The sequence below is a fragment of the Kogia breviceps genome, chromosome 2, assembly GCF_026419965.1.
Source record: "Kogia breviceps isolate mKogBre1 chromosome 2, mKogBre1 haplotype 1, whole genome shotgun sequence".
Classification (NCBI taxonomy): domain Eukaryota; kingdom Metazoa; phylum Chordata; class Mammalia; order Artiodactyla; family Physeteridae; genus Kogia; species Kogia breviceps.
In genome coordinates, this window is record NC_081311.1 from 131,707,034 (window position 1) to 132,183,807 (window position 476,774).

A 476,774-nucleotide genomic window follows, 5' to 3' on the forward strand; every position below is an offset into this window, starting at 1 on the left:
ATCAGCAAGATATAGAAAAACCACACAATTGATAAATCCTTTCATTGGGAAAATTATCTAAAAAAATCCCTTAAAATTCTTTTTGGTTTTAACATTACAGTTCAATTTTACAAATAATTGTGTATGTATGAGATTTAGTTTCAAGGATGTGAACCCAATATTTGTTTATAATATCTACAGACTGGAGTCAGCCAAAATGTCCAACAGTATGGGATTGGTTAAAAAATTTAGTGTGAATTTATAAAATGGAATACCAGTAGTTGTTTAAAATGATATTTTAAAAGATTATTTAATTATATATATATATATATATATATATACACACACACACACATACTTTGTATTAAGAGGAAAATCAGGTCATTAAATCATTAAGAGTCCATTTAGAACATGTAAATTTTTGCATTGATAAGAGGCTGGAAAGGTTTAGACCAAAATATTAGTAGTGATTATCTCCAGTTAGTGGGATTATAAGTCGGTATTTTAAAATTTTTTTAATTTTCCATAATTTTAAATTTTTAAGAAGAAAAGAGTTACGTGAAATTTCCTTTAAATTACTTCTTGCTGCATGTAAGATTTTTAAAAGCATAGTCACAGATTTGCAAAATGGAAATTTTGATCTATTCTTTAATTTCTAATGAACAATACATGTGGATCATTATTTTGGTCTTAAAATGGATAGTTATCAGTAATGTTATTCCCAGGTAAACTTGAATGATGTTATTTTATTCATAATATCCATGGAAATTTTTCTTTATCTCATTTGCTGGCCAAATTTTTACTTTTTAATTTTCTTTAATCACTCCACGTTCATATTTGCCTTTCTGTTCCCTATTTCTTCCAATGTATTTCTACTTTTAAAAAATACCTCTCTTGTTTTTATGTTTATTCTTTTGTAACACACTATTCTAGTTTTCATTCTTCAAATCCTTCTTATTCCCACGCAGTGAAGATTTTGCAAAATTGGTGTGGAATTTGTTGTGATAAATAGAAGATGCCTACTTGCTTATTTTATCTTATATTATTAAACATAATTAAGGTTATAGAACCTAATCCTCAATAATTGGTGTTTTAATTTCAGCATTTGTTTATAAACTTGCATCAGTGTTTTTATTTTCTGTTAATGTGTGATTTATTTATTTATTTGAATGGCTGGATTTTTTTTCTCCCCTGAGCAAATGATCTCTCTCCCCTCTGTTTTCAGTAAGTCAATTCCTGAATTATATTTGGAGTCATGGAACAGTGCTAGATGATTCAAACAGAGAAAGAAAAAAACGATCTCTGGCACTTCATTTTCCACTTTCCCCTGATCAAAGTCCTAAAGGTATGTAGTATGTGTTCTTTTGCATTTTGCGCATATGTGTCAGGCAGAGTAAAGCAGGCAGGGTTTAGAGACCTTGATATGACGTCTTTAAATCGAAAGGAATTATTTTGAGGCTGCTGTGACAAATTCGGTGGTTTTGATTTGCTGCAATTCTATAATTTGAACACTGAGTGGCACTAAAGCCTAGGTCACAGATAAAATATTGTCGATTTAAACTGTAAGATTCAGGGGTCTACTGATGGGTATGACTTTGGGAAAGTGCAAAAAAGATCAGTAAAAGGTAATTTGAGCTTAAAAAAAAGATAAGAAAGTTAGTTTGATAATCAGTTACTTTGGGGAACTCGAAGTTTACCCAACTCTATTGTTGTTTGCAGATATATGAAAAGAAGTAAACTTCTGTTAAAATGACCAAAGATGATTAACCTCACTGCAACCTATTCTTGAATATTTTCCCTTTTTCTTTGCAGAAGGGAAGCGAATCTGTACTTACAAGAAATTGGTAGATAGAGTGCTCCCATATGTATGTTGTTAAGCTCCTGTGCTCCCATAGGTTGCAATACCCACAGTAAACATTACTTCTGAACTCAAGCATCTTTAGAGACTATTTAGTTGTACTTCTACATGTGTGTTCATACATTTGACTGAATTTGGGAAATGTCAGTGTCATTCCAGTTTGAAAAAAAATAGAATTTAGTTATTTTGGAGGGGGAAGAAAATTATACTTGTGTTTTATTGCTTCTCTAAACATTAAATTCTTCATTTTTTTCTGCTAATATTCCATTGGTATAAATACTCCTCCCAGAAAAAAGTCATATTCTTAGCTCTTGAATTTATTTCTAGCATGTATTGGATTTTTAGCTACATCTCTTTTCATTATTTTAAAATTATTTAAAAAATTATTTTCTCGGGCTTCCTTGGTGGCGCAGTGGTTGAGAATCCGCCTGCCATGCAGGGGACACGGGTTCGTGCCCCGGTCCACGAAGATCCCACGTGCCGTGGAGCGGCTAGCCCGTGAGCCACGGCCACTGAGCCTGCGCGTCCGGAGCCTGTGTTCCGCAATGGGAGAGGCCACAACAGTGAGAGGCCCACGTACTGAAAAAAAAAAAAAAAAAAATTATTTTCTCTAGAATTGCAACACATGTACTTTATAGTCTATTTAGGGTTAATATTTTACTACTTCATCTAAAACATAAGAATTCTGTGTAATAGTCCATTTACCTGCATCTTATCATTATAGCTGTAATTGTTATTTATCTTTTATAGAAATTAAGAGGAAAAAGTAATCTTTATATTTAGTCAGGTATTTACTATTTCTAATATTCTTAATGCTTTTACAAATATCAAAGAACCTTTTACAAAGAACCAGCTTTTGGTTTCATTGATTTTCTCTGATGTTTTTCTATTCTCTATTTCATTTATCTCTGCTATAATCCTCATTATTTCCTTCCTTCTGCTAGGGTTTTGTTTGTATTTTTAATTTCTAGTTCTTTAAGTTGTAAAGTTATGCTGTTCATTTGAGATCTTTCTTGGTTGTTAATCTAAGCATTTATAGCTATAAATGTCTTTCTTAGCACCATTTTCACTGCTTCCTGTAAGTTTTGGTATGTTGTGTTTTCATTTTCACTTGTCTCTAAGTATTTTAAAATTTTCCTTGTGATTTTTTTCCTTGATCCACAGGTATTTTAAAAGTATATTGTTTAATTTCCACAACTTTATGAATTTTTCAGTTTATTTTATTGATTTCCAGTTCTATCCTGTGTGGTAACAATAGATACTTTGCATGATATGCATCTTTTTAAATCCATTGAGACTTAATTTGTGACCTAATATATGGTCTATCCTGGAAAATGTCCCAGAACAGTTGATAAGAATGTGTATGCTGTTTGGGGGTGGAGTTTTCTGTATATGTCAGATTTATGTGATTTATTGTGTTGTTTAAATCCTGTATTTCCTTACTTATCTTTTATATGGTTGTTCTGTCCATTATTGTGAGTGGGGTATTGAAGGCTCCAACTATTGTAGAACTGTCTATTTCTCCCTTCAATTTCATCCATTTTTGCCATATATATATACTCTGTCATTAGGTGCATACATTTTTATAATTGTTGTATCTCCTTGCTGTATTGAACCTCTTATTAATACATAGTATCCTTCTTTGTCTCTTGTAATCTTTTTCAATTTAATGTCAATTTTGTCTGATATTATCATAGCCATTCCTGTTCTCTTTTGGTTACTATTTGCATGAAATATCTTTTTCCATCCTTTTACTTTCAACCTGTTTGTTCTTTGGATCTCAAGTGAGTCTCTTGTAAATAGCATATAGTTCGATCATTTTTTTAAAAATTGGAGTAAAATTGCTTTACAGTGTTGTATTAGTTTCGGCTGTACAGTGAAGTGAATCAGCTATATGTATACCTGTATCCCCTCCCTCTTGGACCTTCCTCCCACCCCCCCATGCCACCCACCTAGGTCACAGAGCACAGAGCTGAGCTCCCTGTGCTATACAGCAGGTTCCCACTAGCTATCCATTTTATACATGGCAGTGTATCTACATCAAACCCAATCTCCCAATTCATCCCACCCTCCCCTTCCCACCCTGTGTCCACATGTCCATTCTCTATGTCTTTATCTCTATCCCTGCCCTACAAATAGGTTCATCTGTATGATTTTTTTAGATTCCACATATATGCATTAATATATGATATTTGTTTTTCTCGTTCTGGCTTACTTCACTCCGTATGACAGACTCTAGGTTCATCCACATCTCTACAAATGACCCAATTTCATTTCTTTTTATGGCTGAGTAATATTCCATTGTATATATGTACCCTATCTTCTTTATCCATTCATCTATTCTTGGACATTTAGGTTGTTTCCATGTCCTGGCTATTGTAAACACATTGAGGTACATGTGTCTTTTTTTTTCACACACACACACACACACACACACACACACACACACGCTGTATTTTATTTTTACAGGAGATAAATAGACTGACACCAAGCATTGTAAATGGATGATCACAACAAAAGCAACAATGATTGCAATTACCAAACACGAAACACACTCATACTATGTCATAATATTGACATTTAGTCCAGTAATCCTCCACTGTAACAGCTCCTTTACTTTGCAGTGAAAATTGATTTGTATATTTTTTGCCTCTGAGTCTTTGTGAGATTTTTTTTTATTCAAACAGAAAGTCACAAAAATTATAATCACCCTCATCAGTTCACTCAATCCAAAGTAGTTAATTTTTTTTTATCTTGATCTTTTGTTAGCACTTTTATGAGTTCATCAGTTTTCCATTAGAGTTCTGAATATGCTTATTCATTCAGTTCAGCAGTATAATCAGTTACCAGAAACCTGTACTTGTCAGAGTCTTTTCCATGAATTCCTTGAAGATGAAACCCTTTTATAGGGACATATTTGCAAAAGCATCAGAGTACACCCAGAACTGTCTGTAAATGACAAAAGACTTAAAAATGACCACGGTTAAAGATTTGATGAAAGTTCATAATAATGCAATTGACAAGGAGATTTAGTTATTTCTGAGATATATATTTTAAATTAATAACTAGATTTATGACATAGCATTATACCAGAACATATAAGATTTTTAGAAATTTCATGTAATGTCTGTAACATTTATATTAACATATTTCCATACAAATAGCCCAAAAAAGTTTAGTATTAGTTGTTTTTTTGTTTGTTTGTTTTTTTATACTGCAGGTTCTTATTAGTCATCAATTTTATACACATCAGTGTATACCTGTCAATTCCAATCACCGAATTCAGCATTTGGAGTACATGTGTCTTTTTGAATTATGTGTTTTTATCCATTTTGCCAATCTCCATCTTTTGATTAGGGAGTTAATTCATTTACATTTAAAGTAATTACAGAAGGAGGCAGAATTCAGAGTAAAATGTGATTAAAAGTTCAGGTAGGCTTTCTTAGTCCCTGTGGGAAACTTTTGAGTGTATTGGGGCAGAGGTGAGGTACTGGTTATATGAAATGGGAACTTGAGTCATTTTATTTGGATATTAAGGGAAAGGAAGCTGGAGCATTTAGGGACATCCAAATTACAAATAAAGGAATGAGTTTCCTATTGGGGTAAGTGTGGGAAAACTTCTAGAATGGTAGCAATGAGTTACCTATTGGGGTAAGTGTGGGAAAACTTCTAGAAAGGTAGCATGTCCATGGAGGGTTGTGGAGAAAACATCTAGAATGACTCAGAGTAATGGTAAATTCTAGCTGGTTTTGAATATTAAATCTGAAGGTTCAAGCTGGAGACTATAAATGAAAGGAAGGGATTCTTTACTTTTAGAAGTCTTTTCAGATATTATCTGCTTAGGAAGTTCTTGCAGGAAGGTCAGAGTATAACCTGTTGGAACTTGATGGCTACCTTAATGTGATGAACACTGATTCTTTTTTTCAGGCAAGTGTTAAACATTTAAGTTTTTTTCTCCATATGGTATTTTATATATTGGCTTGGCCAAAATGTTCATTCGAGTTTTTCTGTAAGATGTTACAGAAACCCGAACGAACGTTTTGGCCAACCCAATATTTATGTCTTCAAATGTATGAGTCTTTTCTTTATGGCTTTGGTGCTTTGTGTTTTAGCTAGAAATTATAAAGAAATTCACTTCTCATGTTTTTCTCTCCTACATTCATATATGGCTTAATTATTATTATTTCTAATGTTTAAATATATGTCAGGAATATTTATTGATATAAGAAGTTGGGGCTTCCCTGGTGGCACAGTGGTTGAGTGTCCGCCTGCCGATGCAGGGGACACGGGTTCGTGCCCTGGTCCGGGAAGATCCCACATGCCGTGGAGCGGCTGGGCCCGTGAGCCATGGCCGCTGAGCCTACACGTCTGGAGCCTGTCTGTGCTCTGCAACGGGAGAGGCCACAACAGTGAGAGGCCCGCGTACCACAAAAAAAAAAAAAAAAAAAAAAAAAAAGAAGTGAAATAAGATTTCAGCTTTATTTTATTTCAATTAAAAAAATGGCTAGCCAGGAGTGATGTCATTAACATGGTGAAATAAGAGTTTTCTATTGTGTTTCCCTCAAAAAACACCAGTTTAGATGATCACCCATGGACAGGAGAGCCTTTGTAGAAGTCCAGGAGTCCAACGGAGAAATTCCAGCACACTGTTGGAGCAAAAAAATCTGACATTGGATGCATTGAAGAGGGTAAGAGGAACAGTTTCACTTTATCCATGTCACCTCTTCCCTAAGATGGCATAGCTCCGTGTTAAAAGAGATCTTCTCAGTCCATGACTTCTCCCATGGCAGAAAGTGAGAACATATGAGTGCATGCTTGTTTTCCTCAGCTGTTCAGAATGCTGCCAAAGAGACTGACTTCTTTCTCACTCCATCTAGAATGCTCTGAGGTGTGCTATGTTACTAGGAGGCAGGAAAGCTAGGAGACCAGCAGACAGTGCTCTTGAAGGGTATCAAAGACATGCTGATCCTACTGTGTCATGGACTCCATCAGGAAGCTCACCCATGACATTGGGAATCCTTGCTTGTGCATCCCCCCAACTTGCCCACGAGCACACTCAACATTCTGCACACCTCATCCACACACTGCCTCCCCAGCCATGGCTGGCTCATGAGAGCGAGCCTTGGTAGATGGCTAGTGAGCATGAGCAGAAAGTCAGACTGACTCTACAGGATTGGAAAAAAATCACACTAACCTTGGACATTCAGCACTGCCCTAGGGAAAGCAAAAGAGGGGTGGTCAGCACCTGTTCTGGCTTTGCAGAATTGAGAGGTGGCATGCAATCTTAAGAATTCCCCCACAAGAGGAAACAAGAAGTGTAGAGCAGGTGTATCCATAGGAAAAGTTTGAGAAAGCCTCGGAATTCCTAACAGAGTTGACAGAAGGTATTTCTCTTCTGAAGCCAGTCAGTAAAGACTGAAGGAGTTGGTTTCTTCTTCAAATTTGAAGACAGCAATGCAAGACTTCAAGGAACATCAAGAATCAAGGAAACATGACACCACCAAAGAAACACAATAATTTTCCATTAGCTGACCCCAAAGAAATAGAGATCTGTGATTTTCCCAATAAAGAATTTAAAATACTTGTTTCAAGGAAGCTCAGTGAGTAACAAGACAACACAGAAAGACAATTTAATAAAACCAGGAAAACAATACATAACAACATGAAGTTTAACATAGAGATAGAAATCATAAAAAAGAATTGAACAGGAATTTTGGAGCTGAAGAATGCAATGAATGAAATGAAAAAATACAAGGTTGAGCAACAACAGGCTGGATCAAGCAGAAGAAAGAATCTGTAAAATAGAAGACAGGTCATTTGAAATTATCCAGTCAGAGAAGAACAAAGGAAAAAAATGATAAGAGTAAAGAAAACCTACATGAACTGTGGCATTCCATTAAGGGAAACAGTCTATGCATTATTGGAGTCCCAGAAGAAGAGAGAGAGAAAGGTGTAGAGAGCTTATTTAAAGGAACAATGAATTGGAACATCAAAAATCTGGGGAGAGATTTGGACATTCAAATTCATGAAGTTATTAGGTTCCACTAGAATTTTGACCCAAACAATCTTATCCAAGATATAGTAAAATAAAAATGTCTAAAATCAGAGACAGAATTTTAAAAGCATCAAGAGGAAAGATATTCCTCATGTACAAGGGAATCTCCATAAGACTATCAGTGGATTTCTCAGCAGAAACTTTGCAGGCCAGAAGAGAGTGCAATTATGTATTCAAAGTGCTGAAAGAAAAAAATTGCCACTCAAGAATACTCTACTTGGCAAAGTTGTCATTCAAAATGAAGGAGACATAAAGACTTTACCAAACAAACAAAAGCTGAGGGGGTTCATCACCACTAGACCTGCCTTACATGAAGTACTGAAAGTTCTTTAAGCTGAAATGAAGGGCAATAGGAGCAAAAGGTGATTGTGCACAAGCCAGTGTTTTTTCTAACCTTAATATACTGTATACTCAAGAATCTCAGGTCTTATCCTGTAATTTGTATTTTAAGAATTTTCTAATATGCTCCCAGGTAATAAAAATCGTAATGATCCATGTATAATACTTTGAGTTTCAATAACGAATTCAGTGCACATTAAAATCACCTGGGGAGCTTTTTAAACTCCCATTGTGCAGGTCACAGCCTTACCATTTAAATCAGAATATAGAGGAGTGAGAACAGGCATAAGTATTTTTTAAGGACCTAGGTGATTCCAAAGTACAGTAAAGTTTGGGAACTACTTGAAGTATGCTAAAAAATGCTCTCTCCCACTCCCTTCTTATAAATACAAGGCATCTTGTTTAGGTCATGTTCATTGTAATATAAAATGGAGATCCACCTGATTGTTGTGGATCGGCGAGTGGAAGATATCTATATATATGTATGTATTTGTATATCTAAAAAAATCAATCTATCAATTTATCTATCTATCTATCTATCTATCTATCTATCTATCTATCTACCTACCTATCTAACTATCTATACGACATATAAAAGAGCTGGGGAGAGAACCAAAGTAGAAACTGAAGAAGATGACTCTAAATCACCCCAAGGTTTTGGTAGGAGGCACTTAACCCAGAAATGCAAGACCTTGAAATATTTCATCTCCAGAGGGAAAAAAGCTCCCTTAACTCATCTTTGCTTACTCTCTATCCAAACATATAACCTCAATTAAACCTGATGAAAATATTTGCAACACATACTGACAAAAAAATAGTATCCAAAGGATATAACAAACACCTAAAAGATGAAAACCCCGATTTTTAAACACGAGCAAAAGACATAAACAGGAATTTCTCCAAAGATGGAACACAAATAGCCTATAAATATAGAAAGGCTGCTCAAACTTGTTAGTAATCAAGTAAATGCAAATAAAAATTACAAGATACAATTTCACATCCACAAGACTGGCAAGAAAAAATTGAATGGAATTCATCAAGTGTTGACAAAGATATGGAACAACAAGACTTTCATCCTTTACTGTTGGCCCTGGAAAATGATATGATCACTTTGGAAAACAATTTAGCTTTACCTACTAAAATTGAACTTCTTACTACCTTAAAATTCCACATTCTATTGTAGGAATATGCTTTAGGAAGGCTTTTGCACAAACATACCAGAAAAAAAATGTATAAAAATGTTTATGGCAGCAAAGTTCATAATAGCAAAACCTGGATATAACTTTTATATCTATTAACAGAATAAAGAAATCAATAGTAAAAATAATAAATAGATATGAAGTTATTATTATTTTCCCAGCAATACTGTAAGGACTTTCAACATATTATAAAAGTTAATTCTTAACAGTTAAATGAGATTGGTACAATTATTATCACCATTTTAAAATGAGGAAATAGAAGTTTAGAGAGAATTACAGATTTGCTCAAGGCTGTAACTGGTTGAGTCAGTGTTTAAGTCCAAGATTTAGCTCTTAATAACCATACCAGTGGAATTGGGATATAGTAGCTTGTGCTTAAAGTGTGATCCCTGGACCAACATCATTAGAATCACCTGGGTACATGTTAGAAAAGGTGAGGCCCAACAGTTTATAGCTGAACAAGCCTTCCAGGTGATTCCAATGCACACAAAAGGTTGAGAACCACTGGACATACAGGAATTGACTAAATAAAAAAGAGATGGTCATTTCAAATAGGAGAGGGAGTAGTCACTAAATGATAATGAGTTAACTGGCACATTTTCTTTCTTGAAACTTTTAAAAAACTTTTAACTTTTTCCAGCTTTATTAAGATATAATTGACATATAACATTGTATAAAGTTAAGGTGTATAATGTGATGATTCGATACACAATATACTGCAAAATGATTACCACCTTAAGGTTAGGTAACACGTCCATCACCTCACATAATTATGTTTTTTTGTAATAAGAATATATAAGATTTATTCTCAGCAGCTGTCAAGTATATAATACAGTATTTTTTTTGTTAAAAAAATTTTAAAACATCTTTATTGGAGTATAATTGCTTTACAATGGTGTGTTAGTTTCTGCTGTATAACAAGGTGGATCAGCTATAGATATACATACATCCCCATATTGCCTCCCTCCCACACTACCTATCCCACCTCTCTAGGTGGACACAAAGCACCAAGCTGATCTCCCTGTGCTATCTGGCTGCTTCCCACTAGCTATCTATTTTACATTTGGTAGTGTATATATGTCCATGCCACTCTCTCACTTCGTCCCAGCTTACCCTTCTCCCTCCCTGTGTCCTCAAGTCCATTCTCTATGTCTGCATCTTTATTCCTGTCCTGCCCCTAGGTTCTTCAGAACCTTTTTTTTTTCAGATTCCATACATATGTGTTAGCATACAGTATTTGTTTTTCTCATTTTGACTTACTTTACTCTGTATGACAGTCTCTAGGTCCATCCACCTCACTCCAAATAACTCAATTTCGTTTCTTTTTATGGCTGAGTAATATTCCATTGTATGTATGTACCACATCTTCTTTATCCATTCATCTGTTGATGGACACTTAGGTTGCTTCCATGTCCTGGCTATTGTAAATAGAGATGCAACGAACATCGTGGTACACGACCCTTTTTGAATTATGGTTTTCTCAGGCTATATGCCCAGTAGTGGGATTGCTGGGTCGTATGGTAGTTCTATTTTTAGTTTTTGAGGAACCCCCATACTATTCTCCATAGTGGCTGTATCAATTTACATTCCCATCAACAATGCAAGAGGGTTCCTTTTTCTCCACACCCTCTCCAGGATTTATTGTTTGTAGATTTTTTGATGATGACCATTCTGACTGGTGTGAGGTGATACCTCATAGTAGTTTTGATTTGCATTTCTCTAATGATTAGTGATATTGAGCATCCTTTCATGTGTTTGTTGGCAATCTGTATATCTTCTTTAGAGGAATGTCTGTTTAGGTCTTCTGCCCAGTTTTGGATTGGGTTTGTTTTTTTTTTATATTGAACTGCATGAGCTGCTTGTATATTTTGGAGATTAATCCTTTGTGAGTTGTTTCGTTTGCAAAAATTTTCTCCCATTCTGAGGGTTGTCTTTTCTTCTTGTTTATGGTTTCCTTTGCTGTGCAAAAGCTTTTAAATTTCTTTACATTCCATTTGTTTATTTATGTTTCTATTTCCATTTCTCTAGGAGGTGGGTCTAAAATGATCTTGCTGTGATTTATGTCATGGAGTGTTCTGCCTATGTTTTCCTCTAAGAGTTTTATAGTGTCTGCTCTTAAATTTAGGTCTTTAATTCATTTTGAGCTTATTTTTGTTTATGATCTTAGGGAGTGTTCTAATTTCATTTTTTGACATGTAGCTGTTCAGATTTCCCAGCACCACTTATTAAGAGGCTGTCTTTTCTCCATTGTATATTCTTGCCTCCATTTTCAAAGATAAAGTAAGCATATGTGTGTGGCCTTATCTCTGGGCTTTCTATCCTGTTCCATTGATCTATATTTCTGTTTTTGTGCCAGTACCATAATGTCTTGATTACTGTAGCTTTGTAGTATAGTCTGAAGTCAGGGAGCCTGATTCCTCAAGCTCTGTTTTTCTTTCTCAAGATTGCTTTGGCTATTGGGGTCTTTTGTGTTTCTATACAAATTGTGAAGTTTTTTATTCTAGTTCTGTGAAAAATGCCATTGGTAGTTTGAGAGGGATTGCACTGAATCTGTAGATTGCTTTGGGTAGTAAGGTCATTTTCACAATATTGATTCTTACAATCCAAGAACATTGTATATCTCTCCATCTGTTGGTATCATCTTTAATTTCTTTCATCAGTGTCTTATAATTTTCTGCATACAGGTCTTTTGTCTCCTTAGGTAGCTTTATTCTTAGGTATTTTATTCTTTTTGTTGCAATGGTAAATTGGAGTGTTTCCTTAATTTATCTTTCAGGTTTTTCATCATTAGTGTAGTGGAATGCAAGAGATTTCTGTGCATTAATTTTGTATCCTGCTACTTTACCAAATTCATTGATTAGCTCTAGTAGTAGCTTTCAGGTGGCATCTTTAGGATTTTCTATGTATAGTATGATGTCATCTGCAAACAGTGACAGCTTTACTTCTTTTCTGATTTTTATTCTTTTTATTTCTTTTTCTTCTCTGATTGCCGTGGCGAGGACTTTGAAAACTATGTTGAATAATAGTGGTGAGAGTGGGAAACCTCGTCTTGTTCCTGATCTTAGAGGAAATGCTTTCAGTTTTTCACCATAGAGAATGATGTTTGCTGTGGGTTTGTCGTATATGGCCTTTATTATGTTGAGGTATGTTCCCTTTATGCCCACTTTCTGGAGAATTTTTATCATAAAAGGGTTTTGAATTTTGTCGAAAGCTTTTTCTGCATCTACTGAGATGATCATATGGTTTTTCTTCTTCAATTTGTTAGTATGGTTTATCACTGATAAACCACTGATTGATTTGCATATGTTGAAGAATCCTTGCATCCGTGGGATAAATCCCACTTGATCATGATGTATGATCCTTTTAATGTGTTGTTGGATTCTGTTTCCTAGTATTTTGTTGAGGATGTTTGCATCTATATTCATCAGTGATATTGGTCTGTAATTTTCTTTTTTGTAGTTTCTTTGTCTGGTTTTGGTATCAGGGTGATGGTGGCTTATAGAATGGGTTTGGGAGTGTTCCTTCCTCCGCAATTTTTTGGAAGAGTTTGAGAAGGATGAGTGTTAGCTCTTCTCTAAATGTTTGATACAATTCACCTAAGAGGCCATCTGGTCCTGGACTTCCGTTTGTTGGAAGATTTTTAATCACAGTTTCAATTTCATTACTTGTGATTGGTCTGTTCGTATTTTTTATTTCTTCCTGGTTCAGTTTTGGAAGGTTATACCTTTCTAAGAATTTGTCCATTTCTTCCAGGTTGTCCATTTTATTGGCATAGAGTTGCTTGTATTAGTCTCTTAGGATGCTTTGTATTTTTGTGGTGTCTGTTGTAACTTATCCTTTTTCATTTCTAATTTTATTGATTTGAGTCTTCTCCCTCTTTTTCTTGATGAGTCTGGCTAATGGTTTACCAATTTTGTTTATCTTCTCAAAGAACCAGCTTTTAGTTTTATTGATCTTTGCTATTGTTTTCTTTGTTTCTATGTCATTTATTTCTGCTCTGATGTTTATGATTTCTTTCCTTCTGCTGACTTTGGGTTTTGTTTGTTCTTCTTTCTCTAGTTCCTTTAGGTGTAAGGTTAGATCATTTATTTGAGATTTTTCTTGTTTCTTGAGGTAGGCTTGTGTAGCTATAAACTTCCCTCTTACAACTGCTTTTGCTGCATCCCATAGGTTTTGGATCTTCGTGTTTTCATTGTCATTTGTCTGTAGGTAATTTTTTATTTCCCCTTTGATTTCTTCAGTGATCTCTTGGTTATTTAGTAACGTATTGTTTAGCCTCCATGTGTTTGTGTATTTTGTGTGTTTTTCACTGTAATTCATTTGTAATCTCATAGCATTGTGGTCAGAAAAGATACTTGATATAATTTCAATTTTCTTATATTTACTGAGGCTTTATTTGTGACCCAAGATGTGATCTATCCTGGAGAATGTTCCGTATGCACTTGAGAAGAAAGTGTAATCTGCTGTTTTTGGATGGAATGTCCTATAAATATTGATTAAATCTATGTGGTCTATTGTGTCATTTAAAGCTTCTATTTTCTTATTTATTTTCGTTTTGGATGATCTGTCCTTTGGTTTAAGTGAGGGGTTAAGGTCCCCCACTATTATTGTGTTACTGTTGATTTTTTCTTTTATAGCTGTTAGCATTTGCCTTATATATTGAGGTGCTCCTATATTTGGTGCATAAATATTTACAATTGTTATATCTTCTTCCTGGATTGCTCCCTTGATCATTATGTAGTGTCCTGTTTGTCTCTTGTAGCGTTCTTTATTTCAAAGTCTATTTTATCTGATATGAGTATTGCTGCTCCAGCTTTCTTTTGATTTCCATTTGCATGGAATATCTTTTTCCATCCCCTCACTTTCCGTCTGAATGTGTCCCTAGGTCTGAAGTGGGTCTCTTGTAGACAGCATATATATGGGTCTTGTTTTTGTATTCATTCAGGAAGCCTGTGTCTTTTGGTTGGAGCATTTAATCCATTCACGTTTAAGGTAATTATCGATATGTATGTTCCTATGACCATTTTCTTAATTGTTTTTGGTTTGTTTTTGTAGGTCATTTTCTTCTCTTGTTTTTCCCACTTAGAGAAGTTCCTTTAGCATTTGTTGTAGAGCTGGTTTGGTGGTACTGAATTCTCTTAGCTTTTGCTTGTCTGTAAAGCTTTTGTTTTCTCCATCGAATCTGAATGAGATCCTTGCTGGGTAGAGTAATCTTGGTTGTAGGTTCTTCCCTTTCATCACTTTAAGTATATCATGCCACTCCCTTCTGGTTGTATAGTTTCTGCTGAGAAATCAGCTGTTAACCTCATGGGAGGTCCCTTGTATGTTATTTGTCATTTTTCCCTTGCTGCTTTTAATAATTTTTCTTTTTCTTTAATTTTTGCCAATTTGATTAGTATGTGTCTCAGCATGTTTCTCCTTGGGTTTATCCTGTATGGACTCTCTGCACTTCCTGGACTTGGGTGGCTATTTCCTTTCCCATGTTAGGGAGGTTTTCAAGTATAATCTCTTCAAATATTTTCTAGGGTCCATTCTCTCTCTCTTCTCCTTTTGGGACCCCTATAATGCGAATGTTGTTGTGTTTAATGTTGTCCCAGAGGTCTCTTAGGCTGTCTTTATTTCTTTTCATTCTTTTTTCTTTATTCTTTTCAGCAGCAGTGAATTCCATCATTCTGTCTTCCAGGTCACTTATCCATTTTTCTGCCTCAATTATTCTGCTATTGATTCCTTCTAGAGTATTTTTCATTTCAGTTATTGTGTTATTCATCTCTGTTTGTTCTTTAATTCTTCTAGATCTTTGTTAAACATTTCTTGCATCTTCTTGATCTTTGCCTCCATTCTTTTTCTGAGGTCCTGGATCATCTTCACTATCATTATTCTGAATTCTTTTTTTTTTTTTTTTTTTTTTTTTTTTTTGTGGTACGCGGGCCTCTCACTGTTGTGGCCTGCTCCCGTTGCGGGGCACAGGCTCCAGACGCACAGGCTCAGCGGCCATGGCTCAAGGGCCTAGTCGCTCCAAGGCATGTGGGATCTTCCCGGACCGGGGCACGAACCCATATCCCCTGCATCGGCAGGCGGATTCCCAACCACTGCGCCACCAGGGAAGCCCTATTCTGAATTCTTTTTCTGGAAGGTTGCCTTTCTCCACTTCATTTATTTGTTTCTCTCGGGTTTTATCTTATTCCTTTATCTGGTACATAGCCTGCTGCTTTTTCATCTTCTCTGTCTTTCTCTGAATGTGGTTTTTGTTCCACAGGCTGCAGAATTGTAGTTTTTCTTGCTTCTGCTGTCTGCCCTCTGGTGGATGAGGCTATCTAAAAGGCTTGTGCAAGTTTCCTGATGGGAGGGACTGGTGGTGGGCAGAGCTGGGTGTTGCTTTGGTTGGGCAGAGCTCAGTAAAACTTTAATCCACTTGTCTGCTGATGGGTGGGGCTGGGTTCCCTCCCTGTTGGTTGTTTGGCCTGAGGCGACCCAACACTGGAGCCTACTAGTGCTCTTTTGTGAGGCTAATTGCAGGCTCTGGGAGGTCTCACACCAAGGAGTACTTCCCAGAACTTCTGCTGCCAGTGTCCTTGTCCTCACGGTGACGGTGACACACAGCCACCCCACCGCCTCTGCAGGAGACCCTCCAGCACTAGCACGTAGGTCTGGTTCAGTCTCCTGTGGGGTCACTGCTCCTTCCCGTGGGTCCCGATGTGCACACTTTGTGTGTGCCCTTCAAGAGTGGAGTCTCTGTTTTCCCCAGTCCTGTTGGAGTCCGGCAGTCAAATACCACTACCCTTCAAAGTCTGATTCTCTAGGAATTCCTCCTCCCATTGCTGGACCCCCAGGTTCAGAAGCCTGATGTGGTGCTCAGAACCTTCACTAGAGGGGATGGACTTCTGTGGTATAAGTGTCCTCCAGTTTGTAAGTCACCCACCCAGCAGTTATGGGATTTGATTTTATTGTGATTGTGCCCCTCCTACCATCTCATTGTGGCTTCTCCTTTGTCTTTGGATGTGGGGTATCATTTTTGGTGAGTTGCAGTGTCTTCCTGTCAATGATTGTTCAGCAGTTAGTTGTGATTCTGGTGTTCTTGTAAGAGGGAGTGAGAGCACATCTTTCTATTCTGCCATCTTGAACCAATCTCTATTATTGTTAAAATTTATTAAGCACTTATTTTGGGCAAGATACTGCTCTAAGAGCTTTATTTTTTATTTTTTTAAAGTTTTAAAAAATTGTGGTGAAATACAGATAAAATATACCAGCTTAACCATTTTAAAGTGTGCAGTTCAGTGGCATTAAGTATGTGTTGTACAGCCATCACCACAATCCATTTCCAGATTTCAGTTTCAATTTCAGTGCTTGTGATTGGTCTGTTTATGTTTTCTATTTCTTCCTGGTTCAGTCTTGGAAGGTTGTGCTTTTCTAAGAATTTGTCCATTACTTCCAGGTTTTCCATTTTATTGGCAAACAGTTGCTTGTAGTAATCTCTCATGATCCTTTGTATTTCTGCAGTGTCAGTTGTTACTTCTCCTTTTTCATTTCTAATTCTGTTGATTTGACTCTTTTCCCTTTTTTTCTTGATGAGTCTGGCTAATGGTTTATCAATTTTGTTTATCTTCTCAGAGAACCAGCTTTTAGTTTATTGATCTTTGGTATTGTTTCCATCATTTCTTTTTCATTTATTTCTGATCTGATCTTTATGATTTCTTTCCTTCTGATAACTTTGGGGTTTTTTTGTTCTTCTTTCTCTATTTGCTTCAGGTGTAAGGTTAGGTTGTTTATTTGAGATGTTTCTTGTTTTTTGAGGTAGGATTGTGTTACTGTAAACTTTACTCTTAGAACTGCTTTTGCTGCATCCCATAGGTTTTGGGTCTTATTTTCATTGTGATTTGTTTCTAGATATTTTTTGATTTCCTCTTTGATTTCTTCAGTGATCTCTTGGTTATTTAGTAGTGTATATTTTAGCCTCCATGTGTTTGTATTTTTTACAGATTTCTTTCTGTAATTGACATCTATTCTCATAGTGTTGTGGTCAGCAAAGATCTTGATATGATTTCAGTTTTCCTAAATTTACCAAGGCTTATTTTGTGACCTAAAATATGATCTATACTGGAGACTGTTACATGAGCACTTGAGAAGAAAGTGGATTCTCTTGTTTTTGGATGGAATGTCCTATAATATCAGTTAAGTCCATCTTGTTGAATGTGTCATTTAAAGCTTCTGTTTCCTTATTTATTTTCATTTTGGATGATCTGTCCATTGGTGAAAGTGGGGTGTTAAAGTCTCCTACTATGATTGTGTTATTGTCAATTTCCCCATTTATGGCTGTTAGCATTTGCCTTATGTATTGAGGTGCTCCTATATTGGGTGCATAAGTATTTACAATTGTTATATCTTCTTACTGGATTGCTCCCTTGATCACTATGTAGTGTCCTTCTTTGTCTCTTGTAATAGTCTTTATTTTAAAGTCTATTGTGTCTGATATGAGAATTGTTACTCCAGCTTTCTTTTGATTTCCATTTTCATGGAATATCTTTTTCTATCTCCTCACTTTCAGTCTGTATGTGTTCCTAGGTCTGAAGTGGGTTTCTTATAGATAACATATATATGGGTCTTGTTTTTGTGTCTGTTCAGCCAGTCTATGTCTTTTAGTTGAAGCATTTAATCTATTTACATTTAAGGTAGTTATCGATATCTATGTTCCTATTACCATTTTCTTAGTTGTTTTAGGTTTGTTATTGTAGGTCTTTTCCTTCTTGTGTTTCCTGCCTAGAGAAGACCCTTTCGCATTTGTTGTAGAGCTGGTTTGGTGGTGCTGAATTCTCTTAGCTTTTGCTTGTCTGTAAAGGTTTTAATTTCTCCGTTGTATCTGAATAAGATCCTTGCTGGGTAGAGTAATCTTGGTTGTAGGTTTTTCCCTTTCATTACTTTAAATATGTCCTGTCACTCCCTTCTGACTCAACGAGTTTCTGCTGAAAGATCAGCTGTTAACCTTATGGGGTTTCCCTTGTATGTTAATTGTTCCTTTTCCTTTCTGCTTTTAATATTTTTTTTTTGTATTTAATTTTTCATAGTTTGATTAATATGTGTTTTGGTGTGTTTCTTCTTGGATATATCATGTATGGGACTCTCTGCACTTCTTGGGCTTGATTGACTATTTCCTTACCCATATTATGGAAGTTTTAAACTGTAATCTCTTAAAATATTTTCTTAGTTCCTTTTTTTCCTCTTCTTCTTCTGGGACCCCTGTAATTCGAATTTTGGTGTGTTTAATGTTGTCCCATAGGTCTCTGAGATTGTCCTCAATTCTTTTTATTCTTTTTTCTTTATTCTGCTCTGCAGTAGTTATTTCCACTACTTTATCTTCCAGGTCATTTATCCATTCTTCTGCTTCAGTTATTCTGCTATTGATTCCTTCTAGAGAATTTTTATTGTCATTTATTTTGTTGTTCATATGTGTTTTCTTGTTTAGTTCTTCTGGGTCCTTGTTAAACGTTTGTTGTATTTTCTCCATTCTATTACCACAATTTTGGATCATCTTTACTATGATTATTCTGAATTCTTTTTCTGGTAGACTGCCCATTTCCTCTTCATTTGTTTGGACTGGTGGGTTTTTACTTTGGTCCTTCATCTGCTATGTATTTCTCTGTCTTTTCATTTTGCTTAACTTACTGTGTTTGGGGTCTCCATTTCATAGGCTGCAGTTTCATAGTTCCCATTGTTTTTGGTGTCTGCTCCCAGTGGGTGAGGTTGGTTCAGTGGGTTGTGTAGGCTTCCTGGTTTAGGGGACTGGTGTCTGTGTTCTGGTGGATGAGGCTGGATCTTGTCTTTTTGGTGGGCAGGACCACGTCTGGTGATGTGTTTTGGGGTGTCTGTGAACTTAATATCATTTTAGGCAGTGTCTCTGCTAATGTTTGGGTTTGTGTTCCTGTGTTGCTAGTTGTTTGGCATAGGGTGTCCAGCACAGTATCTTGCTGGTCATTGAGTGGAGCCAGGTCTTAGCATTGAGATGGAGATCTGTGCTCCATCTCCATTATGAGATGGAGTACATAGTATCAAAGTGTTTTCACCATTTGATATTACATGGGGCTGGAAGGTCTCTGGTGGACCAACGTCCTGAACTCTGCTCTCCTACCTCTGAGGCTCAGGCCTGACACCCGGCCGGAGAACCAAGACTCTTTCAGCCACATGGATTGTCTCCTCCTGTCAATTCTGTGATCTCTGTCTTAAATTTTATCCACTTAACACCTTTATCTTGGTCTGCACAACCTGAAGGAGTGTGTTGCCCTGCGGAGCACCTCAGCATGGGCTAGCGCACCACACAGGACAGGCCGGGCAGGGGCTGGGGGCCAGGTTGGGGAGGAGGAACTTGGGGGCCAAGGGCAGTGGTCATTTGCCCAGCACTGAGGTGTCTCCAGGGCTACCTTGGTGCTCTCCTCAGACCTGCTTGGCTCCTGGTGGCCAGGCGGCCCCGGCACCTCAGGTCCTCACAGGCTCGCCAAGCCAAGAAAGCAGTCTACAGTATTGTTAATTATAGTTGCTGTGCTGTATATTAGCTCCTCAGAACTTATTAGTATTATAACTAGAAGTTTATATACTTTGACCATTATCTACCCTTTTTTCCCACCCCCATCTCCTGACAGTCACTGTTATACCCTCTGTTTCTGTGGGTTAGGGTTTTTTAGATTCCACATATAAGTGAGTATTGGTCTTAATCTGTCTGATTTGTTACACTTAGCATAATGCCCTCAAGGTCCACCCATGTCATCACATATGGCAGCATTTCCTTCTTTTTATGGCTGAATAATATTCCATTGTATATATACCTCACATTTTCTTTATCCACTCATTCAGAAATAGGTAGTTAGGTCGTTTTCATGTCTTGGCTATTGTGAATAATGCTGCAATGAACATGGAGCTGCAAATATCTTTTTAAGAGAGCAATTTATTTTCCTTCAGATATATACCCAGAAGTGGGATGCTGGATCACATGGTAATTCTATTTCTAATTATTGAGAAACCTCAAAGCTTGTTTTGCCCCCATAGTGGCAGCAAAGTGTTCCCTTCTGCTTTCTGAAAGCGTTTATGATGTAGTCACATTAACTGTTTTTTTTTTAATTTAAAGAAGATGTTGGGGGTAGGAGTTTATTAATTTATTTATTTTTGCTGTGTTGGGTCTTTGTTTCTGTGTGAGGGCTTTCTCTAGTTGTGGCAAGCAGGGGCCACTCTTCAGCGCGGTGCACAGGCCTCTCACTATCGTGGCCTCTCTTGTTGCGGAGCACAGGCTCCAGATGCTCAGGCTCAGTAGTTGTGGCTCACAGGCCTAGTTGCTCCACGGCATGTGGGATCCTCCCAGAACAGGGCTCGAATCTGTGTCCCCTGCATTAGCAGGCAGATTCTCAACCACTGTGCCACCAGGGAAGCTCCACATTAAATCTTTTAAAAATATTTCCTGGAATTCATAGTGAAGCTATCTGTGTCTGGGCTTTTCTTTGTAGGAAGATTTTAAATTACTAATTTAATCTGTTTTACTTGTTATATATTTATTCAGATTTTCTGTTTCTTCTTGTTTCAATTTTAATTGTTTATGTCTTTCTTGAAATATGTCTATTTAGTATAAGTTATTAATATGTTGGCATAGTATTCCAACATAATATTCATAATATTCCCTTATAATTCTTTAGACTTCTGTATGGATAGTAGTGAGGTCTGTGTCTCTTAAAATGAGTACTTATTCCTATGCCTTCTTGAAGTGTGGAATATAGTTATAATAATTATTTTGTCTTTGTCTACTATTTCTGCTTATCTGTTTTATTTCTGAGTCAGTTTTTCATGATTGATTTTTAAATCTTCACTATGGGTTGTATTTTCCTGCTTTATTGAATGCCTTATAATATTTTATTAGCTGCTAAACATTGTGAATTTTAACTTGTTGGGTACTGGATATTTTTTAATTCCTATAAATACTCTTGAGCTTTCTTTTTTTTAAGACACAGTTAAGTTACTTGGAAACAGTTTGATCCCTCCAAATCTTGCTTTTAAGGAACAAAGCAGCCTTTAAACTAGGGCTAATCTTGCCCCACACAGAGGCAGTGCATTTCTGAGTACTCTATCCAATGCCCTGTGAATTATGAGGGTTTCCACTCTTAACTGATGGGAAAATGTAGTATTCCTGGCTATGTTTGACTTCTGAGGATTATTTCTCTACTCCTTTCAGGTGTCCACTCCCCCCTTGCCTCAAGTAGTTTCTTTACACATCTTCATCTTTTTTTACACAATCATTATCCAGCTAAAGACTGGAGGGGTCCCTCTACATATCTCCCTCTCTGTGCATCTCTTTCCTCTTTGGGTTACCTTGCCAACTCTTAACTATCTTGCCCTGCGTAAGGTAGTCTGTACTCCTAACTTCATGTGTTCAACTTAAGGAGACCATCAAGCTATGCCTGGAGTCCCCCTTCCTACGCTACAGTCATTCTCTAAACAGTAAGCTGAGACATTTAGGGGGTCCACTTTGTTTCCCTCTCGCAGGGATCACTGTCCTGCATTGCCTTATGTCAAATGTACGAAAACTATGGTTTCACAAATTTTGTTCAGGTTTTATGCAGGAGAGTAAATCTAATCACTGTTCCATAATGACTAAAAGTGGAATTGGAGCTTATATTTTAGGGGAAATAGATAGTTAATAAATTTTAAAAAAGATGACTAATGTAAATTAAGATTTGGGTTCTTTAGAAAGAGTGTTCAGGGAAAACCTCTTTGAGGATGGACTTTTAGCGTGAAATCTGAATGATGAGGAGAATGCCATTCAAAGATCTGGGGGAAGAGAATTCTGGCATAGGGTAAAAATCTGGCTAGTGCAAATGCTCTGAACCTAGAACAGATGATTTGAATCAACCCTACCTTTTTAACCTCATCATTTGTAATTGCCCTGTTATGTATGACCTTATTATTCAGCCAATCTGAGCTCTTTTCAATCGCTTATATAAACTGCTGCTTTTCTTTCTCCACTCATGCCATCCCCTCAACTTAAAATACCTTATTCTTTATTTCCACCTCTGGAAATCTTAATCCCTTGCTAACTAAGACTAGTTGCCATCTCCTTCAAGGGTCTTCCTTGGTAACCTCACTCAGAAATGATATTTTTTCCTCTGAATTCCTAATGTACGTATTTTTTTGTACCCAGGGTTCTAAACCTTAAATAGGTACCGATTTTGGTACTTACTGTAGTCTGATTTTTGTTGGTATTTTGTTTTCTACTTTATCTTTAGTGCCTAGAACACCTCCTGGCATAGAGTAGAAAATTAATAAATGTCTATTGGACAAAAGGTTATATTATACTTATTTGTGAATATGTCTCTCTGAAATGGATGTTTTGATATAGCCAATTTGAAGTAGCCATTTTGATATTTGTAAAAATACTTAAAAAAATTTTTTTTGGCTGTGCCGTGCAGCTTGCGGGATCCTAGTTCCCCAACCAGAGATCGAACCCATGCCCCCTGCAGTGGAAACTCAGAGTCCTAACCACTGAACTGCCAGGGAATTCCCTAAAAATACTTTTTAGAATTTGTGTAATGTATTCAACAAGACTGGCTTTTATCCATGCATGAACCTTACCCTGTAGCTTGTTTCCATCCAATTCCTGACCCCTAACCAATCCTTTACCTCTTTACTGAACGCTGCTTAAGTAAGTTTTGATAGGCTCAAAGATGGGACACAAATGTCTGTTGCACATATTCCTTGGTTGTTATAAAATTTTATATACACTAAGGTATCATTTAATATTTATTTCATTCTTCTTTAGAGGCTTCTCAAGAATGATTAATATGCTTTTTTAATTTCCCAGAGTGTTTAGTACTTTGCTTCTCAAAAATGGGGTTTGCAGACCAGCAGCATTGGCATTACCTGGGAGCTTGTGGGAAGTGCAGAATCTAGGGCCCCACTTCAGACCTACTGAATTAGAATTTTCATTTTAACAAGATTCCCCAGGTGATTCATATGCACAGAGCACTGGTATTGTGTTTTATTTTACACAGTTGTCACACCAAGTAAGTATTTGTCGAGTAAATAAAAAGTTTCCAGATCAAGTATGAGTTGTACCACAAGTCCTTTATTAACAAATTATGTTGAATAGAAACTTTATGAGTTATGTAAGATTAGCCCATTTGCTAGTTCTGCAAACTCCTAATCCATTCATTGTCGACTCTTTTGAATATATTTTATAAATATACCAGTAAATGTCAAAATGCCCATTCATAGTGATTTCAGCACAAGGTAGTGGTTAGTGAAGGTACACTGGTTTTAGAATTGTAAGAGATAGAAATACAGTTTAAACTAGCTTTGGAAAAAAAAGGTTCTTGGCTTTGGTAATCAAACCACAAGAAGTGCTAGACCATACATAGATTTGAGGGATAATTATTATTTGTCACTCATTACGTCTCTCCTTGGTTATTTTCTGTGATTTTTGACTCATTCTCCTGCAGATATTTTTCTTATGGTGAGAGATATAGTCTCCATCAGCTCTAGAGCCTCAAATTTTCTCCACTAGAGAGACATGGAAACTAGATGTGTCCCATATATCAAGTTTAAGAACCCAGGGGAGAGATACTGATGCTGATTGGTTCACATTGGGTCAGATGCTCATCTCTGGACCAATAAACTCTAGCCAAAAGGTTAAATAGGACATTTTCCAGAAGATAGGCAAAATAATAAATTCCCAATATAAGATCCAAAATATGACTGTAAGCTTCCATTCCACAGATAGAGTGGTTAATTTTTTTTCTACTAGTTTCCTTTACCCAGTTAATGTCTGGGACTACCAAAGGAATTTTTATGTTTTGCTAATATGTCTTGGTGGTTCTTTTTGCCCTCTACTAGTTGTTCACACTCTGAACTATTGTTATTCTAAAGATGTGCTATAAATAAAGGTGGTCTTGAAGTTCTCCAAGCCATTTTTCCCCAGATCAATTTGTTCCCATGTGGCATTATGTGGCAGGTCAAGCTCAATCCACACTATAGAGAAATTTATAGAAATCCTGGATTTCAGAAAAGCTCCATTTCATGTCCAGTCTCAGGGCTGCCCCAGGATGACTGACAGAAAGAATCATCTGTTTCTTTTAGGGGAATTCTCTACCTTCTGGTGTGGTGTAGTCTCTGTAACTCAGACAAAAAATAAAAATATTGAATAGTATTGAATAGTGGGAGACATTAATATGTATGTAGAAAATCTTTCTCCTGTTCTAGAAGGGCACATTGGTCTAAAGACTAATCCAATTTATATTGTTTAAATGATACACCTCTGAGTCTTCAACACCAGCATTCCTATTTATGGTTACTTCACAGTTTTCTTCGTGATTATTCTCTTGAAATAGAGGCAGTCTTACTTTTAAGAACAGTAACTTTTGGAAGCCCCTAGTGCTTCTAAAACGAAGTCAAATTAATGTTTTTCTTTACCAGTGAGGTTAGTAATAATGTTTGGTTTGGATAATCAATATAGACAGCATATGTGTAGTGTTTAAAGTGCTCTATATATGTGGTACAAGTAGAGTTAGGTGTGGTGGTTTTTATTGTAGAAGTGTTTATTAGTTGAGACTCTTCCTGTGATTTATTATCTAATGTTTCATAGGACTAAGGTGCTATTTGTTCATTTATTCACTTAACTAATTATTGCATGCTTTCATTCATTCACTTATTCACTAAAAATATTTGTTGAATTCATATTAGGCATTCAGCACAATGACAGACCCTGGGAAAACAACAGGGAACAAGACAGATTCATTCCATACTGTCATGGAACAGATTCTAGTGGAATATTTTGAATGAAGCCCCAAATCAGTATCTTTTTTCACTCTTGGAAAATAAAACAAAATCCAAAAAACTTCATGCCCTTATGAAAAGAGTTGCATTGTTGTTATCCCTGATGTCCTGACCTGACTCTGGAAATTATATTTAGTTTACCATAATGATTCATTCATTCATTCATCTGAATGGAATTCTTTGCTTCCTGTCTCCAGCAGATCTATGTCTACCAGACCACAGGAATTAAAATTTCATGGTGAGAGAACTGATACCATGATACAGTTTAAAAATATTTGTGTACTTCTTATGTAACCAGAGATTTTAATAAAAGAAATGATTCTTATTGCTGATCAAACTACTAAACTCTTTTCCTAGTGAATGTTCCACCTCCCTTTCTGATGAAAAAGATATGTTGCTTATTTTATACATGTTCTTGCAGTTAATTTGTTTGAGGCATTATTGTTATACTGTTGAAAGTTGACTTGAATGAGTCCAATTACTTCAGTATTTTACTAACTTGCTGCTTATAGGGAAGGAGGCAAAACCAACAAAAACAAACTTCACAAATGGGATATGGTGAAATAATTTGAAAAGACAGATTAGGTATCTCTTTTCACTCTACTAGTCTAGTCTGCAAGGTAAACAATAACTGATTTCTTTTTTTCAGCCTATTCCACCCTGCAGCTTCTGCTCTAATTCTCTGCTTTCTTTCCCAGTCTCCAGGAGTATAATTGTCTATACTTCAATATTTTTCCTACTACAGTTTCTTAAATCGCCTCCCACCACTCTTAGAACTGCTGTTGGGAAGGTCTTCAGTAACCTCCTTGTTAAATACCAGTGGGATTCTCATTTTTCATCCGTCTTGAGTAGTAATGGAAATGCTGTCCTTCCAGTTGCTCAGGCTAAAAACCTTGGCATCATCCTCAACTTCTCTTTTTCTCTTACATCCCACATTCCATCCTTCAGCAAATTCTGTTGGCTCTACATTCAAAACACATCTAGAATTCCACCATTTCTCATCTAGTTCAGCCATTATCATCTCTTGCTTGGCTTATTACAATAGCTTCTTACCGGTTTCTACACTTCCTCCTTTGCTTACCTGTCTATTCTTTGCACTTGTTCTCTTTGTCTGGAAAACTGATTCACCCAAATAGCTTCATGGTCCACTACCTCACTTCCTTCAGGTCTTTATTCACATGTCACTTTCTTCATGAGGTCTTCTCTGGCTACCTAATTAACATTGGAAATCCAGATATGCCTTATTCTCCTTTCCTGCTTTCTATTTCTTCATCGCACTTATCATCATCTCACATACTGTATGTTTTACTCATATACCTGTTTACTCTTTGTCTTCTCAATCCCTTTACACCAATCAGTATTTCTGAATTTTTTACTTGCCTGCTATATCCCCAGTTCCTAGGACAGCGATTATTCAGTATCTGGCACATAAAAGTACTAAAATAATTATTTGTTGAAAAGGAATAAATTTTGTTATAACTAGGATAATTTTCCATTAGGTCAGAAAGAGTCTGAATCAGTTTTTTTTTCCAAAGACATAGTTTTTACAGACAGGGAGAATATTTTGCTTTTGTGTTCAACTGTAATTTTAAAATAAGAACTATACATTAAAACACCATGTTAATCTCACAAATACTCTTTGCTTTGTGTGATTTTAATTTACTTGGATTTGAATAGCACAAGTTTCATTTTTAGATCTTTTTATTAATGTGAGAATTGTTTTGGAATGGCACAGTGCAGATCAAGCTCCTCATCTTACAAATGTTTCAGCAGGCATCAAAGTAGAGTTAGAGCAGTGACATCTTGGGGTATGAAAACTACTCACTTGTTAACCTAGTTGCTTCTCAGTCTCTTTTCTCATCATCTTCATTTCTCATTTGTTGAATATTGCATCATCATTATGATTTTTTTGAAGGCAAGCATCCTTGTCTTTGTGATTGCCCTTGCCTCAGGCCTGAAAAGCATAATTGTGTTTCCTGAGGAAGCTATGGCATCCTCTTATTCTCTGTAAAGTGGAAAGGAAATACTAATAAGAGAAGAACATTTTGACAATTTAAATAAATGAGAACCTTATAGCTAAACAGTAGACTGTTAGATTATCATGTAGGAGGACTCTGACTGAGATTGTGGCAAGCAGTGCCGCCAGACAGATGCCATGGAGCATGGTCTTTTTCAAAACCCATTCTGGGTCAGGTTTTCCTGGGACTAACACTGCTCATGGGTCCTAATAGCTCCTAAACAGGAGTCAAGATTATACATGAACATAGAAATCATCAATAACTTTTCCATTATATGTGGGTGGTATTTGGGTGTCAGTGAAGAAACATTTTAGTTTATATGTAGCCCTATAGGGTCTTTTAGGGTATTACAGTTTTCTAGGGGAACTGAAATAGACAAATAACATCAACACAGATTTATACAAATAAAAACAGTTTCAAGAATATATTGAATATAAGGATACTTCAAAAGAGTTGGGAAATGGTTTGATGTATTGGAAAAAAGTTTTCTAGAGTTATAAACTGGGACTCAGTAATAGTTGAAGCACATATAGGGTAATAAGTGGATCAGTGAAAAGTCTGGAAGACTTTGAAATATTGATATTTCTTTAGAAAGCTATTGATTGTGTTCTTCTAACTCTACATAACCTTTTAAAGAAACACAATCCATAATCAGACTTTCTCCTGGTCCCAAGCCTATATTGGCAACTCTTTTTTGATTTATCTGCCTTCAGACATCCTCCCACCACTTCAAATTCAAAGGAATTATTTTAATAGTCACCATTTGTTGAGGAATTACCGCTATTCTAAGTGCTTCATATGTATTAGCTGATTTAAACCTTGGAACAATTCAAATTTTGAGTTGGTTCTTTTATTATCTTAGTTTTATAGATGGGGAAACTGAGACTTTAGGGAATTTAAGAGATTTGCCCAAGGCCACACAGATATTAAATGACAGTTCTGAGTACAAAGTTATGTTCTTAACCGCTGTTATTATTTTCAAAATAAAATTCTTTAGGTGTTCTCTCAGTCTGCTTCTTTTTACTGTTTTCTGTATATTGTTGAATGTTTCCACTATCCATCAAGCCAGAGTCCTACACATATTTATCTTTTCATTCTCTGCCTCAGAATAATTAGTAAGTCAATGTATTTTTTCTCTTATATATCTCTTGGAACTGTTTCCTTTTATCCATCATTACTGCAGCTCTCATAATTCAGGCTCTTATCATCTCTTATCAGCTAAGATAACTAGGCTCTCTGCCACCAGTCTTGCCCCAGCATCTTCCATGTTATATATATATATATATATATATATATATATATATATATATATATATATATATTTTTTTTTTTTTTTTTTTTTTTTTTTTTTTTTTTTTTTTTTTGCGGTACGTGGGCCTCTCACTGTTGTGGTCTCTCCCATTGCAGAGCACAGGCTCAGCAGACATGGCTCACAGGCCTAGCCACTCCGTGGCATGTGGGATCTTCCCGGAGCGGGGCACGAACCGGTGTCCTCTGCATCGGCAGGCGGACTCTCAACCACTGCGCCACCAGGGGAGCCCCATGTTATAGATTTTTTTAACTGCTTGTCTTGTCATATCATTTTTCTGCCTAAGATCCTTTTCTGCCTAAGATCCTTAAAGAGCTTCCTATCATCTGTAGGATAAAGTCCAATCTTTTGAGAATGGCAGCAAAGGCCTTTTACAATCTGGTCTGTGTCTTCACTTTATTCCTTCTTTCCTGCTACTTCCTTCATACATCCCACGTTTTAGCCATATAGAACTTCCTTGAGTTCTGGAACACCATGGTATTCCTCTTGTCTGGAATACTTTTACTCTCTTCTCCTAGAACCCATTCCATAATTTATTATATAAGTTGTCACATGGAATATTAAGTGACCGTTTATCTTTCCCACTTCCAAGGGCACTGCTAGCTCTCTGAGGGTTTGCTTTATACCTTATTTTTCTTTATATTCTTTATATCTTTATACAGTTTTATTTATTTAGCACATAATGTAATTTATAATTTTTTATAGCATATAATGTACCTACTGATTTATAAACCATGAATCAATGAATAAATGAATGGACGAATACATAAATGAACATTAGTAGATTTTTTTTTGGTTTTGCCAATGAGGGAATACTCTTCAAAGACTGAGTAGTTGAGGGAAGTAGGAGAGACAGCTATCTGATTGGACTGGTTAACAGTGAGGTATGGAGTTGGAAGAGTTTCCTTTTAGATGTTCTTTGGAAATATATGAGTATATGGCATATTTAGAAACCCAGAAATTTTTAGTGATAGCATTCAGAATGGTTTGGATACTTCGGCTTAGAGTGTTGACTGACTTGCTTAAGCTTTTTCAACCAATTAGTTGCTGGGCTTGAATTTGAGTCAGAGTCCTCAATTTTACCTATTTTAGTATTATGCTGGTGCAGAATACAACACATTTAGTCCAGCTTCTTATTTAACTAATAAAGAAATTAAAGGAAGTACCAGGGTGAGTAATCTATCCATGGTTCCATAACTACTAAGGGACAGAGATTTACAATTCCAGGCCTTGCCCATTGTAAGACGCAGTATAAAGTAGTGGTCAAGAAGCACAGGGAAGCCAACCCGCCTGGACTTAAATCCCAGCCCTGCCATTTACTAGCTTTGTGATTTGGGAAAATTCAGTATTCTTATCTGTAAAATGGGGAAGGTATCCACATCATAGGGCTAATGTGAAGGTTAGATAAGTTAATACGGGAAAGCCCTCAGTGAGTATCTGCGACATAGTAAGACTTATGAAGATATTACCCATCATTTTTTCATCAAAAAAGTGCAGTAATAATGCTTTCTCCTCCACTGTGTTCCCACTGAGTCTACATTGTAAGATCTGTCATGCTGTATTGCAATTATTCTCATGTCTGTACCCCCTCTAGACTGTGAGATTTTTAAGGATAGAGATCTTGCTCTAGTCAAGTCTCTAGCACATGAGGCATTTGATAAATATATTTAAAAAATGAATGAACTTTTTTATCCTTAGAAAATAGAAACTGGATAAATATTTCCCTGTCTTTAACACTAAAACAGAATTTACTGGAAATTTGTGAGTTATCAGGTCTATAGAAGAGAGAGCATGGAGAAAGCATGCTATTTGTTACTTGGCCAGAGAAAGACTTAAACCACCTGGCTTAGGGCATTGCCACTGCAGGAATTCTCACCCTGACACAGTAGCTATCGCCCCAGTTATTTTCTGTCGGACATAGAATCACATGCTCCCTACTCAGTCTTTTCTGAATAAACTTAAAGAAGCCTAAATATGAAGCAGAATTTGCATGTATCATTGGTGACACAAATACTTCATTTTTGGCTTGATCAGGTTTACTCTTAAAATTTTCTGTCTATAGTACCAATTTTGAGTTTGGATCTGGTGCTCTTATTCTTTTTCTGTGGTAATTAGAATTAGGGCAAACATTTCATTTGGCAACCTGGACAAATTAGAGATGGGTTATAGCATGATGCAAAAAGAAAATGCTTTGGAGGCAGATAGCCTCGGTTAGAATTCTGACTCTGCTGCTTAATGCTGTGTAAATTTCAGTGTTATTTAACTTCACTTTGCTGCAGCATTCTCATATGTAAATAGAGGTTAAATGCACATATCTCAGAGTTGATATGAGGAGTAAATTAAATAATTATATAAAATACTTGGCATAGTATCTGATATGTAGTAAACACTAAATAAATGGTAGGTGTTTGTTTTTAAACAGTGGGTGTCATGTTTGTTCATTTAGGATCTATCCTAATATAGTGCTATGTATTGTTTGCTAAATAATTATAGATATTTAAGCCATTAAATATTATTAAATATTAATAATCAATAACATAAAAATGTTAAGATGTTTTTCATTTAGGAAAGATAAAGACTCTAGTTAGAATAACAGAAAGTATGAGAATCAATTTTGAAATAGGTGATGCACAGATCACCTGTATCAGTCTCTTGTTAAAAATACAGATTCTGTGTCCTCAACCCAATTTACTGGACCAGAATCTTTGGAGATGGGACCTAGGAATCAAATATTTTTAGAAGCACCCAAAGTTATTCTGATGTAAATTGCCCATGGATAAGCTTTAAGAAATACTTGCCTATAAGGTAGGTTCTTTCTTGAGAATTGTTAACTGAGTTAAATATTTCATTCTTATATGAAGTTATTTCTACTGAGTTTATTTAGTCTCTAACACTGATGATGTAGTAAATGGAAGACTTCATAATTTGTGAGCATCTGAGGTTGTAGCATCTGTATTTTCTAGGTAGAATTTCAAGGTCATGTGAATTGTATTAATTCTTCTATTAACTCTATTATCAATTTTATTTAAAAAACATGCTTATGATCATAGTTTAATGTCCAATTTAAAATAATATTTGCAATAAATTAAGTCGAGTATTTGGTTTCTTTGCCAGTGTTAATTATTTGATCTTGGTTTAGAGACTATCAACTTTAAACACCAAAACAAAAAACAAAAGCAAAAATAAAAACAAACCTAGAAACAAACTCCAACCTACCCTTTCTCCTGAATCCTGCATTGAGCAGCAGTTACAACTTTATTTGTATGGCATGTGAACATAGTAATGCTTCCTACGCTTTTGTATATGCTGCTATGTCTACTAGTAATGGTATCCTAACTTTTTTTTTTTTTAATATGGCGAACCCTTTCATATGCTTCACAATTTATCTCAGAGATAATCTCCTTTGGGAAGTCTTCCCTAATTTCCCCTACCTCCGCTCATCTGGATTAGGTGCCCTTTCTATTTCTTTCATATATCTGTCACTGGAAATGTCTGAGTGTTTGTCTCCCTTCCAGAATGTGAGCTCCTTGTGTCAGGGACTTTGGATTTCCAGTTCCTAGCACAATAGTGGCCCATAGTGGGTACTTAGTAAATGTCTATTAAATGAATAAATCAGTTTTTAATATATTTCTCTTGATTTATGAGGTGACTGTGTTCCTGAGAAGTGGCATTGAATTTAAATGCTTAAAGTTAATTTTCTTATCACAAATGAAAGCAGAATTTTCAGTTGTTCAATTTTGCCTTGTTTTATTAATATTGAAGTAAGGTAATCTTTCTTTATCTTAGTCAAGTTTTTCCCCCTACATTTACTTAGCTGCCTTATATATTTTTATTTTAGTTATTGGCATTTAATGTCTCAGGAATGAATAATGCAATAGGAAAGTCAATTTTAAGTTTCAGAAGCCTAAACCCAGGTGGACACAATTTCCAAATAACAGCGTTGTTAGAAAAGATGAAGAGCTAGACTGTCCATAGCAGAAGATTCTCTGGAGTGGAGGAGGGGATGGATTGGAAAGGAGCAAGAGCTTTAGTTGCCAGTGTGTATCAATGAGATAAGGCCATGAATTCTTTCTCCAATAGTTGAGCCTTTGTTTGGGGTTGGAGGAGAGAGAGAAAATGACAGATAATTCAGATAGGTTTGTAGTATTTGAAAGTAGAACTGTGTCCCATTCCCAAGTAGAGGCTTTGAAAGTTTCTCTAATTCCAGATGCAACATGGGAGAATAGGAGAGATATGTTTTTATACTAATAAAGGATCAGATTTAAAGGTTATTTGGATATTATATTTTTCCTGATAAGGACTTCTGTTCCTTATGTATAATAGATAATTCCATTGTTTTAAATGTGATGGAAATAAAAAATAAACAGAGCTGGAGGAATCACGCTCCCTGACTTCAGACTATACTACAAATCTACAGTAATCAAAACAGTATGGTACTTGCATAAAACAGACACATAGCTCAATGGAACAGGATAGAGAGCCTGGAAATAAAGCCATACACTTACGGTAATTAATCTATGACAAAGGAAACAAGAATATGCAATGGAGAAAAGACAGTATCTTCAATAAGTGGTGCTGGGAAAACGGGATAGCTATGCATAAAAGAATAAAATTAGAACATTTTCTAATACCATATACAAAAATAAACTCAAAATGAATTAACGACCTAAACATAAGACTGGATACCATAAAAATTCCCAGAGGAGAACATAGGTAGAACACTCTTTGACATAAATCGCAGCAATATGTTTTTGGATCTGTTTCCTAAAGTAAAGGAAATAAAAGCAAAAAGAAACAAATTGGACCTAATTAAACTTAAACGCTTTTGCACAGCAAAGGAAACCATTGACAAAACAAAAAGACAACCTACTGAATAGGAGAAAGTATTTGCAAATGATATGACTGACAAGGGATTAATATCCAACATGTGTGAACAGCTCATACAACTCAACATCAAAAAAACAGACAACCCAATTAAAAAATGGTCAGAAGAACTGAATAGACATTTCTTCAAAGAGAACTTGCCGATGGCCAACAGGCATATGAAAAGATATTCAGTATCACTAATCATCAGGGAAATGCAAATCAAAATCACAGTGAAATTTCACCCCACACCTGTCGGAATGGCTATCATCAAAAAGAACACAAATAACAAATGTTGGCAAGGATGTGGAGAAAAGGAAAACCTTGTACACTGTTGGTGAGAATGTAAGTTGGTGTAGCCACTGTGGAAAATGGTACGGAGGTTTTTCAAAAAACTAAAAATAGGACTACCATATGACCTAGCAATTCCACTCCTGGGTATATACCCCAAAAAACCAAAAACACTAATTTGAAAAGATATATGTACCCCAATGTTCATAGCAGCTTTATTTACAATAGCCAAGATATGGAAGCAACCTAAGTGTCCATCAACAGATGAGTGAATAAAGAAGATTTGTTATACACACACCCACACACAATGGAATACTACTCAGCCATAAAAAAGAATGAAATTTTGCCATTTACAACAACATAGATGGACTTGGAGGGTATTATGCTAAGTGAAACAAATCAGACAGAGAAGGACAAATACTGTATGATATCACTTATATGTGGAATCTTAAAAATACAACAAATAGTGAATATAACAAAAAAGAAGCAGACTCACAGATATAGAGAAAGAACTAGTGGTTACCAGTTGGGAGGGGTGAAGGGCAAGATAGGGGTCAGGGAGTGGGAGGTACAAACTATTAGGTGTAAGATAGGGTCAAGGATGTATTGTACAACACGGGGAATATAGCCAATATTTTGTAATAACTGTAAATGGAAAGTTACCTTTAAAAATTGTATATAATTAAAAAAAATTAAAAACATTTATAAAAAAGTATTTACCAGTTAGGAAAAAAAAAGTAATTGCCACCCCACCCCCTAATTTTAAAAAGGAATCTATAAATAAAACATGCTGAAATGTTAACAGTGATTATCTCTGGGTGGTAGGATTATGAATGTCTGTCGTTTTTATCTTTATACTGCTCTGAATTTTGAAAAATTTCCAGAATGCAATAGTTTGTGATTTCACCTTGGTTTGCTTGGTTAAATAATACTCATCCTTTAGTTTATGTCTTGTCCTCCCCCTTAATCCTTAGTTGGGCAGTGTATCCCTAGTTGATACTACTTTAATATCTGGACATCTCATTCTCCTATCACTATAGTAGTTTGAAATAATCATCTGTTTCCTTTTCTAGAGAGACAGGGGTAATATTTATCTTTTCACCAACATATATTACAAAATAGATGTTTCATAAATCTTTTTGTTGAAGTGACTAATAAAAATTCAATTCAACAAAAATTATTTTATGGATTACCCAAATTACAGTTTTAGATAAGGGTTTCTCTCCATTAGAAAAAAAACCTGTTTATAAGTGAGTAATATGGAAAGATATGAATTTTGGAACTCTGAAAATTATAGTAAAATTAGAATACAAGTTCAGGTTCTTAGTTAATGTAAGACCATGTATATAATGTATCTGAAAATCATGTATAAAATATATCTGAACACTATCTTCACTAATAGTTTGGTTGCTGTGATGAAGCCGAGAAATTGCTGTGAGAAAGAGTTTTGATAGTTTTTCTTCCCTTTTTCCTGTGTGGCATTTGTCATCTCTTTTTTTTTTTTTTTTTGACAGTGTAAAAATAATAAACACAGATATTTTTCTTGTTTGTTATAATTTGAGAATGTATAGTAAAATTCACATATAAGACACTGTGAATAATGATTATTTTAGTGTAATTCTTCATAACTTGGTATAGAAAAAGGACAAGTTAAGGATTATTTAGCTACAAGATTATCTCTGTAATAAGTGTGATAGTGATTATTTTCAAGTTAGGGATAGAAATGATACATTCAGGACCATTTAACAAAGACAGTGATAATTAGGCTTAAAGACTGATAATTGGAGAGGTAATAAGTTGAGGCATACATATACTTCTTGTTTACATAACAAGTAAAGGAAAATTAGATTTTTTTCCACAAAAAGAAATTCCCTAAGAATTTTAAATCTCTTCAGTAAGGGTGAGAAAAATACTATTAAAAGTTAATCATTTTGTCTTCTGGTCTGCCTCTGTTTTTTGCACATATTTTTACTTAAGCACTTGTCAAATGATATTTCATTTCTTCTTTTCTAAACTGTGACCTCTTTAAGTATAGGATTCTTGTTTGTTCCTGCATCGTTGCTAGCACATGATAGGTACTCAAATGTTTATTGAATTGAGTTAAATTGGATTAAGATGCTACCCTCTAGGGCTTCCCTGGTGGCGCAGTGGTTGAGAATCCGCCTGCCTATGCAGGGGACATGGGTTTGTGCCCCGGTCCAGGAAGATCCCACATGCCGTGGAGCGGCAGGGCCCGTGAGCCATGGCCACTGAGCCTGTGCGTCCGGAGCCTGTGCTCCGCAATGGGAGAGGCCACAACAGTGAGAGGCCCGTGTACCACTAAAACAACAACAACAAAAAGAACGATGCTACCCTCTAGTACTCAATTTAGAGAGTAGGCCTTGCATGGGTTTCCCTGTATGGCTAAATTGGGGCAAAGAATGAAAATCAAGTCTTTGCACCAATCTTTGGGACTGGAAAAACCACTCATGAACTAAGAGAAGTGGGACTTGGAGGATCTCTTAAATCTGGACATTTGCCCGTCATTGGAATGAGCTTCCTAATTATTTCATATATTCCTTTTCTGATAGTTGATAGCTAGAATCATGACTATCGGGTTGGTGGCCAAGAACATATATAAAAAGGAGTAATATTTGACACCTTTAAACTCTAGTATTATATAATGAATTTCCTTATTGTGTGGCAGATTTGGGAGTGGGAATTCTTACCCTTTTCCTCATGGGTCAAATGTCATTATTTTTAAAACTGTCAAGAAAGAACATTTTTGTTATTTCTTGAGTTGGTTAAATTCAACTAAATACTTTTGGATTGATAAATTGGCCAGATCTACATAATATGCTTTAAGTTATTCAGAATATTTATATAGGTTCCAAAAGATAGAAGTACAAAGGGATAAACATAAGTAAAAGGTATAGTGCTATGATACTTTTACATATGTGTAAAACAGTAAGCTTTCAAAATATTAATCTTAAGCTAGTAATATTATCACCAACATAGTATTAATGTTCAGAATATATTTCTGATCTTGTTGCCTACCTAAAGTTCAGCTCTTTTATACAAAAAGGGTTGAAGCAAAGGACTTTGAGATCTAAGCCAGAAACCCAATACTACCAGAACTGAAAAGTATTTTCTTGAAATACTAGTGTTGGCAGTAATCTTTAGAATCCAGTGTCTTCTTCAAATACAACTACTATTAGATGGCTTCTTGTCGAAGATAAACATTGCATTAATGTGCATATCTTAACCCCCAGGCTTAAAATAGCAAAAGGAAGTAGGCACTGAAAGGACATTGGATGCATGCTGACTTGCATACTTGGGAGATTAATAAAAATTGAGGTCAGCAAGAGTCCCAGGATGCAGGACAGATCAAGGAAGGAAGCACACCATGGTGGTTGTGTTCCTTTCTTATTGGCCACAACATGAGCAGCTGGAGAGGAAGGTGGCCCTTGTGTTTAGTGTTTTCTGTAATTCCTCTCTGTACGGTTGGCTTCTGGCCGATCACTACTTTTATTTCATTCCTCAGAGAGGAAAATTCCACTTTAATATTTCTGGGTATGATAGGAAATAGCATCAGTAGCACCATGCCGCACACATAGTAGGACTGATTGAATGAAAATCAGACTATTGTCTCATTCCAGTAGAATGTCTGGAACATTCAGTTCCTTGGACAAATTCAGCCTTGCAATATTTAATTTGGTGTTTGAAGTTGTGGCTGTCAAATTCTTCTAATAAAACCTCATTGGAATTCTAAATAAGAACAGGCTAAATAGGAATGCATTTTTAATCACCTAGGATCCAAGGAAACTTGACTATAGTGGATAGAGCTCTGGACTTGGAGAAATATGAAAGTTACCTGGGAGTATTTTTCAAAAAGTATATTCCCAGCTACTACTTCTTCTAGCCTCCACTAAGGACATGTCAGTGTCTCCAAGGCAGAATTTATGTAGTTGAAAAAAAGCTGCTCATGCAATTTGAATTTCCTCTTCCCTGCCTTCTGTTCCCTTTACCTCTTGAGTTTGAAAATCAGTGGAGAAGTTGATCCACAAAATCCTATCTGTTAAATTCTATGGTTTTGCTAGTAAAAATTCTACTACCTAGTGATGATTTTATCCCTCGAAGTTATCAATACTCCTTCATTGGAACTTGTTTAGTACACCGATGTATTCTCTCAGGTTATGGACCTTAATTTTAAAACCTGGAGTTGAAAGATAGAGGTAGTGGATTAAATGAGGATCAGTTTCTCTTTCCTCACTTTATTTTTGCTAGGTTAGCATTCAACATCTTGGATCAGAGACTTTTAGAGATACAGGCTTTCTTGATCTTTAGAAGTAGAACATCTGCTATTGAAACTCTGCATAAGTCTTACTATACTGGTAGAAATAGTAGCTCTATCTTATATTAAGTACTCAAGAAATGGTTGTTTCAACAAAGTGCCTATATGGTTTAATAATATACATTGTAGGAAAATGCTGATTAAAATTAACTTAAAATACTATCTTATTTTTTATTTTGACTTTTGGAAGAAAGAATCAGACTTTTTTCTAGTTATATTTAAATTCTTTTTGAACAAATATAAACTGGGTGACTTAAGGTTTCCTAATGAGATAGAAATAATCCTTCTAAATAGAAGTTATTTTTATTCTAATCAATTGTATGTGATTATCTGTTATGGTCATTTGAGTGAGAAGGGAGCTTTTATTCATCCGTTCATGGTAGAAAGCCAAGTTCAGCCCCAAATTAGTAAATTCCTTATCAGACATCTTGTTATTTAAGTCCTTGGTATCATCTCAATGTGCTCTGCACAAAGTTGTAACTCAAATATATTAATCATTAGGCTTAAAGAATAAAATATTTTCTTATTATAAAATAATAGAAGTTTACATTATAAGGAATTGTATTGAGAAGGAAAACAGATATAAGTTGTCTATAATTCCACCTGTGACGAGCATTATGGAAAATTTTCGTGTGTTGCTGAAGATAATTTAATATTTACTCCTGTTGATGAAGGGCTTTTAAAATCTGGTGAAATTTTTCTTATTTAAAATAAGCTATCTTAATAATTTTGTCATCATCTTTTAACCCCTGTTCATTTGTAACTTCCATACTCTTGGTCTGGGGTCCAGTGATATATGGCTTCATTACCTTAGGAAATATGTATAGTCACTCAAAAACCATTATCAACTACTTTTTCTACAAAAGAGCTTCTTGACCTGACTTTTTCTCTTCTGTGGATTAGAGAATCCCCCACCTCTCTTTTGCTGAGATTTGTAAAGCAAAAGGGTATGTCCTTGGGACAATTTTGTTTAGATGCATTCTTTTCAAAGTTCTTTAGTATCTTTGCATTCCTATACACTAATGGTGAAAAATCTGGGAGAGAAATTAAGGAAACACTCCCATTTATCATTGCAACAAAAAGAATAAAATACCTAGGAAGAAACCTACCTACGGAGACAAAAGACCTGTATACAGAAAACTATAAGACACTGATGAAACAAATTAAAGATGATACAAACAGATGGAGAGATATACCATGTTCCTGGATTGGAAGAATCAACATTGTGAAAATGACTATACTACCCAAAGCACTCTACAGATTCAGTGCAATCCCAATCAAACTACCAATGGCATTTTTCACAGAACTAGAACAAAAAATTTCACAATTTGTATGGAAACACAAAAGACCACGAATAGCCAAAGCAATCTTGAGAAAGGAAAACAGAGCTTGAGGAATCAGGCTCCCTGACTTCAGACTATACTACAAAGCTACAGTAATCAAGACAGTATGGTACTGGCACAAAAACAGAAATATAGATCAATGGAACAGGATAGAAAGCCCAGAGATAAACCCATGCACCTATGGTCACCTTATCTTTGATAAAGGAGGCAAGAATATACAATGGAGAAAAGACAGGCTCTTCATTAAGTGGTGCTGGGAAAACTGGACAGCTACATGTAAAAGAATGAAATTAGCACACTCCTTAACACCATACACAAAAATAAACTCAAAATGGATTAAAGACCTAAATGTAAAGCTAGACACTATAAAACTCTTAGAGGAAAACATAGGCATAACACTCTATGACATAAATTACAGCAAGATCCTTTTTGCCCCACCTCATAGAGAAATGGAAATAAAAACAAAAATAAACAAATGGGACCTTATGAAAGTTAAAAGCTTTTGCAAAGCAAAGGAAACCATAAACAAGATGAAAAGACAACCCTCAGAATGGGAGAAAATATTTGCAAACGAAGCAACTGACAAAGGATTAATCTCCAAAATATACAAGCAGCTCATGCAGCTCAATATCAAAAAAACAAATAACCCAAACCCTAAATGAGCAGAAGACCTTAAATAGACATTTCTCCAAAGGAGATATACAGATTGCCAACAAACACATGAAAGGATGCTCAACATCACTAATCATTAGAGAAATGCAAATCAAAATTGCAATGAGGTATTACCTCACACCAGTCAGAATGGCCATCATCAAAAACTCTACAAACAATAAATGCTGGAGAGGGTGTGGAGAAAAGGGAACCCTCTTGCACTGTTGGTGGGAATGTAAATTGATGCAGCCACTATGGAGAACAGTATGGAGGGTCCTGAAAAAACTAAAAATAGAACTACCATACGACCCAGCAATCCCACTACTGGGCATATACACTGAGAAAACCATAATTCAAAAAGAGTCATGTACCACAGTGTTCATTGCAGCACTGTTTACAAAAGCCAGGACATGGAGGCAACCTAAGTGTCCATTGACAGATGAATGGATAAAGAACATGTGGCACATATATATACAATGGAATATTACTCAGCCATAAAAAGAGGCGAAATTGAGTTTTCTGTAGTGGGGGATGGACCTAGAGACTGTCATACAGAGTGAAGTAAGTCAGAAAGAGAAAAACCAATATCGTATGCTAACGCACACATACGGAATCTAAAAAAAAAAAAAAAGGTTCTAACGAACCTAGTGGCAGGACAGGAATAAAAATGCAGACATAGAGAATGGACTTGCAGACGTGAGGTAAGTGTAAGCTGGGACAAAGTGAGAGAGCAGCATTGACATATATACACTACCAAATGTAAAGTAGATAGCTAGTGGGAAGCAGCTGCATAGCACAGGGAGATCAGCTTGGTGCTTTGTGTCCACCTAGAGGGGTGGGATAGGGAGGGTGGGAGGGAGATGCAAGAGGGAGGAGATATGGGCATATATGTATACATATAGCTGATTCACTTTGTTATACAGCAGAAACTAACACACCATTGTAAAGCAATTATATTCCAATAAAGAAGTTAAAAAAATTCTTTAGTATCTTGATCACTGCTACTCTCAAAATACTTTTCTTTCCCTGTTATTTTTGTTGGGAAATCATAGAAAAATATATTTTATTTGTAATAGTGTGTGACTTATCTAAGTTTCTCACAATTAAAATATTGAAAGTATCTGTGTGCCAAATTCTTATTGTCAACAATGACTTAAATGCTGATTTTTTTTTTTGTTAGTGCATAGTTCAGTCTCACTAAGACATATCAATTTTGATGTCATCTCATCTGTCTTTAAAGACCCCAGGTACTCAGAGCAGTATACCTAGTAAGCCTATCGACGTCATCTTGTTTGAATTTTGTCTCCTATGGTTTTCTGGGAATAAAGTGAATTGCCTCAAAGTGTCAAAATCTGGCTGAGCTGGTTGGAGTCCACGTTGGACTAGTCTATATAAGAGGTTAGCATCTTATGAGAGATTCTTAGTGTCTATCAGACTTGCAGCATTGCAGACTGTACTTTATACAAGTAGCCAGGTGTGGGCAGTGATACCGGGCTTGGGAAATCTCTCTTACCGGCCCAGGGATCCAAGGCGTTCAGTGCAAAACCTGGCCAGCCGCCCGAGTGAGTAGGAGCCATGTGACTCTGGTGAGCTGGAGTGTGCAATTGCCTCCTGCTTCAGAGCTACCTGATCCGAATACTAAGCAGAGCGAGTGCCGGGCTGAGTGTAAGGTACTGAAGACACTGCAGAGAAAGGTGCTTATTCCAGAGGCATTACAAAGCATGGAGATTAAAGACCAGGGAGCCCAAATGGAGCCGCTGCTGCCTACGGTAAGAGACAACCTGCTGTCACGTAGATTAACAGCGTTTGCAGCAAAACCTGTCAGGCAAGTGGTCTGCTAGCCAGGTTCAGCGAGTGTACTTTTGGGGTGGTGGATAGCTCCCACGACATACGGACAAGGGTCTCCTCCCATCTCGGGTGACTGAAATGCATAATGCAAAGCACATGATTTTTTTTTCCCCCTTCTCAACATGGATGCACTACCATGATGAAATGTTTCATGTTTGCTGCTGTTTGAAGAGATGGCTAGGTTTAGCAGCAGGGACAGCTGTGTGTCTCTTTCCCTGTCTGTTACTGCCTGTCTCTCTGTTGGGCTATGCAGTCAAGCCCCTGCAAAGAAGCCCCCTTTTTATCATGTTTCTTCTGTGGTAAATTTCCTCCCCGTGCCTCATCCCCCTGACAGTGAGGTAAGGGAATCTGCTGCTGTTGCAGCTCTAGAGATTTTAGTCTCTGCAGAAACCAGGGGAAAGGAGAACTGAAGGACCATTTGTGTGTGTGTGTGTGTGTGTGTGTGTGTGTGTGTGTGTGTGTGTGTGTGTGTGTGTGTGTGTGTATGTGTGTGTGTGCTGTCAGTTTCTCTCAAAGGGAAATGTTGTCATGGCTCACATACAAAGAAGGTATGTATTTTTGGGGGCAGGCACACAATTCAGTTTTGAATATCTGAAATGTTCCTGAACTGTCATTTAGAAATAACCTGTTTATCTCTGGGTCATAAGCTGCCTCCCTAGATCTAGGGTGAGTTCTTGGGCGAGTAGTTGATTTGCCTCTCCTTTCCACAATCTCCGACTGGCTCACAGACTTTGTAGTTCTTCGGACACATCCTTTCTCAGCCTAGAGCAGCTGATGTTGCTGTATTCATGGAAAAAAAGAAAACAACAACAACAACATTTTCTTGATGCAACAGAGATGCCACACGCTAGCTTCCAGCCATCTATCAGTGCTGTCACAGCTCAGGACAGCAGAAATCTCCTCCCTGCACCAAACCAGGCCAAGGGGCTGTTCTCAGCTCTCTGTTACTCAGGTTGGTGACCCACCTTGCAGACTAGAGACTGGCAGCAAGCTGTCCATTTCTGAGTCCATTCCTAGGCTTTGAACACATCTTTCAATCAAATGATTCCCCAGGGGGTGTGAGCAAATTCTGGGCCACTGTATTTTTAGGGCCTTACCTCTCCTGCCGGGCTCAAAATCTGTAAAAGATTCCAGTTTGCATCCCGGAATTGGCTGTGGCTACTGAGCGTGCCCAGTTCTCCTCAGGACGCCAGTCTTGGGCAGGGAGGGAGCAGGGAGATGAGAATAATGCAGGAGTCACCACCAAGAATGGAGCCTAAATAAAAGGCAGGGGCAGTATCAGAGAGGGGGAGAAAAGGAAAGCATGCCACTTAGCTTGCCTGCTTAAAAGTAGAGACAGTTCTTTACAGATCAAAGTGGGGTTATTTTACAAAAATGAGACTAAAAGATTTGTATTCCCAAACTTGAATAGAAACATAAATTAGGGTTCTGTAGGTACTCAGAATAAGGGGTGTCAAGAATGTCAGAGTATTATTGTACCCTAGATGAGAGAGAGAAACTATACACAGGAATTGGGGAATGGAGATTTAAGGAAGATTAAGATATAGGAAAAAACTCATTTTTATGGGGAAGGGGTTTGGAAGTTGTCCTAGAAAAGCAGGCTGAAGTCAGTTTGATGTGGCATATGAATTGCCCCTTGTGGAGAATATTTAAAGGGTTTAGGACCAAATGAGGATTAACTGGAAAGATTTAGAAGATGATGACATTATTGGGCTAGATGGGCAATCGGTTTGTGGCTTAAAAGAGTAGAGAAAATACAAGTTTGGCTGGAAAAGAAGGCCTGCAGTAAGTTGGATGGACATTTTTGAAGAGTCAAAAAAGTGTGCATTTCATGTGGACAATGGCCAGCACAAAATAGTTACATAGTTTAATGGCAAGAGAGAATCATGTTAGCAGTTCATTATAAGGAAAATAAGCCTGAGAGCCTAGAAAGGTTGTTGAATTATTGGCCTATTTTTATACTTATATAGTATTTTCAACTTCCCCAATTGCTTTTATGGCCTTTTTTTTCCCCTCAAAAAAATCATGTTGAGTAAAGCAGATTTTATTGTCTTAATTTTAAGTATAAGGAATGGAGGCACAGGGAGTTTGAATAACATGTCTAAGTGATGAAGCCAGAACTACAATATAGGTCTTCTAAAACTAGTTCAGAAAAAAAAGCAGTATTTTTTTAACATTGCATTATTAACCAGGCCTATCATAATCAGATCCTCGGCTGGAGTTTTTATGCTTGGAAGAGAAAGGAAGAAATAGTTTAGGGCTCTTTTTTAGAAAATTAATCAGATGACTTTGCAAGTAATAATGTGAGAGGTGCCATGGCATAATATTTTAAAACACAGTCTTGTAGGTTCCAGCACTGCTATTTACATGCTGTATAGTCTTGGGTGGGTGATTAAGCCTTAGTTTCTTCAACTGAAAAATGGGAAGGAGATGGTACTTATCTCTTGTGTTTTGTGATGAGTAAATAAAATAATCTATGGGAAGTAGCCGGTATTTAGTAAGTTCTCAATAAAGTTAGCTGCTATTATAATTGTTAATGGAAATACAGACATTGAGATAAATTCTAGGTTTCAGGCTTTTATGAAAGATGGCTTATCAGTACTATTTGTTAAGAAGGAAAAGTGGGGAAATGGAACACTGGAAAACACTGTACAGTGGAGGTGGAAGGTGGGATTTTTAATTATAGCTATGGGAACTTTGTAGTAAGATTGGAAAGCCATTTAGAAAGGCATTAAAAACCAAGATTAAGGGTGGGAGGGAGGGTGACAAAAGAGGGAAGAGTTATGGGAACATATGTATATGTATAACTGATTCACTTTGTTGTAAAGGAGAAACTAACACACTATTGTAAAACAGTTATACTCAAATAAAGATGTTTAAAAAAAAAAAAACCCAAGATTAGATATGGGACAGAAGCAGTCAGAGGTAGGTAAATAGAGAAGTAAGAGAGAAATAAAAATTTTAAGAATGGGTAAGTATGCCAAATGAGTGAATGTATTAATCCTGACCTAAGTGGAAGGGTGGAGTAGATTCTTTTTAAGCCTCCAATGTTTACCTTAATTTAGTATATCCAAAGTACATCTTAAGAGTTTGTGTGAAGGAGGCCCTGACATGTTCCTTTGTCTCTCAGTCCTTTTTAGGGAGCTTCGGAGATTATTTTCTTTTGCTGGACAAGGCATTTGTAGGCCCTAGTCACTCTAAGGGTTAGGACATTCAATTCTTCTAGGCTCAGAGTACAGTCTGGTAGCACCTAACTGTTATGTCTGAAGCAATGGAACAAGCAGGGTTCAGAAGATTCATTCACTTATTAAATGCCTGCTGTTGGCCAAACATGTTCTTGGTGATGGGGTTATAGCAATGAATAAGACAGAGAAAAGCCCTGTCCACATGGACCTCACAATCTAACTAATCTAGAGATAGGGGTCCATTTAACTCTTTGAGAGACTGCTATTTTCTCTTCAAATATTTAATCATTATAAGCTCTTTGAGATGGGTATATATGGAGACTATATGTAATAGTAATGATGATGACATTACTTTAGTTAAGGATGGAATTAATCTTTTAAAAGTGTGAACCAGGAATTTAGGATATTGCATATGACTTGAAATTTTCTGTTGACGGTCAGTGTTGAATTTGCTTCCACCAGTAAATAACCGGTCAATCTTTAAATTACTAGGCCATGGAAGAGGCTTCTAGGAGAATATTTTTAAAACAAATATTTATATTTTATATCTTTAATCTTGGGTGATATGCAGTGGTCCATGTTGGATCCCTTCTAAAATTCAGATGTCCCAAAAGAAACTTATTTTAAGTCACACTTACTTATAAAACTGCCCTGAGGTATGCAACAAGAGTAAAGATCACTTTTTAAAGGTAATGTAGTATAGCATAGATGGTAGAATTTAGTACCGTTTAGAATGCTATTTCCAGATTTCCAAATGGCCCAGGTTATTGAATTGTTTTATTTGTGAAAAAAAGTCATGAAAATTTTTTATATTATTGTATTAAGGAAATGAAAAAAATGAGACTAACATGTCAAAGTAACAAAAAGAGCACACACGTTGACTAAGTCATATTGGTATTTCTATTTTATTATAATTTAGATTTTAAAATGAATTTAAAGAAAACATACTCATGACACATGGTAATACATAGGAAGCAAAATGCAGTGTAAGAAATCAATTCTCATTTCCACTTTCATGACTTGAATTGTTATTCCACAATGATGAATGAATATAGAAATAAATTACATGTATAGGATGCTAAGATTGGTAATGAGTGGTAGAATCTAGAAGCCTAAAGTGTTAATTTTATGCTGAAAGTATTGGGTTCAGATAAGGAAGTGGGATAGTTTATGATGGAGGATTACAAAATGTCTAATCTAAGGTAAAGAACTCAAATAGTCAGAGAGCATGGCCAGAAAAATAATCATACTTCCAATGTGTCATTTCTTTCTAACCTTGGAATGAGTTGTTTCAGAGGTCTAAACTGGGTATAAATAGACTATGGTGCATTGCAAGATGCTTCAAGTGATTGGAGACATGTGGGTGCCGCTCTCAACCCATTTCTCTATGTAGAGAAGCTTCCACTCTTCCCTTCTCATATCTCATAGGATACATGACACTTGATCATTTGGCTTCCTGTGAAGATACTACTATCAATCTGTATAGTAGATAGTAGTTAAGTTTTATTTATTGTTAGATAAACGTAAATTAAAGTTCTAATATATTCTTCCACTGGAAAGAGTTATCTCAGATACTCCTTGGGGGTGTGTTGCTATTATTTAGGAAAAGGGAATAACTAGTATATAATGCATCTGTTTTGTGCAATCATACATGTTTTGGTCAGAGAAGGACTGTAGCAATCAATTGGAGACTAGATTTTAGACTGACTTCTTAATTTACAGATGATGAAACTGAACATCAAAGAGATAAGGACATGTATTTAAGGGCAGGCACTTATACTAGTTAATGGAAGAGCTTGGTCTAGAGTCCCCATCTTGATTCCCAGTTCATCATTCTTTCCACTGTCCTATTCTAGCATAAACAGATGAGTACTGAATTAAAATAATGATGGTAATTAGACAGCCTTTGTGAAGTAGTAATTGGTATTGTCTCAGGCTTGTGCTAAGCACAAATATCTCTAGTCTTTATGATAATCCTGAAAGGTTGTTAATATTATCTAGCCTTGACAGATGAGAAACTGATGCTCAGAGGATTAAATAAGTTACCCACGTTCACATAGCTAATAAGTACTGAGCTAGGATTTTAAAATATTGCATCTAACTAAAAAGTGGCTCGATTCTTTTAAGTTAAAGCCAATTAGAAAATAAATAGGAATCACATTATAAAGTGGGCTTTCATATCTACCTCTTCAAAAATGAAAGTGCTATGAAACAAGGTGCTATAAAATGGAAGGCATTGTAGGCCACATATTGCATGATTCCATTTATTGAAATGTCCATTATAGGCAAATTCTTGGAGACTAAAGTAGATTAATGATTGCCGGGGCTTGGGGTGTAGTGGAGAATTGAGAATGACTGCTAATAGCTATGGGATTTCTTTTTGAAGTGATGGAAGTGCTCTGGAAGTAGATAGTGGTGATGGTTGCACAACATTGTGAAAGTACTAAAAACCACTGAATTGTGCATTGCAAAATGATCAATTTTATGTAAGAAAAAGTAAGTTATTATTTAGCCATTAGCACCAACAGGGAGAAAGTTGAGGATCTAAACAATGCTTGTATCATTCATATTTATATAAATCAAGGAAAGGACAAATAAAATACTAATAAAAGTTAAAAATAACTTCACACACACACACACAAACACACACTGAGATAGTCTGTACCACAAAATTTATTCTCTTTGTGATAATAATGCTGAGGTTGGCCAGGGTTTCAGCAAACTATCTGTAGACCCAGAGGTCTTTTGAAAATATATCTTCAGATCTGAGTTAAGAGAGTGTGTGGCACATGTTATGTGTAAGAGAGGAAGAGAACTATTTAACTTGGGTCAAATTGTTATTTCTTCTCTGAATCACCTTTCTAAATTTCTCTTGATACTCTTTAAACTTTAGCATAAGGAAAATCAAAGCAACTCAGTTTCTAAGAAGGTACTTTTTATTTTCCATTAAAGCTTACTTTGTGTTACTAACATTTTTTAAAGTCATTGTTGGTCTAGCCTCATAAAATATTATGTTACTGTATGGTATAGTAAGTCTAACTACAAAGAAAACATCAATTATTAACATTTTTTTAAAACCTTTTAAAAAAAATTTATTTGTTTTTTGGCTGTGTTGGGTCTTCCTTGCTGCGTGCCAGCTTTCTCTAGTTGCGGCAAGCAGGGGCGACTCTTCTTTGCAGTGCATGGACTTCTTATTGTGGTGGCTTCTCTTGTTGCAGAGCACGGGCTCTAGGCACGCAGGCTTTAATAATTGCAGCACACGTGCTCAGTAGTTGTGGCTCGTGGGCTTAGTTGCTCCAGGCATGTGGGATCTTCCCAGACCAGGGATCGAACCAGTGTCCCCTGCATTGGCAGGAAGATTCTTAACCACTGCACCACCAGGGAAGTCCCAAAATTTTACAATTAGCTGTATAAGGGTTTTGGTTTTGCACATTTTTGCAAACACTTGGTATTTTCTGGTTTTGTTTTGTTTTGTTTTTAGTAAATCCATTCTGAGTGTGAAGTAGTATGCTGCTGTGATTTCAATTTGCATTTTCATAGTGACTAATTGTCTTAGTCCATTGGGGTTACTGTAACAAAATACCATAGACTGGGTGGTTTACTAACAACAGAAATTTATTTGGCACAATTCTGGAGACTGGGAAGTCCAAGACCAAGAATTGACAGATTTGATACCTGGTGAGAGCCCTTTCCTGGTTCATAGATAGCCATCTTTTAGCATGTTCTCACATGTGGAGGTGGGAAGAGAGCTGTCTGGGCCTCTTTCATAAGGGTACTAATCCCAAAGGCCCTACCTTCTAATACCGTCAAGTGGAGATTAGCTTTCAACATCTGAATTTTTGGAAAACACAAATACTCAGTCTATAGCACTAACTTTTTATGTGCTCATTAGCCATTTGTATCTCCTTTGATGAAATGTCTATTAAATCTTTTGCCCATGTAAAAAATTGGTTATCATCTTCTTGACTTGTAAGAGTTTTTAAAAAAATATATTTTGGATACAGGATTCTTGTCAGAAATATGATTTGCAAATGTTTTCTCACTGTCTGGCCTTGTTTTTTAACTTTCTTAATGGTGACCTTTGAAACACAAAAGTTTTATTAATTTTGATGATGTGCAATTTATTAATTTTTTCTTTTACTGGTTGTGCTTTTGGTGTTGAATTTAAGAACTTTGCCTAGACCAAGGTCACAAAATTTTTTGTATGTTTTTTTCTAGAAGTTTTATAGTTTCAGCTCCTACATGTAGATCAATGATCCATTCTGAGTTAATTTCTGTGGATGGTGTGAGATAAGAGTTAAGTCCTCTTTATTGTTTCTGCTATTTAAAAAAAATATATAGATACCCAATTGCCCTAGCACCATTGTTGAAAAGACCACCTTTCTCCATTGAATTTTCTTGGCAGCTTTGTTGAAATTAAATCGACTATAAATATAAGGTTATTTTTTTGGACGCTGAATTCTGTCTGTTCATGTATGTGAATATCCTTACCCTAATAGCACACTGTCTGATTATTGAAGCTTTATAGTAAAATTTGAAATCAGGTAGTATAAATCCTTCAACTTTGTTCTTCTTTTTCAAAGTTGTTTTGGCTATTCTAGGACCTACATTTCCATATAGATTTTAGGGCCCACTTGTTGATTGCTATGAAAACCCTACAAGGGTCTTAATAGCAATTGACTGCTTTGAATTTATAGATCAATTTGGGGAGAATTGCCATCTTGACAATATTGGGTCTTCCAAACATATATATGAACTGTCTCTCCATGTATTTAGATCTTTAATTTCTTGTGGTAGTGTTTTCTAGTTTTATTTGTTTTAGTGAGGACTTCTATGTACTGTATCAAGGATGACACAAAAATTCCTGAGGTGCCATTTGTATAGAAGTTTCTATGTTAAGCTTAGGCCCAATTCCAAATCGTTCAGAACTCCAGAGGTTTTCTCAGATGGCAAAAATGGAATTTAATCTACAGACTCGATGGGATAGAGTGAGAATGTATAATAGGCAAGGACTCTGTATAGTTTTGATTTAGTGATAAAGTTCTTATATTACCAGTATCAAGAATTGCTCATTCATCATGAAAATTATGCTCTAAGGATCTAATAAGCAAGTTTTTAAAGAATTTTCCCATTCCATATTGAATGTGTGAGGTTGCTGGGGTTCCCCCAACATTTATTTGTACCTCTGCTTCTTCTTGCTTATCCTGCGAAACCAAAATTATTCAGAGAAGGCTATTGCTTCCTAATGACTATTTTTTTCTTTTTGACAATGAGGGTTTGATATCAGAGTTGATGACCTAGTCAAATTCCAGAAAGCAAGTACCATAAAAAGTAGTTAGATATATAAAAACTACTGTAAAACACAGCTCTGCTTATGAAGCACATTTAATTATCGTTAGATTCATAGTGCTTCTTTCATAAATACAGTGGTGATTTTCTGTTGATATTTAAGCTGCTCTGGTAATAAGCCTCTTCAAACTCTTTTTTATTTTCTCAGAAACAAGAATATAGTTAAAAAATGAAAAAGAAATGCAGACAGCAAGACACAGACCTAATATATAATATGATTTGTGATTTGAGTGCATACTATGCACTTCGTGTTTCATTAACACATAACTTCATAGTATAAATGCCTGTAAAAAAATCTGATTTTTATGTAATTTTACAGAGCATCTCTAGTAGATACAAAATTTTGGTATTTTTTTCCCCCTAAACCTTAAACTCAAAGACCGCTTGCATCAGAATCAACAGGAGGACTCATTAAAAACCCAAGTTCTGGGTCTTACTCAAGCTTATAGGCTTAGAATATCAAAGGAGTGGTGCCAATAAACAAGCAATTTAAAGAACTCTCTAGGTGATTCTTATGATTGTGAAAGTTTGAGAATTTTTACCTTAAAAAAATAACAAAATAAAAAATTATAATATGTCTGAATTATTTTACCTGTGGGAATGCTAGGAGACCAAATTTTTCAATAAAATAAAGTGACCTTTTTAAAAAATAAATCGTAATGGATTAGAAAAAATTAAGTTCTTACTGCCTGTTTTACTCATTTAGCATTTATTACATATTATATATCACTTTGCAATTTATATATGAATATAAAACTATTTTTACTTATATATAAATACACACATACGTAACTTGTTTCCTCAAGTAGAGTGCTAGATTCTTAAAAGTTGAGTCTACTTCAGACAATTTGTGCTGCTCTCACAGAGTCAAGGTCATGGAAGTCCTTTTTAAACATATCATGGGTTATTAGGCAGCAACACTAGTAGACACCAGTTGTCAAGAACTGAAACTCTGAAGTCATACAGTTCTAACTGTTCTAATTAGTGGGTATGCCAACTTTGACAAGTTGCCTAGCAGTTCGAAGCCTCACTTTTCTTATCTATAAAATAGGGATGATAACAATAATAGCATCTACCTCATGGGTTTGTGAGAATCAATTAATTATGTACATATTACCTACATAATTATGTACTCATGCATTTATATATATGTCATACTTTTGAGAGTAAAGACAAGAATTATAGCAATTATTGTTATTATTGGCTTAATATTTTTCCTTTTGATTGAAAATAATTACATCAAAGATTTTTATAACTAATATGCATAATTCATTCGATCATTGACTTATTCAATAACTTTATTCATCTGACAGTAATAAGATATGTGCCAATAATATAATCTGGTAAGTATAATAAAGTATATTTTTCCTAATTATAAAATTAATACTTACTTTTTAGAGTAGCTTAGAAAGCATAGAAAAATAAATATAAAAGAAAACATTCATTTTGCTATTTTTTAGCTCTTTATTTTGAGATAATTTTGAACCTAAAGAATAATTGCAAAAACAGTATGAAGAGTTCCTGTATACCTTTTGTCCACCTTGCCATGTTAATATCTTACATAACTATAGTTAGTAATTAAATCCAGGAAATTAACATTGATACAATTCTATTAACTAAACCAAATATTTTTTAGGGTATCACTGTTTTTTCCACTAATGTCCTTTTTCTGTTTCAGGATCCCATTTTGTGTTCAGATATCATGTCTCTTTAATCATCTCCAATTTGTGAGTTACTCAATCTTCCCTTATCTTTCATAACTTTGACACTCTTGAGGTGTACAGTCAGTTTTTTTGTAGATTATCTCTAAATTTGTGCTTGTCTGAGGTTCTCCTAATTAGATTGAGGTTATGCATTTTTTTTTGTCAAGAATATGACTGAAATGAAATGAACCCTTCTCAGTGCATCATATCAGGGGATAGATGATATCTTATTTCCGGGCATATTAACCTTGATTACAGTTGGATTTTCCACTGTAAAGTTAAAAAGTTTCCCTTCGTAATGATATCTTAGGGGAGATACTTTGAGACTATGCAAATATCTTGTTTCTCTTCAAACTTTTGCCTACTAATTTTAGCATTCATCAATGAATATTTCCTGCTTATGACCTATTTATTACTGTGGTATTTGCTTAATAGTGACTTGTTATTTCTCTCATTCTTTTTGCATTTGGGAATTAGAATTTTTTCCTATAGGGAAGAGCTGTCACTTCTCCTCCATTTGTTTATTTATTCAATTGCTTATTTCATATGGACTCAAAGATATTTATTTTATGGGCCATAACCCAATACTCTCAGAATTCACTTTGTTGCTCAAATGGTTTCATCTTTGGACATTAGGGACTCCTTTCAACTGGCTCTCATCCTTGCAATATGCTCCCATTCTTTTTTTGAGCACTTTCTTAGTATCTGGGGCCATAAGATTTTCCAGGGTCATCTTGTATTTACCCTGCCTCAGCCCTGGAATCAGCTATTTCTTTAAGGAGCTACTAGGCTAAGTTTTGAGGCTATTTATAAATATTGCTAAATTTTTTTTCCAAGAAGATTGTATAACCAGTTTTCACTTTCACTTGAAGTTTCACTAGCGTTTTAAAAACAGTGACAATTCGCCTGGTAAACATTTTACTAACACTTTCTTTTGTGTTCCATTTCTAACTTTGTTTACCATTAGGTAGTGTTTCTCTGTGAAGTAGGTTTCTTTTAAAAATCACAGTTCAGAAGAAACATTGAACTATTTGAAAAATTCCTCAGTTTAGTTCACCTTGCTTAAGATATTACTGAAATGCTGCATAAGACAATTACTAACATCTCTTTTATACGTGGCTCCCTTGTACAAGGAAGGTATGAGCCTCAAGCCCGTTATTACAGATCAGTACTAGATACCATTTTGGCCATGAGAATTTTCAGTCTTCTTTGAATGAATGAAATGGTTCCTCTACTTCCTCAAAAACCACAGACATTATTTAAAAAATTTTTTTTAAAGAATGAGGTTAAAAAAAAAATAATGACATTAAGATCAGTCCAGGGACTTCCCCGGCAGTCCAGTGGTTAAGACTCTGCCTTCCAATGCAGGAGGCATGGGTTCAACCCCTGGTTGGGGAACTAAGATCCACATGCCATGGGGTGCGGCCAAAAACTTAAAAAGAAAAAAAAGAAGATCAGTCCAATTAATAAGGTGTTACAGTGTCTTATCCTTTTCCTCGGCATTACTATTAGTCTATGATAGACTAGATATAGACACTCAGATTTTATTAGTTGTATAAAGATGATTCTTATGTACAGTACTTTCCATTTTTTCAGTCCTTAAGATGAGACTATCATTCTTATTTGAGCCATTTAGAACCTTTCATGTCATCAAAACCATGCTGAAGGAGTACTTGAATATCCTGATAGATGGCAAACTTGACAGAAGTAAAATTTCTAGACCTTCCTATATATTGTTACTTAAATAAAACACGATGATTTGGACCCTGCGCATAATTCTATGATTTAATAATGCTTTTTATCTTCATATGGTTTGAAAAAAATTAGTTTTTAAAAACTGGGATTAAGATTAATCTATTTTAAATCAAGTAATTTAGTGACAGATATACAATAGTAATTGTTTTATATTTGTCTTGGCATTGTAAGAAAGTACTTTCTATTTAGGTCTTTAACATAAATTTCCATTATAAATGGTTATCATAAAAGCTAAATAATAACAATTCCTGAATATCAGTTCTCTTAGCCTGATATTAGAAGCTGTTTAGATACCAGTGCCAGTCTAATAAAAGAAGTTGGAATCTCCAGTACAGACCATTTCTGTGATGTAAGGTAACAAAATACTTTTCCAAATCATTATAAGGACAAAAATGCAGAAATGGTGAACTTAATATTGACTTTGTCCATTCAAAACTCAGTGATGCTTTCTCATAATTCAGGGAATTCTAACCATAGTATATTCACTTAAAACATATTGAGTCAGCCTTGAACCCAGCTTTAAAAAGATCAACCTTTCACAAACTTAATTTTAGTCGCTTATAATTTCACTTGTTCCCTTTTATGATTTAAAAATGTTATTTCACTTGCTTTCACATCCTAAACTTCACTATCTCTCTTAGCTATATAATTCAGTACTACTAGTCTTTCTGATCTAAACAGATTTCTCCCATTTTTGTAGATGGTTGCATGGTCTGGCATAGGGCAAAACGGGCTTATACCTTTGATTACCTAGAATAGTGATACATCTTGATTCAAAGTATCTAGTTAGCTCAAAAGTTCTCTTGATTTCAAACAGACCAAAGATTTTCGAATGAATTCTACCACCTAATTTAATGGTTGCATTGAAGCTTTTGATATTAGAATCAGTTTTTCTTGGAAAAATATACTTTCCTGATGTTTTTCTTGGTTCAGAAGATATCTCAAAGAGGGAATTGAAAGCCTTCAAAAGTTTATTGAATCTCAAATTCTTCCATAAAATAATAATTTGATGATGATGTTTCAATAATTTATAGACATGTTTATATTTATCTTAAAAGTACCTGCATATATAGAAAGCAAGAAGCAAGAGCACTTGCCAAAATGTAATTGAACTTTAATACAAGCATTTATATATAAATAGTTCATATTGTTTAATCTGAAATTTCTATTAATTAATTTACATTAATGACATTTATAGTAGCCCTTATATTAGGTAAGAATGGAGGGGGTAAAGAAGTAGCTTTACTTTTTTTTAAGAAATGCAGCAAGGATTCTACTTCCTCAGGGAGGTATTGTGAAATGTTCCAATCATGGGCTTAAGAAATATTTTGCACTGCTTTGATCATGATGTCTTTGTGCAGGTGATCTATGATAAAGGGAGAATAAGATCAGAACAAATAAATAAGGCTCAAAGATAATTAAAATGATCTTTTTAAGTCAATAGTTTCAGTGTTCTGTGTTCTTTTATGAGACGGTCAGTCAGGTGCAGCCACAAGAAGAAACACTGTAGAGGCTGAGGAAAATAAAATTTTCCATCCTTATCCAGTATTCTTCAAAGAAAAACAAACACACAAACTAAGAAAAACAAAAACAAAAACATTTGTTAAAACATTTTGAGGACTTTCTGGACTACAATTTGAAATGACCATAAGGTTAGAGTAAGATTAAGTATGGATGGATCTTAATCCATCTAACGCTTCACAATAAGTGATTAGGCATGAGAGAGTAGAGACCATTTGATTTTCAGAGGTAATAATTTAATAATCAGAAGCAATCGAGGAGGACATTATGCTAAGTGAAATAAACCAGATGCAGAAATACAAATACTGCATGGTCTCACTTATATGTGGAATCTGAAATAGTCACATAGAAGCAGAGAATAGGAGAGTGGTTACCAGAGTTTGGGGAGAAGGGGAAATGGGGAGGTGTTGGTCAAAGGGTACAAAATTTCAGTTGTGGAGAATAAATACTTTCTGGAGATCTGCTGTAAAAAAAAGTGAACAGAATATATAAAAATAATAAGGTGGGAGCTCTTTTATACAAACTTTGTCAATATTGAACAAAAGATATGATGATTGAAACTATACGTCAGTTGATCAAGTACTGATAAATATATCAAGCCAAATTATGTATGTGTCTGGAACAATATGATTACAAGTGACACAGCAAAATAATGAGATAAAGAAAGATTATTAAATAAGTGATGCTAGGACACTTCACTATTTTGGAAATTAAGTTCAGATTCTTATTTTTACTTACTTCTGACTAAATTCCAGATTAAACATTGTAGAAATAGGTGTGTTGATCTGTGTATCTCTTTGGGCTATCAAGCTGTTTAAACATTAAAGAAACAGAAGATATATACATATCTGTATCATGTCTGTCTGTCTATTGAAGCAATTGAGAATTGGAAGGGACTTTTATCTCTAAAAGTAGAATTTTGTTCTATGTTTTATGGTCAGTCAGTTGTGGAACAGATATAGGAGAGGCTTAGGAAAATCATGTATATTATACTCACAGGCCATAGAGAGGGACTTGCTGCATGTTATCCAGGGTCAAGGGGAAGCACCAGGTTTTAGTCAAGTGGCAGAAGACAACAGCAAGGAAGAAGTTGAGGCCAGAGCCTTTATTGGGGTTTCTGCAGGAAAGGCAAGTCAGGGTAAGCAGTTTAGAACTGTCCAGTTTGGATACTTCTGGCAGGCTTTGGCTATAGGGGTGGTCTCTAGTTGCCTGGTTACCTGACCCTAGGATGATATAGGGCAAAAGAAATATTGGCTTGGTTATGTAAGTTAGATAAGGAGAAAGTTGAGGGTATAGACTTGGGATTGGTTGGTTGCATATGAGAGTCATGTTTGTGGGCAAGTTCTTAATTTTCTTTAGAATTTAGCTAGCCCCGGAAGGAGCAGTCTCTCCCTGGGTCTGTAAGGTACAAACAATACAGAAACTAAAGTTACCATAGTTGGTTCTGTGATGAATGTATGTCAAACAGATAAATACAGAATCTAAGAAAACACAGAACAAATGGATATCCTGTATCAATCTATAAATTCTCTTTAAAAAGAAAATTTAAAAAGTACCTGTCAGGCCAGGTGTGACCAACCCACTTTATCTACTGATACATCCATTTGTGGGAAGGATTTTGGGAATTCCCCCAATAAGTTTTTCTCTCTTGGTTTTATATGCTTCAATGAAACTATGGACTTTGATGGAAATTTTAGTAAAAATTGCAGATATATCAGTAATATTTTTTTATATTACATAATATCATGATATTTGCCCATAGCAAATGTACGTGTGTGTATTTGTATATGTATGTATGCATACGTATATATAACATCAACAAAGAGAAATATATAGGAAAGACAACATATAATTCTCATTAGCCTCACACTGAGTTTTCTCCCTAAGCTTTCACAAGTGGATTAGTGATTATTTAATGTTGATCTGACTTTCTAATTACATATTCCTTTCTGATAAGCCATGACCGTGGTTTTATATTATGTGAGTAAAGATACAGGAGTTCACCTTTGATTATTTTGGATAAAGCCTGCATAAGAAAACACATTGTATTGTTTGGACTTTGATATATTTTCAAGAAGCTAAGATTTTTTTTTTAAATGTAATACTCCCAAAGAATTTAGTGTTGGCTGAACATTCAAAATGAAAACCAAGTAAAGGAATTTTACGTAAGTCTGAGGGCCAGTCAAAATAAAGATCAATGAACATTTATCAAATGCTGAGAATGTGTTTGGAAACTTTTTGAATCTTGTTCACTTTTGTTCACCTAAATTATATACAAAACTCCATTTAATATTAGTAAGCATTTACTTATGGATGAGGGGAAGAGACTGAGGAAAAGATTCATTACAGATAACTTCTCTGCTGCACATGACTGTTCTATGAATTAAATCAAGCTTTTAAAAAAGTTTGACAGAGGCTTACATTACCACTGAATGTAATAGTTAACTAACTACATACAAAATTCAGTAATTGTCCAAAGTTTTCTTTGACAATTTTAGCTTCTAGTGCTAGTGACAGGTTTTTTTTTTTAAAGTCCGTGGAATTCTGTGATCTATTTGTAATGAAGCTAAACAGATAAATTGATTAAATTTCCATAAGAAACAGGTTCAGAATCAGGGTAGCAATGTGTAAAAGTAAAATATGGTTATGGCTCATAATTAAAATTATTATCTGTTTAGACTCCTTGGCTTAATCCCATCGAAGACTAGCTACATTTATTTTATTTTATTATTTTATTTTATTTTTTTAGCTACATTTATTTTATTTTATTATTTTATTTTATTTTTTTCTGTGGTACGCGGGCCTCTCAGCGCTGCGGCCTCTCCCGCCGCGGAGCACAGGCTCCGGACGCGCAGGCCCAGCGGCCATGGCCCACGGGCCCAGCCGCTCCGCGGCACGCGGGACCCTCCCGGACCGGGGCACGAACCCGAGCCCCCCGCATCGGCAGGCGGACTCCCAACCACCAGGGAAGCCCCTAAAGGACTTTTTAAAACAAAATTTTAACTGCTCAAATTGAAGAACATCAAAAATAAATGTAGGGCTTCCAGGGCTTCCCGGGCTTCCCTGGTGGCGCAGTGGTTGGGATATATATGGGAACTATTTTGATGCCGTGAAGCAAAAACATCAGACTAAATTAATAATTTTCATACTGTAATTCCAGATAGTGTGGAAGTCTTTATAGCTACACATTAGAGCTCACATTCATTCTTGTACAGACCACTGACTGATTTGGAATTTCTATGTGGGAATCCAAAGAGATTGAGGACATGTTTCCAAATGTCTAAATAAGTAAGTATATATTTTGTAATCAGCACTGCTGATAATGCTGTAAAATTTTAACCAGGATTTCTCCCTTGTAAATTAAATTAGTTGTGTCAAAATTGGACATAATCTATGCTACAGATATTTTTATCCTTGATATATTGACAAAAGCTTGTGGAAAGCCTAGCTACTATGATATAAAAACATTTCACATTTGTTGAAATCCTTCCTTTTGCCTAGTTTTTATATGTATCATTTCTGGAATATTCATTATCTTTGGTAAGCAGAAGTTTATGACAGCATAATTTCTAAATTTTTCCTCATTTATTCATAATTCTAAAATAGGTACTATTCTTGTAGGGTTGCATGTCTTTTATGCTCAAAAATTTTAGAACAGACTTTAAAAAATTCATTCTTTTTCTGTAACAATTATACAGAATCTTATTAATTGAAGACTATTAACAAAATCTACTGTGGTTGTTCTCTCATTTGGAGAAATCAAATTACCCTGATTTAACTGGTTTCTTAAATGTCCTTGTAACCAAGTAGTTAGCAATATTTACATGCCTATCATGTTTAATAGTGTTGTAATTCTTCAAACAATTGAACAAAATAATTTCAGTTATTTCAACATCTGTCAGGGTGATTGTCAAGGAACATACTTATTTTCATGTCCAAATCAGAGGTGATAAAACCATGAAGAATTTGAAATATTAATTGATAATCAAGAAGATATGTCCAAATCAACATGCAAGTCTTATTTTTATGTACATGATTGTAAAGTAAATTTTTGATGTTGTGTTTGATCAATATTTTAGAGCATTTAACACAAAGTAATTTGTATTTTTCAACTAGTATAGACATCCACCAAAATTTGTAATTAATTTCAAAACCAACTTAGAGTAAATGTATAAATTATTTTGTCTAAGAAAAAAACCTCTTGGAAGATATCTAAGCACAATATAACTATGAGAGTGATTAGTTATATAATATGTTCCCATTAGAGAAAAAAGGAAACCTAGGTTGATTGAGCTAAAATGAAAGTATTAGTATGACATTATTGAAATTTATAATAATTCTCTTGAAAACTTGTTCTTTTTCTAGATTCAGTTTCTTTAAAATTAGAATATAGGTAATTTCTATTTCTGGATTTTATACATTACAAAACTTCTTTCCATCATACAGATGTCATATAGACCATAAAATTTGGGTTAGAGGGGTAGGTCTAGTGTCATGGGCCAGTTCTTCACTAAGAGCACTTGTGGCAGAGCAATGATACCAACCCAATCAAACAGCATGATGACGGGTTTTTAAAAGCTCTCCAAAATTCTTGTGCTAGTATAGTATCCATGCATTTTTCAAAATATTATTGTATGTATAATCTCATTTCTGTCTCCTCCCTCCAATCTCTATGAGGTTAGTAGAGCAGGTAACATTATTTTCCAGAAAATATAATCAAATTCAAGCTCAGGTGGGCATTTGACCATCATGCAATAAGTTAGTGGCAAAAGCAGGACTAGAATTCAGATGGCTTAAATCTTAACTTGGTCAATATTTTTCTGTTACTCTCTGAAATGGCAGAATTCCCTTATAATTTCCTCAGATGAGGCTGCAACTGTATTTTCCAAAACAGTTTTCTTCTGTAGTACCTCACTCATTTACTAATTCATTCAGATATTTATTGAAGACATATGGTATGTGCCATTGAATGGTAAGGATCTGGCTCAGCTGATTTCAGTTTTCCATTAAGCTTGGTACTTCCTTGGTAAGAACTCTGAAAGGATGATTGTGATATTTCTTGGATTACTGTTATTGCTGAGACTCTAATAATTGATAAATAGGACTAAAATGTTCTTAAAAACAAGAAATTCCTAAAGCTTCAAAAATTAATGTAATTTCCTTTAAAAAATATAGAGGCTAAGGTTTCAGTTGATCACTACCCTGAATGCTTGTCCCCCTCCATTCTTCACAGAATTAACCTCTGTTTTCAGTTTGGTGAGTATGCTTCCAGACATGGCATGTACCTATAGATAATATATGACACTGTGAGTGTTTCTAAAAATGGCATCATACTCTTGCTTTGTAAACTGCTTTTTTAAAATTTAAGCAGTATGTTTTGGAAATCTATACATGTTGGATAATTGATCTACTACATTGTTTATCTGTTGCACATTTCATAGTCTAGGTAACCACTTCCTACTATGGACATTCAGGTTGTTTTCAATTTATCTTCCCTTTATAAACAATGCCACAGTAAAATATTTAGATATGTACTCTAGAGTAGATACAGAGATGCCTGATTGCATTAAAATTTTTAACAGATGCTGAGAAAATTACCCTCCAAATTGGCTGATCCAATTCTTATGCAGACTTTGAAAATTTTTTGTTAACCTATGCCTTCTCCCAAACGCGATATTGTATAAAAAGTTGTTTTTTGCTAAGCTAATGGATGAAAAACAATTTGTGATAATGTAAAAATTTTCATTTCCTTAGAATATTTTTATCCAGCCTATGAGATATTTTTGTTAGCCCTCACCTTCTTTCAAACATGATATTATAAAAAATTTATTTTGCCAATCTAATGAATAAAAAACAATATCTGATAATTTAAAAAATATTTCCTTTGAATATATTTTCAAGTTTATTGTTCATTTCTTCTTCTGTGAATTGCCTATTCATATTGTTTGCCCACTTAAAAAAAGACTATCTTCTGTCACTGTTTGCAGATGACATAATACTATACATAGAGAATCCTAAAGATGCTACCAGAAAACTACTAGAGCTAATCAATGAATTTGGTAAAGCAGCAGGATACAAAATTAATGCACAGAAATCTCTTGCATTCCTAGACACTAAAACAAATCTGAAAGTGAAATTAAGGAAATACTTCCATTTACCATTGCAACAAAAAGAATAAAATACCTAGGAAGAAACCTACCTAAGGAGACAAAAGACCTGTATGCAGAAAACTGTAAGACACTGATGAAAGACATTAAAGGTGATACAAATAGATGGAGAGATATACCATGTTCTTGGATTGGAAGAATCAACATTGTGAAAATGACTACACTACCGAAAGCAATCTACAGATTCAATGCAATCCCTATCAAACTACCACTCGCATTTTTTACAGAACTAGAACAAAAAATTTCACAGTTTATATGGAAACACAAAAGACCCCGAATAGCCAAAGTGATCTTGAGAAAGAAAAAATGGAGCTGGAGGAATCAGGCTCCCTGACTTCAGACTATACTACAAAGCTACAGTAATCAAGACAGTATGGTACTGGCACAGAAACAGAAATATAGATCAATGGAACAGGATAGAAAGCCCAGAGATAAACCCACACACATATGGTCACCTTATCTTTGATAAAGGAGGCAAGAATATACAGTGGAGAAAAGACAGCCTCTTCAATAAGTGGTGCTGGGAAAACTGGACAGCTACATGTAAAAGAATGAAATTAGCACACTTCCTAATACCATACACAAAAATAAACTCAAAATGGATTAAAGACCTAAATGTAAGGCCAGACACCATCAAACTCTTAGAGGAAAACATAGGCAGAACACTCTATGACATAAATCACAGCAAGATCCTTTTTGACCTACCTCCTAGGGAAATGGAAATAAAAACAAAACTAAACAAATGGGATGTAAAGAAACTTAAAAGCTTTTGCACAGCAAAGGAAACCGTAAATAAGACAAAAAGATAACCCTCAGAATGGGAGAAAATATTTGCAAATGAATCAACTGACAAAGGATTAATCTCCAAACTTTACAAGAAGCTCAATATCAAAAAGACAAACAAACCAATCAAAAAAAGGGCACAAGACATAAATAGACGTTTCTCCGAAGAAGATATACAGATTGCCAACAAACATGAAAGGATGTTCAACATCACTAATCATTAGAGAAATGCAAATCAAAACTACAATGAGGTATCACCTCACACCAGTCAGAATGTCCATCATCAAATAATCTACAAACAATAAATGCTGGAGAGGGTGTGGAGAAAAGGAAACCCTCTTGCACTGTTGGTGGGAATGTAAATTGATACAGCCACTATGTAGAACAGTATGGAGGTTCCTCAAAAAACTAACAATAGAGCTACCATACGACCCAGAAATCCCACTACTGGGCATATACCCGGAGAAAACCATAATTCAAAAAGAGTCATGTACCAAAATGTTCATTGCAGCTCTATTTACAATAGCCAGGACATGGAAGCAACGTAAGTGTCCATCAACAGATGAATAGATAAAAAAGATGTGGCACATATATACAATGGAATACTACTCAGCAATAAAAAGAAACAAAATTGAGTTTTTTGTAGTGAGTAAGATGGACCTAGAGTCTGTCATACAGAGTGATGTAAGTCAGAAAGAGAAAAACAAATACCATATGCTAACACATATATTTGGAATCAAAAAAAAAAGGTCATGAAGAACCTAGGGGCAGGACAGGAATAAAGACACAGACCTACTAGAGAATGGACTTGAGGACACGGGGAGTGGGGAGGGTAAGCTGAGACCTTTAAAGTGAGAGAGTGGCATGGACATATATACACTACTAAATGTAAAACCGATAGCTAGTGGGAAGCAGCCGCATAACACAAGGAGATCAGCTCGGTGCTTTGTGACCACCTAGAGAGGTGGGATAGGGAGGGTTGGAGGGAGGGAGACACAAGAGGGAAGAGATATGGGGATATATGTATATGTATAGCTGATTCACTTTGTTATAAAGCAGAAACTAACACACCATTGTAAAGCAATTATACTCCAATAAAGATGTTGAAAAAAAAAAGCCTATTTTTTCATGTAGATTCTTATGGAGTCTAATATTTGTCTGTTAATTACATTATACATTTTATTTTCCAGGTTTTGCCTGTTTATTTGTGGTATTCTTTCCATAGAAGTGTTTCATTGTGCGGTAGTCAAATTGATTAATCTTTTCATCTGTCAACTTTTGGTTTTTGTATTTTACTCAAGTTCATAAATATATTTTCCTATATATATATTATTTAAAAATAGTTTTTGATCATTAACTTAAGTAGACTTTTTTTGTAGTGATTCAAAACCTAATGAATTTTAAAAAGTAGCCATTTTATTTTGGAATAAATTGAGATTTATAGGAAAGATGCAGAGATGCAGAGTCCCCATATACCCTTTACCCAGTTTCCTCTAATATTAACATCATAAGTGGTACATTTGTCAAAACTAATAAATTAACACTGGCATATTCATTTCAACTATACTACAAACTCTATTCAAGTTTCACCATTTTATCCACTTATGCTCTTTTTCTGTTCTGGGATCTCATCCAGGATACCACATTGCATTTAGTATTCATGTCTCCTTAGTCTCTTCTGTCTGTGATAGTTTCTCTCTTTCCTCATTTTTCATGACCTTGATAGTATTGAAGAAAATTAAACAGGTATTTTCTAGAATGCCCTTCAGTTTGGTTTGTCTGATGTTTTTCTTGTAATTAGACTGGGGTTATGTGTTTCTGGGAACATTACCACAGAAGAGAAGTGCTTTTCTCATTACATCACACAGGTGGTACATGATATCAACTTGAGTTATCACTGTTGATGTTAACCTTGATTACTTGAGTAAAGTAATGTCTGCCAGGTTTTCTTCATTGTCAAGTTACTGCTTTATCCTTTCCATACTCTATTCTTTGGAAGCAAGTCATTAAGTCCAGTCCACATTCAAGGAGAGAGGATACTTACTCCCTTCCCTTCTGGAAGGGAGTAAGTATCTACATACATTACTTGAAATTCTTCTGTAAGAAAGATTTATCCTTTCTCTCCCATTTATCTACTTATCCAATCATTTATTTATATCAATATGGACTTGCACATAGTTATTTTATTCATTGGACTATAATCCAATACTATGTTATTTTTTTGTGTGTGCAAATTGTTCCAGCTTTGGCTATTGGGAATTTTCAGTTTGGCACCTAATAACTATTTTTTTATTGTTCTTTTGAGGGATCATGTTGAATTAAAGGGAAAAGATATATATATATATATATATGGCATGGATTTAAAAACCTCAAAAGTAATAACATAAACAAATATACTTATTTTTCCAACATATTGACCTTTTGCTTTGAAAATACCTAGGACTTAAAGTGATATAAGACATTTCATTTCTCATGGTTCCTTTGTATTTTGATGTCTCTTTATAAAGTTGTTTCAACTTATTACTGTCTAATTATATTTTAGTGGCAGAGTACTAAATAGTGAATGGCTTGTCCACTATATATAAAGGTGGGTAAATTAAATTTAAAATATTCACAAGCAAGAAATATAGGAAACAATTTTGCCTATCAATTGCAAAATTTTGTTTTTAAATAAGTGAAGGTGTAGAATATATTAAAACAAAACTGACCACTACTCAACAATTACTTATCCAGAATTTTCTGAAAATGTCTTATCTTTGAAACTGCATTCTAATAATAAGTATAAAATAAGAGTATAACACATAAAATTAAATAACATATTTTTACATAAAAGTGATAACTTTGAAATACTGTTTGGTGCATGAGTCACCTGTCATTCAAAAATTCCTAACTTGATGCTAATATTCAAGCCAATAGAACTTAGGCCTCAGAATTAGAACATTCTTTTGTAAGAATTTAAAAAAAATATAATTTGCTTTATAAATATATTGTGAAATACATATGTATTCTTAGTTAATATGGGTGTCTATTTAGTTTCATATGATGAAAACCAAAACTCATTTAAAATAAAAATTGAGAACGGTATGGGCTTAAAAATTGGTAACCTGAACATGAAAAATACATGTAGTGTGATCAAATTTACAAAGATTTATAATTTTCTGGATTCTAAGCTATAACATTTTACATGATATTCAAGAAGTAATTGATGATTTCTCTTTCTACTTCAAACAGTAAATCTATCATTATTAAATGTTATCTAATAAGTGTTGCAAGCTATAATAATAAAAACAACAATAAATTTTCAGCATATAGAGTTAATGATGTTACCCTCTGAATATTTTTTGTTATTAATTAATCTATATGGTCACTGGGTGGGAAGATAAAGGACTCTGTTTTAGCTTACTCTGAACTTCAGTTTATCTATCTGAAAAATAGAGATCTAATAACAAGTATTTTGAATGGTTTTTGTAGGTATTAATGTATTAGAAACATCTAGCATTAAGCCTGGCACATAAAAATAGATGTTAATTCCTTCCTTTTCTGCTATACCATACAAAATTTATAAAAATAAAATGTTTTATAGTCTATTGATCCAGATTTTTTTTGAGAGTTAAGCTATTAGTTGGGTAAAGTTATTTATAATATATTGCTTATATTTGATCTATTTAGATCACTATGGATACTTACGATGAATCAATAAAACCAAAAATTTTATAGGCATTATTTTTTTTACAGTGGGGCAAATGTTCATAATTGGCTGGGAACATGTTTTATCAAGAAACTATAACAACCACTTTTTGTTATATAAGATATTGCCAACTAAAGAATGTCACTCACCATCCAGCTCTACAAGGATTAGGTCATTAGCCACTTCAGGAGCTGAGCTTTAACATGCCCTGAAAGGAGTTTAGGGTGGAGATCAGGAATGAGGCACTCTGTGCTCTGGGAAAAGCTGTCAGAACAGGTATTTAGATTGTTAGATATTTTCAGGAGAAAATTTTATGAACCCAGTTTCTTATGTCTTCTCATAACTAGAAAAGCACTAAACTCAGTAATGGAGATATCTGCTCCTCATGACTAGCCGCAACCTTCTACTGAGATGTGTGCTTGACTGCACGTATCCCCTTCACCAAAATCATATATGCACTGACCTCCCCCACTGCCTCTTTGGAGCAGTTCCTCAGAGAAACAGACTAAATGAAAGGCTGTCTCACAGGCTACAGTCCTCAGTAAGCCCCAAATAAAACTGAACTCATAGCTCTCCTGTTGTGTGCTTTCTGTTATTAGGAGATTATTACCATGGGAAGCAAATAAGATATTTCCATGAAATTAAAAAGCAGGCTTAAAAAACTAAAATAGGAAATTATAATAGACGTGGGACCAAGATGCAATCCTCTGGGCAATGACAGTAAATGACAGAGTATTTTACTCGTTAATAACATTCCTTTTTTTTTTTTCTATTTATGGTGAGCTCATGCCATAATTATATTTTTTCTTTCCCTGCAAGCAATGTGTGGCTTTTAGATGTTAACTGACTTCTTAATTTAGGAGATGGTCACTGTCCTAAACATATGTTTACATTTCTTTTAGGTTATCTGATTTGTTGACATAATTATTTATAGTAGTGTCTTATGATCCTATGTATTTATGTAGTATCAGTTGTAATGTTTCTTGTTTTATTTCTGAATTTTTTTGAGTCTTCTCTATTTTTCCTAGTCTAGCTATAGTTTTGTCGATTTGTTTATCTTTTCAAAAAGCCAGCTGTTAGTATTGTTGATCTTTTCTATTTTTCAGTTTTCAACATATGTTTAGATTCCTTTACCATCTCTGCAACTAAGAATTTATAGTTCTTAGCTGTTTGCTCTTTTTTTCTTATTCAAAGTCAACTGGGCTTCTTAAATCTGTGACTTGATGCTTTTCATTAGCTTTGGGAAATTCTTAGCAGTTATATTTTTGAATATTGCCTCTCTTATTTTTATCTCCTGTCCTCCTGGAATTTCAGTTCAATTTAAGTTAGGCCATCTCCATATCTTTGATATCTCTTACTCTTTCTCTTGTATTTTCTATAGATTGTCTCTTTATCCTTTTTTTTTCTAGGTATTTTCTTCTGACCTATCTCTCAGTCATTGAGGTCTTAGTTTCATTTATAATAGGTTTTAGTTCTATATTTAGTTCTTTCCAGTTGATTCTTTCATAAAAATGCAACACTCCTTTTTATAGTTTTAGTTCCTTGCTGGAAAGGATTTTTTTTTAAGTTTATTTAAAGGATTTTAGAGTTATCAGCGGGAGGGTTGGTTTGAATTACCTAGTCCACTATTACCAGAAGAGCAAGTCCCTCTGTAAGGCCTGTATACATTGAAATTAAAAATATATCTGTAGGTGGTTCTTTGCAGGAAAATATGGACATAGAATTACAATTTTATTCTATATTGAAAATTAAAAACAAGTACCCATGGCTACTTTTTGCTGCTTGTTTGCTAGTCCAACCTGAGATCTATTATTACTCAGAATGTCTGTGTAGATGACTACATGTAAATTTAAAGCTTTACAGGAATCTATATTTCTGATAAATAATTAACTTTTAAGGCAGCGCATTAGTGAGTATGTAGATGGCCATGCTGTTTTGATAGAAATAAAATTTATAACACATGTTCAAAAGTTTGGGTTAGATTTGAAATCTCTTTTGCTCTGAAACTTTTAAAAGATGAAGTAATGTTGTGTCAGAGAATAGCATTACAGTAATTAGATTATGTCTAGTAAGTAGATTTAAATGGTTAGTTCTTGTCTAACGTGTAAAATTTGATTTTACATCTTCCATTTGACTGAAATCATCCGTGTACATTGTAACTAAAATGTCAGTTATGATAAAGTACTATAAAAAGATGTATTTGGTTGTGTATTTAAGTTTTTAAATTAAAAAACTTATTATTTACTTTATAATTTTTGTACATATAGGAACAATAAGTAAGAATGAAGGAAATATTTCCTTAGTTGATGTTTGAGAGAATCCTATTCATTAGCTTTTAGAGAGAAAGTATCTTTAAATACAACTTCATCATTTAATGCCAAGCATTGTGCTCCTTTGTTCCCTCTCCTGGGTCACATGGTTAGCATATATTTAGATTTCAGTGGGGTTTTGTGTTGATCGCGACACTTATCTTCATTATTAGTAGAAGTGATTCTACGCATGATTACATATGGCAGAGGCAAGCTAGTGAGCAGTATTTTGGGTAGGAAGGGGTTTCAGTATTGTTTCAGTTGCCTTGCTCATAGTACTTCTGCACATTATGTATTTACAGTGGGGACCGATAAGTAGGGAACCAAGTAGGGCATACAAAGAAAAGATTAGCAAGTGATTATAATTTGATAAAATCTTAGTTGGTAGATACTTAGGCATCAAAAAAACATCATTTCAATTTCAAACATCCTAAAACCCATTTAGCTTTTAATAATAAAACATTTGCCTCTTTTGGTTTCTTTTTCTTTCTCCTTCTTTTAAAAAAATAAATTTATTTATTTATCTTTGGCTCTGTTGGGTCTTCGTTGCTGTGTGCTGGCTCTCTCTAGTTGCGATGAGCGGGGGCCACTCCTCATTGCGGTGTGCAGGCTTCTCATTGCAGTGGCTTCTCTTGTTGCAGAGCACTGGCTCCAGGCATGCAGGCTTCAGCAGTTGTGGCACACGGGCTCAGTAGTTGTGGCACACGGGCTTAGTTGCTCCGCAGCATGTGGGATCTTCCCGGGCTCAAACCCGCTTCCCTTGCGTTGGCAGGCAGACTCTTAACTGCTGCACCACCAGGGAAGCCCCTCTTTCTCCTTTTTGTTTAGAAAAAATATTGAGTTAAAAATGTTTCAATCCTATATTACAGATAATATAATTTCTAGAGATCTGAGGAGGACTTCTAGAACTAGGCACTATAACAGAGCAATCTAAATCTCTATAGGGAAAACGGAGAAAATAATGGTTTAGGAGGTTTGAAGGAGGAGTTAGAGGGAAATATGTAGCAAATAGGAAGAAGGAGTGTTTAAAGACAGCTGTGGATAGTACAGGAATTAGCAAGAGCATATGAAAGAATAAGGAGAGTGGAGGAACTATGGCAGTCAGTTTTGTGTGTCATTTTTGCAGAATAAAGAATAACAAAGGCAAAGGAATATGCCAGTAGATCCTTTAGTTGACACTGTATGAATCTGTATGAATCTACACTGTATGAATCTACTTTTTCAGGATTATTAAAAAAAAAGAAAGGACAGAATAGACTGTGAATAGAGAGCATTTAGTGACTGACGGAAGTAACTAGCTGCTTGATTGTAGAAAATAGGGCTTCATCGCTGTTAGAGGACAGCTACAATCGGAGCTACACATTTTATTTTCCTTTTCTGCCCTTGGTTTCTCTCTGAAGTATTGTGGAAAAGATTATTGTGAAAAAGGTAGGAGGCCAGGCATCAGAAGGCCAAGATCTAGTCCTTCTTCACTAATTGAGTGACAAGTCAACCTCTGAATGGTAGTTTCTATAGCTATAAAGTGGAAATAATAATAACAATTATACTACTCTCTTACGGTGTTTTAGTATAAGGAAGCATTATGTTAGGGAATCTTAGAGACCTAAGTGTAAATCCTGGCACTCCCTTCTCCCCTTTGGTCTAGTTATTTAATCTCTCTGATTAGAAATATTCTTATTTATGCAATAAAGATACAATAACTCCACCTTACAGGATTGTGAGAATTAAATATGGCATTATTTGTGAAGAATCTAGTGGGGTACCTGGCACACAGTAGGTGATGAATGTGAGCCCCTTCCTTTACATAGTGATATTAGAAATTTGCTCCATGACCTTTGGTCAATTTGTGTGGTTTTGTTTCTTTACTCATTATTTATACCTACCTCATTTACACTATGATGTATTTTGTTTTTATGTTCCTTATAGCTTATATGCCATGTACTATACATAGTTATCTGTATATTTCTGACTCTGCCAATAAATGCTAAGCTGCTGAAGGATGGGAACCCATCTTGTTCACTTTATATTCTCCATCATGCATAAATCATAGGCAATTTGTCAATAAATGTTCTATATTGGAAGGGTCACTGTTAGGTTCCGAATGAAGCTTCTGTGCTCGGTAGTGTCTTCAGTTTGACTCTGAAGAATGGTTAACACTATAATGCATAAGGATGATTATTTAGAAATTCAACCATTTATTTATCTACTTTTGGATTTTGTCCTCATGCACATACATGTAAGCAGTTGTCTTTAGTTGACACGTGAGTAGCTGCTGGGCATCTTTGTAATGTTGCTACTTCAAGACTGTCACCTTGGGACTTCCCTGGTGGCACAGTGGTTAAGAATCCACCTACAATGCAGGGGACACGGGTTCGAGCCCTGGCCTAGGAAGATCCCACATGCTGCGGAGCGACTAAGCCCATGTGCCACAACTACTGAGCCTGCGAGCAACAAGCCACCGCAGTGAGAAACCCATGCACCGCAAAGAAGAGTAGCCCCCACTCGCCGCAACTAGAGAAAGCCTGCTCACAGCAATGAAGACCCAACGCAGCCAAAAATAAATACATTTATTTATTTATTTTGCGGTACGCGGGCCTCTCACTGTTGTGGCCTCTCCCGTTGCGGAGCACAGGCTCCGGACGCGCAGGCTCAGCGGCCATGGCTCACGGGCCCAGCTGCTCCGCGGCATGTGGGATCTTCCCGCACCGGGGCACGAACCCGCCTCCCCTGCATCGGCAGGCAGACTCTCAACCTCTGCGCCACCAGGGAAGCCCAATACATTTATTAAAAAACAAACAAACAAACAAACAAACAAACAAAAAAAACCTGTCATCTCTAGATCCTCTTAGAGGCTTCATTTGATTAGGTCAGGCCTTCCCAGAAAAACCTCCTTTTTGATTAACTTACTATTAATTAGGGACCTTAATTATATGTACAAAATCCCTTCACCTTCGCCACATAACATAACACAATGATGGGAGTTACGTGCCTTCATTTTTGCCATATTCTTAGGGCTAGAAGCAATTATAGGTCCTGCCCACACTCAAGGGTAGGGGATTACACAAAGATGTAAATACCAGGAGGTGGGGATCATCAGGGACGTCTTAGAATTCTGCTTACCACAGTGTTATATAAATTTGTGTCTCTGGTTGTAAATAATGCTAATAAACAAACAATAACTTCTATGACTTGAGAAGTTCTACTTTGTGAATCAATTAAACTTTTGCATTAGGATTGTTTGGTTGCTTAGACTGACTCTATTACCGTTTAAATACCTTCACCCAGAAGCAAAAAAATCAATTTAAAGAAAACTCCAGATGAATAAAAACATTTAGAATAAAACATGGTAGTGTTTTCCTTGCTGTTTAATAAGTTCAAGCCTTTTTAGTTTATTTGATAGAGAGCAGGAGATAAGAGCTTGTGAAAAATTCCTGGTTTTACATCTCTTGAAACTTTGATGATCATTTTAATGGATAGTAATTTTGACTGAAGTCAATCAGCAAAGTATAAGAGGAACTGGAATTGTGTATAGTGTGGAAAACTTTACTTATATTTTATTGATGATGATAACCATCAAGAAAAGGTATTTGGCACTTATAAAATGTTTTTACTATGTGTTTAAGAAAATAATTTTACGTACCTTTTAAAAATGAGTATTCAAAAATTGAATTGCTAGGGAAAACATATGCTGACAGAAAAACTTGTACAAGAGTAATTATAGGAACATTATTCATAATAGGCAAAAAGAGTGAAAACCCAAATGCCCGTCAATGTAGTATATCCATATAATGAAATATTATGTGTCAATAAAGAGGAATAAAGCAATAATACATGAACACACTTTGAAAACATTGTGCTAATTGAAAGAAATCAGTCACAAAAACACCACATATTGTATGATTCCATTTATATGAAATGTCCAGATTAGGCAAATCCATAGAGACAGAAAGTAGATTAGTGGTTGCCTAGGGTTGGTGAGGCGAAGAGGGTTGGCAGAGGAAGAAAAGTGACTGGTAATGTGCGCAGTATTTCTTTTTGAGGTGATGAAAGGGTTTTGAAATCAATTGTGATGTTGATTGCCCAACTCTGTGAACATACTAAAGACTATTGTATTGTACACCTTAAGTGTGTGGATTGTATTGTATGTGAATTATATCTCAATAAAACTCTGAAGAACATGGAATTGCATGGCATTCTAGCATTTTGATGCAACCAAATTATTTAATGCTCTCTTTACCTCTCCTGACTTTGTTCTGAGCCTTTTATTATGTGGCAAGTTCAATCTGCTAAGACATGAGTATACAAAATTGAAATATGTAATTCTGTATTAACAAATTTTCAGTAAGAAGCAGTGGAAGTATGTGAGAGCATTATTGTCGTCCAGGACTTTTACCACATTTTCTCAAAATCAGTATACAATCCACTTGGATGAAAGTAAAGGACAACATTACATTATATATTCATTCAATACTTCAGTATCTATGTCTACTAAATTTAGATATAATGAAAGTAAAGGACAACATTACATTGTATATTCATTAAATACTTCAGTACCTATGTCTACTATATTTAGATATAAGCTCTGATTATATGAATAAGATTTCAGGAACACCCCAGATCACATGTTGTCAATTAAAAATTGTAGTCTTAACAGTTTTTAATTTATATTGTATAGTTTTCTTTTCTCACTGCTGCTCAATATGATACTTTAGTTTGTTTCTCTACTAGTGTAATCATAGGAAGTCAAACAAGAGTAATGTTTAATGACAATATAGGTGAAACAGAATGTGTGGAAGTCTTTCTTCTGATTATATTCAGAGTAGAAGTCTTCAAGACAGTCTGGATACTTAGCTTCTGTTTGTAAATGCTTTATGAAAATTTCTTAGAGATAGTCTTAGAATGCCTCTGCAAATGTACTGCTTTGCCTCTTAGCATTGTTTGTTTATGGATCTCTGAAGAATTCAATAATACTTTTAGGCTTTCTGTTTCCTAGTTTCACTCCCATTTTGCAGATTGTATTATTCAAACTGCATAGCTAAAATGATTTGTCCAAAATTGCATAGGTAATAGAAGTGTTGAAACATAAGCTTTCAGCAACAAATTATGTGTTTTCACTATAAATGCATATTTTAGTACATTAGGATACTTTACTTCAGGCAACAGAATTTTATTTCAACTTGTAATATTCTTAAGCTAAACCCAAGACTTCATATCCATTACTTTTAAAAAGTAAAAATAGCAGTCTTAAGAAGACTTTATGGAGACATTCTACTTATTAATAATGATTTTTAAAGTGAATAATATCTTGACTCTATGGAATCTTCAATTTCTTCCCAATGCTATGACCTAATATGGTGTGGTAAGTGGTGTGTACATTCTTGATATCATAGACAAATGCTAAAGAGACCCTAAGAGATCATCTAGGCTCTTTCCTTATCTCTTGGTAGGTTATGTCAATTGTTTTACAGACTGTTTTTTCTATAGTAAAAAACGTTGCTTACATGTTCATTTTTAAAACTGTATCTGAAATAACCAAACCTCTTTATTCATCGTTTTGAGGAGGCAAATAATGGCCCTCTAGCCTCTTTAAAATTATAATTTATTATAATTAGTTTGTATTTAAAAGGAGATGCAGGTTGTTTTTTTTTAAAAAAATTTATCTGCCAATAATCCCTGTGACTAGAAATTATTCTATCCTATTGAAATGGTTAGGCTGTATTAAAAACATCATACAACAATAATAGTAGTAATAAAAACCAACTATTTTCCACATGTTCCAAATTTCCTTGTTGTTGCCCTGCATTGTGCCCCTCAGATATGTTGACCCATGGTTAATCAGATTTCCATATGATTTGTTACTCAGGTGAAGATCTGTACAGTTAATATTGAAACCAGTACATTTCAGCCTTGGCCACAGTGGGACCTTTCAAAGCCATAATGCATTTTAAAAAAATTAGCACTAGGCCTTAGTATGCCCATATTCCGATTTCTTTTTTTTTTTAAATTGAAGTATAGTTGATTTACAATAGTATGTTAGTTTCAGATATACAGAAAAGTGATTCAGTTATATATATATATTATTTTCAGATTCTTTTCCATTATAGATTATTACATGATAGTGAATATAGTTCCCTTGCTATATAGTAAATCCTTGTTGTTTATCTATTTTATATAGAGTAGTATGTATCCGTTAATCCCATACTTCTAATTTATCTCCACCCCCACCCCTTTCCCCTTTGGTAACCATAAGTTTGTTTTCTGTCTGTGAGTCTGTTTCTGTTTTGTAAATAAATTCATCTGTATTATTTTTTAGATACCATGTGTAAGTAATATTATATAATACTTGTCTTTCCCTGCCTGAATTCACTTGTATGATATTCTCTAGGTCCATCCATGTTGCTGCAAATGGCATTATTTCATTCTTTTTTATGGCTGAGTAGTATTCCATTGTGTATATATACCACATCTTTAAAAAAATTTTTATTGGAGTATAGTTGATTTACAATGTTGTGTTAGTTTCAGGTGTACAGCAAAGTGATTCAGTTATACATATACATATGTCTATTCTTTTTCATATTCTTTTCCCATATAGGTTATTACATAATATTGAGCTCCCTGTGCTATATAGTAGGTCCTTGCTGATTATCTGTTTTATATATAATAGTGTGTATATGTTAATCCCAAACTCCTAATTTATCCGCCCCCCCCACATTTCCCCTTTGGTAACTGTAAATTTGTTTTCTATGTCTGTGAGTCTGTTTCTCTTTTGTAAGTAAGTTCATTTGTATCTTTTTTTTAGATTCCACATATAATTGATGTCATATTGGTATTTGTCTTTCTCTTTCTGACTTACTTCACTTAGTATGATAATCTCTAGGTCCATCCATGTTGCTGCAAATGGCATTATTTAATTCTTTTTATGCCTGAGTAGTATTCCATTATATACATGTACCACATCTTTATCCATTTATCTGTCAATGGTCATTTAGGTTGCTTCTATGTCTTGGCTATTGTAAATAGTTGTGCAGTGCACATTGGGGTGCATGTATCTTTTTGAATTATAGTTTTCTCTGGATATATGCCCAGGTGTGGGATTGCAGGATCATATGGTAGCTATATTTTAAATTTCTTAAGGAACCTCTGTATGTTTCCCATAGTGACTGCACCAGCTTACATTCCCACCATCAGTGGAGGGTTTGCCCATTTTTTAATTGGGTTGTTTGGTTTTTTGATATTGAGTTATATGAGCTGTTTGTATATTTTGGAAATTAGCCCCTTGTCAGTTGCATCATTTGCAAATATTTTCTCCCAGCCCATAGATTGTCTTTTCATTTTGTTTATGGTTTCTTTTGCTGTGCAAAAGTTTTAAGTTTCATAATTCCCAATTTGTTTATTTTTGCTTTATCTCTATTGCCTTGGGAGACTGGTCTAAGGGAATATTGCTATGATTTATGTCAGAGAGTGGTTTCCCTATGTTTTCTTCTAGGAGTTTTATGGTGGCATGTCTTATATTTAGGTTTTTAAACCATTTTGAGTTTATTTTTGTATATGGTATGAAGGTGTGAGGGAGTGTTCTAATTTATTGATTTTATGTAGCTGTCCAACTTTTCTAACACTGCTTGCTGAAGAGACTGTCTTTTCTCCACTGTATATTCTTGCCTCCTTTGTTGAAGATTAATGGACAATAGGTGTGTGGGTTTTTCTGGGCTGTCTATTCTGTTCCGTTGATCCTTATGTCTGTTTTTATGCCAATACCATGCTCTTTTGATTACTGTAGCTTTGTAGTATTGTCTGAAGTCCAGGAGGGTTATGCCTCCAGCTTTGTTCTTTTTCCTCAGGATTGCTTTGGCAGTTCTGGGTCTTTTGTGGTTCCATGTAAATTTTAGGATTATTTGTTCTATATTCTGGTTTCTCTACCCAGGAACTGAACCAGTTGAATATATGCTCAGTAACAATTACTTATTGGTCCCTAAACTGACAAACTACTGTTACCTGTGTATTTTTTTTTTTTTTTGTGGTACGCGGGCCTCTCACTGTTGTGGCCTCTCCCATTGCGGAGCTCAGGCTCCAGACGCGCAAGCTTAGTGGCCATGGCTCACGGGCCTAGCCGCTCCGCGGCATGTGGGATCTTCCCGAACCAGGGCATGAACCCGTGTCCCCTGCATCGGCAGGCGGACTCTCAACCACTGCGCCACCAGGGAAGCCCACCTGTGTATGTTCTAAATAAAACTTCTTGAAAGTGTCTATTGTGTCTTGAAGTGGATATTTATGAAAAAGTAACTTGTTGATGAGGATGATTGTTATTGTTAGGTTGACAACACATTTCTCTTTAACTTCCAATCAAGAGGAAAGATATGTGTGAATCTGGTAGTTTTGGTAGAGTGTGTTTCTTCCTCTGCTCAGCTACCTGGCCTTGTTGGGGTCCCTGTAGCTAATCTGATAATTTGCTGTTGCAAATTAGATGAGGACTACAATATCATGCTACTGTTCACAGTACCTCATTTGTGTTTTAGGAATCTCTCTATAAGTCAGTTTAACTATTTATATCCCATTTCATTTCTGAAGGCACTAAAAAATTGTTTTACAATACTGGAGCTAAGTTTTCTAGAGGTAAACACCCACATAGTAAACCAATTTAAGAGAAATAGGAATATTCCCCCCTCCACAAAAGAACCCCCAGAAAACTGAAGTGAAGAATGAGAAGTTTATCTTTGCTTACTTTGTGCTTATAGTTACTCATCTTTTTCTTTGGTGACTTGGTGTTAGAGTTCCATTTTCTCTACACAATTATTTTAGGTCACTATTTCCCACCATTTTTATCCTTTCTGAGTCCTTGATTTACCTTTTAGAGACTGTATGTTAACTTGTGATATGATATTGTAATTATTGCATCCCATTAGAAGGTAATATTATCTAATACTTCCTTTTAACATATTTGAATCTAGACTTAATCCTTAGGAAATGGAGAAAGGAGATATAAAGTGGAGGAAAATGTAAGTTATAAAACTATTTAGTTAAAGAAGTTGGAGACCAGGAAACTGTGGGGTGAGGGTGGTAATATAGAAGGAGAAACAGAAAACTCTCTTTGAATATATGATTGCATTATCTCTGTTGCAAGGTATTACAAAGTTGGGGCAGTAATAAAAATTTGTTTTATCTATACATTATTGTTGTTTCAGGTTGTTTCCAGAGATGTTGATAAAACAAATTATTTCTATTTAAAATTATTTTTTAAATTATTTCTATTCTATAATATGAATTTTCTTGATGGCTGTTGGTTTAGTAAGAGACCTTGATGTTTATGTAGAAATGGGGCAGTTGTGTATTTCACAATTGAATGAGTTTTCTGTTAATAGATATTTATAACTTTTTTCAACCTACCAAGAAAAATCTCTGAAGCAAAGGAACATGATCTTGAGGAGCATTTTGCAGTTAGATTTGCTTTATTGCACTAGTGAAATGTTAGGCTTCAATTAGGAAATATTTTTAATCATTGCTGTTGATTGTTGGACTAGGAAAACTGAAAGCAAGAAGCTCTGGGATTCTAACTCTGACTCTTCATTTTTGATTACATGTAATACTATTTTCTTAATAAAATGTCAGAGTTTTGGCTGCATCTATGACTGTGTTAATCCATTTGGGCTGCTATAACAAAAATACCATAGCCTGGGCATTTATAAACAACACGAATTTATTTCTCACAGTTCTGTAGGCTAGGAAGTCTAGGATCAAGGCGTTGGCACATTCAGTGTCTGGTGAGAGCCCATTTCACAGTTCACAGAGAGCTTCTTTTTGCTGTGTCCTCACTTGGGGAGGAGGGCAAAGAGCTCTCCAGAGTATCTTTTACAAAAGCACTGAATCCCATTCATGAGTGTTTTGCCTTCATGACCTAATAGCCTCCAAAAAGGCCACATCCAAATACCCTGCCATTGAAGATTAGGTGTTATGAATTTTGAGGGAACACAAACATTCAGTCTATTGCAATGACCATGTCACAAAAGTTGATATGAAGCAATGAACAGAATAGTTGAAACTTTGGTGCAGTGTTATTGTAATAATACCTAAAAGTTACCTGGGCTAGCAAATAATCAGAACAGCATTTGTGTTTAAACCTTGGTAAATTGTAGAATGTTGATAAATTGGATATTTGATATCTAATGAATGAACCAATAGGAAAACATTTTTAGAATTGTAATCAGAGATAATGACCCACACAGGAGCTATTATAGATTCCATTACAGTGGCTTTGTGTAAACAAACTCCCTCTAGTACATTTAGAAGGTAGTATATCCATTGCTAGACCAAATTAAATTACTTAGATATGCAGCTCGTCTTTGAATACAGCCTTTTCCAACAACATTGCTCTTTTAAAAATGAACTATGTAGAACATTAAGGATTTAAATAGAGAATAAAAATATAAATGGGAAACATGGACATCTTATTGTGTAAATTTAGTAGGGATTTTTTTCCCCTTTGCTCTTTCTAATTTTTAGAGGAGTGAGTTAATATGACATCAGGAAGTTATATAGTACCATACTTGCTTTTATGGGCAAAGTTAGGTGCTTTAGCTGACCTGCTTTTCATATTCATGTGGTTTTATATATACATATGGTTTTCTTAGTGGACACTTTTTTTGTGTGACAATTTGAAATTTTGAGAAATTGTCTAAGAAGAAGTGGCAACACCAAAAAATTCTATTTAATATCTTGACATTTATTTCACTTAAATAAATGTACTACAATTAAAGTTTGAAATATATTCCTAGAAAAGTCTTGTATGACATTTCATATGCAGATTATTTCAGAAACTGAAGAATGTATTTCTGTAAACAGAATTGCAGGAGTGTAACTGAAATCATCCTACAAAACACAGGTTTAATCTAAAAATAGTAGTAGCTTTTGATAAATGCTACTATGGTAATTCCTTAGAATGAGGACATTTTCCCCTTAGAATTAGTGGTAAATGAAATGATCATGCACCTTAACTTTTCCAATGAAGTTATTTTATTTTATCTTCTTTTACCTTTCAGGGTCCTATGTCTGAGAGGCTGTGTGGTATAATGATGACAAAGTTAGAAGATTAATATTTTAGCCTGGCCTATGGCATGGATAGAGTCACTTTTTATTGAAATATAGTTGATGCACAATATTACATTAGTTTCAGGTGTACTACATAGTGATTTGACATTTACATACATTATGTAATGTTCACCATAAGTCTAGTAAGCATATATCCACATACAAATATTATTGACCATATTCTTTATGCTTGTATATTACATCCCTGTGTCTTAGTTATTTTATATCTGAAAGTTGGTATCTCTTAATCCCCTTTGCCTATTTTTCCCAACCTTCCACCTACTTCCCCTCTGGCAACCACCCGTATCTATGAGTCTTGTTTTCATTTTGTTTTGTTTACTTGTTTGTTTTGCCTTTAGATAGACTCATATTTTGAATGGAGCCAGTTGTTGTGTTCTGTTATCACTAACTAGGTATGACACATATGTTCTAATCTTAGTTGAATCATTTTATGTAGTTAAATTCTGTATGTAAGGTGGCAATGATTTTCACAGAAAGAAGAAATAAAATGAAACAAGATAGGTTATGTCCTGTGAAAAAGTGAATATTGGTTTCACCATTCATGTTGGGCTTGGGGATTTCAATTAAAGGCTAAATATATAGTAGTAGACACTTTGGACCACTTATTTCTCAAAAAAGGGCCAAATCCTAAGGTCTTTAACAGATGGAAAGAAACATTAATTTTTATTTTCATGAATAAACTTCATTTTAGTATAAAAATTAAGGATTATGCACAAACCTTCACATACAACACTGAGCCAAGAACATTGGTTTTGTAATTTAAATGGTCATATTTGAGGTAGCTAGGTAAAAAGTAGAAAGAGCCCAGAGGCCATCTTTTCATACAGTTTATGTGTTGGGTGTGTCATGAGCATCCAAATATTTTCTCTTTCTTTGTTCAAATTCAGGTCTTTCTTTGGAGAACTTTTAATATAGGCTTTAAAATGCTATCATTTAATAGGAAATTATTTTATTGAAGTGACACTATTTGTGATTTGTTTTGTCCTTACCTATAAATAAACACACAGTCTCTCAGATATTTTAAATTTCAGTGTAAGAAAAAAAAGTAATAAAACAAGGACAGGCATTATATCCCTGTGTTATTGGCAGATCTGAATTGAGATAAAAAGCTGTGTTAGTCAAATAGTAATTGCTAACAATGAAATATTTTTGAGAATATCAAAATTAACATGTAGTTTTGTCATGACAAATATTGGACCAAAGAAAATTTTAGAAGCTTTGAAATGATACTCTCTTTGTTAGAGTGCCAGTTCCTTTGGTATGTGTTTCCTTTTGTCACCTGGGGCAATTTTTCCAACACGTAACACATGTGATGTTTTTTCTGCATTTGGAATAATCAGCTTTTCCCTGTGCTCATTAAAGGGGAAAAAACTGCAGCCAAGGTATTAACACAAAGCAAGGTATTAACAGTGCCCAATCTCTACCAAATACCAAGTTCCTTTGTCTACTACCTAATTAACATACTTTAATGAGTTCACCAAGTTTAATGAATACTTCGTGTAAAACTCAGCTCTTTCTACCTCCTAGATTAATCTGACACCTGATGTAACAGATCTGGCTAGATATTATGAATAATTCATGAGCTAGTATTTCTCAAATAACAAATAATAAAGAATACAAAACATTTAACATGTTAAGCATCCAGCCAAGTTAATAGTATATAGCAAATCTTAAAGATTTGCTATATACTTACTTGAATATAATTCTTTCCAGCATCTGTTGAAATGCATGTTCTAGTTAATAATAGCTTGAACGAAACAGTGTAATTTATGTAAATATATGTCTGTTCATGCTAATGATTTTTTAAATTCAATGAACCATTTAATAGTAAAACTGCTTATAAGTTATAGTCTGTAAATAGTGTTGGTTACTTTGACACTATTGGGTTGGTTTGCAAAGTCTTTTTTAGTTTTGTGATGTGAATAATAAACGTTTCTTTCATTAAAAAAATAGACTTTTTGAACTGTTGAAGTTGAAAAGAGTATTCATAATAATTTTTATTGATTTGTATTGACATATAGTTTGTGGATTCATATATATGTGTAGCATTTCATTTACCATTATGTTTGGGGGTATAATAGGCCTGAGAATTTTAAGTACCCTGTCTTAAGGTAATATCTGGATGCTAGGATCTATTTTCCTCCCATTTTCTTCAACCTACTGAAAAAAAGAGGGGTGGAAAAATATGGATAAGTTGTCTAATTTTATGATTTTTTGAAAATATTAAGAATATTAGCAAGTATTATTGTGTTCCAGGTTCTGTTCTAGTAGCTGGTGAAACAGTGATGAAAATTAGCATCTCTGCCCTCAAGGGGCAGAGGAGCTTAGACTCTAATGCAGAAGATGAGTTAACAAATAATTGCAATACCCAATATGTATATTATGTACATACACTTAGCCATTTATGATTCAGCAACAAAAAGAAATGTCTAATTTGACATTGCACAAAGTGGAACAGGAAGACATTGTGACATCCCTACTTACTATTTCAGCATATGTTCAGTATAATCTATAACTGTAAGCTAACGTGGATTTTTTAACATATCAAAATATAACTATTACAATGACTTGATGTCAGTTACTTTAAGAAAAAACTACATTCAAGTAATATTGCCGTCATTCAAACTATTTTTGCTCTTCTTTTTGACTTGTGTTCAGAGCCTATGGCAAACTGTTTTGACTGTAGTAGCAGATTGTCATACTTTGAGGGTAGATTTGGTTTTCCAAAAGAGCCAGAAATTATCCAGAACAAAATATATCAAATACAGTAGTTAAATAACAGTGCAAAATTATTTTTGTTGTTTAAAAATAATTATAAAATAACAGATACAACAGTCAAACAAAAGTGTGACTATGAGGCAATGAGTTTAATTTTCTTCTATACTTGTATACTGACTCTAAAGGTAGTTTCAAAAAAGGTATTATCAAAATATGCTGCACTGTAGCAGCAAGCTGGTACATGTTGCTTTGGTAACAGGAACTTTGTAGTTGCAGTATGTATACATTAGTTGACTAATAAATGACTCTACAAACTTTTAAATATTCTACTAGTTAGAGTAAGGAATATCAGGTTTTCACGAGTCCCCTTCTAGTCTATGTACTTAGAGTTTTGTATTTAAGAGAAGAGCAGCAGGGGTTGAGGAGGAGGGGAAGAAACTTGAATATGCCACTAAGGAATGGGTGAAGGAATCAAGAAAATTTGGCCTAGATGGGGGAGAATTCAGAGAAGATATGATAACTGTTTGAAATTATCTGAAAGGCTTTCATGTAGAAGAATTAGGTTTATTCAGTGTGGGCTAGAGAACACAACTAGAGCCAGGGAGTGCGTGATACAGAGAAACAGTTTATCTTCACTGGAACAGGCACCTTCAGAAGAGTGAGTTCCTCATCAGTAGAAGTATTCAAGTAGAGAACACATGATCAAATAATTATTTTGAGGGGGAGGGATTGAAATAGTAGATGGTAGTGTTTTGTCAACCCTGTGATTCTATCTATGACAGCTGAAGATTTTCTTTTCCAAAATAGATTTTACTGGTGTAGGGAATCAATCCACAATTTTCTTTACATGCATTTCAATTCTCATATCTTGGAATATATTCAGGTTATAAGATAGTCTTTTGGAATGCATTACTTGATTTTGTTTTTTTTTATCCCCAGAGAATATGGATATGTATAATTTCCCCCTTTTTAGAGGAGTCTTTTATAGAAGATTTCTGAGATTAATTTATCCTTATTCCTGGTTCTCTATCTTAAGTTTGTGCACAGAGAAATAAGGCTGCATTTTCACCTTTCAATGTTTCACTTTGAATGTTCCTCAAGATGCCATATTTCATTAAATAAAGCATTGTGTTTCATGCTATCAAGTTCCAGTTTTTCATGGTTTATGCTAAGAATTTTGTGTAGAAGTTCTTTCCCGCCTTTTGAGTGAGTCAGTTTGTATCTGCTTCATGTTGAAGCTTGCTTTCTGTCAGTATTTGTGATAGAGTCTGAATATAATTTGAAATACTAGATACAAGCTATATGACTATAAAACAGTTTCCATTATAGCAGATGAAACAATTTGTTTTCAGCCCACTAGGCTGACTGTCTTATTTTTTTGTGGAGAAACAAGCTAAGTTCAATGTCTTTGCTACCAAATTGAGATTATGGGACTGGGTAGGATTTGTGGCTTTTGTAGGCAAACATTTCCTATTTAGAAACACTGAAAGATGTATCTGAGTGAAAAGGTACTTGGTCTGTTTCACTTATTTGAGATTATATATTTTGAAAGATACAGATTAGTGTTTTTTGGATTGCTCCTTTTTACGTCTAAGCAGATTAATTTGACAGTTAAATGTGGCATGGTTACTTTTGGTACAATTAATTTGGTACACAGCTATTGTTATATGCAATGCTAATGTGAATAACACACTTGGATTTAGAGCTCATTTTATAATGATGGGTACCTTTGATAGTATTAAATTTGTAATAAGAATATCATGTGATATATAGATATAAGGCACAGTCGATATTTTAAAATGTGATTAACCCTCACTATTCATCCAGAGTAGGCAGAGGAAAGTATGTTACTCTTATTTTTATTTTAAGGATGAGGCAACACATGCTCATTGTTGCTGTCACTCTGTAAAATAGTAGTGTGGTGAGTCATAATTTAGATTACCCATGCACGTCTTCAACTGGGTGACTCAGTGAAACTGACTAGACTCATTCTGAAGGTGTGGTTTGATATATTCTCCAAAGGCTGAGGAAAATGACCTCCTTTTCAGGGTTATAAGTGCAGGGCCTGGAGTCAAAAGGTCTGAATTAAAATTCTGGTTGTACTGCTTACTGTCTGTATGCGTCTTGCTGTTGCTCTGATCCTCAGTTCTTGTATCCATAAATTTGTCATAATTGTACCTACTTCTTGGGTTGTGGTGAGGATTAAAAGAATTATTACATATAAAGTGTTTATAACTGTGCCTGGCACAGAATGATAAATAACATTATTATTGTTTCAGACTCTAGGGTCTTTCACAGTATCTCTTTTTCTGAGAAACCACCTTTCAAATTGCTGTTTCCAGTCTTCCCTCCCTCCCTCCCCTATCTCTCCCTACCTTTCTTCCTTCCTACCATAAGTATTTTTGAGCATTTTTGAGTATTATTGAGTATTTTCTATGTTCTAGGCATTGGATATGAAGGGAAGAAAATTTCCTTTCCTCTGTTCGTCAGGTTGAACAATCTGCTGGTCTAGAAGTCCTCTTGTTTTGAGTTTTTCAGCCATTCCAGAATGAATGTGGCAGGGGTATTGGAATCTTTGATACCCTCAGTTCTTCCTGTCTTTCAAGTTTTGAGTACTTTCTGCTCTTGGCTAGGTTTTGTCTTACATCCACCTAATTTACTCCCCTATTAACTTTGCTTTCAGATAATAATCAAGGTCACAAAATTAACCTCTATCTGCAAGCATTTCTACAGTCTGGTCCAACCTAATTTCTCTTTCTTAGTTTTGCAAAAATTACCTGTTTATTTCTCTTGAGGTCTCCACACCTCTGCTGACATAGTTCATTTTACTTGAATATAGCATTTCCTGTAGTCAGAAAATTACATTATTGAGATCCCAGATCAAACCTCACTCTTCCATAAAGCCTTCTCAGATAGCTTTAAGTGTAATTTGTCTTCCTTCCTTAAGAGCCTGTTGCTGAGTATCCTTTGGATGCAGGAATCATTTTAATATTTCTTTGTATGCTTCCTCCCAGCGTTTGGTACTGAACAGGTACAATAATAATAAATCTTCAGTAAATATCAGTTGATTTCATTTGTTGACACAGGGACAGTTTCTTCATATTACATATCTTAATGTTCAGTATAATGTAAATTTAAAAATTGTCTGAAAATAATTGAACTATGTTAAATCTTTTTCATAGCAATTCAAAGTTTAGGGAATTTTTAGCTTTTAGGTTATAACCGTAATGCTAGGTACGGGGGCGTGTATGTAGATAGATTAGTATGATCTTTGATGTCAAGGTACTTGCAACTCAGAAAGGGGGAAAAAGCATTAAGTCAAGGCAGAAGGAAACAAATTCTTAAGAAGTGGTATTGTGTTTTGCTGGTGTGGCGAAAGGACTATTTAATTTTGATTAGGAGAATGTTTTATCAGAAAGTTGAACTGAGCTTTGACTCCCAAAAGGAATTTGTTAGAGAATGGGGGTGTGGGCAAACTGTCATGATAGGAAGGTAGGGTACTTGGTGGGATGTGCTGAGCGGTGAGTCTGTTGATGTAGTTGGGAATCAGTTCATTAAGGTCTTGATGGCTTTTGAGAAGTGAAATAGCATGGGCCAAACTGTTTAAGCATGACAGCCCTGGAGGACTCTCTATTTAGAGATAAATGAGATTTGAATGATTTGAAAAGGGAATTTCAATTTTATTATAAGAAGTTTTTCTGCTTTATGCATTTTTAGAAACTTGAGAAGTATCAGAAGAATGTCTTTCAAAATTTAATGTTGTAAAAAAGCCCGATGTTTCTAATGAGAAATGAAGTAACAAATATTCACCCCCCACTTTTTGTTTCAAATTAGAGACTGCAGTCTTTCTGATTAACTGAGTTTTTCCTTTGCCTTATTGATTTTCTGCAACATCTTTTACTTGAGGGGTGTTAGAAATATGAAAATATTTTATGCTTTTTGTGTATAGATTTTTATTCTTTCAAGATAAGCAGTTCACAATTTAGAAAAATGAATTGTGGCATTAACAATTGAGGTTATCAGGCATTAACCTCAGGATACAAATTATTGATCTAATTCTCAGTCACTATTAAATCCCAATGCTCAATTATACCAAAGTGCATATCTAATTTTACACTTCTTTAAGTATAAAGAATGATATGAAGGGATTTCTGACTTTTTTCACTTAATTTTAGTTATTTTGGTTACTTTAAAAATTTGTGTTCAGAGGTACAAGGTAAAAGAAAAACATCTTGGAATGGTGCAGCTCCAGAAATGAGGACAGTTATTTTAGGTCATCAAAAAAAGGGCACACCACTCTGGAGTTTTCTGAGTCTCAGACCAATGCTTATATCGTCTGGGTATGTTAATGTAGTGTTATCTCATTGGGAAACTGCCTTGGGAAGGGAGCTGAGGAATGAATTGTACACTAACTGATACACTAAACTATCCAGCTAACACTCTTGAAGCAATGGAATAACTAAGAATGGAATTAGCAACATGGAATTAGCCACAGCATTCTTGGATGGATGTTGAAAGCGTCTGAGTATCTGGACTCTTTCCATAACTCACTGTGTTACCCTGAGATTTCAGTTTCCTGACTTTAAAATAAAGCACACCATGCATTGCCTTGATTTCAGTTGGTAATGGATTTATCTTGAGTGTCAGTTTCATCAGGTAAAGGTATTCTTTGAAATGTTTGATAGAAATAACCCAGTGAAATAATAATCACTGTTTCCAATGTTGGTAGTTACTTTAAAAAAGAGAAATTAGCATTAATTCTGAATAAATTACTGGAGTTGGGAGGGGGGAGGAGAAAAATAACCATTTTTTCAAAATTATCTAAAAGATGCAACTTGGTAAGATTTTTCATAAGAGCAATGAGTATGATTTACTTTGACAAACAGATTACACAAATAACACAACCTTTGCTTCTATATTTCATTAAAATGTCACATAAAAGTTTTTAAAAAGTTGCCTTGAAACGTGAGAATCTTGGGTATAAAGCATTTAGATAGTAATGTACTTTTTGTTAAATGAAGATTAGTTCATTGTACCAGACATATTTGAAAAAATAGAATCTATATTTAAAAATAGATACATTTCAACAAGATGTTCCCATTTATTATCAGCTGAAATGGTTTTAAAACATTATATGGATAAATATTTATTAAATGTTTCCTAAGAAGGCAGTGGGGTGTACTGAAATGATGTGGAATGTGGCATTAAGCAGGTTTGAGTTTGAAATCCGGATCTAATATTCTTGTGTGTGAGACTAGGAAAATATCTTGACCTCTCCGAACCTTAGTGCTCTTTAAAAAAAAATTTTTTTTTTAATTGAAGGATGGTTGATTTACAATGTTGTGTTAATTTCTGCTGTACAGCAAAGTGATTCAGTTATACACATATATGCATTCTTTTTATATTCTTTTCCATTATGATTTGTCACAAGATATTGAATATAGTTCCCTGTGCTATACAGTAGGACCTTGTTGTTTATCCATTCTATATATACTAGTTTGCATCTACTAACCCCAAACTCCCACTCCATCCCTCCCCCACCTCCTCCCCCTTGGCAACCACAACTCTGTTCTCTGTCTGTGAGTCTGTTTCTGTTTTGTAGATAAGTTCATTTGAGTCATATTTTAGATTCTACATATAAGTGATAGCATATGGTATTTGTCTTTCGCTTTGTGACTTACTTCACTTAGTATGATAATCTCTAGATCCATCCATGCCACTGTAAATGGCCTTATTTCATTCTTTTTTATGGCTGAGTAGTATTCCATTATATATATATATATATATATATATATATATATATATATATATACCACATCTTCTTTATCCATTCATCTGTCGATGGGCATTTAGGTTGCTTCTATGTCTTGGCTTTTGTAAACAGTGCTGCAATGAACATTGGGGTGCATGTATCTTTTCAAGTTATGGTTCTCTATGGATATATGCCTAGGAGTGGGATTGCTGGATCATGTGGCAACTCTGTTTTTAGTTTTTTGAGGAACTTCCTTACTGTTCTCCATAGTGGCTTCACCAACTTACATTCCTACCAACAGTGTAGGAGGGTTCCCTTTTCTCCACAGCCTTCCAGCATTTATTATTTGTAGACTTTCTGATGATGGCCATTTTGACTGGTGTGATGTGGTATCTCACTGTAGTTTTGATTTGCATTTCTCTAAAATTAGCAATGTTGAGCATCTTTTCAGGTGCCCATTGGCCATCTTATGTCTCTTTTGGAGAGATGTCTATCTAGGTCTTCTGCCCATTTTTCCATTGGGTTATTTGTTTTTTTGTTGTTGAGTTGTTTGTATATTTTGGAAATTAAGCCCTTGTTCATCGCATCATTTGCACATATTTTCTCCCATTCCATAGGTTGTCTTTTTGTTTTGTTTATGGTTTCTTTTGCTGTGCAGAAGCTTTTAAGTTTGATTAGGTCCCATTTGTTTATTTTTGCTTTTATTTCTTTTTCCTTGGGAGACTGACTTAAGAAAACATTGGTACAATTTATGTCAGAGAATGTTTTGCTTATGTTCTCTTCCAGAAGTTTAATGGTATCATGTTTTATATTTAAGTCTTTAGGCCATTTTGAGTTTATTTTTGTGTATGGTATGAGGGTGTGTTCTAACTTCATTGATTCACATGCAGCTGTCCAACTTGCCCAAAACCACTTACAGAAGAGAATTTTTCCCATTGTATATTCTTGCCTCCTTTGTTGAAGATTAATGGACCACAGGTGTGTGGGTTTATTTCTGGGCTCTCTTTTCTGTTCCATTGGTCCTTATGTCTGTTTGTATGCCAATACCATGCTGTTTTGATTACTGTAGCTTTGTAGTATTGTCTGAAGTCTGGAAGGGTTATGCCTCCTGCTTTTGAACCTTAGTATTCTTATCTGTAAAATGGGATAAAAATTCTTCACAAAATTGTGAGGATTATGAATAGCACATTTAAAGTTCCTAGTACCTGGTAGGTACTAAATGAGTGATGTATTATAGCAGATATTTAATAGACGTTAACTACTATAAATATTTCTTCTTCAAATATGTAAATAGTTTTATTGAGCATGTACTTGACACAAGCTACTGTATTATGTCCTGGGGATATAGCAGTGAACAAGACAAAAGTGCCTCCTGCTATTAAAGAGTCTACATTCTAGTGAGATAGACAGACATAAAGAGCTGAGTTTTTTTGTTAAGTTAACTCAAACATTAAAAAAATATATATTAGAAACCAGACACCTTCAAGCATAACATTTCTCAAAGTGAGCAAGCATCTAGTGCTTGTTTTTCCTTCCAAGTTATAGCAGCTTAATGGGACTTTTAATAAAAAGTTCTTACACAGCAGACCTATCCCATTTCAATAATCTTAAGAAAATAAAATCCATTTCAAGATTAGAATTGTGAAGTTGCAATGGAACCAGCTTACTGTAGCTGTAATTAACTTTGTGTGACAGTGGCCTGTAAGGCCAGAGCCTGTATTCTGTGATGATGGATAACTCCCACTTGGCCACTGACTTAATTGTGCCCTTGAGGCCTTCTTGAAACCTCATGAGTTTCCTCTCATTCTATTTTTGTATTTGATTGCCCTTAACATATGCTAAAGATGACCTTCATCATGGTGAATATCTTTCTGACAGAGGGAGGATAGACCTGAGGCCTACTCACACAGTGTCTGCCCAGTTTAGAGGGCTCTGAATGTCAGCACAAACAGGGCACCCAAGGGCTCAGAGGACCCATGTCTTGCTCTGGTAGCTTTATTCAAATAATAATTTTTCTAAAAATCAAAAACTCACCTTCATTGCAGTTTTTTATTTTTTATTTTGGAAGATAATTATAGGATTTAAAAGGTTAAGATATAAAAGTAAAGAAACCATAATATATGCCATACTTGTTAGCTATGTAACTTTAGGCAAGGCTCTTAAGCTCTTTGACTTTCCCTTTTCCTCATCTATAAAATAAGATGACTTGCCTAAATCTTTTCTAAGTGCTTTCCTAACTCCCAAAGAATTCTATACTTTTATAATTCCGTGGAGTCTTTTTTTCTTATATTTTACATTTCTACATTTTGTCTATTTAAAATAAAATAGTTATTTTTTGCTCCAATTCACATTTACCAAAAAATCATGAAAAATGTGTAAAGCATAAGCTCTTTATTTAAAAATTTTATTTCAAAATAAACACCATGTATCTTGGCTTTGCTCTTCTATGGCTATTTTTAAAATTCTTCTGTCACAAGTATTTGAATCCCTCAATGAAATAATGTATCTTTTCTTTTGGGTTTTTATTCAAAATTAGAATTCTGTTTTTGAATTTAAGCAGGCTGGGAAAACACCCTCTATGCTAAACCTCTAGACTAGAACCTGAGGGCCAGAGAACATGGATTCATTTTAAGGGTTCCATGAATCACTTGAAATTGTAGGCACAACACTTTGTGGAAGTGCCTTGTAAGTGTATGTGAGCAGAGAGCTTTCGTAAGATTATCAAAGGAGCCCATAATCCCCCAAATTTAAGAACTACTTACTGCTTCAGGTAGACCAGCAAAAAGGTGTTATTTTGAGAGAGGGAGGCCTTTTTACTCATCTTCACCAATCTCGTTTTCTATCTTTTCTCTCTTTCTCTGTGTATTTTAAAATGTTAACTTTAGACAGATTCATCTTTCCTTATAAACTGACTTCCTTTAGGCCCAACTGAATTTCTTTGAGGACGCCGTCTGGATGATTAGTTTAGATAATGAATCTGGGGGAGTTAGGAAGTGACTGAATATGAAGTGGGAATACAGCATTGCATTCAAGCTCTGGATACCTCCATAGAGGTGGAGAAAGTGCTTTACCTCCTTAAAAACTAGCTCACTTTTTCTTTTTATAGAGAGGAAGTACTATACACATGAAGCCAGATGCTCATCAGTTCCCCTCAGATGTGACAATTTGTATTTATTAATGCCAAAATAAGGGATTATACAGATATTTAAAAATTTTTATTGAATTACAATTTACACACGATAAAGTGCCTAAATGTTAGGCAAGTGAATGTTTGCATATACATACGCCTGTGTAACCACCACTCTGATGAAGAGACGCAACTTTTTCAACACCTAAGAATGATCCCTCATGCCCCTTTTCAGTCAGTTCCCTCTCTTACTCAGAGGTAACCATTATTCCAATGTCTATCACCATAGCTTAATCTTTCCTGTTCTTTAGCTTCATATGCATTGAAATCATACAGTATGAACTCTTTAGTGTCTGACTTCTTTTGATTATATTATGTCTGTGAGCTTCATCCATGAGCTTGCATGAAGTAATATTTCACTCTTTTTTTACTGTAGCATTCCATTACATGAATATATATCACAATTTATTTTTTACCCGTTTTACTATTGATGAATATTGGATTACTTCAATTTTTAGCTATTATGAATAAAACTGATATAAACATTCTTACATATTTCTTTTTTATAGGCACATGAACTTCTTTCTCCTGGGTATATAACTATGGGTAAAATTGTTGGGTCATAGTGTACGCATACAAAGTGATTTCACATTTCTACTGGTTACATATGAGAGTTCTAGTTGCTCCACATACTTGCTAGTTCTTGGTATTGTCAGTCTTATGTTTTAGCCATTCTGGAGACTGTTCAGTGACATAGTTCATGCCCAGGGAGGAATTTAAGACTTCTGTATCTTTTATTTTGTTTTTTAGTTCAACAAATACATATTTATTTCACACTTATTGTGTTCACAGTGCTCAAATGTATTTAGTCCAAGCTCATAGTCTAAAGTCAGATTTTGCTTAATGGAGCATATAATAATTTATTCATTAAATATTTAGTAATACTTGTTAAGCACTTAGTAGTGTGCTTAGTGCTGAGAAGGATACAAAAAGTAAAAGTAGAAGCCTAGTGCTTGCCCTCAATCACTGTACCGTCTGTGTAGGGAGATCAAAACATGCATATAAAATGGGAAATCCAAAATGAAATGATGGCATGTAAGTGCCAAGTTGTGTGTGAGAGACTGTAAGTAGTATGTGAAGAAGGAATTGACATTGGTGTTCTTTAGGTAACCTCTGTAAGCTCGCTTCTTTCTCAATTGCCCATATTGAATCAATCACTAAATGCTATCAATTCTGTTTTCTAAATATCTGAAATCTCTTTGCTTCTTTTACTGCAACTTCAGGTCAACATTTTTGATTTGTTTGTGTGTAGTATATTAAAATTGCCTGTGAGTTGTCTCTCTGCCTTCATTTTATCTGTATAACCATCAGAATGTTCTTCCTAAAAGCTAGGTCTCATCACTTGAAGTCACTCTTACTTAACATTCTTCAATTGTTTCCTGGTGTTTTTGGGGCAAAATCAAAACTCTTTACTGTGTTACCTAAGACTTTATTATACTATAGCCCTGGGCAGTGTTTCTAGCCTCATATCTTGCCACCTCTTACAGGTATACATATAATTTTCCGTATACCCTGAATTTCTTCCATTTTTCTGAATCTACTATGATATTTCATGCTTTTGCATATGGTATTTTCCTTTGTGTTTCTCTTCCTTAAAAACTTGGATGAAGATTTACTTCTTCTAGGAAGCCATTTTTGATTGACCATTTATATCTGGTTTAAATGCTCCTTCTCTGTGCTCCATGTATTCAGAACTCTGTGTGTTCTGCTCGCAGAGTATTGTAATTGTTGGTTCATTTATTCAGTTTCTCTACTAGACTGTGACCTTCTTGAGGGCAAGGCTGCTGTCATTCATACTTAATAGGCAGTCAGTAAATATGTAGATTGGCTGGAATTTTAGCCACTTACTATATAGGATTTTTATAGATGAACAGGATGGGATAAAGTATTTTTGAGACGTGGAACATATAGGAAAGGCATGGAGGTGGAAATTAACATTGTGTGTATGGGAAATAGGAGAAATAAGTGGAGAGGTGTATGGAAGAGTAGCCTCTACTGGACTAGAATAGATAGTTTATGTTGAGGAATAGAGGAATAGAGACTGAAAAGGTGGGATGAAGTCAGATTATGGAGGCCCCTGAGAGTCTGATAAAGAGGTTTACCGTTGATATGGATAGCAAAAGGAAGTCATTATAGGTTTTTGAATGGGGAATAATGTGATGAAAACAAGTTTTAAGGAATATTATTTTAACAGAAATCTGCAGAATGAACTTTAGAGGAGAGATTAGAGCTGGTGAGATCAAATATAAGGTTTTCAAGGTTACCTAGGTGAGATGATGAGAATTTAGGTAACAGTAATGGCCCTGTGGATACAGAGGAAGAGATAGATACAAGTAACATTTTAAAGGAGATATTGATATGACTTAGCAATAGACTGGGACATAACTTCATTTCTCTTTAACTCTTTTCAGTTTAGTAAGAAGTTGGGAGTATTGGCTTACCCTGTTTTACTTGAATATCAAATCGCAGCACTTTCCCTCCTTCATCTTGTGTGAAGTTGATGCCACTTACTTCAGATCCTCATTATCATTTACTATCCACTCAAATCCATTTATAACACTAATAGAGAACATAATAGACTCACAATCTTAAAGTTAAAGACTTAATCATCGTATGGCATGAATCCACCTAGAATCAGAGGCTCACAGAATTCTGAAACCAGAAAGGACTGTACAGTTAATATTCATTTTGGAGGTGAGAATCTGAGGCCAGAAATATTACCTGACTTACCTGGTATAACACAGCTAGTTACTTCTAAATAGTCCAATAAGCTTTTAATTATATCATAATGTATTTTCTAACCCTTACATTCTTTGTTCCAAAACATGATTAGCTCTTTCTTAGATCAAAAATTTAATTGCTTTACTCCTTTATTCATGTACTAACTGAACAAGCTCCTCACCTTTACCAGGATCCCTGTCTTCGGGAACTACTTTACTCCATGAAACACCTTCTTACTACATATGACTGCTTGTTTGGTCTCTAGGACATTTATAGCTATTTTAATATACTCCTTACTAATATACTAAGCTTTCCTCATATTTTTAATCTTTTTATATCACTGTGGATATTTCTTTCTCTTCTCAACTTTTGTGTTTCTGTTCCTAGAATGCAAAACTAGTTTAGGAAAAAAAGAAAAAGACTCATGTAATTATGCTGAGATGAACCACTACAATTTCATTCTGTTGCTTCTTAATATTGTCGTACCTATCCCTATCTCTACTTTGAGCTGATGTTTCTATTTTCTCTACTTTTTATTAAAGTATAGTTACATATAGAAAAATGTGCTTTTGCTTTAGACTTTTGAGAAAATAAAGGCCTTCAGGAGCCATCAGACTTGTCCTCTTTTTTTTCTTGACCTTAATGTGATGCTTTGTCCTTACTTTGTCCATTTTCCTAAAGTGTGTTTTTAAAAAGCAAGTCCCACCAAATACTTTGTGGAATTCAGAATTCCATGTCAAATATATTTTGAAAATACCCATTTTATATCTCTTTCTTGAATTCAACAAACTCAATAGCAAAGTCTCTAAAAAATCTAATAGTAAAGACTGTTTCATAATTTCATCTAATCCAGTGTTTTTCAAATTTACTTGTTTATGGAATTATTTTTGTTTTAACATTCATTAATATCCTTCAGTACTAACACACCATAAAAGGAGTGAATATAGATGATGTTTTTAGACTTCTATACTTGTAAGAATGGTAAGATGAAACTTGAATGGGATGACAGATGAATTCAGTTTTCAGTTTTTAAGATTGATAAACATATATGTGGAAATTTACAGGACTTAAGTTCAGTGAGATGCTGTTTTGTTTATCTAATTCTATATGACAAACCACCCCCACATTTAAAAATCAATAATTTTATTTGCTAATGATCCTGCAGTCTGGACTGGGCTCATATTTATGGCTCTTTGGCTGTTCTTGAGGCTTCTCATCTAGAGTTGGTTAGGAGCTGGACTCCACTAAGAGTCTGGGGGGCTGGGTTTTTTTCCTGTCCCCATGTAGTCTTAGGACCTCTCCTAATGGTGTCTCCTATAGGGTAGACAGACTTTTTATATGGCAGCTAATGGTTCCCAACAATGCAAAAGTGGGATCTGCCAGGCTTCCTGAAGGCATTGGCTCAGAATTGGCACAATGTAATTTATTCTGCATTTTATTGTTTAAAGCAAGTCACAGGCCTAGCTCAGCTTCAAGGTGAGGATTACAGAAGGATGTAGATACAGAGTGGCATGGTTGATTGGGGGCCACCACACAACAGATTACCACAGATGCCATGTAGTAAATAGAATAGAAAGTAGGTCCATTTGAGAAAAAGGTTTTAAAATTTCCCATCTAGTTGTGTTTCCCACACTAGAACATTGAGGCAAGGATTGTATTTGGTTTACTATTGTATTCCTAGCTGTTTGCACAGTGTGAAGTACTTACAAGGAATTCAATAAAATTTTGTTTAATAAATGAATATGTATAAAGAGAAGAGCAGAGGGTTAAGTACTGAAAATATAGAAATGATTCACAGAGTGGGATATATAGGAAGCAGAGAATCAGCCAAAGGGACAGTTTCAAGGGAAAGGATGGTGGATGATAGTATTCACTGTAAAAGTCAAGGAGAATTAAGGTAGAGAAAAGCCTATAAGCTTTTATTAGCATTCCTTGAAGCAGCAAGTATCATTCCTATTCTGTCTTCCTTTGTCGGTTGGTTGAAATGTTTTTAGAGACTTCTCAAATTTTTAAATCTCTAGTTTAACTAAATTTCATGCTTTTAGGCACTTTAAAGTGTAATGACCCCAGTGAATTTGTATTAAGATAATTAGACTGAAAGAGGAGTAATGCTTGATAAGTAACCAAAACATTTTTTTTTAATGTTATCATTTTGTAAAATCTTTAATAATATGTAGGAAACATAAAAACTCGTAAGATTAGAAAAAACAATAAACTCAAGAGTTACAATCAGAAGTAGAAATCACATCTAATTTTTTTTTGTGGTAAAGTATATATAAGACAACATTTACCATTTTAACCCTTTTTTTTAAACATCTTTATTGGAGTATAATTGCTTTACAATGGTGTGTTAGTTTCTGCTTTACAACAAATTGAATCAGTTATACATATACATATGTCCCCATATCTCTTCCCTCTTGCAACTCCTTCCCTCTCACCCTCCCTATCCCACCCCTCTAGGTGGTCACAAAGCACCGAGCTGATCTCCTTGTGTTATGCAGCTGCTTCCCACTAGCTATCTATTTTACATTTGGTAGTGTATATATGTCCATGCCACTCTCTCACTTCGTCACAGCTTACCCTTCCCCCTCCCCATATCCTCAAGTCCATTCTCTAGTAGGTCTGTGCATTTTAACCCTTTTGAATGTACAATTCAGTGGCATTAAGTACATTCATATTGTTGTGCAACCATTATCACTATCCATCTCTAGAACTTTTCTATCACCTCATTCTGAAATTCTGTAGCCATTAAATATGAACTCCCTATTTTTCCCTCTACCCCTCACAATCCCTGGTAATCATTATTCCACTTTCTTTCTCTATAAATTTGACTACTCTAAATTCCTCATATAAGTGGAATCATACAACATGTTCCCCCTTTGTATTTGACTTAGCATAATGTTTTCAAGATTCACCTATGTTGAAGCATGTATCAGAATTTCATTCCTTTATAAGGTTGAATAGTATTCCATTGCATGTATATATTACAGTTTGTTTATCCATTCGCTTGTCAATAGACATTTGGATTGTTTCCACCTTTTGGTATTGTGAATGTTTTTTTCTTCTGCATGAGAATAGTAATTTTGCATTTTTCTTTCCTTGAAATCTATTTTGAATTACCCATATTCCCTTTTTTAGTTCTGCTCATTTAGGAAATTTTCTGGAAAAGTGCCCTGGAGAGAGCAGTGAAAGACATATTCCAGCTGTAGATAGAAAACAGGGCCATACTTCTCTCATGGTTGGAGAAGGGCTTTAACAAGAAGGTGATGATTATGTGTGGCAATAGGGTTTTTATCTAAAGAAAGGAAAATAATTTTGCCATTTAGGTAGCTGTGTGATCTTGGATAATGTATTTGATCTGTCTGAGGCTTGGTTTCTTCAACTGTAAAATATGGGAATAATATTAATCTCACAGGTTTGTTGCACGAATTAAATGAAAGTACGTGGCTCATAAGAGATTAATAAATTGAATGAAGTTTCTGCATGGAATTTTTGTTGTTGTTGTTTTTCTGGCATCATGGATGGTGGATTTCACAAATATAGGCCAAATACCTGGGATGATATAATTTAAAATGTGGATTTGTTGCATAATCATTCAGGGGGCTGGAGAAAGTGTAGTGAGAAATGGGTAATCATCTTCCAGAGATGCTGATACTAAGGTCCAAAAAGAGACCAGTTAAGGAGTCACATGGTATACATGTTAAGATACTGTGGGAAGAGAAGATAAGCAACAGGTTTGCATATGGGTCCCATCCCATAGAGAAACATAAGGGCAGACAGCCTAATTGCAGGTATTGACCTACAATTGAGTAGCTTATCACTTGGGATACTTAATTTTGCTAGACCCAGGATGGTTACCAGCAGGGATTTATTTATTCACTTATAGTTAAAGATTCTTCCAAGTAACAGTATGTAGGTCAGTTAAAAACTAATAATAGCTACCACTTATTGAGTGTTTACTATGTTCTAAACCTTGTGATAAGTGCATTACCTGTGTCATCTCATATAATCCTCACAACATTCTGTGATGTATGTACCATCACCAATTCCATTTTATAGATGAAGAATTTGAGGTTTACAGAGATTAACTAATTTGTGCAAGATTGTATACTAATAAGTGGGGAAGCTGGAATTTGAGCTCAAGCATTTTGTCTTAACTGAGCTTTTAACTACTGCACAAAAATGAATTTTCCCCTTTCTCTTTATATCCCGATAACTATCATCCAAAGTTATTTGACTTAATACCAGTTACATTTACACAGAATTTATCTAGAAGATTCTCAATTGCTAAGTTATAAAAGAAATAGTTAGGAAGGTTAAAATGAGAAAACGATCAGTATTTTACTTAATGTTAATTTTTAACTTCCTACATTTCTACAAAGAGAGGCACTATACATCAAAATGATTCAAGGGCAAAGATGTTGCAGTTAAGCCTGGAGAGGATGTTATGAAGTCACTAAATATTGTCTTTTTCAAGTAATACTTTTATTATTAAGACGTTTCCTTCTCTGGAAATTGTAGCAGAGCAAAGGCCTAGTCTTTCATTACATTCACCTGATAAATATTTTTTAAACATCTACTGGAAATTATGTACTTTCCATAAAGGCTTTAAATATAAAGGTTTAGGTTTGCAATATTAAGAAAGGAGTCTTGCCTTCATGCAAGTGGTAGTCTGGTGGTGGGAATGGACTAACAAGTACTATAATGAAGTATTGATATAAGCTCCTGGGGGCAGAGAAGTTCGCCCTCAACAAGGAGGTGGAGAAAAGAAAGCTAGAGGAGAGACAATCCAGTGGAAGCTGAGTTACCTAAAAGTTCAAGCGGAAATTATTAAAAAGAAAAAATAAAACTAAAAACCAAGTGACAAACTTGGAAAAAGATTTACAGCATATGCGATAAATATCACAAAATATGTGATATTTTTAGTATATAAACCACTTTTATAAACAATTTAAAAATCAAACCCCTTAGACAGGGTTTTGAGAGAGAGAGGAAGTTAACAAAGCACATTGTCAGTGTCCTTGTGGAAGAATAAAGAGAACAAGAAATTCTCAAAAGAATTACAAATGACCTTAATAGTAATAGGAATGACAAAATTGATATCTATTTTTTCAAATATCAACTTATTAAAAATAAAAAGATTGATAATAGCCAGTGGTGATGAGACAAGGATAAGGGAAAGGGTACTACCATTCTCTTACAGACACAGATTAAATAGTTTCATGCTTCTTAAGAGGATCCTTGGGCATCATGTATTGGGAGCATTAATTTCTTCCGTCAGGGAAATTTTACTTCCAGTAATTCATTTAAAGGAAATAAATAATCAGAATTTTGAGCAAAATTGTATGTAGGAGCTATATTGCAGCATCGTTTATTTACACCAGCAAAATAATTGGAAATCATGTTGGGTAACTGATTAGGTTTGTCTTTGTGACAGATTGATATCCTGCCATTAGCATTGGATTGTAGAAGACTTTTTAAGAAAATAACAAAAAACATGCATAATGAATTCCTAAGTTAAAAAGGTATATATATATATGTATATTTTGATTCTTTGTGTGAATTTAAATATTGGAGGGACATACATCAAAATGTTTGCAGTAGCTCTCTCAATGTGTTAAAACTGAAGGTAGGTTTTTCTTCTTTGTGCTCTTTTTTTCCCCCATGTTTTCTATAATAAACAAGTATATTTTAGTAATTAAGAAAAAATAAATGGACAATTTAAAAACAATATCTTGGATTTGTAAATTAGAATGATCATATAAGTCAAATTAGTTAGTGTCAGTTCAGTTATGTAATTAAGTAAATTATAATTTAAAAGTTTAATATAGCCTCTCCTAATTTCACTGATTTTTCTCTCTAATCTATACTTTTTCCAAAGAAAATGTCTTGTAGACATTTGTTAAGCAATGTCTTCATGTTAAGAGACATGGGAAGCTATGTTCATCTTTCTCCAAAAGCAGTTGTTCTTTATTGCTCATAAAAATAATAGTATAATTATATTTTATTCAGTTATCAAAGTAAAAGTTCTTAATTATAGTAAGAAAATCACTTATAAACAAAGTTTCAAAAAATATTGTTTTAAAAGTAAGAACTAAATAGTGTTACCAAGGAAAAGCTCTCCATTCTCTATCTTGTCTAAAGATAGGATAGACGAGTCATCTGCTTTAGAAGGCTGAGGTGTAATCTTTACTGAGGCAGAATCATTTGACTTAATGACCTCTTGCTTATAATTTTGTAATTTTATAGTCTTTAAGAAAGAATATTTTCTTCATTTTTTGTATTTAGAATAATGAAAAGTATCTCCTAGAATAATGATTATAAAGTTACTGAACCAAATAGAGTCTCTGTATCTCTTGTGTAAAGTCTGAAATGCATTAGTACTCACTGAGGTTGGGTAGTTAAGACCACAACTGTTCAATTATTTCACTCATTATTTCTACAAATTTATTAGGTAAAAACTTTTACATTCAAAGCTATAGTTTGAAAATTGTGCTTTGGAACTATTTCTTTCATGTTAAGGAATAATTTTTTTTAATTAAAGGGTAGGAACTGACACCTTTTTTGGCGCTTTTATGTTCTTTAGTCTTCCACTCACAGCTAAATAATAACTTAGTTGTTAGCTTCATTATTCAAGAAGGAATAAAGGCAGGGACATATACACACTACCAAATGTAAATTAGATAGCTAGTGGGAAGCTGCCGCATAGCACAGGGAGTTCACCTCTGTGCTTTGTGACAACGGAGAGGGGTGGGATAGGGAGGGTGGGAGGGAGGGTGATGCAAGAGGGAAGAGATATGGGAACATATGTATATGTATAACTGATTCACTTTGTTGTAAAGGAGAAACTAACACACTATTGTAAAACAGTTATACTCAAATAAAGGTGTTAAGAAAAAAGAAGGAATAAAGGGAAAATTATGAAAGTAAGTAGAGTGATACCAGAGATCATTGATTTTCTAGTAATTAAGATTTAGAATCATAGTCTTTTTAAGAGCATGATCTTTACAGATGTTATAGTAAATTTTTTATTAATGCTTCTGGGCACCAAAGCTTTCTGCTAGTTAAATCAACACTTTGGTGGGCAAGTCAACTATGCAGTAAGTACAGCAGGTTCTTGGCAAAATTGTAAAGTAAAGCAAACACATCTTTGGACCTTTCACCTCTTCTTTTGACTTCTGCAAGTCAACTATGCAGTAAGTACAGCAGGTTCTTGGCAAAATTGTAAAGTAAAGCAAACACATCTTTGGACCTTTCACCTCTTCTTTTGGAGCATTTCTATTCAGATTCTTTATCTAGATTCTTTTTGGCTTGCTCTGCCCTGCGTACTCCCATATTCTCAGACTCCTGAAAACTTTCTCATTCTCCGAAGAAAGTAGTGGATTCATGACATATACTCATCTTCAAAATGAATTAAAAGTTCCATCTCAGTAATATAATTTCTGTTTTAAAAAAGTGTGCAAGTCGTTGGTTTTTAGTATATTCTTAGAGTTGTACAACTATCACCACAATCAAATTTAGAACATCTTTATCACCTGAAAAAGAAACTCGCCTTGGTAGTCACTTCCCATTTCCCCCAAACCCACCTACTTTTTGTCTACTCTTTTTTGCCTGTTGTGGACATTTCACATAGATGGAATCATGCAATATATGGCCCTTTGTGTCTGGTTTCTCTCAGTGTGTTTTCAAGGTTCATCCATGTTGTAACATGAGTCAGTATTTCACTTTTTATTGCTAAATAATATTCCATTGCATGGATATACACCATATTTTATTTACCCATTCATTAGTTGGAAAAAAAATTGAGTTTCCATTTTGGGGCTATTATTACTGATGCTATGAATATTTGTTTATGAGTTTTTCTATAGATCTATGTTTTCATCTCCCTTGGGAGTAGAACTGCTCAGCCATATGGTAGCTCTTTGCCTAACCTTTTGAGAAAATGCCAGACTGTTTTCCAAAGTGACTGCACCATTTTACATTACCACTAGCAGTGTATGAGGGTTCCAATTTCTCCACATCTTTGCCAATGTTTGTTATTATCTGTCTTTTACCTGTAGCCATTCTAGTGGGTGTGAAGTGGTATCTCATTATGGTTTTTATTTGCATTTCCCTGATGACTAATGATGTGGAGAAACTTTTCAGGTCTAAGTAACATAATTTCTTAATCCAGTAAAATATGGAATGACAGCTGATACTGAGAATTTCAGACACTGCTGGCATTTTTCCTGTGTCTTAAATCCCAGTGTGTGAGCCTGCCCAATCCATCTTGGTCTGTTCCCAAATCAACTCATACAGAACCTTGCTTATTTGTGTCCTTTTATACTGTGGCAGGTGCTATTTGTGTACTAAAAGGTCTGGAGTCAGCACAATAGAATGTATTTTCTTACACTGGAATTTGAAAGAGATGATGATCACATTAATGTAGATGTTAATTTTATTTCTGTGTGAATATACACTATATATATGTGTGTATATAGAGAGACTATATAAAATATCTTTTACATTGCACTTTATTATCTGCAGTCAGGTATTATACAATGAGATAATATAAACTTGCATGGTACATTGAGAAAATAAAAAGTACATTTATGCATATTTAGCCCAATAGTTTATTGCCTTAAAAAAAGAAAGTTTAGAATTTAAACAATTAGAGACTATGTTTGTACAGATATATAATTAATCTTGTCATCAAGAAAAAATATTACCAAGCAATTATTATACACTCAATTCTGTGATTTTAAGTAATCATAAAATATGTTTCCTGCCCTAAGGAGGTTTATAATCTCATTGAGGAGATAGTCTTTTATTCTTTGGTTCAGCAAACATTTATTCAATGTTTATATATATAATTAAAAATCCTTCCTCTGAGGAGTTTACAGGCTAAGGAGATAAAACATGCACATGAATTTTATGAAACAAGTCTTTGAATGGTAAACTGGCATAATAGACATTCAAATAAAATGTTTTGGATTTGGGAGGCTACATGCATAAAAAGGAAGATGTCAATGTAAAGTAACATAGGCTAAATGCTAAATGAGTGAGGTTCATAACACAGAGCTTTAGAGGAAAGAGTAGTCACTTAGGTACAGGTAGTTGAAGATTTCACTTATGAGGTAAGACTTAAATTCTCCTTAAAAAAACAAAAAATCCTAAGTAGAGCCTGTGGGGAGAACAGTCCAGAAGAAGGACTTACAAACATGTGGTTCCACTCACTGGAATCCAATCCTTTGCCTTTTCATAAGTTAGCATTTTTCCAAGGCTTTAAAAAATGTTATGTTGGTATGTAGAAATATAAAATTATATTATTATGCAAATAAAAATAAGAATAATGAAATATTGTGGTACATTTTCCTGTGGGCTGAAATTTTAAGTGTTGAATATATGTGACCCATTTCATTGTGGGAAAATATTCCTTGTCTGCATTATGGTAGAATTTTGTTCCAGCTTGTTGCACCCAAATTATTTGAATACGAGGTAGTGAGTGCCTTATGAGAATTAAACCTTAGAGCCAACACGTCATGCATAAAGATATGAAACATTGCTTTAAAGGGACCAAATGATTCCCAAACCTAAAAAAGCTTATTAAAAGCAATTTAAGTATTAACATTACTAAAGACTATTCAATCAGAAGGAGGAATAGTCAGCAGCTAGTAGAACATGGACAAAAGAAGGTCACTGTGGCAAATTCTGATAGTACCCATGAAGTCAGGGTAGGGAACTGAGTCCTTGACCTATCTTACACCGCAAATGACCTATCTAAATATAGATGGGATGTGTTTAAACAATCAAACATTTGAATCTTATAACTAAGTCATCCAGATTTGATGCTATACTCACTAAAACACCTTTTAATTACAATTTGGCTTTCCATGGTGATGTACTGGAGAGAGTACCTCTGCAGTCGTATACTCTAAACTAATATATCTTGGTAAACAAACAATATTGTATTTCTTAGAGTGCAAGTTTAAGAGAATTTCTCAAAACTTGACACAGTTGATAACATAATGCTAATCTTTGAGGACTATTAAGAGACTGCTGGCTTTTATGGGTGACAGCCCCCCTTATTTTTTCATTACTCATTTTACTTACATCCTCCATGTATCTAGGACATGTGTGACTTTGAAACACATCATTTATTAAATATGACCTGGTATCATGACTTCTTAGTGTAAATAAACAAATAAAAATTGTGGGATCGGGGTAACAAGTAATTTGAGTTTAGAGATTAACCATGAAAAACCTTTGAAGGGTTCAGACCCCTCGACTGCCAGAAAACTTGTATGTACAACTCATATGTTTGCACTATTCTTATCTGTGCACAGTTTCCCCCGCCCCCAATATACCTCAGATTGCCTAAGATCAGAGACCATATTTTACCTCTTATAGAATTCATAGTGTTAAAGCATCATACCATAAAATGAATGAAATTCAGAAACTACAGCAGGTTGTTAAAAAAATAGAGCCTTCTATTTTTATGTGTACTTTTTTTTAATAGAAAGGAATTCATAATAGAAGGAAAAGAAAAAAAGCCATAGTAAGTACAAATGCTTTAACGAAAAAATATTGAGGCATAACACATTATTTTGTTTGTGGCTGTGGCCAGAATAATTCAGATTTTTGTTTGATTTATGTTCGGTGAGAGAAGTATGTTTGATAGGAGTTTGCTAGTTCACCTAATTAATTTAAAATAGAGTTTAAAATGTTCTTAACCCAATTTAAAACTTGAAAGGTAACCATCAGTCAACATAAAACAAATTTGCAGAATTTCTCTTCAGAAGGAATATCAACATTTCCTTCTGTAAGTATTTTATGCTTCTAATACAGGTAGTTATTTTAGTTTAAAACTACTGCTGGAGGTAGATAATATTGAGATAGATTATTTTTAAAATCTTAGTATGTCAACATTGAATAAATGTTTCTATCTCTGTGTCCTGTAGTCAAAATCATTGAAACCTTTAGATTAGATTTCAATAATTCATTGAATTCTCCATGTATCTTTACACAAAAAGTATTGAATGTGAAATTGTAACTAAGTAAAAATATCTGTGAATATGAATATGATGTAGCAATTACTTTTTGTTCTTAAAATAACAGTAAGATAGCTTGAGTTCAATAAAATGGAGACTGAATAAATATTATAACTTTTGAATACAGAGAAATTAAGAATCCTAGGGTCAATTGAGAAGCGACTGTTTTTCTTACTTTTTTCTGTCCTGTAAAACAGACTGAAATTGATTTTTAGCACACTTATAATCAACATACATTTTGAATATTGTTTACAAAGTGACTTTTGTTGCTGATGTTTCATTTATACATCTTGGTTTGCTCTTATATGCACAATAGTGGTTGTTCTTGGAGGGAAAGAGATAAGAATAGTGTTGGTGATTCTTACATTTCATTTTCTTGATGTGTTGTATCTAGTTTCATTTTCATTCTTTAGGAGGTGTGATTTTGGAGACAAGTCTTCCTTGGCCATCCCCTCAGTCTAAAATCCCAGTAATCATAACTGTTAGCAATTTAATGTGCTTCCTTGAAGACTTTTACCTACACATTTATAACTGTATTTCACAAAACATTTGTTTACATTTAGAGCTTTTCCAATATTTTGCGATTATAAATACTGATATTTTGGATATTAACTCATCAGTCTTATCATTTGCAAATATTTTCTCCCATTCAGTAGGTTGTCGTTTTGTTTTGTTGATGGTTTCCTTTGCTGTGCAAAAGCTTTTAAGTTTAATTAGGTCCCATTTGTTTATTTTTGCTTTTATTTCCTTTGCTTTGGGAGACAGATCCAAAAAAATATTGCTACAATTTGTGTAAAAGAGTGTTCTGCGTGTGTTTTCTTCTAAGATTTTTATGGTTTTTGGTCTTACATTTAATCCATTTTGAGTTTATTTTTGTATATGGTGTTAGAGAATGGTCTAGTTTCATTCTTCTACTAGTAGCTGTCCAGTTTTCCCAGCACCACTTATTGAAGAGACTGTCTTTTCTCCAGTGTATAGTCTTGCCTCCTTTGTCATAGCTTAATTGACCATAAGTGCGTGGGTTTATTTCAAGGCTCTCTATTCTGTTCCATTGATCTATGTGTCTGTTTTTGTGTCAGTACCATGCCGTTTTGATTACTGTAGCTTTGTAGTATGGTCTGAAGTCAGAGACTGTGATTCCTCCAGCTCTGTTCGTCTTTCTCAAGATTGTTTTGGCTATTTGTGGTCTTTTGTGTTTCCATACAAATTGTAAGATTATTTGTTCTAATTCTGTGGAAAATGGCATTGATATTTTGATAGGGATTGCATTGAATCTGTAGATTGCCTTGGGTAGTCTGGCCATTTTAACAGTATTAATTCTTCCAATCCAAGAACATGGTATGTCTTTCCGTCTGTTTGGGTCTTCTTCAACTTCTTTCATCAGTGTCTTATAGTTTTCCAAGTACAGGTCTTTTACCTCCTTAGGTAAGTTTATTCCTAGGTATCTTATTCTTTTTGATGTGCTGGTAAATGGGATTTTTTTCCTTAATTTCTCTTTCTGATAGTTCATTGTTTGTGTATTGAAATGCAACAGACTTCTGTATATTCATTTTGTATCCTGCAACCTTACGGAATTCATTGATGAGCTATAGATCTTCTTAATAGATGAATTCCTGCATTCTACAACTATAACACTAAAGAGAATAAGAATTCAACAGAACAAACATTTTGTGACAGCAAACATATTTGCCACCTGACATTAATCATACTTGTCTTGTTTGAGTCATCTTTGAAACTGCTCTTCTATTTGCCATAAGAGTACTGGTTTTGAAACAACTGTCCCAGAACAGAAAGGTATATTTTAAGTGGCCTGAAAAGTGACAATTGGATTTCATTCTTTCACTAATCCCATAAATATTTTCAAGTACATATTAAGTTCAGGGAACTATATTAAGTGCAATATGAAAGTGATCATACATAGATTTTTGTCTTAAGGAATGTAATAATTGAGAATGAGAGATAACATAAGGCCATATATAACTCTAAAAGAAAGCACAGCTATTTCAGAGAAGCCAGAAGGGATAACTGAGGATTAATTAAAGAGCTGCGAGAGAGCAAGGTAAGATTAAAGTCATGTGGTCAGAGAAGGATTCATGGAAATGTGTTATGTTAACCTTCGATGAATAGATAGGATCTAGACCTGTGGAGATGAGGGAGAAAGGCATGCATTCTAACAACAACAGTTGTTAAGCATTTATTATGTTCTGGTAGGCACTGTGTGAATTAAGCACTTTCTATTTTCAAACCATCTAATCCTCCAGGAACACTACATAGGTAGGTATTGTTACTATCTCTACTAATAGGGAAACTGAGGCCCATAGATGTTTTATAACGTGTAAAATGGTCTGCAGTAATAAATGGCAGCACCAAGATCTGAACCACAATCAACATGTACTAGCATGAGCAAAACTAGAGGCCCAAAGTACAGAATATTTATTGGGAATGGTGAGCTATTGAGTTTAGGTGCAATATCAGACAACTCAAGGAGGGTACTGTTAATAACATTGGAAAGGTATGTCAAGTCAGTCCATGGAGGTCATCAAGTGCTAGACTAGAATATTTATAGAGCGTTTCTGACTAGGTAGTGACACAGTAGTTTCAGATAAATTGAAAATAATAAAGATAAAAAATGGTTGCTGGATTTGGTGTCTAGCTGATCATTAACATATCAACCACATTTATTCAGTGGTTACATTATGCCAGGATTGTGAGGCAAATGATGCCGAAGTTGAGAATAATGAGGACAGAGATGGCCATTGCATATGGCAAGGGGAAAGAACTGGTCATCCTCCCTTATGTACTTTCCCGCCTGTCTTTAGCTTATCAACTTTTAAAATAATCTGTTGATTCTTCTCTTCACTGAACCAATAAACAATAATAATTATTATTTATTGAGCTTATATATTAGTAGACTGTGCTGATTGCCCTGTGTATATTCTCTCTCACTCTTTTTTTTGTGTGTGTGGTACACAGGCCTCTCACTGTTGTGGCCTCTCCCGTTGCGGAGCACAGGCTCCGGACGCACAGGCTCAGCAGCCATGGCTCACGGGCCCAGCCGCTCCGCGGCATGTGGGATCTTCCCGGACCGGGGCACAAACCCGTGTCCCCTGCATCAGCAGGTGGACTCTCAATCACTGTGCCACCAGGGAAACCCTATTCTCTTATTTAACCTTCAAATAAATTTTATGAGATAGATAACATTTATTAAGAGTATTTTACAGATGAAGAAACTGAGGTTAGGAGCTTAAACAACTTGCATATGGTCACTAACTGGTGAATCTAAGATTTAATCAATGTTTGTCTGACTCTAAAACCACTGTAGTATAAAGGTTGTGTTATATGCCTGAATTTTTTTTTAACATATTCTGCTTAACTAGGTCTGAAGAGTCTACATTGTCATCTTCATATCTTGAAAACTCTACTCAATCATTTATATACTGCTGGTTGTTTTATAATCTTTTGGTACTATAACAAGCCTATAACTATAACTATATCTTTCCTGGAATGACAGTAGCAAATATTTATTCAGTGATTCCTCTGTGCCAGGCACTGCTTTAACTTGCTTCATATGTATTAATTATACTTAATCCTTACAACAACCCTAGTAGGATTATCATCGTTTTACATACAAGGAGACTGAGGCAGAGAGTACACAGAGATCCCAAGGTTATAGAACCAGCATCTGAACTCCACAGCTTGCCTCCATAGCCTGTGCTTTTAGCTATAAACCTTTAGGTCATTTTGACAAATAAAGGCTGTTTTGAGGTATTTTTTTCAGTCTTTTTTTTTTTTTTTTGCTGTAAATAAATAAATCGTGAATATTTTTAATCTGTGACCTAGTCTACATTAGAATCAAAAAGGACAAACATGTTTTCAATTTTTCATAATCATCCCTTTAAATACAGTTTTAGTATTGTCAAAATTTCATTTTAATTATAGCTACATCTATCAGAAAATTCCACGCAAAAGATCATTATTTTATTGACATTTTTAATGGCAAAAGCTTTTAAAGATCAAATACACTGTACGTTTTAAATTTGTTTTTCCACCATTTACTTAGCACTGGAATGAACGGTGCTTGGAGAAAATAAGCTTACACACACACAATTATTTTTTACACGAGATATTTTGGGAGGCTTAGTGGCCCTCCTGAGTGGTTTCTTGGTTGAAGTTATACCTGCTATTTGAAAGATTTCCTAAGGCTAAAAACTCTGTCTTTCTGTTTGTATGTTTGTGTGTTTCATATTTTGTATGAGTAAAATCGCATCGTGCTGAGTGATGGATTTCCCCTCTGTAGATTGATTTATTCCACACATGTCGCAGAGAAAAAAGAAGACTAAGTTTTAAATTAGTCTTTGCCACCTTTTAGTAACTTCTATTCAAAAAGTTGTTGTTTTGTTTTACAGTCCTAGGTATATTCCCTAAGGAACAGTGTTTTATCCTTGTCAATAAACATAGAAAGAGGAAAGTTTATTTTTTCTAGGTTTTTGTTGTTGTTAGAAAACTTATAAAGATAACTCTAGTTTAATTAGTTTAATTTAAGCCTTTGTCTTAATGTATTCTTGGTTTTCCTTTATTTTCATATTAACTTATTGAGACTACTATCGTACATAAAGTCTGTGTGATAATACCTGGTTCTGGCAAGACAGTGAGAAAAGAGGGCTTTTCTTTTGGAGAATGTAAATGGGTATAGCTTTTCTGTAGGGTAATTTGGCAACTCTTATGTAAAAGCTCAAAAATGTTCATACTTTTTGATCCAGTAAGTCTATTTATTGGAGTTTATCCTAAGGAAATAGACAGTGTGTGTAAGGCTACATGCACAAATATATCATTATACTATTATTTATAGTATTGAAAAATGGAAAAAACTGAAATCTCTAAGAATAGGGGATTGGATAAATAAAGTGTGGTACCTCTATTTGATAGAGTACCATTAAACATTATTATAGAAAAAGTTAATGACTCAGGGAAATGTTCATAATATAATACTAGGTAGAAATGGATAGCTTAAGATAGTTTTTAATTGTTTTTTAACCAAGAACTGGAAGTAAAATATCAATAATATCTGCACTAATTCTCAGTGCTTCCCATTGTCCTGCTGTTCATAAAAATCAATTTAGATTATACCACAATGACGAGTTAAGACAAATAGTAACACAAAGTCATTCCACATAAATTCTTTCATTTTTTTCATTAATATTGAAACTGGTGTGAGAGCTAATTTGCCAGAAATAGTCTATACCAGTGTGAGCCCAATATAAGTAGTGTTAAAACAAACACATGCCTAAATAGTTAATGAAATGCAAGTCACGTAAAATTATTTTTTAAAGTATAGATACCCTAATAGAAGTAGATTTGAATATTTTCATTAAATTGGAGTAGAAATATGGGTAAAACATTAGAAGGACTAAAATTTGAGATATAATTTTTAGTGGAAAGAAGCACATGGGAACAGGAGTATGTGTTCAGTTATTAAAACAGTACTCAGAAACTATTTCCTATTTTATAGAAAACCATGAACTCTGCAGGTATACATTTGTAAGATAACTTATATTGGGGGTCATCTTTTAAAATTCATATTTTGTCTGCTTTTTTCTGTGTATATTTTACGTAGCTGAGGTTGTACTACATAAATATATTGGTATTTTTGTTTTTCATTTAATATTCTATTACAATACACATTTTTCTTTGTCATTAACATCTTTCATTCAATGGTTACAAATGCATTCCATTTTTGTTGTCTCATAATTTAATTAACCTTTCTCTTATTATTTCCATTTTTTCCCTTCTAATAATGTAGCACCAAACATCTTTGTGCATAAACTTCAATCTGCCTTATTTCCTTTGTACAGATTCTCCAAACTGGAAATACTGAAAGGCTTGAATATTTTTAAGAATCTTAATACACTGTGCCAAATTACTTTCAAAGGTGACCTACTTTACACTTTTTAAAGCAGTATTATATAAAACAAAGTAGATTACTTAGGTTTTCAGAGGTATTCTCTGAAATAAGCTGTTCTTTGGGGAAGCGGGTGGGATCCGAGCCACAGGAGCAGCCCCAGCATGCTGCCCATCCATGCCTTGGGCGCTTGTAGAGTCGTGTGCTTTTGCTTTGTGCTAATGAGCATGATGTAGAGGATGCTGCCCTGCCATTGGTGGTCCTTGCCCACCATGGCCCTCCAAGCCTGTAGCCTGGCTCTGTCTGAAATAAGTTTTTTAATTATATAAGTTTCATGGGTATAGCATTATAATTTGGCATCTGTATACACTACAAAGTGATCACCACCACAAGTCTGGTTACCATCCATCACCATACACCCCCTTCATCTGTTTTGCCCACTCCACCAACCCTTTTCACCCTGATAACCACTAATCTGTTCTATAGATCTATGAGTTAGTTTGATTTTTTGTTTTATTTTGTTTGTTTTGTCTTTCACGTATGAGTGAAATCATACAATATTTGTCTTTCTCTGTCTTATTTCACTTAGCATAATACCCTCTAGGTTCATCAATGTTGTTGCAAATGATAGGATTTCATCCTTTTTTCATGGCTGAGTAGTATTCCGTTGTGTATATATACCACATATTCTTTATTCATTCATCCATTGATGGACACTTAGATTGCTTCCGTATCTTGGCTATTGTAAATAATGTTGCAATGAACAGAGGGGTGCATATATCTTTTCAAATTAGTATTTTCATGTTTTTCACTTAAATACCCAGAAGTGGAATAGCTGGGTCAATGATAGTTCTAGTCTTGATTTTTTTTTTGAGAAATCTCCATACTGTTTTACATAGTGGCTGCAGCAATTTACAGTTCCACCAATAGTGTAAGAGGGTTTCCATTTCTCTACATCCTCTCCAACATTTTTCACTTATTGTCTTTTTGGTAATAGCCATTCTAACAGATGTGAGGTGATATCTCATTGTGGTTTGGTTTGCATTTCCCTAATAATGATGTGATACTGAAAATCCTTTCAGTGCTTGTTGGCCATCTGTGTGTCTTCTTTGGAAAAACGTCTATTCAGCTACTCAGACCATTTTCAAATCAGGTTGCTTGTTTTCTCTTGTTGTTGATGAGTTGTATGAGGAGTTCTTTATATATTTTGGATATTAACCTCTTATCAGATATATGATTTGCAAATATCTTCTCTCATTCAGTAAATTGCTTTTCATTTTGTTGATGGTTTCCTTCACTGGGCAGAAGATTTTTAGTTTGATATAGTCCCATTTGTTTATGTTTGCTTTTGTTTCCCTTGCCTTTGGAGTCAAATCCACAAAAACATTGCTAAGACTTATGTCCATAAGATTATAGCCAATGGGCTTCCCTGGTGGTGCAGTGGTTGAGAGTCCACCTGTCGATGCAGGGGACGCGGGTTCGTGCCCCGGTCTGGGAAGATCCCACATGCCACGGAGCGGCTGGGCCCGTGAGCCATGGCCGCTGGGCCTGCGCGTCCGGAGTCAGTGCTCCGCAACGGGAGAGGCCACGGCAGTGAGAGGCCCGCATACCGCAAAAAAAAAAAAAAGAGTAAGATTATAGCCAATGTTTTCCTCTAGGAATGTTATGGTTTCAGTTCTTACATTCAAGTCTTTCATTCATTTTGAGTTAATGTTTGTGTATGGTGTCAGATAGTGGTCTAGGTTCATTCTTTTGCTTGTGGCTGGCCAGTTTTCGAAGCACCATTTATTGAGGAGACTATAGTTTCTCCATTGTATGTTCTTTGCTTTTTATCATAAATTATTTGTACATATATGTGTGAGATTTCTATTCTGTTCCACTGATTTGTGTGTCTATTTTTGTGCCATTACCCATACTGTTTTTTGGGTTTTAACATCTTTATTGGAGTATAATTGCTTTACAATTGTGTTTCTGCTTTATAACATGGTGAATCAGCTATACATATACATATATCCCCATATCTCTTCCCTCTTGCATCTACCTCCCTCTCACCCTCGCTATCCCACCCCTCTAGGTGGTCACAAAGCACCGATCTGATCTCCGTGCTATGCGGCTGTTTCCCACTAGCTATTGGTTTTACATTTCGTAGTGTATATATGTCCATGCCACTCTCTCACTTCGTCACATCTTACCCTTCCCTCTCCCTGTGTCCTCAAGTCCATTCTCTAGTAGGTCTGCATCTTTATTCCCATCCTGCCCCTAGGTTCTTCATGACTACTTATTTATTTATTTTTTAGGTTGCATATATATGTGTTAGCATATGGTATTTGTTTTTCTCCTTCTGACTTACTTCACTCTTATGACAGACCCTAGGTCCATCCACCTCACTACAAATAACTCAATTTCATTTCTTTTTATGGCTGAGTAATATTCCATTGTATATATGTGCCACATCTTCTTTATCCATTCATCTGTCAATGGACACTTAGGTTGCTTCCATGTCCTGGCTATTGTAAATAGAGCTGCAATGAACATTATGGTACATGACTCTTTTTGAATTATGGTTTTCTCAAGGTATATGCTCAGTAGTGGGATTTCTGGGTCATATGGTAATTCTATTTTTAGTTTTTTAAGGAACCTCCGTACTATTCTCCATAGTGGCTGTATCAATTTACATTCCCACCAACAGTGCAAGAGGGTTTCCTTTTCTCCACACCCTCTCCAGCATTTATTGTTTGTAGATTTTTTGATGATGGACATTCTTACTGGTGTGAGATGATATCTCATTGTAGTTTTGATGTGCATTTCTCTAATGATTAATGATGTTGAGCATCCTTTCATATGTTTGTTGGCAATCTGTATATCTTCTTTGGAGAAATGTCTATTTAGGTCTTCTGCCCATTTTTGGATTGGGTTGTTTGTTTTTTCAGTATTGAGCTGCATGAGCTGCTTGTAAATTGTGGAGATTAATCCTTTGTCAGTTGCTTCATTTGCAAATATTTTCTCCCATTCTGAGGGTTGTCTTTTCATCTTGTTTATGGTTTCCTTTGCTGTGCAAAAGCTTTTAACTTTCATTAGGTCCCATTTGTTTATTTTTGTTTTTATTTCCATTTCTCTAGGAGGTGGGACAGAAAGGATCTTGCTGTGATTTATGTCATAGAGTGTTCTGCCTATGTTTTCCTCTAAGGGTTTTGTAGTGTCTGGCCTTACATTTAGGTCTTTAATCCATTTTGAGTTTATTTTTGTGTATGGTATTAGGGAGTGTTCTAATTTCATTCTTTTACATTTAGCTGTCCAATTTTCCCCGCACCACTTATTGAAGAGGATTTCTTTTCTGCATTGTATATTCTTGCCTCCTTTATCAAAAATAAGGTGACCATAGGTGCGTGGGTTTATCTCTGGGATTTCTATCCTGTTCCATTGATCTACATCTCTGTTTTTGTGCCAGTACCATACTGTCTCGATTACTGTAGCTTTTTAGTATAGTCTGAAGTCCAGGAGCCTGATTCCTCCTGCTCCATTTTTCTTTCTCAAGATTGCTTTGGCTATTCGTGGTCTTTTGTGTTTCCATATAAATTGTGAAAATTTTTGTTCTAGTTCTTTGAAAAATGCGAGTGGTAGTTTGATAGGGGTTGCATTGAATCTGTAGATTGCTTTGGGTAGTACAGTCATTTTCACAATGTTGATTCTTCCAATCTAAGAACATGGTATATCTCTCCATCTATTTGTATCATCTTTAATTTCTTTCATCTGTGTCATAGTTTTCTGCATACAGGTCTTTTGTCTCCTTAGGTAGGTTTATTCCTAGGTATTTTATTCTTTTTGTTGCAGTGGTAAATGGGAGTGCTTCCTTAATTTCATTTTCAGATACCCATACTGTTTTGAACACTATAGTGTAGTTTGAAATCAGGGAGCATGATACCTCCACCTGTTTTCTTTCTCACAGCTGTTTTGCTTGTTTGGGATGTTTTGTGGTTCCATGCACATTTTATTTATTTTATTTTATTTTTTAAAAATTATTTTCATTTATTTATTTATTTAGTTGGCCATGCTGTGCAGCATGCAGGATCTAAGTTCTCCAACCAGGGAGCGAACTCATGCCCCCTGTTGTGGAAGTGTGGGGTCTTAACGACTTGACCACCAGGGAAGTCCCTTCATGCACATTTTACAATTATTTTTTCTAGTTCTGTGAAATATGCCATTGGAATTTTGATAGGGATTGCATTGAACCTTTAGATTTCTTTGGGTCATATGGACATTTTAACAATATTAATTCTTCCATTTCATGCACACAGAATATCTATTTGTGTATACGTCAATAGTGTCTTACACTTTTTGGTGTACAGGTCTTTCACATTCTTGGTTAAATTTATTCCTAGGTACTTTTTTAATGCTATTTTAAAAGGGAATATTTTATCTATTTCTCTTTCTGATAGCTCATTATTAGTGAAGAGAAAAGCCAAAGACTTTTGTATCTTGATTTTGTATCCTGTGGCTTTACTGAATTTATTTATTATTTCTAATGGGGTTTTTTTGGTGACATCTTTAGGGTTTTCTATGTATAATATCATGTCATCTGCAAATAATGACTGTTTTACTTCTTTCTTTCCAATTTGGTTGCTCAGTATTTCTTTTTCTTGCCTAATTGCTGTGGCTGGGAATTCCAATTCTATGTTGAAGAGAAGTGGCAAGAGTGAGCATCCTTGTCTTTTTCTTGATCTTAGAGGAAAAGATTTCAATTTTTCACCATTGAGAATAACATTAGCTGTGGGTTTGTCATATATGGTCTTTATTATGTTGAGGTACATTCTCACTATCTCATTTTGTTGAGAGTTTTTATCATAAATGGATATGGAATTTTGTTAAATGCTTTTTCTGCATCTATTGAAATGATTGTATCATTTTTGTCCTTAATTTTGTTAATATGATGTATCATGTTTATTTTGTAGATGTTGAACCCTCCTTGCATCCCTGGAATAAATTCAACTTGATCATGGTGTATGATTCTTTTAATGTATGGTTTGATTTGGTTTATTAGTATTTTGTTAAGGATTTTTGCATCTGTGTTCATCAAGGATATTGGACTGTAGTTTTCCTTTTTTGTGGTGTTGGTATCTGGTTTTGGTATCAAGGTAATTCTGGTTTCACAAAATGTGTTTGTAAAGTTTCCTTCCTCTTCAGTTTTTTGGAAGAGCTTGGGAAGTAGAAGTATTAAATCTTTGAATGTTTTGTAGAATTCTCCAGTGAAGCCCTCTGGTCCTGGACTTGTGTTGTTGGGGAGATTTTTGATTACCATTTAAGTTTCCTTATTAGTAATTAATCTATTCATATTTTTGTTTCTTCATGATTCAGTCTTGGAAGATTGTATGTTTCTAGGAATTTATTAATTTCTTCTAGGGTATCCAACTTATTGGTGTATAATTGTTCATAAAAGTTTCTTATTATCCTTTGTATTTCTGTAGTATCAGTTATAAGTTCTCTTCTTTCATTTCTGACTTTACTTATGAGAGTCCTCTACTTTTTTCTTAGTTAGCTGAAGGTTTGTTAATTTTGTTGCTCTTTTCAAAGAAACAGCTTTTAGTTTCATTGATTTTTTCTAAAAAATTTAACTATAGTTGATTTACAATATGGTGTTAATTCCAGATATACAGCTTCAGATTCTTTTCCCTTTGATCTTTTCTATTTTTTGTGTCCATTTCATTTATTTACCCTCTGATCTTTGTGTGAGTGTGTGTGTCCTTTTTAAAAATTTTTATTTATTTATTTAAATTTTTATTTTTATATAATTTTTAAAGGTTACATTCCACTTACAGTTATTACCAAATATTGGCTGTATTCTCCATGTTGTACAATACATCCTTGAGCCTACCTTACACCCAGTAGTTTATACCTCCACTCCACTCCTCTATTGTCCCTGCCACTGGTCATAACTAGTTTGTTCTCTATATCTGTGAGTCAGCTTCTTTTTTGTTAAAATTTATATGGAAACACAAAATAACCTGAATAGCTGAAACAATCTTGAGAAAGAAGAACAGAGCTGGAGGAATCATGATCCCTGACTCCAGACTATACTATAAAGCTATAGTAATCAAAACAGTATGGTACTGGCACAAACCAGACACAGATCAGTGAAACAGGATAGAGAGCCCAGAAATAAACCCACACACTTATGGTCAATTAATCTACAACAAAGGAGGCAGGAATATACAGTGGAGAAAGGACAGTCTCTTCAATAGGTGTTGTTAGGAAAACTAGACAGATACATGTAAAGAAGGAAATTAGAACATTCTCTAACACCATATACAAAAATAAACTTAAAATGGATTAAAGACCAAAATCTAAGACCAGATATTATAAAACTCATGGAGGAAAACACAGGCAGAACACACCATAAATCACAGTAATATTTTTTTGGATCTGTCTTCTAAAGTAAAGGAAATAAAAGCAAAAATAAACAAATGGGACCTAATTAAACTTAAAAGCTTTTCACAACAGAGTAAACCATAGACAAAATGAAAAGACAACCTACTGAATGGGAGAATATATTTATGAATGATATGACCGATAATGGGTTTAATATCCAACATATATAAACAGCTCATACAGCTCAACATCAAAGAAACAAACAACCCAATTAGATAATGGGCAGAAGAACTGAACAGATATTTTCCAAAGAGGAATTGCAGATGGCCAAAAGTCACATGAAAAGATGCTCAACATTGCTAATCATCAGGGAAATGCAAATCAAAACCACAATGAGATTTCACCTCATGCCTGTTAGAATGGCTATCATCAAAAAGAACACAGATAACAAATGTTGGTGAGGTTGTGGAGAAAGGGAACTCTCCTAAATTGTTGGTGGGAATGTAAATTGGTGTAGCCACTGTGGAAAACAATATGGAGGTTTCTCAAAAAACTAAAAATAGCACTACCATATGACCCATCAATTCCACTCCTGGGTAGATATCCAAAAACAACAAAAACAAAAACAAAAAACACTAATTGGAAAAGATACATGTACCCCAACGTTCATAGCAGCATTATTTATAATAGCCAAGACATGGAAGCAATGGTAAGTGTCCATCAGCAGATGAATGGATAAAGAAGATGTATATATGCACAATGCAATACTTCTCAGCCATGAAAAAGAATGAAATTTTGCCATTTGCAGCACCATGGATGGACTTGGAGGGCATTATGCTAAGTGAAACAAGTCAGACGGAGAAAGACAAATACTGTGTGATATCACTTATATGTGGAATCTAAAATATACAACAAACTAGTGAATATAACAAAAACAGAAGCAGACCTCTCCTCTGATCTTTATTATTTCCTTCTTTCTACTAATTTTGGGCTTCATTTGTTCTTTTTCTACTTCCCTTAGGTGTACTTAGATTGTTTATTGGGGATTTTTCTTGTTTTTTTGAGGAAGGCCTATATTGCTGTGAACTTCCCTCTTAGAACCACTTTTGTTGCATCCCATGGATTTTGATATGTCATATTTCTGTTTTCATTTGTCTGTAGGTATTTTTTGATTTCTCCTTTGATTTCTTTGATGACCCATTGGTTGTTCAGTGGTATGTAAGCTAATCTCTATGTAATTTAATCTCCATGTTTTTGTGGGTTTTCCCCTTTTTTCTTTATGATTGATTTCTAGTTTCATACCGTTGTGGTCAGAGAAGATGCTTGATATGATTTCAGTCTTCTTGAATTTATTGAGACTTATTTTGTGACCTAATATGTGATCTATCCTGGAGAATATTTCATGTGCACTTGAGAAGAATGTGTTTTGTGCTGCTTTTGGATAGAAAGTCTATTAAGTCTGTCTGGTCTAATGTGTTATTTAAGTCCAATATTTCCTTATTGATTTTCCACCCAGATGACCTACCATTGATGTAAGTAAGATGTTAGAATTCCCTATTATTATTGTATTGCTCTAAATTTCTCCCTTAAAGTCTGTTAATATTTGCTTTATATATCTTGGTGCTCCTCCATTGGATGCATATATACTTATTTGTTATATCTTCTTGCTGGATTGACCCCTTTATCATTATGTAATGCCTTTCTTTGTCTTTTATTTTTCTGTTTTAAAGTCTGTTTTGTCTGCTATGAGGATAGCTACTTCAGCTTTCTTTTCATTTCCATTTGCATGAAATATATTTTTTCCATTCCTTCACTTTCAGTCTGTGTGTGTCCTTTCTTCTGAAGTGAGCCTCTTGTAGGCAGTATATAGGTGAATTTTGCTTTTTTTATCTATTCAGCCACTCTATGTGGTGAATTTTGTTTGGTGAATTTAGTCTATTTACACTTAAAGTAATTATTAATAGGTATGTACTTATTGCCATTTTATTATTTGCTTTCTGGCTGTTTTGTAGTTCCTCTCTGTTTCTTACTTCTCTTTTTCTTGTCCCTTGTATTTTGATGGTTTTCTTTAGTGCTATGTTTAGATTCCTTTTGCTGTTTCTTTTGTGTATTTACTATAGGCTTTTCTTTGGTTACTGTGAGGTTCACATATAACATCTTATGTAAATAGTGACCTCTTTTAAGTTGGTAGTAACTTAAATTTGAACACATTCCAAAGCTTTGTCTTTTTACTCACTCCCCCACTCAATATTTTATACTCTTGATGACACATTTTACATCTTTTTTTAATGCATCCTTTGACTAATTACTGTACTTTTAGTTAATTTTAATACTTTTGCCTTTTAACCTTCATACTTGCTTTATACTTGACACATCCACCACCTTTATTATATATCTACTTTTTCCAGTGGGATTTTTACTTTTATATGTTCTCTTATTATTAATTAATGCCATTTCTTTTCAGCGTAAAGAAGTCCTTTTACTGTTTCTTATAGAGCTGGTTTAGTGCCGATGAACTCCTTTAGCTTTTGGTTATCAGGAAAACTCTTGGTCTCTCCTTCAATTCTGAATGATAACCTTGCCAGGTAGAAATTCTTGTTTGGAAATTCTTTTTGTGCAGGTGCTGTGGCTACTGCTGCAGCACACTGGTGGGCAAGGCTTGTCTCCAGACCTGCTGTGGGGCCTGGCCATGTGATATGTTATCTTTAAATAAATATGAAAAAAGAATGCTTTATGATAAAAATTTTAATAAACAACTTTTGATTCTTATGGATATTTTTCTGAAATATTTACTATGTTTTTCAATCTAACAAACATATGAAACTGTTAAAATGAAAGTTTTTAATTACTGAAGATAAAATATATTATTACAAAGACAATGAAAAGACAGTGATTTATTATTCATTAAAAAAAATTTTGGAGTATAGTTGATTTACAATATTGTGTTAGTTTCAGGTGTACAGAAAAGTGAATCAGTTATACATATATCCATCCTTTTGTAGATTCCTTTGCCATATAGGCAATTACAGAGTACTGAGTAGAATTGCCTGTGCTATACTGTAGGTCCTTATTAGTTACATATTTTATACATAGTAGTGTATATGTCAATCCCAATCTCCCAATTTATCTCTTCCCCACCCCCACCTTGCCCCCTGGTAACCATAAGTTTGTCTTGTACATCTGTAACTCTATTCCTGTTTTGTAGATAAGTTCATTTGTATCCTTTTAAAATTCATTTATTTATTTTTTTATTGGAGTATAGTTGCTTTACAATGTTGTGTTAGTTTCTGCTGTGCAGCAAAGTGAATCAGTTATACGTATACATATATCCACACTTTTTCAGATTCCTTTCCCAATTAGGTCACCACAGAGCACTGAGTAGAGTCCCCTGTGAGTACCCTTTTTTTAGATTCCACACGTAGGTGATATCATGTATTTGTCTTTCTCTGTCTGACTTACTTCACTCAGTGTCATAGTGATTTATATTGGGGAAAACCTTGAAACTAGGAGACAAGAATTTTGAATTCTGGCCATGGCTCTGCTACTAGCTGGTCTTAGACAAATCATTTAACTTCTCTAAATTTCAGTTACCTCATCTGTAAAATGAGGGCATTGGATTGCATAGTCCCTGAGACATAAAAAGTAAGAGCTAAATATGTGATAATTATTATAAAGCTCTTACTGTTTTTAAGATGCTGATCCTTTATTATTCAGAATGGTCTGATGTTCAGCAAATAATTAAATAGACAAAGTTTTTAAATTTATTTGACCCTTTTAGTTATTTCCTCATTCAAACCAAGGGGTTCTTTTGCTATATTCTGGTTGTTCTTCATTTCTTTTAATCAAAACTTTGTTAGATAGACTTGTTAGGGAAAATGTAGAGGCATTGTGCCTTCCTCTTATGAGAGTACCTTAATAACATTGCTATGTGTAAGCATACTGTATGAATAAATATTTATTTTCATAGAGCAATAGTTTTCTAAAAAATAGGTGTCTATTAGTTTTAACTGGTTAGCCCAGGTTAAATTACTATTAATTGTTATATTTAACATATGTTAATCCATTACTTGATTAATGAATTATAAATGAATTTTTTTTTTTGGCTTAAGTTGACTTTATCAACTAAATGATAGAGAGATTAAGAGTTTATTTGTATTCTGGTTTTCATTTTCATATTCTTATTGCAAAGATCAATTAAATGTGTTGGCAAGAAAACACTGAAGAAAATTAGATTGTATATACTAATTAATAATGTCCGTTAACTGATGTAAACAAAGTTTATATCAATGTTATGACACAATATATGAAAGAAAAGTAAAATTTCTAGTTTATTTCCCATTTATTCATTTATAGTAACTTTGCTCAAAGTTAAGCACATTATAAGAGGACAAAGAATGAATGTCAGATGAGTCTTCCTTCTCACAATTTTCTGGCTATTTTATAAAAAGTAAACATATACACATGAAATGGATTAATGATAATGCAACGGAGCATGTGATGAAAGTATATTGATTTGTCAGAATGAAATCTATAATAATTTAGGAGGTTATGAATAAACCTTTACCCTGACATTTCTCTTTACCTCATTTCTTACATTTAGCTACCAAATCCCATTCCTTCCAACTAAAAAGTATATCTGGTGTCTATCCATTTCCCTTCATTGCTACTGCCACCACTTTGGTTCAGGCCATCATTATCTCTTACCCCAAATTATATAACTTGTCTCTCTCCAGTTTTATTTTACTTGATTGATTCTCTACCATAGCCAGAATAATCTTAAACTACAAAAATGATTGCGTTGATAGATTACCATTCCCCTGAAGACTAAGTTCATACTCTTTAAATGGCTTCTGAAGAGTCCTGTGATTAGACCTTGGCTTACCCTTTTAGCCTTGTCTCTTCCCTCTGTCCTACTTAAACTTTATGGTCGAACCATGCTGTATTTAGCATTAGATGAATATGATCTGCTCAGGATCTTCTCAGTTTTAACAGTACTTCCTTAGGAAGATCTTTTCTGATCCCTAGATTAGGGTCAGATGCCCTGCTATCACTCTTATATCACCTCTTAATCTTCTGTCATAGCAAAACATACTTGTTTAATTATCTGCTTTTGTGATGGCATATCTTATGTTGTCACAGATTTTCTAGCACAGTGTCTGACACATAGAAGATGTTTAATATTTTCTACATGAAGAAATAAATATAGAAAGGGAGATAGATGTTAAGATAGCTCTTAAAGAATGAGTACCTATTTTGTTTGCAATAAGAGAGTAAATATTGCATATATAAATCATATTTGCCTACATATGATTTTCCATTCAGGTCTGTCATTGTATACATACAGCCAAAATACCAAACCCTTTGAACATGTACAGTTAGAGGCAATAATTTCTCTAAGAGCATAATGTGGATCAGGTACTAAAGAAGACTAATTTCTTTCCACAAATAAAAATTGGAGGGCTTCCCTGGTGGCACAGTGGTTGAGAATCCGCCTGCCGATGCAGGGGACGCAGGTTTGTGCCCCGGTCTGGGAAGATCCCACATGCCGCGGAGCGGCTGGGCCTGTGAGCCATTGCCGCTGCGTCTGCGCGTCCGGAGCCTATGCTCCGCAATGGGAGAGGCCACAACAGTGAGAGGCCCGCGTACCGCAAAAAAAAAAAAAAAAAATGGATATATTTAAGGTATAATAATTTCCCCTAGATTTATTGAGATATAATTGACATATAACATTGTTTAAGTTTAAGGTGTACAACATGTTAATTTGATACACTTATATATTACAAAATAATTACCACCATTGTGTAACTTTCAAGTATATAATACAATATTATTAACTATAATCACTATCCTGTTTAGGTCTCTAGAACTTACTCATCTTATAACTGGAAGTTTGTACTTTTGACCAACATCTTATGCCCCTACCCCTCAGCCTCTTAAAGAAGCCCAATTTTTAAGACACATTTTGACTAGTCTCCATAATAATACAAATTATGCTCATATGCTCATCAAATGTTGTGAGTTGAAATTTATACTGGTTCATAATTAGTCTACACTTACCTGAAACATTTTCTGTAAAGCACTTTAGCTATCATTAAATTTCATTTAGTTTATATCACAGGTATATAAATAAAGCATTCATAGGTATATAAAGAAAATATCCGTTAATTCAGGCTATACATAATGTGAAGAGTGTTTTAGGGTAATATATTGTACTTGGTGTCCCAATTTTGCATTCAATTAAATATATTATAATTTTAGTCTTTGTTTTATTTTTAAAATGTAACCTTTTATCACACGGTAAAGAGAAAGTATTTACATTTATAATTTTAGAGGATATTAGTTTTCTATTATCAGACTATTAATCTTAAAATTCTTTGATTCTACTCTTTTGTGGAAAAGAAAGCATTACAAGAACCCTGATGAACACAAATAAGATGCAATGAAAAATCACAATAAAAATGCCAATAATGTAGGTTTAATTCCTAGATTTAGATTTAACCATGCAGTTTTGGAATTTGATAATAGCATGTTGTCTTTTACATATTAAACTCTGTAGGAGATATTATACCTTTTATAATAGTGTAAAAGCGATTTTGATTTGAAGCATGTTGTTCTGAAGAATATGAAATAAAATGAAGTTCATGAGAATTAAAAAAGTGACTATGCATTTACCTATTTATCTATCTACTGTTATACACAATTATGAAAGATTGCCAGAATAAAAACTCATCATTTTTAGGGACTTCTAATTTTGATGGGTTGGATGAGTGATGATACACATGGTTTGGAGGGAAGAGTCCTTTTTTAGAGTATAATTTTGCTTGTTAAATCATTAAAGCTTAGTCATATATGGAGAAAACTGCCTAATAATTATGAACTAACATTTTAACATGGCATTTGCAACAGATACATTAGACACTTAATTAAATAGAATGTTGCTTATTTTTAAAGGAATGACAAAAAAAATCAAACTTTCTTTGGCATGTGAAATCTTTATATTATCAGAGGTGGGAAATCTGAAAGACGTGGTTCATTCTCTGGATGATGCAGAATTGCTCTAAGCAGTAAGCTTACTGTTTTCAGACAGCATTAGCAGTTTCAGCAAATACAACTGTGTCATCCTCCCTTAATATGCAGTGTTTGTAACTGCAAAGGGGAGATGATAAACAGCATATGCGATCTGATATCTTCATGATGACTTAAACAGATACTAATGGACAGATCTGCTCTTTGATGTTTTCTTCACTAGCCCTGAAGATGCTGAGACATAGAGATGGCTGTGATTATCTTTTGTAAGACAGGAAATGCAATCTTTAGGGGTCTCTGGAAATAGAAAGGTTATGCAGTCTGGAACCTGTGAGCCTTTTCAATCTCTAAGTCATCAGGTATGATGTCATGAATTATGATTATACCATTAGATTGTAGAGTTATTGCTTTTTCTAGCTCTTAGTCATTTACAACATATTAATCAATGTAATTGTTTATTATTAGATTTTCCTTAGGATATTTGAACAAGTAATATTTATAGTACTAGACACCGGTTAAACAATATGAATTTTAGAAATGTGTGTGTGTTTAAGTTTGTGTTTACTGTAGCTTTTTACGGGGAAGTGGGAGGTAAGGAAATAGATTCTTTGTATGTGATTAAGGGCAAGGTTTTGGGCTCTACAGACTTTTCCAGATTAAACATGAATACAGTCAAATTGCATCTTTTATTTCAAATGATGAAAATAGCATAAATTGTTCAAACTTATAAGGATACACCATAGCTAGCTGCTTGTATATAGTGACATAATAAAAATTTTTATCTGGGATTACTTGAGCATAGAAATAGATGTTGCTACCATTGTACTGTGCAACCACACAGCAACCCAAGTGTGATGAGTAGAATCATGTTTATCAGCATCTGGGCTATTTTCCTGAAATTCGTATTTCAGTATCTAAACTGTTTTAGAAGGCATTACTTTTAATCATTTCTCAGATCTATTGAAATAATTATGCTTTTTGTCCTCTTAATGTAGAGAGATCTTCTAAGGCATTGCTTATAGATTAAAGTAGATGATAAATCTGTTTTTTGGTTTGGTTTGGTTTTTTACACAGAAATCTGGTGACATATAAGCCTGTTTAATGTTTTTGACCCAGAGATATTCTGCATTTGTTTACTTTCATTTTCACAATGAAAAGACTTGACTACATTAAATATGTTAACTACAAAGAGTAGAAAATCATCACAGCAAAGAATTTGGATTTATATATTTTATGCTGAAACTCTATTTATTTTAAACCATTTTTCCCTATCATGTTTAATTTTGTTTGTTATAGCATGTCCTCAGAATTACATGCTTCGGTAAGAAACTGCCTCTGTCTGACATTCAGATTTTGAAGGAAATGTATTGTATTTTTTTATGTTATAATATTTCTGCCTCAGTATTAGGGGACTTGGCAGATACTTGACAAGGCATTCCATATTAAATGAGCAAAAAGAGAGAAAATGGTGCAGCATTTCTCAGCAGAAAGTTTTGTTTTCATGATTCCATAGCTTGATTAGAATTGAATGGCTCATCAGTGTAAAATGATGTATTAAGTATGAATATATTTATCAAAAGACTGAAGTGGAAGTCTGAAACGGTGATTTGATTCAGTTAAGGGGTCAGTTTCTCCTTTTTAATTAAAAGCACACTAAAATTTATACCTACTGATATTGGCTATAATTTATATGTTATTCAGGCTACTTAGTCAGCTTAGATTCTTATTAGCAGGGAAGACTGCCATATTCTTAAGCTTGATTAGTTTTGGAATGATTTGAATATACCTTTTAGTTGCTACAAAACCTGTTTAATCTGTTAGAATTTATTTCCAGTATTTGCATGTATTAGTCACTATGAGTACATTCTGTTTCTTGGCATTGCTTTGGGATTCCTCTAGGTATTGGTTTCACAATACCTAGATTTTTCACTGTATTTGTGACCTTTCAAGAGAACCAAACAATAAAAATTCTTAGTTACCTTCTTCAGTGGCACTTAAATGAGGACATCTCAATAATATCCTCAATAATGTAAGGTGAAAAAAATTACTGTCTTAGAGTTATTTCGTTTACAAAGTGGAGAAAAATTTCTCTCTGTTGCTATGTCAAAATATATAACATTAAAAAGTTAAGATTGATTAAAATGTCACAGACATTTAATGTAACGTCAGCCTTTTGCCCGTACAGCAAGGTGATCTTGACCTTTTGAATGGTGAAATTGATTGCACATCTGCTCAGTAACAATTGGTCATCTTGTTTTTGCAATGGTTGCCTCTATCTGTACCATTTTATACATGCATTTCATTATATATTGTAAAGATTTCTGAGGTAAGCTGCCTGTAAACAAGTACTTGAGTAATTGTTCAATTGTAAACAACTCTTTGAGTAATTGTGAAATATGATCATTTGCACAATACTGTATTTGGTGTTGTGAAGAGAATACAGAAAAGAAAGAGTTGTTTCCTGCTTTCAAGATTATGAGAAAATGTACATAATGAGCTAGGTTCACATTTTGAATTGACTTTTCAAAAGTGGTATGGTACAGTCAGTTTTAATTTAATTTATAAATTGGTGACTCTTATGATGAGTTACATATCATTGTTTTTTTCCTCATGTAAATCTCTTGATATTAGAGAAATAAAAGATTGGGTTGAACTGTATAATCAAGCATTTTCTAATTTTGATAACTGCATTAACTTCTTTTATAACACATTAAATTCTTTTTATTAGGGCATTATAAACTGTGAATAAATAAAATAACATTGTAAGTTTTATAAGCCATAGTTTTCAATTTGAGAGTGAAGGGAGATCTAGCCCATTGGCAGGAGGCAGAAGCAGGGACCCCAAGAATCAGCTCAAAACAGGGATGTGACCAATCCAGTATAATTCCAGGCTAGGCATAGGTCATTATGTATTTTGGAAGGGGGTTTTGATTTAGCAGGGATTAAACTCTGGAAATAAGGAGTAACAAGTTTGGAGTGTTTAATGCTAGGTCGGTCATTTATGGAGTACTTTGAATAAACTGGGGAGGATAGGATTCACCTTAGGCTCTGAGGAAGAGGACTGGGAGGAAATAGTAGGGAAGTAGACGTTAACCAGCTGGCTGTTAGACATCCAAGCACTACTCTCTTCTCTTTCGTATCAGTGTGCTGGCTGAAAGTAGCAGGGAGGTGGGTAGAGCAGATGCAAAAACCTTGTTTCCCTAGAATCCTAGACTGGCACATGCTGCTCAATAGTACTTGTTTTCTTGGATTAGAGCAATAGAAAATTGATTTACAAATTCTTCTGGTTTGTATAGTATGGTAGTTAAGCATCCAGACTGCCGTGTTCACTAGGTTCAAACCTTAGCTACACCACTTACCAGCTGTATGATCATGGGCAAGTTATTTAACCTTTCTGGGTATCAGTTTCCTCAGCTTTGATATAGGGATAGTAATGGTGCCTACCTCAAAGAACTGTGAAGATCAAGCAAGTTAATGTATATAAAGTACCTCTAAGAGTACTGGTATATACTAAGCACATTACTGCCAACATTATTTATTGGCAGACATTATTATGTACACTCTTAGAGCTAGGATGGGCTATTGGTAATGGTCGTCATGAGTTTAATTTTGATCTCTCCCTCACTCTTCTTATCAAGTAAGAAATTCAGTCAAAAACACGTGGTACACTGAAATAAAGATGGTTATAAAAATGCAAATAAGAAAAGCATGCTACATCTGACTAAATTCTAACATTGACTGACTATAAGAATTGTGACTTGATGAAAAATTTTGTTTAAAGTTTTTTTGCACCTGCTTACTAGCCTGATTTAAACTTCTATTAAGATCCTATGTGTGTAGATCCTTTGCTTTCCTATATTTTACCAACTACTTCATTACAGGAAAATCACTGGGTCTTTGGGTAAACTTAACGGCAATATCATGTCTTCTTTAGTAACAGTTGGAGATTAAAATTAAGGAGTAAAATCAAGGTTTAAATAAAATAATAGACAAGTTATATAGCTTAGGTTTAATGATCTGAGGTGTTTTTTTTTTTTTTTTTTTTCGGTACGCGGGCTTCCCACTGCTGTCGCCCCTCCTGTCCGGAGCACAGGCTCAGGACGCACAGGCCCAGCGGCCATGGCTCACGGGCCCAGCTACTCTGCGGCACGTGGGATCTTCCCGGACCGGGGCTCGAACCCGCGTCCCCCGCATCGGCAGGAGGACTCCCAACCACTGCGCCACCAGGGAAGCCCTGAGTTATTTTTTTTTTAATTATAAAAAATGTCTTCGACAGAAACTTCACTGAAAATTATACTCAGCTTGTTTTAGTAATTTTTTAAAAATTTGTTTGTTTATTTATTTATTTATGGGTGTGTTGGGTCTTCATTGCTGCACGCGGGCTTTTTCTCGTTGCCGTGAGCGGGGGCTACTCTTCGTTGCACTGCGCGGGCTTCTCATTACGGTGGCTTCTCTTGTTGCGGAGCGCGGGCTCTAGAGCGCAGGCTCAGTAGTTGCAGCACATAGGCTTAGTTGCTCAGTGGCATGTGGGATCTGCCCGGACCAATGCTTAAATCCGTGTCCCCTACATTGGCAGGCAGATTCTTAACCACTGTGAGACCAGGGAAGTCCCTAGTAATTTTATTTGTTAATGAAAATTTTTATTCTAGATGAAAGACTAAAATGAAATATGCTATAAATACAATGCTATATATGAATAAGAAAATACAAGTTCCTATTTGATAGAGTATACTATTTTGAATTGCTGATGTTATTTAATGTAAAAACATCAATTTGCTTAAAAATTGCCAAGCTCCTAAGTACAAGTGTGTAATTTGATATTTGGATGAAATCTAAATCTAAATCTTAAATAATCCTAAGTGTTACATTTTGTGACATTTTTGCATTTTAGTTCTCTTCTCTTGAGCAATTTTCTCAATGTGCAGCTATTTCCCCAAATTGGCACACAGTCAATCAAATCTCAGCACAATGCAATTTGTTAAAACAAACAAAAAACCAAACATACAAAACCCTACAGTGTTCCAGTAAGCACAGTACTGGGCAAGGATATAAAGACCAATGGGTCCCTGCCTTCAGGAATTCATAGGTAGTGAATTGTAAACACTAAATACAGGTAACTATAACAGAATGTGGAAAGCAGTGAGTGCCACAGAGATTCAAAAGAGATATGAAAGAAGCATAAATTATTCTGCTGTGAGTTCAGTGGGCAGAATATTTCAAGCGGAGTGGAGAGAGAAGAAGAGAAACTAGATGGGGAATTGGGGAAGTATGGTAAGGTAGCATCTGAGTTAGACCTTGAAGAGTGGCCAAGATAGGGAAAAGGTCATTTTGTGCAGAGGAAACAACATGAGTAAAAGTTGGGAGACAGAAAGCAAATAATATGTTTGAGTAGTATGGAATAGTTCATTTTGGCTTATAACCTGTTGGGGTAATTCAAATTATCACAGGAAAGATTTGTTGGGACCAGATAATGCAGAATCTTGAGTGTTAGATTATAATTACTAAACTGAGAACTTTTCTGTGATGAACTACTTATTCTTGGGGGAAAATAAAATAAAAAACAAAAGAACAGTACCTATATTTTGCAGTCATTTTCAGGGCTCTAACTCTCTTGAGACTTTGAAAATGAAAATTAAATTCCTGAGTAGATTTAGTAGTTAGTAGACAAGGTAGGGGGTAGAAGCAAAATTAAGGATTTTAATAAAATTCTCTATCAAAGTTGCACATGAGAGCATTTCTCAGTCTATCCACAACCACTCAAAAGTCCTACATTTCAGATCCTAAGAGACCTCCTGCTTGTCCCTGATGTAAACTCTATTTCATTGGTAGGTAATCAGATTTAGCTTTGGCTTTATTTTTGACATTTCCTAGACCAAGGACAACCTAGAGGGATCATTTTAATACAATGAATATGCATGTCACTATGGTGAATATTTGGATAATAAGGACTTTGTCTTAGGAAAAATTGGAAGGAGAAATTGCTATTTATAACCATGGAAGTTACAGGGATATTTAAGCTTTCCTCTTTGTTAATATAGCAATGATAAAGTAAACTGTCATTGCTAATACCTTTAATATCACCTTTAAATCTTCTACTCCACACACCAGAATTTAGTCAGTAATGTGTGAGGTTAGTAAAAAAGCTGGGTAACATCCAAGAGCAGATTTCCTTTAGGTATGACATCTGGGATGTGACTTTTGTTATCAGGAGGATGATATCTGTGCATGGGAATTGTGAAAAAATTGGAATTGAATCCTCTCATTTAGTACATCATCCATATAAAGTATGTCAGAAATAAACTAATGGAATTCCACAAGTGTGAGTAAAAATGAAACCAGACAGAATTGCTCTTCTGGCCCTTTATTTAGAGCAATAGCAGATCCATATAATTGAGAGTACTCTGTTTCTTTCTGTAGAAGTCTGCATTATTTGAAAAACCCATTTTTCTAGAAGTTCTTATGAAGTTGTTTTTTATTAATCCTGTGACTTCACATTGCCTGGAAAATAGCCATACATACGGTAGGGGCCCAATAAGTTTTCAATACTTAGTTTAGAATCATAGATCCATTTCTGGGAGAAACTTTGGAGAACATTGGGCTTTGGGTTGCTTTAAAACTTTTAAACACTTTTTACCTTAGAAAACAGGTAAAAGACATTTACTGAAATGATCCTTTCCTTATCCCAATCCTTTTGAAAAATGATAATACAGGAATATAAGTAAGTTAAAAAGGTAATTGAATATTCTTTTATCAAACTTCTCTTTATAAAAGGCAACAGAACCTAGTTTCAATGAAGTACATTGCAAAATGTGCTGCATATAAATGGATACCGGGCTTCCCTGGTGGTGCAGTGGTTGAGAGGCCGCTTGCCGATGCAGGGGACACGGGTTCGTGCCCCGGTCTGGGAAGATCCCACATGCCGCGGAGCGGCTGGGCCCGTGAGCCATGGCCGCTGAGCCTGCGCGTCCGGAGCCTGTGCTCCGCAACGGAAGAGGCCACAGCAGTGAGAGGCCCACGTACCGCAAAAAAAAAAAAAAAAAATGGATACCATCTATTTCTAGCCATTCCTTTCTTTCAAATTTTATTGAAACTCATAATAATTTATTGAGTCTATTGTGTAGTATGGAGGGAGGCAGTAGAGTGCAGTAGTTAAGAGCTCAAGTTAATAGAGCTGGATTTGCTTCTTTAGACCCCATATCCTCCACTTACGGACAGTATTTATCTTAGTAATGTTACCTCACCTCTCTTTCTCAATACTCTCATCTGTAAAATGCGGGTACTAATATGCTAATCTCTAGGCTTGTAATGAAAATCAGTTGAATTAATGATTTAATGTAAGTAAATTGCTTCAACCAGTGACTAGCTTAACAAATATTAGTTATTATAATTACTCCCCACTGGACTAGGTAAAGCTGAGGAGAAAGCTACAAAAGATAAACAAGATATAAAACAAATCCACCCCTTCAAGGAATTTACATTATAGTATATGTAAAGTATCACCTGTATATGTATATAAATATAAAATACATACACACACAAACACATACATACATACACACACATTATACTTTAATTATATATAGTATACTAAAAAGAAACTAAACAACTTGCCTAAGATCAAAATTGCCAGCAAAGGATAGGATGATATGAGGTTCAAACCGGAGGTCTAGCTCTACAGCTCTTGCTCTTAACCACTGAGTTATACTGCTTAAGGTTATGTACATTCAAATTAGATACTAGATAGCCTTGTATAAGTTAGTATATTCTAAATATCAAATTGAGATGAGAGACCTCAAGGTAAACTGAAAATGCTGTGGAAGACTTCATGTAAGAGGCGTGATGGCTTTCATCTGACACATTCTTTTTGATTTCTCCTCCACTACAAATTACATGTATAAAGTCTTTAGCACAGTTTCTACCATAGGTAATAAATTATAGTTGTTGTTATTATTGTCACAATCTTTCTGATAATTGCTTCTAAATCTCCCCTAATTGGTGCAATGTGCTGTTTGAAAACTATGAATCTAATCTATGCTCATGACTTAAATTACCCATCAGTGATTCTTAATTGTAATTATGCATCAAAATCAAATGTTTAGCTTTTTAAAAACATTGATGCCCCAGGCTTATTTCAGAAGTACTAAATAAAGTCTATGGATTTTTAGCCCAGTCTTCTATATTTACAAAAAGCTTTCCAAGTGAATCTGATGGGCTGCCCAAATTGAGAAATGCTGCTTTACATGGTGGTGAATTGCAAATCTATAGCTGAAATCTACATCTTAACCTCTATCTAGTGTTCCAGACTGCATCTCTGCTCATTTATCTCATCAATATCTCAAACTTGGTATGCCCCAAGCAAAGCATTATTTTATCTTCAAAACCTCTTTGTCTTTCCTAGTAATGACCTAGTAATAACTTGCAACTCTTTAATCCAACCATAGGTCCAATTACTCACTAAGTTATGTAGACTCTTTCTTCCAAGTAGTCCAGAATTAACCTTTTCTTTCCATTCCCCATTGTCTTGATCTCAATGTTAGTTCACGGTTCATTTCTCACCTGGACTACTGTAGTCATTTCTTAATTGGTATTTCTTTTTTCTTCCCATTTCTCATCTCCAAAGCAACCTATTCACTCCTCAGCTACCAGAGTATTCTTTCTAAAATGGAAACCAAGAACAGGCATTTGCCTACTTAAACTAATTCTAAGGCTCCCCATTACCTTCATGATAATTTTCAGAGTTCAGATAAGTGAGAACATACAATATTTATCTTTCCCTGTGTGACTTATTTCACTTAGCATAACGTCCTCAGGGTCCATCCATGTTGTTGCAAATGGCAGGATTTCCTTCTTTATCATGGCTAAATAATATTCCACTACATTTATTTTATTCATTCATCTATTGATGTACACTTAGGTTGTTTCCATATTTTGGATATCGTCAATAATATGGCAACGAATATGGGAGTGCAGACATCTCTTTGAGATAGTTATTTTATTTCCTTCAAATACTTACCCAGAAGCGGTACTGCTAGATCATATGGTAGTTCTATTTTTAATTTTTTGAGGAATGAGGAAGTGACATTTAAACTTAGCCATTTTTAGTGAAACTTAGTCTAAATTCTACGAGTTAGAGAGAGACAGCCTCTCTCAAATCTTTTAAAATGCTGTTCTCTTTGCCTATAATGCCTTTGGTCCCTCATTTCTCTTGTTTTTGCCTGGCTAACTCTCTCTTATATCTCAAGATTTATTTAGATTAAGCATTACCTCCTTTTGAAACATCCCCTCATCTCTTCAGAGTGAATTAGGTGTTTTTTCTATATCTTCTTCTGGATCCTAGTATTTACCTTAAATGAAGCACAATACATGCTGTACTGAAGTCATTGATTTTCCTGTCTTGACTGTGAACTGCTTAAAGGCAAAATTAATGTCTTTTACTTTTTTCAGGCCAGCACTAATATTGTTCCTGGCACATTGTAACTACATAATAAATTTTTGTTGAATATCAAAATGGGTAATGAGTATGAAATGTTCATGGAGACATATGGCCTAGGTCACTTTGGACACCATTAGGAATTCATAGTATATGAATTTATAAGCAGGGTTGTATAAGCAGGATTGGACCAGACTTTGACGTGTTTAAAAGTTAAATTAAGGAATTTTAGATTTTATACTTAACTAACATAATATCATTGCAGTATAGCATATTGATTAAGAGTATTGACCTGCCGGGACTTCCCTGGTAACACAGTGGTTAAGAATCGCTTGCCAGGGGCTTCCCTGGTGGCGCAGTGGTTGAGAGTCCGCCTGCCGATGCAGGGGATACGGGTTCGTGCCCTGGTCCGGGACGATCCCACATGCCGCGGAGTGGCTAGGCCCGTGAGCCATGGCTGCTGAGCCTGCACGTCCAGATCCTGTGCTCCGCAACGGGAGAGGCCACAACAGTGAGAGGCCTACGTACCGCCAAAAAAACAAAACAAAACAAAGAAAAAAACTTCAGAATCGCTTGCCAGTGCAGGGAACACAGGTCCGGGAAGATCCCACATGCCGTGGAGCAACTAAGCCCGTGCGCCACAACTACTGAGCCTGCGCTCTACAGCCCCCATGCCGCAACTACTGAGCCTGTGTGCCACAACTACTGAAGCCCGTGCGCCTAGAGCCCTGCTCAGCAACAAGAGAAGCCACTGCAATGAGAAGCCCGCACACCACAACGAAGAATAGCCCCTGCTCATCCCAACTAGAGAAAGCCCCCGCGCAGCAATGAAGACCCAGTGCAGCCACATGTGCAGCCAAATATTAAAAAAAAAAAAAAAAAAAGTATTGATCTGCCTTCAAACCCCGCCTCTGCCTCTTAGTAGCTAAGGGTTCCTGAGAAAGTTTCTTAGCCTCTTTAATTCTCAGAATACTCAGGTGTTTTGAAGATTTTTAATGAGTAACAGTATGTAAAGTTCTAGCACTGTACCTGGCAGGTTGTAAGCCTTACAATGTTACTTATTATTATTATTGCAATTGTATGCAACATTGAGAAAAATCAGACAGCTAAGGGACTAACAGTTTCAGAATGTAGAGTTAAAATTATCCAATGATTGACCATTTAGCTGGCAATCAGGAAACCAAAATTTTAGTTCTCGTTCTATCTCTGTTATTGGCTTACTGTAAAGCTTGAATGTATCTCAGTTTCCTCATACAAAAAAGTATGTTAATGCTTTTAATGTATGTTAATGCAAAAGTAGTAATGTTAATGCTTTCCTCATCAGGATGTTGTAATTGTTTGAGATGTCTAAAGAAAATAAACTGTTAAATTATAAAGAGTGGGAATCTATATTCTTTGAAGTCGCTGATATCATCATGCTTTTGTACAAGCTGTGCCATCATTTGCCTGGAATGCTCTTCTTATTCACCTTGATAATCCTATTTTTCCTTTAAGACTCAGTTTAAGCATCAGTTATTGGGATTAGGTGGTCATTTATATATCCCTTAGAATGCTAAGCCTACTTCTGGTATAACATTTACAATGTATAACATTTGAAAAAACACCTACTTGTATGTCTTCTCTCATAAAATGTAAAATTCTAGAAGGCAAGTGTGTCTTATAATTCGGTATTCCCACTGCTAGTACAGATTCTGGCACATGTTAAATTGTTAGTAAATATTAACTCAAAGAATGGATTATGTTATATAAATTTAAGAATACTGAAGTATGTTTTAAAGCAGCAAAAAGTTTCTGAAGCTCATTCAGAGGTTGTTTGCTGTGAACTGGAGATTAGAAAATGTGGTAATAGTTACAATGAACTATAATAATAGCAGAATAAATATTAACAGTAGAATAATAGTAAGAAGAAAATATTACCCTAGATATTTTCTGAAAATATAGCAAAGATGAAGGAAAATCAAGAGAGTTTAGGTATAACTACCAGGTAGAATACACCCAGCTACATTTCCTTTCTCCCAAAATCCTATTAAAGAGACAATTAATGGTATTTCTAACCTTTTCTCTATACCAAAATTAAATTAGGGTGGGGAAAATGGAAGAGGAAGAAAAACAGTGACAAAATTTTGTGAGCAAAAACTCAGAAGGAAAATGTCAAGTGACTTGGCTAACAGAAAACAGAATTGTTAACTAGCATTGGCAAAAGCTGAGAACCAACACAATTTATACTGAAGCATCCTGAAAGGCACCAGATACCTCTGAAAGAGAGAATCAAGCTACTAAAGTAAAAAGTATTGAATTAAAATTCAGTCACATTTCTGGGTCATCTTTCTCTTTTACTTCAGTCCACTAGGCAAATATCCCACCTCTACTCCAGCAGTAGACTGGAGAGGAGAAAATAGAATCTCTTTGGACTGAGTAACCCAGGAACAGATAAGTTCATAAAGCACCATATTAAAAACAACTTCAGTAAGAATACTGTGATCCCAACTCTCTTCCTCTATTTCACTCCTAGAAAGCTGGCAGCCAGGTGTTCATCTGCCATGCAGGATAATGGAAGATACAACTGGACTCAACAAGATCAGGAGGAAGGTCCCAGACATATTGACATCAGGGTTTCCCATAGAAACAGCCAAATCAAATCACTTTACAATATGCTCAAAGTTGACAAGCCCTATCCAAATACTCAGGGCTTCCAATTAGCTTTTTGGTTTCATACTTTTAAATATGAGCACAAAACCAAAACCCATAAAACCTCTGAGGAAATCTTCTAACATAAAAGATAGAGGCCAATGTTTTTTGGATTTGATATCAAAAACAAAGGTAACAAAAATAAACAAATGGAACTACATCAAGTTAAAAGGCTGCTTCATAGCAAAGGAAACCATCAACAAAATGAAGAGGCAACCAACGGAATGGGCGAAAATATTTGCATATCATATATCTGATAAGGGGTTAATATCTAAAATATGTAAAGAACTCATACAACTCAATAGCAAAAAGACAATCCTATTAAAAAATGGGCAGAGCACCTGAATAGACATTTTTTCCAAAGAAAATATGTGGACAGCCAACAGGTACATAAAAAGATGCTCAGGGAAATGCAAATGAAAACCACAAGGAGACATCACCTCACACCTGTTAGAATGGCTGTTATCAAAAAGCCAAGGAATGACAAGTGTTTGAGAGGGTGTGGAGAAAAGAGAACCCCTATGTGCTGTTGGTGGGAATGTAAATTGGGGCAGCCGCTATGGAGACTCCTCAAAAAGAGAACCACCAAATGATCCAGCAGTTACACTTCTGGGTATTTATCCAAAGAAAACAAAAGCACTAACTCAAAAACATCTATATCTATATAGATAAATATATATAGATCAATCTATCTATATAGATATATATATATATCTCCATCCTAATGTTCATTGCAGTGTTATTTACAATAGCCAAGATATGGTAACAACCTAAGTGTTCATTGACAGATGAACAGATAAAGAAAATATGGTGTATGTATTGTATAGGCAGTGGAATATTATTCAACCATAAAAAAAGAATGAAGTGGGAAGCTGCAGCATAGCACAGGGAGTTCACCTCTGTGCTTTGTGACCACCTAGAGGGGTGGGATAGGGAGGGTGGGAGGGAAGGTGACACAAGAGGGAAGAGTTATGGGAACATATGTATATGTATAACTGATTCACTTTGTTGTAAAGGAGAAACTAACACACTATTGTAAAACAGTTATACTCAAATAAAGATGTTAAAAAAAAAAAAGAATGAAATGAACTCTTGCCATTTGCAACAACATGGGTGGAACTTGAGGGCATTATGCTGATTGAAATAAGTCAGACAGAAAGACAAATACCATATGATTTAATAACAATTAATTTTACATATATAATTATTTTTATTTACAATCCCTATTTTGCATATGAGGCACAAAGAACATGCACAAAGTAACATGGTTAAGTAAGTAGTAAGTGCCATAACTGGATATGAAACCTGGACGTCTGGCTTTAGAGATTTTCTTAGGCACCACTCTGCTTCCTCTTATCTTAGTGCCTATTGATAGCATGAATTTAATAAACGAGAGCTGTTTATGGTATAAGACTAGCTATAAATTAGTTTTGGCTATTTCTATTAGATACTAAGTAGAGGAGGAGATTAATCACATATATTTCTTTTTTTTTTTAAATTGTGATACAACTTTTACATACTATTTTCAAACTTGCAAAATAATACACCATGTTTTCGTGGATATGTACATATGTAGTAAAAGTGTAAAACATACATGGAGATAACATGCGTGCTGGCTATTTTTTTATGCATCTTTATTGGAGTATAATTGCTTTACAATGTTGTGTTCGTTTCTGCTGTACAACAAAGTGAATCAGCTATATGCATACATATATCCCCATATCACCTCCCTCTTGAGCCTCCCTCCTGCCCTCCCCTCCCTATCCCACCCCTCTAGGTCATCACAAACACCAAGCTGATCTCCCTGTGCTATGCAGCAGCTTCCCACTAGCTATCTATTTTACATTTGGTAGTGTATATATGTCAGTGCTACTCTCTCACTTCATCCCAGCCTCTGCTTCCTGCCCTGTGTCCTCAAGTCCGTTCTCAACATTGTCATCTTTATTCCTGCCCTACCACTAGGTTCATCAGTACCATTTTTCTAGATTCCATATATATGCATTAGCATACGGTATTTGTTTTTCTCTTTCTGAATTACTTCACTCTGTATGACAGACTCTAGGTCCATCCACCGCACTACAAATAATTTCGTTCCCTTTTATGGCTGAGTAATATTCCATTGTATACATGTGCCACATCTACTTTATCCATTCATCTATCGATGGACATTTAGTTTGTTTCCATGTTCTGGCTATTGTAAATAGTGCTGCAGTGAATATTGTGGTAAATGTATCTTTTTGAATTATGGTTTTCTCAGGGTATATGCCTGAGTAGTGGTATTGCTAGGACATATGGTAGTTCTATTTTTAGTTTTTTAAGGAACCTCCATACTGTTCTCCATAGTGGCTGTATCAATTTACACTCCCACCAACAGTGCAAGAGGGTTCCCTTTTCTTCACACCCTCTCCAGCATTTATTGTTTGTAGATTTTTTGATTATGGCCATTCTGACTGGTGTGAGGTAATACCTCAATGTGGTTTTGATTTGTATTTCTCTGATGATTAATGTTGTTGAGCATCTTTTCATGTGTTTGTTGGCCATCTGTATGCCTTCTTTGGAGAAATGTCTATTTAAGTCTTCCACATGTTTTTGGATTGGGCTGTTTGATTTTTTTATATTGAGCTGCATGAACTGCTTGTATATTTTGGAGATTAATCCCTTGTCAGTTGCTTCATTTGCAAATATTTCCTCCCATTCTGAGTGTTGTCTTTTTGTCTTGTTTATGGTTTCCTTTGCTGGGCAAAAGCCTTTAAGTTTCATTAGGTCCCATTTATTTAGTTTTGTTTTTATTTCCATTACTTTACCAGGTGGGTTAAAAAGGATCTTGCTGTGATTTATGTCATAGGGTGTTCTGCCTATGTTTTCCTCTAAGAGTTTTATAGTGTCTGGCCTTACATTTAGGTCTTTAACCCATATTGAGTTTATTTTTGTTTTGTATGGTGTTAGGAAGTGTTCTAATGTCATTCTTTTACATATAGCTGTCCAGTTTTCTCAGCACCACTTATTGAAGAGGTTGTCTTTTCTGCATTGTATATTCTTGCCTCCTTTATCAAAGATAAGGTGACCATATGTTCATGGGTTTAGTTCTGGGCTTTCTATCCTGTTCCATTGATCTATATTTCTATTTTTGTGCCATTACCATACTGTCTTGATTATTGTAGCTTTGTAGTATAGTCTGAAGTCAGGGAGCCTGATTCCTCCAGCTCCGTTTTCCTTTCTCAAGATTGCTTTGGCCATTTGGGGTCTTTTGTGTTTCCATACAGATTGTATAATTTTTTGTTCTAGTTCTGTGAAAAATGCCATTGGTAATTTGATAGGGATTGCATTGAATCTGTAGATTGCTTTGGGGAGCATCATCATTTTCACAATGTTGATTCTTCCAATCCAAGAACATGGTATATCTCTCCATCTGTTTGTATAATCTTTAATGTCTTTCATCAGTGTCTCAATATATAGTTTTCTACATACAGGTCTTTTGCCTCCTTAGGCACGTTTATTGCTGGGTATTTTTTCTTTTTGTTGCAATGGTAAATGAGAGTGTTTCCTTAATTTCTCTTTCTGATCTTTTGTTGTTAGTGTGTAGGAAAGCAAGAGATTTCTGTGCATTCTTTTTATATCCTGCTACTTTACCAAATTCATTGATTAGCTCTAGTAGTTTCCTGGTGGCATCTTTAGGATTTTCTACATATAGTAAGTATCATGTTATCTGCAAACAGTGATAGTTTTACTTCTTCTTTTCTGATGTGGATTCCTTTTATTTCTTTTTCTTTGCTGATTGCCATGGCTAAAACTTACAAAACTATGTTGAATAATAGTGGTGAGAATGGGCAACCTTGTCTTTTTCCAGATCTTAGAGGAAATGCTTTCAGTTTTTTAACATTCAGCATGATGTTGGCTGTAGGTTTGTCATATATGGCCTTTATTATGTTGAGGTAGGTTCCCTGCATGCCCACTTTCTGGAGAGTTTTTTTCATAAATGCATGTTAAGTTTTGTCAAAAGCTTTTTCTGCATCTATTGAGATTATCATATGGTTTTTAGCCTTCAATTTTTTAATATGGTGTATCACATTGATGAATTTGCGTATATTGAAGAATCCTTGCGTTCCTGGGGTAAACCCCACTTGATCATGGTGTATGATCCTTTTAATGTGCTGTTGGATTCTGTTTGCTAGTATTTTGTTCAGGACTTTTGCATCTATGTTCATCAGTGATATTGGCCTGTAATTTTCTTTTTTGTGACATCTTTGTCTGGTTTTGGTATCAGGGTGATGGTGGCCTCATAGAATGAGTTTGGGAGTGTTCCTCCCTCTGCTATATTTTGGAAGAGTTTGAGAAGGATAGGTGTTAGCTCTTCTCTAAGTTTCTGTTAAAATTTGCCTGTGAAGCCATCTGGCCCTGTGCTTTTGTTTTTTGGAAGATTTAAAATCACAGCTTCAATTTCAGTGCTTCTGATAGGTCTACTCATATTTTCTATTTCTTCCTGGTTCAGTCTTGGAAGGTTGTACTTTTCTAAGAATTTTTCCATTTCTTCCAGATTGTCCATTTTATTGTCATATACTTGCTTGTAGTAGTGTCTCATGATCCTTTGTATTTCTTTGGTATCAGTTGTTACCTCTCTTTTTTTTTTTCTAGTTCTGTTGATTTGAGTCTTCTCCCTTTTTCCCTGCTGTGTCTGGCTAATGGTTTATCAATTTTGTTTATCTGCTAAAATAACCAGCTTTTAGTTTTTTTGATATTTGCTATTTTTTCCTTCATTTCTTTTTCATTTATTTCTCATCTGACCTTTATGATTTCTTTCCTTCTGCTAACTTTGGGGTGTTTTTTGTTGTTCTTTTTCTTTCTCTAATTACTTTAGGTGTAAGGTTATTCTGTTTATTTGAGATTTTTCTTGTTTCTTGAGGTAGGATTGTATTGCTATAAACTTCCCTCGTAGAACTGCTTTTGTTGCATCCCATAGGTTTGGGTCTACGTGTTTTCATTGTCATTTGTTTCTAGGTAGTTTTTAATTTCCTCTTTGATTTTTTCAGTGATCTCTTGGTTTTTTATAGTGTGTTGTTTAACCTTCATGTGTTTGTAGTATTTACAGTTTTTTTCCCCTGTAATTGATATCTAGTCTCATAACATTTTGGTCGGAAAAGATGCATGATACAATATCAGTTTACCTAGGCATTTAAAGCTTGTGTTTCATTACTTATTTTCTGTTTGGATGTTCTGTCCATTGGTGTAAGTGGGGTGTTAAAGTCTCATAATATTATTGTGTTACTGTCGATTTCCCCTTTTATTCCTGTTAGCATTTGCCTTAGGTATAGTGGTGCTCATATGTTGGGTGCATAAATATTTACAAGTGTTATATCTTCTTGGGTTGAACCTTTGATCAATATGTAGTGTCCTTCCTTGTTTCTTATAAGAGTCTTTAATTTAAAGTCTTTTTTGCCTGATATGAGTATTGCTACTCCAGCTTTCTTTTGATTTCCATTTGCATGGAGCAACTTTTTCCACCCCCTCACTTCTTTCAGTCTGTATGTGTCCCTAGGTCTGAAGTGGGTCTCTTGTAGATAACATATATAGGGGTCTTGTTTTTGTATCCATTCAGCCAGTTTGTGTCTTTTGTTTGGAGCATTTAATCCATTCCCATTTAATGTAATTATCAATATGTATGTTCCTGTTACCATTTTCTTAACTGCTTTGGGTTTGTTTTTATAGGTCCTTTGTTTCTCTTGTGTTTCCTGCCTAGAGAAGTTCCTTTAGCATTTATTGTAGAGCTGGTTTCGTGGTGCTGAATTCTCTTAACTTTTGCTTGTCTGTAAAGCTTTTGATTTCTCTGTCAACTCTGAATGAGATCCTTGCTGGATAGAGAAATCTTGGTTGTAGGTTTTTCCCTTTCATCATTTAAAATATATCCTTCCACTCCCTTCTGGCCTGCAGAGTTTCTGCTGAAAAATCAGCTGATAAATTTATGGGGATTCTCTTGTATATTATCTGTTGGTTTTCCCTTGCTGCTTTTAATATTTTTTCTTTGTATTTAATTTTTGATTGTTTGATTAATATGTGTTTCAGTGTGTTTCTCCTTGGGTTTATCCTGTATGGGACTCTCTGCACTTCCTGGACTTGATTGACTATTTCCTTTCCCATGTTATTGAGGTTTTCAACTATAAACTCTTCAAATATTTTCTCAGACCCTTTCTCTTTCTCTTCTTCTGTGACCCTTATAATTCAAATGTTGGTGTGTTTAACGTTGTCCCAGAGGTCTCTGAGACTGTCTTCAAGTCTTTTCTGTCTTTTTTCTTTATTCTGCTCCTTGGCAGTTATTTCCACCATTCTATCTCCAGGTCATTTATTCATTCTTCTGCCTCAGTTATTCTGCTATTGATTCCTTCTAGAGTATTTTTAATTTCAGTTATTGTGTTGTTCATCACTATTTGTTCTTTAGTTCTTCTAGGCCCTTGCTAATTGCTTCTTGTATTTTTTCCATTCTATTTCTGAGATTTTGGATCTTCTTTACTGTCATTACTCTGAATTTTTTTAATGGTAGACTGACTATTTTCTCTTCATTTGTTTGGTCTAGTGGGTTTTTACCTTACTCATTCATCTGCTGCTTATTTCTCTGTTTTCTCATTTTGTTTAACTTACCGTGTTTGGGGTCTCCTTTCTGCAGGCTGCAGGGTCATAGTTCCTCTACTTCTGTTGTCTGTCCCCAGTGGGTGAGCTTGGTCCAGTGGTTTGTGTAGACTTCCTGGTGGAGGTGACTGGTGCCTGTGTTCTGGCAGGTGGGTTTGGATCTTGTCCCTCTGATGGGCAGGAATGCATCTGGTGGTGTATTTTGGGGTGTCTGTGAGCTGAGTATGACTTTTGGCAGCCTATCTGCTAATGGGTGACGTTGTGTTCCTGTATTGCTAATTGTTTGGCATGAGACATCCAACACTGGAGCTTGCTGGCTGCTGGGTGGACAGGTCTTAGTTTTGAGATGAAGACCTCTGGGAGAGCACTCACCAATTAATTTTCCACGGGGCTAGGAGTTCTTTGGTGGCATGATGTCCTGGACTCTGCTCTCCCACCTTGTAGGCTCAGGCCCAAACCCCGGGTGGAGCACCAAGACCCTGCAAGCCACATGGCACAGAAGGAAAGGAAGCAGAAAAAACAAAACAAAAAACAAAAAACCCAAACAAATGAACAGACAAAACCCCAAGACAAATGGCAAAAGCAAAAATAAACAGACAAGATCATGCAAAGAAACATACACACACACTCTCTCAAAAAGAAAAAAAAAAGAGAGAGAGAGAGAGAAAACAAAGAAGAAGAGAGCAATCATAGCAATAAACAAACCCCAAAATGAAAACCAACACTAAATACTAAACTAACAAAAACATAAAACCAGAAACAAATCAAATGCAGAATCACATATATTTCTAATATGGTGTTTGGTTCTTCTAAGGAGTGGAAAAAATTCTCACGTCTCAATTATACACAAATTTAATTCAGATAATAGATAGCTTTTGGTGTTGTGAAGGGAGTAAATAATTAAGGAAATTTAAGAAGTTATCCATCGAAAGTGTTATATGTATTTTTACTCATTTTTCTTTTTTCCTCATTTCCCATTTCAAATCTAATTCCATCTTTTCCATGTTAAAGATTTTTAATTTTCTTTCTCTATGTCCCTTGAATTTTGACATAACTAGCAAATTTAAGAGCACAGATTTTTTTTGATTTGGTTTTGTCCTTTTTTAGATTTAAAGGGGAAAGTAAATAAAGTGGCCCTTCTCCTTTCCCTGTCCACATTTTTGACATGTGTATAATTAGGAAAATTGCTTTGCTTAGAGTTACTATTAACTGTAATAGAAGTTAATTTTTTTAGTAAATTGCATGATTACTCAGATTTCTACCACTTTACTAATGATATGATAAAACATATCACTAATAAAAAATCACTGAGGCTAAAGAAAAAAATTATAGAACTGCTTAGATTTGCTTACTTTACTTTGTACCTTATTTAAACACTATACTTTTTGTAGCTTAAGCATATACCTGAAGTATCTATTTTCACTGCTTGTTATCACTGAAGTTCATCTTCTAATGTTTTATTACTTTTCAGAACAATTTTAGTTATGTAAAAATATCTTGAAATTTCCTTGTTTATTTAATCTATAATGCTTTACAAATATCATTTTATTATTCCTACTCTCTGACTTGATTTGTTTGATTTACTTATATTAGAAAACCCCTTTCTTTCTTAAGTTTGCAAATTATTGAATATTCAAGTCCAATTCACCTATAAATCTTTAAAATACAGACACAATGGGCTTATTTCAGTTTAAATAACTCATATAATTGACTATTGTGTATGTAGGCCAATTCAGAACTGTCCTAATTTGTAATGGGAAGGTTAAATACTTGTGCACTACTCTAATTTTGTAGATTCTTACAAAGTTGAAAAGAACAAACCTTTATTCACAATGGAAAGGTTAGAAATTGATAATTTTACTTAAAAATGTATCTGTGTACCTTTATCCTCTTCCTATAATTGATACTTATGTCTCCTACAAGTCCATAGTATCTCAGTAAAAATATCAGGAATGGAAAAGTGTATTAATATATGGAAGGATTATAAATGTTATTATAATTCATTTTTATAATGTAGGCTGAAGTACAGATAAGTACTTAATACAGACAAAAATGACCCTTACACTGAAGTAGAAAACAATTGAATATAAAAAAATTCAAGTATTGTACCACTGGAAAGGATCTTAGATATCATGAAGTAATGTTTAAATTCATCTTATTTTTATTTTACTTATATTTGTTTATGTCCTTCAGTTTCTTAGCTCAGGATTCCTTCTTGCACCTCATACATTCTTTCTGGGATCATTTTATTTCTTTCTGAAATATATACTTAGAAGTTCCTTTAGAAAGGATGCCTTAGGGGCTTCCCTGGTGGTGCAGTGGTTGGGAATCCTCCTGCCGATGCAGGGGACATGGATTTGTGCCCCGGTCCGGGAAGATCCCACATGCCGCGGAGCGGCTGGGCCTGTGAGCCATGGCCGCTGAGCCTGCGCATCTGGAGCCTCTCCTCCGGGAGAGGCCACAACAGTGAGAGGCCCGCATACCACAAAAAAAAAAAAAGGAAGGATGCCTTAGTAATAAATTATCTCAGTTTCTGTTTGTCTGAAGTGCCTTTCTTGAATGATAGCTTAGCTGGATATCTACCTCTAGATTAACAATTATTTTTTCTTAGTATCCTGAAGATATTAATTTACTATTTTTGTTAGTCATTCCTTTGTAGGTAATCTCTTTCTTTTTCCTTGCTGCTTTAAAAATGTGTCATTCTGCAGTTTCACATGATATGTCTATGTGTGAATTGTCTTTTATACTGTTTGTGATTACTGAATCTGAGGATTCATGTCTTCTATCAATTCTGGAAAATTTTTCACCTATTATTTTCAAACAGTACTTCTCCCTCATTTTCTCTATTCTCATCTTCTAGAACTCCAATTACATACATGTTAGACTTTATCATATTATCCTTCATTTAAAAATTATCTATTTCGGGGCTTCCCTGGTGGCACAGTGGTTGAGAGTACGCCTGCTGATGCAGGAGATGTGGGTTCGTGCCCCAGTCCGGGAAGATCCCACATGCCACGGAGCAACTAAGCTCCTGAGCCATGGCCACTGGGCATGTGCGTCCGGAGCCTGTGCTCCGCAACAGGAGAGGCCACAACAGTGAGAGGCCTGCATACCGCAAAAAAAAAAAAAAAATTATCTATTTCATATTTTTCACATTGTTATTCTATGATATATTCTGTATAATTTTTCAGATATTTTCCCCAGTTCCTTAATTCTTGTCTCTCCAGCCCACTGTTTTACCTGTTCATGGAGTTTTAAATTTTAAGAATATTATCTATATAATTATTATTTCTCCACTTTCTAGAAATTCTACTTTTTGCACATCAGGATTTTTTATCCTGTCCCAGGTTTTAGGGGACGTTTTCTTTCTAGGCATTTGCATTGTAATGAGAACCAAATTAGTAGTCCTGCTCTGGTTCTACTAATGTCTTTCACCCTTATTCAGATAAATAGGGTTTTTTCTTGATATTTATGCCCAAACTACCACTTTGTCCCCTTGTCTGCCTTGCAAAGATACCTTGATCTTTTAAAAATCAACTGAAGTGTCTCTTTTAATGGAGTTTTTACTGACTTTCTTGGAGAAAAATAATAATCTTTATGATTGAGTTTCACCTGTATTAATTTCTTTCATGATACCATTGTGCATTGTACCTTACATGAAGCCTATAAACTCTTTGAGGGAAGGAGCTAGGTCTTATTGATTTTTGTGGCTCTGATAGTACAAATAATAATATAAATAACAATGTTATAATTAACATTTATTGAGAACTTAATACATGCTTGGCAAACTCAAGAACTTTATATGTATTAATAAATCACTTGAGATGTGGAGAGATTACATAAAATGGTGAAGTCACACAGCTAGGAATTAATTGAAACCGGATTTAAATCCAGGAGTTATGTGGCCCCACATACAAACCCTCAGTGTTTATCCAATATTGCCTTTATGTTGACCTCCTAAAGGGAGCAGCAGCAGCAGAGGGACAGGTTATACCATGAAAACTTGTACTTGAGCTCCAAACAAGATCATGGGAATGTGGCAGATGCTTAGGGAAGGACACAGCAGGACAAATAAGGAAGGCCTACAAAGACAGGTGGAGCCTTGTAGGACATTTTACATGCAAGCAATATGAACAGAGTAGAGACAGCATGAAGCAGCAATAGGAAATTTAGCAGCAGTTAGCATCATTTTTCTGGGTACAGAATTGGGTTTATCTGCAGAAATGAGCCTGTAAGAGGACTCAACAACAAGGCAGGAGTCAAGTCCAGAATTCAAAACAAACAAATCTGGAGGATCAGGTGGGCAAACAAGGCAAGAACTCAGTTATGAAGGTATCACTCCCCTTTAAAATATTTTTGGCTAATTGCAATTGTTCTTAACTTCTCAAACACTTTTTATCCTTAAACCATCAGATGTTAGGCCCCCTAGAAGGCATGACAGGAGAGACAGTATTCTTTGGACCACAGTGGCAGTAATAAGTACAGTACTATATGTTGTGATGAAATTAATCCTGAGCCAGAAATAGCTTAGCATTGGAAGATTTTCACCACTGAGCTTTTCAGCATTTCAACATTTCAGTATTTCAACCTGACTTTGGAGTACTTCATTTCAACAGATTAACACACCTGACATAAATGTGTAGTCCCGAACAGGTCTTTAATGTTTGCATGGGTGGAGTTTTCCAAGTAAATGATATGAGAAAAATCTTAAAATTTTTACATGATTATTTAGTTTAAGCCTTCTTATCCTTATTCCTATGACAGAGGGTTTTACTCTCCAATTCTTATTCTCAGTTCTATTTTTTCTCGTATGTGTAAAGATGAAGTAACACGTCTACTTTGCATAAGCAAATGAAACCTAATTGCCACCTCCCCAATTAGACACTTTAGAAGTGGACTCACTTCTTTTTTATTTAAAAAAACACCAGAAAGGAGAAAGAGTGATTTATTGGACTACTTTAAATACGTTTCATATGAGTTAATTAATACAGTGTGTAAAATAGATGGATTGAACTTGTATTACCATGAAATGGTATAGTCTATATTTTAAAGTAGATGCAAGGGCTTCCCTGGTGGCACAGTGGTTGAGAATCCGCCTGCCGATGCAGGGGACACGGGTTCGTGCCCTGGTCCGGGAAGATCCCACATGCCGCGGAGCGGCTGGACCTGTGAGCCATGGCCGCTGAGCCTGCGCGTCTGGAGGCTGTGCTCCCCAATGGGAGAGGCCACAACAGTGAGAGGCCCGCGTACCGAAAAAAAATAAAGTAGATGCAAGATTTTCAATACCTAATTTCAAAATAATATGCTAGTAAAAATGTATGGGTTCATTTATTTTATTAAACTATAATATACTAAGTGACACTCAAAGTTAGGCCTGACATATGCTTAGATTTCAGTTCAGCTAGTATGTAATGAACTCCTATGAAATGTTAATCCCTGAGCTAATGCTTTCACATCTATTGCCCTATGTAATACAGCATAATGCAATTACAGGTTAAACAGCTGACCTTTTTATATTTGTAAAATACTTTAGCTTACATGGAAAAATGAAAAAAAGTAGGAGGCATCCAGAGTAAATATGGATGCATATGATGAATATTAACATTGAATCCAAGTGTTAATGTTTAATTTTCTTATTTTCATTATTTAAAATAAAAAGTTATGAGGAGATGGGTAGAACAAGTTAAAATTCTGCATGTCTTTAATGAAACAGTAGCAACACATTATTAAAGCAAAGTATGAAAATAATGTGGTATGTGAGATGTTACCAGTTATTAACAGCATGTTTTAACATTAGTGAAGTGAGTAAAATCAACCTTAATTTTCTGTGAAGTATTTTAACATTAATGAGAATTGACAAGTATGGAGCCCTTGGAAATAAACACTTAAGAAATGAACTCTCAGGTCATGTTTATAAAATACATGTGTCTATATGTTTCTACTACTTCTTAAATCAATACTGGAAAATGTTTCATTAATGTTAAACAAGATATTAATCTATAGGTTGAGAGAGACCCTGTAAACTGAATAAAAGGTAATTTCTACATGGGTCCTCATGGGTAGAAATATATACATATATTCCTCAGGGAACATTCTTCACAAGAGTTTAATACTTATATTTGATTAGTTACTCTTTTTCACTCCCTTATCACACATCCAAAAGTTTACTCTGTACTCTACTTTTCATTTCTTTCAGAAATTAAGCTTTTTTTTTTTTTTTTCGATATGCGGGCCTCTCACTGCTGCGGCCTCTCCCGTCATGGAGCACAGGCTCCAGACACGCAGGCTCAGCGGCCACGACCTACAGGCCCAGCTGCTGCACAGCACGTGGGATCCTCCTGGACTGTGGCATGAACCCGTGTCCTCTGCATCGGCAGGCAGACTCCCAACCACTGTGCCACCAGGGAAGCCCTAAGCATTCTTTTTAAAAAAATATATATATTTTTTCATTTATTTTTGGCTGTGTTGGGTCTTCATTACTGTGTGCGGGCTTCCTCTATTTGTGGTGAGCAGGGGCTACTCATCGTTGTGGTGCACGGGCTTCTCGTTTTGGTGGCTTTTCTTGTTGTGGAGCATGGCATCTAGGCATGTGGGCTTCAGTAGTTGTGGCATGCAGGCTCAGTAGTTGAGGCTCATGGGCTCTAGAGCACAGGCTCAGTAGTTGTGGTGCATGGGCTTAGTTGCTTGCGGCATGTGGGATCTTCCTGGACTAGGGCTCGAACCCAAGTCAAGAATGCTTAATTTCTGCGCCACCGGGGAAGCCCAGAAATTAAGCATTCTTGAGTTATTTATGCTATTGAGAGCTCTTTGATGATTCAGAGTCTCTTCCCCACCATTTTGTCCTCTACTCTTCATTCAACAATATCTTTTTTTGTTAATCATAACATTTTTGAATTGTATTTTATTCTTACAGATTGTATAGAGACTATATTTGTAAAAATACAGAGGTGGCTGTATTTATTTAGGTGGTTATTTTTTACTGAATTATACTTGATTTACAAAGTTATATTAGTTTCAGGTGTACACAATGGTGATTCAACATTTTTATAGATAATACTCCTTTTAAAGTTATAACAAAATAATGGCTACATTTCCCTGTGTTGTATAGTATATCCTTGTTTCTTATCTATTTTATTGAGTGAACATGCTGGGTTTTTTTAAAATTTTTAAACATCTTTATTGGACTATAATTGCTTTACAATGGTGTGTTACTTTCTGCTTTATAACAAAGTGAATCAGCTATACATATACATATATCCCCATATCTCCTCCCTCTTGCGTCTACCTCCCACCCTTCCTATCCCACCCCACTAGGTGGTCACAAAGCACCAAGCTAATGTCCCTGTGCTATGCGGCTTCTTCCCACTAGCTATTTTACATTTGGTAGTGTATATATGTCCATGCCACTCTCTCACTTCATCCCACCTTACCATTCCTACTTACTGTATCCGCAAGTCCATTCTCTACATTTGCATCTTTATTCCTGTCCTGCCCCTAGGTTCTTCAGAACCATTTTAAATTTTTGATTCCATATATATGTGTTAGCATAGGGTATTTGTTTTTTCTTTCTTACGTACTTCACTCAGTATGACAGTCTCTAGGCACATCCACCTCACTACAATTAACTCAATTTCATTTCTTTTTATGGCTGAGTAATATTCCATTGTATATATGTGCCACAGCTTCTTTTTCTGTTCATCTGTTGATGGACACTTAAGTTGCTTCCATATCCTGGCTATTGTAAATAGAGCTGCAATGAACACTGTGGTACATGACTCTTTTTGAATTATGGTTTCTCAGGATATATGCCAAGTAGTGGGATTTCTGGGTCATATGGTAGTTCTATTTTTAGGTTTTTAAGGAACCCCCATATTATTCTCCATAGTGGCTGTATCAATTTATATTCTGACCAACAGTGCAAGAGGGTTCCCTTTTCTCCACACCCTCTCCAGCATTTATTGTTTGTAGATTTTTTTGATGATGGCCATTCTGACCGGTGTGAGGTGATATCTCATTGTAGTTTTGATTTGCATTTCTCTAATGATTAGTGATGTTGAGCATCATTCCATGTGTTTGTTGGCAATCTATATATCTTCTTTGCAGAAATGTCTATTTAGGTCTTCTGCCCATTTTTGGATTCGGCTGTTTGTTTTTTTGATATTGAGCTGCATGAGCTGCTTGTATATTTTTGAGATTAATCACTTGTCAGTTGCTTCATTTGCAAATATTTTTCTCCCATTCTGAGGGTTGTCTTTTTGTCTTGTTTATGGTTTCCTTTGCTGTGCAAAAGCTTTTGTTTCATTTGGTCCCATTTGTTTAGTTTCGTTTTTATTTCTATTTCTCTAAGAGGTGGGTCAAAAAGGATCTTGCTGTGATTTATGTCATAGTTTGTTCTGCCTATGTTTTCCACTAAGAGTTTGATAGTGTCTGGCCTTACATTTAGGTCTTTAATCCATTTTGAGTTTATTTTTGTGTATGGTGTTAGGGAGTGTTCTAATTTCATTCTTTTAAATGTAGCTGTCCAGTTTTCCCAGCACCAGTTATTTAAGAAGCTGTCTTTTCTCCACTGTATATTCTTGCCTCCTTTATCAAAGATAAGGTGACCATATGTGTGTGGGTTTATCTCTGGGCTTTCTATCCTGTTCCATTGATCTATATTTCTGTTTTTGTGCCAGTACCATACTGTCTTGATTATTGTAGCTTTGTAGTATAGTCTGAAGTCAGGAAGCTTGATTCCTCCAGCTCCGTTTTTCTTTTTCAAGATTGCTTTGGTTATTCAGGGTCTTTTTTGTTTCCACACTTATGTTGAAACTTTTTGTTCTAGTTCTGTGAAAAATGCCATTGGGAGTTTGATAGGGATTGCATTGATATGTAGATTGCCTTGAGGAGTATCGTCATTTTCAAAATGTTGATTCTTCCATCCAGGAACATGGTATATCTCTCCGTCTGTTTGTATCATCTTTAATTTGTTTCATCAGTGTCTTATAGTTTTCTGCATACAGGTCTTTTGTCTCCTTAGGTAGGTTTATTCCTAGATATTTTATTCTTTTTGTTGAAATGGTAAATGAGAGTGTTTCCTTAATTTCTCTTTCAGATTTTTCGTCATTAGTGTAGAGGAATGCAAGAGATTTCTGTGCATTGATTTTCTATCCTGCTACTTTACCAAATTCAATGATTAGCTCTAGTAGTTTTCTGGTAGCATCTTTAGGATTCTCTATGTATAGTATCATGTCATCTGCAAACAGTGACAGTTTTACTTCCTCTTTTCTGATTTGGATTTCTTTTATTTCTTTTTCTTCTCTGATTGCTGTGGATAAAACTTCAAACTTATGTTGAATAAGAGTGGTGAGAGTGGAAAACCTTGTCTCGTTCCTGATCTTAGAGGAAATGGTTTCAGTTTTTCACCATTGAGAAAGATGTTGGATGTGGGTTTGTCATATATGCCCTCTATTATGTTGAGGTAAGTTCCGTCTATGCCTACTTTCTGGAGGGTTTTTATCATAAATCGGTGTTGAATTTTGTTGAAAGCTTTTTCTGCATCTATTGAGATGATCATGTGGTTTTTCTCCTTCAGTTTGTTAATGTGGTGTATCACACTGATTGATTTGCATATATTGAAGAATCTTTATATTCCTGGGATAAACTCCACTTGATCACTTTTAATGTGCTGTTGGATTCTGTTTGCTAGGATTTTGTTGAGGATTTTTGCTTTGCTAGGATTTTGTTGAGGATTTTTGCATCTATGTTCATCAGTGATATTGGCCTGTAGTTTTCTTTCTTTGTGACATCTTTGTCTGGTTTTGATATCAGGGTGATGGTGGCCTCATAGAATGAGTTTGGGAGTGTTCCTTCCTCTGCTATATTTTGGAAGAGTTTGAGAAGGATAGGTGTTTGCTCTTCTCTAAATGTTTGTTAGAATTCACCTTTGAAGCCATCTGGTCCTGGCTTTTGTTTGTTGGAAGATTTTTAATCACAGTCTCAATTTCATTGCCTGTGATTGGTCTGTTTATATTTTCTATTTCTTCCTGGTTCAGTCTCAGAAGGTTGTGCTTTTTTAAGAATTTATCCATTTCTTCCAGGTTGTCCATTTTATTGGCATATAGTTTCTTGTAGTAATAGTAATCTCTATGATCCTTTGTATTTCTGCAGTATCAGTTGTTACTTCTCCTTTTTCATTTCTATTTCTACTGATTTGAGTCCTCTCTGTTTTTCTTGATGAGTTTGGCTAATGGTTTATCAATTTGTCTTCTCAAAAACCAGCTTTTAGTTTTATTGATCTTTGCTCTTGTTTCCTTCATTTCTTTTTCATTTATTTCTGATCTGATCTTTATGATTTCTTTCCTTCTGCTAACTTTAGGGTTTTTTGTTGTTGTTTTTCTTTCTTTAATTGCTTTAGGTATAAGGTTAGGTTTATTTGACATGTTTCTTGTTTCTTAAGGTAGGATTGTATTGCTATAAACTTCCCTCTTAAACTGCTTTTGCTGCATCCTGTAGGTTTTGGGTCATTGTGTTTTCACTGTCATTTGTTTCTAGGTATTTTTTGATTTACTCTTTGATCTTCAGTGATCTCTTGGTTATTTAATAATGTGTTGTTTAGCCTCCATGTGTTTGTATTTTTTACAGATTTTTTCCTGTAATTTATATCTCATCTCATAGTGTTGTGATCGGAAAACATACTTGATATGATTTCAATTTTCTTAAATTTACCAGGGCTTGATTTGTGACCCAATATATGGTCTATCCTGGAGAATGTTCCATGAGCACTTGAGAAGAAAGTGTATTCTGTTGTTTTTGGATGGAATGTACCACAAATATCAATTAGGTCCATCTTGTTTAATGTATTATTTAAAGCTTGTGTTTCCATATTTATTTTCATTTTGGATGATCTGTCCATTGGTGAAAGTGGGGTGTTAAAGTCCCCTATTATGATTGTGTTACTGTCAATTCCCCCTTTTTTGGCTCTTAGCATTTGCTTGATGTATCGAGGTGCTCCTATGTTGTGTGCATAAATATTTACAATTGTTCTATCTCTTTCTTGGATTGATCCCTTGATCATTATGTAGTGTCCCTCTTTGTCTCTTGTAATAGCCTTTATTTTAAAGTCTATTTTGTCTGATATGAGAATTGCTAGTCCAGCTTTCTTTTGATTTCCATTTGGATGGAATATCTTTTTCCATTCCCTCACTTTCAGTCTGTATGTGTCCCTAGGTCTGAAGTGGGTCTCTTGTAGACAGCATATTTACAGGTCTTGTTTTTGTATCCATTCAGCCAGTTTGTGTCTTTTGGTTAGAGCATTTAATCCATTTACATTTAAGGTGGTTTTCGATATGTATGTTCCTATTACCATTTTTAAAAATTGTTTTAGTTTTGTTATTGTACCTCTTTCCCTTCTCTTGTGTTTCCTACCTAGAGAAGTTCCTTTAGCATTTGTTGTAGAGCTGGTTTGGTGGTGCTGAATTCTCTTAGCTTTTGCTTGTCTGTTAAGATTTTAATCTCACTGTCGAATCTGAATGAGATCCCTGCTAGGTAGAGTAATCTTGGTTGTAGGTTTTTCCCTTTCCTCACTCTAAATATGTCTTGCCACTACCTTCTGGCTTGCAGAGTTTCTGCTGAAAGATCAGCTGTTAACCTTATGGTGTTTCCCTTGTATATTGTTTGTTGTTTTTCCCTTGCTGCTTTTAATATTTTTTTTTTGTATTTAATTTTGGTAGTTTGATTAATATGTGTCTTGGCTTGCTTCTCCTTGTATTTATCCTACCTGGACTTGATTGACTATTTCCTTTCCCATATTAAATAAATTTTCAACTATAATCTCTTCAAATATTTTCTCAGTCCTTTTCTTTTTCTCTTCTTCTTCTGGGACCCCTATAATTCGAATGTTGGTGCATTTAATGTTGTCCCAGTGGTCTCTGAGACAGTCCTCAATTCTTTTCATTCTTTTTTCTTTATTCAACTCTGCGGTAGTTTTTTCCACTATTTTATCTTCCAGGTCACTTATCCGTTCTTCTGCCTCAGTTATTCTGCTATTGATTCCTTCTAGAAAATTTTTAATTTCATTTATTGTGTTGTTCATCATTGCTTTCTCTTTAATTCTTCTAGGTCCTTGTTAAACGTTTCTTGTATTTTCTCCATTCTATTTCCAAGATTTTGTGTCATCTTTACTCTGAATTGTTTTTCAGGTAGTCTGCCTATTTCCTCTTCATTTGTTTGGTCTGGTGGCTTTTTACCTTGCCCCTTCATCATCTGTGTGTGTTCCTCTGTCTTCTCATTTTGCTTAACTTACTGAGTTGGAGGTCTCCTTTTTACAGTCTGCAGGTTCGTAGTTCCCGTTGGTTTTGGTGTCTGCCCCCAATGGCTAATTATGGTTCAGTTGGTTGTGTAGGCTTCTTGGTGGAGGGTACTAGTGCCTGTGTTCTGGTAGATGAGGCTGGATCATATCTTTCTGGTGGGCAGGACCACATCCAGTGGTGTGTTTTGGGGTGTCTGTGACCTTATTATGATTTTAGGCATCCTCTCTGATAATGGGTGGGCTTGTGTTCCTGTCTTACTATTTGTTTGGCACAGGGTGTCTAGCACTGTAGCTTCCTGGTCATTGAGAGAATCTGGGTCTTAGCATTGAGATGGAGATCTCTGGGAGAGCTTTCACTGTTTGATATTATGTGGAGCCAGGAGGTCTCTGGTGAACCAATGTCCTGAACTCGGCTCTCCCACCTCAGAGGCACAGGCCTGACACCTGGCCAGAGCATGAAGACTATCAAGCCACACAGCTCAGAAGGAAAGGAAGGAAAGGAAAGAAGGAAGGAAGGAAAGTGGGAAGGAAGGAAGGAAAAATAGAAAAGAAAGTTATTAAAATAAAAAATAACATATTATTAAAAGTAAACATATTATAAAGTATCCAAAAAAAGAAGAGAGTAACCAAACCAAAAATGAAATCCACCAATAATAACAAGTGCTAAAAACTATAGTAAACAAACAAACAAAGAAACAAACAAAAAACGGACAGACAGAACCCTAGGAGAAATGGTAAAAGCAAAGCTATACAGACAAAATCACATACATGTACACACTCACAAAAAGAGAAAAGGGAAAAAAATATATATCTTTTGGGAAGTCTGAGGTCTTCTGCCAGCATTCAGTAGGTGTTCTGTAGGAGTTGTTCCACATGTAGATGTGTTTCTGATGTATTTGTGGGGAGGAAGGTGATCTCCACATCTTATTCCTCTGCCATCTTGAATGTCTCCCACTTATCTATTTTATACATAGTATTTTGTATCTTCTTAATTCCATACCCCTCTCTTGCCCCTCCCCCTTCCCTCTCCCCACTGGTACCCACTAGTTTGTTTTCTATATCTGTGAGTCTGTTTCTGTTTTGTTTTATGCATTCATTTTATTTTTTTAGATTTCACATGTAAGTGAAAACACAGTATTTGTCTTTCTCTGTCTGATTTATTTCACTAAGCATAATACTCTCTAGGTCCATGCACATAATTGCAAATGGCAGAATTTCATTCTTTTTTTATGGCTGAGTAATATTTCTTTATATATATTATACATTATATATGTGTATACATATATATATATATATATATATATATATACATACCACATGTTCTTTATCTAGTCATCTGTTGATGGACACTTGGGTTACCTCCATATCGTGGCTATTGCAAATAATGCTGCTAAAGCAATCTTGAGAGAAAAGAATAAAGCTGCAGGTATCATTCTCCCTGACTTCAGACTAAACTACAAAGCTACAGAAATCAAAACAGCATGGTAGTGGCACAAAAATGAACACATAGATGAATGGATCAGAATAGATAACCCAGAAATAGATCCATGTGACTATGGTCAATTAGTCTATGACAAAGGAGGCAAAAAGCAATTAGAGAAAAGACAGTCTCTTCAATAAGTGGTGCTGGGAAAACTGGAGATCTACATGTAAAAGAATGAGATTAGAACATTTCCTCACACCATACACAAAAACTCAAAATAAATTAAAGACCTAAATATAAGACTTGAAACCATAAAACTCCTAGAAGAGAACATAGGCAGAATGCTTTTTCACATAAATGGTAGTAATATTTTTGGGGGGTCTGTCTCCTAAAGGCAAAAGATAAAAGCAAAATAAATAATTGTATTAATTAAACATTCAACAGTATTTTTTGATAGATATTTCTTAGTCAAAGTTATGTATGTAGGTTACCACTTTGAATATATGTTCATCTCTATGAAACTTGATATCATGGTTGTTAATCATTGAAATAAATGTGACATGTAAATCAGGGTCATAGCAAGAAAGAGATGGTCACTCAAGAAGGGTGGTAAAAAGAATTTAATGAAAGGACTGATTGGGATTGATATATACACACTACTATATATAAAATAGGTAACTAATAAGGACCTACTGTATAGCACAGAGAACTCTACTCAATACTCTGTAATGGCCTGTGTGGGAAAAGAATTTTTAAAAGAGTGGATGTATGTATATGTATAACTTTTTGCTGTACAGCAGTAACTAACACAACATTGTAAATCAACTATACTACAATAAAAATTTTTTTTTAAAGTGTACACAGGATAAAGTGTAATCAGCGAGGGTTAGTGAAATCCCAGAAACCTGCAACAGTCAGAAACTGTCACTATTTCTAGGCCTAAAGGAGCAAGGTGGGGGAGCAGTTAATGCAAACCAGCAGGATCTATAGCTGTAGAAGAGTCACGTGACAAGCGCTTTGGTGTTTGATAGAAGATCACAGACCGTTGCCAAACTATGGTCTAACAGGGGCCATGTTTCTCTCCTCCCAACTCTATAGTCTTCTGTCATTATCTCTCATTAGCTGAACTCAATAGGAAGCTAAAAGGCAAGGGATCCTAGCTGTGCAGTCTGTAAAGACACAGAGCATGGTGAATAAGAGTGGAAAGTGGATCTGTAAGGGTTAGTGGAGAGTATACAGCACACAATACTATCCTAATATCTAATACCTAAGAAAAAAGGCAGAAAAAGTGGTTACTTTTTAAAAATGATATGATAGTTCTAAGGAAGAAAGAATTCTGAATTGAAAATAAACTGCTTTCTCCTCTATTCATTTTCAAATGAGATGAGAATTAAAAGGATATGAAAAAGTTTGAATTTTCCTGCTCACAAGATTACTGTTAGATTTTGGTTTGTAAAACTAGAAAAGTTTATTTCATTGATGGCTCTGCTCAAGAGCTATGGTAAATCAGAAAAAGGTGATTTTTACATATTCATAGAGCTAATGATATTTACAAACAAGTCTAGAAGAAATTTCTGTGTGAATTAGTTACTGTTAGTCTGTCCCAGGGCCATAGTCTATACCAATGTTTTACAAATTGCATGTCACAAGCCATTTTTCAGTCCTGAAATAAACTTAATGGGTAGTGACTAGGACTTCTAAATGAAATAGTATACCTGGAACAGAAAATATCAGAGTGCATTTTTTATACTAAGAGTAAATACTGGTTTGTGAAACTTTTGTTTTGATTACATATATATGAATATGTGACTGTGTTGGGATATATATTTCTCAATATGGGCAATGTTTTAAATTTGAGGGGAACGTGGCCCATATTGAGAAATATATATCCCAACACAATACTATTTACTAGACTCAATTATCTTATAAACTTTTACCCAACAGTGTAGTAAGGGTGAATTGTATTGAAAGGCAATGTAATATATTTATGTGTTCTCTCCCTACACAGTGCTAAAATTTGTTCCTAGGTGAGTAAATACATATGGAAATTAGGGTGCATTAATATATTTGATGTTCACCAATTCTAAAGATAGAAACGGTTCAAAATGAAGTGAAAATGTATCTTATTGCTCTATTACTGCATAGACTGGCACCCAGTGCCATAAGTCCCTCTGCATTCCCATCATCACACCTCATATTTACTTGCTCTTGGTAATAAGGGGAAAGGGAAATATTCTGCTAAAAAGTCTTGAATAATATTGAAGTGATCTTTTGAGCTATAGCCAAAGTAGAGGAATTTCAGTATATGTATTAAAATTAATCTGTATCTTGGGAATTTTCAGCTGAAAATATGGAACATCCAGAGAGTATTTAAAGAGGATAATATGAAACTACAAAATGAGTCACTTACATTGAGTTATATTCATATTCTAGCTTCTAGTTCTTTATCTTTTAAAGAAAAATTAAAATTAGGTCACTTCTTCTTGTAACCTGCATAGTAATGAAATAATCAGCTATTTCTTATTTAGATTCCATTTCTACTTCTGCTGCAAAATTTCATTTTCTCTCAATATCTCAACATTAGTGATTCAACAGAATTATCTTTTCTACATGGACAGTATACATGCTTTATATAAATAAAGGGAAAAATCATTTTGTATAAGCTGAAAATGATTCAGGTCCTTGAAATCAAAATCAAATATTTATTGTATAGGGGGAAACATCTTCATGTATTCTATATAAGCTTTCCATTTTGCAGTTGTTTTCAGGGACTGCCATTTTGAGTTATATTAGAATAGTGTTCCTTCTGACCTTTGAACAAGGATGCATGACTTAGTTTTTGGCATTCTTCCTAACAACACCCCAGAGGGCAGAGTTGTATTCTAGTGTGACATATATTTGAAAATGTCTTGCACAGAGGGTAAATTTGATTTGTAAATGTATCAAGAACAGATTCAAAATAGGCTGAAACTTGCATTTATCTGGTTCAGGAAAATTATAAAAGTCTCAACTTTAGTTTTTCTATTGCTATTATTGGTTAAACCAACAGATTTTCTTAAACTTTGCCAAACAGAAGATCAATGGGTTCTGAAATCTATCTTCATTTTAATTTTTTCCCTCATTTTCTCTCATTTATAGTGTAAGTTTATCTAACTCTGATTTCAAAGACTTTACCCTGACTTGTGTCAGTACAAGTTGACAGAAAGACAACAGGACTATAGGCTATAAAACATGTCCTTCTGCTGCATATTGTGCTGCATTTGAAGCATATGAGAGCTGATCTTTTTAGGCTGAAATATATCTATACTCCTGCAGTTGAAAATACTGATTTGTCAACATGGAGGACAAATCTTTATTAAGATTATGTTCAGGAATTAAAAAACTTTCAAAGAAGAAACAAAAATCTTTTACTTTTCTAATAGTAATAAACTAGAATAGACTTAGAAATAGATCTTGAAAGGTTTCATTCAACTTTAGTCTACCTTTTCATTTCTCCTTTTGTACTCGGTATTCACTTTTAAGGCAATTTTTATCGGGGTGTTCACAGATAAAAGTTGTAAATAATTTGTATTTCATTTCATTAAGTATTTCATATTTTGTCCACTCCTGCATGGTCAAAATGGATTATGCTCACACCTCCCCCATTATTTTATTGGGTACCAAATCACTGAGTATACTATTTTGAGTTATGTGTACAGTGTTCAGAAGACAAAGCCTATGCCCAGCCCTTCTAAATACGCAAAAAAAATTATAGAAACTGAATGAAGGTTTAATGTACATGATTGTAATTTACAGTTTAGTTCGAATAAAATGCATTATACTGAAACAAAGTCATTAGAGTTTTAGTTTACCTAGTAATTGCTACTAATTGCTTTCAAGAGATTAGTTCCCCCAAACCCCATTTATAATGGCAATGGAATTATTTCTCCCTGACATAGCACTAATGATTTTCATATTTTCCTTGTATAGTTCAAAATGTCATCTTGTTAACAAGAATTCTTTATCAGAGATAAAAATACATGTTACTAAATTGACAGGATAACTGTTTTCTAGTTTTCACCTCACTAACAAATGATGCCAACTGGAATGTTTGACTGCCTTCAGTTTCATGGAAAATCAAATGACATTCCTTCTCTGAATGTGTGGTCAAATTAATCTTAGTCTTTTGTAAACTAACTCTTGATAATCAAGTAGAATAGTCATGTACAAGTAGGTTTATGTTACTGAATTAAACCCCTAAATTATTAGATCACATTAAAGTTTATTTGCTGAAATTAAGAGAATCTATATACTATCATTTCGTCTTCTTTCTCTCTATTCTATAGAGAAATGATGAAGAGGCAGTTGTGGATAGAGGTGGAACTCGTTCTATTCTCAAAACACACTTTGAGAAAGAAGATTTAGAAGGTAAGACTATTTTGGTGGGGGGATACCTATTGGTGTTTCAAAGAGAAATATGAAGTTTGTTGCAATGTGGAGAACTGCAAAAGTTGATATCAGAGTAATAATGGTGGTGGTGGTGGGGTGGATATGACTGTTTTGGTGTACTCTGGAGTGCCAATAGTCAGTCCTGCAAACAATGAGAAGCATTAATTTGTTCAACAGACATTTATTGAACCTCTCCTATATTCCTGTACTGTGTTGTGTGCCAGTCTTTCAATAATCCTTCCTTCAAGGAATTACAATTAATTGGGGAGTGAAAAGAAAAAAATTATTGACAGACCAGCATATTGGGTGTTATGTGATGGGGGAGGACAGAAGGGGCATCTAATTCACCCTATGTTGTCAGAGTAGGCTGTCACTGGAAGGGAGTTAAGGACAATTGGTATTCTAGTTTTACTGAGATATATATGAGAGAGGGCTGGAGGCATCATTTGTATGTGTTCTCTTCAACAGGAATAAGGTCAGCTAATTCAACAGGAAGGTAGTATGGTCCAGCAGCTGGTAAAGTATAGAGGCTCTGAAACCAGACTGTACTGGATTCAAATATCACTTCTATCCCTTATTTGTTATGGAAGCTTTAGCTAATTAGTTAACTTCTCTGCACCTGTTTTCTCTGTTGTTAAAATAAGGATAACAGTGGAATATATTTCCTAAATTTTTATGAGAAATAAGGGAAAAATACTTAGAATAGTACCTGGCCTAAGAGTTACATAAGTATTGACAATTATTATTCCACTGCAATTTAATGTATACATGCCATTAGTTCATTTTAATTTTTTAACAAGAAATTATTACTAGTGAGATACAAGGTATGTGGTGTTTTTCATCTTTTTGTTGAAAAGTGAAACTCAGGGCTTTCCCGGTGGCGCAGTGGTTGAGAGTCCGCCTGCCGATGCAGGGGACGCGGGTTCGTGCCCCGGTCTGGGAAGATCCCACGTGCCGCGGAGCGGCTGGGCCCGTGAGCCATGGCCGCTGAGCCTGCGCGTCCAGAGCCTGTGCTCCGCAACGGGAGAGGCCACAGCGGTGAGAGGCCCGCGTATCACCAAAAAAAAAAAAAAAAAAAAAGTGAAACTCAAATCATCTTAAGTTAAACTAATCAGAGATAGCTCCTAATAATCTACAGCAGCTGAAAAGTAAATGTTCATTCCCCTTAAGAATTGTAGCCACTTAAATTACAGTTAAATTCATTATTGGGTCTTATATTTAGTTACAACAATTAAATAACAGAAGAGTTAACATACTATTTAGAGACTACTTTCAACAACTATACCCACTGTGTGTTTGACATTTTGCTTGATGCACAGAAAGCACCCAAGGTCTGGAAAGGTTATACTTACTGGGCAGGCGTAGTAATTTGCATGCTATCCATATTCATTACACAAATTGAAGGAAGCAGAAACTTGAAAAATCTAACCCAGTAATGTCTAATATAAAGTGAATTTTTCTTTAGATTTATTACTGTCCTACTATGTCATACCATGACTTAAGCTATGCTTATATTCACTAAACTCACACAAGAAAACCTAATAAATCAAGAATTTAGTGTAAAAATGTACTCAATTCCAGTGAAACATCATCTTGGGCTTAAAGATTGTGATTGATAATCCACACACAGATAATTAGCAGTTAACAGTAATTTGTAAATAATTACAGTAAAATACTAAATGGTCCCTTTGAATGGAAAATACATAATACAAAAATAAGATTTAATAAAGTCACTTTAACTGTTGTATCAACATGTATTACATACGTTTCTTTTTACTGGGAATACACATAACAGTGTACAATGCTTCTTAAAAGAGATTTCTGGTTGGCAAAACAGATTTTGCCAACAAAATCAGATTTTGTTCTGTTTGCTGATGTCTATAGTGGGTATTTTAATCCCAGAAGTGAATAACTGTGACTTAGTCACTGGTGGTTGAAGTTAACATCATAGAATGCAAAGGCAACATTTTAGAATTTTGAAAGAAAATAAGAAAAAGCTTATTTATGTTGACTTTCTTAATATTTGTTCTGCTCCCAGATCATATTAAGTAGGTAAACATTCCAGCATTTGAGGATGCCGTGGAGGATTCTGTTGTGATGCATACAAAGAATCAATAGATCTGTTAGTGGTTCCCAGATTGATTACCCTGAATCAGAATATAATGCAGGGGCAATGAGGTGGATGTCATGGTTCAGGAAAAAATCAACTGGTAGCATATAATATAATGTAACGTGGGTAAGTGGGAGAGCACCAGAGAGAAAGGTGGCATGACTGAGGATAAGGGTGGTGGTAGCTTCTCCTTCTGTGTAATTAAAGAAAAAGACCAGGGCGCCACCATATTGGTTTTTTTTCTTTCATAATTTCCAAAACTTGAAAGCAACCAAGATGTCCTTTAATGGATAAGTAAACTATGTAGTATGCCAATACAATGGAATATTATTCAGTGATAAAAAGAATTGAACTATTGACGTTTCTCTGAGGAAGATATACAAATGGACAGCATGGTCATGAAAAGATATTCAACATCACTAATTATTAAGGAAATGCAAATTAAATCTGTAATGAGATATCACCTCGAACCCATTAGGATGGTTACTATTTAAAAAAAAAAAAAACAGAAAATAACAAGTGTTGGTGAAGACGTGAAGAAATTGGAACCCTTGTGCACTACTGGTGAGAAAGTAAAATAGTGTAACTGCTATGGAAAGCAGTGTGGAAGTTCCTCAAGAAATTAAAAATAAAATTACCATAGGGCGCCACTTTTTAAGAGCTTCTTTAGTAACATAGATAAAATGTACCAATAGATATTTATTTTAAATTAACTAGAATTTGAAATTGCTACCCCAGAAATTACCTTCAGCTGAAGGGAGCTGCCTCTCCTGTGGCATCTGAATTCAATAAGTTATCAGAAAAGGAGTATATAGGCCTAGAGTCTTGCCTCAACTTGGTACAATTCTGAAGGGCTGTCTCAGCTTCAGAGCCTCCTGTGGAGTCAACTGAGGACTTTATTGCAAATGTACCATAATTCAACTTCTTCTACCAAATGCTGCAGCCCACATTTCCTCACAGGTGTTACTGCCACATTTCCTCACAGGTGTTACTGCTGATAGCTCTCTTCAACAAACTCCCTGAACACAAATTCCTGTCTCAGTGTCTGTTTCCTGAGGAATCTGAACCACTCATTGATCATTTTCCTGTTCCCTGAACCATGCCAATAGACCTACTTGGTAATTGGCAGGACCATCACGTTGGTTTCTTAGCCTGTGGGATTAAGAACTATTGTAGTGGGTGAGAAGGCTCTGAAAATACTTGCTTTGGCGATGATATTAAATGAAAATCAGTATTGCATATGACAGGAAATAGCAGAGATTAGTGCCATCTTTAAAGATCTAAAGTATGTCCCAGTCTGGCCACTACAGAAGCTTGTCAAAGCCTAGACAATGGTGGTGGACTACTGCACACTCTGCCAAGTGATAGCATCAATTGCAGCTACTGTTTCAGATGTAGAATATTTTTAGAGCAGGTTAACATGACCACAGGTACATGGTATGCAGCTGTTGATTTGGCAAATGCATTTTTTTTTTCTATTACTACAAAGAAGATGTACCAGAAGGAAACATTCTCTTGGGAAGTACAACAATATACATTTATGGTCTTGCCCTGCGGCTGGGTTAACTCTCCTACCCTGTATTATAATAGACTCCAAAGGGATTTGGACTGAGTGGGTGTTCTGCAGAGCATCATTTTGGTTCACTGTGTTAACCAAATGAACATGAAGTGGCAAGTATGCAGAGGCCTTGATAAGACAGATGCATTCCAGAGTCTGCTTCTCAGTGAATCTGACTAAAGGATAACATTATAGAGTGTGCAACACTGTACTGAGCCTGAAACTCCAGGGTGGATGGATGGATAGGTGGGGTCAGTTTCCACATGGGCCTAATAAAAATAACCAAGTGCCTCTTCAGTTCTTTTTTTTTTTTTTTTTTATTGAGCAGAGTTCACTGTGCTATACAGTAGGTCCTTGTTGATTATCCATTTTAAATATAGCAGTGTGTACATGTCAATCCCAAACTCCCTTATCACTTATATGCGGGGAATCTAAAAAAATGATACAAATGAACTTATTTACAAAACAGAAACAGACTCACAGACTTAGGGAACGAATTTATGGTTACCAGGGGGAAGGGTGGGGGGCAGGGATAATTAGGGAGTTCAGTTATTCTGAAACACCTCCATTCTCTCTTCATTGTTCAGCCATGTCCAGCTTTTTTCAGAATGGATTCCTGAACTTTTAAAAAATTTAATGAATATTTTATTTTTTCAGATATGACCATTGTTATATTTTCTGCAGGCATAAGAGCAAATTAATAAGTTGCTAAAAATAGTATGTCTTATTAATAATTAGATGATAACAAAGAGAAGAAAATTCAATAGCTGAAGATGATATGCTATTATTTTAGCCATTTTGACTGAACAGATGGATTTCCAGTCAAGGCAATTCTGTCAAACAACTGGATTGCTTTTTAAAAAACATTAAAAAAATTCTTTTGTGGTAAAAAATTCATAACATAAAATTTATCATCATAGCCAATTCTAAGTGTACAGTTCAATAGTGTTAAATATATTTACAATGTTGTCTAAGCAGTGTCAGAACTTTTTCATCTTGGAAAACTGAAACTCTATATAACAACATCTCCCCATTTCCTTCTCCCCCTGGCAAACACCATCCTGCCTTCTGTTTCTATGAATTTGACTATGCTAGATACCTCACACAAGTGAAATCACGCAGTGTTTGTCCTTTTGTGACTGTGTCACTTAGCATGATGTCATGAAGGTGTATCCATGCTGTAGTGTTAGAAATTACTTTCCTTTTTAATGCTGAATGATATCCATTGTATGTATATACTACATTTTGTTTATCCATTCATCTATCGATGGACATGATTGCTTCCATCTTTTGGCTATTGTGAAATAGTGCTGTGCTGTTTGGCTAGTGCTGTTATGAGCATGAGTGTGCAAATATTGCTTCAAGACCCTGCTTTCAATTCTTTTGAGTATATACCCATAAGTGGGATTGCTGGATCATAGGGTCATTCTATTTTTAATTTTTAGAGAAACTGCCATACTGGTTTTTTTTGTTGTTGTTGTTGTTTTGTAGTACGCAGGCCTCTCACTGTTGTGGCTTCTCCCGTTGCGGAGCACAGGCTCTGGACGCACAGGCTCAGCAGCCACGGCTCACGGGCCCAGCCGCTCCGTGGCATGTGGGATCTTCCCAGACCGGGGCACAAACCCGTGTCCCCTGCATCAGCAGGTGGATTCTCAACCACTGAGCCACCAGGGAAGCCCTGCCATACTGTTTTTCATAGAAGATGCACAATTTTACATTCCTACCAACACCGCGCAAGGGTTCCAATTTCTTCACATCCTCTCTAACACTTGGCAGTTTTCCAGGTTTTCTTGATAGTAGCCATCCTAACGGGTGTCAGGTTTTGATTTGCATTTTCCTAATAATTAGTGATATTGAACATTTTCTCATATGCATTTTGGCCATCTGTGTATCATCTTTGGAGAAATGTCTATTCAAGTCCTTCGTGCATTGTTTAACTGGATTTTTTAATGTGTTATTCAGTTGTAGGAGTTCTTTATGTATTCTAGATATTAACTCCTTATCAGGTATATATGATTTGCAAATATTTTCTCCCATTCTGTAGGTTGCCTTTTTGCCCTGTTGACTGTGTTCTTTGATATGCAGAAAATTTTAATTTTTTGATATAGTCCAATTTGTCTAGTTTTACTTTTGTTGCCTAAGCTTTTGGTGTTATTTCCAGGAAATCCTTGCCAAATCCAATGTCATAAAGCTTTTCCCTATATTTCCTTCTAATTTATAGTTTGGGGTCTTACATTTAGGTCTTTGACCCATTTTGAGTTAATTTCTGTATATGGTATAGAATGCCTGCAGTTTTATCCTTCATATTCCTCTGTTGTCTAACTTTACACTTGTTATAGCTTGCATACTCCTTACAGGTTAAATTTTCCCCCAAATCACTGATATGTAAAGAACTTCTTTAGTGAGAGAGAGACTGTTTGTTTTTCATGCTTTTAGCACATATTTCTAAAATAATACCTGCTATTTTTCTACAGTCTGAGAACATGGAAGATGCAGTAAAACCTCAAGAATATTATTAAAAATTTTGTGTTCAAAACCTTTTTGTTGCTCCATATCAAATTGGTGCCTTCTCATCTTCTCCACAAAGAATAGAATGTCCATTCTGCCCATCCAGTAGCGTTACCTGATCCCTCCTGGCAGAATAATTATCTTCCTCCTCCAGATCTCTTTTTCTGAATTTACATAATTTCTTATATTATTATTATTATGTATATATTTCTTATCATTCTGATTTGACTATAAGCTTGTTGAGGGACAAATCTTTGTCTTATACATATTTGCATTCTACCATGGTATCGGTCCAGCAGTTTTCCTTAAACTAGATAGGTACCCAAAAATGTGTTGCATTGAATCTCATTTATATATAATTCAATAATATATCACTAATCATGTAAGAAGTTAAGTTTATATACTGTAATGAGGTGCATAATGAACACTCACCAAATATTGAATTAGCTTCCAAATATTTAACATGTAAATACAGGAGTTTCTAATTATGTTGCACTGTACTAAGATAAATAAATCTAGTTACATTTTAATCGGATATTCAGGAATTCATAAATTTAAAACTTTAATGGAAAAGTTAAACTAATATTTAAATCTTGGCTATGAATTAAATTGAAAAGACATTTTCTTTATTCTGTATTGCTTTTAGCAGAGAGTAAAATACTTTTAAGTCAGGAATTTAATAGAGAAGATTATACCTCTGTCTTGATATTTTTACTCATTTTATTTGAGATAAAAAATTTTGGTTTACTAGTTTATTTCTTTTGGGGACCACTTAATATATCGTGGACCTAAAGTCCAGAGATACTGTAAGTAAAATACCTAGCACAAAGCTATCATATAATATAATTTTATTAATGATAATACCCTCCCACTTTCTTCATTTCACCCAATGCATTCCTGAGCTCTTAAGATTACTAAAATGCTTTTCTGATCATAATCATTGTAATGTCAAAAATGTTTTTCACTAAAAAACAGAAGATAGTAAGTGCTGATCCTATAATTATGATGCACTATTTTGAAACCAAAGTAGAAAATAATTTGAAAAAATAAAGAAATAGCCAAAAATTAGGCTTAGATATTTTTCTTTCTGATCTTTTATCTCCAAAAATTGCCATTAGAAGGAAAAAATGAATTCTGCTGAGAGAAACAAAAGTTGGCTTCACAGAGACAGAGATGGGCTTAGAAGGATGAATGAGAGTTCTGAAGGCAAAGAAGGAAGGATCCATTATATTCTGGGAATGGCAAATATGGTGTGGCTAACACATTGAGATTGTGTTCATGGAGGTAAAGAGTGACTAGAGATGAAGTTTAAACATTTGCATGAGGTAGGTCAAATAATGGAGAATGAATTAATTTTTGAAGTTCCTCTGTGAGATAAGTACTATTATCATCTCCATCTTACAGATAAGGAAACTAAAGCACAAAATATTGACTTGCCCAGGCCATGACTAGCAAGGTATTCAAACCCACAAGGGTCTGGGCTTTTAACAACTATGTTATAGAAGTAAACATAATGTGGAGCCTTGTTTTTTAGGTGACTGAATGGGGCAAGATGTTTATTAACTGGAAGACTGGGGCATATTCACTCACTTAATCATGACTATTTTTTAAAAGTTGAGACTATTCTATGAAGCAATAATGAATTCGATAATTAGTACCCCTATTACAATAGTTTTCCAAATAATTTTGCAAAAATTTGAAATATTTTGTAGTTAGTAAATTCCCATTAGACAGATTCATTTCCAACAAAAGGAAAGGCCTGTCCCACTGGAGACTAGTTTTAATAATAACCTCATGTTCTCTTATTTTAAATTCTTGTCTCTGCTAGCAGCACCACAGAATGAATAATCTTATTGTTTCCATGTTCCAAATGTCTTTTATTTGAAAAACAAAGAACTGTTTTTCCTGCTATTAGGGGTTCTTAACTTTTGTGCAATTTAGTATTGTTGATACAGGCTCAATGTCACTTGATATGGCAATTCTAAGTGTTATTTGGTCCATTGGTAATAATTAGTGAAGTTAATTAATTACGTAGGATCTATTTAAAATTGTATATTCTGCCTGCCAAACACTTTGGATATTTGAGGATGGGAATTAGGCAGATAGACTAATACTGAAAATTCCAGAAAAAAATAGCCAGTAGTAAGTTTTATTCCCTAATTGACTATCTTTGCCACCTATGCACATTTCATAGTGAATTGTTCTATTTTTCTCCAGGGTATCCTAAAAATAAGAACCAAATAAGAGAACATTTTTTAACAGTCTGTAATAATGGAATTACTTTTATTCCTAAAATTAACTCTCAGGTGAGCTATATATCATGTTCCATGTTTCTTCATATTAAGTGTTTCACATGATTTTTGTATGTGACCCACATCAATTTATTTTGATATATAAATTTATTCATGATATTTTGTCTATTTAAAGTGAGTGGTAACTTGCTAGTTATTTACAGTCTGCTTTTAGAGTGTATTGTAAATTTGAAAGATCTAAAGTATTCTAAATTTGGTTTATTAGACCATTTGCAAGTAGTTATAGACGTATTTGCATGAGTATAGTAACAAATATTCTAATGTGTCTATGTGGCTAAGAAATCCTGCAATGTATGGTTTCTTAATTTAGGGGTCCTCATTATATATTTTCCATCCCTAGTTTAGGATGTCTGTTTTTAGGCTAGACAATTTTATTTATTATTTATTTATTTATTTTAGGCAGATGATTTTAGAATAAGAGCCCATATTCTTAATCTCCCTCATCGTTCCTTATAAATCTGGCTCTATTTACTACTACTCTCTACCTATCAAAGGCACAGTACAGTATTTGAGGTATTTGCTATGTAATGTGACCTAAGACATATCCTTTGTGAATAAGGAGAACTGTATATTTGTGTGTGTATATGTAACATTTTCAATCAATTGCTATTTTAGAGATATATTAGATGAAAAGAAATTCCTTTTCATTACATTAAATATAATCCTATAAATATTAAAAGAGGGTATTTTACAGCAAAGAATTTATTCCTTTAATCCTCCTATATTTTTCTTCGAAAATATTTAATACTTTGAAGACAAACCACAAATGGCCAAAGCTTCTTAATAGGTACTCTGTAGGTTTATATTAACACTATACTTTTGTTTTGAGTTTTCCAGACGTCTGAGACTTAAGTGCGTTGATTATTTAGTTATACAGTTCAATAGTATGGGAATCATACTATGAAGGTGACATTGTGAAGGAGATCAACTTAGTCTACTTCTTGATTAAATTCTTAAATCTCTATTTCAGCTGCTAATCTTTCCCTTAGAGCTATCCTACTTTAAAGCTCCTTGGCTGCATGTGATCATAGCCTCCACAGGTTATCTCCTCACAATAGAAGCAGGGGTGGGCTACTAGTCAATCAGGGCTTTTCTTGTGAAGTCATCATCATTCACGAATATTAATTAAGTGCTAATGGTATATAAGCACTGAACAAAATTTGTTTTATATTCTTTATTCTCCAAAGTGGTTTACATACTGGTGCTGTCAATAGGGCACTTGAGTTCTAGACCTCCTTGGGAGAAAATAACAGTGGCCACCCGGCACATAAATGTTTACATTTAAATATCAATTGAGATAAATACTGATAATACTGAACAAGTTTTAAATAGTAGTTGAAAGAGGTGATATTCTTGATTTTCTGGATTACACACACCTATAATTTTATCAGTACTAGCATCACTGGAACCTTAATAGAATTAAGTCGATTTGGTGTACCGGTATTCTGAGGTTACTTTTTGGAATGCTCTCTTTTATATTTTCTCCCGGTGACATTGTTCCCTACCCCATTCTATCCTCCCTCTTTCCTGGCTGCCTAGTCATCCCTACTGCTCTTAGTTTGTCAAAACTGCTGAAAGCACAATGAAAAAATCTAATTCTTTTTCCTTTCTTTCTCTATCATTTCTACCCCTAATGAGAGCTTCGGGTGGGAAGATAATATAGAAAACCAAAATGATTGAAATCATGATTAAAAGAAAATAAAATTTTAATTTTCTGCTGGTAAATTAAGCTTTTGTCTTGTCTCTGCAAAAGGAACATTATGAATATCCTTTTTTAATTGAAGTATAGTTGGTTTACAGTATTCGTTTCAGGTATATAAAACATATGGACTCAATATTTTTATAGAGTATACTCCATTTAATGTTATTACAAAATAGTGGCTATATTTCCCTGGACTGTACAATGTATCCTTGTTGTTTATCTATTTTATACATAGTGTTTGTATCTCTTAATCCTGTACCCCTATCTTGCCCCTCCCCTCTTCCCTCTCCCTGCTGGTAACCACTAGTTTGTCCTCTATACCTGTGAGTCTGTTTCTGTTTTGTTATATATATTCATTTGTTTTATTTTTTAGATTCCATACATAAGTGATAACAGAGTGTTTGTCTTTCTTTCACTTATTTCATTAAGCAAAATGCTCTCTAGTTTCATCCATCCATTTTGCTACAGATGGCAGGACTTCTTTCTTTTTTATGGCTGAGTAATATTTCATTATATATATTATACATTATATATATGTATATACATATATATATATATACGTACCATGTGTTCTTTATCCATTCATCTGTTGATGGACATTTAGATTGCTTCCAATATTGACTATGAATATTCTTTTTTGACTACTTTCAAAACTGCTTCTAAATTACCTTTGGAGCATCTGTGAAAAAAGTATTACAGTCTTATTAGAAAAAGGATTTCTAATATCTAGCTAAATTATTTACAATTGTACCTATTTTTTCCTTTGCATAACTCAATTTTTTCATGTAATGATAAATTGCTGCTTTGTAATTAGATGACAATGTGGCAGGAAAGCATTTTATGATATCACAGTGATTAATACAATAGTATAGTGTCTGCAACACCAATGCATTTAACAGTACTGATCATGAAAATGAAAGTCATGTTTACTAAGTTGAAATACTATTTCTCTCATGCTATCTCACTTTAATATTCTCCTAAGGTTTATTAATATGCATTCTATTTAAAAAGTGCTCTTAATTGCCAAGTATAGTGATCGCCTGTTGTCAGCCCTTTTGAAGTCTCAGTTGCTTTTAAAACTTTTGACTATACCTTTGTTTTTAGATCTTCCTTCTCTTTTCTCATACCCCTCCCTTGACTTCTCTTCTCAGGTAGTCTTCCTTGGTATTTTTTTCTATTTTATCCACTGGTCCCTCTTACTCTGCCTGACATTTCTATGTTTTTTTCCCCAAATTAAAATCGTTTTATTGTTTTAAAACTATTTTAAAACAAAAAATTATTTTGAGTTAGAAAAATCCAAGAAATATAAAAAAGTATAAAGTATAAAGAAGGCAAACAAAACAACCCCCAAAACCTACTGTTGAGAAGAAATAAAATTAATATTTCTGAACAGAATTAATATTATAAAAGAATATAATTTAATTATATATCATAAACAGATGTAATTATAACTAAATTACATATAAGTAAAATTATGGTACAATTTGTAATCTTTTCAGCTACTGTCTTTTCATTAAAAAAATCAGCACCATTCCATGTTAATATTGATACTGCCCATTTAAATTATGCTTATTATTTCATTGCATGATTGTACTGTGCTTTATTTAACCAATCCCTTATCAATGGACATTTTATTTCTCATTTATCTCTTTTAAACAAAGCTGCTATGAATTATCATATATGTATTCTTGTGTACTTTACTGATATAATTCTCAGGAGGATTGCTGGGTCAAAAAGTCATAGAGTTAAAAATTTTGATCTATGTTTTATATTCCCATTGACATAATATGAGAAGTTCCATCTATTTCTTCAAACCTTTGACAATTCTCATCTATCTTTTAACTGTTGGTTTCTCCCTATATCTATCCTTGATTTTTTTTTCCTCGTATTCTTCATTCTCTCTCTGAATGATTCGCTTCCTGGAATGTTATTTCCACCTGTAAGTGCTGTAGGAGTCCATATGGATGTATCCAAAATGTTCCATATGTGTCTTGTGGACTTACACACAATGAATAAACCTAAGGTAGACACACTGAAGAAGATGAATATGACTAAAGTAGAGGTCATCCTATACAAATATTAGTTGAGGAAAATGCTAAGGGAATATGTAGAAAGAACATGACTGCTAACTTGAGAGTATTTGAAAATGGTTATATGGAAGATAAAATATACCATCATTTTATGTTATACAGAAATAGTAGAGTTTTGTATGAGGAAGATAAACTAAGTTGTTAAAATTTCCCTATTGGATACGACTACTTAGAAGTGTTTAGTTTTAGAAATATTGGGATAACTTATTCAACTACTGTTTATTTCACATGTGAAAAAGAGAGGTCTCAATCAAGTGCTCTCTGAAGAATTTTCCATCTCTAAATTCTGTGATCTTTAAGTGAACTTCTAGAGTATGCTTTAAAATTTAAATTTCTTGTTAACTTTGCTTAATATTTAAATATCTTTAAGTTTTTCAGTTCTCTGACAAGAAAATTCATTAGTTTTGAATTTGAAAAGGACTGCTCACTCTTTATAAATGGTTTAAAAAATGTCCTATTAATGATTCATGCCTCTTGAAAAGAACAGAAACTTATCTTTACCTTTCTTGAGGAAGAAAGAAATTTGAAGTAGAGTAGGTGTGGAAAAAAATATCACCAGATGTAAATTTTTTAATGGAAAGGGTATGTCTGGCTTTATCATCTTGAGATACAAAGTCAGGTCATATTTGGTTAACATTGACAATATAATAACCCAGAGGAACCACCTGCTTGGATATTCTGAAAGTATGGCATTTCTCCTGGGGTTCTCCTTCCAAGGTTCCATAGGGTTACTTAGACTAAATGGTTTAATCAGTCTTTAATATCTCTAACCTGTTGCCACCCTCAGTGAGAATTAACGGGACTTCAGATTCATTAATTCATTCATTCCTCCAACTCTATTTAATGCCTATTATTAAGTGTCAGACACTACTCCAGGTACTAGTAATACTGCAGTGAAAAAAAAAAGAGACAAAAATATGGACCTTACAAACCAGATATGCCCCTCATGGTTGATTTCAACAAGTGTTTAACCCTGGAGAGCTTAGCCTATTAGTCTCAGTATCTTCTACCACCAATTAGAAGTCTGGTGGCATCCAGGGAGTTGGGATGATGCAAGTTGCACTGGAGTTTGTGACTACCCACTATCATTTGGTGCAAGGCCCTGTCCATTAAAGCTGTTGATCCTTCCTGGTTTATCTGTACATGTTTATCCAGTCAGCTACACAACCTCCTCCTCCACATACATACATACCCAAACCTGCCTTGAGCCTTAAGTGTTATATTTCAAGTTTTTGATTTACCTTATGTAAGGGCACACATGCATCTCCTTTCCCCACTCAGAGTAAGCTCCTTAGTACCAAAGTGACTTTGTCAGAAAGGACTTTAGCATAAGTCACATAATGGGCCATTAAAATCAGACAGACACACCCACATACACAGACACACGCAGTAATCTAGTGGCTGCTGTTGAGTTTGGAAAAGGGTCCAGACCCTCCTCCCATCAATGGTGTTTCTTCTTAATGGGGAGTGGAAGTGGGGGGCTGTTATCCATTCCTGCTTGTCTTCATTTAGGGCACTATACTCCTTCAGCAATGATTTAATGATTTTATATCTCAAAGCAAAGGGATTTGGGTTCAGTTTCCCTTCTTCCTAAGAGGCTCTTAGGATTCTATGTAAATGGATGCCCCTTAATTTCACTTTTCAACATCATCTTAGCTCTGTGGTTTTGCATTGCCTCAAATAATTATTTTATCCTCTTTACTCAGAAGTGGGTACTTACTAAATATCCACATAATTACAGAACTGCACAAGTGGATCTTTCTAGAAAGTGAAGTCAGCCTTATTAAGGTAAATTGATCAGATTACTTATGGGTATATAAAATTGTCAACAACTTAAAAAAATAGGAAATTCCATCTTTATGTACCCATCAGGTACCAGGCAGTGGTGCTCTGATAACCCTCCTTCCCTCTCTCCTCCCTGCTGCCTCCATAGCCTTAATTTGTAGCATTTGCCAATTTTCATGGCTGCTTTCACATCGCTGAAGTGTTTTCACTGTACACAGAGTTAGGAAGAGATGTGCACAACTAGCTCTGGCGAACTGGTGTGAACCAGTTCCAGCAAACCACTGCTGTCAGGTAAAGTCATTGTCTTCTTCTAAAATTTCCTGTAAAATGTAAAAAAAATAAGAAACGTTGTTTCTATAGCAGTATAAATGCATGTTTATTCATGAGCAGTGAATAAAGCATTTAATGAGTAAAGCATTCATTAAACAATGGATGTTTAAGGAAATAAAAATTCTGTTTACTTCCCGATAAAAACAAGGTACATATATCTCTGGACCCTCTGTGTGCCTGTGCCTGCTATCTATTTTTCACTTGCCAGTACAAATCCTATCTTCCTCAAAGTTCTCTCTCCTTCTCTGAGCCAGTTTTTGAATTTTCCAGCCTACTCCAGCATAAAATGAGTAAAAAAGAGTTTGGATTTGTTGTCATTCATTTATTTATTCAACACTTATTGAGCTTTTAATATGCCAGGTACTGGGAATGTGAACATGATTAGACAGACCATATTACTGCCTATACAGCCTATCAAAGGCATTATTGCCTGATTATGCAATTAGCTATTTAATCAAAATTTTCAAAAATGTTATAAGGAAATGTAAGGTGCTAAGAGAATGTATACTGGCAATTGTATGTGATAAAAGTAGATAGATTTGATACATCTGATTACATGGTGGCACAAAAGTCCGGAGAAGCAGTAGAGGGAAGAACCAGGGCACAGGCTCTAAGTCTTTGTATCACATGTGCTAATGTCCCAAAGATCAAGCCGGGGTTCAAGGGTTAGAAGAATAGATTCTACCACTTGATGGGAGAAGCTGCTAAAATATTGTGGCCGTTAAAAAAATCTGCAACACTATTTATTATTTGTAAACATCTATGCAGAAATGCCAAGTATTTTCCATCTTTGCTTTCAGCTGTTTTGTTTCATTCCTTCAGTTTCACAGTTGAATTCCATCAACTGCCTTCATGGAAATCTGTTTTTCTCCTCAACAAGTCTTCAGCTTTTCCAAGCAACCCTTCTGTCCTTAATTACCACAGTTCCCAGAATGAGCCACCTTCTAATCTGAAAGCCACTGTCTTTCAGATTAATAAAAGGCAAAACTAAATCTGGAAAATTTTACAGTTTTAAATTTTTGCTTATTTTCTACCTATTTCCTTGAAGCAAAGTGGCAGGGCTGTTCAGAAATCATAATTTAATTAGAATGAGGTTGAGGAGATGGGGAGTACCACGTTGTCTTTTGCTTTCATTTTTTAAAAGTATCCCAGAACATATGTTGATGTCTTTTCTCCCTCTCCCTTGTAAAAACAACAAAACATAAATGTTTTAAAATAATAGTGAAATTGCAAGCTTTTGTGATTATAAAAATAGATGCTGTATCTCACCTTATTTTTCCCCTGCTCAACATGCACCTCAGATTATCACCCAAAATTGTTCTGTTTTTGTGCACATTATCTTCTTTTCCTAGATTTCCCACTCCTCTGCTAATCCAAAACCTATTTTGTTTAAGACTCAACTCAAGTCCTTCTCCCTGAAACCTTCCTTAATTGCCCAGGTTATCTTTGATTTCACTCTATTTATGAACTCCTACAGCATTTAATGCCTGATACAACACAAGAACATTAGCTTTAATGCAGATTGCTATTGTTTTCTGCTTCTTATTTGTATCATTTTGTGCTGTTTTCTTTGTTGAACTTGATTTTTAAGCAATTGAATGGCTATCTTATTTTAAGCGCGGGGATCATATCCTATAAGCATTTCTTATTATCCTGTTTCTTGACTAATTTGTATTAGCCCCCCTTTGAGCGCTGTAAACATCCAACATCGAGCTGTCTTACAGCCTATAAAAATGGGGAATTCTCCTGTCTTTTCTTTTTTTTCTTAGAAGATATATATTATTAGAATTCATTCATTTAATCAAGAAATGTTGAGGCTTATTGTGCTCTAAGATGAAAAATAACATCGTTATTGCAAGATACACAGTAATTTAGTTACTATGTTTTGCTCAAGATAGTGTTATAAACTTATAAGAATAGTATTTTTAAAAATATGCCACAGTATCTTCTAAACTAGTAAATCTCAGAACTATGGTTCCTTTGATGAACAACTTTAGTACTTTTAAGACTTTTAGTTTCTGTATAGAATAGTCACAGTCGTGTGGCCCTTTGTTTTGTAATAATTAAAAATACGGCCCTAGGGTCAGGTGACTATGACCACATTGGTGTGACTTTTTTATTCTTTCAGCAAAATAACACAAAAAACAACAGTGCAGTGAGTAGCCTAATAATATCTCTTTGCAATGCACACATACGTTCACTTACACCCTCTAGGTCTCTTTTCTTTCTCTCCATTGCTGTCCCTCAGCAGAGAATTTCTCTTGGACTTACAAGTTCTTTGATATGCTATGATAAATGATGCCCTGTTGTGTTTTCTGACTCTGTTAGCGTCTCTGTGGAATTAAAGATCACATGCTAATTTGGCTTAATGTACTTGACCTTTTCCCATGATTGACACGTCTAAATAAATGGCTGTAGCGACTCAGTAATTATGCACCAGCTGTGTATATTCATTTCACAGAAAAAACACACAGTTCTCTTCAAGAGTAGATAGCTTGACCCCTTCCCTGCCAGCTAAATAAAAGAGAGTAGTTAATTACTATTATTATTAATCATAGTAAGATTCCTTTCCATCCCCAAATGCATCTCTTTCCTCACTGCATTTTGTAAACAGTATACTATGACCACAGCTACATAAAGTGTTGTTTCAGTACTGTTATTATTATTATTTTTTCTCACTGTTGTGGCCTCTCCCGTTGTGAAGCACAGGCTCCGAACGCGCAGGCTCAGCGGCCATGGCTCACGGGCCCAGCCGCTCCGCGGCATGTGGGATCTTCCTGGACCGTGGCACGAACTCGTGATCCCTGCATCGGCAGGCGGACCCTCAACCACTGTGCCACCAGGGAAGCCCTGGTATTTCTTATACAATAAAAATATTTACAATAATTCTGGACCTACTCGACAAGATAGTTCCACACAATTTGTGTCAAAAAATCCAGGATTTGTTAGCAAGATTTGTGTTCAGAAAGCAGTATTACCTTTAATGAACCCTTTGTTTTTCTAATGGGGAAACTGTATTTTCCCTCAACTGACATACAGGTAAATTCTGAATAAATTATAGGATTCCCTGCTTATTTCAAAAAAATCTTTTCTCTTAACAGCACATTGTTCCATTCTCACTTATTCAAAATATGTTCATATCTAAATTATCTGTATTTTTATTAATTTTGGGTTTTAAAAAATATGATATAAAGTTAATTCTTGTTGACCACTTTGACTAATTTAAGAAATGCTCATTTGAAAAGATTCCTTCTTTAAACTAAATTTTTGGTCTTTATTTACTATAAAATAAAAGTTGTTCCCTATATAATCTTGAAAAATAATTCCAGTTAGGTTTAATAATTGTCAATTCATTTCAGAACCATGACATTTATCATTGTTTCTTGAATTCTTTATGTTCTTAAGTGGCATCTATTAAATTTTGGATATAATATTGTAGGTAAATTTTATGATAACCTTAACCTGGAAATGTTATTTGTATACTTTTTTCCACAGGATCTAAGGTGATTCTCTAATTCCTTAGGCCAGGGTTATTATAGTTGGGCTTAGAAAAGTTGGCAATGTATAGAAAAGCAGGAAGACAATGAAATAGAACAGGAAATTTTATTTTGCCTCCATTCTTCTTTAAGCCTTTGAAGGGGAGCAGCATAAAGGGGGAAAGGAACTAACACAAGCACGAGTGTCTATCATATGACAAGTGCCATGTTCAATAGTTTATACCAGTTATATTATCTCATATAATCTTTGTAGAAAATCTCCTAAACATATTGATAAATTTTTAATACATATATTTATTTAATTTGTCTTAAAAGCAAGGATGAGGTTTCTGGATCAAAGGAGAACTGTTATTATTTCTTACAGCAATAACCACATTGCTTCTCCATGCCCCATTCTTCCCCTTCAGGGTAATGTGATGAGAACTAGGAGGTTATATGCACAGGAAGGGAGCCCCAAAATTATGAATCTGGGACTTTATATAGGAACTGCCATATAGCTGTCTCCTTTCCACCTTGAGAGGCAGGGAAATCTTTTCTCCCTTATGTAAACAAATAGCAGGGAAAACAAGGGGAGGGTCCCCAGTTAAACCCTTTGGAATACAAACCGGTAGCTCTCGGGCTTTATCATCTTTTGAAATGTAAAGGTATAAATCTGGGTGATAAGTTTCTATGTCTCTTTGAAGGTCTCTATCTATTCAGTCAACCTTTAACTTCCAAAGATTTTCCTTTAACCCAGGTTCCAGTTTTCTTTGCTTTATAAGTCTCTACCCATACAGAAACATGAAGATATCATCTCTGTAGTTTCATAGCCCTAAATTGTGGCAATTTCAGTATTGTTGCTATGAAATTTTGTGGCCATTAGCTTTGTTTCCATTCTTAAGTCTCTTAATGTATTTAGTAGCATAATGCATCATTACGTCTATTGTCTATGTATTTTACTTAAAGTATCATCTCTGTGTGAAGATTTATATGTGCAATAAAAATTTATTAAGCACCAAGAACTATCAAGCATGTGCTAGATACTTGGGATACATCAGTGAACAAGTTAAAAATCACTGCTGTTCTGAAATTTAAAAACTTTTGGGAGAAGCTAGAAATTAAACACTAAGCATAATAAGTAAAAAACATATTATGGAAAGTTCCTGGGTGGCAGTGGGAATGCCAAGGAAGCCAGTATGGCTAGAGTGAAATGGAGTGATGGGGAGACCAGCAGGAGAGGAGATGGAAGAGATGACAGGAATGAGACATTCAGATCGCAGAGGACCTCGTAGAGTATTAGGGAAACCTTGGCCTTTTCTTTGAGTGAAATAGGGTAACATTAGAAGGTTTAGCTGAAGAATGACATAATCTGACTTGTCTTTTCAGAGGGCCACACTGGCTGCTGTGTTTAGGACAGATTGTAGGGGCTAAAGTAGACTCAAGAAGACCTGTCTGGAGGCTAATGCGGTAATTCAGATTGGGTGTCCTATGGCCCTGACCAGAGTGGTGAAGTGAAATAATAAGCAGACAAATTTTGGATATATTTTGAAAGTTGTTCCAACAGAGTTTCTGATGGATTGGTTGTAGGCGTAAGAGAAAAAGAGAAGTCTAAAGTGATTCCAAGGTTTTTGTTCTGAGCAACTAGAAAAAGGTTTTATCATCAACTGAGATGGACAAGATTGGGAGGGAGCAGTTTATTGGAGGGAGTTGGGCTGGGGAAGATTAGGAGTTTAGTCCTGAACTTGTTGATTTTGAGATGTCTTTTAGACATGCAGTGGAGGTGTCAGGTAAGCAGATGGGTATGCCAGTTCGGAGTTTGGGAAAGAGGTTTGAGCTGGAGATAGAAAATTGGGAGCTGCCCACACATAGGTCATATTAGGGACAGATTTAGGCTTTGTGGGGCCTGAAGCTTATGAAATTTTGAGGGTTCTCTAAGAGAAAGGATTCAAAATTTGAATTCAAATTATGTACAAAGGTGAATATTTATTTATAATGAGAAAAATCAAAACAAATACTTATTTGGAAACTGATAAATAGCACAAAATCATACCATCTGGAGAAGTACAATAATATTTTAAATAACTTCCTGACATACCTCTGTAATATTTTCCCCCTACATTATTGACCTTTAATGTCAAGGATTTTAAAATATTATTTTCTGTTGAGAATATGGAAAATTAATTGTCTTTATCATAATTAATTAAATTTTTTAAAAATTAATGATAGTCTAGAAAGGTTTTTTTATATTTACAACTTATTTATAATTTCATGAAAATTTTCAGAGTTGTCTTAAACTTTAAAACTTCTATCAAGCTTCTTGCATATATTACCTGAAAGATTTGGAAGAATTTTCCAAAGACTAATTCTGGCCCTATGCAATTGAGACCTTGCTTCTTTTCCACTGTCCACATATTTCCAATACTAGGCAAATTGTGATTCCTTTGCATATTGTTACACCGCTTCAGCCCTGAACATTTTTGTCACAATGTCAGGTGACTTTATCACAGCGGGTACTAGACCACTGGAAACTATTTCTACTTTAGGATAGTCAGGATAGCTAACAATAATTTACTCATATATGGAAGTGATTGTGAATCACATAAATATGTTCCTTTAAACCCAACCTAAATATATCTCCAACTCTGTTTCCTCTTAGTTTCCCAAAAATGTTCACAGACACACAAGTGCCCCCGCCACCATGAAGGTATCTTATATTTACAAATTTTCCTAAAATATATGATCATGAAAACACAGCTTTTTAAAAAATTAAAAGACTTTACTTTTTAGAGCAGTTTTAGGTTTGGGGAGATTGCACAGAAAGTACAGAGTTCCCATATGCTCCTTTTCTCCCCTGCACATAGTTTCCCTATTATAAACATTTTGCATTAGTGTAGTACATTTGTTACCATTGATGAAACAATATTAATAGATTATTATTACTAAACTCCATAGTTGACATTTGGATTTACTCTTTGGTTTGTATTTCTATGGGTTTTGACAAATGTATAATATTTCATATCTACCATTACAGTATCATACAGCATAATGCCACTTCTCTTAAAATGCCCTGTGTTCCACCTGTTCATCCCTAACCCCACTCCTTGAACCCTTAGAATCTCTGATATTTTTAATTGTCTCTATAGTTCTGCCCTTTCCAGAATGTCATATACTGGTTAACATCTTAGAGTATGTAGCTTTTTCATTGACTTCTTTCACTTATCAATATGCATTTAAGGTTCCTCCATGTCTTTTTTCATTGTTGTTGATTAATACTCCATTGTATGGATGTACCACAGTTTGTTTATTCATTCACCTATTAAAGGACATCTTGGTTGTTTCCCATTTTTTGACAATTATGAATAAAGCTGCTACAAACATTTGTGTGCAGGTTTTTGTGTGGGCATTAGTTTTCAACTCACTGGGACAAATGCCTAGTGAGGAAATTAGTATTTAGATTAGGATTTAGACACAGACCTTACACCTTTCACAAAAATTAACTGAAAAGTAATCATTTACCTAAATGTAAAACAAAATTATACAACTTCTAGAAGATAACATAGGAGAAAATCTAGGTGACCTTGAGGTTGGTGATGACTTTATATACAGCATCATACAGCACAATCCATGAAAGAAAAATTGATAAATTGGACTTCTTTAAAATTAAAACTTCTGCCCTGTGAAAGACACTGTTATAGGATTGAAAAGATAAGCCACAGACTGGGAGAATACTGTTGCAAAATATACCTAATGAAGGGCTGTTATCCAAAATACACAAAGAACTCTTAAAATTCAACAATAAGAAAACAAATAATCCAATTACAAAATAGGAAAAGATCTGAACAGACATCGCAGCAAAGAAGATAAATAAGCATATGAAAAGATGCTCAACATCATGTGTCATTAGGAAATTGCAAATGAAAACAATGAGATGCCATTACACATCTATTAGAATGGCTAAAATCCAAAACATTGACATCACCAAATGTTGGCAAGGATGTGGTACAACAGGAACTCTCATTCTTTGCTCCCGGAATGCAAAATGGTACAGCCACTTTGGAAGATAGTCTGTTAGTTTCTAACAAAGGTAGACATAAGCTTACCATATAATCCAGCAATTATACACATAGTATTTACCCAAATTAGTCTTTACTTTTTAACCAGCTCTGCAAGATTTTGCCTCAGGAAATTCCTTCAGGCTAGTCTTCCTTGCATTTAATGTTCTCAAGACATGAGTTCAGCTGTGATGTCTTGGCATTCTCTTCCTATCTGAATATATTTGGATATAGTTTCAGATTGTTTATTTTAACCTTGACTTGGCAACTTCTTAGGATGTTACTTCTGGCAATTGCCCATCAGATTCACATGCCACAAACAAAGGCAATATTCATTATTCCCAACCAGACCCTCTGGACCTGCCAGCCTGGTGCATGGTTCTCCTTACCTTTGTCTGTCCAGGAATGGTTATCTTAATTAGTAATTGTTAGAAACCTCTGCAATCTTTAAAGTTTAGCTCTAGGAAATAGTCACTGTCTAAACTTCCTCAATTTTTATCCATTTCTCTATCCACTGAAACTGATCTCAAGAAAGTTACAGATAAACATTAATTTATAGCTGTAATGGCAAATTTTTAGTATTAATCTTGTTTGACTCCTTTATAGCATATAAACTGGTAACTGAAGCCGTCTAAAAACTCTTTTCCTTTGGTTTCTTTAAAAATTTTTTAAATTGTGAAATGAAGCATACATCCAGAAAAGTGCAGAAAGCTTATGTACAAAGTTTAATAAACATTTTTAAAGCAAAAACTTGTATTATGAAACAGAACATTTTTAGCACCCAGAAGCTCCTCATGTGCCTCTCCCCAGTCACAACACCTATTCTTCTTTATGCCAGAAATAACAAATATTCTGACTTTTGTATTGAGTATGCATGCTGTGCATGCATCCTTGAGCAATGTATTTTAGTTATTCTATTTTTAAATCTTTATAAAGGGAATTATATATTTTTTTCTCAATATTATGTTTGTGAATATATATATATATATATATATATATATATATATATATATATATATATATATATATATCACATCTCTAGCCATTCATCTGTTGATGGACAGTTAGGTCGCTTCCATATCTTGGCAATTGTAAATAATGCTGGTTATTTTTCTTTCAAGTTTTTCTGTATATATTTTAGATTGTCCAAGTTCTGTTAAAATAATGATGTTGGAAATTTGCAATTTTGTCGAGCATATAGATTAATGCATGTCTGTTTGGGGGGATGGGTTCACATCTTCTCGCTGATTCTAATACGTATGTCTAGAGGACACCCAGAACAATATATCACACCGTGAATGCCACTTTTTACATAAGTTGGAAAGGCTGAAACCTGCTGATTTGTAAGAATAAAATAATGTCTTATTCATATTTGTATCCCTGATACACAGCACAGTACCACTCAATAAGTTGTTCATTTCAGTAAACATTTGTTAGGCATCTGATGTATGCCAGGCACTGTGCAAGGTGCTAAAGATACAAAATGACTAACACATGGGCCTTCCCTAAGGAAGATTCATAAGAAAACTACTTGTAAGCAAACAACTACAATCAAGAGTTATTGTGCTTTGGTGTATATGATTAAGCACTAGAGGATCCTAAGCAGGAAAATGGTCATCTGTATTTAGACTGAGGAGGTATGCAAAATTTCATAGATCGCATAATCCTTGAACTGATACTTGGGAGGTGAGTTAGGTATGCATTAGATAATCAGGAAAGACAAAGATATTTCATACAGTTGGAAGCATAAGAGCAGCATTAAGTAAAAGAGAGACTTGAGAACACCTGGCAATTCAGGAGTGAAAGGGTACACGCTGGCTTATAGTATGTGTGGCAGAGTGGATTTAGAAGCCTGCCTGGAGAAATAGGCAGATGTCAGATATTGTTTGGCTTTATAGAGTAAAAAACTTTATCCTATAGGCAACAGAGAGCAATGAATGAATTTAAAGCAGGGAAGTAATGTAGGCAGATTTGCATTTTGGAAGAAAAAAGCTATCAATATTCAGGATGGATTAAGTGGGACAAGAATGGAATTAGAAAAGATAATGCTAGGGAGAATGTTCTGATAGTCCTGGTGAGCCATTAGGGTCCAAATTAAGACAGCAGCACTAGGGATATTGAAGAAAGCATGGATTCAAGAGATGTAAAAGAGGACCTAGTGACAAATTGGATGTGCTTTGAGATGATTGGATAGATGATGCATTTACTGAGATAGATGATAGTTACTTGGGGGACAAAGACAAAGATGAGTTCCATGGACATGTTGACTTTGACATGCCTATGGGAAGGATGTTTAGGTAAATATGTCTAATAGGTGGATGGATAGATATGTAAGTCTGCAGTCTAAGAGAAAGATCTGGTGTCAAGTCCTAGGGATCCCAATCTTGAATGAATAAATAGAAGAAAAGCCAAAAAAGGAAACAAATATGAGAAGAAAAAAAAAACGGAGGAGGAGGAGGAGGACCAAGAGAAATTTAAATCATAGAAAAAAGAATGGTCAATGGTATCAAGTGCCACAGAAAGAAACAGTAGAGCTGAAAAAAACTCCCACAGGATCTGGCATTACTAGGACCTTGGTGAAATCTGTTTTATTAGAGATAGTGATTGTTTCACAGAGTTAACCGTGAAGGGAAGGGAACTGGTGAGATAACTAGTTAGTTGAGTGTAGGGAGAAAATAGAACAAAAAAAATGTTAATGTAAAAAGTATAATTATAAACTATGGGGAATAGACACAGAGAGATTATTATTATAGCTAATAAATTAATGGTGGTTATAAAATATAGTATAACCAAGTAATTAGTATTGTAGATGTTTTTGATAGACCTGTGTACCAAAGTACAGTGCCAAGCCCCAAGTTTATCACATTATAAATACTCAAAAACTATTTCCTGGATTGAATTGGATTGGGTTTCCATTAACATGTAAATAATCATCTTCTATGCCTTAGAATAATTAAGAGTTTAATTTGTGTATTTACTTCTGATGAAGGTCATCGGACACTATTTATTGGAGTTCACGTGCCCCTGGGAGGAAGAAAAAGCCATCGACGTCACAGGCATCGTGGTCATAAACACAGAAAGAGAGACAGAGAGAGAGATTCCGGACTAGAGGATGGAAGGGAGTCACCTTCGTTTGGTAAGAATCTGTCTCTTTTTTAAACTTAAATTTATGATTGTAATATTATACTTGTTTGTACAATCCATAATTATCAGTAATACCTCACTCATAGAGTTGTTTATACCTTTATAAAAGATTTGGGCAGATACCTCACTCATAAAGTTGTTTATAACTTTAAAAATGATTTGGGCAGATTGGGGAGAAGTGGGAGAGAGAATGTTTAATCTTTATTTTTCTCTTGTGCATCTGCTCTGTGAAGGTGAGGACTGGCTTAGTTTTGTGATGGAGGAAATACACTTAAGTAGTAGAATTTAGTTGTATTAACTCTTGATAATTTGTACAAATAATAGTCATTGCTCTAAGTAGTTTGAAAATCCAAGGGGAAATGCCTTTATTAAGTTCCCAGTTACACTATTGTTGATGCTCTCCAAATTTCACTCTTAGGATGTGAACTTTCTGCTGTTTTGAATATTCTTCCTTTAAAAGTATACAATTGACCCTTGAACAACACAGGTTTGAGCTGGGAGGGTCTACTTATACATGAATTTTTTCAATAGTAAATACTACAGCACTACATTATCTGTGGTTGGTTGAATCCATGGATGTGGAACCGGATACAACTGACTATAAATTATACGTGGATTTTCAACTGTGAGGAGGGTCAGTGCCCCTAATCCCTACATTGTTCAAGGGTCAACTATATATAGAATATCAAAGTATAGTGATATGGAAGTTGTTAACAATTCCTGAGTGCTGTGAGAGCCTATGCACATGACATAATTAAGAACCTGACTTTCAGTTTCCTGACCTTCCCACGTCCTATGACCTCCTTCACTGCACCTTGTTCACTTACTCATTCATTTTGGTCTCTGACCACAGCTTCACTCCTTACTTGCTTGTTCAACTACTTGACCTCTCTACTTTTTTTTCTATCCATGTTATCTTTATTTCCTGATCCTATTCTGATTTCATAGCCTGTAATTTTAGTAGTACTTTTGCTAATATTCTAAATACCTTAATTTCCCTGTTTTCGTTTTATTCATACCTTCCCCCCCATTTTAAAAACCAGATTTATGTTAGGTGCTTCCATGTCCCTACTTTCTCCCTGCCTTCCCAAGTACACATGCTCTGCAGGGCATAGTCATTCAACAGGGCAGGTTGTAACCATTTAAGTTCATTACTCAAGTAGGCATTCCCTGGCAGTCCAGTGGTTAGGACTCGGCACTTTCACTCCCGGGGCTGGGTTCGATCCCTGGTCATGGAACTAATATCATTACCTCAAGCCTCATGTTGTGGCCAAGAAAGAAAAATAAAAACCCAAAAAGTAAATAAATAAATTCATTACTCAAGTGGACCTTCAATTGAAGGTTTTCAATTTTTGAAATAAGTATTTTTCAATCTTCTTCACCATTCTACAACACCTCCCTTTTCACAGTCACCTAGCAGATGCTTTCTACTTCAAAAGGAAAATATGTCACCAGAAAGAATTCATTCAACTCCCCTCCTGTTAAACATAGAAACATAAACATATGCCTACCTCTGCAACTGTTTTTTCCTCATAATGCAGTAAGGAAGTTTTCTTTTCAATTATGTGTATCTCCTATTCCCTCCCACCTTGAAATTTACACAATTTATAATCTAGTTGACTTCTTCTCAACTGTATTATTCTCATCATCTATCCTTCCAACTGCCTCAAACCCACATTTCCCCATTCAGTTGTATTCAGATATAAGGTAAGTTAGCATATGAAGTTTGGGGGAACAATTTTACTTTTAATACTCTATAGGCATTGCTTTATTTAATATATGGTTTTGCTAAGTATTGAAGAGAAGTTTGTAGTCTCTCTGTTTTTTCATTTTTTAAGTTTATGTCTTTTAAGCTTGAATGCTTATAGACAATTTTTTGTGTCACTTTATTTAAGAAAACTTGCTAAGATAGGCCTAATGGTGAGTATGTTAAAAAGCATTTCCAGTCTGCATACATTCCACTGAGAGAATATTTTCCTGTCTTATCTGATTCTGTTCCACTTACTTTGGTCTCATCTTTGTGAATAATATCTGCATGTTGGATTTATGATATCTGCTTGTTGTCCTTTTTTTGGTAGCTTAAAGTTAGTCTCTCATTATTCATTTGATTATCTGCAGTATCAGTTCTGCATTTTAGTACTTCTATTAAGGGTTTTGATTTTGCTGTTGCATCTTTAGTTTTCTTAAGTTTCTTTCTTATCTCATCTGATTTTCTTTACATTTCCTCCTGTTCTTTACTAATTCGTATTTGTTTTTCCTGCTTGATAGAGTCTGTGTTTTTAGTCTATTGATGATCCCCACTATTTCTGGGCATTTTCTTTTAATTCTGAAGTAGATAATTTTCAGAGGTATGATCTTCTTTTGGGCCATCAAGATTATTTTGACTTTCCGTTGATTTATAGTATTTTTACAGGCTGCCAGTTTTTTTCTTTTTACTCACCTTTTTCCAAGGCAAAATATATCCAAACTATGTATGTCCAGCTATATCCTAAGGTGGCTTAGAGAGGCACTGCCATTAGTGTGCTCTTTGTCTCCATCGCTGTGTATAGTTATGGGCATCAAACTTCCCCAAATACCATGTACTTCTGCCAGAGGTAGAACGATTGATGGGAGTGTGTAAAGAAAAGTACTCTGGGTATCCTGCACCAGCATGATAGAAGGATGATCATCTCTGAGTCAGTGGGCAGAAGAGGAGGTGTGAAAGTGTCCCCCATGTTTTCAGGGTTTTTTGTTTCATGAAGTGGAGTCTGGGAGTATAACAAAGAGACAACTGAGATTTCTCTTACTCCAGCTTCATCTGTTTATAGTTAGGAGAGACTCCCTCTTAGACTCTGGGAATGGAATATCTGTTGGAATAAGCTTTAATGGTTACTTTGAGTTTCTGAAATACTTCTAATATTTGAGAAAATAAGCGGCATTCACATTAACTTAGAAATATTTAGTAAACAAACAAAAATAAGCTTGTTCCCTCTGCCTCTGTCATGTTATTCTTTTTTTCCATAGCTGGATACATTATGTCAGTTTTTCTAGAACAGTGGTTCTCAACCTTGGCTACACCTGGGAGATTTAAAAATATTTTGATGGCCACATCCCATACCAGTCAGAATCTCTGTGGGTGGTACCCAAGCATAGGTATTTTTAAAAAATACTCCAGGTGATTCAAATGTGCAACCAAGATTGAGATCCAGTGTTCAAGGAACTTTGCTATTCAAAGTGTGGACCATCACAACGCTATGAGACTAGGTATCAATTACAGGAAAAAAATGTAAAAAATACAAACACATGGAGTCTAAACAATATGCTACTAAATAGCCAAGAGATCACTGAAGAAATCAAAGAGGAAATTTTAAAACCTAGAAACAAATGACAATGAAACCACGTGGACCCAAAACCTATGGGATGCAGCAAAAGCAGTTAAAGTGGGAAGTTTATAGCAATACAATCCTACCTCAAGAAACAAGAAACATCTCAGTAAACAACCTAACTGTAAATCTAAAGCAGTTAGAGAAAGAACAACAAAAAACCCTAGAATTAGCAGAAGGAAAGAAATCATAAAGATCAGATAAGAAATAAATGAAAAATATATGAAGGAAACAATAGCAAAGATCAATAAAACTAAAAGCTGGGTCTTTGAGAAGATAAACAAAATTGATAAACCATTAGCCAGACTCATCAAGAAAAAAAGGCAGAAGACTCAAATCAACAGAATTAGAAATGAAAAAGGAGAAGTAACAACTGACACTGCAGAAATACAAAGCATCATAAGAGATTACTATAGGCAGCTGTACACCAATAAAATGGACAACCTGGAAGAAATGGACAAATTCTTAGAAAAGTGCAACCTTCTGAGTCTGAAACAGGAAGAAATAGAAAATGTAAACAGACCAATCACAAGCACTGAAATTGAAACTGTGATTGATTAAAAATCTTCCAACACACAAAAGCCCAGGACCAGATGGCTTCACAGGCGAATTCTATCAAACATTTAGAGAAGAGCTAACACCTATCCTTCTCAAACTCTTCCAAAATATAGCAGAGGAAGGAACACTCCCAAACTCATTCTATGAGGCTACCATCACCCTGATAGCAAAACCAGACAAAGATGTCACAAAAAAAGAAAACTACAGGCCAATATCACTGATGAACATAGATGCAAAAATCCTCAACAAAATACTAGCAAACAGAATTCAACAGCACATTAAAAGGATCATACACCATGATCAAGTAGGATTTACCCCAGGAATGCAAGGATTCTTCAATATATGCAAATCAGGGCTTCCCTGGTGGCACAGTGGTTGAAAGTCCGCCTGGCGATGCAGGGGACACAGGTTCGTGCCCCGGTCCGGGAAGATCCCACATGCCGCGGAGCGGCTGGGCCCGTTAGCCATGGCCACTGAGCCTGCGCATCCGGAGCCTGTGTTCTGCAACTGGAGAGGACACAATGGTGAGAGGCGCAAAAAAAAAAAAAAAAAAAAAAGCAAATCAATCAGCGTGATACACCATATTAACAAATTGAAGGATATGATATGATAATATGATATGATATGATAATCTCATATGATTATGAGGTTATCTCATATGATATTCTCAATAGATGCAGAAAACGCTTTTGACAAAATTCAACACCCATTTATAGTAAAAACTCTTCAGGCATAGAGGGAACCTACCTCAACATAATAAAGGCCATATATGACAAACCCACAGACAACATTGTTCTCTATGGCAAAAAGCTGAAACCATTTCCTCTAAGAGAAATTTCCTCTTGTTCTTCAGGAACAAGACAAGGTTGCCCACTCTCACCACGATTATTCAGCATAGTTTTGGAAGTTTTAGGCACAGCAATCAGAGAAGAAAAAGAAACAAAAGGAATCCAAGTCAGAAAAGAAGAAGTAAAGCTGTCACTGTTTGCAGATGACATGATACTATACATAGAGATCTAAAGATGCCACCAGAAAACTACTAGAGCTATAATCAATGAATTTGGTAAAGTAGCAGGATACAAAATTGATGCACAGAAATCTCTTGCATTCTTATACACTAACGACAAAAACTCTGAAAGAGAAATTAAGGAAACATTTCCCATTTACCACTACAACAAAAATAATAAAATACCTAGGAATAAACCTAGCTAAGGAGGCAAAAGACCTGTATGCAAAAAACTATAAGACACTGATGAAAGAAATTAAAGGTGATACAAACAGATGGATAGATATACCATGTTCTTGGATTAGAAGAATGACCATTGTGAAAATGGCGATACTACCCAAAGCAATCTACAGATTCAATACAATCCCTATCAATCTACCAATGTCATTTTTCACAGAACTAGAACAAAAATTTCACAATTTGTTTGGAAACACAAAAAACCCCGAATAGCCAAAGCAATTTTGAGAAAGAAAAATGGAGCAGGAGGAATCGGACTCCCTGACTTCAGACTATACTATAAAGCTACAGTTATCAAGACAGTATGTTGATTTTGTGCCAGTAGGCACAAAACAGAAACATAGATCAATGGAATAAGATAGAAATCCCAGAGATAAACCCACACACATATGGTCACCTTATTTTTGATAAAGGGGACAAGAATATTCAATGGAGAAAAGACAGCCTCTTCAATAAGTGGTGCTGGGAAAACTGGACAGCTACATGTAAAAGAATGAAATTAGAATACTCCCTAACACCGTACAGAAAAATAAACTCAAAATGGATTAAAGACCTAAATATAAGGCCAGACACTATAAAACTCTTAGAGAAAAACATAGCAAGAATTCTCTTTGACTAAATCACAGCAAGATCTTTTTTGATCCACCTCCCAGAGTAATGGAAATAAAAATGAAAATAGACAAATGGGACCTAATGAAACCTAAAAGCTTTTGCACAACAAAGGAAACCATAAAAAAGATGAAAAGACAACCCTCAGATTGGGAGAAAATATTTGCAAACGAAGCAACTGACAAAGGATTAATCTCCAAATTTTACAAGCAGCTCATGCAGCTCAATATCAAAAAAACAAACAACCCAATCCAAAAATGGGCAGAAGACCTAAACAGACATTTCTCCAAAGAAGATATACAGATTGCCAACAAACACATGAAAGGATGCTCAACATCACTAATCATTAGAGAAATGCAAACCAAAACTGCAATGAGGTATCACCTCACACTAGTCAGAATGGCCTTCATCAAAAAATCTACAAACAAGAAATGCTGACAAGGGTGTGGAGAAAAGGGAACCCTCTTGCACTGTTGGTGGGAATTTAAATTGATACAGCCACTGTGGAGAACAGTATGGAGGTTCCTTAAAAAACTAAAAATAGAACTACTGTACGACCCAGCAATCCCACTACTCGGCATATACCATGAGAAAACCATAATTCAAAAAGAGTCATGTACCACAATGTTCATTGCAGCACTATTTACAGTATCCAGGACATGGAATCAACCTAAGTGTCCATCTACAGATGAAAGGATAAAGAAGATGTGGCACATATATACAATGGAATATTACTCAGCCATTAAAAGAAACGAAATTGAGTTATTTGTAGTGAGGTGGATGGACCTAGAGTCTGTCATACAGAGTGAAGTGAAAGAGAAAAACAAAAACTGTATGCTAACACATACATATGGATTCTAAAAAAAAAAAGTGGTTCTGACGAACCTAGGGGCAGGACAGGAATAAAGATGCAAACGTAGAGAATGGACTTGAGGGCACAGGGAGAGTTAAGGGTAAGCTGGGATGAAGTGAGAGTGGCATGGATTTATATACACTACCAAATGTAAAATAGATAGCTAGTGGAAAGCAGCCACATAGCACAGGGAGATCAGCTCGGTGCTTTGTGACCACCTAGAGGGGTGGGATAGGGAGGATGGGAGGGAGACGCAAGAGGGAGGGGATATGGGGATATGTGTATACATATAGCTGATTCACTTTGTTATACAGCAGAAACTAACACAACATTGTAAAGCAATGATACTCCAAGGACACTGGAGCAGGAATAGCACAAGTACCTATTATGGTTGGACTCAAGTAGCAGAAGTGAGAGAAGTGGCTGGACTAAAACAAAAGGGAGTGGTAAGGATATGATGAATGAGGGTGTAAACTGTGTAATGGCATTCATGGTCAAAAACATTTAACTACTGCTCTTTATAAAGAAAATAGGTCAGAGTCAGCTGAAAGGCTGGGACTCAATGACAAGGGATTAAGTAGAAGAAAAGATAACTTTAAAATGTTCTTATGGAATAAAGAATGTTAAATATTAAAAAGAAAAGAAGTGTGGTCCATGAGCCAGCAATATTAGCATCACATTTGAGCTTGTTAGAAATGCAGAATCTCAGGCCCCATCCGGGACCTCTTGAATCAGAATCTGTGTATTAGCAATAACTTTTGGTAACTTATATGCACATTAAAATTGGACAAACTCTAGAATATTGCTTGTCAAATCTTGTTGCATGTTAGACTCATCTGAGGAGCTTTTAAAAAATATTGATGCTCAAAGGCTTTAATTAATCTTGGGTGTTTTCCTAGGCCATGGTATTTTTAAAAAGTATCCCAGATGATTTAATATCCAGATAGGATCAAGAGCCATTGATCTATCTTAAGAAAGTCCTGCCTCTTTATTTGGGAAACTTGGCCATAAGCCAGGTAGCCCAGATTCTGCCACTGATGTGTCAGCCACTATTTTCGGACGCCACCTATTCCTTCCTCCACCAACCATCTGAGTATCTGTATTGCCATTTAGACCTAAGATCTGTTTTATCAGGGACAAAGGTTTGGCACCCTAGTAGTCGCTAAGCAGTAGAACCTCCTATATTTCACTTTTTAAAGTTTCTTCAGGACTAATAATCTGCCTATGTTCCTATTCCACAGTCAGTTTAAGTGCCTTGATAATCAAGTACTCAGTTACATGCTGAGACTGAAACCATGTTATGAACACCATCCCACTTGATCTGGCCTTTGATACTCAGCATAGTATGAATATATGAGATTACTATGCTGAAGCCTTCGAAGAAAAATTTTGACGACTTAGGAATACTTATTTTACTTGGAAAGATTTCAAAGAAAATCTTTGGAAGACATTCCTACAGGTGCTTTAAAATTATAAATAATTCAACTTCCAAAGAGGTATGAGATAGAGGAGAATGTAAAGAAGCGTTAGGTTCCTCTGCTGGGATCCTGGAGCTTTTATATTGTAAATTAGAGTATGGGTTTATGAAGACACGGAATAATTTGGACCCATGTTTCTGGAGCAAGGATCAATTTAACAAAAAGATTTTAGTGTAAATGTTTGAATTTTGGCACTCAAAAATGTTGTCATTCCAATATACGAGAAACATCCACAGAATCCCACTTTATTATATGACCCAATCATGTAAGGCAGTGTTGTTAGGAACTTGGTTGTATCAGTGCTGCATCCAGGGAAAACTGAACAGGCCTTACTGTAGCCAAAGAGATTATGCTCATGTCACAGGCCTGCAATGGCTGGGTCTAGTCCACCAGATCCCATGGTTGGAATGTGATTTCTAGGTGAGTCCAAAGATAGACCCAGCTTTTTGACTGTGTTGTAATGGTGGTGGTGATACTTTGATTATACAAAACTTTTGATGCCTGCAAATAAGTTCAACCTACTTTTGTTACTGCACTTAACAAAATTGTATAAGATTGTGATTATTAATTTTTCTTCCTACTGTAATCAATTCCCTGAGGACAGAATACTGCTAAAACTTTGCATCTTATTTTTAATATTGTCTTTCATTCACTATATATATATATATATATATATATATATATATATATTTTATTTTATTTTATTTTATTTTTTTTTTTCGGTACGCGGGCTTCTCACTGTTGTGGTCTCTCCCGTTGCGGAGCACAGGCTCCAGATGCTCAGGCTCAGCGGCCATGGCTCACGGGCCTAGCCGCTCCGCGGCATGTGGGATCTTCCCAGACCAGGGCATGAACCCGTGTCCCCTGCATCGGCAGGCGGACTCTCAACCACTGCGCCACCAGGGAAGCCCCACCTTATATAATTTTAAATTATATTTTAAACCGGGAACATGGTTGAGTTGTTTAAAAATAAGTTTGAAGCATTAGCTTGAAGTCAGTGAAAATATAAAAGATAATGAGAGAAATACAGAACCCTTTAATGTTAATTTTCTCCTCAGCCTCCCAACAAAGAATGTAACAGGAGAGATGACAAGAGTATATAAATTATAATTAATCTATAAGCACTAGAAATAAATCTTAAAGACATCTGTTTTATTAAATGCTTATTTAAAATATGGTACTCAAAGGTACTGTATAAATTAGCGCAACCCTTGAATTAGACCTGGGATTTTTCCATTCTTAGATGATAAATTGTGTACACATTTTAGGAAGAATGAAGCAAATACAGAAAACATAACTTCAGATCTGTTTATTGATGGCAAAATGTCATGTTCCTATTTAACTCCCAATTGGCTGATATATAAGAATATCAATGAGTTTTTAAAAAATTATTTTATGTAAAGGATAACACAAGTATTTATGAATGTTAAAACATTAAAACGGGGGCTTCCCTGGTGGCACAGTGGTTGGGAGTCCGCCTGCCGATGCAGGGGACACGGGTTCATGCCCTGGTCTGGGAAGATCCCACATGCCGCGGAGCAGCTGGGCCCATGAGCCATGGCCGCTGAGCCTGCGCATCCGGAGCCTGTGCTCCGCAACTGGAGAGGCCACAACAGTGAGAAGCCCGCGTACCGCAAAAACAACAACAACAACAAAAACACATAGAAACATAAGCGTACAGCTCAATGATTTATGACAAAGAAACATCTGTGTAAATATTGTCTTGGCTAGCACTCCAGAAACCCCCTTTGTCCTCCCTCCCAGTCACTACTCTCTCCCTTCTCCCCAAAAGGATCTCTAGTCTGTTCTTACATTGGGTGTTTTGCCTGTTTTTGAACTTTTAATAAACGAAGTCATATAGGAGGTATTTGTGTCTCTGTTGTTCAACATTGTGTTGTTAGTGGGATTCACCAATGTTTTTAGCTGTAGCTTTGGTTTATTCATTTTCGTTATTGTACAGTGCTCATTTGTTTGTATATACCATGCATTCTACTATTAATGAAAATTAAGGTTATTTAATTTTTGGAGATACTATGAAGATCAGTGCTGTGAACATTTTTGTATATGTCTCTTGGTGCACATATGCGTTTCTCATACCTAGGAATGGAATTATTTGTTACTGAGGCATAGGATATGTGTATTTCAACTTTAGTAGATAATGCCAAACAGTTTCCAAAATAGGGTGCGTATTAACACTTTCACCAGCAAAGTGTGAGAGCATATGTTGTTTTACATTCTAACTACCACTTGACAATTTCATTCTACTAACATTAACCATCTAATGAGGGGCATAATGGTATGTCATTATCTTAATTTGCATTTCTTGATTACCAGTGAGGTTGTGTAACTTTGCATGTGCTTTTTTGGCCATTTGGATAGCCTCTTCTATGAAGTGCCTATTCAGGTCTATGCTTGTTGGTTTTTTTTTTTAATTGGATCATTTATTCTTTTTGATTTGTAGAAGTTCTTTATATATTATGGACATAAGTCTTTTGTTGGTTTTTCATGTTTCAATTATCTCACATTTGTGGCTTATCTTTTCACTCTTTTAATGGTGTCTTTTGATGTATCTACAAATTCCAGAAGAGGATACTAAGAGGCTGAGACCCTTATTCCCTAGTGCAGCTTTCTCCACACTGTAATTTATTTCCATTATATATTTTACTAAATACAGAAACAGAACCTTATCTTAATCTATCATAGTCTTAGCTACAGTCTGTATTACAATGATCTATGTTTTCAGTGGCTATCTTAAAAATAAATAAAATATCTATCAACATAGGAGAAATATTTATGCTTAGAAAAATTATTTCTGATTGTGATATTACTATAATTTACATGATTTATGTCATGCAATTTTAAGTTGCATAAATATTTAAAAAGTCATTGAATAACACATTTTGAATATTTGCTGTATTGAAACATAATCTGAGCCTCTCTTTAAGACATTAAAAGTACATTGATGGGATGATCATAAAAAGACTTTTGTGAGCATAAACTAATACCTATAAAATCATTTCTACTCTAAAGAATGAAAAGCCAGATACACGGAGTCATATATTGTTTAAAACCCAAATAAAATACCTCTTGTCCATGAATAGATTATCCTATGTTAATAAATTATTATTTTCTATGCTGTTATCATTGTGTCTTCGAGAAGTCTTTTAAACATATGATGCCCTACCTCACTCAGACTTTCAAATCCTCTTTATTCATAACTATGAGGGTCTTATTTCCTCATGTTTATTTAATAACTATGTTGTGATGAGTGATCCTCATGCTTTATTAGGGGAAATACTAATAAGTCTTAAATGCAAGCTTCCTGCACATAGTACTTGAGTTTGGGGGGGTTGGATGTATGGTAAGTGTTATAGATACCCAGATTACTGATGCAGAGTAAACTGAAAGAAGTCATTGAAAACAGTGATGAGAGAAATTGTTTCAAAAGCATGAGAAACATAATACCAATGTTGAGGCATGGCTACTCTGGGATTTGGTTTCTGACAAGTGAGTGAGTAGTTAGAATAGGCTGTCATGAAACACAAAACTGCTATGTCTGGTCACACTGGGTAGGTCTAATAGAAAAATTTAATTGATTTCTTAGTGTAACTCTAAAATTGCAACTTATGCTCTTTTTTTTTTACGGCTGTTTGAAGCACTGACTTTATTTATTTTTTAATTAATTTATTTATTTTTTTTGGTCCAGAAGAACCAGCCACAGAAGTAACAGGCTGTCAAGAAGCATTTCATTTGACTCTGATGTGATTGGGTTTAGTATATATTACTATCACCCAGATAGTATACTTTTAGGAAAAATATAATACTAGCTTCTTATTTCAGATAAATTAAATCATAAATGCATATGCTGCACTGTGATTTCCTTAAGTACATTTCATATTTATGGAAATCCATCAGTCTCATTTCAAACTCAACATTCATGTTACATCTAGGAAATTTGCATATTCTTTTGAAGAGGCTCTTAAGCAGGAGACATGGCTATTGACTCAATTCTTATTCATTTTGCTATAAAATTTAGTTTGACAAATTTCTCAAAATATTTGGCAATAAACCATATCTCATATATTAATATTCTAAAAAAGAAATGCTTTACTAATGCCTGCAGCAAATATGCTATATAAAAGTAGTTTATTTTTCCTTTCTTATAATTTCTTGAATATATGTAATCATATATAAGATACACTGCTGCACATTGGTGGGAACAATTAAACAATTTAAAAACTGAGATGCCCTGTATTTTAAGACTTTATTTCTTGGCCCAGAGATAAACCCACACACATGTGGTCACCTTATCTTTGATAAAGGAGGCAAGAATATACAATGGAGAAAAGACAGCCTCTTCAATAAGTGGTGCTGGGAAAACTGGACAGCTACATGTAAAAGAATGAAATTAGAACACTCCCTAACACTGTACACAAAAATAAACCCGAAATGGATTAAAGACCTAAATGTAAGGCCAGATACTATAAACCTCTTAGAGGAAAACATAGGCAGAACACTCTATGACATAAATCATAGCAAGAGCCTTTTCCTCCCACCTCCTAGAGAAATGGAAATTAAAAACAAAAATAAACAAATGGGACCTAATGAAACTTAAAAGCTTTTACACAGCAAAAGAAATCATAAATAAGACGAAAAGACAACCCTCAGAATGGGAGAAAATATCTGCAAACGAAGCAACTGACAAAGGATTAATCTCCAAAATTTACAAGCAGCTCATGCAGCTCAATATCAAAAAAACAAACAACCCAATCCAAAAATGGGCAGAAGACCTAAATAGACATTTCTCCAAAGAAGATATGCAGATTGCCAACAAACACATGAAAGGATGCTCAGCAACAGTACTCATTAGAGAAATGCAAATCAAAACTACAATGAAGTATCACCTCACACCGGTCAGAATGGCCATCATCAAAAACTCTACAAACAAGAAATACTGGTGTGGAGAAAAGGGAACCCTCTTGCACTGTTGGTAGGAATGCAAATTGATACAGCCACTGTGGAGAACAGTATGGAGGTTCCTTAAAAAACTAAAAATAGAACTACCATATGACCCAGCAATCCCACTACTAGGCATATACCCTGAGAAAACCATAATTCAAAAAGAGTCATGTACCACAATGTTCATTGCAACTCTGTTTACAATAGGCAGGCCATGGAAGCAACCTAAGTGTCCATCAACAGATGAATGGATAAAGAAGATGTGGCACATATATACAATGGAATATCACTCAGCCATAAAAGAAACGAAATTGAGTTATTTGTAGTGAGGTGGATGGACCTAGAGACTGTCATACAGAGTGAAGTAAGTCAGAAGGAGAAAAACAAATACTGTATGCTAACACATGTATATGGAATTAAAAAAAATGGTTCTGAAGAACCTAGGTGCAGGATAGGAATAAAGACGCAGACATAGAGAATGGACTTGAGGACATGGGGAGGGGGAAGGGTAAGCTGGGATGAACTGAGAGAGTGGAATGGACCTATATACACTACCAAATGTAAAATAGACAGCTAGTGGGAAGCAGCCGCATAGCACAGGGAGATCAGCTCGGTACTCTGTGTCCACCCAGAAGGGTGGGATAGGGAGGGTGGGAGGGAGACACAAGAGGGAGGAGATATGGGGATATATGTATATGTATAACTGATTCACTTTGTTATACAGCAGAAACTAACACACCATTGTAAAGCAATTATATTCCAATAAAGATGTTTTTTAAAAAAGCCTTTATTTTTTAGAGCAGTTTTAGGTTTACATGAAAATTGACAGGAAGGTACAGAGGTTTCCCATATACTCCTTGGCTCCACACAGGTATAGCCACCCCCATTATTAACGTCACTCACCAGAATGGTACATTTTTTTTACCAAGGATGAACTTACATGGACACATCATAATCATGCACAAAACCATAGTTTACTTTAGGGCTCACTCTTGGTGTTGTATGTTCTATGGGTTTGGACAAATGTGTAACGACATATATCTGTCATTATAATATCATACAGAGTATTTAAAATCCTTTGTTATCAGCCTATTCATCCCACTCCCACCCCCAGCAACCACTGATCTTTTTACTCCCTCCAGAGTTCTCCAGAATGTCATATAGTTAGAAATATATACAGTATATTAGAAATATAGAAATAGAAATTTCTACATATAGAAATCATACAGTATGTAGCCTTTTTAGATCAGCTCCTTTCACTTACTAATATACATTTAAGATTTCTCCATGTCTTTTCATGGCTTACTATCTCATTTATTTTTAGCATTGAATAATATTTTATTGTCTGGGTGAATCATAATAGATTTATCCATTCACCTACTGAAGGACATCTTGGTTTCTTCCAAGTTTTGGCAACTATGAATAAAGCTGCTGTAAACATCTGTGTGCAGGGTCTCTTGGTGGGCTTAAGTTTCAACTCCTTTGGGTAAATACCAAGGAGTGCAATGCTCTACCATATAGTAAAAGTATGTTTAGTTTTGTAAGAGACTGCTAAGCTGTCTTCCAAAGGAGTTATACCATTTTGCATTCCCAACAGCAGTGAAAGAGAGTTCCTGTTGTTTCACATCCTTGCCAGCATTTGGTGTGGTTAGTGTTCTGGATTTGGGGCATTTTAATAGGTGCATAATGTGAAAATACCAGGTGTTTTACTGGAATAACATTGAATTTATAAGATGGCTTTCCACTATTGGGCTTTCCCATTAATATAAACCTACTCATTTATTTAGGTCTACTTTTACATCATTCAATAAAGTTTTATAATTTTCATCACCAATGTATTGATTGAACAACACATTTACTAGGTAACCCAGCAATCCTACTCCTAGGTATTTGCCCTAGAGAATAAAAACTTATGTTCACACAAAAACCTGTACAAGAATACTTATAGCACTTCTATTCACAATTGAAAAAATTGTAAACTAAATACCCTTCAGTAAGTGAATGGATAAGAAAACTATGGTACATTCCTGCAATGGACTATATTACTCAGCAATAAAAAGAAGGAATTACTGATACATTCAGTGACACAGATATATCCCCAAATCTCAAAGGCATTATGATAAGTGAATAACAAGTGTCTCAAAAAACTCTACATTGTTTGTTTCCATTTATATGGCATTCTGGAAAAGGCAAAACTATAGCAGTAGGGACCAGATTAGTGGTTGCCAGGGGTTAGGAGAGGGATAAGGTTGTGACTACAAAGAAGCATCACAAGGGAGTTCTTTGGTGAATTATATTCAGCACAGTTTTAGTATAAGTGAATTTTATCGTAGTCTACTCTTATGAATATTACCATAAAATGTAGCATATGTGATGAAAGAAAATGTGTGTGTATAAGAGAGATGTAGAAATAGTTTCCATGATGTTATATGTAATCCAAAATAATCATCACATTTTATTTTATCTTTGATAATATAGATACATTACATATTTACATATTACATATTTATGATCCTGCATTATACTAGACTTAATATAATGCCAAATTTAGTCTTAATTTCCCGAGTCTACTCTGGCTGCGTGCTGCAGTGTGGGGGGCAGGGGAGATGTGAGTTTGGAGTCGTGTTGAAGTGTCGTGTTGAAATGTCCTGTGACCAGGACATTTCAAACTCCAAGTCATGATAATGCATGTTCATGTCTCTGATTTCCATAGACACCCCATCACAACGGGTACAGTTTATTCTTGGAACTGAGGATGATGATGAGGAACACATTCCTCATGACCTTTTTACCGAACTGGATGAGATTTGCTGGCGTGAAGGTGAGGATGCTGAATGGCGAGAAACAGCCAGGTGAGGATCTTTTTTGTTGAAGGATGAAGGTATACTAAAGAATTTTCATGCTATTAGAAAGAGATATATCTAATGCCACAATTTTGCAAACATCCATCAGTGCTGCTGATTTCCGAAATTGCTCATCTGGCCTGGGCATATCCTATAATGGGATATGGGTCAGGATGAAAACTGAAAGCTGTAATTATAGTAAACAGTGATGCAGAACCAGCAGCAGCTGCAGTCTTAAACAGTAGCATAATTTGCGTGTCATTAGGAAAACAGTAGATATCTAACAGTAATTTATTTCTATCTTTTCGACTGCTAGGTTGTGCCCCAACTGGTGATATTATATGGGACTTTTTAAAAGAAAGGGCAAACATTATAAGAGACTTTAGTTGGAGTCCTGAATTTATGTACTATTTGTTGAGGGTAAAAATATTTTGTAATATGTTTCTAGGATATATATACATTTAAACATAGTGGTTTTAAAAAACAATTTTTAAGAAATCACTTTTTCTGTCATTTGTAATTAATATTTCCATATTGCCATGTAATTGATGAATTGCTGTCATCCTTTCTTGCGTATCTACTCATTTGTTTAACAAACATTTATGGTCTATTGTGTGCCAGGTGCAATGGATATAGAACAACAACAAAAGTCTTAGGGAATTCCCTGGCGGTCCAGTGTTTAGGACTGTGCTTTCACTGTCGAGGGCCTGAGTTCAGTCCCTGGTTGAGGAACTAAGATCCCCAAAGCCACACCAAAAACAAGAAAAAAAGAAAAAGAAAAAAAACACCTTAGATCTTGCTTTTAACAACCTCACCTCTAATGTGGGATTTAGATAAGTAAACAAAGTTGTAAGTACTGTATAATGAATGCTGTGATACAGGTGTGCACTAGGAACTGGGGGCACGCCTAGGGTTATCTTTTACCTGCTGCTTCCGAAATTTTAATGTGAATACATATCACCAGGGATCTTGTTGAAATGTAGATTCAGTAGACCTTAGGAGTAGAGTCTCAGGTCTTGCATTTAATCATTGCCTTAACTCGAGCCAGAGGTAGTGTGGAATTAAATGTTCAAACATGATAATATTATAAATAATACTGGCCTGGTTAATTCTTGTTTGATATAGTTTAAGTGGTCTTTTTAGCTCTCTTTTATTTAAAGTATACTAAAAGTAAATAGAAGATAAAAATGGCTTTCACCTAGTTCATCTCTGTTAACTTTAAAAAAATAAAACTAACTGCTAATATTTAAAATTCAAAAGAAATTCATAGAAAGGTAAAAAAGCAAGAACATTGCTCTACTCTTGTTCATAGTTCTTCTCCTCAAAGGTAATCACTATTAATTGCTTCTTGTACATCTTTTCATAAAAATTTTAATGCCTACATCTGCATGTAAATGTATGCCCTTTTTATATTTACATAAGAGGTATTATATACTGCGTTCATGACTTGCTTTTTTCACTTAATATATGTGGATCATTTTCCATATTATCAATACAGATTACTCAATCTTTTTAATCTCTTTAATGACTGCATCACATTTAGTTATGGATTAACTTTCATTTATTTAGCCAGTCTTAATAGGGATTTAGGTTGCTTTGTTTATTTTTGCTGTAAACATTGCTGCAATAATCATTTACACATATATTTCGGGATTATTTTGTAGGTATTCATGTAGGGTGAATTTTTAGCAGTGGAATTTATGTGTCAAAGAGAGCAGATATTTTTTTAAATTTTGTAGATATTGCAGAATTGCCTTCATTAAATGTTTTGGTAATTTATACTTCCCTCAACAATGTATGAGAATGCTTATTTCCCCCAACCTTTGCCACACAAAATCATCAAACTTGTAAATATTTTGGTTAATTTTATAGATGCAAAATAAATCTCAGTGTTTTAATTTGTATTTCTCTAATTATTAGTGAGATTGAACATTTTGTCATATGTTTTTATTTTTTTCCTGAGAACTAACTGTTCATTTCCTTTACCTGTTTTATTTCAAGCTGTTCATTTTTTTACTTGTGTTTTTTAATGCCTTAAACTGGTGGTATGTTATTCTGTGTGAATTACCTTTTTTAATGAAAAAACTACATAAATTAAATTCTTTCTGATGCTATTATAATATTTTATATATAGAACTAAATTTGAAACCTTTTTTTTTTTTTTTGCTGTACGCGGGCCTCTCATTGCTGTGGCCTCTCCCGTTGCAGAACACAGGCTCCGGACGTGCAGGCTCAGCGGCCATGGCTCACGGGCCCAGCCGCTCTGCAGCACGTGGGATCTTCCCGGACCGGGGCATGAACCCGTGTCCCCTGCATCGGCAGGTGGACTCTCAACCACTGGGCCACCAGGGAAGCCCTGAAACGGTTTTTATATGACCTGGCAAATTTTGAGATTAAGAACCATCTACCTAATTTTTTTCTTCCAACTGCATCAAAAACTAAGTATTATTTTCAAGGCTATAATATGTGTGCTCATCTTCTTTGATGACAGAAATACAATATATGATAATATTCTCCACCAATTAGTGTTATACATTTTGCTCTTTCATGATTAAAGAGCTGTTGATAAGGAATTTGAAGTAAAAACCTCCTTAGATGTTTTTAAGGCTAGAGGCATCCGTCTTCAGCCGGTTCTAAGAAACAGGTGTTCCTGGCTACTTGAAGGAAGGAGATCTGGTGGTTATGATGACTCTGCAGCTCTGGTTAGAATCTCTTTAATCAATTGCTGAGAAGTACTTTTTGGAAGCATTTCTTTTATATTTCTTTCTTCACTCTCATCCCTCAGAATAGAGCTGAGAAGTAAGATTGGAGTATGCGTTTTGACAGGAGTAACTCCCTTATTAATAAAATGGTTGGTGATTTTTCACCTTCCAGGTCAAATGGTGATCTATTCCTTTTAAGCAGTAACTTCTTTGTAACTTTCCCACTCTCATCAAGCTAGGAGATAGCAGAGCAATGCTAGAATCTAGCTCTTTTCTTGTCACAATTGAGTAGGTAGGATTTTTCATGCTCTAATGGATTAACTTGAACAACATGTTTATCCTAAGCCATCAAAATATGTTGCTGTTTATTTATAAAGAATGAGAGAGGTGACCCAGTTACTTATTAGTATTTTCTAATGTCATTGGACAGGACCTGTGTTCTTAGCCCTGCTTCTGGAACCTTATGCACGGTGCAGGTATTTGAGGTTCAGGAGACATCTGATGAACAATCAAAATAGTAACAGACATTGAAGAGGAGAGTAGATGAATTCTGGCTGAGACACAACACATCAGGGAAGAACAGAACGTGTTTACTGAGGACTTAGAAATGGAGTAGGTTTTAAAGTGGTGGAAGTAATTTTGTTCTCGATGCCCTAGTTCATCTAACAAAACTAAGTTTAGTTAATTCATGACTCCATCGGGTTTTTCAAATGCAATTTAATTCTTATAAATCATTACCATAACCATTTGAAGTACTTCTTTCTTTTGATTAGTATTCCAGGGGGCTTAATAATTTTCTACCCTAATAATAGAAATAAAAAGGGTATTTTATCAGCACATTGCACCTGCCACATGTCACATCTTGAATAATTCATGGCCACTGTTGTTGCCAAGTAAAACTTAAGCAAAGTTTTAGGTTTTGAAGCTAAATTTCTGAATAATAATTATTTAATAAATGTTTGTGAAAACCAGCTGTTCACTTTTAAAAAACCCTAGAAGAAACCATATGACAGAGCTAATGAAATCAACACAATTACAATGTCCTGCTTATAAATAACATATAATGTTATTAATAGAAAAATACCCGAAGATACCACAGCTGTGCAGTTGTGGAGACAACATGCTTGACTCACTGTGGTTGCCCTTTAAAAATGCTTCCCACAAATGAGCTCAGCAGAGGCAAAGAAAGGGATAGCAGTTAGGCCTCTGATACATACATGGTAATGTGGAAAAAGATTATTACACCAAAACAATTTTATTGATGATGTGAAAGTATTTGATATTTAAAATTGGTAAAGGGTCAAGTCATCAGGATTTTTCAGTGCAATGTGAGGTGTGAAAATAATATGAATTAAGAACAGGTAATGTCAATAAACTCTAAGTTTGGATATATTTTAATACCCCTTTCCTCTTGAAATAGGTACTTTATGATTACATTTGTTAATCTCCAGCCCCCACTCTAACCATGTTCCCCCTTCACCCTCCATATGCTTAACTCTACCCAAAAAGGATGTTTTCTCTTGAGAATTCATGACTTCCCCCAAGACTATCATTGTGGATGATATGGTAACTCCTTTACTCCCTTTTTGGGTAGAATCAGAGAATAAAAATTATTAGAAAAGTTAAACTAAATTAGTGAGAATAAAATAAACAGAAAGTTAAATTCTACAGAAATCATCTATCTCTAATTTGCAGAAGAATTTTATCTTGTAGATTTCTAATATGAGTATTGTAGAGGAGATTATCATCAACTTAATCCTCAAAGAATTCAGGAAACACCTATTTTATGTTGTTGCTGCTTAGTAGAAGGAGATTCCAATGTGTTAATTATGGATGAAAACAGACACAGACATACTGAAGGAAATGAAAATAATATCAACAGAGTTTAAATCCACCCCTCCCCCATAGAAAATGTCATGCAGTTGGCCTACAATTTCTTTTTTTTTTTTCAATTGTCCATCACATCTCATTCATGCCTGTGAGACTCTTGTTTGCTTTGGTTTGCTATTCAAACAAATGTCAGCTGAGTTTATTTGAAAACTGGAATAAATTGCAGCACTTTAGGTCATTAACTGCAACCAGGCATTTTCTAACTGACAGTATATTCAGTGACTACAAATCTTAAAACAGGATTTGGTGTGTTCTTAGACCTGCTAATTTCTATCTTTGGAGTATGAAATGGAATGAAAAACAGAAAAGAGAGATATACTTATGTATCTTTAAAATATATTCATTTAAATATCTTTTAAAGCTTTTGGCATCATTCTGGAGTTGGCATAAAACACTGAATCTTGAAATGTTTAGTAACTTGATATTTGTAACTTGTGGGTTCCTTTTTATGGAAAGTATCTTATGTTTCCTCCTGTAATACTCATAAAACCTTTGCTTATATCAAACCATCCATGCATATAACTTATACTTGGCCATCCAAACTGCTTGGAACTCACAAGAGTCTCCATTCTTGGTCTAAAAGATCAAGCCCCCAGTTTGAAAGAAATTATTCTAAAGGAAGGAGTTTTTGTTTTTAAAATGTCTTCTCAGATAGACGTGTAGTTCTATGGAACATAATAGAGAACTAAGAAAAACTAACCCAAGTACAGCTAACTGATTTTTGACAAAGGTGAAGGAAGAATTGTCTTTTCAACAAATGGTACTGGAACAATTAGAGATCTACATATAGGTAAAAAATATTAACTTCATTCTAAACTTCACAGTATATGCAAAACTTAATTCAAAATTAATCATAAATCTAAATGTAAAACATAAAGCTATACAAATGTTAGAGAAAACATAAGAGAAAATCTTCAGGACCTATGGCTAGAAGATGAGTTTTTAGGCATGATACCAAAAGCACAATCTTTTGAATAAAAGAAGGAAAGAAAATATTCATAAATTGGACTTCATCAGAATTAAAAACTTTTTACTGTGAAAAATCCTGTTAGAGGATGAAGACAAACTACAGACAGGGAGAAAATATTCAGAAACCATATATTTGACAAAAAAAATTATATCTAGAATATGTAAAGAACTCTAAATGTTCAACAGTATGAAAACAAATCAATTGGAAAAATGGGCAAAAAAACAGGCCTTTCAAAGAAGAGATACACATGGCACATAAACACATAAAATGGTGTTCAATATCATTAGTCATTAGGGAAATGTAAATTAAAACCACTATGAGATACCACTGCACACCCAATAGAATAACTAAAGTAAAAAAAAAAGTCATAATAGCAAATGCTGGTGAAGATATAGAGACACTGGATCTCTCAGTTATTGCTGGTGTGAATGTAAAATAGTAGCACTGCTCTAGAAAACAGTTTGATAGTTTCTTATAAAACTAAGCATGCATTAGTAAATATGACGCAGCAATCACAGTCTTGGGCATTTATCCTAGAGAAATGAAAACTTACGTTCACACAAAACCTCTACATGAATGTTCATAGCAGCTTCATTTGTAATCGCAAAAACCTATAAACAACTCAAATATCCTTCTGTGGGTGAATGGTTAAATAAACTTTGGTACATCCATACAGTGGAATACTTTGCAACAATAAAAAGGAACAAACTATTGATATATACAACAACTTGGATGGATCTCAAGGGCATTGTGTTTTAGTGAAGAAATGTCTATCTCAAAAAGTTGTAAACTATATGATTCCATTTACATAACATCCTCAAAATGACAAAACTATAGTGATGAAGCACAGATTAATGATTACCAGGGGAAAGAAACAGGGTGAAGATTGGGAATATAAAGGAAGCTCATTTGTGGTGATGGAACAGTTTTGTATCTTGATTATGGTGGTGGTTTTTACACACATACAAACACACGTACACCCCCCGCATATCTTCTCAAGATTCTTAATCTAAATATTCCCTTCCAAAGGAACCAAGATAAAATGATGTAGATGCTTCGTTACTTATTTAATTATTTTCACTGTTATCTGGAAGTAAAATTTAACTATAAATTCCCTTAGAGGAAGGGGTTGGATCATTTTGCATAGATCAAGAAGCTCATGGATCTTTAAAAATGAATTTATTATTAGCGTTATTACAACTTACAAACAATATTATTGTATGGATCAGTCTATAGATTTATACTTAAGTACTTAAGAAACAATATGGTTTTTTTAGTAATGTATCAACACTCTTTTCAGGATTTCTCGAGTGAAAATTTTAAATACAACATTTTAGTAGCAATTCTATATAGAAAGATGACAGAAAGTACCAGAGTCCCAGAAATGAGAAATCTATAGTCCCCCAAACAAAATTACACCCTTTTATGACCCTAATTCTTCTTTACTACACAACAGACTGGAAACTAGATTTCAAATCTAACAAGGTTCTTCAGTCAAAATAACACCAGCATAAGTGAAGCTGTAAAGACTCCCTTCTTTTATTCTTTTTGTCTGAAAAACCACGTCATATGTGAGTAGTATATAAGGTGACAGAAGATTTAATAAAAGTTGTATCCACTCTCTTGGTACACCTTCTGTGGATAACATAAGACGAGAGGGAGAGAACACAGAACATTTTTCAACTTGAGATTTGTTCCAGACAAGAACGGAAATTAAATGTTAAATCCGTTGTTTTCACTATAGGCTTTAGCATAAGATATCTGAGCTAAAAAAGTCCATAAATCCAACTGAAGTAATTGTATTATGGTAGAAAATGGGCACAGACTCGAGAAAAACAAGAACAGTTGGAGTTGATCTGGTTTGACAAGGTTAGTGACTAGGTGGTCTTGCACAAGTTTTGAATGTGTTGAATTTGTCTCATCATTTTACAGATGAGAAAACTGTGGCCCAGAGAAGTTGAAAGACTTTCCCTTGGTCACACAGCGACTTAGATATAGAGTAGGGCCCAAGACCTAGATTTCTTTTTATTCCCAACTAGTCCAATACACTTTCCACAGTACTATCCCATTTCAAAACGTCTGTCAAGAGGTTGATCCTTGGAGATATTGACATTCACAATGTTACCATGGCCTTACTTTTATACCTGGCGAGAAATACTAGATTATTATGTTTATCAAAAGTATATTCACTCTCACCATTAATTCTAATTAGGAACTTGATGCTGGTATGAATTGCTAAAATTTGTATCAGTTAGGATAGGCCAAATTATGCTAGAAAATATATCCTGTAATTTCAAAAGCTTAAAATCACAAAGGTTTATTTATGGTTCATGATACATGTCCATCATGAATCAGTGGAGGCTCTGCACCACTGCACTAGTCGTTACTCAGAGACTCTGGATGATAGAACCGCCTACATCTTGAACATAGCTGGTGGCCACAGAGGGAAAAAGAGCTCCAGAGGGTCTCATCCTAGCAATGAAAAACTCCAGTCTGGAAGTGGCACAGATAATTTCTGCTCACAATTCTTTGTCAACAGTGGCCTCACCCAGTTAAAAAAAAAGCCAGGTAGTGATATCCTACTCTTTACTAAGAAGAGAGGGAGAACTAGTTATAGTTGGTGAGCAGCATTAATGACCATCCCATGATCTGTGATGCATTATGTCCCTGTAAAGGGCTGAAAATCGTTACGATTCACTAATATGAGAAAATTCCCAACTGCGTAGACAAAAATACTTTATAAAACTGTCACCATTTGAAGAGATACTGTCGGTGATTTGTGCTTAAATATAAGTTTTTTCAACCTTCAAGCATTCTCTAAACTTACGATAGGCATAAATATATGCCTGTAAATTTTTGGCAGGCATAACTGTTCTTCCCTATTAGTTTCCTTTTTACTTCCTGACGTTTTCGTCGTTGAACTCTGAGGACAGATCCATAGCTGTCTTTATCTTTCTTGGAACTCTACACACTAATCTTTCTGACTAGCCCTTTTGGTTAGTTTTTTTAACTGGCCGATACACTGGTTCTTAACTATACAAGATGTCCTTGTTGGAGTTGGAGTTGGATCATTTGATTACACAAAACAGTAATAAAATATCATATAGATAGGAAGTTTGAGTGATATTGCATGGAGAGAGGAAGTTAGCGCAAAAGTGACAATGAGAGAAAAAATGAGGAAAATGGTGGGGGATGGAGAGAGGAGAGGCATTTAGGCTAGGCTTCATTAGAAATGGTCGAATTAATTTGGTTATCTACTAAGATTAAAAAGCAAGTCCCTAAAAGAATAAGAGATTTAGTGCTAGTGCCAGAGCAGTAAAATCATCGATTTCTCTTTATCCCTTCCATTTATCTTAGTTAGGAACCATCTCAGATATTACTACTCATTTCACTCCAAGAAGGCAGTGGTCTCCCATTTGGCACCGTGTTATCAAGGTTCTTCTATTCTCTGGCCCTGGCAGGAACACTCAGGGAATGGGGGCCGAGCTCAGTTCTCATAGATTTAGTCCCTAGGAAGTGACTACAATCACTGGATTTCATTCAAGTAGACCTAATAAGTATTTTTCCTACAGAATAGTCCCCAAATTATACTAGCTTCCCTAAAAATCAAAGGGCAAAATTGTGAAGAGATTCAAATATTGTTTTAAGACCTCCCACTAAAAGAAAAATGAGTACTCTTTCATTTTCTTTTGCATTTTTTCAACCACCATTATCTTTCCATGAAGTATACTCTCTTTATTAGTTCTACAACAGATTCCCTGTGACCACTGACTAAACACTTATATTGATATATTTTTTCAGTGCTAGAAAGATTAATTAAAAGAACTTAGTTTTTCGTTGTTTTAAACATATCTTTCAATGACAAAAAGAATGTTTGTTAAATGGAATTAAAATGAAATAAACCAGATGACTTGGGCTGGCTTATACTTACTTCTGAAATCCTTGAAACCAGGAACTAATGTGAATAGCTTTATACTTCTACCTTTTATTGTTGGGATAAAGGTTCATTCATCTACAATGTAATATTCAATGTGCTGATAATAATATTTATTTATAACTTGGGAAAAATTCAAAATTAGGTAATTTAATGCCTGAAGGGAGATCTCTTAAAGTGAATGCAATGCATGTTTTATGGAAATATTTGTGCTATAAATATCAGTGTCTTTATGGTAGTAAAATCATTTGTTTTATACTTATGGCTAAAATTCACCCCCCCCCTTTCTTTTTTTTTCATCTTGGAATGGCCCTCTTTTAATGTGCTTTGTTTTAAGAATAATTTTATAGCAGGGTAATGGTGAAATAAAAACGTGTTACAAATTTTTAAAAATTATAATAATATTAATTTGTGTAGGTGGTTGAAGTTTGAAGAAGATGTGGAAGATGGAGGAGAAAGGTGGAGCAAGCCTTATGTGGCTACTCTTTCACTGCACAGCTTGTTTGAATTGAGAAGTTGTATTCTGAATGGAACTGTATTGCTGGACATGCATGCCAACACTTTAGAAGAAATTGCAGGTACATCCTTTTTTTCTCCTTAGTCTATTTCACTCTTATGGGTACAGCTGATTTTTGTAATTCCCTTTTTCTTATAATTCTATACATGTGTGACTTTTACGAAATTAATTCTCATGATCAGTGTATGAGACCTCAAAAATAACTTTGTTTTACCACCTCATTTAAGATAAAAGAAGTTGAATCTCAAAGAAATATGGTCTAACATGCCAGTGCCACGTCTAGAACAAGAATCTATATACCTTGGTTTCCATTTAGCATATATTGTTTTTCACCATCATATGTAATTAGACTGTCACCTTTAGAAAATTGAAGGAAAAATCCATAAAGCTAGAGATTGATTTTTTTCAATATTCAAATACATGAAATAACCAAAGGAAAAAGTTTTAGTAATTAGGAAAAATGTTAGCTTAGAATAGAACAGAAAGGTATGGCCATTTGTTTTAAACTGAATTTAAAATCTTGAATTCCAGAGGAGGCCAAGTGATACAGTTTAGATTAGTTTGTAATTGAAACTATGGCTTGCCTCTGGGATGAATGATTTGTACTAGAAGTCTATTATGGCTATATCACACAAGCAGTTATATTTAGGAAGCATCTTACTGTTTCTCTGGAAATAAAAGCAAAGAACTCCTATGTCTTTTCAGCTGGAAGACAAACATTTTAGTAAAAACAAAATAATACAAAAAAACACAGAAATGAGTTTTGAAAGGGTATAAACGAAATGGTTAATGGAGCTTTTTAAAAATAAAAACAAAGCTAAGACTCAGGCATTTTTAAAAATTCCTAGTTCAGAAAAAAATAAAAGCAGTTCCATGTGGAATTTATTTGTGGAGTAGAAAGACTTCAGAGAGACTTCAGTGTCTTAATTATATTATAGAGATGGGAAAAAAACCCAAAACACTCTGTGTGTTTTTGAATCACATAAATGAGAAAGTATTGTATTAGAAAAATAATGTATTTAATTTAATCTTCAGAATAACCTCATAAAGTAAGTGCTTTCCCATATTTCAATAAGAAAATAGAAATTCTGAAACTTTCATGGTTCAAGTTCCATTTAAGGGCCTCTGACTTTTAGCTTCATGTTCCTTCTATTACACTACAACTAGTGCCTGAAGAAAGAGATGGCTTGAAATGGTTGTTGTTAATTCCTTTAAAATTATTTATTTGGTTTTTGGTGCTGATAGGCATACATACATAGCAATATGTGTGAAAAAAAAGTAAGCATGGAGAGATATTTTGGCTCACAATATTAAGCACAAACAAAAATACACACACAAAAAAAACAGGAAAGATGAGCTTTCCTCCCCTCAGTTTCATACAACACCTATAAAGAGATTACATTTTAAAATACAGAACTAGAGCCTAAATGACAATATAAAGTTAAACACAGTATACTTTTTGGAAGAACACAGGATACAATAACAGGTCATACTAAATCAAGGCTTAAAGAAATGATTAACATGGAAATTAGCAAACTTCCTGAGAAGGCTGGTATAGTAGCCATACAATTCAATTTCCTAGCTTTACATTATGGGGTATTGCTGATACCCAATAAAAATTTTTATGTTTTAATTATGAATGAAATGGCTGGGTTTTTCCTAGTACTTTGCAGTTTAGGAAGCTCTTTTTAGTAATTCTACAACTATCTTTTTGATATTCAAAACAAACTTGGGGCTTAGTATTATTATTGTTATCCTTCATAAACAAAGTGACTCAGAAGGTTAAAGGTCTTGCCCAAAATAAGGAGTTTATTTCTGCTACTTATGTCACTGATGGTATTACCTTTGAAAATGGATTAATTCAAATGAGTTTTGGATTGGCTGTATGTAATGAAGCTGTCAAATTCCTCAACCAGGCAAAATTAGCCTCAGAAAATTTTCTTCATAGTTTTACCAGGCTTTCAATTTCTTAAAACATGTAATTTCTAATGCTTTCTTTAGAAATTTATTTCTACCAGGAAATATTCTCCTGTTATAAATTGACTAAAACTCTGTTGTTTGTCACCTTAGCTTGGTTTTGTTGTCTAAACTTATGCTTCCTTTCCCTAAACCTGCCCTCTTCCCCAAACTCAACTCTGTAGAATATGTAAAGGTTGTTAGCTCTGTTGAATCTAGCTTTTTAAAGCAAATTACATTTTCTAAGTCTACTTAGAAATGAAATTCTTACAAATGAAAGTAGTTCAGTGGGAGTCTCAATATCCCAAATAGCTTTTTAGTATTCTTTCTTCTCTTCTAATTAGTCTGTATTTTTCTGCCTCCAAAGTAGACCAACTTTTTAAATGTCCCATTTTCAGTGTACAACAGTGTAAACTGCCATTCAGAAAAGGTCAGTAGTTTAGAGTAACACCACGTAGAAAAATAGGATTACAAGTACCTGTGTTGATTGTTGTTTCCTTAGGTCCCTTTTCAATCATTAATGAGAAGAGATTCTCTATCTTCGAGTAATTTTAATTTGGTGTATTTAATCCAAAGGTATTTATTTCTGCCCTCAATAAAATCTCATTAATACATTTTCTCTGATAGCGTGTAATTATTTTCTTACTGTTTACTTATTGATATTTTTACTTTGTGACAATTTAACTGTATTACTAAGTGTGTAGTAAATGTTTTACATTTTGAAGACTTCTAACTTTGTATTTTCACATCCTTTACTATATTTTATTATCACAGAAACCTTATGAGGTAGGGAGGAGACTGTTTCCTCCATTTTATAAACAGATAAATAGAAAGTGATACATTACAGGTAACACTTGCAGAGATGGGAATAATTTCTTCTGATTAATCTATAATCATAAATTTTGTTTTATTCTATTTCATGATAATTTGGGACCATAGTGATTAACTTTAAGATTTGGAACTTTTTCTTCACCTCTTATTTATCATACTTTTCTATATGTTAGGCAGTTGCTAATGTATTAGTCACTAGTTTCTGTTTTACAAAAGCTAGATATAATAGTTTATCTTTAAGGGCTCTAAGCCCTAGTACTTTGCAAATGCACAGGCTCTGCAGCTTAATGTTCTCTAGACATTTCCTAGTAGAGAAATATGACCCAGATATTGTTTTAGAATGGTCAAGGATTTTTATATCAATGTTCTGATATGTTTTTAATAGACTCTTAAATAATTCTTTAAAGAGATTTTTGTAGACTTAGCAGGAGAAAATCCCATTTGTATCTGGCAGGTCTGTCAAGAATTTCTGGTGTAATTAAAGTAGGATTTTCTTTTGGATAAAGTTAATTTAAAAGTGTCTATTTCCCAGTGCTTTAAGGAACTCAGAATAAATTTAAACTTTTTCCTTCAAAATATTACTTAACTTTTCAAATCCAAAATTCTCCAGATATATTTTCTTATCCTGATTTATTCTGATATGGCGATTAATTGTATTAAAAATGCTTCTCAATTATATTCATATAAATTATAGGAAATTTTACGGTTTATGTTAATCTCTTTTAAATTCAGCACTGTAAAGATTAATAATGGAAATATTACCTCTGTAGTGTGTCTACTTTAACCTACTGCTGTCAGTGAGGGTAAGATATTAAAATCAAACCAAAGTTAGTACCATGGACAGATTAACAATCATCATTCTCAACTCATTAAAACAACTCTTGTTGTTTAAAATCTTTCATCAAAGGAAAAATCCATAGTTTGCTCCACTGAATATAATCTGAAGATTTGGGAGTATGTTAATAGCCATATATATATATATTTTAATGCCTATGCTATTACCATCCTTGGTCTGGAAAGTAAGTTTTCTTATGGTAGTTTACATTTTTATTACATACACTCCTGTTAGTAGTGTCAACCAAACTGTAAAATTTAGAACCCCCTATTGCCCACTTCTCCCCCAGCATCTTTGAAGACAATGGATTTTTAAGACAAAGCAATTATATGATCATCTTTAAAGAGGTGGAGATTTATACAGAGTCTGTGAAATCTCATGGTCTCTAGAGGCTTTCGTTCAATAGTCAAAATGGATTGATCATGATAAAATAATTGCCTGATTAGGATGAAAAGTATTTTTTCCTTTCTGAGGTTTTTCTACACAAATGCTGCTAGTTTTTCTGGAGCCTGTTTAATGCTAGAATACTGTGACCGATTTATCCCTTTTCTTCTTGCTTCTTCTCTTATCATCCAGATCCTGGCATTGAGCTTTGGCAGGCTGGACTGTATTATTTAGGCATCATAGCCTGCTGAGATTGTTGGTCTTGACTCTGGGCCTAAAGCCATTATGGCCCGTTATCCTTTCTTACTTTTCAAGGTTAATACTAATGTATATTACAGTGGTAAAGAGAACAATGTAAGTGATTAGTGAATCACACTTCCTTTGATACTTAAATTTCACCTTAGCATAAGTTATATTCTTAAGCAAGTTGATTAACTTTTCCAGTTGATTAAGACATTGCTTGGTCATGTTATACCTTAGAGGAGTTTACTATGTATTTCTGTGACTAATGAACAGATGAGTGTTCTTTTCTATTTACTTTATCTTATGTAACTGTTTTATATAAAGACCTTATCTCTGAAAAACTTTGAAGCTAGTAACTTATTTTTCTTAGTGCTTAGGCCTGGGAAGATTGTGCTTTGATAAAATGAAAAACTATAACCATGTGCATGTTTTATTACATGATTAATTTTTATTCTGATTAGAATATTGAACTGGGGATACATATCATGTCTTACAGATTAAACTGTTGTATGATGATATCCTTTTGGTGTCTGAATAATCTACTTTACAACTCCTATTATGAAGTATATAATGCATATTTTATATACATTTTTCCATCTTAGCAAGGTTGCAGTGTAAAGTCATGTATGTTGATAAATTTATCATTTCCTTTATTTCAAATTAACCCAAGGGTTTTATAACTACTGATCTCCAAAAAACTGAGATATAAGTTTAAATATTCTATACTATCATACATTTTCAGAACTGGAAGAGACTTAGGAGGTAATTATAGTGGACATTATGGCTGATTCCCAGACATGCATTCTACCTCTTTCCATCGTAAACAGCCAAGTGATAGAGCAAAGTTGGCAAATTATGCTCTATGTGCAAATATGGCCACTGCCTGATTTTGTTAGGCATGTGAGCTAAGAATGGTTATTATATTTTATATGACTGAAAAATAATAAAAAGAAAATCAATATTTTGCAACATGAAAATTATAATAAATTCAAATTTTAGTATCCATAAAAAAGTTTTATTGAAACACAATTATGGTATTTGTGTACGTGTTGTCTATGGCTACTTTCATGCTATAAAAATGGAGTGGAGTAGTTGTGACAGAGATTGTATGGCCTGCAAAGCCTAAAATATTTATTATCTGGCCCATTACAGAAAAAGTTTGTCTACCTCTGGTTTAGGGAAATGACTCCACAGTGAAGGGCAGTTCTTGATTTGTCTAAGCCAACTAGGGATCCCATCTTCTTTGTCAGTGATTGGCTCAGCATAGACTGGACTATGTCAGTTGAGCTTAGAATTGTTCCTGGGTAGGGGGAAAAGGGCATTTCTTTTAAGAAAAAGTCACAAAAAGGCAAAGAATCTCTGATATGAACAAAGATGTGTATCTCCTTGTTGCAGCAGCCACCTTATGACCATAAGGAAAATAGCCTGAGGTTAAAGCTCACACCTCGAGGAGGGGGAAGCTGACAAAATCACAGAGAAATGGAGTTAAATCCAACCTAACTTTGATTTTTCTGTTATGTAAGCCAGTGAAATGTATTGTTTTAGATAGTTTGATTTGGGTTTTCTGTTATTGATAAATCCAACTTTGCCTCTGCTTGATATACTATTATAAAATACAGATAAATGATTTAAAACTGGCAAAAAATTTAAACCATGAACCCATAACCTACTCAAAGGAAATTGCAAAGAAAATCTTGTACTGGGAAATATTTACGGAGGGCCTCAATATTCCAATCAGTGCATTAGGTGCCTTATGTCCTGGCAACAATGCCGTTATGAGATAGCTATTACCTCTGTCTTAGAAATAAGGACACTGCGACTATTCAACTTTACAAGGCCACACAGCTGGAATGTGGGACAGTGATCTAAGTCTGTTTCCCCAGTCATTTCCTTTTCAAACTGAAGGAAAACATTGTTTGGAAAGGAGGATTCTGCTAATTTTCAAATCTTCAGTGTACTCAGTGGGGCAGTGGGAGACAATGCATTGTAATCTGCTTTACATAAGGAGTTAGCACCTCAGAAAATCAAATAGAGTTAATATTTGATCATATGAAAGCAGATTAATTACACTGAGGTTTATTGAGGTGATCTTTATATTACCAAGAACTCATCTACTCATTTTATAGGCATTTCTGACACATGTAGTAAATATCAATTTGCTTAGCTAATAACCTTCTGAAATCTCACCTTTTATTCTTTGTTTTATGGGTATAGAAGGTTTTCTAAAATATAAACACATTATCAAGGAAGGTTTGAGAGGACTGACTTTATATTAATGTGAAAGAACTGTTTACTCTCCAAATGCAACCAGCTAGGTAGTTGCCTAAACCTCCTTGCATCAGATTTTAACTGATGGACTTAAGGAAGAAACATGGAAATTATTCTTTACTAGAAAAAGGGAGGAAAACCATATTAAAATATATGTATGAGACTTTTAAATTTTAAACATGCTAATTATATTTATATTACTCCTGATACTATTCCCTCTTGTCAGTGTGAATAATGGAGAATATAAAGCACTTTGTTCTCGATACAACTATTCCTGTTTGAAAAATAAAACTCCATAAGATCATTACATATTTAAAAATGAATGGTTTAGGGCTTCCCTGGTGGCGCAGTGGTTGAGAATCCGCCTGCCGATGCAGGAGACACGGGTTCGTGCCCCGGTCCGGGAAGATCCCACATGCCGCAGAGCAACTAAGTCCGTGAGCCACGGCCACTAGGCCTGCGCGTCCGGAGCCTGTGCTCCGCAAAGGGAGAGGCCACAACAGTGAGAGGCCCACATACCGCAAAAAAAAAAAAAAAAAAGAATGGTTTATTTTCCCAAATCTTTCTTGTGTAGCATTTCTACAAAGAAAGACAAACTTCTGTTTCTAAGACCAAACTTAGAGATTTTTTTAAAGAAATTCATTCCTATTCTAAGAGGAATAATATTATCTAGGGTATGCATATTTGGACTCAGTGGTTCACTACTGAGTTCACTACATTACAGGAAATCTGTGCTCATTTTCTTTCTGCCTTCACTCTTCAGATATGGTCCTTGATCAACAAGTGAGCTCAGGTCAGCTCAATGATGATGTACGCCACAGGGTCCATGAGGCACTGATGAAACAGCATCACCACCAGAATCAGAAAAAACTCACCAATAGGATTCCCATTGTTCGTTCCTTTGCTGATATTGGCAAGAAACAATCAGAACCAAATTCCATGGATAAAAATGGTAAATATTTCTTTATTGTACTCATCGTTTATTATAGTTGTCTGAAATATCAAAGTCCTTTAAAACATCTTACTTGAAAATGATCTATTGAAATTCAGATTGTTGTGGTAGAATTGTTTCTTTTCATATTCATGTATTGTTTTATTATCAGGCATCAAATTGCAGAAATTTTATTAACAAAGATTTAAAGTTTCCTGAAAGGCTCATGAAAGAATGCAAGGGAAATTTTATCTAATAAGAAGTTATACACTCAAATGTAGCAAACATAAACTGAGTGTCAATTGCATCACACATAAGTCTCTAGTCTTTGTCTCATAGCTTGAGAATGTAATGCAATGCTTTGACGTAAGGTCTTTTAGTTAAAATGAATAATGATCAGCGTTTAGTGATTGTGGAAAAAAAGATATTGGCTTCATGTTGCTCATGGTCAACAAATCCCTTTCTAGATTACAGTTGAAAAGAGCAGCTAGTGCATTACTTGTGTCTCTACATATATTAAGCCTGATTTCTTGTTCATGGGCTCATTGCTCTTTGCAGTACTACATCATCAATGTCCATGGAGCCACCGCACTTACCATCTTGGCTCACCAACATAGATGAGCCATTATCATTTGATAGTAAACAACCATTAAAAGAATTGATAGAAAACAACCATTGTTTTCTAGCAGTCATTCATGACTTACTTCTTGGCAATCATGAAGCAAAAACAGTGTTTCTGATTGTTTTATCCTTTCTTCTGTATTTTGTTCTCTCTTTGCATCCATTTGACCCTTCATCTTTTACATTAAGGAAGTTGCTTAGAAATCTCTTATCATTCATCCTTTCCATCAGTCTTGTGAAGGAAAATGAAGTTATCATGAGGATGATATGAATTGGTTATACTTCCGCTAGCTATGAAAGTTCCCAGTTTTAAAAGATACAAATTAATGAAAAGTAATTTCAAATGTTTTTACTAGAAAGACTCCGATTTCCACAAATAGACTAAGCATGTGTATTGACAGCATGGACTTTATGTAATTTCACTCCTATTTTCAAAGGCTTCAGAGATGCTTTATATACAAATGCATGAAAATGAGGTTTTTTCAGATTCTGCTTTATATGGGAATTTTTTACCAGTTTTCATACTACTGAATCAAATGTACACAAGTAGAAGAAATACTTTAATAAATCAATTAAGATGGTTAGATGTACTGTTGTCTCAGAACACAGAACTAGTTCTAAATGGCAAAATAATTTTTGAAATACTCATTTGATTTTTTTAAAAACCCTTCAATGACTGAATGTGTAAATTGTTGTTATGCTGAAGACTCCGTAGTTGCGCATATATTAAGTTCAATAAAAGTGTTATGAGTGCTTTACGGTATATACAAACTTGTATTTGTAGATCCCACTGGATATTTTGAGGATTTATAACTTGCTTTGAATTACATCATATATTTAAAATATATTCATATTCTAAATCACAGTTTGCTTTAAAATATGTTATACATGAAAAGTGCATCACAAATAATAAAATGAAGCTTTTATATTCTGAAACTTATTATAAATATAGTACTTTTATTATGCTTACAATACTAGCATTTATTTGATATGATGATATTGAGAAAACAGATTAAGATATTTACTAATTTTGACTATGGACTTATGTCTATGTGATTCTAAAGACCTTATTAAAATATTCTCATTAACTAAATCTCTATGAATGCAAGCACATTTTATAAAAATAAACTTCTGCCTTTATTTCATTACCTTTACTGGAAATCATACCATAAAATATATGTCTATGAGAATGTTATGTGTTTATTCAAAGATGCAAGGATTGGGGGTTGTGAACTAGCTGTATATCTCAAATTTCACTGGGGATAACGTTTACTATCAAATGATTTTATTGCATTATGTTTTTGGAGGGAAGACGGTACTGAATTCACTGGATAAATTATTTTTTGTAATGTCATGTAGACCTGGACACACTGCTTGTTACAGCTCTAAACTTTCGTTAAACATAAGAGGTGACAGAATTATAGCTTTAAATCATAAAGTCCACATATAGATACATACAGATACAGAGTTTTTCTTTTTTTAAAAATTAATTTATTTATTTTTGGCTGTGTTTGGTCTTCGTTGCTGCATGTGGTCTTTCTCTAGTTGTGGCGAGCGGGGGCTACTCTTCGTTGCGGTACACGTGCTTCTTATCACGGGAGCTTCTCCTGTTGCAGAGCACGGGCTCTAGGGGCGCGGGCTTCAGTAATCGTGGCATGAGGGCTCAGTAGTTGTGGCTCGCAGGCTCTAGAGCGCAGGCTCAGTAGTTGTGGTGCACGGGCTTAGCTGCTACGCGGCATATGGGATCTTCCCGGACCAAGGCTTGAACCCGTGTCCCCTGCATGGCAGGCAGATTCTTAACCACTATGCTACCAGGGAAGTCCCCAGAGTTTTTCTGAGAGCCTACTTTTTGTCTTATTCAGGCAATTGCTTAGTTTTTCTGAAAACTAGAATATGAGTAGTTCTGAAGTGATTCTGTCACCATCTGTACAATCAGCCTTTATCTGAACACATACAGATCCTTTTGAGGCATACATTAGGGTAATAAAAACTTGGAAACATTTCTAATAAGATTCATATATCCAATTAAGTATTGTTGTAGAGTATGCTGTCAGAAGTGGTTTCCTAAGCCTAGGCTTATTACACCTCCTTGTGACTCTGTTTTGCTTCCTCACACACTTTGCATAATTATGTGTGTTAAGAATTCTGAAAATGTGAATAGACTTCACCAATTTAGAAATAAATCTCCTATCCAGAAGTGAAAAGAAGTGTGAAAGACCTTTATTACTAAAGTTCTCAATCTACTTATGAACTCTAACAACTGATAAACTCTAGATAAACAAACAAATCAAAATTCATAGCTGTAAATATAGATTTGACATTCTGCTTCAAAATATGCAGTAGAGATTTAATTTTTTTGTGCAGTAGTACAGAGAGATACAGAAGGATTTCAATACATCCAAAATGGTAAAAATAATATTCTCATTATTAAAAAAAACCTCTTCAATAGAGTATATCAGGCAAAAACTGACCTGTTTTTAAAATTAAGATTATAGACTAGGAATTAAATAGAGTGAGTATCTTCTAGATACTTGAAAACAGAAAACATTTTCCTTACAAAGCATAGGGATAGAAATAAGCCCCCTCTTGTTTAATATACCTTTTACTTTGGAAATGAAACAATTGAAATTCCCTCAGAAAACAAACTGATGCTTATATACAGAACTCTAAAAGAGTCATATAGAATAAAGTTTCTACTTCCTTAGTTGACCTGTTCCTTGAACATGATACCTTGGTAGTAGTCCCAAGGGTTAAACATTCAGATATTTCAATCTGAAGACCAAATGGGTTCTTTCCCATTTTATAGATTAGATTTACAAGATAGTGATTTTCTTGCTCCTCTCCTCCATCTGCACTATTTTGTTCATTACATTTTTAGTGATTTGTGATAATTTGTTAATTGCTCCTCCAAATATGCTAGCTTAACTATTTTGTATAATTTGTTTCTTGGTGTACTGCACATTCTCTTAAGGGCTAAGATGCCTGATGCTATGGATTCACCAGGCATTTTTAATGCCACCATGCTGTGTTTAACTTTCACGTTTCATTAAGCATCAAAACTGTGAGAATTAAGTGTTTGATTCTGATGTTTCAATAAAGAGTGATAGTTATATTTGGCAAAGCAACAGCAAAAAAATAATAGAAAAATCATATCTTCTTTAACATTAGAACTCTGAAAAGGATGTTGTGGAAAGTACTTAAATATATCAAGAATATTTGAATAATTTCTTGAAACTAGAAGGACTTTCTAAAATAAAAATAAGACTTTTGTTTTTAATGATCTAGAAAGCAAGATATACCAGTATTTGTATTCATCATTTAAGTCATACATTCAATTGTATTTGAGACTTTGGCTTACAAGTCTACTCTAAAATATTATTATACTTTTGATAACCTTTACATTAAAAAAAATAACTTAAGACTCAGTTTCCTTAGGTGTAGGGTGTCTTCATTCCACTGTTTCCTTTCCTAATAATTCTAACTCTATTTCTTTTCCATCACATATCTTTTCTCTCACCTATTCTGAGTACTTTCCAGTTGTCCCTTTTATTTAAGATCTTAAAAGGAGTTACAGAGCAGAAGGGCTCTGACTGACTTTCAAAACTATAGGTTACTGGAGAACATTTAGATTTGCAAGGATGGGATGACTTGACTCTTTAGGCCTGCATAGATTTTAGCCCTTAAAGTAATGTACACTTCTGTATTGTGAATGATTTTTATTTATGGCTTTTGAATATCAGTTTTATGGCTTTATAATTGCGTCTTTTGACAAATGCGGTACTTCTAAAATTTTCAGATGTACAATGTTTTATGTGTGTTTAGATATTTATATGCTGTCTTATTTTTTAAATACTGTGGTCTCATAAATAAGATGTCAAGCGTTTAAAAAGTATTCCTTATAATGTTCTATCTTGAAGAAAAAAAAGCTCAAATAATAATTCTTAGAATTACTTGAAAGAAAATATTAAAAAACTCATGTAGATGATAGAATTAAACATTATATAATAAAGGTGTTTTTCATTGTTCCAAAAAAATATCAGGATGACATTGTTGACACAGCTGGTGGGTCTGTTGAGAGACTGTATTGTTGCTACTGAGTTTTGGAATCTCAAGACTAAGTCTTAACAGCAAAAATATTTCTAGTATGATGTGTTTAAACTTGTTATTTCTTATCTTACATTAATTATTTTCAGGCATACCAGTTTTTGTCCAACTTTAATTGTGTGCATACTTTCATGTTTTTGAAGTATAGCTGACCTAATCAACATTTTCTAAATATTTAGCCTTTCTTTCTTCTTGTTTTCTATTCCCATGAATAAATGTATTGTTACACATGTATGTAACTTTGTCATTCATTTTTATATTTCTTTATTTTGCTCTGTCTTGTGTCTGTCTCTAACAGGCTCATCTCATCTCTGTACCTCCCTCATCTCCTACCCTTTGGGTACTCTAAATGCGTTGAAGGTTTCTGAGGTAGTGTAAACCAGCTTGGTCTCTAGGTTAATAGTAATGTACCTCCATGTCTTCATCCCAGTTTCCTTCTATTACACATGATTTTCAGTGGATTAAGCAGTAGCAAATACTGATATACTTCAGTGATATCTTATTCTCCTATTGATTTGAATTTGGCTAAATAGAAATTTAAAAGCTGCTGTTTTATAATACTTATATATGTAATTTATTTAAAGAGGAAGAAAACTATAAGGACTTGAATTAATGTAATTTTAATACATTTTTTGAGAATATATTTATGGTTCTTTCAATACTGAGATGCTTTAATGATAGTAACACTACTTAAAGTAGAAAACAGTAATTCTGACACAGTCTCATGCTCCCCCCACAACTTTATGATGAGGGAAATGACTCTGCCAGTTTTGCAATGGACTTGGTGAAAAATTTTTTGTGTAACAAGAGGAAAAGCAGAGCTTCCATTTTCTAGTTAGAGGTTGCTTGAATTACTCTCAGTTTCCTCCTGTGCTTGTCCAAATCTTTTATGATTTGCCTTGGAAAAGTACATGGCCTATAATAACTTTTTATCTAACTTATATATGATCCCTACATGGAGGTCCAGAGGAATAAATGAATTCATGACTCAAAGGAAAATTAACTCAAGCAGTTGCTGATATGAATACTATATAATATGCACTTTAATTGATAAGATGTATAATAAATATTGGAATTTTGGATTTAAGATGGTGAACTCTTTGAGTTTAAAAGGTTGGAAAAATTAAAATATATGGTAAATATATAAGGATGATGTTAGGTTTCTCAAATGTTTACATTCAAATAGTCATGAACATGTCTCAATTAATAATAATAGTGTCCAATTTTCATGAGTTTTTGAATAATTTAGCCTGAATATAATAAAGTTTTAAGTTAATAAATGTCTCCTTTTGGATAATCATCTTAATGTCTCAAAGTTATTTAGATATTAACAGATGTGATTAAAAATTGCAATATTTACTTATAGAATATATTATTACAGACAGTGATGAGTGGGCATAGTGAAGGTAATATAAAGAAATAGGCAAAAATATGTATGTTCAAAAGCATTGTGGCATATTGATTTGAAAAATTATCATAAAAAATAGCATTCATAAAACTTCTACACATATATGGGAATTCTAAATCCTAACTTTATACTATTTTGTCTTGGAGGGGGGAAAATGCTAGCAAATTCTTTGTTATCCTTTTAGGACACATACTCACTTTCTGGCTGAATGTAAAATCCTGTATCTGAAAATTGTCTTCTATGAGCTAGTATTGTTTTAGATATCAATGAGAAAATGAGATGCCCTTTCAAAACCTAAATTTACTGATTCCTCTTATGTAATAGTATTTGAGTTAATGAAAATCATTTTGAAATCTAAGCCCATCACCTTCTTCTGAAAGGCAGTGATAACTGGACTAAACTAAAGAAATCAGTGTTTAGACAGAAAAAGATTATAGTTGATAACAGAATTATAAAAAATTATTTAATTTATGAAATTTCCAGTAGTTAGACTATAATTCATGTTTAGGCTTTAGATGGATAAGTAGGTAGGTAGGTAGGTAGGTAGGTAGGTAGGTAGGTAGATGGAGCAAATAAAATTTTAAGCTTTGTTTAAAGACTTCAAGTTTTTCAAAATAACCCAAACCAAACCTCTCAGTTTAATTTTTAAATAATAATACCTATGCATTTTTCAGCTTTTCAGTTACTGCCTTGAAAGTATACACATTTAATATGTGTTGTTTCATTTTAACAAATTAACATACACATTGAGAAATAAGATTTGGAGTACTTTTTTTTTTTTTTTTTTTTTCTGTACGCGGGCGTCTCACTGTTGTGGCCTCTCCCGCTGCGGAGCACAGGCTCCGGACACGCATGCTCAGCGGTCATGGCTCACCGGCCCAGCCGCTCCGCGGCATGTGGGATCTTCCCGGACCGGGGCACGAACCCGTGTCCCCTGCATCGGCAGGCGGACTCTCAACCACTGCACCACGAGGGAAGCCCTTGGAGTACTTTTTAAACTTTGATGAGATTAAATGTATTTAACTACTAATATTTACTAACATTTAACTATTATCTCTGAAATATAAGAGATGTCAAACTTGTGGTTTATATTCCTATGGCATAGGCTGGTAGTTTTTATGCTTTTTTCCTGTATTAGGATACATTCTATGCACATACCTAGGATCTAGAACTAACAGGGAAATTTCTGTCATCTCATATATCTCCTGCTAGTTAAATACTCTCCACTAGGTCATTATCCATATCACTTAAAATAGTCATAGAAAATATTTTTCAAATCCCTTCCTGATTATCAGCTTTATGAGGTAATATTTTGTAAAATTTTCAGAACAAGAATAGCATTTAACAATAAATCTCAAATATATTAATACTTACAAGAGGAAATACAAGTGCCAATGTTTTAAACATATCTCATGGGCTGAAGGTAATTTATGAAATATTCTGCTTTTAAAGTATATATGTGAAAATATAGACTATCCAATTTCTTCAAATTTTAAGTTACAGCATACTTTCTATCCAATGAAATCTCTTCAAAGTTGATGAGTTTGTACTGGGTTGACTATTTTTGTATGTTTGCTGATTGAGTTAAATAATTGTTCTTCCATGTAGTTTTATATCACATGAAATAAGTTATTATAAGAAAGCAGATATATGTTTATTTAATTTAGCCATGCCTTGAATTTCACTGTTCAATTTTACAGAACATTCAGTAAATTTAGGTTTAAATATATCTAATGTTCTAACTCATGAAAATATGGAGAAATGATGTGAAACTGGTGATTGAAGACATCTGTTAGTAGCACAAATGCCTTATGTAAAAGGTTTTTTTTAAAACTACAGTTATTATTTTGAGAATGATCAATTAAATGGCTGCTAATGAACAGTTCACAGTCATAGCTGCACGCTGCAGTTAGAAATGGGAGAATGAAAATAACTGGTGCAGCTTAAGTCTGTCACTTCTCTAAAGTTAATATATATTTTTTTGGAATTCACTGTAATCAGAATTTGTGTTGCAATTATACTCCAATGTTTAAATTATACTCCAATGTTTAAAAAATTTAAAATTATAAAATTTTAAAAATTATAACTTTTATATACTTATAAAATTATACTTTATATTGATAGATGTGTCACTTTAGAAATTGTTTAGTTTGTATTACTCTCAGATTTTTATGTTCTAAATCTATGTCATTTATAGAAGTGCTGTATCATGTAGGGTCAATGATCAATTCTACTGAACTGAACTCCCTCTCATAGTCTAGGGTAAGACACCTCCCCTATAGGTCACAAAAGAGCAGAATATCCTAAAATAATAATAATAATAATTTGTGTACATGGTTTAAGGTGAATTTGCTTTTAAAATCATTTGAAAAATCTTCACCAAATGTATTATTTTACTTTGTTTAGTGAAAGCAGTGAAATATTTAAATTTTAGAAGAATCTTAAGCCCATTACTCTCTGGCAATATAACAATTTTAAACCATAAAAAAATTGTACCTATTAATAAATGACCCCTGCCTGAGAGGCTTAATAGTTCAAAAAGCCAAATTATAGTAATATTTGAAAGTAAATTATCAGTGTTTTAAGTCACACTTAAATTCTAGTTAACAAAGGATAAGTGGATTTCAAGAGAATTTAAAGAAGAGGTATTTGTATATACACTAGCAGTTTAGAGAAATTCAGTAATTGGAGAAGATGAAACTAAAGGTAAACTTGGAATAAAGTTGGGATTTAGGCAGGTCGAAGACCTAGGCAGAGAGAAGAGAAAATATTCCCATCGAAGACAGATGAGAATGAGAGCAGTATTTTTGAGTCACTGAGTTATGGTTATAAAATATGGTCAAGGCTTCAAAGCTGGGTTGTCATTACTTGTATCACAGTAAAAGTAACAAGTGAGGTTGGAGACAGGTTAGGGAAAAGAGAGATACATGTGAAATTAAGCAAGCATCGTTAATTTTTATAATTTAATTGCTAAATATGGACAGATTTCATATAAGTTGTTATTGAAAAGACTGTTTCATATTTAGTGAATAATAGAATGTAATTACCCTTGGTTAGCTGTTGTCACATTCTCAGCTGTACTGTCCACTTAACTGACATCATAATCTTTCTTATAATGGGGAAAAGACTACAAAATAATTAAGTTGCTGGTTAGTGTTAATGGAAAACAAATACAATTCAAATTTATTGATCTCTTGTCATACAGACCAATATCAGTATGCTTACACAACTGAATAGTGAGAAGCATAATATCATATTCACAGTATTCATAGTATGTGAGGTAAAGGTATTTCTAACTGAACCTCTCATATCAAAATCTCTAAAATTTGTTGTCAAAGAATTTTTTCTCTTTGGTTTGTTTTTTCAGATGCAGTAGAAGCTATAAATATGCTATGTACTTTTCACATAAATATTCGCCCTTTAAAAAACAACATTACATTTAAAATTCTTCAGTCTGAGCTTAAATCATAAGAGATGTCTATCTTGTCATATATACACATATACATATACATATATAGCCCAATAGTTTTGGATAAAATTTAGAAATCACTGATGTTTCAAAACCATGATTAGATTAAAATCTTTTTGTAGATGTTCTTTCTTCATAAAGAATAACTACTTAGTTATAGTCTTAATCTGAGAATTAGTTTACATTTTCTTGACTGAATTCTCCCGTTTCTATCTGTAACTGACAAATAAGAATATTTGTATTTATATATATCTATTTGTATTGACCCTTCGTGCTTACTTCATTAAGAAACCTATGTTGGTTTAGTTTAATTCATATTTCCCTCAATATGTCTAGAATTATGTAAGTGATTGTTTGTATTCTGTAATAACAATCTCTTTTAGCAGGTCAGGTTGTTTCTCCTCAGTCGGCTCCGGCCTGTGTTGAGAATAAGAATGATGTGAGCAGGGAAAACAGCACTGTTGACTTTAGCAAGGTAAGCTTTTCTCCCTCTCATTTAAGGAAGCCTCTGAGTTATTACTAGAAATTATCAACCATTTTAAGAGGTGTTGACACAATTTTTTTGCATGCACATTTGTTTTGTTTCTTATCCAAAGCTTGGTATTGTTACAGATAATGTTAGCATTTAAGTTCACATGTAGTGTTCTGCCTATTCACAAAACCACACATGTAAGTTTTATGCATAGTCTTCAGGTTTCAGCCACTTGGTGTGATGCATCTCTTCCAGTAAAAAGAATAACTGGACTCCACAGAGAATTTAACGGAAATTTATTGTTTAAAACTTTTGCTAGGTTTTTTTTTTTTCAAAATAATTTTTCCTCTATTTGTGGAAAGCAAATCATGTAACTTAAAGCTTCACTGTCGTGATTCAGAGAAAGGCATTAGTGTTAAGAAACACTAGAACATAGTAAGACTGAGCAGAGTTTTGAATAAAAACATAATAAAGACTGACTGTTGAGGGATCCATCTCACTGGAGACAATTCAGATGAAATCATTTATTTGAATGTATTCTAAGAAAATAATGCATGTGAAAATAATGTGCTTTTCTTAGCAAATTCCTGACATCCTATATGTGCTATTGCAGGCTGTGGCAAGCTAACACTTGATCAGAAAAGAAGAGTTTTCATATTGACCAAAAATAAAGAGAGTCAACACCTTTCTTTATCTGAGTGGCTGAAACAGTAATCACTCCGAGTAATTTGTTTTTCACAAGGTCCTTAGCACGTGCAAGGATTGTAACAGTGGGAGGAGGTGGGAGTGGGAGGCAGTGTATAGGAAGTTGCCTGCATCAAGCTTCTGAAAAGATGAATAGCGATCAGCTCCTTGCTGCTGTTTCAGAACCCCTCTGCCAGTGCCCAAATGGTCTAGGTCCAGTCCTGTGCATGCTCTCCCTCTGGTGCCTGGTGGAGTCTCTGTGGGAGCATGGTGTACCAGCTTAAGTCTGTTAATTATGCGCGCAGGGGCTGGGAGGCCAACAAAAGGGGCATGCTAGTCCATGTGGGATGAAACAAAGGCATGAAAAAGGACCTCCACACCAGCAGGAGAGAGAGGTGAGGGCACACTCGGGCTCTGTTTCTACAGTGGTTCAAAGCTCATCTCACTGTATGGAGGCATGTGATTCAAATATTAAGCCAGTTCAAATGTATTCCATTTCCTCTCCAAAAAATATCTTTTTAAAGCATTACATCTTCATTCATCTGCAAGTTGGAATAAAATTGTCGCAAACTGCCATACATTTAATTTCTGATGTTCTTCATTTGAAATAGGATCTTAAAAGCAATGACGTAAGAAGTTTCATACTTATTTGTGCAGGCATTAACAGTATAACAAGAGCACAGTGAACATTCTCAAAAACAGTGATAATAAATCACATCTTTTCAAATAATTACCTTTTACCTTTTTTTAAAGGATATATAACCCTTTGACACTGAATTTTATACCTCTGTATCATTTTGCTTTTAGTTGTCTGACCTAGTTTTGCAGCCTTCAAAAATGCTTCAATTCATTTGAAAGAAAATGAATATAGCTGACTGGAGACAGTAAGTCTCATTTTCAGGGCTCCTAGAACAATTTGATCTATAGAAGAGTGAAAAATAGATTTTCTTTTCTTTAATCCTTTTCTTTCTTATTGCATTTCAAATCACTGGACTGCTCCAGTTTTTAATGAGAAAGTTAAATTTCTACAACCCCCTACTCAGTGCCAACCATCTATATTTCTTAGTCTCCTGTCCATAGCATGCCACATTGGAAAGAAAATGCTTTTGAGAAAGAGCGTGGGATCCTAACTCTAGCATTTATAAGCTATCTAATCTTGGAGGAGTTCTCTGACTTCATCTTTCTCATTTGTAAAATAAGAATAATACCTATTTATAATTTTGGGGGGAAGATTAAGTGAGAAAATGTAGAGAGAGAGCCTGGCAGAGTGTTGGGCTTATAGCAGGTGTTCAATAAAATGTGGCTACTATTATTATTGTTGTTGTTGTTGATATCAGTGGGAACAGCAGTGTCAGAAGTAAACAATAGACCAGAATTTAATATGTTTTGGCACCCACTGGATCTCCAGTGCCCTGAACAGTGTTTGAGATGTACATGTTGAGTGAATCCTATGAGGTTCAATATAATTTAAGCCTTCAGCTCTGGATTTTTGGGGGTTTGTTTTGAAAAACAAATACTTCTTACCTTATAACCTGGAAGGACAGAGTAGTAGGATTTGGAAAGAACAAATGTAATGCATCCTTATGGAAACAAACTTTAGTGCCAGATTTTGCAGGTACATGAGTTAAGGTTTTTTTAGCCTAATGATTTCAGTTTGGTAGTAAATTTATCAAAGTGAATCTATCAGTTAGTCTACAGATTACTTTATTTAAATATTTTAAGTTTTAATATGTAGATTCCAAACCCCAGTAGAATTTTGAGATGTTAAGGGAAAAAAGTCCTTTTTTATTTCATGTGACTTGATCCTCTGTTCTGTCTACATTCAACCTATATATTTTTAACCCTTCCAGTGGTTAGGCCCATCAAACTTATTCACTTAAGGAATGTTTGAAAATATGATCTGAACTGTCAGGTTTGTTGATGCCTATAATGCTTTTGAAAAGCAGATGTGTTATGTTTTTAAACTGACAGGTAGAAGATGGCTATTTTATTATTTCCCAAATGTTGGCGATTTCTTTTATTTCAAATGACTTAAAGAAACTTCCACATTATTTTCTGTGTAGAAAGAACTCTCTTCTGCATACATCTTTAATATGTGAAATATGAAGAGTTGCATTATTAAATCCTAGAATTGTAGGAAACCTTAGAAATCTCATTTAGAAAGTGAGAAAGCTGAATCCCAGATCTGAATCTCAAGATCACTGGTTGGTTAGTGTCACAAGACGATTTCTCCCCAGGGAATTTCTATTACTTTTCTTGTATTTTCTATAGTGAGCTTAAGACTTAAGCTTTCTCCCTAAAGACTCATCTGTATTTCTTTCACATCTCAGCGTGTAGCTTGTCCAGACACTTCCAGTTCCACCATGATCTTCTGTCTAAACTTGTTCCCTAGAGATATAATTGTTTCTCATCCACAGCTTAAGTATCAAATAACCAGAATAAAACATCTTTTCCTTCTTAGCATAAAGGTCTGGAGACCCCAGAAGCATGAGTTAAATCCAGATCCATAAGAGTATAGCTTGATTTCTTCAAGATTCTGTTCAGAGGACCAGAAAAATTTCCTTATGTTTATTCCGTATTTGAGTCCACCTGAAAACTTTCTTAAGGCTGTAGGTCAGCCTAATTCCTCAGAGCTGTTTTTGATATTTGTAGTTTTATGAAAGGTTAAACTGTGGTCCTTAAATGTGCTCTTTTGTTATATTAAAAGTTAGGTTGCCAAATAAGGTTCTTTATGAATTGTATGTTAACACAAATACAAATATACAGGGCTATCCCAGGAATAATATAATATATAATTGTATAATATAATTAGATAATATGTTATATAATCTATTACCCCCAAATATATGACTAATCCAAGAATAATATAATGAGTATAATATAATGACTACTCTAAATATATATTATTTAACTATAATTTATTACATTTTAAATCAAGATAAATTTGCTAATCCTGAAATCAAATTCAGTATATTTAATGCATTTTTTCAGTAACAGATATCAAGCAATGATATATTAGGTATTGTATAATGCAAAAAATAATATGTAAGGACCATGTGTTTTCTTTTATAAAATTAAGCTATTTTAGCATACTGGTACTCCTTGATTTAATTAAATTGAATCTTAAAGCAGTCATGTGTATAATTGCCACCTGCCTGAGGTACAGACGCTAATAGTTAAGGCTATGGCATTTGTCAAGAAATAAATGAATTCATAGAAACTTTGGCAGGTTGAACTTAAACTTCTCATTAGAGTTATGACAAGTATTACCAATATGACTCACACTGATTATCAATTATAGATTTTTCTTAAAAAGCTATTTTCTCATTTTAAATTTTGTTCCAGTGTATTAACATTGTATAATTGTTATTTCTATTAGGGGGGGAAAACTTAATAGTTTACTTTTTTAGGCTCTGAGAGACTTATCTCCATAAGTCTTTATTATGTTTTTCTCACAGAGCTAATAGTGTATAGGTATTACGAGCTTACAAATTTGTATTTGGAAGCAAATTTTTAGGTTAAAAACTTTGGAATTTATAATATTTTTCTTTTTCTTTAAATAGAACATTGCTTCTATTTGATATTTTTAGTGGAGTACTGTGGATTATTTTTATATTTAATCCTTGTGATAAAATGTATACTTCGTATAATGGATTTCATGTTTTGTGGCTCCCTTATCTTACAGAAAATTAAATAGTTTTAAACCTTCTAAATAGCTGTGCTGTGGTGTTGATTTCAGAAAACAACAAATTTAATGTAGTCACTAAAGTCTGGCTATGGACATCCTAAGGTATTCCTCCTAAAAGTTTTAATTTTTCTTTCATTTTAAACTGCTTGGAAAAAATATTCTGAAATCATTAAATTTGCAGAAGAAATATCTGACCGGAAAAAAAGTCTTGTTGGCCTCATTGTATTTGCCAGAGCTCTTCTCTCTCTCCCTCTCTCCTCTTCTTCCTCTTAATTTCCCTCTCCCTTCCCCTCCACTTCCTCCTCATCCCTTCATCCCCCCCCTCTCTTTCTCCTTCTCCTTTTCCTTCTCTCTGTCTCTGTCTCTCTCTCCTCTTCCCACTTTGATCTTTGGTCCCCATTTCATTAACGTGAGAGCATAAAAACAATTATTACAGCAGTTAAACTATTATTCTCCCTGCAAACAGGTTTCCATTAAAAGCAACTCAAATGAATTAGAAACAAGAAATAGGCCTTGTAAAATTGACTTTAAAATCACTGCTTGGTTTTCACTGAGGCTCTCTGTATGAAAATTAATATTTATGCTTAAGAATATTTTACATTCATTTTCAGACTTCACCCTTTACTCCAAGCATTTCTTTTTGTTAATGAAGTTTTTGTTTTGTGTGCATTCATTTCAGTCACAGACATTTCATATCAGAAATTCAACAATGGCTCTTCAGCAACTCCAAATGTTAATATTTTTATTCTTGTTTCCTTTGCTCTGCCATATCTAAATTCTCTGATGAGAAATTAAAATTGAAGATTGATCAAGCCAAGTATAGAATTTGAAGGATATAGAACAATTAAGATAAAGTTGAAGACTAAAGTCATAATTTATACTATAAGGAGAATCATGATTATATTTCTTTTGAAATAGGCATATTTTGAAAATTAATTGAAATGTATTGTGCACAAAATTAAGATAATGTAGTATGCAAATATTTAAATCTATTGACAAATGCTAGTTAAATTAAGATTAAAGTATATTCATTTAATTGAACACATACTCTTTTCTCCCTGAAAATTTAAAGATTATTGATGCTGAAAAAGAATCTTTTAAAAATATTGAATAAAGAAACTAGAGTATTCAACGTATTAATGACAAATTAGAAAAATACGAGGTAAAAGAAAAAAGTTTTTTTTTTAAGGGGCAAGTAAGATGTTTAACTATTTTTAAATTTATTTAAACTATATTTATATAAGCAATATTTATTTAAACTATATTTATTGATGGCTTACCATGTGTGAAATGCTAGGATATGATTTAACAAATTTTTCCAATTTTGATTTACCTTAATTTACTTTGTGATGATCTCAGGTTGATCTGCATTTTATGAAGAAGATTCCTCCAGGTGCTGAAGCTTCAAACATCTTAGTTGGGGAATTGGAATTTTTGGATCGAACTGTAGTTGCGTTTGTCAGGTTGTCTCCAGCTATATTGCTTCAAGGACTGGCTGAAGTCCCAATCCCAACCAGGTAAAAAGTATAAGAGCATCTTTTGCACTTTTCTTAAGCCATTTATTTGTGGGGAAAAAAAAGGTGTAAATATAGTTTCCTCTGAGAGTTTTTTCTACAAACTAAAGTGTAATCGACAAAACTATTGTTTCTTCTTGTTTGTGGAGGAGGGCAAAAAGTGCTTTAAAAATTATTCAGTCCTTTCCTCCTTCCTCTCAAATTTCTATGTTTTCTTTTAGGCATGCTCCTCATCTCTGAATACCCTGGTCTATATCACCATATAAATCCTTTCTTACAATTTTGGTGAAAAGTGATAAAGTATTAGGCTTTTCTCAAAGATTGCATTAGACTGTGGGATCCTGTTTATGAGTGTGATCGTACTTAAAAAGATCAAAGTTTTCAAGGCCTGCCTTATGCTTGACTGAGTAGGCCCTCAGAGTACATGTAAGTGCCATCATTAGGATACTACCTGCTGTGTCTAATGTACTGTAAGATTCAATCTTAGGCATAGTATACTTCACATACATAGAGTCTTAAGAACCATTGGTAGTAGCGTCATGGTACTGTGGTTGAATCTGAATCAAAATACAAATTTAATTTGATTACCTGAACTTGTTTTTCATTCAGCTGAACATAAAAACTAACAACTTTACCACAATACAAACTGAATTTTGTTGTTTATTATTTATCTCTATGTTATAGAGATAAGACTGTCCTTGGGCAAATTGAAAAAAGAATATTGTCTACAGAACATTAGGTTCCTAGCAATTCCTCCAGGGGACCTTGTTTTCTTTCCTTCTCCCTCCATCAAATGCGATTCCTGTATATAGACAGCCTTTCACTCTGATCCTGTTCCCATGGCAAAACATATCTATGTAGGACCCCATTTCCTACGTGACTGCTGCCCTTTGTTTGATGCTATAATTATTTCAGATGCTGTAATATGCCTCCTCGTCCAAACACTGAATGCCTTAGCCAAGTTAAATTGATGAAAAGTTCAGGTGCTGTGGCAACTGGGTTTGTAGAATGTTTCTTCTGTGGACCTTTGGCCTTAAAACATAGCAGATTACATCACTCTGTGTTTTGATTGTGGTTAAGATATTCCAAAAATATGGAATAGTTTAGTCAGGAGAGGCCTCATTTTATTAGAACTCAGCTGACTGAAAGAGGATTCAGTGTTTGAGTGCCTCTTCCTGAATCTGTGCAAGAACAGATTTGAGGCAGGTAGCTAGTTACCAATTCAGGTTATAGAGAGAAGTGTCTGTTCATCCTGTCGGAGGGCTACTGAGACTTCTGATACATACCAACTTTTATTAAGAAAGGGGAAGGATGAACTGGGCACATTAAGGTGGCCTCTGACTGTAGGATTAAGGCTGCATTTTTACACATATTTACACCCTGTAATCTATTCAGAGTTTCTGGGAATTGGGGATTCAGATTTAAGATGTGAAACTTACTAACCATAGAGGTATTACTTTAGTAGATTAAAATTCTTTTGCATCTTCCAAGCAGTGCATTCTTGTTCTACCACTTAGGAAGGTATCCGATGAACTCTGAGTAAATGATGGATATTTATGACAATGATAGCTCTTGTGTTTCAAAGGAAAGAAAAGGAAAATTCCCAGGAGTAGAGAAAAGCCATGATGGGGTTATATACCCTCACTTTGAAAACTGTAAAGTTTAGGTGACCTCATTTCATACTGACATAGCAAAATGTGTCTACAGAACAATGGAGGAAAAATTAGGGGCACAGTAGAGCCACGGTATGAGGAGAGGTTTAAAAGACTAGACTAGTTTGGAAAGGTGAAAAATAGAAGAAGATTAGTTAGACAAATAAAATAAAGAAAGCTATTCAAGGTTCCTAATTATCCTGTCTTAGGAGGACAAAAGGGCACACCGTGTATATAACAGTAACACATAGTAAAAATGTCAGAAAATAATTTTAGGACTTTATAAATAGCCCATGGAATAGAAACCTGAAAAGTAGCAGGATGTACATAGGTTAGGAAATTTCTTGAAAGTACTATACTTGATAAAGCATCTGCCACCACACTAAATTATTCCTGTTTTAAATGTATAGTAGACATTTCTGTATAGCAGAAGTTAACTTGGATTCAGTAACATCTGACACAAAAAATTAATGTCACATCCTCTAAGACTGTGTAATATATGCATCATGTAAAAACATGTACAATCTCTAAAGTTTATAACTAAGTGAAAGGTAGAATTGTAGTACCTATTTTAGCACACTTTAAAAAGCCATTAGTCTTCACACTTAAGAGCCAGAACCATTTAACAAATGAATACTGTAGAGTTATATTACAGAATATAGGTCATCTTAAAATTCTCACAATTTCCCTGTAGCATTGACCTTTTCAGAGATAAGACAATTACTGGTCCTCCAAAGTTAAAACACATGTTAATTTCTTCAAAAGCTCCAGTTGTGATGATGTATTTGCTAGACTTTCAACCTAATTGAGATGGAATATCACAGTTCAGCTGCTACTTTTATTCCTGCAGCATTGGAATTAATAGTTTAGTTTTTTTTTTATCCTAACTGATCTTTGATTCCTGGAAATCATTTTTTCTATTTAATGTAAATTTACCTACACCTACTGTGTTTTTGACCCTATGTTCTTTCATTGTTTATACTACTGTATTACCTTTTTCCCCTTCTACCTAATTCTACAATTTACACATCAGTGAGTTCTCTTTCTTACAATTCAGAAAGGTTTAATCAGATTTTACTTTTCTCAACTTTCTCCTCTAAGGATTATAGAATCCTAAAAATTCACACTAACAACTGTGTGGGTACGATAGGTAACTAAATGAAGGAAACAGAGCAAAATAACCACGATTCCAATTGCTCAAGGATCTCAAGCATGAGTCATTTTGAAACATCATAAAATATTTCAAAACCTGTAATAATAATAACCTGTGGAAAAATATGGAACTATTTTACATCGAAATCCCTATCTTCAGTAATTCTTTTGAGATGAGTGATTCTGTACTACTAAAATTATTTTTTATTTCTACCTTGAAACATTTGTGTTTTTTCTTCTTAATTACAGATTTTTGTTCATTCTCCTGGGACCCCTGGGAAAGGGGCAACAGTACCATGAGATTGGCAGATCAATTGCAACCCTAATGACAGATGAGGTATTTATTCAAGTTCATTGGGAACATTTCCCTTTACTAGGTACACCTAACTTTTGGAGTTCTGTATTCATGACAGTTTGCTGTGAATCAGATTTCTCTGTATTGAATTCCCCTTCTTTTAAATGCTTGTACTATAAAATTTCCTTTGGAAAAATTTGTTCAAAGGGGGTAATAAATTCACACACGTGAACATTTTAAAACCTCATACTCTAAAGAAAATTTGTTATTTAGTGACATTTAGAATGTATTTATTAATATTCCCCTTGTAGCATATGTGTTGCCAAAGTGATCACCATTGTAAATATCACTGCAGGTCTTGTTTGGGGCAAAATAATTTTAAGGTCTCAAAAAAAAAAATGTCAGTTTATCTGAATAGTATACATGACACCAAAAGCCATGCAACGTCTATCAACTCTCTTTATAATTGCCTAAATGTAGATGTTTTTAACCTGGGAGTCTTTTAACCATTAGAGGAGCTGAAGATTTCAAGAGGCCTGTGATCTCTGATACAGCCCACAAATTTTTCTATGTACAAAAATTTGTGTGTAGTTTTCTTGGACTGGAAAAAGATTTCATCAGCTTCTCAAAGAGATATGTGTCTCAAAAATGTAAGATCATAAAAATAAACATAAAAAGTAGTATCATATAACTGGTTTCTTGGATTCTACAGCACGTTAGGAAAATCTTTATTATTTTATTGTTTTTATTGTAAAAGAAGAGCATATGCAAAAATCACAGAAGGGACATAAATTCAAAATTCAGTAGTAAATAACAAAGAGATTATACATTTCTAGAATATCATCCAAATAATTTAATAATTTATTTATTGAAATACATGGCTTCTGATACTTGAAATCTTTGAAAAGAGCTAATTAGTATTACATATAACTTTTCCTAGTTTTATGAAATCTGAAAATTTGAACTTGTGTTGGGGGTTCAATATAAATTCTTCTATTATATCTGTTCAAATTATGTTTATTGGTTTTATATGAATTCATTATTGATATTTACACATAGGAAATGAAAAGCTAGAAGAAAAACATTTTCATCTGTTTCAGAAAGAACCAACTTAATGAGTGTATTCGTTTCCTATGCATAAAAAATTACCACAAACTGAGTAATTAAAACAAAAGTAACTTATTTTTTCATATTTTCGGGGGCCAGAAGTCTGAAGTCAAAATGTCATCAGGGCTACATTCTCTCTGGAACCTCTAGGAGAAAGTCTTTCCCTGTCTCTCCAGCTTCTGGTGGCTCCTGTCATTCCATGGCTTGTGGCAGCAAAATTCCAGTCTCTGCCTTTGTCTTCACATGGCCTTCTCCCCTGTATTTCTGTGTGTCTTCTCCTTTTCTGTCTCTTATGTCTCTTATAAGGACACATGTCATTAGATGTAGAGCCCACCCTAATCCAGGATGATCTCATCTTGAGATCCTTAATTACATCTGCAAAGACCCTTATTCCAAATAAGATCACTTTCTGAGGTTCAGGTGGACATATATTTTGAGAAGACACTACTTAGCCTACTATAAAGAGTAACATATTCTGTTGAGGAAATCTGGGAGAAGACAGGAGAGTGACAAAAGGGCTTCATGAGTTCCACAAACCTGTTCTAGTAGAGCTCTCTATGAGAAGGCACCGACAGTATCTTTACTTTTAGTGTTTCCATATTGATTAACATTTTGCAATTTTTACAGTATTGAAAAATAAATGACACTGTGTCATAATTTAACTACTGTCACTTTCATGCACATATGTTTCATGGTATATTATGTTTCCACATCTAAGACATTAAGATATTACATTGAGATATCTCTGGGGCATGGGACATCTTATGTGGTGAGAGGAGCATATTGTGCATAAATACTCAAGTTATCTCTCTTCCTAATACTTCATTTCCCCAATTAGGAGTCAAGATTTTCTCAAAAGAAAAAAGTCAATTCCAAAGTTTTTGACTAATCAAGTAGACAGAACAACAGAGAAACATGCATGGTTTTAAAATTTTAGATTTAGAATGAGAGCAGAGAAAGGACTTCCATCTATTTCCTTGGTAAATGAGAACTACCTAATTTGAGAACAAGCATCAGCTCTTGAATGAAGGCTCAAACATGAATCCTTTAGACTTGAAAGTTTAGAGCTTAGCTTTGGGCAATTTGTTTAACTCTCTGTGAGAAGTGGGATAGAGATGCAGAAACTCAGCCAGAAAATTACTCTAAAAATGAGAGCTGTTAATTATAATAGGACATTTAAATTATGACAGTACATTCATTGAATATTAAAAAATGCTTAAATACTTAAAAAAAAGAAAAAACGTTTTATTGTTCAAAGCCCAGGTGGAGAAATTGTTCTACTTATCTAACTGCTTTGAAATACATTGAACAATTATACTCATTAAGAATAAAATTCAATATGTTGATTCCTACAGTTTAGTTAAGAAAATGGTGAATTGTATTGCCCTATTAAGCTGTAAATTCCATGAGAGCAGTTACCACTTAATATTCATTTTTGTTCCCTGATTTTGTCAGGTGCTCAAATAAGTATTTGTTGACTAAGCTCTGTTTGTTCTTTTCCTCTCTGTACCAGGAACTTCTTGTAGGTAGACTGTCTTTTCCTTTTGTATCTTCAAACTTAACGTAGTGTCTGGCCCTCAGTCAGGGTTCAGTAAATTTTTTTTTAAACGAATTAATGACTGAATGTTCTAGTCATCCTAGCAACACCTTATCTTGAGTCAGTGTAATCTATTTTCTTCCTTCCTGTAGAGCATTACTAGAAATAAATCATATGATTTTGTTTATTGGCACTACTACCAATTTATTAATCCTTTTATAGTCTTAAAAATTATTAAGCATTCCAAAGAGCTTTTGTTTATATTTATATAGATAAGTATGCTGATATTTATCATAAGAGAACTGAAAACTGAGAATTTTAAAAAGTGTATTTGTGAATTTATTTTAAAATAATAGTAAAGTCACTGTATATTAACATAAATAACATAGTTTTATAAAAATAAAAGCAAAAACAAAAAAAAAGGGATTCTTTTTCTTGTTTTGGATTTTTGCACTAATAATTTTCTCTATCACCTAGCTCTTAAGTCAACACTGACTTGTTCTGTTCAATTAGCAAACATGCCCAACATATAGTAGCTACTTAAGAAATACGTATGAAATAAAAGTCCAGGTTTGTCCCATCCTTAAAATTTCTTACTCCTTAACATAGCATGTACCACAGAAATGTTGAATGAATCTGAATCTCAAGAGTTTTGAAAGACTGATCTTTACTTGGTCTTGAATATCATAACTTCATTTATCTCAGTGTGTTACAGTATGATTTTTGTCACTACCACTCTACTGAAACTGCTTTCTGTAAGGTCACCATTTATGAAATATACTATCCTGTGTTCAGTACTCATGTCACTTGATCTCTTACTGGCATTTGACATTATTGAACACCTCTTTTTTTTTTTCCCTTGAAGAACAGCAAAAATTATGTGCTAAATCTTTGAGGTTTGTATTATTGCTTACCCTTAGGTAATAAATATATCCTTCTATATTCTGTCCAATGAGTTTAATACTTTAACTCTCATATTTAAGTTTTTAATACCTAGAATTGCTTTTTGTGTGGGATGTGGGTAAAGATCCAATTTCACTTTTATATAATTACTTGGCTTATTATCATTTATTGATTAGTCCATCATTTATTCAATGGTTAGCATTAGTTTATGCCATGGTATAAATATTGTTAACATTTCTAATATATTCTATAAATTTGTATCTCTATTTTAAAGCAAGGGCTTCTTTCAGGAAATTTGATTTACACATATTTAAACAATGTTTGCCAAACTTGAATCATTAATTATAGTTTAATGAGCTTCCTTCTATCTTCCTTTCCCTTCTCTTACTCTTGCCACCAGAAATTTCAACATTCACCTAGCATTCTAAGAAAAAATAAATGTGTGCAATCATAGAATAAGCTAAGCTATAGTATTTTACACTAAAAACTTCTTTAGTTAGACCTTCTTATTCAAATTGTTATAATCACATGTGAGATAACTGGGAGATGAAAACAAAGAACACATTAAGATTTTATAATTGTTTTTTATCTATAAATGATTATTTTCCTTCTATAGGTATTTCATGATGTTGCTTACAAAGCTAAAGATCGTAACGACTTGGTATCAGGAATTGATGAATTTCTGGATCAGGTTACTGTTCTCCCTCCTGGAGAATGGGATCCAAGCATTCGAATAGAGCCTCCCAAAAATGTTCCTTCCCAGGTATGTATACATGAAAATACTCTTAAAAAACTACCATCATTTTGTTGTGTTTTAAATATATGTACTAAAATAGTATAATGAATCCAAAGATTCAAATGATTTAAATTATAACTTCTGTGATATTGTGATTTATAATATCAAACATATATCTGGCCTTTGTCCTTATTTCTGACACAGAGCTCCTGAAATGCTTGGAATTTTCTAAGTGATGAAAGCAACAAAGATGTCTTTTGTTATGTTAATGAGGTTACTCCCTGGAGGTTACCTCCAGGGAGGTGAGAGGGGCTAGAGTTGAGTTCAATCACAAATGGCCATTGGTTTAATCAATCATGCCTGTGTAATGAAGCCTCCACAAAACCCCAAAGGGACAGGGTTCAGAGAGCTTCCGGGTTGGTGAACACATGGAGATTGGGAAGATTGGTGTGCCTGGAGAGGGTATGGAAGTTCCTTGACCTTTCCCCATGCCTTGTCCTATGCATCTCTTCCATCTGGCTGTTCCTGAGTTATATCCTTTTATGATAAAACTGGTGATCGTGTAAATAAAATGTTTCTCTGACTTCTCTGAGCCCCCCCAGCAAATTAGTTGAACCTGAGAAGGGGTTCATGGGAACCCTCAGATTTATAGCCAGTTGATCGGAAGCACCAACAACCTGAAATGGGATCTGATTGGTGGGCAGTCTTGCAGGACTGAGCCCTTGACCTGTGGAATCTGATGCTATTTCTGGGTAAATAGTGTCAGAAATGAGTTAAATTTCCCACCACATTTGAATTGGTACCAGAACCTAATAAATCTCTGAAAAGGCAGGGATATGAAGTTGTAAAATCTTCCTTCTTCCTATTCAACACAGATTTGGTGTATTGATGATATTCTACTAAATAACAGTCCCATATGCCTGGAAAGATTTTAGATCCACCTTAAAACATACTATACTGGAGGAAAATTGAAATTTTAGTAAAAATAGAAAATATGCTTGAGAGAAAGCTCATTACTGTCTTTCCATATTCTGATACATCACTTTGAAATTGGCAAGTGTTAGAAAAATTCAAAGGCATGATTTAGTCATATTGCATGGAAAACTCCCTGTTACTGTTAATCATATTTATGATTTGAAGAATTTTTAAAATAATTCTTTTGTTTCTATTACTTTGGTGTGGGCATATGGTGTGAAAATTGTAAAAATTCTCCCTATAAAAATCTAATGTGCATTTTACTTGTTATACAATGCAGAAAGATAGAAATAAAGACCATTGCTGTTGTTTGGGGTGAGATTCTTATTGCAGGCATGTCTTTGTTGAGAGTGGTGGCCCAGATGTCTTAAGCCACTCATATTGCCATCTCTATTCCTATTGAATCTGCCTCCTCCAACTCTCTCTGCTGTCATCTACCCAAGCCTTGCCTTTGGCTCTTGTCCCTGTGGAGTCCAGCTGCCTTAGTAGTTGACTGTGCTGCCTTAGTTGAAGTAACAGATGGCCTAATTGACCCAGCTCTAGACATAGAAGCTTTTCTGGTTAGCCAGAGGTGGGTAAATGAGCAGGTGTACTACTTAACCATTTCAGTTGATCTACTACTAAAACAAAGTAAGTTGCTTAAAGAGTAATTTTAAGGGTTTAGATGGTCTTATTTTTGTACTTGCATACATCTTTGCACTTACTGTATTAGCAAAGGCAGTATAATGCTTCTTGAAATAATAAGAAAGAATCTCTTTAATTGATGTTATTCAGAAAAATTTAGTGAAAATACTAATATGTTAAATATGAGACCTTAAAAGTCACTTGTTGGATTTCCCTGGTGGCGCAGTGGTTGAGAGTCCGCCTGCCGATGCAGGGGACACGGGTTCGTGCCCCGGTCCGGGAAGATCCCACATGCCGTGGAGCGGCTGGGCCTGTGAGCCATGGCCGCTGAGCCTGCGCGTCCGGAGCCTGTGCTCCACAACGGGAGAGGCCACAACAGTGAGAGGCCCACATACTGAAAAAAAAAAAAAAAAAAAAAATTCACTTGTTAACACCAATTTGGTTTTCAAACATTAAAAACTAAAGTCAAGCATTTTTAAAAAAAATTATTTATTTTATTTTTGGCTGTGTTGGGTCTTCATTGCTGCGTGCGGGCTTTCTCTAGTTGCGGCGAGCAGGGGCTACTCTTCGTTGCAGTGCGCCAGCTTCTCATTGTGGTGGCTTCTCTTGTTACGGAGCATGGGCTCTAGACACATGGACTTCAGTAGTTGTGGCACATGGGCTCAGTAGTTGCGGCTCGCAGGCTCAGTAGTTGTGGCACACGGGCTTAGCCGTTCCGCAGCATGTGGGATCTTCCCAGATCAGGGTTTGAGCCCCTTTCCCCTGCTTTGGCAGGTGGATTCCTTACCACTGCATCATTAGGGAAGCCCTAACGTCAAGCATTTTTTTTTTTTTTTTTTTTTTTTTTTGTGGTACACGGGCCTCTCACTGTTGTGGCCTCTCCCTTTGCGGAGCGCAGGCTCCGGATGCACAGGCTCAGTGGCCATGGCTCACGGGCCCAGCCGCTCCGCAGCATGTGGGATCTTCCCAGACCGGGGCACGAACCCGTGTCCCCTGCATCGGCAGGCGGATTCTCAACCACTGCGCCACCAGGGAAGCCCCGTCAAGCATTTTTGAAAGCACCTTCCCTTTGAGAAATGATGTTTCTGAGGCAAGCAGAGGCATAGGAGCTTTGTATTTTCAAAATTAATTTTATGAGACTTTAAAACCAGGATTAATTGTTGGATTCTGGGTATTGAGAGGCAGTAGTAGAAAGAACATTGAATTAAGAATCAAGGCACCGGGGTTCTGCTATTATCTATTTGTATGATCTTAAACAGATGCCGTAACCTTTCTGTACTGGTGTTCTATATCAGTGTGTCCAACAGAACTTTCTGCAATCATAGAAATGTTCTATATCTATGCTATCTAATAAGCCAAGCCACTACTGAGCACTAGAAATTTGGCTACTGCAACTGAGGGACTGAAGTTTTAATTTTAATTAACTTAAATTTAAATAGCCAAGTGTAGTTAGTTACTATAATGTTAGACAACACAATTTTATATAATGAGTTTGAATTAGATACACTGTGTTTCTTTACAACATTAGTATTTTTTAACTGTATGCTGGAATTGAATAATAGATACTATGAAACTATGTTTTCTTTGATTAAAATGAATTGAAATAAATTAAGCACTCTGACTTCCTATTCATTCAAATAATATTTTCCTCCATGGGATAATCTCCATGGTTTTTATTCTTCCAGAATGTGCAAATCACAGTATTTTTTTACTATTTTTTACTTTCAGTTAAGAGAAGAATAAACAGTCACCTCAAGGAATACCCTTGAAAATACTGTTAGAACATTGTATCAGTCATTATAATCACTCCCCTGTGTATACCCTCAACTTCCTTGCTTTTCTCTCATGCCATTTACTTGCTTGTCAAAACCACAACACTGTGTGAATTCAGTTCTTTGGTCTATACCTCCACTGATGCAGCTGAGAGTGGCTGAAGGAAAACATACAACTACATTGACTAATCTCATATAATTCATGACCATATACCTCAGATAGGCCCTTTATATTACAAGTTCATTATACTCTGCTTCCCAAGTTCAATCCATTCTCTCTACATGACTATCTCACACCTGTTTTCTCTCCTCAAACCTTCAGCACATGCTTTCTGACTTTCAGATGTTGACTTGCTTCCTACTTCCCTAAGAAAATTAAAATAATCAAAAGAGAACTTCTGTAGATTCCCAAAACCATATTTATCTACTGCCAGCACCTACATTCTCTGCCTTCCCATATATTACTATTGATGAATTATCCAAAGTCAGCCTTCTGTCTGTGCAGTAGATCCCATCTCTTCATACCTACTCAAAAACATTACTCCCCAATCCTCCTCTTTCTCCCCTATATCATCAGGTCTTTTGTTCTGTATTATATCACTTTTATTAGCAAACAACATTGTTAAATTGTAAATCTTAAAAAAAGAATTCTCAATGCCACTGTCACTGCCAGCTACTCATCCTTTTCTTTGCTCCCTTCTATAACCCAATGCAACAGAAGAGTTCTCTGTACTATCTGCCTCCAATTCCTCTCCTCCAATTCTCTCATTTTTTAATTGAAATATAGTTGAAGTACAATATTATGTTAGTTTCAGGCATACAACATAGTGATTCGATATTTAAATATATTATGAAGTGATCACCACAGTAAGTCTAATAACTATCTTTCCCCATATAAAATTATTACAGTGTTATTGACAACATTCTTATGCTGTGTAATACATCCCCATGACCTATTTACTTTCCAACTAGAAGTTTGTACCTCTTAATTCCCTTCACCTATTTCACCCATCCCCACACCTCCTCCCCTCTGGCAACCACCCATTTGTTCTCTGCCTCTGTATCTGTTTTGGTTTGGTTTGTTTGTTTGCTTTGTTTTCTAGATTCCACATATCAATGAGATTGTATTAGTATTTGTCTTTGTGTGACTTATTTCACTTACTGTAATATCCTCTAGGTCCATCCATTGTTGTTGTTGCAAATGGCAAGATTTCATTCTTTTTTATCCTTCAATTCTCTCTTAAACCTACCTCCATAAGGCATTTGCCCCCATCACTTTACTAAAATTTACTTACATGAAAGTCGCCAAAGACCTCCACAATGCTAAATTCCAAGGTCAATTTTCAGTCTATATTTTATTTAGCCTATCAATCAGCAGCCTTTGACAGAATTGATGACTCCCTTTTCCTTGATATACTTTCTTTTCTTTGGCTCCCGAAACCCCACACTCTTGGTTTTCTTTATAACTCACTGGTCACTCCTCAGTTTCATTTGCTTGTTCCCCCTCTTCTCTCTGATTTCTTTATATTGAAGTGATGCAGGGCTCAGTCCTTAGTGGTCTTCTCTCCTCTACACTCATTCTCTTGGTAATATCATCCAATCTTATAGCTTTAAATCTTCTCCCAAATTTATTTTTCACCTTGCACTTGCAAGTTACTTATCCAAATGCCTATCTTGTGTCTCTACTTGGATGTCTTTTAGATATCTAAAATTCAACATGCCAAAGTTGGAACTGAATTATAGATTGTATTATTTCTGTGACTATATACATCTTTGCATTTATATTATAAAAGGCAATATAATGTTTCCTGAAGAATATAAGAAACTCTGATCTTTTCTCAAAATCTGTTCCATCTGTACCTTCCCATCTCAATAAGTGTTAACTCAATACTTAAAATTGACCCTGCCAGAAGCTTTTATTCTTCTCTCTTATACCCGACTTCAATTCTGCCAGGAAATACTCTTGGCATTGCCTTCAATATTTATCCAGAATTATACGATTTCTCGCTGTTGCCACTGCCACCCCCCCTAGTTCAAGCTATCATCATCTTTCTCCTGGATTACTGAAATAGCCTCCTAACCAGTCTCCTTGTTTCTACCCTTGGCCCCTAGAATCTGTTCTCAACACAGCAGCCAGAGTGTTAGGTCATGCTACTCCTTTCCTTAAAATCCTGCAAAAGAGCCTCATTTCACTGAGAATAAAAGCCAAATACTTACCACATTCTACTAAACCTATAGAGTCTGGTTTCCCTTCACCTCTCAGTTGTCTCCTGTCTCTTTCTTGCTCACTCCTCTCCTTGGCCTCTGGCCTCCTTGTTCTTCAAACCCTGCAGCCACACTCCTGCCTTAAGTCTATCCCACTGGCTGTTTGCTTGGATGTTCCCTAGTTATTCTATGGCTAATTCTCTTGACTCCCTCAAGTTTTTCTCAAATGACACTCTATTTGTAATTGCCAGTTCCTCCTCCCTATACCTCACACCCCCCCCACCTTGGTCTGCTCTAAATTTTTACTTTTCCATAGTTTTTATTTTTTTATTTTTTCTTTATTATATATTCTGCATTTGAAAAAAAATTTGATATCATATCTCTCTCTAGAATCTGGCATGTACATAATGCTACATAAATATGGACATCTCAGGGATCTTATTAAATCCACCAAACCTCTCTCAATCCCCAAAAGGAAGAAGCAGATCTGTTCAGCGTTTCTTTCTAATAATTCAGGTTGGAGATATCAGAAGAAACTTGGAAACAAATTTTATTTATTTATTTACCTATTTATTAAAATTTTTTTAAGACATCTTTTTTTAAAATTTATTTATTTTAAATTTATTTTTGGCTGCGTTGGGTCTTTGTTGCTGCACTCAGGCTTTCTCTAGTTGTGGCGAGTGGGGGCTACTCTTCGTTGCGGTGCATGAGCTTCACATTGCGTTGGCTTCTCTTGTTGCGGAGCACGGGCTCTAGGCACGCGGGCTTCAGTAGTTGTGGCTCGCGGGCTCTAGAGCGCAGGCTCAGTAGTTGTGGCGCATGGGCTTAGTTGCTCTGTGGCATATGGGATCTTCCCGGACCAGGGCTCGAAACTGTGTCCCCTGCGTTGGCAGACGGATTCTTAACCACTGCACCACGAGGGAAGCCCTATTTTAAATTTTTATTGAAATATAGTTGATTTCAAACTTGTGTTAGTTTCAGATGTATAACGAAGTGATTCAGTTATTTATATATATATACACACACATATATATATTCTTTTTTAGATTCTTTTCCATTAGAGGTTATTACAAGATATTGAGTATAGTTCCCTGTGCTATACAGTGGGTCCTTGTTGGTTATCCATTTTATATATAGTAGTGTGTATATTTTAATCCCAAACTCTCCCTGGTTTTTAATCTTTTTAACACACTATAGAATTAATTTACTTACATGTTTATTTGTTTACTGTTTGCCTTCCCCATTAGAACATAAGCTCCACAGGCCTGATTTGTCCCCAGGTATACAGTGGTGCAGCCTAGAACCTGACACAAATTGGCTCCCAATAAGTGTTTGTTGACTGAATTAATAAATTGTTTATTTGCCTAGTCAAATATCTACTCACCTATTGATTTTACTTAAAATGTCTGGGGAATTCCCTGGCAGTCCAGTGGTTAGGACTTGGCGCATTCACTGCCATGGCCCGGGTTTGATCCCTGGTCGGTGAACTAAGATCCTTCAGGCTGCGTGGCTTGGCCAAAAAAAAAAAAAAAAGTCTGAAAAACAAACAAACAAAAATTTCCTATATTTTCCTCAGAATATTCATTGGTACTATACATACATAATTCTTTTTTCAAAAACCTTTTTGTCTTACTAGAAGATGACCACTCCTTGAGAAAATTGTTACTTTAGAGTGATGAGTATCTTTCATGGCTTATCACTTGCCTTATCAGTGTATAGCTCTTCCCATTGTAAAACAATGAATTAATTTATGCAGTCAGGGATAATTCCCCAGAAGAACAAATATCACTTGCCTTTTGAGGCTTGCTAAGAAATCTTTCCCTAGGTGATTATTGAGCATTGAGGGTACTGAGGGCCACTATTACAGCCCTTTACTGATGTATGATAGTTAATTTACCTGTAAAGGAAGTTCCTTCATCAGTTGACAGACATACTCTCTTTTATCTTTGAACTTCAGTTCATTGTACCTACTTATATACCCAGGAAATTGTAAAATATTAAGCAATGAACTTTCCTATATTTTGTGCATTTCAAAATGTATATTTTGTCATGTTTTAAATCTGTACCATTTTATCTAAATGTCCCATTGTAATAAGATCATTTGATAATTCACTCTTGTTCAAGTTTACACTAAACACAAAGAACATGTTTACATGTTTACACTATTTTGGAATGGCAGTCAAGTTAAAAGTTTAATTTCACCATTAAAAATTGTTTTATTGTCCTTTTAAGCACTTTTGAACACATTGGTGTGCTCCAAGATCACCAGTAGGTAGGATTTTCTGATTTTTTAAACTCTGTCACTGACAAAAGTGGGTGGAATAGACCTATAGGGACACAGCACTTACATAACCTCAGTTAATTAGTCATTGGCTCAATTAGAAGCTTCCTTTTGCAATAGTCTTTTGGATCGCTTTGTGTTGGAAAGAAGCTTGGGTAGGAAGATCTGAGCCAGGATCAGAGAGGGAAATATATTTTTAAAATAGCTAATGATAACAGTTAATGCTTACTGAACAGTTGAACTAGGCCAGGGATATAACACCACTAACACCTCTTCACCTTGACCTATCTTAAACCTGGTCTTGCTCTGTCCCCTTCTCTTACTTTATTTTCTTTGTATCTCTATCTCTACCTGACATTGTAGGTTTATTGTTTGTCTCCATTAACAGAATACTTTTTCTTGCTCACCTTTACATCTATAGCATCCCATAAAAATGAATGGCACACACTAGGCACTCAATAAATATTAGTTGAAAGAATGAATTAACGTTCATCACCTTATTTCATTCTCTCAGCCACACTGATAGATACTGTTATTATCACCAGTAAAAGGAGGGAACTTAGGTTTTAGGTGGCTAGATAACTTTCTAGAGGTCATATAACAAACGAGTAACAGAGCCTGGGTTCTTAGCCACTCTGAATATTGCCTCAAGGGAAAAAAAAATTGTTTTTGTTATTTACAACTAGCACCTGAAATTCAAAAACAAAAACAAAACAAAAAAACTTCCCGCAGGAGAAGAGGAAGATTCCTGCTGTACCAAATGGAACAGCAGCTCATGGGGAAGCCGAGCCCCACGGAGGACATAGTGGACCTGAACTCCAACGAACTGGAAGGTTAGTGAAAAGCCCTTGTATGGAACTTCAAAGACCAAATGATATATACCTTTTTTGTGTGTTGGGAATTGCTGTTTTGAGAACTAATTTGTTTTTATACTTTGGATACCTACTCTTTGGGGGATGAATATGCCAATTAATTTGATTTCTCTGTAGTTACTAATGATTGTCATTATTATTAAACCAGAACAGTGAATACACCATTCCATTTTAATATATACCTAGTCTTTCATATTGCTATGCATTAAAACACATTCACAGATTCTTAGAATGAATAAGAAAACTGTCAGTTGCCCTTTCCAAAAGAGCCTGTTGAAAACTTCAAGCTCAAGATGGAAATGAAAATAAATACCAAGAACTCAGTCTTACAGACCCTCTCTCATTACATGCAAGTAGGATGTATATAATAGTATTTTTTATTTTTACAGTAGTAATTTGAAAGTTATATGATTTATTTTTCTAATCACACATCTTTGAAGAGATGAAAGCTTCAATTTATTTCTTAAAATGATTCTTTGTGGTTTTTTGACAGCTTGTCTCTCTCCAAGAAATGTGTGAGCAGAAAATCAGAAACCTTTGGGTGGGTCTCTCTTCAGGGAATGTGTGCACACAGCCTCCATTATAATTGAAGGCAATTGCAGAGGCTTTGCAGGATTGGCGCTCCTCGCCCCTCAGGGCCATTTCCTGTACTGCTTTCACTGTGTCCTCTAAGATGACTTTCCAGTTCCTGACAATTCTGTGCATTTTAATTCTCCTGTGTTCTTTCCCTTTATCTATGTTTTGTCTCTGAGGAAATGTCTTCCTCAGGCTCCCTACCTAATTTGAGATGGTTCAAACAATTTTTTCCTTTTCCCTTTACTAGAAACATTGTTACTCCTTCTGTTTACTTTCGTATTTTCAAATGCTGTCTTTTTATTTTTGTTTTTGTTTTTGTTTTTCTCTCTCTCAGGTGTAACATGCCACATAGCTTAGATTTTTTTCAAAGTTCACTTTTCCTTACTGCTTCCTAAATCCTCCCAGGTCACCAATATCCGGTATCTTCGCTTCTCCAGAGTTCTTCCACAGATTCTGTTGCTGACATGACTTGAAGTATCCATTACTCATCTGCTCTCCTGGAGTTGCTGGTGCACATCTGGGCTGCTCTTGCACTGTTCTCTGCAATGACCTCCCACTTCCGGATTTAGATTTATGCTGCTAAAAGCACGTTTATGACACAGTAATATAACAGCTATTTAGACTAATGTATACCCTAATAAGTAATTAATTAGAAAAGAGTGGTCTAATAGAAAGTACTATCAAACCTATAAATATTAACTACTAAGTAATAGTTCATAACCACCTCAAATTCTTTTGGGGATTAGGTGGGGTATAAATCATAACTGAATGAATAAATAGACTCGTAGATTAAATCTGTTCTGAATTGTGACTTTGGCAAGTTAACAAATCATTCAGAAATGATCCCCCAAATAAAAATTATGTATGTGTTTTACTAAACACAGGTAAGGGAACCTAACCTAAGGTGATCTTTGTGTGTGTGAATTTCACAGGTTCTTTGCAAACTGCTCTGAATTTTAAATGTCCTTTTTTTTCAATTGAAATTTCATTCTTAACCTCTCCTACTCCACATCACTCTGATGGAAACAATCACTAGAAAAACATAATGATTCTATCACTCACATAACACTAAGATAGTTACTAATATGTTACTATTGTGCCTATATTAGGGCAATTAAAAATAATAGAATTTATTCTGAAGAGGTACATTTTTCAAGGCAAATCAGAATTTATTTCTCAAGAGAACAATCATTTTTGAGGTGATTCTTAGATTGCCAGATTATATTCCTATTTAGAAAATAAATAACAAAACTTTAATATTTTTCCATAAACTAAGTATATTTAGCATACTGGCAGTATGTTGAACATAATAGGTTTTTTTTAACCTCCATGTAGGACTTAATCACAGCCTTATTCATTTTAATATGACATCTTTATCCCGTAGAACACAAAGAGCTTTTGGTAGTCAAATCTGCATATTGTTATTAAATGTTCAAAGAATGAGAATAGCTGTTTAATGCTCTCATTTCTAACAGATTAAAAAGTTCTAGTCCTCAGATTTTAGGCAATATTTCACAATTTAATGCTTCTCTCTTCCCCACCCACCCCCCCAAAAAAAATCATCCTTCAAATGCTTTAATGTGGTTTTTGGATATATTTAGAATATATACATTTATCCCAAATAAGGTCATTATTGTCTTGTGAATGATAGATGTTTGAATATGTTTAGACAATAGTGGATCAAAAGTACATTTATCTAGGTTGCTTATTGTAGGGTCCCTGTCTTAGTTTTCTAAAAATGAAAACAACTCTGGAACTTACCTCTCTCTACTAAGTATTATTGTCATCCACAAGGTCATTTAAGTGCCTGTCTGGAATATTATTTGGCAAGGGTTTTTTTTCACAAAGAGAGTGGGTAACTGGAGCCATGGTTATATGCCACTTTTTCTCTCTAAGTTGATGTTCACTATTGGACAGTACAAAAAGCAGTTTACCTTCCCTCCTTCACTTTCTGCTACAATAAATGGAACGTAAACAACTAGAAAATATTGCCAGTGATTGAGGATGGTAGGCCTGATTTTAGGAATAGGTTGTTGTAAAATGGCACAGAGATGAGAGTAATCCTTAACTCTCATTATTTGAATTTTGACTGACGAACAGCTGTGAACCTTGTTTGAGAGAACCTGGGACTTTTTTGGCTGTTGACACAATATTTGGTTAGGGATTGAAGTGACATAGTGGTACAAAGCCATTCCTGTAGATCATCATAGTAAAACCTAGCATGTTAATATGGGTCTCATCTCTGCTGATGGAAAACCTGTACTGTGACCTGGCAACAAAGCAAATGAACATTTTGATATATGTGATTTTTATATTTGTATGTCACTATTGTGTTTTCCCCCCTGTCTTAGGATTTTTGGGGGACTTATTTTAGATATCAAAAGAAAAGCTCCATACTTCTGGAGTGACTTCAGAGATGCTTTCAGCTTGCAGTGCTTAGCATCTTTTCTGTTTCTCTACTGCGCGTGTATGTCTCCTGTCATCACATTTGGAGGACTGCTAGGAGAAGCAACTGAAGGGCGAATAGTATGTATTATGCTTTTCTCTGAACTTTGAAACTTAATCAGCTTTTAAGATTCATAGTTAGATGAGTCTGCATTTAATTTTGGATTCCTTTATGAGGAGAGATCTGATGTACGGTCTGGCAGATCAAGTTCATACGAATTTCCTAGATAACTAATGGAACTGGTAATCAGGGAGTGGAATATCTCAGAACAACTAATTCTTATCTTACACCAGGTTCTGATCTCATCCCTGGCCCCCCAGTCCTAGGCTAGCTTTAGCCTCTGATTCTTGCCTCATAAGAGGTCCATTTTCCTATTTATAATAGGCCATGCTTCTGCCAGACATTTATTATGAATACATGTAAACTTTTAATAAGCAAAAGAAAAGCGAGATAAGGAAGGGGAAGAGGACATATCCCTGTCCACTACCATTCATAGTCTGCTGACTGCCTGCCACCTCTTTTTTACCCTCCTACCCCACCTCCTGCCCAAGGTTGCTAGGCTCTTCATAGCAATGGGAAAATAGACCCATGTATTTTACGTACTTTCTCCCCAGTTATAATCGCAGCCTGTACAGCTTAGATAATGGAATCATTTATATCTCTACACAGAGTGCAATCGAATCTCTCTTTGGAGCGTCCATGACTGGGATAGCCTATTCTCTCTTTGGTGGACAGCCTCTTACCATATTAGGCAGTACAGGACCAGTTTTGGTGTTTGAAAAGATTTTGTTTAAATTTTGCAAGTAAGTGTTATATACTTTTGGCCCTCAGCCCCTTTCTATTTCTCTACTGTATTTAATCTTCTTCCAACGTCACATTTGGAGATCTGTTGAGAGAGGTGGAAGTTGCTGATTTGATTCAGTTTGCCATTTTTGTCTCTCCATGGAAATAAAGGAACAGTAAAATATTGATGTATATTGTTATGTAATATTTATAAAAAATTATATTCAGCTCTAAGCACTGAGAAACCTCTTTGAGTTTTGTACCCTTAGGTGTTCCTTTCAGACAAAGTCTTGAGTTTAGATACTCTTGGGATGTGAAGCTTATTTACTTTCACTTCCTGAATTAGACTTACTTCCATCTACTTAAAATGGTGGCAAGCTGTTAAATGACCTTCTTTCCACTGTTCTTTTCCCCCTCCTAGAGAATATGGGCTGTCATACCTATCTTTAAGAGCTAGTATTGGACTTTGGACTGCAATCCTGTGTATCATACTTGTGGCCACTGATGCAAGCTCCCTTGTCTGCTATATCACCCGGTTTACTGAAGAAGCTTTTGCTTCTCTTATTTGCATTATTTTCATTTATGAGGCCCTGGAGAAGTTGTTTGAACTCAGTGAAGCATATCCAATCAACATGCATAATGATTTGGAACTGCTGACACAATATTCGTAAGTACTATTTCCCCTGTTGGCTGTGGGGCTTTTCTTTCTACCAATATTGCTATTGTTTTAAGAAATACGAGGAACTTACTCAGCAGATATAGAGTTCCTTAAATTGATTCATGACCTAAATCCTGGTCTCTCAGAGTTGAACAGGATTTTAAGTCATCTAATCAGCTGCTCATCTGAATACTTGAGTTTTCATTATAACATCTTTGCCAAGAATAACTTTTTGAAGTTTTATTTGTCGAGCATTCCCTATTAAGTAGATAATGAACCAAGATCAATTTTACTATACAGAGTTTTTTTTTTCAAAATATTTTTGATTTTGGTCTTCCTTTAGGACCTTTTCCATGTAATGTAATCCAAAGAACACAGTAGTGAAAGATAAGATTTCAGATTTAAAGCAGTGAGATAAAAGAGACTCATTGGGTCTAAATTGCATAGTTTGGTGTTTGAAAATATGATAAAGCCTTAAACAAAATATCACTGAATTGAAATGTATTTTTGCTTTTGGAACCTATGACATTTATGATAAAAGTACTCACATATTGCCTGTTGAGGGTGATATTACAGTTTAGGATTAAAGATGGGATTGTACCTATTACACTTTCTAGTTTTGTATGCCAGCAGTTTGGGATTTCTCTAAGGCTGTATTTGCAGAGTATATGTGGACATTACGTTACTCTTCTTTGATTTAATTTTAGGATTTTTTTTGTTGTAATTATATATACATTTTAAACAGTGAATATTTGAAGCAATATGTTCTTTACCAGGCATCATAACCTCTGGCATTATAACCTCAGCATTAACTACCAATGCTCTTCTTATAAATTGCTCAGATAGGCCCTCAAAATATTCCTTTGAAGATTTATCATCTTTATTTACTATTAGAAGTTGAAATTGTTGAAATTAGGCCAAAACAGTGCAATATTATAGTCTTGTTAAGAATGATGTAATGATATAGAGTTGAAAATAAGATGACTTTTAGTACTTTGAATTTTTCTCGGTAATTAGAGATATGTTTAACAGTACATCTCTGTTTTAGAACAAAAAAAAAATCAGAGTGGGATATAAAATAACTTCCCCAATAAAAGTAAATGGTGAGGGTGTTGTGAACAGGATTCAAATGCAGATGAAGGAGGTGCCAGGGACACTCAGAAAACAGGCAGATGGGAAGAACAGTTTGATCAGAATGAGATGTAACATTGATACATGTTAATTGAAAAGAGAGCAGTGTCACCTAATTTGGGTATCTTTGTGAGGATATGCAATTACCTCTGCTTGAATTTTCAGACCTACTACACGCCAGGCACTGTGCTTGGTGCTAGGGAAATGATGAACAATATTCTGTTCTCAGTGAGCTTCCAGTTTAGTAGGAAATGCAGACAAACAGACAACACAATGGAATAAGTGCTGTGTTAAAGGATTGGTCCAGAATACTATGGTACTACATCAGAAGAGCACCTAACCCAGATTTCAGGTTCAAAGAAGACTTCCTGGAGGAAGTGACATAGAAGACCAAAAAATCAGTAGAATTAGGTGCTGAGGAATAGAGATGCAGAATGGTTTAGATGGAGGGAATGGCACAGACTTGGATGTAAGAAATATATTAATGCTTTGAAATATTTGTCCAAAGTTATATGGATAGTGGTGAAACAAGAAATTAGACTCAGGCTTTATGACCCTGATGTAATTTTCAGTAACTGAAATTTACTGCTGTAATTTTAAATTTTCTTTAAAGCACTGTTTCTCAACCACTGATACATATACAATCAGAGAAAAGCAGACAAAGCTTAAATAGGCAGGAGGGTTTTTATAATCAAGTATTCATCATAAAATATTCTTCCAAAAATTCCACTGGATTTTTATATCCTTAAAACCTATTATAAATGAAAAAGATGGTGAATAATAAATGCATATAGGTATAATAAATAACTATAAAAAGTGGTGAATGGGGCTTCCCTGGTGGCGCAGTGGTTGAGAGTCCGCCTGCCGATGCAGCGGACACGGTTTCATGCCCCGCTCTGGGAGGATCCCACATGCCGCGGAGCGGCTGGGCCCGTGAGCCATGGCCGCTGAGTCTGCGCGTCTGGACCCTGTGCTCCGCAACGGGAGAGGCCACAAGAGTGAGAGGCCCGCGTACCGCAAAAAAAAAAAAAAAAAAAAATTGGTGAATGATTGCTCTAGTAACTATCTAGCAATTTCAGCCTCTAAACATCAGTTAAAATAAGTTCACTAAAGTTTTAATTTTTAAAATTAAAGTTTTAATTCCAAGGAATATAACAATTTTTCTTTTCAAAGTCCTTTTATAGTCACTTTACATTAAATCCTATGGAGCAGATAAGATCTATTTTATAGAACAAGTTAATGATTTATAACTTAACCAGTAATCAAATAAAGCATAATGAAGAGTAGAACCCACTTTTCTTAATGTTATGTTTTCTTTATTAGAGGGTGTGACTTTGTTCTGCCACTCAATTTTATCTCACCTTTTGGGCACGTTGCCATGAATTTTTTATCAGATTAGTGTAATGTCAGTGTTGGCACTTTGTATATGATAATTTTACTCAGAGTATCTGCCATTTCTGTTGGGAAATTTTAAGCAAATTATTCTCGTTCATGTAAACTATTGCTACATTCATTATTCATTCATTCATTTCTACTTTGCTAGGTATTTTAAGTGTCACCACTACATACTTTATAGTATTAGTGATGCTAAATAAATGCTTAGAGACATTGCTGATAACTTGTTTTGGAGAAAGAAGCACTTCCCTTTAACTATGGAAAGTAATATGCCAATTGTTCTGAACACCATTCCTCCTAGATATTTGTAGAACTAGTAAAATTCAATTAGCTTAGCATATTTTTCTATTTATAAATGCAATTCTTGATAATATAAGGTATTCAGCTTATGCACTTTACATTTATTATTTAACAAATAGGAAAAGATGGTGAAAAGAATATATACAACTCTGGGGAAAGAAGTTTACTTCGTAAAAACATTCCTTAGTTAGAGCTCTCAGTTGCAGGCAAAATAGTTTTTATATACCACCCCAAAAAACCCTGTTTTTATAAATTAGTACTGTGCAAATATTACATGAAGGGTAAGAAAATATTTTCTCATAAATGAATGCTCATTGCTGCTCTCAGTGAAGTCTGTGTCCAGCTTCCACTCATTCCTCTATGTAGCTCTTCTCTTCTTTACCTGGGTACCTGGGGTCTTTTCGATATATCAAAACTTGCTCTAAAGATAATTAGTAGGAAGCTAATTTTATTTCTTCCAGAATTTTCATTTTGATATCTAAAAGAAGGAAGGCAGAATTTTTTTCAATTATAAAAGCAGGTTTTTAGGGAATAAGAGAGATGGTCCTGCTCATTCTGAAATCATATCCCTGGGTGTTGTGGGCTGAATTGTGTTCCTTCAAAATTTCCCACACGCCAGACTTCTGAGCAAATCTAATGGCTCTCTATGTAGAATCTGAACACTTTTTAGCACCCTCTCTACCTCTGTAATCTCTTGTCTAAATTATGACAATTGCCTTCCAAATGGTGTCCCTGATTCTACTACCCTTCCCTTCCACAGACTGTTTTCTCTGAAGCAGCCAGAATTATTCTCTTAAAACCAAGTCAGATCATGTCACTGCTTCTCAAAGCCCACTGATGACTTCCCATTACCTTCAAAGATGTTGTATGAGCTCTTCCTCACTGCCCATCTTATCTTGTCTTCTACTTCCTCCTCTGCTCCACCCACGCTAATCTCCTTGCCCTTCAGCCTTCATACTTGCTGTTCTTTTTGCCTAGAATGCCCTTCTCCAGATATCTATGAGGCTTGTTCCTTCACTATCTTCAAAATCACCTACTTGAGGACTTTCCATCTAAAATTTCAACTCTCTTCTCTCTCTTCCTTTCTTTAATCTAAAATATTATATAATTTATTTATCTTTTTAAAAGTAAGATTTATTTAAGTATTATTCACATACAATAAAATATGCCTCTTTTAAGTGTAGCCTTAAATGAGTTTCAACAAATGAATAATACTATAATTGGAATATACAATATTTCCCAAAGTGTTTCCTCATGGCCCTTCATAGTCTCTCTCTCACCCCAACCTCCAACCCCTGACAATCTCTGATGTGATTTCTGTCTGTAAAGTTTTGCCTTTTTTAGAATGTCACATAAATGGAATCATAAAGTGTATAGCCTTTGGTGTCCGGCTTCTTTCACTTATCATATGCTTTTGAGATTTACTCATTTTGTTTCATGCATCAATTTATTCCTTTTTATTGTTGGTCAGTGTTCCACTGTACGGATGTACCACAAATTGTCTATCCAACCACAAGTTGATAGATGTTTGGGTTGTTGCTACTTTGGAGCTATATTGCTTCACATGCAGGTCTTTACTTGGCCTATGTTTTCATTTTCTCTTTGGTAAATACCTAGAAACAGGATTGCTGGGTTATATGAAAAGTGTATATTTTAACTTTATAAGAAAATTCCAACATGGTTGTACCATTTTGCACTCCCACCAGCAATGAATGAGTGTTCCTATTGCTCTACATCCTCATCAGCACATGGTATTGTGCTTATGTAGAGTGATACCTCTATCTATTAGTCTAATGTATTGTGTGTTCCCCTCCTAGAGTGAGTTCATGAGGGAAAGGGATTTAGTCTATTTTGATCACTGCTTTCCCAGTGTTCAGATCAGTTTCTGGCACAAAATAGATAGATGTTCAATTAAAATTTGTTGAAAAAAATAAACGAATGTTGAATGAATATCACCTCTATCTAGAATTTGTACTAAGGTTCAGAAGGGTTTATAGCTTACCCAAGTAGAAGAACTAGAGCTAAAACCCAACACATCTAACATTTAGTCAAACACTTTTGACAGTGTACCACATTATAGGCCACTGGTTTGACCAAATTAATTTCTATTATTAATATTTAGAATATGAGGGAACTTGGATAAATTTTATTTTATTTAAGTCTCTTAGATATTATCTTCAAGCAGTCTAAAATTTATCACAGGAAATTAAAAGTATAAAAATAGAGGGATTTAAAACATAAATATTTGAATAATATTAACATATGCAGTAAAATGGATTCTTATTTTAGAGTTCATTAGAGCATAAAAGTGCTTATTTTGATTATAATGATTCCCTGTAAATAGGTATTTGACAAGAAGGGAAAAAAATCTTGGCTAGAGATGAATTTTGTTGTATCACATTGAAGCCCACTTCACCTTGTTATTTTTAAGAAACTTGGTAATAATTTGGATTAAAAGATAGGAATCTATACCAATATCCTAGTTAGTTGCTTTGGGTAAGCCCCTAAGAGCAGCCTTCTAGAGACAACGTCTTAACCCTCAAAACTACACAGGAAGTACTTGTGAAATATGTAGGGAATAAGAGCTCTGGGGGGATAGCTACCAAACTTATAATACTTTGGAGACAGAAGAAAAAAATGAAAAAAAAAAAGGCTTTTTCTCTTTGTATATTTTGGAGTGTTCAACTGGCATTGTGTGGATACATTATTTTGTAATTTCTTCCTAAGAATAAGTTTTATGAGAAGCAGACCCACGGATACAGAGAACAAACTAGTGGTTACCAGTGGGGAAAGGGAAGGGGGGAGTAGCAATATAGGAGAAAAGGGTAAAAGGGGTTATTATAGGATTATGTGAAATCATGTGTGTGAAACTTTTGAAAACTGTAAAGCACTATAGAATTTAAACAATCTTTAATTCAATTAAAAAAAAGTTTTATTATGGGAAATTAAAGTCTTTTGACAAGCCATAGAATGAGGTAATTAGGGCCAGGTTGTGCTCATCAAATCAGTTCCTATGTAAACAAATTTATTTTCCATTTCAGGAAAATAGCAACTTACAAAACTCAAAGGAAGAATAGAGCAAAATGTTTAAGGTATAATAAGTAGATTTGCCATTCTGTTCTTAAATTCTCTTATTAGGCTCATTCCTTCAGCATCTATTGCTTTTCTCTGAATTGTGTTAACATTGATAGTATGAAAATGAATATGGTCTCCACTCTAAAGGAGCTCAGTGATTAACAAGAAGAGACTAGAGATGTGCTTTGTACATAGTGGCTGCACACAGAGAATTTGTTGAATCAATAAATGAGGAGGGAGCTAGAGGCAATGCATAGTCAAATCATTGCAACCTGGCATGGTAAGTATTTATACTAGACATGTTTAATGGTCCAGGAGAAGAAGTAAAAAGCTACCTTAATTTATCACTCCATCTCTGTTGTACCTGTAACTTGAGTTTCTTATATATGGTGTATCTGTTTTTCTCTCTCCATTATCTCTGCATGAGCAGGTCATAATTAGAGTTGAGGGCACCAAGGTAGATAGATTGAAATCCTGGGACCAGTTGGCAGAGAGTCTTAAAAATTGTAATGAGTTTTATTGTAAAAGATCATTGGGGGTAATGACAAAGCTCTGGGAATAATTATGTGATAATAGATTAGAAGGTGATCATAGGAAGTGGAGCAAAGAGCAATAACCTTGATATGGAATGTTTAAGTCCTGATTATTGACTGAGACAATGGTAATGAGAAGAAAATAAACAAACTGGGGGAAAAAAAGAAGGAAAAGCAAAAATTGGTAAGACTTTATTCATTCATTCAACAATTAATTATGGAATGCCTTATAATTTATATGAGCAATAAGAAAAATTTGCATACATGGTTTTATTTAAGCCTCAGAATAATCTATGGTATAAGTATTACCCCTCAGATGATCAATCTGAGGCTCCAATAAGTTAATTAATTTGCTCAATATCCAAGAACCAGTGAATGGTAAATGAGAGTCAAACTCAAGTATACATTTTTTAAAATTAAAATGTAGTTGTTTCACAATATTATATTAGTTTCAGGTATGCAGCATAGTGATGCAATATTCTTATAGATTATACTCTGTTTAAAGTCATTATAAAATAATTGCTATATTCTCTGGTGCTATACAACATATACTTGTTGCTTTTTGTTTTTCTTTTTAATTTTTGAATTTTATTTACTTTTTTATACAGCAGGTTCTTATTAGTCATCAATTTTATACACATCAGTGTATATATGTCAATCCCAATCACCCAATTCATCACACCACCACCTCCATCCTCCCATGGCTTTCACTCCTTGGTGTCCATACCTTTGTTCTCTACTTCTGTGTCTCAATTTCTGCCATGCAAACCAGTTCATCTGTACCATTTTTCTAGGTTCCACATATATGCGTTAATATACAATATTTGTTTTTCCGTTTCTGACTTACTTCACCCTGTATGACAATCTCTAGATCCATCCACGTCTCAACAAATGACCCAATTTCATTAGTTTTTATGGCTGAGTAATATTCCACTGTATATATGTACCATATCTTCTTTATCCATTCATCTGTCGATGGGCATTTAGGTTGCTTCCATGAGCTGGCTATTGTAAATAGTGCTTCAATGAACATTGGGGTGCATGTGTCTTTTTCAAGTATGGTTTTCTCTGGGTATATGCCCAGTACTGGGATTGCTGGGTAATATGCTGATTCTATTTTTAGTTCTCTAAGGAACCTCCATACTGTTCTCCAGAGTGGCTGTATCAATTTACATTCCCACCAACAGTGCAAGAGGGTTCCCTTTTCTCCACACCCTCTCCAGCATTTGTTGTTTGTAGATTTTCTGATGATGCCCATTCTAACTGGTGTGAGGTGATATCTCATTGTAGTTTTGATTTACATTTCTCTAATAATTAGTGATGTTGAGCAGCTTTTCATGTGCTTCTTGGCCATCTGTATGTCTTCTTTGGAGAAGTGTCTATTTAGGTCTTCTGCCCATTTTTGGAATGGGTTGTTTGTTTTTTTAATATTGAGCTGCATGAGCTGTTTATATATTTTGGAGATTAATCCTTTGTTCATTGATTCTTTTGCAAGTATTTTCTCCCATTCTGAGGGTTGTCTTTTCGTCTTATTTATGGTTTCCTTTTCTGTGCAAAAGCTTCTAAGTTTCATTAGGTTGCATTTGTTTATTTTTGTTTTTATTTCTGTTACTCTAGGAGGTGGATCAAAAAAGATCTTGCTGTGATTTTTGTCAAAGAGTGTTCTTCCTATGTTTTCTTATAAGAATTTTATAGTGTCCAGTCTTACATTTAGGTCTCTAATCCATTTTGAGTTTCTTTTTGTGTATGATGTTAGGGAGTGTTCTAATTTCATTCTTTTACATGTAGCTGTCCAGTTTTCCCAGCACCACTTATTGAAGGGACTGTCTTTTCTCCATTATATATCCTTACCTCCTTTGTCATAGATTAGTTGACCATAGGTGCATGCATTTACCTATGCCTCTGGGCTTTCTATCTTGTTCCATTGATCTATGTTTCTGTTTCTGTGCAAGTACCATATTGTCTTGATTACTGTAGCTTTGTAGTATAGTCTGAAGTCAGGGAGTCTAATTCCTCCAGCTCCATTTTTTTCCCTCAAGACTGCTTTGGCTATTCGGGGTCTTTTGTGTCTCCATAAATATTTTAAGATTTTTTGTTCTAGTTCCATAAAAAAAATGCCATTGGTAGTTTGATGGGGATTGCATTGAATCTGTAGATTGCTTTGGGTAGTATAATCATTTTCATAATATTGATTCTTCCAATCGAAGAACATGGTATATCTCTCCATCTGTTGGCATCATCGTTAATTTCTTTCATCAGTGTCTTATGGCTTTCTGCATACAGGTTTTTTGTCTCACTAGGTAAGTTTATTCCTAGATATTTTATTCTTTTTGTTGCAATGGTAAATGGGAGTGTTTCCTTAATTTCTCTTTCAGATTCTTCATCATTAGTGTACAGGAATGCAAGAGATTTCTGTGCATTAATTTTGTATCCTGCAACTTTACCAAATTCATTGATTAGCTCTAGTAGTTTTCTGGTGGCATCCTTAGGATTCTCTATGTATAGTATCATGTCATCTGCAAACAGTGACAGTTTTACTTCTTCTTTTCCAATTCCTTTCCTTTTATTTCTTTTTCTTCTCTGATTGCCATGGCTAGGACTTCCAAAACTATGTTGAAAAATAGTGGTAAGAGTGGACATCCTTGTCTTGTTCCTGATCTTAGAGGAAATGCTTTCAATTTTTCACCATTGAGAATGATGTTAGCTGTGGGTTTCTTATGTATGGCCTTTATTATGTTGAGATAGGTTCCCTCTGTGCCCACTTTCTGGAGAGTTTTTATCACAAATGGATGTTGAATTTTATCAAAGGCTTTTTCTGCATCTATTGAGATGATCATATGGTTTTTATTCTTCAGTTTGTTAACATGGTGTATCACATTTATTGATTTGCATATACTGAAGAATCCGTGCATCCCTGGGATAAATTCCACTTGATCATGGCATATGATCCTTTTAAAGTGTTGTTGGAATCTGTTTGCTAGTATTTTGTTGAGGATTTTTGCATCTATATTTGTCAGTGATATTGGTCTGTAATTTTCTTTTTTTGTAGTATCTTTGTCTGGTTTTGGTATCACGGTGATGGTGGCCTCATAGCATGAGTTTGGGAGTGTTCCTTCCTCTGCAATTTTTTGGAAGAGTTTGAGAATGATAGGTGTTAGCTCTTCTCTAAATGTTTGATAGAATTCACCTAAGAGGCCATCTGGTCCTGGACTTTTGCTTGTTGGAAGATTTTTAATCACAGTTTCAATTTCATTACTTGTGATTGGTCTGTGCATATTTTCTATTTCTTCCTGGTTCAGTCTTGGAAGGTTATACCTCTCTAAGAATTTGTCCATTTCTTCCAGGTTGTCCATTTTATTGGCACAGAGCTGCTTGTAGTAGCCCCTCAGGATGCTTTGTATTTCTGCACTGTCTGTTGTAACTTCTCCTTTTTCATTTCTAATTTTATTGATTTGAGTCCTCTCCCTCTTTTACTTGATGAGTCTTACTAATGGTTTATCAATTTTGTTTATCTTCTCAAAAAACCAGCTTTTAGTTTTATTGATCTTTGCTATTGTTTTCTTTGTTTCTATTTCATTTATTTCTGCTCTGATCTTTATGATTTCTTTCTTTCTGCTAACTTTGGGTTTTGTTTGTTCTTCTTTCTCTAGTTCCTTTAGGTGTAAGGTTAGATTGTTTATTTGAGATATTTCTTGTTTCTTGAGGTAGACTTGTATAGCTATAAACTTCCCTCTTAGAACTGCTTTTGCTGCATCCCATATGTTTTGGATTGTCGTGTTTTCATTGTCATTTGTCTCTAGGTATTTTTTGATTTCCTCTTTGAATTCTTCAGTGATCTCTTGGTTATTTAGTAACGTATTTTTTAGCCTCCATGTGTTTGTGTTTTTTACGTTTTTCTCCCTGTAATTCATTTCTAATCTCATAGCATTGTGGTCAGAAAAGATGCTTGATATGATTTCAATTTTCTTGAATTTACTGAGGTTTGATTTGTGACCCAAGATGTGATCTATCCTGGAGAATGTTCCATGCGCACTTGAGAACAAAGTGTAATCTGCTGTTTTTGGATGAAATGTCCTATAAATATCAATTACAGCTCTCTGGTCTACTGTGTCATTTAAAGCTTCTGTTTCCTTATTTATATTCATTTTGCATGATCTGTCCATTGGTGTAAGTGAGTTGTTAACCCCCCCACATACTATTATTGTGTTAGTGTCAATTTCCTCTTCTATAGCTGTTAGCAGCTGCCTTATGTATTGAGGTGCTCCTATGATGGGTGCATATATATTTATAATTTTTATATCTTCATCTTGGATTGATCCCTTGATCATTATGTAGTGTCCTTCCTTGTCTCTTATAACATTCTTTATTTTAAAGTGTATTTATCTGTTATGAGTATTGCTATTCCAGCTTTCTTTTGATTTCCATTTGCATGGAATATCTTTTTCCATCCCCTCACTTTCAGTCTGTATGTGTCCCTAGGTCTGAAGTGGGTCTCTTGTAGACAGCATATATATGGGTCTTGTTTTTGTATCCATTCAGCAAGCCTGTGTCTTTTGTTTGGAGCATCTAATCCATTCACGTTTAAGGTAATTATTGATATGTATGTTCCTATTACCATTTTCCTAATTGTTTTTGGTTTGTTTTTGTAGGTCGTTTTCTTCTCTTGTGTTTCCCACTTAGAGAAGTTCCTTTAGCATTTGTTGTAGATCTGGTTTGGTGGTGCTGAATTCTCTTAGCTTTTGCTTATCTGTAAAGCTTTTGATTTCTTCACCGAATCTGCATGAGATCCTTGCCAGGTAGAGTAATCTTGGTTGTCGGTTCTTCCCTTTCATCACTTTAAGTATATCATGCCACTCCCTTCTGGCTTGTAGAGTTTCTGCTAAGAAATCAGCTGTTAACCTTATGGGAGTTCCCTTGTATGTTATTTGTCATTTTTCCCTTGCTGCTTTCAATAATTTTTCTTTGTCTTTATTTTTGCCAATTTGATTACTATGTGTCTTGCTGTGTTTCTCCTTGGGTTTATCCTGTATCGGACTCTCTGTGCTTCCTGGACTTGGGTGTCTACTTCCTTTCCCATGTTAGGGAAGTTTTTGACTATAATCTCTTCAAATATTTTCTTAGGTCCTTTCTCTCTCTCTTCTCCTTCTGGGACCCCTATAATGGGAATGTTGTTGCATTTAATGCTGTCCCCCAAGTCTCTTAAGCTGTCTTCATTTCTTTTCATTCTTTTTTCTTTATTGTGTTCTGCAGCAGTGAATTCCACCATTCTGTCTAGCAGGTCACTTATCGTTCTTCTGCCTCAGTTATTCTGCTATTGATTCCTTGTAGTGTAATTTTCATTTCAGTTATTGTATTGTTCATCTGTGTTTGTTTGTTCTTGAATTCTTCTAGGTCTTTGTTAAACATTTCTAGTATCTTCTCAATCTTTGCCTCCATTCTTCTTCTGAGGTCCTGGATCATCTTCACTATCATTACTCTGAATTCTTTTTCTGGAAGGTTCCCTATCTCCACTTCATTTAGTTGTTTTTCTGGGGTTTTATCCTGTTCCTTCATCTGGTACATAGCCCTCTGCCTTTTCATCTTTTCTAGCTTTCTCAGAATGTAGTTTTTGTTCCACAGGCTGCAGGATTGTAGTCTTGCTTCTGCTGTCTGCCCTCTTGTGCCCTTGTTGCATATTTATTTTTACATAGTAGTTTGTATCTCTTATTCCCCTATTCCTATCTTTCCCCTCCCCACTTCACTGTCCCCACTGGTTAACCAGTAGTTTGTTCTCTATATCTGGGAGTCTGTTTCTGTTTCGTTATATTCATTCATTTGTTTTATTTTTTAGATTCTACATAAAAATGAAAACACAGAGTATTTGTTTTTCTTTGTCTGACTTATTTCACTAAGCATAATACCCTTTAGGTTCATCTGTGCTGCTGCAAATGGCAGAATTTCATTCTTTTTTTATGGCTAAGTGATATTCCATTATATACGTATACATATATATATATATATATATGTATAATTTTCTTTATCCATTCCTCTGTTGATGAACACTTAGGTTGCTAATATCTTGGCTATTGTAAATAATGCTACTATGGACATTGGGTGTGTGTATTTTTTCAAATTACTGTTTTTGTTTTTTTCAGATATATATCCAGGAATGTGGCTGCTGGATCATATGGTAGTTCTATTTTTAGATTTTTGAAGAACTCAATACTGTTTTCCACAGTCGCTGTACCAATTTACATTCCCACCAACAGTGCAAGAGGGTTCCCTTTTTTCCACACCCATGCTAACATTTGTTATTTGTAGGCTTTTAGATGATAGCCGTTTTGACAGGTGTGGGTGATATCTCATTATGGTTTTGATTTGTATTTCTCTGGTAATTAGTGATGTTAAACATTTTTTTGTGTGTCTGTTGGCCATCTGTATATCTTCTTTAGAAAAATGTCTATTCAAGTTTTCTAACCATTTTTTAATCCGGTTGTGTGTGTGTGTGTGTGTGTGTGTGTGTGTGTGTGTGTGTGCGCGCATGTTTTTTGATACTGAGTTGTATATATAAACAGTTGAACTGTTTATATATTTTGGATATTACCCCTTTATCAGTCATATCATTTGCAAATATCTTCTCTCATCCAGTGGGTTGTTTTTTCGTTCTGTAGGTTCATTTGGTTTTAAAGCCCATGAACATTTTTTCTATGATAAAAAAATTAAAATAATAGTAAAACTTCAATTTTATTATAACTCCTTAAAGCCAGTAACTGTCATATGTTTCTATGTATTCCCTGTAGCACTTAGCATAATACTCTGTACAGAATAATTTTAACCTGTTAAATCATTGAATGAACAAAGAAGACTACATGCTATATTCCAGATACTTGGGTGTAAAAGTAGCACCACAGATGGGTCTCTGCCCCAATCAAGCATATTATCTATTGAAAGACTTAGACATTAAATATTACACAAATAATTACTTAATTATACTTGACATAAATTCTATCTCATAAAGGTACAAAATGCCATGAGAGTGAGAAATACTTCCAAAGTTATTTGTATTTGGAGGCCAAGGAGAGCCTATAGCTATCTGAATGGAGATAAAATTCTTATGAGAAAAAGTTTAAGAAAAATTTCATGGAGAAAGTATTTACATTTTTAGTTTTAGCTGGTAGTGGTGGTATTTTTGCAAAGTTATTTTGCACATATTTGAAAAACCATTTTCTTCATAATATGTTATAGCTATAAGTTTAAATAATTTATTAGAGAGAAAAGTATTAAGTATTTACAGAATATCTTCTAAGAATAAAATCTGAAACATGGAAATAGATGTATTCATAAGAGACTGTATTATTTAAATAGTCATCTTAATAGAAACAAATTAAAGGTTTAGTAATAGAAGAATGTGTAAACTATGTCACATCCATTAAAAATGATGGTTATGAAGAGTAATGAGCAAACAGAAAATACATTATAGTTCTATATAAAAGAGATTAGAAATGCTCATATGCTTCTAAAAATGTTGAAAATACACATACGAATTACTGAAAGATATATACCAAAAAATTACAGTTATTGGTGGAAAGATTCTGAGAGATTTCTTTTTCATTTTTTATTTTATAAATATTCTGTAGTGTGATTTTATTATTTTTGGAATTCAAAATACTTTATGAAAAAGAAAAATGAATAGGCATAAAAACATGTTTGGCTTCTATAGATACATCATAACTCTCTGATTTTATGCCTTATGTTAATATTTAACTTGCTACACAGCACTCTTAAGGTGATTTAATCAATAAAGAGACTTAAAAAAAAAAGAATCACAAATCATTACTGTTCAGTGCTCACAGAAAGGTACTAATAGTAACTACAAAGGCAAAAGCAGAGCATCTGCAACCTAGGGACTAAAATTAGTAATAATATTGAAGGGAGTTCTACCAAATTATGTTTTCTAGAAGGCAGCCATAGGCTCTTCCTGTGTAAGGAAGACTGATCACCTCCATTAGCCTTGAAACAAAAGCAAAGACTTCTGTATGCAGGCATTTAGTTATAATGTTTATCTAATCATTCTGTAGCCATTTATATAATTAAGATGACTTAGAGCATACTTTTCTTTGGGCAGTAAAGGGTAGTAGAGGTTGTGTTTGATGAAGAGTATATTTTAAGCCAAACAATCCAACACTAATTATAGCATTTTATACTGGTGTTTCAAAAAATGTAGAAAAAGTGCAGATACTGCCCATTCTTTTGCCTTTGGATTGTTGAACTTATCAATCTATGAGCTGGTGGTTGCCAGAATTGTAATAACCACCACAACAATGATGATACCTAACACCTAATTAGCATTTACTTATGCTAGACACTGTTCTAGGTGCTTTTACCTATATTAACTCATTTTTACCCTCATAATAACCCTATGAGTTTGATTGTTGTCACTATCCCAACTTTAAAAAAACTAAAATATAGAGACGCTAAGTAACTTGTCTAAGGTCACTCAATTAAGTGCTTGGATTTGACTGTTACAGGAACTCTGGCTGGAGAGTCCAAAGTCCAGTGTCATAGGCACCAGGCTATTTTATGCACCTAAAGATTTTTTTTTTTGCATTAATATTTCCATCTTATGGCCAGAGTCACTAAACATTTTGGAGATGTAAGTAACAGAAGAGCTTATTCCAAAAGCTTATTGCTTCTCTAGCTTTATTTTTTTCTTTTCTTTTCTTTTTTGTGGTTTTAGATGAAAAATATTTGGACTAAGTTCACCAGTATAGGTGAAAAAGAGGAAAGTGGGATTTTTCTCATTTTATCTTGACTTATTTATTTAGAATATCTGCTTTTGACATTTTAAGGACATAAAATCTCAGACAAAGCCTTCTTTGAGCTACCAAGGGTTGGTATAGAGACCTTTTTCAAACTTCCTGTACAAGTGTGCAGCCTCTGAGGACTATCTGCTGAGATTTCAACTATTAGAGGTGTGGACTCAGGAAAGAAGGATGATTTGCTTGGCTATACATTATATCTGTGATGTATAAATTTTTTAGGTAAAAAACATATTTTTTCCTCCTCAGAACAGATTTATGGAAGAGGAATATTATTAACCAGAGATAGGCCTGACAAGGAGGCATAGGTAACTAATGTCCACTTACAGACCTAACTCTCCAAAAAAAATGTCTCCCCTATGAGCTTGACATTTTTATCCTAAATTTCTTAATACTTTTGGAAAGTCACTGTTGAAATGTCAATACAGTCCCAGGAATGGAGTAACACATTACACCATTGTCCTCACTAATACAGTGCCACCACATAGGAAAACAGAGACCATAGCCCTGAGAGAATGGTGCACACAGCAAGCAAAGTGAATGGAGAAGTGATACTAGCCTGGTGGCCAGGTTTACGTGAGGCTATGAGAAAATAGGAATCTGGAAGTTGGGCAAGGGAGGTGGTGGTGGTGGTGTAGTTGTCATGATGTGAAGGCAGGGCTGCAGGATGTTTTGGGGGGAATATCTTCAAGGAGAGGGGTCCTGAAAGGGGAAGCTGAGAAGACCATACATTAATGGTATATTACTTAATTTATTCTGGAGCCATCTCACTCTTCTGGCTATACTAATGGAAATGGCACAGTTACATCTAGATGAAGCATATTATAGAGAAAAAAGCAGAAGTTTCAGGGTCAAGAAGACCTGGATTCAAATCTAATCACTATGACCTTGGATGAGTTATCAAACACTTAGTTTCCTCCATCTATAAAATGTAGAAATCAAACTACTAAACTAGAAAACAAAGTGCCTTCTGCCATGCATATGGTAGCTGTATGTATATCATATCTATATGCATAAATATACAGTAGCTAAAGAAAGCATATATATGTATGTATACACACACATACATTTATACGTAGATGTATTCATGCATCTACTATAGTGCTATCTTTCTCCCTTATTATGTTACTTTTGCAAGAAACTTGTTATATAGTCTCTATTTTACATTTTAGTTTCCTTTTATCATATGTAAATTTACTTTCACCTAATTTTCAGAATATTCAAATAATTTTCTATTAAACTATGGTGTTGGGCCTTTTTTTTCTGAGGTAAATTAGCAAAATGACCAAATTGAAGAATTTTTTTTAAATTAAATTTATTTAATTTTGGTTGTGTTGGGTCTTTGTTTCTGTGCATGGGCTTTCTCTAATTGCAGAGAGCAGGGGCTACTCTTCGTTGTGGTGCACGGGCTTCTCATTGCAGTGGCTTCTCGTTGCAGAGCATGGGCTCTAGGCATGCGAGCTTCAGTAGTTGCAGAACATGGGCTCAGTAGTTGTTGTGCCTGGGCTTAGTTGCTCAGTGGCATGTGGGATCTTCCCAGACCAGGGCTCGAACCCGTGTCCCCTGCATTAGCAGGCGGATTCTCAACCACTGCACCACCAGGGAAGCCCTAACTTGGAGAATTTTAATCATTAGCTACCTGAAAAGTATTGGTGCTTGATACAGAAGATTCAGGCAATATATTACTAATCTACTTTAACGAGAAAGAGACTATTGCTTCTAATGAATGATGTTAACTGTTTTCTTTTTGGCAGCATTACTGCTGAATAGCTAACTATGCTATCTATGGCAATAGCTAACTATGCTGTCATTATTTGAACTCATGACAAGGCTGGGTAACGAGTTGAGGCAGTTATTCTGTATGATCATATGATTTAAGCCTGAACAAAACATAAATGTATATACCTATGCAAATATCTAAAATAATTGTTCTGATCTCTGTAGCAGTTTAAATACTTGTTATGATTCTAAAAAGGGAACTTTAGGGAGCATATGCCAGTTTCAGAAACCAGGCACATGTTCCACACGGCTGTAAGTTAGGGATCCCTGACCAATGAATTGGACACCATCTGTCAGCAGGACCTTGAAGTTTTAGCTGGCAGATCTTGGAGCAGCTTTCCAAGCTGTTTGCTGCTTCCTCACTCCCACATGCTTAGTTAGCTGGGATTCCCAGTTGGGAAGCGAAGGAAGGTAGCATTTTGACCCTCCCCTCACCACCTTCAGTATACTTTATTCTCAGAACCATCCCCAGAGATTTAAAAAATCAGGAATATAAAAAAATATCTCTTCCTCACAAGGTTGGAGGCCTTGGACCTTACCTTGAAAAGATTTATTTTTACGTTTTTTCAAATTATGACAACTTATGTAGAAAAATATGGCAGATACCTGTTCTTTTAAAAAAAATTTGTTTTGCAATATTTGTTTACATGACAAGAGTGTAAAAATAAAGTGGTTGATATGTATTTGTTTTCTGATTATAATTTGGAACACAGGTATAAATGTCTTGGTTTATGGATTAAATCTGTACCCTGTCATCTCCTAACCTACTAGATCTTTTTTGGAATAATAAAATGCATATCACTGGGGCTAGTATCCACAGTTCTAGAATACTCTTTGCTATCTGGTTCTGTTACAGAGTAAAGTTAGACTGGAAATAAGACAATGTTAGTAAAGGAAGCTTCCTTTGCCCAGCCCACCTTCCATGGGCTCCATTTTTTGATGTGAACAACATAGTGATTTAATGATATATATGTATATTGTGAAATTATCATCACAATAAGTTGAATAATAACATCCATCACCACACATAGTTAATATTTTTCTTGTGATGAGAACTTTTAAGATCTACTCTCTTAACACCTTTCAAATATACAATATAGTGTTATTAACAATAGTCACCATGTGGTCCATTACATCCCCAAAACTTATTTAGCTTATAACTAGAAGTTTGTACCTTTTGTTCACCTTCACCGATTTCACCTTTATTCTTGATGAATATTTGACTAGGTATAGAATTCTGGATTGCCAAATGTTTTCTTTTAGCCCATTAATGACCTCATTCCATTGGTTTCAATGTTAGCTCAGGAGAAGTCATTGTCAATCCTACTGTTGCTCTTTAAAAACAATGTCTTTTTCCCTAGATGTTGTTAAGATTTTCTCTTTATCTTCGGCTTTCTTCAGTTTCAGTATATTTGGGCATATCTTTTTTTTTCTTCTTGTTTAATTGAGATATCATTGACATATAGCACTGTATAAGTTTAAGGTGTACAGCATGGTGGTTTGACTTATATACATAATGAAATGATGACTTAGTGAACATTCATCATCCTGTATAGATACCAAATTAAAGAAATAGAACAAAAGTTATTTTCCTTGTGATGAGAACTCTTAGGATTTACTCTCTTAACTTTCATATATGATATACAACAGTGTTAATTATATTTATCATGTTGTACATTAAATCTGTGGCACTTATTTATCTTACAGCTGGAATTTTGTACCTTTTGACTGCCTTCATCATCCCCACCCCCTGCCTCTGGTAACCACAAATCTGATCTCTTTTTCATGAGTTTGTTTGTTTGTTTTGAAGTATAATTGACCTACAATGCTATATTAGTTCCTGGTACAAAACATAGTGATTCAATATTTCTATACATTTCAAAATTATCACCATGATAATCTAGTTAACATCTGTCCTCATACAAAGATATTACATAATTATTGACTATATTCCCCACACTGTACATTTCATACCTGTGACTCATTTATTTTGTAACTGAATGTTTGTACCTCTTAATCTCCCTCACCTATTTCTCTCCTCCACTCAGTCCTCTCCCCTCTTGGCAACAACCTGTGTGTTCTCTGTATCTATGACTCTGTTTCTGTTTTGTTATGTTTGTTCATTTGTTTTATCTTTTAGATTCCACATATAAATGAAATCATGCAGTATTTGTCTTTCTCTGTCTAACCTATTCCACTTAGCATAATACCCTCTGGGTCCATTCATTTTGTCACAAATGGCAAGATTTCATTGTTTTGTATGGTTAATATTCCATATATTTGTATATATATATATGTGTATATACACACATTATCCATTCAGCTATTAATCACCACTTAGGTTGCTTCCATATCTATTCACCTATTAATTGCCACTTAGGTTGCTTCCATATCTTGGCTATTGTAAATAATGCTGCAATGAATACGGGGGTGCATTTTTTTAAAATTAGTGTTTTCATTTTCTTTGAATACATACCCAGAAGTAGAATTGCTGGAGCACATTGTAGTTCTATTTCTTTTTCCATCTCATTACTTTAATCATTTTGTCAAAATAATCTGAACATGCATAAATACTTGACTTGTTATGAGAATGTGTAGCATAAAAGTCCCTGAGACACATCCAAGAATGACTTGAAATGTATTCAGTGCAATTATTCATCATACTAATTGCCAAGGACTTGGCTCCCTTCCTTGATATTTAAGGTATGTGACTAAAAAAAGATATATAATATATATTATATAATATTCATAATTATACATTATATATAAATATATGTATGTTTATTAATGCTAAATCAGAGTCTCCCTCTCCAATGCCTGGTTTTTCTGCCAGTTTACTGATGCTGTATATGAAGTCATTTCCAGACTGTAAGGAATGTACTTACCGAGGTAAATTAGTTCTTTAAGCCCTAGGGTGCCAGTTAGTAGAATGATGGCAGTGGAACTAGAAAGTCCCAAGAGAAGATGTTGTCCAACCCCCTCATTTTGCAGCTCAAGTGACAGAGGCTCAAAAGGTTTGCGACTTGCACAAGCACGGCTGCTTCTGCCACTATTACTGTAACCTTAGGCAAGTCCTTAACTGGATCTAGACTTCCACTCCCTCCTCTGTAAAATGGATTGGTGATTGTCACAGCTAACATCTTCCAGGTGCTTCCTGTGTGCCCGACACTGTCCTGAGTACTTTAAGTGTCTTTTCTAATTCTCCCAACACCTCCATAAATTATATACGATTACCTTCAATTAGAGATGAGAATATCAAAGCACAGACATCTTAAATAATTTGCCCAAGATAAGACAATTAGGAAATGTTACAAAGCTGGTCTAGTAACCCAGAAATAACTGCCTCCAAAATTCTCAAATTCCAAATCTTAAATCCCTTTTAAGAAAACCCCATCAGATAGGTTCTCAAATTCCTTATATCTTTAAAAGTCTAGAGCAGAGTTAACAAACTATGGCTCATGTGCCAAATCCAGGCACCGCCTTTGCTTACAGAAGTAGTTCTATTTCTTTTTGAGGAATCTCTATATTGTTTTCCATAGTGGCTGTATTTACATTCCTGTCAATAGAGCATATGGATTTCCTTTTCTCCACATTCTCACCAATGCTTGTTATTTGTTGTGTTTTTGATAATAGCCGTTCTGACAGATGTGAGGTGATATTTCACTGTGGTTTTAGTTTGCATTACTCTGGTGATGTTGAGCATCTTTTCATGTGCCTGCTGGCCATCTGTACATCTTCTTTGAAAAAATATCTATTCACGTGCTCTGCCTATTTTTTAGTTGGGTTGTTTGTTTATTTGATGTTGAGTTGTACGACTTCCTTGTATATTTTGGATATTAACCCCTTATTGGATATATAATTTGCACATATCCTTTCCCATTCAGTAGGTGGCCTTTTCATTTTGTTGATAGTTCCTTTGCTGTGCAAAAGTTTTTTTAGTTTGATGTAGTCCCATTTGTTTATTTTTGTTTTTGTTTCCCTTGCCTGAGACAGATCCAAAAAATTTGCTAAGACCAATATCTAAGAGTGTAATACCTAAGTTTTCATCTAGAATTTTTATGGTTTCAGGTGTTACATATAAGTCTTTAATCCATTTTGAGTTTATTTTTTATATGGTGTCAGAAACCAGCTCAGTTTGATTCCTTTGTATGTAGCTGTCCAGTTTTCCCAATACCATTATTGAAGAGGCTATCTTTTCCCCATTGCACATTCTTTCCTCCTTTGTAATAGATTAATATAAATGTGGGTTAATTTCTGGGCTCTCTACTCTGTTCCATTGGTCTATGTTTCTGTTTTTATGCCAGTACTATACCATTTTGATTATTGTAGTGTTGTAGTATAGTTTGAAAGCAGGAAGCATGATAACTCTAGTTTTGTTGTTCTTTCTTAAGACTGTTTTAGCTATTCAGGGTCTTTTGGGTTTCCAAAAAAATTTTATAATTATTTGTTGTTGTTCTGTGGGAAATTCCATTGGTATTTTGATAATGATTGCAGTAAATCTGTAGATTGCCTTGGGTAGTATGGTCATTTTAACAGTATTACTTTTGCCAGTCCCTAAACCTGCTACATATTTTCATCTTTTTTATGTTGTCTTCAATTTCTTTATTCAGTGTCTTATAGTTTTCTGAGCATAGGTATTTTACCTCCTCAGTTTGATTTATTCCCAGATATTTTATTTTTTGATGCAACTGTAAATGAGATTACTTTCTTAGTTTCTCTTTCTGATAGTTCTCATTGTTAGCTTATAGAAATGCAACAGATTTCTGTATATTAATTTTGTATCCTGCAACTTTCTAAATTCATTGATGAGTTCTAGTAGTTTCTTCGTGGTGTCTTTAGAATGTTCTGTGTATAGTATCATGTCATCTGCAAACAGTTACAGTTTAATTTGTTCCTTTCCAATGTGGATTCCTTTTATTTTTTTTCCTGTCTGGTTGCTCGGCTAGGACTTCTAATACTATGTTGAATGAAAGTGGCAAGAGTGGGCAATCTTTTAAAAAAAATTTTATTGAAGTATAAATGTTGCTTTACAAAGTTGTGTTAGTTTCAACTGCACAGCAAAGTGAATCAGCTATGCGTATATGTATATCCCCTCTTTTTGGATTTCCTCCCATTTAGGTCACCACAGAGCATTGAGCAGAGTTCCCTGTGCTATACAGTAGGTTCTCATTAGTTATCTATTTTATAGTTTACATAGTATCAATAGTCTATATATGCCAATCCCAATCTCCCAATTCATCCCATCCCCTCCCTTCCTCCGTGGTATCCTATACATTTGATATACGTCTATGTCTCTATTTCTGCTTTGTAAATAAGATCGTCTATACCATTTTTTTCAGATTCCACATATATGTGTTAATATATGATATTTGTTTTTCTCTTTCTGACTTACTTCAAGGAGTGGGCATTCTTGTTTTATCCTGATCTTAGAGGAAATGCTTTTAACTTTTCATCATTGAATATGATGTTAGCTGTGGGCTTGTCACATAGTCTTTATTTTGTTAGGGTGTGTTCCCTATGGGCTGCATTTTTAAAAGAGTACAGACCAAAAATCCTATGCCTACTAGAGACTTTCCATGGTACCAGCCTGCTGCTGAGCTTTACTTTCTTATTTTTAAATGGGGACAAAAATACCTGTCCTAGCAGTCATAAGAATGATTTGTAAGTTTAATGCAATTATATCAAAGTACTTTATAACTCATAACATAAACCTATATACTGTATTGAGCATCTACTAAATTCTAGGAATAGTACTGGAAACTTTGCATATGTGATGGTGCCTCTTTTAAGGCTCAACATGATCCTGCACAATTGTTATAATTACATTTGATGTATAATGAGTTAATAGAAGCTCAAAGAGGTTGTGTGATTTTTCAGAGGTCAAATAGGCCTAAAGGGGCAGAGTCAAGATTCGGCTCAATATTACTTCCAAATAGAGACTTTACTTTTCCTTGTACTCAGAACTAAAGCAACAGCATTATTTAATGTCCTTAAGAATGGTAGGTGGCATTAAGAAAGGAGGAAAAATCACTGAATAATCTACCCCTTAAGCAAAGCTGGCAAAGAAAACATCCTGATAAAATCAATGCCTATATTTTAGAGCAGACCACCTGAAAACCCCTGGGCTTCAGACATTTTGAAAATAGTTTTTATGTATTTGACTTTAAAGTAAAAAGGGAAAACATAGATGTTTTAGATGCAAAAGGAATATGGTATGCCATCCCAACCAGATTCAAGCTTATATTTTTCATTAGTTTTATTCTGCTCATATTATCAAATCACAAATGAGGAAACAGGAAAAACATAAGGGCTTCATTTGCTTTTGGATAACAGATGGGAAACAGCAGAAAATTCTTTTCAGAAATGCAGAAAAATAATTTTCTTCATAATAGCTAATACACCTTCTTTAGGCATTAAGATACATTTCTGTTTATAATCTTAAGACAGCTATATTTTTACTCTATAAAAATCAAATCTCCCAATAATAAACAGGGTATTTTCAGTACCCTAATCTTTAAATGCCATCATTAAAAATGTAGGTATGCACCCCAGTTTCTAACCTCTTAGAACATTTTGCACAATAGGTTTTAGTCATGGGAATGAATAATTGCTCAGGAAAGCAGCACCACTTCATGCAATATGATTTGGTAGTCAACATTCTTGTTTTCCAATAAAAGGGAAATTTCATGAATAGAAACATTGGGCTCCTTGAAATTTCACCAATGAAGAGATTGTTTCTGAGTAGCTTCTGAGCAAATATATCTTAACAGGTTGGTCGCAGATCTGGGGTCTTCATTCCTTATAATAGCACTGCCAGACACAATCATGTTAGCCACTGTGTTTGCACAGTTATGGAAAGTGTCATGATCTACACTTCACCATTAACCTCTCTGCCAAAAGATAGAAATTGGACCCTTGACCGATGAAACTTTGGCATCATATCTTGCATAAATTTCTTCCCTCCAAACCCAGGTTCAACTGGTGTAACCAAGGCCATATCTATCTGATTAGCTCATGGTGCCAAATACTCAACTGTCATTCCTAGTTTGATGGCAAGTCCAACCTTTGTCTCATTCTCCCAAATGTCTTTAATTAAGGCCCCTGGGTTCTCATATATATGGATTGACTCCTACTGCAGCCATTGGCTTTACCAACTGTTCCAGCCTAGAAACCATCCTGTGCATTTCAAAGAAAGGATCCTGTCATAGCTGCTTTTGGAGACTCTACCATAGGGTGACCAAAAGTGACGCTGTGAACAAAATACCCATCTGTTGTATCTAGGTGTAGATAATTGACCCCAGAGACAAGTGTCTAGAATTACTCAGCCCCTGAATTGGCCAGGTTGCTGTTGAAGATGGATGGGCCAATCTTACAGCTGGACACCATGGTACTGGTTTCCAAGAGCCAAGTTACACGAGTCCTCCAGCAAGATGAAGGGTTTATGCTGATTTCTTCTTCTTCTTTAAAAAAATGTGCTGGTACTTTAATCTTTGAGCAGTGACTAAATTTTCATTTGAAATAATTATTAATTTTCCCAAGTGTAAATCAAAGTAAAGGCATGAGTTATAGCTTTAAAGAATTTATTTTACAATAAGTTAGGTCTTAAGTTTACTTGCCTATTATTCAGATGAGTCAGAAATAGCAGTTTGCTTGATTTTTGTTGCTTGAGTGGAGTAAGTTAACAGAAGAGCTGACTAATTTAGTGATTTTGCTAAAATATGCAGATAAATAACTTCAAATATCCATTGATGCGCCCTTTGTTAGTAATATAAATGGGATCAAATGGCTAATAAATGTTTTTGTTCCCAACTTTCTTTCAAATAAAATTCTGTTATTTCAAATAAAATTCTTCCTTTTAAATAATGTTCTGTTATATATATGCATATTTATATTTATGTTAGATGTATGCTTAATGTATACATCTGCCATAATGATAGTTTTCTCTTATTATATTACTCCTGTAAGAAATTTGGCATATTTTCTTTGTTTTGCATTTCAGTTTCCTTTTGTCATCAATACATTTACCAAATTTTCAGAATATAAAATATTTTCCCAAATGTCTTCCCTTCAAGCTCCTATGGTGTTAGGCCTTTTTTTTTTTTTTTTTTTTTTTTTTGAGGTAAAGTAACAGAAAGATTCATCTGGAGGAATTTCCCATCATGGGAATACACTGCCCCTTACTAGTGAACTGCCTTACAGAAAGACATTGGCAAGTTCATATATATATGAGCAGAACAGTAGCAAGACACTTGTAGGCATGCAAGCCTTGCTCTTTCACCTAATAGTTTTTCATCTAATCCTGGCACAACTGTAAAATTGGAGCCAGAGATTTGGGACAAGATATTATAGACACAATGTATAGATTTTGGAGGCTACTGTAGATGTAATCTCTAAGCCTCCATTTAGAGGAGGATTCAAGATCAGTGTGGATACTTTAAGTCTTACTTTTTTTTTTTTTAACAAATAGTCATCTTACTTCAGACTATAGACATGCTGCCTGGAGCTCTATTGTTAATTTTTTGTCCCTAGACAAGTGTCTGGGTATCTTTGTTAAGTGTGGAAAGGTTATTCATATTAGAATTTGTCCTTGGATCCCAACCTGAAACTCAGAAATCATGTCTTGGAGTGACATGCATGATAACGTAGATTAGTCATCTGTGGTAACTCACCTGATCTGCCACCTACACTTCCCTTGGTGAATGACAGATCGAGGACCTTTCCTACCACAATTCTCTACTGTGTCCACTAACTCTTCTTGCAAGACCTCTCAGTGACCTGAGTACTTTACTTTAATGTCATTCCTTGAACCTGGAGCTACAATTGATCTAGATATGCCTAGATCTGATATTTTCAATTAATGAAATGAACTGTAAACGAGGGCTGTATAACCAACATTAATTACAAAAACCAAAACAACAATGGGATAAAAAAAATCTTTCAAAAAATCCTTCAGAGGCTTCCTAGGATTCTCATTTTAAATTTATTTATTTACTTATTTTTGGCTGTGTTGGATCTTCATTTCTGTGCGAGGGCCTTCTCCAGTTGCGGCGAGTGGGGGCCACTCTTCATTGCGTTGCATGGGCCTCTCACCGTCACGGCCTCGCCCGTTGCGGAGCACAGGCTCCGACGCGCAGGCTCAGCAGCTGTGGCTCACAGGCCCAGCTGCTCTGCGGCATGTGGGATCCTCCCGGACCAGGGCTCAAACCTGTGTCCCCTGCGTTGACAGGCAGATTCTCAACCACTGTGCCACCAGGGAAGCCCAGGGTTCTCATTTTAACATTCAAAATACTTACTAGGACCCTCAGTGCTCAGTCTGCACAGTCTGGGCCATGCCTATCTCACAGTCCCACCCCCATCTTTTCCCCCACTCCCCTTCTGTTTCAGCTATGCTAACCTTCCTGTGCATGTCTCCCTGACTCAGGCCTTTCTACCTGCTTTTTGCTCCCTCTGGTCCACCACCCGCACCACCGTGCCCACACCATTTCTTACTAAATTTTGTTCATCTTTTAGATCTCAGCTTAAACCTTGTTTTCTTAAAGTTTTCTTTAGGCACCCAGACTCAAGGTGTGGCTCCCCTTTTATTTACATTAGTGACCTAGACTTCTTTATGGTACATTTCACAAATGTATTTTATTTATATAATTATGTAATTGCCTGTGTAGTATTTCTCTTCTGCATTTTAAGAAAGCCACTAGGATCATGTCTCTTACTTAATACTACACTTAGCATGGTGTCTTGCGTGACACTCATTAACTTTTTATTGAATTAAATAAGCATCGTGAATAATGCCTTATGACTAAGCTTTCAGTGAATCCTTTTTTCTGTTATCACACATATAGAACAAAACATACTGTATCCTCGGTTCCCCTGAAAGCACAGCCTAAGTCAGAGGCTTCCTTGAAGGTTAATTGATCTTAAGGAGCAGGAGTAAAGAACAGTGAGAGAGTGATTGCTATGGACTGAATTGTGTCCCTTCGAAATTCATATTTTAAAGCCCTAACTTCCATTGTGACTGTATTTGGAGATAGTGTCTCAGGAGGTAATCAAGGTTAAATGAGGTCATAAGAGTAGGGCCCATATATGATCAATTGTGTCCTTGCAAGGAGGGGAGGAGCTCTCTCATCTCTCTCTGCCATGTAAGGACACGGGGAGAAGGTGGCCATCTGCAAGCCAAAAGTGGGTCTTCAGCAGAACTCAACCATGCTGGCACCCTGGTCTGGGACTTGCAGCCTCCAGATCTGTGAGAAAATAAATTTATATTGTTTAAACCACCCAGTCTATGGCATTTTATTGTGGCAACCTGAGTAGACTAATACAGTGATATAGGGAAGGAGATAAAGCCAGTAAGAAACTGTGTTACCTAGTTGGTCAAAAGTATAGGTGACTGATGCTTGATTTGATAGGATCTCTAAGAAGGCTTATGAAATGCAACTCACAAATGTTTGCCCTGGGGATGAAAAGGGGAAGCATATATCCAGCAACCTCTATCACCCATTGTTAAGGATGGCAGCAGTATAAGAGCAGGAAGAAAGATACATGATGCAGCCTGAAGAAAGACTTCAAGGGGTTGCACCTGAAAGTGAACAGTTGAAGTCTCTGAAGAACTGATCACTGCAGCAGAGGCTAGAAGAAGAGGTATGGCTGATAAGATTTGAAGTGATACACAAATTATCTGATACATAGACCACCACAAAAGTATCCTGTATTCAATATCCACAAGTAATTAAATTTGTATCATAATTTTTAGCAATTCATGTTTTTAGTATTTCTACAATGCTTATTCTACATGGAAAAAGAAATGAGGCAGTTTTTACAAACTGAAGTGGAAAAAATTATGTCTGCAAATAAGTGCTAACTCTGACATTATTATAGCGATTCTTACACATAAAATCTTGAAACATAATTTTTCAAGGTGCCAAAAGAAATGATAATGACTAAGCATTGTTTATCTCAGAATCTAGACAAGATGGGTACATTAAGTTAATGACCAAAAAGCAAGTTTAACATGTTTCTTTATCACAGAAGCAGTAAGCTTTGAATTACAGTGAAAATGGCATTGAGGAATAACCTGTTTTAAAAGCTACCAGGGACAGATACTACTAAAGATGATCACTTTTTGAACATTAGATGATGACATAAGTTGAAAACAATCCAAATAACTTGAGCATATAATTCTAATCAAGCAGGGTATGATATGTTTCAGAGAAATACTGGAATGATTTCCCCATGATTGCAAACTTTTGAATTTTTTAAAGAGAGAAAAATAAAGACAAAACTAGATACAGGAGGGACTTCAAGATAATTTTTACACATTGAAATAAGAAAGTAAATTTAGAGCTGCCACAAGGGGAACCAATTATTTTTTCAAATACATTTTATTGTTATCAAAATAACCCATAAACATCCTGAAAAATGCAAATAGTAAAGAAAGATTATAATTAAAGCACCAGCTCACTGAAAGTGCTTTTATCCTAGATTTGTGTTTATTTTTGGTGGTACCTAAATATCTCTAAATAATATGCTTATATTACTATTTCTTGGTTTACCAATATTAAATGTGACTGATTTACTTTTGTTCTTATGAGTATGGATTTAACTCACTTTCTGCTCCCACCTCAAACCTTTCTTCTTGCTCTATCTCTCCTTCCAAAATAATTATATCATATCCTAAGTTTCATCATTCTCGTAACCTTTGTACATAAATAAACAAATAACCACAAGTAACGTATATAAACCTCTATTTCTTGTTCCACGAGTTGTAGATAATTCTCTTTACTTTCTACTTTGCGTTGACCTAAAACAAATAGACTGCCAGTTATTTATCTAGCAAAACTGGGTTTATTCAGGGTCAGTAAAGAATTGCAATTTGGGATCTGCAACCATGGCAAGCCACGTGCAAGCCCCCTGCAAAAATGAGAGAACTCTTTTAAAGAGGGGAAAAGGAAATTGGGAGGGCCATAGTAACCAAATAGTCCATCATTTTCTATTGGCTGAGTTGTGACAATCTCATTGGAAGAGTTCTTGCCAGGAAAGGAGAAGAAGTCTTTCTTCTCCCTATCGGGCTCTGCTATTGTCATAGGGCATGAGAGCTTCCCCTCCTGACTCTATTTAGTTGAAGTTTCTGTTTATCAATTTTTTACATTTTCCCCTTTTGATCAAGATCTTTCTCTGAAAGCACTGCTGGTCAAGAGTCAGGTTTTCTGGTTTCAGTGGCTTTTTGGAAGACTTTTGGTCCTCCTTTCAAGGAAGGACCTTACCTGAGTATAGTGTCCCACGTTGGAAGGAAAGTGCATGAATTTGAAACCTACTGAGGTCACATTTGAGTAACAAGGAGATGTAGGAGGAATAACTCTCAGACACTTTTTATCTAAAGTCCATGTTATCAAGATCACACACACTGGAGATCATCTGAAGCATATGTCATCATCAAAGGTTTGGTGACAGACATCCAATAGGTCTGGTTTAGACATCTTGGAAAAGCTGTCTTATCAGATGTCATCTGCTTCAATTCTGGGAAATCTTTACTTTGAGGTCAACAGATAATGTGCAAGTCCAATTAGGATTTGGTGCTTTCATTAGGTGTGTCACGTGAACTCGAGTCTATTCCCTGGAGTTTGGTGGCACAAGGGTCAGTTAGCAACACCTGATAGGTGTTCAACCTTTCCAGCAAGTTTGAAGAGAGTCCTTCTGGATGTGTCTTTTCCAATAGACAAAAATCTTCAGATTGCAAGGTGTGGTGCTCAAGGTCTTTGTCTGTTGAGAGTGCACTATGAAAAGATTGCTCTACTAAAATATTTTTTTATTTTTAATAGAAGTAATTAGGCCTTTGCAGTATTGGAATATCTCTCCTTTTATCAGCTGTAGGTCAAAAGAGTTAGGAGCCACATGTATTGGGCATCCAGTGATTATCTCAAAGAGTGAGAGTTTATGAATTCCAAAAGAGGTGGATCTGAGATTTAAAAAGACCAACAGCAATGCTTTTGGCCAAGGTATTTGGAGGGATTCTACAAGTTTTGCCAATTGAGTCTTAATAATGCCATTCATGCATTCAACTAAACCAGAGGATTGAGGGTGATAAGCACAGTGAAAGTGTTGTAAAACCAGCCAAACAGCACAGACTTGTTGAAGTACCTGACTGGTGAAATGGGATGACTATGAAGTTCAAGAGTTCTCTTACTGGGGATAATCTTTTCCAAAAGAACTTTAGTCACGGAGAGGCAGTAGCTCGTCTGCAAGGGAAAGCTTCAGTCCAGTGTGAAAGCATGCAGACTATAACTAAAACATACTTATATACTTGAGACAGAGGAAATTGTGTGACGCCATTTGCCAGACCTCAAATGGTCCATTAGGCAGTTTAAAATGTCCAGGAGCAGTAAAAGCAGGCTTCCCTGGGTTGTATTTCAGACAAACAGGACAAGTAAAGTAGGCACTTTTTGTGGCTTTGTTAGTGTTTCCCTACCAATATTGATTCGTGAAGGCTATCATTTTGTCAGTAGACCAAAGATTTAATGCATGTACAGTGGTGAGGAGTGGGAATTTTAGAGTCTCCAGTAGGGCTAGGTTGTTATTTGGTCCAAACCAGAACTTTCTCTTTTTATCAAACCCACAATTCTTGAATTTCTAATCTTGTTTTTCCTTTTCTGAGGTCAATTGTTGGGCTTCTTTAGCCAGTTTTTCTAAGTTATCATTTGGAGAAATACCCCTTTGGACCATGAAAAGGGTTGGCTGCTGTTGGTTCCTTTAAGGGCAGCATTCCTTGTGAAAATGTAAGCAAGGTAATTTTCCTTAGCTTTCAGAGAGTCAAGTTTAGAATGACCCAGAATATTGATAATATCTAAAGTGTCAGATAAAAGTAATGCATCCAATAATTCCTGAACATAGGGGCCATTTTAAGCTTTATTTTCACTGGAAATAAGGAAGTCATATTGTTCCATAATATTAAAAAATCATGAGCTACTCTGAAAGCATATCTACTATAAGTATAAATATTGGCAGTTTTGCCCTTGGTTAAAGTACAAGCCTATGTAAGAGTGTATAATTCAGCCTTTTGGACTAAAGTAGCCAGAGGAAAAGGTACTCCCTCAACACTATCAAAGGCAGTTGCAGTAACAAAGCCAGCACAACATTTGCCATTTTTACCTTTAAAATAAGAACCATCAGTGAACCATGAGAAGTCAGCATTACCAAAATGAATTTCCTGCAGACCATCATGAGGAGTCAGGAGGTGATTGATCCGCTTTAAGCAGTTGTGAAAGACTTCATCAATGACAGAGGAGAAAAGAGTAGCAGGGTTAAGGTTCTTGGAACATAAAAGAGGAGGAGTTAACAGAAGGACTTCATAGGAGATGAGGTAGCCAACTGAGAAATGTTGAGTGCATTGAGAAGTCAGGAGGGCTTCTATTGCATGAGGTACAAAAATTGTTAAAGGGGCTCCCACAACATTTTTCTCAGTGACCTTAAGCAAAAGAGTGGTGTTAGTAATGGCTCTAAGGCAACGGGGGTTGTCCTCTTGCCACAGGATCCAGTTACTAGCTAAAGTACCCAAGGGGTCAATGGTGGTCCCATTGACCCGTTTTTAGATGAGTACCCTAAAGTCATTCCCCTCCCTTTCATATATACAAAGGAAAAGGGAATCTGAGAATGGGGATGCCCAAGGGCAGGTGGGTTTATCAAACTCTCCTTTAAGTACTAGAATATTGTATCGTCTTATTCTTCCCATAAAATTGGGTCAGGGTTGTTATTTATCAAAAAATACAGAGGTTTGTCCATAAGAGAGAAATTGGAATCCAATTTCAGCAGTAACCAGCTAGCCAGAGAAAACCTTGCAGTTGGTGCTTAGTTTGGGGTTTTAGGAAACTTAGGACACCATGAAGCCTATCTAAATTTAGTTGTAACTCTTGTTCTGATATCAGATGCCCCAAATATCAAACCTGGGCTTGGGAAAATTGCAATTTTCCTTGGCGACCTAATGTCCCTTTAAGGCTAAAAGCTTTAGCAAATGGATGCTATCTTCCTGTGAGGAAGCTTGAGACAGAGAGCAAAGAAGCAAGTTATCCATATATTACAACAAAGTAGAACCCCCAGGGAACTTTATGTCAACCAGATCAGCCTTCAGAATTTGTGAGAAATAAAAAGGACTCTCAGTAAAACCCTGAGGCATTACTGTCCAGGTGAATTGTTTTTCTTCCCAAGTAAAGGCAAAAAGGTATTGGCTAGCTTCAACTGGAATACCAAAGAATGCACCGCATAAATCAATTAGAGTAAAGAATTTATTTCCAATGGGAATGGATGTTAACATCATATGAGGGTTAGATATGACAGGTTGTCAGGGGATAGCAATATTGTTTATTGCTTGGAGGTCCTAGACAAACCTCCACCCTTTTTACCAAAGGGAGTTATTGTTGTAATTTTGTGTAAAACTTGTCTTTCCCCTTGCCTCAACTCTTTTTTCTTTTGTGAATAAATAAAGCTTGGTTCTTACTTAAGGAATAAACTCTCAACCCCCATCCCCCCAAAATGGAGTATCATCGGACCTAATACAAGGGATAATGCAGCCTTGAGCCTTGTAAGCTTTTATTATGGGCTTTATAACTTGAAGGACTTCTTTACTTATAGGCTATTGATTAATTCCAGGAAGGAGTTTTGAAGGATGTGTTTGAATCTTGATGAAAGTTGTGCTATGAATTTTGCCAATATTAACTGGAGGTTTTCTCCGTGAGGAGGGTGGTAGATGATTCAACAGAGAAAAATGATCAGTGTTTCCTGAATTCAACTCTAATGCCATCAGAGACAGAGCAAATAAAAGATGTCAAAGGGTCATTTAATTCACCTGGTTGGCTGCTTTAATGACTACTGTGAAGTTCTAGAATTATTTACTCCTTTCAGGAGAAAGAAATTCTGGCATGATACTTCTCTAAGAAGTCTCAGCCTAACAAATGCTTAGAGGTAGAAGAACTAAGGAGAAAAGGGTGTGTATCTCTCAAAGAACCTAAACAAAAGGGAATAGGTTTAGAGACAGGAACCTCTTGAGGTTCATTAGAGATCCCCACTATTTGGACTGTTTTAGTACACCGAGGCAGGGGCCACTTTGTTGTAGTGGGGCTGAGCACCAAGAGTGTGGCTCTGTTGTCAGTTGGGACTGGAAGAATTTCATCCCCAATCTGGAGAAATGTTTCTCTAAGCCAGTTAAGAAGAAGATTGCAAAGAGCCCCTGTAGTTCTTTGGAGCCATGTCATTGAGAATTGAGAGGACATTGGTTAGAGGGCTGAAGGTACATTTGTACCAATCTCCTTTCCAATGTTCTGGCTCTTTGTAATAATAGCAGAAACTAGGAGGGTTTTGGTTTCATTTAGGGGGCTTAATTTACAGGAGTTGAAGATTAAGAATTTTAGTGGTCTCCCTTTTAGGTGACTCCTCTAGAGTGTGAGAGAGCTGGTTTGCCAGATTAACTAAACCTAGAGTGAACACAATTTCCCATTGCATCCTATTTAGTGGGCTGATCCAGGTTCAACCCACTAAAAAATTAGAGTTAAAAGCTGCCTTGGTGAAACAACATCTGAAGGAAGACCAGAATTTTCTTTAAAAATAATCTGAAGTTGATTGTAATAGTAATGAACAGATTCATCGGAATTTAGTGTATAAGTCTGAATTTTGTTCCAATCAATAGGCTTTGGAAAAGCCCTAGGAATTGCCCTATGAAGACACCTAGCAATTTCCTGAGCCTGATCATATAAGTTAGTGGGTGGGTCTCTCGTTGTAATTCTAGAGATCTTTGAAGATTTTCCCAATTAGCATTTTTCATCCAATGCTGAACCCTGGCCTTCACTGACAAGTATATGAACTAGCTGATATGTCAGAGAAACCCAGTTGATAAATTTGACTGACTATATTAAATTCCTCAGCAAATCTGTGAGAATCTTCATTTACTCTGGGAAAATCTTTCACTATGGCTGGCAGTTCACCTTTAATCCAGGGAGTGTAAGAAATTAAGGGTTTAGCCTCTGGATCCTCAAAAGGCTTAATTTTAAGGGACAAGTTCAGAGGAAAAGGGAGTGGGGAGTTTCAGAGAAAAAGGGAACTTCAGTGAGAGAATTAGTATGGGGGAACTGAGGGTATAGAGGAGCTGTATATGGCATAGAAGGAAAGGAGGAAGATAGCACCAGAGGCAAGCCCTGAGATAAAGAAGCCAAAGAAGAAGAGCATGAGGCTTAGGAAACCATTTTAGCTTTCTTTCTTTGTTTGCCTCAGTAAAACTTAAAGTCCTATTTTGCAGAGAGGCAGTTTTAGGCTCTTGATAACATTTGGAAGCCTCAAATTACCAATTGAAATATGGATTCCATTCAGTTTTGGGAATTTTAGAGCTATGTTTATCCAATTCAGCTTTAAGAAAAGTTAAGTTTGGGGATATCCAAAGTTCCTCATAATGGCCATTGATTACTGTAAATTGCCTTTGATTGGGTCAATCCATTTAGTTAGAAATGTGCCTAAGGAAGAATCGTGGTTTTCAAACAAAAATTAGCCAGGGTCCCTGTAAGAGCGGTACCCTCAAAATATTTAGGTAACTGGGATCCCATTTCTTGGAAGGTTTTCTCTAGAGTAAGAGAATAATTTTCAAGCATCTCAAATAGCTGAAATAACTTAAACAGCCCAAATAACCTGCAGGCCTAATACCAGCCAGTTCTAAGGGAACAGTCTGGTCCCAGAGGAGCCAGGCCAAAAGCTGCTCAGCACAGTTCCAATAGAACAGCCCCTATTCAAAATGGAATTGGGCCAAAGGCTGAACCGGCACAGTTCCAATGAAACATCCCCTGTTCCTGAAGAAATGGGCCAAAGGCTAGCCAGTTCCAGGAGGAACAGCTCCTGTTCCAAAAGGAATGGGCCGAAGGCTAGCCAGTTCCAGCTGGAACAGTCTGATTTCAAAATCATACCAAAGTGCCAAATGAATACTTGCATACAGAACAAGACCTTAACCAGAAAGGAAGAAACCTTAAAATATATCCCAAATAAAACCTGGAGAGCTTCAAAATGCAAAGTGGATGGAAGCTCAGATCCAGGAGAAAGACTAATCCTCAAAATCCAGGGTTGATGAGAAAAGCAGTGAGCAACAAGGGCTCAATGTTGGTACCACACCTGTTTGCTCACCAGCCTCAGAGTTGTTGGGGGTTTTCTGCGGATCCTCATAAGGGCCATCAAATTGTTGACCTAAAACAAATAGACTGCCAGTTATTTCTCTAGCAAAACAAAACAAAACAAGGGGGGTTGTTATTCAGGATCTGCAAAGAATATCAATTTGGGATCAGCAAGCATAACAACATGCAAGCCCCCTGCAAAAATGGAGAGAAGAACTCTCCTCGAGGGTGAAAGGGAGTTGGGAGGGCCATAGTAACCAACAGTCCATGGCTTTTCATTGGCTGAATTGTGACAGCTTCTCACTGGATGAGCTCTTGCCAGGAAAGAAGAGGAAGTCTTTCTTCTTCCTACTGGGCTCTGCTATTGTCTTGGGGCATGTGGCTCCCCCATCTGGTCTCCAAACTCTATTTACATGAGGTTTCCATTTATTAATTTTTTATACTTTAAGAAGAGATAAATAATTCTACCTTTCCTTCCAATTCTCTGTTCTTCCTTCTATCTCCCTACCCCTGATTCTATTGTAGTGGTTGTTAACATATCTTTTATTCTCTAACCATAGTTAAGTGTTAAACAATTTGCCTAAAGATTGATTCTAAAAAACTTTTTTAAAACCACATTTTAAAAACCTTTACATAGTTATAGCTATTTAAATATTTCTCACTCTAGAGTCAAGTAGTGTGCATAGGTTACATTTTCTTCTCTATGGCTCTATTATCATGACTCCTATGGCATTCAGAAAACAACATTCTTCCAGAATGGTAGCATAAGGAACTCTAAGGACCCTCTCGCTGGTGAAACAACTTTACTGGTGAAAATCATTTTAGAAAGCAATAATAGAAAGTCTCTGGAAATTGTTTTAAGAGCAGATGGCACTTATATGTGGCATCTAAAAAAAAATGGTACAGGGCTTCCCTGGTGGCGCAGTGGTTGAGAGTCTGCCTGCCGATGCAGGGGACACGGGTTCGTGCCCCAGTCTGGGAGGATCCCACATACCGCGGAGCAGCTGGGCCCATGAGCCATGGCCGCTGAGCCTGCGCGTCCGGAGCCTGTGCTCCTCAACGGGAGAGGCCACAACAGTGAGAGGCCCGCATACCGCAAAAAAAAAGAAAAAAAATGGTACAATGAACATATTTGCAAAACAGAAGTAGACTCACAGACTTCAAAAACATACTTATGGGGACTTACCTGGTGGCGCAGTGGTTAAGACTCTGTGCTCCCAGTGTGGGGGGCTTGGGTTTGATCCCTGGTCCAGGAACTAGATCCGACATGCATGCCACAACTAGGAGTTCACATGCAGCAACTAAGGAGCTGGTGAGCCACAACTAAGGAGCCCATGTGCCGCAACTAAGAAGTCAGTGAGCCGCAACTAAGGAGTCCGCAAGCTGCAACTAAGGAGCCCACCTGCCACAAATAAGACCCAATGCAACAAATTAATTAATTAATTAATTTAAAAAAATCTCCCTGACCTATCTCACACCTGAAGTTCTAAAGTTCCTTTACTAGGAAACTCCATTAAAAAAAAGAAGAAAGAAAAGAAAGAAAACAAACTTATGGTTACCAAAGGGAAAGGTTGGGGGGAGGGATAAATTAGGAGCTTGGAATTAACATATACACACTTCTGTATATAAAATAATCAACAAGGACCTATTGTATAGCACAGGGAACTATACTCAATCCAGTATTCTGTAATAACCTATATGGGAAAAGAATCTGAAAAAGAAGGGATATATGTATATGTATAACTAAATCACTCTGCTGTACACCTGAAACTAACACAACATTGTAAATCAACTATACTACTGTATAAAATAAAAATTAAACTAAATTTTAAAAAATAATGGAAGTTTTGGTGAAAAGCAATTAAGAGGAGGTAGGTATCTTTATGAGAGACACAGGCTAAACAATAGGCCAGCTACTATACCAGAGAGAACCAGGAAAACAGACAGCTAAGGAGAGTCCTCTTGGGGCCAGAAGAACCTCAATGACCTCAACTGCAAAGGAGCTAGAGTTTAATTGCATCATACCACCAGAGCATTTTATGCCCCAGGTTTCTGTCAAAAACAATAGTGCAATCAGCGAGCAATTAATGGAGCCTAATAACTGAATGTATGTGGTAATCTGTAAAGCAACCACTAAGAAAATAACTAAAAATATATATAGTGAAGAATAAAAACCCAACAGTGTTCTTAACATCATGGTAAAATGAATTTTCTTTTTCAACATTTCATGAGCTGCTCAAAATCATTATATATTTCCATTTTCTTCCTCTTTGGAACATGTCTTTCTTGTAAAGCCTTTTATTTTTCCTGGAATTGCTGACTGCCTTCTTTTGCTCTGGGCTTCTGTGCTTGAATGTCCTCAAGCTTCCCCAAGAATTCAATAATTCTATCCTGTTAACTCTTTATTAAAAGTTTAAGTGTAGAGTACAGCAGATGTTGCACAGCAGATCTCCAGAACTTTTTCATAGTGCATAACTAAAACTCTATACCCATTGAACAGCAACTCCACATTTCTCTCTTCCCATCCCTGGAAACCACAGTTCTACTTTCTGTTTCTATAAGTTTTACTATTTTAGATACCTCATATAAGTGGAATCATGCAGTATTTGTCCTTCTATTCCACTTTGCACAATATCCTTAGTGTTCATCCATGTAGTAGCATATGACAGAATTTCCTTCTTTTTTTAATGGCTGAATAATATTCCATTGTATGTATATATTATACTTTTTAAAATTCATTCATCTGTTGATGGACATTTAGATTGTTTCCACTTCTTGGCTCATTGTGAACAATACTGCAATGAATGTGGGAATGCAATATCTCTTCAAGATCTGGTTCTCTTTGGATTCAGAAATGGGATTGCTGGATCATGTAGTAGCTCTATTTTTATTTTTTGGAAGACCCTATAGAGTGTTTTCCATAGTGGCTGCACCATTTTACATTTCTAACAACTGTGCACAAGGGTTCCAGTTTCTCCACATTCTCACCAACACTTCTTATTTTCTCTTGTTTTGTTTTGTTTCATTTATAATGGTCATCCTAACAGGTGTGAGATGATACTTCATTGTAGTTTCAATTTGCATTTCCCTGATGATTAGTGACGTCAAAAATCTTTTCATATACTTGTTGACCATTTGTAGATCTTCTTTGGAGAAATGTCTATTTAGGTCCTTTGTCCATTTTTATTTTTTATTTATATTTTTTATTTTTCTTTGTCCATTTTTAAATTGAGTGATTTGTTTTAATGTTATTGAGTTGTAGCAACTCCTTGTATATTTTAGATATTAATGCCTTATCAGATATAGTTTGCATGTATTTCCTTCCATTCCACAGGTTGCCTTTTCACTCTGCTTATTGTTTCCTTGGCTATGTAGAAGCTTTTTAGTTTAATATAGTCCCACTGTCTATTTTTGCATTTATTACCTGTGTTTTAGTGTCATATCCAAGAAATTACTGCTAAGACCAATGTAATAAAGCTTTCCCCCTGTTTTCTTGTGGAAATTTTATAGATTTAGGTCTAATGTTTAAGTCTTTTATTTATTTTGAATTGATTTCTGTGTATGGTGTCAGATAAGGGTTCAATTTTATTCTTTTGCTTGTGGATATCCAATTGTCCCAGCATCATTTGTTGAAGAGGCTTCAACATTTCCCCAATGTGTAGCTTTGCCATTCTTATTGAAGGTCTTTTGACTGCATAGGTGAGGGTTTATTTCTGGGCTCTCTATTCTGTTCTATTGGTCTATATATCTGTCTTTGTTCTAGTACCATACTGTTTTTCTTACTCTAGCTTTGTAATATGTTTTGAAATTAGGAAGTGTGAGGCTTCCAACTTCATTCTTTTTTTCTCAAGATTGTTTTGACTATTCAGGATCCTTCATGGTCCCATATGAATTTTAGGATTCTTTTTTCTATTTCTATAAAAAATGTCATTGGGATTTTGGTAGCGATTGCACTGAATTTGTAGATCACTTGAGGTAATATGGGTATTTTTAACAATATTAAGTCTTCCAATTCATGAACACATTTATATCTTTCCATTTATTTGTGCCCTCTAATTTCTTTCAGCAATGTTTTATAGTTTTAAGTGTAAAAGTCTTTCACATCTTTGGTTAAGTTTATTTCTAAGTATTTTATTCTTATTGATGCTATTGTAAATGGGGTTGTTTCCTTAATTTCCTTTTTAGATTGCACATTGCTAGTTTATAGAAACTGAATTTTTTAATATTGATTTTTATCCTGCAACTTTGTTAAATTCATTTATTACTTCTAACAGTTTTTTAATGTATGGAATTTTTAGAGTTTTCTTTGTATTACATTATGTCATCTACAAGCAGAGTTAATTTTACTTCTTCCTTTCCAATTTGGATGCTTTTTTTCCTTACCTAATTGCTCTAGTAGGACTTCCAGTACTATTTTGAATTGAAATGGCAGGAGTGAGAATCCTTGTCTTGTCCTTTATCTTAGAGGAAAAGCTTCTGGTTTTTCCCCAGTGATTCTGATGTTAGCTGTGGGCTTGTCATATATGACTTTTACTATGTTGAGATAATTCCTTTCTATTCCTAGTGTGATGAGTGTTTTTATCATGAAAGGGTGTTGAATTTGTCAAATGCTTTGTGCATCTATTGAGTTGATCATGTGATTGTATCTTTTGTTCCATTAATGTGGTGTATCACAATGATTGATATTTGTTTGTTGAACCATTCTTGTGTTCCATGGATAAATCCTACTTGTTAGGATGCATGATCCTTTTAATGTATTGTTGAATTTAGTTTGTTATTTTGTTGAGGATTTTTGCATCTATATTCATTAAGAATATTGTTTTTTAGTTTTCTTTTGATGTCTTTTTCTGGTTTTGGTATCAGGGTAATTCTGGCTTCATAAAATGAGTTTGGAAGTGTTCCCTCCTCTTCAATTTTTTGGAAGAGTTTTAGAAGGATTGGCATCAGTTCTTTAAATGTGTGGTAGAATTCGCCAGTGAAACCATCTGGTCATGGGCTTTTCTTTGTTGGGAAGTTTTTGATTACTGATGCAAACTCCTTACTAGCTATAGGTCTGTTCAGAATTTCTATTTCTTCATGATTCATTCTTGATAAATTGCATGTTTCTAGGAATTTATCCATTTCTTCCAGGCTATCCAATTTGTTGGCTTGGAATTGCTCATAGTAATTTCTTATAATCCTTTTAATTTCTGTGGCATTAGTTGTAACATCTCCTCTTTCATTTATAATTTTGAATATTTTTTCTTAGTCTAGCTAAAAGTTTGTCAATTTGTTGCTTTTTAAAAAAACCAACTCAGTTTCATTGATCTCTACTGTTGTTTTTCTAGTCTCTATTTCACTTATTTATGCTCTGATGATTATTATTCCCTTCCTTCTAACTCTGGGCTTTATTTTTCTTTTTCTAGTTCTTTGTGCTTTAAAGTTAAGTTGTTTATTTGAGAATTTTCATCTTTTTAATATAGGCAGTTATTGCTATAACCTTCCCTCTTAGTACTGCTTTTGCTGCATCCTATAAGTTTTAGTATGTTGTTTTTGTTTTCATTTGTCTTAAGATATTTTCTAATTTCTCTTTTGATATCTTCTTTGGTCCACTGGTTGTTCAAGGATATGTTGCTTAATTTCCATGCATTTATGAATTTTTTAGTTTTCCTTCTGTTATTGATTTCTAGTTTCATTGCACTGTGGTTGGAAAGTACACTTAGTAGGATTTCAGTCTTCTTACATCAGTTAAGACTAGTTTTGTGACCTAACATGTGATCTCTTGTGGAGAATGTTTTGTGTGTGTTTGAAAACGCTGTGTATTCTGCTGCTGGTGGGTGAAATGTTCTGTATATGCTATTAGGTTCATTTGGTCTATAGTGTTGTTCAAGTCCTCTGTTTCCTTATTCATCTTCTATCTGGATTCTATCCATTATTTAAAGTGAGGTATTGAAATATCCTAATATAATTGTGTTACTATCTATCTTTCTCTTCACTTCTGTCAATGTTTCATTCATATATTTGGGTGCTCTGCTGTTGTGTATATCTTTTTAATTGTTATATCTTCCTGGTTAATTGACCCTTTTAGCCTTATACAGTGTCCTTCCTTGTCTCTTTTGACAGTTTTTGACTTAAAGTCTATTGGTCTGATATGATTATGGCCCACCCTGACACCTGCTCTCTTTTGGTTACCATTTGCATATAATTTTTTTTTCTATACTTTAACTTTCACTCTATGTGTCTTCCTAAATCAAAAATCTCTTCTAGATAGCATATAGTTGTATCTTTTTTTATCCAGTTAGTCATTCTATGTCTTTTGATTGGGGAGTAAAATCTACTTACATTTAAGTATTTATTTATAGAGAAGAACTTACTATTGCCATTTTATTAGTTGTTTTCTGTCTGTCTTGTAACATCTTTGTCACCCACCCCCTTTCCTCTCTTTTTTACTTCCTTTGTGTTTTGTTCACTTTTTTTTTTTTTTTTTGGTAGTGATATGTTTTGATTCCTTTCTTATTTTATTTTGTGGACGTTCTACACAAAAAGGTATTTTCCTTTTGGTTACCATGGGGCTTACATAAAACATATTTATAACAATCTATTTTAAGCTGATAAAACTTAACTTCAATTGCATACAAATACTCTTCACTTTTACTCTCCCCTCATTACACTTTTTATGTTATTGATGTCAAAAATTACATCCTTTTATATTGTGTATCCATTAACATATTTTTATAGTAATAGTGTCTAAAAATACTTTTGTCCTTCAACTTCTATACCAGAATTAAAAGTGATTTATGTACCACCATTACAGTATTTTGTATTTGTCTATATACTTACCTTTATTAGCAAGCTTTATACTTTCATATGTTTTTGTGTTGCTGTTCAGCGCCCTTTTGTTTGAACTTGAAGGATTCCCTTTAGCATTTCTTGTAAGGCAGATATAGTGGTGATGAACTCCTTCAGCTTTATTTTTAAAACCTGGGAAGGTTTTATTTCTCCTTCATTTTTAAAGTCCCCCATTTTTTACCAGATATAGTATTCTTGGTTGGAAGTTTTCCCTTTTAGCACTTTGAATATGTCATACTACTGCCTTCTGGTCTGTAGAGTTCCTGCTGAAAAATCCACTGGTAGTATTATGGAACTTCTCTTGCACATGGTGATTCGCTTTTCTCTTGCTGCTGTTGAAATTTTCTCTGTATTTGACTTTTAACACTTTGATTATAATGTGTCTTAGTGTGGATTTCTTTGGATTCACAATGGTTGGAATTCATTGGGTTTCTTAATATGGATGTCATTTCCTTCCCCATTTTGGGGAAATTTTGGGGCACTATTTCTTTAAGTAAGCTTTCTGTCCCTTATTCTCTTTCTTCTTCTTCTGGGGCTCCCATGATGCATATATTGATTTGCTTATGATATCCCATGTGTTCCTCAGGCTTTCTTCACTCTTTTTCATTCTTTTTTCATTTTGTTCTTCTGACTGAATAATTTCAAGTGACCCATCCTCAAGTTCACTGATTCTTTCTTCTGCTTAATTGAGTCTGACGTTGAACCCCTCTACTGAATTTTTTAGTTCAGTTATTGTATTCTTTAGCTCCAAAATTTCTATTTTGTTCTTTTTAAATATTTTCTATCTTTTTGTTGATATTTTCATTTTGTTTATGCATCATCTTCTTGATCTCATAGAGTATCATTATAATGTTTATTTACATTCTGTCACATAATTTATATACCTCTATTTCTTTAAGATAAGTTTCTGATTTATTTTATTCCTTTGTATGGAACATGTTGCCCTGTTTCTTCATGTGTCCCATAACTTTGTTTTAGGATTGGCACATTTGAAATAACAGCCAGCTTTCATAGCCTTTAGGGACTTGCTCTTTGTGCAGAAGACTCTTATTAATCAGCTTGACTAGAGATTCTGGGGGCCTCTGTAACCCTTTCTTGGAGGGAAGGGGATGGAAATTATCTGAGCCTCTGTGTGCAATTTCTCAATTAGTGTTGCTGGTTTCTTTTTCCAGGGGCTCATAATCTTTTGCTCCCTCTGAGAACAAGGGATAGCAGAGAATCTTGCTACTGCAATTTCTGTGGTTTTACAGTAGCAAGATTCTCTGCTATCCCTGGTTCTCAGAGGCCTCCAGATATCTACCATATGATGAGTCCCCATCAGCATCCCAGGTTAGGTGAGACAGATACCAGTCCCTTGAGCACTCTTCCAAAAAGCTTGAACATCAGAAATATGCTTCTTTCACTCCTTCCAGAGGGAAAAGCCTCAAGTTGTTCACCTGCCCCAATTGCACCGAGCCATCCTATTCCCTGAAAGCCATTTTATCCACTTGTCTTTGTTCTCAGTGGCACCTGGGTGTCCAAACTACAATGGTTCTGTCAGTGCTCTGAATTAGACAAGACAGATACCAGTCCCTCAGTAGCCCTCTGAAGAGCTGGAATGTCAGATGCAGCCTCTATTTTCTCTTCACCCCCAGTGTAAAAAGTATAAGCCAGGGTATTCTCTACCACTGCTGAGCTGTGCCAGCTTAGAGGAGGGGCTGATGCAGTTAAAGTGAAACTGCTCTTCTTACCTGTTTGAATGTGGCTGTTAACAGCTTTGCACTCAGGTACTGCAACATCTTAACAGGATTCTGGAGTTCTTGTCACAGTATTTTGGTCCATATATTGTTGTTAAATTGAAGTTTCTACAGGGGAAGGAGCACTGGGACTTTCCATTCAGCCATCTTGTGATGTCACTTCTTCCCTGGTTCACTCTTGGGCTCTAACATACATTTGTCATTCTGAGAGTTCTTTCACTGCTTTCTTAGGTTGGAAACACTCTTTCCTTCACCCCAATGTCTTCTCTTAGTTCAGACCCTTTTGGGGATTCTACTCGGCAGGCCAGGTCCTTCCTTTACCGCATTTGGAAGGAGATATATATATATATATATATATATATATCCTATATAAACTTATAAATTTTATATGTATGTATAAATATGTATATATATTTATGTTTCTATGTAAATATTTCTATTTTTGTAAGTTAGTCATTAGGAGCAGACTGCCTAGGTTTAAATTCTGGCTCTGATGTTTCTAGCTGTGTAACTTTGGCCACGTCACTCATGCCTTGATATTATCATGTGATTAATACTACTTATTTTAAGGATTAAATATAAAAGTACTATTATTGTCAGTATTACTCTTCTGTTCTGCTTTTACAAACATCCTGCTTTCGTATGCTTTTCATATTCCATTTGTTTACATCTCTCTTTTGTTGATATTTCCCCTCATGTTTCTTTTTATATTATTTCTTTGCTTAATGAATTCTAGGTAATGAGAAAATAAATATGTGTGTTCAGTCCTCTTTCTTAAGCTAGAAGCCAAATCTGATTTTTAATTTTAGAAAATATTCAGTGATTTAATGGTTTTAGTGTTATTTTTTAATAATTTAAGATATTTTAAAATGAAATTATTCTCTCTCTCTTCATATATTATCTTTACCATATTTGCCTAGTGATCTAATGACCTAGAGTCAAAATTAAACAGGAATTTTCTTTCTTTTGATAGATTCTTAGTGACAGTAGCAAAACTGTTTTAATGCTGGTCAGAATTTAATTCTCTTTAAAGCACTGGAAGCAAAATAAAGAGTATCAGCATGTTAGAGAAAAGCCTAGTGGTTTTTTTGTATTACATCAATTGAAAGTTAACAGTTTTATTACATCTTATGAAAAACTGAAAAATGAACCAGAAAATAATGATGAGAACCATGATGATGATGGCAGCTACAATTTCAAAACTGCATAAATGTATACCAGAAACAATATATATCATGTTACTTATTCTTCATAATAGCTCTACAAGGTAAGCATTTCAGTCCACATTTTATATATGAGGAAACCAAGATTTAGAGTGCTTAAATAATTTGCCCCTGGCCACACAGCCAGTAAAGGACAAAGCTTTCTGACACAAAGGCCTTTCTGACACTTAATCCTGTGTTCTGGGATTATGTACAACTAATCTGGGACTTGAGAACCTATAGATTTGAATAAATTGCATTAATGAATGATTATTACTGCATCTCAGGGGACTGTTTCCCTTTTGCTGTGTTTCCTCCCTCTGATACCACGGTTGTCACTGTAGCTGCTCATAGTAGTTAATACTTCCATGTCTCATTCCCTTAAAATCCTCGTCAACAACTTTCTCATTGGAATCTTCTTTTTTTTTAGAAGCCCAGCCCCATGTGAGCCCAGGTGGGGAATACTCTAACATCTCTTAGTGAGAGCAGGAACATACCTGTCTGTATTGCCCAAGTCAAGGAGAGTTTCTTGTAATAATAGACACTCAGTACACTTTGAAAAATGAATGAGTGGTGGTAAAAAAAAAAGAACAGACTAAAATTCCTGATGTAAGAGACAGAAGAGAGACTGTTGCTTAGGCAGAGGAATTTATCAAGTAGAGACTGTAATATATTTTCCTATAGAAATAATGGCAGTTGGGTTCTACAGTTCTATTAATATCACTAAAACAGCAGTCCAACTAATATTCAAGTTATGTAGTATATATGTGGCTTAATCTGGGAGCCCAACCACTATTTTTATAAAATGATTCTATAAGAAAATGCTCTCTGAAGGGCAAATAATAGACTTATGAATGAATTTTTGAAACAATTTGTAAATTGAAGTTAACATCTAAGACAATTAACTTGTTGATAATCTGTGCTTTTGTCTTCTCATTTACTTACAAAGTTATAAAGAACATGAGATCAAAAGCTGTTTTTTATTACATAATAGTACCACTTTGCCCAACTTTTTCCTATTCTCTCTGCTCTTACCCCACCCAGCATTCATCATGTTACCTTATATGTAGTAGCTACTCAAAAATCTTTTGCATACTGATTGTTTGATTTTTTAATAGAACTATCACTCATCACAAAGAAACTATATCCTGAAATACCTAGGGTTCTTGATTCAACCTAGCTTTAATTTTAAATTACATTGCAAAATTCTAAATGATCTCTAAAATACGAATTATAAACTCCAATTTCAATTGATATGGTTATACAGTATTAATAAAAATAAGTAAATTATAATAATACATTTGGAAGTTTATCATTTTTTCCCACTTGACTTATAATTTAGAGGCAAATGGTTGTTGTAAGGTCTAGAAAGCATCTCAGTTTAAAAGGCCTCAAAAGCCCTGTGTTCTAACCTACACTTTGAAAAACTTCCTCTGATGTGGACACAGAGGGAATGACCTCTCATTCCAGGAAACATTAGAAGTGATCTAATGTCCTTGCAATATATCTATCCTTCTGTCTGAAAATAGTGTGTTTTGGAGTTTAGGATGACCTACCTACTTATCTCTCAGATGGAGGAAGGCTATGACTGGGGAAGAAGGACCCATCACACATTTGTTTTAAGTATGGTGACAAAAAGATACTTCACAAAAGACACTGTTTTGCCTTTGCAGGTGTAACTGTGTGGAACCACATAATCCTAGCAATGATACATTGAAGGAATGGAGGGAGTCCAATATTTCCGCCTCTGACATAATTTGGGAGAACCTAACTGTGTCGGTAAGTGAAACATTGAAAAATAAGTCATGGACTTCCCTGGTGGCACAGTGGTTAAGAATCCGCCTGCCAATGCAGGGGACATGGGTTTGAGCCCTAGTCCAGGAAGATCTCACATGCCACGGAGCAACTAAGCTCATGTGCTACAACTACCGAGCCTGCTCTCTAGAGCTCACAAGCCACAACTACTGAGCCCGTGCACATAGAGTCCATGCTCTGCAACAAGAGAAGCCACTGCAATGAGAAGCCCGCACACCACAACCCGCTCACCGCAACTAGAGAAAGCCCACATGCAGCAACAAAGACCCAATGCAGCCATAAATTAATTAATTAATTAATTAATTTTTTAAAAAGAAAAATAGGTCATACCTTGAAACTTATTACTATAAGGGCTTTTATTGACTTTTTGAATGAATTATTGACACTAAGTTAAGTGTTTTAAACAAATACTATTATAAAAGTGATGGTTTTGATTACATTCATTTCAAGTATGCATAAGTATACTGGGGTTTTCTTTCATTATTAAGTTTTTCCAGTAGTTATTAGGCCTGAGTTACTCTGAAAGCACACATATATGGCATAATGTGAGTAGATTAACTGAAAGCACATTAAATAGGAGTAGTGTTGACCTAAATGAAACCGTATGGCAGAACTAAGTCAGCCTTCTGTGTAAAGAACCCAGAATGCTTTTACTTTACTCTGTAATACTGCTCCAGCTGTTCAGAATATGTTAAGGGGGAGGGGATGTTTGTTAATATTTTAGTGTAAATATTGAACTTTTTGGGAAAACAAAAGTCACTTTTCTTAATAAAATTCTGGCACCTCCCTCAGGAAGATTTTCTTACTTCCATTTTCTCTTTATCCTCCATTCAAAAAAGAGAATGGCAACATATTTTTCACCTATCAAAGTTAAATCTTATACCTTGGCTTTCCTCTTTTTCTGTGGTATCTTTTTTCCCCCTCATAGATGAATTTCTTAATCTCTTGCAATATTTGTGCACCTCCTTTTCCATCTACATTTGCATCCTTTACTTCTGGTCAATCAAGTATTAAAATCTGAGTCATTCTAGTTTCTTCTCTATTCTTCCCAGTTACAAACATTACAATCCAAAGCTTCTGCGACTTTATCTACCCATATAAGCTCAAATCCCATTATAACCATGGGCATAAAACTATATAAATTCTAGTTCATTTTATGAAAAACATATCATTTAGTAAGTAAGCCAGTTAGTGACACATAGAAATCTTTTTTGTTGTACAAATATTATAAAACTCTAAGCATGATTCTTGTAAGAGCACTTGACCTATTGCCTATTTTCTCAATTTTCCTCATTAAATATTTTCTTTCAGAATCAAAATCAAATTACTTACCTTCTGTTTAAAATTCTATCTTGACCTATATTTTACTACCTTTCCTCTTATGCTAGTCATTTGCTCTAAAATAAGCCTTCACTTACTTTTGTTGTTTTCTTCTGTTATAGTTAACATTTATTCTGTCCTATTTTTTCTTAGAAAAAATAACATTACCAAACTGTTTCCTTTCAGAGAGCCATTTAAATTGATCAATAAAAGAAATGATGAGCTGAACAATAAAGAATGCTACAGTTATTCAGAATTTAGACATGGGATTGTGGTTGATCCATTCAGCAGTGCATCTTCCATTTATATTTCCCTCTTGTAAACTATAAAGATATTACATCTTGAGTCCCTTGCTTTTGTCCCTCATCTTGGTGTCCCCTACAATATAGTAACCCAATAATCTCATCTCTAAATTATTTAACATGATAATTTACTCTGTTTTATAGTCTTGAATAATTTAATATTAAATAATAATATTCATTCCATGTAGTAGCAAACCCTGAATCATAACTTTCGAAGAGACTCATAGAACAATTGATCTAACTAGCCATGAGTTAATTTTAAATATTAGAAGTTTTAGGGTCAAGCAGAGTACAGTGAAAATTATTTTGCAATCAAAGCAAATCTAGCACTGTGGTTTTTTTAAGTTCTGTACTAAGGGTTAACATTCTGGCAGAAATTTTCATTTTATTTTTCATTAGTTAAAAGCAGTTTTTGCAATAGGTAATTGCTAATCTTGACCAGAAATAGCATTTATCACCAAAAGGAATGCTACATAATGAAAAAATCTTATAATTTTTAAGTCAATGAGGGCCAAAAAAATTTTTTGTCTTAATTGTTATTCTGGGATTTCTTTCCTCAGCATAACCATTAGTATCACCAAAAACATTATATTAATAAAGCACTGTGCTAATGGCTCTTATAACTAGTTTTGTAAAAATAGTCATGTAATATTTACTTTGTATATTATTCACATGATAATCTTTTATTGAATTGTTACATATCTCATGAATTGTCATTTATACCTTGCTAACTCAGCAAGGGCAAAGAACTTTAGTTTTCTTTGATTCTCCTAAACAGCTGTATGCATAATAAGTGTTCAATAAATATTTAATTATCGTTTTGAAAAATCGTCTCAAATCACAAATTTGCTATTTAATGTAAATGTCTTGTTTTGGTTTATTTTGTTTTCCAGCTTTATTGAGGTATAATTGACATATAAAAATTGTGTATATTTAAGGTATACAATATGATTTTTCGGTATATGTATACGACGTGAATGATTGCCGCAATCAAGCTAATTAACATATCCATCACCTCAAATAGTTACCTTTTTTTTTTTTGTGATAACAATTAAGATCTACTCTCTCAGCAAATTTCAATTATTTAATGCAATATTATTAACCATAGTCACCGTGTTATACATTAGATCTTCATAATTTATTCATCCTGCATAACTGAAACTTTGTACCCTTCGACCAATATTTCCCCATTTTTCCCTTCTCCCCAGCCATTGGTAACCATCATTCTACTCTCTGCTTCTGAGTTTGACTTTTTTAGATTCCACATGTAAGTTAAATCATACAGTGTTTGTCTTTCTGTGTCTGGCTTATATCAGTCAGCATAATGTCCTCCAGATTCATCCATGTTGTTGCAATGACAGGATTTCCTTCCTTTTTAAGGGAATGATATTCCGTTATATATTTATACTACATTTTCTTAATCCATTCATCCATTGACAGACATCTAGGTTATTTCCATATCTTGGCTATTGTGAATAATGCCTAATTCAAGTGTTTTATAGCAAGCTAGAACACTTAGGTTTCTATGTTTATATATATTTTTAGCAGTATCTCAAAATCTGTCATTATAAAGGAATTCCTAGGCGAGGTTTAAAATATTCACAAGCAATTAACTAGCAATTGGTTAAGAATCATTTTAGTGCCAGAATTACATATTTAGCTTATATATAAGTAAGGGGCAGGACACTAATGCCAACTTTAATTTCTTATTTTATCAAACTTAATTTTTACCAACTTATAACACTGCTGAAACTTAGAATGTGTTAAAGAATAATTAGTAGAAATGAGTTTGTCAACAAGCATTTTTTCATTTTTGTAAGTGAAACCATATGTGAGACTCAAAATAAGAGAACAGGATTTGGATTTAGTTTTCTCTTCCAAATCTCAGTACTTGTGTGTGTGTGTGTGTGTGTGTGTGTGTGTGTGTGTGTGTGTGTGTGTGTATGTGTTAAAGGTACAGTTAGTATAAACCAGAAAATAAATGTAGAATTTAGTAGTTCACAATTTTTCCTTTTTAAATAGCATACTGTCCCCCTAAAAGGAAGAAAAACTGAATACGCTTTTCAAATTTGCTTTGAATTAAAGTAACTAGGCAAGCTATTGGCAATGTATTATAGCTTATAAGACAGTTAAATGATCCTTTAAATGCTGTCTATGTTCCTAAGAATTGAGAACAAGACCCAGCCAAGTCCAAGACTTGGAGGACTTTTATATCTGCACAAAAGACTGATCACAAATATTTAGATAATGTGTTTACAACAGAGCTTCTAGCTCCTCTTTGTATTTATCCAGTCTTCTTAACCATTACTTTGCTTGGTAATTGCTATACTAGTATCTCTGGACAAGGGGCAAGAGACGGGACTAAAAAATTCAAGGATTCATTTTTGCTACTTTATCTATTTTAACAGAGTTTTGAGAGAAGGAAAATTAAAGCTATAATTAAGGCCTGGGGGATTTTTCTTTGGTTTTTCAATTAGCCAAGTCATTGTTGCTCTATATTAACATAGATAATTGGAATTCAGCTTTAGCTAGCAAAGAATGTAGCATTTGCAGTTAGATTAGAAAAGGGAATGGAATTGTTTTAGATAATTATAAAGTATACAAACAATATTTCTCAAGAATCCTAGCCTTAGGGGTAGCTGCCCCAAATAGATTTTACTAGTTTGTTTTTGGATAACCATGTAACAATCTGTGATTTAGTCTAGAATCTTTTGAAGGTATTTGTTTTCTACTATACAAGGACTCCAGGGCCTGAAGCTTTGTTCATTGGACAGTCTCTTTTGGTGATCAGTCCGTCAGTCCATATTTTTCCCTAAGATCTCTAAGTATATGGCACAATTTGGTTTCTGTTCAGGTCCAGCTGTCTCAAGTACTAACAAGGTCACTGGATCACTTAAACCATTCTTTTCTCTGTTTTCAAATAAAAAATTAAAATTTAGTATTCTAATCTTTAAATTAAAATAGTAAAAAGCACAACGTTTTTTAAAAGTTTTAATTTCAAAATATTAACGTTTAAAATGCTTTTTTTTTCCTCCAAGAAAGGAAATTTTTTTGACTTTGCTGCCACCTCATGGCTAAGGCAGCAATTAGAAATGATCCTTCAGAGGCTTATAAAATATATACCAGGAAAAAAAAAAAGACCATGAAGAAATCATAGTAAATATGAACTTTGCATTGCTCCTATACTTTTTCTCTTTTGTTCTATAATTTAAACTTGAGCCCCATCTTTGACTTTCAGTTTCACTCCAGTAATAATGTATCACAGTTTTTTGTTGCTTTTCTCACCTTTCTTGGGAGCTTTTAGACTAGATAATTCTACAAAATCATTGTTCTTCTTTAATAATATTCCCACCAAAGGAATATCATGTTTGTATCACAACTCTGCTGCCACTCAGCAGCCGTGAGCCCATAGGCAATTACTTAACTTCTCTACACCTCAGTTTCCTCAGACATGAAATAGAAATAATAACAACTACCTATTTTATAGGGTTGATGTGAAAATTCATTAAGATGGTGATTGATAAATCAGTTAGTTTTATAGATTTAAACTTAATTTGAAAAGGCAAGAATTTTAGAAGTGGTTCTTATTGTTCACTACCTATCCAAATAGGAGCCATAACTGAACAACTTCAGCAACTCAACTGCAAGTGATCTTAAGATGTTAGTTTTCTGAAAGAAACATGCCCACATTTTTTTCTTAATAGCTCCATTTGTTTTATTTCCTCTGGCAGGAATGCAAATCATTGCATGGAGAGTATGTTGGACGAGCCTGTGGCCACGAGCATCCATATGTTCCAGATGTTCTATTTTGGTCAGTGATCCTGTTCTTTTCCACAGTTACTCTGTCAGCCACGCTGAAGCAGTTCAAGACTAGCCGCTATTTTCCAACCAAGGTACTCAGACTACAATTTTTCTGATCAAAATGTGAACCAACATAAAGCATGTTATGGAGTCATGTGTGTTTTAGGACAAAAGAAAGAGCTATTGCTGTCATTAAAGGAGCCACTGAAAGGTTTTTGTATGATTGAGCTGCCAGATTAGGAGTGGGCGTGGTGAGGGAGGTAAGAGAAAGCATTTTGTGATACAGTGCTAGGAGTACACATTCCCTCCAGGCTTATCTCCTAACTTCAAATCCCAGAGATAAACTCCCACTTTCCCACTTTCATTTTTGGAACTCAAAAGCACACACTGCATTACTGATTGTCACTTTCTTGCCCAGTGAACAGCGGGAACTATTCCAGCCTGACAGACACCTCATAGGAGCCACTGTTACATTCTGTAATTGGGGAAGCCCCTGCAAGACTCATTGGAACACTGGCCTCTTTTTCATTTTTAAAGTGTCAGTCCTTCTGTCTAACCCACCACGTTTGCATCTGCATATTTGGAAAGGAAAGTAAACAGAGAAACAGCTTAGTTCAATATTTAACACTGCAAAGTAACACCTTTAAGGTCTGACTCAGCCAAAAAAGAAGGAAGGAACGAAGGGAGGGAGGGAGGGAGGGATTGAAGAAGGAAGGAAGGAGAAAAGAAAAAGAAAGAAAAGAAACAAGAAAACAAGCTTTTTAGGGATGAGCTAAAAATTGTGATGAAAATTCTACTCTGGGAAAATGTTTTAAGAACTGCTCTTTGAGAGAAACTTCTGTTTTTCTTACCTCTTCCTTCCGTAAGGTGGAAGATTCATTTCTTTCCCCAAAAAGCTTAATGTGATTAATATAGAATTTTTTTTTGTATCAAACTCCTGCACTTTATATGTGTTTCTGTGTGTGTCATAAAGGCAGCCTAATAAAAGGCAGATCTTGTTGATTGTTGTTTAAGAATTTTTCTCAACGAAGGCTTTATAAAAGAGAAATGGCTTTAAAAACTGGCTTACATAGAATAACTTTTAAATTTGCTTACTCTGTTGTGCAAATTACCTGCTGCCATACTTGTAGCTCAGATAAACTAACTAAAATATTATGCTTCTTCAATAAAAATAGATAATTTTATTTTATGGTATTTCAGGTTTATCAATTAAAATGTTACCTACCTGAGAAAGAGTACTAAAATATAGCGAAATTCTAGCCATGCAACCTTATTCTGTGAAATAAATATTCACTTACTGGAATTCATAATAAACTTACATTTTTATCAGCACAGCTGTTGTAGTGGTATTGTATCACTCAAGATTCCCATAATAAACTTAGATTTTAAATAAATACTGAAAACAGCACAATCACCATTGTAGCTATTCCATAATGCCTCATTTTGAAAATGTTGAATGTGTATTCATACTAATGACAGAGATACATAAATATAACAAGAGTTAGTAGTAATATCATAGTATGCATAAAATATAATATTATGATATTGTGTCATAAAGTATTTATAAAGTGTGAGTCTAGATTATGTTCCTGAGTATTCTTCACTATTTATAGTTCCTTCAAGTGACAAGTGTTTTCATTATGTTTAGGTTCGATCCATAGTGAGCGACTTTGCTGTCTTTCTTACGATTCTGTGTATGGTTTTAATTGACTATGCCATTGGGATCCCATCTCCAAAACTACAAGTACCAAGTGTTTTCAAGGTGAAGTTATCATAGGATTTACTATCATCTCTCCATCTCTGTAGGTCTAATTTTTATTCAGATGATGGCTATAACCCTAGTACTTGGGATTTTCATGAAAATATAAAGAATATAGATTAATATAACAGTAAATAAAATGCCCACAGCATGACTAAAATTTTGGCCTAATATTAAAAAAACAGAAATCACAGAAATGGAAACCTAGAGGCAGCTTGAAAAACTTTTCTGTCAATTATTCCAGTGGGAATATCTATATTCTTAAAAGATAAAGAAGCATTTTGAAAGTAAGCGTAATGCTCAGTGGATAGGGCTTAAAAACAGACAAAATTAGGTCTGGAATAGAGTTCAGACCATGTTACAAACTATGAAACCTTGGGCCAATCACTTTACCTCTCTGAGCCTGTTTTCTCACCTATCAAAAAGAGCTAGGGACTTCCTCAAAGAATTGTCAAAATGACTTCCTTTGGGACTCATCTCAGGCACCAGCCATATTTGAACCTTTCTCTGAGCCCATGATATGACCAAACGTCTTTTTGACATTTTTACATAGTGACCTGGATACACATCTAAAATAAGAGTTATACACAGTGGTCAATGTGATATTTGTAAATGTAAATAAATTTGCCAATCAAAAATGATAAATATTAACATGATTTTATTTAATATAGGTATCGATTGAGAACACAAATTTGTGAGTCAGTCTGTCAGAGTTGAAATCCTATCTACCCCACTTACTGGCTTTGGGACCTTGAAAAATTTACTGAACCTCTCTATGCCTCAGTTTCCTTATCTGTATCTTCTTTAGACGGTTGTGAAGAAAAAAATGAGTTAAAATATTTAAAGCACTTAGAATAGTGTCTGGTACTTTTAAATGCTTTGTGAATATTATTATTATTAAATATATAATTCACTTGGCATATCAGTTTATAATTAGGGCTTTCCTCGTATTATCTGTAAGACAATTTGATTAGGTATTCATTAATCCAGTGAATAACTGTGCATTCTTTAATTTTTCACAGCCCACAAGAGATGATCGTGGCTGGTTTATTACACCTTTAGGTCCAAATCCATGGTGGACAGTAATAGCTGCTGTTATTCCAGCTTTACTTTGTACTATTCTAATTTTCATGGACCAACAGATTACAGCCGTCATCATCAACAGAAAAGAGCATAAGCTAAAGGTATATTTTAACATCCATTTTAATGTAAATCATTGTGATTCAACTGATGTCAATTATACTTTATACTGATGTTTACTATACTTTGTATTCTATAGTTATTTGCATAGTGAAATATTAAAATATTTTCAGATTCATAATTTTATTTTCTATATTCATGGTACTTTGTTTTATGATCATGTTTAAAATTATTTATTTATTTATTTATTTATTTATTTATAGCACTTGGCTGAGCTCTGAACTCTGGAACCCTACCTCCAGGACTTAAAATTTAAAAACATTGCCAAAGTTCTAGCTTTCTTTACCATGTTTAACACATTGTAATGAAATAGTCTATTTCGGTGAAGTGTAGCTTTACCAATTTGTCTTATGTCTGGGCTTCTTGTTTTTCTCTATTTGACCCTAAGTATGTCTATTAGATTGCATTCATTTTGGAACCAATTACATCTTCAAATAATTCTCATTTTCTTTAGTCATTCCTCCATCTACAATGTCTATGACATCAAAACCCAGCCATAAATGTTGTAGTTTGTGACATCTTTGTTGAGTTTTAGTGCAGATTTTAATGACTTTCTTTTCCAAAGAGAATAAATATGAATGTATCTTATTTATTATATTCTGACCCTGCCATTTTGCAACTGTGAATAATTAGCTGTATACTGGTGTGCAATTTGTCTGAGATGTGTAACGTGAGCACTATCATTTTTAGGAATATGTTAAGTAAAATTTAAAAAATCATTGAATGGTTAAAAGTACTCTGAATCAAACCTTACAAAAACAGAACAGGCACAATCTTGTTTTTTCTGGTATCATGGGATAATTGCCAGCTATCTTCACATACTCTTTAAACTCTAGGAAAAGTTTCATTGTCAGAGCAACAGAAATCATACTTTATAGAATTTTTAAGTATATTTGTTAGAAAGATTTAAAAATCAGATTGATTGAGCTATTTGATGGGAAGTAGTAATGACATAAGTATAAGAAAGCACAGTTATTTGTAGTAAATCTTACTGAAAAGGAAGTTTGTCTATTATATTGGGGAGAATTTGTGTCTCTCTTAAAGAGCAGTCTTTATTCTCTTTGTAGAAAGTAACTTAAGCGTGCTCAAAACCTTTTTTAAAATGAGTTCATATTCACCTCTTGTTTTTGTCAAAAAATATTTTGATTATTAAAGATGTATTCTACAAAAATATCACATTGAAATCTTAGGAACTAGACCAGTGATGTGCTGGTACATGTTTAACAACCAGTCCTCTGTGTATAAAAAGAAATACCCTGATTTATAATGTTTGCCGATTTTCACGATATGAATACTCCCACCATGGTCCATTTCAAGCTACCAAAGTGACATCAATTGGCAGGAAAAAATTTGAAACTTAAACAATTGGTTCTTAGAAGTCTGTATGAGCTGGCTCCAAAATACTGCTGAACTACATTATTCAATATTAGAAACTTTAAATCATTTACAGCTCTCAAAACAAGAAATTCAGATTTCCAAATTAGTAGTCAACTTATTTAATATCAATCATTCAAAAACATTATTTGCTTTTAAATTATCAGCCTTCTGCAAAAGCAAATACCACCACAACTTAATTATTAAAGTTATGTAGTTGATTAAGTAGATCTATAAAACCAGTGTTAAGAACTTAATGTTGAATGCTGTTAGTCTGCTACTCTCTAAGAAGTAGGAAAACGTTTTTCCTAGACACCAGTTTATTTTTTAAAACTGAAATCATCTCTATTTTTCCCATTTCTGTTTTTATTATATACCAAAATATGTATTTTCATACACCATATGTTGCTTGTTGTTTTTACATAAGAGCATTATAATGGTAATTATCCAATGCCAACAATATAAATATAAATCTGCATTATCATTCTTAATGGCAGTATATATATATTTCCTTGTATGGCACATGTTTTAAAATGAACTAAAAGACTCCTGTTTTAGAAAGAAAGTAAGCTATGTAATCATTGATTCCCTTTCAAAGGAAGTTGGGGTTTTTTTTGGCTTCTATAATTAGAAATATCACTGATTTAACTGAGAAATTTTCCTTGTAAAATTTTTTTCTATATATTAGTGGAATCATTAAAACAGAATGTAGAAGTAAATGAAGAATTGCCCAGGGTGATGTTACCTTTTTGGCTGTCCAGTATGCTTGCTGTTTCCAGATCTCCCCACCTTATAAATCACATATTGCTTGCTCCTTGTTCTTCATGAGCCCATGGTAGGCCCTTGACATTCACAGACTTTCCAAAGCTCCAGATCAACAACTATACTATATTTATCTCCCCTTTACATATCGTATAGAATAGCTAAAATATAATAAAGCATTCTTTAAGTGGTCTTTTCAAGTATCTGCATTTATAAAATTAAATGTAGAACTAAAGCATTTAATATTTTTGTCACTGAAACAAACTTGAGACTATATTATTAAACTATATTACATTATTTGTACATTACTTTTTATTGTACAAATGGCTATGTAATCAAAAGATTCATATTTTACCCCTTAATAGCCTGGATTTAGTAAACAGCAAATCTGGCTTAATCGTAAACTTTGCTACATTGCCACAAGCAAAAGAGTTAGTCTTTTCTTGGCCACTATGAGTCTGAACACCCCATTCTCCTCCTTGGATATGTATATTTGCAAAGTTAAGTTCCTTCCAGTGAAGACATATTTTATCTACACCGAACACTTTTTTTTTTTTTTGGCCTTTAACCCTTGTTAAAGGGTTAAACTTCTTCTCTAAGCTTCACTACATTGTGGTCTGCTGCTACTGATTTTCCTGATAATAACAGCAAAAAATCACTTTCTCAGAATGTTCTTTACTCAGAGTAACGGTTTGTTCCATAGCCACTCTCCCGCCTGTTGCTTCCCTGAAGTGTTTGTACAGTCTCTGGCTTTAACTTGAACCACATTGTCACAAAAAGACACATGTTTCTTGAATATATCCCCAGACCACAAGTTAACCACATTTTCAGCTCTTACTTATTTTCTTTTCTCCCTTGAAAACCCATTTTTGCCTTGGTTGGAGCATTCCCTGAGATAGTTTAATGAATGATGATTTCTAGCTTCTGTATCAAGCACCTGGTAGAGGCCATATCATGTATCTAAGTCTACATCACATATCCGAGTCACCTAGAAATTCATCATTTCATTCTTTATCTCTCCCAAGCTTATGTTTTAGATCTTTTCACTTTTTCTTCACGTCCATTACCAAATCCAGTAGTTGGTTTTCTTTTAGAGGACTTTTTCCTGCCATTAAAAATCTCTTTATCATTTTGTGAGTGTTACTGCATATACGTAATAAAGCTGTGTTGAGCTAAAGACTCTAGCCCCAACTCACAGGCTAAGCGACTAACTCCTCCCTCAGAATGAAGAATTTCAAGATTCGCAAGATTAGCACTGCGCCTCATGATCCTTTGGGTCACTCAAAAGTATCAGAAGTTGCAAATGTAAAAACTTGAGAATGCAGATTTCATCTATATTGTATATAGATGTAAATTCATACTCTCTCTAGCATTTCTCATTTGTTTGTTTCTTCCCTAGAGAAGTGGAATAAGCATTGGTTAACTGAATCCCTTTGAAAAGCATTAAAAATATCCACTTTTTAAAAAAAGTACATTCTCTAAAAGTGGATAGATAGATATTATCTTTCAGAAAAGCAAGTTTCTGTTAAGATACAACCGTGGGCTTTTCTGCATGTTTCTGTAGACAGTTCAGGCTTCTTTTGACATCATTTTTAATAAACAGCAATACAATTCCAGATCACTTGAGTAAATGGATGCATTTGCAACATTCATTTGGCACTACATTCTCTTGATGATTATGGCATTTGATATGTTCTTTTTTGCCCTCTTTGTCAGCCTGGTTCTTCATGTCAATCTATAGTCTTTTATGTGGTTAACTTGACAGATGCAGGAAATTGCTGCCAAGCTTTGAGACGAATTTTTTCAGCAGTGGCATCTGGGTATCAGATGGTCCTCTTGGCTGGCCTCTTGTCTTGCTGCATGTTGGTTTTAGTGGGGTCTGGTGCAGCATCACCTGTTGCTATGCTCCCTTTTCCTCCCATATGTCCATTTCCCGTGATTCATGGATGAATGTGAGAATAGAAGCTCTGGTTCTGTCTTTATTTCAGAAAAAAAATCTACAGAAATATGTTAGAAGGTGCACAGTTCTCTCTCTGACAAAGGGATACTTCCCTTTGGCTGGCATGCCTATCAGCTAATAATATGGTTACAAAGACCATGTTTTTAAAGACATTTTAAATGAAAGGCAAGAAGAAGGATAATGATTAATTAGTGGAAGTGCCAGAACTGCTTTATTTCCTTTGATTCACATTAAATTAAGATGCTTCCATTGTTGTATAACATAATCGGGGGAAATTGTATTTTTGTTTTTATTATCTACTTGGACTTTACAAAGCTAGCTTTCTAAGTTTAAAAAGGAAATTATTCCCTCGGAAAGCATTATTTTGTCTGCTTCCTGCAATCTAGAATCCCACTGTTTACATTTGTATCATATTTTTAAAACACTAAGACAAGAGCTGTAGGAAATCGCTCTCATGAAGAAGGCCTTCCTCATATTATTAAGCCATAGGGACCATGGACCCTGGGAGAGTCCAGATTGTACTAAAGGCACAAGCCTGACTCTCAAGGCCCCATGTCCTTTGCCCTCCTCTAATGTTTACCTCTCAGCTACTAGCACCTCTTCCATTCTCTCTTAGCAGTACCACAACTTTGCAAAACTGCCCAGGGGGCACCATTCACATTGTATTGCCTCAGTGGTGGAGGCGTAAGGGTCAGGTCCTTCGCTGTTCTATATTCTTCACACTCCAGAGTTCCTAGGACAAAACACTCCACTAACTGGTTAAGATGTGGTCCTTTAATGGGACTAAAATTTGAGTTCTATGCAACTACATTTTCCAAAATGTTCTGCAAAAGGACCAGGGGACCAGAATATGGCCCTAGTGAAGCTAGTTACACCTTTTTGGTCATGCCGACACCAGGGTGTTTCTCTTCCCACCCTCCATCTCTTAAGAATGAAAACCTCTCCTGAGTTACTAGCAAAAAAAGTTTCTAGAGTCATATTCACAAGGGAAATTGAATTTAGGCATTTGGGTGAACTGGAGCATTGCCCCAGCTAAGCTGACCCAAGGAGGGGTGCCACGGAATTGGTGACGATGCAGGAGGAAAAGGTCCTTATGTGGTATCTCTCATTTTCTCCTCACTGTCATCTCCTACACTTTTATAATTTGGCAGGGATAAGCAGAAAGGGAAGGAAGTACAACCGATTTTAAGGGTGATTTTCTTAATAAAACAACAAAATAAAATAGCAGAAAGAAAACACTGCCATGACAGATACACATCAAATACTCAGTATGTTTCTCCCTCCAGGCTATAATAGCTTTCAGATTAACTAGAAACTGCTTGCAGCTTGGTAAAACTGCCTGTAAGAAAAGCCAAAATTATTCCTCTAGAATAATTGGTAATTTTTGCTCGTGTTCATAAAAATAAATTTAACAGCTATATTTATTTTAAAATTATACCTGTTTGATTCTAAAAACTGTTTCAATAATGCATGTTTCCTTTTAAAAAAGTCAATCTGTAACTTTTTGATTGCTTATTGTATGTCAATGATTGCACTAAAAACTGAGATATACTGAGAAATTGTATGACAAGTTTACCTGCCCTTAAGAAACATTTATGTATTTTTACTGAGGATCCTTGAAACAAGTGAGTACAAAAGAAAAATGTATTGTTTAACTGCTAGAATATAATAGCCCCTAACATTTACTGGGTACTTACTAATATATCAGACATTGTTCTAAATGATGTGCAAAATCATTTGCAAATTATTTAATTCTCACAACAACCCAGCAAGATGTCTCCTGTTTATCATCACCATTTTTCAGATAGGGAAACAGAAGCACAAGAAGTTAAATGATTTGCCCAAGATCATTGGTTGAGCCAGCATTTGATTCCAGGCCACCTGTCTCCAGAACTTATACCCTTAAGCACTTTATTACACTACCTCTCATGAAGTAGTCATTAAGAGTTGGAATGTAAAGTAGCATTTGCTGCCTCTGAGGCTTTACACTGTCAATTTCCTATGGCAGATGGAGGAAGAGGGTATCTCGGTTCTTCCCCATTCATTAATTTGCCTCCTCAGAGAACTCTTAACTAATCACCCTCCTCTAAGGAGCAGTCACCCTCCCCTAGGGAGCAGTCTCCAGGTCCCCACACCTCCACATGTTCCTTGCACCCATTTGTCCTCATTTACATTTCCTGCTTTGTTCAAGAAAGCTCAGAAGTTTGCAACATCTGGAGGCCAGTGATAGCACAGGAGGATCATAGAGGAAATAGAAAACACAAAAACTATCACTTTAAGGAGAGGCCAAATTTTTCCAGCGCTGAAACTGAAACAGATGAGAACAAGATGCAGTAGTAATATATTAAGATAAAAATGAGTATATATGGAAGTTTAGGTTCTATGATGATATTTTTCCAAGTAAAAGTGAGCCATTGAGACAAAACACGGCAATTGGAAACTGAGGGTTTAGGAAGAGATTTTTCTTTAGGAGATCTTAGCAGAAAGGCTTCTTGGGTATTGTCAGGAAGTGGTTTCTAGTCACAACCAGGTCATTCTTAGCTCTGCTGTGGACACAGCCCATACTTTGTTTTCTCAGCCTGATGCCTGGTATATAATTGGTGCTCAATATTTTTCGTATGAATTAATGATGAAAGACTAGACATATGAATTGCAAATTAACCTGCCCATTTAAGGAACCAAAGTGAAGTGACTGTATTTGATAATGACTTTACCTATTCAATAGAAATAGAATGGAAACTAATGTACCATTAAGCCAGACTTACATTAAACCTATTAAAATATGTAGAAGCCACTATAGTCATAATTGCAGTAGGAACACCTGCAACTTTTCTTTAAGTGGATTATATATTTTGAGACTGTTATCTTTTAAATTTATTTTGCATTTTAGAATCAGTTATACAAGATTCAAGATAGTATCTCTTTTCTATTCTTTACTATTCCATGGTGGTGGTGTCATTGGTCTCTATGCCAAATTCAGGTAGTATGAGAATCCTCTTTTCTTTCTCTTAACAGAAAGGTTGTGGGTACCATCTGGATCTATTGATGGTGGCTGTCATGCTTGGTGTGTGCTCCGTCATGGGCCTGCCGTGGTTTGTGGCTGCCACTGTCCTCTCCATCACTCATGTCAACAGCCTAAAACTGGAATCAGAATGTTCAGCTCCAGGAGAACAACCCAAATTTCTTGGCATTCGGGAGCAAAGGGTTACTGGGCTTATGATTTTTATTCTTATGGGTTCATCAGTCTTTATGACCAGTATTCTGAAGGTAATGAAATCTGCCTTTATGAATTTGCGAGAAGGCAGAATATATTTATTATTGTTTAAGAAATTTCATTTGAATCTAAGCCATCAATTTGTAAATATTGTATGGCATGTGATGAAAGTGATGAATTTTTTTTACCATGTTTATATAGCTTCTTAACAAGGGAAATTATGTGCTATATTTTAGAATCCTTAAATACATAAAAACTTTAATCTGGCAGAGTAAAATTTGATGTGGAAATTATTATTGTAATTTTAAAATGAAAATCAGGTTATGGGAAAGAGTCACTCATCTCTGACTGACCTGTGACCTGAGTTTACTGTAGGCCTACACAAAATAAAGTTTCTATTTTCTTGTCAGTGGACAGATATATTTGTAATTAATATTACTTAATTAAGGTGGAGGTGCAGAGATAAGCAATGTCATGTCACGGCCACATATGCAGTTTTGTATTTTAAATGTTTCATAAAACTACTACATGAACATCATTATGTTATAACATTATTTTGTTATAACATCATTATTATACTTATTTTTTTATGTTTCATAGTTGAATCCTGAACTTTCTGAATGTATTTGGGTTTATTAAACCCCATCATAATTTTACTAACAGCTATTTTTCTGTGTATAAAATTAATCTCAATTTATGAAATAAAGTATGTCTCACTTCTATCCTTAAAAAAATAAATAAAATAAAATAGTTGAATCATGTTAAAGAGCATTAAAGAGTAATTGTTTTGTCATATAATTTTGACAGGTACTTCAGAGGTGTGTTAATTGTGTTTTAAATTATAACTCATTTTAGTTGTCCATAATTTAAAAATTCAAATTGAATTATTTACTAATTTATACAAGTTTACCTTTATTTAATAATTTACACAATTTGCAAGAACTGATTTCTATGTTATATGAATAATTACAGAGAAAAAAATGATGCTGAGGTATTCCAATAAAAAGAGAAAAATTGAACGATCCACATGTTTACAAGTATCTGGTATAATGTAGGAACAATGTCTAAATGTTAGCTCCATTCTTCACCTTTAATCTAAATATCTTACCATTGTGAAACAAAATTCAAATTTCCCTAAAGCAGCATAATAATAATAGTTAATATTTATTGTTTATTACGTATCATATGTGTTTTTATTGGTTTTGACCTATTAAATACTTATAACAGACCTATTATTATCCCTTTTTAGATATTGGGAAACTAAGGCACAGAGAGCTTAGGTAACTTACATAAGGTTATGCAGCTAAAAAGTGCTTAGAGCTGGGATTTTAACCCATGTCTTCTGGCTCTGCCCTATACTGCTTCTAAAATATTTATTTTGTGTGTGTGTTTTTCTTTGGAAGTGCAGAATATGTTGACCACATTATATTTGAAAATAACTTGTGCCTCTTTTCTAATTGTTCTTTTACAGTTTATTCCTATGCCAGTGCTATATGGAGTGTTCCTTTATATGGGTGCTTCATCGCTAAAAGGAATTCAGGTAAATTACAGTAATACAAGCCCATCTGTGATGACTTATCTTAAAGTCTGTTGATGCTAAGTCATGTGGTAGCGAAAAAAAAATGCCATTATCTGAGGAGCAACTTTCAGACTACAATTAAATTTCTTCAAACTGGTTCATAATCTGAGGGTACTTTTGTTTACTATGAGTATATTAAAACTGTAAAAGGTTTAGACTTCATAATCCTTTTAGAAAAAGACAGCAGTACATTAAAAAATATATCCAAATACTTTTGATCTTTGATACTGTGATCATGTATGTGGACATCTATCTATGAAAACAGAAAAAAAATTTTGCACAAAGATGTTCCTTGTAACACATATTATCAAAATATTGGAAACAACCCAATTATTCAGCAGCAGTAAAATAATTAAGCTATCTAAGGTACATTAATTTAAAATTGATAAATATGATGACTATAAAAATAACAGTAAAAATGCTTATGACAAAGTGAAATGCAAAGTGAAAAAGTGGAAAAACGAGTTGTAGTTACGATGGGTTTATAAAACGGTGAGTGTGGGTGGATTAAGAAGGAAGGTAGAGAAAAATAGACAATTTATTAAGGTAATGAGATCCTGGGTGATTTTTTTTCCTTTTATGTTTGTTTTCCTGTTGTTATTACAATCGTCTTTATAGAATTATTTTGTAAATTAATAAGGAAAACCTCATTAATTGTTTAAGCATTGGTTAAATAAATATAGTTTTTGTATTGATTTCCCATTGCTACATTACAAATTGCTATGAAACTTAGTGGCTTAATACAGTAAACATTTATTATCTCACAGTTTCTGTGGGTCATGAATTTGGGAACTTATTAGCTGGGTGATTCTGGCTCAAGATGTCTCATGTGGTTGCTGTCAAGATGTGGACAAGAGCTGCAGTCATTTGAAGGCTTGAGTAGGACTAGAAGGTGTATGTCCAAGATGGCTTACCATATAGCTGAGGGCAAGAGACATTAGTTCCTCTCTGGCTGTTGGTAGGAGGCCTCTCCATCAGACACTTAAACGTCCTCACACTAGAGAAGCTAACTTCTATCCCAGTGAACAATACGAGAGAGAATGAGGGCAAAGTCACTGTGCCTATTGACAATCTCCAAAGTCACGCACGGTCACTTCCACTTTTCTTCTATTTGTTAGAAGCAAGTCATTGTGTCCAGCTTGCACGCACAGGGAGGGAAATTAGAGTCCATCTCTTGAAGAGAATAATACCAAAGAATTTGTGGACACATTTCAAAAGTACTACAAGATTATTCTAAATTTTTACGGAAGCTGTTGACAAATCATTCCTGCTATGTTACTGTAGTGGGTTGAATAGTGCCCCTTCCCCCCATTCATATCCACCTGGAATCGCAGAATGTGACCTTCTTTGGAAATAGAGTCTTTGCAGATGTAATTAGTTATGGATTTCAAAATGAGCTCACCCTGGATTTAGGGTGAACCCTAAATCCAATGACTGGGGTCCTTATAAGTAGAGGAGAGGACACAGAGGCACATAGGGAAGAAAGCCACATAAAGGTGGAGGCAGAGATTGGAATTTTGCCACCACAAGCCAAGGTACATCAGGAACCAACAGAAGCTAGAAGAGGCAAGGAAATTTTCTTCCCTGCTGCGTTCTGAGGGAGCGTGGCCCACCAACGCTCTGATTTTGGAATTCTGGCCTCCACACTGTGAGAAAATAAATTTCTATTGTTTAAGCCACTGAGTTGTAATGTGTCACAGCAGCACTAGGGAACTAACACAGGTTTCGACTTAAATTTGCCTTTGAATAACCTTGTTTTATAACAACATTATTGTTCCAAAACACTTAAATTTTCTTGAAAAAGAGACTACTTTTGAGGATTATTTACTGTAAAGTATAGTTTGTTTTAGTTGACTAAAAGTCAATATAAAGTACCACGTTTTCTTTGACAAGCCAGACTCACTGCCATTCAGAGACCTACAGAGGAAGTCATCTGAATAAGTGCTGTGAATTTGTCAAATTAACACTTTTTAAGTGGAGGACAGGGTGCTGGATGGTGAACTGCGGTTCAACAACAGACCACAAGAGAAACTGAAATAGAGAAGTTTATCACTCACAGGTCTACACGGAAAGTACCTGGCCTTGAGGGGCCGCATGGGGAGGTCCAGACAAAGTGAAGACAGAGAGAGACAGGACCTGGGACACATACTTTTATTAGGGTCAGTGGGTGGAGTGCTTTGGGGTTCCTGGGCTAAGGCCGAATTGGACTCTTCAAATCAAAAAAGCAGGGTTTTGGTAAGCTTTGTGGGAGTCTTATCTAAGGGGTGTATAAGGAGAAGGCAGTGAGAGGCAGGGGAGGTTGCTGATCACAAGGGCCGTTGGAGAAGCTACATCAGGAGCTTCTATCTATTTGTGACTCTACAGGCAGCTGTCTAAGGCGTACACTTGCATGAGGGGTTAGGGTAGTTTAAGGTCACATCAGGCTGCTTGATCAAACAAAATGGATGATGAGGCAGCAGCACTATAAACTCTCAACACTGAGGGACAGGCAGCGCAGGAGCTCTTTTCCTAAATAAACAACTAACCAGCTTCTGCCTTTGGGAGAAGGAAAACCTCTTCAGCCTTAGGATACCACTGAATGTCAGAACCGAGGCAAAACTTTAATATGAGGTTACTGTAAGATCGCTGAACACCCAAAGTAGATAACATGACTCTGTTCATCCTGCCACTGGGTAAAATTAACCTGGGAGAGGAGATGGTTGAGAAGTGTTATGCATTTAATTTTACTCAAACTACATTTAATTTGCTCAGCTCTAACTTCATGTATGAAAAGTATATTTTCAAAGAATTGGTTTGGTAAGGCAGATGGGGAGGAGTATTGAAAAGGTTTTGTTTATTTGTTTTGCTGGGTTTTTGGGGGGTATTTTTGCCTTTGGCAGAGGTTCCATGAGTACTAATTTCAACCGTAAGTGAAAAGTATTTATTATTAGGCCTTGGGCTCACATCAATACAGCAGCAGAAGTTTAAGAAACAAAGTAAAATCATTTTGATAGGCTGCAACAGGTTTTTCCCCCTAATTCCACTCACATGATTTTATACCCATGAGGTTTGGAACTAAACAAGAATGCCAAATTTTGGAATTATTTGGGGTGTGAATCTTTCAAATGAAAATTGAGGAAAACATTATCAAAGGCCCATGAGAAAAGTATAATGAGTTCTACATAGCACCAATGAAACGGCAAATAGGGTTTCACACTGAGAAACAGAGTTAGTGAAAATTTAAGTGAGCCCAAAACTCAGGGAGTTGAAATTTCTATTTGGTATTTTGTGGTTAACTGGTTGGGAAACGGGATGCTGATATTAGGACAAGATCAAAGGCAAATGCAAAACTCAGAATACATTTAGCATGATTATCATTACTTGAGTAATAATAATTAAAAATGTGCTGAATATCAACAGTTCAAGAAGCATGTCAATTTGTTACCCTGTTTGTCGGAGGGCTCTATATGTTACCTGTTCGGTAATATTAAGAAACTTATTTAGGCTTCTCACTGTGCAACATAGCAGAAAAAACAGATTAGTGTTCTCATGAATGCTGTTTCTGTACTCTGATATATAACCACATTTATATTCACTCCACCACTTCAGGAAACCAAAGTAAAGCAAATGTGCCATTTAAGCAATAACAAGTGAAGCACTCACACACTGAAGTACATTTATGCAATAACATAACTTCACAAATGGAGAAATGGTGGCTGGGAAAAATTAGTTCTATAGAAATTGAAACATTCGGTTATAATCCCAAGGATTTTACTTTATTTCTTCCCTATTGCCACCTCCACTGCGCAGAGTTTTATTTATTTAATGACATGTAATTTTAAGAGATATGTAGGAGGTAGAAATAAAAAGACCCAGTGAAATATTTGTGGACAATATAGAGAGGGAAAAACCAGAAACTAATTCAGCACTTAGTACTCTGCATAGAAGGTTTTCAACAAATTTTTTGGAATGTATAAATGAATATGAAAAAATAAATGAACAGTGGATGGGCTAAACTATGTATTATTCTGGTTTAGATGCCTGAGGGAAGGTCATGCTGCACTGTAAGACAGGGCACACAGAAGGAAAGATGGGTTTATGTTGAATTGGGGATATGAGGAGGCTTTGGTAAAACATGATTATTTTTTTTTTAACATCTTTATTGGACAAGCATGATGTTTTGCCACTAACACTTACTTGACTTCATGGGCATTTGTTCCTTAGCATATTAGAGTAATTTTGGAATATTTGATGAGAATTGCTTACAATTTTCTTATATAAAGTAGCTAAGGACTAAATCTAATAATATTACTCTTAAAATGCATAAGAGATATTCCTGTAGAAATAGTATGATATAGAATTGACAGTGATTGAAACTGTCATTTTCTAAATCATCGCTTCTTGTTGGAAATATTGAAAACTGCAAAATTTGGCCTGAGAAAAATTAAACAAAATGATCCACATAAAATAGAGCTAACATGTGGTACAGTTTGTTAATAAGTAAAATGTGATTGAAGATCACATTTGATCAAGAAATTAAACAGAGTTAATATTTGCTCTGAAAAATACTTTATTAACAATAATTCATCCAGGTTAAATCTTTATGGCCAAGATGTTTGTATTTTTAGAAACAGCACCAAAACCTTGTTGGATATCAGAGTGGCAAGGTCAAAACAGCAGAGTCAAACTAAGGAGGTCAAAACATCCTACTCAGCAGCTGGATATGGGTCTAGAGCTCAAGACAGACAGAGCTGAAGCAGAGTTGAGGTCTGAGAGTCTTTAGCAAATATGTGAAAGTTGAAACAATGGGTACGGATGAGCTATTCAGGAAAGAAGAGTCCAGGAAACCCTAGTGCTTGAGGGGCAGATAAAAGAAGAAATTGTGATGTGATGATGAAGAGGATGATGATAATGTTTTCTTTCAAGGCTATACTCTGTGAGGGAGCAACATTTAGCATTGGCTTTAATGTTATTAAACTCTTTTAAATTATAACCTGTGACCATATTCAAGAAAATGTGGGATATTATAAAACTGAAATTGTATTATTCAGAGTGTATGCTTAACAATAGTATTGTCCTGATGTCAACTTAAGCGTGATCTACCATATATTGGGCCATATTATACATTTACTTGTCCTACTTCTATTGCTGTCTGTAAAAAGCAATTTAGTCTGTTTATCTTCTAGTTCTTCGATAGAATAAAGCTCTTCTGGATGCCTGCAAAACATCAACCAGATTTTATATATCTAAGGCATGTACCACTTCGAAAAGTCCATCTCTTCACAGTTATTCAGATGAGTTGCCTTGGCCTTTTGTGGATAATAAAAGTTTCAAGAGCTGCTATTGTCTTTCCCATGATGGTATGAAACTTCTAACTCAACTCTTTTTCTCCTCCTCTGGTTTTCTGCTCTCATTGAAAATCCATGAACTGGATCAATAGAATAATTTTGAACAATTTTTGGAAATCTTGGTATAAACTGTAGCCACTAAAACTAGTAACTAAGATTGGGTTTCAGATTATATATGAATTTCAGTGATTCGTACTAGCTTCATCTCTGTCATTCTGAATATTAGCAGTAGTTTGAATTAATTGAAGTTGGGTGGAAAACGTAGATTTTCAAAATTTAGCTTTAAAGATATACTAGCAAATTTGAAAATGTAAGGGGATTTTTTAAATTAAATTTTTTAACATCTTTATTGGAGTATATAAAATCAAATTTTATTAACTATTTTAAACCAGTTTCAAATATTTCAAAAATAAAGTGAATTTGAATTACTATAAGTAATTTAAAATATCATCAGCATAGGTAATAATGGTTTAATGTTCATTTAAAATAATGTAAACTATTAACTATGTGTATTTAAGGAAACAAATATATAGTTTTTTTCATTGCTTCTTTAAATGACTCGTATAATGGGTAAAATGATAGCGATTTTTCTGGAGATGTGGTAAGAAAAGGAAGTGAAGGAAGCAAAAGTACACTCAATATCTTTTATATGCACATATCTTCAGATTTCACTTTAATGTCAGCCCTAATTGAAGTTGACTTGTTTGTACCAAAAAACAAACAAATCTAAACCTCCCATTTCTATTTTTTCCCTGTTTTAAACTGTTTTATTATTTACTTCAGGTGTTAGCTCTGGTATTTGTAAGAAAGTTGATGGACTTTCTGTTTACCAAACGGGAACTCAGCTGGTTGGATGATTTAATGCCTGAGAGTAAGAAAAAGAAACTAGAAGATGCTGAAAAAGAAGTAAGTCAGAGCAAAGTCAGTATCTTATAAAGAAAAGAAAAAGGAACACTTGCACAGTAATAGCTCTTTGCAAAGCTAAATTTTTGTGTTTAGCTTTAGATAGTGACTACTAACAAACACAGGTGGACTATTTTGGAAGATTGATGTTTAAAATCATGAAGCTGGAACTTGAACAGAGAGAGAACATATCTTACATGAGTAAACCAATGAAATATACAAATACTTTGTCCTTCACTATCCTTATACTGCAAAGTTTATTTTTCTGATTCCTCCCTTCAGGATTTCAGAAACTTATTGATGCTTAAATGTTTCCAAATTATAGTCATGCAATGATTGCTTTTTGGTTGAATATGTGAAAAGAAAAAAAAAAGACATTATTACTGTTGGTATTTTCCTAGGGAACAAAATTTTAATAAAGAGTCTAATTCTAATTAAAAGATAAAATTAGTTATTCTGGAAATAGATGAAATGCTTAAGAGGGAAACACGTTGATCTGATTTGCTTTCAAAGTGCTTTAACTTTGAGTAAATGTTGTTAGAGAAACTTTGGGTATTTAATTACTTTCACAGACTGCTGATTTATCCTATTCTGTTTCATATGTTAAAACAATTGGTTTTAAGTTTTATGACTTATTTAAATTCGTGTATAAGCCTGGGTCTGTTTTGAAGGCTAGTAATCACAATATTTTTAAAGTATGTAAAAACTACAAAGAGTAAAAATGAAAAAAATGAGAAGTTCATCATTTAGCAGAATGATCGGGTCCATAGATTGTAAAATATAAGAATAAAATTTTCCTGTAACTGGAAATGAATATGAAAGAAAATACTTGGTGAGACTTACACATTATTCTTTCCATTTTTTCTTCTATACGGCAGTCAGTACATGTATTCAGTTTCCTACCTGTGGTGTATTTTCTCAAACCATAGGTATACTTCTCTTTCTTTTGGGGAATTTGCTTGCAAACATTTCAATGGTCTTAGGTTTTACTTAGCCATTAGATAAGTCCAGATTAGGCCACAGAGTCTAATGGATTACAGATAAGTCTACATAATATGCGACTGTCTGGCATTTCTTCACTTTTCCATGTTGTCCTATTACTGACAACGGATTCCACATTTAGAGATTGATTGTAATGATGTATCTTAATTCTATATGACTATTTCAATTTTCCCAAATGTTGTAGAAGTCATACTTAGTATCATATCATACTTCTAGCAATACTTATATAATGTTAAAAATGTCATTATAAAATTATCATAGTTCTTTATTTTTCTAAGTTTGATATATTCTTAAGTATGAGAATTTTTTAAAAATAGTGCTTTAACTATTTTTCCAAGTTGATATATTCTCATTTAAGTATGAGAGTTTTTTTTTTAATAGTGTTTTAACTAGGATATTTGGATAATTTCTGTTTGTTTTTAGGGCTTTAGTAAATGTTTGCTCTCATCCTCAGGTACTGTTCAAGAAGACTATGACAGAATTTGGTATAAAATGAATGTAAATAAATAGACACAAGAATATAGAAACACTAAAGCCTTAAAATATCCATGCTTGACATAATTAAAATTTATTCAGGTTGAAAACAATTTCTAAGAAGGTTTAAATTCCAAGGAAGACAACTTTGAATACAAAACTCATTGACCACAAGCTTCCGCTTAGTCTTTCTGATAATGAGAATGTTAAGTATTCTGATGCAGTAACTTACAAAAGTAATTTTTCTTTATTTTCCTGCTTTGACTTCCTGTCAAATGTCTCGACCACTTCTGTAGGAATAAGCTAGCAACAGCCCCAGGCATACAATCATTCCTTTTACAGCATTCTCCTTAGGCCATATCTGTACCATGGAACATTCTTGCCCTTCTAAAACTTTGTAAAAAGAAAAATAATATGTATATATAATATATTATGCTTAATATTCTTCCCTTTTTTCATTCAAAGAAAATTTCAGATTCTTCCTTTATATGTCTGTGAAATAGGAGAGAACAAATTTGACAGTAATCATAAATGTATTAGAATCTGCCGTTTCCATTGCCCAGAACCATTCACATAGCTACATATGTATGGTACTTATATGTATGTGTGCCATATGTCCATTTTGGAATTTATTAACTTCAGATAGGCAGAGATGCTATGTAATGAGTTTCTAACCTTTTCAAATTATAAACCCATTGTATGCCAATGGGGGTGTTGACTGTTTTCTGATTATATAAAGATTTTAGAAGTAATTAAATATTACTAAAATTCCTAGAACTCAAGTTTTCTAAAAAGATTCAAAAAGAGATTAAAGATTTATTGAGGCAAAGTTACAGCTGTATCCTCTGGTTCGGAGTATGAGAAAAAGTAAGGGAAAATGCCTTGTAATACATTAATCAGGCAGGTTTACAGACCTTTAAATTCTCAAATAGATTAATATGATGATACTTTAATGAGATCCTCAGTACATGGAAAGAAACAAGTAAACAAATAATACAGTCAAGAAATAATCCAGAATTGAACATTAAAATATAGTTCTGACCAGTGCAAAGAAAGATAATTCTCCATCTGACAAGTGGAGAGAGAGAAGTTAAATTAAAGATATTAACTTTCTAACTTGGAATTAGTATTAAAAGACTTGGAATTAGTATTAAAAGAATATGATCAGTATAGAGAATAGGAAGATTTAAGAAGGATTACACTAAAACTTGAATTCTGGTTGAATTTCTACTTGGTCACCCAGATCTCGGTATTCCATTTGCTTGAGGCTATGGACTTCACTGAAGGATGTGATCTTCTTACTTGGCATCTTATACCAAGGCCCAGTCTTCCAAGAGATTGTACATTAATGTGGTAAATGAACAAGTTCTCCAAAAAATGTTGCGTTTCTGCAATTACTCAAATTAATTGCATAACTTTGATTGTGATCTGGAAAGATGGTAAAGAGCAGAAATGTCTCAGCTCCCTGAGACTTGAATTTAAAATAGGCTCACCTCTTGTCCTTTTGATGATAGTTACAAGCTTGTACCTTTATCATCCAAGGTTTTACTATCAGTAGCCCACTTCTGGTCTTATGGCACTGAGAAAACATTAGTTTGACCTTAAAATTCAATAATGAGTTAAGCAGAATAAATAGCTACACAGGCCAGTCCAAGGTCGCAGAGCTTCTGTTCCAAATTTTCATGTACTTCATGCATATGCATATGCATATGCTTCAGTTTTTAGAAAGAAAGGATTATAATCAGGATAGAAATGAATATTGGAACCCTGACATTTTGCACATTGCTCTGTGTAAAGGGAAGACTGCAGAATCAAATTCTGGATGTCCAAATGTGCTCAGAGTACCAACACGCTTTCCTTCCTACTTCAGTATTCTCTAGGACATTGTACACATTTGACAAAAGGGATGCTGTTAAAGCAGTAAGCCCCAGCAGAATGTTTGCTCCTCGGTGAGGGAGAAGGAGGTTAACGTTAGATAAATCCTGGAAATTCAACTCTGTGCAGTGATCATGATATTGACACCTCTTGATTTGTGGGAGGTTCACTTTAACATATATGCTATAGGGAAAAAAAGGGGGGGGCAAGTGGGACTTGTGATCTGTATGAAGCAGTCTCATGAGCAAGGCCAAGAAGATGGAAAAGCAATGTAAAAACGAATGCAATTAAACAGATTAGAGAGCATGTTTTGCTGCTCAGAAAGATCAGAATTGGTTGTGGATTTGGGAAGCATGGCCTAATTATTGCACAGGCAAATGTTATTTCTAACTGAACCTTAGAGCAAGGCAAGCATATTCTTCTTCCTCAAGCAGTGGTTTTCAAAGTGTAGTCCCATGACCTCTGCTGTATCAGCCAACACCTGTCAACTTGTTACAATCAATTCTAAACCTACTGAGTCAAAACTCTGGAGATAGGGCCAGATTCTGTGTTAACAGACCTCCAGGTAATTCTGATGTGTGCTAAAATTTAAGGCAAGACCTTTCCTAAACCCACAGACTTTACGTCACCAGAATATAGTCTTCTAAATCCAAGAATTATTGTATTTTATAATAATTTAGATAAGTCAGTTAGAGAAACTGAATCAAATATTCTGATGAAAAAACATGTTGCATCCATCCATGTGAATTCTATACAGACTACTCCTCCTCCCCATTTTTTCTTTTCGGTTTTCATTGTTAAAGTGAGTTGTTGTATTTATTGGCTCTTCTACATATTGGAAATTTTAAGGAATACCACTTATAAATATAACATTTTATGGTTTACAAATTATTATAAGTGTGTATGTATGCGTGTGTGTGTGTGTGTGTGTGATTCTTGTAGTATTATCTGTTCTATTAGTAATTGGGGAAGGAAATGATCAAACACTTCTTAGGTTCTGTAGGCCCTGTTGTCTTCTTGGGTAAAATAAAGGGGTTAAACTTGACTTCTGAAGTCCCTTCCATTTTTTAAGAACTATGAATTCTAAAACTGCTGAATGTTTTCTCTCTAATACGATAGACATCTTTATGAACATTGGCTCTGTGCTGCTGTTGTTTGTACTTTGAGGTATTTGAGGGCTCCTACATAGATACAGGCTTTACATGAGAAATGGATTCAGTAACAGATGTTACCTATTTCACTTGGTAGAGCATTTGTTAGGTATCATAATATATGAATTGTATTTTTTACACTATCACAAACTATAATTCAGATTCATGATGTAATTTTATATATTAGATCTTATTCATCAAAACACACCACGATTTAACCCTGATTTTATTTTCCTTTTTACTCAGCACAGGCCTTGGCCCCAGCCAGGCTAGTTGTTCATTGTCGTGCAAACATGTCCTATCTATTCCTACCTCTTATCCTTGACCCATATTGTTTCTTCCCACCTAAATTTCTTCCTTTCTATTGCCACACTGATCAGATGAGACTGGCCCAGATACCACTGCCTCTGGTCCTATACTTTTTACAGTGATCCTTCTCATCCTCTGAGAGTAGGGTTTATGGCTTTCTTTTCATTGTTGTATACCCAGTACCTAGCAGATTACCTGTCTTGAAGATCATGCTTAATACGTATTTGCTAAATGGATTCATGAATAGCTCCTGGATTATTCTTTTTGTTCACTGTGTGCCTAGCACATAATACATACTCAGTAAATATTTGAGTGCTATTGAATAGATTTGTTTTTAAGCCTCTATTTTTCTGCCTTTTACTGGATATAGCATTAACTGTCCTTCACTTATTTAGTATCTGAACAATGCTTTGGCTATCTTAATTAAAAGATGGTGTTCAAATCAGAATATGAACATTCCTCTAGTCAAATTGGCAAAACCCCTCAGGTGCTCTTGGGTAAACTTTGATCATCAACCTTTGTAAAATCTCCATGTTGGGGCTTCCCTGGTGGCGCAGTGGTTGAGAGTCCGCCTGCCGATGCAGGGGACACGGGTTCGTGCCCCCGTCCGGGAAGATCCCACATGCCGCGGAGCGGCTGGGCCCGTGAGCCATGGCCGCTGAGCCTGCGCGTCCGGAGCCTGTGCTCCGCAACGGGAGAGGCCACAATAGTGAGAGGCCCGCGTACCGCAAAAAAAAAAAAAAAAAAAAAAAAACTCCATGTTGTAGAGCTCAGCATATTTTTTGATGGACACTGTGTAAATGAAATGCTGAATGGAACTCATTTCAGGATACTTCAGACTTATAAAGTGAAGGATACCCAGTAAGCTTTTTGCTTTCTCTCTTTTCCTGTATGATTGAGATAAACTAGGTTGTGATTGTCATGACGGCTGGTGCCTGGTTTGACTGCTCCTCCCCAGAAAGTCTCAATTTTTGGCTTCCTCACAGTGCTGCCTAGGATGCAGCCGGCCCTCTATCCCCGAGCTCTGGGGCCCACCCAGCTTCCTTCTGGCACTGAAGGCAGCGGCTGCTCTGCCACCCTTCTCTTCAGATAAGCATGGCTTGGAAATGCTATCTTTAGAGGTGATGAGTTTTTGTTTGGATAGAATTATGACTAGTATAAAGCCCACACATGCTAACAAGCCACAGAGTGCAAAATAATTATTGAAAGCAATTTGAGAGAAAAGTGGAAAATCATCTGAGGAAAAAACCAAAATTGTTCCCAAAGCTTTGGTCCAATTTTTTGCTGTTAGATTGAATCTTGAGCCTTAGTTTTCTGCTGCCAGGTAACCTAAGCACTGATGGCACCGTTCTTCTCTTCAGCTTTTTTTGAATTTTACTCTTTATTAAACCTTTTCTACCTGACTTATTGACATTTTATTCCAAGTTGGTCACAAAAGATACTACATACCAAGCTTACCATTCAGTGGACAACCAAGGAAAGAATTACATTTTGTTTGTATTTGGTTTTACTTAAATAGCGTTTGGGGTTGCTGAATATTTTCTCTTTATGTTCCTCTATGTGCGTTAAGATAACCTTTTCTTCCTGAAAGAATACATATGTTCTGCCCGTGGCCTCAATGATGTGCATATAAATTAATATGGCACATGTATTATTTCCATATATAGAGACTAACCCATTTTCAAGGCATGCATCATTTTAGACTACAGATTAGCTCTGCTCAAATGCTTAAATGTGTAATTTCAAACCAATGATACTGTCTACTCACCATGAATTAGTACTAATGGTATCTCCAAATAACATGGGGAATAGGCATAATACATAAGAAATAATGTACATCTGAGAGGTCTTAAAAGAAAAATTTTCCTTGAAAAGTAACAGGGAAAGAGAATAGAATGAATTCCTGTAATGCAAAGGGGTAACAGACACATGCCCATAGAACCACAGAGTATAAATATAACATTGTGTTTGGGCGGGGGGTGTAGTTTATAAGCAGAGAAGTAGCAGATCTCATACAGTCCCCTGGCCTCTCCATTATCCACAGGATAGGCTGAGCATAGATATTCTGTATGCAGCATGGCTAAGGTCCCAGCAGAGGGGAGCCTGCCTTAGTCACAGGTCAGATGTGTAGGGAGAGCACTTCAAGAGTAAAAACGAGACCTGTCCACACATTACGTTATACATTCATAGGTTAGCTGAAGAGACTGTAGAAAACACTGTTTCTTTCAGTAACAAGAAATATGGCAATGATTCTTTAGACTAGGCAGCATGCAAGTTGAGGACCCTAGGAACAGTCTTGCATGCCAGGAATAATGACATCAGCCAAAGGTCATGTGTTTCTGGAACCTGATTTAGACCAGCCAAGCTACTGCTAAGCTACTGAAAGAGGGAAAGCAATGAGGCTCCAGGGCCTTCCCTATTTTCTGTCTTCAGTTCCCATTTGGTTAGGAAAGTCACCTAGCTCTTCATCTCTACACAACTTAAAATTCCAGTTCTGGAATTAGAGCCAATAATTCTAACATTTTTAAATGGCCCCAAATAGTTCTTTAAACTGGAACATTCCTAATTGACCCACTTGAAAATGAATGCATTAAATAGGAGCTATAATCTGGAGATAACTATGTTTATTTTTTGGTACATGGAAAAAGGTTAATTATAACATTATTGAAAACTAAACCAGGACATTTCAGTGCTACATAAGATTATCTTCATCCCAAAGCTATACTTTTAAAACATTATATATGAAGAAATGAATGTATGAAGCATTACCATCCTTTGGGGGAGGGTGGAATATTGTCATTGTAAGAAGAAATCTGAGGCCTAAAACAAAAGTTTATGATTGGTCTAAGTGGAAAGCACTCCTGTGTTTTGGTCCATAGAGGAAGATATCTTCTACTGTCTATTTCCAAGTCTCAAAGTATTGTCTTCAGACCAGCATAATCAGCATCACCTGGAAACTTGTTAGATGTATTACTTGGGCTCTGCTCCAAACCGGCTGAATCAGACTCTGGAGGTGCGGCCCAGTAATCTGTACTTCTAATAACTCCTCCGGGTGATTCTGATGTAAACTAAAGTTTGAAAACCACTGCCCTAAATACATCTCTCATTCCTTTCTAGCAGAGCATTCTAGGAATGTAATTTCAACAGTGAAAATGATTACATTACCCATATGTTTGTCCTTGTAAAATTTAGAGTATTAAAAAAAAATCTTCTTGGAAAATAACCATGTTTTACATTGAGTGACATGAAGGAGGTTATTGTTAGCATTTAAATTACTTTGTGGTATAGGACTCATTAATTACTTATGTTCTTGGTAGCTGATGCTTTATTGAAAAGACCTGTGCCAACATTAATAAATGCAAACAAAGTGGAAGGTTCTGAGGTTAATAAGATAGTGAAACATTCATCTTTGTTTCTTCTTTAATGTAAAGTGGAGACTCATCAGGTTCACTTTGTATATTTTACATTTATCTTGCCAGGAAGAGCAAAGTATGCTAGCTATGGAAGATGAGGGCACAGTACAACTCCCATTGGAAGGGCACTATAGGTAAGATATAAATGTAAAAACACACCAATATGAGTAATGGTATATGTTGTTATACACTCTACTTAAGAATTTCGTATGTGTGGATTACTATAGAGGTTTGTTGACGTTGTGTTAGAGTAGAAAGAACTGAAACTAGGTGTTAGATTACCCTGTCCCAGTACTAAGTTCTGCCACTAGACGTTGACTATAGCCAAGTTGCTTAAAATGAAGCGAGGCAGGGAGCTGTTGTCTGAAGTCTTCTCCTATTTTATAATGAATATGAAAGCTCTCTCAAGACAGGTCAAGGTTCAATTCTGGGATAAATGAGCTAGGTATTTACTAAATTCATCACATGTAAACGTTTGAACTCTAGGAAAAACAGCATTTACCCCTTCAAAAAGACACTTCCAAAGAGATAATCCATTTCCTGAATTGAAGGATTCAGTTATACCAGTCATTTTAGGAAATATTTATGTAACTCTCCATAAAGAAGATTGTGCTAGTCTGCTTTGTGCACAAAGACAGAGCAAAAAAAGGAAAAAAAGCAGACTCCTCTAAGTTATAATACAACTTTTGAAAGTATTTGGCAAAAAATTATATATATGATCTCAAAGTGCTTAAGGATAATATAGGGCCATACCAGTAAAAAAAAGCATAGAAGATGTTTGTCTGAGGAGGAGATTTTTCATTGTGTTAAAAAAATAGGAGTGGATCTTCAGGGTCTGACTCTAAGACCATATTCCCTAGATTTAAAAAATATAATTAGCATCTACCACTTAAGAGTGAACACAAGTCTAGAAGGCATTTTTCCTTTCTCGCTCTCTTTCTTGTTTTTTTTTTACAGTATTTAAATTTTAAAATCCTGTTTGTTTAGTTGAATCAGCGTATTCCCAACTGTATTCTATAGAAATCTACCTAGTCTCTTGCGGTACCCCTCTTAAAAGGATTTTGTGGTTTAATTATTCTGAAAAATGTTCCATACCACATTTTAATTTAGAGATTCACAATGCACATTGGCATATTAAAGACTGTAGTACTGGCATTAAAAAAAAAAAAGGTTAACTTTGTTGCATCTAGCATTTTCTAAACTCTTTTGCTCACAAGACTCTTTTTCACATAATATCATGAAAAACTTATATTCTACATGACGCTCTTTTGGAAACTAGTTGATCTCGTGCTTTGAGTTACCAAGAGCTGGATGAATTAGAGGTCTTAAAGAACACATTTCCAGATTGAGCAAGGAAGGAGCCTGTGAGACCTGTTTTGCTCCAGACTCTCAGTGTTCCTCTTAAAAATGGAATTTGTTGCCCTCTTATGAATGTCCACAATGAGGGGCATGTGAGGTCAACTTAGAATTTCTGTAGAACATGACTTTTTCCACAGCAGAGAATCTTTTTTTACGTGTGGTAAGAAGAGCGCTGATCTCTCACCCAATGAAACTTTCTTTGACTTGGCCTGTGTTTTATCTCTGTTGATATTTGGTTGCCTTTTTAGCCCTGGGAAAGTTTTAGAGAGTTCTAAATGGCACCTATAATTGGTGCAGTTTTAAAATGTAAAAAAATGCCTGCAGCATAGTACAGGCCCTGATATTACAGGCTCCCCCAGTCATTTGGAAAAGCCTCTGTCAAGTACACAGGCTGCCTTCATTTATTCAATGAATATTTATTGAGTGGATACCAAGTGCCAGGCTCTGTCGAGGTCATGGGGGAACAGCAGTGGACCAATGGGCAAGAATCCTTGTTCTCATGAAACTTGTATTCAAGTAGAGTAGAGGTGGGGGGAGACAGGAAATAAACAAATGAACAAGTCATGTAGTACAGTATTTCAAATGGTGAAAAGTGCAACAAAAGCATAAAGCAAAAAAGAGGGATGAGGTTGCTATGAGGCGATGGAAACAGACATTTCAAATGGAGCAGTCAGCAAAGGCCTATCTGAGCAGGTGACATTTGAACTAAGGAAGGAAAGGGTTATACCATGTAAAGGAACATTATAGGCAGAGAGAAGAGCATGTACAAGGACCTGAGGGAGCAGAAAGCCTGTAGTGTCCCAGGACAGTCAGGAGGCCACTGCATTGTAGCTGGAGAGGAAGGAGCCAGGGGTGTAATAGCAGAGGGTGAAGTTAGAGGGTAAGGGTAGGGACAGGGCCTTACAGCCCATCCACTGGGCTTTTACTTTGAGTAGGTGGGAGCCACTGTCGAGTCTGAGCAGAGGCGTGAAGAGCTCTGCTGGGCTATGAATGTAGAGGCAAGAGGCCCAGCAATGAACGTGCAGAACCTAAACTCTGTCATTTGAAATAGATTAGGAAAACTGTACCCCAGACCGGTTTCTATATAACTAGAATCTTTCATTTAGATTTTCATTCTTCATAGTTTTTTGGGAGAGAACTATTTAATACTTAATTTTTAATTATCAAAAATACTGTACAGAGGCATAAGACTGTCCTATATTTAGTGTCTATCGCTAGATAACTGCAGATTCTTATTTAATGTTTATTATTTCATTTTGGATAAACTCCTATCTAGAGATGATCCATCTGTGATCAATATTTCTGATGAAATGTCAAAGACTGCCTTGTGGAGGAACCTTCTGATTACTGCCGATAACTCAAAAGATAAGGAGTCAAGCTTTCCTTCTAAAAGGTTTGAATTTAAAATAATGTGAATTTATAATGATCCCAGCCATTTAATGACATGAATCCATTAAAAGAATAGCATTGGTTTCCATTGAACTTAGATCTAAAATCTTTCAGAAAATTCTTTTAAAAAGTGGATAGAAATCGCAATTATCACATTTGTTGGTATGTTTTCAACATCTCCCTTTCAAATTAAAAGCTCACTCCAAAACTATAACAGTGGGGAGAAATGGTACTAGAAATGAATCCCAATGCAGGACATTTTTGGACATTCATTTTGGCCTACTCTTTTGCAGTAGGATTTTAGTGTATTCCCTCATCACCCACTTCTCAGGACCCCCTTAGATGTCTGACCACGTTTTTCATTCTCCTGTTGTCCTTTTTAAAACCCATATGGCACATGCAATGGTAATTTTGTATTTAGATTATTTCCAGTCCCTTATTCCAACCCCCTGAAAAACCTTCCCTAAGCTTTTTAGCCCCAAACTTTCAGTTCCAGAAAGTTTTATCCATTTTTACTTCTCTGTATGCAAACATTACAAACAACTCCTGGAGTTGTGATGATAGTTTTAAATGCATGAGGTGGGAAGAGTGTGTCCTTAAATATCAAGAGTCATCACAGGATTTCCAACTGCATTTTCCAGAATTTATAAATAAGGGTTCAAACCATCCAGTCTTCTTAGATGTTGATCTGAAGAAAAATCTCTGTATTATGCTAATATTTCTTCTTATTAAAGAGTGATTGAGGGATTTGGGATGGTGTTTAATTATTAATTTCCTTTATTTTCATGACCTTAAATTAACTTTTTCTACTTAATTTTTATATTACATTTTTGTCATAAGCTCCCCTTCCTAATCACTCTAGAAGCTGATTCCCCAAAGGTAAGACCCTTTCCCTCAAACCTATTCCTTGGTTGCATTTCCTTTTGTTAAATGGTGTCTTCTAGAAACCTGGTCAGCCTATGTTCTTTGTGTGAGTTTTGGGGAGGCAAAAGGCGTGGAGAGTCTTGGGTTTAGATCCAGTGTCACATTGAGTGTTTACAGTGTTCCTATAACCACTCAGCTCTTTAAGAGGGTTTGAAACTTGAGTAAACTTTTTTCCCCACATGACTTATACCAATGCATCATATATAAATCAACAAAGCTCTTAGAACTGTATTTAATAATAACATCAAATTTCTATGTTTGAAAAAGAAAATTTATCCCTTGAATTAAGGAATTGCAAAGCTGGGAACTTCCATTTATGCACCACCATGCTTCCAAAACTTCAAGCTTTATCTTCGTGAGAACTATCTGGAAACATGGGTTAGAAAAAGAGGTGACATTAGACTTAGAGGATATCTCTTATTGATGGTTTTTGTCACCCCAAAATGGCATGCTGCTTCAGTGTCATATCTATCTTAAACAGCATAAACAACACCAGCAGTGGATATGCAGAGAGTCTAGGCGTCTTCACACCATAAAGCTGGGGGATTACTTCATGTTCTCTCTCTCTTTCTCTCCTTCTCCCCCTCTCCCTCTCTTTCTCTCCTTTGAATACCTCCACCACTTGCTCCAAAAGGAGGTTAATGTAAATTACTCAACAGGCTCTCTCAAAGACTTTTGGTTGATATTTTCTGTCTTTTAACAAGGCTTTAAAATCTTCATGTATTTCTTTGCTTGGCTCAAGCAGAAGTAATATTTTATTCTAAAACATGCTTTATCTTCTTTTCCCAAATATCCCTGCCACAGTCTGATAGAGTCATCCTCACAGTAGTTCTGATTTGTTAGATGTCTTGGGAGAAAATCAGTCATGAGAAGGGCAGTTTCTCAAACCTATTGAAATATATGCTTGTGGACCCTTTCTCATTAAAAATATGGCATTTCTCTGATTTTTAAAAATGTGAACTCCAGGTTTACGAGCTCAAAACAAAATGCCAGCCATGGGAATATGTGAAGAATTTGAGACAATCAGACTTAGAGATTGCTTTTCTTCCTGTACTCTACAGATCCATAGTGAAAACTCTTTCTCTATTTTTCTTTGGTTCAAGCAACAGTTTTATGTCATGATATTTTAGGTACTCCTTAAAGTAAATAAGTCAAGTGATGCTTTTCACCAGAAAAACTCAATTGTTTAAAATATGTGTCAGATTACTTCTCACAGTAGACTAATTCTAGTGAACAATGTAGTATGCCTAAAAGCAGATTCAATTTTAAATAGATCACCCTTTATATCTTCAAATAACCACTCTTTTCTTATTCTTTGAACCTATGTTCCCACTAACATGAGATTCAAAACTATTGTGGAATGAAAGTTTACCCAGTTTTCTTTACTTTTAAATGTGATAAAACCTGTAGCTTTCCACCTGAAAAATATCTCTCGGTTAGTTATTAATGTCTTTCTTCTTCATAACAGAGGAAACTGACAGAAAGAGTGTGGCTTCCAGAAATCCTAAAACCACCAATACTAACAACAGCAATACTCTCCCCAAGCCACCACTTTCTCTTGGTATCTGTTGAAGGCATTGAAGTGGGATGACCAGGAACTGTAAAAATGCTATACCTGCTAACGTGTCCATTGGCAAAAAACGCCCTAAAGACCAGATTCTCAGGGTCTCTCTCTCGAGACCTCAGCTGGCTTCCCAGAAGTCTCTGACACCCCACCCCTAGGTGTTTTCATTCTATCCCCTACTATAGGCCCTAATGCCTATAAGAGAAGCCTAGATACCTTTTCTGAGTGGAATTTGGAATAGCAGTTATGTTTTCTCCATTATTTCATTCGCTTCATGTTATCCAAAAAAATTTACCCAGCTTAACCGAAAGAAGGATCTAAGAACCGACTGCAGGTTCTACCACATCTGCAGGATGTCTAATTTGATCCTAGTTCGACAGCACTATACATGCATGGGACAAGCTCCTCCACAGCTTATTTAAATTAATTGACAGAAATAGGTCACATTAAAACCCACATCGCATCAGAACAGGTGAGCAACTGCTGTGATACGCTGACACCCAAGACCAGCATTTCTTGGGCAGGTAACCTGGCAGCACTTGGCTTTGCCTTGGTGGCAGAGGCTAGGGTCTAGGGACACTGCCCCTGCTCTCCTGTCCCCACACCCCCTCCCCCTTCCATGCCGGATGCTTCTTTGCTCTAATTTCCTAGGCCTCAGCCCTCTCATGACTGCTTGGTAAATGTTGTGTATATCAACTACTATGGTGTCATTGACAAATAACAGTTTCATAGAGTGCCTGGCAGCATGAAGGTAGTGGGTCACGTTTTGCCCTCTCTTGAAATATTACTTCCTTATGTTTGGTCCTTACAAAGTACCTGGTATATAATAGATATACAACATGTGTTGATTGTAGTAGCATGTAATAGATATGATATACATTTAATAAATATATATTGATATAATATATTGATTACAATGGAAGTTGAGAATTGATTGGCATCCTGAAAATGAATGTATCAGGGAATAAAGTGAGTAATAGCCATGCACTAAGAAGACTCAAGTCAATAATATTTTTTTATAGAAGTCTTGAGCTGGTTATAAAATTTCTGCTTCATTGCTGCAATCTGATCTGATACCAGAACCCCTGGTTTTAAAGAGGGGGGAAAAAAAGCCCAATCATTTAATTGGTTATTGTTTTGTAACCAAACAACCAGTATGACCAAAGCAGAACATCAGGAGGAAGCATGTCTGTGAATGATATTGACTTTCTGAATCGCTTTTTTTCCACTGCCTGGCGGCTAATAGTGCCACTGGGAATTTGCTCACTTATCGAAAGGTTATGGAGCATTGTGCACACAGGAACTGTGAATGTGTAGAGACCAGTATGTCTCCGTCCCCACAGTCTCCTACAGATAGAATGTGCTTTTCTATCTTTCAAAAGTTAGAGCTCATTGGAATTGAGACTACCAGCCTCAGAATTCTGGCATTCAAGCTACAAGAAAATATAGAGGCCATTTAGTCCAAAACTCACGTACAGATGAGGAAACCAAGTCTCAGAGAAATTAAACGACTAGTCCAGTGTCACACAGCTCATTCTTAGCTTCCTGAAGCTGAATGTCATCTTCCGACTCCAAGCGCGGCTTTCTCCACCTGCCCCCGCTGCCTTTTCTCATTGGCTTTGTTTGGCAGAAGACACTGGGAGCCAGGTAGCACCCAGGGAAAAGTTAATCTGGAAAGTAGCGTAGCAGGCACTTGTCATCTGTAAGGAACTTAAAGTCGAAGAAAGTGAGTCATGCAGATAGAGGAGTTAAAAATACAATTAAGCCTCTCAACACATCATGTGCACACTGTCATCTCTTCTCATGGAAGGAGAACAGAAAAGAGGAAAAGTCGCTTTGCTCTGACCCGTAAGTACTGTGTGCTGAGAAGTGTGGCAGGCACAAACCCGGGTGCCGTCGACACCCGCTCACACCAGCTCTCAGCGCTGGCGGCGCGCCAGAGATGGCAGAAGCTCCGGCACTTCTTACCTGATGGCGCCGGGTGGTGGTGACAACTGAGAAGGGCTGTTTCTAGCTTGAATTGGAGGAAAAACAATTTAAAAAACACACTCTTAGAATGTGTCTAAGTTATTGACCACTACGAAAGCTGCACAGGAGACCCTGTAGGAAAAAGGGGGCTTTAACTGTCCCTTTCTTATTTGGAGAAGAGTTATATAAAACCAAGGGTTTCCCCACCATCAACTATTTCAGAGTTATATTAAGAGCCAAAGTTAACAGTAAAAATGTGTGGGTTCTTGCAGCTCAGGGCCCCAGCGGCCGGGTGTGGATTGCCCTCGAGTCAGCAGCAGGAGGGGCCCGGGAGGGGCCTCAGCGTTCGGCTTGGCCTGTGCCAGACGTGGCCGGGAGGGAGCAGAGCTGCCCCCTCGGGAGCATGCATGTACTCTTGGTGTGAGCTTCACGCGTGTCAGCGCATTATTTGAATTTCGCGTGAAAATTGTCAACTTGAGAGTAGGAAAAGTGAACATCGGAAAAATATTTGTAAAAAAATGATAGTCACATTACCAGTTTACCCATTGATAAAGTTAATTGGAGAACAGTTTAAACAGAAGCCACTTGGGAATGAGTTTATTCTGGAAGGAGTGAGGTGAAACATGCTTCCTCTGATGGACAGGAGGAGGGTTTGTCTGTGAAGAGACAGCACAGGTGTTTGGAGGGCAGTGTGCGGGGTGACCGGGTCCTCCCGACCAGCAGAGGCGTGTCTGTCCTCTGGACAACAACGCAGTTCTCACCAAAGATCAGAATCCAGTCTGTGCACAACGGATGCGCCACTTGCAGCAGGGCCCAGAAATACCTACTGCGACATCTTGTTTATGTCATTCATAGTGTCAGTGCTATCTTAAGACAGGGGCATGACCGGCATTTTCAACAAGCATCAGTGATTCATTTGCACAAATGAGGACCATGGTATTAATCTTGCATGCTTTGGGTACTGTTTTTAAAATGTCTGGTTTTTGTTTTTTAGTTTTTGTTTTTTGAATTTCCCTTTTTCTGCAGTTCTTGGTTTCTGTCTCACTGAGTGCAGAGGATTTTAATTGTTGCTATCTATCTATGCTTCGCAGCATGAAAGAGCAATGCCTAAGGGCCCTTGTGGTGCTTTGGGGTTGATGGGTTTGTGTCTGAACCAGCAGACCTCCCAGTAGCCATGCTGGATTGAAATAATACATTTCTCCTTTTTCCCCTGTAGCATTGAAAGCCGAAAAGAGAAGAAAGCTGACTCAGGGAAAGGTGTTGACAGGGAGACTTGTCTATGACTTGATCTTCAATTTATTTTTTACATATATATGAGAGGAGTGCCACAGTTATTCATAAAACTGCTTTGATCATGTATTATAAATTCTGTCTTTCATCCCAAATCCACCTTCATACTGTAAGTAGTGCAATACTCGTTTCATTTCTGTGTTTAAACTTCTGAACAGTGAGACACCCTTGTGAGCGTATACAATAGCTAATGCAAGAATCTCTGTGTTCCTTGCTGTATTTTAGACATTTGTAAACACTAGATTCTCATAGTCAGTTTTACGAGAGCAATAGCTTTCTTAAAGAGATAAGTCATATTACCTAGTTTGTATTTTCCTACTTAGGGACCTGAAGATACCTGATAATTTCATTTAGAAGAATTTTGAAAGGTAGTCTTACTTCTTTTTATTTTTTATAGCTTAGCATTAGTGACTTATTGCAAAAGACCCAAATCAAAAAGTTAGTTTGAAAGCATTTTTTAATAATTGTATTTATGCATTTCCTTGATTTAATATGATACATTTAATACTTAAGAATTTATATGTAACTAAAACTTAAAGTCATTTTGAAAAATATATATGGAAACCTATTCACAACTTGTTTAAACGAATCAGATACTAATGCAAAGAGTCAAGTAGTATTTGCTTAATATTCAGGTTGGGATTACATGATCAAATACTAGGCTTGTATGAAATGCTTTAGAAAAACTTTGTAGGTTTTGTGAGATTTTCAATATAAATCTTTATCAGAAATGTGCTGTTAAATTTACCTCCCATTGACAACAAGTGTTTTCCAAATAAACCTATTATATACATACTTGTGGAATGACACATGGTGAGTTATTGTACATGAAATTCCACTCCTGTACAGTTATTCCACTGCTAAAGGTCATGGACTGCTTAATGCTGCTTCTGAATCATGTTCTAATGTTAGACTGATAGGTCTCCAATTGTCATTTTTTCTTCTGCAGAGCTCTTTCCCACGTTTTAATTAAATGCATGCTGTAGAAAAATAATCTTTTAAATGAAAATTTCAGATTCTGTTTGAGAAGCTTCTGTAGATATTTCAGTCTATATGAAATAATCCATCTTTACTAAGTTTATACAAGAGGAAGGAAAGTTAAGAATTTTTGAGCATTCTAAAAATACAGTATTTTATTTCACTTCAAATGAATGTGAATTAATAAAGACGAAATCTCATAGTGCTCTTGTTTCCTAAAAAGTACCAATGATCATCAACCTTTTAATCTTCAGTGTCCAGTTTTACAATAATTCAGAGCCCTATGGCTTTTCCAAACTATGAATTAATATTCATAAGTGTATAAGAGTATAAGTGTACATGAAAAGTGAAAAAAAAATCCTCTTGTGATTAAGCTTCTGAAGGAAATAAACAACAAAGCCTCCACTGGGTTCAACATTTTGATGCCTTCTGTAAAATTCCCCTCACAGTCTTTCAAGGAGCCATTTCGTTTATGGAACATAAGCCTAAAAAATATAAGAAGAGTTTGTAGTTAATAAAGTCTGTGTTTATAAATGCCAAGGAAAAATACAGAAACTTTACATTCCAAATGCATTGCCTTTGTGTATTTTATAATACAGATACTACATGTAACCATTCCCATTGTTTTATGATTTAGACTAGCTGTACATGCCAGTCAGTCCCAAAAGCAGCCTCCTAGTGTTTTAATATATTAATAATTGTTCTGTTTAAAATGATCATAGTGAATTAAAACCTTCACATGATCACCTATTTGAATAAGCACTCATATCCAATGAAATTCTGTATTTCTGAGTATTTTTATAGTCATTTTGTTCTTGTGTGAATTTTAATGCTATCCCTATGTTAATCTTAATATTTTGAAATCATATAAAATATAAGAAAAATGTAGTGTTATATATTTCCTCCTAATTTCAGATTCCTGGTCAAAATTACTGAATATCTTGAATGTAATTTATTGCAAAGTTTAAGTAATGTGTAAATGTGACTAGGATATTGTGTTTTTCACAACTAAGAAATGTTATGTGGAAATAAATATTTATCCTAACTAATTTCCTTGCAAATTTTAAATTGTGATGCAAAGTGTTTTGTCTTTTTTTCCTTATCAATGTAGAACATTTTGATTGAACGTAACATTTAAATTTAGACACACCCCTGATGTTAAGCAAACTTGGTGATGTAGACATTTCAAGAGTATTCAAACAATTTGAACTTTATGAACAAACTATGATGAGAGCTATATTAGGATGTACCTCTTCATTTTCCTGGAGAGCAGTGACTTAGATACAAATGACATTGTACCCAAGACTAGTAAAAGCTTCTAAGATCCTTAGTAGGATTTCCCATTATTAGAACTCCTTAGGCTTCAGTTTTTACCCCTCTTGGGAAAAGCATTTTCTAAAATTTGTCTCCTCCCTGTTTGTTACAGTAGATCAGATGGGACCAGTATTCTTTTGTAGCCATGTAGCAATGTGTTATGGAGGTAACTGCATTCAGAACTGTAATGTACTGGTTTGTATTTTTCTCTTGACTCATGAGTTTACTTTGTAATTGCTATCACTTAACAGCTTTCAATATTGGGAAGTTTCTCCTAAATATAATTTGAGTATCTCCTTGGTGTAGTTTAGCCTTATAGAAACTCTCCACTGACGATTCACTACCAACTTGTATTTCAGTACAATCCCTAAATCTTTTAGGATTTTTCTTGGTTTTTAAAAGTGTGGCTCATTATTTTTTTAACCTACACTGATCTATCTCTGTTTCTATTGAACTTTAGCCTCTTTGCTTCTAGGTGTGGGACTATTTTACTATCATTGCAATATTGCTCTCCAAATTTTCCAATATATCTCTCTTGTATATTCATACAATGAAATGAGATTACAACCATTTGAAAATTTTATGAGGGTAATCTGGGTAATATGATGATTCTCTATCTACTTTGAAAGTCTGCTTGTAATCAGTCCCCTTGGAGAAGCCCAATATTCAAGGATTACTTGTAATACTTTTAGAGAGCTCTTTTGGTGTTTTCCTTAGAAAACTGTAGCTCACGGACACAGCTGTCACTTCATTACAGTTTTTATTGGTGTAATGGCCACTACTTTTTGTGCTGGAACTTTGAAAATAGGACTGTAAGCCTCACTTCTAAGGGCAGGGTAGACACATACCTGTAACATAATGTGATGTGTACCGAGTTGGTTGTATGATGAAAGTGAGTAACTCAAGGATGGAATTTTGAGTAGGGCTAAGTTTGAAGAAAATGTTATATAAGAGGTAGCGTATGAATTAGGATAGATGTGGGGAAGGAAACCTACTCCAAGAACTGCAAAGATCTCAAACATGTAAGTATTGAAAAAATAAAATAGAAAGTAAATATATGTGGTATAACAGGAGCCTGACATATGCGATGTATGACATATTTGAAATCCAGCAGACAGCCCAATATGGTGGGGTGTTAGGAGGAGTGTGGTCAGGACCTGTATGAAAAGGTAGGAATACAAGTTGGAGACATTATAAATGATGTTAAATTTTATGTTAGGATAGTTCAACGTTATCCATTAAGAGTTTTGAGTAATGAAGAGGCATGCATTTTGGGAAAGATTAGTCTGGCAGCATGGTAGAAAACATAGTGGGGGAAAAGTGAAATTATTTCCTTAGGGATCCTGTACTCAGGATGACTCTCAGAGACTCAAACCAAACTCTCATTGAGTGGTCTATAAACTTTTATTATGATTGAAACAAAACAGGCTCAAGCATATTCCGTAGGTACTTAATAAGTAACTACAGGCACAAGAACTTTATGATAAATCCTTTCACGTAGAGCATTCCTTTATATAATGTTTTGGGTTGTATTTTTCAAAAATGTTCAGAAAAACATGGTATCAGCAGTAATCCTGAGACGATTAAAGAAATCTAAGCATAGTACAAAATTCAGCCAATGGCTGGCTCATATGAGTCCAGAAACCACCCTCCACCTGCTCACCTTTTCATACCACTTACGTCATCCATCCATAGACTTAGCTTTAGATCCAGGTACTTTTTACCTTCAAGCGTGTGTAGAGTCACAGATTTCTTCCATTTGTTTATAAGCTTCTTAAAGGTAAGAATAGTGTTTCACCCCTTCTTTGTAACTCTCTGGAGCCTAGTTCTTTCTGTGCTTTGCTGTTTATTCAGCCAGCAAAGGCTGTAGACAGAATCGTAAGTAAAATATATCAAAGATGTGGCCTCTCAGTTTATTAAGAATCATTAAGGATCCAGAAAGGATTCTCACTGACATGGCAGCATTGGAACAAAAGCAAAAGCTTTCTGAGCACCTATATGTGCCCCAAACCTGTGGACACAAGACGCCTAGGGGGAGAACTGGTGTGACCCATGGAATCATCAAACCAGGCATGGTGTATAAACCTCCACAGCAATGCAACAGGTATGGGAGGTAGGTATTTTGGTATCTCTTGCCAATTAAGTAACTGGGGTTTAAAGAGGCTAAGCGATGTTTTTTAAAATGTTCCTCACTGTGAGTGTCGATGCTGAGATTCTAACTCACGTCTGCCTAGCCTCGGCTGGAGTGCACTGACTGTCCAGCAGGAGGCAGGATGTGCACTGACTGTCCAGCAGGAGGCAGGATGTGGCCGCCTTCCTCCTTAACCAGGCAGTCATTCTGGCTCATGCAACCAGAATTGGGTTGAGTAATATTTCTTCTCAGTGTGTTACATTTTCTTTGTCACTCATCCTTCTGTGATTAACACTAGAAACCAAACCTACTCAATGAAATACTATTTTTGCTCACAAGTCACAAATATCATGACTTTGGATAGGAGAACCTAATTGGAACAATTAGAGTTTTCGTCGTTTGATGGGTCACACTTTTCACCCTACATGCGTTTTAAATAATCTGACAAACTTGGGGTGACTGCTCAGATGAAAGATTATTTAGAATAAGAATTTTGACTGAGTTTGCTGGAGACCAATTCCAGAAAAGACACCCTTCTCAATTTGGCAGTAAGAAAATGATCTTTTTATTAATTCAAAGCCTTGAGTTTAAATGTTAATATGTCACAGAAAGGTGACATTCAGAGAGATGATACATTTCTACTGAGCATGACATTGGTCTTATTAATCCCATGCTCTGAGCTTTTCTTAAGGGTAGTGACGTTATGCTTTATTACCCACATTCATCTCTCATTCTCAACCATCCATGTCCCTCAGACATCCTGAATACACACTCCAGATCTTTCAGGACGTATGTAATACTGTTCTCGGACACTGCTGTCACCAAGTTGGAAGAACAAAATTCTCTTACTTTACTCTGAAAAAAACCCATTCTTCTGTTTTGGTATTGTTTTTCATTTAGAGCTTATTGAATCTTAAATATTGTACAAATCTAATAGTTTTATACATTGGAATTCTCACATCAACTTAGAGCAAAAGCAACAAATGCCAAGTGGTGAAACTACTAGCCTCAGTGACCACCTGTGAATATAAAACACTCAGAATGACATACAGCCTGATGTGATCATTGATCTTCATTGTGGTGGCCTTGAGTCATCACGATGCATTGAATTATGGTCTATGCCGGTTATTTAAGAAAGCATGGAGGTATGTAATCATTTCTGGCAAGATTTCCAATTTTAAAAAGTTCAAAAATAATTTATAAAGTGATTTTCTAAAAATCTTGATCAAAACTTTAAAAAGAAACACTGTATCCATAGAAGGGAAGTGACAATTTCTCCCTTCCTTTGGCACATGTGTTCCTGGGCACCGGTGCACTCTAACAGGTTGTTTACGAGAGGATCTTAGCATCCAGGTGCCTGGTGAGGCTGCGACAGTCAAAGGCAGGCAAGTCTGCACATCTTACTGGTATGACTAGTTCCTGTGTGTTTCAAACCTACCCTCAGACTAAGTCTATCTCGAATTTATTTGTCAATTTAACTTCCTTCCTCAATAAACTAATTTAAAACTCTTACTGGAGAGTAAAACTTGTCCTGTGAGGGTCAGATGAAATTTACTTTAACTTCAGTCACATCATCACCATTTGCAACCCTCATTATGTGAAAAATGCGTGCTGGGATTTTTTTTATTACCTCTGGGCTCAGAGAAAACATTGGGCACGTTTTGAAACTAAAGAAACAATAAATTCATACAGTTTTGACGTTGTACAATAGTTGTACAATATCAGATATTATATAACCTCTTAATATCTGTATAGTATCTGATATTGTACATCTACTGTTGTAAAATTGTCTTATTAATATCTGAACAATACCTGATATTGCACAATGTCTGGTTTCAATTAAGATAAAAGGAGAATTTTTACTTAATTTGCTTTATTTGCTTTATTACTAATTCAATCCAGGATGTGAACATATGACCTATGATTAGTGTTTCTGGATATAGAACTCCGCAAAGATTGGTCCAGCTACTCACAGTGATTGCACTCTATTATTAGAATTATGACAAGAGCCCTATAGGGTTTGAAGGTTGGCTTATGGTTCCAATGAATGAATGATATCTGAGACTTAATTAAGGCTTATGGTTCCAATGAATGAATGATATTTTGAGACTTAATTACTCAATGCCATGCTCTGAAAATACAGTTGAAACAATTTCACAATCTTCTGTTCATTCCTATGCATGACTCACCAGTCTCATGTTGAATTGATAGATTTTTTCCAATTCTCCCATTTTTAGATTTTTATGCTGTAACTCATTCTGTCTGGGACAACTTTTTCCAGCTATGTTTGAAACTATGTTTGAGTTCATAAAATCAATTTTTAAAACTAAGGCCATTTTGCAAATAATTGAACAAAAATATTATGTGTCCTCAGTTATCTCAGCATCTTAAATGCATGGTTTCATTAATACAGTTATGTCAACCAAAAATAATTAAACACTTAAGTTGTTGACTTTTTTTTTTTTAACTTCTACTGAGCCATCTGGGCTACCAAGATGATACTGTCGAGATTATCTGATATTATGAGACTCATCGTAGTTCCCCGGAATAAAATGATATAGTATGTATTATATAAATAACCAAAACTATTTTGAGTTGATTTTTCAAAAGCTTATATATATGTATGATAACAGTAATTGTATATGTATTAGATAAAATCGCTATGAATTGCTTAATTTAACACATTTCTATGTATCTATTTCTTACAAAAACTGAACCCTCTCCATGTTTACGAGGCAGTTTGGGATAACAAGCAAAATAAACAAGAGCCTTTCTGAGTAAGCGTGTCCATATGCCAATGCAGTTTAGGTCTGATTCAAGACACAGAACTCATTACCTCTGAAAAAATGAAGGCACATTTATTACTGACCAGGAGAAATTCCACCATATGTAGAGTGGGAATCATATTACACACATTTGTAGCTAATTTTCAATTTTTAAAAACAAGTCCAAGGAAGTTAAAATATTCTTTTAATTAGATGCTCAAAGAAATGAAATAAGAAAAACTGATGCAAAGACTCCTTCAAGTTAGGATTTGCAATACAAATATTTTCATCTCTTAACAGGGCAAGCTGATGTGTTCACATCTCCGTTCCAAGCTGCCTCTCTCACTAGGAAACATCAGTATTTTTAAAGCACATTTACAATGCTTTCCCATCACCCTTGCTGTGTTTTTGTAGCACCTATAGCCATAACTGGCACCTGGGGGCCCTGCATTGTTGGCAGTTTCTCTCTCATTTCTTTGGAGTCTATTCAACTGCTGTGGTTTTATTCAGAAGTCAGTGCTTTTGCATATATGATTTCCTGAGACTGTTTGAATAGTCTTTCTCAGAAAACTGTGCCAGTCTGGCTGTGAACAGCTCTTCGAGGAGCTGATAGCAGCCTGGTCGGGTCAGCAGGCTTGGACTGAGGTTCACAGCCTCGCCCTGCCAGCTTCTTTCCCTACCCCCTCTTTTCTTACCCCTGCCTCAGTGATATCACGGCCCACATCCTGACACTCCTTCCAAGAAGAGAACAAGTCTAGTCCAGTTAGAAAAAAATGCTGCCCAGGGAACCTCTGCAAAGCTCCCATAAAAACAATTCTTATTTGTTGTTTCACTAACTGATATGGAAGTGATTTTAAATAATAAACAAAACCAGACTGAATAATTCAAACTTCCATAAGGTAATAATCTCTTGCAAAGACAGAAGTCCCTACTTCGGGTTACAGATATGAAATTTGGGAACAAAGGTAACCTTACATTTCTTGATTTGAGTGTACTTTTTTAACATCATCATCTTGATGGTGCAGTTTTGAGATAATGAGAGCAAAAGTGGCTTTTCAGAAGCTTTAAATGGCATGCTGTTCCAAGGTGCTAAGGTAGAGAGAAGCATTGCTTTAGGAAGTGGCTCATGTGGGTGTATATGTGCTGGTGCGCTGTGCTGCTGGCGATCCCATGGTCTTCATCTGTATACCACTGGAGAGAAAAAGAAAGGTCAGAATTAGGAAGTCAGTTGTCTTTTTTTTTTTTTTTTTAACCGAAGTGAGTTCTCATGAGCAAACATGGAATAACACAGGACGTTTTAATTCTTCAATCAGTTTATAAACTGAAATGTGATCAAAGACGGTTTCTCACTTCCTCCCAGAGCTTTTCCAGGGCATGTAGTTCTGTCCTGCAGGAGTCTCTGATCGTCTTTTGCAGGTGCTGAGACAACTCACTGTGAATTTGACTTCACTGCATAGTGCTTTAAGGATATGTATAATTAAAATATCCGAGTCCATTTTCAAATTTGACTCAAAGGACACGTAGAAACACATCATGCATAGGAGGGAATGTTTATCCTGTAAAGCCCACTTTAATTAAGTGTTATCAACTGTTAAATTTCTCCTACACTGCAGTAAGATAAACTATTAAAATAAATGAGTTTTTAGAAAGCAGTTTTTCCTAATATATATCACTAAGGCACTAGAAAAAATCTATTTCAATATTCCATATATATGTTTAGCATAACATATGAAGTCAAAAGTCAAATGTATTATTTGCAAACACTTTTTCCCTGGAATTTCACTGGAATCTCTTATCTGCATGACTGACATTTACGTAGGATGAGTTGATGACCTGAGGCAAAAATTTATCAACTCATCCCACTACATGAAACAAGTGGGAAGTCACTGCCAGGCAAACATATATTATGGAGACATAAATTAACTTTCAAAAATGGCTTAAAGTATCACTTCTTTTCTTCGAACAGTGGAAGGATACACCTCAACCTCATAAGAATCTAACCCCCAAAATATATGCCAGGTTTTGTGGTATCAAATGACTGTCCCACTTTTACACAGTAGGCTCTGTTTGAACTGAGCATGGAGCAAAGTGTGTACGTTAAAAGAGTGTGAGGGAAAGCAGGCTTTTAAAACTAATACAGACAAGAAAGGACTTAACACAAAAATATTTAGTGCAACACACACACATATATATAATCTTTTTTTCTTCTCAATCTGAAAAGGTCTAGTGCATAATATGAACTTGACTTAATACCTAGAAACATCCTCTGAATAGGCAACAACAGCTCTAGCCATTTCCGACTTTATAAAACCAGCCTAATTGTTTATAACCTGTGGTATTCAACAAAAGATAACATGGAAGTTGCAAAAACTGAAGCGCACTGATTACTGATACCCCACTGTTGTTAGAAGGGCTGGTAACACATACTAGAGATGGATTTGCATATTTGACCTGAGCTATTATCATGCTGGTTTCACTTTAGAATTACTCTGCCACATGTTCACTGGGTAAGTGATTACTTTTTAATCAAAATAGGGAGAGATGGGACAATCACAGGACTAGGGTTTTGACCCTCTCAGGATATGCAATATTGTGCTTCTCAACCCCCAACTGTATGATATTGAACATGACTCTCTTTATGACTCAAAGATATCACTTCTTCAACTTCTCATTGGAAAAATAAGACTCCTTTTGCTTCTGTCCCCATCTCCTGGAACATCTGTGAGGAGACCTAGTTCCAAGAGGGGAACCAGACCCCACCAGGAAGTTCCCTCCCCTTGCAGGAAGTTTTGCTATACCATTGACTGGAAATCCACTCCAGCATCCACCAGGGCTTTGGAGATCTGAGCTGACTGCTGAAAGTGAACGTTATCTGCAGGGAGAGAAAGGAAACATAAAGTAACTAAAAGCTTGCTCCACTTTTCTGGTAGGAAGGGTGGGAAAGGCACAAGAAGAAAGGGACTGTTTGAAGTTCTAGGATTCAGCATCCCATTTAGGCCAAGACAAGTGAGTTGTGGAAAGCAACACTGTTTTATTGAAGTAAATGTAACAGTCTTGCCCCTCATGCTTTTGTTTTGTCAGTAGTGAAATTGCAAACCTGTCTGTGATACTAAAAAGTCTAATTAACTGAAACTCACCATCTGCTGTTCCATGAATAAGGAGGTACTCAACTTGTTTAAAATTTTCAGCTCTGCTCATGACTGTTGAATTCTGGAATTGGGAAAAAGAATGTCATTATTCAAAAAAAGATCTGCCATAAACTGATTTTTCACTTCAGTTTACAAAATAAAATGTTTTCAGCTGGGGCCCCCTTTGATACAAAATATAGCAAACCGATATTCAAGCAAATGCTGTCTCCATGCATGGCAGAATGTACAGCATGCCCTGTCCCTGTGAGACAGGACCGGAAAGGGAGGATGCCACATCTTCCCTGCACATGCAGAAGAGGGCATCTGCCCCCCAGGCTGCATGCGAAACCCCTTGAGTCCCAGATTCCAGATTGGCTGTGTCCTATGCATTAGCACAGGGCAGAGTCTCATATTAGCAATGTATGTTCCATGGGCTTATGCTGTAGTTCAGCCAAAAAGTGTATTGCCATGGCAACCATGTGTCACATGGTGCCATACATGCTACATTTCAAAGAGCCTGTACATAGCATTTGCAACTAAACATACTCTGCAATATGTCATATGAACTTTGGTCCACATTGCTAGGCTCTGAATGAGAAGCAAGTATTACCTTTTTGGGAACAGATGTTTAAAACCTAGGCAAATGTAACATATGGGAGGGGAAAGGGGTGAAAAAGATCAGTATGGCCTTAGAAAATCAGTGGGTGTTTGTTGTCTGCCTCATTCTGCATTGGGGAAAGTGCTGCTTTTGGATCAAGCCAGGGAATTAGGAGAAAAAACGGGGAGGTCAGCTTTTTGAAGGCTATTTCATGACCTTGGACAGGTAGGACTTCTAGAATGAGGGTGGAGTCTTTGGTGGAAAAGCTTTGAAAGTATAGAACTAGTCATCTGATCTTAATTTGGAGATGTTTGCAGAGTTGGGATGAAGGGAAGAATGTCACAGACATTGTAGCAACTTTGGGAAAGGGGTGAGCGGGGACTCTGCTTCTATTGTTGGGCAGAGGAAGGGCCAGTAGCCTCCCTATGCGTTTAAAATCAGCCAGCTCATCCTGCAGCATCTTGGTGAATCAAAGTCAACTTTATGAGAGGCAAGGTTTGTGTTTGACAGATATCTTTGTAGCTAACATGAGCTTAATATTTTGATGGGAATCCTGAATGTCTGGCTGGAAGGGGATGGGGCTAAGGTCCAAACGTTTGCATTCTAGCCCCAGCTTCAATATCAGAGAGCTGTGCACCTAGAGACATGCGGATGAGTGTTGTTTTCTTTGAAATGGGAGGAAGATTAACTCCTCTTGCTCTCACTGAAATAGAAATCAAGAGACATGGCTTTTTTTAAGGTTAAATTATGGTGATGTGAGGATGGTGTGACACAGTGTTTCTGGAAAAAAGACGTTCTGTCTACAACTTTCAGGACAAAGTCACCCAACATATTTGTGTTGACTGAGGCTATCAAGGTGATCTTCTCCTGGAAAGCTTAGAGCAAAGGCCCTCCCACTCCTGTGCAGGCTGGGTCCCACTTGTCCTGACCATATGGCATTTCTGACCCAAATTGAGAATTTACCCACGAACTTTCAGAATAAATTCCTAGGACTCATTAAAAGTCACACTTCTATTTTACTGTAAGAAACGTGTCATCTGGTGAGATGTCCCAGATGAATCCATCCATCCATCCATCCATCCATCCCAACATTATACTCCATTCATTCTTCCATCCATTCATTTTTTCAAGTCGATCAATATTTATTTGTCATACAACCAACTAAACAATAAGATCCATGAGAAGAGGAATTTATATTGTTCATTACTCTATCCTGAGCATTTAATAGAAAGCAAAATGTCAATTAAAGGACTAAACAAAAGAAATGTAGGCACTTATATTGTACTCTTCACTATATTCGGTCCTAGTTTTGCAGAGGCAAGTGGGAACAGCTAGGGGAGGTGGAATAAAATATTCTCATTCTGAAATTTACCAAGATATGTTTTGCCCACTTGCAATCCATACACCATGCCATTAGTAATAAGCTGATACTTATTGTGTACTCTGTGCCAGTCACTCGCTAAGCATCTTAAAGGATTTAAAAAAGCACTGTTCTATTTAATCCTCATGACATTCCTGCAAGATAGGTCTATAGCAATCCCACTTCTACACGGAGACAATAAAGTACACCAGGTTACTTCAGGAAGAAGTCGGAGCTGGACACAAAGTCTGATGGCAGAACCTCTTTTACCTCCTATGCTGCACTGAGTCTCCACTAAAATTCCAAGCTGCTCATGATGTGGTCTTCCAGCAAAGATACAGGGAGAAAGAAATTGTTACTGAACTGTTCTGGGATTTGCAGTACACAAACACACTGGGTGTTCTTTGCCCCCTGCGTTCTCATGCCTTCTCAGAGTGAATTCATTGGAAGAGAGCTGGCTCGCACAGACCTTCGAGACGTGTGAGGCGTTTTGGACTGTGTGGTTGATGCACAGCCTAATGAAGCAACAGAACCCTGAGCGATGTCCTGCCCTGGAGAGAGGAAAGGGTCAAAATCAATCTCCCAAAAGGCCAGTGTACGATTCAAAGCTGGCGACAGCAGAGACTGGGGCTGACCCACCAACAGCGAACACTGCCCGTCTGAGCCCCAGACCCGGCGCCCTCATCCGAGTCCTCCTGCACCATCCTTTCTGCGGCGACACGGCTGTCTCCTCCACCTCGTTTCTCCCCACAAGAAACCCAGCTCTTCGCTTGCCAAAGATAGTCAACTTTAGCACCTAGATGTGGCCCAAATATCCAGGTGTGTCCCCTCCCCTCCCCTCCAAAAGCCTCTCGGGCCTTCCTTGCATGGCAGGGTGCACAGCAAAAGCTGCTCCACAACCTCCCTGAGCCATGAGACTGAGAAATGTCACTGAAACATAGAGTAATAGTTAGGAGACATATAAATACGCAGGACAGTTAGCAAGGAATGTGATAACTACTGGAGTTTGGACCAAAACAGTTTCTGGCTGCCTTTTTTTTCTTAAATGGAGTGAATACAGGCTGAAAGAAGACAATTTTTATAAACAAGTAAAACCCTGAGCCTAAGATAAATGTTGTGATGTACACACTGTAGCTGTGATGAACTAGACATGGTGAGAAATGCAACATACTGAGAAAAAGACGAAAACTGTGATAAAAGTGTCATGATGCAAATTGTTTTACATTAACAATATTACACTACAAAGAAAGAAAGACAAATACTTTAATGCAGCAAGGGAAAAATAAAACAAAAGCTTCCCCTGCAACCACAAGATAAGTGTGTCATTTGCAATGCACATGCCCCCTGCTCGCTGGGAGTTGCGTCAGGAGGGACCTCTCAGTGCACGGGAGCCAGGCAGCCTCAGGCACGCACCCATTTCAAGGCTCCCAGGCTCCTGAGAACATTATGCGCTCCTGGAAAGATGCAGCTGTGTCACCTTGCCTCTGGAACCACCAGTCATTCCCTACTAGACTGAGCATCCTGGCTTCTCAATCGAGAGAGACTCTTGACAGTCCGCTGTATGGCACACTTTAACCCATGAAAGGCAGCCAAAGCCAGTGAAAGAAATGCATGCACTAAGTTAAGGGAGAATTAATGACCAGAAATAATTCAATTGTGCTATTTCAACCCACCAAAACAGGATAATCCCCATTTGCCTATCGATGGAAACAGAAATAAAAAAGGAAATGGATGACTAAGTTAGAAGCCGAATAGTCTGTCACCAGCTCCTAAAAAGGAAGTTTAGAGTGATAAATGGGCAAGGATGCAATGGTGGTGCAGTTGGCACCCTCCCGAGGCTAGAAACTTCCGGAGAGCCCCGCTGCCAGCAACAGCCTGGCAAAGTGAAGTGGGAAGGATTGGTCCAGTGGCAGTGATGATCCACAGCATCTCTGCGAGGAGCTTTTCCTTCAAGCCCCAAGAAGAACCATCTGTAGCTGCTCGTTGGATCATGCTGGTTCCTCACCTTCCAGCAAATAAATCTTTGTATTTTTGAAATAAAAGAGAGAGCTGATAAGAGTGGGGAAGTACTGTGAGAAACAGAAGGTCTGACAATTTTTAAGCTACCCCTTGCGCCATCCAGGAACCATACGGACAATTTGCTTCCTGAGAATAATGGTGGCAGCCTCCATGTTTTTGTAAGCTTATTTCATGGCAGGCATAGGTGTCTCGTTTAATCCTTTCAATAATCCCATGAGGTAGCTCTGATTCTCCCCATTATTCAGATGAGGAAACAGAGGTTCAGAGAGGTTTAGTAACCTCTCCTAGCTAATAGGTGGTAGAAACAGAGTTTTAGCGCAGGTCAGACTCAAAAGTCCATGCCTCTTGACATCATATTCTAGTGTCCCTTCACTTCACAGCCAAACAACGCATTGTCGTTTCCAAGCTCTGGTAGAAAAAGCAAACAGCCACAGGTGTAATGGACACCCTATTACTTCAGTGAGACAGTACCCCGAGTGTACTGACTTGCTCTGTGCATTCTCCCACTTGTGACAAAGCCTCATAAATAATATTAAGTGAGGCTGTTTGGGGAAGCACCATTAATGCCACAACAGAGGCCACAGAACATTTTTAAGGGAAAATTAATTCAACCCACCACATCAGATGTTTTACTTGTCCATATCCATCAAACAACTGTACCAGTGAGATGCCAAGGAAAGAGCTCCCATCCGCCTACAGGGGGCCCTACCTCAGGCCTCACCCAGCAACACTGGCTTCTTTAAAGATCACACAGCAGTCAACATTTTATCAGCACTCAACAAACAAGTTAAGGTTTGGCTTAAATCTGAAGGTCTCTCTCCCTTTGGCATATTCTAGGATAATAGAACAAATGTCAAATCAGTACAAGATGGCATATTTACAAAATTGCACCCTGTTTTGCATAACCTAACGATGCAGCAGTTCTTAAGGATTGAACATTTCAAATCTGCTAGCAGAAGACTGCCAAATCTATGACTGTTTCGTACACTTGCCAAAAGCCTATCAAATTCCGAGCAAAATGCAAAATAAATCTCCTCTACAAGTTAAATCAGTCCCTTCTGTGTGTTCCAGGCTGCCCTCTTCTCTTGGCAACGAGGCTCAGGACTTGGGCCCCGTTTCTCTTGCCCTTGATCTGACTCTGCTCTCTGTAAGTCCATTCCCTCCCTGGTCTCCCATCCTGCCTTATTAGCCACCATTTGGCCTGCTCCTCCCACATCCCTGCTCTGTGTTATCCCTCGGTTCATCCAACCTGCTTCACAGATCCCCAGAAAACCAGCTCTGCTTGCTGTCACTCGTGTGTCTACTGTGCTCCTCTGCCTTGTCGGCCCCTCTGGCAGCCTGTGGAGAGCACCTATGCTATTCCGCTGCATCTCCCAGAAGTCTTCCTTAACTGGCTCCAGATAAGTGCCCTCTCCCTTTCCTACCCCTCAGTAGCTACATCTTATATAACTTTTTGTGCTTCCGTTTCTGGGTCAATAAAATGGAGATAATTAGAGCACTTATCTCGAGAATCTGAGGGAGAACTGAACCTAATAACCCATGGAAAGAGCTTAGAACAGTGTCTGGCCATAGACGCAAGCACTTACTAAGTGAATTTTAAAAATGAATGAAATAAATGAAACCAGATCCCCCCCCCCTGGTTGAGAGGAGTGGGGGGAGGTGAAACCCTAACTTCTCAGCCACTTCCCTTCTCTCCCTACATGCTCAGAAGGCACAGAATTCCTGGGGCTCCAGAGTCACAATTTGGAACTACTAGTCTTTTCCATACATACTGGGCACTTTGTCATGTTCAAGTTCATGGTTTATTATCACTCTCTCTTTTTTTTAATTTTATTTATTATTTACTTTTTTTGGCTGTGTTGGGTCTTCGTTTCTGTGCGAGGGCTCTCTCTAGTTGCAGCGAGCGGGGGCCACTCTTCATCGCCGTGCGCGGGCCTCTCACTATCGCGGCCTCTCTTGTTGCGGAGCCCAGGCTCCAGACGCGCAGGCTCAGTAGTTGTGGCTCATGGGCCCAGTTGCTCCGCGGCATGTGGGATCTTCCCAGACCAGGGCTCGAACTCGTGTCCCCTGCATTGGCAGGCAGATTCTCAACCACTGCGCCACCAGGGAAACCCTATTACTACTCTCTTTTATTTCTCTTCACAAATTTTGCCTGTATGTTTTGTCTCACCAACAAGGTAATCAACTTCTGAACAACTAAAACACCAGGCACCTTGAATGGGTGAATGAAAGTCTACCAGGTGTCAATATTTTGTTTTACAGGTTTGACTAAAAGACCTGTGATTGACCATAGAGAGACCATTCATCAATGTCAGTCAGGAACCCACTCCTCAAGGTGGGACCACGGTTGCTATCTGCTTATCGCTATTGGGGGTGAGGGTTGTCTCATTGTCTATCTGATTCTTTTGCTCAAATCTGTCATCATTTCTGTCGGCTGTGGACTGAGACTCACGGCAGTGAGTCTGCTTATACTGCTTATTAGCTACACTGTCATCCCTCCACTCTGCCTGTCTACTTAGAGCTTCTGGGACCAGCTTCTTGGAGTTTCAGGGAGACGAACAGCTTCCTTCCTCTTTGAGTCCCTGGTATGCTTTGAACGTGCTCCTGCCCTGCCACTCAGCAGTGGGTAGGTGACTATCTACAAAAAGAGTCTTATGGAGTCACCGTTTGTGTCATTGCATTGGGTCCAAGCCTTAGTCCCAGGGTCTCCTAATTTATATGGCAGCTTTGTGAGAATAAGAAAAGGCACTCGCTCCGGTTGGATGAGGTGCACGCCTCAGAGAATGAAGCATAGACTAGCTTCCAGCAGTGCACAAGCTGAACAACTATACATGACATCCCTGTCTGTTGCATTTGCATATATAAATGGTTCCTTCAACTTCCTTTCCTAAAGAATAAGTAGGACCTTTATTTCACAAAATGTGCTTTCTCTTGGTGTGCTTGTCTAAATTCTTTCAAATCTGGGTCATTAATGACTTAAAAATGAATCCTTTCCTCATTTGAATTTTATTAAAAATTACATTCTCTTCCAAAGGCTGTACTTCTGGCTACTGATAATGATTCTATAGCTGAAAAGGTGTACAATGATCACAGGACCTTGCTTATTACACACTTCGATCATTCCTATCCTGGATGTGCTAAAGAAAGTCAATAGTCTAGACTACCTGGGACTCATTTTCAAATTATTTCCTCCTGACCCACGGAACTGCACAGAGCAGCGAAAGCCAGTAAGGAATTGTCTCCTTTGTCTTTTCCAAGAGAGCAGAAGGAGGGAGGGAGAGAAGGAGAGAGAAAGGGAGGAAATAAAAGCAACCTGGGAAAGAGAAGTAAAAGAAGACAGGGGTCCAGAGGGGCAGCTGGGGCCTTGGAGGAAAATAGAATCTTTGAATATATTCCTGCCAGAGACAAAAGCACAGGCTCATTTAAAAAACAAAGGAAGGCAGCTTTATTCTAAAGCCTGCTGTGCACCAAATATAGGTACTTAGATTCAGTTCTCCACTTTCTGAGGATGCAACTTACAGGGCGGAAACAATACAGTGAATGCATTTGCCTCACTTTCTCCTACCCACCTTAACTGTCGCCCACCCAAATAATTCCTCTGAGTAACACATTGGGAACCTTTAGCTCTCTGGTACTGGCAGTTTTAATGTGTCCATTGCCAGCAATGAATTTTGTGCCAAGAAAACCCGACTCCTGGCGTGGAAGGATTAAACAGTCCTCGGGTGCCATCTGTGCAGTGAAGTGAGACAGTGACTTTGTGCTCCCAGTGTTCGTGTATTGCCATCGGTAGGAGGAAGTGACTTCTATTTACATGACTACCTCATGCAGAGAACATCTAAGGGGAGAGATGAAAATGGCCACCTCAGTGGGGGGTAGAGTTGGAGAAGAGGGGGATGGGTGTTGGAAGGAGGAGCCTATGGGAGAATCTGGAGAAAGATACAGGTTGACATGGCAGATTAAAACTAATTATCCTCTAGGGGGAGGGCTGGTTGAAGAGGAAACACCCTGTTGGCTGATGTTCTCAAGTGCAGTAGGGTAGGTGCCAGGGACTTCCTCCGATGTCAAGGTTTAGACTTGACCCTGTGTTTCTAGGTTCAAAGACTTTCAAAATGGGACTTTTTTTTTTTTTTTTTTTGCGGTACGCGGGCCTCTCACTGCCGTGGCCTCTCCCGTTGAGGAGCACAGGCCCCGGACGCGCAGGCTCAGCGGCCATGGCTCAGGGGCCCAGCCGCTCCGCGGCATGTGGGATCTTCCCGGACCAGGGCACAAACCCGCGTCCCCTGCATCGGCAGGCGGACTCTCAACCACCGCGCCACCAGGGAAGCCCCAAAATGGGATTTTTAAAATGAACTTTTGACTCATCGTCCACCAGGTTCTAGAGTCAGGATGAGGGTCCCGGGCAGTACACCTCTGATGTTTTGGGAGGTTTTAGTACTTTAGGATATTTGAGAACACCCTTTAGCCATGCCCCAAATATGGCACACCACAGGAGGGATCCTGGTCGGGTCACTAGCAAGAAAATTCCAGCTGTAAAATGAGAGAAATGATGGAGACATATAATTTTTATAACAATGTTTCCCTTCAAAAAGTTTTAAAATTAAATCAAAAAAGGTTTTAAGGTTTCTATTTCATACTGGGTGATCCAAAGAATACAATGTTGAGCGAAGCCTTGAATGACTAATAATACTGCAGAGGGGAAAAAGGTGTACAAACTAACTATGGGTCCAAGAGGGATAAATTGAGGATTAAAGATATACAAGGAAAATGTCATGGGAGTCAAGAGAGAATGCTGTCCTCTGGGCTAGCAGGACAAGTTTCCTAGTGGATGAAGACAGAGGGAGAATGACATTCCAGGTCGAGGAACAGAGGACAAAGGCACAGAAGGGAAAGGCCCAGAAATATTCAGAGAAGAGTGAACATTCCAGGTAGATTGGGCCATTCTAAGAAAGGTGTTCAACACCTGGTTAAAGAATGAGGGCTGGACTAGTTGAGTGCACAGGAAAAGTCCATGAAAGTGTTATGGGTGAGGGTTAATCTCACACCTCTGTGTGGTACAGGCTGGAGTGCAGAAAGATAAGCTAAGGGGGGACCCATGGGGTTACTGTTGTAAAAGGAGATAGTCATGTGACAGCAGCAATGTGGTTATGGAGCAGGGAAAGGATGTCTAAAGCAGCTTATTGGATGTGGAGGAGAAAGAATGGGAAAAACTGAGTCCAAAGTATCATGTGGGACACTCAGCAGAAATAAGGGCAACCTGATTAGGGGACTGCTTTGTAGTGGAAGATGATTGGTACATCACACTTTACAAGTTGTTAATTTTCTATCTAGACTGAAAAACAGAGATGAAAACACACACACAGGCACAAACACACGCATACACCTCCCCGCCCCTCCCCCACAGCCTTGCTAAATAAAACTGAAAGGAAGAGGTAAAACTAAATTATCTGTACATACGTTGCAAAATTAGGAATTTTATTTGCATTTTCTTGTGCTTTGATCAAATGGCTTCAGAACCCATAATAATGATGACATCGTAACAAAAATTTACAAATATGGCTCAGAGCAATGTAAGAATAGGAAGCCCAAGCATTGAGAGCTGTGGGCACAGATGAGGAGAAGTTGTGGTCTTAAATTGTATGGGTTATTGTTTTCTTTTTATCCTGGGAGGAGTTTTGAATATCCTCCGGAGAATGTAAACATCAGATGATTGACCTTGTCATCTGTAAGTTTCAGGATTTTCAATTTACATGACAGAATCAGGAAAGTTGTTTTTTTTTTTCTGGTTGGGGGGCAATGTGCTGGAAGTGTCCCTAGTACTTTGGCTGACACTTCCAGCTGCAGCAGGCTGCCACCAAAGAGAGGGCCCTGGCTTTGCGGTGGCACCCACACTAGCACAAGGGGGCTGCCAATGATGGCTACTCCCAGACCATATTTCAGATGCTATAGCCCATCTGCACAGCAACCTGCCCACTGGCTCTTCCATCAGGCAACCAGCCTGTGGACGCTATTCAGTAATTTGTGTTCAAGGGCTTTTCAGAGTATTACCCTCCTGTACCTACACCTCACCTGCTTTACTCAAATCTTGTGTGAAAAAAGCTGTACATATTTGGCTATGAATAAGAAAATTATAGGCTTGTACATACAACTTAATTATGATAATACCATAAGAAATTTTAATATGTAGTTAAAGGTTTAGAGAGTCTTCTGGGTTCTAAAGGAATACGTTGAATTTGACATGTTTTCTGAACTGAAATTTTTATAATTAAAGTAATTATCTGGTGTTGCTTTGTATTTCCAAATGAATGCATATTGTGACCTATATAGCATACAATAAAGGCTGTAATTATTCAGAATATAGTACGGGAAGCTATTGGAATATCTCTAAACCACCTGTGTTATTTCTTTTTAACAAGAATTTCATTGGAAATAAAAAATATATACTTTCTGGAATAGATACACTTAAAAATGTTCTTATACCACTTATAAATAGGTTATAAAATGGATCTAGTTCACCATCTCTTACCCTGTAATGGTCAAGGTTGTCTTCTGGAGTTGGAAGACCCATGTAACGTTCTGTGTACACGGAGTCTGTGATGCGGAAAAGAAAAAAACTTAATTCATACAATAAAAACTTTTTTCCCTTTTTTGGGGGTTACTTTATATGCTTTCATATTCTTTACTTGTGCAAAGTTCTATAGTGTTACCCTCAGAAGTATCTCCTCCAGATCATCTCTACTTGGCTTTTTAAAGCGGCCAGACTCCTGCCTTTCGATACTCAGCCCTATAGCCCATTCCCTTTAGCCCTTCCTGTGAAGGCAGAGGGAGATCAAACCAGGTGATCTAAAAGCCAATCAACAACCCGCCTGCAGAAAAGTCAAATGGCAAGTGATAAGGACTCTATATTATCTTCTGACTCTCTCAAAGATCTTGATTAGCAAGTCACGTAATGTCTCAATTGTCTTGAATTTCTTGGTCCTGACCTCAGTCAGTATATGCTCTACTTTAGGATACTCTCTTTCCTACTGGAAACTCATAATTTTCAATTACTAGTTGCTTACTTAAATCATATATTTTTTTTGGTGGGGGGAGACAGATCAAAAGGAAAGAATTCAGTTATCATTTATTTGCTGTAAAACCCTATAACGGCTCAGCTACTCCATCATAATGCAAGTTAAACATCTGTTTTCTCTCATTTTGTGGAGAGGCCTCAATTCTGATGTTATAACTATTGAGTATTGAGGAACAGATTACTTCAGTATCTGTGCTGAAGTGACATAAGCTGTTTTATCTATAGATATGGCAGAAAAACATATGCATTGCTGGTTTGGTTATTTTGGATATTTAAACATATTTTTGACCTAATTAAAAAAAAATTAAATCATATATCAAATGTATGTGTGTGTGTGTATATATATATATATATATATATATAGTATGTGTATATATGTATTCCCTAAAATATCAGTGAGAAAATTTACTGTTGCTGAATTCCAATATAACTTTAAAAATCTGAAATAACTGTTTTTGAAACATGACCAGATTACAGTAAATAAATAAGTATAATATGTTTCCATTGTGCTATATAGGTTAATGGCTTGAATTTCACTATAATTGTACCGGTATTTCAATAGTGAGTTAATTAATTATTTAGAAGAATATATCATCAAAATAACAAGCTTAAACAACATCCTAACCCTTTGTGAATGATTGGCATTGGAGATTAAAAACTACATTGATAAACCAATGTTAGTTGTTCCATGTGTACTGCTCATGCTTTTCCTACGGAAATCAAAATATTTTCCTCCAAACTGAGTAACAGCAATATTTTATCATTTTGATTAAAGTGAATACAGACTACAAGCAATTTTACATATCTAGAGGACACTAATATATAAAATGTAATTTCTTAAAGTATACTTTTAAAATATAAGTTTTTCCTAAAATGCTAATCTTTTAACATTTAAACATGAATAACTTAGGTTATACATTTAATGGAGGGGGGTGGGGGGGAATAGCTTTTAAGGGCAAAATAAAATTTTCCCCAAACAGCTACAATTCTTCTTGTCCTAGAACATAATACCCCTTTCTTATTATGCTAACCAGGTTTACATGTGTAAGAAGGTCTCAAATTTTAAAAATACCATTTAAAAAATGCTTAGTGTTGTGGTTGTAAACTTTTAGAAGTACGTCTTGCAATACCACTTATGTACTCCTTCCATTTGATTTTTGAGTAATATTGTTCAAATTTGCACATATATAAGAATTCTAGAAAGTTCGCAAGTGTTAGGTTGGTCCATATACGTTTAATAAAGTTCTCTTCTTACCATTATGTAGTTCCAAACTCACAAAGATTGTTTCAATTTTATTTACCACCATAGTCCATGTGACTATCTCCAAAAACAAGCCTTCCAATAGAACAATTAATATTAAGCAGGAAAGTATTACATGAAAGCAAATCTATTGTGTGAGGATCAATCCTAACTATGTTCTCCAATTTTTTTGAAACTAAAAGACAGTGTTGTCTCTTTTACACATTGGCTTCTCTTAACTTGGAGAGGCTTTGCAGAAGAGTTTTCCACAGGACTGCTACTACGATATATTAGGACATTAAATATTTAATGAGCATATTCATTATGAATGATTCTATCCTTATACTGAATAAAGGACTTGAGATGGGGTAGGAAGAGATACAGGAAAATAATTCATCTTCTCACCACCTCTGGCTCTTCCCCCCTACCTAGTGTTTCACTGCTTACCCACTCCTACTTGGGAATTATACCTTATATCCGTATGATAGAACAATACTTTCTCAGCAGTGAACAGGATATTCTAGAGTGGCTTTCACCTACTCAGAGACAGTGGAAACAAAACCCCCAGGAATTCCCCTGCCCTAGTCTCTTCTTTCCACCCAAAGTACTACTTATATTTGACTTTTACCTGAAGGGAAAGAGATACATACTTCTCTTATTGTTCTAATATGTGAAGCTTCAAACTCAAGTTAGAATAAAAAGAAGGAAGGGTTTATCTAAAGAATTGTAGCACTGGGGATGTTTTAAAATGTGGAAAACTGAATTTGTTGATAAGACATTTAGAAAACAGAATTGGTTGGTAACTAAACGTGTAGTTAGCATTTACTACCATCTAACATTTCACAATGGCAGAATAAGTGAGACTGTTTCATTACAGGTATCCATAAAGTACTTCTAAGATGAATCAGTTTATTCACTGTAGAAACACTGAAACTCAAAAAGGAATGGTTTTGTCATTGGAATGTGAAGGTTCACACTCTGTACCTGGGAGTGATCACTTACCATAGTACTCCCACTTTGACACGGGCGCCACGGCTATTCCACACTTGAACACGCCACTTCCTGCTCCCAGGACCATTGAGGTTACATACCCTCCATATGACTAAGAAATGGAAACAGTTATTTTTATGGAGGTAAAGGAATTAAGGACATATGGTAAGCAAGTCGCAGTTTCCACATTTCTCACATCTTTATATACTGTGCCTCTTTTGAGATAGAAAGCATGATAGAGAAGGTTTAAATTGGCCTTAGTTGGGTAGTATCTAAAGATTACACCTTCAGAGCCCTGGTCCCTCTTCCTGGTAGGTGTAAGGGGGAAAGTATTGAAAATTTGCTGGGTAGTACTAATTGAAGATAAAAAGCAAACCAAAACCAAAACCAAATAAAAACCTCCCCAAACCAAAAAAGCAATAAACACTAAATCTTTACTGACTTGGACCCATGAGAAAAAGTCTCCCTCCTTCCCTCTCTCCTTCTATCCTTCTTTTCATTTATCCCTCTTTCTCTCCTTTCCTCTTTTTCTCCCTTCCTCACCTCCCTATCCCATTGTAATAAACAAAAGTGTAAGCCTGGGGGGACTCATCGCCCAGAAATCTAAGACATTGGACCTTCTTAGATTGAAATGATTGACATGATTTTCACCTCCAAATATGTACAAACAAAAGTAAATTATCCTGCTCTGGGTTATATTCACTAAGGAAGGCATACAGATTCATCAGCCAAACTACTCACCCAGCCCCAAATTGCAATCCGTTTGTCATCCACAAATCCCATTTTTGAAAATTGTCTAAAATACATGGAACAAGTCCACGAATTAGTATCACGCTGTGTATAGAAAACTAAGATAACTGCACAAATGTGAGAAACCCTGCCATTTGTTCTCTATTTCATTCTATTAGAAACAAAGATTAATTGCTGCCAGCAATCAAATAAACACCTGAGATCGATGTCTATCATTTTTAACTTAAGAGCCAGATGAACAAGGTTTACTTGTGTTGGAGTCCATAAAAAATGTGTGTGTGTGTGTGTGTGTGTGTGTGTGTGTGTGTGTGTGTGTGTGTGTGTTTCACAGAAAACAAATCCTGGCTGGTTTTTTTCACAGCTTTATATAAAAATTTGCAGCCCAGATGCACTTTTCTTTACATAATTGAATTTAAATCTCTCCAGATGTTTTACAGTTTGAGAGAGGCTGGCCCTGCAATGGAGAAGTATAGAGGTGTGTAGAACATCTGGGTAGGGCTTAGAAATGTCTCTGGGCCCCCTACCTGAGATCTTAAACACCATTCTCTATATATATCCCTTCTTATGATGGGTGTTGATTAGTTAGCTCAGCACTGTTAAATAAGAAGCCATTTTTCCTTGATGGATTAAGAAGTCTTTTTGTCACTAAACTGTGTTCAGGATTGGAATCCAGGTAAAGAAAGGAGAAAAAGTTCTTTGCGTCTATTTCTTAATCTTAGCCTTACATCAAAAGGCAATTTGTTTACTTTTAAAAAAAATCTGGCAAATGGGGCCCTTAACTTTGTAGTGTCAAGGGAGGAAGGGGACCCTTGCATTGACTTATATGTGACTTTAAAAATCTTTGTTTTCAGTAGATGATATATGTCTTAGACTGCCCTGAGTTAAGCAATATTAGAAAAAATTTAATGTAAATAGTTTTCAACTCATTATCCTCTCCACGCAAACTTTTTAAACTTAGAACACATATGTACAGAAATGTGCACCAGATCATGCCTGTACAAGCTGGTAAACCTTTACGGAGTGAGCATACCTTGAACCAAAATATAGGGTGTTACTATCACCCAGAAGCCTCTGTGTCATTTCTCTCTTTGAAAAAAGAAAAAAAGAAATGTCTTCCTTTTATTGGATTCCGTAAAAATTTCACCTGAATTTGTACCAATATAAATTGGGTCGTGCAGGATATACACTTTTGTTCCTGGCTTCTTTCACTCAACAGTCTGCAAGATTCATCTGTGTTGTTGTGTATAGTTCCTTTTAATTGCTGAAAAGCAGCTACTCATTACTTTTTAAATGGAGTTGTAGATTGTGGATAACACAATTCTATCATTTTAGACTTGAGAAGACCTGGAAATCATGCCCTCTCTCACAGAGGACCAATCTGGATAAATAAAAAAGTGTTTGTAAAATATCCAAGCCTCACTCTTGAACCGATTTATCCTCTCTCTTATCTAACCATTTTTATTTTACTTTCAAGGATAATAGCTAATCATTAACTTTGACGTAACAGACTTAGGGATACTTAATAAATTGTCATCTTCTCTCCTCTTTGGTCGTTCCTTTTTTTAAAGGCATTTTCCTCCATCCATTTAATCATTCACAATTTTTCTCCATTTCCTAGTTTATGGTTTCACAACATTATTTAAAATCACTAACTTACTTTGCTTTCCAGACATCTATGCAGTTGGTTATAGAAACTCAAAGACTACATTTCCCATTTACCAGTTGAACACAATTGAATGTAAGTTGGAGGGAGACCTAGTTTCAAATCCTGACCAGTCTTGGAAAATTACCTAACCTAAGAGCCTCCATTTCTTTACCTGAAGCATAAGGTATGAACACCCACCTCTCAGGGTTGCTGTGCAGCTTCAATGAGAATGCAGGTAAAACACTGCATGTTACATGTGCATTCCAGGGTAACCATCATTCATGACTAAAATCTTTCTTAAGCCATATCACATCTATTTATAGTCTCATAACTGATGTCATTCATCCTTAACGAAGCCCTTATAATTGTGAGTGACAACGGTCATGTTCCACAATTTTCCCAAATTGAGGGGGTAACCCTCGCTCAGCAGAATGTAGGAGCCACTCCTAGGACTTCATAGCTGTCACCCTCCTCCAAGGTAAATGTACACCAAACTCCTCTACTTATCCTTGACTACAGGGTTGGCTTGCTTGTTTAGTTAGATGTTTACTCAGGGGTACATTTATCCCTCAGTTTGTCCATGTGTTTGATGAATTCTGAGTCCCAGTTCCTAGAAGGTGGTAGCACATATGTCAACTCTCTTTCTAAGTCTAAACATAGTATCTTCACTAAAAATCCAGCCCAAGAATGAAAGATTCATCCCAGGGCACTTTAAATTCTTTACACTTCACAACTTTAAAATATAAATGGAGGGAGAAAGAAATCAAATGACCTTTGAATTCATCTCCTAGTCACTCACCTGGTTGCTTCAATTTGATCTTCAACTTCAAATGTTCCCAGTCTTCTGTTGACTGCATGCATGATCTTATCTCCTTGGTAACCACTTCCTCTGCCATCAAAGCTAGCTACTATAATGTTTTCTGTGCTCGCAAGATAAGTAGCCCAGTTGAGTCTGAAGACAGCATCTGCTTTTTGACTACAGGGGCCTGCATATCTGTGAAAAATCCCAAACTGTTAGCCTTTGTGGTTTTCCTGAATCAAATGAGGAGTGCTTGCATTTCTACCCCTGTGGACAGGAAGTGTACGTCTTCCTGTTCATGAGCCTGAAATCGTGCCAGCCACCGGGGCTGTCCACAATGGGTCCTCTAAAACTTGGCAACATGACTATAATGGCTGTGTGTTTCCTCCAAAGAGGCCCATCAGTTTTATCTTTGAAAACTGTTATCAAACACAGACTTCACAGGCCAACAGTTTCTAAGTCGTATATATCTTGGAGATCAAAGAAGTAAATATTCTAATAATTGGGATAGGGGAGTTGTGTTATGAGAAAACAATGAGGATGACAATAAATACAGCTTTGAATATAGCTTTCTGACTGAGCTTACAAACATTCCTAGACTACAAGTTTCCTTGGTTGGAACTTCCTTAAGGACTTTGACTGCTGTCAGATATGCACTGCATATGCCTCAGTGCCCAGCACCAGTGCTGCTCACTAAGGCTCCACAAGGCACTGTGGAATGGGCCAAAGTAAGAATGAACACCATTCCTTAAAACTTCAGAGGAGAAAGAAATAGACTATATTGCAAGATGGGTATACTGTTTGGCATTCTATTTATTAACAAGTTTAACTCCCTCGTAGCTGCCTTCTTCATAGAGGCTATAACTTATCCATACACAGCTGTGTGTACAATCTCCATCAAGCCCTCTCATTTCCATTTGTTAATCAAGAGACACTCCCTACAGCTCATTGGATCTCATGTAAATACGTCTTCTTTGCACCATCTACAGGACTCCTGGACCCAGATCTTCTCCAATAAGTCTTCCCTCCCCAGCCCGTCTCTCCTATTCATCCACTCACTCTCCCCTCCACAGGACTGGACAAGTCCTGCTTGGACCACTTTGCTAACATTTTTCTCCCTTTCCTTAGGGATGGCAGTCAAAATAACTTTAGTTTTAAACAAAATATTATATGACTTTAATTTTACACTAGATTTTGCAACATTCTAACTTTAAAAAGAAGAAGGCATTCATGAATTTCTTGGGCAAGTAAACATTTTTTAACATGTGAAATGCCTTGGTCCTTTCAATGGTTTTATATTTGGTAGACTAATAGCTTCCCTTAATATTAACTATGTATCAAGTTACCTAACCCTGTAAGATTAAACAACGTCATTTATAAAAATAGAAAACAAAGATTTAGACATATATGAAAATGAAGAAGAAAGTCACTGAAAAGAATGAACACCAAATTTACCATATTTTTTTAACTTTCCTAATGAAGGGGAGATCTAGTCATTACTTACTGGGGAGTCCAAAATATAAAAATATCACTTTTTTTTTTTTAACAAACGCTTGTGTCAAAATATCACTCTTTTTTAGAGGTAAAGGATCCTTGTTGTTTAGTATTGGAGCTAAGGCCCAAAGCAAGTGAGTGCTACTGTAGTCAATATTTGACTAAATTAGGTGTAATGAGAATCAAATAGCGTATCTGGAAGTTTAAAATACCTCTTTCTCTTTCTTTGAGCTTTTATGTTTGGTTTACATGGAACTGTAAACACAGCGGAACAAGGCCGTGTCTGATGCTAATATCTGTATCCCTTCTTTTTTTTTTGCTAGTAGCAACAGGAAAGTATCCCTGAGTTTTCAGTTTTCCTTTCTGTATAATGGGCCCAACAGAACTTACCACATCGGCTTGCTGTGTGGACAAAATAAGGCAAATTACCTGGCATGCAGCAGGCACCCAGCACTTGTATTGGTTTGTTTTGTTTTGAATAAAGGAAATGAGGCAAGTTGGGACAGGAAGAGTGGCACTGTGGCATTATGTGTGAGGTCAGGGCAATTTTGGAAAGATTGAAGGAAAATATGTTCCTCGTAATTATCAAAAATATTTTACAAAGATGCCATATTTAGACCTCACATGAGCTCTTATTTACTGCTCAAAGACTTGTGATTTCAGAACCTTCTCTAGGACTTGGAGAAGTGTGAATTACAATGAATACTTTCCTGTATCACATCTTCTCTTCACCAAAAAAGGGAATGGAAAATACCAGGCATATTTTCAGGAACTAAAGAAAGAGAAACCTGACATTGGAATGAATTAAAGGCTACCAATGGGAGATGTTTGGGCAAATTTGGAGATAAGGAAACTGTGAAGACTGTTAATACCCATCTATTGCTTGTTAAAATGTCCGTGAGGTAAGGATGAACATGGGACTTGAGAATCTCTTTGGAATCCCCTTGGAGTTCAGGGGGGAAAAAAATCAAAACAAACTCCATATGCCATTATGATGGAAGAAGAGTGTCTACCTTCTCCATTAGAAAGATGGTAGAAAACACAGGTTTGGATTTGCAGTTGCAGAATGGAAGAAGAAATATTAAAACTGCTCTACAATGATTCAGGAAGAAAGAAAGAATGCATTTGGCTGTATTTTTCAGTAAGCTGCACCGGGCAAAAGATGTACAATGGTTAACTTCTAAATTATTCCCTTATCTTGAATACTTACACATCTATTAGCAGAGGATATTTCTTGGATTTATCAAAATGAGGAGGCAAGATCATCTGATACCAGAATTCTAAACAAACAGAAAGGTTAATTAGTGAATTAAGAACACTTATTAGCACATGATTTCGGTTCCTTATCTTTATCAGTGATAAGTAGCATGTAGAGTTTAGCAGTTTGTTAAATTAGAATAGAAAAAGAAAACCAATTTGATTCAGCATGTTTTTTCAGATATAAAAATATTCTCTTTCAGGTTAAAATACTAGTTTAAGGTTAAAACAATAAAATTGTTTCTAATGGATCTATTAAATACACTGGTGCCTTGTAAAATAAAAGGGCATCTTAGAATTGCTGATGTTTTGTTTTTATGATTCTGTTCTTTGGCATCTGATCTACTTATCTAGTTTGTTTATGGCTTATGTTCTAAGTTTTCCTCCAAAATGTTTTCCTCTTCTTGAATTTCTTTGAAGATGTTTAGGATTTTTAGTTGGCCTTAACTCTATCTTAAAATTCTGATTTAATAACATTTTTGATATTCTTATTGCCATCCCAGACCGTAAAGCTGAGTTCCCATTTTCAGCTCTGTGTTTCACAGAATGAAATCAGGTTTATATGGGGCAAACTGTTCTGTACGATCTTGTGCAGGTCTGTTTAATTCTCTGTGCTTGATTTAACATCAATTTAATAAAATTTGTTCCTAAATAATAAATCAGTTACCTTTGCTCCCAAATTCAGGCTAATTAGACTAATCTTTAAAAAAAAAAAAAATAGAGCGAGAGATAGAGAAAGAGAGAGAGTTGTTTCATATTTTAATAAGATTATTTCCAGCTTCAGTAGATTTAACCTGTATGGAAAAAAATCCTTATCTCTAGAGCTGTTCTTCCTTATGTTTATCTTTCTTTTGTTTTTTGTTTATTATAATTATTTTAGTTGAAGAAAAAATAAAAGTTTAAGAGTAAAATCTTTATGTAGATAGATTTTTCTTCAATTTGTATTTTGCTGGTTATTTTATGCCTTCTAATTAAATGTGCTTATGAGAACAAAAGTTTTAATCTTTATTATATTTGAGTAGAATGTCAATCAGTTGATAATGATGTTTTTGATAAATATGCCAAAGTTAACACTTGATCTCCCCTTTGTTTGAATCAACACTAGTTGATTGGAAGTATTTTACTTCCTATCTTTTGGAAGATACACAGTCTCTCCTTTGGTGGGGGGTGTCACATCCTAATATTTAATAGGTCACATCTTAATATTCAACACCTTCTGTACCAGATAGCTCTCCAGGACTCTCTCCAGAACTCTAAGTGCTTGCCAGTCAAGCCAGATTCAAGGTCCAGCAGCACTGGCATCACATAGGAGCTTATTACAAACTTAGAATCCTGGGCCTACCCTGACTTGCTGGCTCCAAATATGCATGTTAATTAGGTCCCAGGTGATCCATAAGCACCTGCAGTTTCAGTAGCACTGCTCTAAGCTCTTCTTCAAAAGTACCCTCTACTCTCCGTATTTTTCCTGCCATTTAAAATCGGATGACCTGAGTTTCTTCCATTATTATCCTATATTTTAAAAAGAATCTCAAATAAATCAATCTTGATGGATTCCCCCCCTCCCCTATGAGTTGTTAGCCCTTAAGTGAAAAGACAAGCAAACAAATAAAAATGACAACAACAAAATTACAAGATTTCCTACTCAAAGAAGCCCCTTATTCTTAGTCATCCTTGAACATAATCCATGATCAGGCCACCAGGCCAGGGCCTATCACGGGGAGGAGGTTAGGAAAAATTCAAGACTTCTGTCCTGAGACTGAAGTTTCAACACTTTATAGCCAACCCTATTTTTTTTATACAAGTTATTTTAAATCTGTTTGGGTTAAAGGTAAAATATATTAGGATATCATTAAGTTAAAAACACAATTAATACTTAATAGTAGAATAGAGTTACTAATGGAATGAGACTGAACTAGCAATAATGCATTTTCTCCAAATATTTTCCTCTTAAAATAATACATGTTACATCGCATGGTACTGTATTTTTTAATTTAAAAAAAGTAAAATTAGTGGTTCTTGTGACAGAACATTTCATGGAAAAATAAACTTACGTTAGATTTATGTGTAAAATAAAATACATATTGTCAGATAAACTTATATTTAGTTACATTTTTACTTGTGTTTCCATGAAAAGTTACGTTCCAACAGAAATTTAACTTACTTGTTTTGTGCAAATAAATGAAGTCCAGTTTTTTTGAGGGCATCTGGACATCCTGCAGCATTTTATCCAAAGCTGAATTGTCTTCCAGGACTCTCAGTTCTAAACAAATAATTGAGACAGCAGTCATTTGTTACAACACGAAGAATCTGGATTGTGCAAAGCAATAACAAACAAGTGGGCGATTCCCTGACGGGACTACACCTACTTCAGGTTATAAGCCTAGTGTTCAAGTCATTGTTAAGACACTCTGAAGCCAAAGAAAATCCCATTGTGCTAAGTACATGTTGCTTCTATTCACACACACTTTCCTGAAAAGCAAACCAGGGTGAAATATGAGAAAGTACCTTTATCATTGCTGTTGCTATGCAGAGTATAGAGGGGCAGACCAGGGCCTGTTAACATAATCAGGGGAAAATATATTTTAGAGTTTTGTTTTGTTTTTAAAGAAGATAACATACTTTTCAAAAATAGCATTTGTTACCATTTAACTTTGGTATAATTTTGACACCATTTAGCTTTGATAGAATGAATATCACAGTGGATAAGAAGCTTACTAAGTGTTAGCTGATTTTCCTTTTCCTTAAAATGAACGCAATTTGAGTGTAAGAAGTATTACCGGAGAGGCACAGGGCTCTGGAGAATGAAACAGAAAATGCACCTCTGACCCTGCTGGGCGCCTTGCGCACATTACAATGCCTGAGTCCGATTTCCTCATCTGTGGGCTAAGCCATCCAGACCAACGAGAGCCGCCATCCTTCCCAACTCTAACACCGAGGTCCAGCGAGTACCACAACCTCTCTCAGGCCCCGCCCCCTTAGGGTGGAGCTCCAAAGCCAGGTTCCCTGGCCCCCAAAGGGCAGATTTCCCTCCAGTGCTGCCCCCACTGCGGAGTCCTGGACCAGGCGGCACATCTGCACTGTGCCTGACTTGGATAAGCAGTTCCTTCCTGGCATGCAAAAAGTGTTTTTTCTCACACACCCAGATCTTCACTATTTATCCCAACTGTGGTAGTTGCAGAGTGGAAGGTAATGTATAGAAAAAGCTATCTCGTGAGCTATTTAATTTTGATGCATTTGGATCGTGATATTAATTTTTACATTTGATCAGAACCACAGTGGAGGCATTTTAGGGACCTGGGTTTGAATCCCTGGCTTTCCTGCTTTGTGATGTAAGACAGCATATCTATGCTTCAATCTCCTCACATGTAAAATGAGGATAATAATATCTGCATTATAGTGTTTTCTTTTTCAAGGATCAACAAGATCATGAATATAAAACTTGAGCACAGTGCCTAGTATATGTAAAACAGGTGCCCAAGAAATGGTGACTGGAAACAGCCATAGTAAAGAAATACAAAGAAAATATGATATTAAAGAAAATGTGCCAGTAAAAAAAAAGGTTCGGATAAATGGTTTGGAAACCTCTTTTTGGCGATTCACAGTTCTTTTTTCAGAATATCCAGACTTTTTCTCTCATTTTGAGAAGTAATCTAGCTTAGTGTTAATAGCAGAGGCCTGTGTTTGAATCCCATTGGGCCTCTTATTAGCTGCGTGAGCTGTGAAATCACATTGTCTCTCCTTGTCCAGATTTCTTCACTTAGAATAAAGAAAACAATCATAACAATAGCAACAGAAGATGAAGCTGTGAGCAGGTTGAGTCACAGGCACCACCTACATACATTTTTCTCATTTCAAGGGGCAAGTGCATAAAATTATAATTTATGTTTAAAAATGTACAACATGTATGTGTATAAGGATGAAGTGCCTCTGTCATACATAAGCTCTGGGATGTGCTTTCAGTCTAAAGCAAGCCTCTTGGTTAGAAGGGGAAGGAGAGATGGTTAGCTCACCACATATACATGAGTGAAGGGAATAGGTCTTATATGATATCAAGAACTCAGATTCAATAGGAGAGAACTGAGCAGGGCAGAAACCGGGCACTGAAAGGAAGGCTTCAGGGATGGAGACACTGAGCCAGGAGGGTGGTAAGAAGGTTGTCCATAGAGAGTAGGGGATGCAGGGAGCTACTCGAGAGGGATTTGGGGGTACCCCCTGCTCTCCCTCCCTGTCCTTCATTCATACTTACCAGAACACCTCAGCTGATAGTACTTTGCCTCTTTACTAAATGATACAGAGTAGTACTGACACCTTTCTGGATTCAGCTCACAACTAAGGCACGTCACTTTTGTGTGGTAATTAAGTTGGATTCTGTAAAACCAATGGTGGAAGTTAAGTACTTGATGAAAGGAAAAATGAAAGAAGGAATTGAATAATGCTGTATTCTAGTTTCAAAGATATCAGAATGCCAAAGCAATACTCAGAAACTTTTAAAATGTGAAAAAAAATGCATGAATTCATTCATAATAACCTCAAACCTCCCGTTGTCTGGGAATATCACAAAGCATCTAATAAAGTCATGCTCTTTTGTTGACATGTGGGTTGGTTTATCGAGGAATAAAAGCATTTGATAGTAGTTCCAATGTAATATATTAGGACTAGGCAAAAAATAAAAATAAGAAAACACAAGAGCCAGAAATTGTTCATTAGCTAAAAGGTCAAGTCAACAACTCAATAAAACTCTTACTTATAAAGATTTCTTCCACCTGGCATTCCTTTATGTTCATTACTAATGTAGTATCTGGGAAGAAAACAAATGAAATATATTAATTCTGTTTTTAAGAAAAAGTCAAGTACACTCCACTTAACTCAACACCAAGCACTAATGTTCACACAAGTGCATGTGCATTAGTGCTTGCCCTTCTTTTATCATTCTTTCCTGCCCCCTCATCCTCAGAAACCATTTGTCCCCCAACATCTCTAAATAGGGGATTCCTTTTTTAACAGACTAAAATATCTGAATATGGGGATTACTCCCTTAATTAGAGTGACAAGGAAAAACTCAAAGAAAGTCTTCTTTCAGAATAATATGACTGGACAACTAGTCTAAAGTTGACACCCCATTTATCTACACTGTTTTCCATATTTTCTGTTTCATAACACAAACCACTCGGCGCAGGAGCCCCATCCTCCTGAGAGTGGTAAAGCCACTTCTAAACAGGACCTTCAAAAACTGCTTTGAGCAATGGTAAAACTCCTCCGTGGTGAAACCAATAAAGAATTCTAAAAAGTGCCTAAGATTCTAATGAAAAACAACACTCCCTATCCCATCAATTCATGCGTGGGAGTTGACAGCCTCTGAAAAGCTTTCCATTCGCCGAAGAGTAAGGCCGAGACATGGACAAATACAATAGCCTCTCCAAGCCTTCCAAAAATCCAGTATCAGTTGAAATTTAACAAAATGCCCCTGAACGCTAGTTCAGTGTTCCAAGACGTTTAAGAAAAAGAGACTCCAGCTCTTCTAATGCAAAGCAGGTAAGAGCAAGAGGTAGAGCTGCTTGGTGGCATGGTATCAAGTCTGCTGAGCATATGTGAAAATCATTAAGGCTTCCGTATGTTAAAAAGAAAAAAGTCCTGAACACATTCCAAATAGACTACTCTTTATTTGTAGAAGATTTTTCCATATTTCTGGGCAACGAAAGGCATGATTATGACAAATATATTGATATACTACTGATTATTAGAATACTTACAGGTAATCACTGGTAAGAGCTTCTATCCCAATGACCTCCCAGGCTCCTTTTGTAATAAATGTGCAATTCTGATGGGATTTTTTTAAAAAAGAGGTTTATTAGACTCTCTCTCTCATCAAAGTTAAGGGGAGGATTAAATCATTTACATCAGGAATTGGGATCATCTCGGTTCTTTCCCCCATCCTACCTTACTTCAGATACCACTGGGGTATTTGAATTAGTCTGATTATTGGTACATAGTGATCGACTTTACCAAATCATTTCCACTTCAAGTTAGTTTCAAAAACAGGAGATCAACCCGAAATAAATTATTTAAAAATACTCACTGTCTCATCTGTTTGGAAATGACAAATGTGTTTGTAGCCCTCTTCGTTGCTGATGATCTTGTAGAAGTTATTCCCGTCAGAGGTAAAATGAGGTTCTGCAGGCCTAAACTAGAAAATAATAGGAAACACAAAAGATGTTAAAGTACATTAGCCTCATCTCAGTACAATTTTAGCTTCAGAAAGTCCTCCTACCTATATGCTCAAAACCCATATTTCATTTACTTGTCGACTGCAATCAGAGGGTCTCAATAGAAAATTCTCCTCCTAGAAAATGCAGACAAAAGATCTAACTCCTAGGGAATTTTTGGTGGGGAGTAAATGAAAGAATAAACAAGAAGAGGCTTACACAGGACACTCAACACATAGCAGTGGTTATTGTTACCCTTAGGCATCTTCTGTCTATGGAGGATAACGCTATGGTGTCTTGATATGTGTGAGAAAATTAGCATTAGCCTTTCAGTTCTAAGAAGTTAATTTCCTCGATGTCACAGTGTGCTTTCTTGAAACAGACTAATATTATTTTTGACTGTTTCTAGTTGGAGGTGGTTTGTAATTTGAGGGATTTCCCCCTCCCCCCTGTTTCTTATACATAATTTTTTTGAAAGTCAGACTTAGAAACTCTTTAATCATTTCTGGACTAGATACCATAAGGAATGTCTGTCGTATATTTCATACGGAAACATTCATATAGTTATCATCTCTATTATAAGCCTTTCCATTTTGCTAAATAGGATCAACAATTTACCCAAAAAAAATAGTTGTATGGAAATATAGAACAAAATTTCCATTTTTTACAGTTCGATAAAAGATAGTTCTCAGAACATAATGTCGTTTAAGCAGAAGAGGATCTATCCCAGCCTGAAAGGAATGTATCTCTTTACGACTTCGATTTCCTTACTACATTTGAGAGCAGGTAGGAGATGGTCTTTTAAAACTGTTGGTTCACTTCACTCTCGCTGTTTCCTCGCTCATCAGCTCCCATTTTGGGAAGGAAGAAAAATGCTTCCCTCTTCTATTTAGTGATTCAAAACGAATGCATTTATGGAGCAAGCCGAGGCGTGCAGTACACTTGGTGTTCTCATTACAGAGCTCGGAAACACATTCCCCTCTCTAGACCTGTGTTCACAGCCTTATCTTTTTAATACATTTCCCTGTTTCCCCTGGATGGAGTTGTGCCTAGTAGAAATGTGTGAAAAGTGGCATCTGTCTGGTTAAATACAGAGAGGAAAAAACATATTTTTTTCAAAGAGTCGTGAGGAAGTGTAGCATGTCTCTTGCCATGGAGGAAACCACTTTTCATGTTGGCAAACCTCTCCCCTCTGCCCAATGAATGCCTGAACAAAAAGGACGTGTGAATGCTAGGAGGCTCTGAGCCCAGCTGGAAGGGGTCGCATTTCTGGACCAGGGGGCTGCACCTCTGTGTTCTGGGAGACGAGAAATCCTTACGTTTTTTATGTCACTTTGTTTCCCTCTTAAAGGGGCTTAATAGACGTGGTCATACAAATTAGGGGCAATTCATTCTTCCTCTTTCACACGAGGTGCCATGATGGCTGCAGTGCCTTCGTCGGTTTGCTTCACTCCACGGGCTTGTAGCAACGTGGCTGGTATAAGTCCGCACAAGGTGTAGCGTGAGGCATGGGAAGTCACGGAGGGTCACGTGCTTCCTTGGAGAAAGCTCTGCATCCAAGGTATAGTAAAGTGTGAACCCACGTGTGTATGATTCCTCCAAAGAGAGGTGCATAGCGGGTGTGGTGTGACTGCCACTGCGTCCCTGCGGGGGTGTAGTCCTGCCCCCTGCGTTTGTGCAGAGGCTGAGGGCGGAAACCAGGTTTTCTGCTGCCGAAGCGCCTAACTTCGAACGTGAGGTCAAGGAGGACAATTGGTATCTTGGCTGCCTTTCGGCAACGGTTGCTTTTTAACTTTCCAGGAGCTAGAATTTGCCTCGAATATGTCTTTTGTTTTATCTGCTCTTCTCTTGAATTTTCACTTGTCCTTTTACTTTTTCCAACCAAGCATGTTGTATATTCTCTATAAAAAGACATCTCTACAGGGGGCATTAAAGTATTACATGAAAAAAGGTCAACTGCTGTCTCTATGAATAGCAAATAACATAGAGGCCTCATTTAGTATATCTGCATATTAAATAGCTCTGAGTATCTGATCCATATGACAGAAAACCCCATAACTCTTACAACTTACTCTTCCAACCCAGCCAGTGGTACTCATTTCAATGTGTTGCCGTCCCTAGGGAGGGAAAAATACAGAGAGAAGTGAGATATGAATTCTACTCTTTAGCTGCAATTTGTGGCAATATAAGCAAGATTGTACTCGTAATAAAATAAAGGAAAGCTATCTCCATTCACATATTTGTATTTATGATAGTACCTTTTACCTAGCTACATTAGAACATTTACCTCTCTTGCCTAGAGCTCTGTCCTGGGTGTGTAACTCGTAAGCCATCCTGCAAGCTCCTCCACATTTTCAATTCAGCAAGTACAGAAGTATCTTTCCCTTATCCCCACCAGCTTGTTCGTACTCCTTTGTTCTTCTCTGGGTTAGTGGCACCATTCACCCAAGCCAGAGCCCTGGGAATCACTCCAGACTCCTGCTCTTCTCACAGTAACCCCCTCGGCCCCTATCTTCTAGTTCTTTGACTTCTCTTGTTCTTCTCCGCCATTATTGCCTTAGTTTGTGTCCTGTCGGGTTTCCCAGGTCCATTGCCCTGACCTCCTGGTTGGAGACCACGCTGCTCTGCTCTCCTTCCAGTCTGCCCTCCACCCTGCTCAACCCACAGCTGACCTCATCAGGCAACAGATAGTTCTCTCTCATTATAATTCTTTCCTACTTAAAACCTTGAAATAGCTCTGAGTGTCTTACAAGGTAAGGTCAAACTCCTCAGAATGGTGCCTGAGCCTTAGCATATATCTCAAACCTCAGTTCTCATCACTGTGCCTCTGCCTCAACCCCTAGTCCTGTGTACCCCCAGACCCTGCAGGCTCCAAGCTCTTCACCCCAGATGCCTTTGCACAGCCTCTGCTCATAAGGTCCACATGCCTTCATGCTGCCCCGGATATGACAACTTACCCCAGGCTGCTCTAGTCTCCTCCATGTCATCTCCCATCCCCTTCCGCCTACCCCCAGGCAGGTTGATTATCTTCTTTTGCCCTACATTTCCTTTGTACCTTGATTATACACTTTTAGAGCACATTATCCTGATATTGAGATGATTTAATTGGCAGGAAGCAAAGAGCTTGGTGTTTTAGTTTGGATTCTGGCTGTCATTGTGACCTAAGCAAGCTCCTTAACCTTACTGAGCCCATCTCCACAGTGTCTGGCTACTGTGAGTGTTTAAGAAATGGTAACTATTATTATTGATTTTCATAACAGTCTTCCCTACTAGAAAATAAACATTTTAGGGACAGGCATGCTGCCTAATTTTTTTTTTTTTTTCCCTCCAGAGCTATGCACAGAACTTGGAACAAAATAGATATTCGATGATTGCTATATAAGTAATGAATGAGTGCATCAAGATACAGGGGCAGGCAGTGGGGGGCAGGATTTCTGAGGCAAGAATCTGCCGTCTGCCCAACCAGGGTGGAGCAGGGAGAAGAGGTGTGTGGGCACAGAGCCCATTACCAGAAAAGGGCTTGTAGAGCTGTCCTTGACATATGCCAGCAAGCCTCCCCCAGGCTCTACCCCTCCTGAGGCTTTTGGTCCCAATGGGGCTTTAATTTTGATCCGCGGCCTATACCTTGAGGTGTCTGGGCTGGAAACGCCCCCAGCACTTCAAGGTTGGATTAACACTTGGCGTTGCCTTAATGTTACCACCCTCTCAGCATGGAAGTTATCTATTTACTTTCTAAAGCTGTTTACTGCTGAAAGACAGTCACAGTGTGGTAATAGATTTGTGGCCTCTTGATATTTGTTTTGCTTCACATATACTCCCATTTCCTGAAACAGGCTTCCTTGACGTTGCGGCCCCTGGCTTTCTCGGACTTTGTGAATTTTGACATCAAATTCTATTTTCTGGCTTTCCAATCACCACCACCCTTTTCCCAAGTGATAGTCTCCATAACTAAAACAGTATGACTAGTGAGAGCAGCTGAGCTATAGAAGTACCACCGTGTAATATCAAATTATCTAAAAGTCAGTCAAGACTTACTCACTGCCTCAGGGTCAGACACAGAGAACGAACAGAAACTCAAGCTGTATTTCCTGATAACACTCTCCCTGTTTTCGTACAGCCCTCAGATCACATGTAGCTTTGGAAGCAGAACATCCCGATTCAACTTTACCACTGAGGAAATCCATCTTCCGGTGGACTCATCGTAGTCACAGATATCCATGATTGAATAGTTCTGAATCCTCCGGATCCACTGCAAAGAAATCCTTTCTTCGGTTACCCATGTCACATCACACAAGTAGAAATCCCTGAAAGGAGGGAGGGAAGGAAGGATGGAGGGATGGAGGGAGGGGAGGGAAGGAGAGAAGGGAGGGAGGGGAGAAGGAAAATAACTATTTCCAGACCTTGGTACAAATAGACATTCTGCTCAATGAAATCAGTCTTAATAAGAATACAATTTTAAATAGTTGTTGAAGCCATTTAACACCCTAGTATTTTACCCTTTCTTAACGCTTAAAGTGTAATTTAATTTTGAATGGAAATGCAAATATATCTGACAGGAAGAGCTAACATCCCACAGAGGTGTAACATACATGCCTCACACCATGGCTCAGGACTTTGCAAGTCCACAACTGGCCTTTGGTGGTGCCAGGGTGTCAAGGGTGATATTTTCCCATCTCTTTTCTGCTGTCTGGAGGGACCATTACAGGGAACCCAGGGACACTGGTTTGAGATTTTATTCTTTTCTGGTAATTTGATAGGTTTCTCTAAAACATTCTTCCTACTAGGGAGAAACTACAGTTGACCCTTTTCTCAACTTCATTTAAAAAATGGACTCATCTCTGCAAAGTTTGAAAAACAAATAATTATATCCTACAAATCTTTTCTCAAGTGTCAAAATATAAATCGTGTGAAGAAATTAAGGAAACTTTTGGTATTTTAACATAAATTTATATAAATAGAGATATCTTGAGCAGTACAGCCTCCTCCAATAAAAACCTTTAACAGTGTTTGGAACTACATTTTTAGAGATAAGTGAGATGCATGGAATTCCTAATTTACCTTTCTGCTAGCCTCCCTAAATATTTGCTCTGGATAATTTATTTTATTTTATTTGCTCCCCACACCCTCATGCAATTTTTGTATGACTCTTCTTAAATCATTCCTGTCCAGTGTGTGATCAAAACCTTGCTCCCTTTGGTCAGAAGAATTCCAAAGGAAATTTTTCGTTCCACCCCTTCCCATCTGACCCTATGGCCGTATCCATTCACACTAACATGCTCCTTTGCTCTTTCCTTCACGGGCTGTGCCCACCCCTCCTCTTGTCAAGGCTCTCTTTGCTTGACTGCAAACTCTCTGAGGCTGGGCCACAGCTGTCTGGTTCACAGGGTATCTCCAGGGCCTAGAAGACTACCTGGCACAAAGCAGGTGCTCACGAAAATTCTGTGGAATGCAGCACTGAACAGAGGGGGAAGTCCTGTCCCATCCTCATGACCTAAGTAGCTCTGTCCTTCCTCAGAATTCACAGATCCCTTCCTGTTCCCACTCCCTTCATAGACACTAAATCAAACAACAAATATTTGTTGAGCACTTAGGATGGATCAGGTGCTGGATAAAGCACTTTAAGCCCCTCACCACTTCACCATCTCCCTTTGCGGGGCAGGACAGTCACTGCGTTAATACTCCCAGGGGTACCCGGACCTCCAGGCTGTCTCTGCTGCAGGTGGCAGGCACTGAAAGAAGACCAAAACCCCTCACCGAGCAGCAAAGCACCACCTTCACACAAACAGGGACTCCTCTCCATTTCAGTCCTTCCTCTTGCTTATTAAGAACTGTACACTGTCCAGTCTGTACGACTGGTGTCCCCTGAACACCCTATGAGGTTTGCCACATGCCTCCCTTTGTCAACCTGCCCTTCAGTCTGAAATGACTGTCATGCTTTAACTTCTTCAGGATTTACTCAAATATCCCCCACCCGTGAGGCTTTCTTGAAGACCCCCTCCTTCTACACCGCTATCACGGGTTTCATGGCGCTTATCACGAACCGCCAGGCTGCGGAGTCTGAGAGGGTGAATGCTGTTTCACCGGCCCAGGAGCAAGGGCGCCTCATCTAGTCTAACTGCCCGGTACTGAGTCCGGGGCAGAGGCGTTAAGTGAGAAAATGGAAAGGCAAACCAGTCTTCCGGGGTGGGGTGGGGTAGGTGATAAATACTTGCAAAGAGAATGGAAGAATGAAACGTAACATAGGAAACCAAAGTTTTTGAAATGAACTCTCTAGACCTGGGGTTAGAACAATTTTTCAGAAAAGGGCCAGTCAGTAAATAGTTCCAGCTTTGCAGGCTACATTCTCTCTGTCACAGCTACTCAACTCTGCCTTGGCAGCACCAAAGCAGCCAGAGACGGTGCGTAATGTATGAGTGTGGCTGCGTGCCAACGAGATGCTGAGATTTAAAGTTCATGTAAATTTCACCTGTCACGCAGCATTATTCTTCTAATGATTTTTCTTCCCAACCATTCACAAAAGTAAAAACCGTTCTTACCTGGGGGACCATCTAAAAATGGGTGGGGGCAGGATTTGGCCAGCAGGCCCAGGGGTGCTAAGTCCTGTTCTATCCCAGTAGTTCTTATTGTTTTATGTACCTGTCTCTAGGGGGAAAAAGGGTAGCATGGAGTCTGTGGCCAGCGTTGGAAGGATGCCCTCTTCCCTGGGTGATTCATTGAATTAATCACTCCACCGTATGCAGTTGCTCTTAGTAGTGGTTTTCTTTCCAGGTAGTAATAGGTACCTTATTTTAAGTATCTTTAATATACCCAAAGAAACATTTACACGAATTAGGGGAATTAATATCACACAACAGACCTTTATTACATGCCTACTCTTTGCAAGGCAGCAGCCAGTTTACAAAGGGATACCCTGTGTCATATGACTCTCAAGCACAAGTCTCTCCCAGTGCATTCAAATATGATTTGCTTTATAAAATTCAGTTATTCCGTCTATATACACTCTCGAGGAATAAATAGATTTCATAGAGTGAGGAGTTTTATCCTGAAAAGAATTAAGAGGTTGAAGCTAACCAGCAATGTTTACCAGAGGGACGGGTGGAGGTTCTACAGAGGGAACGACAGGGAGCAGGAAATCTGAAGCCAACTACTTATTTTGAATCCTGATTCCAACCCTGTCCAGTGTGTGACCTTGAACGAGTGACCTAACCTCTCTACACTTCTGTTTACTTGTCTGCAAAACATGAACTCTAACATTCCTCCAGCATAAGGGGGTCACGAGCTTTATGTCAGCTCTTAGATGAGTTCCTGGCCCAGAGTAGACTCCACGTGGGTGTGAGCTCTCCTTAGGTACAGAAATTACGTCATTGCTTTAGTATTAAAATCAATCGTATTCCTCTTGGACTAATCCTGTTCCAGAAGTTCAAAGAGCTTGTTGAATCACTGTGTCTGACCTGGGAAAGGCAGTCAGTGGCTCAAGGGAAGGCCAGGCTGCCTGTACGGTCCCTGGTTCCTCTTCCACCCCTCCCCCAACCACTCTAACCAGTCTTATTCTGTCTCCCCTCACTTCCAAATCCTAAAGAGAAACTGATTAAAGAGAAGTGTGTTTATATAAGAATTCAAAATTTACACCCCGCTCCACTGGTGGACCGCCTTTATGGAGCCCTCACGGGATGCAGAGTACACCTTGGGCTGTGGAGAGTGACAAAGGTAGTGGAAGATACAGGTTCATGAACCTTTGATCTAGAAATGGGCAGGGAAGATGCCAGATGCATGTGAGTTTCCTGGCAGACTTCCCAAATTCCTTCACTCAATGTTTTCAAATGGGGAAAAGTTGCTTTTAAATGGCTGATTGCTGAACCTGAAGCATAATTTTTGGCTTTTAGTAGATAAAGTTATTTAGTACCAGGAGACCCACTAATCATGTTGAAGGGCTTTCTTCCCACCTCACCTGCCCCTTTCCACTAGGCCACTTTAGAAAAGAAGAAGACTATTTGGAGTCCACTTTCCTAAAACAACCCTTGGAAAATGTGTGCATGTGTGGGGAGAGCCTCATCTTCCTGTAGGATATCAGCTGCTGGATGCTCTGTGATGAAAGGATGAGGCCTAAGAAGAAAATGAGTGATGGGTGCGCGGGCAGAGGAGGGCCTGGCTCCAGGAGCGAGTGAATTACTACAAGACAGAGCAGAAGGTGCTGGGCAGCCGAAGAGGCATAACTTGCCCGCATTAACTTGGCCCTGCTGATCTCTGCATGAGGCTAGAAAATGAAGCACCACCGTATACTGGAACATTTTTCTCCAGAGGGGCCCTCAAGCCTGGTTTTTGCAGTTTCATACACAGCACATTCCTGTAGCATTTCCAGAAATGCTTCTTTGGTGAAATACGTTCCCCAGAAAATACCCACAGTGAGTAAGGCAACCCTCACCATGAGTGTGGCGTAAATAACTGCAAAGAACAAAGACTTAAGGATTCATTCATATAGGGTGAAAAGTAAGTCCTTAAACTGCTTAAGTTTCCTGAGCTCCGAAATTCACAACTGTGCCTTGGAAAGTGATTTCTAAGTGGGAAAGATGCCATTTCTTCATCTGTGAAATGGCCGTGAAAATGACACCATAGGCAGCATGTGGGTAATAAATGAGACAACGTGAGCAGAGCACCAGACACAGTCCCCAACATAGGAAGCACCCAATACATTTTAATTCGACTATTCTATTACTCTGGCCCAGCAAGTGTGGGCCTCTGTCCTAGTCCCAAGCTCCCATGCTAAGTTGCTGTGTGATTTTAAGCAAATGGGTCTACCTCTCTGAGCCTCAGATCTCTCATCTGTGTCTCACAGAGGTGTTCTGAGTGTGTTCTGGAACCCCGGTAGGTTCTGTCGATTCTGAGACTCCTGGGGGAAGGAGAAGGCACAGGGGCTGGGCCTATAACCCGAGCAGCCACCTGCCGTTTGCTTACTGGCACCCCACCTCTGTTGTATCTCACTTGCACAAAGGTTTCTCGCTCCTTAAAAACATTTGTAAGGTCCAAAGCCCCTTCCAGATCTAAAATCTTTCAGCGCGGGAGCTCACGGCTCATCCTCCCTTCAGACAGATGTTGGGCATAGACCAAGAGGGCACGCAGGGTCTGTTGCTCTTTCCTGGGCAGCCCCGAGCTTGTGCATGCTCGGTGATCCACTCCAGTCCTTCTCCTCCCCACCGTGCCCTGTCCAATTCACTCATTCTCCAGGATGCTTTCTCTGATCCCCGGGCTCACGGAAAACCCGTCTCCCCCTCCTCAGACTGCCTCCAGCCTTTTGTTTATGCCTCTGTCATAGGCGCTTTGGGAGTCATTTATTGACATGTTTTATATCCTCCACCCCATCCTAAGTGCCAGAAGGCAGACTCAGCCCTACAGGACATCTGTGAGTATAAATAGCGGGTGCTTAATCAATGCTGATGGAAGAGATGGCTGGACAGGACCAAAGAGCAGATTTTAGAACCTAAAAAATACTTTTTAGTTGACTGATAATTAATTTTCCCTCAGAATAAACAGGTTAATATAGATATGTCTAAGCAAGTAAATGAATTAATAACCACAGAGCAAAGCCTCCAGCATGCCTGATGCAGTAAATGCAACCCTGAGAAGGAAAATGCTTCCATATGGCTCTGATGATACTTCAGGCATCTGAGGGCACCAGCTGAATTCACACAGAGGGAGAGAAAGGTACCTCGAAGAAGAGTGCTTACAAGCTCCTTCTTTCAAGTCAGAAAGATTTGAATACAGCCCCCTACTGGGTCATTTTCTTAACCTCTAGGCCTCATTTTCTTATCTGTAAAAGAGTCATATAATAATAGTTGTTGGAAAGAGTTACTTAAAGACTAATAAGATAAAGCATGTGATGCCCTGTGTCTGGCACACAGAGAGTGCTCAATAGATGCCAGTCATTATTTAGAAGCAATGATAAAACCAACATAAGTAATGGAAAACAAGAGAAAGCAACCTGATGGCCAAAAGTTTCATGCAGTTTGGTGTTTACAGGAAAATAATGGAGAGGCTGAGAGTTTCAAACCACCAAGGATCATTCAAGCAAATGACATCTGGAGGCACATCGGTGTCACGGGGGTGCCTATAATTAATCCACGGTTTCCCTGAATTACTCGAGGTCTAAACAGGCCCCGCAAACCCCCGTGTGATCTGAGCTTCCCCCCATCACTCCCCTCTCCACTCAGATGCTCCAGACTCTGTGGCCTCCTTGCAGGGCCCCTACTGCACCAAGCACTCTCCCTCTGCAGGGGCTTTGCACCTGCTCTTCCTCTGCCCGGATACTGCTTCCCCAGCTCTCCATGTGGCTAGATCTCCCCCTCTTCCTTCACATCACTGCTCACAGGCCTCTTATTAGAGAGACCTTCCCTGGCCTCCCCCCAACCATCAGCATCACGGCTGCCCTCCTTTGATTGTCTTCACAACGTTTCACATAACTTTATTTGTTTACCTGTTTGTCGTCCACCTCCCCTACTTGAGTGGAGGCTCCATGACACCAGAGGCTCTGGCTGCTCTATTCATTCTGCAGCCTCACCCCTGGAAGCACGCCTGGCATGAAGGCATGAAGTTGGAACTCAGCAAAGAGTGTGTATGGTCAGGCCACCCAAGATGGCTGTTCTCTTGCTCTCTGTACATCCCCTGCTCGACTAGTGCCTGCTCCACCTAACACCTACTCCCCTGAGTAACCTTCCTACAAACTTGCCCCAGGCTCCAGCCAGTGACTATTCTTAACAAAGGGGAGGTGAGGGGCGTGCCTCTCCGCTGGTTTCCTTGGTAAATAATGAGCCAACCTGATGTAATCCTCCCTGTAACCGGCAATCTCCTCTTTCCCCTGGGAGCGAAGCCTGCTGCCATGTCCTGCCCACTGTCCACAGCAGCACGCCGTGCGGCGTCGCTCCAGGACCTTGCTTCAGATGTGTAAGCTTCCGCACCCATTAAACCACTGATGTCTTTGTTGCTGACTCCGTGTTCCTTCTTTGGTCTTAAAGTTGGGCAAGTGCAGCCCAATAGAGTGGTTGAATGGAAGGATGAATGACGGGCCGGGCCAGGTGACACCATGAGACACTGCCATTGATTCTGCTATTCATTTTGAAAGTGTTCTCCCTGGGAGCTGTGGAACTGTTTACAACACAAGCATTTGGGTCAAGAGTCTTACCCTATTAACACGGAAGCAGGAGGAATGATTTGTTGGGAAGTTGCATTGATGTCTGGGCTGAGAGTGGCGGTATTTACAACAAAGAAATTTACAGTTGGGTTCACAGCTCCTGCCTAGGAAAAAACAATCACAGAATTGGTATTGACAAAAGATATATACATAACATCATCACACAAGTTTAAAACTGTACAAAAATGTCTGCAGTATGGCCATAAAAGGATAAACAATCAGACACTTTCAAACAATGTAATACAGATAAAATGCACATAAGGGAGAGTCATGAAATGCAACCTTCTCATGTTCAGACAGAAATACATATATGACTCCCATTTGAGTAATGAATGCTCATCATTTATGCACTTTGAGCAAAAAAGGATAAACTTGTTAAAATCAATTCTTTTAATTTGTAAATATGCCCTGACTCCCGAAGACAAGACGACTGATGGCTGACCACTAGGAAGAATCCCTGGGTTCAGCCAAAGACACAATCCCCCAGGAAAATTAGTTTACCTGAGCCGAGAGCCAAAATGCTAATTAGGAAGCCATCACTTCCACTCCAAATTCAGGTTCAGTACTTTGGAGTTTTACAATCAATATTATGACAGAAATCTATAAAATCGTTTTGCATATACACATAGATTTTCAATTGACAAATTAGTTAGAAATAATATGATATTTTTAGTGAGAACACTCTATGGTATTTCTTTGCCAGTTGCACTCTTCAAAAAATAACATTCCACTGAAAATACATCTCCATATTTAGTCTCTGATTTTTTTTTTTTTCTTTTAACTTCCTCTGTCTCCCTAAAATGGCAGCTCTTCATAAAGCAAATTGAGGGAGTCGGTAAAAATAAAAATCCCTTTTCCCAGATTGCTTACAACAAAAACACTTTCCTATTAGATTTTCCTATAGATGATACTGTGGCCATTGTTATTATGACACTAGTGAAGTGAAGAATCCTGGTTCCTTCCTAAACTTCCCTCTTCCTTGGCTTATACTGCTTAATAAGGCTCTTCAGTTTTCATAAACATGCATACCAGAGGGGGAAACAGTCTTGAAAACCAAGACATGACACTATTATTCCAAATGTAGGACGGGTGAAATTTACATTAGTGCCAAATCTATAATAGAACTACTAAACTCGTCATGTATCTGTTTGTTAGTAATACAACCTGATATATAACCCCGCTCTTCAACTTTATCTAGGGCACAATCCAACTTTTACAAATGAGATGAGCTTGTGATTCAATCACAGCCTCTCTTTTCCTCCTTTCAAACATTTTCATTCCCCCTACTTCTTTCAAAAGCATTTTCCCCATCTTTTTCGGCTTGTCATTCTTCAAAGTTTTTGGAGAAATTACAAAACCTTAAATCACACTCTTTCCTGGGATAATAAAAATACTTTAAAATTGCCACATGCTGTTGACTTCAGCAAGAGTAATCACACAAGCTGTTGAAGAGAGACTGACAATATTTTCATTAGCAGGAAAGGATTAAATGAAACCATTCTCTTCCCATCAAATCACGGAACCACTATATGAACGGAGCACAGACCTTTGGATAAGGAATCTGCATGGTCTTTGGGTACTGCAGTGACTCATCAGAGTAGAAGGAGTATTCAATCAGGGGGACTTGTGTGTCGTTAAATTGGGCATATGCTAAAAAAGTGCCGTTTGGAGACCACCACAGAGCGGAGTAAGTACTGAAGACTTCCTCTGAAAAAAGACAGAAATTGTTCTGTTACAAGAAGTAGCTGATAAATTGGCTTTGGCATTCAAAATATTGTTCTCATTAGCTTTAGTAATTACAGTAGAGTTCAACTAATGAACCACTTTGCATTTGCTGGGCTTCCAAAATCAGAGTAATACAAACGAATAAAAATAAAATCTTCAAGGATAGAGCTGGATTGTAAAAATAAGTAACCCGTTGGACCATTTTTGAATATTTTAGCACACAATATTTAATATAAACTCTACATTTTTTTCTTTATCTTATAATCCTCTAAATTTATGCCGCAAAACATACTAAAAGTAAATTTCACACAAGGGGCTGATTCTCCTTTCTAATTTTCAAACAGTCAACATGCCAGCATACGCTCCCCAAGTGGGATCAGTTTGTACTGAGCCCGCAGGGTACTGGTGGGTGGTGTGTGGCTCCAGGCTATCAAACCAATATGGTGCCCAGAGTTTACTACTCTTGGCACAAAAGGCGTGAGAATGATGGATTTAGAATGGAAGGGAGCTCCATGAGACCCCTACCAAGAAGCACCTCCTTTGTCTAGTCTAGAAACTGAAGACCCCCTTGGATTAACACCCTCCTCTGGTCTATCAGCTGATGGGTGAGGGAAGACGGTAAGATGGAAGCAAAATGAAAGGAAAGGTTTTCCTTTCTTGAACAATGTTGCACTTGTTCTCACTTTCTGGCAAAGGTAGCTCCTTCCTATGTTTATTATGGAGTCTATTCATGGGACTTCCAGTCTCTGCCTCTTAAAATGCCAAAACCTCTTTTACCAAGTGGGAATAGAGGATTCAAGTAGACTTGATGGAGCCTCCTAGTCCTTTACAGAGTTAATCCACACATTTCATGCTCTGCTGCAAGAGGAAAGGTAAAAGCAAAAGCACAAAAACTTGAATATTGGGCTTCCCTGGTGGCGCAGCGGTTGAGAGTCCGCCTGCCGATGCAGGAGACACGGGTTCGTGCCCTGGTCCGGGAAGATCTCACATGCCGCGGAGCGACTAAGCCCGTGAGCCATGGCCACTAGGCCTGCGCGTCCGGAGCCTGTGCTTCGCAATGGGAGAGGCCACAACAGTGAGAGGCCCGCATACCGCAAAAAAAAAAAAAAAAAAAAAAAAACTTGAATATTAGAGTTAGGAAATCATTTATCCCAATCACTTTTCTGATTCTTATGGCTTCTTGACAAGTTTCTTCCAAATGCTTGTTTTCAATTATGACAATGGTAATGGTAGTAGGAGTAACAGTAATAAAAATAACAATAATAATAAAATATAATAATTATAATGATGAGCAGCTGCCATTTAATGCCTGCTGACCATACACTAATAAGTAACTGGCATCTATTATCTCGGTTAATCCTCACAATAACTTCTTGTGCAGATGAGCAAAGGGGCAGGCAGGCTTAAAGAGAGTAAGTAATTTACTCAGGAGCACATGAACAATAGTTGCTAAAATCAAGAATGAATCCAGATTTGTCTGGTTGGAGTCCATCTTCTACTGTTCCTTCCTGCCTATTTCAGCACTTCAAGTAACAGAAAACCTTCTACTTGATCAGGCAGCCTGCTCCCCCTTTGACTGCGTTATACCTATATCACTGAGTTACATTTATGCGGCAATTTAGAATTTGCAAAACACTTATCTAATTGAACGCTGGGTGAGTCTATTCATAGGCTCTTTTACAGAGAGGACAATGAAGGTTTAGAGAGATAGAGTGAACTGACAGAGACAAGAAGGCAGGCCTTGTGATTCTAAGCCAAGGGGGTTTCTCACTAAGAACTTCTTCATATACTGAGTTCATGTCTTATTCCTTATAGCTTCTACCCATTGGTTCTAATCTAAGATCAAGATGCAATTACATAAAATGAATACAATGACAGCAAGGTAATGCTTTGTAAAATCACTTTTAAGTACAGGTGGCAGGTAGGAGTCTATGTTTTGGATTAGTAGTTATTTAGAATACTGAACACTTTATCTATCTACCTATCTATTTATTTAATTTTCGTTTCCATTATGGTTTACCATAAGATATTGAATATACTTCCCTGTGCTATACAGTAAGACCTTGTTGTTTATCCATTCTATTTATAATAGTTTGTATCTGCTAACCCCAAACTCCCAATCCATCCCTCCCCCACCCCCCAACCTTGGTGACTACAAGTCTGTTCTCTGTGTCTGTGAGTCTGTTTATGTTTCGTAGCTAAGTTCCTTTGTGTCATATTTTAGATTTCACATATAAGTGATAGCATATGGTATTTGTGTTTCTCTTTCTGCCTTACTAGAATACTGAACACATTTTTCCATATCAATGATGTGTCAAAACCATTATTATAAAACGACACTGGTCAAACTCAAAGTCCTAAGAATGAAGGGATCATGGGTAAGGAGAAAGAAGAACAAAGAAAGAAGGAAAAGACATCCAGCCCTTCCTGAAGTTGGCTATGAACACGACGGCTGTCTATGGTACTCCCACCCCCATCCTGTGATAACTCCCATCCTGCCACTCACTTTGAATTTCCTTAGGTACCCCTGGGACCTAGTTTCCTCCCTCTAATAGGATACTTAATTCACTTCATGACAGTTTTGTTGGCTTCTTTGTCTCTCTCTGGGCTGAATTCCCTGAGAGCAACAGTTGGGTAGCATTTGTCTCTGTGTCCCCAGCACCTGGCACAGCACCTTGTAGGTGGTTGAACTCAATGTGAATTGCACTGAATTAATCACAACCCCCCCCACCCACCCACTGTCAACATTACTGCCTCAGGGGAGTAAGGAGTGCTCCATCTCCCTAAATTATTTCCTTCTCTATCCCCTCTCATCTCACTAAAATTCTCGTTTTCAGCTCTGGGTTAGGTAAACTACATTCATACTCAAAAGCGACTGTAACGTAATTAACTTCAATCTAGGATATAAAGTATTAGCCTTTTTTTTTGAAAAAGAAAACACTTATTAACTAAAGTAAAATAATAATCAATTAGAAAATCATAAAATAAAGTGAAAACAGAGAAATTGAGAGAGAAAGCTATTTGGGGACCCAGGGTGGGGTGGCAGCCCAAGTCCCAGAATATAGGCTCCTCTGTGAGTGTCCCTCCCCAGTGTGGCACATGGCCCTGTTTAGACCTTGCAGCTTTGTTTGTCCATTTACTTATGAACCTACAGATTCTCAAAATGTACTCTCTTTTGATCCCAACGGGTCTTCATGGCTACAGTGGAGAGGGTGGCTCCAATAGGAAGGTGATTGGATATATGGAGAAGCAGGTGTGCCCTTTTCTAAGTATGGAGCATTCGTAAATGTACAAAACCAATTGTAGGAATTTCCCTGTAGGGACTAAAGTCCCGTTTTTAGAGACAGGCCCACATTGGAACTGTGAAGCCATTCTTCTGCTTGTGAATGGCTTAGTCATGAACAGGCAAAATGAGATCCCTCCAGCTATTATCTACCTTAGAAAGAACCTTAGTGTCGGAGTGTTTTTATCTTAGAGCTGCCCAGCTGTTCCAAGGAAGGGTCAGTGACAGCTTTGGGAAGAGGCTTTATCCAGCTCACGTTGGGGGTCCTGGAGGTTGTGTTGTGCTGTCCAACAAGTGTTAAAGATGTTTTTCAATATCTAAGTGACAAGTAATAGTAAATTTCATTGTAAGTTTTAATCAACACTTGTTTCTGGGCCATGGGCATTTCTTTCTTTTAAAGTGTTTCCTGTTGTTCTTATAATGTTATCCACTTAACTGATCTCGATTTGAACTAGTAAGAACCGAAATTAAGTCATGAAGAAAAACTTATTTTTTTTAAGTATGAAGAAGAAATAACAGGATAAAATAAGGATGAGTCTTTAATAAGGATGAGGCAATCTTATGAAGGGTTTGGAATAGCCTCAAAATGCTTTTTACCTTGGCAAATATAGACATGAATAATGTTTTCCTAATATTTTCTAAAACTCTTTATCCTTAAAGAGAGAATCATTCTTTTTAACTTTTTCAGTTCTGGTTTTTGAACCCATTTTTTCCTAAGTCTTTCTAATTATTTTTTTCTTCTTTAGAAATAGGAAATGCTAATTTGTTCAAGTTCCAATGAACACATATCCTCTATTAAAAAAAAGGCATTTTCTTACCCTTGACTCCCCAATCTCCAGACAATATTTTGTCATCTTTTGGAATGTTCTGGGAGTATTTCGTTTTCTTTAGTAACTTCTGGGTTAGGTAGGCCCGGTTCGAGAAACATCTGATATCAATCTGGAGGCTTTTATGCCCCAGTAAAGCAGAAAAGCTACCTACACAGAAAGGCCCTTTTGTAGTAGTAGAGCAAAGACAATAGGAGCATTGAAGAGACAGTGAGGATGTAGCAGCAGTAGCCACTGTGAAGAGATTCTTCGTCTATGAGATACCTAGTGTTATGAGTGCTAAAGGAGATTTGATAACATTTTTTTTGTGTGTGTGCCGTACGCGGGCCTCTCACTGCTGTGGCCCCTCCCATTGCGGAGCACAGGCTCCAGACGCGCAGGCTCAGCGGCCTTGGCTCAGGGGCCTAGCCGCTCCGCGGCATGTGGGATCTTCCCGGACCAGGGCACGAACCCGCGTCCCCTGCATCGGCAGGCGGACTCTCAACCACCGAGCCACCAGGGAAGCCCTGATGACATTTTTAAAATGTAACTTATTTTGAATGCCATTGAATTTCCCCCCATTTTACCTGTTTTTGAAAACGTACAGATTTTCTGATTTGAAAAAGCTTTAATGTCTCTACCTTCATAAACCCAGTCAGTTATTCCATTATAGATTACATCTTCTTTCCCAGTCCATGTGATCCTCTGACTTGGCGAATTTGGTTCATTTTTGACATAAATATCATTTTTCCAAACGTATGCCTAGAAAGATTGGAAAAAAAGATTGATACATAATATGTTTTATCCTGGATTTTAAAAAACTTATCAATTATTTTTTTAACATCTTTATTGGAGTATAATTGCTTTACAATGTTGTGTTAGTTTCTGCTTTACAACAAAGTGAATCAGTTATACATATACATATGTTCCCATATCTCCTCCCTCTTGCGTCTCCCTCCCTCCCACCCTCCCTGTCAATTATTTTATCCTCAAAGAATATTGTTATGCACGTGTAATGATTACCTAAGCTTATTCCATTGGGCAGGAGGAAGAGTCATTTACTCCCTCCCCTCACATTCTTAAATTATAAGTATAGATATAGAAGCCCAAGAAGCAGCTCACAACCACGCTATTTGGATACTAAAGTGTATGCGAAGCCTGGGAAGACTGACCACTTCTATAGCATGATGTGTGCTATGCATTTCTCTCCCGGGAAGGTGCGTAGATGTAGGGCAGCTGCACGCCCAGAGAGTGAAGTCAACTACAGATAAACAGTCTGTCTTCCTGTTTAGATTTTTCTGGACTTCTGACATTCTCCTAAGACTATAGCACATGAAGGTATATCTATAGTGACATACAGAAAGTCACAGAACTATCAGAAAGCAGGAACGCCTCAAAAAAACAAAACAAAACCCAAAGTGCAACAGAATTAGAATTTAAGAGTTTAATGAACATTCTCCCAGTAAATAAACAATTCCCTAACAGTAGTTCAGAAACTTTCAGGAATTGTATTCACTCTGTTAGACTAATAAAGTATTATTTTAGGCAATAAAACTCTATTTGATAGTGATGTACTGGCTTCCTAAGTATCTGCTCTATATCATGGTTAGCAGCTTCTGCATGTGAGAGATTTGAGCCATTATTTTTCTGACAAGGGGAGAGACTCACTAACCAATTTATGACCCACTGGTGACCATGTGATGCACTGTGTGTTGTTTGGGATTCTCTCTTCTGTAATTAGCTGCCTGGAAAAAGATAAAGAGATACATTTCCAAGTGAATAAATCAGTGGAATTTCTTTTCTTTTTAAATTATTATTATACTAGAAAAGCATAACAGATTTTGGGAGGAAGTCACTGACCTCTTATTTAAGTCATAAATGTCATACGAAGCTGTGTAGGAATGCCTCCATTGCTGCAAGAAAACCAAACATTTCAGGCTTCTGTGATTCTTGGTAGTTTGACCACTTGCTATAGGAGCCCAGCTGAGAGATAAAGCTGTATAACATTGTATAATTCTCAAATTTTATATCTTATAATTCCCTATCTAGATTCTTAAAATTTTGGAATTAGAAAATATCTCAGAAATCATCTAGTACAAACTCCTCTGGACTTTTCTCTGACCTCAGCTCTGCAAAGGAGACTTCACAGGACCACAGTGGGCTGAGGTGACACTTCCTGTGGCAAACATTCTTCCCAGCACTTACCACAGTAATGTTAAGTTCACCTGTTTAAGAAAATGCAAATTTTCCCTTTTCAACCATTTTATTGGCAAAATACCTTAAAGATCTCTAATTCTATTGCTGGTAGTGATGGGTAGAGATGTTTACTTTCCTACATTGATCATGAAAATATAAAGTGTTACAGAGTTTTTGAAAGCCACCTGGCAATATGTCTTAAAATTGAAATACATATACCATCAATATTTTAAATAACCATCTCAAGAATCTAAAAAATGAAAAGCAAACCAAATCCAAAGAAATTAGAAGAAAAGAAGTAATAAAGGTAAAAGCAGTAATCAAATAGAAAAAATACAATAGAGAAAAATCCGACAAAGCTAAAAACTGGTTCTTTGAAAAGACTAATAAAATTACTAACACAGAGTAAGAAAAAGAGTATGAATGAATAATATCAGAAATGAAAAATGGGATACCACAATGGGCACTACAGACACTAAAAGATTATAAGACCTTATTTTAAATGTTTTTTACCTATGAATTTTAAAAGTTAGAAAAAAGGACAAATTCCTTGAAAAGCAAGTTATCAAAAGTGAGACGAAAGAGTGAATCTGAATAGTTTTACATCTAATAAACAACTGAATCCATAAATAACCTCTGTACAAAGAAAACTCCCAGCTCAAATAATTTTACCAGCAAACTCCTTGTCATTTATCCAAATGAGCTGAAAACTTATACCCACACAAATAACTGACACACAAATGTTTACAGCAGCTTTATTCATGTTTGCCAAAACTTGGACATAACCAAGATGTCCTTCAACAGGTGAATGTATAAACAAACCATGGTCCAGGCAGACTATGGAATATTATTCAGTGATAAAAAGAAATGACCTACCAAGCCATGAAAACAAATAGAGGAAACTTAAATGCATATTGCTAAGTGAGAGAAGCCAATCTGAAAAGGCTACATACTGTATGATTCCAACTACATGACATTCCGGATAAGACAAAATTACAGACAGAATAAAGATCAGTTGTTGCTAGGGGTTCGGGTGAAAGGACGCATGAATAAGTGGAGCACAGGGGATTTTTAGGAAAAGTGAAAATATTCTGTATGATGCTATGATGACAGATAAAAGTCATTATACACTCTACATTTGTCAAAACCCATAAAATGTACAACACAGAGAGTGAACCCTAATGTAAACTATGAACTTTAGTTATAATAATGTGTCAATATTGGCTCATCAATTGTAACAAATGTACCACACTAAGGCAAAATGTTAATAAGAGGGAAAATAACAGGAGTGGAGGTGAGGTGGGGGGGGTGGTGAGGAAGTACATGGGAACCCCCTGTACTTTCCACTCGTTTTCTGTAAACTTAAAGCTGCTCTAAAAAATAAAGTCTATTAATTCAAAAATAAATGAGCTAGAGCCATAGCAGATGACTTGGAAGAAGTTCCACATGGTACCACTGAGTGAGAAATGCAATTTACAGAAAAGTATGGAAAATAGGATTCTATTTTTATAAAATAAACAGTAACTAAAAAGAATCTCTATCTTCCTAGAATTATATGAATAAAGAAACAAATATAAAATATGGAGGGGTATACAATAGATTCTCAACATGGGATACCTGGGGAAAAGGCAGAGGGGTGAGGAGTAGGGAGTCAAGAAACAATGGTAAAAATATAGGACTGAAGATTTTAAAAATATATGATCACAGATTTGCATTTATGAAATATTATGTTTATATGTGGATACATATATAAATTAAAGATTTTTTTTTCAAAATTACTTGTCTGTATGTCTGTCTTCCCTACCATACTCCTAGAGGTAAGAAATTGTGTCTTATTCATCTTTAAATACCCAGAGTCTGGTTTAGCACAAGCCATATAGTATGTACTCAAGAAACAGACCAAACTAAAATAATCAAAGTTTACCTATGAGGCTGAAATAGATGAAATACGTAGCCCAAGCCCCCCAGCTGTATTAGCAGAGCTGAGACACGTCAGGTCCCTAATCTTGAAAAATATTTCCCACTTATCATTCATCACCCTCCTGTCCTCTCATGTCAACAAATATTTATTGTCTCCTCTTTTTTGCAAGTCATACATTCTTTTTTTAATCCTGGATTATTCTGACACACTCCATGCTTGTTTCTGGAAAACCTCTGAGTATAATACTCGCTAGAGCCAAAAGTTGTGGTACAGGCTAAAAATATTAAGAGATTTAAGAAGTTTTGAGATCATTTCAGGGTGACAGATCTATCATGGGTTGTAAAGGGAAATCCAAGATGTTTGTATATTCACTTCATCTTCTGAAACAGACTCATCAGTCTATTTAGGCTATAAACATTGGCACCTATCCTCTTGATCAGGCATTACTGGATAAGACAGGCTCCCTCTTTTTGAGGAGCTCATAGTTGAATGGGGGATATGGAGACATAAACTACAAGAATAGAATCGCAGAGCATGCAATGGAGGTGGGTGGGGAAAGGCAGGAATCATAAATTAGGAATTGGGGAGGGAGAGAGGCTTATGGAAAAGGTGATTCTTGGACTGAGTCTCAGTGGCAGAGGACTGCCACACAGAGAAGGGCAAAAAAGCATCATAGCAGAAAGAGGTTCAAGCATGAAGATAGGCAAGATCATGTTTAAGAGCACAAACTTTGGAGTCTTCTAACCTGGATTCAAGTCTTGCTAGAGACTGAATATTTGTATTCCACCCTTACCCTCAATTCATAGGTTGAAATCCTAACCCCCAACATGATGGTATTCTGGAGATGGGATCCCTGGGGGGTGACTAAGTCACGAGGGGGAAATCTCTTATGAATAGGATTAGTTTCCTTATAAATGAGACTCCAGAGAAATCCCTTGACCCTTCTACCATGTGAGGACACACGGAGAAGATGGCCAACTGTGATGCAGGAAGGGAGACCTCGACAGACACTGAATCTGCTGGCACCTTGATCTTGGGCTTCTCAGCCTCCAGAACTCTGAGAAATAAATTTCTGTTGTTAAGCCACCCAGTCTGTAATGTTTATAGCAGCCCAAATGGACGAAGGCAAGTCTCCAATATGTAATATCAGGCAAGTTTCTTTCTAGACTTCAATTTTCTCTTTAGGAAGATGAGGATAGTGACAGGAACGATCTCAGGAGCGTGAGAATGAACGTGAAGTATTTAGCAGGACTCCTGGACATTGTCACCAAGTCACAGACGATGCAACTATTATTATCTGTACAGCATTAAGCGATGAGGTGAGATGCTATAAGAACATCCATACTAGGCTGTATGGTACTTACTTATTTATGTTTTCTTTTCTTAAATTATTTAATTTTTTTAGAAATTATTTATGTTTTTGTTCACTGACTCACCTTTTTCTGTAGCTACATCTTAAAATTAAGAATTAATCTTTTGGAATGCACTAGCTCAGTCATGGAGAAACCATGCAATAGGATCTAAAGAACACTGGAAGTAGACCTCCAGGGAAATGGAATAAAAGTAGACTTTTCTTTGTTCTTGATGTGTTTCTTGAGAGTTGATTAGTCAACACATTTACTCTGTATAGTAAATTCTACTGGATACTCCGGGAAGTAAAATAGAATATAGAGTTCTCTATTTCAGTAATCTTTTGATTTAATGCTCGGCAATAAAACGTATGAAGAAAGTAAGCTAATGTGATAGAGAGTGAATGGTGGGGGAACAGAGTAGCATCAACAAAGCCTGGACCTGAATTACTAAATACAGAGTGCATATGATGAGCAGGGGAAGAAGGTGCCAGGATGAAGCAATAGCAAATGCTTTGGCCCTTAGATGGGAATGAAAGTGATGCTTCAGAAAAATGAAGAGCATTGCCCTGAAAGGTTCTTAACTTTGGGTCACTGAATCACTTGGGAGTCCTTAAAACTACCCACTCCTGGGCCCCATCCATAGCTATGCTGAGTTGGTGTGCAGTAGGCTGTAGGCATCTATATATATATATTTTTTGTCTGTTTGTTTGTTTTTTTGCGGTACGCGGGCCTCTCACCGCTGCGGCCTCTCCCGTTGCGGAGCACAGGCTCCGGACGCGCAGGCTCAGCGGCCATGGCTCACGGGCCCAGCCGCTCCGCGGCATGTGGGATCTTCCCGGACTGGGGCACGAACCCGTGTCCCCTGCATCGGCAGGCGGACTTGCAACCACTGCGCCACCAGGGAAGCCCGGCATCTGTATTTTTTTTTTTTTTTTTTTTTTTTTTTTTGCGGTATACGGGCCTCTCACTGTTGTGGCCTCTCCCGCTGCGGAGCACAGGCTCCGGACACGCAGGCCCAGCGGCCATGGCTCACGGGCCTAGTCGCTCCGCGGCATGTGGGATCTTCCCGGACCCGGGCACGAACCCGTGTCTCCTGCATCGGCAGGCGGACTCTCAACCACTGCGCCACCAGGGAAGCCCGTCTGGCATCTGTATTTTAAAAAAACTTCCCCAGGTGATTGATCCTAAGGAGCAGGCAGGGATGGGCAGCACTGGCTAAGCATGGTGAGTGCAGAGAGGGAGGTGGGAGGTGGGTTCAGAAGGGCAGAATGGCAGGATGAAGGGGACAGAATGGAAACAGCAAAAGCAGTTAAATGCACATGGAAACTCTAGTGATACAACAAATACAAATTACCAATGATGGTTGTCCAGCTAAGGTCTACCAGTGAAATACATCCGTTAGTACACATCATATGGCACTTGTTGAACTTGGCTACAGAGTCAGTTGAGCTGGTATTTACCTTGCTGTTTCTACCTTAACCTCATAGTCTTTATATGTTTGTATTTAACATGCAAAATTGCTAATCTGTGGCTCTCAACCGTGGCTGCTCATTAAAATACTCTACCTGTTAAAAAAAAAAAAAAAAAAAAAAAAAAAAAACTGATGACAGCTTTACCCCAGAGACTTCAATTTATTGATCTGGGGATTGGACCTGGTCACTAGGAATTTTTGAAAGCTCCTTAAGTGATTTTAATCTGTAGGCAGCAATAAGAACCACTGAATTAAACAAACACTAATTCATTAATTGGGAACAGATGTGTTAAAGTTGGCTTAGGCTTCTGATTCCTTCCTGGTGGATTGGTTTAGCAGAACGTAGTCAGCAAGGCTTCATGTCCAGGAAATGGAGCCCAGCACAATGAATCAGGGCAAAAATTATGAGCAGGAGTCACCATCCCAAAATGGGAAACGGAGTACGGGATGGTCGGCATGGCCTGAATACAGCAGCGCTGGTGTGTGGGATAAGGTCACTCAGTATTTACTATTTATTCTAGAGAAAAAAGGCAGAGGTAGGGATCCCCAGCTTTGTATTTTGTTTTCAAGCAGAATCTCTCTACAGGTTTTTAATCTTTCCTCTATGTCTCAAAACTTCCTATACTCAACAACTGTTGTCAAATCCATGACTAATCAAAAAGCTGAAGTTAAAGTCACTGGCGATCTGCAGCCAACCTAGACATGAGAAGGATGTGTGATTAGGCTGTAATCTTTCCTCAATGTGTGAGAATTTGATGTTGGGCTGGGCAACTGGAGGAAGCTGAGTGCTCCCTGCAGGGCACTGATGACCGGTGCTGAGGCTGCCCCTTTGGAACGGTTTGTATATGGTGGAACCTGGGGGCTGGGAGGTGGTCCGAGTCACCGTGCAGAGTCTCTTCTAGAGTATGAGAAGTTTAACTATTTTTAAAGCAAATACTTGAGAGTTTTAAGATATGTCGAACTGAGACAAAGGAAATAAAGGGTTCTATTACTGGATGTACAAGTCAGACATGTACACATACTTTTAAATTATAAGTTCTATTTTATTAACTTATGTTTTTAGTATCTATGTATAATATTACTTCAGCTTTTTAGTATTTGAAAACCCTGAAAATGAATTTCTTTTAAAACATTCGTTGGACTTTCTTTTATGAATGAGAATGACCATTTCTCCTTTTGATCCCGAATTAGCGAGTTTTTAGCTCCTACTGTTTTACTTAGGTATCAATCCTAAATAGTCACAGACTCGAAATCAGTTATAAAATAACATACTCATAGGATTCTTTAAACGTCACAGTAAAAAAGCATTTCTTTTACCTTCGCATAGTTGTATTCGAGGAGAATATACTGTCTATCGGGAGATACTGAATAATCATTTATAGAATATCCAAATTCATCCTGTCAATCAAGTAGAAAAAAGAACAATTGAACGATTCCATTTAACTGCCGTTATTGAGCACTTACTGTGTAAAGGGTACGGTTCTAGACTTCTGGCTGGTACCTTGAGAGGTTCCGGTCTAGAAGAGGGCGCACACTCCCTCACATACAAATGACCATGAGGCAAGGTGGGTGGTGATCAGGGTTAGAGAATCAAGGAGGGAAGGATTTATTTTAATGAAGGAAAGCCGGCTATGTGGGTGGGGGTCAGGAACAGAGAGAACTTCCTCAGTAGGGGAAACAGCAGGAGTAAAAACCCAGATGCAGAAAGGGCATGCATATTTAGAGAGTGCCTAAAGGTTAGTTGTAACCTGAATACAGTATAGGGTGTGTCAGACGAGGAGAGACATCAAATTAGAAAAATAGCCAAGGCCTAGATATAAGAAATGGACCTATGAACTACTTTTTGCACATGGATGTGATAGAATCTTCTCTGGCTTTTACAAACATGCTCTGGTGACCCAGTGGCTGAGATGAGACCAGAGGGGAGGGGTTACATTAGCCCTGGACTTGGGCAATGCCGTGGTCTGATTTACAGAATGGAGAGAGGGACACTCGTTAGAATACTGTCACAAGATTAATCAAGGCTTCAAACCAGGACGATACCGTGGAAATGGAAATCTGAGAGACACTTGACGTTGCAAGGGAGGACTGATAGGGTTTGTTGAGTAGCTAAATAAGGGGAATGACAGAGGAATCAAGGATTCTGAGGTTTCTAGCTTAAGTGACTTTGAAGAGGGAGCTATTTGCCAAGATTGGGAACTCAGGACGAGGACTAGTATGCTTTCCGTTTGCTAGGAGAGGGAAGGGGAAATAACTAGTCTAGCTTGGGACACTGAGTTTAAAATGACTGCAGGCCATCCATGTGCCAGAACCAGCACGCTGTTGGAAACAGAGGTCTAGATCTTGGGAGGAGGTTAGTGTTACAGGCATGTATTTGAGAAGCACCTGTTCTGTGGAAGTGCATGGAATTCGCTGAAGGAGAGCATGCAAAGTGAGGAGGGAGGATAGCAGTGAAGATACGGCCCTGCGGAACACTTACACGTAAGAGTATGAACAGAGGAGGAGGAATCGTCAAAGGAGACTAAAAAGTAGCCAAGGCAGGGAGCGTTCCAAGAAGAAGAGAAAGATCCACTGTGCCATATGCTGCAGAGAGAGTCCAACAGGATGAGAAATGATAGTACTCATGATTTGAAAGGTTATGAAAAAGAAAATCCCCAGAATTCCCTTAAAGCATGAATTAATTATGTGATTAAACATACACATGTACTGTTCTCCAAGAACATGGAGCTGTTTCCATATTCAGCATTGAATAGCAAGATATTATTTTCTTGTTTGTAGAGATACTCATGATCTAAAGAGAGAAAACGGCCAGATCAGTATTTCAAGTTGCTTTTAAACATCTTCATAAGCTAAAAAACCATGCAATAAAAATTTAAGACAAATTCACACAAGTATTAAAAAGGCATTTCTAAGTTGGAAAAACATGAATTGATGAATATTACACTAGTATGCCTTCATTTTTCCATCATTATTGTAAAGGGTTCAATTCACATTTAACTTTTTATAGTACATATCAAAGAAATACTCAAGTTTCTTTCTGTCTTATCTCCCTTTCCACCCTTAAGTAGAAAAAAAATACTTTCCCATACGGTTAAAAAAAAAAAAGAATATTTTCTCAGTGCCATAAAAGTGCCCCACAACCTAACCAGAATGAAAATAACCATAAAAATCAGCCCCCTCTCCACCAAAAATCCTTACCTGAAACCCATCGCAAGTTGTAGAACTTCACTCTAAAAGTATTTTTTAAATAATCGGTTAGAGCGTAGGTTCTGCGACTATCAGCTGTAGCATCATCTGCTGGTTGGAAAAAAGAGCCAAATGTTCAGTAAGACGGGATAACCTGTTTGGCATTAAAAAAAAAAAAAAAAAAAAAGGATATCTACAATATACACTAGTCACAAAATACAGAAATACACTGACAAAATGCAAAACACATTTTGAAAGAGTTCGGACTGAGAAAAAGGGTAAAAATGCATTTAGCTGGTAAAGTGGATGCAAGAGTGTTTTTCACGGTGCTACATTAGTGAGCTTCATTTCGAAGGTCTAGATCAACAATGTCCAAGGGAAATATAGTGTAAGTACACTTTCTAGTAGCCATATTTAAAATTTTTTAAGGTGAAATTAATTCTAATTTCATATTTTATGTAGCCAGTATATCAAATATTTTATCATTTCAGTGTGTTGTCAGTTTTTGTATGTTATTAATAGATCTTTCACATTATTTCTTTTCCTACTGTCTTTAAAATCTGATATGTAATTGATGATTACAGTATACCTCAATTTGAATGGGCACCTTCCCAGTCAATGCAGTCATGCAGTGGATGGCACGAGGCTAGATTATCGTTTCGTGAGGCCCTAGGTCCACTTCTAAGCCCTCTTGCTCTGCAAAGACCTTTAAGATATGCTGATCACCCAGTTCAGAGATCTGCGTTTCTATCATCACTTTTCCTTGAATTTGATTAAAGTTTACATGAAACCTTTCCCTTGGATTCTGTGACAGCCTCAGTCCTTCTCCTAACTCTCTGACCATTATTTTTCCATCTCCTACTTTGACTCTATTTTTCTCCACTGACCTGTAAGGCAGAAATGCTTTGATATTAGTCTTCAGCTTTCTGTTCCTCTCTCTCTACAGTTTTCCTTCCAGGGAACTCCAGAGTATGTGAGTTCCTGGGCTTCAAGCATACTTACCATTTAGACGAATGACAATATCTGCTCTCACTACCTTAGCCTACCGCACCCACGCTTACATTTCCAGTGCTGTGTTCAGCCTTCTTAGTTGACTTGCCCCACTCTAACCCTTTACATACCCTGTCTGAAATAATTGTCTCCCTTCCAAAACTAGATTTCCATAGGAAATTTGTGTGGTTTTATATTCTGTTACTGAAGATGCTAATTCAAAGGCTGAAGATCATTTTGATGTCTCCCTCTTTTTTACCATCTCCTACTACCAATCAACCCTATTGACTCTTCCTGTGAAATCTCTTCTCCAGGTATCCCTCCCATCAGGTTCTCCCAATCCAATTCCTGCCCTGCACCATCACTGGAATGGTCTTTCTAAAATGCCACTTGCATTCTGGTGATCTCTTCCTCCAAAGCTTCCAATGAGTCCCTACTGTCTACAGGGAGATTCAGACTGCTTAGCCTGGCAATTGCAGCCTCCACAGTCTGATGTGAGACTCCATCCAGGCTTATTTTCACTCTCTCCCTGCAAGAACCTTCTAACCTAGTCACACTGATCTGCCTACTGAACCCAGCAGATCTTCTTAGGCTTGTCTGACTCTACTCCTTGTCCTAAGCCACTTCCTGGCATGTCCTCAACTGCTTCCCCATCTGTCACAAGCCTCTCTCTTCCATTTCCCACCTCTCTCATGAAGACTTCAATTCGGCCTCTGACTTTTGCCCCCATGCTACTCATTGGGCTCCTGTTACTTACTAACTTGTGTTGATAACTATTTTTCCTTGCCTGCCTGTGTGATCTACTCAGCTAGACCATGTATTCTTTTGAAGACAGGGCTTTGGGTTTTTGTTCGTTGGTTTGGGGTTTTCGTTTTTGTTTTTCATCAACCTTAGCATCTAGCACAGTTGTATGGCATAAAAGAGACACACAAAAAAAGTTTTTGTTGATTGGAGTAGGGTATCATCCTATAAGCACAGTCAAGCCAGTGTGATTCCTCTTCCTCAATCCCAGAGCCTACACTGATGACAAATACCATAAAGTCTTTTTCCAAACTCTCTACATTTCCCACGTACATGTAAACATACACTCACAAAATCAGCCACTACCATAACATTCCTATAACGGCAGTTCTTTTCGGGGATTTCAAAGCCAGCCGTATCTTCTCGCGTTAATTGTTTACAGCCTGTGGAGAAGTAGATCTCGTACAGGAAATGCTCTTTCAAAAAATGTTCTTAAGATTTTATTTCTTTGGATTTGATCTGATAACATAGTCTTGTTTCTGCCTATAAAACCTTCAGCTTCAATAGATAAAATCACTGCCCTTTAGTTTATTATTTTATTGATTTTGTTTAAGCCTAGTTTGTTAAGTAAAATATTCTTTTAAAATCTTTTGCTTTTCAATCCAATCCTGCATTTCTCCCCTGAAAGTTAATCAGATATTTGTGTTTGTTAGCAAAAATACAGCAAGTGAGTAAAGCCAGTCCTTGAGTTTAGCCTTTAAATAAGAAGTAAAGCCTTGTGCTACAGAAAATAATATTTGAAACTCATGTTGGACTACAAAATTACAAATCTGGATTCGTTCATTAAACACACCTCAATCATCCTATTATATAAAAATAGTTATAAAGTGAGTATTATTGTTGAGGATAAATACCCTGCTATCAAGAGCTATTGGTCTAAAATGAATATAAAACACATCCCCAAATTAGTACAAATCAAGGTATCAGTGGTAAAAGACATTCACAATCCTAATATTATGTGCCGATGTAGATGTTTAGATAGATCTGTAAATAGAAACAGATCAACTTACAGACACACATGCATAGTACAACCAACTGAATGTCTGTATCCCCTCAAAATTCACATGTTGAAATCGTAACCGCCATATGATGGTATTAGGAGGGGGAGCCCTTGGTAGGTAATTAGATCATGAGCACGAATCCTCATGAATGGGATTAGTTCCCTTTACAAAGTGACTCCAGAAAGCTCTCTCACCCCTTCTGCTATGTGAGGACACAGGAAACGGGTCCTCACCAGACACTAAACACCGAACCTGCTGGCATCTTGATCTTGGACTTCCTAGCTTCCAGAACTGTGAGAAATAAACGTTTGTTGTTTAAGTCACCCAATCTCTGCTATCTTTATAACAGCAGTCCACACATACTAAGACATACATATCTATAATAAGACAGACATATCAACATAAAGCATCTATCACTGACTCTTCATTTTGTGAGAATGAACTTCATACCTACAATATAGATCAGATACAGTGTTATCTCACATGGGGGTATTTGCCCAGGTTTTACAGGACAACACACTTCAATCTGGAATAATAACATAACTGAGACAAAAATCCCCTGTGATGTCACCTGCTGCCCTGCACTCTGCTCTTCCTTGCTGGGCACTTACCTCTCCTGCCGCTTCTCCTCAGATGTCCCTGGGCTCATCCTCTCATCAGGCCTCAGCCTTTCTAAACCCATCATCTCTGCCAGATTCAGACTCCCTTCCGCTCATGATGGGCTCAGCGTGATTTCAATCCAACTGTTGATGTTCAGATAGCAATACTGATGCCAGGCCTCGTTCTTGCTATGGCCCAGGACATGGGTGCAAGGCCCAGGCCACCCTTGGCTTGTGTGAGCCTCTCTCAGCTCCTTTACAACGACCTTCAAGCCGGGTTCCCTATCCTGGCTCCCCAGACCCCAAACACCACTGCAAAACTGGAATAAGCAGAGCAACAAATGTTCCTTGTTTTTTTTTGCCTTGCCGTTTGATAAGCAGCGCAAACCGGAAGACTCTTTCGAAACATCTAGATAAGCGAGTTCTGTGAGACATGAACGCCAAGTCCAAGTTTTGACCTTTAGCAAGTTCGTAGTTTGCTGCCAAGTTACAACCTATTCTGTCAAACACCAGAGGACACGCCCACATTTCTCTTTCCTTGTCTGATTGCTCCCTGACAGGGCACGCATGCAACAACAGATGAAGGTTTCTGGCTGCTAGTGTGGTCTTCCTGGTGGGCCTGGGACATATCGTTTATTTGACTTATCAGTTTAAAGCATTATGCTAGCCAAGCAGAGCAGTTAATCATGTTACCCGTCAGTTTACACAGAAACTCCTAGATTCATGTCTCCTTGAATTTAAAAATCAAAAAACGGTTAACAACTTTATACTTTACTGTTTTGGTGAGACCAACTATTAGATTGAACCATATGAAAATGCCATTTTTATCAGCCAAAAATGGCAGAATAACAGCTTTTAAAGTGGTTCAACGTAATAATAATTTCTCATCAAAGTGTATGGTATCTTAATGAGTCCTGGTTGTAGGATCAAAATCATTTCTGAATAAAAGGAATTCCAGAATGGTGAGATCTAAGTAAGAGAGTGGTGTCGTTCCACAGAATAGTCTTGCTTTAACCAATGGTTATTTTATGATTACAGGATAGTTTGAATTTTTTAATACTCATTAATAATAACCTTTTTTGGTCTGTATGAAACGGTGATATAAAATATTTCCACCTCAGAAAGATAAACTGTTTTGGTAAATAAATGGCTAATGAAATGCAACTAAAAGGAAAAGTGCTCTTTTCAGCTCATAAACTCATAAAGTTGTTAAACATGGGGAATAGATATCTGGTTATAAAGTTCTTGTGTTCCATATGGTAATCAGTTAACATTTTATATTGATGCTAAGGAAATAAAATGAGTGTTACTTTAGAATTTGCTCTAGCAAAATAGCAGCCTTGACATTGGGACAGAGGAAGAAAAATCAAGAAGGCAGAAGAAGAAATTGACTGGAAAGTTGCTCACATCCTTTATTCTCCAGCAGCACACGCGGGCTGCCACCCATCACCAATGATTCAACAAATACCAGTAAGTTGGGTCCCTGGTGGCTTTGAAATCAGAGAACCTGAATTTGAACCCAGGCCTAATTCTTACACAGGAGCCTTAGGAAAGTTACTGAATCTTTCAAAACCTCAACTTTGTAATCTATAAAATGATAATAATAGCACTATCTAGGCCCTAGGGATCTGCCATGATGAAATGAGATAATGTATGCAAAGTTCTTAGCTCAGGATTTAAAATTTAGGAAGCCATCCAGATAGGTTAAACTATTTATTATTATTTTGTTGCAAGCACGTGCTAGGCAATCAGGTTACAAAGATGAAAGAGTCTCTCCCTTGGAGTACCTAGCAGTGTTGCTGAGATTAGGAAATTCACTGCAATGAAACATAGCTAATTAACTTTCACTGTGTTCAAATCCCAAACGATCCTAACAAGAAAGCATAAGAGCATCACGTTGAGAAAGCATCTAGGATAAGTACAATTGAATCATTTGCTAAGTACTGATGAGCATCACTTCCTCCTTTGACAAGTTTAATACCATCCACAGCGTTCACATGGAGGGAAAATATTGGACTTGAGAGGAATTAGAGGAATTGTGAAAAGTGATACTTCTCTGATTACTATACACAGGAGGCATTAAAATATAATCACTATCACCAGATTTCCCTTCTCAATAAAAGAAACATCCCAGGGACATCAAGTGCAGCTGATAAATGCATTGCCACTGAGCTGGAGCCCTTGAACCTGGGGCTGTGTACTCTAAGCATTTACTCTAAGATCAGAGTGTCAGATGAGCAAACTTTTCTTAGGGATGTAATCGCTGTATTTTCAAAGGTCTACTCTGAAAGGCCAACCAACTGGTACCATGCACATTTTTCAGAATAGCAAAAATTTGGAAAAAAAGAAACAATGAGGGGCTGTCCGTGTCGTGACTCTGGTCTCCGCCCTCCTTCTCCTCTTTTCCCATCTGCTCTGGCCTCCCCACTCTTCCTCAGACACACTGGGCCCACTTCTGCCTCAGAGACTTTGAATTTGCTACACCCTCTGCCTGGAATATTCTTCCCCTCAGATGTGCCCAAAGCTTGTTCCCTACCTCCTTTAGGTCTTTATTTAAATGCCACCTTCCTTTCCTGGACTAACATTTACAACCCCATGGTTAAGAAATTCTCTTTGTATCGCCCTTGCTGGCTTGACATTTTTTTCCTCAGCAGTGATGCCATCTAACGTACTCTAGTTTTTACTTGTTTATCGTCTGCCTCTCTTGACTGTCTGTGAGCTCCAGGAGGACATTGATCGTGTTTTGTTAGGTTTTGTTTGCTAGTTATCTCAGCACGGCCTAGATATTGCCTGGCCGTAGAAGGCACTTCATAAATATTTGTCAAATGAAAAGATAAAAGGCAGACAACATAAACAGGAGAGCACAAACACAGGAACACAGCTCGAAATATGAGCATCGTGAACTCCAAGAGACTGGTAAGTAGGAAAGCAGTGCACTGGGCCAGCTGGGTCTAAACAGAGCGAGGACAGGAGCCTCAGGCTCCAGCCTTCCACTCGCTGTCACCAGGCATTCTCACTTCTCTACGCCTGTGACCGTCATTTACCTATTGTCTATCAGCTCAAACACACACTTCTATCCTTTGCTCAGTAATGCTGGGAAGGGGGTCTACAGCTGTGTTTCCCAGACCCCTTCATCGGTAAGCGTCCTGTTAGGTCCTGCCATTAGGGAAACACAGAGAAGGAGTGGAGTCAGTAGGAGAGCAGGAGAGCCTCCCTTTACCGTGCTGGTCCTGTCAGCAGGTGCCCCGAAGGAGCACCTGTCCCAGCCTCCTGCTTTTCTTTTTATACCTGAACCTGTTGCATCCTGCCTCTCAGTTGCACGCCTCACACACTTTGGAACTTAGAGCCCAGAACTTCTATGTCCCTCTTCTTTTTCCCAAGCCCTAGAGATAGCTTCTTCCTACAGCTTCTGTCTCTCACTTACCTCATAATTTTTTCTTTTGCTCTTTAATTTGTGTAACCAATTTCTATATCAAATTTCTCTGCTGAAACATCTAGTGCGAGTTCAGTGTTCATCACGTCTCTGTGAGGATTTACACAACTTACCTGTAAAATAAGAAGGTCTCTTCCGGCTGTAAGATTACAATAACTAGACCTGGGGTTGGCAAACTTTTCCTTATAGGGCCAGATGGTAAATATTTTAGGCTTTGCAACTCCTCAAGTTGGCCATTGTAGCCTGAAAACAGCCACAGACAACATCTAAATGAATAGAAAAGGCTGTATCCTGAATAAAACTTAATTTACAAAATTAAGCAGCCAGCCCTGACTGTAGCTTGACGACCCTATCTAGACATTCCTCAGAATGGTCAGCAACATGAAAAAAAAAAACAAACAAACAGTTTGAAAGACAGATGCTGAGATTGAAATTCTAACTGCCTTGAAACAATATGAATATCAACATAAGATTCCAATATATACAGCAGGGAAGTGAAAGTGGGCAGAATATTCACGTCTCAAACTTCAGGTCAAGATGAAGATGTCTATAGCCACTGGTGAAGAAATGCAAGGCCAAAGGAACTGCCTGAACTAAATCCAGTTTACCCTGCCCTCGTCCCAGTGAAGAGCCAGGAGGTTCAGCACACATAGGAAGCCAGCACTAAACAGGGCATCAGGATGGCTTTATTCCTTTTTGAAATGGAAATTGCCCTATTTTTTTTTTTTTTTTTGCCCTATTTTTAAATTCTGATCATAGTTATTCCCTCACCCCTTGTTAGGACTCTTCTGGGAATAATCAGGACTGGATAACAGTGGCCATAATTAATATTGACAAGACTTTTTACACCCCACTATGTCGACTGACATTAAACCAGTGTAATCCAAGGGGATGAGAAACAGCTGAAAGGTGGAAACGTCTTGACTGTATAAATAAATGACCCACAGGCCCGTGAAACAAGCAACTATTTTAGCAAAGGGCTGGTTTTTAGCAGTAGTAGTTGTAGTGAGACATCACTGGGAGGTCACAGTGCAAGCTAGAAATGATTAGTTTGGAAAGAAAACTGATTAGAGAACATCAGCATCTGGGGAAGCTGAAAGCTCTAATACCAAGTCACTAAAGAACTTTCCAGAAAGATTTACAGGCATTATCAACAAGGCTACTCTCTGTGACAACTGTTTGTCTGCCAGAAGGTGAGGAAAATGATCACTGGAAAACAAAACTGCCATAGAAATTGCCCTTTCCAGCATTCACCCAGCAAAACTTTCAGGAGTGTGAGACAAGTATTATCATAATGCCTGTCTCTGGGACTGTTAAAAAAATTTTTTTAAGTTAAAAATATATAAAGAGTAATCATTACAGATACTTATAGAGACCTTCCAATGTGCTGGGCTATTCTAGGCATTGTACACTTATTAACTTATTTTCATCCCAATTTTACAGGTAAGGAAACTGAGGTGCAGATAGTAACTAGCCTCAAGTCTCATGACTAGTAAGCCCTAGGCAATAGGGTTCTGAAGCCTGTGGTTATAACCACAGGCTCTAAACAACCTAAGTATACAGCAGAGTGAGGTACATGGTAAATGCTTGTTGGCAGTTTTTGTGAGTTAGCATAGATGGATTAGACTTTATGGAAGTGTCTGGATTCGATCTTTGCAAATAATCTAAACAGGCAGCTTGGTAGTATCATTTGGACCTGGGACAGTTGGTAGGTTACAATAGAACATAATTTGTTCTAGTGCTCCCAAGTCAGAGAGGCATCAATTCTTTCTGAAAACCCTAGAATTTTCTCTCTGGAGTGTTGTTAAGGATGGCAACTCTGTGACTTCTGGAAAGAAGGTTGTATTACCCTCCTCTCTTCCATGGTACAACTGGTAGCTCTCATCATCTTTTCCCTACACTCATAAAAAGTAGCCATGCAAGCTTTATAATAGGTTTCTTTCCCCCCCCCGCCACCCTTTTTTTTTCATGTTTCCTAGATCTTAAACATAACAAATCTTGAATAATTCAGGCCCTGCAGTACACATTTTCAAAAGAGTGGGAACTTGTCCAATGAAATGAGTCAGTGATTCCTCCTTTAGAGCCACCACAGGGGCTTGTGTGTTACTCTGCTTTCCACTAAGTCTGTCCCTTCCTCCACTCTTTAACCCTTTCCTCAGCACTCAGAGGCAGAAGCAGACTTGCCCCAGGCCTTAGATCCTGGTCCACTTGATTTCTTAGGGGCTCTGTTTCATCTCTTCTCCCTCAGTACCTTCATTTTGTTTTCACTGCTTACTTCTGCCCTCTCCATAAGCATGCACAGGGTGTACCCATATCAAACACTTACTGATCCTGTGGGCTCTGGCAACCGTCTTCCTATTTCTCTTCTTGTATTTATCAGCCTACTTCTCAAATAAACAATCTGCATCTGTGGCCTTCAGTTTTTCACGGTCCCTCCTCATGCCTCTGGAACTACCCTTCACTCCGTACACTATGCTACAACATCATCTTCTTCAATGTTTATTTTCTATAACATATAGTTTGCCAGTTAATCAAGTAATCTTCTATCATTAGTTAAATATTTAATCTGAACAGTCATGTCTTCACTGGTCTGTAAGTAAGCTGAAAGGATGAATTTGTTTTATCAAACAGCTGCTGGCACTATACGAATAGGTATGCGTGATCTAGTAGTGGATGACTTGACCCCATATTTAGGAATATAAGAATTTTAATCAGAATTAAAGTAACATTAAAAAATGTTCATCGGGCTTCCCTGGTGGCGCAGCGGTTGAGAGTCTGCCTGCTGATGCAGGGGACACGGGTTCGTGTCCCGGTCTGGGAAGACCCCACATGCCGCGGAGCGGCTGGGCCCGTGAGCCATGGCCACTGAGCCTGCGCGTCTGGAGCCTGTGCTTCGCAACGGGAGAGGCCAGAGCAGTGAGAGGCCCGCGTACCGCAAAAAAAAAATAAAATAAAATAAAAATGTTCATCAAAAATATGTTTTTACATGAGCTCTAAGATAATTTCTTTAATGCACCAAATGTTTGTCAAGTTGTACTGGGTTGAATAGTTTCCTCACCCCCAAAAATTCATGTCCACTGGGAACCTCAGAAAGTGACCTTATTTGGAAATAGGGGTTTTGTAGATGTAATTAGTTAAGATGAGGTCATATGGGATTAGGGAGTGGCCTTATAAGAAGGCCATGAAAAGACATGCTTTTGCTGACTTGGACAATGAAGGGGACCATGTGGAGACAGAAAGGGAAGAAGGCCATGTGACAATGAAAGGAGAAATTGGAGTCATACAGCTACAAGTCAAGGTGGTTGCCAGTAACCACCAGAAGCTGGAAGAGGCAAAGAACGATTCTTCCCTGGAGACTTCAGAGGGAGCGTGGCCCTGACAACACCTTGATTTTGGACTTCTGGGCTTCATAACTGTGGAAGAATAAATGTTTGCTGTTTTAAGCCACTCACTGTATGGTATTTGTTACGACAGCCCTAGGAAAGCACCCACTCTGTTCTTCAATGTTCTGAGCACTAGAGCTATGAGTGAACAAAACACATAAAAAATTCTTGCCCTCATGAAGCTTACATTCTAATGGGGGGGAGACATAGGAGCAAACAGTAAATAAATAATGCCTTATGTTAGGAGGTTAAGTGTCACAGTTAAGTGCTAGAGAATCTCTGCTTTTTAAGGGCTCATGTGATTAGATCAGGCTCACCCAGGTCATCTCCCTTTCTTAAAGCTGATTATGCCATCACATAACATCACCTAACCACCAAGATAAAATCCATTATATTCACAATCTCAGAGATTAGGCAGAGATTAGCACACGGGGCAGGGAGGAAATCTGGGGAATCAGTTTAGAATTCTGCCTATCACAGTCATCTTGCCAGCTGTGTTGAGAATACACTGCAGAGAGTAAGAAGAGAAATAGGGAGATTTTTGCATATTTCAGGTGAAATGTGATGGTGTCTTGGACTAGGGTGGTAGTAGTGGAGGTGCTGAGATACAGCCAAATTCTGAAAGAACATGAAGGCAGAAGTGAAAGGATTTGCTGACCGATTGGATGTTGAGTGTGAACAAGGGAGAGGGGTTGAGAAATGCATGAATTTTGGCCTCAGTAACTGAAAAACAAATGAATTGCTATTTGCTGAGACCACATGTATTAAGGGAGGAATAAGTTTGAGGGGATTAAAAAGTTTGGGGAGATGTTACTTTGAGATGCTAATAGCATCAAAATGGAGATGTCCACTTAATAGTTGCACACATATGCATGTAGAGTTCAGGAAAGAGGTCTGGTCTGGAGATATAAATTTGGGTGTTGTTGTCAGGTTATAGATGGTGTTTAAGGCCATGGGAGTAGATGAGATCACCTGGGGGAAAGAAGGAAGAGGTTCCAGGATGAAGTCTTGGAGTCCAAGGTTAGAAGTCAGACATGACACTGGGAGGGGGAATGGTAAGCTGGGACGAAGTGAGAAAATGGCATGGACTTATATACACTACCAAATGTAAAATAGATAGCTAGTGGGAAGCAGCTGCATAGCACAGGGAGATCAGCTCGGTGCTTTGTGTCCACCTAGAGGGGTGGACAGGGAAGGTGGGAGGGAGATGCAAGAGGGAGGGGGTATGAGCATATTTGTATACATGTATACATTTGTATACATATAGCTGATTCACCTGGTTATACAGCAGAAACTAACACACCATTGTAAAGCAATTTTACCTTAATAAAGATGTTAAAAAGAAAAGTCAGACAGGAGGAGGAGCCCCTAAGGAGAATGGGAGGGAGCATGTGGAGGTGCAGGAGGAAAACTAGGAGAGAGTGGAAACCCAGAGGAGGGGGAGAAGAAGCATGATCAACTGACATGGAATGGGAGACTCAGAGGGAGAACTGAGCCCTGGACTCAGCAACACAGAGGTTAGGGACTTTGACATGAGCAGAGCCAAACATTCTAGTGACCGGTGAGGATAAGCCTCATGCCAGTGAGTTTCAGAGGGAGCGGGAGAGGAACAGCAGACAAAGAAAATAGAAAACTCTTCCAGGATTTTTTTGGTAAAGGGAGCAGGGAAAGGGACTGGGAGGGGGGCAGGGATGTGGGGTACAGAGAGGATCTTCCTCTCTTCCTCCCTCCCTTCCTCCCTCCCTCCTTCCTTCCCCCCTCCCTCCTTTCCTCCCTCCCTCCCTTTCTTTCAGGATGTGAGAGATTTACAGCACATTTATATAGAGAGGGGAAAATGACAGTGCAGTGGGCAGAGGAAGTAGCTGCAGCCACATCTCTTAGTAAGTGAAAGGGGATGAGGTCAGTGTACAAAGAAGGGTTTGGCCTTGGGCAGGTGCTGAGAGGGGGCTGGTGGGACTTGAGGACCTTCTCTTCTAATAGCCTTAGTTTTCTCCTTAAAATAGAAAGCAAGGTTGGCTGTCAGCTGAGAATGACCTTGGGGAGGTGCTGGAGGCCCGGGGAGCGGAGACACATGAGTAGGCGAGGGAACAGCGGGGGAGCACAGGGTAGGGGTCAGGGTGTGGGGATCTCCAGCTAGTATGAAGGGGCTGCTTGACTTTTTCTTGGAGTTCTGGATTTTCTTTTCAGCCCAGTCAAACCATTTTCATCTTAATGAAATCATTACCATGTAGATTATTTCAAATGCTACTTTTCTGGGTCAACTTTTACAGGTCTAACTTTTACCATGTATTTTGAAACTTCTTTATGTTGACTGTTTTGTTTTATGTTAACTGTTTCTGCCACATTTTCTCATTATGAATTGGATAAAATACAACAGTTTATATGTGCTTTTTATGAGAAAATTGAGAGTAGTTTCCCTCAGATGTTTCTGACCGGCTCCATTTTCTCAGATTTGTATCTTAAATGTTGCAAACTCAGTTCTTCCCTATTCTCAATCATTTTGGATAACAACAGAAAGCAAGTGCTGGGCTCAAATATGCCTTCAGGATCAAAAAGGCAGCATCAAAACACCCTGCTTTAAAATAAACTCATTTGGTTAGGAAGGAAAGTGAGAAGAAAGGGAGAGAGTTATATGATTGGATTCTTTGGAGATCAGAGCTGGCTTGACATCTATTTTCTTTTGCTAGTAAGTTAAATTTTTCCAGTGTAATGAAAAATGAGCAATCATAAAATATCTGATACACTTACATAGACCTCCCATTTCTTCCTTTTAGAATCCCCAGTTCAACTTAGGGAATTCCGTTTCCCCTTCCAAGGGCTGAGGAAGGAGCTCCCTCCTGGTCCCAGAAAGGTGAGTCTTGGTTAATCTAGTCCAAGCTTGGGAATCCTTTCCCCTTGCCAGAGATGGGTTTAGAATAGATAAATGACACAAATATGGCCAAGGAGACATGAGGGAAAGTCCGCCTTGGGCCAGGGAACTTGTGGAAGTAGTTTTCCTCCCTGATAGAACAGACTATGAAAGAGGAAGAGCATCCTCCCTACCTTGTGAAATGGCCGTGTGACAAATGACGCATTGCAGCAGCAGCCATGCTCAACCTGAGAGGACAAGCTTGAGAACGAAAGTAACAGTGCGAGACCAGCAGAGCTGAACGACACAGAGACCCTGGGCCCTGGAGGAAGCTGTGGGACCACTGCATTAACAAACTCTAGAACTGCCCTACCTCTGCACTTCCAATTACGGAAGATGCTAACAGTAAGAGTCTATAGTTTAAACAACTTTGGGCCAGGTATTCTGTTACGTGCAGCCAAAAGTATTCTCTCTGACATAAACTGCATACAGAATCGGGGGTCGGGGCTGTAAACTGTTGAGGGCTAAACACGTAGGTGAACTGCATGCCTGGGAGCCAGTCTGATGGCTCCAAGATCGGAAAGGTTGTATTCAGGCCCGTTAATTATTAACCCTTTAAGCTTGGTTGATTTCCATATATGAACTTCCCTGGGCAGCATTTTATCATGTTCTCTTTAGAGCTTCCACAGTACTTTGATCATTTAATAGGAGGACGCTTAGCCCTTTTTATTATAGTTAATGTTTGTGTTTCCTTTAAGATTAAGAATTATTTGAGGGCAAGGGCCTTGTCTATTATTTTTATATTCCCAGGGACCAACAAAGTGCCTAACGTAGAAAATGTTCAATAAATATTTGCTGAATTAGAGAATTACCTTCTGTTGACATGCTGGGTGCATGATGTAGAAGGCCCTCCCGAGACCTGCCTTGGAAAGAGGAAGTGTATCCAGTAGGATGAGGGAACTGGAGGGACCAATGTAGATTAGCTCTTCTGGGAAGGATAGAGCCATGAGGGCAAGAAAAAAGGTCTCCACTTGGGCTAGCCAGCGACTGTTCAAGGATTCATCCTTGTCTCTCCTCCTTCCGGTGCTACCACCCTGTCCAAGCTGGCATCATCTCTCACCTGGATAATCCACTTCCCACCCTCCACCATTATCTATACCAGAGTCAGAGGCATTTTAGAAAGAGAAACAAGATCATGCCACACTCATGCTTGAAACAGAGAAACTCCTTCTTGTGTCCCTCCATCCTCTTGACCACAATTTATTTTTGTCCTAGCCTGTATCACTGTCTGAAAGTACTCAGACAGTACTCAGCTTGCCTACTATCTGCCTGCCCCATAACCGTAAAGGCCCATGGGAGCAGGCTCTTTGCCTCTACTGTTTAGAGCCTCATCCCTTGTACCTGCAACAACAGCTGCCATGCAGCAAGCATTCAGTACACACAGGAGAGTTCACAAATATCGCCTCTGGCCAATATAGGACCTTAGCCCTTCAGAGGTTTTAAATCTCACACAACAAGAGTTTTCTGCCTGGAATAAAAGAATAAAGGAAAATAATAGGGAAATGGGAGCCATCCCAGCCCCACAGAGATCATGTTAAGGATGCAGGGGCCACCCAGCCAGTTTGGGGGGACCCACAGTTAAGTCAGGGAAGGAGTGGGTGGTGTTACCCACTTAATATTCACCCCCCTTGCCCTTCTTTCTCTGTTGCACATCCTAAGCCACCTTGGCCCTCAGGTTGCCAGGAACAAAGTCCCTGCTGGCTTTGGCTCTGCCATAAATTACCTCGGCTTCCTGGGCCTTAGATGCTGAAACACGTGACCTAAGCTCATGGGTCTACTTGCTTCTCCAGTGGACCAAATAATGAAGAAATGTGCTCATTAATGTGGACAGTTAACGAAAGCAAATGGTTTATCATTAAGTTTGAAGCAATTTCCTAGGAAGTTATAATTTTGAAGTACCATACAAAACTGCAAAAATAAAACAGCTAACACAGAAGTGCTAATTTTGTGGTCTCAGTTTGCTCTCTGAGAGACACGCCCTCTTTGGGAAGTCATAATGGGCCTGTGGGGACTAAAGGTGAAAATATTTACAAGATAATTGATTTACAATAATGCAAGGGTTAGCATCAAGCCATAAGGCAGTGATTAATCTTTAAGTTACAAAACTTTCCACCAAAGCATTTCTCTAAAACAGTTATTCATGGAAACCAGCAGACTCAGCGAAGGCTAGAAGTTACAAGATTTGAATTCCCAAGTTCTAGTACTTCCTCACAAAGCACTAAACTTTTATACCTCAGTTCCTTAAGTGTTAAGAAGTCAGGAAATGAATACCTCCTCTGACGTGGATTGTTTTGTGAAGATCAGATGAAATAACACAGCATACATTGGAAACAAAACAAGTGTAATCCAGTGCAAGTACTAAATCTGGACCTACTACTACCACTGAAAACACTTAATAAGACCAGTCAAAAGAGTGGGATGTCAGTCCTGGGCTGGAAGTTGTTGCTCCTCTACAGCTCTGTGTAGGAACAGAGACAGCAGCAGGCACTTTTCCCCAGAACACTGGCATCCAAGGATTAGCAGTCATGAAATTAAATACAGTCATATAAATAGGAAGTTGGAACATTTATGCTAATATGGCCACATACTTGATCACAAAGTACCAGCTCTAAATGCATGGTGCCTGAGCGTGAACTCCAACTCTGTGGAACTTCGAGCAAGTTCCTTAACTTTGGTAGCCAGCCTCCAAGATGGCCCCAATGATCTCCACCCCTATATTCATGCCCTTGTGTAATGCCCTCTCACTTTGTATCAGGGTTGCTTTGTGACTAATAGAATACAGCAGAAGTGATGGTACATCACCTCTGAGGCTAGGTCAAAAAAGCTCTGAGGCTTCCTACTCAGTTGCTCTCTTATATCCTTCACTCTAAGGGAAGACAGCTGCCCTGGCACCCTTTGGAAAAACCCATCCTTTACGGGGCACTGAGGCCTCTGGCTAACAGCCACGTGAGAGAGCTTGGAAGGGGATCCCCCAGCACTAGTCAAGCCTTCAGAAGATATCTTGACTGCAGCAGCATGAGGGACCTTCAGCCAGAAACAGCCAGCTAAGCCTCTGACAAATTCCTGACCCATAGAGACTGTGAGATAACAAATATTTGTTGTTTTAAGTTTGAGAACAATTCATTATGCAGTAATAAATAACTAAAGCACCCTCTCAAGGTTTCTGTAAATCATCTGTAAAAGTGGAGATAATAACCTATCTTAAAGGGTTGTTATAAGGATCAAATGAGAAGTGTATTGAAAGCCCTCAGCCCAATACCTGGCACAGAGTGAATCCATGTTGGTTATTATTACATCTTTGTGCCTTCTCTTCCACAAGGAAAGGGGTCCTGCAGGTACTTACAGTTACATTCCTTAGGCTCAGCACTTTGTTAAGTCTTAAAATTTCAAGTACACTGATCCAGCTCTAGCCAGTCTCTTGATGTCATTTTTCTCTAAGCATCAGTTGGGCAAATAGTCTTCCCTTTTTCTCTCTGATCCCTTTTAAGATGAGCAGCAAGATGTCTATGATAGAGAAATTTAAGGCATATGCTATAGCTGGGGCACCAAAAGCCAAAATAGCAGGCCTGAAAAAGACCAACCCACTGACCTCAGGAGCACTTGACAAAGCTTGATAACTGAGTGAGCTGGAGTCAACTGGGGCTTTTACAGGGCTCTCTGTTTAGAACCTGTCCTCTGAAATATACAAAGCTTTCATTCAGGCTCATTTCTGTGCTTTTAAACCTGGAATAGATCCTGGACTTCCTCAGGCAAATTTCATAGATGTTATCTTTTCTTTCTCTGATTATTCCTGTCTCCTTCACATTTGGGTTTTCTTTTATTACTGGTGGATGGCTGAGCAGTCAAATTTCCTATGCGCTGAAAGAAGGTATTGAGGAAATTTACTGCTACAGCAGTGGAAAGAACACAAGAAGAACAGAAATGTCTCTATCCCGTACAAAACCCAATAAGAAAACTCTCTGACAAGTGACAAAACTCAATAATGAAACTATTTGACAGTTATTTAAAACACTCAGCCTATAATATAATGTAAAGAGGGAATTAAAGGGATCACAAATGCTGAGTGAGGAGGTCTTATTGCCCCTAGGCCAGGAAGATTTCTACAATTCCAATGTGAGCAAATTATTTTTATACATTTTATTGCTGATTCTCTGAGAAACTGAATGTCCAAATATGCAATATCCTTCTCTACTAGGATATTTGAGGGATTTAAAACAAAATACAATCCTTTACTATATATACAAAAGGAGATGAACTTTTAATTTTGCTTTGTGAAATGCATAATTCCTGACCTCGAGGATTTTTTATTCTAAAACAATTCATTAACAGTATTAAGCTTACATCTCCATCTCTCTGTCTCGGTCTCTCTGTCTCTGCTCTGGGTGTGTCCAGAGTTCTGCTAAAGTCAGCTTTTCATATGGAAACACTTAACCTTTAAACCAACCTCTCAGGGGATGAACCTGGGTTTGCTCATTTCTTCCTCTTTTTTTCTTGGCTCTTTATGTCTTTGCTTTCCACATAATCTAGGACTTTGTTTTGTTGTTCTATCAAAATTTTTCTTCCTTTCCTCCTTCCTTCTTTTTCTTCTCCCCCCCCCGCCCCCCCCCCCCCAATTTCCTTTCCATTTATGTTTCCTCTCTCCCACCTCCCTTCCTCTCTTCCTTTCTGGTTTTGTTTGACTTGAAAACCTAGATTGACAATATGAAGGACACTTCTTGGGTGATGATGACTCTGGATCCTTTGTAAAAAGACTGTCCCTCGTTGTGGCACAGCCCAGGGATGGTATTCCTGATTTAGCAAAAATACTGCATTCCTGAGCTTTTATCTTTGTTCCTTATGATAAGGCTGGAGTTGAAACAAGATAATTTCCCTTTTCTCCTCAAATGTACACACATTCCTATTAAGAAGTGCAAGAAGAGAAATAACTTATTGTGTAAGTGTAAATAAAGCGCACAGTGAAACCACATCTCCACCCAGCAGTCCAAGAGGCGTTCTTAGCCACCCTACCCCCTTACTCCCTTTGTTTCCAATTACGGAAGTCTAATCATTCACATTTCTGAGTAGCTCTATAGCTTCCAAATTCTGCTCTGCACCATCGGTCTCCTGAGATACTTCCCTTGTTTCCTCTCCAGCCTTGCCCCATGTCAGCACACCTTCCCACTGTCATGCCCCACAGTTCAGGCATGTTAGAATTCTCCATCATCTACAGGTTAAAGCCCTGCTGCCCACCCTTCTCTCTTGCTAGGATTCCTCTTATGTTCCCAGATAGAGGATGGGATCTTGTGTCTCTACGATGACTCACAAGTCATTCATGTTTTCTGGAAAAACTTGTCTCCAGGAACTGATACTAACTCTTTAGGCCTCCCCACACAAAAAATCTCTGTGAGAAGTCTTCCCACACTTTCCCAGAAGTGATCCTTTTAACCCCTGAGAAAGTTTGCTTAAGCCTCCCTAAATTTTCACACTGAATCATAAAAATAGTTGGACCTAGACATGTGAACCTCTCTGGAAGCCCCTGTCAAGAGAATGTCCTTGAAATCTTTGTTCAAATTTCATTTGGAGAGGAGACTAAGTTTGGTTTAAGGGAAATGGTAAGATAGCCCCTCCCCAGTCTGTATGCCCCACCCAGCAAAACAAAATCCCTGTAGTTAACTTAACCAAACCCCATGGAAGGCAGATTGATGACCCAGGCCCCTAAGCCATTTCATTGCCGTCTTAAGTGGCTTATTTATCGAAGTTTAGTGTTCCTTTCAACTTTCCGGAAGGGAAATTGCTGAGGCCTGGGTGCCTCAGCAATATATTAGAGATGAATGGACTATCCAGGTTACTTTGATTTGTTTGCATATCTGTTTCCCACTAGATTATAAACTTCCTGAGGTCTGGGATCTTTTTATTTATAAAATTTAATCTTTGGATTTGCAGCAACTAGCACAGTTCCTAGAACATAATGTAGGTCATGTGAATATTTGCTGATTGTATGGGCGACCCGTGCTTTTCCCACAGGAAGGCTTTGTGTGTGTGGTTGTTTAAATATACAAAGTACCACTTTATGAAAGCAGTTATATTTTAACAATTCACAACAAAGAGTCAAAAAAGTGGACAGATGCCTGCCATTTAATAGTCTAAAATGGTGGTAACCATTTTAACCAGTTACTTTCTTAAGTAACTGGAAATCATTATCAATAGGTCAACACACTCAGTTATTTAACCTTTGGCACCTTTGCCCTGGCCCTGAAATTGTCAGCCAAACATGATTTTTGATGGTTCTACAAACTAATTCTGAATGGTCCACTGAAATCTAGATAAGACCCCTCAGTATATAAGCACTGTCTGGACATTTCCTGGTTGACTAGACCATCAGAGAAAACACCTCAGTTGGCTGACTAGAATGTGAATACTTACATGAAAGTTACTATTTAAAAGGAAAGTAGCGCCAGTGGAGACCCAAACTAGTTATTCTCACTTGTTTGCATCCAATAGTGTATATTTCATTATATGAATGTTTTATATTAAGAGCTAGGACTAAACTGGAACAGTGAGGCAAGCTAAAAGAAACCAAGGTGGATTTAGATGAAAGAATCCACCAAACGTCACTGATCCCACCTCCTCTGAATATTACCATGGATACCAGCTTTATGATTTAACTCTGAAATACTTACTTCTACAAGTGGTCAAATAGTTATTTTCCTGCATCCCAACTCTCCAACTGATGGATTTCCATCATCCCTGAAGGAAAACCCCCTGGGCTCCCCAAGCACTGTCTTTTCTCAAAACGGCATTTGGGGACTTGCTTTCTTATTTTTTTCCCTCCCCTTATGACATCCTTACTGCTGTTTGGGATCTTTGAACGCTGCCTCTTTTCCTTTGAAAATCACAACCACAAAAGTTGGTTTTTTTTAAATTTACATTCAAAAGTTAAAATTCAAATTTAACACAAAGAAATCTTAAAACTTCCCCTTATTTTCAGGAAGTATGTATCTGCCATACACAAGACGTGGCAGGTGCAAGGCTCTCGAAGCCTAAACACTGGAGATCAACGAAGTGAATCTAGAGGCTACACTAGAAGCAGCAACCACGCCAGCGAAGCCTCAGCGACCACCTGGCACACCGATCCCACCCAGTCCCCAGCAAAATCCCTAGGTCTCCTTGGTGTGGTAAAATAGAACCTGATCCCGGTCTCCAACTGTCTTATCTTTTTCAAATGTTTTAAACTTACTGCCTTTGTTCAGCAGGACCACAGGCACGGTGATGACGGTGACGAGTGCAGCGATCCCCAGCAGTCCCAGGAGCACCTTCCACGGTGTCTGCAAGGCGGGCAGATCACGTCCAGTTAGAGCCAGCCGCTTGGCCCCAGTCTGGGTAAGAGGGTCGGGGCCTGGGCTGCACCCGAGGCAGCGGGGTTTGCCGACGGGCGCTCACTGGGAAAGAGGCACAGCGGGCTGGGAGGGTATGGAGCGCGCCAGTCGGAGGTTGCAAGAGCGGTCTCCCTTGAACTTTTGGCCCCTGAACACTTTAATTGTTTGCTTCTCTAGGCCTACAACTCAGCAGCCAAGTGAGGGTTCAGGCGTGCGTTTTGCGGGTGGCCCTCCAGGTTCTCCAAGGCTCGGTGCCTGGGTTCTAGCAGAAAGCCCGCGGGTCCGAGAGCCAGGCGAGAGCCCTGGGGCGTCCCTTCACCTGTCAGAGCGTGGCCCTGAAGCTTCCGCCTAATGAGAGCTCCTGGTTTCGATCCGCAAGCTTTGGGGGCAATCTGGGGAGAGTTTGGTGAAAAAGCAACTACAACTCGCCCCTGGGGCTCTGGGGGTGGGGTGGGGGGAGGACAGCTACTCCCTCACCTTCATGGTCGGCGTCTCCTCAGAGCTAAGCTTTCGGAGCGGGAGCGCAGGCAGAAGTCAGGCGAGCCTCCCGGACGCGCGTGTAGCTAGCTCCGCAGCCCCGGGCGCGCAGTCACTCGGCGCTCCCAAGTTTCAACCCCGAGTTAAACATTAGTGAGCGCCGGTCCCGCTGGGTATAAAGGGCCGCGGGCAGGCTGCGAGCGAAGGCGCGCCGGGCCCCGGCAGTGGCGTCCCGGCCGGGGAGCGCCTGAGAGGCACCTCCCCACGGGCGCGCGGGGCACGGGGCGTCTGCTGGGCGCGCAGGAGGGGTGTGACCGCCCGCGCAGCGTCTAACCAGCGCCTGGCATCCGATGCCGAGCCCTGATGCTGCAGCCCAGCGGGAGACCATGGTCGGCCTTAACTGAAAGGGACCTCTGCGCTCAGTTCCCGCAACCTCGCGTGGGCAGGCAAGGGGACCTAGCCCAGAGAGGGCACGGGGTTCTGCAAACACACAGCTCACTGCTGGCAGCTGAAGCTAAAACCCAGGCCTCTGTCCTTTGCCAGTGAATGGTATGTTGGGGAGTTCTGGGGTGTTTAAAGCTTCTGGAAGGCCAAGAGAGAGAAAAAGTGATTGTTCGCTTGTGGATGGCACTTAGAGGCTGTCTGGATTCATTCTCCACAGGGGATTTCTGACTTGTCTTGCAGGCTTACCTTCTCATCAAGATGCCAAAAATAATAACACTAAACACTTATGTGGAAGTTACTTTTTCCCAGGAGCTGCTCTAAGCCTTTATGTGTTTATTTTACAGGGAGGAAGTCTAGGCACAGGAGGTCAAGTCACTGGCCAAGTCAAGGCAGCTAGGAAGTCGTGGAGCCTGAATTCAGAGTCCATGTTCTTAACCACTACTCCACAGGACCTTTCATCTTTCAGTCTTGCAAAGAGGATTTGGAAAAAGGTAAAAGGTCAGGTGTGGCTTCTTCCTCCCTTCCTCCAGGATGCCCTGTAGGTTCCTTCACTCATTCCTTTTTTCCTTCATTCACTCATCCCCACATCCTCCTATTTATTTCACCCATTCCACAAATATTTGAGTGGATACAAAGTGCCAGAGTCTCATCTAGATGCTGGAGATAGAGAAGTGGGACAAGATAGATGATACATGTGCACTTGGCACTTTCAGTCTGAAATACACAGGTGAACTTTTGCAGTTAGCTTCTTCCTCTATGCTTACTTCCTCTCTTGTGGATTAAGTACCCCTACTCCCTAAAAGGCCTCTTCAGCTTGCTCACTCAGCTGCAAAACCTCTCTGTCCAAAGTTAGAGGTAAAAGATTAAAAATGCAAAGTCCTATGGAGCATTAACACATGATTATGAATAAATTCCAGTTTCCATCCTTTATCTCCAACCCAGATGTTGCTTCTGAGCTCAGGGATCTTTTCCCTTCTGGCTACTAGTTGCTTATGACACATACCCTTATTCACACCGAGCTCCAGAGGCTGGAACTGAACTCTTTCTCCTTTCCATCAGTCTCACCCCTTCTCTGATCATCTCTGTCTTCATTATACGGGGATATATGTATATGTATAGCTGATTCACTTTGTTATAAAGCAGAAACTAGCACAACACTGTAAAGCAATTATACTCCAATAAAGATGTTAAAAAAATAATAGAATAAAAATAAAAACACAGATCAGAAAAAAAAAAAAGTGACCCCATTCACCAGCTACAAAAACTAAAGGCTTGAGTCATCTCAGTTTCTCTTCTCCACTCTCCTGCTACATTCACATGGCCATCAATTCCTCTCATTTCTGCCTTCACAAGTATTTCTCAAATCCATTTCCTCCTCCCTCTTACAGCTGCTGGGGAGGTGTGTCAATAGTGTTACTGTAGCCTGTGAGCTGGGAAGAGAGGCCGTCCGACAAGGACAACAGGGAATGGTGCCATATTGGGGGCTCAGTGTTGGTCTCTGCTTTCACCAGTTTGTACACTCAGCAAAATGCAGGAGGCAAGTCAGTGCAGTTGAGTGCATGCTTGACCTCCACACCTGCACCGTGACACTATACTTTCAGCAAGCCCCCAGGAAGCTGGGGGAAGTTGGCTGACATCCATGGGGGCAGATCATCTTGTTCTCTGGAAAGTATTCCACAAAACACAACTGCCAACTTCAAGAGATTCTTTCCTAAATCCACCCCCCACCTCCCCGACCTCTTTGTCACTAGTCTTTCAATCTTGTTTTCTTCAAGTCCCTAAGGTACCAGCTGGCCAACACATTAGCCGCCACCTATGAGTCAGTGTAAATCCTATATTAGGCCATCTCTTGTTTCTTGAAAAATGGAAAACAGATGTACTACTCCAAGTTCCGTCTGTCAGGATGATTTCTCTTTCTACTAGATTTCAGAACATCCCTGAGAGGGACTGTAAGGTAGCAGCCATCACTTTTGACTGGTGCCAGCTTACTTTGCATAAGGCTGCCATTTCCCTCCTCTGTTGCCTGGCTGTGGTGAACTCTTATGAAGCTATAGGTGTGTGTTGAGGGAGAGACACCGAACAATGGGAGAAGCACCATGGAGTCTAAGTTCACTGCTCATGTTTTTTTTTTTTTTTTTTTTTTTTATGGTATGTGGGCCTTTCACTGTTGTGGCCTCTCCCGTTGCAGAGCACAGGCTCCAGACGCACAGGCTCAGCGGCCATGGCTCACGGGCCCAGCTGCTCCGCAGCATGTGGGATCTTCCCGGACTGGGGCATGAACCCATGTCCCCTGCATCAGCAGGCAGATTCTCAACCACTGCGCCACCAGGGAAGCCCGGGATATGATTGGTTTTTTTTTTTTTTACCTTTTTAGTTTATATTGAAGTGTAGTTGGCTAATAACAAGTATCTATTCTTTTTCAAATTCCTTTCCCATTTAGGTTGTTACATAATATTGAGCAGAGTTCCCTGTGCTATACAGTAGGTCCTTGTTGGTTATCCATTTTAAATATAGCAGTGTGTACATGTCAATCCCAAACTTCCTAACTATCCCTTCCCCCTACCCTTCCCCTCTGATAACCATAAGTTTGTTCTTTAAGTCTGTGATTTTCTTATGCCGTCTGGACCACTTGTGCTCATCTGCTGTGTCTCATAGATACCATTTTCACTTAATCATGGGACATGGCTGAACATTCCCAACTTTATCATTTGGTAGATCAGGTAACAACCAGTTCATTATCATAGCTCAGATTGCGTAGTTATGAGTTGAGTTTGTGTCCCCTCTGAAAAAGATATGTTGGAGTCCTAATCTCCAGTGTTTCAGCAAGTGACCTTATTTGGAGATAGGGTCTTTGCAGAAATCATCAGGTTAAAAAGAAGTCATTAGGGTGGAACCTAATATGAGTGGTATCCTTATAAAAAGAGAAAATTGGAAAACAGAGAAGATGATATGAAGAGAAACAGGAGGAAAACAATGATCTACAAGCCAAGGAGAGAGACCTAGAACAGATCCTTCCCTCATAGGCCTCAGAAGGCACCAACCCTGCTGATCCCTTGATTTCGGTCTTCTAGCCTCCACAACTGTCAGACAATAAAATGCTGTTGTTTAAACCATCCTGTCTGCAGTACTTTGTTATGGTGGCCCTAGCATACTAATATACTAAGGGTTCCATGATCATGCTTTTGTCTATCAGGGCCCTATAGAAAGAGAGGAGCTGGTTTTCATATAGTGAATAGTCATTGACTGTTGTAGCTTGCATCTAAGATGGGTCCCAAAGTTTGGGGATACCTTATTATACATCAATAGATAACCGACAAATTGGCAAAGGGCATGACTTTGTTCTAAAAACCCTAAGCAGATCCTCTGTGATTCTCCTATTGGGGCTCACCAGAGGCTTTGGCTACCATAGGCACTTCTAATAACTATTGTCTGCTAGGTCATTAAGATTCAATATCAGGGAAGCTTGCACTATAGCCTAGACCTAGGGATCCCTCTCTTGCTCCAGGTTCCATTAAAAATACACATCCTTAGTTGCTACTGAGCAAATAGGTTGGAGAAACACATCCAGTTGTGGTATATGGTATCTCCAAAATCCAAAGAGTTCTGGTAAACATTGTTCCTCTTTGTGCTGGGTGTACAAGGTGTAGTGACTTATCTTTCATTTTAAGGGGGATATCCTGACATGCTCTAGACTGCTGAATCCCTTGAAACTTTGCAAAAATTTTCATGGGATTTATCCTTTATTCTGTGGTCATATTTGTCTTGCTAAAGCATATAAGGAACTTGCTACTTACTGTTCCCGAGGTCCAATTAGCATAATATCACCAATGTAATGGCCCCATGTGATGTTCTATGGGATTTCAACATGATCAAGGTCCCAGGAGATTATATTATGATAGAGAGCATAGCCCTGAAGTAAGATGGTAAAAATATACTGCTGATCCTTCCAGGTGATGGTAAACAGTTTTGGATGGTCCTCAAGAAAAAAAAAAGTGTTCTTCAGGTTAATAGCCACAGATACTATGACTGTATTGTTTGATCCAGTAAAGTTACCACACTGGAAATGGCAGCTGACATTGTTCCATAATCCATCTTTTGTACGGGCTGAACAGGGAAGTTAACTGAGTATAGGATAGGGAACCAGCACTGTTGAATCTTTCAGGTTTTTATATGGTGACACCAATCTCTGCTTGCCCAGGGATGCGGTATTACTTTTGGCTCACCGTATGGATGTGGAAGGACAATTCCAGGGGCTTCCACTTATCCTTTCTAACCATCATCTCTCTCTATGTGTGAGGGGAGAAATGAGCCAAGGAAGGCAGGCTGACTCTAGAAGCCAGAAAAGCAAGGAAATGAAGTCTGCCCTAGAACCTCTAGAAAGAATGCAGCTCTGATGACACCTTGACTGTAGCCGCTTAGGACCTATTTCAGACTTCTGACCTCCAGAACCATAAGACAATACATTTGTGTTGTTTCCAGCTACTAGGTTAAAATAAGTTGTTACAGCAGCAATAGGAAACTAATATACCACTGGGCAACAGTGATGTTTTAACTCCATAGAAATTGATATAAACCTAGGGCCAGGATTTAATAAGTCCTGGGAGGTCTGGGCATATCCCTTCTCACATAACATTTTCAAACGTAGCTGTATGTCACATGTCCTTCTGAGGAGGGCTTGGAAGAAGATACAAGGAATGTACTGTGGGAGCATTGCAGGCTCTGGCCTCCATTTCAAACAAGGCATTTTGAGTCTATGAACTGGTTTGAGTCTGGAAATGATGAAAAGCCATGAATTTCTATTATGGCAATTTATGTGAGATTTCTGACCCAGACCTAGAATTTTTCTGAGTTCTGAAATCAAGCCATAGTTTAGAATGCTGCCTGTATACTTTGTTCTTAAGTACCCCATGATAAATGAAACACCACCACTGCAGGTTACACATTTTGATTACGATGTGAAATCAAAATGTAGCTGTTTATGGTAATAGCCTCTTTTAAGAACCTGAGTCTTGGAAGCAGGGTCCCCTAAAGTGAGCTGTTGCTTTGGAAGGATGCAGTCAATGTCAGATTGCAACGCAAAGCAGATAAAAAGCAGATGGAATAAATACTCTTCTCTCTTTCTCCTAGTCTTGTCAATATCTTGCTGGTGGCTCCCTTTGGTGGACCCCAGCTAAAAGCAGAGGGCAAAGGAACCTGGATGATAGAGGATGGTACCTGCAGGGGTCAGCTTCCTAAGGCACTGGGCAGGGAAGATAAGGATGAAAGATGGATAAGAGGGTCCAAATGAAATAGAACCAAATAAACGGCCCAACACCATGAGAGTACAAATTATTTGCTAAATTGTCTCCTCACAAAGATTGGAGATGTTCCATTTATTCTTGTATCTTTCTCTTCCATCCTTCTCTCTCTAGTGCCTAGTAAAATGCCTGGAACACATCAGTAGTCAATAAGTGTTGGTGGAATAAATGCAAAAATTAAATGAAATGAAAAAATAACATCAGATCTTTTCATTCTTGTCTGCTGGAACTGGAAGCGAGGGGGAAATGAGATCTCGCCGCGTGTGGAAAGAAAGGAGAGAAGGAGGATGGCAGGGCTGGGGGTTTGGGAGGAAGCTGAACAGATCTTACTCTTTGCACTCAGCTCTGCAGGATAAGTAAAGGAAGTACAAAGGTATTTATTCTTTTGCTCAGCGCCCTCCTTGCTCTCCACCTAATCAGGGAAATCTGCCCACCTGTGTGGAAATGACTTTTTTAGCATGTCTTTTGGAGTCCAGATCAAAAGTCACTTCTTTCAGATTACCTTCAAAAATAACCCCGTCTGTTTCCATTCCATTTTCTGCTTTCCCTACCAACCAGAGTTTGCAAGATTATTCTGCTTGTGTTATTTACAACAAAATTAATTTCTACCACATGATACAGAAATGGCAGTCAGATAATTCTATGGATTTAGACGTATGGAAAGAAGAAATTTCAGACCAAAGGAATAGCTACACGAAGCCTGAGTGACAAAGCTGGAGATCTTTAGGGAAAATCTATTAGCTTAGTTCCACCAGGAAATAGGGTTGGTCTTGGACATATTCTTCAGTCTTAAATTCAGTATTCAGTATGTACTAGGGAGCCACTTAAATTTTTTTCCAGAGAAAGGAACACAATCAGACTTGAACTTTAGATATAAGAAGCAGGCAATAGCATAGGCTGGATAGCTGAGAAATGGAAGAACTAGAAATAGGATGAAAATCATAAACTTGATGTTGCAAAATTAATTGGGCAGGTGCTTCTCTGTGTGGAGCTTGTCATACAAGAATTTAAATCATGTTGGTTTGTATTTGTTTACATACGGATCTCTAAAAACTGTTTTCCAGCTGTAGTTTGGGGTGTTTTCCTTGCCCCAGTGATCAGTAATACCAAGTAAGGAGTTCTTCTTACACTCAATACCCAATAAAGTTCTCTTGCTACCTATTAGAACAGACATTAGCCAAAGATAGAGGAGACTTTTGTGCTCTTCTTTGATTAGCGTCCTTTGGCTAGTCTGTGGGTTTTTAAAAATTTCAGTGATTTACTTGATTTACTTATATTAGCTCCTGACTTAAGAAGTAATTGTATGACTTTATGAGAAAATGTGTTTAAGATCCTTGGAGCCAGATTCTCACAAAATGTCTGTGGCTATGATGACATCTCCTTTTTAGTGTTTTCCAAGCTGTAAATGTGAGGTGATGTGATGGTGGTGGTGTATGTGTATGAGGTTGTGGTAGTGGAGGGGTGGAGAGGCTGGACAGTGGTTACTCTAATTTAAGGAAAGAAGGAGCAAGGACCAGTAGAACAAGGCTAGGGACCTCTAACTAAACTAAAGATCTAATTTTCCATGGGGGGGAAGATCTATGCTCTTTTGAGTGGTAGATCACAGAATCAGAAAGTTATATGTGGAAGGGCCTTCAGATTCATTGGGTGTTGTTTTATTAAGAAGAATAATAAGGGGGGAAAAAGTTCATGCTTGGCATTGGACTAGAGTGAAAAATAAGGCTGTCATTTAAAAAAATTGTGGTAAAATATACATACTATAAAATTTACCATCTTGGGACTGCCCTGGTGGCGCAGTGGTTAAGAATACACCTGCCAATGCAGAGGACACGGGTTCGAGCCCTGGTCCGGGAAGATCCCACATGTCTCAGAGCAACTAAGCCCGTGCACAACAACTGCTGAGCCTGAGCTCTAGGACCTGCAAACCACAACTACTGAGCCCATGTGCCACAACTACTGAAGACTGTGCGCCTAGAGCCTGCACTCGGCAACAAGAGAGGCCACCGAAATGAGAAGCCCATGCACCGCAACAAAGAGTAGCCCCCGTTCACCACAACTAGAGAAAGCCTGCATGCAGCAACGAAGACCCAATGCAGCCAAAAATAAATAAATAAATAAATAAATAAATAATAAATAAATAAATAAATAAATTTAAAGAAATTAACATCTTAACCATTTTTAAAAAACCATTTCTTATTTATCTAGAATAGTCCAAAGTTTGTAATGTAATTTTAGCAGATTAAACATACAGTTTAAAATTATTTATGTAGGATTCTCCTTTTTCTTGACAAGATGGTGGAGTAAAACTTGACTACTCATAGTATACTTTTTGGACTAGCATCTGTTTACTGGGGCTTGATTTTCTCTTCTTAAAGGTGATATAGGATGGTAAAGAAGGACCATCATTTTCACCATGGGAATTGGATCTTTTTAGTGATATTACATGGGAGTGTTTGCTATGGGTGTACACAGAGACCTTTATTATGGTGATATTCCTGGTGCTTTAAGAGAAGGGACAGTAGTTGTAGTATTTCAAACAGAAACTAAACCAACTAGGGAGAACTTTGAAAAGCCAGAAATTACAAGGTAAATGCAGTCCAAGAGGGATGGTCCAATGTTATTTAACTCCCTGGCTGAAAAGCACAGTTTTAGGTAGAAGTATTTACCTAGGCTCTACAGCTTGTTTCTCAAATGTTTTATTTCCTTATTCTCTACATTCCCCCACCCTCACTTCTATTTAGATATTTTTTTCCTAACCAACACCCACATTCAACTCAAATAACACAGATATACTGTACGTCTGTTTATGTATTATATGTTCTATATAAATCTGTGCTTCATACATAAGAAAAATAATTTTTTTTGCCCCCAAGAACCACTCCCTAGGGGGCAATATTGCCCTCATTGAGAATGCAGGCTCTATAGATGCGCTGGTTCCAACATGAAGGTGGCAATTACTCAGCAAAATATAACTACTCTTTTCTTTTATTTTTTTGAATTTTATTTTATTTATTTTTTATGCAGAAGGTTATTAGTCATCAATTTTATACACATCAGTGTATACATGTCAATCCCAATCTCCTAATCCATCCCACCACCATCCGCCCCCAGCCACTTTCCCCCCTTGGCATCCATATGTTTGTTCTCTGCATCTGTGTCTCAATTTCTGCCCTGCAAACCAGTTCATTTGTACCATTTTTCTAGGTTCCACATATATGCGTTAATATACGATATTTGTTTTTCCCTTTCTGACTTACTTCACTATGTATGACAGTCTCTAGATCCATCCACGTCTCTACAAATGACCCAATTTCGTTCCTTTTTATGGCTGAGTAATATTCCACTGTATATATGTATCACATCTTCTTTATCCATTCATCTGTCAATGGGCATTTAGGTTGCTTCCATGATCTGGCTATTGTAAATAGTGCTGCAATGAACATGGGTGCATCTGTCTTTTTGAATTATGGTTTTCTCTGGATATATGCCCAGTAGTGGGATTGCTGGGTCATATGCTGATTCTATTTTTAGTTCTCTAAGGAACCTCCATACTGTTCTCCAGAGTGGCTGTATCAATTTACATTCCCACCAACAGTGCAAGAGGGTTCCCTTTTCTCCACACCCTCTCCAGCATTTGTTGTTTGTAGATTTTCTGATGATGCCCATTCTAACTGGTGTGAGGTGATACCTCATTGTAGTTTTGATTTGCATTTCTCTAATAATTAGTGATGTTGAGCAGCTTTTCATGTGCTTCTTGGCCATCTGTATGTCTTCTTTGGAGAAATGTCTATTTAGGTCTTCTGCCCGTTTTTTGATTAGGTTGTTTGTTTTTTTAATATTGAGCTGCATGAGCTGTTCATATATTTTGGAGATTAATCCTTTGTCCATTGATTCATTTGTAAATATTTTCTCCCATTCTGAGGGTTGTCTTTTCATTTTGTTTGTAGTTTCCTTTGCTGTGAAAAACTTTTAAGTTTCATTAGGTCCCATTTGTTTATTTTTGGTTTTATTTCCATTACTCTAGGAGGTGGATCAAGAAATATCTTGCTGTGATTTATGGCAAAGAGTGTTCTTCCTATGCTTTCCTCTAAGAGTTTTATAGTGTCTGGTCTTAAATTTAGGTCTCTGATCCATTTTCAGTTTATTTTTGTGTATGGTGTTACGGAGTGTTCTAATTTCATTCATTTACATTTAGTTGTCCAGTTCTCCCAGTACCACTTATTGAAGAGACTGTCTTTTCTCCATTGTATATCTTTGCCTCCTTTGTCATAGATTAGTTGACCATAGTTGCGTGGCTTTATCTCTGGGCTTTCTATCCTGTTCCATTGAGGTATATTTCTGTTTCTGTGTCAGTACCATATTGTACTATACTGTTGTTCTGTAGTATAGTCTGAAGTCAGGGAGTCTGATTCCTCCAGATCCGTTTTATTCCCTCAAGACTGCTTTGTCTATTTGAGATCTTTTGTATCCCATACAAATTTTAATATTTTTGTTCTATTTCTGTAAAAAATGCTATTGGTAATTTGATAGGGATTGCATTGAATCTGTAGATTGATTTGGGTAGTATAGTCATTTTCACAATATTGATTCTCCCAATCCAAGAGCATGGTATATCTCTCCATCTGTTTTATCTTTAATTTCTTTCATCAGTGTCTTACAGTTTTCTGCATACAGGTCTTTTGTCTCCCTAGGTAGGTTTATTCCTAGGTACTTTAATCTTTTTGTTGCAATAGTAAAAGAGGGGTGTTTCCTTAATTTTTCTTGCAGATTTTTCATCATTAGTGTATAGGAATGCAAGAGATTTCTGTGGATGAATTTTGTATCCTGCAACTTTGCCAAATTCATTGATTAGCTCTAGTAGTTATCTAGTGGCATCTTTAGGATGCTCTATGTATAGTATCATGTCAACTGCCAACAGTGACAGTTTTACTGCTTCTTTTCCAATTTGTATTCCTTTTATTTCTTTTTCTTCTCTGATTGCAGGGGCTAGGACTTCCAAAGCTATGTTGAATAATAGTGGTGAGAGTGGACATCCTTGTCTTGTTCCTGATCTTAGAGGAAATGCTTTCCGTTTTTCACCATTGAGAATGATGTTTTCTGTGGGTTTGTTGCATATGCTCTTTATGATGTTAAGTTAGGTTCCCTCTATGCCCACTTTCTGGAGAGTTTTGATCATAAATGGGTGTTGAATTTTGTCAGTTGCTTTTTCTGCGTCTCCTGAGATGACCATATGGTTTTTCTTCTTCAATTTGTTAATATGGTGTATCACATTGATTGATTCGCATATATTGAAGAATGGTTACATCCCTGGGATAAATCCCACTTGATCATGGTGTATGATACTTTAAATGTGTTGTTGGATTCTGTTTCCTGTTGAGGATTTTTGCATCTATATTCATGAGTGATATTAGTTTGTAATTTTCTTTTTTTGTAGTATCTCTGTCTGGTCTTGGTATCAGGGTGATGGTGGCCTCATAGCATGAGTTTGGGAGTGTTCCTTCCTCTACAATTTTTTGGAAGAGTTTGAGAAGGATGGGTGTTAGCTCTTCTCTAAATATTTGTTAGAATTCACCTGTGAAGCCATCTGGTCCTGCATTTTTGCTTGTTGGAAGATTTTTAATCACAGTTTCAATTTCATTACTTGTGATTGGTCTGTGCATATTTTCTGTTTCTTCCTGGTTCAGTCTTGGAAGGTTATACCTTTCTAAGAATTTGTCCAGTTCTTCCAGGTTGTTCATTTTGTTGGCATAGAGTTGCTTGTAGTAGTCTCTTAGGATGCTTTGTATTTTTGTGGTGTCTGTTGTAACTTCTCCTTTTTCATTTCTAATTTTATTGATTTGAGTCCTCTCCCTCTTTTTCTTGATGAGTCTGGCTAGTGGTTTATCCATTTTTGTTTATCTTCTCAAAGAACCAGCTTTTAGTTTTATTGATCTTTGCTATTGTTTTCTTTGTTTCTATTTCATTTATTTCTGCTCTGATCTTTATGATTCCTTTCCTTCTAGTAACTTTGGGTTTTGTTCTTCTTTCTCTGGTTCTTTTAGGTATAAGGTTAGATTGTTTATTTGAGATATTTGTTGTTTCTTGAGGTAGGATTGTATTGCTATAAACTTCTCTCTTAGAACTGCTTTTGCTGCATCCCATAGGTTTTGGATCATCGTGTTTTCATTGTTATTTGTCGCTAGGTTTTTTTGACTTTTTCATTGATTTCTTCAGTGGTCTCTTGGTTATTTAGTAACGTATTGTTTAGCCTCCATGTGTTTGTGGTTTTTACGTTTTTTTCTCTGTATATGACTTCTAATCTCATAATGCTGTGGTCAGAAAAGATGCTTGATATGATTTCAATTTTCTTAAATTTACTGAGGCTTCATTTGTGACCCAGATGTGATCCATCCTGGAGAATGTTCCATGCACACTTGAGAAGAAAGTGTAGTCTGCTGTTTTTGGATGGAATGTCCTATAAATATCAATTAAATCTATCTGGTCTATTGTGTCATTTAAAGCTTGTGTTTCTTTATTAATGTTCTGTTTGGATGATCTGTCCATTGGTGTAAGTGAGGTGTTAAAGTCCCCCACTATTATTGTGTTACTGTTGATTTCCTCTGTTATAGCTGTTAGCAGTTGCCTTATGTATTGAGGTGCTCCTATGTTGGGTGTATACATATTTATAATTGTTATATCTTCTTCTTGGATTGATCCCTTGATCATTATGTAGTGTCCTTCCTTGTCTCTTGCAACATTCTTTATTTTAAATTCTATTTTATCTGATTTGAGTATTGCCATGCCAGCTTTCTTTGATTTCCATTTGCATGGAATATCTTTTTCCATCCCCTCACTTTCAGTCTGTATGTGTCCCTCAATCTGAAGTGAGTCTCTTGTAGACAGCCTATGGGTCTTGTTTTTGTATCCATTCAGCAAGCCTGTGTCCTTTGGTTGGAGCATTTAATCCATTCACGTTTAAGGTAATTATCAATATCTATGTTCCCATTACCATTTTCTTAATTGTTTTGGGTTTGTTTTTGTAGGTCCTTTTCTTCTCTTGTGTTTCCCACTTAGAGAAGTTCCTTCAGCCTGTGTTGTAGAGCTGGTTTGGTAATGTTGTGTTTTCTTAGCTTTTGCTTGTCTGTAAAGCTTTTGACTTCTCCATTGAATCTGAATGAGATCCTTGCCAGGTAGAGTCATGTTGGTTGTTGGTTCTTCCCTTTCATCACTTTAAGTATATCATGCCATTCCCTTCTGGCTTGTAGAGTTTCTGCCGAGAAATCAGCTGTTAATCTTATGGGATTTCCCTTGTATGTTATTTGTCACTTTTCCCTTGCTGATTTCAATAATTTTTCTTTGTCTTTAATTTTTGCCAATTTGATTACTGTGTGTCTTGGCATGTTTCTCCTTGTGTTTATCCTGTATGGGACTCTCTGTGCTTCCTGGACATGAGTGGCTATTTCCTTTCCCATGTTAGGGGAGTTTTTGAGTATAATCTCTTCAAATATTTTCTGTGATTTTTTTTCTCTCCCTCTTCTCCTTCTGGGACCCATATAATGCAAATGTTGTTGCGTTTAATGTTGTCCCCCAAGTCTCTTAGGCTGTTTTCATTTCTTTTCATTCTTTTTCCTTTATTCTGTTCTGCAGCAGTGAATTCCACCATTCTGTCTTCCAGGCCACTTATCCATTCTTCTGCCTCAGTTATTCTGCTATTGATTCCTTCTAGTGTAGTTTTCATTTCAGTTATTGTATTGTTCATCTCTGTTTTTTTGTTCTTTAATTCTTCTAGATCTTTGTTAAATATTTCTTGCATCTTCTCAATCTTTGCCTCCATTCTTTTTCCAAGGTCCTGAATCATCTTTACTATCATCATTATTCTGAATTCTTTTTCTGGAAGGTTGATATCTCCACTTCATTTAGTTGTTTTTCTGGGGTTTTATCTTGTTTCTTCATCTGGTACATAGCCCTTTGCCTTTTCATCTTGTCTTTCTGTGAATGTGGTTTTTTTCCCCACAGGCTGCAGGATTGTAGTTCTTCTTGCTTCTGAAAGAAGGTATTTTCAATTCAATGCATATGGAGTTTTGCTAGTGATGGAGGGTCACCTGCAGAGATGGGGGACAGCTATGGCTCACTGTGGGGACAAGGGCACTGGCAGCAGAAGTTCTGGGAAGTACTCCTTGGTGTGAGCCCTCCCAGAGTCTGCCATTAGCCCCACCAAAGGGCCTGTAGTCCATAACTACTCTTTTAGAGCACTGGTTCCAGCATAGGATAGAAATACTGAGCTCACTGTGGGAAAGCTAACCTCTGAAATCTTAATGCTGAGAGACTGAACATGCAAAGAGACAATGGCCAGACAGTTGTATTCTCACTCATAACCTCTACAACAACCTGCCCAAAGTGGTCAAAACTTGGTCAATGATTGCCAGCTTTGCTATTTTTGCCCTTTCTTCCAACACAGAACCATTCAGAAAAAGATGAATATGCTCCTTAGTTCAATCTTATAAGATGTTCCACTTCTAGTTAGCCCACCTCCTGTTTTCCCATACCAATAATCTCCAATTCAAGCATACTGGAAGCCCCACTTCTTTTCACTGTAAAGCATTCCCATTCCCCTGCCAGCCTTTGAGTCCAAATGTCAAGCTACGGTGTCTGACTCCCTTGCTATATTAAGCTCTGAAAAAATAGGCTTTGCTTGTTCTTATTTGGGTAATCTTTGTTTATTTCCATAATATGGAATGAAGATTGCAGCCATGGAAGACCTTACATGATTAAAAAGACACCATAGGTAATAACCACTTCTCCATTCCAGTGTTTGAGTAGCATGAATGGCTCATCCATTGGTCTCTGTTTTCTTCAACCACCCCAAAGGCTGTTATAACATTCTTTATCTTGTCCTTTATCAGCATAATAATTCAAGTGATTTTTTTTGGCCATTTGGCTACAGCAGTGATAACATTCAAAGATGTCTGGAACTGCAGGCAGGTGGCTAAAGAATTAGATAAATCACTCTATAGGAGTCTTATACATACAAAGACTCTATTACTTAGTTTCTTGAATACTTACATGTTAACTTGGATTTTGATACAGTCCAGAAAAAGGCTCAGTGTTCAAGTAACTACTTCCTGAAGATTTTATTACAAATGTTTTCTCTTTAGAGTTAAGACTTTCTGACACATCCACCAGTATATTAGCATTAATATGTGCCAGGTAAACTAAAAAAGATTTCAGCAATAACAGAAAGATGAATTGTGAATTTTTTTAGAAGATTGATTTGAAATCAGGTCATGTGGTTCTGAATAACAATGCAAAGACCACCCAAAGTCTTTTGGATAGAAACTAGGTGATGGCCATGAATATTGAGAAGAAAACTTTATCAAAGCCTCCTCAATGGGTAACTTATGAGTCTGGTATCTACTAATGGAAGACCAAAAAATTTCAATATGCCAATTCTATTATGTAAAATACAATATATATTTTAGATTTTTATTTCATTACTTATTTACTTAGTTTTTTCATACTGTTGTTGACTTCTAATTTAATTTTGTTATGATCAGAAAACAGTTTTTAAGTTTTTAAGACTTATTTTATGGCCAAGAGTGTGGTCTATTTTAGTGAATATATAATAGGAACTTCAAAGAAATTGGGTATTTTCTAGTTAGCCAATATATTGTTCTAAAAATGTCAACTAAATCAAAGATTTGCTAAACTTGTTCAGATCTTTTAGACTTACTTTTTGTAATTTTATTTCATTAATTGGATGTTAAACTATTCTACTACAGATTTTTTAAAAATATTTTGAGTGCAACTAATTATTTACGTTTAGCTTTAATTCAATCAAGGTTCATGCTTCTTGAGATGCTGCTTTGCCAGGCAGTGTACTGGGAACATCACAGTGAACAACTCAGGTCCAATAGGGGGATCACAGTGTTTACAAACAAGTTGATCATTGCGAATCCATCCAAGCTTACTACCAAAACCCAAGACCAAATGTCAGAGATGATTAAGCTTTACTGGCCCTCAAAAAGCATTCTTGGGGGAAGGTGGGGGAGATTAGACCTCCCAGGGGCCACGTGAATGCTCTGGGCTATGGATCTGATGTTTAGAGTTTCGTAGTCAGTACTCTTGGCTCCTTCCTGTAAGTACCCTTCTTTCTGTTTCCCTCCCAGGTCTTGCTGTCTCTTCTTTTCCACTGTCTCTTCTGTGTCACAGTATCCCCTTCAGGAATATCTCTTTCAAACCAGTCCCCAGAGATGAAGTCCCCGCCTCCCCACCTCTTTCTCCTCTCTCAAATTCCATCTATTCTGTAAACAGCTTTGACTGGAGGTTGACAGGATTGCTATATGCATTTTATCAGGACTTTTGAGGCCAGAAACCTTCACTTGATTCTTAAAAGTTTTGCCATATACACCTGGTGCATACCTCTGTCATTCCTCTTACCATGGATTAAGTAAACATTCACATTCTAAGGCAAGTTAAGGAAAATTTAAGCATAATATTTTTCTCTGTCCTTTGGCCACTTCTCTCCCCTCTACTGTGCATTGTATACCTGCATATGCATCAACCACAGTTCCCCATCGCCAGAAAATACCTGCTCAACCATAAAGAGCAACATTTTTCTAACATTAATAAGATAACTCCCTAGGAGATAACCTTCTTCATCTTGTAAGGGACCATGATGACCCATGACCCACTACTCACTTTGTACTTGCAGATCTGGATTGTGCAAACTATCAACATTTAATGTACAGCCCTCTATCTCAAAAAGCAATACAACTGTGCTTTGACCGCTAATGGGAAGAACAGTTCTTGGAGTTTTCTGAGAGGCTGTTCCTGGTTTATAATCCTCAATTTGGCTTGAGTAAAATTCTCTATTTCTTTCTTAGATCAACTAAGTAATTTTTTTTAATCGACACCATATTACATTGAAATGATCTCTTGACTTACTGTCTCTCTTACGCTGCTTTGACTGTGGCAGACATGTGTTATTAATATTTATGTTTCCAGAAACTACAACAGTGTTGGACTTGGGTGAACTCAGCAAAGTACCAAAGCTATAAACACAGAAACACCAGCTTCCTCCAGCCAATCAACATACCACCTGGAAGGCAGCGTGGAGAAGAGAAATGAGCAAAGATTTTAAAGTCTGACAAGCCCGGGTCTGTCATCCAATTACTATATGCCCTGGGTCTTTTTTTTTTTAAAGCTACTTCACAGAGTTGTGGAGATTTAATGAGATAATAACTGAGTAATCTTCGCTACTCCCTGAAGCTTTCAGATTTATCTACATGCTGTTGTATCTCTTCAGTTGGGATCTCTCTGCTGGATTCTAAGCCACCTGGAAGTCCTCGCCTGGATGACTCAGAGGTCTATCAAATTCAATTTAGCCAAGAGTAAGTTAATTATTAATTATTGCTGGTGCTACCACAGCTCATCCCTGACCCCCTCCACAAAATTCCATCCTTTCCCTCATGCCCCATTTCAGTGAGAGGTATTGACACCACATTGCCCAAGCCAGAAACCCAGGGGTCCTCCTTGATGTCTACTCACTCCTTACCCCACACAGAGACCTCTTTAGCATCTGTTTTATTTGTCCACATCCCTCTAAGCTACTCCACTTTTTTTTAGGCTTTCCTCTCTTCTGGTTCAGACCACCCTACCAGCATCCTCTGAACAGCCTCTTGTCTTGTAATTTCACTCCAGTGCAGCCTCTATTACTGTCTTGTTTCAAATTAGTGGCTTCTCCTGCTGCAGGATAAAGTACAAATTCCTTATTGTGAGCTGGTCTCTGCTTCACCTTCCTTCTTACCTCACCTTCCCAACCTCCCACCTACACCAGGAGACTTGCATTTCTAAGCGTTGCCCTTTTCTCCTTTGCTTCCAGATCTTCAAACACAATTCTCCCTCTGCCTGGTATTCCATTCCCTGTGTTTTTCATCTGGCTAAATTCCAATCAACCTTCCAGACTCCAGTGTCATTTCTTCTAAGAAGTCTTGTCTACTACCTGTCCAAGTGAGTTGCTTTGTCTCTGTGCTCCTAGAGAGCCTTGTGTCTCACTTCTTTCTAACAAAACACTTGTCACTCTATAATGTAATTATCTAATGTAATAGTAGCTAAGATTTATGGACCCTATGTTATGTGCTGGATGTTCTTTTAAGTACTTTATGTGTATTAGCTCATTTAATCTCATGATAATCCTATGCAGTAAGAGCTGTTATCATCCTCACTTTGCAGACAAGGACATAGAAGCACAGAGAAGTATTTCTCTCAGTATCACACAGTCAGCATTTGAACCCAAGAGGTCTGACTCCAGAGTCCATATGATTATCCACTCTGGATTTTTGTATCCAATAATCTCTGAGGTGGGCTTCCCTGGTAGCGCAGTGGTTGAGAATCCACCTGCCGATGCAGGCGACACGGGTTCGTGCCCCGGTCCGGGAAGATCCCACGTGCCGCGGAGCGGCTGGGCCCGTGAGCCATGGCCGCTGAGCCTGTGCGTTCGGAGCCTGTGCTCCGCAGCGGGAGAGGCCACAACAGTGAGAGGCCCGCGTACCGCAAAAAAAAAAAAAAAAAACACAATAATCTCTGAGGATTTTGTCTGTGTTGTTTACTGAGGTAATTCCAGGGCTAAGAATAAAGTCTGGCATGTAATAGCTGCTCACAAATTGTTTACAGACTCACTGAATAAATAAATACTAATTCATTTGTGTCTCTTCCTTCTGAAGGGCCGGAGACTGGGTTTCACTCTGTGTAGTCCCAACAGCTAGCCTTGTACCTCGTACATAAGAAAATCAGTAAGCTTGTCTATGTGCACTGCCACTCGGAGTTCCAAGATTCCACTTCTCCTTTGTGCTTTTTTGAGACCTTGCATCCACCCTGCCACGCCATAGCACACTTTGCTGCGTGTCAATTTTCAGCGTGTAGAAAAAAATCTGGTCAGCTGCTGCTTGACAGCTGGAAAAACAGAGCTACACTGGAGCCAAACAATTTTGTATCTAAGGGAAGCAGGGAGGAGAACTTCCTACCTTGTGTGGGTATGTGGGTGGAGGGCTGAATCACTGAGTTCTTCGAATTCCTTGGAAAAAGATAACTCAAAGGAATATTACACGACATGGAGAAATAGGAAAGAATAAGCAGAAACATAAAAAGGATTTAAATGTTGAAAAACATTATCTACAAGGCTAAAAAGAGCTGCAGTCAAATTTGGAGAGAAGAAAGCTGGCGTCAGCATTCCAGTGCCCTATGGGGCCATGCATGACTGAGAGCTCCAATTTGAAAGCTGCTGAGCAGATGTTCCCAGGCCTCGCGGAGGAGAGGACTGTGCAACAGGCCTAGACTGACCTTGAGAGGCTGAGACAGGGGGAAAGGAACAACTTTGCTAGGGGAACGACAGCCTGAGCTTCTGCAAAATATTATTAAATAATGTCCTCGAGTTCTTTGTGACCCCACCCAGAAGGAAAGGAGGTGACAAGTAACCATGGTATTTCCTGGGTAGTAGGTGTATTTTGCACTTTTCCCCCTAAATGAGCACTTTAAAATTCCAATTGATTTTTTACATGCATTGCAGAATTTCTCTAGAAACTTTGAAAACTTTGGGTGGAATAGGGGTGGGGAGCAGGTCAGACTTTCATGGTCATGCCACCAAAAACCCCCAACAATTTTCATGTCTTATCTCCGGCTCATTTAGTGGTTATTAGACACAAGTTGGGATAGTGAGAGAATGGGCAAGGGCTTACTCAGGATATGCCTCTTTGTCTTTTTTTTGTTTGTTTTGGCCTCACCACGTGGCATGTGGGATCTTAGTTTCCTGACCAGGGATTGAACCCGCACCCCCTACACTGGGAGCACAGAGTCTTAACCACAGGACCACCAGGGAAGCCCCTCTTTGTCTTCTTTTGAGCAGCAATTGGCAAGCTGTATTGTAAGGATGATTAAAGAGGTATTGAAAATAAGTAACACACTTACGAATGGGCAAGTGGTAGGCTCCACAAATGGGAGTGGGTTTATCATTAGTACTGTTTTTGGCTAGCATTATTTTCTTAATTTTCCAGCTAAGGTTTCTGAGGTATTGCCTCACCATGAGGAAAATTGAGTAAGGTAGATCCCAAAGTCAGAAGAGCTTATGATTAGAATGAAGAGACTGAATTGGTTTCCCAGGTGGGCTCACTGGCTAAAAGGGGATTGTGAGAAGTGTGTTTTTCAAGTTTGTTCCACAAACTTGAGGAGGGGAATTGTATAAGAAGATGTGTTCTCTAATTCTTTTGAGTACAGTTCATCTTTTCTGCCTAAGAAGAATTGTCACACTTTATGGACAGGGACCATGTCTTCTAATTTGTATTTATAACCTTTTTTTTTTTTCTCAGAGTTTTCAGGAACTAAGAAGGGACTTACTGGTAAGCCAAATCCAGAAATTCAAGTTACTTGTGTTGCTAAACGTGTAGAATTTCATATAAATGTAATTCATAAAATTATATTTGACAAGAATTGGGCCTCTCACTGCTGTGGCCTGTGCCATTGTGGAGCACAGGCTCTGGATGCGCAGGCTCAGCAGCCATGGCTCACGGGACCAGCCGCTCCACGGCATGTGGGATCTTCCTGGACCGGGGCACGAACCTGTGTCCCCTGCATCGGCAGGCGGACTCTCAACCACTACGCCACTAGGGAAGCCCTTGACAAGAATTTGATATAAATGTCAAGAGTTTCTTTCTATCCAATAATTTTGTGCAACACCTGGTATACCATGCATAGTGGCAAAACATAACAACCCTCAGTCCTGCAGAGACCTCTACCCTGCAGGTGGAATCTCCTTCTTGGATCTCAGAATTTCAAGGATGCAGTGTGCCTGCCGCTCTACCCCTGAGGTCCTGCTATCCTCTTCAGACCTTATAGCTGCTTTGAGAGAGGTGTGGCCAAGGCATTCTCACTTTGAAGGGAGTGAAATACATCAACGTGGAAAAACCAGGTTCTCTGATTAAAGTCCATGTTTTCCCAAGAAGAGCCTCTGTTTCTCCCTGCACTACTCTATTGAAGGCATTGCTGGTGGACAATTTTCAGTACCTTTCTCCTCTCTTTTGTTTTGAAAGGCGCAGTAAGAGATCACTAGTAAGAGATTGTTTATGTTTAGCAATTGCCCCAAATTTGAAGTTTCAGTCAAACACAGAATTTACTATAAAACAAATTAGTCTTTATTATTTTAGTGAAAATCATAAACTTAAACATACACAGAATCAGATTTCTGGATCTCTCATCCACCCAGTTTTCCCTGTGGGTAGTTGATTCTTATGGATGGGTGAACTACTTTTAGCAAGTGGTTAATGAGCTATGTGCTGTATAGATATGACTTTGAGCATTCACTTAATGATTGGGTAACCATTGCTAATTCCTCCAATAATGAAAAGGGGTTAGAAAACAGTTATGGAAAGATTAGATTTGAACCATATGATATAGCCGATCCTTGACCATTTTTGACCCACGTTATTCTGATTTTACATAATATAACTTAATATGTCCAAGGCTTATTCACAAAACAATACATTCTATATTATGTCCAATGTAAAACTGACATTCTAATAGTAATAGAGTACACTTCAAAAAAAATTCAAAAGTTTTAAAAGTTCAAAAATTGTTTTAAATACAGCTGCAAAATAGGAACATGATACCATATTTCATATGATAATAAACCAGTAGCTGATGAAAGAAGGTACAATTATGTCATTTTATACCCAGTAATGAAAAATGAGCCTTATAATTATGAAAAATATATTAGTTTACTATAATAAGTCAATAACATTTCGTGAAACAACTCTTTATTGTGTTCTTTGAGTCAGAGGTGAATGGTGTTGAGGTGGTTTGGGAAATCTTCCTTTATCTCACTAAAGACTATGTGTTTTTTTTTAAATGCTTTAGTTTTTTTAACTACTCTGTGCTGAATACAATGTGCTAACACGTAACATTAATCAAATATGACTGAAAATTTTGATGAATTATAATAATGGGAATTTCAAGAAATATATGAAACATTTTGGGGTTGACAAGTTCTGAGTAATGTTCAGAAGTAAACCCCCTCCTTTACATTTTGGTCCCAGTACAATGAGAATGCGCAACTCTGAATTATGCAAAAGAGCTAATGCTCTTTTTCTGTTTTTGTGATGGAATAGACAGTCTTAACTGAAGGAGATAATGAGTAGCTGACGGCATGGGGCAGTGTAAACAGAAGGAGGAAACTAACAGACTCACTAATCGTGGAGTAAATCTTTTTACATGGAAAGCAAGAAAATGTTTCAAAATCATAGAAAGACTGCATCTTGACTAGAGAGGGAAGAATTGCTCCTTTCTTAATATAGGAAGTTAGATTAAGGCCTCTAGGCCCTTCCAAGATAAACACCTTAAAATTCTTGGGTCCTTCATTATTAGAGATTTTCCCTCTGGATGCTACAGTTTAAGGTTTTTAAAGGAAGAGTTATACTTTAGAGCTCCTGAGAAGTCTCCACTTTCATCCATGGGGAGTGTTCATTTATAATTGTGTCCTATGGAGTTCCATGTGAAGGGAGTTGACCAGATTAATTGTTTTAGTTCTTTCCTCTCAATATTCCTGAGAAATTTAACAAACCTTCATGGACAGCCCACGAGGTGCTCTCCCTACCTCCCCACAAGTCCACAGACTCCAGCCTTCCCACTTCACAGTACCCAGAACCACTTCTCCTGGCAGCCCTCCATACCCCTCCTCTCCACCAGCTGTCTAAACTCAGCTCAGGGAGAATGTCCTCAAATGCAAGACTGGTCCTTTCGTTTCCAATCCTTTGAACATTGCCTATAAATTCCTTTGCAACATCGCTTCCCTTCCCCTTCATTCCCACCAGCTTCTCAGTGTGACCCTGTTCTTCATTCCAGGCCTTTGGTTTTTCAGTACCCATTTCTGGGCACTCTCTCCACAGCAGCACCTTCCATTTCCTGCACCCGGGTAATCGCTGCTTGTTTGTGAAGTCTCTGCTTAGATGCTGCTTTCTCCAAGTTGCCTTCCCAGATCCCCCAAATGTGAATCCCCCTCGCATGTCTGCTCCCTTCTCCCTGTAGCAGTGACCAAACTATATCACCATTGCCTTTCTGCTTTTCTGAACCCTCTATAGTCTGCAAGCTCCTTAAGGGCAGGACCCCTTGTCTGTCTTGTTCACCATTGTATTCCCAGGGCCTAGCACAATACCTGGCTTAGAGTAGACACTGAATGTATGCTTATTGAATAAATGAATGAAGCAGACAGACTGACAGATCCACAATGGTGCTTTGTGCAGATCTCCTGTCTTTGAAGAGCTTGTAGTCTGTGGTATTTCTGTACGTTGAAAGACTATGTGGAATAACAAAAAGAACACACTTTTAATGAGATCTGGATTTATATCCCAGCATTACAATTTACCAGCTCTGTGAATTTGGATAACTTACCCAACTTTCTTGAGACTTAACGTATGAATCAGTATAGTGATAAAGACGTCTACTTCATGGGGTTCTTGTAATAAAATAAGAGACATTAAACATGTACCATAATTGGTACTGGATAATGTTGGCTTCCCTTTTCTCCGAACACACAGCTGTGCTTCCATTTAACATAAGTCTCTGCTCACCTTTCCAGTGGACTCAAGATGTTCCTCCCTCACGTGGCTGAGCACAAGCTCACACGATTAAAAATCATATTGAGAAGAGGGTAAGAGAGATTATGTTTATTAAAAAACATTCATAAGTATAACACATTAAGAGAATATGTATATATCGAGGATTTATAAACCTTTAAAGCACTGTGTGTCAAATATCCTACCCTACTGTATAGGATAAGTAAATTTAAAATTAGATTTTAATGGGCAGAGCTCAGTTTTGGTGTGAGGCTCAAATTTTAGCCTGCTATTCAATTTTACAGTACATTATTTTAAATACTGTTTGTAACTGAATAAACTCCTAAAATTTTAAATTTTGAATGTAAATTTAAAGACAATAGAATTGTATTTTTATACTTGGTAATAGTGACATAAATTTTAGATCAAAATTTTTCTCTAAATAATATAATTTATTCATTTTACTTGACTGTGTAATGATTTAAGAGATATGCAGAGATTTTTGAACTCCTTCACTGTTATTATTTTTTCAGTGAAAGCATATAACCTAAACTAGTTCACAGCAGACTATGCTGAGATAGCCTTATTTCCACAAAATTTACAACCCAAGGGCTAGTTTTATATGTTTTCTTTGCCGGCTGGATTGTGGCTAATCATGGCCAAGTGTTTTGATGCTGTTGGTTTGGCTCTTAAATGAAACTGGATCCTGACAACAAAGTTCAAGAATTATTGTCAGCTTCTCTGCATAACTTAGAAGCATCTTCAAAGGCATATGTACTATTGCCCTGGCAGACATATATACATGAGTACGGTATAACACCTCCATCCTCCATGCTTGGCAAGTTAACGTGGATGTTCATTTTTATAGCCGCTAACTTATTAGCTGTGGATTACGTTGTCACTCTGTGTGTTACATTTCCAAGCATAAGAAGTGTGAGTGAGTTCTAAGACATGTGAAATGAAGGATCAACTCGCAAAAGCTGGTCTTGAAGGCATCAGAGAGTAGGGATAAAGACTTCATCATGCGGTTCATAGAGCTTGCCAATTCCTTGATTGACAGCTCTCTGTATGGCAAGTCTTGAGGGATTGGGTATTTAAATCTTAATTACAAAAAAGTGTTACAGAATACTAAAAATCAGTCAAGGAAACTGGAAGGCTTGTAATGTAGCATTCTTCTATTAATCTCTTATACAGAATAAATTTGATTGACAAGATCCATACAAATAGTGTAAAGGAACTTAGGAAATCAGTACAAAACTGAAGGGAAATTTTTAAACCATGTGCCATAAATGTGTCCCGTTTTATAAATTAAAATTGCTCCACAATCATATACACAAAAATAAAGCAGATTAAAATGAGCTTTATTATAAGATACAATCCTAACTGGCTTAAAGAACTAAAATCTCACTAACAAGATTCAAACAAACAAAAATACAATACAAATAGCTGCTTTACTTAGGGAAAAAAAAATCACAAGAACTTATTTTAGGAAAAAAAATGGATTCCAAAAGATAGAAATAAAACAACAACTGTAGAGAAAAAATTTTAAAATAGAAATTGAGGAATATTCAAGAACACCAGTAATGCTTTTAGTGTTCTCATCTATGTCATTCCCTTATTAATTCATCAATTCAATAAATACTTATTAAGAGATTACTGCGGTCCAAATCTTTTGCCAAGTGAAGAGAATAAGGAAATATTAACGGCAGGGTCAGAGTCCAGTGGGAAAGCACTCATGAAAACAGGTCTTAGCAACAGAATGTCATTCAAGTATAAATAAAAAACCTGGATATCTTCTGTTCCCTCAGCCCCATATTCCTTCTCCGCTTTGCATTTTTACCTGGAGAGGCTGATCTGAATGGACTATATCAATGGGTTCCTTTGCCCTTTGGCTTCTGGTTAAGCTCAGCCAGTGGGGACCCCAGCAGCAGATCAGAAGAAGGGATAAGCATAAGGTGAGGTTTTGAAACCCGCTGCTCCTTCCACATGGGGTTTTCTGCATCTGTGATCCAGTCACAGCTCCTTTCAGGAAATGTCCTCAAATTATTCTTTTTACTGTGCCATCTGTTTCCCTCCAGGCCCTACTGATACACTGTGGGAACACAGACGAGAGAATTCTTTGGGGAATCCAGATAGACTTCACAGAAGAAATGGCATTTAAGATGGGTCTTTGAGGAAGAGGAGGAGCTCCTGAAGAGATGGGGGAGAACTTCAAGGTGGCTAGAACATAGGGCAAATGGATAAAGGGAAGAAAGAAATCAAGATACTTTTGGGATGGATTGTGAAGGACCTCACGTTTGGACTTAACCCAAAGGCAACAGGCGACAGGTTATTTTGGTGGGTTGTTAAGTAGAAGGCAGTGTTTCTCAAATCTGATTATTACAGGCATCCTTTTAATAGAAATATTTTTTGAGGACTTTTTCAGGATTGACTTACATATTTTTATTATGATATGTACCCTATATGTATCAGCTTTAACTATATATAAATTCCTTTTGCTCATAATTTTTATACAACTAAAGAACAAAAATTGATTTATATAAGAAATAAAAACAAAACGATATGAATTCTAAAATGCAAATTATCATTAATTTAATATGAAGGATTATGGTTTGCTAAAATTAATTCATGAAAAAATGAATTTCTTTAATCATAAGAGAGTTCAACGTGCCTATAATAACTCATGTTCTAAGATACTTCAATTCTTCCACTTTTTACTGTTGCTCAAACTATTGTGCATCTTTCATCTATACCACATGCTGTGAGGTCATTTGACTTTCATTTGATATAAGTTTCCCTCAAAACTTAGCTGTGTAAACAGCCATTTTATTATGCTGATAGATTCTGTGAGTCAGGAATTCAGACTGGGCTGGGAATGGCTTCTCTTTTTTCCAGGATATCTGGGGCTCAGCTGAGAAGACCCAAGAGCTGGAGAAAACTCGACATCTTCACTCGGGTAATTGATGCTAACTCATAGCGGGACCTCAGCTTAGTGGTTGACTGGAGCTTCAACACATGCCTTTCCAGGCAGCCTTGGCTTCTGCATAGCACGGAACCCTCAAGGCAGTCAGCTTTCTTACATGGTAGCTCAGAGCTCCCAAGTGTCCCACATCACAAAGTAGAGCTTGCCTCACATTTTCTGACCTAGCTTCAGAAGTCACACAAGGTCATTTCCACTGTATTCTATTGTACAGTGAGGTTACAAGTCTACCCAGAATCACGGGAAGCATAGACTTCATGTCTTAATGGGAGGAATGTCAAAGAAGTTTCAGCCACATTTGAAAACTACCACAGGCTATGAGAATAACACAAAAACAAACATGGGACACTAAAAAAGTATCTTTTGTTATATATATGGTGGTCATCTGGATAATCCAGGATATGCTTATTCATAGAATAATAACCAAGTTTTTTTCCTTAGGCTCTAAAATTAGCAGTTAAGTTCCAAATCTGAGGACAAATGGGTGGTAAGTGTCTCTCATTTTGGAGGGCTTACTGTTAGCCATTAGATATACCATTTGAGACTAAGGAAATGGCCAAAAGCCTTTGTTTTCTCCTTTCTCATGGAAAACAGAGTGCCATGAGGTCCCTGTGGAGAAACATATAGCACTTGTTACTCTGCCACCATATTGCATACTCAGCACGGCCAAGGTGGCACTCTGTTGTCTGGACATCTACCTGTCTACTTCACCAGCCAGTTGCAAACTATCCATCCCAGACAAAGTGCCAATATTGAGCACCATTCACATTTTCATAGCAAATATTAATATCAGATTTGTTAAGGGAAAAAATGTCTTTTAGATGATTTGTAATTTCAGCTGTTGGAAATACTTGATTAGTTGCAGATAAATGATTTTAAATTTCTTATATACTTAGGAGAATTAAGTTTCTGTTGATGTCAAATCCCAAGAATGTGAAGAAATAATCATTTCAAAATCTTATTCAGGGCTGGGGAGGAAGGAGAAAGAATAGGGGGTGACTGCTGATGAGTATGGAGTTTCTTTGTGGGCTGATGAAGATGTCTTAAAATTAGATTATGGTTATGGTTGCACAGTTTGTCAGTATTTTAAAAGCCATTGAGTTGCACAATTTAAGCGGTTAAATTATAAGGCATGTGAATTAGATCTCAATAAAGATGTTACTCAGGCATAACTTATCTATGAGGTTAGAATCAGGATGACTAGGAGGCAGTACAGCGCAGGCCCTGATGTTGGATTTTTATCTGGCTGCTGGCAGCATGGATGTTACACTTTATGAAAATCTATCAGGCATTTACAATTTGTGTGCTCTTCCGTATGTATGTTATACTTCAATAAATTTTACTTTCAAAAAATCACACAAAAGAGCCAAAATGATATTATGTGGCAAGAGGCTGTGGGGTAGACCATCGAGGAGAGGAGATGAAAGCTGTGGACATTCTAATAAATGCTAATAAATGTATAACAAATGGCTCTCCAAAAGAAAAGAAGAATAAAAAAAAACAGAACTGGTTTGTAGTTTTTGCCAATTTCTGTATTGTGAATTCTCCCACTGTGGCTGATCTCAAGCTACCATTTGGTTCAGGGAATAAGACAACTGATCCAGCTCAACTTATTCCAATCTCTTTATCCAGTTGTCTGCTGGAGCCAGCTCATACTGGCCAATTGTTAAATTTTCAGAAATTTTGTGAGCTGGTGTTAATCCACTGCTCGACCCATGGCCTGAAACCTGTAGGGCACGAGAGGACCTGGGGTCCTCACCTTTCTCTGATTATCTCTTGTTCTCTGGGAAGCATGGGTGAGTGGGGGAATAGGAGTTATGGAAAGGGATGACTGGGTCCTATTTGAGGATGTCGTTGTGGTTCTCTCTTGACTACACTGGTTACTTATCCACTCCCTCAATATGGCAGGAATCCAGTTGATGTGTCTTTAGGGGGACAAAGTGAAGTTCACTTCAGGGCACATGGGTCAAGCAGTATGAGCTAGGAGTGTGAGGGAGGGAGTTCTATGAGAATAAGGTTTTAGCTGGATTAAAATGGACTGACTGGAAATTATCTGAAAGTAACTGGAAAGGAGGGTTTATTCTAGTACAAATGAATGTGGCAATTGGAGAAATAAACAAAGTGTTTCTGGTATAAACTCCTATCAAGTACAAACTATTTGATAAATCAATTATGCTCATTATGAAATAATTTGAAGTTTATCATTGAAATAAAAACCAAAAAAATTAATCTTCTGTATATCTCACAGAAAGAGACTCTATGAATAGACTGAAATGGGGAGATGAGTTAGGAAATTATTAAATGTCAGAATTCAAAGTTGAAGATCTGATCTAAGGATGCAGTAGATTGAAGGAAGATGGTAGATGGATGGATAGAACTTGGATGCCAGATTCAAGAGGCAAAGTTACATGATTGGGTAACCAGTTTTTTATGGTGGGTTAGAGACAAAAGGTGTCAAGATTGATTCTTATTTTCCAGCTTGGAGGGCTAAATATAGTTTCATGGTTTTGGAACTAAGAGTTTTAAAAATTGGCATGAATTTAGAAGACAATTTTTTACATGTATGCTGAAGTTAGAAGAGTCCTCTGAACAATAAACTAAGATAAAGATGATGAATATGTCTCATAGTGTTAACATTTATTAAGATTCATGCTAATAACCTTGTTTTGCTTGTTTTAGAGCTCTATATAAATGGTATCATATTCAGTTTGGTCTTCTGGGACTTAATTATTCCACTCATTATGTTTCTAAGATTTCTCCACGTTGAATTATGTGCTGCTGTAGTTCCTTCAATCCCACGGATGAGTATTCTATGGAGTGGATTCATAATTCAGTTATCTACTCTTTGTTTGACGGGTATTTGTATTATTTTCAGTTCTGTGTTGTAATTACGTGTGCTACGATGCACATTCTCCTGGCACACATATCAGGGATACAGTGAGAAAGAGGACAGGATATTCAAAATGTTTCAATTCTTAAGTTGTGGTGAACTTTTATTAACATGATTTATCATTTACATATATATGTATATTGTTTTGTATGCATCAAATATTACATTTTAAAAGAATAAAATAGGACTATGGCAAAAATAAGTGGAAAGAGGGAATAGGGAAAGTTGATTTAGAGAGGAAAGGGCTGCAATTTTAAGTGGGAAGGTCAGAGAAGGCTCATTGGAAGGGGCCATCTGGGCAAGACTGGAGGGAGGTGAGAAAGTAGCCAGGAGGAGATCTGGGGAAAGAGTGTTAAAATACAGACATTATGTCAAAAAGTGAAAAAGAAGATTAACAGCTAGTAAAAGGAATCTTTGGAGAGGAGTGAGGGGGCATAATATCAGTTATAATGGCTGTTTCCATCTTTCCTTTTGAGTTTCTCCCCAGTTGTCCAGTTGGAGCAGCTGCTGCCAGTGGGATTTTACAGCATCTAGAAACAGATCTCTTCCCTCACTTCACCACAGTGAGAAAAATCCCCTTTCCTCTTAGTGTTTGAGAAACACACACACACACACACACACACACACACACACACACACACACACACACACACGGCTTTACCGGACCCTTAAACATAAAAACGGATCCAGTTATGAAACACAGTTAATTTGTCCTGGCCTCGGTATCACTTCCGTACTGCACGTCAAACCTGTTTGGCAAACTGTATAAGTTCCTCCTTTGAATCTTTGGGTCATTTCCTATTCTAATTTCTATTCCTCCTCCTTTTCCTTCAGGCTTCACCCTCTTCAGGGCTTGGGCAAATAACTATATCGTGGGCCCACTGCTTAGCTTAACAGGTGCTTGGTGAGTTTACAGAGACCTTTCTGAAGAAGGTATCTTTGCCCACAAAATCATCAGAAATGTATCTTGACTTTTCCTCCACATCTCCCCACATCACCTGCCTTGGTAAAGATATTTTTTTCCAACCAGTTAACTCTTAAAAGTTTGATATTTTAGGGTTTTCAATAAGCCTTACAGGAAATTAGATTTTTAAATAAACTTTAAAGAGGTTACTAAAATCATAATGGCTCCAAGAAAAAAAAGAAAGAAAAGCCAAAAGGTAAATAATTTTCCATAAAACTGTAACTGATACAGTTTTGTTTCCTTATAGATGTTAAAAATGTCCTCATTATTCTCTTATAGTAACAGTGCTTCTGTTGATATTAAGATAAGGGAAAACTCATGCAGCTCAAAGTCATTATAAGGAGCCCAGGCATTTGGTGGTGGTGGAAAAATACTTTTGTCAAGAAACCACCTGCTATGGCAAATTTAATCAGTGTATTAAGCGAATAAAATGTAAACTGTATGTAATGTTTCTCAGGCCACACCAACCTGGGAGAGGATGACCAAGTTATTTCCCACCCAGTGAGATTTCTGAGACCCTCAGGCTCCTGTCTCCCAGCTCCCAAGCTGATTCTTATCTTTGCCATGAAATCTGGGGAACTCGGGATTTCCTCAGCAGCCATGGCAGCCACAGTTGATGTCCTGGTACAGTTCATGACAGCAAAGGACTTAGAATATTACATGAACTCAGCTGATAAAGCAGCAGTAGTGTTTGAGAGGATTGACTCTTATTTTGAAAGAAGTTCTACTGTGGGTTAAATGCTATCAGACAGGATTACATGCGACAGAGAAATTGTTTGTAAAAGGAAGAGTCAATCAATGTGGCAATTTTCATTGTTGTTTTACCTTTAGAAATGGCCACACTCACCCCACCCTTCAGCAACTACCAGCCTGATCAGTCAGCAGCCATCAACATCGAGGCAAGACCCTCCACCAGCAAAAAGATTACTACTTGCTGAAGGCTCAGATGATGGTTAGTATTATTTAGCAATAACATATCTTTTAAATTAAGGCATTACATTGTTTTTTTTATGCATAATGCTATTGCACACTTAATAGACTACAGTATAGGGTAAGCATAATTTATATGCACTGGGAATCCAAAAAATGCACGTGTCTCACTTTATTGTGATATTCACTTTACCGCAATGGTCTGGAACAAAACAAGCAGTATCTCCAAGGTCTGCCTGTAGACTGGAGAACTTCCAACCATGGGAGAGGGAGGATGAGATTGGGAGTGGATAGTTGCCTACAACTCCTTCAGCTTTGGGGGGCCTGCTGGAATGCCCAGGGGTGCTAAACAAATGCTGCCTTAAATGGGATGGATGATCTTTCAGCCCCAGGATTTTCACTCACTTACTTTGTGCATCAGTCACCTTAGTCTAAATTATGTGAGAGCAAGAAATGACCCACAAATAAATAAATGGTGTTATTTCTTGCTCTGGTTACATGTTCATTTTGCATTGGCTGTGGCTCAACTCCATGTATTTGATCAATGACTCAGCAGCTACCTGGGACATGCAGGTCTATGGCAGGGAAAAGAGGGTAGAAGAATTGCTTTAAAGTTTGCGTTAAGAATTGGCACCTGGCCCTCTACTCATATTTCATTGGCCCAAGCAGGTCACAGCATCAAGCCTGGTGTCCAGTATATGACAAGATCTAATCCTACTATGGTGTGGGGCAGCCAATATCGGAGAACAATAATACAGCTTGATATATTACATGAACTTGAGCAAGGCATTTTACCTCTCTGAGCCTCAGCTTTGTCTCATGTATAGGGGATGACAATAGCATTTACCGCTTAGGGTTTTTTAGAAGGTAGAATGAAGTAATGCGTTCAAATGCCATGTAAGTGTGAGAGCAAAAAGGATTTAATTGCTGCCCCAAGATTGTTCTTTCTCAGACAGTATCATCTCAAAAAGCTGTGCAATTTTTCCCTCTTCAATTTTTTATTCACTACAGAAAATAATCATAAAAATATACATTTTTTTAAAAAGTTATCTGCACATGTAAAAAGGTGTCTTGTCAATATTGACATTTTTCCTTGTTTTACGTTCAAAACAGTTGTGTGATTTAGCAATTAACGTATGAGTCTTCCTACATCTTTTGCCCCCTATTCCCTTCCTCCTATAGAAGAGGTTCAGCTGTGATTGCTTTGTGTCTTCTCTTCCTGTTGCTCACCAGGCATGTGGAATGTGAGATGCAGAATCTGAGACAATTTCTCAAATGAGGACAGGCAGCTAGAGCCTCAGGGTCAGGAGGAAAGGAGAGGGGGGAATGATGAGAGCCTTCCTTGTCATCAGAAAGGTAAGATGTTTTTCTCTTGGGAAAGGAAAGAAAAGCCTCTGGGGGCTGGGATTCTGGAGACTGCATGTAGGGAGGAGTTTTTCCTGGGGAATTTTAGGAAAGGAAAATACAGAGATGTGGAATGTAAGGGATTTGACTTTGAATTACTTAAGATTATGTTTGGCTGCAAGCAAAGAAAAACCTCTGAATAACAGTGGCTTACATAAGATAGAAGATTGTTCCTCGATCACTTTAAAAAGTCCAAATGTAGGTAGTTCTTCACCTTCATGGAAGTTCAAGGACTTGGGATCCTTTTCCTGTGCCATCAGCCTTAGTGTGCTCTCCCATGGTCTAAAATAGGTGTTTCAGTTCCAGCCAAATCATCTGTATTATTGCCTGCATAAAGGAGAAAGGAACACAAAAGGCCTGCCGACATTGTTCAAGGAAATTAACCAGGAGTTACACCAACATTTGTACTTAGTCACATGGCCACACCTGGGAAACATTTGATTTTATTCTAGGTGTCCAGCCCAATCAGGAGTTCCACTTCTAATGAAGAAAAGGAAAATGCATAGTGGGAGGGAGAATTAGCAGACATCCCATAGAGAAAGGAAAGAGAATTTTAAGGTGGCGTGGATTGTGTATTTCCATATTTTTAACAGTCCTTGAGATATGAAGTGAAGAATATGAGTTATTTTGAAATAAAATCTTGGTTTCTGTACTGTATGTCATTGTCTGTGACCTAGATTTGAGGCTGAACAACATGAGCTATGGCTCAGTGCTCATCTGGCCGCTATAGTCACCACTAAGTTTGTGATTCTGGTTACCATGAATGGGCTCCTCCCACTGAAATGCCTTCTTGTTCCCATCTATATAACCATCTGAGACAGGAAAGGGCTTTTTCACCATCATTATTCCAATTTATTGGAATCCCCAATGGACGGTCTGGCTCTCTTGTTCTTATACACTGTGGAGTCATATGTATATATCATATATACTCTTTCACTTTCTTTTATTCTTACACTCCTTTTTGCAAACTTGGGACAAACTCTCTTGGAACTAGTTCAAACAGTATCACATAAGTATCATGGTCAAAGCATTTCTCTCCTAAGAACTTCAGAGTTCCAGGACAAAGCCAGGGACCTTGGACTCCTTCCTTTATCAAGATGTGGTTTCTGCCTGTAAGAGAATTTGGGAAATATCCTGTTGCTTTACTGCTCTTACATAAGAGCAGTAACTGTTAACACTGAAGTCCTGTGAACTACACCCCTGGCCACCTTGTAGTCTTCATTTTCATTTTTTGCCAAGTATTGCATTAGAATTTTATGCTAATTTGCCATCCTCTATGGTAGTTATGGAAAGCCCAAGTCCCAGAAATAAGTAGAAAGATTAACTGTTCACGTTCCTTTTCTCTCAACATGTCAGTTATAAATGTATTACAGTTTTTATTATTAAAGCAATACATGTTCATTGTAGAAAATTTGTAAAAGTATAAAGAAGGGAAAAAAAACCCACTCATAATCTAACCACCTTAACCATGTTCACTGGACTCTTCCTAGTCCTGTTTCTATGAGTTTATATGTGTACGTATGTCTGTGTGTGTGTGTGTGTGTGTGTGTGTGTGTGTGTGTGTACATGTGTGTCTTAAGCAAAATTGAAAATATTCTACAAACTTACGTTGCTTATGTGTTCTGTTTTCCGGTGAACTTGAGCACTTCCCATCCATAAATATTCTTTGAAGGTATGATTTTTAATCGCTGCATAGAACTTAGTTGTATATACCATTAAAAATTCACTTCAGTAGGGATTTCAGTTAAGTTTTTTGTTGTTTAGTTTTTAAAGGTGAAATGGCTTTGACACTAACATGGCAAAGCCAAAATTAGTGGTCAGAACTACAACTCTTATTTCAGTGTATCTATTTATTTTTAATATTTTTTGAAGTTTATTTATTTATTTTAAAAAATTTATTTATTTTTAATTTATTTTTGGCTGTGTTGGGTCTTCGTTGCTGTACACAGGCTTTCTTTATTTGCGGCGAGCAGGGGCTACTCTTCGTTGCTGTGCACGGGCTTCTCATTGCAGTGGCTTCTCTTGTTGTGGAGCACAGGCTCTAGGCACATAGGCTTCAGTAGTTGTGTCTTGTGGGCTCTAGAGCACAGGCTCAGTAGTTGTGGCGCACAGGCTTAGTTGTTCTGCAGCATGTGGGATCTTCCCGGACCAGGGCTTGAACTTGTGTCCTCTGCATTGGCAGGTGGATTCTTAACCACTGCGCCACCAGAGAAGTCTTCAGAGTGTATTTAATGACTATAAGCTTCTGGAGGTTAGGGACCATGCTTGTTTACCTTGGCTGGTCTCTAAAGAGGGCCCCCAACAAACCATACCTTCCTGCATTCAGGATCTTGGGTAGTTCTCTCCCACAGTGAATCCAAGCTTGTCCTGTGTAGCCAATAAAATTCAGTGAAAGTGACTCTGTATAACTTCTGAGGCTAGGGCAAAAGAAGCCTTGCAGTGTCTACCTTGGTCTTTTTGTGCTCTGGAGGAAATTTATGTCTGACTACATGGGGCTGCCTGGCTGTAAGGAAGCCCAACTTAGCTACATGCATAGGCCACATGGTGAGAAAAACAGAGATTTTGAGAGAGAAACAGACAGACAGGCATACAGGTAGACAGACAGACAGACTTGGCCAGTTCCAGCTGTTCCAGCCATCCGAGGTGCGAACAAATACCTTGTACTGGTCTGGTATGTCCAGACTAGTCAAGCCTTCATGTGACTTCAGCTCCAACCACTATCTGATTGAAACTACATGAAAGCCCTGCCTGACAACTGCTCAGCTGAGCCCAGTCAACCCACTGAGCTATGAGACATCGTAAGGAATTATAGTATTAAGGTGTTAAGATTGGGAGTGGTTTGTTATACAGCAATGGATAATCAAAACACTGTTATATTAGCTACTATATCTTCAGCCCCTAGCATGAGCTGGCATACTTGATATACTCTAGATAATTGGAAAATACTTGCTGAGTAAATAAACTTATAAGGTTACTTGCTGGTATATTGTTGATGACTGGAAAATATTTGCTAAATAAGTAAATAAACTTACAAGATTACTTGCACACAAATTCACACACACGTTTGTGTGTGCATAATTGCGAGATTTCCTTATAATTAGAATGCTAAAAAAAATGAGTCCCTTTTTATTTAATTTTTCAGCCTCATTTCTCACTGGACAGGCTCAGTGAAGACTGATTTGCTATTTGTAAAACAGAGTAAAGGCAAATGTCATAAATGGCTGATTGAAAATTTCCTTTCAGAATCACTTGTTTATGTGGTTTGGGAAACTTGTTTTTTAATAAGTACAATTTGGTTTTGCTTTGAAACTCCAAAATTAAAAAGAATTGAGCATCCGCATGGTGTGGAGACGGTGTCGTGTCTTTGCTCGTGTTTCTATCACAGCTCAGGGAGGACGGGTGAGGTGATACAGCAGAGGTCTCATGAAGCCTGTGCAACTATGGCAGCTGCTTAGACAGGGACATTGAACACGGGAAAACGTGTGGTTCTTGGTGGTTTCTGGAACTTGAAGGAAGAAGGAAAGAACTAGAATTGTTTTTAAATATTCTTTGCCCAACCCTACTCTTTACCCTCCTGTGGCCAAAGATGGGTTTTAGAACAAGAGCCAAGAAAATAAGGGTGGAGGAGGAGAGATGTAGAGAGATGAGAACAGGACACTCTCTTGCAGCTTGTAGTTTCTCCAAGGAAGAAACCATTGCAGGCATCACACGAAAAGCCGAGCACTGGTTCCTCCCTTCTCCCACTCCTCCCCTCCCCCATACCAAAGTACAGGATCCACTCCTCCTGAGGTACAGAATGGGGAAGGACATTAGCCTTCCCATGAGTTGTAGAAAAGAACCAGGACTCTGGATGAGGGACAGGAGTGTGTTCCTGCTGCGTCCTGAGCCAGGTGCCATGGGGACAAATTTGCAGCCGTGGCAATCAGGGTTTTGGTATTTCTGAAACGTGAAGAGGCCAGCACAGAGCAAATACTCAACAAATCTTTGTTCTCCCTTAGCGTTCAGAGTGCGGCACCTAAGAGCCTTGGCGTGCAAGTAGTCAAACCCCACAATGTCCAAGGAGGTGATTTGCAAGTATGAAGTATCATTGAAAATAAGGAGCATCCTGTGCTATCGAATATCAAAGTCCCTCTGGATGTTTGAATGGGCCCTGTCATGTTGTAGAGGGCATCCCTTCCACCTTGAACTTGTGCTATCTTGCTCCAAACACTTAAAAACGTGCCAAGAATAAACCAATCTTAGAACTCCTATAATGTATTCCCAGGACTGCAAATTTTATCTGAAGGAAAACCTTAGTGGAAATTACCAGCAACCCCTTGAGACTTCTGTATGTGTTTCGACATGAAACACACTGAAAGAGTGAACCTACTGAGGTTGCTGCCAAATTTCTACTTCACAAAGGGGTGTGCTTTTCTCAAGATTCTCATGGAGGCCTGGCTGCTTGCTGTGTACAATTGGAGATACCTCGAGAGGTTTCTTCTCACTTTAAATGTTTTCTAACTAACCTCATTCTGACTTTTGCTTTGAACAGATTATCTACTCTGCTCAGATTATCTACTTTAAACAGACAACTCTCTTCTCTGTTCTCCAGGGAAATGTGGGTGCTGAGTGGCTTTCTGTGGTATGTGCTACTTGGTCTCACCCGGGAGCAGAGACGGTTTTGCCTTCTGCACCTCCCAAAAGCTTCTTTGATAAGGTGATTTCAGTTTCTTACTTAAATAGTGAACAATCCAGCTTATTATCACTTCTAGTTTGTTTTTAAATAAATATATATATTTTTTATCACACCCACTAAATTCATCCAAAGAATGTCCAGTTTCTCCTTAAGCAAATAAGAAAAGCTACCCAGAGTATTAGCTCCAGGAAGGCTGAGAATTGTGGTCAGATGCAATGATACCACACCTGTTCATGGGTCTTGTGCCTTCGTCCCACCAGGTCAGAATAGTCAGCTATGAGACAACCTGTGGAGTCTTATTGCATAAATGAGCCAGATCATGTCCGGCTAATTCTGAAAGATCAAACTCAGCAGGCTCGTTGGTGAAACAGTGAACCAACTTAAGTAAATTATTTACAATGAATGAAGTGCTAGGTCAAACCACAGGGCAGCTGCTGCTAATTGGGATATTCCATCATCCACAGGATATTTATTGATATTAAGCCAAATATTAGTGTTCCTTCAAGCATAGCTTGAGAAGTGCTGAGTTAGACAATGTGGATTGAAACGGTTTCACTAGATTATCTCTACTTCAGGATTCAGACTTGTATCACCTCCTCCAGGGAGCCCTGCCTGACTCCACAACAGTTTTCCTCTATTGTACCACTCACTCTGGAATGCATTACTCAAGTTCCCTGTCTGCTCCCCACGGGACTGTGTGCTCTTCAAATGTATTAACCACAAGTTTGGCTTTGAGGAGTTAATGAATGAGTAAATGGATGGATAAGTGCAGTGTCCAATGGCTGTCATATTGGAATAGTGTTGTACACAACAAGTAGCTATAGAACACAGGACTTTCCTCCAGTAACAGTGATAGTATCACCCATCTCACATGGTTGTAGATGACACAAAAAATGAGATAAGCAATATGATTTTATTTAACAAGCTTATAACTGAGTTCCACTTGGAGCTAAACACTGGGAAAGCATTCCAAGTCCTTAAGAAAATGATATTGTTTCCATTTATATCATAACAGAATTTGGTTGGCCACTGGCTCTAACTATACATACACCACTAGGCAGGGCAGGTTTTCACTGTTCTCAAAAATCCTGTTTTTCGATTTTCCAGCAAGGAGTTCACATTTCCTCATAGTTTACTGCTACTTCTACTTTGTAGTGCCATAGCGATATGGATGGTCCCTTAGGGAATCTGAACTGTAAGCATTTTGATACTCAACTTTATGATCCTGCTTGGTTTAACTTGGACATGGTCCAGGAAAAAGAAAACGGAAAAAAAAAAACTTCACAGATTTGTTTTTTAATAATGAAATATAATCCCTTAAGGATACAATGCCATTTAATTTTAATTTTTATTTTTATTATGCTTGGTGTGTTCCAAATAATCAGAGTGTACTTTGGGTATGGAAAACAAGTTGATAAAAATCTGAATTTATGTTTGCTTGGCAATTGGATACCAAAGAGAAATGTAAGAAATTTTTTCAAGATTGGAGACTATTTAGATATTTTTAAAGTATGTGTTATGTAAGTTAATGTTTACATGGCTTTGAAATGGTACATGCACTAATATATGACTGACAGAAAATGTCAGGGGATAAAAGGCATCTTCACTAAGGAACGGCTAAATTCGGAAATTATCAAGAGTAGAGCAGATAGATAATTCAGTAAGTTGTTGCATGGAATAAACTTACTATAGTAAAAATCCCCATCTACTTTGAGAACATTCTTATATTTTTCAAAATAAGTCATGACATCATTTGTTGTCTGCATTTGTATCTCAATTTCTACCCTGCAAACTGGTTCATCTGTATCATTTTTCTAGGTTCCACATATATGCGTTAATATACAATATTTGTTTTTCTCTTTCTGACTTAGTTCACTCTTTATGACAGTCTCTAGATCCATCCACGTCTCTACGAATGACCCAATTTTGCTCCTTTTTATGATTGAGTAATATTCCATTGTATATATGTACCACATCTTCTTTATCCATTCATCTGTCGATGGGCATTTAAGTTGCTTCCATGACCTGGCTATTGTAAATAGTGCTGCAATAAACATGGGTGCATGTGTCTTTTTTTTTTTTTTTTTTTTTTTTTTTTTTGTGGTACGCGGGCCTCTCACTGTTGTGCTCCCCTTGCGGAGCACAGGCTCTGGACGGGCAGGCTCAGTGGCCATGGCTCACAGGCCCAGCCGCTCCGCGGCATGTGGGATCTTCCCAGACCGGGACACGAACCCGTGTCCCCTGCATTGGCAGGCAGATTCTCAACCACTGCACCACCAGGGAAGCCCATGCATGTGTCTTTTTGAATTATGGCTTTCTCTGGATATATGCCCAGTAATGGGATTGCTGGATCATATGGTAATTCTATTTTTAGTTTTTAAAGGAACCTCCATACTGTTCTCCAGAGTGGCTGTATCAATTTACATTCCCACCAACAGTGCAAGAGGATCCCCTTTTCTCCACACCCTCTCCAGCATTTGTGGTTTGTAGATTTTCTGATGAAGCCCATTTTAACCGGTGTGAGGTGATACCTCATTGTAGTTTTGGTTTGCATTCGTCTAATAATTTGTGATGTTGAGCAGCTTATCATGCGCTTCTTGGCCATCTGTATGTCTTCTTTGGAGAAATATCTGTTTAGGTCTTCTGCCCATTTTTGGATTAGTTTTTTTGTTATTTTAATATTGAGCTGCATGAGCTGTTTATATATTTTGGAGATTGATCCTTTGTTCGTTGATTTGTTTGCAAATATTTTCTCCCATTCTGAGGATTGTCTTATCATCTTGTTTGTAGTTTCCTTTGCTGTGCATTAGGTCCCATTTCATTAGGTCCCATTTGTTTATTTTTGTTTTTATTTCCATTACTCTAGGAGGTGGATCAAAAAAGCTCTTGCTGTGATTTTTGTCAAGGAGTGTTCTTCCTATGTTTTCCTCTAAGAATTTTATAGTGTCCGGTCTTACATTTAGGTCTCTAATCCATTTTGAGTTTATTCTTGTGTATGGTGTTAGGGAGTGTTCTAATTTCATCTTTTACATGTAGCTGTCCAGTTTTCTCAGCACCACTTATTGAAGAGACTGTCTTTTCTCCATTATATATCCTTGCCTCCTTTGTCATAGATTAGTTGACCATAGGTGCGTGGGTTTATCTCTGGGCTTTCTATCCTGTTCCATTGAGGTATATTTCTGTTTTTGTGCCAGTACCATATTGTCTTGATTACTGTTGCTTTGTAGTGTAGTCTGAAGTCAGGGAGTCTGATTCCTCCAGCTCCATTTTTTTCCCTCAAGACTGCTTTGGCTATTGAGGGTCTTTTGTGTCTCCATACAAATTTTAAGATTTTTTGTTCTAGTTCCATAAAAAATGCCATTGGTAGTTTGATAGGGATTGCATTGAATCTGTAGATTGATTTGGGTAGTATAGTCATTTTCACAATATTGATTCTTCCAATCCAAGAACATGGTATATCTCTCCATCTCTTTGTTTTATCTTTAATTTCTTTCATCAGTGTCTTACAGTTTTCTGCATAGAGGTCTTTTGTCTCCCTAGGTAGATTTATTCCTAGGTACTTTAATCTTTTTGTTGCAATGGTAAAAGAGGGGTGTTTCCTTAATTTTTCATCATTAGTGTATAGGAATGCAAGAGATTTCTGTGGATGAATTTTGTATCCTGCAACTTTGCCAAATTCATTGATTAGCTCTAGTAGTTATCTAGTGGCATCTTTAGGATGCTCTATGTATAGTATCATGTCATCTGCAATCAGTGACAGTTTTACTGCTTCTTTTCCAATTTGTATTCCTTTAATTTCTTTTTCTTCTCTGATCGCCATGGCTAAGACTTCCAAAATTATGTTGAATAATATGGTAAGAGTGGACATCCTTGTCTTGTTCCTGATCTTAGAGGAAATGCTTTCCGTTTTTCACCATTGAGAATGATGTTTTCTGTGGGTTTGTTGCATATGCCCTTTATGATGTTGAGGCAGGTTCCTTCTATGCCCCATTTCTGGAGAGTTTTTATCATAAATCGGTGTTGAATTTTGTCAAAAGGTTTTTCTGCATCTCCTGACATGATCATATGTTTTTTCTTCTTCAACTTGTTAATATGGTGTATCACATTGATTGACTTGCATATATTGAAGAATGCTTGCATCCCTGGGGTAAATCCCACTTGATCATGGTGTATGATACCTTTAATGTGTTGTTGGATTCTGTTTCATAGTATTTTGTTGAGGACATTTGCATCTATATTCATGAGTGATATTGGTCTGTAATTTTCTTTTTTTGTAGTATCTCTGTCTGGTCTTGGTATCAGGGTGATGGTGGCCTCATAGCATGAGTTTGGGAGTATTCCTTCCTCTACAATTTTTTGGAAGAGTTTGAGAAGGATGGGTGTTAGCTCTTCTCTAAATATTTGTTAGAATTCACCTGTGAAGCCATCTGGTCCTGCATTTTTGCTTGTTGGAAGATTTTTAATCACAGTTTCAATTTCATTACTTGTGATTGGTCTGTGCATATTTTCTATTTCTTCCTGGTTCAGTCTTGGAAGGTTATACCTTTCTAAGAATTTGTCCAGTTCTTCCAGGTTGTTCATTTTGTTGGCATAGAGTTGCTTGTAGTAGTCTCTTAGGATGCTTTGTATTTTTGTGGTGTCTGTTGTAACTTCTCCTTTTTCATTTCTAATTTTATTGATTTGAGTCCTCTCCCTCTTTTTCTTGATGAGTCTGGCTAATGGTTTATCCATTTTTGTTTATCTTCTCAAAGAACCAGCTTTTAGTTTTATTGATCTTTGCTATTGTTTTCTTTGTTTCTATTTCATTTATTTCTGCTCTGATCTTTATGATTCCTTTCCTTCTACTAACTTTGGGTTTTGTTCTTCTTTCTCTGGTTCTTTTAGGTATAAGGTTAGATTGTTTATTTGAGATAATTTGTTGTTTCTTGAGGTAGGATTGTATTGCTATAAACTTCTCTCTTAGAACTGCTTTTGCTGCATCCCATAGGTTTTGGATCATCGTGTTTTCATTGTTATTTGTCGCTAGGTTTTTTTGACTTTTTCATTGATTTCTTCAGTGGTCTCTTGGTTATTTAGTAACGTATTGTTTAGCCTCCATGTGTTTGTGGTTTTTACGTTTTTTTCTCTGTATATGACTTCTAATCTCATAATGCTGTGGTCAGAAAAGATGCTTGATATGATTTCAATTTTCTTAAATTTATTGAGGCTTGATTTGTGACCCAAGATGTGATTTATCCTGGAAAATTTTCCATGTACAATTGAGAAGAAAGTGTAGTCTGCTGTTTTTGGATGGAATTTCCTATAAATATCAATTAAATCTATCTGGTCTATTGTGTCATTTAAAGCTTGTGTTTCTTTATTAATGTTCTGTTTGGATGATCTGTCCATTGGTTTAAGTGAGGTGTTAAAGTCCCCCACTATTATTGTGTTACTGTTGATTTCCTCTGTTATAGCTGTTAGCAGTTGCCTTATGTGCTGAGGTGCTCCTATGTTGGGTGTATACATATTTATAATTGTTATATCTTCTTCTTGGATTGATCCCTTGATCATTATGTAGTGTCCTTCCTTGTCTCTTGCAAAGTCTATTTTATCTGATATGAGTATTGCCATGCCAGCTTTCTTTTGATTTCCATTTGCATGGAATATCTTTTTCCATCCCCTCACTTTCAGTCTGTATGTGTCCCTCGATCTGAAGTGGGTCTCCTGTAGACAGCCTATGGGTCTTGTTTTTGCATCCATTCAGCAAGCCTGTGTCCTTTGGTTGGAGCATTTAATCCATTCATGTTTAAGGTAATTATCGATATCTCTGTTCCCATTACCATTTTCTTAATTGTTTTGGGTTTGTTTTTGTAGGTCCTTTTCTTCTCTTGTGTTTCCCACTTAGAGAAGTTCCTTTAGCATTTGTTGTAGAGCTGGTTTGGTGGTGCTGAATTCTCTTAGCTTTTGCTTGTCTATAAAGTTTTTGTTTTCTCCATCAATTCTGAATGAGATCCTTGCCGGGTAGAATAATCTTGGTTGTAGGTTCTTCCCTTTCATCCCTTTAAATATGTCATGCCACTCCCTTCTGGCTTGTAGAGTTTCTGCCGAGAAATCAGCTGTTAACCTTATGGGATTTCCCTTGTATGTTATTTGTCATTTTTCCCTTGCTGCTTTCAATAATTTTTCTTTGTCTTTAACTTTTGCCAATTTGATTACTATGTATCTTGGCATGTTTCTCCCTGGGTTTATCCTGTATGAAACTCTCTGCGCTTCCTGGACTTAGGTGGCTATTTCTTTTCCTATGTTAGGGAAGTTTTCGACTATAATCTCTTCAAATATTTTCTCGGGTCTTTTCTCCCTCTTTTCTCCTTCTGGGACCCCTATAATGCGAATGTTGTTGTGTTTAATGTTGTCCCAGAGATCTCTTAGGCTGTTTTCATTTCTTTTCATTCTTTTTCTTTATTCTGTTCTGCAGCCATGAATTCCACCATTCTGTCTTCCAGGTCACTTATCCATTCTTCTTCCTCAGTTTTTCTGCTATTGATTCCTTCTAGTGTATTTTTCATTCAGTTATTGTATTGTTTATCTGTTTGTTTGTTCTTTAATTCTTCTAGGCCTTTGTTAAACATTTCTTGCACCTTCTCGATCTGTTTTTTTTTTTTATTCCATCACAGAGTAAACAAATGGATGTCCCTCAGGTAGTATTATTTATGGGTTCACCATACACTTCATAACTCAACCACATCTGTGAGGAACATGTATCTTCTTGAGAAGCCCAAACTGGACACCACTTGAAAACCTTTGGCCATCACCAAACCCTCTCAGAGGCCTTGGGAATGAATGTGTTCCAACAGGACCAGGACACACTTGATTCTTTCCAGGGAAAGGGAGGGGAGGTGAAGAGAGCTGCTTTTGGAGATGACCACTGGAAATATTTTGATTCAGGCAGGATGAAGGGCTTATATCTCCATGTTTCAAAGGAGCCAAAGAATATTTTCTGTGGACCAGAGAAGTGAGTCACTTGGGTGGGTGAGTCAATGTGAGTTTATCACTGCCTCTGTCTAATAAGGTCCTAAAGGAGTGAAGGGCCAGAAGCCAGGTGTTGGAGTTGATACCAGATTAATGAAGGGCTATAGAGCACCCATGACTAGGGTGATCCACCATCCTTGTTTTTTCCAGAACTGAGGGGTTTCCCAGGACATGGGAATTTCAATGCTGAAACAAGGACACTACCTAACAAACTGGAATGGTTGGTCACTCTACCTTTGACAACCCATAATAGGATGTATCTGCCCAACCGAGACAAGGGAATCCCAGGAGAGGCATCCAAGGAGACACCCTACAGGAGACCTATGAAAGTGTCCATGAAAGAAAGACTCAGTTATAAACATTTTAAATATTTAAACAAAGCCAGTTCATGAAGGACATTTCCTAGTCCTTTATCATTTCTCTCTCTTCTGGCTGTTGCTGTAAACCAGAAACTGGCTGGCAAGCTGTGGGGAGAGCACTGGGAGAGAGGAAAGAAGGCACAAGGTGGAGTCATGGAGAATAAGCCACCCACAGAGAAGCAGCCCAAGCAAGGGAGCAGGAAAAGGTTTAGTGCTAAATCAGTTCTAGTTTCTGATTATGTAAGATATTCACATTACTGAATTTAACTCTATTTGTTACTGAAGTGATTGCAGGATGTTCTTCTCCTGATATAGATGCCTGAGAATGTCTAAGAAAGTCCTGGGGTGTGCCTGAGTGTGACAGGCACTTCCCTTCCAGGGGCAAGGGAAGGTCAACTCCACTCAACACATGTGTAGTGGGAGTGGATCATAAAAACAGAGGTGCTGTGATTTCATCATGGGCCATGTTTGTTCAATATCTGTTACACTTGAAATTACATGACAAATTGAATGTCAAAGAAATAATTTGTCAATTCTCTGTTTGACTCTTTTCCCTAACCCAATCTCCTAATGACTACAGATACCAGTACAGTTCCATTTCAACCAACACTCTTCTCCCTTCTGCACTTACAGCAGTTCTACAGAGGAAAACCAGGAGAACAAAGTATTCTAGAAGCCAGGTGAAAAAATCTGTAAGAAGGAAAGAGTGAACAATCCTATCAAATGCAGATAATCAAGGAAGATGAAGCCTGAGAATGGATCATTGGATTTAGTAACATGTAAGTTACTGGTGAGCTTGATAAGAACAAATTTGGGGGAGTAATGGTTACAAAATCTCAATTAGAGTAGGTTCAACAGAGAACAGAAGGAGCTCAATTGGAGGCAGCAAGTATAGACAGCTCTTTCAAGGAGTTTTGTTGTTGTTGTTGTTAAGGGAATGAGAAGAATGGGAAATAGCTAGAGAGAGAAATAGGATGAAGAGAGTTTTTAATCAGTGAATATAGAAATAAAAGTTTGTAGGATGATTTCAGTAGAGAGGAAGAAATGGATGAGACAGGAGAGAGAGGAAGAATTGCTGGAGCAATGACTTGAGTAAGTAGGTTAGAGCGGATGGGTTCTAGCACATCATTGGAGGGGTTGGTCTTTAGGAACATGGAAGGCTCAACTGTACTGCAAGAAACAAAGTGAAGCACAAGCACCCATGCAGTTGCGTGGGTAGATGTGAAGGGGCTCTTCTGCTTGCTATAGTTTTCTTAGTTACATAGGAGGCAAAGTCACCATCTGAGAATGAGGGTGGAGGAGGTATTGGAGTTTGAGGAGAGAGAAGGTAAACATAGTCACTTAGGAGAGTAGAAGAGTAAATGATCCAGGGAAATGCAATATAATTGCTGGATGGTTTAATCACCCACGTAATATTGATGATCATGAATCTAGATTGATGTCATCAGTGGATTTTTCTCTAGGCCTGTTCATCTGTGTGTGTGTAGGCACAGAGGAGTCAGAATGTTGAGTTTAACCAGGATGGGGCTTTATCCTAGAGAGTGTGATGAAGCAAGAGCAAGGCAAAGATGTTGGGGACAAGTTTACAGGGTGATTATAATAAGTGACCATGGAAGGGAAAGTGAGTGAGGATACAAGAAGAACCAGTAAAAATATTGTAGGATCAATGGATTGGAGGTGTTTGTGGAGTTGAGAGATTGTTGGAATTGGTGTATAGGAAGTGAACTGGAGGAAAAAAGGGTAGTTATTGGCCAGAAAGTAAGCTGTTTAGAACTGAGATTGTGGAGGGTTTGCAGTTATTGATATAAGTTCAAGGCTATATCCATGGGAATGAGTGGCCAGGGTGAAGGGGAGGACAAGATCATTGAAAGAAGGGAGGGCAAGGAATGAGAGGACAGACATGGAAAGCATCACCTATTGGATATTGAAATCATTGAGAAGTATGAGAGGAGTAAAATTAGAAAGAGTGAATCTTAAACTATCTTCAAAGAGTAACAAGGGGTAACCAAGTAGTGGTGTAGGGGGCAGTGGTGGGTTAGGGCTGGGGTAGATGACTTTAAAGAACCCAGTCACCTCTAGAATGACACACAGGTCTAGCTTAAAATGTTCTTCTGGTTGTTTCATGTAGTCAAGTGGACAATGAGGGTCCATGTTTTATGCTAGTATTCTTACTCTCATCATCATTATTTTTCCATTTCAGCTGAGTACATGAGTATTATAACAGAGAGAGGAAAGAATTTGGAGTAATGATAATTCTATTGCTTTAATACAGCTAAGTAATGAATTTCAAAGTGTGGACTGGAATTCCTCAAGAACTGTTTCAAGTCATAACTTTTCACTTAATGATACTAAGATGTCACTTGCCATTTTCACTTTTTCTCTCGTGAATGTACTGTGGAGTTTTCCAGAGGCTATGTGATGTATGAGAGCACAATAGATTGAGTTCAGAAGCAGACATGAGAATCCAATTGTCTTCTATTAAGCTAGAAATTAAAGAAATTTCAAAAAACATAAAACAACACCATTTGGGGGACTATTTTTTTTTTGTTTTGGAAAACTTAAGATTATTTCTCCATAAAAATTGTTATTTATGTTAACTTGTAACAGGCTATTTTTTCCATTTTATTTATTTAAAAATTCACCAATTTATTAAACAGATTTACTGATTATCTACTACATAATACATGTTGAACATCCTGAGATAATTTGTACAGCTCATTGGCTGATAGGGAAAACAGACACAGAAACAAATAAAGCTCAAAGTTATAATACTATGATAACATGGGCTCTCTGTGTGTATAACTACATTTCCCACTTTCTGTTTCTGTTTGCCAGAATGCTCCTCACCTCCATCTTCTCATAGCTGATTCTTTATCATTTGAGGTCTCAGGGAAAATATCCCTTCCTCAGGAAGAATTTTCCCCATTTTATCAGATAAATTATTTGAAGTATCCTACAGGCAGCCCCCTCCATAAACATATCTGAAGACAGTAACCAATAGAATATGCCAAACGTGTGGGATATAGGTGATTGTGTGATTCTCATTGGCTTTCAGAGCTAGGTGTTTAGGGACCCATCTCTTGGGTGGGAGTCTTAAAAATTGGAGTACTAGATGTGGGGTCTAAATCATTCACTCCTCAGGGAGAAGCTGGGAGTTGGGAGTGCCCTCAGGATTGTATATGCTGTACCAGGGGTGAGGTTTATGGCGAGAGTGTGTCTCAGCCTTTCCTACCCAATTCAATGTTGGTACACATCATTCACTCGATGTGTAGGGTTTCTGGATTTCTTTCAGAGGTAATTTCTCTGTGTGTAGCTATACTTTCTGCGTGTCCATGGGAGGAGGGCAGTTCAGGAGCCTCCTTTGTCATCATCTTGATCCACCTCCTCCTTATTCTTTAATTTTAAATGAATTAAAATAAATATGTAGAAATTTCTGTTTTAATTTTGAATATGTTGAATATTAGTAGATATAACCTAAATAAACAAAAGCTCTTTGCCATAGTCAATAATTTTTCAAAGAGTAAAGGGGCCTTGAGACCAGAGAGTTTGAGACCCACTAGTTTTTAACACTTACTAGAAGGTGAAGACCTGCTCTCAGGGAAAGGTTGAAAGGTTGGACCTGTGCAAAAGAAGTCGAGGTGGAGAAGCTTTCTGTAGACTGTGACCTACAACTTGAGACAATGCCTCCACAGGAATAGCAGGGAACATATGGAGAAAAAGTATCACAAAGTAACTTTTTGAGCTATAGGAGGCTTCTTTGAATACTGAAAGAATATTTCTGTGGAAAATTGGTCAATAAATCAATCTGTATGTATAGATATAAAGAAAATGATATATCTTTTCAATCTCCATGAAGTCTATTTGTTTTAAAGATTTAAAAGTTTTTTTCTGATTATGAAAGCAATATACATTCACTGTAGAAAATACAGAAAATTCTGAAAGGTGTTAAGAAAATATGAATTAGTTGCAATTCTACCTCTTAGACAGAATGAGTTAGCATATATTCTATTTCCTTCTGTCTCTATTTTTAAATTGTTATATGTATAATTTCATATCTACTATATTTACTTAACCTTCTATTATGAGCATTTTCTCATTTGACAATCATTTGAAATCACTATATGTAGTGGAGCAAAATATTCCATTGAGATAATACAATAATTTATTTAGCCCATCTACTACAGTTGTACATGAGGAGTTATTTTTCTCCTTTTATAAAGATTATTTGAATGTGTCCCTCTCTATGTAATCATTTATTCTGTACACACACACACACACACACACACACACACACACACACACACACTTGCACAGGCCAAGAACTCTGCATATGTTCTTATCTACATCACTTGTTCAAAAGCATTTGTTATACTTAAGGGAATACATATTGCAAAGATGTAACCTCCTCCAAAATTAACTTCTAAATTTACTGTCAAAATTATTGTTAATTCCAATAAAAGTGCCAGTAATTTTTTAAAGACAATGAAATGATTCCAAATTTCATGTGGATAAATTAATGGATTAAAAAGATTTTGAAATTGAAGACACAGTTGAGGAGTAATGGTGGTGATAAAAGATATTAAAATGTATTGTAAAACTAAAGTAATTAAAACAGCATGGTGTTGTAATAAGAATTGACAGGTAAAATACTAAAATTGCCTGGAAACATGTGTAGCACATATAGAAATTTAGTATAGGATTAAAGATAGTATTACAAATAAGTAATGACACAATGAACATCCAATAAATGGTACAAAAAACTATTAACTCTTTGAAAAACAATAGACAAAAACAAAAAGCAAATCCCATTTCTAAAAAGCTAGTTTGAGATCAAATTAGAAGGAAAGATATAGAATGCCATCTAGTGGTGAAATAGGTAACTGCATACATATTGCTTAACGTAACATGTATTGGCAGAAATTTAAAACAAATGGAGACTTGAGGGAGGTAAATTATTCATTAATAAAAAGGCTTATACCTCATACTTCACAAATTTAAAGAAAGTTTTCTCAATGCTGATAAGATGATTTTACTGTTTCGGAAAATATAAATGGTAACCTATATAGTGATCCTAAGTTAACATGTAAGAAATTACAGTGGCAGACATTCACATAAACAAGCATGCCAACCTGTCATATTTTTTTTTTAGTAACACGATGAAACAAAAGAACAATTTGAGTAAAAGTGTGCTGTTTGGAAATTCATATATGAGAGTAGAACCTGCCGGTAATTATAGTTTTGAATAAGAACACATTCCCAGAACCTGTTCTCTGGATTGTGGTGCTTGATGGAGGTCCAGAGCTTGCTCTGAGCTTGTGGCTCATGTGACTGCATAATTCCTGGAATTAATGGAGGCTTCAGTTCCCCTCATTGACCCCAGATACAAGCTCCACATATGCAACAATGTCCATACTGGCTCTGCCTCCAGGCTTTCGATCAATCCATCTAAGTTGTAGTAAGGAAACTTGGGGAAAATCTGCAAAGCTGCCCTTGCAGTTCTGGGAACAAGCCCTCCT

General features: G+C 36.4%; 2 protein-coding genes and 1 pseudogene across 18 annotated transcripts; 1 reads left to right on the forward strand and 2 right to left on the reverse strand.

The window, feature by feature from the left end:
* Positions 1-41,553: 41,553 nt before the first annotated feature.
* Positions 41,554-344,968, forward strand: SLC4A10 (solute carrier family 4 member 10). Of its 12 annotated transcripts, none has more exons than XM_067026171.1 (28): positions 41,730-41,805; positions 124,364-124,499; positions 160,914-160,995; positions 185,929-186,075; positions 201,859-201,997; positions 211,902-212,062; positions 219,282-219,470; positions 229,435-229,526; positions 230,513-230,602; positions 235,255-235,412; positions 238,463-238,550; positions 242,672-242,818; positions 251,381-251,481; positions 254,448-254,622; positions 255,212-255,345; positions 255,747-255,992; positions 302,562-302,667; positions 308,057-308,218; positions 309,775-309,888; positions 310,908-311,069; positions 318,197-318,448; positions 319,867-319,935; positions 325,140-325,313; positions 326,085-326,207; positions 334,495-334,562; positions 337,064-337,180; positions 338,017-338,055; positions 342,849-344,968. In XM_067026171.1, exons 2-27 carry the CDS (start codon positions 124,419-124,421, stop codon positions 338,027-338,029), a joined length of 3,390 nt encoding a protein of 1,129 aa, XP_066882272.1. In that variant the 5' UTR covers positions 41,730-41,805; positions 124,364-124,418; the 3' UTR covers positions 338,030-338,055; positions 342,849-344,968. The 12 variants fall into 12 exon arrangements, with proteins under 12 accessions (XP_066882275.1, XP_066882279.1, XP_066882274.1 ...); XM_067026170.1 differs by having other exon boundaries at positions 338,005-338,055; positions 342,849-343,714; XM_067026172.1 differs by having other exon boundaries at positions 338,039-338,055; positions 342,849-342,936.
* LOC131751517 (ribulose-phosphate 3-epimerase-like) lies at positions 279,711-280,380 on the reverse strand (annotated as a pseudogene).
* Positions 344,969-350,302: 5,334 nt separating the features above from the next.
* On the reverse strand, positions 350,303-427,133 carry DPP4 (dipeptidyl peptidase 4). 6 transcript variants are annotated; one of them, XM_059052241.2, is made up of 26 exons: positions 426,732-427,133; positions 426,116-426,203; positions 405,797-405,895; positions 405,298-405,389; positions 403,916-403,996; positions 397,519-397,571; positions 397,331-397,403; positions 396,300-396,420; positions 391,391-391,551; positions 389,836-389,948; positions 382,831-382,966; positions 380,735-380,779; positions 378,536-378,643; positions 378,210-378,277; positions 377,204-377,257; positions 376,706-376,827; positions 374,965-375,012; positions 374,621-374,719; positions 372,413-372,482; positions 369,709-369,903; positions 367,256-367,310; positions 366,527-366,626; positions 363,739-363,803; positions 353,248-353,320; positions 352,909-352,982; positions 350,303-351,301 (listed from the first exon to the last, which is right to left on the reverse strand). In XM_059052241.2, the coding sequence occupies exons 1-26, from the start codon at positions 426,735-426,737 to the stop codon at positions 351,200-351,202; spliced, it is 2,301 nt and encodes a 766-aa protein (XP_058908224.1). In that variant the 5' UTR covers positions 426,738-427,133; the 3' UTR covers positions 350,303-351,199. The 6 variants fall into 6 exon arrangements, with proteins under 6 accessions (XP_058908224.1, XP_058908225.1, XP_066882282.1 ...); XM_059052242.2 differs by having other exon boundaries at positions 405,797-405,892; positions 426,732-427,065; XM_067026181.1 differs by lacking the exons at positions 426,116-426,203; positions 426,732-427,133 and adding an exon at positions 409,188-409,553.
* Between the last annotated feature and the right edge of the window lie 49,641 nt (positions 427,134-476,774).

Coding starts and splice junctions, on each gene's coding strand:
- SLC4A10 (XM_059052238.2), top strand. CDS start 124,419: ATGCAATCTTTAGGGGTCTCTGGAAATAGAAAGGTTATGCAGTCTGGA. Junction 229,527..230,512: donor GCACTGTTGACTTTAGCAAG/GTAAGCTTTTCT, acceptor TTATGCGCGCAG/GGGCTGGGAGGCCAACAAAA. Junction 302,668..308,056: donor GGGAGAACCTAACTGTGTCG/GTAAGTGAAACA, acceptor TTCCTCTGGCAG/GAATGCAAATCATTGCATGG.
- DPP4 (XM_059052241.2), bottom strand. Junction 405,390..405,796: donor CAACTTGCGATGGGTTTCAG/GTAAGGATTTTT, acceptor TTCTCTCTTTAG/ATCATGAGTATCTCTACAAA. Junction 378,644..380,734: donor CCACTGGCTGGGTTGGAAGA/GTAAGTTGTAAG, acceptor ATTATTTTCTAG/TTTAGGCCTGCAGAACCTCA.